This window comes from Chiloscyllium punctatum, chromosome 2 (assembly GCF_047496795.1).
Source record: "Chiloscyllium punctatum isolate Juve2018m chromosome 2, sChiPun1.3, whole genome shotgun sequence".
Taxonomy (NCBI): Eukaryota; Metazoa; Chordata; class Chondrichthyes; order Orectolobiformes; family Hemiscylliidae; genus Chiloscyllium; species Chiloscyllium punctatum.
In genome coordinates this window covers 147,650,999-148,227,714 of record NC_092740.1, presented here as the reverse complement: position 1 = coordinate 148,227,714, position 576,716 = coordinate 147,650,999, and the positions used below count along the sequence as shown (strand labels likewise).

Below are 576,716 nucleotides of genomic sequence, written 5' to 3'. Positions count from 1 at the left end.
TGCTCAAATTTATTGAAGGAATTGGTCTGCCTTGTTCTATGGTCGTTGGTGCAGTGGCATGAAGTATGTTTAACAAAGCCGTGCCCCTACATTAATTTGAGGCCGACTGAAACCACTTTCACCCATTGTAAAGGTGAATCAATGCGACAAATGGGTCTTGATGAAACATTAACTCTTCCTCCCTCTCTCTCCACATATTCAATGTTACCAGAATTTTCTGTTTATTTCCATTTTCTAGAACCTATGACAAGTGGAATACCACAAGGACCTGTGCTGGGTCCTCTACTTTTTGTCATTTACATAAATGATTTGGATGCGAGCATAAGAGGTACAGTTAGTAAGTTTGCAGATGACACCAAAATTGGAGATGTGGTGGACAGCGAAGAGGGTTACCTCAGATTACAACAGGATCTTGACCAGATGGGCCAATGGGCTGAGAAGTGGCAGATGGAGTTTAATTCAGATAAATGCAAGGTGCTGCATTTTGGGAAAACAAATCTTAGCAGGACTTATACACTTAATGGTCAGGTCCTCGGGAGTGTTGCTGAACAAAGAGACCTTGGAGTGCAGGTTCATAGCTCCTTGAAAGTGAAGTCGCAGGTAGATAGGATAGTGAAAAAGACGTTTGGTATGCTTACCCTTATTGGTCAGAGTATTGAGTATAGGAGTTGAGAGGTCATGTTGCAGCTGTACAGGACATTGGTTAGGCCACTGTTGGAATTTTGCATGCAATTCTGGTCTCCTTCCTATCGGAAAGATGTTGTGAAACTTGAAAGGGTTCAGAAAAGATTTACAAGGATGTTGCCAGGGTTGGAGGATTTGAGCTATAGGGTGAGGTTGAATAGGCTGGGGCTGATTTCCCTGGAACGTTGGAGGCTGAGGGGTGACCTTATAGAGGTTTACAAAATGATGAGGGGCATGGATAGGATAAATAGACAAAGTCTTTTCCCTGGGGTCACGGAGTCCAGAACTAGAGGGCATAGGTTTAGGGTGATAGGGGAAAGATATAAAAGAGAACTAAGGGGCAACATTTTCACGCAGAGGGTGGTATTTGTATGGAATGAGCTGCCAGAGGATGTGGTGGAAGCTGGTACAATTGCAACATTTAAGAGGCATTTGGATGAGTATATGAATAAGAAGGATTTGGAGGGATATGGGCAGGGTGCTGGCATGTGGGACTAGATTGGGTTGGGATATCTGGTTGGCATGGATGGGTTGGACCAAAGGGTTTGTTTCCATGCTGTACATCTCTATGACTCTAATCTGTGGTCTTTTGTTTTTTGTGATGTGAGGATGATGAGCCAAGCTTGGTACAAATTTGCAAGATTTTGTAACAACTAGTTCTTGCAGCATCTTTTTCTTTGGAGCTAAATGTAGGGGCATGGTTCAATTTACAGGGAAGTTGACCATGTAAATAGTGAGGGGAAAAAAATCTCTAGACTGCATCAGTGAACTGGAATATGTGGGCAGAAATGGCAAGTAGAATTCAAGCTGAAGAAATGAGGTTATGGATTTGGGCACAACAAACTGGGTAGGAATAATAAATGATACAGGGACATTGGAGTGCATATTCACAGTTCCTTGTTGATAAACAGTTTAGTAAGTGATCTGGAAGGCATTTCCATTCATTGGCTGAGGCACAATGAACAAGAACAGCAAGTTATACTGGAACTGTGCAAACAAGACCTTTTTGCGTGTTCTTTGTGCCACCGAGAGGTGGTGTTTACAGCATTCACGGCTACTACGAAACTCTGATGCATTACATCTTCCACATAAACGTCTATTGGGGTGTCACCTGTGACTGAATTTGCAATATTTATATGCCTCTGAGTCACAAGGTGCTGGGTTCAAATCCTACTCCAGGAGCTGAGCTAAACGGTGGTGGTGACCCAGTGCAGTATGGAGCATGCACCGTGCTATTGGAGAGGCTGAATTTCTGACTGTTAAATGGGTATGGCACATTTTTTGGTATTTTAAGAAGAGCAGTAAAATAGTTCCTGGTATTCTGCACAGTATTTATCCCTCATTCAAATTATTATCAGTTTGTATGTAAATTGGCAGAAAAACATTTATGAAAAGCAATATATGAATGCAAGTCTTCAAAATGATGAGAACAATCGATAGTGAATGCACTAATGTTCAATCTTCAGAAAGTGGTGTTCTTTTGAAAACAAGTCTCAGGAGGACCAAGGGTCATGAACTGAAGGGAGATTTTAGGAACAGCAGATTTCTGATCTTACTCTGCCTCCACCAAATGTATGTTCTCTGGGTTTCACTCAGTACAGGTCCCTCAACCTCATTGATTAAATAAAGTCTCCTTATTGGGCAGAGGGGATGGAGCCAGTGAGCTCATTGGTGGTTAGTGCGAGCGAGCCAAGCACCATTGATTCTACAAAAGATAAAGGTGAAGTGCTGGAGAAATTCGGGTCTGGCAACATTTGTGGAAGGGAGGAGTTAACGTTTTGGGTCCGGGCTCCTCCTCAGGATCCGAAGAGTCATATCGGACTCGACATTAATGCATTTTCTCTCTCTCCACAGATGGTGAATTTCTCCAGCATTTTGTTCCTACTTTAGATTTCTAGCGTCTTCAGAACTTTGCTTTGGTCATTGATGCTGGTCTTATTACCTTGGTGCACCTGAATGTTACAATAGTATTCATGTGAAGAGAGTTTACACTCAACTTCCAATAGGGATGATGTGGTGAAGGGCTCCAATACTCAATGTGTGTTGAATATCATTGGGAAAAGGATTACCTCAACAAGGGATCTTTGGTGTTAAGTGTCTCTTTGAATCATTGTGATGGTGTGCTAAACATTAAAAGTACTCTGTGTGAGTGGGAGGTGATGGTGCCATAATGTGTTAAAATAGGGAAAAGTGGTGAATTCTCCTATTTTGTGGACTTGGTGATGTAATTTAACATAGAATTCCTAAAGTGTGGAAGCAGGCCAGTTAGTTCACACCAACTCTCCAAAGAGCATCCCACCCAACCTTATTCTCTGTAACCTTGCATTTCCCATGTGCAGTCCATATAACCTTCATCATCTTTGAACTGTGGGAGGAAACAGAGACATGGAGAGAATGTCCAAACTCCATACAGACAGTCACCTGAGGGTGGAATCAAACCTGAGTCCCTGGTGTTGTGGGCCAGCAGTGCTAACCACTGAGCCACCATGCCCCCCCCCCACCCCCACCCCAATCTTCCTACACTGTCTTCTTGAAGCAGTATGTTGCTCATGACTTTCTTTTTCGTGGTGATTCAACTTGAAGGGGCCACCCCATATTTGTTCTGTGGCCCCTCTGGAGAAAATCTTTCATCTCTTCGAGCAGCTCCCAAATATTTTCATAAAGAAAGAGGAATGATGCAGTACAAACAAGATGTTTGCCGTTTGTTTTTTTTGTTGTTGCAGACAGTTGGCTTATGCCTTCGATGCTAATTGCAGCAATATGAGCTATATGTTTCCAGGGATACCCCCTTTGCATTGGCCCACCTCCAGTCAAACTGGTGTGCAATCAAAACAACAGGGAGGAAGTGAGGACTACAGATGCTAGAGATCAGAGTTGAGAATATGGGGCATGACCTCATTCCTGATGAAGGGCTCTTGGCCGAAACGTTGATTCTCCAGCTCCTCAGATGCTGCCTGAGCTGCTGCGCTTTTCCAGCATCACACTCTCGAATCAAAACAACAGGTCGACGTGTATGCTGGAAGACTGAAGATGTTGCATTAATGACAAGACAATAGTCTCTTTCATAAATGTGGAAAAATCAAAATTCATACATCTCATAACATCAAGTTCTCACAAAATAATTGCAAAACGGTTCAATTTCCATTTTTAGTTTAAAAAAAACAAAGGAGTCATACAGTCCAGAAAAGATCCTTCAGCCCATCAAGTCTGTGGCTGTCAAATTAATTGTTCCAATCCTATTTCCTAGCACTTGGCATTGCTAAATGTCTAAATGTGATGAGGCTTTCTGCCTCTACTGCACTTACAGACAGAGTTCCAGGTTGTCTCTCACCTCTGGGTGAAAAACTAGTTCCCCACATTCCCACTGAACCTCTTGCCCCTCACCTTAAATCTATGTTCCCTAATTCTTTTTCCCTCCACCAAGGAGGAACATTTCTTCCTGTCAACCTATCTATGTCTCTCATTTTATCCATCTTATACATGTTGTGAAACTTGAAAGGGTTCAGAAAAGATTTACAAGGATGTTGCCAGCGTTGGGGGGCTTGAGCTATAGGGAGAGGCTGAATAGACTGGGGATGTTTTCCATGGAGCATCAAAGGCTGAGGGGTGACCTCATAGAGGTTTATAAAATCATGAGAGGCATGGATAGGGTAAATAGACAAAGTCTTTTCCCTGGGGTGGGGTGAGTACAGATCTAAAGTGCATAGGTTTAAGGTGAGAGCGGAAAGATTTAATAGGGACCTAAGGGGCATCTTTTTCTTGCATGGTAGTGCATGGACAGAATGAGAGGAAGTGGTGGAGGCTGATACAATTACATTTAACAGGCATCTGGATGGGTAGATGAACAGGAAGGGTTTAGAGGGACGTGGGCCAAGTGCTGGCAAATGGGACTAGATTAGGTTGGGATATCTGGTTGGCATGGACGAATTGGACCCAAGCATCTGTTTCTGTGCTGTACAACTCAATGACACTCTCTCAGTTATGTCCCTCTCAGTCTACTCTGCTGCAAGGAAAAAAAAAACCAGTAGTATCCATTCTCTCTTCATAAGTAAAATGCTCCAGCCCAGGCAACATTCTGGTAAATTTTCTCTGCCCCTCTCCAGTGCAGTCATATCCTTCCTATACTGTGGATTCCAGAATTGCACACAATACTTTCGCTGTGGCCTAACCAACATTTAATACAGTTCCAGCATCACCCACTGCTCCTAAACTCTCTGTTTCAGCTAATAAAGACAAACATCACATATGCCGCCTTAATCACTTTATCTACTGCTACCTTAGGGGACTGGTCCCTCTGATCCTTGGTGCTTCCCAGGATCATGTATTCCCTTGCTTTGTCATGTCCAAGTGCATCACCTCATGGTTAGCTGAATCAATTTCCATTTGTCACTGATATCCTAATGTAGTCTAAGGCTATACTCTTCCCTATTTACCATTCCATCCATTTTTCTATAATTTATGAGCCTATTGGTCAACCCTCCTACACTCAAGTCTAAATCATTTATATATACCACAAACAGCAAGAGTGGGACACCACTGGACACCGATTTCCAGTGACCATAGCAACCCTCAATCAGCACCCTCTGCTTGCTGCCACTCAGCCACTTCTGGATCCAATTTGCCAAATTTCCTTTGATCCCATGGGCTTTTACCTTTGCTATTAGTCTGCTGTGTGGGACCTAACCTGATGACTGAAAATATTTATGTCAGCTCTTATGTGTGGTTATAATTGTGATTCCCATTATGATGCATGTTTCAGATTTCCCCCACGTGCGCCTTTGTTAATTTGTTGAATGTTCATTGAATCACCGAATTGTTAACTGGGCAGAAGAAAGCAATTAGGTCCATTGTGTGTGCACTGGCTGACTGCATGTTTTAACTTGGTGCCAATCTTCCACCTTTGCCCCATAATCTAGCACAGATGTGTAACGTGCTCAGTAAGTACATCAGGAATCAAGGCCCATCCTGACATCAGGAATTGTGCTACCTTTGATTTTCTATGGTGACAGTCTTACCAGGCAGCACAGAGTTCCCAGTTGATGGTGATTCCTGCTTGCTAAACACCTTCAGAAAAGGGTTCAGAAAAGATTTACAAGGAGTTTGCCAGGGTTGGAGGATGAGCTATCGGGAGAGGCTGAATAGGCTGGGGCTGTTTTCCATGGAGTGTCAGAAGCTGAGGGGTGACCTTATAGAGGTTTACAAAATCATTACAAACATGGATAGGATGAACAGACAAGGTCATTTCCCTGGGGTAAGGGAGTCCTGAACCACAGGGCGGCATAGGTTTAGGGTGAGAGGGGAAAGATTTTAAAAGGGCCTGAAGGGTGACCTTTTTTACACAGAGGGTGGTGCATGTGTGGAATGAGCTGCCAGAGGAAGTGGTGGAGGTTGGTACAATTACAACATTGAAAAGGCATTTGGATGGGTATATGAATAGGAAGGGTTTAGAGGGATATGACCTAAATGCTAGCCCACGGGACCAGATTAATTTAGAATATCAGGTCGGCAAGGACGCGTTGGACCGAAAGGTCTGTTTCCGCGCTGTACATCTCTATGACCTTACTATCCGCCCACCTTACCTTACTGGTGATGTTCACAACCCATGTTACCAAACTCGGCAAACTATGACAGCATCGGGACAGTTTGATCTGGAATCCAGAGCAGGTACCTGGTACCCAGCATGCCTCTTGTCCTGAACAACCTCCATGTTGGACATCAGGCACCAACAACCTGGGGCGCACTCCGCATACAGTGACCACATGCACCTCTCATTAGCATCTGATATGTGCCCACTTCTAAGGCCCCTCATGACACATTTCCCATCTATTTACAAGATGCCTCTGTATTTCAATGCTGCACCTCACGTTGCACTGTCAGCTATCATTGTAATACACATTGGGGACACAGTGGACACCCTGCAGTCAAGGACGTACAACCAGCTCCTGGACTGGAACAGGCTGCATCTCCAGACTCTTTGACTGCCGTTGTAACGCTGCATCACTCTGAACCTACCATAGTATCCCTGCCTTGCATTTCCTATTTGCACTTTGAACTCTTAGGCAGCAATGCAGGCACTGTTATGTTGCCAAGCTGTTTAGTGGAGATCCAAACCAAGAAGCTGCTCATCATTGTCAGCAGATCAAATCCAGCTTGGGTTCACTTGGATTTCTAGTGCAGTGAGTCAAGGGCAGCCTCCGAAACCAGTCAGGGGAACCTGCTCAGAACCATCGGAGTCAGGAACCTCTTACAAAGGGTGAGAAGCTAATGGTGACCATCTGTCTTGACATTTTTTTTCAGCTGGTTTATGGGCTGTTTTATTTCTGGAATGAGAGAGGCAGGTTGTATAGGAGATGAAAGTGAGTGGCTCAGCTAATATTGTTGGTGCCGTGGGGAGGTGTCCTGAGTGAATAGGCAGCGCAGAGGACATGCCGAGTTCATGGTGTTGAGGGCTGAGTCCATAAACTGCTGCTTGAAGACGATTAAAGAATTGGCAGTCTTTGTGGATACTTAATGAAAGTTTAACCCTTTAGAAGAGATGAACCATTCTTAAAATTCAGAGGCCTTGAATAGATTTCATGACTGGCATTTCTTTCACTATCAAGTGTAAAGGAATGAGAACTTTATTAATTTTGGTAAATTCTATATTTTCACATCTCCACATGGCTTCAGAGGTCTGCCTATGATGGATGTAAAGCTGAGTGACTGTGGAGGTGAATGGAATGAGGGTGGTGTGAGTTGTTAGTGAGGTTTTAGGAGGGAACTGCTAGTAGAACTAATGAGATGAATTCCCAGCAAGCTGAGGCAATCCATCAAACCAGTCTGATGAAGGGCTTTTGCCCGAAACGTTGATTTCGCTGCTCGTTGGATGCTGCCTGAACTGCTGTGCTCTTCCAGCACCACTAATCCAGTATTTGGTTTTCAGCATCTGCAGTCATTGTTTTTACCTCTGTACTCTGCACTCTGCTTCTGGGGTTGGCGGGTCTGACTTTACCCTGCGTCTACTTCCCTGAATGAAAAGCGTACTTTTCAGGGCACGATTTACTGAGGTGCATCTAGAAATTTCCTAACTTGGGGTCCCTGCTTTGGTATCCAAAATCCAGCCTTCATTTCCAAGAAACAGATGCCTTCCTTATTTTCCTTGTGAAAATGTAATTCCTCACATTTAAATAGAACATAGATCATAGAACATTACAGCGCAGTACAGGCCCTTTGGCCCTCAATGTTGCGCTGACCTGTGGAACCAACCTGAAGCCCATCTAACCTGCACTATTCCATTATTATCCATATGTTTATCCAATGGCCATTTAAATGCCCTTAAAGTTGGCGAATCTACCACTGTTGCAGGCAGTGCGTTCCATGCCCCTACTACTCTCTGAGTAAAGAAGCTACCTCTGCCATCTTTCCTATATCTATCACCTCTCAATTTAAAGCTATGTTCCTTCATGCTAGCTATCACCATCCAAGGAAAAAGGCTCTCACTATCCACCCTGTCTAACCGTCTGACTATCTAATATATCTCAATTAAGTTACCTCTCAACCACCTTCTCCCTAATGAAAATGGCCTCAAGTTCCTCAGTCTTTCCTCATAAGATGTTCCTTGCATACCAAGCAACATCATTGTAAATCTCCTCTGAACCCTTTCCAAAGCTTCCACATCCTTCCCACAATGTGGTGACCAGAACTGTATGCAATACTCCAAATGCAGCCGCAATGGAGTTTTGTACAGCTGCAACACAAACTCATGGTTCAGAAACACAATCCCTCTACTAATAAAAGTTAACACACCGTATGCCTTCGTAACAACCCTATTAACCTGGGTGGCAACTTTCAGGGATCTATGTACATGGACACCTAGATCTCTGTTTATCTATACTACTAAGAATCTTACCATTAGTCCAGTACTCTGTATTCCTGTTCTCCTTCCAAAGTGAATCACCTCATGCTTTTCCGCATTAAACTCCATTTGCCACCTCTCAGCCCAGCTCTGCAGCTTATCCATGTCTCTCTGTAACCTACAACATCCTTCGGCATTATCCACAATTCTACCAACCTTAGTGCCATCTGCAAATTTACTAACTCATCCTTCTATGCCCTCATCCAGGTAATTTATCAAAATGGCAAACAGCAGTGGCCTCAAAACAGATCTTTGCAGTACACCACGAGTAACTGAATTCCAGGATGAACATTTCCCATCACCCTCTATCTTCTTTCAGTTAGCCAATTTCTGATCCAAACCATTAAATCACCCTCAATCCTTTGCCTCCATATTTTCTGCAATAGCCTACCGTGGGGAACCATATCAAATGCCTTACTGAAATCCATAAAGACCACATCAACCACTTTACCCTCATCCACCTGTTTGGTCACCTTCTCTAAAGTTTGTGAGGCACAACCTACCCTTCACAAAACCGTGTTCACTCTCCTTACTCAACTTATTTCTTTCGAGGTGATTATAACCCCTATCTCTTATAATTCTTTCCAACATTTTACCCACAACCGAAGTAAGGCTTGCTGATCTATAATTACCAGAGTTGTCTCTATTCCCCTTCTTGAACAAAGGAACAGCATTTGCTATCCTCCAGTCATCCGGTACTATTCCTGTAGACAATGATGACATAAAAATCAAAGCCAAAAGCTCGGCAATAATCTCCCTAGCTTCCCAGAAAATATTCAGACAAATTCCATCTGGGCCAGGGGACTTATCTATTTTCACACATCCCAGAATTGCTAACACCTCCTCCTTGTGAACCTCAATCCCATCTAGTCTAGGAGTCTATATCTCAATATTCTCCTCAACAACGTTAACTTGCCCAGAAAGATAAAGCCAGAAATCCAACTGGCTAACCCCATAGCTTATGCACATTAATTTTAATATTTACTTAAACAAAAAACAAATTCCTGGAGAAACTCAACAAGTCTGACAGCATCTGTAGAGAAAATGTAGAACCAGCGCTTCAGGTCCAGTGACCCTTTGATTTGATTTACTATTGTTGCATGTACCTAGTTACCTTAAAGTTTTGTTTTGTGTGCAGTACAGGCAGATTATACCATACAAAGTGCATTAGGGTAATAGAACAGAGCAAATATTACAGCTGCAGACCAAGCACATGAAGATAGAGGTCAACATTAAATTTGAAATTTGAGAGCTCCATTCAGAAGTCTAATAATAGTGGGGAAGAAGCTGTTCTTGAATCTGTTAGTACATGTGTTTAAGCTTTTGTACCTTCTGCCTGACAGAAGAGATTGCAAAAGATTACAACTGGGGTGAGAGGGGTCTTTGATTATGTCAGCTATCCTTCTGAGGCAGTGAGTAATGTAGATGGAGTCAATGAATGGAAAGTTGGCTTGCACGATGGACTGAGCTGTGTTCACAACTCTTTCGAACTTATTAGTATTTATTAATCCTTGTTTAGGAAAATTCAATTGCAGAACAACCTCAGTTATCCAAATTTTGGATTATCCGAACAAGATCTTTGAGGTCCCAATGCTTGGATAAACAACAAGCGTTATCTGAGCGTTTGATTATGCGAGCATTAAATTATCCAAACAAAATACTCCTCGCCCATGTTGTTTGGATAATCGAGATTGCTGTGTACTCTGTGCAGTGTAAGCTAAGCTGTTGGCTCTCATGGTCACGTTTCTCACTTATTCTTTGACTGGTGAAGCTTTACTCTGGGAAGAGAAGTTTGTTATGAAATTTTAAAGTACAATAACAGATGTGAACTGAGTATAAATTTCCTCATATTGACTTATCTGCCCATATTGGCCATAACTATAAAACAAAGGAATTACTGAAGGAGTGATCATAGTGGATATTTTCGTCTAATTTCAGCCTTCAGCAATTCCCCAACATTAATAGGTAATTTTTAAATCCCAAACGTTCTCAAGAGTTAGAAATTAGAATTGCGCAAGTTCTAAATGATAAAATCCATTAGCATAAATTACCAGATAGTAATTGAATCTTCAATGTTCTGGCATCTTTAAATTTGCAGTGATAGTCATATCATTTGAATACTTGTTTTAACTCAATGCATGCCACTATCTTTCACATATTAGACTTAACATTTCCTTTTTCAGCAAAGAATATTCATTTTAATGTATTTGTGCAATTACTTTAAGAATTTCACCATTTATGCTAGTGGGTAAAAATGATCGCAAAATTGTATCTTTAGATCGATAGGTCAGGACTTGCAGTTCAGTAAAAGTGAGTGCAGTCTGGCCAGAGAATGACAAACATCTGGAAATCAACTAATGTTATGGAAGAGGAGATTTCCCACATCATTTAACTTGTCAACATGGGAGAGAAATTGCTTCTCTTCATCCAGTTTACAGATTCTGTCCTTGACATTCATTTTTTATGACTTGAACTCAGTGTTGAGAATATGGAGAGTGTTGCTGAACAAAGAGACCTTGGCGTGCAGGTTCATAGCTCCTTGAAAGTTGGGTCGCTGATCGATAGGATAGTTAAAGAGGTATTAGGCATTTTTCTTTACTTCAAAAATATACTTTATTCATAAAATTATTTGGATCTCTATACATTTGGTCATGTGCACACATTCTTGTGCACACATGACATTGCTTTACATACAGACATCAAAATTTATTTTTCCTGTATACAAGTCTGTACATTCACTATCCAGCTCTTCTGCTGAGGCGTCAGTGGAGCCCAAATGACTGGGTGGGCCCTTCATTAGGCATGCTTTCCTTTCTTGGACACAGCATTGAGTATAGGTGTTGGGAGGTCATGTTGCGCTGAAACAAGATATTGGTTAGGCCACTTTTGGAATATTGTGTGCAATTCTGGTCTCCCTGCTATCAGAAGGATGTTGTGAAACTTGAAAGGGTTCAGAAAAAACTCACAAGGATGTTGCCAGGATTGGAGAGTTTGAGTTAAAGGGAGTGGCTGTATAGGCTGGGGCTATTTTCCCTGGAGCATCAGAGGCTGAGGGGTGACCTCATAAAAACTTATAAAATCATAAGGGATATGAATAGGGTAAATAGGCAAGGACCTTTTCCCAGGGGTGGGGGTGTCCAGAACTGGAGGCATACGTTTTATGGTGAAAGAGGAAAGATTTAAAAGAGACCTAAGGGGCAACCTTTTCATGTGGAGGGTGGTGAGTGTATGGAAGGAACTGCCACAGGAAATGGTGGAGGCTGCTACAATTACAACATTTAAAAGGCATCTGGATGGGTACATGAATAGGAAGGGCTTAGAGGGGTATGTGCTAAATGCTGGCAAATGGGACTAGATTGGGTTGGGATATCTGGTTGGCATGGACGGGTTGGATTGAAGAGTCTGTTTCCGTGCTGTATATCTATGACTCTATAAATTGCATTATAGATTTTCTGGGTTTTCTGAATAACTAACTTTGAACTAATATTTCATTACAATGCGTTATTATCCCATACTGAGCAATTCTAAACTGATTTCTTGATGAACTCTCATTCTGATTAAAACAGATTTCTGTTTACAAAGTGTCAGCTCTTAACACACTTATATACATCTTGTCTCAGTAGCTGGCTTATATTTACTGATTACAATAAAACCAATGGTTCAATGATTAATTGTGGAGATTTTGTTCTGGTGGCTCTCATTTTATTTGTAAAAACAGTGGATATTATTTAACTGAAAATATTCAATATGAAAATAAATATGGTTGTATGGACAAAAGTGTTATCACTCTGAAACATCTTATTTCAGTTTAACGATGTATAAGTCTTGTCTTATGATTTTCCCTTTTGGTTGCCGGATGGGAATAATTAGCTATGCTGACACTCTGGAGAGAATAATGATGGCCCTTCAGCTATTTCCAATTTGTTCCTTTTTTTTATCCCCTATCTAGTAATCCTTTCCGTGATCTCTGACAGTATCATTATGTTGTAATGTGGTAGGAGATAGTGCCGAAAATGATTTGGAGTATATACAGGCTTAGCATTTCATCAGTTATGCACAAAGGTCCCTGAACAATCCTGGCTCTCTTGACTTCAGAGATGTGGCAATCAGTGTTGAGGGAAGCAGGAATGTAAATTCCAGGTGATGCTGAGATTGCAACATTTTGCTTTACAGTTCTTCTTGTCTGCTGCCTTTTTGATTTTTGTATTAAGTAACGTAACGGTCCAAGGAAAACTAGATCAAGAATTTTGACAGTTCCATGCAGGATGTCATAGAGATGTACAGCACGGAAACAGACCCTTCAGTCCAATTTGTCCATGCAGACCAGATATCCCACCCTAGTCTAGTCCCACCTGCCAGCACCTAGCCCATATTCCTCCAAACCCTTCCTATTCATATACTCATCCAAATGCCTTTTAAATGTTGTAATTGTACCAGCCTCCACCACTTCCTCTGGCAGCTCACTCCATACACGTACCACCCTCTGTGTGAAAAGGTTGCCCCTTAGGTCTCTTTTATGTCTTTTCCCCTCTCAACCTAAACCTATGCCCTCTAGTTCTAGGCTCCCCCACCCCAGGGAAAATACTTTGTTTATTTATCCTATCCATGCCCCTCATGATTTTATAAACCTCTGTAAGGTCACCCCTCAGCCTCTGACACTCCATGGAAAACAAAGAACGTGGAACAGAGAATAGTACAGCACAGAACAGGCCCTTTGGCTCTCAGTGTTGCGCCGATCTGTGAACTAATCTAAACCCATCCTCCTTTACTATCCCATCGTCATCCATGTGCTTATCCAAGGATTGTTTAAATCTCCCTAATGTGACTGAGTTAACTACATTGGCAGGGCATTCACGCTCTTACCACTCTGAGTAAAGAACTTTTATGGGCGGCATGGTGGCACAGTGGTTAGCATTGCTGCCTCAGTGCCAGAGTCCCGGGTTCAATTCCCATCTCAGGCAACTGTCTGTGTCGAGTTTGCACATTCTCCCCGTGTCTGCGTGGGTTTCCTCCCACAGTCCAAAAATGTGCAGGTTAGGTGAATTGGCCATGTTAAATTGCCCATAGTGTTAGGTGAAGGGGTAAATGTAGAGGAATGGGTCTGGGTGGGTTGCTCTTCGGAGGGTCGGTGTGGACTTGTTGGGCCAAAGGGCCTGTTTCCACACTGTAAATAGTCTAATCTAATCAAACCTGCCTCTGACATCTGTCTTAAATCTATCATCCCTCAATTTGTAGTTATGTCCCCTCGTACACGCTGACATCATCATCCTAGGGAAAAGATTTTCACTGTCCACCCTATCTAATCCGCTGATCGTCTTGTGTCTCTTAGCCTTCTTCTTTCCAATGAGAACAGACCAAAAGACACTCAGCCTTTCCTCATAAGACTTTCCCTCCAGACCAGGCAACATCCTGCTAAATCTCCTCTGCAGCTTTTTCCAATGCTTCCACATTCTTCCTGTAATGGGGCGACCAGAACTGTACACAATATTCCAAGTGCGGCTGAGTTTTGTACAGTTGCAGCATGACATTACGGCTCCAGAACGCAATCCCTCTACCAATAAAACCTAACATACATTATGCCTTCTTAACAGCACTATCAACCTGGGTGACAACTTTCAGGGATCTATGTACATGGACCCCAAGATCCCTCTGCACATTCACACGACCAAGAATCTTACAATTGACCAAGTATTCTGCCTTCCTGTATTCTGTATTCATCCCCAGCCTATTCAACCTCTCCCTGTAGCTCAAATCCTCCAACCCTGGCAACATCCTTGTAAATCTTTTCTGAACCCTTTCAAGTATCACAACATCTTTCCGACAGAAAGGAGACCAGAATTGGACGCAATATTCCAACAGTGGCCTCACCAATGTCCTATTCAGCTGCAACATGACCTCCCAACTCCTGTACTCAATACTCTGATCAATAAAGGAAAGCATACCAAACGCCTTCTTCACTATCCTATCTACCTGCGACTCCACTTTCAAGGAGCTATGATCCTGCACTCCAAGGTCTCTTTGTTCAGCAACGCTCCCTAGGACCTTACCATTAATTGTATAAGTCCTGCTAAGATTTGCTTTCCCAAAATGCAGCACCTTGCATTTAGCTATATTAAACTCCATCTGCCACTTCTCAGCCCATTGACCCATCTGATCAAGATCCCGTTGTATTCTAAGGTAACCTTCTTTGCTGTCCACCGCATCTCCAATTTTGATGTCAGGTGCAAACTTACGAACTGTACCTCTTATGCTCGCATCCAAATCATTTATATAAATGATGAAAAGTAGTGGACCCAGCACCGATCCTTGTGCTGAAGAAGAGTCTTTGGACTCAAAATGCAAACACTTTCTGTTTGCAAGTGCTGCCAGACTTGCTGAGTTTCTCAATTTGGCTCAAAAGGCTGCAGGAAAATTGGAGAAATTGTATTAGGATATCAACAGACACAGATGTTCGATTACAGATAAATACTTCAGTGACATATATTTAGTATTTGATGGTTTAATTCTGCTTCCAAATTTTAAAAAATACAAATGACATAATTCCAGGCTACAATGCTGCCTAGACATGTGTTCAACAAGGGAGAGAGAAACATGCAATGACTGACTGACTGTGCTGACTTTATGACCCAACTTGGATGCCAAGGTACTTTTGCAAGAATTCTTGTATTCCTGACCTAAACCTGGGGATCAGCCTAACTGCTGACAGTTCGTGTGATAGACAATAGATTGTAACACTAGACTGAGTGCAAGCGCTGAAAAGAATCTTGAATTTTCTGTTCATTTGCATTGCTGCTAGTAATCCAAGATGGCAGTCCCTGCATCCATTCCTGCGTGGGAACATCTCGTTTTGATGCTTAGTTCACATTGCAGTGCATGCATGCTCGTGTACATACACCTACATGCATGTACTGTGTTCCTCTTCTACCCCTGATCCTTGTGAGAACATTTTTTAAAAAGTGGGATAATTTTTTTTAAAATGCTTTGAAAGTCAGAGGAACTCCTTGAACTCTGTTTACTTCATTCAGGTTTAGTGCTGCCAGAATGTATTTCATACAGTACTTTGCTCTGAAAAGACTATTTTTGCAACAACCTCCAACTTGGCACCACCCTCTTGACCTATCGATCTACCATCCCACCTATCCACTCCACCCTCCTCTCTGACCTGTCACCTTCATCCCCACCTTCATCAACCGATTACATTCCCAGACACCTTCCCCCTAGCCCCACCCCACCTTCCATTTATCTCTCAGACCCTGGCCCACAATCCTCATTCCTGATGAAGGGCTTATGCCCGAAACATTAGATTCTCCCGCTCCTCCGATGCCACCTGACCTGCTGTGCTTTTCCAGCATCACACTCTCGACTCTGATCTCCAGCGTCTGCAGTCCTCACTTTCTCCTAGGAGTTCAAGACTGTGTTGGTGATCTAACAAACTTCATCAATGACCTCCCTTCCATGATGTTAGAAATGGGGGTGGTCACTGGTAACTGACTCAGATGTTTTGTAATCAAGATTTATTCAGAGATGTTATTACACAACTTAGGAGCTACTACAACTTGAACCCGATACTGATGCAGTATGTGTCCTTACGCGTGGCCACCATTCCCAGGCTTCAGCTGAGAAGTGCCAAGTAACATTTGCAGCAGGCAATGACTGTTTCCAACAAGAGACAATCTAACAGTTGCTCCTTGACAATGAACAGCAGTACGACTGCTGAATCCTGCAGCATCAACATCCTGGGATTAACATTGACCAGTAACTGAAGTGGACCAATCATATGAACAAAGTGGCGACAAGAGCAGATCAGACAATATGAATTCTGCAGTGAGTTATTCTCCTATCTCCTCAATGCCTGTCCATCATTGAAAAGGTATAAGTCAGGAGTGTGATGGAATACTTTGCTCTTGTCTGTCTGAGTGCAATTTTAACAATACTCGAACAGCAACGCTATCCAAGACAAAGCAGCCCACTTGACTTTCACCCCATCCACCATCTTTGACAGTTGGCCCCTCTATCTTTGACGAACAATGGTGGCAGTGTGCACAATATGTATAAGATGTACTGGACCAAGGCTATTTATCAGCACTTCCAAACCTGCAAACCTTACCACTTAAAAGTACCAGGGCACAAGATGCACAGGGACACTACCTACAAGGTTCCCTCCAAAGCTCACACCATCTTGACTTGGAACATATCGTTCCTTCAGTGTCACTGGGTAAAGTCCTAGAGTACTCTTCCTTACAGCAGTCTAGTAGAGATATAATAGTTGGACTCCAGCATTTCAGGCTCATCATCATTTTCCTGGGCGATGAAGGCTGGGCAATAAACACTGGCCTCTATCCCCTACATCCCTCACCAGAACTTTAAAAAAGGAACTTCACGTATCCATCAAAGCTTGTGGAACAAGAGATCCCAATCTGACTGGATTTAACTGGTTTTGTCTCCAGCTTAACAGGATTTAACTTGTGCAGGTAAAAGGTTTTAAGTCACAGGAAAATGTAGCTAAAGAATAATCTTATTTAGTGAGGTATTTCTTGAAGAGCATCAGCTGTATTAATCCAGCTGTTCCCCTGAATATCCAGCTGATGTACTACAATGTCAGTGTATTTAAGTTTACATGAACATAGAAAAGTACAGCACAGAACAGGCCCTTTGGCCGAGGTTTAATCCTAATGTAAAATATAGTAACTTAACCTACGAACCCCTCATCTTACTGCTACCCATGTGCATGTCCAGCAGTCGCTTAAATGTTCCTAATGATTCTGCTTCCACCATCACCGCTGGCAACACATTCCACGCATTCACAACACTCTGCGTAAAGAACCTACCTCCGACGTCTCCTTTATACCTCCCTCCTAATATCTTCAAACTATGACTTCTCGTACCAGTCAATCCTGCCCTGGGGAAGAGTCTCTGGCTATTGACTCTTATCTATGCCACTCATTATTTTGTACACCTCGATCAGGTCTCCTCTCTTCCTCCTTCTCTCCAAAGAGAAAATTCCAAGCTTATTCAACCTTTCTTCATAAGGCAAGCCCTCCAGTCCAGGCAGCATCCTGGTAAACCTTCTTTGCACCCTCTCCAAAGCCTCTGTATCTTTCCTATAGTAGGGCGACCAGAACTGGACACAATATTCCAAGTGTGGTCTCACCAGGGACTTGTAGAGCTGCAGCAAAACCTCGCAGCTCTTAAACTCGATCCCCCTGTTAATGAAAGCCAAAACACCATATGCTTTTTTAACAGCTCTATCCACTTGGGTGGCAACTTTGAGGGATCTATGTACTTGCACACCCAGATCCCTCTGTTCCTCCACACTGCCAAGAATTCTGTCTTTAATCCTACATTCGGCATTCAAGTTCGACCTTCCAAACTGCATCACTTCACATTTATCCAGGTTGAACTCCATCTGCCATTTCTCAACCCAGCTCTGCATCCTGTCTATCGCACTGTAGCCTGCAGTCGCCCTCTATACTATCGACAACACCTCCAACTTTTGTGTCATCTGCAAATTTACTAACCCATCCCTCAACCTCCTCATCCAAGTCATTTATAAAAACTACAAAGGAGGCCCAAGAACAGAGCCCGGCGAGACTCCACTCACCACTGACCTCCAGGCAGAATACTTTCCATCTACAACCACTCTCTGCCTTCTGTCAGCCAGCCAATTCTGAATCCAGATAGCTAAATCTCCTTGTATCCCATACTTCCTGACTTTATGAATGAGCCTACCATGGGGAATGTTATCAAATGCCTTGCTGAAGTCCATGTACACTACATCTACTGCTCAACCTTCATCGACCTGTCTTGACACCTCCTCAAATAACCCAATAAGATTTGTGAGGCATGACCTGCCCCTCACAAAGCCATACTAACTACCTTTAATCACACTATGCTTTGCCAAATAGTCATAAATCCTATCCCTCAGAATTCTTTCCAAAACTTTGCTGACCACAGACATAAACTGACTGGTCTGTAATTGCCAGGGATTTCCCTATTACCACTCTTAAAAAGAGTAACTACATTCGCCACCTTCCAATCCTCCGGTACGACTCCCTTGGAGATTGAGGAGGCAAATATCCTCGCCAGCGGCTTAGCAACCTCCTTTCTCGCTTCTCGGAGCAGCCTAGGATAAATCTGGTCTGGCCCCCCTGGGGACTTCTCAATCTTAATGTTTTCCAAAATTTCCAGCACATCAACTTCATCAATCTTGATCTGGTCAAGATTGTATCCCAGCTCCTCAAAGTTTTCATTTACAACAAGTTCCCTTACCTTCATGAAAACCGAAGCAAAAAAAACTCATTTATGGCTTCCCCCCTCTGCTCAGACTCCACGCATATGCTCTCTCTGCTATCCCTGATCGGCCCTACCTTCTCCCTAATCATTCCTCATGTATGAGTAAAATGTCTTTGGGTTCTCTCTAATCCTTCCTGCCAAGTCTTTTTCATGCCCCCTTCCTGGCTCTCCTCAGTCCATTTTTGAGCTCCTTACTAGCAATCCTGTAATCCTCTAAAGCTGTGCTAGAACCTTGCTTCCTCCACCTTATGTAAGCTGCCTTCTTCCTTTTGAAGAGAAGTTCCTCTGTTCTCATCACCCAAGATTCCTTAATCTTAACCCTTCTTACCTGTCTCAGAGGAACAAATTTGTGCATTACTCGTAACAACTGCGCCTAAAATAGTCTCCACATGTCTGCTGTGCCCTTTCTGTGGAACAATTGCTCCTAGTCTGTACTTCCCAACTCCTGCCTGATAGCATTATTATTTGCTTTACCCCAATTAAATATCTTCCCTCTGTAACTGCTCCTTTCACTCTCCAAGGCTATGCTAAATGTGAGGCAGTTGTGATCACTTTCACCAAAGTGCTCTCCCACTGCGCGATCTGACATGTGTCCTGGCTAGTTGCCGAGCACCAAATCCAAAATGGCCTCTCCCCTTGTCAGTCTATCTATATACTGAGTAAGGAAACCCTCCTGAACACACCTGACAAAAACGGCTCCATCCAAACCATCTGCACTAAGGAGGATACAGTTGATATTGGAAAAGTTGAAATCACCCATAACAACAACCCTGCTACTTCTGCATTTTTCCAGAATCTGCTTGCCGATGAGTTCTTCAATCACCCTACTGCTATTAGGGGGTCTGTGGTGGCTGCTCCCTTGCTGTTCCTAACTTCCACCCATACTGACTCAGTCGACAAACCTTTGTCAACAACCTTTGTTTCTGTAGCTGTGTTTCTGCACTCTCTGATTAGCAATGCTACACCTCCTCCCCGTTTTCCACCCTCCCTGTTCTTTTTAAACATTCTAAACCCGGGAACATCAAGCAACCATTCCTGCCCCTGTGCAACCCACATCTCCATAATGGTCACAACATCGTAGCCCTACTGATTCATGCTCAAAGTTTGTCACTCTTATTTCGGACACACCTTGCATTAAAGCAGACACACTTTAACCGATCCCTTTGTTTCATCGCGTGAGAAACCTTCCTGATTGATTCAATACATCCTGTCACTGCCCCATCTGCAACTGATCCCCTCTCAGGCATGTGACTCTGATTCCCACCCCCCTGCCAAACTAGTTTAAACCCTCCTGAATCACATGAGCTAATCTCCCACCCAGGACATTTGTGCCCCTCCAGTTCAGGTGCAACCCGTCCTTCATGTACAGGTCCCACCTTCCCCAGAAGGTATCCCAATGGTCTAGGTATCTGAAGCCCTCCCTCCTGCACCAGCCTCGCAGACACGTATTAAGCTGCATTCACTGACTGTTCCTCACTTCACTATCTCATGGCAACGGTAGCAAACCTGAGATCACTACTCTACTCTTCAGCTTCCAACCGAACTCTCTGTAGTCACATTTCAGATCCACAATCCCTTTCCTGGCTCTGTCATTGGTGCCAATATGTACCACAATTTCTGGCTGCTCACCCTCCCCCTTCAGAATCTTGTAAACCCAATCAGCAACATCCCGGACCCTGGCACTGGGGAGGCAACATACCTTCTGGGAGTCCCGTTCCTGACTACAAAAACTCCTGTCAATCCATCTAACTATTGAGTCCCCTACCACTAGCACTTTTCTATTTTCCCCCTTCCCTTCTGAACCACTGTGCCAGGCTCAGTGCCAGAGACCTGAAAACTATGGCTTTCCCCTGGTAGGCCGTCCCCACCAGCAGCATCCAAAACGGTATACTTATTGCTGAGGGAAATGGCCACAGGGGATCCCTCCTCTGACCGTCAGTTCTCTTTCCTCCCCCTGACTGTAACCCAGCTGTCCTTATCCTGTGTCTGGGGAGTAATCACCTCCCTGTACATCCTCTCAATTTCCCCCTCAGCCTCCCGGATGATCCGTAGTTCATCCAGCTCTAGCTCCAGTTCCATAACTCGGTTTTCGAGGAGCTGGAGTTGGGTGCACTTCCCACAGATGTAGTCGACAGAGACCTGAAGCTACTTGGCGATCGTGTTACTGCCTGCTGACCAGGGGCCAAGCTCAAAGGAGTATCTCAGGGCCTAATAACTGAGTCCTGAATCTCCAGGGAACCATCTGCCCTCTGGTTGGATCTGGCCATAGTGCTCAGACTGGGGGCTGGGGTTCCAAGGTAGTAGAGGCAATGGGATCCATGATTTTTTTTGCCACTGATTGCATGTTGAAATATATTACTATTGGCAACAATGCAATTCTTTAGGTCATAGAGTCATAGAGATGTACAGCATGGAAACAGGCCCTTTGGTCTAACTCGTCCATGCTGACCAGATATCCCAACCCAATCTAGTCCCACCAGCCAGCACCCAGCCCATATCCCTCCAAACCCTTCCTATTCATACACCCATCCAAATGCCTTTTGTGATCAAACTCTCCATATAAGTTGGAGACAAAAAGTGTGGTGCTGGAAAAGCACAGCCAGTCAGGCATCCTGATGAAGAGCCTATGCTCTAAACGTCGTCTCTCCTGTTCCTTGGATGCTACCTGACCAGCTGTGCTTTTCCAGCACCACACTTTTAGACTCTGATTTCCAGCATCTGCAGTCCTCGCTTTCTCTGAAAAGTTGGAGATGTTATTATGGTCTGCATGCTGTCTGACTGAGGTAAGGTTTAATGGCTGTCGTCAGTTTTTGCCAAAGGTGAATAGGAATGAGGGGAAAACGTTCTACTGGTAGGATTCGGGTGGAGTTAAAAGAACATGATTACTGTCATAGTTCAATTTTCTCAACTTCAGAGCATCAATACAGAAGCTCTTCAGGATAACATGTTTGGCCCTTCCATCTTCAGCTGCTTCATCAATAATCTTCCTTCCATTGTAAAGTCAAAGTGGGGATGTTTGCTGATTGCACAATGTTCAGCACCATTTCCAACTCCTCAGACACTGAAACTGTCCATGTCCATATGGAGCAAGATCTGAACAAATTCTAAGGTTGAGCTAATCAGTGACATGTAACATTCATACGAGTATGAGGCAATGATCAAATCCAGTTGTCTACCTTGACATTCAATGATACTGCTATAACTGAGCCTCCCACTATCAATATCCAGGTGGTTACCATTGACCACAAACTGAAGTGGATAAGGCATATAATTCCTGAGGCTGCAAGAGCAGATCAGTGGCTTGGAATCCTTCAGTGAGTAACTCATCTCCTGACACTCCAAAGCATGTCCACCATCAACAAGGTACAAGTCAGTAGCACAATGGAATATTCCTCATTTGCTGCTCCAACAACAATCATGAAGCTTAATTCCATCCAAGGCAAAGTAGTCCTCCTGAATGGTATCCCATCCACCACATTCAACATTTGCTGCTTCTACTACTGATGCATACTCTCAGCGGTATATACCATCGACAAGATGCACTATAATAATGGTCCTTCATTAGCACTTTTCAAACCCATGATGCCTTGCAACCAGAAAGACAAGGGTGACAGATACATGGAAATGGAAACACATTACCATCTGCAGACCCCCCCCCCCCCCTCCAAACCACACTCCATTCTCACTTAGAACTATCTCACTGTTCTTTCATCATTGCTGTGTCAGATTCCAGGAATTCCCTTCCTAAATGAGCTGAGGGTATATGCATCGCTTTCTCTCCATCCCCATGCTCTGCATCAGTTCAGCAAGGCAACTCGCCAACCCCTTATCCAAAGGTCATTCAGAATGGGAAATAATGTTGGTCTAGCCAGTGCATCCTGTCAATAAGGTAAAGCAAGTATCTCAACTTCCTGTTCAATCTGTCATTCAGGTACAAGAGTTGACTTTACACAGATGTATTGTCTGCACTTTCAGGGAATCTACACAAAATTAGATATTTGGAGGTTTCATAGTGCACTGTAAATATTAGGCAGTGCAAATTTTAATATAAAATGGACTGGGTTTTGTAGACCACAGCATAGGGATATGCTCGCATTGACCTCCAAGGGAGTGGAGCTCAAGGATTGAAGTTCTATTGACTTTTCCCCTGTTACAATGCCATTTTTGTTTGGCCATTATCAATAGAGGAATTTTTGCATCAGAACAGATGAGGTATCAAGCAGGTTGAGCAGCAAGCCAGGAACTTGCAAACATTCACCTTTTAAATATTAATAAAACCTGAGACCCACCATGAAGGATTAAAGGTGAAAATGAGCTTCCTCCACGTCTTAAAATGCCATTTTTAAACACTATGGATTTTTTTGTCACGATGATATTAAGGCAATGACACTTCAGATTTCTAAAATTAGTTTCTCAAGGCCAGAGAAGTTGATCAGCTCAAATTAGCCATTGCATACTGTTTAAAAATTAATGTTCCATTCACCAAGGCATACCATTGTCAGCTGTTTTCATATGGCAAGAAAAGTAGATAAATGAGTTCAAGTTCAGGTAAAGTCCCATTTTACTGTGTATCCTCCCTGTGAGCAGAGCAGAAACGGTGGTGTTTATGTCATTATTTTCAGCTGCAAATTCTGGAACACTGATTTTCTACAAAATTGCTCACTTCCAAAGCTTAATGAGTTAGCTCATGAAATAAGTTGAATAAAGAATATATAATTTTTTACATTGTATAAAAGAACAGAAATGGGTGCATTTTACCAATATAAATTTGGTAAATAAAGGATGCCTGCATTTTTTTTAAAAAAACTAAAATTTAATATTCATGTGTTAATTTTTGCATTACTTAGTTTCAAGGTCATAGAGTGTTAGATGTACAGCATGAAAACAGACCCTTTGGTCCAACTCTTCCATGACCCTACAGTTACCATTGGGTCATTCACTGGTGAATTAACATCTCAACAACACTTAAAATAGCACTGCACATGTTTTCATCTAACAAACTTGCATAAGGAAAGCGACTTTCTGTATTTCCCTTTTAAAGAGAAAGGAGTGAGAAGATGTGAAATTATCATGCGTGACATGCAGAGGTTAGAGAGATGGGTAGGATCTTTTAGCAAAAGCTCCGTATCCCAAATGAGAGAACTGAAACAAAACGAGAGAGTACTTTGTTTGAGGTGGAGCTAGTTGGGAATAATGGGGGCCGCTGGGGAGAACTGGTCTCATTCAGGACATTATATTGCAACTTGCTGCCTCCCCCTCTATTCGCACTACCAGTCACTTTGGTTTGGGATAAAAAGCAAAATATTCAATTTGATAATGCTGCAATTTTACTGTGACATTAAAATTGAACAGGAGATAAGCCTATTTTTGTATTGTTTTCTTGTAGCATAAGTGAAAAGAATCAATATTTCAGCACTTAAAGATGTTAACTTTATCGTTAGTTTGTAAGTATTGCGTTGCCTGGTAGAAATATAGCTCGTACATCATATTCATTCTGAGAAACCTCTAGAAGGTCAAGCCTTGAGTGAAACAATACTGGAAGTTGGTGTCTGGTTGCAAAGCAATGCAGTCAGCAGATTAACTACAGAGCCATCCAGAACAGCTAACTATTCCCACACTCCAACCTTAGAGTATGAATGTAATGTTGTGGGACTGCTGTGAGGCATAGTACATGGCATCGCTGACGTATACTGTGAGATGATTCCTCAAACAAATATCTCTCTTGTGAGCTCAGTATTTCAGGGGATGGGGGTGGTTGGGGGTGTTGGTGGTGATGTGTGATAAATGCAAAAGCTTGAAGTCAGCCTTTTGTAATTAGGCCCTTTGGAGGAAGCTATTATGTCGAACACTACATGTATATTTCCCTTGAGATTAATTTTGTAGATGTGTTCTTCGTAAATTCAGTGTAACAAGGGCAATTGAAAGGAAAGACCCTGTTTGTGGTCTTGTTTGTCAAAACTATTTCAGGCGATATTTGAACTTGCAGCAGTTGATTAAGAGGATTACACAATAAGATTTAAATTTTGGGAATTTTCTTGTAAAAGGAGCATTGAATAAATGGTTTTGTTTTTGGTTAGCAACTTCAACTCTACACACTCACTTTAACAGGACTTTCTCCCAGTGTTGGTGTCCCTCAGCTCCCAATGGCCCCTTTTCACTTTGAGTTGCGTAATGCTAATTTTAGAATTGACCTTCATTGTGAAGGTTACACTGGAACTACCTTTCCTGTAACCCAAACTAAATGCATTTTCCAGCCTACTTTAAATCCTCATGAACCTGATCTCTGAAATTTGAATAGGAACTCCCACTTATGTGCTGTGCAGTGAACTGAAGATTTTTCTTTGGTTTCCCTGCTTCGGATCCAGGACTGTCTGTATGTCCTGCTTTTTCTTAGTTGGCCGCAACTGACTTTTGTCCATTTTGAGACTAACAGAGAAACTGTAACCCAATATGACTATGGCTTTCTAGTGATGTTTTCCTTCTCAAATCCCTCTTCCACAGCAGCTTGAATCAACTGGGCCCTGTATTGAGACATGTTTATCTTCTAGAATCCCTCAAACGTCATTCTATCTGGGAATTGAAAGGTTAACTTAAAGCATAGCCATTTATAACATTTGTCAGTCATATGGGTGGCTGAGTGGTTAGCCTCGGGCGACTGTCTGTGTGGAGTTTGCACATTCTCCCTGTGTCTGCGTGGGCTTCCTCCGGGTGCTCTGGTTTCCTCCCACAGCCAAAGGCTGTGAAGGTTAGGTGGATTGGCCGTCCTAAATTGCCCTGCAGTGCCCAGGGATGTGCAGGGTGGGTGGGTTAGTCATGAGAAATGTGGATTATGCGGATCAGGCAGAGGGTATGGATGTAATGTGCCTCTGTGCAGACTCGATGGGCCGAATGGTCTCTATCTGCACTGTAGGGATTCTATAACAGACCTTCCCCGAGAGACCTTGCTGATTGATAATCTATGCAGAGAACACAGCTGCTGTCCAATTGCAGGTATGACCACCTTGCAACTCCTTCACAAGAATTCAACCCAAGATCTCTTCGAACTTTTTAACCGCCACACCACTGAGACTTCTCAGGCAGAATTCAGAGCAGCAGAGAAGTGACTCCCTTCATTCTTCTCCTTCAATCAGACGTTGGAAACTGTCCTGAAACATAGCAGTTTGTTTTTAATCCTCTATTTGTGTCACGCACTTACTTCTTTAAGGTTGTGAATGAGAACACTAAAAATGAGTTCAGCTTAAACTTGTCTTCACTAGACAATTATTCCATCACCAAAGAGTTCTGACGATTCTACAATTGAAAAAGGATGTTGATGTCCTTTTGCTTTGCTTTATAGTGCAAAAGGATCTTCCCTTTTTCTTTTACCTTGCACATGTTGTGCAAGGAATAATTAAGTGATGAAGAGAATGTCATTTAAAACACCAGAGTAATTAAGGTTTAGGGTGAGGGGGAGAGATTTAAAAGCGATTTAAGGGACAACTTTTCCACAGAGGGTGGTGCATGTGTGGAATGAACAGCCAGAGGGAATGGTGGAGGCTGGCACAATTACCACATTTAAAAGGCATCTGGATAGATATATGAATAAGAAGGATTTAGAGGGATATGAGCCAAATGCTGGCAAATGGGACAAGATTAATTTAGGATATCTGGTCAGCATGGACAAGTTGGAGTGAAGGGTCTACTTCCGTGCTGTACGTCTCTTTGACTCTAGTTACATAACAATTCTGAGGATTATTATTTTATTGAATATCATTTTATTTGTCCATGTTTGTCTCAAGTTTGTCTTGGCTTTCTCTGACAACTGTCAATTCAATGCTCGAAGATCCTTTTCTTGATAATGTGATCCCTACCAAGTTATTTATCTTGATTTTGTGCAAAGTGTATTACCTCAATGTAACAAAGTGTGGCACCAAGGGACACTGGCCAGGTGCGAATTTAGGCTTTTGCAAAAACTGCCGGTAAACATAAAACAATTGTGTAAGAGTTGCACAAACAAATGGGAAGCCTGCATGCACTTGTATGTGTTTCTCACAGGATGACAGCTGTTTTTTAAAGATTGTCCCCAGCGTGCCATGTACTCTGATTTGTTCCATGCAAACAAAAAGCATTTATTTTGTGGTAAACACCACCATACACCACCTGCCAGCACTGATGATCTGAAACCACACTTGCAACAAGAGGGTGTAATCCTTCCTAATTATTCCGTTGTCCTGTAGATTAAAGCTAAGGAAAGCATTTCAGCTTTCAGTCAGCTAATTTTGCCATTAATGAACAAGATTCACATTAGATTGATTGAAGTTTCAAGACAATCAGTTTTTGTGGGCTGTTCCACACAGAAGGATTCTTGTAGCAAATAAGACCTGTGAAATTGATGAATTTCTGAAGGCAATTATTTTGGGTTTGTTCACATCATAATGGAGATTCACAATAAGGATTTCAGAATGTACTGTGGTAATCGAATGATGTTTTCCTCAAGATTCTGAGAAGAGATAGGGAATTTTTATTTAATAGTCAATCAAGATTCAATCAAGAAGCTTTTTCATTATTCACGCCTGGGAAGAATGATATCTTTCAGAGAAAGGGATTTACATTAGTTCCAACATGGAAATAGCAGCTGGGTAAGACTGACTTTTATAAAATCATAGAACCCCTACAGTGTGGAAACAGGCCGTCAGCCCATTGGTCTGCAGCAAACATCTAAAGAGCATCCCACTCAGACCCAGGATGCCCCCACCCTATCCCTGTAACCCTGCATTCCCCCTGGCTAATCCACCCGGCATGCACGTCCCAAGTCACTCTGGACAATTTAGCATCTTTGGACTGGGGGAGGAAACTGGAGCACCCGGAGGAAACCCGCGCAGACACGGGGAGAATGTGCAAATTCCACACAGACAGTTCCATCCTCCAGGGACTTTCTCTTGGGTCAGCCAAAATAACAACACATTTTTTGAACTTAGTTTGCTACTCTGAGTAAAGCCTCTTACGCCGCGTTCTAATTTATTTTTCAATCAGACTGCATGGGAAATCAACTTTGTTAATGCCAGACAGCTTCCAACTCAACTTTTTGTTGTGAGACTTGCAAATCTTTATAGTCTTCAAAATGATCAAGCAATTTGAAAATCCTGAGATGTTATAAATAAGGAAAAATTTGTAAGTAAACTGAAACGACAGAAAATTCTATATGGAATGTAACATATTGCATATGGGAAGAAAACAGGCAGCATGTAAACTCCGTGAATAGGACAGCAGAAGGTGAAGTTGAAATAAAACTGGGCACAATAGTAGACTCTGTCTTTTACCCATACAGTCTAAATAAGGCAACAATCAACAAATGAAATAAAAGACTGATTTATACAGACAAAACTGCAACTTGGAAAGGCAGGTATTTAGAATATGGAAACTCACATTATTATCTAAATCTACGAAGCCATTTGCAATCTGATGGTACCTTGCCTAAGTTGTTATTCCTCAAATTATACAACCATTCATGTTCTAGCAACAGTTTAACAGGCAATGCACTATAACGGAGTCTGATCCTGAGCTCAGTTGCAGTGCATGTACACTTTTCAACCAGGATTGTGGTAGTCATTAGAGAGTAAACAGAAGTAGATATTCTTTCTAGTAGAGTTGCCAACTGTAATTAAATCTATTCCTAGTGGCTTCATCTCATGACTTGTTCCATACTCCAGCCAATGCATCCATCCTTTTAACGCACTGCCTTCTTACACCAATTTGAAAGCAGAAAAAAAGCCGTTCCCAATTGGATGACACTTGACTGTGAGTCAAACTGCCTTCTTTAGATTTCCAATATTTCTATATTTGGGAAAGGAAAGCGTTCAAAGAAAGTAAAAATAAACCAACCATCCTTTTGAGTCTAGTTACAGCCTCTGCAATTATTCATAAAATATAAGTCACCTATTTGTCCTGCTCCATGTCATGGTGTATGGTGTAGCTGCCCCGAATCAAAAACACAAAACATTTCCAGTGTTTCTTGATTTTCCTTTTTTAAAACAAAAATGTTTGGAAACTTTAATTCTGTACCTGCAATACTAGGCTTGGCCCTCAATAGCAAAACAGTTTGTTTATATTTTTGAGTAATAGAATCACTGAACTTAGAGCATTTGGAGAAATTCCGTTCCTGTAAAAACCACAGGTTCCAGAAGTGAATTCTGTGTTTAACATTTGTTGTAGACTTTAGGGTGGCATTGACAGAATTACTATTAGCAGTTGCATATGGAAACTGGTATTACCATTTCAATCCTATTACATTCTGTAATCAGTATTTCAGTACACAGAATAATATCTGAAGCCTGTGAGGGTTTTGCAAAATCGAGATTAGATGACCATAAGATCAATATCTATTATCCTTAGCTGGTTATTTATAGACTGATTCAGCTAGAAGGGACTTGTACACTCTTTTTTTTTGATGAGCTGCTTTTTAAGTTTAAGTTCGATAAAGGTAGAGTATAGAATTATAATCTTTTTGCACTTGTGCATTTGTATAACATTAGAGGTGAGATGAGGGGGAACTAAAATATATTAGCTTGGAAGTATTACAACATTATGGAGATTACGTGTTTCATTTCAAGATGCACCTGATGTGATATATGTGTACTTATAGGTCAGAGGCAGTAGTCCTAATGCAGTCAGATAGTTAGCAAGAAGATAACTCCCAGTACTTGCTGTGATATGACCTGTGCTGTCAGTCAGGATCTGCAGCACAGAATGGTGCACCAGCCATCTGCTGCTGAGTAATTTGAAGGATAAAAACAGTCCAGCCCACTGCTGCTTTTCCCAGCTTTTAATAAAGAAATATCAGTAAATAAATAAGTGAGAGCTCATCAGCAGCTTTTTTTTGAGTGTGAAAGATTTATAACTCATTAGCACCTCAGGTGCAATTGAAATGAAGCTGGAGAGGAGCTGTTTCAGAGACATTCTTGCTGATGTTGTTTCTATTCAGTACGTGGGTCACACTTTGTTTAAAAAAGAAGCTACCAAGCCTTGCTCTCTTTATTTGTCTGAAATATACTTTTCTTCAATGGTCAACCCAGTCATAAACTAATATACTGAACTGCGCACATTCCCAGGTCAACCACGTGGTTGATGGTGCCCTCCAGCGCATCTCCTCCACTTCGCGCACCACCGCCCTTGAACCCCACCCCTCCCAGTGCAACAAGGACAGAACCCCCCTGGTTCTCACCTTCAACCCCACCCAACCTCCACATCCAACGCATCATCCTCTGCCCCTTCCACCACCTCCAAATGGACGCCACCACCAGAGATATATTTGCCTCCCTACTCCTATCAGCATTCTGAAAAAAAATTCCCTCTTTGACTCCCTCATCAAGTCCACACCCCCCACCTGCCCACACCCCACTCGCAGCACCTTTCCCTGCCACCGCAGGAATTGCAAAACCTGCGCCCACACCACTCCCCCCACCTCCGTCCAAGGCCCTAAAGGATCCTTCCACATCCGACAGAAATTTACCTGTACCTCAAATAATGTCATCTACTGCATCCGTTGCACCCGGTGTGATCTCCTCTACATCAGGGACAGGACGTCATCTTCAAATCCCCCTCCCACTCCGTCAAGGACATGCAGGTCCTGGGCCGCCTCCATCACCAAACCCTTACCACCCTACGCCTGGAGGAGGAACGCCTCATCTTCTGCCTTGGGACTCTGCAACCACATGGGATAAATGTGGATTTCAACAGCTTTCTCATTCTCGCCCCCCCCCCCCCACATTATCCTAGTCCCAAGCCTCCAACTCGGCACTACCCTCCAGACCCATCCATCACTCCCCCCTTTGACCTACCACCTTCTCCCTCATCTTCATCCACCTATCGCTTTCCCAGCTACCACCCTCCCCCCCCTTTTCTAGCACTACACTCAACTCTGAGCTTCAGCCTCTGTAGTCCTCACTTTCTCCCTGGCTGTTACTACTCTGCGCCAATCTTTTGGAATATAAACAAAGGTGATCCAACATGATTTTAATTTCAGCTTTTCTTCCCTCAACTTCTCTTTGGGGAAAATGCTCTCCTGTTCAAGAACTCCTTCAAATTGTCTTCAGGAGCTGAAAAACTATGAAAATGCATTGAAGGTTCCTTTGTTCATGCCCTATTTTCAAAACAAAGCAATTCATTAGGGTCTCTTATGAAGAATTTTGAGATGAGCCATAACTCCCTGGTGCAATGCAGTGGGCAAACCTCTGTGGGTTTACTGTATTAAAAACCATTTCAAACAATCTTCAAATACAATAACCTCCCATCAACCTTTCACCAGTTTATCTACCATCCTTAATTCCTTTGATTTTGAAAGGTCACAGTTTTCTCATTGGACTATAAACTGGAATGTTAGAAAAGAAATTCTCGTGAATTAACATGTCTTGTGTTTAGCACTGTAATACAGAATATTGGATTAAAATTGAAATAATAAGTTTTGATTAATCACAGAAATACCACTCATAACCCAGCTGGTAAAAGGCAATGTACTGGTATGCTTAGGTTGCTAAGTGCAATAAATATTATAGCCATAAAGAATGAGCTATGAGACTGAAATCTGATCAGAAGTTTTCCAAAATGTTCATTATAGTTTGCAATGTCACTAGAACAGTGGCATTTAATTAACACTCAATTTACTCATGGGTATTTCTCTTTGGCAATGTTTTACTTGTTTTTATTCATCCAGGGAATGAGGGCATCGCTGGCTATGCAGCATTTATTGCCCATCCCTAGTTGCCCAGAGGGCTGTTAAGAGTAAACCACATTGCTGTGGGTCTGGAGTCACATGTAGAACAAACCAGGTAAGGATGGCATTTTCCTTCCCTAAAGGACATTCCTGAATCAAATGGGTTTTTCCAACGATTGGCAATGGATTCATGGTCACCATTAGACTCCTAATTCGCGATTTTTATTGAATTCAAATTCTACCATCTGCCATGGCAGGATTCCAACCTGGGTCCTCAGAATATTACTTTGATCTCTGGATTAACAGTCTAGCAATAATACCACTAGGTCATTGCATTATATATTGGTTCCTGGTGCAGTGTTTCATGTGTTTGGTTATTATCTCAGTTCAGGATTTTCTCTGTCATTAGTGGATCTAAAGTTCTGTTATTGCCAGCTGAGCTGATTACATCATCACCATTTGAGTGCCATACCAAAAGTTCTGTGCCTGAGTAGGAGGTACAATTGTAAGTCAAATCACTTTATTTTTAGTGCTATCTTTAGCACATCTTGGGAGTCCTTACATTCCACAAGGTTACTAAGAGCAGTGGGGAACTCTGCTGCATGCATATAGCTGATGTTGCTCATGATCTAGCTACTGGGAGTGTGTGTGTGAGACAGCAGTTGGGGGTAAATTAGCTCTCACATCTCTTGGCAGGAAGGTTTCTGGCCCAGCACGCTCACAGTGATGTTGTTACATTCTGACTTCTCCTTTAGTAATTTTTATAGTAACGTGAAAGGAATTATTCTTCCAAACAGCAAAGCTTGTGAATGTCAGGTGAAGCTAAAAGTTTTGCTATTGGCTTCAAACCAAGACCACAAAAATTTGACAAGGTGCATAAAAGGAATTAGGATGGAGAGATTGGAGCGGGCATTTGCTTGGACTTCCTGTTTTGAGAAGTACAATGGTACATTATGTGCTGGCTAGCCTGCCATTATCGTGTGGCCTCTACCAAAGCTTGAACTAATTTTGAGTTTTTGACAGCCGTTAAATATATTGCCTGAAGTGTGATGCCAGAAGTGGGAAGATGAGATTGAGTGAATTTCCAGAGCTGTGGGCAGCCAGCCATACCAATCAGGAATGGCTGTATTTACCGCTCTTTGTTGTTATGAACATTTAAAGGAGATAGCAGACAGATTGGATTTTTTTAAACACTCCATGGTAAGGCTATGAAATATCTACAGTGTTAAATAATAAGATTGAGCAAATAAGCATAGCCACTCTGCCCACTCTATTTTATCATAATCCAACAGGTTATAATCCAACAGATTTATTTGGAAGCGCTAGCTTTTGGAGTGCTGCTCCTTCATCAGATAGCTGTGGGACAGGATCATAACTTATAGAATTTAATGCAAAAGATTACAGTGTCATGCAACTAAAATGATATATTGAACAAACTGAGATGTTGTTAAGTCTTTCATCTTTTAGAATGGGTTGCAGGTTTCAGTTCATCTGAGCTAAGATGTCACCTTTCTTTATAAAACCTTCAGTTATCTCAAGAATGTGACTTAAAAGAAGTTCGGGGATTTACATATTAATGAACCAAAACCTGCAACCCATTCTAAAAGATGAAAGATTTAACAGCAATCTAGGTTTATTCAATATGTTATTGCAGCTGCATGACACTAATCTTTTGCTATAAATTCTGTGACCTATGATCCTGTCCCACTAGCTACCTATTGAAGGGGCAGCGCTCTGAAAGCTAGTGCTTCCAAATAAACCTGTTGGGCTATAACCTGCGGTTGTGATTTTAAACTTTGTCCACCCCAGTCCAATACTAGCTCTTCCACATCACTGTATTTTATGACCTACTTTGAACCTTACATTAATGTAATTTTATGGTATTTCTTCAACATCAGAATTTGGGGAGAGGGAGATTATTAATTGATATGTGACCATGTTGATCTAAGTCTGAATTTGGAAAAGTGATGGTCTCATTAAGGATGGGATTGTGCTGAGCATAGCAGGTGTACTGTCATGACAAGATCTTTTGAGAGAGGAGAAATATGTCTTGAATAAGCTCCTGAGATTGTGAATCATCATTTGGAATGTATTAATGAGAGATCAGACATTTGCTTTCTTCTTCAGGCTAAAGGAGGAAAACATATTGGAAAATAAAAGAAATATTTGCAGAAGTGTCACAATGCAGGATGTAAATATTGCAGAGGATAGCACCAAAAGAGAAAGAAACATTGGGAAAGCAATACTTTAACTGCAAGAAGCTGAATTACATTTGGAATGGCATTGTTTAGCCAGAAAGTCATAAAGCAAGCCATAAAGATGGCTGATGGAGAGCTGTTCGTCAATGATTCTGACAAATGGTCATTCTTCCTATTACATTGTGCACTCAGCTTTTTTTGTCCTCTTAGGATAAAGAGATAGTTTAACATTTTGGTCATCACCTTGAGTGGTTTCTCACAAGTCTGCACAGCTCAACACGTTGCACAACGTTTGTGTCTGTTTGGCTTTTTGCATTCTCTTGGAGAGAGAGAGTTCTGACAAATTATTTAACGTCTCTGCTATAGATCAGCATCACCGAGTCTAAAGGTTAGTGTCAGAATGGTGACTTCAGGAGGAGAGGGTCCAGTGACACTCAAGGGTCAAACAGACACTGCTGCTTCAAGCTTTGTAGACAAGTGGGAATTAGCTCAGGATAATGATCCAAAAACTAAGCCATTGAGGTTAAGGTTGAGGCTATATGATGGAATGATACACATCTCAAGATGACAAATGCAGCTGAGATCCCAATCTAATGGGAATAATTAAGATCCGAAGTTTCAAATAGGAGACATTCAGCAAAATTCACTTCGCTTAGTTGAAGCAAGCCTAACATTTGTATTGGCAAGCCTAAACGTGTTAGAATGGATCTGCAGCTTTCCATAGAAAACTATGCCACAGAGTGCTGAATTGATTCTAGAAGATTCCAAAGATGTGTGTTCAGACCTTGGATGCCTTTGGGTGACCATCATTTTTAAAGCATCCAAATTCCGGCTGCTCTCAAGTATGTCCCGAAATCTAGGACCCAGGAGACCCTAACAAAAAAAAAGAAAAACAATGAAATCGAGAAATAATTCTTTGAGGAACTAGTAATCAGTGATTGGCAAGTGAAAGCAGATAAAATCATCAGGGGAGCTGTCAAGCAAGCATGATTTTTAAAAAGAGCAAGATGTTTGAAGTCAAGTGCGTAGGTTGTGTACTGACAGCACAACAATTTTGCCTGGATCCTTGACAAGGTGAGAGTTATAGCAGAAATGCAGTCATCAACAGATCTGAAAGCTGTACAATGATTTCATGAATGTGTGAACTGCTTAGCAAAGTTCTTGCTGAATTTGTCATCAGTGTCAGAGCATCTACGCAAGCTCCCTGCTGGGGAATCTGCCATGGTTTTGTGGCAGTAAACTTTCACTCAAACCAAAAATAAGTAGTGACGGCAGCGTGATGTGCTTTCTAAGTCACCAACCATGCAGAGACGTTGAGTTTGAAAGTCAAGCATCTTTCTCTGAGCAAACGCTCAGAACCTGAAGAACACTTACAGAATGAGCAGCTACCTGATCAATCAGGAATAACAAGTTGTACACGTGTCAGTAAAAGACCTGAGCTGTTTAGAAATAAAGGATAAAATGCACACACAGTGAATGAAAGTTGGGCAAAGACTAGAATTATTGTAGCCCTGTTCGTGATTGATTCTATTTGTAACTTGTGTGACTCCTAAGTGAAAATGCCTTTTTTTTGTATACTTTTATGAAAAGATGTTTGGAGAAATGCAACTGTACAAATGTACTGACTGGCTTGCTGTTGTCATGTGACATTTACTCTTCCAACTGCTTTTACTTATGTTTGTGGTAACTATTAAACACATTACCTGAAACATTTACAGTATAAAATACTCCCTGTTTATGGTCTGTTGTTACCAGCAAACATCCAAGGTAATTGTAGTGTAACACCATAGCTGTGTCTGAGGCTTATTGAGAAGGACCAGCCCAGTAAAACCCTGGTGCCCAGTGACTGCCTGTTTGAGTTTGACTTCAGAACTAACACTTCTGATTACAGAAGCATTTTGCTTGGCTTGAAGAGATGAGCAACTTTAAGGCATTTTCATGACTTTCAATTCCATTAACACACAAAGGACAAAATATTCCTCTCCTCTGTTCTTCATATGAGTCCATATCACATTAGACCCTCCAGAATTGGCCACACTGATCAAACTGCCTTCCTAAGGGATCTCATTCAGAAGCTAATTCTGCCCATTTAGTATTATGCACTACTCAGTACATAGGTACCCCGAGAGGATTTCTCTTCACGGTCAAGGAGAAAGCAGTTGACTGAAGAAGATATTAATTTAACCATTAGTGCTCTATAGAAGTAAATTAATATTTGAATAGATGTGAGCTTTAATTATTAAAATAAAGTAACAACAAGTTTAAAATGGTACTGAAGCTGAAACAAGTTACCTGCTTTCCTTAGAAGTGGACATGCAGGACAGACTCCCAGCAAGACCAAGTCAAAAGTTCAACAAACCTAGAGATGATTTGGGTTGGGGTACGGCTCTGGTGTCCAAGTGAGTAGCCTGTGTGATCCTGGGCAATAAGTAGACACAGGCTCCTCACTGAAGACACATCACAAATGAGCCCAAGTGCCTGCTCACCAAAAACCCGCATGTATACACATCTCAGCTAAGGAGTATAGGATGGCAATTATAAATGATCACCATGGCTGTTTTTCTCCTCTCTGCGACAATTAGCCTTAATGCTAATGAACCAGAGTCCTCTGGGCTCAGCCCAAGGCAGCAATCCCCTTCTAACCTTTGTACTATGTCATTATTTATTCATTCTTGGGATTAAAGCATTGCTGCCAAGGCCAACATTTATTTCCCATACCTAATTATTCCTTGAAAGTGGCACTGAACTGACTTTCTCAACCATTGTAGTCCATCTTGATGCTGTAGGTACATTCTCACTGTTGTTAGGGATGGAAGACTTTAAACCAGTGAAGGAACAGCAACGTAATTTGATGTCAGACTGACCAGTGATTTGCAGGCAAAATTGCACGTGGTGGTGTTTCTAATCATCTGTTGCCCTTGGTTCTGTTGGTGATGGGTGCAATCTATTTGAAGGTGCTTTGAAGGACCGTTGATAAGATACTGCAGTGCATCTTGTAGATGCTACATACTGCTGCTAATCAAGCAGTCTAATTCCTGAGTGATGTTGAACTTCTGAAGTGTTTGTTAGAGCTGCAGTCCTCCAGGCAAATGGAGAATATACCATTGCGCTTGTGACTAGTGCCCTTGTGGACAGGCTTTGGGCAACTGGGAGGAGAGTCATCCACTTCAGAATTCCTAGCCTCTGCATTATTTATGTGGCCTGTCTAGTTATCTCTCCAAAACCACGGTAGCTACCAGGATATTGGTGGAGGATTCAGAAGTGGTCATACCAGTGAATGTTCAAGGGAGCTGGTCATATTCTTTCTTGTTGGAAATGGCAAATCTCCAGTTTGCTGGGGCTCCTTGATCCCACAATTGGCCAATCACTGGCTACATGAGAAGGGCAGTCATAGTTACCTCGTGTCCAGGGTTCATTTATTCTGACAGCCTCTGTCCAAGTATGGACAAGACGTCTAGAGCTGAATGGACTTGGTGGAACCCAAACTGAGAATCCTTGAGTCAAAATGTGTGGTGCTGGAAAAGCACAGCAGGCCAGACAGCATCTGAGGAGCAGGAGAGTCGATGTTTTAGGCATAACCCTTCATCAGGAATGATAAGGGGCTTATGCCCGAAATGTCGACTGTCCTGCTCCTCGGATGCTGCCTGACCTGCGCTTTTCCAACGCTACACTTTTCGACTCTGATCTCCAGCATCGACAGTCCTCACTTTCTCCTGCGAATCCTTAAGCATGTTGTTGAATATTCAGTTGAATATACCATTGTGAGCAGCACGTTCATTGCTTGGTCACTCTGAGGGAGCGTTAACTGGTCACATTGGACTTCTCTACCTTATGTTGATATAAAGTCAAAAAGGTTTGCAGCATGGAAACAGGCCCTTTGGCCCAAACTGTCCATCCTGCCCAGTTTTCACGAGTAAACTAGTCCCATACTTATCCCATCCATGTACCTCCATATCGATCTCTGTCCAAATGTTTCGCAAATGGCAAATGGGTAATTGGACCTGGGTATACCTGGGTAATTTTCCACTTTGTCAAGTGGATACCTGTGCCACAGCTTTACTGGGACAATGTGGATTGAGGCACAACTAGTTCTCAAATACAAGTCTTCTGTATGACTTCATATCACAGGAGAGGACTGTGCCCAAAGGGCCATTAAGCTTAGTAAGATGATATGAGAGATCTGTTAGCTTTGGAGAGTTACAGAAGTGTTTGTATTGTCTTCGCAGAAGTCTTTAAGTATGGATCCCAACATTATTGTAAGTGTCTTATAAGTGCAAATTTTCCATCTTCTCTTTGAGGCAAGAGGGTTAAATGGGCTGATGGAAATTCCCATTCCTAAAGTGATATATTCCAAACTCCTAGGCACAATCCTGTATGATTTCTGTATGATGATTTGTATCAGTATGGAGATGCCAATTTAGAAGGGAGTTTCTTCCCCCTCTCAACTTTTCCACATGGATCCTCCTACAGGTTCATTCTGCATAAAAGTAGAAAGTGCTGGAGAAACTCAGCAGACCTGGCAGCATCTGCGGAGAGAGAAACAGAGCTAACTTTTCAAGTCAGATAAGAATCATGTCAGACTTGAAATGTTAACTCTGTTTCCCCCTCCATAGATGCTGCCAGATCTGCTGAGTTTCTCCAGCACTTAGATTTAATTTCCGATTTCCAGTCTCTGCAGTATTTTGCTTTGATTTGTGCTTTCAGCAACTAATCTTCCCAAGGTCTTAATAATTTCTGAATTCACTGACAGTTTACTTATAGCTGCTTTGTTTGAAAGCAATTTTTAAATACTGTGTGGAAATTAAGTTGCTGATCTATTTTCTTTCAGAATCTGAGGATTAAATTTCATCACTATCTCAGTGGAGGTTCTTATTGATTTTTCTGGTCATAGATATACACTTGACCTTGATTCAATGTATTTTGTTGGGGACAAGTGTTATACTTAACCTGCCTCAGTCCGTATTTAATTGTAGATCGACTTGTTTAAAATGCCTGTAGATGGCTCAATAGATAGCATCAATCTTGGTGAAAGCTAGTGTTCACAATTTGCCAAGCAAATAAAATGCATGCAGTTTCTGTGGGCAAAATGTTGAGAAATGCAAGTTATTTACTGTTCAAAGGTAGGTGAGGATGAAGTGCTTTCAGGTTCCTATTGCACTGATCTAGTTTTCTGTCTGTACTATAAGTGATAAGAGACAATACTGAATCCAATGTTGGTCCTCATTCTTAGCCTTGTCTGCTTGAAGTCTCAGAGGTTTTGTTTTAAAGTAACTATTCTTCTTGGCACAGTGCTGCCTGGGTACAATTCCAGCCACTGGCACCTGTCTGCATGGAGTTTGCGCGTTCTCCCCATGTCTGCGTGGGTTTCATCCAGGTGCTCCAGTTCCCTCCACACTCCAAAGACGCCCGGGCTAGGTGGATTGGACATTGTGTCCAGGGATGTGCAGTCAAGGTGAATTAGCCATGGGAAATGTAGGGTTACAGGGATAAGATGGGTCTGGTTGAGATCCTCTTCAGAGGATCGGTGTGGACTCGATGGGTCATATGGCCTGTTTCCAAACTGTAGGGATTCTGTGATGTGCAGGTGCATCTCCTACATTTGGTATTAACTCTTAAATTATAAGGGAAGAAAGTGAAAAGAAGACCAGGAAGCCTGCAGATGGGTAATGGACTTGAACTGTTAACTTTCTTTCTCCCGATATATCCTACTTACCTATTGGGTATTACAAGCACTTTCAAGCTTCAGAAGGACCTGGCTCATGTCCAGCTTTTTCACACATTTTAGTTGACTACGCCTGCTGGGCAAATGTTTACTGACTCTCTCCCAACGAGCAGGGAGCCAAGTCACCTCAGCTCCCTGACCATATGCTGTCATTGAGATCCGTTACCAATGACAGGGTCACAATTGGCCAAGCCGCCCAGCCACAGGGTATAAATATGTGAACATTTTATCTTGCCCTTGGCATCTTTACACTGGCAGATGTTCACACTTCTCAATATTTTTTCAAGGTTCTGGTCTCCATGCTATAGAAAGGATGTTGTGAAGGTTGGAAAGGTTCGCAGAAGATTTAGTCATAGAGATGTACAGCACAGAAACAGACCCTTTGTTCCAACCCGTCCATGCCAAGCAGATATCCTAACCCAATCTAGTCCCATCTGCCAGCACCCGGCCCATATCCCTCCAAACTCTTCCTATTCATATACCCATCCAAATGCCTTTTAAATGTTGCAATTGCACCAGTCTCCACCACTTCCTCTGGCAGCTCATTCCAAACACGTACCACCCTCTGTGTGAAAATGTTGCCCCTTAGATCTCTTTTATATCTTTCCCCTCTCACCCTAAACCTATGCCCTCTAGTTCTGGACTCCCCCGACCCCAGGGAAAAGATTTTGACTATTTATCCTATCCATACCCCTCATAATTTTGTAAACCTCTATAAGGTCACCCCTCAGCCTCCAACGCTCCAGGGAAAACAGCCCCAGCCTGTTCAGCCTCTCCCTGTAGCTCAGATCCTCCAACCCTGGCAACATCCTTGTAAATCTTTTCTGAACCCTTTCAAGTTTCACAGCATCTTTCCGATAGGATTTACAAGGATGTTGCTAGGGTTGGAGGATTTGAGCTATAGAGAGAGGCTGAACAGGCTGGGGCCGTTTTCCCTGGAGCATCGGAGGCTGAGGAGTGATCTTTATTGAGATTTATAAAATCATGAGGGGCATGGATGGGATACATAGGTAAGGTCTTTTCCCTGGAGTAGGGGAGTCCTGAACTAGAGGGCATAGGTTTTATGTGAGAGGAGAAAGATTGAAAATGGACCTGAGGAACAAATTTTTCTCATAGAGGGTGGTTGGTGTATGGAATGAGCTGCCAGAGGAAGTGATGGAGGCTGGTACAATTACCACATTTAAAAAGCATCTGGATGGGTATATGAATAAGAAGGATTTAGAGGGATATGGGTCAAATGCCAGCAAATGGAACTAGGTGAATTTAGGATATCTGGTCAGCATGAATGAGTTGGACTGAAGGGTCTGTTTCTGTGCTGTACATCACTGACTGATTATTTTTACTCATGTGGCTAAAGGCTGCAGGGCTGCTGGCTGCCTTAGGGGGCACTGCTGAGGCGCTCTGATCAGGCTTGGGCAGACTGTCATCCTGAATAGGATAGCTTGGCAGTGGGACGCCTGTAAAATCCAGAGGGAAGACCCACTGCACGTGTATGTCATTGACGTGCATTTCTATTGGATGTTGGGTTGTCCACCCAAAACTCGTGAAATTCAACCAGATATTATTTCCTGCACTGGGAAGATGTCAGGCTTCAATGTCCAATGAAGTCGTCTTAATTCTGTAATAACTTTATTATGACAAAAAAAGCTGAGATAGTTAGGTATACAATTGCCAGCAGTTTGTTCTTGTTTGCTAAAGAACTCTGGTACTGGCTTTGCTGAAGTTTTAAAGGATAATTTTAACAACTTCGCTGAGCTCAATCAGCCAGTGAAAGTGACTGATCCAGAGGCAGGAATACTCACTTTAAGCATTCCATCACTTACCTGGCACCTTACCCACTATGTGCTCCGTTTCCTTGACGTAATTGTCCTTTGACAGGAGCTGTCGAACGTGCTTGTCAGTGATGCTGGACTTTGAAGTGACTGAACATGGAACCTGACTGCTGTGAGAAAGAAGCTTTTTACTGACTAGCCTGCTCTGAGAGATGTCAGATTTAAATTGTGCTCAACATTTGTGAAGGAGCCCTGATTGAAATCTTCTGTCAGAAATGCAGAGTTCTCTTTAATGCAAAAAAAAAACAGGCTCACAGTGGCTGAGGGTGGCCACTTGGTGGAAAGTTTGGTTTTTCCACCTGCATAGCCTGGTTGAAATCTCATTTCTGTACCTAGAATCAAATCAATAATATTCTAGACTGAAACTTCTCTTGCATTATTGAGAATCGTTTCCAGTCTATATATTGAGGAACATTGAGATCTTGCCTGTTTTTTACATTTAACTAATATTTGGAAGTATTGCCAGCCATGAGAAATGCTCTAAAGTCTGGTGGCCCCTACTGCAATGACGATGAAAGGCCTTTTGTCATATTTTGCAACATAATTATGACAAGTACACTGAAGGTCAATTGTGGCTTTCGCTTCTGATGAGGAACTTCTGCAGATTAATTTTTTGTTTCCTTCATGTTAGAAGGATGTTACCCAATAATAAAAAAAATCAATTAGTGGGATGGTTTCCAGAGAGAGAGCTGTAGAAGTACATTCAAGCTGCTTTGACCTTCCTGAAAAGCAGAGTATTTTGAATTAACCTGAAGTTGCATTTTTGTATAATGATTCTGCAGTTGATTAGTGTAACTAATCAGGCCTTTTACTAGTGATATCAGATCTAACATGTGAACTAGAAAATTTTTCATCCATGGCAGCTGTCACTGGTTCTGTTTGGGCAGTTATTCAATTAAAAACCAGCAATGCTAACAGCAGTAGATACACAGTCATTAACCCAGAGTGCATCAGAGACTATATTATTTCAACTGAGGATGTCAGTTCAGCTCACGTCCAATGTTTCTGAATAATGCTGTCACAGAACTTGCTGTTTAAGCAGTTATTCAAATTATTAACCCTCGGAAAACCGAAGCAATGATTTGAAGTTGATCCTAAAATTTTGAGTTGAACATGAGGTGCCACTTTATGGATTTTTCATTGTTAGAGAGAGATGAAATACAAAGTCCCCTTTTACCATTACACAATACACAGATAAGGCACACACAATCATTCAATCATTGAATCCACAGTATGGAAGCAGGCCATTTGGTCATCAAAACCTCACCGAGCCTCCAAAGAGCTCTCCACAGTTAACCGAAGAATGCAACTTTTTTTTAAAAAGTTTTGTGATTTACACAATAAAGAAGTGAAACTATGATAGTATTCTAACAGACGAAAGCCTCAACAAACAGTTAAGGTATTATTCAATATATAATTTCAGTTGCATCACACTGTAAACTTTTGCTATAAATTCTGTGTCTGACAATTGTGCCCTCCACAACCACCTGATCCAGCCAGACCCACTCCCCTAAATTTACCCCTTCACCTAACACTATGGGCAATTTAGCATGGCCAATTCACCTAACCTGCACATTTTTGGACTGTGGGAGGAAACCGGAGCACCCGGAGGAAACCTGCGCAGACACTGGGAGAATGTGCAAACTCCACACAGACAGTTGCCTGAGGCGGGAATTGAACCCGGGTCTCTGGCGCTGTGAGGCAACAGTGCTAACCACTGTGCCACTGTGCTGCCCCAAAGTTCTTGGAACTGAGTTGTAAAGTTGTGATCCTCTCTCAAATTGCACTCAGTGTGATATTTGCAGTCACAAAACACTTAAAAATGAAATATTCTTCACTCTCCTAATATTTTACACTTCTAAAAATTGATATTTAATATTTTGTCAATAAAATTGTCATTCCTTTGAATGCATGTTATGCTTCCTAAATTAAGATTAAATTCATAGAGATGTACAGCATGGAAACAGAACTTTTAGTCCAACTCATCCACACCGACCAGATATCCTAGATTAATCTAGTCCCATTTGCAGACACTTGGTCCATATCCCTCTAAACCCTTTCTATTCATGTACCCACCCAGATGCCTTTTAAATGTTGCAATTGTACCAGCCTCCTCCACTTCATCTAGCAGCTCATTCCACACACACACCACCCTCTGTGTGAAAAAATTGCCCCTTAGGTCCCTTTTAAATTTATCCCCTCTTGCCCGAAACCTGTGCCATCTAGTTCTGGACTCCCCCACCCCAGGGAAAAGACCTTGTCTATTGACCCTATCCATGTCCCTCATGATTTTATCAACCTCTATAAAATGTAGATGGATCCAACAGGAGGAATTTGCAAGTTGAGAAATATTTAACCAATTATGTAGTGACCTCCAGGGCAGACAAATGTGCTCTGAGCCAAGCTTTATTATGTTAGATGGATGACCAAAGTTTTGTCCAGGCAGAGATACATTTTAAGGTGAGTTTTAAAATTAGGGAGGGAGAGATTAAACGTTTCGGGGAGGGAATGCCAAAATTGGATAACTGAAATCATGGTGTCAGGATGAACAGACAAAAAGATTGGACGTTACATAAGGTCAAACTTTCCATTTGCGAAGGGACAGGAATTGTGTTTGGGCCTTTGAGCATGTTTCACCATCTGGTGAGATGATAATGTAATCGGTGCTGTATCCTTTTAGATTTATGTTAACCAAAGACACTGTCGATCTCACGTTGAAGGCGATCAATCATTTCAGTGCCTGTTGCCCTGTTTAGATGACCATTCTGAGCATCTCTCGCCTCTTCGAGTGGAATTTTATCGTCTCTGTCATGGCAAGGTGTGAAGGGCATTTAATTGGACAGGATGATAGCATACGAATCCTACCGCTTTCCAACCTCGGCCAGAATCAGATTGGGGAAAGGAAACCTGAATTGGCTGGCTTGCCACCAATTCAAACTCATAAAGGAGCAATTAATGACCGACCTGCTATAGCTGGTATTAATCGAATGGCAGTCTGTGCCATTGAACTGAGCAAACCTTTGGTTGTGGTCTCCTAGCAGGAGGATTGTCCCTTTTTCTTTTAAAGGCATGGAGGGGATGATCATGGACAGCCATCTTGTTCTGTCCATGCTGCTGACCAGTCTTCCCGCCACCCCATGCAACCCCTCCAACCATTTACTTACCCATAGCCTGGGTCACTCCTCAATCTTTGGCCTCCAGTTGGTTTGCACAGATGGCGATGGCCTATCTACTAGTGCTGTCCGACAGAAGGGATGTGTCAGCCTTTTATTGGCCAACATTTCTCAGTAGGTAGGATTTCTGCCCCCAGGTCCTTAGCCTCAGGAAAAGCTCTTCCTGGGCTGCCCACGTGCCTGACTGGATGAGGCAATTTGGTCTCTCTCCAGCTCTGTAGCCAGCAGGAAAAACCCAGTGACCTCTATAAAATCCAGCCTTGTCAGTAAATGTACTTCCTAATTCCAGTTCTGAAAATTTCGGCTCTAAAATAACAGGCCATGTTGTTCGGCCGTAGATTCTTCAAATAGCGGAAATGGTACATTTCTCCTTTTAATGTCTTTTAAACTTGCCTCAAATCACTCCTTCGGATTCTTAAGTCCAGGGAACGCAATTCTAGTTTGTAAAACTTCTCCTTAACCCTCGGGCTTCAAGCTTCATTGTAGAAAATCTATCCAAGGTCAACATATCCTTCCTAATATGTTGTGCTCATTTGACCTCAGTTTGAGCGGTGAATTGTAGAGCTGAAGGCTGTTACAGAATGAGCGAAAGCCCAGAAAGGGAATTGCATGCAAAGATGTGAAGCTAAAATTGGAGGCTAATGCTGACAAAGGTGATGAGTGAGTGACTCTTGCCTGGAGGCAAGACATGGGTTTGGATGTAGTGCTTCGAATATTAAAAGATGGGTGCAGGCGTTGATGAAACTTTGAATTGATGACAGAAGAGGCAACCCAACACGCTGAGTCTATGATATCAGTCCCTTTCAAAAGTTCAGGAGTTTCTTGCACTTGGGGTTGACGATGGTATGGGAAATGACGTAAGGAAACGTTTGAGAGCTCACAATAACATCACTTCACTATCCTTCTTATTCACGACGATCCCTGAGTATGTGCTGAGTTGGCAGAAGAGACCCATTGGTATGCTCGAGCCAATCCTGATGATGTGATAAGCCAGTGTGGCAGATGCATTAAAGTCCCTACCTGTTGGATTTGACTGTAGGTCTTATCAGGAGGAATTTACCAATGTGAGAGAGAACAAAGATTTCCTGGAGATTAATGAATTGTATTTGTGATGACCACTTATTCTAAGATTTCATGGATTATCTTTTATTTATTAATATGTGATTATAAGGAAATGCACTCTGACATTATTTAAGATGACTTTGTTGCATTATAACAGGAAAGAACAGGAACTATAATTGACAGCAACTAATTGGGAACAGAATATAGGTTGGTTTCAGGAAGGGAAAGAAGAGCTTTAGTTTAGTTATAGTACATTGAAACCTATAATACAGCTGCTAAATTCTGTTCTTGATAATCATCCCAGCCGTTGGAAGTTTGTGATGTGTCTTGGTTGAATGGTGACTGAGCACTTTGACAAGTTGGCACACCTGTCCTTAAAAGATGCCTGTTTGATGGAAGCCATGAAAATTGACAAATTATGTTTTGTGTCAACAATGTCAATTAATATATCTTGGAAGAGATTTATTGTTGAAATGGCACATTTCCCTGTCTCCTTCTAAAGTGAGCATGACATTGTTCAAAATTGCCAATCAGCAAAATGGAAATTGAATTTCTGCTGTTATTGATTTTGAAAGTAATCTATGACTTGGCAAATATTTTTAAAATGGACAAAAGATTTGTTCAAATGCTGGCCACTGTGATTTGTCCTGCAAATAGTCCTGGCACAAAAAAATCAACTTCCGTTCTTATTGCCGCAGATTCCTATCAGATTGGGCCATGTTCCAATTTCATTGCCAGGAAAGTAGATTTGGTATCTTTCTAATAAATAATCATTTTTCCTTTTCTATGACCAAAGGACTTGGGAAAGTTCCAGTGGAGAAGAATAGTGGCAATAACAATCAATTAACAGTGATATATGCCAGCAATAAATAATATCATTGACATTGGGACAGTCATAAACCAATACAGCATTGCAAGTTTGACGCCATATCATAGTTAGTTTGTTAGAGTTCTGTCATTTTGCCTGATGAGTTTGAGCTCAAATCTATCCGAGGCTGAGTGAAGATCTTTCGGCTAACTATAAAAGTTTTACATGAAAAGAGGTGAAAGACCTAAGCCACGTTGTGAGGGAGATCAAGCTGCGATTGTGAACAACCCTAAAAAAAAGGTAAATATGAGGTGGAGGTGCTGGTATTGGATTGGAGTGGACAAGGTCAGACATCACGCAACACCAGGTTATAGTCCAACAGATTTATTTGAAATCACAAGCTTTTGGAGCATTGCTCCTTCTTTAGGTGAGAAGAAGAGAAGCGTAGCACAGAATTTATTGGCAGAGAGATCAAAAGACCGTACAAATGGTGTGAGTGGCGTTTTGAGAGTTTGAATAATAAGTCACTGCAGGTAATCAGAAGTGTCAGACGATGTAAGTAAAGTGGCAGCAGCTGAATAACAAGTGGAAGGTTGACCTATCATTGAATTAATCGAGGTAGAGACATAATTGCAAAAATTTAAATTAAGGACGAATGAAATAGCTAGAAAACAAGATCTGTAAGTGTTGCATGCTGAAGGTCCAACCAAAGTAACAAGTCATCCAAAGTTGTAAAACTAATTAAGGTAGAGAGATCATAACAAGTTATCAAGGTGATGGTGTCAAAACAGGACAGTGAGAAAGAGTTTACAGAACAATACGGTAGGGTTACATGTGGGTACATCATGAACCCAAGATCATAATTGAGGCTGTCTTCTTGCCCATGGAACTTGGCTATCAGTGTCTGCTCAGTGATTTGGCATTGTTGACTATCTCAAAGGCCACCTTGGAGGATGCTTACCCGAAGATCAGAGGCTGAATGTCCTTGACCACTGAAGTGTTCACCAACTGGGAGGGAACATTCGTGAGAGATGTGATTTGTCGCAAGGTGTCCGTTCATCCATTGTCACAGCAACTGCTCGGTCTCGCCAATATACCATGCCTCAGCATATCCTTGCATGCAGCGTATGAGGTAGACTACATTGGCCATGTACATAGTAGATGGTGTCCCCACATGAGATGGTAATATCCATGTTAATCTGGCATGTCTGGCAGAGGTTGCCACAGCAGGGTTGTGTGGTAGATGTGTTCGATGTTGTCCTGAAGGCTGGGCAGTTTGCTACGAAAGATGGGGTCTATTTAAGGAAAAATATCATACTGGTACTGATACAGTCAAGGTTGTTCCAAGGTTGAGGTTAAGCCACAGTGGGGATAGGTTTGCAAGAGAACAGGGAGATCTTCATATATTGAGATAGAATTAGTCTGCATCTGTTCTGTAGTAACTGATTTGGAGCCAACTGTCTGAGTACTGAATGTTGAAAAGTGTCCACTGCAAAGTAGCTATGTCACTTTGATTGATAACAAAAAGCTGAGGTGTTTATCTGCAGGAAACAGAAGGGGCATTGCAGCAATGTTTTGAATAATATAGTAAGGTGGTACTCGAGAGGTGTTACCAATGTTGATCAATAAAGCACATCACAAAACCCGTGTCAGCAGGTGATCCTTTTGACAAATGAGACTCAAGCTAGGTATGGCCATGGTAACTCGTGACAGAAGTAAAATTCCAGAGACCTATTGTCCCACTTTTTGATTTGGAAAAGTAACAGTGTTGGTCTAGAACAAGAGGAGATAGTTTCAAGGTGAGATATAAAACAGACGCGGGGAAACGAATTCTGTCAAAGGGTGGTGAATGGGTAGAATTTATCACTCTACAATGCAGTGGGTGCTGGGCCAATGAGAAAATTTGAGGGGAAAGGCAGACTTTTAATTAGTAATGGGATGAAGGGTGATGGAGAGTAGGTAAGAAAGTGGAGTTGAGTGTGAGATCAGCCATGAAGAGGTACAAGGGGCCTGAATTGCCTTATCCTGCCTTCGTTCTTATGGCTAAATCCTTAAAATTCTCAATTCCAACAGCAATTGCATACTTTCATTTGGAAATTCTCCAGCTTTCACTGAGCTATAGAAGGATAAGAAAGGCCATTTGACTTGAAGACTTTTCAATGCTCAGCCCATCCCAAACAGCATCCTTGTTGCTTCTTAGTTGTTTTTTTTAAAACCAACTTAGTTTTGCCAGGCATAACTCTTATAACAATTGATTAATTGACTGGGAACTGTCTTGAACTTGACCTGGATACTGCAGCTATGCCAGAAGTGTGCCAGAAATCCCATTTGTGATTGTAAGTGGCATTACCAGACTTTACCTCTCCACACATGGTAAAGCAATGATGATGGAGGAGAAGCATTTCACATGGAACTCTTGGCTGTTGTTTCCTAACACAAAAATAGGTGCAGGAGTAGAACATTTGGTTATTGAATGTGCTTTGGACCTTCAGCCAGGTCCATATCTACTCCCAGGAGTTTTCCTGAATCCCAAAGTTAAGCTGCACTAAAAGCCATTCATGTGCAGCTTTGTCAAATTTAATAGCTCCAATACAGCAAGTTATTTAGACAAAGAGATGTCACATTCTCACAAGACAAAGTTATTCTGTCCAAATTCAGGTTGCCCATTGTTAAGTGGACTGTTAGTGTACAGATGTCTGAATTTACCACGACAGTCAGTTCTGTTATAATGGAGTTCTGTTCTCGGGTAATCCCACATTATAAGAAAATCACATGATAGCAACACCATTTAAACTAATGGGGCCGGAATTGTGTTATTACCAAATACAAGGTTTAAAATTTCACACTTTAGAAACAGTGTCCCCAATTCATCAATCGTATCATAACAAATTTGTGTTAATGAAATGCGCATTCTAGCAGAATGACCTGTAATTACATTTCCAAATCATCTTGCAGCTGAGTACTGGTGAACCTGATCAATGTGTGGAGTGAAAATGGTGGCCCACTCTAGCCTCATTTTACACCAGTGGCGTTGCAACATCCTATTGATAGATCATAGGCCCAGACTGACAACAGGAAGATAGCAGAGTAGACGGCAGTTGTACATTGGGACCATGCAGCAGTCTGGGTGTGGTTGGCTCTCTGTCGACATCTGGGTGCGGTTGACTCTGCACGAGCTACCTGGGAAATTGAAACCTCTTCTTTTCATCAATTTCCACTATTTAAGAAAGGTGGTAAGGACAAGCCAGGGAACTATAGACCAGTGAGCCTGACATCAGTGGTGGGCAAGTTGTTGGAGGGAAACTTGAGGGACAGGATGTACATGTATTTGGAAAGGCAAGGACTGATTAGAGGTAGTCAAGATGGCTTTGTGCATAGGAAATCATGTCTCACAAACTTGATTGAGTTTTCTGAAGCAGTAACAAAGAAGATTGATGAGGGCAGAGCGGTAGATGTGATCTATATGGACTTCAGTAAGGCGTTCGACATGGCTCCCCATGGGAGACTGGTTAGCAAGGTTAGATCACATGGAATACAGGGAGAACTAGCCATTTGGATACAGAACTGGCTGAAAGGTAGAAGTCAGAGGGTGGTGGTGGAGGGTTGTTTTTCAGACTGGAGGCCTGTGACCAGTGGAGTGCCACAAGGATCGGTGCTGAGTCCTCTACTTTTTGTCATTTATATAAATGATTTGGATATGAGCTTAGTAGGTATAGCTAGTAAGTTCGCAGTTGACACCTAAAATGGAGGTGTAGTGGACAGCGAAGAAGGTTTCCTCGGGTTACGATGAAATCTCTTTTGATCAGATAGACCAATGGGCTGAGAAGTGGCAGATGGAGTTTAATTTAGATAAATGTGAGGTGGTGCATTTTGGGAAAGCAAATCAGAGCAGGATTTATACACTTAATGGTAAGGTGCTAGGGAGTGTTGCTGAACAAAGAGACCTTGGAGTGCAGGTTCATAGCTCCTTGAAAGTAGAGTCGCAGGTAGATAGGATAGTGAAGGCAGCATTAGGTATGCTTTCCTTTATTGGTCAGAGTATTGAGTATAGGAGTTGGGAGGTCATGTTGCGGCTGTGCAGGATATTGGTTAGGCCACTGTTGGAATTTTGAGTGTAATTCTGGTCTCCTTCCTAGTGGAAGGTTGTTGTGAAACATGAAAGGGTTCAGAAAAGATTTACAAGGATGTTGCCAGGGTTGGAGGATTTGGGCTACAGGGAGAGGTTGAATAGGCTGGGGCTGTTTTCCCTGGAGCGTTGGAAGCTGGGGGGTGACCTTGATCAAGGTTTATAAAATCATGAGGAACATGGATAAGGTAAGTAGACAAGGTCTTTTCCCTGCAGTGGGGGAATCCAGAACTAGAGGGCATAGATTTAGGGTGAGAGAGGAAAGATATAAAAGAGACCAAAGGGGCAACTTTTTCATGCAGAGGGTAGTGCATGTGTGGAAGGGCTGCCAGAGGAAGTGGTGGAGGCTAGTACAATTGCAACATTTAAAAGAATCTGGATGAGTATATGAATAGGAAGGGTTTGGAGGGATATGGGCCGGGTGCTGGCAGGTGGGGGCTAGCTTGGGTTGTGATATCTGGTCAGCATGAATGAGTTGCACCAAAGAGTCTATTTTTATGCTGTACATCTGCATGACTCTGAAAATGCTCCAACCCTGAGTTTGAGTCAGACTTGGAATGTGTGTCTGGCTGAACTGTCAGCCATGAAGGGTGAAAGGAATTAAAATCTGTTGTGATCTCCTGCTAACTGTGGAACTGATTTCTTCCTACTCCAGCCCAACTCTCTCTCCCAATTCTTCCCCACCCCCTCAACCCCAGAAATGGCACAGTTGTAATGAATGCATGTGTAATAGCATTCCTTATTATCTGGCTGTTACACCTTGGAAAACAGAAATGTTTTGCTCTTGGTTAGAATGTTGCCAGTTGCCTAATGTTAGAGCAGCAGCTTATAAGGTAATATCAGGTCTGAAAGCTACTGCACAGATCAGCTTCTGGATATGTTTCCAAGGGCACCTTTCTCTGATGGGAGCTAAAATGAAAAATACACTCTTTCCAGCAACAAACAAAGGGCTTGTCAGATCAACATCTGTTGTCCTGAACTTCTCAGTGTGAGCTGAATGATTGATGGTGTGGCCGTACCCATTAACGTGATGTTTGTGGATGCACAAAAGTAAAACTTGATTTGGTCACTAAAGGATCCTATGTGTCAGCTGGCTTTGGTGTCGAGGTAATCAAGAGGCGTTTCCAGTTCCATAATTGTTCCTGACATTAAGAGGATTATTCACTGTTGATAGAATCTTGAATTTGGGCTACAATAACTTCAATTCCATTCTTACAATATCCAGAGAAAGCACATTACATTTGGATGGAATAAAAATCGATTTTACCAGCAGGCTGTGCCCAAATGCCTAATTTCAATTTTGCTATCTTTCTCCATAAGTCTACATTATAAAAGGCAAGGTGTGTTATTTAAGAGTCTGGAATTTAAAGTATGATAGGTCTAATTTTTTTGACCTCTCTTAAGAAACTAATGTGAAAAGTAATGAGCTCCTGGGTGACCCCTGTAAAATGTTTTTGTCCAAGGTGAACCTATTGTGAATTTAAGAAGACCGAGTTAATGCAATGTATCTAGTTTCCATATCCCTAAAGAACCAAACATGGAGCCCTGACAAATCTGATATTGGAACTGCCAGAAGCTAACTGGTTCTGCATATTGCTTCACCGAACAACTGTCTTCAGAAATGGAGATGGAGAACGGAGAGGAGTAACAATGATATTGGACACCATGTTTAAGAATGTGTGTTTGCAAGACTTCAAATACCACAGAAACCTACACACTACTTTGACCATTCAGTATTTTTCAATGCTATAAAATTGCAGCCATGTGTGGTTGATGTCTGCCAATTCTTTTTAAAATTATGGCTAAGTGAGAGGCTTCATGTCTAGTCAAAGAGTACGCTGCCTAGAGAATACTGAGGGTCATTTTAACTTGTGTAATATTAGTAGTAGGTAGTTGTTCTAACAACCAAAATCTAGCACACTTGGCAAATAATTGTTCTTCATTGGCAGATTTATTTGTGTAATAATGTTGTTAATTGACTGCTTAGTGGGTAGCAGCACTGACTCTGATTTGTATGTTCAAGTTTCATTCCAGCACTTGACCTTTTACTAAGCTGGTGACTTTGTGCAGTACTGAAGGAATGCTGCATCACTGTAGATGCCATCTTCTGGGTGAGATGTTAAACTGGCATTCGTCTGCCTGTTTGGAGGTCAGATTTTTTAAAATGTATAGCAGGGAGGTCTCCTGTTGTTCTGGGCACAAATAGCCAATTAACTGCCTTCAGACACTATAGTACTGAAATGTTTTTGAATATCACAAGGACGTAAATGGAATTGAATCACTGGTACCCTTTCTTGTCATAAAGTCATAGAGATGTATAGCACAGAAACAGACCCTGCAGTTCATGCCGACCAAATGTCCTAAATTAATCTAGTCCCATTTGCCAACATTTGGCCCGTATCCCTCTAAACCCTTCCTGTTCATGTACCCATTCAGATGCCTTTTAAATTTAGTAATTGTACCAGCCTCCACCACTTCCTCTGGCAGTTCATTCCAAACATGCACCACCCTCTGTGTGAAAACTTTGCCCCATAGGCCCCTTGAATATTTTTCCACTCTCACCCTAAACCTATGCTGTCTAGTTTTGAACTCCCCCTTCCCCCCAATGACTTTATGATCCTCTATCGGGTCACCCATCAGCCTCCAACACTCCAGGGAAAATAGCTCCAGCCTCTGAAATCTTTTCTGCACCCTTTCAAGTTTAACATCTTTCTTCAAGCAGGGGGAGCAGAACTGAATGCAGTACTCCAAAACTGGCTCAGCCGTTTTCTTTATCGTTCGGCATTTAAGATTTTAAATTAGAAAAGTGAAAGGATTGAGATGTACCTACCCTGGGGAAACTTACAAAATTTGGGATTTGGGAGGGTGCCGGGGTGCACATCACCCTTTTTCAGCACTGTTCTTTCGTAAAATCCGCAGATGTCTGCTTAACATTTTTTTTAAAATTGCCCATTATCTTTCAGAGGTCCAGGGCATGATGGAGGTTTGCTCCATATCAGTCTCCCCCATGGTCAGTACACGACATGTTGGAATTTCAAGTGGGACCAGTGCTGCACACTGATCCTGGACTTTAGGAATCTCTCCCTGAGGAGTGACAGCAACTACCTATTCTCCTCCAGCAGCAGCCATGTTTAGTGCGGGTGGAGAGTGTACTAAGGGTCTATAATAATTTTGACAGAAAGATCAGGACCGAAAATATCTGGGTACCTCATTTGTTAGATGTTTCAAAAGGAAGAAAGAATAAACAAAGTTTTATTTAGATAATGCCATCCATTACTTCTGTGTCCCAAAGTGCTTTGCAGTGAATAGTGTCCCCTTTGAAATGGAGCCAATGTTGTAACTTAAGTATCAAAGCAAGTTCCCACAAATAGAAATGGCATAATTTTCTTTTAAAGTGTTGATTGAGGGATATTATTAGCCATGACTCGAGTGAAAACTTCCTTGCTTTTCCATGGGATCCTTTCCAACTATCAGAGAGCAGAAAGGGTCTTGAATTAAGATTTATGACAAAAGCTGCATGTCTGATAATGTTGCTCTCCTCCAGAACTGCAGTAGGGTATCAGTCTGGATTCTTGTGCAAGAGTCTCTGATGTGGGAGGTGGGAATTTGCCCCACAGAGTCACTTCTGTTACAATTGGGAATATACCAAAAAAGAAAAGGGCTTTCAAAGAGACCTTTGTGGTGCAGGCACATAGTTCCTTGAAGATTGAGTCACAGATAGGCAGGGTTTCGAAGAAGGCGTTTGGTACACTTGCCTTTACTGTTCAGAGTATTGAGTATAGGAGTTGGGAGATCATGTTGCAGCTGTATAGGGCATTGGTTCGGCCACTTTGGGAATATTGCATTCAATTCTGGTCTTTCTGCTTTAGGAAAGATGGTAAACTTGAAAGGGTTCAGAAAAGATTGGCAAGGATGTTGCTGGGGTTGGAAGGTTTAAGCTATAGGGAGAGGCTGAAGGGGTTGGGGCTGTTTTCCCTGGAACATCAGTGGCTGAGGGGTGACTATATCGAAGTTCATAAAATCATGAGGGACATGGATAGGGTAAATAGACAAGTTCTTTTCCCTGGGGTGGGGGAGTCTTAAGGTGAGAGGGGAAAGAAAAAAAGGGACCCATGGGATTTTTTTTTAACGCAGAGAGTACGTGTATGAAATGAGCTGCCAGAGGAGGTAGTGGAGGCTGGTACAATTACAGCATTTGAAAGGTACCTGGATGGGAACATGAATAGGAAGGGTTTGGAGGGATATGGGCCAAATGCTAGCAGTGGGACTAGTTTAGTTTGTGAAACTTGATCAGCATGAATGAGTTGGACCGAAGGGTCAGTTTCCATGCTGTGCAACTCTGACTTTGACTTTGGCTCTATCCTGGTAGGATTAATGTGCTTAAAACATACAAATGAGCAGAAAACGCATGGGTTACGTTAATTTTAATGTGAGGTAATATACTTGTTCTTTTGGTGCTTGATACTTAATTTTATTAGCGATGTGTGAAATTAAAGAAAAAATTATGTCAATAATGATTGTCAGCTATAGCAATTAACTCACTGTTTGGGCCAGAATTCTGAGCCAGATTTGGGCTTATTTTTAATGTATTGAAGTCCACATTTATTTAAGTTGTGTTTGTACAACAGTAACTTAATTTTTTTCAGGTGGAAAAATGTGAAAATTATTTAGAAGCAGGCCTGCAAATGTTCTGTCTTTTCTGGATGTTGGGTAGAATTGCTGACAAAAGCATTTGCTAATATAATTTAATTTGCGTCACTGTTCTATTCCGGGACTGTCTATCTTCCATTTGAGATTGCACAAAGTGCTTCCACACTTGGTATAACACATCAAACAGAGACATCACTTTAGTTCAACTTCATATCATGTCCCCTGCACTTACTGGAGTCCTTTGTCTGGCTACACTGACCACCCTTAGGACAATCTCCATTAGCTATCGTTTTCATGAATTACAACATTTTCAAAACAAAAATATGTTGGAGAAATTCATTTGGTGGAAACAACTGTCTGAAACAACTCTACAAAAGAGAGTTGAATATCTACTGTAAAAGGAATATAATTGCAAAGTTTTCTGAGGAAAGAGTAGACATTGGGATTAACTGGATACTTTTTTTGAATTGTAGACAGGGACCAAGAGTCTCCCTTCATGTTGTAAGGTTTTGGTGTTGGAGCTAAGGAACATTTTAGAGTTGTGAAGTTTGGCACACCAATCAGCTTTCAGTTCCAATAGGGGTGCAAAAATGCAGTGGAAAATTTTCTGATTAAAATATGATAAACCTTTTATTAGCCAGGACCATGAGTGTGCTGGTTGGTCAAATGTTCTGGATAATCAAGAGGTCCACCTAATCAATGTGAAACACACATGAAGTAATAGAAATGTAATGCAGGGGGTATTACCGCTGTTAGACATTATTTACAGCAGAAATCATTTAAATAATAATGCAACTTTGTCTTAAATGAAACTTTTTGCTAGAGAGCCTTCTCACTCACACCCTCAAACTAGCCTCATCTATACTCCGAGAGTGGTAAGGGCCTGCCAATGTAGTTAATTCAGCCACATTAGGGAGATTTAAACAATCCTTGGATGATGATGGGATAGTGTAGAGGGATGGGCTTAGATTAATTCACAGGTCGGCACAACATCGAGGGCCGAAGGGCCTGTTCTGCGCTGTATTGTTCTATGTTCTATGACTACTCAGACATGGCGGTAGATTGTGGTATGTGAGGAGAAATTGTATCAACTGTTGATATTTCGTGTGGCTGTTTGAGTGAACAAGTAAATTTAGATTGAGGTAAATCAATTTTAAAACTGTAGTAATTGGACAGAATAATAAGATAAACTTCGCAATATTTGAGATGCGTGGTTTTCTTTCCGGTTTATTGAGGGTGCCAGTCAAAACACTGTTTGCTGTACATCGCTGTTGTTTTTCATTGAGACCAGTTGACTGGGCAAGACGTAACTGCTTTCTTTTCTTCCCCATTTAAAGTTTAACTTAGCACTCCCATTCCCCACCACTCCCATTCCCCACCACTCCCCCCACCCCCCGTTCCCCTCCCCTTTCCCCCCACCCCGTCCCACCCAGAACTTTCTGTTCCATTCCAACAACTGAGGGCCTTGTCTTTGATATGCACAGAATTCACAAAGAATGAAAACAACAGCTACATCTGCCTTTTCCATCCCTTTCCCCTACAGTCTACATGATTGTTAAGGACCAGCTTATGACGGAAATCAATCTATTTTTAATAAAATTAATGAATTGGTCTATAGATTCTTATTTTGAAATTGGAATATGAAACACAGTTATGAAGCCTTTGGAAAAAATGAAGTCAATTTATTCAGCTTGGAATTGGAATTATTGTGACCAGTTTTGGGCTCCGTATCTAAGGAAAGGTGGGCTGGCATTGGAGGGGGTCCAGGGGAGGTCTATAAGAATGATCCTGGGGGAAAAAAGCTTGTCTCCATGATCAGCAGTTAAGGAGAAATTGGAAGAGAAAACTGGGTCTATACTCAGTGGAATTGAGAAAAATGAGAGATCTGATTGAAACTTAGAGAATTAGAGGTATGGATAGAGTGGATGTAGGGATGATGTTTCCATCAGTCGGAGAGACTAGGACCAGAGGGCACAACCTCCGAGTGAAGGGACAACTGTTTAGAACTGAGACGAGGAATATCATTGCCTTAGGGTGGTTAATCTGGGGAACTCATTTCCACAGAAAACAGTATTTAAGACCGAGAGAGAGATGTTCTTGATTAGAAAGAGGATCAAAGGTTACAGGGAGAATGCAGGAGAATAGGGTTGAGAAACCAATCAGCCATGATTGAATGGCAGAGCAGACTCTATGGACTGAATAGGAGACCCTGAATCATCTTATTCTGTGGTCTAACCTCCAGGGACAATGCAATGTGCAGCTTATAGAGAATCTAACACAGCGGTAACATTCCCTCTACATCGCACACGTAACTGCTCCAATATTCTGCACACGGTGATAGCATTGACACACCAATTGCAGCATTGACTTCTGATTCCACAAGTCATGGAGATCCTCAAGAAAGGTTACACCTGAAACGTCGACTTCTCCACCTCCTAATATTGACAGGCTTGCTATGTTTCTCCAGCCTCCTGCCTGTCCACCATGGAGATCCTCAACTGTTCAGCAGGACTGGTATATTCAGTGGACGAGGAAATGCAGTTAATCTTTTGAATCCGTTATGATGGTTCTGCAGTTCTGAAGAAGAGTCCTATCATGGGCTCAAAACTATTTCTGCGTCTCTCTCTGCAGACCATGCCAGTCCTACTGAGTTTCTCATCGTTTTCTGTTCTGTATGACAGCTATCCACCATCTTTTGTTTGTTCAAGTGGGTATTTGTGCAGTTGGGTGAGTGCATATTTCTGTGGGTGAAATCCTCTCTCAGTATCTGGGCTGTTGTATGCTGGCTAGACTGCAGGTGAGGGACCCACTCTTTTTAAAAAGGCCTGACGAGTTGCCAACCAATTGAACAGCGATGAGGCACTGTCCAGTTATCCCCGAATCATGCCCCTGGGGTAGAAGGCTGTCCAATTGCTGGCAGTTGGTGGAGTTTACAGTGGAGGCTATGCTTGCTACAGGAAAGATATATACCAACCTCCAAGGACCACAAACAGCAATCCATCGATGACTGGGTGGGACAGTGTGTGGAGAGTTGTTTGGCGGCATGGTGGCTCCATGTTAGCACTGCTGCCTTACAGCACCAGGAACACAGGTTCGATTCCAGCCTCAGGGACTGTCTGTGTGGATTTTGCACATTCTCCCCATGTCTGGGTGCTCCGATTTCCTCTCGCAATCCAAAGATGTGCAGGTTAGGTGGATTGGCCATGCTAAGTTTCCCATTGTGCCCAGGATGTGCAGGTTAGATGGTAAACGCAGAATTACAGTGATAGGGTAGGGAGCGTGGGATGCTCTTTGGAGGGTTGGTGTGGACTCAAAGGGCCAAATGGCCTGCTTCCACACTGTAGGGATTCTATGAAGGGTGCAGGATTTTGGACAGGGGCAGCTCTCAACAGTCACTCCACACCTCTCTTCCCCCACCTCCCACTTCCCCTCCACGCTTCTCACTTACTGACGTCCAATCAGTCCATCAAAGGCCATCAAAGATTGTGCAGTATATTCCTTTGGATGTATGCTTACTCCGAGTTATGCTGAGAAATTGGCAGTAGATTTTCTTATAAACCTAAGAATAATGGTGGGCACATCACGATCTCTGCTCCATCCAGACTACTGCCCACAAATCTATATTACTCTACCTATGATGTCCATCCCACTCAAAAACCATGTGTGATTCCCTGGGAAAGATTACAAATACAAAGTAAAAGTTCAAATCAATATGGATGGTGGTGAGGGAGGGGGGAACAATCTGAGAATATTTCATCCCCCACCTCAGGACTCAAAATACCTCAATGAATTCAAAACCTTAAACCACCCTGATGAGATTTGATTTCCATGCTTTTCCAGATTAATTGTCCAGGCCCCCCCCTTCATACAGTCATACAGCATGGGAACAGACCCTTCGGTCCAACCAGTCTATGCCGAACATAATCCCAAACTAGTCCCACCTGCCTGCTCCTTGCCCATATCCCTCCAAATCTTTCATATTCATGTACTTATCCAAATGTCTTTTAAACATTGTGATTGTACCTGCATCCATCACTTCCTCAGGAAATTCATTTCACATGTGAACCACCCTGTGTGTAAAAGCTTTGCCTCTCATGTCTTTTTTTAAATCTTCCCTCTCTCACCTTAAAAATGTGCCCCCTAGTCTTGAAATCTCCATCCTAGGCAAAAGATACCTACTATTAATCCTATCTATACCCCTCAGGATTTTATAAACGTCTATCAAGCAGTCTCTCAACCTCCTACACTGCAGTGGAAAAAAATTCCCAGCCTTTCCTTATAACTCAAACCTTCCATACCCGGCAACATCCTGGTAAATCTCTTCTGAACCCTCGCCTATGAAAGCAGTAATATGAGTATTATCATACCCAATATAATCACAATGCAATCAGCATTTATACTCTATACAGAAAACACTCTGTCGGTGCTCTACATATATGTTGTGTGTGGAACAATGAGATCACATGGGCTGGAGCATCTATAGGGTACTGGGAGCTGTACCTACCAATGATGTTGATTTTCCATCCTTTTTTTTCCCAAATCAGCTGACAGCTGTAAAAACATCCCTCTGCAGGTGCATCACTTCATGCTTGTCTTTCACTCCTGGAGAAAAAATACTGCAAATGCTGAGGGACCAAATTAAGCCAGTATTTTTTATATATAAAAAAGATGTTGGGCATGTACTGCTGTTGGCTTATGTATGTGATTAACATTGAGAACAATTTTCTCTACAGGTGTTTCAGATGATCTATGCCAATATGCATAACTTGACTTATGCCTCTTTATCTGCACGTTAGTCTGAGCTAACTGGTTGCTACTGTTATAATCCCATGATTTTATATGAAAAAGGGTCCTTGTTTACTGTCAAAATTGTTTTATACAGATTAAGGTTAAAACACTGCAGTGCAACATGGGCTTAACCATATTGTGACAATGCTCTTTTTTTGTTTAGAAGTCTGTTTTCCTTATGGTCTTATTGAATCTAAATCCTTTTAAACATTTAAACTCACTCTGTGGGTTAATAATATCTTTGGGACTTTTTAAAAATATGTTGTACATTAAGAGTAACTGGGTTTGAAATGGAATACAATTCGAGTAAAGAAATGGTGAATTCCAGGAAAATAACATTAGGGCATGGAAGGAAGATGTAACCAATTAAACGTTAGATCCAGCTACACTCCATACATTATACAGCGCTGCAATTTACAAACTAATCAATTCATCTCCATAAATTACCTCCCTCTTGTTCTGCTCAATAAATAACAAATCGATCTTGATTGATTGCTTCACAGGTTTGCTGCATAAATCTGTCTGCTAAATTAACTCCTTAAGACCTGTGTTTAAAGAATTTGTCCCTGATAACTTAAACCTTGTGACTAGCCTCAATAAATTGTATGTTTCCTTTTTGATACACTATACTGCTGTACTATACACTTTAAAGGGGAGGCGATAGCCTCGTAGTATCATCGCTAGACTGATAATCCAGAGACTCTGGTAATGTTCGAGGGAACCGGGATTCAAATCAGTATCTGGAATTAGAGGTGTTTATGATAACCATGAAATCATTGCCAATTGTCAGGAAAAGCCTATCTGGTTCACTAATGTCCTTTTAGGGAAGGAAACCGCTGACCTTACCTGGTCTACATGTGACTCCAGATCTGTCTGTCCTGCTGTGGTGCTTTTCCAGCACCACACTCTCGACTCCAGATCTGCAGCAACGTCGGCGTCACTGAACTGCTGTCTGCGCAGTTAGGGATGGGTAATGGGATGGGATTGCCAGGTCCCGTGAATAAATAAAAGAAAACGGTCCAGGCAGCTGAAGAAACGATGTATCCAATGCTGCTCTTGTCTCTCTGCAGTGACTCCTATTTTGCCAGTTTCCCAGTTCTGGAGGTGCAGTGAGAATGCCAGTTACACAGGGAAACCTGACCTCTGTGCACTCTCCCAAAAATTACTAACATATAATTAAAGATAGACAAAAAAAAATTGATTCCTAAACATATTGGTTTAAAGCAAGATCCTTTTTCTAAACAAAAGGATGTTAATTTTACCTTCACTGCCTTTGTAAGTAAGTCAGCCCACAATAGAATCCCTATAGTTTGGAAGCAGGCCATTTGACCCAATGAGTCTGCGTTGACCTTCCAAACAGCATCCCACCCATTCCCATCCCCTATCCCTGTGACACTATTTCCCTAGCCTGCACATCCTCTGGACACTTTGGGCAACTTAGCATGGCCAGTCCACCCACCTGCACATCTTTTGGACTGTGGAAGGAAGCCACAGCACCCAGGGAAACCCACACAGACATGGGAAGAATGTACAAACTGCACACAGACCGTCACCCAAAGAGGAATCAAACCCAGGCCCTGGCGCTGTGAGGCTGCAGTGCTAGCCACTGAGCCACTGTGCCACCCCAAACTCAAATGCATTGGGAATGCAATTGGCTGACACCACGATCAGAAAACCAGCTTGACAGTGTTATAGCAGCTCTTTTATGCCTTGGCCAGTTTTCACTACAGTTAAGATCATTGACATGCGATTTTGTTATTGAAGTTGGATCTCTCCTACCTGGAGTGGTTGGAAACCAGCATCCTACCCGTGTGTGAATTCAGGCAAGACATATTGGGGGATGGTAGGAACATATTCTGACTCCCTAAAAAGGTCAATCCACTCTTGACCCAGTTCCTTCACACAACCACCACTCTCATCCAATCTAATCTGGCACCATTAGAAGACTGATTTGTAAAATCAACCACAGTGTTTACGGAGGTTTGGTTGGTATTTGCTGCATTTGTGTGTGGTTTTGGACTCTAATCTTTGCTTCCCTGGTGTTAAGTTAAAGTTGCCATAGTCCAACCAGACCACAGGACTGCTCTATCATTAAAGAGAGAGCTGACTGGTGGGGTTTTAACCCAAGGGTCCCCGTGCTTCAGACGAGGGGAGAGTTAGAAAAGGGGAATGATGCATGGAAAACTCAGCTAATGTGGGAATTGAGCCCGTGCTGTTGGCGTTATAGTCCAGCTAATTGACCTAACTGAACCCCTGTTCCCTGAAGACAGCCATGTCAGGCTACAAACCTAAAGGAGTTGACCACCTTCTAACCGCCAACTCAAGTGGTTAGTTTAGGTGTCCTGTTTAGAGATGGGATATTGAGTTGCTGTTAAAACAGACACAATAGCAAGAGTGGTCACACTTGGCACCCATCGACTCTCATCCGCTGATTTTTGTTTGAACTTGCAGCAGGGGTAGGTGGTCCCTCCTGGGTGGCTGCCCTCTCCCAAGGAAAAGATTTGGCAGTTAGTTCCTGAAGAAAGACCTCCTCCCACATGACTACTGGTCTCCTTCCTATCGGAAAGAGGTTGTGAAACTTGAAAGGGTTCAGAAAATATTTACAAGGATGTTGCCAGGGTTGGAGGGTTGAGCTATAAGGAGAGGCTGAACAGGCTGGGGCTGTTTTCCCTGGAGCGTCGGAGACTGAGGGGTGACCTTATAGAGGTTTACAAAATGATGAGGGGCATGGATAGGATAAATAGGCAAAGTCTTTTCCCTGGGGCTGGGGAGTCCAGAACTAGAGGGCATAAGTTTAAGGTGAGAGGGGAAAGATAAAAAAAGAGACCTATGGGGCAACTGTTTCACACAGAGGGTGGTATGTGTATGGAATGAGCTGCCAGTGGAAGTGGTGGAGGCTGGTACAATTACAACATTTGGATGGATATATGAATAGGAATGGTTTGGGGGGATATGGGCTGGGTGCTGGTAGGTGGGACTAGATTGGGATGGGATATCTGGTCGGCATGGACGGGTTGGACCAAAGGGTCTGTTTCCATGCTGTACATCTCTATGACTCTATGACTTTAGAAAGTGGAGTACCTGGCAATTTGTTTTTTAAATCTGGTTGCAGCTTCCAGGCTCAGCGGGAGTGAGTGTATCCTGGACTTTGGAGGATACCAGCAGCTGAGCAGAAAAGGGCAGGCAATGGCCGAGTGTTATTATCGCTGGGCTGTGAAAAATATTCAGGGTTCGAATCCTGCCATAGCACATAGTGGAATTTCAGTTCAATCAAATCTGGAATTAAGTGTCTAATGACCGTGAATCTGTTGATTGTCAGGAAAAACCCACCTGATTCACTAATGTCCTTTAGGGAAGGAACTGTCATCCTTACCTAGTCTGGCCTATGTGACTCCAGACCCACAGCAATTTGGTTGACTCTTGACTGTTCTCTGGGCAATTAGGGATGGACAATGAATGGCCTAGCCAGTGACACCCTCTTCCTGTGAATGAATATTTTTTAAAAAAACCATCAGGTAAACATACACTCAAAAATGCCAATGGCTAATTTTCCGAGATTCCCATCTGTGTGCTACTCTTGCTGTTTCTACTACGATACAATCATGTTCAGCTAAAATAAGCTTTTATATTCTGACCTGCATTGTGCTTTCTCCAGCTAGTCCCCAAACCCATAGATGTTAATTTGGAAAACAAAGTGATTCTTTACTCCGACGATTGTAGAGATTTATTTTAATGGGGTTGACATCAATTCAAATCATGTGATTTAGAAGCATAGAAGGTGGATGTGGATTAGGTTTCTAAAAAAAATACAATATCAAAGTTTTTTTCCCAATGACCTTTGGCAATTTGCAGTTAACAAAACGTTCTTTAATGACATTGTCAATTGATGTTAGTTAACATTATTGATCACCGAGAAATACTATAGTGAAATTACACTTAACTTCGGTATTCTGTGTATGATAAACATAGATAAGTGTTGCATAATTTACATTTTCAGTGATGGTGTTCCTTCAAGTGACACAAATATATAACTCTGAATAGGTTTTGGGTTTCTTTTTTATGACCTTCAGCCAGAACCATCCCTTGCAGAGGGAGATCACCCTGGGGGTCAATTGATGGCTCTTGTGATGGGCCCTGGGACGAACGAGAGGATTCATTTGGATAAGTGAGAGAGGCACCATACGACGTTTTGTATGATTTTCGGTTTCACTTGCAGGCAGTGAGACATCATTAATGTATAGGAGCTTCACAGAGAGGGGGAAGGGTGGGTGGAGGCCCCGAGTGGTGTGATTTCCCCCAGGTGCCTGCACTCACCTTGTGATAGCGCTGCCTCTAACAGTCAGGTCTGCACAAGACCAGGGACAAATAGCTGCTTTCCTTCCTTCTATCACAACTGATTTTCATCTACCTCCTGGAGGGCAGGGTGATTTTTTTCGAGCATTATGCTGTAGTCTTGTATTTGTTATAAGCAAGTAGCATGCTCTTGCATGTGACTGAATTTGGGATCAGGAAGGCTTTGGATCTCCAAAGGAGGAAGCCAAGGCCCTACTGGATTTTGGTGTTGGAGCCTTACCCATTGAACTGTTTCAATTATGTCCAGCACACAGTTCCAATTGCACTGCCATCCCCGTTGTCCTATTCAGTTCTAAATTGGACTATGCACACAATCAAAGCACTAATATTGGGAAAGGAGCTTTAACATGATTATTGAGCATAAATAATTAATAACTGCTACTCCCTAGAGTCCAATCACACAGTTAGAGTCATAGAGGTGTACAGCACAGAAACAGACCCTTTGGTCCAACCCACCCATGCCGACCAGATATCCTATCCCAACCCAATCTAGATCCACCTGCCAGCACCTGGCCCATATCCCTCCAAACCCTTCCTATTCATATACCCATCCAGATGCTTTTTGAATGTTGCAATCATACTAGCCTCCACCACATCCTCTGGCAGCTCGTTCCATACACGTACCACCCTCTGTGTGAAAAAGTTACCCCTTAGGTTTCTTTTATATCTTCCCCTCTCACCCTAAAGCTATGCCCTCTTGTTCTGGACTCCCCCACCCCAGGGAAGAGATTTTGTCTATTTATCCTATCCATGCCCCTCATGATTTTATAAACCTCTATAAGGTCATCCCTCAGCCTCTGATGCTCCAAAGAAAACAGCACCAGCCTATTCAACCTTTCCCTTTCACTCAAATTCTCCAATCCTAGCAACATCCTTCTAAATCTTTTCTGGACCCTTTCAGGTTTCACAACAACCTTCCGATAGGAAGGAGACCAGAATTGCACGCAATATTCCAAATGGAGCCTAACCAACATCCTGTACAGTCGCAACATGACCTCCCAACTCCTGTACTCAATACTCTGACCAATAAAGGAAAGCATACCAAACACCACCTTCACTATCCTATCTACCTGCGACTCCACTTTTAAGGAGCTATGAACCTACACTCCAAGGTCTCTTTGTTCAGCAATACTCCCAAGGACCTTACCATTAAGTGTATAAGTCCTGCTAAGATTTAAATTTCCAAAATGCAGCACCTCATATTTATCTAAATTAAACTCCATCTGCCACTTCTCAGCCCATTGGCCCATCTGACCAAGATTCTGTTGTAATCAGAGGTAACCTCCTTCGCTGTCCACTACACCTCCGATTTTGGTATCATCTGCAAACATACTAACTATACCTCTTATGCTCACATACCATCATTTATATAAATGAATTGTAAGTCGTGAACCCAGCACCGATCCTTGTGGGACTCCATTGGTCACCAGGCTTCCAATCTGAAAAACAAACCTCCACCACCCCTGCTCTGTCTTCTACCTTTCAGTCAGTTCTGTATCCAGATGGATAGTTCTCCCTGTATTCCGTGAGATTTAACCTTGCTAACCAGTCTCCCATGGGGAACCTTGTCGAACACCTTACTGAAATCCATATAGATCACATCTACCGCTCTGCCTCATCGATTATCTTTGTTACTTCTTCAAAAAACTCAATCAAGTTTGTGAGACATGATTTCCCACACACAAAGCCATGTTGACTATCCCCAATCAGTCCTTGCCTTTCCAAATACATGTACATCCTGTCCCTCAGGATTCCCTCCAACAATGTACCCACCACTGACGTCAGACTCACTGGTCTATAGTTCCCTGGCTTGTCCTTACCACCTTTCTTAAACAGTGGCACCACGTTAACCAACCTCCAGTCTTCTGGCACTTTACCTGTGACTATCGATGATACAAATATCTCGGTAAGAGGCCCAGCAATCACTTCCCTAGCTTCCCAGAGTTCTAGGGTACACCTGATCAGGTCCTGGGAATTTATCCACTTTAATGCATTTCAAGACATCCAGCACTTCCTCCTCTGTAACATGGACATTTGCAAGATGTCACCATCTATTTCCCTACATTCTATATCTTCCATGTCCTTTTCCACAATAAATACTGATGCAAAATACCCATTTATTACCTCCCCCATGCCCCTACCTCATCTCCTGTGGTTCCACAGAAAGGCCACCTTGCTGATATTTGAGGGGCCCTATTCTCTCACTAGTTACCCTTTTGTCCTTAATGAATTTGTAAAAACCCTTTGGATTCTCCTTAACTCTATTTGCCAAATCTATCTCATGTTCCCTTTTTGCTCTCCTGATTTCTCTCAAGTATATTCCTACTGTCTTTATACTCTTCTAAGGATTCACTTGATCTATCCTGTCTATACCTGACACATGCTTCATTCTCTTTCTTCATCAAATCCTCAATTTCTTCAGCCATCCAGCATTCCCTTTCACCCTGACAGGAATATACTTTCTCTGGACTCCCATTATCTCATTTCTGAAGGCTTCCCATTTTCCAGCCATTCCTTTACCTGCGAATATCTGCTCCCAATCAGCTTTTGAAAGTTCTTGACCAATACCGTCAAAATTAGCCTTCCTCCAATTTAGAACTTTAACTTTTAGATCTGGTCTATCCTTTTCCATCCCCATTTTAAAACTAATAGAATTAGTTAGGTGAAGAATTTTAATTCTTTTGTTGTGAAAATTATTTGTACTTGACTGAGAATTACAACAGCAAATTCTAGTTTAAATTATCTTGACAACAAGGAGATATGTTTGTTTTTGGATTTCCTTTTAATTCACTCATGGGGTGTCGTTGACTGGGGAAACATTTATTACTCATACTTCTTGCCCTTGAGTAGATGGTGTTGAGCTGCCTCTTTAAGGCACGTGTTTGGGTGTGGGTGCACCCAAGATGCTGTGAGGGAGGGGGCTCCAGGATTTTGGTGGTACTAAAGGAACAGCAATGTATGTTTGATATAATTCACAGAAATTTCTTCCTATGCTGTATATACAGTCAAAAGCCTGTGGGAAGATTGTTAACGGTAAGTTTTTGATATGCAACATAAAGAATTAACTTTCAGAATTGATATAGTTGTTTTCCCAACTTTAAATAAAACTACCAATGTCCAGAAACTCTATTGGATAAGCAATGTAAATACTAAGGCTATAAGAGCAGGTCAGAGGATGAAATTCTGAGATAAGTAATTTACTTTCTGATTTCTCAATTCCTGCCCATCATCTATAAGTCACAAATCAGGAATGTGATGGAACACTACCCACTTGCCTGGATGAGTGCTGCTGCAATGACAATTCAAGATTTATACTATCCAAGAAAAACAGTCCGGTTGATTGGCACACTATCCTTCCACTCACGCACAACGCCAGCAGTATATATCATATAAAAAGTGCACTTCCCCACTCAACAGCACCTTCCAGACTCGCTACCTCAATGAGCAAGAAAGACAAGAGACCGCAAGAAATGCCACTTTGCAATTTTCCCTCCAAACTACACTCTGAACGTGGAACTATATTGCAGTTCTTTCATTGTCATTGGGTCAAAATCCTGGAACTTCCTCCAAGCCCAAGTGATGATCCAAGAAAGGAGCTCACATCTGCCTTTTGAGGGCAATTAGGGATGGCCAAATTTTAGCCTAGCTAGTAATCCCAAAACTCCACAAAAGTGTGAATTACAAGAAGTTTGGAGGGTGAATTGAACAGTTCCCTAACTGTGCTGGAGTTTGTATCAGTGAAAACGTGAGTACCAAACCATCCATGTTGTGGTGAATGTAATTTCCTGGACTGGTTTCAGTTTTCTGGAGACATTTCCCAGAGAGATTTTTCTGAACTGACTCCAGGTTGTTGAACTGGGTTTTTCAGTTTCCAGGTAACGACTTGACATCTGGAGTTTGAGTCATTTGAGGTGATGCAGCAGGCATTGTAATGATGTGAGAGGCTGGGTGGACCACTTGGTGTTTCTTGTCCGCCTTGTTTATATATTCCTGCTTGACATCAGCATTCATTAAAGTGTTAGCCCTCACTTCAAGAAGGGAAAGGAGAAAATGGGAGTGGAAGAATTAATTTAAGACACAACCTGTAAATGTCTTTTCATGCTGGAAGCAGTTGATCCTTAATGTAGAACTGGGGTGCATTTGGCCATTTTAATAGCTGGAAATGTTTCTGGGACAATACTGTCAGTAATTTAGTTGTTTTATAGTTAATGGCCTTCCTCAAGTTGTATTTTATCATGAAGACTGAGGAAGCCGCATGGTTTTACTGAGCCGAACATTACATTTGAATGTAATGTGGAGGGAAGAATGTAAGCAACCACAATTCCCAGTTCTTTACTTTATCACATAATCTCTGTCTCTGTGACATAGGCTTTTCTGTGTAGCCTTCAGGTGACTCTCTGTGTACTGTGGTTCCCTCCAGCAGATCGATAAATGGGTAGTTGAAGAAGATTTCCTAGGCTTGAAATCAAATGGATTCCTAGCAACACATATTTCATCTCTGTTAAGGGCTCTCTTTGCAAACAAGGTTGGATGAAATTGGGTTGTTACAAATAGGGTCATCATATTCTGCTGATGCTGAATGCAATTTATCCTAGAGTTATGATTGCTTTCACCTTATCTCACATATCAGGGATTAAAAATATGCAAAAAACAGAATGGGATGTGAAACGTTGACCTTGGAAGTAAGTGATATTTTTGAAATATGATAATATCACTTGCAAGGGTCAGAGAAATTTCAGCCAACTGTCATTTTTCTGTATTTTTCAAAGGTGGCCTCCATCTATTAGTCGTGCTCATTAAATCCTTTCATATTTGTAGTATGATGCATTGTCACCGATGACATAAGGAATGAAAATACAATTAAAATCAAATTAATTTGTGATTCCTAATACTGAGCAGTCGGTACACCTGGTGGCACACTGTGTCGTTCAGCCTTGTGCCTTTAATATAATCCTTTTTCTAGTACTTGCTTCTATATCATTAATATCTGCTTTGATAGAATAAGCTTAGAAGATTAGGCTGAAGGCTATCAGGATTCAGCGCATATTGAATGAAAAGATAATTACAGTGCAGGGATTTTTCACCTGCTATGGTCCTCTCAGGTTGTCATCTGTCCTTCACCACTGAGTGAGTACTGAGCATCTTCCACTTTTGAAATGATTGTTCTGTTCATCTTTTTCACCTTTAAGCACTGCTTATTTGGTCTCTAAAGAACCATCTATTTGATTGATAGAATATTTAGAGCTTTGATTGCTGATATGCACTTGTGATGATGCAGGGCAATACTTCACAAGAAACTGTTTGTTCCTGAAATAACAGTGATGTGCACTCATCTACAGCAGAGATAAATAGACTGGCATAAAATTTATGCATTACATTAGCTAAGATGGTTAGCCTTTGGGTCTTCACTGAGAAATATTTAAATTATCATATACATAGTCTTACCAAATGTAATCTATGCATTATAGATGGAATTGCTTTCAACAAATATTGGAAAGTAATTTAATTGTCATAGACTATGTCGTCATTGTCTACAGGAATAATGCCAGAAGACTGGAGAATAGCAAATATTGTTCCCTTGTTCAAGAAGGGGAGTAAAGACAACTCTGGTAATTATAGACCAGTGAGCCTTATTTCAGTTGTGGGTAAAGTGTTGGAAAAGATTTGAAGAGGTAGGATTTATAATTATCTAGAAGAGAATAATTTGATTAGGGGTAGTCAACACAGTTTTGTGAAGGGTAGGTCATGCCTCACAAACCTTATTGAGTTCTTAGAGAAGGTGACCAAAGAGGTAGATAAGGGTAAAGTGGTTGATGTGGAGTATATGGATTTCAGTAAAGCTTACGGTTCCCAACGGTAGATTATTGCAGAAAATACGGAGGCATGGGATTGAGGGTGATTTAGTGGTTTCATTCAGAAATTGGCTAGTTATAAGAAGACAGAGGGTGGTGGTTGTTGGGAAATGTTAATCCTGGAGTTCAGTTACTAATAGTGTCGCAAGGATCTGTTTTGGGGCCACTGATGTTTGCCATTTTTATAAATGACCTGGATGACGGCGTAGAAGGATGAGTTAGTAAATTTGCAGATGACACTAAGGTTTGTGGAGTGTGGACAGTGCAGAAGGATGTTGCAGGGTACAGAGGGACATAGATAAGCTGGGCTCAGAGGTTGAAAATGGAGTTTAATGTGGAAGAGTGTGGGATGATTCACTTTGGAAGGAGTAACAGGAATACAGAGTATGGCTAATGGTAAGATTCTTGGCAGTGTGGATGAGCAGAGAGATCTTGGTGTCCATAGATCCCTAAAACTTGTCACCCAGGTTGATAGGGTTGTTGAGAAGGCATACGGTGTGTTAACTTTTATTTGTCGAGGGATGGAGTTTTAGAGCCATGAGGTCATGTTGCAGCTGTACAAAACTCTGGTGCGGCCGCACTTGGAGTATTGCGTACAGTTCTGGTCGCAGCATTATAGGAAGGATGTGAAAGCATTGGAAAGGTTGCAGAGGAGATTTACCAGGATGTTGCCTGGTATGGAAGGAAGGTCTTGTGAGGAAAGGCTGAGGGACTTAAGGCTGTTTTCATTAGAGAAAAGAAGGTTGAGAGGTGACTTAATGGAGTCATACAAGATGATCAGAGGAGTAGGTAGGATGGACAGTGAGAGCCTTTTTCATTGGATGGTGATGGCTAGCATGAGGGAACATAGCTTTACATTGAGGGGTGATAGATATAGGACAGATGTCAGAGGTAGGTTCCTTACTCAGAGTAGTAAGCGCATGGAACGTCCTACCTGCAACAGTAGTAGACTTGACAACTTTAAGGGACTTTAAATGGTCATTGGATAAACATATGGATGATAATGGAATAATGTGGATTAGATGGGCTTCAGGTTGGTTTCACAGGTTGACACAACATTGAGGGCTGAAGGGCCTGCACTGTGCTGTAATGTTCTATGTACCTATAGGTACAGTGGAGTACAATGCCAAAGAATGATTGAAATGGGTAAGATTGCAGCATCAAAACATGACTTTCAGTGCAATTGTGTCTGTAGTTATCCTCAGTGCAAGCAAATACTTCTAAATCAATTTACCTGTAGTCTTCCAGCATCTCCTCAGTCTTTTTTTTTATCCTTTTGCTTATTCATTCTAACCCTGAATGTAGTTACAAGGGGCTGGAATTGAGGCGAGGATTGTTGGGGGGCATGGGATTCAAGGAGAGGATTTGTCTCCAGGTTATAAATCCACCTTTCAGATTTTGAAAGAGACAAAAGGTTAATGGAGGCCAATTTGCAGAAACAGGGTACCAAGAATCAAGCTACATTCTGCTATCATCGATAAAGAAGTGTCCTGGTCAGATTGTCGTGAACTGAATCCAGTTGGAATGGAGGTGGGTGACTAAAAGAAATGGCATTGAGGTTGCGCATTGTGACCCCTGGCTTCCAATCCATTGTGTATGTCACATGGGCAGCAGGAGGCTAGGAAAGAGAAGACATCTGCATTGTTAATTGGACTTGTTAAAATAAATAACCAGCCCCTTGTGAGGTTGCCTTCTCAAAAAAAGGAGTTTTTGTTTCTTTTGGAAGCTGCATAAACTTTGTTTGTTGACCAGCCTGTTAGGGAGCAAGGTCAGTGGTATGGTGGTTGATTGAAAACTTTCCAAGACACTATTTCTCAGCAAAGTAAGTTTAACAATATTGATATTTCACAAAGTTATTCCAGCTCACTATCTCCCTAGCCAGCTTGAAAGTTCACATTTTGCTATTTATTCATTTGGGGGATTTGGTTGAGCCTACATTTATTGCCTCTTCCTAGATGCTCTTGAAGCAGATGGTACGCTGAATTCTTGAACCGCTGCAGACCATTTGGTGTCGGAGAACTCCCAATGCTGTAACAGAGGGATTTGCATTGTGAACCAGTGATAGTGATAGTGAAGGAAAGGTGATACTTTTCCAAGTAAGTCTGGATGGTGAGTGTCTTGGAGGGATACTTGCAGTTGATGGTGTTTCCATGTACCAGTTATCCTTATCTGTCTAGATGATAGTGGTCTCCATTGATCAGAAATTAAACTGGATTAGTTACATACATACTGTAGCTGCAGGAGCAGGTCAGAGGCTGAGAATGCTGTGCTATGTAACTCATTTCCCGACTCCCCAAAACCTCTACAAGGCACAAGCCAGGAGTGTGATGGAATCCTCCCCATTTTCCCGGATGAGTGCAGCTCCAACAACATTCAAGAAGCCTGACACCATCCAGGACAAAGCAGCTGCACCACGTCCAGCACCTTCAATACTCACTCCCACTACCACGGACCCACAGTGACAGCAGTGTGTACCAGCTGTAAGATGCATCGTAGTTACTTAAAAACTGAAGCACACCCTTTAACACCTGAAAGGACAAGGCCAGCATCACATAGGAAACACCACCATCAATATCGTCAAAACTGCACAGTATATCACCATTCTATCACTTTGTAGGTGAAAATCTCAGAACCCCTTTTGTAACAGCAATAAGGATGTCCCTACACCCTAAGAATTGCAGCAGTTCAAGAAGGAAGCTCAGCACCACTTTAAGGGCTGTTAGGGATGGTTCTGATTAGATTAGATTCCCTACAGTATGGATACAAGCCATTTGGCACAAGTCCATCCTGACCCAACTCCCTCTGACTAATGCACCTAACACATTGTCAATACACATCTGCACATCTTTGTGATTGTGGGAGGAAACCAGAGCACCCGGAGGAAACCCATGCAGACACAGGGAGAATGTGCAAACTCCACACAGACGGTCACCCGAGACTGGAATCGAACCTGGGACCCTGGTGCTATGTGGCAGCAGTGCTAACCACCGAGCCACCGTGGCCCAGCCAGTGGACCTACTTTCTATAAATTAATATTACAGTTGTGGAATTCTCAAACTTGTAGTATTATCCACCTCAAATTTTAATTGGAACACACTTAAATATAAGAATTCTGGTGCTAAATCTGAAATGGCGAATGTATTTTAAAATGGGCTCCATTCATAATCTATTGAAGTAATTATATAGTGCATAGAGCAAAGGGTTTTAAGGTTTTTTAAAACTTTAATGGGAAACTAAAGACTGAGGGTATATTTGTCTCAAAGTCAACTACTCAATCTGTGGAGTGCCGCCAGCAATATTTGTATTCCCTGATGGAAATTTTGTAAATGTTATCACCTCAAGCAGAATTGTTATTTTGTGTGTCTTTCTCTCTCACTAAATGGCCACTTTAGTGATGGTAGTTGGAGAAAGAGGAACTACCTTTGGCCATGATTCCATTTGAGTTGATGTGGGTATTAATACTTTGGAATAGGACCTGGGCCAGCTCAGAGTTTGGTCGCTTGTCGAATTCTCCACCACAGGCTGGATGCCACTGCTTAGCAGAGAAATGGAGACTCTCTCAGAGACTGATGCAAGTTAATCTTCACTGTACTGCCCATCTGAATACATCATGTGTAGATTGACCTGTTTTGACTGCTGTTTAATAAACTATGGCACTGAAAGCATTAAGGACAGCAGGTTTTTAAATGTATTATGGAAATACTTTAAGAAAAACACAGATGGGCTAAAGTCCAGATTGAGGCATCAAATTAAAAGTATACCATGATATTTTTCTGTTGGACCTGATGTGGAGCTGCCAGTGTTGGACTGGGTGGACAAGGTCAGAAATCCTGCATGGACAATGAGGCAAATGTGGACAAAAGAGTCGAATTCCAGAGATGAGGTTCAAGTGACAGGCTTTGACAGGGAACAGCACCAAGGCATGTTAGTAAAACTTCAGTCTTTAGGAATCGATTGCGGGGGGATCTCTCCATTGACTAGAATCATACCTAATGCAAAGGATGATGGTTGTGGTTGTTGGAGATCAGTTATCTCAGCACCAGGGCATCTCTGCAGAAGCTCCTCAGAATCACATCCCAAGCCCAAACATCTTCAGTTATTTCATCAATAATGATCCCTCCACCAGAAAGTCAGAAGTGAGAATGCTTGCTGATACTGAAGCAGCCCATGTCCATATGTGCAAGATCGCAATAATATGCAGACTTGTAGCAAGTAGCATTCATAGCACCTACAAGTGCTAATCTATGATGATATCCAACAAGAAAGAATCTAACCGTCTCTGCATGACCATCATGCATCAAGAATTCTGCATCAAGTGACCCATCACCTGTCTCCCTGACATCTGTCCACAAAGCTCAAGTCAGTCATGTGATGGAGTACTCTCCACTTGTGTGTTGGAGGTATACCCATCCAAGTGAAAAAGTTGAACAACATTAGTGACATGGCAGCCCGCATGGTTGGATGCTCCATATTAACACCTTCACAATTCGCACCGTCTTCCATGTGTGAGACGCATTTCAAAAATTCACCAAGATGCCTTAGACGGCACCTTCCAAACTCTCGACCTCCATCATCTAGAAGGACAAGGGCAGAGGCCTGTCTCACACAGCCACCTCCAAGACACACACTATCCTGATTTGGATATATTACTGCCATTTCTTTTCTGTCACTGGCTAAAAGTTATGGAACTCCCTTCTTAAAAGCACAGTGGGTGTACCTGTAGCTGGATTACAGCACTTCAAGTGGGCAGTTGGGAAGGGACATGATGCCTTGGTCAATTTCATCCACATCCATGATCAAATATAAAAATAAAGCCACCCAGTAAATTGTTCACAAGCGCAAAAACGCCGTTGTATCTTTCCATATGAAAATCACATTAAAAATAACAAGCTGAGGAAAATGCAACATATTTATAACAAGTTGCAACATTTCAACGCACCTGACATAAGGGACTTACACATTAGGCATCCGTCGTTATTACAGTCCTCAAAGAGGGTTTAAAATTTCAGCAGAGTCTGAATAGTCACTGAAATCGAAGCATTGACTCTGCTTTCTCGCCACAGATGCTGCCAGAGCTGCTGAGTTTTGGTAGCAATTTCTGTTTTGGTTTTGAGTTTTCACATTGTTTTCATTTACTACAGAGGCTGGCATAAATAAATAAATGGTAATTTTAGCAAATGGTTTTGAATATTTTCTGGGCCCCTCTAGGTCAGCCGATACGGTGGTATCTAGCAGCAACCATTTCCCCTTCTCATCGATATGAAGCAAGTCGACTAGTAGCACTGTAGTTTGGCAGTGCTCACCTGATGCTGCCTACATGTTGCTAACTTCAAGGGACGGCTGTGGTAAAGATTGCTCTACAATAGGAGACTCTGACCTGTTCATTTTCTGAAATATTTTCAAAGTTTTTTCTTTGTCAATGTCTGTTTAAAAGAAAAATATTTCATTTTCATTTGATAGGATAGAACTTGAGTATTGTTGAACAAAGACACATCTTGATGGTTTTCCCCTTGAGCTGGTATTCTTGCAAATTATCCTGATGAATGCAAGACAGATTTTTGTTTTCAGCAATACTTTCATTTTATTTAACCCAGTTGATTGGTATTAGAAATTAGGGCATTCTTTTTGATATAACACATTATTCTTTTGCCTTCCAGAAGGGGCCTGATTTATCTTTCAAATCACTCCATAATAGGATCTTGTTGAAAAAGCTGTAGACTTTCATTTACAGACCTTCTATTTAGATCATAGAACACTACAGCATAGTTCAGGCCCTTCGGCCCTCAAAATTGCACCGACCTGTGGAACCAACCTAATGCCTACCTATCCTACACTATTCCATCATCATCCATATGTTTATCCATTGACCATTTAAATGTCCTTAAAGTTGTCGAGTCTGCTACTGTTGCAGGTGGTGTGTTCCATGCTTATGAGTAAAGAAACTACCTCTGACATTTACACGCTGCTTAAAATCTCTCCTGCATTGAGATCTCATGACAGACCTATGCATACTCCTAGATATGTGATCTTAAAAACATCATGATTCCTTGGACTTGTTCTGTTCCAGTCTAATTGTGAAGTAAAGGGCAAGTCAATTGGACAGCATATTCCAGTTTTGGATATGGAGCAACCTGTAACAGAAGATGATGATTCCTTGGAGATTTCGGGATCCAAATGGGCATTATTCATGTCTGAACCTTGATTGTCAACAGATGTTCAACAATAGTGAGCCTCCCAGCCTGGTCCTGACCTGACCAAATGTTCTCTCATGTGGACCGGGTCCGAATTAGAAGGGAGGAAGTTTTAGCAACATCCTCTCTGCACATCAAAGGAAATCTATTATTTCATTCAATGTCACACTGTAGTAACTGTAACAAGCTCAACCAGGTGGACTTCCTAATTAGGGCTGTTAATTTGGTCCAATCAGGGAGCCCTGGCTGACTGGCAAGAGCAGGAGTTACATTAGAGCCCGGGTGTCCTTGGAGAAGGAACACGCGGTGTCCACCAACACCCTGGAGTTGTTCAGGCAGAGGTGGGCGCCACAGGGAGTGGAGTGCATCATTTCTCCCTCCAACTCTATTTTGATTTAGTCCTTACCTTCCCCTTCACTGTTTGATCACACAGCATTACCCTTTGAGGTGAAGGGCAGCGCTTATCACTGGTCACTCGGGTGTTTCCTATCTTCCTGGTGGTGGAAATTGAATAAAGATTCGTGCACTTTGTGTCTCTCACTGTGTCTCACACCTGCACACACACACCATGGGTGCTGGGAAAAAATAAGCACTACCGCAGTTAGGTGGTAGTGTGGGGGTTTAAGAAAAACGGAATGTCAGACATTCCAAGAAAAAAAAGAGCAGGAGTGTCTGAGATACTGTTCACTCTGAGAGCTGGATCAGTGTCATGGACTCGCCACGTGAAGATAAAGGGTCACTTGGTGATGGGATACCAGCCTCTGTGGAGTTATTTCACACATGCTGGTTATTGTCTGCGAAATTAGCAGGCAGGGATTTGAAACCTGGACTCCATCAGTATGACTGATGTTGTGGATATACTCGCTGAATTATCAGGGGAGCCGAGGACTCTTTTCTGAGAGGTGCGGGGCTTATGATTAATGAGAACCACAGTGTTCAGATTAATTAAGGGATTATGAATGAAAATTAATTAAAATTTAAAAAGCACTATAGTAAAAGAGTGGAAAAAATGCACCTTGTCATACTTCAACATTAAAAGTTTGAAATACAGCAGATAAGAAACAAGATTTCCTATATGGGCAAATACCACCCCATATACGGTTATGAAGAAATAGTTGAAATAGTAAAGCCTTCAGTGAAACCATGAGCCTGGGTGTGTTTTTTAAAGAGTTATCAAGGGGTTTTGACAGAATAAATGATTAAAGATTATTTCCAGGAGTTGATGAATTGGTGGTGCAATATCATTTAGAGAAATAAAACGTAATGAAGAAAAGTTGATCGTAGCTAGTTACTGGAACGTGGAATGTTGTGTTTTACTGAGGCACTGGCCATAATAGTATTGAAAATGCATTTGGATATGTATTTGAAAAACAATTCCCATATTTAAAATATGAAGAAAGGAGAGGAAATAGGATTAGTGTAGGTAATTTTTTAACAGAACCCAAAATGCGCACAGAGGTGATGGGTCGAACAGCCTGCATCCTGAATGCCGCAATCTCCCAGAGGTGTGGCCAGCCAAAGGCTCTGAATTTCCTCAAGGCTTAGGGCAGATTGTTGGTGTCATCAGGGTCAATGGAACAGGGAACTAGACAGTTGCTGTCTTTTAGAAGTTGGTGCCAGCAAGCAGGAGGGACAAGAACTGGATTCATTCCCTTGCTTCCTGATACAGTGACTCGGGGGGAGGGCCATTATGCCTATCTCAGTTCCCACCTGTCCATCTGCAAGACACAGGTATTAAGCACCTCGCATTGGTCTAACGTCTGTCTTTCTGGAACATTGAAAAAGCACACTTTCGCTCCCTTAGAAACCAATCTTCCCAAATAAGCTAATTTTAAGCTGCTTTAGAAGATTTCTAGCTGGACCAGCCAGCTTTATAGGTGAGCCTTTGGCCAGGCAATGTTTATCCCTGATCCCTCCATGCTGTGGTGACCCTAGCTATACTGATCCTGAAGTAGCTGACTATGTGAATTATAGTAAATGCAGTAAGTGATCTACAAGGTCACCTGTGAGTCACAGTGTCTCGTCCTCTTAGTTGAAGAAGCGGAGCATAGACACAGGTTTCTGGGTAAATACATTTATGAATCTAATAAATTGGGTTAAGAATGGAAGGGGAGATAATAAAATATTTTATTTCAAATGGGTATGTGGATTGTAAACTACCCCAAATGTGGAGGCTGAGATATCTGATCATGGAAGAATCCTAAATAAAGACTTGCGTGTAATTAAAAATACATATCTGTAATGTAGTCTACTCCAAATTAATGATGGTTTTCCTTTCAAGGTTTTATTTGACTATACTTTATGTGCAAAACGTTAGAGCAGATAGAGGGAAATTTCTGCTGAAAGAAATCCCAGAACTAGAGTGTGCAGATTCCAAGTAATGAGGAAAAGATCTTGGGATGGTGGATAGGAAATTGTTTTTAATGCAGCAAATCATCCCAGTCGGAAGTGCATTGCCTGAAATACTGGTGGGAAACTGAAACAATACTAACTTTTAAAAGGATGTTGTATGTATACTTGAAAAGGGAAAAAAAAAACTGTCACGCACTCTTGTGCAAAGAGTCTTTCATTTTAATTCAATCTATATTAAGCAGCTGTTCCTTGCAGACTATTAATCTCTTTATTCTAAAGTCTCATGTGGTATTGCTAGATAAATTCCATGTTTCATTAGATCTTAGTACAATATTTATTCTCAGGCCTTCTCATGAGACCCCCAGCATCGCATGCTAGCCCTCAGCCAGGAGTTGGTAAGTCATGTTGCAGCTGTACAGGATATTGGTTAGGCCACTTTTGGAATATGGTGTGCAATTCTGGTCTTCCACCTATAGGAAGGATGTTGTGAAACTTGAAAGGGCTCAGAAAAGATTTTCAAGGATGTTGCCAGGATGGGAGGATCTGGCCTATAGGGAGAGGCTGAATAGGCTCGGGCTGTTTTCCCTGCTTTGTCAGAGGCTGAAGGGTGACCTTATAGAGGTTTATAAAATCATGAGGTCTTTTCCCTGGGTTGTGACAGGCCAGAACCAGAGAGCATAGGTTTAGGGTGAGATCAGAAAGATTTAAAAGGGAACTAAGGGGAATGTTTTCACACAGGGTGGTGCATGTATGGAGTGTGCTGTCAGACAAAGTGGTGGAGGCTAGTACAATTGCAACATTTAAAAGGCATCTGGGTGGGTACATAAATAGCAAGGGGTTAGAGGGATATGCGCTAAGTGTTGGCAAAGGGGACTAGATTAATTTAGGATATCTGGTTGGCATGGATGAGTTGGACCGAAGAGTCTGTTTAAATGCTGTACATCTCTGACTCTAATTCATTGCCCATGGTCTTAAGAAATGGCTGAACACACTAAATATTACAGATGCTATGGGCCCTGACAGCATTCCTGAAATAGTACTGAAGATTTATGTTCCATGCCCCTGTTACAGCATAGTTATAATACTGGCAATGTCGGTTACCTCATAGTACAACAGGACCTTGATCAGATGGGCTAATGGGTTGAGGAATGGCAGATGGAGTTTAATTTAGATAAATGTGAGTTGTTGCATTTTGGAAAGGGAAATCAGGGCTGAACATAGGCACTTAATGTTGAGGTCCTGGGGGTTGTTGCTGAACAAAGAGACCTTGAAGTGCAGGTTCATAGTTCCTTGAAAGTGGAGTCACAGGTAGCTGGGGTGGTGAAGAAGGTGTTTGGTATGCTTGCCTTCATTGGTCAATGCATTGATTATCAGGGTTAGGAGGTCATGCTGCGACTGCGCAGGACACTGATGAGGCTATTGCTTTCAATTCTGTTCTCCCTGCTCTAGGAAGGATGTTGTTAAACTTGAAAGGGTGCAGAAAAGATTTAGAAAGATATTGCTGGGTTGGATGGTTTGAGCTATAAGGAGAGCCAGAACAGGCTGGGCTTTATCCCCAGGAGTCTGAGGAGTGACCTTCATAGAGGTTTATAATGTCATAAAGAGCATAGATATGATGAATAGCAAATGTTTTTTCCCCAGGGTAGAGAAATCCAAACGTAAAGGGCAATGATTTAAAGTGAGAGGGGAAAGATTTAAAAGGGGCCTGAGGAGCAGCATTTTCATGCAGAAGGTGGTGTATGTATGGAACAAGCTGCCAGAGGAAGTGACGGGTAATACAATTAGAACATTTAAAAGGCATCTGAGGAGCAGGCAAATCGATGTTTCGGGCAAAAGCCCTTCATCAGGAATAGAGGCAGGAAGCCTCCTGGGTGCAGAGATAAATGGGGGGGTGGGGAGGGTGGGGGGGAGGGGGGGGGTTTGGGTCACTGGAGTGAAGGTAGCAAAGAGTACAATAGGTAAATGGGGGTGGGGCTGGAGGTGAGAGATCAGAGGGAAGGGTGGAATGGATAGGTGGGAAAGGAGATTGGCAGGTGGGACAGGCCATCGGGCTGGTGATAATATGTAAATAGGAAGGGTTTAGAGGGATATGGGACAAATGCTGGTGAATGGGAAGAATATCAATTTAGTCTATCTGGTCATTGCTGATGAGTTGGACCCAAGGGTTGATTTCCGTGTTGTATATCCTCAGACTCTGTCACTCTAATCTAGCAACCTTCAGGTGAGGTTGTTGGCCATGAATTTACTTTTAGATTATTCTCTCACTAGAAATGTATTGAGTCAGGTGCTTACACCTCTGGCCCTATCTTACCTTCCGAGCTAAGGGTATTTATATCTTTTAAAAGGGGAGGAATCCAATACCTGTATTGCATAGTGAAAGCAAGGCATCATGGGGTGTTACGGTGTGAATGAATATGCGTCTGATCCTCACCCGGTCCCCATTGCTTTATATTGATGGAGTTCTGATTACCAATGGTATAAGGGCTAATAGCAATGTGGTGAGTAAAAGGCAATGAGTATTCAATCGGCCAAGATTGTTATGAATAGTGGGGCATGATAGGCTGAATGGTCTACTCCTGTTTCTCCTGTTCCTCAACAATTTGGAACATAAAGTACAATGGATACAGACTGAGCAGTGGTAGATTTGGTCCATAACTTTGATTCTCACACAGTGTCAACTAATTAAGGGCTAGGACCAAACCCCACCCCACTTTTGACCTGGCTGCTTTATTTGATCTCATGTTTCCAAGTGTGGAGAGCATTAAAAGTTCAAATAAAAATCAAAAGAATTGTGAATGCTGGAAATCAGAAACAAAAACTGAAATTGCTGGAAAAGCTCAGCAAATCCGGCAGCATCAGTGGTGAGAAATCAGAGTTAACATTTTGCGACCAGTGACCCTCCTTCAAAACTCCAGAATTCTGAGCTAATCTTCTTACTGCCTGAAGACTTCGAATGCATACCAATTCACACACGATCAACTAATCAAATTTCCGAATCATGCTTGTCTGAAGTTAGTTCTTAAATGAGACACTAGATGGCGCAGTACACACTGATACGGTAAGATATTCTGTTTGGAATGGGGCTACTGGAGAATATCCTCCACCTTTTAATTGAATCGTATTTCTTTCATGCCCTTAGTATGAAGTTAGTGATAGTTGTTACAAGATAAGTTGTACTAAGGGTAAAAAGACCCTCTTGGGAGTTATCTACAGGCCCCCAAATAGTAGTCTGGATGTCGGATGTAAGTTAAATCAGGAGCTGAAATTGGCCTGTCGCAAAGATGTTACTACAGTTGTTATGGGGGATTTCAACATGCAGGTAGACTGGGAGAATCAGGATGGTATTGGACCTCAAGAAAGAGACTTTGTGGAGTGCCTCTGAGATGGATTCTTAGAACGGCTGGTGCTGGAGCCGACCAGGGAGAAGGCAATTCTGGATCTGGTATGGTGCAACGAACCAGAATTGGTCAGGGACCTCAAAGTGAAGGAGCCATTGGGAGGTAGTGACCATAATACAATAAGCTTCAATCTGTAATTTGAGAGGGAGAGGGTACAATCGGAAGTGACAATTTTTCAGTTGAATAAAGGGAACTATGGAGCTATGAGGGAGGAGTTGGCCAAAGTTCAATGGTGCAATATCTTAGCAGGGATGACAGTGGAGGAACAATGGCAGATATTTCTGTGTATAATGCAGAAGTTGCAGGATCAGTTCATTCCAAAAAGGAAGAAAGATCCTAGGAGAAGGCATGGGTGGCCGTGGCTGACAAGGGAAGTTAAGAAACATATAAAGTTAAAAGAGAAAAAGTATAACATAGCAAAGATAAGTGGGAAAACGGAGGACTGGGAAGCTTTTAAAGAACAACAGAGGATTACTAAGAAGGAAATACGCAGAGAAAAAATGAGGTACGAAGGTAAACTCCGAAAGATCTATCCTCTAGTATTGATGGTTTACCTGGGAATGCAAAGATGAGAAGGAATAGAACATAGGAACATTACAGTGCAGTACAGGCCCTTCGGCCCTCGATGTTGCGCCCACCTGTCATACCAATCTGAAGCCCATCTAACCTACACTATCCCACATGCGTCCATATGCTTGTCCATTGACGACTTAAATGTACTTAAAGTTGGCGAATCTACTACCATTGCAGGCAAAGCATTCCATACCCTTACTACTCTCTGAGTAAAGAAACTACCTCTGACATCTGTCCTATATCTATCACCCCTCAATTTAAAGCTATGCCCCCTCGTGCTCACCATCACCATATTTGGAAAAAGGCTCTCCCTGTCCACCCTATCTAATCCTCTGATTTTCTTATGTGTCTCTAATGTTGGGGTTTTACTTTTTAAGAAAAAGAAATGTAATTTATATGAAAGAAGTGTTCATTGTTTGTTCTGATGATGCAACTCATAAATAATTGCAACGATGAGTTGTAAAACCACCAGAAAGAAACATTTACATTTTAATTTGGAGGAAATGCATGCATTTTTTTCTCTGAATTTCATGGAAAAACCCAAGGAAAACCATGGTGTTTTGTGATGTGTTCGTTAAATAAATAATGCTTTTGTGGAAATACTGTACAATGATTGGTCAGAAGTGTGAATAGAAATTTTAACTTGCATTGAACCTCGAAGTTACAAAGTAAACCCTGAGCACTAAAGGGAATGGTTATATTTTATAATCTGCTTGAATTGCATTAATGTTGTGCAGAGTTAGTTTCTCAGTAAGTATTCCAGGTGATTAGTGAGATGTTTGTCCATATCACTAATGTTAAAATGTCGAGCTCATTCTCCGTGTTATTGACGAGCTGCTCCTCCTTAAAAAAAAAAGAAAATAGTTTAAGCATGCCCCAAGGTGCCATAAGCCATGTCTCTCGGCAATAAGGACAAAAATTACACGACACCGGGTTATAGTCCAATGGGTTTATTTGAAAATACAAGCTTTCAGAGCCTCACTCCTAGCACCTGTGGAAGGAGTAACGTTCCAAAAGCTTGTGTTTTCAAATAAACATGAGCCCTTCTTCAGGAATGAAGAAGGGCTTATGCCCAAGATGTCGATTCTCCTGCTCCTTGGATGCTGCCTGACCTGCTGCGCTTTTCCAGCAACACATTTTCAGCTCTGATCTCCAGCATATGCAGTCCTCACTTTCTCCTCTGAGGAAGCTAGATCAGTGTCAAGCACTGTACATGTGTAAATAAAGGGTGACTTGGTGATGGGATACCAGCCTCTCTTGAGTTATTACACGAACATTTTGAGGGGGTTTGATCAGACCGGTGTCTGCTAAACAGTAGCTCTTATTGAAACATTCATCATTTCTGTTGTTTAAAGCAGAATGTCAGAAGCTGGGGTACTAATAGGAAATCCTTGCAATAAATCTTCCTTTTAAATTGCAAATTGCTGTCCATCCTTTTTGAAAAGGAAGTAATTTGATGCTTAAAAATTCTCCTTGATTTGAAATGACGAAACATAATTTTGTAACTGGAACAGAATTAGTGGAACTCCTTACCTTAAAGGATGTGGAAGCTCAATCATTGAGCATGTTCAACAGAGGTATCAATGGATCTCTGGAGATGAGTGACATCTAGGGACATGGAGATAGTGTGGGAAAGTGACATTGAGGTAAGTGATCGGCTGTTACCTAATAAAATGGAGAAGCAGACCTTGCAGCTTGGCCATGATCTGTTCCTACACTGGCTAGTACACGTTCTGTAATAGAAAATTCTGTTATTTCACAATTTTGCATTTGCTTGGCAGTTGCCCACCATTTGTTTTAATCAGGACCATACCTCAGGTTCAATTTATTAGGCTTCAAACCAAATAGAAAATTATACATGAACAACATAAATTCTACAGCTTCATCCGACTATGATTGTAAGTTTAGTGATCAGCTGCTCGCTTTTTAGGAGCGAGTGAAGTACACCAGAAAAATCTGAAGAGGACATCAAATTAACCAAGAAAGGTATCAGATTTATGTCCCCAGGTTTGGTCCTAGCAGGTTACACACAAACAATCTGCCTATTTAGCGAACCCTGTTCTCAGTTAGTTCAGTTGGCTGGATGGCTGGTTCACGATCTAGAGTGGCACCAACAGAGTGGGGTTCATATCCACACTGGCTGAGGTCACTATGAAGGAGTCTCCTTCTCAAGTTCTCCCCTCACCTCAGGTTAACCCGCCACCAGTCACGTCTCTCTCCTGAGAGAGCAGGCCTGTGAACCGGGAGGATTATGGCAACCTTACCGTAACCTTTCTTGCAATTGGGCTTGCTCATTGAGGTCAGTGTGACCGGAATAAAAATGGCGGGCGCTAGCTGCTGTACTAGTGAAGCTGTTCAGAGGTTGGTTTAGGGGGGCATTGCGCAAAAAGCCAAACATGAGGTACTTTTATCCCTGTTGGTATCTAATTGGACAACATACTGGATCCAGCAAAGGAATTATCATCCCACACTTGACAATTCTTGTGTTCAAAATCTATTTGCAACAATCCTCATTCAAATATAATGAGAAGGTGTTAGTCCAAATGGCCTGATTTCAGGTGCAGGTACTACTTTAGAAGCACCCAGCTTGCATCCATTATCGATTAGACTTCTCCATGCAACACAGTTTCATAAATAAAAACTTACAAAGACGTGACAGCCTGAAGCTTTGGTAGTAAACAGTGCTCAATGGAATGGCCCAAAGGAGGATAACAATTGACTAAAATCTTGATCTAGCAATTTTCTTTGAATTATTTTTAAATGTCTAAGCCACATAGAAGAAATGAATTGCATTCATTGTGAAGACACTTAGTGTTGCATGCTTCTTTTAGACAATTGTATCAATCACACAAGGATTGGTGAAACAATAATGTGACTTCCTTGCCTCTATATACCCCTACCTTCAAATCTGCACAGAAACTGAAGGGTAAAAATTCAACATCGATTACTATTACTTCAGACTGCCTGATGAGTCATGGGACTAATACATCATAACTTGTTCAGCTAAGTACTGATTGACAGGTACTTTTAGCAAGTCTCCTCTTAACGGTGTGTCTCATCACAATCCCACTTTATGGGAAGGCAGTAATGAATTGGCAGTGTCACTGGGCCAGTTGTCTAGAATCTAATGTTAATGTTGGAAGGACATGGATTTGAATCCTGTCACTGCGCATAGTGAAATTTTGAATAAAGTAGGATTCTGGCCTCATGGTGACATGAACCATTGTGCGTTTGTTTTCTTTTCTGAAAAAATAAATTGCATCTGGTTCACCTCACGTCCTTTCAGGGAAGGAAATCTGCCATCCTTGGCTGGTGTGACTAATTATTCCACAGAGATGTGTTTGACTCTAAGCTGCTGTCCGAAAGGCATTGCATAAGGCACTACAAAACCTCATCAAAGAAATGAAACTGGGTGGACCATGTGGTATCGCCCTAGACACCAGAAATGACTGAGGGAAAAACAGCACTGTTGGTCTTACAAAGTCTTCCTCAATAATACCTGGTACCTTGTGCGAAAACTAGGAGAGGAACACACTGACATAGTCATTCTCTCAGAGTCATACCCTCAGACATCACCATCAGGATTGCTGGCTGTGTTCAGTCACAATGGCAGGGCAGACCTACCAGAGGACAGACACAGTCAGGAAAGAGTTACCCTGTTTGCCCACAACTGTTGCCTTTGAGCCACATGAAATCTCATGCATCAGGTCATTGCAAGGAAATGTTTTTCTGATCACCTTCCATTCCTTTGGCTAAGGGTGGTTCTCCGTGCTTACCAACACTTGGAGGAAGCACGGAGGGTGGCAGAAGAACAATGACCTGTGTTGTGGGGGATTTCAATGTCTACCACCAAGAGTGGCTTGGTAATACCACTGCTCACTGAGCTGATCGAATCATGAAGGACATTGCTGCTCGACTGGGTCTGCGGCAGGTAGTGAAGAAAAAAATCCATTTGACCTTATTCTTATCACAAGATCATAGAAACTCTACAGTATGGAAACAGGCCATTCAGCCCATCAGGTCCAACTGACCCTCCCACCAAGCTGGCATATCCCTGTATGCTGGGTAATTTGCCATGGCCCAGCACATCTGTGGACTGTGGGAGGAAACCGGAGCAAACTCACGCAGACTGAGGGAGAATGTGCAAGCTCCACAAAGACAGTTGCCTGAGGGTGGAATTGAACCTCAGCCCATTGGTCCATCTAGTCCAGATCCTGTTGTAATCTGAGATAACCTTCTTCGCTGTCCACCACATCTCCAATTTTGGTGTCATCTGCAAACTTACTAACTGTACTTCTTATGCTCACATCCAAATCATTTATGTAAATGACAAAAAATAGTTGTAAATGATGGTGGATGATTAACTCACTGGAGGATGGGATTCCATCAATATTCCCCATATTCAATGATGGGGGATCCCAGCAAACAATGAGGCAGAAGCATTCTCATCCATCTTCAGCCCAAAGTGCTGGGAGGATAGCTCATCTCTACCTGCAGAGTTTGCCAAACCCTTGGGTTAAGCCAATCCGATTCACTCCTTGTGGTATCAAGAAAAGGTTGGAAAAAGTCTGGATGCTGCAAAAGCTTTGGATCCGAACAACATTCCAGCAATAGTATTCAGGACTTGTGTTTCAGGATATGCCGTGCCCCTAGATTAGTTGTTCCTGTACACCTACGAACCTGGCATCAAGTCAACAATGTGGAAAGCTGGCCAGGTAACCTCTGTGCACAAAATGTAGGACAGATCCAATCCAGCCAATTACAGCCCATCAATCTCCCCTTGATCATCCATATCATGGTGGACGGTGTCATTGACAGTGCGATCATTCAGCCCATACAAAGAAATAACACTCTAACTCGTGTTCAGTTTGGGTGCTGCCAAGGCCATGCAGCTCCTAATCTCTGGTTCAAACATTGTCACAATCGCTGAATTACAGATGAGGGTGAGATACATCAAGGTTATATTTGATGGAGTGTGGCATCTGGGAGCCCGAGCAAGTCCGGCATCAATAAGAATTGCAGGAGGGGTGTGGTTTGGACTCTGATGGTTGGAGTCGTACCTGGCACACAGGAAGGTGGTTGTGGTTGTTGGAAGTCACTCATCTCAGCCCCAGGACATCTCTGCAGGAGTTCCTCAGGGTGGTGTCCTCGGCTCAACCATCTTCAGCTGCTTCATCAATGACCATCCCCTCCATCACAAAGTCAGAAGTGGGGATGATGACTTTGCAAAATGTTCAGCATCATTCACACTCAAATAATGAAGCAGCCTGTATTCATGCAAACACAGCAAGACCTGGGTAACATCCAGGATTGATGAGTAACAAAAAAAAACATTTGTACCATACAAGTTCCAGGCAGTGACTATTTCTAGCAAGTGAGAATGAACTTAATTGACATAAAGGCAAGGTGTTGTATTTTGGTAAGACGAACAAGGGCAGGATGTGTACAGTTAATGATAGGGCCCTGTTGTCAAACAGAGTCCTAGGGGTTAAGGTCCATAGTTCTTTGAAAATTGAGTCACAGGTAGAAAGGGTAGTTAAGGAGATGTTGAGTACACTTTGCCTTATTGTTCAGATCATTGAGTAGAGGAGTTGGGATGTCATGTTGCGGTTGTACAGGATGTTGGTGAGGCCATTTTTGGACTACTGTGTGCAGTTCTGGTCATCCTGTTATATGAAGGAAATTATTAAATTGGACAGGGTTCAGAAAAGATTCACCAGGATGTTGCCAGGACTGAAGGGTTTGAGTTAAAGGGAGGCTGGGACTTCCTTCACTGGAGCATAGGAAGTTGAGGGGTGACCTGAAAGGTTTATAAAATCATGAAGGGCATAAATAAGGTGAATGGTGAAGCATGCTTTTTCCTAGCATGGGTGAGTTCAAAACTAGAGGGCATATTATTAAGGTGAGAGGAGAAAGGTTTAAAGGAGACCTGAGGAATAACTTTTTCACGCAGAGGGTGGTTTGTATGTGGAATGAACTGCCAGAGGAAGTGATAGATGGAGGTACAGTTACAACATTTAAAAGACATTTGGACAGGGTTTATGATTAGGAAAGATTTAGCGGGATATGGGTGAAATGCAGGTAAGTAAGACTAATTCAGTTTGAGAAACTTGGTCGGCATGGATGAGTTGGACCGAACGGTCTGTTCCCTTGCTGTGTGACTATTATTATAGAAAACACAGCTGTCCCTGCATTTCTTGGATCACACTTGGCAGAAACTATACCAATTTTGTAATGGGTCATTCTGATAGGCATATGCACTGAAATTACTTGCAGAACTCATTTGTCTGTGTCAGAGCATCAAATTGGCATAAGCACAAATACAATCCCGCCAATGAAGATAGCAGTCTGTGTGCATAACAGTGACATCAAGGAGCTGAAGTAAAATGGAAGACAATGTAAATTAGGGTTAAAGTGCAGCATGAGTTGGATTCATACCAAACACAAAAGAAAGTTTGGAAGGTTGTAGTTGGGAGCAGCCAACAACCAATACTCCAGGGCAGCACTGCAGGAAGTCCTCGGAGTACAATCCTAAGCCAAGCCATCTTCATTTGCTTCATCAGTGATCTTCTCTCTAAGATAAAGTCAGAAATGGGGAATCGTAGAATCCCAACAGTGTGGAACCAGGCTGTTTGGCCCAACAAGTCTACAATGACCCTCCAAAGAGTAATCTACCCACACTCATTCCCTTACTCTATTACTTTACATTTACCCCTGACTGATGCACCTAACCTAACATCCCTGAACACTATGGGCAATTTACCATGGCCAACTCAGCTAATCTGCACGTCTTTGGACTGTGGGAGGAAACCGGAGCACCCAAAGGAAACCCACGCAGACACAGGGAGAATATACAAACTCCACACAGTTTTTCAAACGCTGGAATCAAACCCGGTCCCTGGCACCGTGAGCCAGTGGTGCTAACCACTGAGCCACCTGCTGATCATCACTCGTTATATAATTATCAATATAATTTTCAAGTCCTCAAATATTGAAGCAGTTCTTCCTAACATACAACACAATTCAGGTTGAACTTATGAGTGATAAGAACCTTTTCACAGTAATGTCACATAATGACTATCTTCAACCAGTTGAATCACTGCTGCATAACTTCCAACAGCATTATGTTGCTGAATGCACAGCCATTAACTACCAGGGGCTCACCACTGACCACCAATTTAATTGGATGAGTCGCATTACTATTATGGTGACAAGGGCGAGTCAGAGGCTGGATATTCATTCATCTCATGGTTTTCTTGAACCTTTCCACAAACTGAAAAGGCTCAAATCATAGGTTTGGTTGGATACTTACTTGTTCCAACAACATTGAAGAGAATCTGTATGCTTAAATTGCACCCTGAACATTGCCTCAAGCAGTGGCCCCTGCCAAATAAGTGGCAGCAATTTATTCCATTTATAAGATTTATTGCTAGCAACCCGCTAGTGCTTTTCAACAGCACCTTCCAAACCTGTGACCTCTTCTTTCTAGAATGATGAGCATAGCAGAACACTGGTCCCTCCAAATCATGTACCATCCTGACCTCGAACAATATCACTTCTTTTATTGTCACTAGGTCAAAATTCTGGAACTTCTTTGCTAATGGAGTTGATAGTGTACTTTTAACAGTTAGATTGCAATGTCACCATGACCTTACGAACAGTTAGAGATAAGCTAGCGATGGTCACATCACACAAAACAATTTGAAGAAATGTAAACATCAGGTCAAGGTTCATTGGGCTAGAAGGGCTCATAGAGAGGACGTGAGGTCAAAATTGGATATAAATGGATGATTTTAAATTTAAAGTTCTGTGAAATAGCTAGCGAGGGTAGGAAGATGGAAATGTCAGACTTGAGTAAGATTGGACATCAAAAGTAGAGCATTGGATGAGCTGAAATTTCCAAAGGGTACAGCATGGGAAGGTGACCAGAGGAATTGTGTCAGGCGGTGATAAATGTGTGGCTGGGGTAAATTGGCTCAGATAGAGGTAGGGACAGAGGCAGAGGCAGAGCAGGCACTGTTGCACAGATGAAAGTCAATGATCTTTATGAAGGGGAGACTGAAGTCAGGCGCTCAGTTTGGATGAAATGGGATGGCCAGCTCACTAATTGTGACTAGGAAGGTGAAAAAAGGAATTGGCCAGGCTACCAAATTTGTAATTGGAGCCAAAGACAATGATTTCAGTCTTCCCAAAATATGGCTGGAAGAAATAGCATTTGCACAATTGAGTTGGGAAGTAAAACCACTGTTAAGATAATTTGCATAAACTCAAATAGGTACAGTTGGAACTAAATAAGACAGCTCCATCAGAACTGCACATCACAGGAGAGATGTGGAAGGTGTAGGCAGCAATGCCAACAACCACATTAAACTGGGACAGTGAGATCAAATGTTTAACATAGGACTGATTTAATTTTTATTCTATTGATTTTAATGGGATAAATGTAGACCAGACTCTACGTTTTTGCTATCCATGTAGCACCCTCGATCCTGGAGGAACACTGTCTCGTTTTTTTCACTGTATCAATTGTATATGGTAGAAATGACGAATAAAAAGCTACTCTCTCTAAAGTAGATCAGTAAACTTTCTCTTCCAGTTAGCCACTCAAGGGTGAAGGCCAATATGACTCAGACTCCTCACCTTGTATTTTCAACTCTTTCGGGAGAAACTATTTTTGGCTTAAATGCAGAGTTTGTGTTGCGGAATGCCAGAAAATGCACAAAATAATGTTCAAGAATCAACCAAGTTACTGGGGCTGATGGTTTCTGGTCTTATTTTGCAGTTTTCTACACCATATCCAACCTCTCCAAACAAGAATTAATCTTGACCGCTAGTATCCTTATTAAATAATGTCTAAATTCACTGCTACTGTTGCTGAAGCAGCCTATGTATTGGTTTGAATTGGATTTCTGGAAATAAATATGATTGAAATGGTAAAACTGAGTTGTTTGTACATTGAGTCTCCACTTAAAATGGCTTTGAAGTTGTGCGGACTTTGTCTATTTTGTTTTTGGCTGCTGGTTGAGGATGTGTGTGAAATGGAATAAGAGATCTGGTGGAACAAAATTGCACTGAAGAATTTAATGGTGTATTGATGAACTTTTTTCAAAAAAATTAGTAGTAATGGAAATGTAGGTGACCAAATACACTGGAACTTAATCCTGCTTTGCTCCTTGCGCTGTGAGAATGACATTATGGAACAGAACAAATTTGCGAGAAATGTTAGATTGCCATCTTGAAGTTGAGAGAATAATTTGAAGTGGTGTCAAGTTGAAATGCAGTGAAGTTTGAGACTCTTCCCCATCAGCATGTTCAGGGATGTTAGTGCATGCCTCTGGAGAAGGTGGGATGTGGATCGCAGGCTCAGAGGTAGGGAACAGGAGAATCGACGTTTTGGGCATGAGCCCTTCTTCAGGAATGAGGAGAGTGTGCCAAGCAGGCTAAGATAAAAGGTAGGGAGGAGGGACTTGGGGGCGGGGGCGTTGGAAATGCGGTAGGTGGAAGGAGGTTAAGGTGAGAGTGATAGGCCGGAGTGGGGGTGGGGGCGGAGAAGTCAGGAAGATTACAGGTTAGGAAGGTGGTGCTGAGTTCGAGGGTTGGGACTGAGACAAGGTGGGGGGAGGGGAAATGAGGAAACTGGAGAAATCTGAGTTCGTCCCTTGTGGTTGGAGGGTTCCTAGGCGGAAGATGAGGCGCTCTTCCACCAGCCATCGTGTTGCTATGGTCTGGCGATGGAGGAGTCCAAGGACCCGCATGTCCTTGGTGGAGTGGGCGGGGGAGTTGAAGTGTTGAGCCACAGGGTGGTTGGGTTGGTTGGTGCGAGTGTCCCAGAGATGTTCGCTGAAACATTCCGCAAGTAGGCGGCCTGTCTCCCCAATATAGAGGAGGCCACATCGGGTGCAGCGGATGCACTAAATGATGTGTGTGGAGGTGCAGGTGAATTTGTGGTGGATATGGAAGGATCCCTAGGGGCTTTGGAGGGAAGTAAAGGGGGAGGTGTGGGCGCAAGTTTTGCATTTCTTGCGGTTGCAGGGAAGGTGCCGGGAGTGGAGGTTGGGTTGGTGGGGGGTATGGACCTGACAAGGGAATCACGGAGGGAGTGGTCTTTTCGGAACGCTGATAGGGGAGGGGAGGGAAATATATCCCTGGTGGCGGAAATGACAACAGATGATATGATGTATATGGAGGTTGGTGGGGTGGTAGGTGAGGACCAGTGGGGTTCTGTCCTGGTGGCAACTGGAGGGGCGGGGCTCAAGGGCAGAGGAGTGGGAAGTGGAGGAGATGCGGTGGAAAGCATTGTCGATCACTTCTGAGGGGGATATTGCGGTCTTTGAAGAAGGAGGCCATCTGGGTTGTTCGGTATTGGAACTGGTCCTCCTGGGAGCAGATGCGGCGGAGACGAAGGAATTGGGAACATGGGATGGCATTTTACAAGGGGCAGGGTGGGAGGAGGTGTAGTCTAGGTATGTGTGGGAGTCGGTCAGTTTATAGTAAATATCCGTGTTGATTCAGTCGTCCGAGATAGAAATGGAAAGGTCTAGGAAGGGGAGGGAGGAGTCTGAGATGGTCCAGGTGAATTTGAGGTCGGGGTGGAAGGTGTTGGTAAAGTGGATGAACTGTTCAACCTCCTTGTGGGAGCACGAGGCAGCGTCGATACAGTCATTGATGTAGCGGAGGAAAAGGTGGGGGGTGGTGCCAGTGTAGCTGCAGAAGTTGGACTGTTCCACATATCCTACGAAGAGGCAGGCATAGCTGGGGCCCATGCGGGTGCCCATGGCTACTCCTTTGGTTTGGAGGAAGTGGGAGGATTGGAAAGAGAAGTTGTTCAGGGTGAGGACCAGTTCAGCCAGTCGAAGGAGGGTGTCAGTGGAAGGGTACTGGTTGGTATGGCGGGAAAGGAAGAAGCGGAGGGCTTTGAGTCCGTCGTGATGGGGGAATGGAGGTGTATAGGGACTGGACTGGAAGATAAGGCGTTGGGGACCGGGGAACTTCCACTGACACCCTCCTTCGACTGACTGAACTGGTCCTCACCCTGAACAACTTCTCTTTCCAATCCTCCCACTTCCTCCAAACCAAAGAGTAGCCTTGGGCAGCCGCATGGGCCCCAGCTATGCCTCCCTCTTCGTAGGATATGTGGAACAGTCCACCTTCCACAGCTACATGGCACCACCCCCTACCTTTTCCTCCGCTACATCGATGACTGTATCGGCACTGCCTCGTGCTCCCACGAGGAGGTTGAACAGTTCATCCACTTTACCAACACCTTCCACCCTGACCTCAAATTTACCTGGACCGTCTCAGACTCCTCCCTTCCTTCCTAAACCTCTCCATTTCTACCTCGGACGACCGAATCAACATGGACATTTAATATAAACTGACCGACTCCCACACATACCTAGACTACACCTCCTCCCACCCTGCCCCCTGTAAAAACGCCATCCCATATTCCCAATTCCTTCGTCTCCGCCACATCTGCTCCCAGGAGGACCAGTTCCAATACTGAACAACCCAGATGGGCTCCTTCTTCAAAGACCGCAATTACCCCCCAGACGTGATCGACGATGATCTCCACCGCATCTCTTCCACTTCCCGCTCCTCCGCCCTTGAGCCCCGCCCCTCCAATCGCCACCAGGACAGAACCCCACTGGTCCTCACCTACCACCCCCCCCCCAACCACCATATACAGCGTATCATCCGTCATCGTTTCCGCCCAATCCAAACGGACCCCACCACCAGGGATATATTTCCCTCCCCTCCCTATCAGCGTTCCGAAAAGACCACTCCCTCCGTGACTCCCTTGTCAGGTCCACACCCCCACCAACCCAACCTCCACTCCCGGCACCTTCCCCTGCAACCGCAAGAAATGCAAAACTTGCGCCCACACCTCCCCCCTTACTTCCCTCCAAGGCCCCAAGGGATCCTTCCATATCCGCCACAAATTCATTTGCACCTCCACACACATCATTTACTGCATCCACTGCACCCGATGTGGCCTCCTCTATATTGGGGAGACACATCTCTGGGACACTCAGACCAACCAATCCAACCACCCCGTGGCTCAACATTTCAACTCCCCCTCCCACTCCACCAAGGACATGCAGGTCCTTGGACTCCTCCATCGCCAGACCATAGCAACACGACGGTTGAAGGAAGAGTGCCTCATCTTCTGCCTAGGAACCCTCCAACCACAAGGGATGAACTCAGATTTCTCCAGTTTCCTCATTTCCCCTCTCCTCACCTTCTCTCAGTCCCAACCCTTGAACTTAGCACCACCTTCCTGACCTGTAATCTTCTTCCCGACCTCTCCGCCCCCACCCCCACTCCGGCCTATCACCCTCACCTTAACCTCCTTCCACCTATCGCATTTCCAACGCCCCCCTCCCCCAAGCCCCTCCTCCCTACCTTTTATCTTAGCCTGTTTGGCACACTCTCCTCATTCCTGAAGAAGGGCTCATGCCCGAAACGTCGATTCTCCTGCTCCTTGGATGCTGCCTGAACTGCTGCGCTTTTCCAGCAACACATTTTCAGCTCTGATCTCCAGCATCTGCAGTCCTCACTTTCTCTCAGAGGTAGAGATACTACCACTCCACCACAAGGGAGGCGGAGTATATACTAGAATAAAATTGTGCTTTATTAGGAGGAATAGTTTTTAAAAGATTCAGTGGTTTAACAGCTAGTTGGTGATGCTTTGTTAGTAGATAGGAGCTCTGCCCTGGTGGTCACTGTTGAAGAATTAATGATTTTATGACAACATTTTTGTAGATATTTGCTAAACAGTGTGTTCACGGATGTTATTACATACCTGTGGAGCAGGTGGGTCTTGAGCCCAAGCCTCTTGGTTCAGAGGTTAGGACACTACTGACGTGCTCCAAGAGCCCTGTATTTCTCTTGTCTTTCATATCCAGAAGTGCTCTTATACTCAACTGAACACAGTCCATCGCTAAATCACCCAGGGTATTGCTTCATCTATTAATGACCACGAGAGCCTTGCATTTTTTAGTTTGTTGAGTGATATTCCACAGCTGATTGCCAGATAAAATAAGCTAGTCTGAAAGTTGTTGATTTAAATTCAAGTTCTTACCATGGAAGAAGGAGCTAAGGAACCATTGAATTATGTCTACAATTTCTTACCAGGGTCACTTCTCGCATCTTTCTATTTGCAATTAATTTTCACAAGGTCCCATTTGCAATCTGCGAAGGTTTCACTTTGGTGATTGAGCATCTTGAGATAGATGGATATATCTGACATTGTCTGACATTGCTACGAAGCTAAATCGTAAATTTGAATTTCCCAGAAGGTTGTATTGGTTGAAAAACGTACAATCACACCAGATCATGAGTGTGTTTAGTTGATTCCGGAATGTTGTTCAGAATTGTCTAGATAACTCAGATTGTCTACTAACTTTATATCAACCTAAGGCAGATGTGTTTAGGACAGAGCTCAATTAGTGTTGTTTTTGTTTGTAGAAACCTACTGACTAAAGGTGACGTGAGGAATCTTGCTGTATTATCACAGGCATTCCTAAAAAGATTATTCTAGCAGTTAACCCTTAGTAGGTCAATCAAGTTTCATATATTTCAATGGTATCATCTAACTATTAGCATTTTTTGAGTGCTTCTGCTTACAATTTTAATGGAAGGTAATTATTACGAGCCGCTGTTGTTTATGTGGTGAATTGATGTATGGATCATAAACTTCCACCATGAGCTGCAGGTTCTATTGTTTTAATTTAATGAGACACCCATTTGCTTTAGCATTATTAGGAAAATAGTGGTAAATTATGTATGGTGCTGGATTAACAACCCAGCGTTTAAGAATTGAAATACAAACATGTCTAGTCTGAGAAAAAAATAGCCTTGAAAGCTCTGCAGTAGCCAGCACACCACCCAAGATAGTCAATTCCGCTGTCCCTGGGGGTTACCTTGTAAAACATCACGAGGTGAATGTGTTATAATGTTTACAATGGGAATGAGTTGGATAGGATTCGAACATTTGACACAGCATATAGTGGAAGACAATAAAAACAACACTTTTAATACAATAAAGAGGTCCTATTGGAAAAAGGTTTAATAAATAAAAAATACATTTACCCTTATAAAACTGATCAGTAAAACACAGTGAACACCCAGACTATTAACCCAAAGACCCAGGTAATGTTGTGAGTCTCACCAGCGCAGATAGTAGAATTTGAATTCAATTTAAAAAACTGGAATTAAGGTCTAATAATGGCCTTCAAACCATTGTAAATTGTTGGGGGAAAATCCCATCTGGTTCACTATAGTGTCCTTTAGGAAAGGAAATCTGCCATTGTTTCGTGGTCTGGCCTACATGTGACTCCAGACCCACAGCAATGTGGTTGACTTAACTGTCCTCTGGGTAATTACGGTTAGTCTTTCAATCACTCACAGAATGTGAGCATCAATGTAAACAATAATGCCAGTAATCAGCATGGCAAATGACAACACTTGCAGTCTATAATATCTGGTCTAAGAAATTACAGGTTCAGTGCCTCATGGGCATAACCCTTATTTTAGTTATTTAAGTTCAATTAGGTGCCTTTTTGTTTCTTTAACATTTTCTCCAAGTGGTCTTTAGTGTTTTTATTTCTAGTGACTGGAGTCAGCAAACATTGGATCCAGAATGTCAAAACAGTAAACGTGATGTTTTTTGTGGGTACAAGTAAATTCCGGAATGGTGGAGATGTATTGCTTTCTAAAAAAGAAGGAGCTAGCCGCTTCCATCCAGTCTAGCCTCCAGTGGCACAAATCCTAGTTTGTTGTTGATTTTCAAAGACTGTCTGAAGGAGCCGGCCTATTAGACACTTCTGTTGTAAGTAATTGCAATGAAGGCCAAAAAGATAAGGAAGTGGCTGGGAAAATCTGTGTAGCTGCCTCACTTTGGGCACATCACCACTGAAAGACTCTGGCTGACAGTATTACTTTCTCAGGGTGATGGAGGATTAGTAATAATTAGCGAAGATTGCTCATGCCTTGAGATGTTTGATGTGTTCATGTGACAAATTGGGTTCAGTAAATGAAATCATAACTTCAGTGGAATTTGTCTCTAAACTAGGTGAAATGGTCTTTACTCCAGGATACGTTCATGGGGTGCTGCTTGAACAAATAGGCTCTTCAATTCTAACAGATTGAAACAAGTTCTCAAACTGACAACTACTTCTATGTTTCAGTTTTCTTTCCTGTAGTCTTTGTGTAAGACTTTATATAAGGGCTGTCTGTTATGTTATCTCTGTGGCATTTTCCATCTCTTTGTTAAAATTTATTTGAAAGGCTTTCACTTTACTTTCATGGTGTGCAACGTTTTCTTGTTCTGACATTAGTAATTTTTTGATTGCTTTGCTGATTTGTCTTTTATGTCCTTTCATTTATTTCCTGTTTTGTTCACTCCACCACCACACCCCCCCCCCCCCCCCCCCCACCCCTCTCCCCTGCCTTGCTGTTTAAAAGGTGGGTAATCATCAGGAAGCCACTCCTGGCCAGAAGGATCACAAGTTGCTCACGGTAGGAGCAATTGTAACTAGTTCCCCTGGTAATGTTGTGTGATATCTAGTCCAGTAATGTGGTCTTAGCTGTCCATCCTAAGTCACTTGGTGTAATTGTTCAAATTATGTGAATATTCCTCTCTGTTGCAAAAGTCTGAATGTAGAATACACTTGTGTGAAGTTTGTTGATTTATGGTAATTGCTAAGAATGATAGTCTGTTAGCTAACGGTGCAATTTCCAGTTGCATGGAATAAGCAGGGGTTGGGGACTGACACAGCATGAGTTAATGCCTTAATCAGCTCAAGAGCCCAGTTCCCAAGTTGAATTGAACAGGGACTACTCTGCAAGTTAATAAATGCCACTGACCACCTTTTTCTATCATTAAATAGTATTTTTTTATTGACAGTTAAGGGAAGGCTTATTAAAATTCATCGCTGTGACTATACAACTGAAACTAATTAATCCAAAAATTGGGTGTTTACTGTATGATGGCATCATCAAATTATAAAGCAAAGAAAGTGACCATTTGGCCCATCATACCTCTTTGTTGGAGCTATCCAATTACTCCCACACTCCTGTTTCCTATAAGACAGGCTGTTGTGGTACAATGGTAGTGTCCCTACTGCTGTAACAGAAGGCCTGGGTTCAAGTCCCACTGTGCCAAAGCTGTTTAATGAGGTCTCTGAACAGGCTGATTAGGTATCTATTCATGTATTTGTCCAGTTCTCTTAAGTATTACTATTATGGCCAATCCCACTGGTCTTAAAGGTACAGGATTCTAGTTCGTAACAAATCGCTAATCTTCAAGAGACCATTTCTTCTGTCACTGAAATGAATTATCTATTCGATCAAAGTCATTTGTTACTTTGAACATCATAATTGCCTCTTCTCCTCCTTTGCTGTAAGAAAAACGATGTCAGCTACTCCAGCCTTTACCCAGGACTGAAGTCCTTCATTCTTGGTATAGTTCTAGTAAATCCCTTCTGCATACTCTGAAAGGCCTTTGCAAAGTTTAACACTGAATTGAGCACAAGCTAAGGCCTATTGGGTGCATTTCTAAAAGTGTAACATAATTTCCTTTATATTGTACTCAATGCTTTTATTTAGAAGGATTTGTGATTTCTTTTATAACCTGTCTTCTGCATTTGTCCTGCCACTTTCAAACATTTGCATGTTTACCTTTTCTAAAGTTCTATCATTTAATTTACATTTTGCCTTGTCCAATTCTTCACACCAAAATGTATTACTTCACACTTCTCTGCTTCATATTTAAATAGCCAAATGTTTACCCATTTCAGCAGTCCACTTTAAGAAAAACTATGTCCTACAGGCTAAAATCCAGGACAGAGTAAAATATATTAGCGAATATGGTATTCCTAACAGTGACCCTGAGTCACCTTTTTTTTATATTAAAATTTTAGCTCTTTTAATATTCAATTTGTTCAGCCACCTTCCTTCCAAATATGTTGGTTTTGTAACATGGTGGTCAAACTATAGTTAGGAAAAGAATTGGGTGGCAGGTGAATTAGAAGTGAATGTCTATCACACACCCACCCACATACACAATCATTGAAGCGTGCAAGCATGATAAATTAATTGAGTTTTGTCACCACATTGAGTTCATGATTCTCTTCAAAAATAGTTCCCTTGATGGCACCTTAGCAAGCATTTTGTCCTTTATCAAAAATCAAAATAGAGTGAGGGAAACAACGTCAAGTAAAGGTCTTGTGATAACAACTTTCTGCAAAAAATAAAACCCTGCTTGCAAACTTTGGCCCTTCTTCTAACTTTACTATTTTCCCAATAGCTGATTGGTTTTAGGATCCTGTTAAGAATTAAAAACTGTTGCCGAGTCGCAGGTATTAAGTGGAGTTGTGCTTTGCTTTGTTTTTCAAAATGTTTTTACTAGGGTAGTAAACAATTTTATGTCTGTGTTATAGAAGGATTAGAGCTGAAAATGTGTTGCTGGAAAAGCGCAGCAGGTCAGGCAGTATCCAAGGAACAGGAGAATCGACGTTTCGGGCATAAGGGCTTATGCCCGAAACGTCGATTCTCCTGTTCCTTGGATGCTGCCTGACCTGCTGTGCTTTTCCAGCAACACATTTTCAGCTCTGATCTCCAGCATCTGCAGTCCTCACTTTCTCCTTATAGAAGGATTAGTCATGAAGAAAATGAAAGCTGTTACAAACATAGCAGCAGGAGTAGGCCATTCAGCTCTTGAGCGTGCTCTACCATTCAATATAATTATGGATCATATGTTCATAGAGTGCTGCTGCTTGATCTATCAGTCAGTGAATGAATATTAAGCCGAAGTAAGCAGATTCTCTTATATACTAGTTCATTGAAGTGCTCAGCTATCTCCTTTGATCAGCTGAATTCCAACACAGATTACATTTGTTTAGAGTCTGCTTGCTGCACAAACAATACATACAAACTGTGTGATTGCTTAACTGCAGTAAGAGCCATCTCTGCGCCTGGAAATTATTTTTGAAGGTGCACGGTGGTGTTTTTGTTAGACTTTTGAAATTTGATATAAACCTGTATACAGGGAGTTAAAATTAACTTTTATTAAGTATATTTCTTTTATGGATTTTGTAATTTGATCGATGCGCTACAGTGATACTTCTCAAGATACAGGAGAATATCAGGAGAAGTGGTGCTGATTTATCTTTGCTATTTTACAGCCCAAGCCACGTCTTCAGCGAGGTGGGAGCTCAGCTTCCCTGCACAACACTCTCATGAGGAACAGCATCTTTCAGCTAATGATCAACACTCTGGATCCACTTGCTGAAGGTAACCCCCTACACTTGGATGTGAAACTTTACACTTGCAATTGTATGTATCCGATAAGGAACCTTTACAAATGGGTTTGCTTTGATTTACCATACTGCATGGTTTAAGCATTCAATCTTCAGTCTATCACAACATAACATGAAGCTATCTTTCCTTTTACTGAAACAAAGCAAACTCTTGCATGCACTGCATACTAAATACTGCTAAGCCTTTCCTTCCCCCAAAATTGCCATTGGGAGGAAATTGCTGGGGATTTCCTGAGCATTGCAGTGGATTCTTGTGAGTCCGCTGAGAGTGAAGTTTGATTTGCGCAGTAGAACACAATGGACGTAGCAAAGCGGCAGTACATTTTTGGAATCTTCCTGCTATTGACATAAATGGGATGAAGTGGAAAATGGGTTATTTATAATGCAAATAGCAGAAATAAACATTAATTTCTTCTGCATAGGAATTGGTTTTCTTGTGACTGAAATTGTCCAAGAAAAAAATCAAGTTTGAAAATTTCTCCCAGACACATTGACCCTAATGAAAAAGACGTGGCTCAGTGGTTGGTACTACTGCCTTTCGTGCCATGGACCCAGGTGGTTGATTCTACCCTCTGTCAACTGTCTGTGTGGAGTTCACGCATTCTCCCCATGTCTCTGTGGGTTTCCTCTCACAGTCCAAAGATGTACAGGTTAGGTGGATTGGCCATGCTAAATAGCTTATGGTGTCCAGGGATGTGCAGGCTGGGTGGGTTAGCCATGAGAAATGCAGTGTTACAGGGATAGAGTGGAGGTGTGGGGGTAGTGGGGGGGATGATAAGGGGGGAAGTGGGTGGGGTCTGGGTGGGATGTTCTTTGGAGTGTTGGTGTGGACTGGTTGGGCTAAATGGCCTGCTTCCACACTGCAGGGATTCTATGATTTTGTGAATACTCCAGGGAGACACTTGTGGTATTTATTTTGCACTGGTCAGTTCAAATGTACTGGAAGACTGATGTTACATTGATTCAGATCCTCATTATAAAACGTTATTTACAAAGCCTACACTTCTAATACCAGCTCATTAGTTATAGGTTTGATTTATCTATGTAATTGTGCTATTTTCTTCATATTTTCATTTTGAATTATTAAATACCAGAACTGAGCAATAGATTCAGAGTTGATCAGCAACATAATGGCTTCTTTTCCAGGTGCTGTCTCTTTCTTTATGCCTTGTACAGATATCTGTAATTGAGATTTGCAAAAAGCACTGGGATGTGTCTTTCCACAAGTGTTACATGAAACATTTCTTTGGAAGAGCTCTGGTGGTAATTGTGCTTTTTATAGTCCAGCGAAAAAAAATGGTGGTGAAGGGCAAAATAATTTGTTTTGTTCATTTGCTCTCCCTGGTCACTTATACCCTGTCTAACATTTAGTAACCTCAGCTGTACCAGTCCTCATCGATCCAAGAGCCAAAAAAAAATACAGAGCTGCATGGAAGTCAGAAATTGCAGGAAAATCTCAGCAGATCTGTCAGTGTCTGTGGAGAGAAAGCAGAGTTCATGTTTCAGATCTAGTCTATATGTGACTGATCCAAATCTATCCATGTCCTGTCATGACTATTAATGCTAACGCTAATATTAATCACACGCAGTATTGAAGCTGTGTCTAAAATGCCATGGGTTTTACAGAACCAAGGAAAATACATATTCTGAGTCATTGCAACATTTATACTGTTCATACCAGGTATCTTCTTCCATTTCAGAAATAAGACTGCCCAACTATTGACAAATTGTGAATAATGTTGTGCCATTAGCTGAAGCCCATCTGGAAATGAATTTGAATGGATAAATTAATTTCACTTAGGTTCACAAGCATTAATGAACAGCGATGATCAGAGAGGCAGGATGAAACATAACTTTCAGTACTTAAATAATCGTATCTACCCAAACTAACTCTGTTTCCTAAAGTTCTTAATTGAGTTTGGGAAAGACTGTATATTATAAGAACAATGTGAGAGGTGACCAGGCCATGTATCAAATAGTTTAATCTGGATTAAAAACTCACATGACGTTTCTTTTCTCTGTGCAGCCAAACCTGAAAAGTTATGGTGATAACAGTTTCTTTTTGAGTTTTTTTTTTATTAAGGAAAAGACTAAATTCTTCACACATTTTGATACAGACTTTCTTAGCTGGTGGACAATATGCAGAAATAATTTGGGAAAACTTGTTCATCTTATGAGTTCATATATTTTTGAGCGACAATTGTGTCGCGTTAACTAAATGCACAGTTTTGATTAGGTGGCTCAATTCACACCCCTCTCTCATAAAAAGTAAAATTGGCTGAGGTGCCTATATGTGACTGATCCAAATCTATCCATGTCCTGCCATGACTATTAATGCTAACACTAATATTAATCACACGCAGTATTGAAGCTGTGTCTAAAATGCCATGAGTTTTCAAGAAAATGCAATAAAGAACAAAGAAAATTTACAGCCCAGGAACAGACCCTTCGGCCCTCCAAGCCTGAGCCGATCAAAATGTACTGTCTAAACCTGTCGGTCAATTCCTAAGCATCTGTATCCCTCTACTCCCCACATACTCATGCATTTATCCAGACGCATCTTAAATGAATCTCCCATGCCTGCCTCTACCACCTCTGCTGGCAACGCGTTCCAAACGCCCACCACCCTCTGTGTGAAGTACTTGTCATGTGTATCCCCCTTAAACTTTCCACCTTTCATCTTGAAAGCGTGATCTCTCGTTATTGAATCCTTCACCCTGGGAAAAAACTTGTCTCTATCCACCCTAAATAGGAGCTTATATTCAATACTGGGAAATGACAAGGGTGATTTTTTTAAAGAATGTATTCCCAGTATACGTTTTGCAAGATTAAAAATGAAAAATTGCCAAAAATGCTCAACATTTGTGGATGAAAAGATCTGAAATGTTAACTGTTTCTGCCTCCACCGAGTTCACCTGATCACTTGAGCATTTACAGCATTTTATTTCCGAGTGCTGTATTCAGTTTTATTTTACTTTCGCATTTCGGGAAAAAAACTTTTCTTGAATAAGTGAAGTGTGAGAGGATGTGAATGAAAAAATGGATTGAAGTGGATACTCCTGACTTGTGCACAGTAAAGTAGAAGGTTCCTGGTTTTCTGCTTTAGTGGTTGCAGGATTGAAGTATTCAATGGGATACTGAGTACATCAAAATCTCATCTTCTTGTGTGCTGCTTTAATGAAAAATCAGGACAACAATTCACCTTAAATGAAAACAAATCAGCTAATCATGTAAAATGTCTGTTAATGATGCAAAATAACAACATATTTTCAGGTTGCTGAAGGGATATGAAAGTAGAGTAATGCAATGTAATCCAATGCAATAAATGCAAAACGCGGTGTGATCCTCGTGCACAAATGCTAGTCCCTTTGGGCTACCGGGTGAAGCCCTATGGAAAAGATTTCTGGAGCTGTTTAGTGGTGTCAAAGACATGCTCGTTGCATACATGATGCTGCAGAAGAAAGATCACTTCACAGAACCTTCACTGCTTAAGCTGTGCCAACAGACTGGTTTCATCTGAATCTCTCAATGAAGTGGAGGCAGTTAAGTTGGAAATTGGTAAGTACAAAGTTCTTGGAAATTTAACCATCTGAAACATTCCAATTTGCTACATCCAGACCATTTTATTGTAAATGTTTAATCACTGGACACTTGGAGCTATGCAACATAGTTAAGCAAATAATTCTGATAACCGCATGCCAAGTGAAAGTATGTGCAGTAACAATCTACACCAGACTTGCTAATGACAGTCTTATGTATGCTTTACCCTATACTAATTGTTAAATTATTTGTCAGTCTAATCTGAAGATTGAAGTTTTAACTCTGTGTATCCTGTCCGTGCAGATTAGGTTTCCATCGCACACGAGGAGTGTGTTTCTCCAAGCCTCAGCCATCACTTGGGAGGAAGATCGATCACAACCTGATTCAGATATCTAGGGTCTCTCTCAATGTGGATTAATGAAATGTTGCCATCAGAAATGATGGCCTAACACTGGCCTAACTTTGTTCCTACATCTTAAAGTCTTGTGAATATTGTGCTCTGTCAAACCACTTGCCCTATCAACATCTGGCCAGTCTTATTCCGTCAGTTAGTTAGAACAAGGAAGCATCACAGGAAACCCAAATCTAACTATCTTACAAAAAGTCCATTATCCCTGAAGAAAAGCAGCCTGAAAGAAAAGATCCCTTATTCGTTATTTTAACATGGAAATCAAGAGTTTTCCCTCCGTTTTCAAGTGGCACATGTTTGCTCACGTGTTAATTTCAGTTCCATAGTGAAGTTATTTCTTAAAGCTCACTTAAAGTGGATATAAACTAATCTGAGGAACCTCTTCACCATCTCCAACTCATCTAATTTAGTGACTGAATCTAATTTTTCATCCAAGATTCTATGCTTTTTCAAATCCTAGCAGTCGCCTACATTTCTCATTTCTCTGGTTGCATTGAAAGGCTCCAGGGAGGTAAACCATTCAGTCTGCACTGTGGGCCATTAAGCACACAGATGCTGAGCAAATCCTCTGAGCTCCTCCCACTTCATTGCCATAATTGGGCCAAAAACATGACGGAATCTTACTTCATAAACTGGATTTTAGGGCTGAAACCTCGACATAATGCAAGGGACTTTGCAGATTAAGGCACTTTGTTTTCAAAGCCTGTCCTCTCATTGTTTGGGGTAATCTGATGGAGGAATAACTGGGCCTCTGAATTCCAAAACAGTGGACTAAATACAGGGCAACCTCAATTATCCAAACATTGATTATCTGAATTTCAGATTATCTGAACAAGATTGCACAGTTCCAATGCTTGGGTAAATTGTATTATCCGAACGTTTGATTATCCGAACGTTTGATTATCCGAGCATTCGGTTATCCGAACACTCGATTATCTGAGTAAAATACTCCCCGCCCGTGTCATTCGGATCATCGAGGTTGTTCTGTACTTTGCAAAAAGAATACTTATGTTGTTCTATGTTTGTTTTCCTCCAGGCAATCAATATTGCTGAAATAAATGAAAGCTGTCCCTTGATACAGAAATAGGCCTGTGTCCCTTATTTGTAAATAAAATAAAATCTGCTTCAGATTTGAGTAAAAGGTGGTTCTTTGTCCTTTGAGAAAAGCCAGGCAGTGCAATTGGACGTCAGTTTGTTCTGAGATGGCATCCTTTGTACCCAAACAGCTGGCAGGGTCTACTGATCCCAATTTCATGCCACTTGTGCATCTGCTTTTTTTTTGTTTTCAATCTGATATCTGAGGATTAGAATCAAGCTAAAAGCTGCCAAATCCCAGTTTTTAGGCAAAATATGAAACATTTTCACTGTATTCAGGCAGTAAGAACTTTGTAAAACGAACATATTGGTTGGTTAACTGATAACAGTAGTGGTATGTGACATGAAAGTCACTATAAATTCACTATAAGCGGTGGCTTATTCATTTTAAATGTATAACAAAAGTAGATACATATTTAGTTGAAGTATAATGTCTAATCCCTTGATATTGAAGTCAATATTTTATCTCACGGAGGAGGAAATGATCAAAAACAAAATACGTCTTGCATTTAAAATCTGAATATGCAGGCAATCCTTATTTTCTGATTCCTGCTGGACTGAAAATCCAGCAACCTCTTTCTCCAGCTGGCTCTGAATAAATATTTGGGCCTGACTGCCAGATGTTCATGTGAAGAATGGATAATTAAATGAGAGAGTAATATATCACAGAATAACAGTATTGTTACAGTGCAGGAGGAAGCCATTCAGTCCATCTTGTCTGCAATAGCTCTATTGTCTAATGCCAATCTCCTGCTTTTTTCACCAAATATCTACACACTATTTCTATACAAATAATTATCTAATGCACTCTTGAATGTCCCAATTGAACCTGGCTCCGCTTCACTTGTAAGCAGTGCATTCCATTCTCTAACTAGGTGCTACATGAAAAAGATTTTTCTCTCATCACCCTTGCTTCCTTTGCACATGACTTCAAATCTATGCCCTCTTGTTCTTTTCTTCTTTTACGAATGGGAAGAGATTCCCCCTGTCCAATTGGCTCATGAGTTTGCAAAGCCCTACCAAATCTCGTCTCAGCCACCTCCCCTCAAGGGAGAATAGTCCCAATCTCTGAGCAGTTTCTCTTTGCCAGTGCCTGGACTGTATTCCTTGGCAAATAATCCTCAGAATGAATAAAGTCTGAGGGGGTGGCATGGTGGCAGTGGTTAGTATTGCTGCCTCACAGTAGGGTCCCAGGTTCAATTCCAGCCTTGTCTGTGTGGAGTTTGCACGTTCTCCCCGTGTCTGCGTGGGTTTCCTCCAGGTGCTCCGGTTTCCTCCCACAATCCAAAGATGTGCGGGTCAGGTGAATTGGCCATGCTAAATTGCCCATGTGCATTAGTCAGGCATAAATGTGGGGGAATGGGTCTGGGTGGGTTACTCTTTGGAGGATTGGTTTGGACTTGTTGGGCCAAAGGGCCTGTTTCCATACTGTAGGGAATCTAATCTTAAAATGTCAAATACATAAGTTGCTCCAATTCTATGGAAAATTTTTGTTCAATGATTAACATTTAGTAAAACCCGTTTGATACAGATTTATTATCATTCAGCAGCATTAAATATGCTGCAGTAGAAACCATGTTCCTATTCACTACTCCATTATCTCACTAAGTGTTTATCTCACTAAGATTGTAGTCATGAACCTTTTGTAGGGAACTGTCTTGTCACTTCTTCATTTAAATAATAACTTTTCATTTGCAAGCTAATATTAATTGTTAAATATGTGGATATTGCATGTTGCTCCAATTGATAATGACTAACTTGAACAGTGTTCCCAATAAACAGCATGTCAATAAGTTGGTGAGTCTTGTCTGATAAATGTGCAGCATTAAAGGCATCACATTGGTTTGATCTGTTCAGGAAAGGAGGCATTATTTTGTTTTCAACTCTTACATTTGGATTTTTGGAACTTTGCTTTATAAATAAAAGTTTAACTACTTCTTAAACAAGACTAAAGTCCACATATGTTACCAAATAGATTGGATTTTCATTATTCGAAATGGAGAGTTTTCAACCACAGTTAGCTGTGGCGAAGATGTTCCTTTTTTAAAAAATAAAGTTAGAATAATTTTGTCCAATGTCAGGGTATAAAGAAAGGCAGAGTAATGTTTTTCAAAGGGACATGTCGCCAACACCATCTTTCAAATGACTGCATACCTTTGGAGCGAGCATCAAATCACTGCAGAGTCTAGGAGGGATATCTGCTGAGGCTGTAGATTAATAAGGATGGATCATCATGTGTGAATGTATAATGAAATTCATCAATCCTCACTTTGAGTGCAATTGGTGGATGGCAGCACATCTCCCTTGAGCAATAGATTTTTTAATTGAGATAAATGTTGCATCACAATGTATTAATTTGCCCATTAAAAGCAAAAAGGCAACCTGTGCATATACTGTTACATAGTTATCATGGCACTTCATCGAATATTGATCAGTTTCCAAATAATGGGCATCTATCATCAGCACTCAACTCTTGAATGTTTTATTAAACTTGTGATTTTCACTACTTGATGGTCATAGTTGGAATTCCTATTTCTTGTTTGAATGCTAGTTCAATGATTAGATTGGTAGTGTAATGCATATTGTTACGTAAAATTTCTTGTAGAAATGTTTTCATTTCCTCCTTTTTTTCCATGCAATTTAAAACTAAAATGTAGATTGTAAGTAAACAGTCATACAGATATGTCACAGTTTTATAGCAAGATCTAATCTGGTTTTATTGATTCAATTCTTTATAAACAATTACAAAAAAATTGCCAAGCTTCTTGGTAAAATTGACTTAGTAATTAGTTAAAATCACAGAAATTTCTGAATAAAATAAAATATCATTTAATAAAAGCTGCAGCTGCATTGCAGACTTATTTTAAGGATGTGTTCCTCTCATGTAATATGTTACGCATTTAAAGATAAGAATATATTTTAGAAAAGTTGTTTGTGCCTTAAAGCAGTAGTGGGGCTTAAACCCATTACCATCTAATTCAGTCAAAAATGTTGCTAATCAAACCAAGCTGATGTGAACATGGATTAAGGAAGGAAGGCTTCAGACTACCTGGGATTGTTTGAATGCATTTTTGCAGATAATGTCATCATCTAACAGTCATGAAAGAAATAAAATGGAAATAGTTCTAGTAATGAACCTTTTTTATAAAAAAGATCATTCGACTTTAATTGAGACCTTTTTAATAATTTTGAAAGAATCAGCATTTCTTTCTTGCCTGGTTTAAAAATAACCATTTTCCTCTTTAATTCATAAGATTTAAATGTTCTAATCATGAATAAAATAACTCTATCACACAGACTGTATTAAAGGATGTGATAAAAGACAAAGGGGAAGATGCTGTTCAAGGGCTACAGACTGCCTAACAAAGTTGGCTTTTTCATTAATGCCATCAATTGTTCTGGGATTTTAATGTAACAAACAAAGCCGATTACAGAATACATTCAACCTCAGAAGTATTCCCTTTTCTTAATTCTTTTCTCTGGCTGTTCTTTTTATTGTAAAGACAAAAATCTCATAAATCCAAAAGAAAACTTACCTTTTGCAAAAGTTTTAAAATGCACGAATTACTTGCATTTGTTCAGTGCATTTTTAAAAAATATGAAATGAATTATAAACTTGATTATTTCTTTGGAAAAATATACTCTAGGAAACTGTCAATTGAGCAGAAGACCAATTTGCATATTTTCGGAAATGATTGTATAAACATAATGTTCTACATTCTAAAAATGTTTATGAATGATCCATATAGTAAAATTGTGACATTTTACATGTTATTGATTATTTTTGTTTAAGAGGATGGTCATCTATTTTCCTAATTTGAATATTGATGAATCTGTTGCAGCAATATTCTAAATTCCATATTTAGCATTCATCGCTGATCTTAAATCCTCTGATTTTTGGAGCACGTCACTTGTGTGTGCTTCTTAAATTGCATTCTGCTGCTTCCTGATTTTTAATCTCTTTTTTTGCTTTTTGCTCATTTGTCCTTTCTTTTACTGTGATGTTGTAGAACTTGGAGCATATGGAAAACTAAAATATTATGACTCAATGACAGAAGAAGGTAAGAACTTCAGCATCTTTCTCTGTTACATTATCTGTAAAGTCATGAACACACACATTCTTTATTACAATAAAAATTTATTTTAACAATGTACGTGTCTCATTGATTCATTTTAACATTTTTCCTTGGCTGTCATCACATCTTTGCATACGTCATTTTGTTTGTTTCTGTGTATTGGTATAACAAGTGTAAAATGTGGTGATGTTTAAAATATTTTGATGTAACATAGAACTGTTGTTGCTTACCTTGTTTAAAAGTGTTTCAATCACTTCCTGTGCCTCACTACTTCCTTGTTTTCAATTGAGCTCCATTCCTTAATAAAAGCAGCCTTCACCTTAACTCTCAGCTCTGTGATTCTGCAATTCGGTGTTTGTGTGTGTGTGTGTGTTTGTGTGTATCCTGACCACTAACGTGATCTTCCTTACCGCAAACAATTAAATAAGTGACTTCTAAACTAGAGGCAACTCATTTGGTGCTGTTAAAATGCTACTTTGGCCTACCAATTGAGTAATTAATTCAGGTTCCAATGGGGTGGGATTTCGTTTGATCTCTTCAACGTTGTAGATCTTCTAAATAAAAATCGAAAGAACTATAGGTGCTGTAAATCAGAAACAAAAATAGAAAGTTGCTGGCAGCTTCTGTAAAGAGAAATTAGAGTTAACATTTCTGAGCAGTTTTGAGGTAGAGTCACTGGTTCGGAAATGTTAACTCTGATTTCTCTTCACGGATGCTGCCAGACCTGCTAGCCTTTTCCAGCAACTTTGGTTTTTGCTGTTGTAGCTCTGCTTTGGACATGTTTTATTTTGTACTCGCTTCTGAAATATGGGTCTGATTGAGTCAAGAGTAATGAGATGAAGTCACTTGCATCTGATGACTGTCAGAGGCTATTGGTAATGTTAGGTTTGGAAATCAAAATGAATGATGAGATAAATAAAAGAGATGACAGACAAAAGGAAAGTAAGAAAATTCAAAACTCCAACATCCATTAAATTCTTTGGGAATGGACAACCCAATTGAAATTAAAATTTCCAGTAATGGGTAGGGGGAAGGGGCAAATGGTTTGGCAATAATCAAGACTTATGCGGTTAAAAGTTCACTTACTCCTGAATGTGTCAGCCCTAAGTTTTTATGGATGTTTCGTAGCCAACTAATGGGCAAATTGTTACATGGAGTGAAATGCCAAGAGTTTCAGCAAAGCAGCGAGAGAGGGGGCCAGTGCAAATTGATCAGCAACTTCCTGACACCCACTTATAACTCTGTCTGGAGTTTTGGGCATTTGTTGTAAAATTTATTGTATAAAGCTGTGTGTTGATAACCGTCAGCTTGATGAATATAAAATGTGCGCCATTATATACAAAACTACACGCAGATGGCTATTAGTTGGTTACTTAGTTTCATAATATAGTAGGATAGGCAATGTCCCTGTGGCAATGTAGAATATTCTTTTGTTATAATCTCCGTAGAAACCTTTTAATTTTTTTTGAAAATGAAATGAATTTCCTTTCGTTGAAAGGAGGGCCTAACGCCGCATCTTCCACCTAGGGACCCTGCAACCCCATGGGATTAATGTGGATTTCACCAGTTTCCTCATTTTCCCCTCACCCCATCTTATCGCAGTCTCAAGCCTCCAAGTCAGCACCACCCTCTTGATATCACCTTTCCCATCTATCCACTCCACCCTCCTCTCCGACCTGACACCTCCCCAACTTCATCTACCTATTGCATTCTCAGCTACTTTCTCCCCAGCCCACCCCCCTCCCATTTATCTCTCAGACCACCAGCCCACAAGCTTCATTCCTGATGGAGAGCTTATGCCCGAAACGTCGATTCTGCTGCTCCTCGGATGTTGCCTGACCTGCTGTGCTTTTCCAGCACCACACTCTCAACTCTGATCTCCAGCATCTGCAGTCCTCACATTCTTCCACAAAATTTCATGTTTTAAGAAATTTTACTGTAACAGACTGCTGTAGGCAACTTTGACAGAATGGAATTTTTCTCTTTTACTTTTGACACTGTCAAAGCGTTCACCCAGGTTTATACGATCCATTCGGCACTTTTCAGGACCCAGCCCAAGGGTATCTTTGATCCTAAGGGTTTGCTATTGTTTCTTGTTGTTCCCAACCGAGAAACTTTCAACCCCAGGGCTGTCTGTCTTGGCGATTTTTCTTTCCCTGGGGATTCTCCTGCTTGTGCGAAATAGAAAAATCTTCAAACCCTCATGACTTTGATTTTTTTCATTTCAAACACATTCTTAAATGGTGAACGCTAGAGCTTAGAGCTTTTTGCTACTTCCTCCTGTCTTGGAACCAGTTAGACTCATGGTGAGAGGTTTCGGGATATCAGAAACAATTGCCTCCTCAATGTCCACTTCTGTGGCAACATGAATGACATGTCTTGTAACTGAGTAGAAGGCCAATAAGCTTTACTTGAAACAGTAGTTTAGATTAGTTACAGTGTGGAAACAGGCCCTTCGGCCCAACAAGTCCACACTGACCCGCTGAAGTACAACCCACCCAGACCCATTCCCCAACATTTACCCCTTCACCTAACACTACGGGCAATTTATTTCGGCCAATTCACCTAACCTGCACATTTTTGGACTGTGGGAGGAAACCGGAGCACCTGGAGGAAACCCACGCAGACACTGGGAGAATGTGCAAACTCCACATAGTAAGTCTCTTTTAGCTTGGAAGCTAATAGGCAGTTTAACTAGTTTCAAATTGACATTCCCAACACCTTCCTGGAACTTTGGACACTGCACATGGACACACATACCGCTGCCATTGTCTTCCAGCCTGATTATCATGCACTCCTGAAAACAATCCTTGAGTCTTGTCACCCAGCTCACATTAGAGGGAGTATCTCCAGTGAAAACCTGCACTGTGGAAGATAAGTCTGGGGTTAAATGTGCCAATTGTTTGGCAAATGCCAGATCAAATGACATGACCCTTTAAATTTAGACTAATTTATAGACATTGTCAAAAAATAACTTTCTAAAACTTCATATATAGCAATTAGAAAATATGTTCACACTTATAACATATTTCTCTAAATGCCGAACTATTAATGCAGAATTAATTGAAGGAAAGGATCATTTTAGCTGAATGGATGCCATTTGCAATTATTGAGGGAGAGAGAGAACTTTGTGCATCATTTTTATTTTAATTCTAGCATTTCAATGTTTCAGAATATTGCTTGAATTTGAGAGTTTAATTTTCCATTTACTTCCAAATATCCTTCTAATGCCTCTTGAGATTCTGCACTGAGGTGTTTTGGATGTTCTATGGATAACCTGTTAACTTCTCCTGCGTAATCTGTCATAATTGTCTTGCTATGTTTCTCCTCCCCTCTCTCTTCTACGGCATATCTGCAGTTAGTATTTTAACAGTTAACTTTCCCGGTCATTTGAAATAATCAAATAATTGAGAATTTGGTGAACTGCTAAGAATTTTCATGACATTAGTCGTTCTGACGAAAACTAGCAATGAAGATGAAATGTTTCAGGGAGAGTTGTTTAATGATTTTTGATGGCATTTCTGAATATTTTGCTCCAAAATCATCAATGCACAGAAATCCTACTGGCTGCTGGAAATCTGGGCAATAGTACAAATTGATAAGGCTCAACTCTCCCAAGCAATGTTATATTATGAAGCTAATGTGTACTTTTATCTACATTGCCATAGCCAAATATCTAATTGCGGTTTACATCAGTGGAGAATCTTCAACAGGATGGTAACTTTTAAAAATATTCCATGATGCTCAGTGGATATGAAATCTAACTAGAAACAGCTGGAAGACTTCTTTATGCAATGCAATTTAAAAAAAAATAGAATTTTAATCCTTCACACAGAGTTGATATCCAATAAATGACAGCAACAACTTATATTTATGTAATGCCTCTAGGACAATAAAATGTCCGAAGCTGCTCCCAGTTAACATTAAAACGTAGAATCTGCCGTTGAGTCACATCAGGCAGATACCAAAGTTTGGCCAAGGAGATGGGTTTTATGGAGTGACTTGAAGGAGGAAAGAGAGGTGAAAAGATATAGAGCAGGAATGGTTTTACAATGAAGACTTGATCACTAGGAATGGAGTGACTAACTTCAGGGATATTCATGAGGAACGATTTAGTGGGTTGCAAATATTGTATTTGAATGTGGAGTGAAGGAATGTGATGTTTTGCAGGTGAGCATTTGAAAATGAGCAGCATTTGCTACCCATGCAATTGTATCTAGATAGCCCTACCATTGATGGAAATGTTTTTGATTCAAAATGTTTGTGATCCAAATTCAATTAGATCCATGCAGACGGCATATAAAACAACCAAGCAATGATACAAGCAACTGAATGCATAGGTTTTCCGCAGAAGGACAAGGAGATGGGGAATAAAGAATGGGGTGGCAATGGAAACACAGCAACACCTGGCTGCAGTCCCAGTGCAGTATAGGCGCAAATCGATCGTGCCCCGAAAATGCAATGGGCAAGAGATACGCCACTCTTAATGTCACTGTTGTTTAACAGGGTGCTGGTGTAAGTCGGCAAGCACGAGGATGATGGGTAATTTGGACAATAGAGTGGAATTTTCCCAGCCCCTGAACAATGTAGGTGATGGTGGAATGGTTAGGAAAATATGTTGGTATTGACTAGAAATGTGTTGATGTTGGAAAGGTAAGCAGCCCTTATTTATTCCCAAATACTGATTATCAGTGTTATCTTTTGATGTACAACAGGAGAGGCAAACGTGACAATCTATTAAGACCATAAGACATAGGAGCGGAAGTAAGGCCATTCGGCCCATCGAGTCCACTCCGCCATTCAATCATGGCTGATGGGCATTTCAGCTCCACTTACCCGCATTCTCCCCGTAGCCCTTAATTCCTTGTGACATCAAGAATTTATCAATCTCTGCCTTGAAGACATTTAGCGTCCCGGCCTCCACTGCACTCTGCGGCAATGAATTCCACAGGCCCACCACGCTCTGGCTGAAGAAATGTCTCCGCATTTCTGTTCTGAATTTGCCTCCTCTAATTCTAAGGCTGTGTTCACGGGTCCTAGTCTCCTCACCTAACGGAAACAATTTCCTAGCGTCCACCCTCTCCAAGCCATGTATTGTCTTGTAAGTTTCTATTAGATCTCCCCTTAATCTTCTAAACTCCCATGAATACAATCCCAGGATCCTCAGCCGTTCCTGATATGTTAGACCTACCATTCCAGGGATCATCTGTGTGAATCTCCGCTGGACACGTTCCAGTGCCAGTATGTCCTTCCTGAGGTGTGGGGACCAAAATTGGACACAGTACTCCAAATGGGGCCTAACCAGAGCTTTATAAAGTCTCAGTAGCACAACGGTGCTTTTATATTCCAACCCTCTTGAGATAAGTGACAACATTGCATTCACTTTCTTAATCACGGACTCGACCTGCATGTTTACTTTTAGAGAATCCTCAACTAGCACTCCTAGATCCCTCTGTACTTTGGCTTTACGAATTTTCTCACCGTTTAGAAAGTAGTCCATGCTTGTATTCTTTTTTCCAAAGTGCAAGACCTCGCATTTGCTCACATTGAATTCCATCAGCCATTTCCTGGACCACTCTTCCATACTGTCTAGATCCTTCTGCAGCCTCCCCACTTCCTCAGTACTACCTGCCTGTCCACCTAACTTTGTATCATCAGCAAACCTCGCTAGAATGCCCCCAGTCCCTTCATCCAGATCATTAATATATAATGTGAACAGCTGCGGCCCCAACACTGAACCCTGTGGGACACCGCTCGTCACCGGCTGCCATTCCGAAAAAGAACCGTTTATCCCAACTCTCTGCCTTCTGTCAGACAGCCAACCCTCAATCCATACCAGTAGCTCACCTCGAACACCATGGGCCCTCACCTTGCTCAGCAGCCTCCCGTGTGGCACCTTATCAAAGGCCTTTTGAAAGTCTAGGTAGACCACATCCACTGGGTTGGAAGGCTTCATGTCATTTGATGCTTCAAATGTGACCATGTTTTGTGCCAGTATGTGCACTAGGGAAAGGATAGTGATATTTCAGACAGGGTTCTAACATGCGCTAGTGCTGAGGAACGGAACACTCTAATGTCATTCTCATAGTCACAGCTAAAATGGCGGTTGACCAGGTAGGTGGTGATGCAGAATGAAAATGTGATCGATAATGTAAATTTCTACATACAATGAAGCGTGTCCTCACTGGGTTTTCTTTTGCCTTCCCCTTCCACTACATTTAGGTGTAGTCCTGGGATTCCCACCTGGGTTGGAGGAAGCCTGCCCTCCCAAACCTCCAAGGCCAATGACCCTGAACGCAGTTGGTGCTGTCTGGCCAAGCACAGGCTCATCCTCATTGGGATGGGGTGGGTGTCACGCACTGAGCGGGGATGGTGCATGCAGCAGTGGAAATGATCAATCCTGTTGTGCGGTCGCGGTACAGTGACAGAGCTAGTGAATGCATTGTGGCAGAGCACAAAGGTTGGTACCCTTGTGGGCACCAGAAGATCATTAATCATTTTTGTGCATCACTGGGTGCACATCTGTACTGAGGGCACTGCACTGACTCCTCGGACCAAGCTGGCAAGGTCTGGTGCTGTGACCTCCCAGTTTCTGAGGCCTTAACTTTCTTCAATCTGCCTCTTCTTCTGTAATTTTTCATGGACTGGGGCTGAGAGGTCCAATTCCTGGCCATCTGCATTTGATTGGCTTTAAATATGTGCCAGTGGCAGGAATCCCAGAAGATCCCAGGAATGATGAGCATATCCAAGTCTGGTAAGCGCGTGATGGTGTCAGAGCAGCTCTGTGGAGGACTAATGTGTACCAAATGAGCAGTGTAAAATAGCACTATCACTAGAACTCACTGAGAGAAACCCTCCACAATACTGTTCAAAATTGACACGATCACATTTGAGGGTGTGGGGATGTATATTAACCTCAGTTTAGGAAAAGAGAGGACATGTTGGAACGGTTGTTGAAGGGTGTAACATCAAAGTAACAAGGTGTGACAGAGATGGAGAAACTGGAAGAACAGGATGGATTCCTCCTAGGAAGCCAGATGTAAGGAAGTGCAGTTGAGGTAGCTGTGTAAATCAATGAGTTTGTAACGAACATTAATAGACAGCCTTTCCCAAAACATGACAACTGAGAAGTCAAGGAAGGAAAGAATCACAAATGCACCAGATAAAGGTGAGAGAAGGATCGGAATTGGAAATTGTAATTTTACTTCTATATTCCCTGGGATTTATTGACATGATTGAAGTTTTCAATATATTAAGGGAGCATAAAGGACAGCTGGAGACAGCATGCTTCCATTAGTTGTGGTGAAAGACTAGAGGAGAAAGTGAGGACTGCAGATGCTGGAGATCAGAGCTGAAAATGTGTTGCTGGAAAAGCGCAGAAGGTCAGGCAGGATTCTCTTGCTCCTTGGATGCTGCCTGACCTGCTGCGCTTTTCTAGCAACACATTTTCAGCTCTGAAAGACTAGAGGGCATAGATTAAAAACTAGAGATAGACCTTTCGGGAGTGAAATGACATACCACTTCTATGCAGTCTAGTAAAAGTTGGAGCATGTGTTCTGCAAATGCAATAAGTGGCAACTGTGATTGACCAGCACAAAATCGATCAAAGGTATTAGGGATGTGGGACATTTGTGATTGACACGATAATCTAAGAATGGTTGAAGGTCCCTATGTTCCTAAACTTCTGCATGTTTTTCAGCTGCAACCTGAAACTTAAGTGTTTTGCTAACATTTCTGACAATTAAACTCTGATCTCGACCTGTATTTATGTAACAGTAATTAGCCTTTGTGATCATGAAGAGATTCAGGTTAACTTCAGTTGAGTATTTGCTGCGGATTTGATGGTAAGATGTTTCTGCTGGTGTAAGACAACATATTGACTGACATTACAAAATTGTAGAATTTCAAAGATCATATGGTGAAAGGAATTAAGCTAAATATCTCGTCATCATTTTGCTTCTGTTTTCTCATCTATTTCTAATGTGTGGTTAATGATGTTAATGTTTCTAGATAGTCTATGACTTGTGTTAGAGGCAAGGTGCTAACTTAGAAGATTGGCTGTCTGGCAGAAGGCGGAGAGTGGGGATAAAAGGGTTCTTCCCAGAATGACAGTCTTGTGGTGTTCCACAAGGTTCAGTGTTGGGACCACAACTTTCCACATTATATATTTAATGATCTGGATGAAGGAACTGAGGGCATTCTGGGTAAGTTTGCAGATGATATAGGTAGAGGGGCACATAGTATTGAGGAGGCAGGGAGGCTGCAGAAAGATTTAGACAGGTTAGGAGTGTGGGCTAAGAAGTGGCAGACAAAATATAATGTGGGTAATTGTGAGGTCATGCACTTTGGTAGGAAGAATAGAGGCATGGACTATTTTCTAAATGGGGAGAAAATTCAGAAATCTGAAGTGTAAAGGGACTTGGGAGTCCTAGTCCAGGATTCTCTTAAGGTAAACTTACAGGTTGAGTCAGTTATTAAGAAGGCAAATATAATGTTGTCATTTACTAGATTACTTACAGTGTGGAAACAGGCCCTTCGGCCCAACAAGTCCACACTGACCCGCCGAAGCGCAGCCCACCCAGACCCATTCCCCTACATTTACCCCTTCACCTACATTTACCCCTTCACTTAACACTACGGGCAATTTAGCATGGCCAATTCACCTAACCTGCACATTTTTGGATTGTGGGAGGAAACCGGAGCACCCGGAGGAAACCCACGCAGTCACATGGAGAATGTGCAAACTCCACACAGAGAGTCGCCCGAGGCTCAAGAGTCTCAAGAGGACTAGAATATAAAAGCAGGGATGTACTTTTGAGGCTTTATAAGGCTCTGGTCAGACCACATTTAGAATATTGTGAGCAATTTTGGGCCTCATACCTCAGGAAGGATGTACTGGCCCTGGAGCAGGCACAGAGGATTAGATTAGATTAGTTTAGATTAGATTAAGGCGGCACGGTGGCACAGTGGTTAGCACTGCTGCCTCACAGCGCCAGAGACCTGGGTTCAATTCCCACCTCAGGCGACTGTCTGTGTGGAGTTTGCACATTCTCCCCGTGTCTGCGTGGGTTTCCTCCGGGTGCTCCGGTTTCCTCCCACAGTCCAAAGAGGTGCAGGTCAGGTGAATTGGCCATGCTAAATTGCCCGTAGTGTTAGGTAAGGGGTAAATGTAGGGGTATGGGTGGGTTGCGCTTCGGCGGGGCGGTGTGGACTTGTTGGGCTGAAGGGCCTGTTTCCACACTGTAAGTAATCTAATCTAATCTAATCTAATTACTTACAGTGTGGAAACAGGCCCTTCGGCCCAACAAGTCCACACCGCCCCGCCGAAGCGCAGGTCCCGCGGAGGTTCGCGAGAATCATCTCAGGAGTGAAAGGCTTAACATAATGAGGAACGATGATGTTTAGAAGGAAGGGGGGAGGGAGTCTGATTAAAACTTAGAATACTGAATGGCATGGACAGAGTAGATGTGGGGAAGATGCCTCCATTGGCAGGAGAGACAAGGACCCATGGGCGCACAGCCTTAGAGCAAAGGGAAGAATGGAGACAATGGAGAGAGTGGTGAATCTATGTAATTCACTGCCACAGAAGGCTTTGGAGGTCAGGCCATTAAGTATATTTAAGACTGAGATAGATAAGGCCTTGATTGCTAAGAGGATCCAAGGTTATGGGGAGAAAACAAGAAAATAGGTTTTTCAACCCCATCAGCCATGATTGAATGGCGGAGCAGACTCGATGGGCCAAATGGCTAAATTTCTGCTCTTATGGTCTTGTGGATCTTCTTTCATTTTGAATCAAGTATTTGGACACACTTAAGTGAATTAAAAGAAAGCAGCCAAAGGTTATGTTGTGCACGTATGCACTTGTTATAGAAACTACAGCCAAGCTCGTAACTCCTGATGCATGCTCATGAACTTCGTCGTTGGTTTACCTTTTTAACCTTTCAGATTAAAGCTTATTGAGGGGTGGCACAGTGGTTAGCATTGCTGTCGCACAGCACCAGAGACCTGGGTTCAATTCCCGCCTCAGGCGACTCTCTGTGTGGAGTTTGCACGTTCTCCCCGTGTCTGCGTGGGTTTCCTCCGGGTGCTCCGGTTTCCTCCCACAGTCCAAAAATATGCAGGTTAGGTGAATTGGCCATGCTAAATTGTCCATAGTGTTAGGTGAAGGGGTAAATGTAGGGGAATGGGTCTGGGTGGGTTGCGCGTCGGTGTGGACTTGTTGGGCCGAAGGGCCTGTTTCCACACTGTAAGTAATCTAATTACTTATTGTTATTTCCTTTCTGTCCTTGTTAATTGGATCACAAATATGTCTTCAAGAAAGTTTTTAATTTTTTAAGGTAACAGATTTTGTGGTTAGTCAGACTTTTTTTAATCATGCTTCAACTTTGATGTAATCTATTACCTATAATCACTGGTAAATCTCGGAATCTAATCTGTGAATCTTCTTTCATTTTGATCATTCCTATTTTTCTGTAACTTTTTACACCTTCCTAACCATTTTCATGGTCACATCACATCTCATTCAGACTTCCCAGTCATCCTGCTCTCCATTTTTCCACTTCATTTATTGTTCGTGTTACCCAGCCACCTCCGAAATACTATAGAAACATTTTATGTACCCATTTTCTATCATTATGCAACAAACATCCCCTTAAATATCTGGGATGCACTGCTTCACAGTCACTTTTCTCAATTGCCTCTCCTCTCCAGGAATGTCCACTTGTGTTGCTGCTTTTTCTATAAAATGTGTAAATAAGGACCAAATATGTCTTCTAATGCCCTTTGTGTTTGGTTTTGAAGAGGTTGGATGCAGTTGTTGGGAATGTCTAACCCTTGATTCTGAATTTGGCTCATTTCCAATTCAGAACAGCCTGAGATGCAACTCTTCATTTATTTTTCTTACAAGTTGCTCTGAGAAGCATGTCAGCAGATTTAGCTAATCCGCTGGCACAGAATAAAACAAGAGAAACACTACTTCCAAGCTCTCTCTTGAGGCTTGACAGGCTCACAGTTGGCAGTTCCTGTAGCAGGACTTTGCTTTATAGTTAAATAGCCTGCTGCTGGTTTGTAGATCACTAAGGCAGTTTCTGACTTTGAAGGGTATCAGTGTTGCTTGATGTAGGAAGTGGCCCGTGGAGAGTACCATCTGTCTCAATCCACAACAGTAATACTCTGCCAACGTAGTTCAGAAGTCACCTCCAATTCCCAGTGCCTTTCCTCTGACTGTCCATTGGTATGACGAGGTAGGACTTCATTAAAGCCTCAGACAGAACAATTGACAAGCCAATGGTTCACGCAGTTTAATACTGTTAAATTGCATATTCCAACATTCTGCCTGTACCTGGACTCTTGAAAGCCAGGAATCTGTCAGATTATCGCAACCTTATTACCACACTAGTGAAGTGGTCAGCTGTGATTTTATGAGGTGAGTAGTGAGCTAATGTTGAGAAGGAAAAGTTGAAGTTTAACAATGTTCAAACTGCAAGGGACCACTGTAGAGAATAACAGAAGCCAATGGACTTCTGAGGCTTGTATGTTAATTTAGTGATTATTTAGGTTTGAGCAGATTTTTCCAGTGGAGTTTCATCCCTGGGCACAGCCAGAATATTTGAAGGAGGTTGACTTCCCCTAAAAAATCTCCTCCCACTTGCTACTGAGGTTACCAGGTCAGTTTTTCTAAGAAGGCGGTTAATAAGGTATTTCATGCATTTTTCAGTCCAATATGTGTTTGCTGAGATGATGTACCAGTCAGGATGACCTTTTGATGTTAATCTCCTTGGCCAGCTGTGGTGCAGTAGAAATGAAGATTTTGGCAGGGAGCTTTTCAGAGAAAAGATAAGTATGGATGATGAGTTGTTTTAAAGTTGTAACCTATTTGTGCTTCCAAAACCCAATCACTCTGCAAAGATTTTTTTAAAGCAACCACGTGATATTCAGAGTTGTTGAAGCTTTATGACTAACAGAAGAGACCTGTCAGTTCATTTCAAAATGTAGGCCACAACAAAATCTAAGAATGGCAGCAATTTTTTTTTATCAACAGTCTGGCTTTCACAATGAATAACATGAATTTTGGTTGTTTCTCAATGTAAAATTAATATTTTCATTAATGCATTCACTTGCAAGTGATTATGATAGACATTAGTGGTTTTATAAAATGTTTTAGAAATGAAATTTTGTACAATGCAAAAAATGTAGGGAGATTGTATCTTAACCTCATATCAGTAAATAGTATGAGCAGCAGCAGCAGGATACAGGATACAAAGCCCTGCAACCACCCCCACACCGCTCTCTTTTGCTCTCTCTTTATTTATTTCTGTCTCTCACACACATACACACTTTCTTTCCATCAAACATGAAAGCTTGAAGATTTCAGATTTGTAAAATTTAAATCTTTCAGCCAGCGATTACTTATTTTTGTTGTTGGCAGCTAGCCAACAAATTTCCAATTACAAAGTGTAAATAAACTGCTGCCTTCAAGCTATGTTAAGCTTGAATTGCTTTGGCTTTCCAAAGCTCGTAATTTTTGCGTCAGATTTAAGTTATTCTAGTACAGTTGCAATTCTCTCTGAATTTACTGTCAGTGATATATTTTCACACAGTTTAGTTGTACAAATACTGTCCAGCAACTGGTGATCTTTGTAAGCTATGCATTATTTAGCTAAAAGTGACCATGGGAGCAAGAGGAATATTTTCCGGTCTATTCTTCAATCTTAATATTGGAAGATTTGTTTCAAAATGATCAATAATGGAAGTTTTGGTATTGATGGTGCTAAAGTTGTGTGACTTTAAAGCAGCAATACTGCTCATTGTTCTTCTCTCCGCGGATAAAGTAGTGGAAGAAGCCAATAGTTCAGAGGCTGAGAAAAGTATCATGAGCAGGTAAATCATAAGTTCATAAGATAAAGGAGCAGAATTAGGCCATTTGGCCCATCAAGTCTGCTCAGCCATTCGATCATTGCTGATACGCTCCTCTCCCCCATTTTCCTGCCTTCTCCCCATAACCCTTCAACCCATTACCAATTAAAAATCTGTCTAACTCCTCCTTAAATTTACTCACTGCCCCAGCACCCACTGCATTTTGGGGTTGCATATTCCACAGATTCACAACCCTTTGGGAGAAGTGATTACTCCTCAACTCTGTTTTAAATTTGCTACCCCTTATCCTAGAAGTCCCCACAAGAGGAAACATCTGTTCCACTTCTATTATATCCATACCTTTTATCACCTTGATACCCCAATTTGATCTCTCCTCATTTTTCTAAATTCTAGCGAGTATAGGCCTAATCTCTCTTCGTATGACAAACTTCTCATCTCTGGCTCAATCCAGTGAACCTCCTCTCAAATATGGGGACTAAAACTGTATGCAAGACTCAAGCTGCTGTCTTCCCCAATACCTTGTATAGCTGCAACAATACTTCTTTACCATTATATTCTGTTCCTTTAGCTATAAAAACCTACATTCTATTCAGATCCTTTATTATCTGCTGTACCTACATACTAGTTTTCTATGACTCATGAGTGAGTACATCTCGCTCCCTCTACATCAGAGCGCCCTGATTAGATTAGATTAGATTAGATTAGATTACTTACAGTGTGGAAACAGGCCCTTCGGCCCAACAAGTCCACACCGCCCCGCCGAAGCGTAACCCACCCATACCTACATCTATATTTACCCCTTACCTAACACTATGGGCAATTTAGCATGGCCAATTCACCTGGCCTGCACATCTTTGGACTGTGGGAGGAAACCGGAGCACCCGGAGGAAACCCACGCAGACACGGGGAGAACGTGCAAACTCCACACAGTCAGTCGCCTCTCTCCCCATTTAAATAGTAGGTGGCCTTCCCATTTTTTCAACCCAAACACATGGCCTCACACTTATCCACGTTCAACTCCATCTGCCATATTTTGGCCCATTCTCCTAACCTGTCTGTATCCATTTGTAAGGTTCTTATTTCGTCATTGCAGTTTATCATCCTGCCTGTTTTTTGTGTCGTCTGCAAATTTGGCTCTAGAGCCTTCTATCCCTGTATCCAAATCTTCAATGTAGATTGTGAATAGTTGGGGTCCAAAGACCAACCCTGTGGCACCTGGCTAGTTAAATCTTGCCATCCAGATAAAAAAACAATTTATCCCATATAAACCATTTTGTCCATCAGCCAGTCATCCAGCCAAACTAATAAATTACCCTTAATCCCATATGATCCAATTTAGTGAATAAACCTTTTGTGCTGCACTTTATCAAATGCTATCCAGGAATCCGGATATATTACATTACAGGATCCCTGTTATCTGCTTTGCTCGTTACATCTTCAAAGAGCTGTAGCAAATTAGTCAAACATGATTTGCCCTTCATAAAACCATGCTGACTCTGATGGGACAGTGTTTTGACTTTCCAAATGTCCTGAACCAGGCAAACTCTGTTGTTGCATATGACTTGCAAGGAATTAAATGTAATAAATACATAATAAATATAACTCACCGGAGAATTAAGTTAATGGGTCGTAAATTAATTGCAACTTGTCAAAACTAAAATAATTAATCTCCCACAGCAATCTACTGCCATGCTGGTAATACTTTACCATTTGACATCTGCCTGTATTGCTCGCAAGACAAAGTTTTTCACTGTGCTTCGGTACACGTGACAATAAATTAAATTCAAAGCTATCCACATCCTTTTTCAGGTGCAGTTTGAATTGAAGCAGATAGGTGTTGCTTTACATTTTTGAACTTCAATTATATTCTTTCTCTTCTGACTTTAAATGGTGACTCCTCCTTGATTTGTTAGTAGTACTGTTAACGATCTCTTGGTATTTAGAAAGTTAAATTGAAGAAATGGTACAAATGGAATTTCAAGCATCGGAAGCAAATATTGTCAAGAGGCAAATTGGTCACTGAGAGAAATGGGGCCAGTGGTTTGGTAGGAACTCAAATCCACATTGGGTTCAAAATTTTGTTTGATAAGTTAAATAGAATTAAATAGATATGTGCTAAAACTATTGCCTGCTGTTGTTTAGCATGTGGAAACACAGTCAATGATTGTAATGTTTGATGATTGATATTTTTGTCTTACACTGATATTAACAACCTCAAAATATGAAAGCACATACTTTTTACACATCACGTTGCGAGGAATATAGAATGCAGGTGTTGCTTTTGACAAATGAACAAAATTGTCAAATTTAGTGACTTCAATATTAATCAATTCATCATTTTGCAGATATTGTATTTAGTATTCAGCAATTTGGCATGATTCACTTTTTATCATTTATTCGCCTCTTGCTAAGCTTTTCCAAAACAAATTGTCAGTATGAGTAAAATCTGCAATTAAATCAATACACAGCCACTAAGACAGCAAAATGTGTTAGTCTCTGAAGTATATAATTGTTTCAGGTGCTGCTAGTTTTAATTAGTAAGTGGCAGAGAAATAGATGGTTGAGGCAAAATTGGGGTTGGCTATAATGACAAAAAATGGTACTGCAATGTCTACATAGACTGGACTTGCGCAAGGCCCTGGGGTGGCACGATGGCTCAGTGCTTAGCACTACTACCTCACAGCGCCAGGGACCCAGGTTCGAATCCAGTCTCGGGCAAATATCTGTGTGGAGTTTGCACATTTTCCCTGTATCTGCATGGGTTTCCTCTGGGTGCTCCGGTTTCCTCCCGCAGTCCAAAGATGTGAAGATCAGGTGAATTGGCCATGCTACATTGCCCATAGTTTTAGGAGTATCAGTCAGAGGGAAATGGGTCTGGGTGGGTTACTCTTCAGAAGGTTGGTGTGGACTGGTTGGGCTGAAGGGCCTGTTTCTACACCGTAGGAAATCTAATCTAATCTTTGACAAGGTCCCATGTGGTACACTGGTTAATAAAATTAAATCATGAGAGATCCAGGAATTGATAAACAATTGGATACAAAAATGACTTGGTGGTAAAAGGCAGAGGATACTAGTAAAGGTTTGTTAATCAGACTGGAAGCCTGTGACCAGTGACGTGCTGCAAGGATCCGATTATATCAATGATTTGGATGCCAATATAGGAGATATGGTTAGCAAGTTTGTGGATGACACCAAATTTGATGCAATAGTGGACCGCAAATAAGCTTATATATATATATGAGTATGAGATCTTGATTAGATGGTCCAATGGGCTGAGGAGTGGCAGATGGAGTTTAATTTATATAAATGTGAGTTGCTACATTTTGGAAAGTCAAATCCGGGCAGGACTTATACACTTAATGGTAAGGCCCTGGGGAGTGTTGCTGAACAAAGGACCTTGGAGTGCAGGTTCGTAGCTCCTTGAAGATGGAGTCGCAGGTAGATAGGATAGTGAAGGTAGTGTTTGGTATGCTTTCCTTTATTGGTCAGTGCATTGAGTATAGGAGTTGGGACATCATATTGTGGCTGTACAAGACTTGGATGAGACCACTTTTGGAATATTGTGTACACATTTGGTTGTCCTGCTATAGGAAAAATGTTAAACTAGAAAGGGTACAGGAAAAAAAGTTTGGAATGATGTTGCTGGGATTAGAAGGTTTGAGTTATAAAAGAGATTGGATAAGCTTGGGACCATTAGAGGCTGAGTATTACAGGCTGAAGGGTGACCTTTATAAAATCATGAGGGGCATGGATAGGGTGAATAACCAAAGTCTTTTTCCAAGAGTAGGAGAACCCAAAATTAAAGGACACAGGTTTAAAGTGAGAGGAGAAAGATTTAAAAGTGACCTGAGGGACCATTTCTTTTCCCCCACAGAGAGTGACACGTGTATGGAATGTGCTGCCAGAGGGGGTGGTAGAGGCAGGTACAGTTACAACATTTAACAGACATAATTGGGTAGGTACATTGTAGGAAGGGTTTAGAGGGGTTTGGGTTAAATGCAGTCAAATGGGATGAATTCAGCTGGGGAAACCAGGTCGGCTGAGTTGGACTGAAGGCTCTGTTTCCGTGCTGTACGACTCTGTGACTGAGTATACAAGTAAACTGTGAGCCATCACACATCTCCAATTATCATTGCTGTCAGTATTTTGTGATCATTAAATAGGTGAAATGGCATTGACTTTCTCCCATAAACACCGCAATGAGTTCATGTTTATGGTAAAATTGTGGCTGAGTAGATCAGAATTGGAACACTGCAAGAGGAAATCAGCAGTTAATTCACAGGGATTATTTTAACTGCACATAAAATGGTGTCAGTCAGGTTAAGGTCACTGTCTAAATGTGAATTATTTATGTCCCACAGGATTGTTGGGAGAAAATCCATTTCCACTTCTTAATAAATAAAGAACCTGTGATTTGATAGTAATTTTCATAACCACAGGTTTGCACCGACAATGCTTAAAATGGACAAATGACTTGTAGTCACTGATGTCATGAAGGCAAATAGAAAGCTGAGTCACACTTACAGATCGTGATATATGGCCAGACAATCCCACTGTTTAGTCGGTTGGGAAAATTCTCTCTTCTGATAGTGTGATGGAATCCTTTACACACAGTTATTCAGGGAAATAATCACATCAAGTCCAAAGGTTGGTATTTCTTGGTGTGGGTATAAGTCACATGTCTCTAAGTCTAAAGGCCACGGATTCGAGTCTCATCCCAAGACTCGAATCCCAATAATCCCAAGCATTATTTAGATTCTTCAACACAACACTTCTCCTTCCCAGTCTTCACACTCCTGAGGTAAGTGTGCCAACATATGACAAACTTTGTAGTATTATGCCTCAGTTATCTGTGTGTTTACCTATAGCTGGAGTTTAATTACTTGTAACAAATAGTAAACTTGATAAGTACAGAAACCTGGTCTGTGCTTTAACTCAACATGAGTATAAAATTTACGTAAATTTGGGAATTTTGGGTGCTTATTTTAACATTTCTGACTACTGAAGTGGGGTTTGATTTCTGGTGTGCTAGCCTAGTGAGCCCTAACAACAGATTTCAGACCAGATAGGCAATGTCACCATAAGATGTGACATAACATGGCATTGTGTGATGTCCTGGTAAAAAGAGAAACACATCAGCCATCTCTTGTTTTTCACAGGAAAAACAGAGCAAACTCAATCTGTCAAATGGCCTAATTCTGTTAACATATCTCATAATAGTGTGGTCTCACCTTCACACTGTGTGTCTCCCCCACCCCCATATCTCTCTCTTTGTCTCTTTCTGTCTCTCTGTCTGTCTCTCTCTCATTTCTGTCTCTTCCTCTCCCTCTCCCCATCTGTTTCTCTATTTTTTTTCTCTCTCTCCGATGGAGGCATTGCAGTATCTTCAGTCACTCAGTTTTCTTTATGCGATGTGTATTGGCACAGAACCAGATGATGTATAAATCTGTGATATTATTACAATATAAGCAGTTTTGTTAATAATCCTCCAGAAAATTGTCTGAGCCTGAGCCTGAACTTTTGTGTTTTTTGAGCTGACAAATATGCTAGCATTTGGCCCATATCATACTGGCAGCGGTATTTGAGCCAAAAGATATGTCATGGTGGCATTTTGTGATGGCAGTAAAAGCTAGTTGGTACTGAAGGCTGAAAAGATGATATCAATAGAGACAGTTATGAAGAGTGTTTTCCTCATAGTTATTCCTCCTCTTAGTTCAGAGTTGAAGTTAGCAACCAAGACTAAGTTGCAGCAAACCTATAACTGGAGCAAGAAACATTTCAGAATGCATTCTCTTGTTTTTCACAGGAAAGACAGGAGACCACAATTGATCAGACTTTTTTTTTAAAACTCTGTTTTAAAATGTGTTAAAGTATAGCTCCAACCTACTAATGGGTTTCCAGAACAAAACATTTCCTTTCTCAAAAAGGCCTTACTTGCGTCCAGATATCAGCGCTTCATTGACATTCTGTCAGACTTTCCATTACTACAACAATGAATCATTGCTTGCTTCCTGGCAAGGCAAAACTGGCAGTTAAACTCCTTATTGCTTTCAGGAACAAACGATTAAGGAAAATCAAATGCCCCTATATTTCTCATGATGTCAGAAAATTCCTGCCAATATTTTGCAGATTTTAAAGGATGAATTTAAAGTTCGGGTCAAATTCAGGCAGAGTTGAGTTCATGTCCCAGTGATATCGGGCAGATTGAAACAGTTGACCGGTTCATAGGTAGGCAGTGGTCAAGGATATGATTTCGCTGAATTTAACTTCGGTGAAAGGCTTAAGGAACTGGTCATTGCCCCCACAACCACTTCTAGAGAAACCTAAAGAAAATACTATTGATGAACAGCTAGGAGTAGGACGCAGGTCCAATGCAATCGTAGTTTATCAACAACGATTTCGGGTACTTGACTCTACAGCAACTGGGACGACACAGTGGCTCAGTGGTTAACACTGCTGCCTCACAATGCCAGGGACCTGGGTTCGATTCCACCTTTGGCGACTGTCTGTGTGGAGTTTGCACATTCTCCCCGTGTCTGCGTGGGTTTCCTCTGCCTTTGCTGATTTCTTCCCACAGTCCAAAGATGTGCAGAATAGGTGAATTGGCCATGTTACATTGCCCACTGTGTCTAGGGATAGGTGGGTTAGTCATGGGAAATGCAAGCTTACAGGCATAGAGTAGCAGTGGGTGGATCTGGGTGGGATGCTCTTCAGAGGGTCGGTATACACTCAGTGGGCTGAATGGTCTGTTTCTACGCTGTAGGGATTTGAAGATATGTGAAATGTTGCAGCCATCAACAAGTTCAACAAAACATCCAGATTTTGTACGAGATGTGGGCTTGTCTGATCCACCGAGATGGTGTCCAGAATTTTGGAAAGTGTGTAAGCTATATTTTAAGAGGGCAATGGATTTCTTTCACATTTTACCCCAGTTGAGGAAAATTAACACTCAACAGCAGCAGCTGAAGAAGAGGCAACCAGGCAACAATGACAAGGACATTTCCAAAGTTCTATCCATGGAACACAAGCATGTCAACCAAGTCCAAGTATTCTGTTCAATGTCAGACCTCCATCAGACAGCAGAAGTGGTTAGTTTAGAACCAAAATGTTGTGAATGCTAGATATCTGAAATAAAAATGAAGTGCTGAAGAGAAGTAACAGATTGATGGCATCTGTGGATCCCCAGTTTGCCCCACTATATGGATATTGTCAAAAAAGCTGAAGTTTTTCTTTTTCTTTTCAAGTGATAAACGCCGAAAGGAGTGGATGACATGCAGTAAGCACCAAGATTGACTCTGGTGCAAGTACAAATATCATACATATACGCACCTTTGAAGAAATAAACTCAGGAAGCTGCCACAATGTGGGGCAGTCCACACATGATAAACTTACCGCTTACAAAGAGTCTGATGTTCTATGTACTGGCATTATCCATCTTCAGTGCTAGTACAGCTCATTGGAATGGACATCTGAAAGCTTTTACATCTTGGCTACAGCAAGACCAACTATTTGTGGTCTACCATCATGTATGGTCTACATCGTATGATCTACAAGGTACCAAACTCCATGAATAGCAACACCAAAGATTTGAGACTGTATCAATGAGTCTATCCATCTCCCACAACAATGGAGAGAGTGTATCCTACCGCAGGGTTCTTTGAGCTGTGGTGCAAGGTGACAACTGACATTTTTATGATTTCCACGGACACAATTACATTGCAGTAATTGACTACCTCATTCCGTTCCCTGTTGTGTGACAAATTAAACATGCTACTAGCGTACTAGTAGTAGATACTTTGACCGCCATATTAAGTATGTTCAGTGTTCCTTAACAAACTGTGTCAGCCAAAAGTCTGCAGTGCACTCAGGAAACAGAGTGTTAACCTCTCCCTCTCACAAACTTGATCTAATGTTTTCACAGAACACACTGGACCATAAAGTCCACAATATCCAAATGTAATTTGAGTTGCTAAGATGGTCAGATAGCGATTGCAACTCTTCACCAGAGACACTCTGGTTTGGAAGATGGATCCACACAGTTCTCCCCTCCCATAATATCACTGACCAACCCACATGTGTGACGCAGCATTAGAAAGCGGGGCGACAGTGACTTAACAGCATGATCAATTAACATGCAGCCAGATATTCCAATTTGAACCAGAACGAAGCAGAAAAGTTTGAGATGTTCATATAAACAAATGGTTTTCTTGGAAACATCATTGTGGACAGGTTGTGCAGCAATGTATGGAGCAATAGGTAAGTGATGTGAAAAAGTAGGTGACATATGCAAATTACCTATCATCAACCACCCAGTATAGACCATGATGACTTGGATATTGAAGGTACCAAACGACAAACACATATCTATGACAAATGATACAATTCCCTCCATATGACACATCATGGAGTGAAGCTCAGTCATCGTAACTATATACTGATGAGACTGATTGTGACATACATCCACCAAAGCATTGCCTCAGTATGTAGAGATGATGTTTCTATATAGACCTCAGACATGGATATCTGTTCTTTTAAAGAGTAAACAAGGGATGTTGTGTTATTGCATTAATTCCAGACCAGGCAACCTTTAAGGCAGTTTATCTTTAAGGCAGTTACATGTAATCAGGGTGCATGGTTTGGGATAGAGATACTTGCCTTACCTTCAATCATACAGTGTGATGGAGGAGATTATCTGTGTGAAATTTTCAGGAACATCAGTAGGCACAGAACTCAGACTATGTAGACATCTATGTATATGTCTACAATACTATAGTAATACAAGTAGTCAATGTTAGCAACTTAAAGACATCAATCTCAAAAAGTACCTGATCCTCATGATATGTTACCTGAGGTAACGTATAGGCAGCACTCAAACTATTATCATACAGGAAGTGATATTTAACTCAAGAAGCTACTTGATGGTGGCATACTATGATACCATGTTATCTTTGGTGACATTTTTATAGTCAATGTTGCAAGACATTTGTTGGTTTAATATATTAAATGTTCAACAAAGATTTCATTTTTCGAATTTGAACATCCTACCTCTTTGCTTTTCATGGCCTTTCCTCAGTAAACTATGTTCATGTGATTCATTTTCAAATGAATGTTCGAGTGATTGGTCTTTTCACCTCGCATGTCATCAGCTCTATCGTTTGTAGGAGTACATTTCACATTAAAAGGCACGTTCTGAAAATTCTGCAACATCTTTGAAAATCCCAGTTGCACTTTTGGAAAGCAGCTTTGTTCTGTCATTTTAATTTAATGCCAATATCATCAGCCCCTGTGGATCATATAATCCATTTCACCATTACTCTGCTAGATGTTACACATTCATAAAATTTGCGTTGATTTTAACTTGGACCAGGAAACTGGAAAGAGTGAGCAATTGCCTAACCAGCTGTTTGTCCCATTCAGGAGTGGGTAAGGTGAAATTGGGGTCACATTTCATACATAACCTTGATTTGTAATTATTTGAGACTCCTGTTTGAATCAGCACTAAGTATTTTCAAATGAAAGTGGAACGTGGACTGAAATTGAGCCGTGCTGACTGAATTGCTGCCCATTCATTTTTCCACAGACTGGGGGGAAGAGGGGAGTTAAAAGTTCTCTTGCTGTGTTCCATTAGGAAATTATTCATCAGATAGTGTACAAATGTTGAGTAGTTATTAGCAATGGATCAATTTAGATTTCTCATTTTATGATGATGTTATAGAGGGCACAGATAAACTCATTATATCCTTCATTTTCTCTCCAGGTAAATTCCATCACAGAGCGTCAATTCTTCACAAACTAGCCAAAAACAAATGTCAAGTAGATGATGGTGAAAAACCCAATGTGACTACTAATCATGGAGGTAACTATCTTTGTATTTAAAATTTAAATAATGCACTACAATGGGATGCAAAGTGGTTAAAATTCTGTTTTTCAGAGCTTTCTCCTCATGTTTCTGTTTTCAGTATGAGCAGTTCTAAAATACTGTTCAAGCCTGTGAAAGAAAGAAAGGTTTCTGTAACCAGTCATCTTTTCCCCCTTATTCTACTTGGGCTATCCTACTGAAGCAAAATATGAAGATGCTGTTCCTTTACAAACTGTTTATTGATCCAAGTTTGAAATTATAGTTGGGTCATGTACTTGAAGAAGCCAAATGTCCTTTGAGCACCTTGATCAGAGCCAAAAATGAGATTTTTGCTGACTTTTGAATATTGGATTTAAAGTCCAAGTGGTAAATTATTAAGCGTTGTATCCTGACCTATGAGCATAAGAACAGAAAAGAGTCACTTGACCCATCAAACTTGCTCGACCACCTTGTCAGCCACTGCCATATCTATTTTTATTTAATTTCTCTGTAATTTCTTCAGACTTACTAAACTAAGTCCTGATGAAGGGTTAAGTCTGAAACATTGACTCTCGTGCTCCTCTGACGCTGCCTAACCTGCTGTGCTTTTTGCAGTGTTCTACTTTATCAACACTGACTTCTCCAGCATCTGCAGTCCTCACTATCTCCTGTCTCTTTATTCCCCATTTTAACTGTTTAGGTGATTTTGCATCTTTACTTTTTCAGGCATTGAGTTCTTGATTTGAGTTTTGAGGTTTTTTTCTTGTTTGGGGCTAGTTTTTAAAGAGCTTAGCTGAAACTCTGATTATTTTTACACTGAATTTCCTTTCTAGAGGAAGTCTGCATTATCTCAAAATGTCAATCAGATCATCTCTCCCAACATTATATTGTGTAAAAGAGTGCAATGTGCAGCTCAGAGTTTTCTCTCGCTGAGCTCTACATTCATATGCCTATCTTGATTTCAGTTTTGTTCAAGCAGTGCTTTTCCACTAGTTGATGCAGAATATATTTGGAGCCCTTTACTAAAAATGAGATGTACTGCTTCTACCACCGCCAGCAAGCCACCCTTCTATGGCTGCTTTTATTGGCAGTGGTCAGAGAAAATTGAGTGCAGGGGAAAAGTGAAGTAATGGTCCTGAGCTTCATGAATCTCAGTGGTATGTTGATGTGAGGAAGATGTGGCACACAAATCTGCTTTGGATGCTCTAAACACCGTGTTGCCCCAAAAAGAGGGAGCATTTTTAATCCATTATATACATCAGCGTTTGCTGGGTGATGTGTGGTCTGAAATTATCCAAGATATCCCCTCATGACTGATGCCTGTAATTGAAGGATCACACTTTAAATAGATTGGAAGGATAAAATAGCCACAAGCACAATTATTGTGTTACAATTTGCAAAATCTATTGTTAATCAGTATGGTTTTTATTCAGTTTGAGAAAAATGTGACAAAAGTCATGAAACGCTATCCCAAGACAACAGTGTGTAGCCATGAAATGGTCAACAGAATTGTCCTTGACTAGCTAATAATAGTGCAGTAATGGAGATAAATGAGTTGGCATTTCATTCTGTAGCAAACTAAGAACATTTTAATTGAATTAAATAATGTAAAATGGGAAGATAATTAGCGAGACATTAAAACATTCTGCCTATTTTCTAATATAACACCATGTTTGAAATCCAGTTTGTCTGTCAATATTCAGTTAATATGAATTAAATTTATTCCATCTTAGCAGAGTTCATCATTGGGTAATAAAACCATAATTGCTTACCTGCCAAAACAGGTAAGCTGGCAATAATCATGTGGAGATATTATTATTGGCTTCTTATGAATAAATGACTCCAAAAAATCCTTTCATAAAAATAAAGATGGGTGATATATTTTGGAAAAATGTAATACTAATCTTTGAAATAATTTGAAACATGTTAAGGGGAGAGGCTGTTAACTGTCTTTTCATTAAGACACATTAAGATAAACCGAAATGTTCAGCATACTACCAAACTGTTCCATCATGTCAGTGAATTTGTTCAGAAAAACACTCACTTTCCATTTTACTTTGTTTCTCTTTCAGAAGTAACTTTAAACTGGGAATTGCAGGTTTCTGGGGAAAGAGCTTCTATTGGGCTGGAGAATCCATGGCAAACGTGAGGACCGCAAATGCTGGAGATCAGAGTCAAGATTAGAGTGGTGCTGGAAAAGCAGGTCGGACAGCATCCAAGGACCAGGAAAATCGACGATTTGGGCAAAAGCTGATGAAGGGCTTTTGCCCAAAACGTCGATTTTCCTGCTCCTCAGATGCTGCCTGACCTGCTGTGCTTTTCTAGCACCACACTAATCTGGGTGAATCCATGGGGCTAACTGAGTAGATTTTCCAGAGAGTTCAATTCCTGACATGGAGCAATTGGCCGACTCTGTGCTGTAATAATTGATGATTCTGTTCTCTGATTATCACAGCTATTTTTAAAACTGTTACAGGTAGGGGAGCAAAGAAATTGGAAATTCAATTCCCCTCCCTACTGTCTGTAATCAATGCAGACTTGGTGGGTTTAAACAAAGAGGATTAATTATTCTCTCACGCTCCTCAGGAAAAATCTAAAGCTAAATCAGTCACACACTACACACTCAAAACAATACAATCAAGTAAGGTTAAGTATTTCCTCAATTATTAAAACCAAAGGAATAACTAAGTCCTTTTGGCTTTGAGATTCATACGAAGGATTTCCCACACTTTACCTGTAATTCAGGTATGATCAGATAGCTAGGGATGGAGGTTAGGGTTTTCACGGCAAGGTTCCTTTGAAGAGAAGGTCATCGAGCAGGTCACATAGATGAGAATTTTGAATCAGGAAGTCCACTTCCTGTAGAGACGAGCTAAGAACTTTAGAGTCCTGCTTCTTTAGTATAATTTTAAACTACTCAGCTCTTGAAAGGCAAATGTGGCACTAGTTTATTCTGAAGCTTTTGCCTGGCTGGTGTTCAGCAACAGCCCCAAGTGTCTCTGAATTTTGAGATAAAATGAACTCAGTGTCAGAGAACTAGTTTCGAGTCATATGATTAACGACCATTTGTATGAAGTAGAAGGTAAATTGTAGTCTTTGGCACTTGTGGATTGCTAGCCTTTAGTTTGCAGTAAAACAGTTTATTTGTGTCCATTGTCTGAGTTTTTCAGTAAACTTTGACAATACCAAATGTGAAATTCTGTAAAGGACTGTTTTTGACACATTGTCCCTTAAAGGGACCTATTATTATTCAGTTTGAAACTTTCCAATTGCTTGATACTCTGTGTTAAAGCTGCTAAGATCACCTGACTTCCTTACTAGTCACTCAGTGAATCTTAGAAGTTTGCCCATGTCCATTTTTAAATAAAGGCCACTCCAGATGTTCTATCAGCCGCAAACCACTTTGAAATTATGAGTCAGTCGTCATTTACTGGGCATGACATAAACATGACACTGAAACCCAAGCTGGTCAGCACTGGGTGCTTCTATGGAAATAAGACTCTTGTTTCATCTTTGAAACATAAAAATGTTTTTTGATGATCTATTAAGCAATATTCTTGTAAATTGTTGCCAGGTGGAGGAACCTGTTGTTTTGCCATACACACTCCAGGGTGATCTGGCACACATTTGCCAACCTGACTGAGCCCTCAGCTTACATTGACAATTGAAGGTCAAAGGATTTTGAATCGAGGATGAAGAGAAGTTTGTGTGGAGATGCACTATATGTTGTAATCCATCCAACTAAAATTATTTTCACAAGATTACACTTGTGGAGAATGAAATGTATCATCTCTTTCACAACCTAACTCCTCTTCCTGCTTTATTACTTACTGTTCATGTTAAATCCTCTGACTTGTTTGATGAGAGAGGAAAGGATATGCCAAAACTGCTGATAATGTCCCAGGATCTAACCATCTGTCTGGCTCATTGACCAGGAAATGCTGTGCAGTGTGAAGATATGAAGGTCATTTTGCTTAGTGTGGAAGGGGAAGGGGAAGATTTTTGAAAACTGGCATGCATTCAATTTCATTTCTGATTTACTTGAATTTTCAAAGTACATCAATATTAATTTCAAATTAAATTTCAAGTATAATAGAGAGTCATACAACATGGAAACAAACCCTTCAGACCAACTCGTCCATGTCAACTGGGTATCCTAAATTTAACTAGTCCCATTTGCCTGCGTTTGGCTAATACCCTTCTAAATCTTTCTTTTTCTTGTACCTGTCCAAATATCTTTTAAATGTTGTAAATGTACCAGCCTTGATCATGAGGTGCCTAATGACTGGAGGGTGGCAAATGTTGTACCTTTATATAAGAAAGGTTGTAAGAAGAAATAGGATAGGTACGTGAATAAGAAAGGTTAGGAGGGATATGGACCAGGACTTGGCAGGTGGGACTAGTTTAATTTGGGATTATGTTCAGCATGAACTCGGTTGGACCAAAAGGACTATTTCCGTGCTGAACAACTCTATGAGTCTCTGACCTCCTCTGACAGTTCATTTTATACATGCACAATCCTCTGCCTGATAAAGTTGCCACTAATGTCTCTTTTAAATCTTTCTCCTCTCACCTTAAATCTATGCCCTCTAATTTTGTACTCTCTACCCTTGGAAAAAAGACCTTGGCTATTCACTTTATTTCATTGTTAGAGGGCAGGATTGCTTAGGTGTTTAGGCTTGGGGGTGATTTAACTTGTAAAGCAATTGTGCAACACTGACAGTAGCATAAAATACTTCCTTTGTGAGTACGTAGGTTCACTGCGTAAACCTGAAGTAAGAATGGATTTACTGATAGGTACATTTCTGTGCACTAATTGCTCTCTACATCCATGAAAGCTGGCTGATTCGTATATTGAATATTAGGCTGGCACACCTTGGTGAGCCATTATTATAAATGGTCATGCAGCATGTTGATGTCCATGTCTTTTGGGCAGGAGGGTGCCAACTTGGTTCCTGGGGACCTCTCCATCTACCATAAATACAGTATGAAAATTAGATTATGTGAAAGCTGCATTAATTGGAAATTAAATGTATATTGCTTGTAAAACAGCTTGTGGTTTTCCAGGTTCCCTTCCCGTGGTTGGGATCTATCATTTTCTGATAAGTTCTGCATTGTGTCTCCTTCCCCCGTCCTTGCAGATAAAGTAGAGCTGCCAAATACAGCCAATGTAGAGGTTGAAGTGACACCTCCAAAGGATTCTCCCCCAGCAGTGCAGAATGGAAGCCTTCCCAATGGAGCAGAAGTTGGAGCAGGACAGGTATGAGTCATACATGGAAGCATTTTGGGGTCTTCTGGATGGGCAGAGGTTGAATGTCTATCGACCAGCACAAGGCAAGATTTAACTTTATTCTCCATTTACATTTGAGTTGATGCATTTGCTGAAGGCCAGGCCTTGGTGGGTTGCTGTAAGAGGCAAATGATAGTTACCAACATTATCAGTGATCATTTAAGCCATTGGAAAAATAAATTGCTGGCATCATCAAACAAAAGCTTTTCTTGGAAACAACTTCAGAATGACATTGCTGAGATTCCATGGCCTGAACTTTAGCTCTGGGATAGGAAGCACAGAGTCAGGACAATTCCTGGCTCCACAAACCTAACCCAGCCAAACGTGCCCTCGAAGAAAGGATTGGCCTTCTGGGGGAAGAATCATCATGGATAATCCCAGAGAGAGAACAGAGGCTGCAGTGGCCTTCGATGCACTGATACTGTGTCAAAGCTATGACAAAAAGCAATAAAACAAATGCAAACCCTCAACTCTCACCGTTCACCTATCTCTGCATTAGTTCTCCACATTGTAATCATGACAATCCATGCTATACCTTCTTTTCCACCTGCCCTTATGGTCCTTAATGCCATTCATGCCAAAAAATGCCATCTAACCACCCACTGTCAACAGATATCAGCTCCATGCTCCCACACCAATAATTCACCAATATCACCATGGGCAGACCTCAGGGTGAATGCTGGGATAGGATGAAATTACCATGTGTCTATTGAAGAATTTTATGTTTTATAAAAAATGGTCATTGATTTAGAAAACTTACAGTCCATTTAACGTGCTTTAAACTTAAGTCAAAACTAAATATCACAATTCATCATCCCATTTCAAAACTACTGCCATAACCACTTGGAGATGTCAAATTATAAAATGACATGCACCCCACTGTTATAATGAAAGATTGTGAAATCAGTCATTCAGCAATACTCCTGTAATGGTAGCTCTCAAGCCTATGTCAATTGACATTAAATAGCAAGCACTGATTTTCTTTTAACACAAGACATTTTTTTCCACATGTTTAAAGGGCGGAGTGTTAAACGCTCCGATGCTTTTATGCACGTTTCAGGCACATCCTTAACCACTAGCAACTTTAAAGGGGTCCCAGAAGAATATCCAAAAGGGATTTTTTCAAAGTTCTCCAGAAACTGTTGATATTCTCTTTCTTGATCTAAAATGCATATAACAAGAAGAAGCTACATAGTTGCTTTCATGAATGATTTCTAATAAACTTTCATTGCTACCCTTCCCTGCTACATTGCTTCACCCAGGACTATTTTTGTAATAACAAAGGGATTCTCCATCTTTATGAAAGCTCATGCCAATGTGTGAATAGGACTGACAAATGGAAGAGCTAATGAATTTATCGTAAATGCAATGCACTGATATAACAATTGGATTTTGTATGTCTGTCTGTTATTTTAATACAAGTATGGTTATTAAAACACATTTCCCCAAATGATCTTTCTTGGTGGTACCCAACAGAGTATACTTTATAATTCAAAATAGTGACACCACCGATCTATTTTCCTGGTAGCAATAGCAATCACTTCGGACAGAGCGCATTTTCAGTTTCCTAATATCAGGATCAAAATTCTTTGGAAATAGGAAAAATAACCAATTTACTCCATACTTTGCAGGTGCGGCAATGCCTATATTGGTAGAACTCCTAATTTAACCCCATAGGTGTAACGTTCTGAAATTAGAGGTAATTTGTTAAGGATCAATTAAGTTCTTACAATTTATGTATTAAAGATCATCAAAAACCACATGTAATCACAATGGATTGAATCCTACTAGCGTCTGTCCAAACCTGGTACAAAAACAAATTGATTAATGATACCAAAAACGGCATCATTTCATGTGACGTCTTGCTGCTTGTCATTTGGTTACCTAGGCAACTGAATGAGTTTTGTTGAATTGCAAACTGTTACAACCTTAATGGTACAGATATTTATTTAGACTACCTTCATTATTGTCCCTTCAGAAAAGACCATTTAAAGAAATCAATGATGCATTAAAATAAATCCTAAACAGCTCATATTGGAGATCTGAAAACAAAACTAAGTGCTATAAAATCTCAGGTCTGGCAGCAACTGTGGAGAGCTAAAGAGTGTCAAATCCTCTGAGACTATTCTTCAGCACTTGAGCATTAAATCTTGCCATTTTAAATATTTTCCTATACTGCCCTGTCTCAAATGATTCAATTTCCAACAACTGTTCTGACCTTCATTATAGAGTAAACCACTTAAAATGCAGTTACTTTGATGTTCAAGCAGATGTGTTAGGTAGTTTTTACGTCGGAAGTTCTCGAGATCAGCAACTTAAATTACTGACCATTTAATCTGTTTTTAATGGTCATGTTTGAGTTGGATATGCTGCTAGGCCGTGGGGAGAATTCACTTCATTAAATATAGTTGTGCGACGTTTCAAATTCAGCAACCAGGTAAGTGAATACAACAAGAAACAGTAGGCCATTCAGCCCATTGCTCATGGCTGGTCTGTCCGTGTCTCAGCTCCTCGTAGCCTTCAATACCTGTATATTTAAAAAATCTGTATACCTTCACTTTTAATACTTCCAGTGATCTCACCTCCGCAACTCTTTGAGGTAAGGAATTCCATCTCCCTGGAAGAAGAAATTCATTCACACCTCAGTTTTAAATGAGTTCCTCCTTGTTCTGTTACTATTTCCCTTACAATTCAACATCTCCCCCCCACCCCCACCCCACAGTTCAACATTACCAAACTAATGCAAATGTCTTCTCAACATTTACCCTTTAAGCCCCCTTAGTATCTTGTATGTTTCAGTGAGATAATTCCTTATCCTTCCAAACTTGAATTAATAAAAGCCTAAACTGTTTACCCATGTACAATATATGAACCCCTTCACCCCAGGAATCAGCTTAGTGAATCTCTGTTAAACTGATCCAATACCAACATTGCTTTCTTAAATATCGACACCAGAACTGTACACAATACTGCAGGTGTTGTCTCAACAATGCCGTCGAAAGTTGTAACAAAATCTCCCTGTGTTTAAATTCCACTCCTTAGCAATAAAGCAATGAATAAAAATTCATTTGCCGCCTTAATTACTTGCTGCTCCTGCATAGCAAGCATTTTGTGTTTCATGCACAAGAACACCCAGATCCCTTTGCATTGCATTTTTTTGGAGTATTTCTCCATTTAATCAACAGTTTAACCTTTGAATCTTCCGACTGAAATGCATGAACTGTTATTTTCCTACATTAAACTTGACCTGCCAAGGTTTTTTGTCCACTTACTCAACTTATCAATATCTTCCAGGTTCCTTATACCCTCATCAACAACATGTCCTCTTACTTGTTATAATAACATTAGTAAATTTGGATATATTACTCTGAGCTCCCTCCTCCAAGTCATTAATAGAGTTAATAATAATTGAGGCCCTAGAATAGATTCTTGTGACACTTCTCCAATTTCATCTTTCAAAACCCATTAACCCCAACTCTGTTTTCTGTGTGCTAATCAATCCTCAGTCCATGTTGACACATTGCCACTAATAGCGTTGTGCAATAACCTTCCATTTGGTTCTTTAATTGAATAGCCTTCTGAAAATCTAAGTACTGTGTACACCTTCTGTTTCATCTTTATTAACTCTACTTGTTATATACTCAAAGAACTCGAGTGAATTTGACAAACATGATTTTACTTTCACAAAATAATGCTGTTTGATTGTGTTAAGTATTTTTTTCCTGTATGTCCTGTTAGTTTTATTTTAATAATGGACTCCAGCATTCTCCCAGTGACAGATGTTAGGCTGACAGGCCTATAGTTTCCTGCTTTCTGTCTCTCTCATTGAACATGGCTCTTCTCCAATTTGATGGCTCTCCCAAAATCTAGTGAGCTCTGGAGTATTTAGACCAATGGCTCCACTGTCTCTGTAGCCACTTCCTTCAAAGGCCTTGGATATAGGCCATGGATATAGGCCATCTGGACCTGCCTTTAGTTCCATTAGCTTACTTTCCTCAATGGGGTCTCATTTTTGTACCTCATTTGAATGTTTGCACTGAAGAGGCAGCCTAGATGCAAGTAGGGGCTATTGTATTTGAACATGTTTTAAGTAGTTGGATGTTGCATTTACTAAAATGGTGCAAATTGGTCTGGGTTCTTCTGTTGCAATTTTTTTTTGTTAGAAAGAAATATAATTCAGGATGGTTTAGAATTTGATTTACTCATTCTTGGGACATGAACAAATTCAGCATTTATCATTCCTGTTGAGTTGCCAATTAGAAGGTAATGATGAGCTACTGTCTCATTGCAACAGTCCAGGAGTAAGGAGTTCCAGAATGTTCATTCAAAGATCGTAGTTCTTGCTGAGCTGTTGCTTTTATTCATAATGAAAACTGGTCATTTTGTCCTGTCCACTAAAGGACAATTGCAGCTTTCTTGGCTGACTCGATTATCAACAGACTGGTAGAAAGTGAATACTATGAACTATTCTTACCAATCATCTGCTCACTGATGCTTCATTTAAATTCTGTCAAGATCACTCGGCTGTAGACCTCACCCAGCCTTGGCCTAAGTGTATGCTGAAATGCTGATTTCTGGGTGAGGTGAAAGTAACCGGCCTTGATATCAAAGCTGGATTTTACTAAATGCACTAAGAAGCCCTGGCAAAGCTAGATAACAGACAATCAGGATATCCTCAGACCATACCTGAAGAGTTCCATATACCTGTCAACTCATAGGGCAACCTAGTGTGTGACTGACTAAAATGGAGAAGGGTCTTTCGCGAAGGCACCAAAAATGTGGAGCGATTTTTGACAGGTAAGCGTGGAGGTGAAGTTGAGGCATTGTAAGAGGGTCCACAGATTTCCAAACAGCTCATTTACCTGACTTACCAAGCACCGGCTTCCCTGCAGATCATTTCGACGTTTCAGGCATCTCAGAGTTCAGCAAACCACTAGGAATCAAGTCATTCTCAATCCTGAGACCTTGCTTAAGAAAACCAAAGCAATATTTGAACAATTATTGATGAGCTACAGAAACCTAACTTAGGTTATCAGAACGTACAGAAATTTATCATCATCTTAATATCCTCGTTGATAATATAGCATTTGTGGTTTTGCTGTAATACTGGCGCCAGTCTCTGTTATTTAGACTGTTGCCTACCTATCAGCTGTCTGTCAGCCCTGATCTGGCATAATTCATGCCCCTTGATAGTTCTTTGGACATACTTTCACTGAAGGACAGTGCGACAGTAGACAGTGTTCGTGGCAAGCCTGCAGCTACTGTTTCTAGAAGGATAAAGTCATTTATCAAAATGGTGATGAAGTCTTTCCATCACATCACTTTTTGATTGTACAGTTCTCGACTCTCATCTCCTCTTCAATGCTCGTTAGATTTAAACGTCAGTCAGAACAAAAATACCTACCCAGTTGGACTTGCCTCATTATTAAGGGGCTTTACAGAAGTCAGTGTTGTGTCAGGTTTGAAAGATATTTAATCCCCTGAATCCTCTAGCAGAAGGAATCTACCAGATCAATTTAATTTCATTCACTATCGATTACATTTATGACTAAGATCTGGGCATTTTTTTCCGCAACTGAATCACACTTGGAATGACGGCTGGCATTTTACAGGGAAGGAGGTGATGGGATTTTAAAACCATGTCGGGTGGTGTTGGGTCAGGCCCCCAAGTTGACATGCCTGAATGTAATTTCATGATAGATGGGAAGCTGCAAGGGGATGAAGCTCCTGTTTTAAAAATGAGCAATTAAACCGTAATTTGGATGATTAAGGAGGCAATTAAACCTGATTTTACGGGGCCCTTAGGATTTTCTGATTAGCTCATGGTCTCCACAGCAGCTTTTCAGGGGAAGCAATTGCTGTTGTAGCTGCAGTCACGCGGAGAGGCTACTCCACTTGCATTGTCAAGAAGGAACAGGCCAGCTATTCAATCAGGGTCCAAGCCTGGGGTTTTCGCTGGACAGGAGTGGAGGACTGGAAGGAAGGGGAGGGGATGGTTGTGCTTCTGCTGCCACTGAAAGGATGCCGTCATTATGCAGGCCACGCTCAGGTAGCAAGGGGAACCTTATATTCCAGCGGGGTTCATTCAGGCAGGAAGAGAAGCCACGAGGGAGGAGCAGGTCAAGGGAACCAGAATGCGGCAACAGCAGGGGCAGCTTCATAATGGGGCAAAACAACAGGCAGAAAGTCCCAGCATAGGCCACGGGCAGAGACCACTCAGGATATGCAGGCACCTGATGAGATCCTTCCTGAGGTCGGAGCAGTTATGTCTCTCCCAAGAGGCCATGGGAGATGTATGTTGGGGAAGGTGAGACGTGGATTTGTTGCTGGATGCCAGAGGCTGTCAAGGTCACTGTAAACCTGAAAGTCGACAGCACAGGTTTGTTCGAGAGCTGCAGTGGACATGTATGGCATCTGTTACCAAACTGATGTGGCCAGTTAGACAAAGCACAAGAGGCGTTGACTCCAGAGGTGGATTCTCCCTGGTGCAGGATCTCGCGGTGTACACGTATTCAGCCATGGGAGTATTCATAGGCTGGCCATTGGCTGACAGTAACTTGATGGGATTCCACTTCCACAGCGTCCAACTCATTTGTGACCACTCCCCAATATTTCTGCGGGCTTGAGTTCGTTTTTGTGGGAGCCGTCATGAGACACTCATTTTTCAGTGTTCTCGAGGTGCCATAGCTCCCCTTCTTTGAACATGAGGATCAACACTTTCCCACATTAAGGATTAGCTGCTGATGCAGGTGTCGAAATCAGGGCTGGAGTCAGAGTCATGTACCATGCTGCATTCTGAGCTTCTGACCAATTCAGACCATAGGTCTCCTTAAAGTGGGATGTGGAGGTCTGGATTAACCAGGTGATTCCCCCTTCTATATTCCCAACAAGTCTCTCAGAGATGATGCAAGTTGGGTGTACTCTGCACAACCCGGCACTACAGAGGGGTAGACCCAGAGTGTTCAAGGCAGAGAGCAGAAACTGCAGCATTCTTTCAGCTATAGAAGGACCTACAGCAAGGTGGCTTGAAGGCAAATGAGGCATTTATATACACAGCAAGTGTTGAATGATCCTTAACAGTTCAGGCAACTAGCTACATAAAACTCCGCACAAAACTCACTTCCCTCTGCTCTCAACCCAGACCCCTTGTCCACTTCATGAAGTAACCTCATACTTGTGTCTGAGTCAAAAAGTGTGGCGTTGGAAAAGCACAACCGGTCAGGCAGCATCCGAGGAGCAGGAGAGCCAATGTTTCAAGCATAAGCTCTTCATCAGGAATGCTTCATCTGCCATGTGTTGCTTCTGGTATCTCCTGCTGTACTCTTCATTGAACTAGTGTTGATGATGGTAGTAGAACATGGGATACACTGTGCCAGAAGGTTACAGATCCTGGTTGAATATAGTTCTGCCACTGCTGCTGGGCCCACAGCAGGGCAGCATAAATGATCAAGACAAGCCAGAGCAAGCAAACAATGCAGAGGAGAAAGGCAAGAGTTCACTGAGAGCAGCAGCTCAAACTACGCAGTCACTTGTAACAGGCTGGAGCGGTGGGAATGTCAACTTCCAAGGAGGAAAAATAGATCTGCGCCAAATAAATTAGTGCCAGAGGGCTATTTGGAAAAATGGGCTATCCTTCCAAGAAAGGAACTCTGTCAAAGTGAGGACTGCAGATGCTGGAGATCAGAGTCAAGTGTGTTGCTGGAAAAGGACAGCAGGTCAGGCAGCATCCAAGGAGCAGGAGAATTGACATTTCGATCATAATCCTTTCAAATGAGGATGGATTGGGCATATTGCTCCCAAAGGAAAAGCAGTGCCAACAAATCCAGAGCACCCTGGATGACACGAGGTGTGGAAACTATGATTGGGAAAAGAAAGAAAAAGTGTGCTTGTGGTACACTTGAGAACCAGATGAAAAAAATACAAGTTTCAGAGGAGTGGTGAAGAAGCAATCGAGAGAAGCAAAGAAGAACATGACAAGAAACTGTCAACTAACCTGTACAGGGGAATTCCAGGGCATTTAAATAACAAAATGGTGGTCAAAGGAGGAGGAACAGAATGGGATTTACATACTCAGGGCATGGCTGATGTATTTAATGACAGTTTTGCACCTATCTTCTCCAAAGAGGAAGATACTGTCCAGACCAAGGGCTAGAAATTCAATCTCCAAGAGGCCTTAAAATTGATGATAAGGAGATACTTGATGAGCTGTTAGTACTTAAAATTAGTGAGGCACTGCGATCAGATGAAATGAATCCAACATTGCTGATGGAAGTGAGAATGGTAATTGCAGAGGCACCAGCAATAACGTTTGGTTTTCCTTAACCTCTGGGACAGAGCCAGAGGACAAGAGAAATGCAAATGTTATGAGATTATTCAATAAATGGTGTGAGGAATAAGTCCAGTAATTACAGACTCATCACTTGAACTTCTGCAGGGAAAGTTCTAGAAATAGAAGTTTTGGACAAAATTCATCATCATCTTAGGCTGTCCCTCGGGACTGAGGATGATGTTGTTCCACAGCAGAATTGTTGATTTTGAGATTAATTCACAGGCCAGAGCTGGATCCACATGCACTGGACAGTTGGTGTTTAATGAGGTGGGTGGGGGTGCTCATAAATTCTCGCATGCTTTTCACTGCTTGTGTTTGGCCTCTACCTCAGCCTGTTCGAGTTGGTCGACATCTTCACTAGTGCTTTTTCTCCAAGTCTTGGGAAGAGCTTCTCATGCGTTGGTGGGGATATTGTAGAGAGGCTGCCTTCTTGCTAACCAAGAGCCCACAGTGGGTACTTAGATGATGCAACCTGCCGAATGCAGTTAATTGATTGTAGCTCGGTCCTAGATACTGGTGATGTTGGCCTGCGAGAGGACACTTGATATTGGAGTGTCTGTTCCAACAGTGGATTTGCAGGATGGTTGTGGGGTAATCATTGATGATGATTCTCTCAGAAGTAGGAGTGTCTGCTGTACATCCCCATGGATGAAAGGGAAGGGAGGAATGCTGCCCTTAGAGGTTGGTGCCGGGCTTAAGATCTTTTTCATCAAGCTGTCTGTTCCTCAGATAGCCAGAGACTGGCGCACTGGAGATCATGTTCAATCTCACCACTAGCAAGGTACCAAAATGTGTCCCAGCAGCTCTCCATGGACTTTGATAATTGAATGTTACATTTCAGGAGAAGTCTGATTAAGGACCTTCATCTTTTAGATGTTTAGCCTAAGGTCTATTTCTCTTAGCTACCAATGTGAATATGTCACTATTGACTTGCAGCTCAGGCTTTGCGTGTGTGCACACAAGTATCATTTACCTAGTGCGGCTTGATGACAGAATTTAGAATGGTCTTGGATCTGGACTGAAGGTGATGTGGGTTGATCAGTTTCCCTTCATCCTGTGGAGAAGCATCGCCAAACCCCATGGATAAGAGGTGGAGTGTTACAGCAGGGAAGGAGTAAAAGAAGCATTGTTACGATGACTCAGCATGATTTGTTTCCAGTCTGCACTCTTATAGGCTCTGTGGTCAATCCATTGGTGAGGGTCATGGTTTACATGTTGTTGTGTAGTCCACAGAGAAGAGTGACAAATTTCTGCAGGTGGCTGAATTTAAGGGACACTCTAAATCCTCCTAGTTGGCAGTGGAGGGCCTATGTCAGGCCAAAGCAGGTGGGTTAGAAGGTTTTAGCTGCTGTCTGCATTTTTCTTGAACTTTTCCTGGTTCCTCATAATTATTTCCCAACCTCATCTCCAAGACCACCCATGTTCACTTTGGCCCGAGTTTTTGTGTTTATATTTTTAAGCACTTGCTGGACTTTGATATTACTGAGAAGTTTACCATCAATTGTTTATTTTCTCCCTCTTTATCTTGGTCATCATTTGTTGGTTTTTAAGATGTTTCTTATCCTCTGTTTCACTGTTAATCTTCACTACATTGTATGTTTCTTTTTAATCTTTTAATTTAACACTATGCTTAACTTCCCTCATTAACTATGGTTGGCTTATTCCCTTCTTGGAATCCCTCTTTTTCTCTGCAGTCTACCTTAATTGTGAGTAATTAACTATTACCTTAAATGTCTGCCATTGTGTCTCACTAATCTTTGCTGCTAAATGCATTACCCAGTCAACCCCAGACAAATACATCCCCATTCCTTTCTAAATATTATTATTTAAGTTGTATCTGGCCCAATTTTCTTCTAAATATTACATTCTACCATGTTCTGGTCACTGTTTTCTGGGGGTGCCTTCACTCTGACATTGTTTCTTAAACCTGCCTTGATATTCATTAAGCAGATCCCAGATAGCCTAATTCCTGGTTGAATCTGCAAAATGTTCTCTGAGACTACCTGGAACGCACTCTGTGAATTTGATTAAAGCCACCCATAATTAATGTACTGCCTTTTTTACTAGCCCTCGTTATCTCTTGATTTGTCCTACATCCTATAGTGTAGCTACTGCTACCCCCTCCAGAAGGCGAGCATGATAATGTGTTGACACTAGTGTAATCACTCCTAATGCTCACTCGCTTTTCATAGTTATTGGCCAATAGAATTATTGACCACACTGGAATATCCTTGCATAGGTCACCTGCCCTGGAACTGGAGTAATCCGTTTCCCAGGAGAAACAATTGCCTCCCTCCATCAATCACCATGAGTAGGTTCAGTCACCGCTGCATCCTCATGGTCACAGTTAAACGGTTTGAAAGTGGACTGAGATGTCTCACTCTGCTGGTGAACAGAGAAGGTCATTGACTCTCTTGCAGCGCTGCGACCAGGTTCTCCTCCATGATCTCTGTCCAGGCTTGCTCAGTCAGGCAGAGACTTCTCCTCTTTCTGTCCCTGGTGAAGAAGAGCTCCTGCCTTGACCAAATGGTCTGGAGGGAACTACACAGGGAGTCATCACTGAACCGCAGGGCCATCTGAGATCTTGCTTCTGCCTCTCCTGTGGACAGGCCTCACCTGCGTCTTGCCTGCATTGTGTTTAGTTGATGGTTTTGAGTTGATGGAATTCCTCAGCTGGAAGCTGATGGTGCCTGATGGCAAGAAGCTGCATGAAGCCTACAGCTGAAGAGATGGTCACTGGCTTCATTCAGGATTCGGGTACTGGCAGCCCTTTGAACGTACTGCCGCCACTTCCTTCCACGTCAGGTGATGCCACAGAGACCACCTCAGTGCTGCCCCCAGGAACTGAGTGGTCAACGATCGCCACTATCGGCCATAAGTTGCCCACATAGTGCAATGATGCACCACAATTAGAGGCAAGAGCAGGAAGGTGAGCACTGCCACTTCCCAGTTCTATCTCCTCTTTCCAATTGGATCCTAAAAGACCCGGCCATTGTGTAAATATACCATACCATTTTTGATGCAGCTATATTAAGTGTAATGCAGGCAACTGCAAGCAATGCTTCTTCCTGTTGTGCATATCAACATCATAGAATTTATAAGATCTTCAGTCATCACAGAGCTCTGCTGTGAATTCTATTCCAGACAGCCCCACTGGGTTGTATTAAGCAGCTTTGTGTAAGGAGGTATTTGGACCATATTTGGGAGGGAAGGCCTCATCCAGTGAATAGTGATTTCTAGTGACTGGATTCTGTGTAATCCTAGGAGTCAATACAGAAGTCATTCTGTTCAAAGACACTGTGTTGTCAATATCCATCAGGTGGTTTTATACATGATTTAGATATGACTCAGCCTGTATTGTTTGTGGCTGGAAAATTCCTCTCATTGTTGCTGAATAACAGAATCACTTGCTCACAAATACACATGGCCACAGCATGATGGCCTAGACATCAGTGTAAAGTCTGAGCAAAGTGAATGGAGTCTGTTTGATATTAACCTCAGTCCTTGTTTATTACCAGGCCAGTGACTGTTTCCAGTGCTGTTCTGCAAAGTGGGTGTGTATTTGGAATGGTTGCATTGCTGGTGAGATCTGATAGATCTTGTTGGGGTGGAGTGTACAGGTGTGAAGGGGAATGTTAGACAACCGGTGAAGTGGGAAGGTCAGAAGAGGGAAGTTGTTTTGAAGAAGTGGGGAGGTGATCAACAGGAAGGATGAGCAATAGTCAGCAAATACCCATTGTCTCTGTCTGTCTGTCTCTCCCACCTCCCCCACCCCCCCCCCCCCACCCCCAACCGAGTGCACCTCGAGATGTAGGTGCTCCTTCTCATCCCTCCCAAGATCTGCAGGACCTCTGTCTGTTGGTAAAGTGGCTATCCTTCTAAAGCACTCTGGTTGTAACTACAGAGTCTCAGCCACCCCTTCAACCCCTCAAGAGGTGCATTCTCCATTGGGTCATCTCTGAGAACATCTCCCTGTCTGCTCTGAGAGATGGAGCACTATGGGGGCTCTTACATTGTCCTAATTAATGCTGTTCATTATAGAGCAGAAGATGCCTCTGAATATACATGTAACTGCCTCCCATAAAGGATACTTTTGGCATCTATTTCGAGCTTCTTAAACAACTGCAGTATCATTGCGTTTCTAGGCTGATTTACTAAGGCTTTGGGAGTGCTTTGGTTTGACCTTCAGATATTCATTTTAATCACACAGGGTGATTATAAATTGAGCAATTGCTTTAAAGACGCTGTCATCCCTGTGCGCTGAAGTACCTTCCTGCTCCTGGGCTGTAATGATTGTAAGTGGAATGTCCACATAGTTGTCAGGTGTGCTTGACAGCTTTAGATAAAAACCCGCAGTGACCTTGTAGCATCTGCAGTTACTGCATGCTGGGAAACCCAGAAGCTCTCTTTTGTCGTATATTGGGCATTATGTGAAAGGAATTAAAATGAGACTGATTCTATAAATGACGTACAATCCACTGTCAGTGAAAATCGACCCCTTGTTTTGGTACTCTTTCAACCTAGGCATATAATTATTTTTCTTCCCACATCTTATATGTAACCAGGTAATGTACTCTTGTATTTTTGGCTTCATGAAATTCCATTTTGTTACTAAATAAAACATCGAGCTGCACAATGATATTTATATTATGATTTTAATGGAGAAATATGTCCAATGTTGTCCTTGCTTCAAAGGCTATTCTCATGCAAAACAAATATAATATTTGAGAAACAATTGCATTTAGGTTCCAAACAAAATGCAGCTAGATATTTCTGCACATGTCCATCTCTGTAATTTTAAACAATTTGGTACATATTTAACAACAAAAAATGTTGTTGAAAGTTTGCACTAATCTTGATTTGTAATGGGCAGGCAGATGGGGCAATGTCTCCTGTGCAGTAGATATAAAAGAACCATAAATGCATTCTGTATAAATGTGTTTGTAGTTTCTATTCTGAGGACACAGTAAATCAGTTCCCTATGGTTAATGGACAAAAATGGTCCTAAATTGTCAAATGGTATATGGTCCTCATTCACTTAACAAAGTTAACTCTGATTTGCTGCAATCTATCTGTCTTCCAGGCTTTTGAACACAACTGAAAAATGATGTTGACTTTTCTCGGTCAGTGGTTCTATTTTTTCTTTCTTCCAGTGAACAATCACTATATTTTTCCAGGTCTTACTGCAGTTAGGGTGGAGATTTGTGGAGACCACTGGGAAAACTAAGCCCACAGGCAAGCATGTTCTTTTAAACTTGCCTCAGTGCAGAGGCAGGTTGTACAGTAGGTGTTGTGGACCATTGTCAGTCCATGCCTGCTCCTCCCATGAGAGCTTCCTCCCATTCTGCCTCTGGAATAAGTCTGTGGGTTAGCTTGGCAACTGAGCCATCTTGAACTTTAAGGCCTTGATTGGCGAGCTGTACCAGGGAGTCAGTCTGATTGGCAGCTCACTGAATTTATTTCTGCACCCATCTTTGGGTGTCTGGTGGACAAGGTAAGACTGGGGGCCCATTTTGTTCCTGTTATCAGACAGAATTTAATTTAGACACCCATAAGCATTTCTCAACCTGTGTGTAAGTAGCAGTTAGGATTAATGTGATGAAATGGCAGTGTAATTTGTGATTAAGTGGTCTATTTGCCCTTGAGAATAATCACTGCATTTGTTTTAAGATCTGGCTGATGTTATTACAGGATAAATCAGATCCCAGCCAGGAACCTGGCTTGGTGGATCATATGTTTATTTATTCTGGTTTAGCAAATTCATAAAGTGCTGAAAAAAAAGCACATAATGCCGCAAACATTGCTTCAACAGCAAAGCAGAGGTTTATCGCAAAAGGAACAAAGACAAAATAGAACAATCTATTGGTCAGTGCATTGATTATAGGAGTTGGGAGGTCATGTTCCATCTGTACAGGACATTGGTTAGGCCACTTTTAGAAAACTGCATGCAATCTGGTCTCCTTGCTATAGGAATGATGTTGTGAAACTTGAAAGGTTTCAGAAAAGATTTACAAGGATGTTGCCAGGGTTGGAAGGTTTCAGCTATCGGGAGAGGCTGAATAGGCTGGGGCTATTTTCCCTGGAGCATTGGAGGCTGAGGGGTGACTTTATAGATATTTATAAAATCACAAGGGGCATAGATGGGGTGAATACCAAAGTCTTTTCCCCCAGAATAGGGGAGTCCATAACTAGAGGACTTAGATTTAAGGTGAGAGGGGAAAGATACAAAAGGGACCTAAGGGGCAACATTTTCACACAGAGGGTGGTGCGTGTATGGAATGAGCTGCCAGAGGAAGTGTTGGAGGCTAGTACAATTACAACGTATAACAGGTATCTGGATGGGTATATGAATAGGAAGGGTTTAGAGTGTTGGCAAATGGGACTAGATTAATTTAGGGTATCTGGTCGGTATGAATGCGTTGGACCAAAGGGTCTGGTCCACGATTAGATTAGATTAGATTACTTACAGTGTGGAAACAGGCCCTTCGGCCCAACAAGTCCACACCGCCCTGCCGAAGCGCAACCCACCCATACCCCTACATCTACCCCTTACCTAACACTACGGGCAATTTAGCATGGCCAATTCACCTGACCTGCACATCTTTGGACTGTGGGAGGAAACCGGAGCACCCGGAGGAAACCCACACAGACACGGGGAGAATGTGCAAACTCCACACAGTCACTTGCCTGAGGTGGGAATTGAACCCGGGTCTCAGGCGCTGTGAGGCAGCAGTGCTAACCACTGTGCCACCGTGCCGCCCACGATGTATAATACTGTCTCTACTTGAAACCCAATTTCAATGATTTTAAATGCACAGTAATAGTAAAATCCAAGAACATTCATGTATAAACTGTAAAGAAACAAAACAAAATGCCACTCCCAATACAGCTCCCAAATCACCACTCATATAATGCTCACAGCAGAGTCCCTGTACCTAACACTGAGTTGGGTTTAACTCACTTCCAACTTCAGTTTTTAAACCGGAACTACAGAGAGCCTCTTCCTGGGGCTGTCACTCATTGGGGATTCAATGTACTCAGCAATGTACTTCCTTCAATGTAACATACACCCTACCCAATCTCTCCACCCCCACACCCATCACCACAGGTCATGTTCACAATCAGCGTGCCGAAATTATTCACGTGCATGGGACCCTGGAGTGGCTGGACATTTGTACCTTGGGGCAACATCAGGTTAAGTACCTTTTGAACACTCTGCCTCAGCAAGTAGTGGAGGCAGAGTTGTTGAATGTTTTGAAAGCAGATGTTAATACAGCAGCTCCTTGACTAACAAGGTAGTCATACTTTATCAGAGTTGTAGGAATGTTTAGTAAAGGGTAAAATCAGATCAGTGTGATCTTACTGAATGGTGGGACAGGTTGGAGGGGCCACATGGTCTGCTTCTGATCCAAACTTGTGTGTTTGAATTTCTTTACCTGAGAAAGTGATAGTCATCTTCCATAACAATTCAGCCCACATACTCAGTCAAAATAATCAGTGTTAACATTGGTTAATAGCCTTTGGCCTTGGATTCATTTGTTCTAACTAATTCCGGTCAGGAATATTTATCTGAAAGATATCGGCTAAAGATAGAGTAAATTTAATTTAAAATGAGAAACAAACCCACATGAGAAGATTTGAGAAAAGCGTCCCTGCTTGTGGTTTTTATAAGCAATTTAGAAGCAAGGAGGTAATTTGGTAATTTTCACATTATGTCGAGCCTGTTGCTCAGTTCCCAGACAATTATAGGTTAATCTAGTTGTGGTACCACTGTAACCTCTGATTGCTATGCCATTGCAGATCTGCTGATTATAATTATGGCATTTACTCTAATGTACTTTCACATTTTCACTGTCATGGTGATTCTCTGTTGGTCTTTCAGTTGCTAGTGGCGTTGTGTATTCACCACTAATTGTGGTATGTTACCCTCGATGATAATCTAAAGTCTACCATAATGATTAATACATTCCATTTGCCATTTCATATTAGTGAATACAATTTTAGAAGAGCATTTCAATCTCACTGACCACAATTGAGAAAACAATTGTAAGAATCCATTTCAGTGAGTCAGATTAATAATGATCCTGTTTATTGGGTAGCTGCAGGTTTTTGCTGGTGAACATATTATCATTTTTAGTTACGTCTTGATTTGAAGGGTATCCAATCAGGGTTGCAGTTTTTCTGCTAGGGGACTTTGTGTCCCTGAACAGCCTGATACTAAACACACAGATCTTTGGGCACATAGGGAAGGGCATCTCACACAGTGGTGCATTGGTTACCACTGCTGCCTCACAGCACCCAGGGACCCAGGTTCAATTGTGTTCTTCGGGTAACTGTCTGTGTGGAGTTTGCACATTCTTCCTGTGTCTGCGTGGGTTTCTTCCTGGTGCTGTGGTTTCCTCCCACTGTCCAAAAGTGTGTAAGTTATGAGGATTGGCCATGGGAAATGCAGGGTTATAGGGTAGGTAGGTAGGTGGGTGGGATGCTATTCAGAGGGTCGGTGTGGACTCAAGGGGTCAAATGGTCTGCTTCCACACTATAGGGATTTTATGATCTCATGAGTTGGAGAGTTGAATTTGCTTTTTCATGTTCTCTGCTGCATCATTAAGATATTGAGAGTCGAAGCATGATGGACAAGTTGGCGCCATTTGAAACAATTGATTACAAGCTCCTCCTCTTTGGGGTTAATGCTGCTGAGCTCCAAGGACAGCTCGGTGTCTTTAAGGCATTTCCTTGTTTGCCCGGAGATTTTGGGATTTGTGAGTTGAATAAAGGTGACCCGACCATTTGATTTTGCAGCACAATCCACAGAGCCTTACGATTCTTTCAGTCAAATATCAGGGTTAGCTTGAATGAAATGAAATGTTCCTGGTGATGTTCTCAACATTTTTCTAGGTCTTTGTTACTCACCAATTCCAGGTCAGAGGTTACCTCTGGTAGCTCTAAAGCCACATTGGGTCTCTGGGAGGATTTCCTCAGCTGCAGGAAGTAGGTGATTCAGGAGAACATGTGCTAGTATTTTCACTGCCATGCGCAAGAGAAAAGTATCTTAATATTTTCCCCAGAGTGATCTATCTCATGTCGTGAAGGTAGCTACAACTGTTGCATTTCTCATTTTGGAATGGGGAAGAAGAGTCCTCGATCCTTCAGGATTTCAAGGATGAGTACACACAGTGTTGAAGTGAACAGACATCTGCTCATCTTAAAGACATCAGTTGAAATGCCTTCCCGCATAAACCATTTTAACTACGATCCCATCACCCTTGTACTCACTGACCTACATGGGCTGCCTATGGTCTATTCTCATCTTTGTGTTGCAATCACTGTATGGTGTTGCCATCCCTATCACTGTAAACTCTTGAGATTTTTTTTAGATTAGATTTTTAGATTACTTTACAGTGTGGAAACAGGCCCTTCGGCCCAACAAGTCCACACCGACCCGCCGAAGCGCAACCCACCCATACCCCTACATTTACCCCTTACCTAACACTACGGGCAATTTAGCATGGCCAATTCACCCTAACATGCACATCTTTGTGACTGTGGGAGGAAACCGGAGCACCCGGAGGAAACCCACGCAGTCACGGGGAGAACGTGCAAACTCCACACAGTCAGTCGCCTGAGTCGGGAATTGAACCCAGGTCTCTGGTGCTGTGAGGCAGCAGTGCTAACCACTGAGCCACCGTGCCGCCCATTATCCCCAAAAGATAATCAAAACTTTTGATCCTCATCCAGAAGTATTCCATTGTACATATATGAACCCACCATGGGGGAAATCCTCACTTGCCAAGATTATTTTATTCACCACTGCAAGTGGCAGTAATGTTTGTTGGAAGACTTTTTTTAATATCACTGTCTGAGATCACTCTATTTGCAGTCTGATGCAGGTGGGTGGCTCTTATTATTTCTCTCTGCTTGTTGTCTGTTGTATTAGATGAACAGTGTGCAGTGAAAAGTCACCTTACACTCCAGGGGCTCCATTCTAATCTGTCCTTAACTGTCTGAAGTCAACAGCTCCCAATGAAACAAAAAATGAGGTGGACTGACTTCAAGCAGCTGACTGAAGTGTTAATTAGTACTGAGCCTTGGAGCAGTGTTAGCAGCAACTTGCTGTGTTGTGCTCTTCGTAGCTGATATAATTAAAGGTTTGGCAGAGCAGCTCTGATTTTGTTTGGTCAACCTGATCAATGGCGAACCCCAACTTCATTCACAGTGAGCTACCATACGTGGTACAGCACCAAGGGAACAGCTGAAAGTTGACATGGTTTTGAATATTGTCAGATTAATATGCCAGTCACAATATTCCCTGCTGTAGCTGCTAACTTTCTGTCAGTGCTCAGCAGCAGCAGTGAAGGGGGAGAGGATAAATGATCCTGTCAAGAATTTATGCAAACTCTATTTATTCTCTAAGACTTTGGTCTGACACAAGGGACTGAGTTTTCCATCTGTGTTGTGATCCTTGCATTGGCTTTCAGTTCCAGGTAGACCAAGTAAGTGGGAGGCCCAGTAAGAGCTGTAATGCACACTGGCTGTAGCTGTGGCCATCACATCCCAGTTGATCTGTGTTGAGATAGAGGAGAACCAGCATTATTGCCCCCAGCCTGCCTCTTGGTCTCCTCATCCTCCCTCCTGTGGGCCTTCAGTCCTCAACCAGAGGAACTGGTGAAGCAAGTATCCATGGATGTAAGTTTGCTCACTGAGCTGGAAGGTTTGTTTTCAGATGTTTCGTCACCATACTCATTATCAGTGAGCCTCCGGTGAAGAACTGATGGTATGGCCCAATTTTTATTTGTGTTCAGGTTTCCTTGGGTTGATGCCATTTCCTGTTCTTTTTCTCAGGGGGTGGTAAATGGGATCCAAGTCAACGTGTTTGTTGATAGTGTTCTGGTTAGAATGCCATGCTTCTAGGAACTCTCGTGCATGTCTCTGTTTGGCTTGTCCTAGGATGGATGTGTTGTCCCAGTCGAAGTGGTGTCCTTCCTCATCCATATGTAAGGATACTAGTGAGAGTGGGTCGTGTCTTTTTGTAGCTAGTTGATATTCATGTTTCCTGGTGGCTAGTTTTCAGCCTGTTTGTCCAATGTAGTGTTTCTTACAGTTCTTGCAAGATATTTTGTAAATGACATTAACTTTGCTTGTTGTCTGTATAGGGTCTTTCAAGTTCATTAGCTGCTGTTTTAGTGTGTTGGTAGGTGTGTGGGCTACCATGATGCTAAGAGGTCTGAGTAGTCTGGTAGTCATTTCCGAGATGCCTTTGATGTAGGGGGGAGTGGCTAGGGTTTCTGGACGCGTTTTGTCTGCTTGTTTGGGGTTGTTGCCGTGGGTAGACTGTATTCATTGGGTATCTGTTCTTTTTGAATGCACCGTGCAGGTGATTTTCCTCTGTTTTTCATAGTTCCTCTATGCTGCGGTGTTGGTGGCTCACTGAAATGATGTTCCAATGCAGCTTCATTTGTGTGTGTTGGGATGATTGCTTCTGTAGTTCAGTATTTGGTCAGTATGTGTTGTTTCCATGTCGACGCTGGTTTGAAGCTCCCCATTGGCTGTTCGCTCTACTAAGGCATCTAGGAATGGTAGTTTGTTGTTGTTTTCCTCTTCTTTAGTGAATGTTATGCCAGTAAGGGTATTGTTGATGGTCTTGAAGGTTTCCTCTAACTTGTTTGTTTAGTCATAACAAAGACGTTATCCATGTAGTGGATCCAAGTTTGGGTTGGATAGTTGGCAGAACTGTTTGTTTGAGTCTCTGTATTACTGCCTCTGCTAAGAACCCTGATGTCTGAGATCCCGTGGGTGTTCCATTGGTTTGTCTGTAGGTTTGTTGTTGAAGGTGAAGTGGGTGGTAAGGCATAGGTCCACTAGCTTGACGATACTGTCCTTACTGATGAAGTTGGTAGTGTTTGATGTATGTGTCTTTGGTTCTTCTAATAGTGCAGTCAGTGTTTCCTTAGCCAGGTTGATGTTGATGAATGTGAATAGGGCTGTTACGTCAAAGGACACCATTACTTCATCCTGTTCTATCTTGGTGTCTTTGGTGGTCTTCATGAATTCTTGGGTGGAGTGGATGGAGTGGTGTTAGTCTTCTACTAAGTGTTTTAGTCTTTGGTGTAGCTCCTAAGCTAATCTGTACATGGTGTTCCAGGTAGCGAGTCAACGGGTCTGAGTGGGGCTCCTGGTTTATGAATTTTGGATAATCCGTAGAAGCGTGGTACGTTGGATCCATCTGGTTTCAGTTTTTGGAAGACAGTCTTATTTATTTCTCCAGATTTCTGAAGTTTGTTTGAATAGGGCTGTGATTCAGTTATCTAGTTGTGGGGTCGGGTCTATCACCACTTGTTGGTAAGTGTTGGTATCTGCAAGTAGTGCGTTTGCTTTCTCAATGTAGTCTCTTTTATTTAAAATGACTGTCAAGCGTCCTTGGTCTGCAGGTAGGAGGATAACATGTTTTCATCTTTCTTTTAGTCTTTCCAGTCTTTTCTTTTCTTGTGTATTGAGTGTGTGTTTCCTTCCTTTTTCCTGCTTAATATTGGTGTGACTGTCTGTCTGATGGTTTGCTGGGTTTCTTCTGGGAGTTGGTTGTCTTTCAGTGTTGCTGCTAAGATCTAAATCAATATCCATTTTAAATTTAATTAAGATTCCTTTGTCAATAATCTACGTCACCAATGCGACGCATATCCATATAAAGTCCTCTTCCCTTGAGCAAGTTAAAATTTACGAAAAATTTTAAACTCCTCTGGATAGCTTCCCAAATGTTTAGTATGGCATTGCAAAGAAATGTCAGTTTCAATTATTCCGAATGTGAAATTATCTGGGACTCTAGGTTTTTCCACTGTTGAAACAGCTCTAAAGGTCAGGAGTTCATCTAGCTGGTCTGCCCGAATTGCTACTTAGGCCTGTTCCAGAGAATGAGATCAATATGCTTCTAACCCACTCCTACCTTGCTGTGGCTCACGTGCTGATGGGGTTTATGTTCCTGGCCATAGCGGCTTCATGAAGACATCTGAAGTTTGAAGAAAGAAATCTGTACCTGTCTGTGCACCTCCCACACTAACTCAATCATCTTTTCTCTAAATAGAAATTTAATTTTACACGTTGGTTTATAGAGCAATATTTCTGCATGTAGTCACAGCACAGAAATGAAGACAATATTTCCACATGGATTTGGAGAGACATCAAATATCATCCTGTCTCACCAACAAGCCTCACAGGTTGCTTATTGTATTAAAGACGCTGCAGCCGAAGATTCAGAAATGATTCTGTTCGCCGAGCTGGGAATTTGTCTTGCAAACGTTTCGTCCCGTGTCTAGGTGACATCCTCCGTGCTTGGGAGCCTCCTGTGAAGCGCTTCTGTGCTGTTTCCTCCGGCATTTATAGTGGCCTGTCTCTGCCGCTTCCGGTTGTCAGTTCCAGCTGTCCGCTGTAGTGGCCGGTAAATTGGGTCCAGGTCGATGTGTTTGTTGGATGTGTTTGTTGGGTTCAGGTCGATGTGGATGCATGGCACTCATCCACAGACTCTATCAACAAACACATCGGCCTGGACCCAATATACCGGCCACTGCAGCGGACAGCTGGAACTGACAACCGGAAGCGGCAGAGACAGGCCACTATAAATGCCGGAGGAAACAGCACAGAAGCGCTTCACAGGAGGCTCCCAAGCACTGAGGATGTCACCTAGACAGGGGACGAAACGTCTGCAACACAAATTCCCAGCTCGGCGAACAGAACCACAACAATGAGCACCCGAGCTACAAATCTTCTCCAAACTTTGAATTCAGAAATGAAGACACCATCTGATTTCAGTAGTTACAGTACAATAAAAGGACAACTTGGGTGTTTTGCAATTTACAATTTAGCTTTTTTGCAGAGGATCAATTTCTGCAAATCATCACATTCCCTTTATTGCTGCATGGTGCCTAGTAATTAATGAATACTGTTGCATGGGTTGAAACACAGGAATAATGTTTGAGATTTTACTTAATTATTCGAACGGTTGAAGTGAATGCTTAAGGTTGCAAAGTATCAAATGCAAAAGTCTGTGAAATTCTCCCATTTCCCTGGTTGATGATTACAGCCAACATACAGCATAAGGAAAGAAATGTGAATGCTGGAAATATGAAATGAAAATACTGGAGAAACACAACAGGTTAGAGAAATCAAGTTAATGTTTCAGGCTAGGATAATTTTCATTAAAACTGTTCATCAGAAAGTTTGACTAGTCAACTTCAACTGATGGCTGTTTGTATGATGTTTCTGCTGTAGAATGGCTGCTGCCTTTGTCCAACAAAAAGTTCCAGGTGAAAGAAGCCCCCAACAAGGCAGTTTCATTTATTTTGCAATGTTCTTGAGCCTCTTTTCCAGTAAAGCCTTCTGGATTAGCACTTCCCATTTCAAAAATACATTTTGGCAGATTATAGACAGGGTGGTGAAAAAGGTGTTTGGTATGCTTGCCTTTATTGGTCAGTGCACTGAGTATAGAAGTTGTGAGGTTGTGTCATGGCTGTACAGGACATTGGTTCGGCCACTTTTGGAATACTGCACTTCATTCTGGTCTCCCTGCTTTAGGAAGGACATTGTGAAACTTGAAAGGGTTCAGAAAAGATTTACAAGGATGTTGCCAGGGTTGGAGGGTTTGAGCTATGGAGAGAGGCTGATTAGACTGGGGCCGTTTTCCCTGGGGTGTCGGAAGCTAAGGGGTGACCTTATAGAGGTTTATGAAATCACGAGGGGCGTGGATAGGATAAATAGACAAAGTCTTTTTTTCGTGGGTAGGGAAGTCCAAGACTAGAGGACATAAGTTTAAGGTGAGAGGGGAAAGTTTTAAAAGAGACCTGAGGGGCAACTTTTCACACACAAAGTGGAACATATATGTAACGAGCTGCCAGAGGAAGTGGTGGACAGCATTTAAAAAGTATCTGGATGGATACATGAATAGGAAGGGTTTGGAGGAATTTGAGCCCAATACTAGCAAATGGGATTAGACTAATTTAGGATATCTGATTGGCATAAGCTGGTTGGACAAAAGGCCTGTTTCTGTGCTGTACACCTCTATGACTGAACTCAAAAGAAGAGCTTGAGAGAATCTCAAAGAAATGATTGAAGATGCTTTTGAAAGTGGGGTAAGATGTGGCTTTGAATTAGGAGACAGCGACTCAGTGGTTGTATGTGGTATGTAGAAGGCACATCTTTGGTAATGGGTTAGATGAATGTTACAAAGGTGGAGCGGACCAAGGCCACGGGGATTTATAGACCACGAAAGGATTTTGAAATTGATATGATGAAGAATGGTAGCTCAACAAGGTACGGGATGAAACTAGAAAAGATTGGACATTTAAGTATTAACCTTTTTGAAGTAATAGCTATTTAATTCATTGTAAGGGCAGGAAGCTGAGGCTGGGTAGATCCTTCCTCCCAAATGGAACTTGCAGCAGCTCGAAGTTTAGGGACCATCTCTTTGTGTTGGTTGTACATGCCTTGCTATTTGTTCTTTACATTCTGTCATGCTGAAGTTCAGCTGCGTGAAAGCCAGCAAGGTGAGTTACATCTTGCTACTTATTTGGAAGTGGATGTTAGCTATGACTGAGAGAACTGAGGCTGGATTTCAGACGACTTGAAGTTTATACAGGATAGAGCCAGATCAGAGCATTTGAAAGCAGTAGGTCTGCCCTTCTGGGAATATGTTAAGAGCACTATTATTATCGTATCTGACATGTCATAAATCCATCTACTAATATTGATCAGTGTTTACGTGGGCATGGTGGACATTAAATAGTCTCTATAGCAACCACAAAGCTGTACTGTTCTCAACCAGTAACTGTCTGGGACATGAGATTGTATTAATGTGTACACAATTTCCCATTCCAAAGCAACCATAATAGCTCAGAAAGTCAGTCAAATTGCCAGCTTAAGGGTTAAGTGTTATTTGCAGACAATTTGAGCTTTGTTCCTGTAGTTTAAAAGGTTATTAGAATTTTATTGATTGTGCATATCACCCCTTACTTCCTGAGGTCTGTGTTGCTCTATTTGTAATGACTGAAGTCTGCTGAAGGAAATACAAGCTTCATGTTGTGAATTGCAGCATACATTGTTTAGAGACTGGAGGAGGGAAAGGATGTTAATTCTTTCACATATTCCTAGAATGGGGAAAATACCATCCTACATCAGAATGTTTTATTATTGACACAAGCATTTGGACCAGAATTGTCACCAGTTCTTGAAATTATGTGTTAAAGCAGAACATCAACAGGTAAATTCTAAGCGTAGAATCCCAGTTTATAAAACATGCAGTTTGAGTTTTATTTTGTGATAACAGATATCTTCTGTGTAATTCTGTTAATTTTATAATCACTGCTTTGGCTAAGTGCACAATATCTGTACAGAATAGTGGGAAGTCAAATGAGAAAATAATAGATATCTTCAGTGTAATTCTGTTCATTTAATAATCACTGCTTTGGCTCAATACACGATGTCTGTACAGAATAGTCCCACAGTAGTGGGAAGTCAAATGAGAAAAGACAGGGGCAAATAATTACATAATAACTACTCAAACCAGCCTGAAACCAGGCTCTGAGGCCAGAGGCCTGGGGAACACTCCAGTGTGTTCTGGTACATGGCTTTTCATTTGCTCTTTGTCTTCTCTCTCATGAGTAACACACGATACTATAACAGACAGCTGTCAAGGTGGTTTACACTTTTGAACTTGCTTGGAAGCAGATGTTAGTCATGGGTGAGTGGACTGCATGAAGGACTGAGACTAGGAAAAAAAGTGAAGAGTTAACAACGTATCACTGGCTTAAAAATTATTATTGGCCATGACAACTACACGTGTAGTACATGATGCTTTTCCGTACTTAAGCTGATTTATAATTTTGAAATTATTTAGAACTAGTTAATATTTTCTGTTAAATTCCACAAATGCATTGTGTCCATCTGCTACAATTAACCTCCTTCTTGGTTAATTTTTCTGGTTTAGTTATTTGAAAGTAACCCTTCTGCTTGGAGCTGATTCAACCCCAGGTGATCAGCTGTCCTGAAATGTAATGCTTGTCTATCCTGTGTTATTCTCACACATTTGCAGCTCATCTGCAACTGCTCCATGACATCCATCATCCAGCTACACCCAGGTCAGCTTCTCTTTTGTACACACCCCCCCTGAAAAGATCCTTGTACTCTTTTAGCTCTGATCAAATGGCTGAATTTATACTGACTTGTTTTATCAAAGGATAGTATTTATTTTCAAGTTTTTTTTGGCACTTGTAACTTCACGTAACCTTTACATATGTCGTATGGTCTATACATGGAATTTTGCACGTGTGTCTCAGTCTCCGCATTTCAACGGTCTGTATGGGGTAAATGTGAGGACTGCAGATGCTGGAGATCAGAGTCAAAATGTCTGGTGCTGGAAAAGCACAATCGGTCAGGCAGCATCTGAGGAGCAGGAGAGTTGACGTTTCGAGCATAAGCTCTTCTTCATTGAGAGATTGTAATTGTGATTGAGAGATTGTAACAAAGCTCCCAACTGTTTGGAGTGGGGGCAGTAAGTTTTAGAAACTGCCTACTGCCCCACATTTCGTTCACACATTCCTGATGCTTGAAACGTCGACCCTTCTACTCCTCTGATGCTGCCTAACCGACTGTGCTTTTCCAGCAGCGCACCTTTTGACAGAGGCCTGTATCGGCTAATTTTCTGGCCTGGTGCCCCATCAGGAAGTGCAGTCAGTACTTCTATAACGCGATGGTCGTGTTCCTGTGCAACCCAGTGTTATAGAAAAATCGCACTTTTGAAACAGCCCTTAAAGTGTTGGCAATGTAATCGTGTTATAGCCGACGCACGTTTTAAAAGTTCACGCTTTAGAAACAGCGAGCCCAATTTATTAATCACGTTACAGCGAATTTGCATTGACCAAACACGTGATATAACAGAACAACCATTAAGTAGAGCAATTGCGTCACCTATTTAGCTGCTGGAACAATTCCATAGTCCGCATCGGCCAAATGTGATTTGTAAGCTGCCAGCTCTGAGAGAAAACTCACTTTTGGGATGGCCAGGTAGGTGGCTGCTCCATGAAGACAAGCCAAATATTATGGATTAAATAAAGAAAGAAGCACAATCTAGCAGGAGGGGAGGTTACTGGCATTGGGCCAGAAGAAATGTGTGGCAGGAGGAGCAGTTGTATTTTTCTTTGCCTGACATCAGTGCCAGCCTATGTCTTGATTGGATGGCGCTGGAGTGGTTGCTGGCTGGGTCACTCAATGCTCAGTTCCACTTGGATGGAGTGTGCACAGCTCCTGCTTTACCCCAGGGGAATGTGATACTTGGGTATGACTGTGATTGAGAGATTATAAACAAAGCTCCCACTATTTGGAGGGGGTGCAGTAAGCTTTAGAAACTGCCTACTGCCTCACATTTTGTTTACACAAGGAAACCAGACAGTAGACAGTCTGAGGTTGTCCGCAATGTGATCATGTGCTTTTGTCTGACTTCAACACTTTGTCTATCTCAATTTTTTTTTTGGAAATGGATTCAATTTGAAATGTGGTTGGGCAAAAAGAAAGCCACAAAGTACAAACCTATCAAATTGTATTCAATCAAATTCATAACAGTATTAATGAAACTTAACCATTGTGTCAATTAACTTGGAAAAAAAAGGTAAAACTATTGATGGAAGATTCCTTGATCTGATATAAAATAGAGAATTATTTCAATGTTATCAAAATAATCATCTTGAAAACTAACTGCAAAGCCCGCAGGCTGGCTAATGTGTTTGGAAGTTTGATCCTGCGCATTAATTGTGAATCTAGGAAGGAACAATCTAACAGCTAATGTCCTGTCCATTGACTATGATTCTCTTCCAAGCTCAGCAGAGTTAGGGAAGCATTCAGTTTAGACTGCACGTCAAACTCAACCTGAATAAAGGCAGGTGGGATGAGAATAGTTTGGGACTATGCTCGGCATGGACCGGTTGGGCTAAAGGGTCCGTGTCCATGCTGTATGACTCTACTCTGTATTGTGTTCATGTTTCTGCACAACACAGACACAACACTGACTTACCAGAGCAATGCCACTGTCAATGTGCACATGAGTTTGAAGCACTGCTAAATTAGTTACAGCATCCCTAGCAACCAGCTCAAAGAGGGATTACTCCTGGATCAGTGAAAACCTCGCTCAGCTTGGGCTTCCAATCCAAAAGGCCTTGCTGTGGAGCTAGGAGTTGGTAGAAAAACTCTTTCCCCGCACTTTCTTTCACCCATTGACTCGCGTTTTAGCCTAAACAAAACCACAGGACGAATGGCCTGAGTTGATTATTTGTGAAATGCAAACATTGCCCGCAGCCGTTTGACAGGACCTGGCAGCTCTCAAAAAAAAATTAGTAAGACCCAAAAACACTTTTGGGATAATCACTAAAGCCTCTACTAATTGAGATGTGTCACTGATTACAAATCTGAAAGGAAAAAAAACTGATCAACAACTTCAAGAATGCCAGTGGTTTGCAGAAGGACACTGGATTGTTAAAATACTGTTGGAAACAATAAAATGAAATTTGGTCACCCAAAAGACTAAAACAATCCTGAATACTTCTCAGTGAATTGTAATGCAAAATCATTTTTGATTGTGATTTTTAAAAATGCTACGGAGACAATTTCTCAGAAAAGCACCAGCCCATTTTCCTGTTGAGTGGAGGTCATGGAAACCCATCCTGTGGTCTCCCGATTTTATGTGTATGTCCCAAACTCCCTTGGAAATCACGAGCTGAAACCTTAAGGCACAGTAACAGAGCATTATTTCATTGTAACTATAAAGCGGTCAGTCCGTCATGTGAATGAAACTGGGAAAGTTAGATTTGACCCAACTGTGGGGTGATTGTCAGTAGCTTCAATGATGAACAAATACAATAGACTATTACATTTCTATAAATTCAACACACAAGAAGGAGCTTTGAGCAAATGACTTTCAAGTCAATTACTTCTGGAAGTATTCGAGAATTGTATAAAGAAAATAACCAAGCCATCTCTTGACTTGCTCTTTGCTCCTCAAAATTAGTGAGAAATATAACTAACATCAGTACTTAGGTTGCTCAGATATCCTGAGTGAAGAGAAAGCATTAGAACACTTTTACATTCATTTTTTTAAAATAAGATCGAAGCTGTTTTCTCGCAAAGCCTAGGACAGTGTGAGTATCTTAACACAAGCTTCAAAATTATCTGAGACATTTTCAGAAGAATATTGACCCCAATTTAATCATGAACCGATAGAAGTTTCCAGTCCTCAAACAGCATAGCGTATTATTATTAATTTATCCACATTGTTAGTTGAACAATAGAAGCCATTATTGCATTGTTAATAAAGCATTTACTTGGTCTTGGTGATTATTGAAAATAAATATCTTTGTCCATATTTGTGTTTTTCTTTGTTACACTTGCAATGAAAATTGCACTAAATTCCTAATTATAATTCATGTTTTGTTTAGGCTGAAGCGTCCAGAGAGAATGAAGACGAAGACCAGCCACTTAGCTTGGCTTGGCCAGATACACCTCTGAAACGATTAATCTACTTAATTGTAATCCCTATCGTCCTTTTACTGTGGATCACCTTGCCTGATGTCAGAAAAAAAGTAAGCATCTGTACCATTTTATTTCTCTCATTTTTCTTGCACACATGCAAGTTTTGCGCAGTGTTTTTGATCTTTGGTCTCTGAGTCTCATAGTCTCAATAAGCAGATGCTGAAGAAATCCAAAGTAATGTGTTCATTGAATAGTCATAGAAAGAGGTTACTTCATGTTAGTGTTAGGTAAGAATGCCTGGATAAGTACCAAGATAATAGTGTGCATCAGAAACTCATCTGTTTCTCAAGCAAATATAGAGGCTGTTTGTAGATTATTAAAGATGCAAATACACGTGTGTGTGCTCTCATGCTTGCTCACACACTCATTCACGCACACGTTCACTCTCACACACTCCCCAGTCACTCTGATCTCTCCAGAGCTGCAACTAAAGTTGTGCTGGAACCGCTGAGAAAAACCACATCAACAACATGCATTGTATGCAATGGGTCATTCTGATTTATAGAGCTGACTTTGAATTGAGCCCCTTTGCAATGGTTTTACTCAGCAGTAGTTAAAGTAGAAGATGAAATTTTTGATTCTGTATGTAGTGCCAATGTCACTATTCTGAGGAGATGCTGCATGAGTTACATTGCTTCACTTTCCTGGTCAGTCCATGGGAAATCAAGTTCCATCCTGGAAAATGGAATTGTTAGTCGCAATTAGTATCCGTCTGGAAGATTAAAGTGGGCTCTGAACGTGGAAGTTGGACACCTAAATCCTTTGACAGGTGTCCTTCCTCTAGTGTTAGGAGAAGCAGGAATGCTCCCTTAAATTCCACAGCTGAAGTATTAACTTCCCCAGTCCATTCCAAGATGCCTCATGGGGATTACCTGAGACTTGTGACCAGTGAGCTGTCTGTGAAGTGACACAGATGTTGACAGCTTAGTCTGGCCTAAGGCCTACTTTTTCCAACCAAAGGACTGTTCTCTACATCCAGTTAAACCAAAGCAAGTTAGTGTCCTGTAATTTGTATCCATAAAGTTCAATTACATGGCTAGAACTTTCCATACAGCTCACTGAAAGCCAAAACTAATAGTATTTTATTCTTTATTTGTTCATGGGAACAGGGTGTCGCTGACTAGGCCAACATTTATTGCCCATCCCTAACTGCCCAGAGAGTCACATGGAGACTAGACCGGGTAAAGATGGCAGTTTCCTTCCTTAAAGAATGTTTGTGAACCAGCTAGGTGTTTTCCAACAATTGTCAATGGATTTTGGGTCATCATTAGATTCTTAATTCCAGATTTTTCTCTTTTTTTTATTGAATTCAATTCAATTGATCCTAATCAGAGTCCCCAGGATGTTGTCTGAGTCTCTCGGTTAACTCTCCAGCAATAATACCACTAGGCCATTTCCTCCCCGTTTAACTGAATAAGTTTTACATGTCCACTAGTCACAATATTCTGACGGTTGAATTAGTAATAAAGTATATAAATTGCATTAATTTCATTTCATGTTTATTTAAACTCATGAATAATAAGGAAGTTCTGACACATGAATTAGATGTTTCAATTGATACAGAGGTAGCTAATGGGACTCCACACAGTACAGATTAGAAACTTCCCTCATCTCATCACTGGTCTTGATGCTGGGTTAGTTGATCTCAACCAAGATAGATGTAGAAATAATAGAGTTTTGGGGATGGGGGTGGGGGGGTTTGTGGGGATGCTGATGGAGTGGGAATAACCCATGGTTTTGGAAAATAGGAACAAGAGTAGCCTACTAAGTCATTCACTTAGATCGTGGTGATCTGTAAAATATTTGGAATACATCTATACACCTTAACTCAATAATATTTCCTCCCTTTTTTTGGTAGCAATCCCAGTCTTAACATTTCAAATACCTCTTCTCAACAGTTTGCTTTTTAAGTGAGTCCATGGTTCCAAAATGTGAACAGTCCAGATTTTGTGCTGTAAACAATCGTCCAGTGATTGGTCCTGGGAAGCACATAGATGTGGACACTTGATGAAGTTGACGTTAATATTAACACAAATCTGAAGAGCAATATTTGTTCAACCTACTGTAGGGCTGTAGCTGGCTGTGGAGCTCCACACGGCAACAGTCATGTTGCAAACATGAGCAGAGCAGAGAAAATGAGGAAATTAAACCAAAAGCAAAACGGATTTCTAAGTTTAGTTTTGTTGGTACTTATTTTACAGTGAAAAGAAAGAGCTTGCAATTATGGACCTAACTCAGAATGTCTGTAGCTCTGCTGTGTAAGTGAGCCTCCCCTGGTACCATTACCCATTAGACTAATTTCTTTCTGACAGTGTTCATATTATTGAAATTATTAATATTGCAGCATTATTGACATCATCTTATCAAGTTGACTCTGAATGTTTAACAAGTCAGGAGGAGAGCTGGGGAAGCCCTCCAGCTGCTCGTTCAACCCCAGAACAAATTTGTCTCTGTGGTTGTTGGAAGAATGAAGATTAGTTTCCTGCTATCACAAGTAGAAACATTTTTTTGCTATACACTACATTATCCTAAATGTAGAAATGCATCTTTACCATTGTTGCTTTAGGCACTTTGGAGGTTACAATGCAACTGGAGGATTTAATAATTTAACGGATTGTCAACAGACATTATCAAGAGAACTTATTGTTTATGGAGCAGCTGAGGACATGAACCGGGGTTTGAAAGCAAATGGAACAAGAATTTTACATTCCAGCATCTTTCATCCCCCTTGGCTTATCCAAAAAGCTGTTTAATAAATATTTGATCACTTTTGAATTATAGCCACTTTTAATTCTTTAGTCAAATTCAGCCATTTGAGTACAGTAAGAGTACAAAATGCAATGATAAGAAAAATTAGTTCAGTTGTTATATTTTGAATTGTAGGATGGCCATTGGCCAGAATGCAGGGAGGGGAGCTCCCCAATGCTCCTAAGAGTTCAATAGGATCTTTGAAAGTGAAAAAGTGACCAGGATCTTGGTTTAACGGCCCATCAGACCAACAGTATTTCAATAAAGCATCACTGCTTCCATGCTGTATTGCAGCATCACTTAAATTTATTGAATGCATTTGCTAAAATGGATCTTAGCCTTGATCTGGTGACCACTGCAATAACGAGCTGACTGAGATAAGCTGTCATTTCAAAAATCGCAAGAATTAAAAGTCTAAAATATAAGAAAGTCTTTAAAAAGCATGTAAAGAAAACATTTAGTACAGTTGCAACCTGTATTCCATCTTAGCTGCATGGCAACATGAATGTTCCTGTATAGATTCCCTCAAGTTACCACACGTACCCAGCCACACACACAAAATTAAAGGGCCCATCTATTTGGTCATGCACTACAAAAATAACGAAGTTGGTTACAATAATGTGTAAGTTTTGGAATAAATAGATGTTGCAGCATAGCGATAGAGGACTTTTCAATTTCGAGACCTCCCAGAGTGAAATTGTATCAAATGTATTTAATGGTCAAGACTATTAAAATGGCAGCTGATTTAGGAAGAATATTTATTAATAAGACCTAGAGTCATTTAAAGCATTTTACAAATTCTGACAAACACATAATATTAGGTATCTGAGAAACTTACAGCATACTGAATAGCCTGGAGAGAGTGGATGTTGGGAAGATGTTTCCATTGGCAGGAGAGATTAGAGTAACAGGAAGACCTCTTAGAATGGAGATAAGGAGAAACTTCTTCAGCCAGAGAGTGGTGAGTCTACAGATTTCACTGCCACAGAAAGCTGTGGAGGCCAAGTCATTGAGTATATTTAAGATGGAGAGAGATAGGTTCTTGGTTGTCAAGGGGATTAAGGGTTACGGGGAGAAAGCGGGAGAGGTGGGGTTACGAAACAAATCAGCCATGGTTAAATGGCAAAGCAGACTCAATGGGCTGAATGGCCTAATTTCTGCTCTTATGTCTTATGGTCTGAAAACAAGAATGAAATAAATGCACCTGTGGAGTCTTGGAATGATTGGGAAAATAGATATGCCTGGGCCCCATTGGATCTTTAGGATGTGAGACTTACTGACTGGGCCTGTTGTCCTTGAGAAAGTAATGTAGAAATATAGATCTCACCATGTTTGTTTCACATGCTTTTTAAAAATGTTCTATATTTTAAACTTTTTAAGTCTTGCTGATTTTTGAAGTGGCAGTTTATCAGTACTAATACCACAATGGTCACAATGCCATTAGGGAGGGAGTTCCAGGATTTTGACCCAATGACAATTGAAAAGCTAAATTAACTAACACCAGAAGGTTGATTATACATGGATGGTTATCCCAAAAATACCAGGTAAGAGTTGAAGATGTTATAGTTTCAGAACAACTACACTAAGTTAACCCAAACCGTATTTGTCTTGCAGAGACTACGGAAGTATTTTATACTCACCTTCTTTGGATCAATCATGTGGATTGGGGGCTTTTCCTATCTAATGGTCTGGTGGGCACATCAGGTAAGCACAATGATGTCTAATAATTGTTAGCTAAAGATTCAAGTTTTGATTGCAAGTATTAAACTTTCCTACATAAATAACCATTGAAAAGTTAATTGTAACATAATTTCAAAAAGAAAACTTCTTCATCAAAGTTGATGGTTAAAACTTTTGTCATTTGCAAGTTCAACAACTTGTATAATAAAGCCCAAGGCACTTCATAGGAGGGTTGAAAATCAACTTGACGCTGAGTCACACAAGAAGCGAACAGGTAAATTAGCCAAAGACTTGGTCAGTGAATTAGATTGTAAAGAACTTCTTAAAGGGATAAATAAGGTTGATGAGGCTTTTGGAGGAGTTCCAGCTGTAAAGACCTTAGCTATTGAAGGTGCAGCTGTTCATGTTGGGTTAAATAAAATTGAGGATACTCTCAATGTCAGAGTTGAAGAATGGTTGTTGAAATGGCAGAGATGGAGGTCATCACTGTAACCTTTGATTCCTCTACTGATCAGGAACCTATCTCAGCCTTAAATATACAAAAGACTCTGCCGCCAAAACTCTCTATGGCAAGGGGTTCCAACGACTCTCAACTCTGAGAGAAGGAATTCCTCCTCATCTTAGTCTTAAATTGATGCTCTTTTATTCTTAGACCATACCCTCTGATCCGAAACTCTCCCATGAGGGGAAATGTCTTATCCTGTCGTGCCTCTTAAAAATCCTATTTCATTCAATGAGATCGCATCTCATTCTTCGAAACTCCAGACCGTCTGCAGAGTCTCTACCTGTTTAACCTTTGGACATAAGGCAATCCCACAATATCAGGGATCATCCTCGTGAACCTTCTCTGAACTGCCTCTAATGAAATTATATCTTTCCTTAAAAAAAAGGACCAAAACTGCTCACCCTTGGGATGTGATCTCACCAGCCCCTTGTACAGTTGCAGTAAGACTTCCCTACTCTTATATTCCAAACCCCTTGAAATAAGGGCCGACATTCCATTAGCCTTCCTGATTACCTGCTGCACCTGGGTGCTAGCTTTCTGTGTTTCGCGCATACGTTCCCTGGAGTCCTTGTGTGTTGCGGCTTTCCAGCACTTAAATAATTCTGTTCTTTTGCTCCTCCTCCCAAAATTAACACCTTCACATTTTCCCCAAAGTATATTCCATTATCAGCTTTTTATCCATTTTGTTAATTAGTTGAGGTTGACTTATGAAAAAAAGATGTTTCTTTCGTCAAAAGTTGGAGTTGGCTTTAATATAAGATCAATCATTACTTGAATAGATATGAGATATTGAAAGTGCGTTATTAACCCATAGAATAATATTTTCAGTTTGTATTGTGAGGAATGAAATAGTATCCCACATGTAGAGAATCAGTATCCAGTTAAGATGCTTCTGGTTCTCATTGCCTGATCTCCTCCCTCACCCACGTGGCATCTGCTCTGCAACTCGTGAACTAAATATACCACGAGCTGCTGCAGTGACTACTGCTGACGGTTATAAACGTACAAAGTATATTGAATATTATTGGAGGAGAAAGTGAGGACTGCAGATGCTGGAGATGAGAGCTGAAAATGTGTTGCTGGAAAAGCGCAGCAGGTCAGGCAGCATCAAAGGAGCAGGAGAATCGATGTTTCGGGCATAAGCCCTTCTTCAGGAATGAGGAAGGTGTGCCAAGCGGGCTAAGGTAAAAGGTAGGGAGGAGGGACTTGGGGGAAGGGCGTTGGAAATGCGATAGATGGAAGGAGGTTAAGGTGAGGGTGATAGGCCGGAGTGGGGGTGGGGGTGGAGAGGTCAGGAAGAAGATTGCAGGTTAGGAAGGCGGTGCTGAGTTCGAGGGTTGGGACTGAGACAAGGTGGGGTGAGTGGAAATGAGGAAACTGGATATTATTGGAGGCAATCTTGTTTGCATTGTCACTGAAGAAGAGGAGAGGAGTTGTGGAAGGTCGCTTAATGTTAAATTCAAATTTAAATGCTTCCTTTTAAACCATATTCTCTCATGAGAGCAAATTCAAAGGCAGTTTTCCTGTCCAATCTTCAAAGAGTTTGCACATCAAAATTGCAAAATGATTTTCGGTGAGGTATAATGGAAACATTCAAATTTCTCATGGATCAGCTGCTGAATACTAAATTACACAATACATTTTTAAAATCACAATGAAAGTTAAAGAAATATCAATTTTTTGGACAAGCAATGTATATTGGGGTGATTTCTTCTGGAAATGCTAGATCACTATTTTTTTTTTGCTTTCACATTCTCAACCAATGGTCATTAATGCTTTTGATGTGAAATTTAGTGAAATGAAAAGTCACTCAGTGACCACTAGATTTCTTAACAGTGTAGTAAACATCAAAAGAAAACACAACCTTTTCAGTATGCAACAACCTCTGCAAAACACTCCACAGAGATGGTTTGCATTCAAAGTTATTTATCTCAAATTTGATCTTTCCTCCCATGTTGAATTGATTTCTTATTCTATCCTTATACCTCAGACCAATACTGCGCCTAATAAATGATTCAAGCCTCTTAATATCTATCCTCTGATGAGTTAATCTCTCTTTACAGGAATTGTTTCAGCAGAATAGATTGAAGGATGCTTCAGTGCTGTGTGTGTGTGCGTGTGTTGGTATTACTCAGTGACATATTCACTCTTTCAATTTTGCAGGTTGGGGAGACAATTGGGATCTCTGAGGAGATTATGGGATTGACAATTTTAGCTGCAGGTACTTCTATTCCCGACCTCATCACAAGTGTGATTGTAGCACGGAAGGGACTTGGCGATATGGCAGTGTCCAGCTCAGTTGGAAGCAATATATTTGATATTACAGTTGGGTGAGTTAATAAAGACTTACTTCAAACAATTTTTATTTATGCCACATCTATTTATTTCATTAACAAAACTTTGCACCTGAGTGACTATACGTTTTTCAGAAATAACATTGTGCAAAATATCTTGAATATGCGAGAAAAATATCCATATGACTTCCTCCCTCCATTAGTCTTTGTGTGCTTTGGTTTCCTGTAGTAAGCCTTAAAGCTGTAGGAATTGAATCAAACTTTCTCCAACTTGTTCCTTTCCTTCCCTTTACTGAATGGTAGCAGCCCAATTCATGGGCCTTTAGCAATACCACTGCTAACCTAAATGTGCTTAAACACTTGGAGGTTGTAAGGGATTGCAAGATCTGTGCATTTTGTTAAGTTGCCCTCTTTACTGCCCTTTTGGGGAGGTGAAAATAGTTCAATAATGCTTGCTTGCTATGACTCCATTTATCACTAACACAATTCATGACAGAAAAGTGATTACAAGAATTAAGGACTAACCAGCACTCTAGTGTATTTTCAGAACTCCTAAGGTTTGAGCAATTTGCAAGATTGTTCCATAATCCAGTTGTGTTCACAGTGAGTCAGCACAGCACACAAGTGACATTGGGGGCACTGGGGCTATTTGGGAAATTCAACCTTCAAGAGGGCTAATGTGATTATGAACAAAGATTTTATATTTGGTTGAAATCAGATAGGTTTTCCTCACCAGATTGGGTCCAGATGCTTTTGAGGTGGTGCCTACTCAATGTTGCTCATGCAAACCCCATAGCATTCCGAATTAAGGAAGTTCTATGGAACAGGTAAGAATCAGATTCCAAGAGTGTTACATTCCATGAAAGGGAGCAGTTGTCCATGTGAGATTGTAGCAGGTTAGATTGTCAAAATAAGGAAATCTCTCGTCACTGTGCAGTAGTGACCTGCTAGGACTTATAGAGGAAACCTGAAGAACATTAAAATTGAGGGCTACAGTGAGGGCACAGTCATGGAAGTGGAAGAACGAGGCAGTTGCAAATTGTAAGGAAGCTTCCAGAACCTGCAGTGAATATCTACCAGATTCATCAAGATTGAGCCACAGCCACCAACTTCATAATCTCAGAGTCAAAATGTTAGGTACTGCCATTGTCATGGTAGTCACCAAACAGTCCCAGCCTTTGACTGCTCTCTCAGCAGCTCTGACTGGATTAAATATGAATGTAGATGTTTGACTCCAATTCCATCTATCTAATGGAAATGGAAAATGTCCAGCCGAATGGAGAACGACACAGATAGCTTGGTTGGAAATGCATTTGTTCCTTCATATCTGCGAGGGTTCAGTTACTGAAATTCACAAGTGCGGAGCTCATTAAACAGTAGGATAAGAATAAATTAAATATCACAGATACATGAGTTTTGTCCGTGGATAGTGAATTTTGTTACTTTTTTTGGGCGTGGATAGGGGTATTCTTGATGATGCGGATACAGAAGATTTACTGTCTCTAAGAAGGTAAAAGAAAACGTTCTTTTCATTATTTCTTGGCCAAATTTGAGTTTTATTCAAACATGCTGGCTTTCCCTCAACACCACTGTTTTTACAGATATGACCAATGCTGCTAGAATAATTTGTATTTTGATCACCATTTATTACAACACACTGGGGTTTTAAACTCCAAATCAAATTCTTCTTTTAGGAATCCTTGCAAAACTTAAAGATTTTTAAAAAATGCACAGACTTGCCTGTTGTTTAGACCCAGATTGACAGAAACGTGGACCAAGTTTCTACACTTGGCAAGAATTACTATTCATTACAAATACATAGATTCTACCTACAGAGAAACAATTATGAGTAATTAACATCTAACTCCACGAGTTAAAATTCTAACTCATTTTTAACATTCTCCTCCTCCCCCCACCACATCCCTTCAAAGATACAGTTAGAAAAAAAAAACTGGGTGTTATGGACAGAGGGGAAGACTGGAAAGGCATTTCTATGGTTTACATCCATAGGGTTTTCTGAGATGAAAAATGTTGAATGACTAAACAAGTAGTCAAGGTCAGTGAATGCAGCTTCAATTGCTTTAATCTGCCAACTGCATTATGCTCAGCCTCTACACAGATCACCTTGCCCATAATTCTCAGCCATCAACAATTTCCATAAAAATTTAGACTGCTTACTTAATATTCATAGTTTTACCTCACCCTCACTGACCTAGCACTTTTGTCAGTGTCAAAATGCCATCTCTCAGTTTTCATAATAAAAATAAAATGCTGCAGATGCCAGAAACCTGAAATAAAAGCAGAAAATGCAAAAATAACTCTCTGGGTCTGACAGTATCAGTGGTGAGAAAAGCAGAGTTAATGTCTTGCATCTACTTCTTTTTTATTCCAAAAAGGAGTCCTATATCTGAGAGCAGCTGGTTTTATCAAAAGCCATGAAATTGGCAAATTGTCCTTTATACACTGTTTAATATGTGTGTTCTGCTGGTTATTTATGTAAAATCAGCACAATTATTCACCCATTTAATTTATTTTCTTCCCCTTTGCTAGTACCCTTCTCAAGCAACCATTTGACATATATATTGGTGCCAATCTTCAACAGGTGAAGGAATCAAAGCTACATCTAATATAATCATGTTTTTGCCTGACAATTTTCAATAATAATTCTTGGCTTCTGGTCATCACTGACATGGTGGTCTTTATTATTCATCCATGACTCTCTTGAGCAATGATGTTGAGGAGCAGGTGTTGGACTGGGGGGTGGACAGTTAAAAAACTCACAACACCAGGTTATAGTCCAACAGGTTTAATTGGAAGCACTAGCTTTCAGAGCGCTGCTCCTTCATCAGGTGGTTGATGAAGGAGCAGCACTCCGAAAGCTAGTGCTTCCAAATAAACCTGTTGGACAATAACCTGGTGTTGTGTGATTTTTATCTCCCTTAAGAAAGGTGATGCCCACTTTTCATCTCTAATCATTCCAATTAGTGTGTTGAGAGTGCTCTTGCAGTGACGGTGGCCAGTGCTTTGTAGGATTTTTGAGTATATATATATATACTCAATATATATGTCAAATGGTTGCCAGTGAGTATCAGACCTGGAGAGGTCCCATGCACAGCTCCCATGCACCTGCTGATCTTGTCCTTTTGGATGTTGATGTGGTTGGCAGGCATGATATGTTGGTGCAGCTCACTCGGTAAATTTTGAAGCCATGATACATTATTTGCATCAAACAAAGAATAAACAAGGAAAGAAAAGTTGCATTTACCTTTAACTTCAGCAGGGGCTATTTGTTTTTCAAGCAGCAACAAATTTACTGTCAACTTGTGACCACTGCGCCCAGCTCGCGTCCACTAGAACTAGGTATCTATTAAGTTGTATCCAGCGTGTTGTATCTTACACTGTACAGTTCTAGCGTGGCAAAAGTGATGTTGCCCTGTTCAATATCCTCATCTTATTCCTCAAACTGTTGTTGCTCTCCCATCGCTTCACTGTGTGTCACATCCCCTCGTTTCCTGCTCCAGAGCACAGCAAGCTAGGGTGTTGGGCACACTCTTTGCGTTTGATTTGATTTATTATCTAGCCTCTACTGAGGCACAGTGAAAAGTATTGTCTTGTGTGCTCTCCAGGCAAATCAGACCTCATATAAGGGCATCAAGGTAAGAGAACAGAATGTAGTCTTACAGCTGCAGAGAAAGATCAGCTCTAATATGAGAGGTCTGTTCATAAAAGGAGAATCGACGTTTCGGGCATCAGCCCTTCCTGAAGAATGGCTAATGCCTGAAACGTCGATTCTCCTGCTCCTTGGATGCTGCCTGACCTGTTGCACTTTTCCAGCAACACATTTTCAGTTCTGATCTCCAGCATCTGCAGTCCTCACTTTCTCCAGGTCTGTTCATAAGTCTGATAATTGCGGGGAAATAAATGTTGAATCTGTTGGTGTGTGTTTTCATTCTTTTGTACCTCCTGCCTGAAGGTAAAAAGATGGAAGAGAGTACAACTAGGATGAGAGGGGTCTTTGATTATATTGGATTTCCTGAGGCAGTAGGTGATATACAAGTTTGGAGTATATTGCAAGGCCTCCCCAGACTGATCTAAACATTTGAGTGTCTGAACATTCAACAGACCCATTAGCTTCTCCACAAAGGCCCGGATGAAAGAACAGGTCACAATGCTATTTCTTCCAGACCGAGGTGCAGTGTCACCGCAGACAGAGGACACCCAGGTATCCAGTCATTAAACTTGACCAACTGTTGGGAGAATGACCTGTGACCTGCAGGGCTGGGTGGACATCCCATGTTAGTGGTTACCAAGGTGACAGCTGTTTTCAGGTTTTCTGCAACTTGGTGACTTCACTGTGGGACCTCTGAATCCACGACCTACAAAGTCTGTTACCGACGCAGTTTATCTACACTCAGCCTCAGTCAATGGTTGTGTAAAGGAGTCATCAGGCATGGTGGAGAAAGTGGCTCTTGTCTCCAATCTTGGCATACAGCCTTTCAAACGAAGCAGCAGTTAGAGTCCTACAGCACGGAAACAGACCTTTTGGTCCAACTTGTCCATGCTAACCAGGTTTCCCAAACTAAACTCGGCCCGTTTCATGAGGGAATAGACATATTGGCATTTTCCACGGTACCTGGCACTGTCTGGTCCCAATGATCACAGATGTCTGATACATTGGTGGAATTGATTCTTTTTCTGATTATGAATACCTGCTGCTGTATGATATGGTGTTCTCTGAGTGGGATGTGTCCAGTCTCTGGTGCCCTGTGCCTTGAGCACACCACCTGATGCCAAAGTTTACTGTCCAAGCTGCAGCACTGACGTGGCCGTGGTGAAAGGGATTGAGATGGTGCGATCTGGCCTAAACTGCGTCGGTAACAGACTTTGTAAGTCGTGGATTCAGAGGTCCCACAGTGGAAGTAGTTAAGTTGTATAAAACCTGAACACAGCTGTCACCTTGGCAACCAACAAGATGGGATGTCCACCCAGCCCTTCAGGTCATGCTCCAACAGTTGGTCAAGTTCAGTGATATCATACCTGGGTGTCCTCTGAGGTGCAGCGTCACCACAGACAGTCTGGAAGAAATAGCATTGTGATTAGTAGACTCCAGGCTCTCTGTGCAACCTGAGGGGACCTTCAACTCTGACCTCTTCATGTGGGGGCTGCTCAGCAGGTGTTGAAGGTTGTTGCTGGTCCGGGGCTTGCTGGGTAATCTGTTCCTCCTCCATGTCTTCATTGCATCACAGCTGAAGTAGGCTGGTGGGCCCATTGAATCCCCTCCACTAGTATGGCTGATCTTTTCCTCAGGTCTGCTTTCCTGCTTTATCCCATAACAATCACCCCTGCTGTGGTGAACGTGTGCAGGGAATATCCGGAATTGAACATGTCCTTAGTCATGTAACTAATCAGCGATCAAGTCACTTAACTGATAGTTTAGTGTATTCCTCAATGTAATGCCACACAGAGGGCTTTGACAAGGAAAGCCTGTACATGGACTTTCAATCTTGGGGTTTTATTCCAACCAATGCAACATCAGCCAAATAAAGAAAATACCCTCGGAAAATGATAAAAACAAAGTACTGCAGATGCTGGAAATTTGACATGACACAGAATGCTGAAGAAACTCAGCAGGTCTTGCAGCATCTGTGAAGAGAGAAACAGAGTTCACAATTCAAGTGACTCCTGTTCAGAACTCCATTCTGAAGACACTAATTCAATAGAGAGACAGTGTATATGTACCAATCAATGAAGTTAATAGGGCAAGTAGAAAAAGTGATCAAAAATGCAGAAAAAGCCCTCAGAGTACTAAGAGCGGGAAGTTATGACATTCTATAGTGTCAATCTCAGTGTAACAAGTGATGGACGAACAACTCTGGATTGTCAAAGGAAGATAAGAGGTTGACCTGATCCTTCAGAAAAAGATTGAAATGTATTTTTCTTCTCTATGTCTTTGCAGCCTACCCTTGCCATGGCTCCTGCACGCCTTTATTAATAACTTCACCCCAATCAAAGTCAGCAGCAATGGCCTGTTCTGTTCAATTGTTCTTCTCTTCATCATGCTTCTTTTCGTCATCCTGGCGATTGGGGCCTGCAAGTGGAAAATGAACAAAATTCTTGGACTGATCATGTTTGTACTCTACGTTGCTTTTCTGGTTATGGCCGTTCTGCTGGAAGAGAAGGTCTTGATCTGTCCAAAGACAAGTGGATCTTCGTGACTGTACTCCTTTCCTTCTGAGGTACTGATGGGAAAATTGACTCATCCTGCCTGCTGCAGCTTTGTTTTTGTTTTAAGATTGGCTCAGCTGGCCTTGCAGTTAAATGGGGAATGAGAACGTAATGCTAAACAATAACAACTGTATTTTTTGCTTGATTAATTTTCTGTTCTCATTTCAAGCAAATGAATAAAGTTGATGTTTGCATCTGTGGCATTCCTGATTGGAGAGATTGACTCTGGGATTTTTCTCTGGGTTAATCTAATGTCTATGGGAAGACCACTGCCCAAGTTGGTTATACCCCCCTCAAGACGATTATTTCATTTTTCTTTCATTGCTAGGTGATATTTCACTGGCAAAGGAATTTTCCTTGCCAGTTTTTTTTTCTCAGATATTGAAATAATACTGCATTATATTTCAGAATAACTGGTGTGAAGTAATTTATTTTTTAAAACAATAATGGTGCATAAAACTAGTTTGGAGAGCATTTTGTTTTTAGGGGGTTGGGGGGTGGTGTTTGGGGGCATAATATTTTGGGTTCTCAGACACTTAGCCAAACCTACCTTTTCTTTGGGATCTGAGAATCAGATTAGTACTGAAGGTGTAATGTTTGATACAGATTTACTTCTATAAGTCTTAGCATTATTTTTTACACATTTATTAAACTATATGCGATTTTATGTTTTATAACTTTTTTTGGCTTAGTACAACAATTTTAATCACCAGTACATCTCATGAATAAACCAATGAAGCTGCTATAGATCATGGTACTTGAAAGCAAATTCAATCAGGTGTGAATGGCAATATTAAGGTCATAGAGCTATTAATCAATTATTAAGGTCGTAGCTATTTATCTATTATACACATCATTGCTTGCTGCCTAATGCAGAATAAAATGTAGTCACTGACATTCTGCCATATAATGTAATTAACACCTTAGGGCCTATAGATCATCTCTGCACTTTACTTGGACAATTATAGGCTGACATTGTTGTATGTTTTCTTTTTAGAATATGTTCTTTTTTAAAGACCATCATATATTTTCAAATTGAAACCTGGTTCCAATAACTTTTCATTGAGTTGAGGTTTAAGGTCCTGTTAAATTTAATCTTAAATGTAACTTTTTTTTTTAGAAAAACTGATTCTGCATTCCTTTATTTGATTAGATTGTATTTGCGCCCTTAAATTAATGAACCAAGTTGTTAATCCAATAGAAACTCACTCACTTTATAAATACTTTTGCACAGTTTTTACATCAGTTTCCTCTTACTTGGTATAAGCTTTGTGCAGTATTTACTGAGAAACAAATAGAGCATTGTGAGATAACTCGCGTTGCACACTCATAACATCACACTTAATATAGATCTTTAGTCTTCATTGTGCTACTGTTAGTGATTCTATATAATATGGTCAACATTTCAGATTCGGAAAATCTGGAATACTATGAAGGTGTGTTTTTTTTAAAAATAATATATATATAAAAGCTAGTACTTAACTAGGGCTGCTTAATGTTAATGCTCAGCAGGTATTCTATTTGGTTAAGATTCAAATGTTCATTTACAGCTGTCAATAAAAATCAAACACACAGCAATAACCTCATTTTAATGGGCATTAAAGTCTGCACTTGGACTAATAATAATCATAATGCTCTTAATGAACTGACATTATAGTGTTACTACTATTGTCAATCTAGGGATGGTATTTGTAATGTTGGGGATATGTTCTTGAAGTTGCATGGTAACAGCATTCTGGGCAGTGATGGAAAGGGAGGTTTGTATGCGGATAAGAAACTTCATCAAGTCAGTGATTGTTTTGACAAAATGAATGTAAGTGCTGAAAAAGACTCAGAAAATCAGAAGCTCAAGTTATGCACTCACCATTATATTGATTATTGGCATTAGATGCTTGGGATGTATGCTCCATACACTGAAAATCATGGGTCTAAGAATCTGAATAATGTCTGAAGCCCACTATTAAACTGGGATGCTGGTACTGATTCCAGCAATAGAAAGGAAGGCAGGCTGCCAACAAGGTCGAAAGGGGACAGTGATCACATACTTTGCAATTAATACACAAATCGTTTTATTATACCCTTAACCAGTCACAACATTTGTTTTAACCTCTCTATAACCTCAGATGTAAAATTGAATTAAAATCTAAGTAGAGCTCAAGAGTCAAAACATTAAATGCAATTTACTTACTTATTGGGTAAATCACAGTGACCCTTCAATCAATTCACCCCAATGTGTGAAATGGGATTAAATTATCAATTTTCTTATTTGATTGACAACTGCACTCTAGCAAAAAGCAAACTTTTGTGTTCTTTCTGGAGGGTTTCTTTGATTTGAATTTGATGTTTTTCATTGTGTTTCTCAGCATGAATACAGTTTCTATTCTTTTTTAATTGTCTGTTATTTATGCCCTTCACTTATTTTCATTCCATCTTGTTTTCTTATGGTTTTCCAACTCTGTTTCTGATTTTAATGTTTTTGATTATAGTGTTCAAAGTTTTGTTTTCATTCAAAAGTATTCTGCTGTGTCCCTTTCCCTTCATATTGTTGGGTTGGTCTCATTTTGATCTGTCTACTGATTGTTCAACTTAGTCCTGCCACTCCATTTCAAAATTAATATCTCAATTGTATGCATGTAATAGCTTCAGACATTGAGGGTTGTTTTTGATGCATAATCAAGACATGACAAAAACAGTACCAAATGCCAAAATCGAAGTGTGCAGTTAATTTGTATGATCTCACTCCAGCCATGGTCTCTGAAACGAGCCCTCATTATGCCAATTTTACATCTATAACATGGGTGCAATCCAGATCGAATTTTCGCCTTACTAAATCATGCATTTTGGGGCCATGGATAAATTAGCATCTTCAGATAACATACAAAAATAGCATAAACTTTCTTTCAATTCGTGACTTCCTTTGAACCCTTCCTTGTGGCTTTAAAACACTCATAAATACCTTTTCTTTATAAATTATGTAGAATTTTGAATTAGTCATTAAACTAAAGGTCCAATACTTAAAAATACTAAAAGTCAAATGCATAAAGATGCTCAAAAAGAAACTGATGAGTACTCATTTTTTTTCTATGAGCAAGGATCCTTTTTTCTTCGTAAACTTCATATTTAACTGTGGTCATGAGAGTAGACAAATGTGTTGGATTCCACTGTCCTTTCAGTACAGCAGACAGCAAGTCAATGGATGTCTGAAGAGAGTGGTTTTATCTCCTTTATTTCCTCCATACACTTGGTTAATGCCTAACGCTTTATGCAAGTAATAAACCCAAGATTTGGGAGCTCATTGATACAGGAGCCATCCTGCCACCCTATGCAACAATGCTGCAGTCCCAACTGTTCAGTTGCATTGTCTTTCTATGAAAATTAACACATTTCAGTACGATTGTAGGAACTGAGATCAACTACAGAAAATCATGTATCAGAAATAATTAGGTGTTTTTGTAAATAAGGCTAATATCTTAATCATTCCATAGTAAGGAACAATCTTCAATTTGATACTAGTCAGTACTGCTGGAGTGTTTAGTGATTGCAGATAATTTTCATTTGTTCTAAGACCTCAGGTCATGGCCAACTTTGAGCCCCAAAGTCTGAAGTACTTACAGTTATGATTATTTACAGCAGTGGAATTTATCACTGTTTCATTCAGACTTATGAGAATTTGTTCCATTATGTCAAACCAAACGTCTGTCCTGCTGCAGCCTTTTATGCTCAGGATTAGCAATGAGCTGTAGTCTGTCATTAGTACACATACAATTCAGCCACTCTTCAGTTAACCATTCTTAGAGCTGCAATATTAACCAGATGAAGTTAATGCAAAAAAAAGATTTATTAAATAAAATCATTATAAGGAGATATTGTTGTAAGTAATTGAGCCCACTGTGTCTAATAGGCATTTGGCTTTGGTTAAGCAAATTGTGATTCTTTCTAAAGATTGCATTGTTTTGGTTGACAATAATATTGAATTAAAATTCTTATTGACAGCAGTAAATTAATACAAACACAAATAATGTAGTAATAGCATAACAATGTTGGATCTGTAAAGATTATAACAGTCTTAAGTTATCCCTAAATTATGGATGAAGTGCAGTAAATATTTAAATAATGAGCTTTTTTTTTAATGTTCCCAGATAGATTCCACTCTCTCACTCCCCTGACCACCCACTTGCAATCCTGGATATATTGCATGAACATGAACTGTGGCAACTTATGATAAAAACATTTTTAACAGTCTGATCCTTCTAAATATTTTAAAAGTGGCATGTATTCCAGCCATTAAGCTATGTTTTGGGTTTACTGTACCTGGAATTATTATCTTTGTGCCAGACTACCAGTGTATACAGTCTCCATTATAAAGCACCAGGTTTAAACTCAGTGGGTGGAATAACCTCTGCTTTAGAAAACATCCATTGGACTTTCCATCATGCTTGACTGTAAACAATATTGCAGATAAGCAATAGACTCTCAGATCGATCACTATTAATAGAATTTTTAATCTGTTTTGAAATATAATACTGGATAGAGATTTGAAAATACTGTGAGCTCGTGTCAGGTGGGAGACCTTACAAATATGTTTCAAAGCTAACTATTACATATAGAGGCACATAATAACCTTTAAGCACTATAGAGCACTTAAAAGATAAAAGACAAATGGTGAAATGTGCATGTACTTTCATGAGGCATACATCAGTTTGGGGAATTAACAATTATTACATTTCATTAGGAAACCTCATCAGTGCTGTGAATCAGTGAAAAATGTTTAAAATCTGCTTCTCCTATAACTGAAGCAAAGCAATATTTGGTTGCAATATCTTGATGGTAACCATCCATTCTCAAATAGTTAAAGCATCAGTGAGTATCTGTCAATATGCCTGGAAATTATAGCTAACCTTTTTTGTTTCAGATTCTGTTGTCCTAATTTAAAATGCTGGTCATATAGAAGGGAGATTTCTCCTTCACCAGTTAAAAAGAATCTGAAAATGGTATAAAGCTGAAATAATAATGGGAAATGTTGAAAATACAGATAGTCAGTCAACTGAAAGGACAGGTTAATGTCACAGGCTTTCTCTTCAAATTGATAAGGGTCTCTGCTTAGCACGTTAACCTGTCTTTCCTCTTTTTTTAAAAAGAAAAGGCTGACTGACATATTGTGTTATTTGCTTCTTTTGTCATTTAAGAGTTTTTTCTACTTTAGTTGGAAGTTTTACACATAACATGGAGATTCTAGCCAAGCCAAGAACAACACTATTCTAATGCATGTTGGCTACTTGGACAAATTTGTACTGCAGAAGAAATTGCATCTGCTCCAGCGCAATCCACATTGTTGGCAAAACCTTTTTTTTTAATATCTATATATATTTGATATATTTTAACAATACGTGTAACTTTCTCTGTTGATTCACCTGACAAGTTGTCTTGTGAGTCATTTTACCAAGCAGCAGTTATCCCTTTCAGTCCTGTCTCTACAGACTGTATCTTCCCAGACATTAATTATGAAAGTTGTGCACATTGGTGTTTGCAGAAACCAATGCAACTTTAATAAATCGACATTGATTTAGAAAAAAAGAGAAATCTCTAACATGCATAATTTCAAGTTATTGACAAACCATCGTCTTGAAAACAAATGTACTGTACTGTGTATTGGTGTAGTCCTTGTCATTTCCCAATGTTAACAGTAGTGCACGACTGTATATAGAAAGAGAAATATTTATTTGTACATAATCTATTTAAAATATATACCAATGGCTTTCTGGGAGAACACTGTTCTTGCACTATTGTTATTGTTTTCGCTGTATCTGTGTAAGGTTTCTCCACTGTGATAATGTTGTACACCTGAAGGCAATCTATTTCAATTGTGTCTCTGTAAGAAATATAATGTATCTAAGTGTGACAATAAAAATTATAAATGAAACCAATACTATTGGCCATTTTTGTTGCTTGGATGTCATTGATACCATAAATATTCTGGAATACCTTCACTGACCTAGGAAGTTCATGATCCAGGGAAGGGGAGTTCAAAACTAGGGGTCATACTTTTAAGGTGAGAAAAAAATTCAAAAGGAACTTGAGGGACAACCTTTTTCCACAGAGAGTGGTTCGTATATGGACTGAATTGCCAGAGGGAGTGATAGATGCAGGTACAGTTACCACATTTAAAAGACATTTGGATAGGTAAGTTATTAGGAAAGGTTTAGAGGGATATGAGCCCAATGGAGGCAAATGGGACTAGTTTAGTTTAGGAAAGTTGATCAGCATGGACAAGTTGAGTCTGCTTTCATTCTGTATGACTCTTGACTGTATGTTGTTCACTTGTGACAAGGTAACAAAGAAAAAAGAACAATGATTTTCTTCATGTTTCTCATTTAAACTGGAGCAGTAACTTCAATTCTGGGTGGCAAAGAGCTAGATGTTAGCCTGTGTAATTTCCATTGTTAACTTGCTTGATGAATTGTCTTGCAATGCAGTTTATCAAGCTGCAGTTATCCTTGTCAGTCCTGTCTCCGCAGGTTGTAACTTTCCCTGACTTTAATTACGAAAGTTGGGCACATTGGTGTTTGCAGTTGTGTACAGCCTTAGTATGAATCTCCCCAATGGTTTAAAGGGTGATTAGATTGGAGATCCAATGCTATTTATGTTTTTAAAAGTGCATTTAGGAAATACCAAGTCATCAGTTTAGCTGTCAGCATGTGGAACAATTAAAACAGTTAAACAAAAATATTTTAATAGATCATTTAAGCTTGAGTCATAAAAGGTTAGAATGTCGGTACTGGAAGTCATTGGGACAGTTATTAGAATGTTAACATTTTTTGAGAGGGGAACTGAATACAAAAGCAGATAGGTTATGCCTCATTTATTTGGGCAAATGTGAGACTACATCCGGAATACTGCATACAGTACTAGCAACCTTATTTAGTCCCGACTTGTATGAAGGTTCTGTGGGGAGGCTGGAACCCATTTCATAGACATAGATAGCGTCATGAACTTGACAGTGGAGCCCATAATAAACCTCTGTTGACCGTTTCAGTGCCACCTCAGACTACTCACTGTATTGCTACAGACACAGCTGTCAACAGTGGTTTCCAGAATGTTGGCTCACTCCTATGTTTTATCCTCCATACATGGATGTTTTTAAGCAAGAACACAGAGTCTACAGGACAGGCTGCTCAAGTTCTCTCTCACGATGACACATCCCTGTAACTTACCGTACCAGTGATATTTGTCAGTGTCACCCAGTCTATAAGGATGAGAGGGCCTTGTTCATGGCGAAGTGTTGCAGTTTTTAAACTAGATCTACAAAGTCTAAAGGCCTGCAAAGTAGCAATGAGCCTAGGTGCAGAATACTGGAGCTTGGGTCAGTTCGGCTCCAGGTGTAAAGTTTCTTACCAAGTTCTGTATATAGCTATATTCAATCGAGTCAGTCAAGCTGTTAAACACACAAAAGAACTGATCTAACATTACTACACAACAGCAACAGTGAGCAGACCCATAGAACTGAACATTACGAGCCTGAAGTGAAGCCCAGTGACAGTAAACCCTGAGGCCAGCCCCAGTGATCCAAACGAGTCCTGGGGAAAACACCCCACATGAAACTCAATGGTGGTAGAGGCCAGCTCGAGATGGAGAGTGAGAAATGCCCAGGTAATAAATCATGGAAAGAAAGAAACTGGAGAAAGTGCAGGAGAAGACCCAAAGCAGACTACAATCAGCCACATGGCTAACAGATTTCTGTAAATCAGAAGCCCATAGAAAAGAAGCAGTGTACAAGAGAGACCAACCTGTGCAACATTTGGAAAAAAGTAAAAACAGGCTTTTTTTTTCATTTGTGAGATGTGGGCATCACCATCCAGGCCAGCATTTATTACCCATCCCTCATTGTCCAGAGGACAGGTAAGTGTCTATCACATTGCTGTGGGTCTGGAGTCACATATAGGTCAGACCAGAAAAGAATGGCTGTTCCTTTTGCTCAAGGACATCACTGAACTAGATGGATTTTACCAATAATTGGCAATGGATCCATGGTCATCGTTAGACTCCTAATTCCAGATTTAGTTTTGTTGTTGAATTCAGATTCTGTTTTCTGCCAAGGCAGGATTTAAACCCAGGTTGCTAGAATGTTAGATGAGTTGCTGGATCAATAGTTGAGCAATGATACCATAAGGCCATCACCTCCCCTTAGTTCACTTTCCATAGTCTATATTGCAGATACCTCATTGGAAAAAGCCTTTATCTTTATCAGGCTCACTAGAAAATAACAAGGACCTTGACCAGCATAGGCATTGGGTAAATTGGCACTGATGGTTCCCCAGGTACCCTATTGTGGCAGCTCTCAACAATTAACCAGACAGGGAGCAGGCTAGGACATTGCTGTAGACAATCCACAGCAGTGCCAATGCCACTCTTGCCAGACAAGGTATCACAGAAGGAATGGCAACCATATGACAGTGTAATTAAAACATTTGACTCTCATTTCAGTTTAAGAAGAAACCCCATTGTAGGTATGGCAAAGTTTACTCAATGTAAGCAATGGTTAGAAGTTATGAACTCCTTCAACAACACTTATAAAGGTTTAATTCTGGTCTCCTTGCTATGGGGAGGATGTTGTGAAACTTGAGGGGGTTCAGAAAAGATTTACAAAGATGCTGCCAGGGTTGGAAGGTTTGAACTATAGGGAGAGGCTGATTAGGCTGGGACACTTATCCCTGGAGTGTCGGAGGCTGAGGGGTGACCTTATAGAGGTTTATAAAATCATGACGAGCATGGATAGAGTAGATAAGGTCTTTTCCCTGTGGTGGGAGGGTCCAGAACTAGAGGCATCAATTTAGGGTGAGACGGGAAAAGTTTAAAAGGGATCTAAGGGGCAACTTTTTCATGCAGAAGATGGTACGTGTATGGCATGAGCTGCCAGAGGAAATGGTGGAGGCTAGTACAATTTAAAAGGCATCTAGATGTGTATATGAATAGGACAGGTTTAAAGCAATATGAGCCAATTGCTGGCAAATGGGACTGGATTAGATTGGGATATCTACTCGGCATGGACGAGTTGGACCAAGGGGTCTGTTTCCATGCTGTACGTCTCTATAACTTTGTGAGCAAATGCAAGGTCTTGCACTTTGGAAAAACGAAAATGGGCATGGGCTATTTTCTGAACAGTGAGAAAATTCATAAAGCCAAAGTACAAAAGGATCTGGGAGAGCTAGTCCAGGATTCTCTAAAGGTTGACTTGTAGGTTGAGTCCGTGGTTAAGAAAGCAAATGTAATGTCATTTATCTCAAGAGGGTTGGAATGTAAAAGCGGCGATGTACTACTGAGACCTTATGAAGCTCTGGTTATGCCCCATTTAGAATACTGTGTCCAGTTTGGGCCCCACACCTCAGGAAGGACACATTGGCACTGGAGCATGTCCTGTGGCGATTCACACGGATGATCCCTGGAATGGTAGGCCTAACGTACGATGAACGGCTGAGGATCCTGGGATTGTATTCATTAGAGTTTAGAAGGTTGAGGGGAGATCTAATAGAAACTTACAAGATAATGCATGGCTTAGAAAGGGTGGACGCTTGTTTCCGTCAGGTGGGGAGACTAGGACCTGTGCCCACAGCCTTAGAATTAGAGGGGGTCAATTTAGAATGGAAATGAGGAGACATTTCTTCAGCCAGAGAGTGGTGGGCCTATGGAATTCATTGTCATGGAGCACAGTGGAGGCCGGGATGTTAAATATCTTCAAGCTGAGATTGGTAGATTCTTGATCTCACAAGGAATTAAGGGTTACGGGGAGAGTGTGGGTAAGTGGTGTTGAAATGCCCATCAGCCATGATTGAATGGCAGAGTGAACTCAGTGGGCTGATTGGCCTTACTTCCACTCCTATGTCTTATGGTCTTATGGACTCTGTGACCTCATCCCCTGTTTTAAGCAATGACACCTATCAACATCCTGCAGGTCACCATTGACCAGAAACTGAACTGGACTCGCCACGTAAATAATGGTCTGTACTCAGTGGAGTTTACAAGGATGAGGGGGATCTGATTGAAACGTGCAGAATATCATGAGGCCTGGATACAGCAGATATGGAGAAGATGTTTCCACGAGTAGGAGAGACTAAGACTCCAGGGCACAGACTCAGGACGATGAGACTACCCTTTAGAACTGAGATGAAGAGGAATTTCTTCAGCCAGAGGCTGGTTAATCTGTGGAACTCCCTGCCACAAAGGGCTGTGGAGGCCAAGTCATTGAGTGTATTTAAGACAGAGATCGATAGGTTCTTGATTAGTGGGGGGACCAACGGTTAAGCAGAGAAGGCAGGAGATTGGGTTTGAGAAACATATCAGTCATGATTAAATGGCAGCGCAGACTCCAATGGGTCGACTAGTCTAATTCTGTTCCTATGTCTTATGGCATCTGTGTAAACAGCACTTATTTGGAGTGTCAGGATACTTACTTATTGATCCTTCAAGAAACTTGGTTTTTAAAACTGTTATTTTCCTATTTCAGTCCAAAATCAGAAATACGGAAAAATATAGAGTCATGTCAGGGGACTCACTGGTTACAACTTGCAGAGAACAGAGTAGTCAGAATACAGATAGACAATCCCACTACTTAACCTCAAAGGTGAAGCTACATGAGGTAAGCTGGAAGACTCCCTGCCAGTGTTATATAAAAGAATTTTCAACTACTTTGAAATTAGTTGCTGATTCATGTTTACAAGCTGTTGCTCTGACTGTAGAAGTGTTTGGTGTTTGTTTTAGAATCCCTTCAAGTCGCTGAAATCAACAAAGTGTGGAGTGGCAGGCAATGAGGGAAATGGCCTGGTTAAACACACAAGCTTGTCACTTCCAGATTTCTGTGCGCTAATAGACATCCCTCTTACAGAACAACAAAGGGAAGAAAAAAAGCAAAACCAGCAGCACAAGCTACTGGAAGAGGAAGGAGAGATGGAGAAGAGGATGGAAAGTAAAGTGTAGTCAGAGATAACCAGAAGAAATGGTGGAAGTGCATGAGTCTGATGTAGAGCAGGAAATAAAACACAAATTTGAATGAATGCAGAGGGGCAAATGATAGTATATGACCCATTGGGAAAAAATGAGACATGGCACAGAAGGGATGTAGGTGTTGGATATGTGTGTGTTGCTTCTTTAAGAGAGCAGGTCAGGTGACCCAGAGGCAGAAAGACTGACTGCAGAGTTAAGTGGACACACAACAAAGTATTCCCAGTTCAAGTTTACCCTCCATCTACCCTGTGTTCTGTTCCTGATTCTCAGTGAACCATAAACAGCAGTGGACGCCATTGTAACACTTAGACATCTCTCTTAATGTCATAAGCCTTCAGTTAAAGTGATGTCTGCTTTGGAGAAAAGGGACATGAAATTTGGAACTAGAGATGACAAATATCGGTCTGGAAACTACTGCAAGCATTAAGATTATAGCTTTTATTTCAGGTACCAGTGAAGGAGAGACCAGAGAAGCACCTTGATCAAGAGCTAGCAAAGTATAAAAGAGAAAATTGGAAGCTGAGAAGATGGGAACCAGGTCCAACTTAGAAGACAGTAGAGTGAAGAGAAAACCAATAGGATCTTGAGGTTATATATGTTAGCTGATGTTGCAGCAATCCCACCAGAGCATTGAGTTTGCCACAAGGATCCAGGAGATACCTTCAGCTAATAAAAGAGTTGATCCAGAAAGAGGGATAAAGCCTTTCTTTCTATTTAAATCTGTCATCAGCCCTCACCCTCGAATATCACCTTTGACTCCACTATCCATGCAAACTATCATCCAATCTCCAAGGTCTCACCTCCCAAATTTAAGTCCAACTTTTCCAGAAGTCCATGTTTGAATCACCACATTTGGGTTCCGTGCCATTACATTTCCCGATTCCTGCACTGTCACTGAATTATCAGTGTGTATGAAAACCATCACTGGCTGAGCTGAAATTTTCTCCAAACAAAGACCACAGCCATTGTCTTGTATTCCTTCTACTAATGGTATCCCTCTTGCTGCCGACTTTCTAAAACTAAACTAATCACGAGGTTTGGTGCCTTATTTGATCCAGGGATGTGTATCCCATCACCAGTATGTCAGGGGCTACCTTGAACAACTGTCCTTCTCAATCTCTCCCCTCACCTAATGTGTGGTGATCCTGACCCTAAACCACCACCTTTTCCTAATGAGAGAGTAGCTGTGTGGTCTAGAAAGACTACAGTGACTTGATGGTGACTATATCATTGAAGAGATATTTTCATGATATCATCAATGCATCATAACATGTAACCTGAGGGCATAAAGATCTCATACTCCCTCTTACCCTATGGTCACATGACACATGACACTCTACAGGAAGGGTGCACTTCTTTTGTAATGCTATAGTTTAATATCAGCTGAGCCACTTACTTGCCTCAGGAATGTAATGTTTGTGTACAGAATAGTTATTATAAATGTCTGTTGCATTGTTCAGAGACATGATATCCACACGCTGTTTATTATCTTACAGAAGGTAAGCAATGCCACATCAGATATAATGCCTTGTTAGAGGATCATCCCATCACAAAGCCCATCTATCATAAATAACACCAATTTCTGCCTTTGTAGGATCACCTAACTTCACCCCTGCCTCAACTATTCTGTTAGTGCACCCCTCATTCACACCTTTCGGGCCTCTACTCTTTCAAACTGAAAGTAAAGCTTTATCTGCACTTTTAAACTGAAAATAAACTTTCTTCTACCATTTCAAACAACAACTAAAGCTCCTACTACACTGTCCTCATCAAACGCTCCCAGGACAGGGATAGCATGAGGTTAAATAGAGAGCACATCTCACTCTACTGTTTGAAAGGAAACATTCTTCTACACTTTCCCCATGAAACACAACCAGGACAGGGACAGCACAGGATTAGAGTAAAGCTACCTCCACACAGTCTCCATCAAACACTCACAGGACAGGGATAGCACAGGGTTAATGCAGAGTAAAGCTCCTCTACACTGTCCCTGTCAAACACTCCCAGGACAAGGACAGCACAGGATTAGAGTAAAGCTTCCTCAATATGGTCCTTATCAAACACTCCCAAGACATGGACAGCACAGGGTTAATGCAGAGCTGAAAAATGTGTTGCTGGAAAAGCGCAGCAGGTCAGACAGCATCCAAGGAGCAGGAGAATCGACGTTTCGGGCATAAGCCCTTCTTCAGGAATGAGGAAGGTGTGCCAAGCAGGCTAAGATAAAAGGTTGGGAGGAGGGACTTGGGGGAGGAGCGTTGGGAATGCGATAGGTGGAAGGAGGTTAAGGTGAGGATGATAGGCTGGGGGTGGGGGTGGGGGTGGGGGTGGAGAAGTCGGGAAGAAGATTGCAGGTCAAGAAGGCGGTGCTGAGTCCGAGGGTTGGGACTGAGATAAGGTGGGGGGAGGAGAAATGTCTACATTGTCCCTATTAAACACTCGCTGGACAGAGACAGCATAGGGTTAAACACAGAGTAAAGCTCCCTCTACTCTTAACTGAAAATAAAGCAGCCTCTGGACTCAACTGGTTCAATGTAGACCTCGTCCCCTCAAAAATTTTGTTGCTTTGCACTTTCCTCCTTTAAGACATTCCTTAAAACCCATCTCTTTGACCAAGCTATGGGCCTCTGTACTAATATTGACTTTTGTGACATGGCGTTAAATTTTACTTTATAACGCTTCTAGGAAAGTGCCTGGGGTGAGGGCACTATACAAACTGTTTTTGTTAAAAAGCAGCTGCTGTCATTTAATAGGGATCCACTTCAGAAATTGCAAGCTGCCAATTCAGAGCCATTATAACTTGATGATCAAAGAAAGGGCATTTTATATTTAAATTACTTTTGACATGAGAACTGTCACCTACTCCATAATTCTGAATAAAACAGACATACCCCTGAGTAACTGGAGAAGTCGTTTAACCGGTTTCCAGAGAAATGTTAGAGTTAACCCTATTATCTGACATTTGCTTACTCAAAATCATACAGCATGATGTGTGTGCCTGATAGAGTTTCTCCTCAATTGGTTGCAGCCTGATTTAAATTAAATCCATTTATGGATAAGCCTGTCCACATTAGAAACAGGGGATGTTTTTGGAGAATACTGAAAAATGCAGGAAATCAGAAATTAAAAACAGAAAATGCCGGTTATACTCAGCAGCTCGAGTATCATCTGTGGAGAGAGTGTGAAACAAGAGTTAATGTTTCAGGTCATAATCTTTTCTCAGAACTGAAACGCGTGGCATTAACCTGAAATCATACGCCAATGAAGGAAACCTCCAATTTGTACGTGTGCAAGATGCATCCTCGTTGATTCATGAGTTGATATAGGTTGGCCGGTCCAATATCCTCAGCTCTTTGTCGCCATAGCAGGAGACATGTGAGAACCAAAAGAACTGTGGATGCTGTAAATCAGAAACAAAGCTGAGGTTGTTGGAAGAGCTCAGCAGGTCTGGCGGAATCTGTGAAGAGAAATCTGAGGAAGGGTCACCGGACCTGAAATGTTAACTCTGATTTCTCGTCACAAGTGCTGGCAGACCTGCTGAGCTTTTCCAGCAGCTTCTGTTTTTGTTTGTGAGGAGGCAAGTGAGGGTGAGTTATGGAGATCATTAAGTGGTGTTCTTAGTTTGAAAATTATATTTTTCATTAATCTTTCATGGGACGTGGGCATCACTGGCAAAGCCAGCATTTGTTGCCCATCCCTAATTGCCCCTGAACTGAGTAACTTGCTGGGGCATTCCAGAGGACAATTAAAAGTTATAGACCCATTGGAGCTGACCTCATCTGGCCTGCTCAGGTCTGGACGTTGCCATTTCTCAGAAAGGGCGTGCCCCTTCTTTGCCAAATGGGCTGGAGCAGAGACTCCAGTAAAGGCGCAGGAAACCTCAGAAAAACATTTGCCTTCTCTAAAACATCTTGTGTGGACGTTGGGTGTGGTGATAGGGTTAAAAAAAGCAAAAAGGCTCCTGAGGTGGTCTTGGCTTGCAGTGAATGAAGGATTGCTTGGGTGACCTTTAGACATGGCACAGTAACCTTTGACCCTGGAAGGGAACTTCCTGCCAGCCATCGCATGTCCTTCAGCATTTAATCCGTGCTCCTGCTTTGTAGATGAAATAAGATGAAAACAGTTGAGTTTTCAGAAAACCTAGTGGAAGTGATGCTTTCCAAGAAACCCAACACTATAACATCAAGCTAATCCAAGATGGAGGACGGAAAAAATTTCTGCCTGTAACAACTGCTCCTTTTTTGAGGTATTTTAGGTGCTGGAGGTGGTATTCTTGAATTCCAGGAGCAGCAATTACTGTTCTATATGCTGTTACATTGTTTTGGAACTTTGGAGAAAAAAAAGTCAAAGCAACAGCACTTTTAAAATGGAGAACAGACAAAGGTCGCACATGGTGAGGTCAGTGCAGGAGAGAGAGAGAGAGAAAGAAACCCACACTGCTAACTGACACAGCAGTGAACCTGCACAGTTACTGGAGTTACTGTACAGTTACTGTACAGCAAAATGACACAGACAGCTTACAGTCTGCGAAGTCAGAAGGGCAGAAGAAGAGAGAGAAGATCCCATAGCCTTTTGCACACACAGCTCCTACTAAACTCATTAAAGATATGAACTCACACTGCTGTTGAACTGAATTTTTAAAAAAAACTCTAATCTAAATGAAGGCTAGCTATGCAGCTAGCTGGCCACTCCCCTTTGATTATACCAGTTTCTTTAAGACAGGAATGTCTTAAGCTGGAGATATTATCTGTTAGGGTAAACAAAAGGGCTCCAATAAAACTGTCAAACCCAGCCTAGTTAGAACTTTGGGTTGTTAGAATTTCTCTGAAAAAAAAGCTCAAGGACATAGTAACTTTGTAAAGAGAACCAGTATTGTGACAATATTAATATAATTTTTAATGCATTTTTAAAATTATCTGAGATTTTTACCATAATGGGCAAATTTGATATTCCATAAATATAAAATTAGCTCTTCAAGACCTATGAAGGAGCTTAGCATTAATGATGAAATTTGCATGTCATTATACTCCAGCTACATCTCATTAAAGAAGGTTAATTCTTTCAAGTGTTTTTCCAGCAAGACGAACTGTGTAAAATTGGACACTTTCTGAACTCACTGATCATTTAGGTATTGCATTCTGGGGATGCACAGGATCGCTGACAACAACTTAAGAATTTCTTCACATAACTGCATTTGGATTTTATGGTGGCACTGGATCTACCCACTGGCTGTAAATGTTGGGTAACGCCCGCGTGATAGAAAGCACAACCAGATTATACAGTTGTTAAGAATTAATTGGATGGGTACATGGCTTCTCCCACCATGAGGGAATGTATTCCATCCCTGAGAGCTGCTAGCCCCATCAGAAGAATCGACAATTCGGACCCAATAGCTCCACTGGGAACAGTAACAGCTACTGGGCCTGCAATCAGACCCCATTCAGGGACAGTAAAGAAGGCTAGAGTGTAAAGTAAGTGGCTTGGCCTCACCAGAGGCAGTTATAGAGCTGTACAGCACGGAAACCGATTTTTTGGTCCAACCTGTCCATTCCGACTAGATATTGTACAGAACCTAGTCCTATTTGCCAGCATTTGTCCCATATCCCTCTATTCCCTTCCTATTCATGTACCCAGCCAGATGTCTTTTCAATGTTATAATTGTACCAGCCTCCACAACTTCCTCTTTCAGCTCATTCCACATTGCCCCTTAGGTCCCTTCTAAAGGAAGATGGACAATTACGTCAGGTCAAGGAGGCAGGGAGGAGAGGGAAAGCTGGACATGAGATGAGACTGAGTAAACTCTCTGTTGACCTGTCCATCTTCCTTCTCACCTGTCCACTCCACCCTTCCCACTGACCAATCCCAATAACCCCATACCTGCTTCCACCTAACACCATCCCACTTACCTTTCCCCCAGCCCCGTCTGCCTCCCTGTATTTATTTCTGAGCTTCTTTCCCCCTCCCCAATCCTGATAAAGGGTCCTTGCCCAGAACGTCGACCTTCTGGCTCTCTGATGCTGTCTGACCTGCTGTACCTTTCCAGCTCCACATTTTATTGACTCTGACTTCCAGCATCTGCGGTCCTTACTATCTCCTAGTAGTAGATTGTAATTGGTGTATGATTATTCATAGCTTGTCCCATCACCACACCACCCCCCCCCCCCACCCAAGAAAGACAACATTGCATGTGAGAGCATGTTGCCAAATACTAATGGATCAAGATGAGAGGAAATCATCACTGTGCCCCGTGCAGTCTGTGGGATCTTGCATTGCCTTTGGAAATTGTGACTTTTCAGGTCACCGAGGAGTTGGACAGTGCTTGTGTTTCCCATGCAGGATTCTGTGAACACAGATGACGTCACCCTATTCTGCGTAAATGCCTGATTAATGCAATTGCTCCTTGAGGGGCTTCACCTCCCTCACAAACAGAACCCTGCATGCTCAGACAGAAAACAAAATACTTCCTCCTGTCCACTCCATGTGCGGTCACAGCCATTTCCAGTTCCATTGCGTGTTAATGATTCACACCCGGTTGGACAGCAATGTAATGGCACTTGGCCCTATGACTGTGAGACTGAGCTGGGTAGGAGCCCTCTGGAACCTCCATGTATCTTTCTTCCCTAAATTACCTGCCAACCCCATCTGTCCCGAGCCTCCACACATTTCCTCACTACCTGTTACCTGCTGAGCCCCAGCCCAGCAGTTCAGAATGCCAACTATCACAGTCCACTTTCCATTGTCAAACCCAGGATAGTTGGGCCTAATACTGACTCCCCCTCCCATAGTAACCCTTGTTCTCTAATATTTTACCATCTCCCACCCTCATATGTTGAATTGTAGAGTCATACAACACGAAAACAGATCCTTTAGTCCAACCAGTCCATCCCAATCATGTTCTTAAACTGAACTAATCCCATCTACCTGCACTTGGCCCGTATCCCTCCAAACATTTATTATTCATGGACTTCTCTAAATGTCTTTTAAACATTGTAACTGTATCCACATCCACCACTTCCCCTGGAAGTGCATTCCACACACAAACTACTCTCTGTGTAAAAAACTTCCCCCTCATGACTTTATTAAAACTTTTTCCTCTCACCTTAAAAATACGCCCCCCAGTTTTGAAATTCCTTCACTCTAGGGAAAAGTCATCTGCCATTTACTTTATCTATACCCCTCATGATTTTATAAAGTTCCTATGCTTCTACACTCCAATGAAAACAGTCTCAGCCTATCCAACCTCTCCTTATAACTTAAACCATCCATTCCTGGCAATATTCTGGTAAATCTCTTCTGAACCCTCTCCAGCTTAATAGCATGCTTTCTATAACAGGGAGACCAGAACTGGACACAGTATTCCAGAACAGACCTCACCAATGTCCTGTACAACCTCAACATAATGTCCACCTTCACAATTATTGTTCCCACTGAATCCATGATTCCATCTCCACAATTGATTTTTCCCAATTCCCTCCAACAGCATGGGCACCTTATACCCTCCCTGGAATTTCATTGACTTAACTGTCTCCCTTGAACTTACTGAGGACTATCCACCTTAGACTTGAAGACATGGCCATTTGTTTGAAGCACATGCAGTGTGTTTGCCGCTAGCCCAAGGGACAGATCTAACATTGACATAACACAGCGCCGCCCTACAATATGTCTGCTCTCTTAACTGATAACTGCTGGCAATCATGATCAGCTTCCTGGCTTTTTGTCTGTGCTAAACAACAAGATAAGACAGCAGGACTGTGAGCCTATAGTTTCTAAATTTCGCAGCAAAGTACAGAAAGATAAGGCAAGGCAAAGATGCTGTAAGCATTCAACTAGCTGGGCGTCTATCTCTGTACATCAAGTCCCCTGGCAGCAGCAATGCCAATGAAAGATGCCAGTGTGCTCCACCAAAGTACAGCATGGAAGTGTAGGAGCACCTTGTAAGTGGATCTGAGATGTGTCATGACTGTGTGGTGAGGCAGCTCTCTGCCCAATGCCAGCGTTTGTGGGTGGTCACTGCCCATGGATTGCGCTGTGGGATAATGAGCCCTGGTGCCTAGAGAAGCAAGCAATGAGCTGGTATCACCAGCTACCTGCTCTGACTTCATTGTCAGGAACCGTCAGCATCTAGTTTCTCTCTGTCACATGGAAAGAATAGAAAGCTACCTACTGCTGAGGCAAGATTAGTTACTGATAGTATACAAATGCATCTAAATAGGCCTCTCACCACTCACTAGCAAGATTCTCACCTTGCCTTTCAAAACCTAGGTCCAGAAGTAGACATTTTCCTCAACGTTGAGAATCTAACCTCTCTGCTTTCGACAAGTTTTCCCAACCACCTCACTGTTCAGGAGCAGGGAGGATTCCACCCCTTATTTCTATTTTGGATGAGTTAATTTATTTTGAATAAGTTAACTTATTTTGTGGTTGCTTTCATGCCCTTAGCCCTCGCTAGGCCACTGCTAGTTTCTGCTGCAAAGGGCTGAAATAGGCACAGATGCAACTGGTTGCTAAATGACAGTAGGGACGCCGGATGTTCACCCACACACCTCTTCAGTGTTTAATTAACTCTGTTTTTTGACGGAAATCAGTACAATGTCTTGAGAACACGTTCTTTCATCAGGACAGTGCTTTGCAACTAGACAGCTGGCTAAATGCTGGAAGAGGTGGTTGTCTCTAAGCAACGGTGTTTTGACTTCCTGTCAGAAGTCTAATGCTGTTTCATACATGAATGTTTGTTAGCAGCTGACTAATTAGGAATCAGCACAAAGAATGTATTTATTATTTTAAAGCAAAATATCAAAGATTTTTATTTTGTTTGGAGAAAGTGTATCTAATGCTCTCAAATGTAGAATGTATAGGAGAAATTTTAGGTACAGCTTAGTATTAAGTTATTGTTGATCTACTTTGTTTCTCTTTGTAGTTGCTAATGTTTCAACTGTAATTATTTCAAACCTATTTTGCAGCGTTAATGCATGGTTAGAAGGCAACATCACTGACCATGATCCTAATCAGTTTTGATTCCCAATCCTAGGGAAAAGACCCTTGCTATTCATCTTACCTATGTCCCTTCAGATTTTTTAAACCTCTATAAGGTCACCGCTCAACCTCCTACACTTAGTGAAAAATGTCCCAGCCTATCCAGCCTCTCCTTATAACTCAAACCCTCCATTGCTGGCAACATCCTTGTAAATGTTTTCTGCACCTCCTCCAATGGAATCCTTCATATAGCAGGGCAACCAGAACTCCAAAGGTAGCCTCACCAACGTCCTATACAACTGCAACATGATGGTCCAATTCCTATGATTAATGATCTGAACAATCAAGGGAAGCGTGCCAAATACCTTCTTTACCATCCCATCTACCTGTGACCCAACTTTCAATGAACTATGTACCTCAACTCCTAGGTCTTTCTGTTTGATGACATGCCCCAGTGCCCTACCAATAACTGTTGAAGTCCTACCCTTGGTCACTTACCAAAATGCAATGGCTTGCATTTATCCAAATTAAACTCCATCTGCTACTCATCGACCCAATGACCCAATTGATTAAGATCACTTTGTTATCTTAGATAACCTTCCTCGCTGTCGACTGTACCACCTATTTTGGTGTCATCTGCAAACACACTAACCATGCTTCCTATAATCTCAGCCAAATCATTTATATAAATGTCTAACAACAGTGGACCGAGCACCAATCCCTGAGGAGCATCGCTGGTCACGCACCTCCAGTCCAAAAAAAGAATCCTCCACCATCACCCTCTGCCTCCTACCGTCAACGTGATGTTCAGGACACACCCTACAAGTTGCTGGCACGCTGCATGTGCTCCATGTAGCTGCCTCCTACAGCACCAGCAGTGGTGGAACTCCTGCTTACTCCTTCATACACAGCTCAATAAAGGTGTCTCATGCAGCCAGTCAGCAGCTAACTAGAGGTGAACATTCAAGAATCCTACCTGAGAGAACCTCACTACAAAGCTTAACAAGGCAGAATCCACAGTCAATGGGGGGGAAAAGAAATCTCACGTGTTAAGAGGTGAGCAGTCTCCAGGATTGAACTGGACCATTAGTATTGGGTGTCAGTGATCTGGAGGGATGGTCCTCAGATGAAGTTCAGCAGAAGAGGGAACGGATATTGGAAGGTCTGTGAATAGAGAGACAAAAACAGAAGTCACTGGAAAAGCTCAGCAGGTCTGGCAGCATCTGTGGAGAGAAATCAGTTCACATTTCGGGTTGAATGACCCTTCCTCAGAGTCGAGAGTGTGTTGCTGGAAAAGCACAGCAGGTCGGGGAGCATCCGAGGACCAGGAGAATCGCTGTTTCGGGCAAAAGTCCTTTCTCAGAACTGCTGGTGGCTAGGAAACTGGTTTATAAGCAGAAGGTAGGGTGGAGGGGGGAAGGAGTAAACAGTAAACAATATGTGGGGATAGAGCCGAGTTAGGAGAAAGTGAGGACTGCAGATGCTGGGGATAGAGCCCAGTTAGGCAGACCAACAAGTGGATAATGATCCAGCTAAGAGGGTGAATAGCTGTAAATGGGGACAGTTCATGACTAACAGTGGGTAGTGTGTAATGGCAGACTGAGCTTCGGAGTCTGGGGGCTGACCTTATAGAGGTTTACAAAATTATGAGGGGCATGGATAGGGTAAATAGGCAAAGTCTTTTCCCTGGGGTCGGGGAGTCCAGAACTAGAGGGCATAGGTTTAGGGTGATAGGGGAAAGATATAAAAGAGACCTAAGGGGCAACTTTGGGTGGCCTGGTGGCACACTGGTTAGCACTGCTGTCTCACAGCGCCAGAGACTCGGGTTCAAATCCCGCTTCAGGTGACTCTCTGTGTGGAGTTTGCACGTTCTCCCCGTGTCTGCGTGGGTTTCCTCCGGGTGCTCCGGTTTCCTCCCACAATCCAAAAATGTGCAGCTTAGGTGAAGTGGCCATGCTAAATTGCCTGTAGTGTTAGGTGATGGGTAAATGTAGGGGAATGGGTCTGGGTGGGTTGCGCTTCGAATGGTCGGTGTGGACTTGTTGGGCCGAAGGGTCTGTTTCCACACTGTAAGTAAGTAATCTTTTTCACGCAGAGGATGGTACGTGTATGGAATGAGCTGTCAGAGGAAGTGGTGGAGGCTGGTACAATTGCAACATTTAAGAGGCATTTGGATGGGTATATGAATAGGAAGGGTTTGGAGGGATATGGGCCGGGTGCTGGCAGGTGGGACTAGATTGGGTTGGGATATCTGGTCGGCATGGACAGGTTGGACAGAAGGGTTTTGTTTCCATGCTGTACATCTCTATGACTCTCTGACTCTGTGATAACAAGGCTTGATTGTGGGGGCAGAGGTTAGGACATGGGGGAGTTCAGCCCCTAAAATCATTGAACTCGATATTCAGGCTGGAAGGCTGCATGGAAAAGGAGATGCTGTTCTTCCAGCTTGCTCTGAGCTTCACTGGAGCACTGCAGCAAACCTGAGACAAAGATGTTGGCCAGGGAACAGGGTGTTGTGTTAAAGTGACAGGCAACTGGAAACTCAGGGTCTTTTTTGCGAACAGAATGCAAGTGTACTGCTAAGCAGTCACCCAGTCTACACTCCAGTTCCCCACTGTAGAGGAGACCACATTGTGAGCAGCGAATGCAGTCGATTAGAAGTGTGCAATTCTGTTCTCTTTCCTATTGGAAGGATGCTGTGAAATTTGAAAGGGTTCAGAAAAGATTTACAAAGATGTTGCCAGGGTTGGAGAATTTGAGCTATAGGGAGAGGCTGAATAAACTGGGACTGTTTTCCCTGGGGCATCAGAGGCTGAGGGGTGACCTTATAGAGGTTTATAAAATCATGAGGGGAATGGGTAGGGTAAATGGACAAGATCTTTTCCATGGGTTGAGGGAGTCCGGAACTAGAGGTTCAGGATGAGAGGGGGTAGATATAAAAGGGACTTAAAGGGCAACTTTTTCATGCAAAGAGTGGTGTGTGTAAAGAATGAGCTGCCAGAGGAAGTTCTGGAGGCTGGTACAATTAGAGCATTTAAAAGGCACCTGGATGGGTACATGAATAGAAAGGGTTTGGAGGGATATGGGTCAGGTGCTGGCAAATGGAATTAGATTAAGTTAGGATATCTAGTCAGCATGGATGAGTTGGACCGAAGGGTCTGTTTCCACGCTGTACATCTCTATGACTCTAAGTGTAGGTAAAGTCCTGCCTCACCTGGAAGCTATATTTGGGCTCTTGGATAGTGAGGAGGGGAGAGGTAAATGGGAAGGTGTTACACCTTCGGCAGTTGCAGCGGAAGGTGCTATGGGCTGTGGAGGGGGTGTGGGGAGAGGACCAGGATGTGCTGGAGGGAATGGTCCCTGCCATAGACAGAGGAGGGGAGGGGAATGGTGGTGGCATCCCACTGGAGGTGGCAGAAATAGCGGCTAATGATCCTCTGGATGTGGGTGCTGGTGGGATGGTAGTTGAGGACAAGGGGGACCCTATCACTGTTGTGGAAGGGAAGAGAGGGGGTGAGAGTTGAAGTACAGGAGATGTGTCAGACCCAGCTAGGGCTCTGTCAACAGCAGTGCTGGGGAATCCTTGGTTGAGAAAGGTGGAGGATATTTCGGAGGCTAGTTGAAGTTGGCTTCATTGAACATATGGGATGGAGACAGAGGAGCTGGGAAAATGGAATAGAGTCTTCATAGAAACAGGGTGTGAGGTTGTATAGTCCACATAACTATGGGAATCAGTGGGTTTATAGTGGATATTGGTGGCCAGTCTATCCCCAGAAATGGGAACAGAGATGTCGAGGAAGGGAAGGGAGGAGTCAGAGATAGACCAGATGAAGGTGAGAACGGGGTGGAAATTGGAAGCTCTGCGAATAAAGCTGTGATCCTTGGTGGGTCAGATAATAGTGGCACTGTTTACAGACATGAACAGCTGGAGGTAAGCAATGTACTCACAGCTCTGGTCGAATGTTCCCACCGCAGTGAGTGGGCACCACATGACACAGCTCCAGTAAAGGAAATTCAGGGCCACAGAAGCAATTTATAATGAGGTTTCAGATACCGGAAAGTCACAAGACAGAATTGAAGTAATAAAAGGACATACTAGAAATGTAAACTGATAGAGTCATAGAGATATACAGCATGGAAACAGACCCTTCAGTCCAACCCATCCATGCCGACTAGATATCCCAACCAAATCCCACCTGCCAGCACCCAGCCGATAATCCTTCCTATTCATATACCCATCCAAATGCCTCTTAAATTTTACAATTGTACCAGCCTCCACCACTTCCTCTGGTAGCTCATTCCATACATGTACCACCCTCTGTGTGAAAAAGTTGCCCCTTAGGTCCCTTTTATATCTTTCCCCTCTCACCCTAAACCTATGCCCTCTAGTTCTGGACTCCCCGACCCTAGGGAAAAGACTTTGCCTATTTACCCTATCCATGCCCCTCATAATTTTGTAAACCTCTGTAAGGTCACCCCCCAGCCTCCGATGTTCCAAGGAAAACAGCCTTAGCCTGTTCAGCCTCTCCCTGTAGCTCAAACCTGGCAACATCCAAACCTCTCCAAACCTGGCACCATCCTTGTAAATCTTTTCTGAACCCTTTCAAGTTTCACAACATCTTTCCAATAGGAAGGAGACCAGAATTGCACGCAATATTCCAACAGTGGCCTAATCAATGTTCTGTACAGCCGCAACATGATCTCCTAACTCTTGTACTCAATACTCTGACCAATAAAAGAGCATACCTTCTTCACTGTCCTATCTACCTGCAACTCCACTTTCAAGGAGCTATGACCCTGTACTCCAAGGTCTCTTTGTTCAGCAACACTCCCTAGGATCTTACCATTAAGTGTATAAGTCCTGCTAAGATTTGCTTTCCCAAAATGCAGCACCTCGCGTTTACCTGAATTAAACTTTATCTGCCACTTCTCAGCCCATTGGCCCATCTGATACAGATCCTGTTGTAATCTCAGATAGCCTTCTTCGCTGTCCACTACACCTCCAATTTTGGTGTCATCTGCAAACTTACTAAGTATACCTCTTATACAAATGACAAAAAGTAGAGAACCCAGCACCGATCCTTGTGGCACTCCACTGGTCACAGGCCTCCAGTCTGAAAAACAACCCTCCACCACCTTCCTCTGTCTTCTACCTTTGAGCCAGTTCTGTATCCAAACTGACAAGTTCACCCTGTATTCCATGAAATCTAACCTTGCTAATTAGTCTCCCATGAGGATCCTTGTCGAGCTCCTTACTGAAGTCCATATAGATCACATTTACCGCACTGCTCTCATCAATCCTCTTTGTTACTTCTTCAAAAAACTCAATTAAGTTTGTGAGACGTGATTTCCCGCGCACAAAGCCATGTTGACTATCCCTAATCAGTCCTTGCCTTTCCAAATACATGTACATCCTGTCCCTCAAGATTCCCTCCAACAACTTGTCCACCACCGAGGTCAGGCTCACCGGTCTATAGTTCCCTGGCTTGTCCTTACCACCCTTCTTAAACAGTGGCACCACATTAGCCAACCTTCAGTCTTCTGGCACCTCACCTGTGATTATCAATGATACAAATATCCCAGTAAGAGACCCAGCAATCACTTCCCTAGCTTCCCACAGAGTTCTAGGCTACACCTGATCAGGTCCTGGGGATTTTATCCACCTTTATGCGTTTCAAGACATCCAGCACTTCCTTCTATGTAATATGGACATTTTGCAAGATGTCACCATCTATTTCTCTACAGTCTATATCTTCTATATCCTTTTCCACAGTAAATACTGATGCAAAATACTCATTTAGTATCTCCCCCATTTTCTGCGGCTCCACACAAAGGCCACCTTGCTGATCTTTGAGGGGCCCTATTCTCTCCCTAGTTACCCTTTTGTCCTTAATATATTTGTAAAAACCCTTTGGATTCTCCTTAATTCTATTTGCCAAAGCTATTTCATGTCCCCTTTTTGCCCTCCTGATTTCCCTCTTAAGTATGCTCCTACTGCCTTTATACTCTTCTAGGGATTCACTTGATCTATCCTGTCTATATCTTACATTTGCTTCCTTCTTTTTCTTAACTAAACCCTCAATTTCTTTAGTCATCCAGCATTCCCTATACCTACCAGCCTTCCCTTTCACCCTAACAGAAATATACTTTCTCTGGATTCTTGTTATCTCATTTCTGAAGGCTTCCCATTTCCAGCCGTCCCTTTACCTGCGAACATTTGCCCCCAATCTGCTTTCAAAAGTTCTTGCCTAATACCATCAAAATTGACCTTTCTCCAATTTAGAACTTCAACTTTTAGATCTGGTCTATCCTTTTGCATCACTATTTTGGTCGCTGGCCCCAAAGTGCTCCCCCACTGACACTTCAGTCACCTGCCCTGCCTTATTTCCCAAAAGTAGGTCAAGTTTTGCACCTTCTCGAGTAGGTACATCCACATACTGAATCAGAAAATTTTCTTGTACAGACTTAATAAATTCCTTTCCATCTAAACCCTTAACATTATGGCAGTCCCAGTCTATGTTTAGAAAGTTAAAATCCCCGACCATAACCACCCTATTATTCTTACAGATAGTTGAGATCTCCTTACAAGTTTGTTTCTCAATTTCCCTTTGACATTTAGGGGGTCTATAATACAATCCCAACAAGGTGATCATCCCTTTCTTATTTCTCAGTTCCACCCAAATAACTTCCCTGGATGTATTTCCAGGTATATCCTCTCTCAGCACAGCTGTAATGCTATTCCTTATCAAAAATGCCACTCCCCCTCCTCTCTTGCCTCCCTTTCTATCCTTCCTGTAGCATTTGTATCCTGGAACATTAAGCTGCCAGTCCTGCCCATCCCTGAGCCAGAGTTAAATGAAAGAAAAAGTTAAAAGACCATTGAACCCATAAAGAAGACAGGAGGTCCATTACTTAGATCATGATAAAAGCGTTCATTTAATATACACACAGCAGGGGGTTCACTTAGCTAGGCAGCTGGTTTGCAGTGCAATGCGTGGCCAACAGCGTGAGTTCAATTCCTACACCAGCTGAGGTTGACATGAAGGATTCTCTTCTTCTCGATCACTCCACTTACCTGGAGGTGTATTGACACTCATGTTTAACCACCACCAGTTGTCTGTCTAATGAGAAAGCAGCACTACGGTGACTTCATCTCCTCAGGACAACTGTAAAAGGAAAGGGATCCATTTCCGCAAGAATTGGGATTCATTCTGTAAAGTTGTTAGTGAACAGAAATAATTATTCAAGTTGCAGGAGGCAGCAGGATTCATTCACTGAATGGGACTAGTTCATTACTGAAAACAAAAAATGCTGGCGATCACAGCAGGCCAGGCAGCATCCATGGAGACAGAGCAAGCTAACATTTTGAGTCTAGGTAACTCTTCATCAGAGCTGAGGTAAAAGCCATCTAGACTCGAAACATTAGCTTGCTCTCTCTCCACAGATGCTGCCAGACCCACTGATATCTCCAGCATATTTTGTTTTCAGTATAGAATCCAGCATCTGCAGTAATTTGTTTCTTACATTTGCAGTTAGTGGGATTCATCTAGAGAAGTTAGGAAAAAGCTGGGAATCATCTGTTTTACTCTAAGGAGATGGGAATCCTCCACTTTAATCATGAAATCAATCATGGTTAATCACTACATCACCCGATGAAGGCGCAGTGTTCCAAAAGTTTGAGATTTTAAATGAACACGTTGGACTATAGCCTGGCGTTGTGTGACTTCTGACTTTGCCCACCCTAGTCCAACACCGGCATCTGCACATCATTAACCACAGAAGATAGCAACACTCTGTGAATGGTGGCAGCACTATGTACAATATCAGAGAGTGTGTTCACATGATGAGCAGTGGTGAGGGGAAGGCCTCTACGTAGGAAATCAAGGGTTTATAAGAAAACCTTTAAAATGGAATGATATTAGCTTATCTGGGCCTACTCAAACAAAAACCCTGCCAGACATTAGCTTTCCTCATGCAACAAACCATTATTATAACCTGTCGAAATCACTTTGGGGTTCAACCAACATTATCAAATTCCAATGTGACAATATGAAAGAGGGCCCAACCTGCTCGAGGTTGGTGTGGCTTTGACATTCCTATAAATCTTAGATTTAAAACAGCACCAACTGACTGACAATTTATTGCCATCTTGGGCAAATTGCACGTGACAATAAAGCTAATTTACTTGGAGCTTTCAATTAATTTTAGACCACCCCCAACTACGCTGTCACTGACAGGCGTCATGATTTGGAGATGCTGGTGTTGGACTGGGGTGTACAAAGTTAAAAATCACACAACACCAGGTTATAGTCCAATAGGTTTAATTGGAAGCACTAGCTTTCGGACCCGCGCTCCAAATAAACGTGTTGGACTACAGCCTGGTGTTGTGTGATTTTTAACCACTGACAGGCGTGTGGAGTTAAAACTGACACTGGAGTAGGAAAACAAGAGCTATAGCAAGACCAAAGACGTAACTGCTCAATTCCGGTGAGAAACTCAGCATCAATTCAGCAGCTATGAGCTTATCATTTATCAGTCATTCCTTGTGCAGCCAAGGTTCACTCACACATGTCGTAACTCAGGCAGAGCAATCTACATCCTTTATAGACAATGCAACAGATAAGATATAACTATCCAACTGAATAGAATATATCAATTAATTCTTTGTGAAATTATTAGTGAATCCTACAGGCTTGTACTGCTGAGTTCCAAGTGGCACATCTTGTAACTAATTTGTTTCTGTTTCAAAGATAAGAATTATTACTGTTGATGAACTGCTGCTGATTTTTCCATGCGAGTGGTCCAATACATTTATTTCAGGCTCCCTGTGTAGCATCAAAATCCTATTATTATAATTACTTTCTGCCTAATGTCAGAAGCCTATGAAACATTGTCTATGTGTTTCTGTGATAAATTCAAGAACGCCTAATCAATGCAGAACCATTCTGGTTATGGCTCAGAACCAGTTTCTCAAAAGCAAAATTCCAGGCTTCCAGTACACCAGCTCATTTTATCATGTCATTTACAAATCAAATAAGTTTTAGAGAGAGAGAGAGAAGTCTTTCATTAAATAGTTTCAAGTGATTCCAGTGTTATTATTATCACTATTGACATCCTTCTGTCACCATTTTCTTATGCGAGGGACAAACGTGTTATTAGCTGAAGTGAATGAGTAAATACGGCGCAGAAACAGTCTAGAAAAATCAAAATCAATGGTACCCTGGCGAGGTTGATGAAGAATGTTTGTGCTGGTGGAGCTGATGCAGTCCCATCATTAAAGAAAGGGCTTTGAGTCATGTTTCTGAGAGCAACATGAGTCTAATCAGTACTAGCCATTGTACAAGGCAGTGGCTCTGAACAGATTCATGTCCATATTACATTGTGTGCATTACCTGGAAAATGTTCCTTGGGTTGAGACAGGTGCAGCATTCCCTTGAGTGACCTTGGCAGTGGTGGGGATAGAAAAGCCACATCCTTGACTCTAAGAAAGAAATTTCCAATTTTTGCCTTAGTGTTTAAATGGTGAATCTCGCTAATGAGTGACAACTTGCTTATTTTCAAGAATTTGCCTCATTTCTATGTAACCCTAAATTCTAAGTCTTAGTGAAAGTATAGGTAGTTGAGACACTGGATAGGCTGAACATTGATAAACAAACGTTGAGTATTTTTAAAGATAATAGTATACCAGGAGAGGATGGAATGCATTGGAGCATACTGAGGGACAGATGGAGGAAATGTAGTTGGAAGAAGGAACATAATGGGATTCTGTACTGTAAGTATTAAGATAATTGATTTTCCTGATCTATATTAATGACTTGACATAACTGTGAAAGGCATAATTTCAAACTTTGCAGATTTCACCTGGAAGTATTGTGAATTCTGAGGAGGGTAGACCAAGACAAGCTGGCGGAATGGGCTGACAAATGACAGATGGATAGTGATGCTGAGAAATGTGAAGTAATACAATTTGGGATGAAGAATATGGAAAGATAGTGTAAACAAAAGGACACAATTTGAATGGAAGTGTAGAAACAGAGAAACCTGCACATGTCTGGTCATTTATATGAAAGGTTTGGATGAGAATTTAGGAGGCATGGTTAGTACGTGTGTGGATGACACTAAAATCCGTGGTACAGTCGACAGTGAAGTAGGTTGCAAAGGGATCTTGATCAATTGGGCTGAGGAGCGGAAGTCAGAGTTTCTGAATTTCAGTAAATGAGAAGCATTTCATTTTGGTAAAACGAACAAAGGCAGGACATATACAGTCAATCGTACAGCCCTGGGTAGTGTTATCAAACAGAGAGACCTAACGGTTCAGGTGCATAGTTCTTTGAAAGTTGAATCACAGGTAGACAGGGTGGTTAAGAAGGCATTTAGCATGCTTGCCTTCATTGCTCAGACCATTGAGTATCGGAGTTGAGATGCCATGTTGAGGTTGTGCAGGACATTGGTGAGGCCACCTTTGGAGTACTCTGTGCAGTACTGGTCACCCCTGCTAGAGCATGGATTTTATGGGAGAGTGCAGCAACGATTTACAAGGATGTTGCTGGGATTGGGGTGTTTGAGTTATAAGGAGCGACTAGAAAGGCTTGGATTTGCCTCACTGGAGCGTAGGAGATGGAGGGATGACCTTACAAAAGTTTATAAAATTATGAGGGATATAGGTAAGGTGAATAGCAAAGGTCTTCCCTAGGGTGGTGGAGTTCAAAATTAGGGGGCGTATTTTTAAGGTGAGAGGCGAAAGATTTAAAAGGGACCTGAGGGGCAACTTTTTAACACAGAGGGTAGTTTGTGGAATGAACTGCCAGAGGAAATGGTAGATGCAATTACAGTTACAACATGTAAAGTTGTTTGGATAGGCTCTCAAAATCTGCAGCGGTTCAAGAAGGTAGCTACCACCACCCTTTCGAGGGCAATTTGGGATGGGAAGGGCACACTGATTTTGCCAGCAATTGCCTGCATTACCAACAAAATATTGAAGCACGCTGAGGTGTCTGAGGGACTGATTGTAGCTTCTTGAAGCACTGTCACCCTTTTTTTGGAAGATGGCATTTGTCGCCCTACCCTTGCACTCCTCTAGTGCCCACACTGTGGCCTGCCAGCCAACCAACCTGCCTTCTGACAGTCATGCCAAGATGGTGCAGTCTGAGGCTGGTCTGAAGTATCCTGCCCACCAGTACATGAGCTGTGCAATGGGAGTCACCAGTCAGTTATCCATTTGCCTTCCTTTAGATTGACATAGTCAAGATGGCAAAGAAAATTGTTGCAAAGAGAAGCTGTCATGAGTGCCACCATGGTCCTGGCACAATGTCCTGGCACAATTCATTGGCCATGGCAGCACATCAGCTCAACATTGAGGGAGTGCTGTTACAAAAACACCTTTATCTTTCAATAGTATTTCATAAGTTTGGTCATGCATTTGGTTAGCAAGTGAGGTATGAGTATTATATTCTGTTTAATTATGGTGAATGAAAGATGCTGGTGCCATGTGGTTCTTTGCTAATGCCTGTCTGTGTATTAAGTGGAGTGCCACATTGCCTCAGGTCAATAGAAACAAAAATAGGAGGCTTGCTTTTACAGCTCAGACTAATAAACTCAGTGAAAACTGAAAGAACTGAGGATGCTGTAAATCAGAAACAAAAACAGAAGTTGCTGGATGTTCTGAGGAAGGGACAACAGACCCAAAACATTAACACAGATTTCTCTTCACGGAAGCTGCCAGACTTGCTGAGCTTTTCCAGCAATTGCTGCTTTTGTTTCTAATAAACTCAGAGTCGCTGGAAACTCGCTTGTCATGATTTTGCTTAAAACTATAAAGCCCTTTGAAGTGAAACTTTAGTTTGGAAACATAGTTCTATGTCTGAGACTGTAGTTTAGCTCCATGTCTTAATTGTTTGTAAAGAGAAAGTCATAAGTAAACAAACAATCAAACTAGGAGCAGATGTAGACCATGCAGTTCCTTAAGTCTGATCCACCATTTAATAAGATCATGGCTGATCCAAATGTAACCTCAAAACCCACATTCTCACCTATCCCTAACAACCCCTTGCTTGCCAATAATTAAGCCATCTCAGCTTTAAGAACATTCAAAAACTGCTTCCACCATCCTTTCAGGAAGATTGTTCCAAACTCATATGACTTCTAGGAGAGTAAGCAGTCTCCTCATCTCAGTCCTAGTTCTGGACTCATTTACAAGACTTTTCCATGTCTACCTTGTCAACACAGGTTAGAATCTTACACATATAACGAGTCTGAGTAGGCCACTTCACCCATTTAATAAGGTGATGGCTGATCTGATTTTAACTTCAAAACCCAGACTCCCTCCTACTCCTGAGAGCCTTTTCACTCCCTCAATTACCAAGAATTTATCCATCCTTCTTAAAAATATTCAAAGACTTTGTTTCCACTGGCAGTTTGGGAAGAAAGGTTCAAAGATTCATGACCCTCTGTGAGAGAAAAAAAATTTCTTAATCACTGTTCCAAAAGAGCAACAAACTGATACTGCTACCACAGGATGTGATGGTGATAGGAAGGGATGGGTAGGGCATTGGTGTGGTAGCATGCTATAACAGAGGCAGTGACTAGCAAGGGTTAATAAGACATAACCTTTAGTGGTTAGGTTTGCAGAAAGAAGACAAAAGATGACAACTATAGCCAACAGAGCAAGAGACATCCACTTGGTCAACCAGAAGTCATGTCTCAAAGTCGACTGATTGCCGTATTAATTTAGCATTCTTTTATACTTAAAGAGATAACCATTAAAAAAAATTCAGTGAAACTTGTGGAAGTATGTTTCTACCCAAAGTGGTCCTGTAGCTATTCAGGACTGTATTGGAATGATCATTTTCACAGCCATGTGCTTGTGCTTCTCTGAGATTGCAGTTGTACTGCAGAGATGACAGAATCGATAAGGATGTACTTCCTGGTGCATTGCTCCCCACTGAAGTTCATTTAGATAAAGTTTATTGAACATCCTGGGTAAATATGGCTTCAGGCCTGTAAATTGAGAAAGGGGAGTGTTCAATGAGCTGAGATTCCTTGTACACCAGCCACTGAAAGTTAGCATATTGGTGCAGCAAACTGTATGTTGGTCTTCATATTGAGTGGATTCAAGTACAGGAGCAAGGATGTCTCTCTGTAATTATACAGGGCATTGGTGAGGCCACACTCGGGATACTGTGTGCAGTTTTGGTCTCCTTATCTTGCTGCAGAGGGAAGGTTTACCAGATTGATTCCTGGTGTGGCTGGTCTGGCGAATGAGGAGAGATTGAGTCAGTTGGATTGAATTCACTGGAGGTTCAATGAGCTGAGGGTGGGGAATCTCATCGAAACCGATTAAAGTCTAACAGAACTAGACAGGTTGGATGCAGGCAGGGTGTTCCTGATGGTGGGGGAGCCCAGAATAAGGGGTCATAGTTTAAGGGTATGGGGTAAATCTTTTAGCGCTGAAACAAGGAGAAATTTCTTCACCCAGAGGATGGTATGCCTATGGAATTCTTTGTCATAGAAAGTGGTTGAGGCCAAAGCATTGGGTTTTCAAGGTTATGGCTCTTCTGGCTAAAGCGATCAAGGGATATGGGGGAAAGGTGGAATTGGGGAATTGAGCTGGAAGGTCAGCCATGGTCATATTGAATGGTGGAGCAGGGTCAATGGGTTAAATGGCTTAATCCTGCTCCTATATTTCTCCCTGCTCCTCCACTCCCTGTCAGCAAATTGTTTTTGCCTCCGCTCATTTGTCCTGTTAGTCTGTGATACAAGGAAGTCCCTGCCACCGAGTCTGTGACTTGGAGCAAGTAATTTGTACAAAACCCCTGGGGTAAGGACACAGAACTTCAATGCATGCCATACTCCTCCAGGAGACTGAGTAACTCTCAAGGATTTCAGAAACCACCCAATGTTTCCAATCACAGCAAGAGCCAGTGAAAATCACCATGCAGTATTATCATGGTAGTTGGTAAAAAAAAACACGCGAAAGATTTCTCCTGTTGCTGAGTGTGTGGTTAAATGCACAGCTTGGAGATGGTGTTAACTCAAACTTTGGGTTCCAAAAGGACAGCACAGGCATTCAACCACCCTGATTCACGTCATGATCTGCCTACTCTGCAAATTTACAAGTTGTTGTTGTTACTGTCAATTATCTTGACTTTTTTCCTGTCAGAGTTAATGAGTGCTCTGGCTCTTTGTTGTATGGTGGTTAAACCTGGCGCTCTGCCATTATCTTCACCGGGAAAGTCGGATGCATGCCAGGAAAACATCATTATCACTTCCCAAGATCGGGCCTGCACTCCAAATTGCCGAGTGAAATAGAAAACATGAAATCAGTCACCAAGTACCACTCTGAGTGCAAGGACAGGAAGGAATAACTCTCCCAGAGAATAAGTCAGGAAGACACGGCAAAATTTTAATTAATATTCTGCTTTAGTTTCGATCAATTATGCTGTGTCTAAATGCCCCTCTGAAACAATTAATTCTGTTTCGACATTTCTCCTCGACAGGAAGAATTGTGCGCGAGTCTGCTCACGGCATGAAGGGAGCTAGCACCATGCTTTTACCAAGTGACAGTTTACCTGACCCACCCAATATTCAACCCAGTGAGGGAGGCTCTTAAGAGCTACCCTTGGTTGTGAGCCCCTGCACAGCCCCACTGCATTCAAGCAACACAGAAACAATGGAAGCCAGGGCCAAGCCAGTCATTGCAAAACATACTAGACAGGGCTTTCAGTGTCTCGATGACACAAGTAGGTACTGCAACATGCCATAGTATTTCATTCTCATGTATCATTGACATCAGTTACATTTTGCTCAACACTCTTATTGTAGGGAAGATGCAGTGCAAAAGCAGTGTCTACTGAAGTTGGAAAAGCTTAGGAATGAGATAATTGATCCAAGGAGAGAGCCCAGCTCAATGGAAGAGAGCTGGCCAATCAGCTCATTGTCCAATGATTCCACTGAGCAGCTCATACCTCTGTCCCGAGGACTCAGAGAACACTGTAAACAGTTCATAACCATCCTCTGAAGTGGCTTTGGAAGTCACTCAGTTGTCAGGAAGCACACCTTATCTAAGGACAAAAATTGCTGGACTTGACTACAAAGTCAACATCCCAAGAAAGAATTAAGAAGGAAACTGACAAAAGATGTTTGGGGTTAGAGACTTTTGTGGGGTAGCCAAGTTTTGAAATGAGATGTTTAGGGAACTTAGCTATTTCATCCAACATTAGAAGCATGCAGAGTGAGTAAAGATCATGTGACATGTATTTAATTAAATCGTCTACTTCAAATTGTCACTGTGAAACTTGGATAGGGATGATGATTCTTTTTTTCATATCAGAAACATAAATGATTGCATTGGCCTAACTGTACAAGTGTTAACCGAGGTCAAAATTAAGTTCCTAACCATTGATAACCTTCTAGGACACTAACCAACATTGTTGTGGTGCATTGCAGCAGTGCTATAGATGAGTTCCAATTACTGGAGAAGGAAGTTTGTCTTTTGAGAATTATTAGTTGCTGCCAATAATTTGGTGCAACTGTAAGTGCCCTGCTGAGTCTAGAGTGCAAATGATTGCTTTGCAGCACAAAATTGTAATCGTGTGCTGGAAAGGGTGTGAAAGCAGATGGTAATGGTCATAACGAAAAGTAATTTAACTCAGTAAACTCTAAGGCAGAGAGATCATTTTATAACATTGAGAAACACAAGACTGAAAAATGCAAAAGCAGCTTTTTAATACTGATTGTGTTTAATCACAAACCAGAAGTGTCTTTGTGAATCTCCAAGAGAAACAGAAGCTCATTAATCACATATTCAAAGTTTCTTGGGAAGTGTCCATAAGTACTTTCGTCAGGTGGGCAATGGGCCAAGGAGTGGTAGATGGAGTTTAATTTAGATAAATGTGAGGTGCTGCATTTTGGAAAGACAAATCAGGGCAGGACTTATACATTTGATGGCAAGGTCCTGGGAAGTGTTGCTGCACAAAGAGACCATGGAGTGCAGGTTCATAGTGTGTTGAAAGCGGAGTCACGGATACACAGGGTAATGAAGAATGTGTTTGGTGTGCTCGTCCTTATTGTTCAGTGCATTGAGTATAGGAATTGGGTGATAATCTGTACAGGACATTGGTTAGGCCAATATTGGCATAATGTGTTCAATTCTGGCCTCCCTGCTATAGGAAAGGAGTTGTGATACTGAAAGGGTTCAGCAAAAACGTTGCCAAAGTTGGAGGGTTTGAGCCATAGGGAGAGGGTGAATAAGCTGGGGCTGTTTTCCCTGGAGCATTGGAGGCTGAGGGGTGATCTTATAGAGGTTATAAAATCATGAGGGGCATGGATAGGGTAAATAGATGAGGTCTTTCCCCCAGGATAGAGGAGTCCAAAACTAGAGGGCATAGGTTTAAAGTGAGAGGGGAAAGATTTAGAATTGACCTAAGGGGCAACTTTTTCACGCAGAGGGTGGTACATGTGTGAAATGAACTGCCAGAGGAAATGGTGGAGGCTCATGCAATTACAACATTTAAAAGGCATCTGGATGGGTGTATGAATAGGAAGGCTTTAGAGGGATATGGGCCAAATCCTGGCAAATGGGATGATATTAATTTACGAGTTGGACCGAAGGATCTGATTCCATGCTGTACAACTCTATGACTCTAAGTAAAAGCATTCTGTCAAATTGTACTTGACAATAATATTTTCTACAAGCAGCAGGAAAATAATGCAAATCCTCACTATGAAAACTTGTTCATAGTTACAGTGAAAAGTGCAAGCATCATGAAAGTCACAATGAATCATGTGGAGAACAAGAGTATTGCCAACATGGCAGTGTATTCATGCAGCATCTAACAGCAGCAGTCAGTGGGCACACTGAAGGATTCCTCACAAAAACAGCCTTACCAATATGATAAAGCAGTTGGAAATGAAAAACTAATGATTAATGAGTTTTGAGAAGATCTGTAGCTCAGGTTGAGGTTCTGGATGTAAGTTTGTTCGCTGAGCTGGAAGATTTGTTTTCAGACGTTTTGTCACTGTACTAGGTAACATTATCAGTGAGCATCCTGTGAAGCACTGGTGGTATGGCCCACTTTTTTCTTATATGTCTAGGTTTCCTTGGGTTGGTGATGTCATTTCCTGTGGTGATGTCATTTCCTGTTCTTTTTTTTCAGTAGGGTGGTAAATGGAATCCAAGTCAATGTGTTTGTTGATAGAGTTCCAATTGGAATGCCATGCTTCTAAGAATTCTTGTGCGAGTCTTTGTTTGGCTTGTCCTAGGATGGATGTGTTCTCCCAGTCGAACTTGTGTCTTTCCTCATCTGTACGTTAAGATACTAGTGAGAGTGGGTCTTTTTGTGGCTAGTTGATGTTCATGTATCCTAGTGGCTAGTTTTGTGCCTGTTTGTTGCAGTTCTTGCAAGATATTTAGTAAATGCTTGTTTTGCTTGTTGTCTATGTCGGGTCTTTCAAGTTTATTAGTTTCTGTTTCAGTGTGTTGGTGTGTTTGCACAGTGAGCAAACTTATATCCAGAACTAGTGATTAATCTCTTTTGCATATTAAAAACAAGGGCATGTGGGAGGAGGAATCATGTTTTCAGGGATTTGAATGAAAGGAGAGGAAAATTTCACATTTGCCACTTGCCAGCTCAATTGAATGTACTGGAACAGAGCAAGAAATCTTTTTTATTGGAAGATATTTAGACCCTGAAGCATTATTTAAAAATGGTTCACCCTTAGCCCTTTTGGATCACCCCAGTGAGTTTCCTCTGGCCGTATTTGCCTGTGTCAAAGTGAGCAGCAGCAAACTGATAGTTGCCTGGGTCTGGCTCCACTGTTACATTCTGATTAAGTTAGATCAAGGTTTATGAGGACAGAAGGTGCTGAGATCAGCAGACTGAGATTGAAGTAGGGAGTTTGTGAAGTTACAGAATCTGGTTTTTGCGCAGTGATTTTTTTTTTGCTCATTAGAAACGCTTTTTGAATCTGTTTGAGCTGCCAAGGCCAGTGCTGAAATCTGTATATTTCCCACAGGGTCAGTTTGCCAGAGGATTTTGAGCACACCTCCCCCCATGTCCTTTTCCTTTGGGTGTCTCATGCTCATTGTCCCATCCAGGACCTTATACCATCGTCACCATCGCTATGTAATTCCCCATTGTGGAGAGAAATGTCAAGGCTGGTGCCTGAGAGTGAAAAGTATAGATTAGAGTGGTGCTGGAAAAGCACAGCAGGTCAGGCAGCATCCGAGAAGCAGGAAGATCAACATTTTGGGCAAAAGCCCTTCATCTGGAGGTTTATTACTGCTGGAATCTGTCATCCTTTCCTGGGAGTGAAGAGGCATTCTCTGTGATCGGCACAGGTTTAGACAGAGGAAGCGGAGTAGGATGAAGCAGAATTATTGACATAGAAGGAGATAAAGAAAACACATCTCCTCAGCTCCTCCAAACCCTTGTCCTTCGGTGCCCCTTGTTTCTGTGGATCACGTGCACACAAAAGATAGAACGATTAGATTTGCACGAAGATAGAGTGAATAAGGAGTGAGTGGGATTTCTGGCTGCAGAAATGAAGGAACGATGCTGAGATATTAAACTGGACGACAAGGTCAGAAGTCACACGACACCAGGTTATAGTCCAACAGGTTATGCATTAGGGCCAGGAATTTGTGAAGGCCTCTCCTTAGAGAGTGGAGATGGTGAAAGGTTGTGGCTATGAGGTGTTTTACTGCAGTGTAAACAAGTGAGCGCCCAAAAGTTGCATGAGCTTTTCTTCGAAGGGAATAAGAGTGTAAAAGGTGGGCACACATCTCAGTGTCCTTCCTTTGTTGGGCATTATTTACTCATTAGATCCGCATGAAGATAGAATGAATAAGGAGTGAGTGGGACTTCTGGCTGCAGAAGTGAAGTACAGATGCTGAGATATGGGCTTATTAAACTGGAGGACAAGGTCAGAAGACACCAGGTTATAGTCCAACAGGTATATCTGAAATCACAAGCTTTCAGACCATTGCCCCTTTGTCGGGTGGTGAGGTAAACTGGAGGAAGAGGTTTTCAGGTTATGAATGCCAATTTTTGGTTTAAGTGGAGCTGTATAGCTATGGTGCAAGATACAGAGATAGCGCTAGCCATGATCGCAGTGCAGTGTGAAGTAGTTTTGCTAGTGCAGCTTCTGGAGGCTGAGGGGTAAACTGGTGTCCAGGAACAACATTAGAATCTAATGCAGCACTTTGCTAAACCTGGCAATGTCGTTGATTCTTGACTGGGTGAGCGATTTGTATGCCTGGCTGGTTTTTGGGTGAGCTGGTGCCTTGGATACTCTCTCTCCTGCTCTCAGATCACCTCAAGGAAGTCATAAAGGCCTGGGTGAGGGCCTTCTGCTTCTCTGGCTCAATGCCAGGCCCTGATACCTTCGGGATCCAGATGGTGTCTGTGAAGTCATCATTTTGTACTAATGTAATTAAAATATTGCTAACACATGCAGTGAAGTTATTTAAAAGTGTAGGGAAAGAGACAAGTGCTGCTGTTTTTACCGATCTATCTCTCTTGTCTGCTGCTGAATAATGTTAGGCTGCACTGAAATATTCAGATAAATCAGATGCTTGGAACCATTCTGCGCCAAAGTTTACATCAACAGGAAATAATTAGATGGATCCCAGAAGTGTATAACTCCCTCTGAAGACCAGCAGCAAGAAGATTTTCTTAAAGCAGCAACAGCCATTTTACTAATTCCTCGGGTCATATTCAAGACCCATTCTGGGATTGAGGAAATCTATCAGGCCACATCAACAAGGTACCAATGATGTTCTGCTTTCTCAGAGGTGGTGACAGTGGCATAGTATTAACATTACTGGATTCGCAATACAGAACCCCAGCCTAATGTTCATGGGGACGCGGATTTCAATCCCACCATGACAGATGACAAATTTTGAATTCAACAACATCTGTAATTAACAAGGAATCTTGAGGAAACAATGCTGACTGTTGTAAAAACCCAGCAGGTTTATTACTGCCTTTTAGAGAATGGAATCAGCCATCCTTGTCTGGTCTGGCCCACAAGGAACTCTAGGCTCACAGCAGTATGGTTGATTCTTAATCACCCTCAAAACTGAACCAGCAAGCCACTCAGTTATAGATAATAGCCACAAAGCCAGAAAGGAATGAAGTCAGACAATTCACCCAGAATTGGCCTAGGTTCCAGAAGATTGGGTGAGCTGTGTCACAGACTGGTCAAGCAACCATCTGACATAGTCATTCCCAAAGGATCATACCCTACAGGCAATGTTCCAGACACCACCACCACCATCCATGAGTAAGTCCTGTCTCACCCAGCAGGACATTCCACATGAGGTGGTAACACAGCGGCATACAGTCAGAAGGGAGGGCCCCAGCAATCCCTAACATTGACTCCAGTAACCATGAAATCTCATGGCATCAGATCAAACCCTGGACAAGGTAAGCTCCTGTTAATTACTGCCTACCACTCCGTTTAGTGTTCCTCCATGTGAACATCACTTCAAGGAAGCACAGGACTAAGGAAGGGTCATCAGACCCGAAAACATTAACTCTGATTTCTCTCCACAGATGCTGCCAGACATGCTGAGCTTTTCCAGCAATTTGTGTTTTTGTTCCCTGTAGAATGCCATTGCTAGCTTCACACTGGGTTTGCTTCTGCAGCCCCAGCTCCAGAAAATGAGCTGTATCACGAAAGACAAAACTTTTACAGTAAGTTGGCACAAAAATTGAGAATGTTGTAGCAGTAGTCTGGGAAGTAAATCTGTAGATCCACAACACTGTGCAAAAGGAAGTCATTTAAAACATACAAAATCCCCAGAGACAAGATAGTGACGTGGTGTATTGTAAACGGTAAATGTTCCTCTGAAAGCTAATGAAAAAGAGAAAATACTCCAATAACTGATTGTCAAAAAATTCCACAGAAGCCACAAATGAATTATTGAATGCAGCTGAATATACTTGAACGTGATAAATTGTTGTAGGAAATGATAATTTTAGAACCATCTGAAGTCCCAGTGATCAACATTCTGTTATGGCTTTGTTATTTTTATAATTTAATATAATCAAAGTGAAGTCTTGTCCATTTTCTTTGAATCCAAGCTGGAGTTTTGGAGTTGAAATTGAGTTATTAGTTTGAAAAACAAAACAATTTGCAGCTGCTAAATTTGTGGAATGACATGATTTTATTTGTTTCAACACAGCCCAAAATGTTGTATCTGGTTGACTGTCATCCAACAAACTTTTAACAAGGGAAAATGATGGGATCCTATGTGCTTCTCTTTTGGTAGCATTTGTCTCAATGCAATTGGATAAAAATCACGTGCATTTTAAAGTTTGCGAATGTCATTGTTTTCATGTGTCAAAGGATGTTTTAGATATTTCTCTCTGCATCACAATAGCTCTATCCTGAACAGCCCCCTACCTCCATCACCACCATCCAACCTTCCTCTTTAAGAGTCTTAATGACTTGATGGAACACAGTCATCCTACAGCCGGGGACAGTCAATTCTTTTGGCTGGAGGTTTGCCTGTCAGAAATTTTATTGAGACTAAGCCAGTAATCCAGAGGGACCTTAAATGATTATAATCATTTTGTTTTAACTATTAAATGATGAAGTAATATGTTAGTAATTGAACACTGTATTAATGGTCATTCTGTCATATACATAGACCTGAAAAACTCTATGTTATAGGTTTATACACAAAACTGATTCATATGTTGACAAGCCTACATGAGAAATATTTAATTAAAAAAGTACTTCTGTGCACTGCTGTTGATCCACAACTTTTTTAAAATAGACATTCATTTGTTCGACTCTGCTTTGACTCATTTTGCTTAAACAAGCTTTCTTCATCTCTATGATTTACTTCCTTCCTTACTTCTGTCTCTCAATCTCTCTCACCTTCTGTCTTCCTCATTATTCTCTAGTACCTTCCCTTTTGTTACCTTTTCCCTCTGTCACACATATTACTCTGTTTTGCCTTTTCTAATTTTACCTGCCACAGAGTCAGAGATGTAGATAAACTGGTGAATTGGGTGGACACATTGCTGATTAAATTTAAAAAGGAAATCGAAATTATTACCTTCAGCAGGAGAAATGAGAAAGGGGCAACATGATCTCAATGATACAATTTTAAAAAGGGGTGCAGGAACAGAGAGAGATCAATATATACAAATCTTGGAAGGTGGCAGAACAAGTGGCAAAAGCTATTTCGAGGTTGTAAGGGATCTTGGACATTTTAAATAAAGTTAATCGACAAAGTTATCTTAAGCTCTTTCAACACAAGTTATTCTTCAGCTAAAGTGCTGTGGCCAATTCTGGGCATTGTGCTTTAGGAAGGATCATAGATTCCGAACAATGTGGAAACAGGCCATTTAGCCAATCAAGTCCACACTGACCCTCTGAAGAGCATCCCTCTAATCCTGCATTTCCCATGGTTATTCTATCTAGTTTACGTATCTTTGGATTGCAGTAAGAAACTCACACAGATGTGGGAAGAACATACAAACTCCACAAAGGCCCGAGGGCAGAATCGAACGCAAGTCCCTAGCATTGTGAGATAGCAGTGCTAACCACTGTGCTGCCGCAGACAGCAAGTCTTTAAACAGGGTGTTGAGGAAATTTATTCAAAATAGTACCAAGAAGAAAATGGATGTAGAAAAGGCTAGGGGGGAATTAGGAAAAACAACTGTTTCCAGTGATGGATACATATTTCAGAGAATATAGAGTTAAGGTGATTAAATTGTGAAATCATTGTGGAAGCAGGTCATTCAGCCCATTGAATGCATTCCAACCCTCCAAAGATTATCGCACCCAGACCTACCACCTAACCCTATCCCCATAAGCCCATATTTCCATGGCTAAGCCACCTAACCTAAACATCCCTGAACACTATGGGCAATTTAGCATGGCCAATCCGTCTCATCTGCACATCTTTGGACTGTGGGAGGAAACCAGAGCACCCGGAGGAAACCTACACAAACATGGGCAGAATGTGCATACTCCACACAGACAGTCGCCCGAAGGTGGAATCAGATCGGTGTCCCTGGCGCAAATGAATTCAAGGAGACATGAGCATGTTTCACTCAGATGTTTGAACATATATCATAAGCTGATGTTTCATTCCAGTAACGAGGGAAGACTGCACTGTCAGAAATGCTGTCTTTTGGAGAAGATGTTAAACCAACAGCCTCAGCTGTCCTCTCCAGTGAAAGGTACCATTACACTTTTCAAAGAAGGGCAAATACGTTCTTCCCTGTGTTGTGGTCAACCCTCAGCCACTGTTTGAAACAGATTATCTGGTTATTATTTCATTGCTGTTTGTGGGGCTTGTGACAAACAAGCTGGGGTGTCACGGTGGCTCAGTGGTTAGCACTGCTGCCTCACAATGCCCAAGGACCAAGGTTCAATTCAGGCTTGAGGCAACTGCCAATGTGGAGTATACACATCCTCCCTGTGTCTGTGTGGGTTTGCTCCAGTTTCCTCCCACAATCCAAAGATATGCAGGTTCTGTGAATTGGCCATGCTAAATTGCCCATAGCATTCAGGGGTGTGTAGGTTAGGTGCATTAATCAGAGGTAAATGTAGAGTATTAGGGAAGGGGAATGGGTCTGGATGGACTTTGTTGGGCCAAATGACCTGTTTCCACGCTGTAGGGATTCTATGATTGGTTGCCTCATTTCCTACATTACAGCAGAAGGTGGGATGAAGAGATTTCTTTTAAAGCACAGCAAGTTGTTATGATGGAATATACTATTTGAAAGGATCAAGGAAAGTTATTCAGTGTTAACTTTCAAAAGGATATTGGGTAGTACTTGAAGATGAAGATTGAAAGCACAATAGGAAAGGTGTTGGTGACTGAGACAAAATGTCTGTTTAAGAGAGATGCTGCAGGCTTAATTAACCAAACAGCTTCCTGTGTGTTACACTTTTATAAGGTATGGGGTGGCACAGTGGCTCAATGGTTAACACTGCTGCCTCACAGCACCAGGGACCCACTTTCGATTCCACCCTCAGGTGACTGTCTATGTGGAGTTTGCATGTTCTTCCCGTGTCTGCATGGGTTTCCTCCAGGTGCTCTGGTTTCTTCCCATAGTCCAAAGATGTGCAGGTTAGGATTGGCCATGCTAAATTGTCCAGGGATGTGCAGGCTAGGTGGATTAGTTATGGGAAAAGCAGGGTTAAAGGAATGGGGGCAGGTCTGGATGGGATGCTCTTTGGAGGGTTACTGTGGACTTGATGGGCCAAATGACCTGCTTCCACACTGTAGGGATTCTATGATTCAATTATTCTACAAATAAGGAGCAGGACTTCAGTGCCACATTTCTGTACCCTTGGTAGAGTGGATCTTTGCATTCAGTTTGATGTTTGGAGCTCTAGTGTTCATGAGACAAGAATCCTTGAAGACTTAACAGTTGGAGAAATAGTGTGCCCTCTTCAGCTTCTGTCCCTTCCATTTGAAACTTGGTGAAGATGTTGCGTTGGTGAGCAAGACATCAAGAGTGAACTAGCAAATATTGCTCTGCACTAACAAGCCGGTTCTGAAAAAATTCTGTTGTACAGGAACATAAGGATCAGGAATGGACCATTTAGACCAGTTAGCCTTATACCATTTAATTCGGCCATAATTTAGCATTAGGGTAAAATTAGATCCATTTATCTAAATTTCCTTCATAACCCTTGATAACCTTATCTAACTAAAAATGCTCCATCATCCTATCATCCACAATTTGTAAGGAGATGAAGTTTCAGAATTCCACACCTTTTGTGTGAAAACATTTTTCCTGATTTTACACCTAAATATTCCGTGTCTAGTTTGAATATTGTGTACACTTGTTCCTGATTCTTCCATCAGGAGAAATAGTTCCCCATGCCTACTTCAACAAATCCTTTCAATGTTTTAAAACCTCAATCAGATCACCCCTCATAAGAGTCAGGTCAGAAGCAATGGTATGGGTTTATGATATTATAGCTGTTTTTATGATTCTAACCCATGAATGGTAGAGAGACTTTGAAGTGAAACACCTTTGGATTTCAGAATACAGTTTCAGCTGGCTAAGCTTGTAACGTTCAATGTCTTTAAAGGGAAATAGTGCTTTGTTTCGAATATGTAATAGACCTGTATAGATATGTTACTTTGGAAATGAGTGGTAGTTCAGTGCAGCGATAATTTTTAATTAACTTGTTCTAGGCACGAAAGGTATGTTTCTCATATGCCTTCATAACCACTTGTCCTGTTGCTGTTAAACATTTTTGGATGTGCACCCCAAGGGGTCCTACCATTCAGTATGTACTGTGTTGTTAGTCCTCCCAAACATGTATCATCTCACTTTACTGGAATAAATTCCATTTGTCATTGTTTAGCCCATTTATATTGTCCTGTAGGCTAAAGATTTCCTTCTGACTGTTGACTGCACCACCAATTTTTGTGCCATCTGTGAACTTAATGATCATACCTTCTACATTCACGGCTAGATCATTGCTGTGTACAACAAACAGCAAAGAGTCCAGCACCAAACCCTACAGTACACTATGGGACACAGGCTTTCAATCATAAAAACAATCTCCAAACATCACTCTCTACTTCTTGCCACTAGCCAATTTTGGATCCAATTTGCCCTGGATCCCAGGATTCATAGCTTCTTGACCAGTCTCCTGTGCAGGACCTTATCAAAAGCCTTCCCAAAGTCCACTACATCTACTATCCTACTGTCTTCAATGAAGGATAGGTGGAGGCAGCAGTTAGATTAGATTGCTTACAGTGTGGAAACAGGCCCTTCGGCCCAACAAGTCCACACCGCCCTGCTGAAGCGCAACCCACCCATACCCTACATTTACCCCTTACCTAACACTACAGGCAATTTAAGTTAATAAAGCATCTAGTGTACTAGATGTGTCAGCTTTGACAAAGGGTCAGTTCGACTCAAAACGTCAGCTGTCTTCTCTCATTACAGATGCTGCCAGATTTGCTGAGATTTTCCAGCATTTTCTCTTTTGGATCTAGTGTACGACGTTTTATTAATAGAGGCATGAAGCGTACAAGCAAAAAGATTATGCAACTGATACATGATACTGATTCAACCTCAGTTCGAGTATTGTCTATAGTTGTAACTGTCCCACCAGAAAAGGTATAGGCATGTCTCAGAAAGATTGCAGGACATTTATGAGGAATGAGAAACTTCAGCGATGAGGAAAGGTTAACACTGTTCTCTCTAGAGAGAAGAGAGATTTGATAAAACTTATCAAAAGTTATGAGAGGTTTGGAGTGGTTTTAATGGTTTCCAAATGTAGCAAATGTGATGGGAGGAAAAAGCACTGGCTTGATGCGCAGAGGAGACAAAGTCAATAGCGGCATTCAAGAGGATATTGGACGATTATTTAATCAGAACAATGGGCAAGGGTCTGGGAAAAGGCAGGCAAATGACACCAAGTCATAATGTTCATTGGAGAACTAGTACTGGCATCACAGGCCAAATGGCCTCCTTCTGCTTCATGACACTTCTATGATTCATTGCTCCCTGCTGTGATGTCAAAGAAGATGAACTCATTAGCTTTCCTATAAAGTGCTTCAGTCAACTGACAAGTGCGTGTCAATATCCCAGTCTGGTTAATATCACACAGATCACCCACCGCTGCCCAAAATGTCTTGAAATTTGAGTATTGAGGTCACCTTAACAGCTACAAAAGAACTGTGAGAACAGGTAATCATGGTACAGGCTGTCATACAGTATGTGGCAGTAATGTCCTTTTGCCTCTTTGATGAAGCATGCTAGTAGTCATAGGTTATTTACATTTAAAATAACTATACACATGTGTACTGCACTCACTTGCTTTGTGCAAGTGTTTTCCATGTGTGAGGGTTAGCTGTTTACTAAACTTAGTGCCAAAACCCAGCCACCATAGCCACACTTATGTCAAGTCAGCTATTGGACAGTATCAGTATGAAGAGACAATCCAAAGTAGGCCAAACTAGTTTGCTTCCCCACTTTCGTATTAATGAGATGCCTCAATTGGTCATATTTCACTCAAAGTTTAGATTTTAAATCAAACACTCGCAGTCACTTTATCCACTCAGTGTTGGACCTCACAATATGCTTTAACTATCAAAGATGTGCGAGTCAGGTAGATTGGCCATTGGAAATGCAGGGTTACAGGGAGAGGGTTACAAGGAGAGGGTTACAGGGAGAGGGTTACAGGGAGAGGGTTACAGGGAGAGGGTAGGGGGTGGGTCTGGGCGGGATGCTCTTCAGAGGGTCAGTATGAACTCAATGGCTTGAATGGCCTGCTTCCACACTATTGGGATCCTATGATTCTATCAGGTGTGCACAGTCTCAATTTTCATCTCAATTCAGCACAACAAAGTTCAATTTTCCAATCATGCATCTGGTAACATTTCAAACTGGGTGTATAAAGATATTAAACGGATCTTCCTTCTCTTGCCCTCTAAGGGGGGAGGACAATTTTCTCAAATTGATGCTGCATGCCAGAGTGATTTTAACAATGGGATGAAACTGGGAAGCTAAAATAAAGGCAGCTAGTTCACAAACAAAAGCACACACACACAGCGCTGGGTAATGGTTTGCTTTCCAGGGTGGGTGGCACACCATTAGCTCCAGGTTACTTTAACACAGCAGCGCCCATTAAAATCAATGAAAATGCTCTGGGGTGCAAACAAACAAGAGCTATGTCTGTAAAAAGCATCAAGTTAATTCTTGTGAGCATCATGACTGCTCCTGAAGGCATTTAATTCACGCTTTTTAAAAAAATCGATGATGAGGGATTTTAAAACTCTTACATTTCACTTTGTGCTTCAGCGTGTGACCTCTGAGGTGAGGAATTTGCTGACTATTTTATTTTCGTTGTGATTCATCGTCTGGAGATACCCAAGGTCCATAATAGTTTCTCCTTTTGAAAAGCATCAGCAACAAACACGATTGGATAACAAACAGAAGGCAGAGACTTACAGAGTCATAGAGTCATACAGCATGGAAACAGACTCTTCGGTCCAACTCGTCTGTGCTGATCAGATATTCTAAACTGATCTAGTCCCATTTGCCAGCACTTGGCCCATGTCCCTCTAAATCACGTACCCATCCAGATGCCTTTTAAATGTTGTAATTGTATCTACCTCTGCCATCTCCCCTGGCAGCTTGTTCCGTACAACCTCTGCATGAAGTTGAGACAATTATAATGTTTAAAAGACATTTGAATAAGGACATGAATAGGAAAGGTTTGGAGGGATATGGGCCAGAAGCAGGCAGGTGGGACTAGTTTAGTTTGGGATTATGTTCAGGGCCTGTTTCTGTGCTGTATGACTCTAGGACTCTATAAGAGGGCATTTACAGGTTACACTGCAACCTGTAACGAGTGGAGTGCCACAAGGATCAGTGCTGAGGCCACATTTATTTGCAATGTGTATTCATGACTGAATGAGGAAAATGCATGTACTATAGCCAAGCATGTGAATAACACAAAAATAAATGAGAAGGCAATTGATGAGGATGACGGAGTCTGCAGGAAGATATGGAGAAGTTAAGTGAGTGGGCAAGAACTTAGCAGATGTAAAATAATGTGGGGGAATAGGAGGTTATGCACTTTGGCAAGAAGAACAGAAGAGCTGATTATGACTTAAATGGCTGCAGGAAAAGGTATTTCAGAGTCCTCATCTTTGAATCGTGAAAATCGAGCAACCAAGTTCAGTGGGTAATAGGGAACACAATTGGAATGCTGGTCTTTATTTCAAAGGCAATGGAATATAAAAGGGAGAGGTTTTGCTAAAACTGTACATGGTGTTAGTCAACCCACAGCTGGAATGCATGAACAGTGTTGACCCCGTTATCTAAGCAAAGGCATTGGAGGCAGTGCAAAGAAGGTTCACTAGACTAATGCCAGCGATGGAGGGATTGTCTTATGAGGAGGCGTTAAGTAAATTGGACCTGTACTAGTTGGATAATACAAAAGTAAAAGGTAACCTTACTGAAGGATACAAGATTCTTAGAGGACCTGATAGAGTAAATGTGGAAAAACCTGTTTCCCCTTGTGGTAGAGTCCAGGGCCAGAGACATAAAGTCAGAATAAGGGGCCGTACATTTACCAGAGATTAGGAGGAAGGTTTTCTCTCCAAGGGTACTGAATCTAACATTCCTGATGAAGGGCTTATGCCCAAAATGTCAATTCTCCTGCTTCTTGGATGCTGCCTGACCGGCTGTGCTTTTCCAGCGCCTCACTTTTCGATGGTGGAATACTTTGCCACAGAAGGCTGTCAAGGCTAGGTCATTCGGTGTATTCAAGGCTGAGATAGACAGATTCCTAAACATTAAGTGAATGCAGGGGTATGGGTAAAAGGCAGGAAAGCAGAGTTGAGGATTATAAGATCAGCCGTGATCTCATTGATGGGTTGAATGACCTAGTTCTGCTTCTATGTCATATAGACTTACATTTACTGGACATTGCGAGTAAAAAGGTTTGGAAGCTTTTGTCATAGTGTCATGTTGTAAATTGTTTGCTATATCTGATGCACCAGGGATAAAAGAACCAAAACTGATACCACAGCAGTGAAGCAATCAAATGAATATAGTTTCTGTCTGAGAACCTTCAGAGAGTGTGGTAAATATCTAATTCATAATTTATGTTTTTTAGAGCATTACTTTCTGTTTTAGGAATGTAAGACTCAACTGTAGAAAAATGGGACAACTAGTTAAACCATTGTGAAGTAAAGGCAACTCAAACAGTCTTGAAGTTGATTATATATCAAAGTCAGGAACCATGTTAACTGAAGGGGTTAATGGATAGGAAAAAAAGATCATCAAGAGCAAGGAACATGCTTTTAGCTCAGTGATGGTGCCAATAGGTCCAGAAGGGATTGTGCTACCTTTGATAGAAGTAGAAATTATTCATGAAATTTCCTGGAATTAAAGGGTAGTTAATTTGCTTTTCTAACTGCAAATTGACTGCAGAGGTCACATTGCATGGAGATGACTGGAAACTTGGCTGACAGTTTGTTTTTGTTTCATTTACCTCTTTGAGTTTACTGCCAAAAATAGACAGTTGAGCTTACGAACAGAGTGGCAGTTCGAGATTTGCTTTGTGGAGACGTTGAGGACTGCAGATGCTGGAGATCAGAGTTGAGAGTGTGTTGCTGTAAAAGCACAGCAGGTCAGGCAGCATCCGAGGAGTGGGCCGGAGCCATTCCTGAAGAAGGGTTCTGGCCCGAAATGTCAATTTTCCTGCCCCTCGGATGCTGTCTGACCTGCTGTGCTTTTCCAGCAACACACCCTCAACACTGAAGAATACATTGCACCAAGTGAAAGGGTCAACAAGAAGCTTTATCGGTTAGGCCTGCATTTCAAACAGGGAAAGTACCACCTTCTTGATTCACCAGATGGAATGTGGCTGGTGCTTTATCTCATCTTTTATTTTCTGAGCAAACAAAAACAGCCAGACATATTTTTCCTGGTCTGCAGATAGTGTAAGAAATTTACAGTGAGCCTTGTTGTAGAAAACAGCAAAGTGAACTCGAGAAGTTATGGAAAGCCAGATATCTGGATATCTGCTGGCAACATGAACCGGAGATAAGGCATTAATAGTCATGACAACTGTAAAGGAAAATGTGGAGAGTCACATACCACAAAGCTGATGGAAGGACCCCCCACAGAAATTGTACCTCAAAGAATAGCTACAATTCTAGGAAGAAAAAAACATTGAGTTGAAATTTTAAAATGGGTCAATCTTGGGTGTGAACGAGACCATACCTGGAGGACTGTTTCCAGTTTTCATTAAAACATGCAAGATTTTTTAAGAGGGATTCGTTGGGTAGATGCTGAGAACTTATTCCCACTAAAGAGTAATATCCCAAACTAGGCAGAGAGTTACGGAATAAGGGAACACATTTAAAAGTACAATGTGAAGGAATTTCTTCTCCCAGAGGATAATGAAATGAGTTACAGTGTTGTAGAATGGAGCAGGTTTGAGAGGTGAGCTGACCCACTCTGACTCCTATTTCTTTCGAACCTATGAGAGTAAAGTTAATCAACCTCATTTGGTTGAGAAACATGGAAAGCAGATGAAAAATTAGCGGAGACTCCTCTAAGTTTTCATTTTTATACACAGCGTGTTTATTTTAATGTGCAGTACTTTTAAAAGATCTTGCATGGCTGTTATGCACGTTGTTATCTTAAAGGTAAGTGTTTGCTGATACAGTCACTTGAGAGCAGACTGCATGGTCTGTTACATGGTCATACATGGAAGTAGCTGAAGGGAATTTTCATTATGAGCTTAGAGCATGTCATGATACAACTGCTTATAAAATACTGCTATAGTTTAGCATCTTTATTAACTTTTCTTCTTTTTACTTTAGAGGCATGTATCAGAGGAAAAGGCTGAGTATTTTGCATATGATCCCAAATGTAGGACTAACATTCAGCACATTTAAACAGTGGACAGCAGCATATAGAACTCATTTTGCTGTCTTTCTTAGGCCTTCCTATTCCAAATGCATATACATGTTGTGATGGTACAACAGTATGACAATGTTTAACTTTAAATTTACAGTTGGGATCTTAGACATATGCAATTTTGCAATCTGTCACGTGTCCAAATGATGATTTTGGTTTGGTTTATTATGATCACATGTACTGAGATGCAGTGAAAAGTATTGTTTGTATGTTATCCAGACAAATCATATCTTACGTAAATATATCAGGGTAATAGAACAGAATGCAAAATATACTGTTACAGCTATGGAGAAGGTGCAGAGAAAGATTGATTCTAATATATGGGAGGTCCGTTCATAAGTCAGTTAACAGAAGGGAGGAAGCTGTTCCTGAATATGTTGGTACATGTTTTCAAACTTTTATATCCTCTGCCCAATGGATGAGGGTGGAAGAGAGTATAACTGGTGTGGGAGGGGTCTTTGATTACATTGGCTGTTTTCTTAAGGCAGTGGGAGTATAGATTGAGTCAATGGATGGAGTCAATGGATGGAAGACTGGTTTTCGTGATGGACTGGGCTGTGTTCATAACTCTTTGTAATTTCTTGAAATTTTGGACAGAGCAGTTGCCATACCAAGCTGTGATGTATCTGAATGGGATGCCTGCTATGGTGTAGCCAAAAAACATTGCGAAGAGTCATTGTGGACATGTCAAATTTCCTTAGCCTCCTGAGGAAGTAAAGGCATTTGTGTGCTTTCTTGACTCTAGCAGCGATATGGATGGACCAGGACAGACTGTTGGTGAACTTTACTCATAGGAACGTGAAGCTGTTGACCACCTCCACCTCAGCCCCATTGATATAGACAGTGACATTGTCCTCCACACCACTTCCTGAAGTCGATGACCAAATCCTTCATTTTGCTGACACTGAGGGAGAGATTGTTGTCTTTGTACCATGCCACTAAACTGTCTATCTTCTTCCTGCCCTCTGTCTTGCCAGTGTTTGAGATCCAACCCACTATAGTAGTGCCATCATCAAATTTCTCAATGGAGTCAGAGATGGTTTTGGCCGCACAGTTGTGAGTGTCGAAGGAGGACAGGAAGGGGCTGAATAATGCTCTCTTTAGGCCAGTTTGCAAGCTGGAACTCTTCATAATTGTACATGTATGCAACCATTTGCTACATAAGAAAAAACTGCCCCACCCAGAAGGCTGCCCAGCCCACACCAACGGCTGATGGTGGCGCCACCGCACCCACTCCCCCTCCCCGAAGTCAACACCACAAGCCCCGGCAGGGAGTGGGGAGAGCATCCGGCCAGCCAGAAGGCGCTCAAGAAGACGCGACGCGTCAGGCCCGCCCACAGGGAGACCACCCTATCCCCTTCCCCGACACCTAGCCAACGACCTGCCCCGCCCCAGCAGGACAATGCCCCTACGGCCATACCAGCGTCGCCCCGGCGCAGGAACCCTGACCCCCAAACCCATATCTAGCCCCACTGACTCCACATCCAGCCCCCCCACCCCGATAGAGAAACCCCTGGGGCTTCAACGCCTGGCCTGGGAGCGTCCGAGCCCTGCCAAACCCTGGCAATAACCTGGGGGGGAGCCACCACTGCCCTACCTCCTGTAACGACCGTATCTCTGGGCCCCGCCCATTGTCACCTGATAAACCAGGGGCGGGGCAGGAAGTGACATGGCTGACCCTCCCCACCCTGGCCACGCCCCCATCTTCCCCCAGCCAATCGTATTCTGGGAAAGGCTGGGGGGTGGGGGGGGTAGGGGGGGTGGTTTCCTCGGGCCCCATGACCACTAAGGCGGGCGGGGAGGGGAAGGCCCATAAATTCCCCCCTGCCTCGCTGGGTAAGAGGTGCCAGCCCTCGGAGGGGAGAGACCATGCTGGCGGTGCTGCTCTTCTCCAGGGGACGAGCCAATGGTGCCTGTCACTGTCCTGCACCACGGCCTGACCTACCCAAACCCCCAGTGGCTACAGCAGGGCCTCCTGCTGCCTCGACTCCGACAACCCCTGAGGAGGACTTTAATAACCACATGGGCCGTGGTGCGGGCGACGACGGAGGATCCTCTGCTGGGTCGTCGAGCAGTGGAGGGGAGGAAGGTGTTATCCTTGCTCCTCCCTCCCAGACTGATTTTCCGGGGGCCTTAGCCCTGGGGGAGGACCTTTTCCCCGAGGAGCTGGGTGTCCCGGTGTCGGGAGAGGAGCGGGGCCCTGATCCTCTGCCCCCTGACGACCCGAACTCGGGGTGTTCTGGGAAGGGGTGCGCCGAGGAAGGTACTGCCGGTGACTCTAGGGGTGGGGTTGCTGGGGGTTTGAGGCCAGTTGGTGGTGCCAGACCAGCCCCCATCCTCTCGGTGGGGGAGGGGTTAGTGAGGAAGGGTGACCTCCCGGAGGAGGGTTCGGGATCGTTGGCGGACACCGGGGATGACGCGGACTCTGTCTGCAGTGACATTTTTGAGTCCTGGGTGCCCCCCACCGATCTCTCCCTCATCTCCCCTCGAGGAACTCTGGGAATTTGTCGAGGAAACTCTGAGTCGCCGGGATAGAGCCCAACTGGCGCTCGACCGCTGGAGCTCCTTTGACAGCGTTTACTGGTTGGCCCACGCTGCTTGCCAGGCGCCTGGGCTCGACGCGAATGAGCGAAAGCGAGTCAGGAACTTCCTGGGGGCACTCCTGGGTGAGGGCGAGGGACTTCTGTGCCCCTCCCCCATCCTCCCAGTAAATGTATATATCGGTTTTTAACGCTTCCGACATGGAGACAACTAATAGCCAGCCTCAACATCAACGGCAGCAGGGAGTCACAGCGCAGATTCCAGACCCTCTCGGTCCTCCGGAACGGGAGGTATGCGGTGTGCTTCCTGCAAGAAACCCACGCTACCCCGGGAGACGAAGCCACCTGGCTCCTGGAGTGGCGGGGGGGGGGGGTCTACATGAGTCCCCTCACCCGCAGATCTGGCGGGGTGGCTATCTTGTTGGCCCCGCATTTTTAGCCGGGGATCTTGGGGGGGGGGTGGGGGGTCAGGGAGCCGGTGCCAGGCCGTTTGCTTCACCTGACCATTCGGCTGGGGGGCGCGGTGCTTCACTTGGTGAACGTATACGCTCCCCTGGCCGGGCCGAGGCAAGCGAGCTTCTTCGAAGAAGTGTCCGCTCATCTCGCTTCCATCGACGAGAACCAGTGCATCGTCCTCGGGGGAGATTTTAACTGCGTCCTCGAGGGCAGGGACCAAGGCGGTGCCTGCACTGGCTGGGCGTCGGGGAAGAGGTTGGGGGACTTGGTCAAGTCCTTCGACCTGATGGACATCTGGCGGAATCTCCATCCCGACTCCATCGCCTTCACCTTCGTGAGGCCTGGGGTCGGAGCGTCCAGAATCGACCGCCTGTACGTTTCGCGGGCGTACGCCTCCTGTTTTCCGAAGGCCTCCACGCGGCAGGTGTCGTGCACGGACCATCACCTGGTGTGGGCGGAACTCCTTCCGTTCGGCGCCAGGCTCGGCTCCGCGTACTGGCACTTTAACAACCTGCTGCTGGAGGACGAGCGGTTCCGGGATTCGTTTCGTCGTTTCTGGGCCGGCTGGAGAAGGAAGCGGGGAAGCTTCCCCTCCCTGAGGCTATGGTGGGACGTGGGCAAGGCTCACGTCAGCGTCTTCTGTCAGGAGTACGCGAGGGGTCGACCAAGAGGCGGAAATCCAGGATTGGGGAGTTGGAGAGGGAGATGCTCGACCTGGAGTCACGCCTCGGTCAGCCCGACGCGGACCCGGCCCTGCGCGGGGTGTACGAAGAGAAGAAGGCCGCGCTCCGGGACCTGCAGCTCGTCGGGGCTCGGGGCGCGTACGTGAGGTCGCAGATCCAGCTCCTCCAGGACCTGGACCGCGGCTCCCCCTTCTTCTACTCGCTGGAAAAAACGTGTGGCACCCGTCCTTGTGCTGCTGGCCGACGACGGGTCCCTCGTCTCTGATCCGGAGGGCGTCAGGGCCCACGTCCGGAACTATTACACGGCTCTGTTCTCTCCGGATCCGTCCAGTGAGGATGCTCGCAGAGTTCTGTGGGAGGACCTGCCGCAGCTCAGCCCGGAGGACGCCGGAAGGCTCGACGCTCCCGTCACTTTAGAGGAGCTGACCGGCGCTCTCGAGGGGCAAAACCCCGGGGCTGGACGGGCTGACTGTGGAGTTCTTCAGGGCGTTCTGGGACGTCCTGGGGAACGACTACGCACAGGTCCTGGGGGAGTGTCTAAATGCTGGACTGCTGCCCCTTTCTTGGCGCAGGGCGGTCATCGTCCTGCTGCCGAAGAAGGGGGACCTTCGTTCTTTGAAGAACTGGCGTCTAGTCTTCCTCCTCAACACGGACTACAAAATCTGCGCCAGGGTGTTGTCGTCTTGTCTGGCCTCCGTTCTGGCCCATATGATTCACCTGGACCAGTCCTACATGGTCCCGAGCCGGAGGATAAACGACAACGTCCACCTGGTCCAGGACCTGATCCATTTCTGTCGACGGGCTGGTCTGCCGAGCGCCTTCCTGTCCTGTCCTGTCCCTCGACGACGTGCTCCTCACTTTCACCGACCCGGCTGACCTGGGGAGGATGCGCGAGTGCCAGGCCGTGTACTCGGCGGCGTCTTCCGCCAGGATCAACTGGGCCAAGTGTTCCGGACTACTGGTCGGTCCGTGGCGGGTGGACTCTCTGCCGGAGGAGTTACGGGGGTTCAGCTGGAGTACCACCCATCTCCTTTACCTGGGGGTCTACCTCAGCCCGGCTGAGGAATCCTGGCCGGCCAACTGGCAGGAGCTGGAGGCCAAAGTCTCGGCTCGCCTAGGCCGCTGGACAGGACTGCTCCGAGTGCTATCTTACAGGAGTCGAGTGCTGGTCATAAACCAGCTGGTGGCCGCCATGCTGTGGTACCGGCTGGTCACTTTGGTCCCTCCTCCTGGCTTTGTCGCTGACATCCAGAGAACGTTGGTCGACTTCTTCTGGGACAAAAAGATGCACTGGGTCGCCGCGCAGGTTCTGAGTCTCCCTATTGAGGAGGGCGGTCAGTCGCTGGTGTGCGTCCGCACCCAGGTCATGACGTTCCGCCTTCAGACCTTGCGGCGATACCTTTACGTCGAGCCTCCTCCTCGGTGGTGCGCTTTGGAGACGTATTTTTTCCGCCAGGTGCGTAACCTCAACTACGACACGCAGCTCTTGTTCGTCGACCGCGACGGTTTGGAGGTCACCCTCAAGGTGCTGCCTGTCTTTTACCAGGACCTGATCACTGTTTGGAACATGGTCGAATCGCGTCGCGCCTACCCTCCGGCTGGAGTAGCGGCTGTCGTCAGGGAGCCGTTGCTCAGGAATCCGCACCTCCGTACTCGCGGGTTCGAGTGGCTGTCGGAGGGGAGGGCCGTGGCGGCGAGGGCGACCAGGGTCGGGGACGTGCTGGGTGCCGGGGGCCTGGGCTGGACGCTGCCGCAGGACATAGCGAGCAGGGCAGCGGTAGACGTCCGGTACGTGGCCACCGCCATCCGACGCCTTAAAACGGCGGTGCTCGGACCCGACGTAGTGCACCGATTGGAGGACGCTCAGGTGTGCGGTGGGATCCCGTCTGCGCTCACCCCGGCCCGGACGGAATTTCACATTGGCCCCAAGGTCCCGTACTTCCCGCGGGAGCCTGTGCCCCACAACCTGAGCCGCCTCCGGAATTTTAATTTTGTTTCTTTCAGGGATATAAAAAGGAAGGCCATGTATCGACTGCTGCTGCACACCGTCCACCTCTTCTCCCTCATCCACCGTCCGGACACGCCTTGGTGTGCCCATTTGCCACCGGGCGGTGGGGATCCCCAGTGGAGGGCTCTCTACATGGGAGTCCTCCCTCTTTCTCTCGGGGATCTGGGGTGGAGGGTGCTGCACGCAGCACCCCTGCAACCGCAGATTGCGGTGGTTCACGGACTCCCAGCCCAACTGCTTGTTCTGTGGCGCTGTGGAGTCCGTGGACCATGTATATATTGGGTGTGGGCGTTTGCACTCCCTTTTTGATTTTCTCAGAAACCTTCTCCTCTGCTTTTGGCTTCACTTCAGTCCCACGCTCCTGATCTTCGGGCACCCGGTACGGAGGAGGGAGGGCAGGTCCGAAGACCTCCTCGTGGGTCTGCTCCTGGGCCTGGCCAAACTGGCCATCAACAGGTCCAGGCAGCGGGCCGTGGAGGGGGTCGTTAGGGCCGACTGCCTGCCCCTCTTCCGGGGTTACGTTAGAGCCCGGGTGTCCTTGGAGAAGGAGCACGCGGTGTCCACCAACACCCTGGAGTCGTTCAGGGAGAGGTGGGCGCCGCAGGGAGTGGAGTGCATTATTTCCCCCTCCAACTCTATTTTGATTTAGTTCCTGTCCTCTCCTTCACTGTTTTTGATCACACAGCATTGCCCTGTGGTTTGAAGGGCAGTGCTTGTCACTGGCCACTCGGCTGTTTTTCCTATCTTCCTGGTGGTGGAAATCGAATAAAGATTCGTGCACTTTGTGTCTTTCACTGTGTCTCACATTGCACACACACACACCATGGGTGCTGGGGAAAAAATAAGCACTACCGCAGTTAGGCGGTAGTGTGGGGGGTTTGAGAAAAAAAAAGAAATACTTTCAACCCCTTCACTGCCTCTGATCTTGTAGACTGTCTGACTTCCCATTTTAAATGAATCATAGAATCATTACAGCAAGGAAGGAGGCCACTTGGCCCATCATGTCTGTAATGGCTCCTGAAAGAACGACCCAGCCAGACCCACTCTCCAGCCCTATCTCTGTGGCCATCTAAGTTCATCACTTTCAAATATATATCCACCTCTCTTTTGAAACCTCCTGTAGAATCTGCCTCCACCGTTCTCCCAAGCTGCACATTCCAAATCCTAACAACTCTCCAAATAAAGAAGTTTCTCTGCAACTCAATCCTAGCTCTCTTGCTGACCATCTTGAAATTGTGACCCCTGGTTTCTGACATACCAACTCGTAGAAACAGAATATACTTCTTTCCCCTGTCAAAATGGTTCATAATGTTGAACACCTCAATAAGGTCGTCTCTTAATTTTCTCTGCTCCAAGGAGAATAAGCCCAATTTATCTAATCTTTCCACTTATCTAAAATCCTTCATTCCTGGTATCATTATAGTAAATCTGCTTGGCACTGTCTCCACGGCTTTGACATCTTGAGAACTGAACACAATGCCACAATTGTGCTCTGACCAGTGATTTGTAGGAACTACAAACCATGAACTGAAACTTTCTCCGGGCGTCGTCTCTGCCTCAGCCACAGCTCCATAATTTTCAAATTGACTCCATTTCAAAAGTTGTCAGAACCTTGTCCTATTGATCCCAAGCCGCGTCTCTAACCTGATACTCTCAAAGTACACCTATGTCCTCTGCTGAAACACCAACTGCCTATAACTAGAGTCATAGAATCGTGCAGAGAAACAGACCCTTCAGCCCAACTCGTCCATGCTGACCAGGGTACCTAAACTGAACTAGTTTCATTTGCCTGCATTTGGCCCATAGCCCTTTCCTATCCATACTCCTGTCCAAATGTCTTTTACATATTGTAATTTTACTCACTCTCACTACTTCCTCTGACATATACACACCACTCTCAGTGTGAAAAAGTTGTCCCTCAGGTCCCTTTTGAATTATTCCCTTCTCACCTTAAACCTCTGCCCGCCAGTTCTGGATTTGTCTACTCTGGGATAAAGACCTTGGCTATCCACCTTATCCATGTCCCTCATGATTTTATTAACCTCTATAAGGTCATGGCTCAACCTCTTATGGTCCAGGGAAAGAAATCTCAGCCAATGCAGCCTCTCCTTATAACTCAAATCTCCAATCCCAGCAACATCGTGTAAATCCTTTTTGCACCCTTTCCAGTTTAATAACATCCTTCCAATAGCAGGACGCCCCGAATTGTATTCAGCACTCCAAATATGGCCTTACTAATGTCTTGTACAGCCGTAACATGATGTCTCAACTCTTGTACTCAATGCTCTGACTGATTAAGGTAAGCGTGCCAAACTACATTGGAAAGTCTAGTTCTGAATCTGCCTTTCGTGATTTTATCGCTTCCGAACTCAACTATTTCAATGCTCTCTTTTCACTCTTCAGGTTCGGTAAATTTCAACCCATCTGAAACCTCAGTGGATATCCTTCATAAAGGTGGAAGTGGGGACTGGAAATTAGAGTCAAGATTAGAGTGGTGCTGGAAAAGCACAGCAGGTCAGGCAGCATCCGAGGAGCAGGAAAATCGACGTTTCGGGCTAAAGCCTTTCCTGATGAAGGGCTTTTGCCCGAAACGTTGATTTTCCTGCTCCTCGGATGCTGCCTGACCTACTGTGCTTTTCCAGCACCACTCTAATCTTGTCCTTCATAAAGCTACACATAAACATCACACATGCACATAACTTCATACGTTGACCTTATGCCCCCCCAATGGAATAATTTGTGTGTTTAAATCCCTTCATAGCCTTCTTCCTTACCCTAATTTCCTGCAGCCCTAAAACCCCATCAAAGTACTTTATTCCCCTGCCTCAGGTCTCAGTGGGGAGGTGATGTCCTACTAGTATTATTGCTCAACGGTTAATCCAGAGACCCAGGTACTGTCCTTGGGACCTGGGTTTCAATCCCACCACGATGGAATTTGAATTGAATCAAATCTTGAATTAAGAGTCTCATAATATCGGTGAAATCTTTGTCAAGGGGAAAAACCCACCTGGTTCACTAGAGAAAGAAATTGCTGTCCTTACCTGATCTGGTCTATATGTGAATGCTGACCCATAGCAACGTGGTTGATTATTAACTGGGAAGTAATTGCTGGTCTAGTCAGTGACTCCCACATCACATGAATTTTTTTTTCAAAATTCTGTACCCCAAGTCAGGGCATTAGACTGGCTTATCAAGTGATATTGCCTATCATCTCCCAATTATTACAATGGATAGACTGGAAACCATCGGTTGAGAATCAATGCAGCAGAACTGGCTGCTCACTGTCTGTAAGACTCGATATCGGCCCACATGTATGCAGATGTTCTCACTCGGCGTTCAAGTGGGAATCAGTGAGGACTTCACTTCTGGAGATCAGAGTCAACAGTGTGGTGCTGGAAAAGCACAGCAGGTCAGGCAGCTTCCAAGGAGCAGGAGAATCGACATTTCGGGCATAAGCCTTTCAACAGAGACATAGCAGTTGGAACTGATGAAGGGCTTATGTCCAAAACGTCAATTCTCCTGCTGCTCGGATGTTGCCTGACCTGCTGTGCTTTTCCAGCACCACACTCTCAATTCAATTGGTAATCATCTTCCATTGTATTCATTTGATGAAAATATCCTTCATTGCCTGAAGATAATGGCTTACACATTTGTACAATTCTGCATCTCCACACTCATTCTTACTCACACACACACAAACACACACACACTTGTTTATCTAGGATTCAGTCGCAGGAACCCAGAGTGCTTCCTGCAGTACAACAGAACATGCAAATGATAGTGATGGAACTGATGATGTTATTCTGTCAGCAGCAGGGCAGTGCGGTACAGAATACAGCAGATGCAGCAGTTTCAGAGTTACAGACTGCATCAGTGCTGCACGCAAAGGAGCAAACACATCAGGTCAGTTCATTTTAGTACAGTATTGAGCCAAGAGCAAATAATGTCCTCATGAGATATTATGAACAAAATACTTTCAAAAAAGACTTGGAAGCATTAATCAAGGTGTTTGACGCATACTGTAAAGCAAGGCAAGTTCTGGTCATAGAAAAAGCAAGGTTTAATTCACAGTGCTACAGCAAGAATTTTACTTAGCAGGAGGCTGTTTTAGGCATGTGGCCTTAAAGGAAGAATTAATCAGAGATTACATCATTGTAGGAGTCAGCAGTGAGAACTGGTCTGATTTACTTCAATCAAAAGAGGAGATCACATGGGATCAAAGTTAAAAATCACACAACACCAGGTTATAGTCCAACAGGTTTAATTGGAAGCACACTAGCTTTCGGAGCGACGCTCCTTCATCAGGTGTTAGTGCCTGATAGCAAATGTGGTTCCTCTGTTCAAAAAGGGTAGTAGAGACAATGCTGGTAATTACAGACCAGTGAGTCTCACTTCAGTTGTTGGTAAAGTGTTAGAAAAGGTTATAAGAGATAGGATTTATAACCATCTAGAAAAGAATAATCTGATCAGGGACAGTCAGCATAGTTTTGTGAAGGGTAGGTCGTGCCTAACGAATCTTATTGAGTTTTTTGACAAAGTGACCAAACAGGTAGATGAGAGTAAACCTGTTGATGTGTATATGGACTTCAACAAGGCGTTCGATAAGGTTCCCCACAGTAGGCTATTATACAAAATGCGGAGGAATGGGATTGTGGGAGACATAGCAGTTTGGATCAGTAGCTGGCTTGCTGAAAGAAAACAGAGGGTTGTAGTTGATGGAACATGTTCATCTTGGTGTCCAGTTACTAGTGGCGTACCACAAGGGTCAATGTTAGGTCCACTGCTGTTCGTCATTTTTATAAATGACCTGGATGAGGGCATAGAAGGGTGGGTTAGCAAATTTGCGGACGACGCTAAGGTAGGTGGAGTTGTGGATAGTGATGAAGGATGTAGTAGGTTGCAGAGAGACATAGATAGGATGCAGAGCTGGGCTGAGAGGTGGCAAATGGAATTTAACGCGGAGAAGTGTGAGGTGATATACTTTGGATGGAGTAATCGGAATGCAGAGTACTGGGCTAATGGTAAGATTCTAGGGAGTGCAGATGAGCAGAGGGATCTCGGTGTCCATGTACACAGATCCCTGAAAGTTGCCACCCAGATTGACAGGGTTGTTAAGAAGGCATACAGTTTTTTGGCCTTTATAAATAGAGGGATTGAGTTCCGGAACCAGGACCTTATCCTGCAGCTGTACAAAGCTCTGGTGCAGCCACAGTTGGAGTATTGTGTACAGTTCTGGTCACCACATTATAAGAAGGATGTTGAAGCTTTGGAGACGGTGCAGAGGACATTTACTAGGATGTTGCCTGGTATGGAGGGAATGTCTTACGAGGAAAGGCTGAGGGCCTTGAGGCTGTTCTCGCTAGAGAGAAGAAGGTTGAGAGGTGACTTAATAGACAAGTACAAGATAATCAGAGGGTTAGATAGAGTGGACAGGGAGAGCCTTTTTCCAAGCATGGGGAAGGCAAACATGAGGGAACACAACTTTAAAGTGAGGGGAGATAGGTATAAGACAGATGTCAGAGGGAGTTTCTTTACTCACAGAGTAGTAGGGATATGGAATGCATTGCCTGCAATGGTAGTAGATTCGCCAAGTTTAAGTTCATTTAAGTCGTCATTGAACAGGCATATGGATGTAAATAGATTAGTGTAGATGGATGGGCTTCAGATTAGTAAGACAGGGCTGTGCAACATCAAGGGCTGAAGGGCCTGTAATGTTCTATGTTCTATGTTCTATGGAATGCCCGGGATCCTTAACAGCGAAATGAGTAGGCCTAATATGGCGTCCTTACTCTCCCTAAAGCCTGTCAAAATACGGAATGAGTAGGAAACAATGTCACTACCCAAGTTAGATTCTCAAGACCTTTTCACCTCAATGCTGCAAGTACAAAGAGTGTCCAGAAGGGGGAGTTGAGTGCCATTAATGTTAGAGAAGAGGACAGTTCCAATAAATACTGCAGCAGCAGCAGCACCGACATCACCAGAGAAACAGAGGAGACTTCTGCACAAGAGAAAATCTTCTGACAAAGAGAAATTATTTGGTAAAGAAAATGTCCCAGAAATTAAGGATGAAGACCAACAAAGTAAGCCAACAGTAAGGGCAGCATGGTGGCACAGTGGTTAGCACCGCTGCCTCACAGAGACCCGGATTCAATTCCTGCGTCAGGCAACTGTCTGTGTGGAGTTTGCACATTCTCCCTGTGTCTGTGTGGGATGCTCTGGTTTCCTCCCACAGTCCAAAAATGTGCAGGTTAGGTGAATTGGCCATGCGAAATTGCCCCTAGTGTTAGGTGAAGGGGTAAATGTAGGGGAATGGGTCTGGGAGGGTTGCTCTTCGGAGGGTTGGTGTGGACTTGTTGGATGGAAGGGCCAGTTTCCACACTGTAAGTAATCTAATCTAAAAAAAATTCCTAGGTGAGGTTAGAGGAGCAGCAGAAATTCTGCAGCATCATATTAAAAGTCTATTTCAAAACAAGAATTTAAACTCAATATAGAGGTGGCTTTTCCAGTATGGGTCAATTGCTTGCCACAGTTAAAATTAAGGAATGTTTAATCTGTGAGTGTCAAATCGTAAATTAAGGGGGCACAGGTCTTAGATATGTGGTTAATTTACTAACAAAAAGTTGTAAGTGGATGAGAAGTCAGTGAAATTCTCTACAGAGATATGCAACATCCAGAGAGACATATCAATGTAGAGCAACAGCACATGAGACCATGATGAAAGCTCATGGAAGCACAACAGCAGCGAGGAAGACTTTAAAACTCTCAAATTCCAGTCAATTAACAGAATTGGGGGGGAAGAGTAGAGTATCTTTTATTCGTCATTTCTACCATATACAACTGATACAGTAAAAATGAGACAGTGTTCCTCCAGGACTGAGGTGCTACATGGACAGCACAAACTACACAATCATAGACAGGGCAGCATAAAGTGCATAAGAAGTCCAAAACACGTACATTATTGTGTAATAAAAGAATGATAAATAATAGACATTTTTCGAGCAGCAATTCAAAGCCATGCAAAGAATTTCAGTTGGGAAAGAGTCCGATTGTACCGTGTTAAGGAGCCTGATGGCGTGGGGGAAGAAACTGTTGCACAGTCTGGCCGCGAGAAACCGAATGCTCCTGTATCTTCTGCCAGATGGCGGGTTGAAGGGTGAAGGGTTTGAGTGAGGGGTGTGTGGGGTCTTCCACAATGCTCTTAGCTATTCAGATGTAAATGTCTGTAATGGAGGGAGGAGAGACCCCGATGATCCTCTCAGCTGTCCTCACTGACCGCTGTAGGGTCTTACAATCGGAGACAGTGCAATTCCCGAACCAGGCAGTGATGCAGCAGCAATACTGTACTCAATGAATCCTCTGTACAATGTGGTGAGGATGGGGTGGTGGGTTTTCCTCAGCCTGTACAGAAAGTAGAGATGGTGCTGTGCCATGGAGCTGGTGTTCGTGGGTCCAGGTGAGATTCTCCACCAGGCGAACGCCAAGAAATTTGGTGATTTTCACGATCTCCACAGGGGAGCCGTCGATGTCCAGTGGAGACCATGATAAACAGAACAAAACTTGGAAGCCTTCAAAAGTGGGAAGATTTCACAGAACAGGTCAACTGGAGGACTTTGAGCAAAGAAAAACAATTTGAGCTCCTACCCCAGGTCAGTGTGCTGCTGTAAGCTCCAGTTCAGACACTGCTGTTGCCTTAGCAACTCGTAAAGGCTGAGGGCCTACAACTGAAGCCAAAGCTAGGAGTGTCTGGAAACAGCAAGTCCAGAGCAATGGGACTGCATCTGCATCGCATGCAAAGGAACGTAAGATGATGGTAAAGTTACCACACCAAAAAGTTACTTTCTGCGCAGGCTGAGGAAAGCCCACCTCTCTCTCCCCCCCCCCCCCCCCCCATCCTCACCACATTGTACAGAGGGTTCATTGAGAGTACCCTGAGCTGTTGCATCACTGCCTGGCTCGGTAAAGTTACCATACCCCCCTGGGGAGCACAGGGCTGCTCTCTCATCAGAGAAAGGTAAGTGGTGGTGGGTTTAACCTGAGGGTCAGAACGCCTCTGATTCAGGGAAAGGCGGAGAACACAGAAACTTCATGGTGACCTCGGCCGGTTCAGGAATTGAACCCGCATCATTTTCGTCACTCTGCATGGCAACCAGCAGTCTCCAGGTTAATTCATCTTTGTACACTATTGAGCCTATTGGAGATGAGGTCTTCATGAGACAGGGTGTAGAAGGAAGTACTAATGCTTGTGAAGCATTATTCAGGCCGCATCTTCATTTTGGAAACCCCTGGATGACCCTGGTGGAGCTCAACCAGTATCTGGTCGTGAACTTTGCTCCCCATAACAATACACCATCCTTTCTGGTCTCTCTGGGTCCAACAAGGTTTCAATTCTGGATGTGACGGCCTTTTGGTTTCTCCCATCACCACTAGCCGTTTTGGTTGTGTCGGGTCAGAACTTTCTACGTTCAAAGGCTGATATTGTCAATGACTGTAAGTGTGTCCAGAAAATTTATAGCCATTAATGCCTTTTCCAGTGTCATATCTGCCAATGTGAGGTGCCTCAGTGCATCCCTATTTGCTACTCTGAATGTTGTTCCAACTTGTAATTATACGCAATCTGTATTCGAGCCCACTGCTGAACTCCACCTGAAGCGATGGGCAGCACTGCCTTGTCCTTTATTATCAGATCTAATAGGGGTTTGTGGTCCATTATTATTACAATTTCACGTCCGTAAAGGTGGAACTTCCTGACTCCAAATATGACTGCCAACTCTTCCTTCTCTATCTGGGCATGTTTATGTTCTGTATTAGCGGAAGTTCTGGATGAGTACATTATTTGGCTTTCCTCTCCAATTAAAGGCCACCTGTGAATTAATACTACCCCATAGAACATAGAACATAGAACATTACAACAGATCATTCAGTTCAACTCATCCATGCCAACCAGATATCCAAAATAAATCTAGTCCCATTTTTCAGCATTTGGCCCATATCCCTCTAAACCCTTCCTATTCATATACACATCCTGATGTCTTTTAAATGTGGTAATTGTACCAGACTCCACTTCCTTTGGCAGCTCATTCCATACACGCACCACCCTTCGCGTGAAAATGTTGCCCCAAAACCTGTGCCATCTCATTCTGGACTCCCTCAACCCAGGGAAAAGACCTGTCTATTTACCCTATCTGTGCCCCTCACAAAGAATTGTGCGCAACATTCCAAGTGTGGCCGCACCAGAGTTTTGTACAGCTGCAATATGACCTCATGGCTCTGAAACTCAATCACTCTAACAATAAAACTTAACACACCATACACTATTTTAACAACCTTACCAATCTGGGTGGAAACTTTCAGAGATCTATGGACATGGACACCAAGATCACTCTGTTCATCTGCACTACCAAGAATCTTACTATTAGCCCAGTAGTCTATATTCCTGTTATTCTTTCCAAAGTGAATCACACTTTTCCACATTAAACTTCACTTGCCACCTCTCAGCCCAGTTCTGCAGCTTATTCATGTCCCTTTGTAACCTGCAACATCCTTCAGCACTATCCACAACTCCACCAACCTTAGTGTCATCCACAAATTTACTAACCCATCCTTCTACACGCTCATCCAAGTCATTTATAAAAATAGCAAACAGTAGTGGTCCCAAAATAGATCCTTGCGGTACACTTTAGTAACTGAACTCCAGGATGAACATTTCCCATCAACCTCCACCATCTGTCTTCTTACAACTAACCAATTTCTGATCCAAACTGCTAAATCATCCTCAATCCCAAGCCACTGTATTTTCTGCAATAGCCTACCATAGGGAACCTTATCAAATGCTTTACTGAAATCCATATACACCACATCAACCGCTTTACCCTCATCCACTTGTTTGGTCACCTTCTCGTAGAACTCAATAAGGTTTTTGAGACACAGCCTACACTTCACAAAACTGTGTTGACTATCCCAAATCAAATTATTCCTTTTTAGATGACTATAAATCCTACCTCTTATTATCCTTTCCAACACTTTACCCACAACCAAGTAAAGCTCACTGATCTGTAATTACCAGGGCTGTCTTGACTCCCCTTTTTGAACAAACAGACAACATTTGTTATTCTCCGGTCTTCTGGCACTATTCCTGTAGACAATAGACATAAAGATCAAAGCCTAAGGCTCTGCAATCTCTTCCCTAGCTTCCCAGAGAATCTGATGATAAATCCTTTCTTGCCCAGGGGCCTTATCTATTTTCACTGTTCCCAGAATTGCTAACACCTCTTCCTTATGAACCTCAATCCCGTCTAGTCTATTAGCCTACATATCAGTATTCTCCTCGACAACATTTTCTTTCTCATGTGTAAATACTGATGAAAAATATTCATTTTGTGCCTCTCCTATCTCCTCAGACTCCACGCACAACATTCCACTACTGTCCTTGACTGGCCCTAATCTTACTCTAGTCATTCTTTTATTCCTAACATACCTATAGAAACCTTTAGATTTTTCCTTGATCCTAATTGCCAAAAATTCTCATGTCCCCTCTTGGTTCTTCTTAGCTCTCTCTTTAGAACCTTCCTGGCTAATTTGTAACTCTCAAGTGCCCTAACTGAACCTTCACATCTCATCCTTACATAAGCCTCCTTCTCCCTCTTGACAAGAGATTAAACTTCTTTCATAAACCACAGTTCCTTCGTTCGACCACTTCCTCTCTGCCTGACAGCTACATACTTATCAAGAGCATGCAGTAGCTATTCCTTGAACAAGCTCCACATTTCAATTGTCCCCATCCCCTGCAGTTTCCTTCCCCATCCTATGCATCTTAATTCTTGCCTAATCGCATCATAATTGTCTTTCGCACAGCTATAACTCTTGCTCTGCGGTATATACCTATCCCTTTCCATCGCTAAAGTAAACATAACCGAATTGTGATCACTATCACCAAAGTGTTCACCTACCTCCAAATCTAACACCTGGCCTGTTTCATTAGCCAGCAACAAATCCAATGTGGCCTCACCTTTTGTTAGCCTGTCTACAAACTGTGTCAGGAAAACCCCCTGCACACACTGGACAGAAACCCATCTAAAGTACTTGAACTATTGTGTTTCCAGTCAATATTTGGAAAGTTAAAGACCCCCATAACAACTGTGGGGGCTATAGGAGCTTTCACTCCTGTTCAAAATCATCTTTGCAATCCTTTCCTCTACATCTCTGGAACTTTTCGGAGACCTGTAGAAAATTCCCAACAGGGTGACCTCTCCTTTCCTGTTTCTAACCTCAGGCCATACTACCTCGGTAAGCAAGTCCTCAGCAAACGTCCTTTCTGCCACTGTAATACTGTCCTTGACTAACAATGCCACATCTCCCCCTCATTTACCACCTTCCCTGTTCTTACTGAAACATCTGAACCCCGGAACCTGCAACAGCCATTCCTGTCCCTGCTCTATCCATGTCTCCGAAATGGCCACAACATCGAAGTCCCAGGTACCAACCCATGCTCAAGTTCACCCACCTCATTCCTGATGCTCCTGGCGTTGAAGCCCTTCAAACCACCTTCCTTCCTGCTGGTACACTCTTGCGACCTTGAAACCTTATTTATGACCTCACTACTCTCAACCTCCTGTACACTGGAGTTCCAGTAGCCTAGATGGCTATTAAGTCTTTATTCAGTTAAAGTGGAGGTGCAGGTTTCAAGTGATTAGTATGTAAATCCCTGCCACAAGATAACTTCACGTTTTATCAGAATAAAGCTGACCCCTCAGGTCACACAATGTATTTTAGGTATGAGGCCTTGTTTCAAGGCTGTTTGTATCTAATCCTGGAGCCAGACTGGTATTATATAATTGTTAACTGATTAATGGCTTAATATCCATCTAGGGTTGTTCAATACATTCACATAAGTTCTATGACCATTTGCTCTTTTACTATAAATTCCGTGTCTGATGTATTTTCTCTCACTCACTGCCTGAGGAATGAGCAGGGGCTCAGAAAGATTGTGGTTTCAAATAAAACTGTAGGACTATAAGCCAGTGTCATGTAATTGGCAATACTATCACTTCCATGTTAGAGGATGATAGCTGGTTCTTCACTTAATTGAAAGTTTTGGCTTGGCTACGTGACCATTTCCAAGACTAACTCTTTTTTTAGAAGTTGATTCAGAGGTGCCAGGATGGAGGCCGGGTTATGTATGAACTTTTCATAATAACTCACCAGCCCAAGGTAAGGCCTAAGCTCTGGTACAGACATGGGAGCCGGGGCACCTTTGATTGCTCTTATTTTATCTTCCAAAGGGTGCAACCCAGTCTCGTCGACACTGTAGCACAAGTGGGGAGCTTGGAACACTGATTTTCTTTCCTCCTTAGATGTAAACCCACCTTGGAAAAGGGTCTAAGGACTATGTCCTCCTTATTGGTCTTCCCTGTTATTAGCATGTCATCTAAATCAATGAGGACCTGAAATAGACCTTGCAAAATGTTTTCAATTGCCCCTGAAAAATAGCACAGGCTGACGATGGCAATCTTGTATATTGGTGCAAACCCTTCTGGATATTAATTGTAACATACTTCTGGGATTCCTCATCTAACTGCAATTGCAAGAATACATGGGTCACACCCATATTCATGAAGGCCAGCCTCCCGGTCAGCTTTGTGTATAAATCCTCAATGTGAGAGATTGGGTATTTTATTCAGCTGCGAGAAGTGATTTCCCATTTGTTTAAAAGCCCCACAAAGCTGAACCGACCCTTCGGGTTTCACGTTCAATGTGACTGGGTCTGCCCATTCTACAAACTGGACTGGTTCGATGATTCCTTCACTATCAGGCCTTCTGAGTTCTGCCTCTACTTTTGCCAATAAGGCAAATGGCACTGGCCAGGCCCTACAGAAACATGGAGTTGCTTCCTGGTCAACACACAAGGTGGCCTTAGTTCCTCTGATAATTCCTGACGAAGGGCTCTGGTCCAAAACATCTACTTTCCTGCTCCTTGGATGCTGCCTGACCTGCTGTGCTTTTCCAGCGCCACACTCTCTCCTCTGATAATCCCTAGACAAAGAACAAAGAACAAAGAAACTTGCATCACACAAACAGGCCCTTCGGTCCTCCAAGCCTGCATTGATCTGGATCCTCAATCTAAACCTGCCACCCATTTTCTCAGGATCTGTATCCCTTTGCTCCCTGCCCATTCATGTATCTGTCTAGATGTATCTTAAATAACGCCATCGTTCCCAGTCCTACCATCTCTACTGGCAACACATTCCAGGCACCCATCACCCTCTGCGTAAAGAACTTTCCCTGCATATCTCCCCTAAACCTTTCTCCTCTCACTTTGAACCCATGGCCCTAGTAATTGAGTCCTCCACACTGGTAAAACGTTTCTTGCTATCCACCTTGTCTACACCTCTTATGGTTTTGTAGACCTTAATCAGGTCCCCCCTCAACCTCCTTCTTTCCAATGAAAATAATCCTAATCTACTTAACCATTCCTCATAGCTAGCACCCTCCATACCAGGCAACATCCTGGTGAACCTCCTCTGCACCCTCTCCAAAGCATCCAGATCCTTTTTGTAATGCGGCGACCAGAACTGTACACAGTATTCCAAATGTGGCCTAACCAAAGTCCTATACAACTGTAACATGACCTGCCAACTCTTGTACTCAATATCCCATCTGACGGAGAAAAGCCTGCCGTATGCTTCCTTGACCACTTTACTGACCTGCATTGCCACTTCAGGATACAATGGGCCTCAACACCCAGATCTCTTTGTCCATCAATTTTCCCCAGGACTTTTCCATTTACTGTATAATTTGCTCTTGAATTGCATCTTCCAAAATGCATCACCTCGCATTTGTCCGGATTGAATTCCATCTGCCATATCTATGCCAAACTCTCCAATCTGTCTATATTCTGCTGTATTCTCTGACAGTCCCCTTCATTATCTGCTACTCTACCAATCTTAGTGTCATCTGCAAACTTGCTAATGAGGCAACCTATAACTTCCTCCAAATCATTTATCTATATGTATTATATAAAGATCTTCCTGGAAGAATTCCGGATATTTAGTTAGGACTTCACTCACGCAGAAAAGTATTGAGCCAATCAAGTTGAATTTTTCTCAACCAATGTCACCCCCATCAGGATTGGGCCTGAGCCTTTTACTATAATCACTGGGAACTGAACTAACTGCTTCTCATAAGAGACTGGAACTGATGTTGTACCCTTAATCTGTAAAGGTTCCGTGGTATAGGTTCTCAGTCTAACCGAGGTCTTGAACAAACCTAAGGGTTGGAGTCCAGTGCGAATTTTGTTAAAGACTGGTTCTGCAATCACTGTTGCAGCTGTGCTGGTATCGACCTCCATTAGAACCAGACTTCAGATTAGATTAGATAACTTACAGTGTGGAAACAGGCCCTTCCGCCCAACAAATCCACACCGACCCGCCGAAGCGCAACCCACCCAGATCCGTTCCCCTACATTTACCCTTTCACCTAACACTACGGGCATTTTTTTTAGCATGGCCAATTCACCTGACCTGCACATTTTTGGACTGTGGGAGGAAACCGGAGCACCCGGAGGAAACCCACGCAGATACGGGGAGAACGTGAAACTCCACACAGACAGTTGCCTGAGGCGGGAATTGAACCCGGGTCTCTGGCGCTGTGAGTCATCAGTGCTAACCACTGTGCCACTGTGCCCATATTTTGATTGGCTCTGATTTGGATGTTGCTAAGCAATTTAACCGCTCCAAACCATATGTAGGTGGACTTTCCAAGGTGTACACTCTCCTGGTTATTGGCCTTATGAGTTCTCTAACTCAGTTTTGGTCTAGTGGGACTCTTTTGCTGTCTCAAATCCATATACCGACAACAACTACAATGGCTTGCCAGCCCAGATCCTGAAGAAACATTTAATCATTTGGCCGAGACTTGGCTTCGTTTTGGGGTTTTGCTGTGGGCTGACCTAGAGTCCCTCTGTCCAAATGATGTCCTGAGTGAGGCTCTGCAATTGCCTACACTCAAGTGGTGTTTCCCAAGCTCAGTCACACTGACAAAGGAATACCCTGCAAACTCAAATGCTCCACTTGCTGCATTTTCCAGTGATAAAGCCAGTTGTTGCGCCTGTTTGAAGTTCAGTTGGGCTTTAGTTAGTCGGCGCTTTTGGATGGTTACATCATTAATCCAACTCTCATCACCACTGAAATAACTCCACAGAGGTTGGTATCTTGTCACCAAGGCACCCTTTCGTTACACATGGAAAGTCCTTGACTCTGGCATAGCCTCATCAGAGTCAGCACCCAGTAAGTCAGAATCTCTGACACTCCTGTTTATGTCTGTCAGCCAGGGCTCCATGATTGGACCAGATTAACAGCCCCACTCAGGGAACACATATTCCATGAGGTCCCACTGGCTGACCTTGTTGCAATCCCTACACATATCACCAGACACAGAACAAACACCATGGTCCTCAGGGCTGATAGCAGTTTCTAATATCAATTGAGAACTAAGACTGTGTATGAACCTTAGCCAGTTAAACAAAGGGAGCCAAAGAAAAGTTTTCCCAATTTCATCAATTGGTGACAGTTTGGCCAAACTAGCCAGAAGTAAGTTCTTCACTGAATTGGATGCAAATAGTGGATTGTGGCAGATCCATAGATGGTGAGTTAAGCTGACTACATTCATGGTACAACTTTCTGCTTTAATCTTCCACTTATTGGAATTTCATCCAGACAGGAAATCTTTCAGAGAGTAGCGTCAAGGATTCTAGGAAAACGAGGGACTGTTTGTCACACGAATGATATTCTGGTCTGTGGTCAGACAAGAAAGGATCATGGCCAAGAAACATTAAGAGCATTACAAAGTGCAAGCCTTACACTCAATTATAAACGTTCATTATCAAAGACAACAATACGGTTTTTGGAACGAACACTATAGATCCCAGAAAGTTAAATGCTACAAGTGAATTTGCCAAACAAAGCACATAAATGACATACAGTGCTTCTTAGGCATGTCGTATCAAATGGGAATGTTCATTCCGTATTTAAATGGGGTCCTACTCAACCCATAAAAGAGTTTTTGAGGGAAGGGCAAGGAAAATACTGGAGACAAGAACAGACTGCAGGTTTCAGAATAATAAGGAGAACCTATTCTCTGCAGAAGTATTAGATTAGATTACAGTGTGGAAATAGGCCCTTCAGCCCAACAAATCCACACCCACCCACCGAAGCGCAACCCACCCAGACCCATTCCCCTACACCTAACACTTTGGGCAATTTAGCATGGCCAATTCACCTTACCTGCACATCTTTGGACTGTGGGAGGAAACCGGAGCAAACTCACGCGGACACGAGGAGAACGTGCAAACTCCACACAGTCAGTCGCCTGAGGCAGGAATTGAACCCGGGTCTCTGGCGCTGTGAGGCAGCAGTGCTAACCACTGTGCCGCCATGCCGCCCACCAACTGTGCCGCCCATGGTTATTAACTGGCTATAACCCAGCCTTGTTTATCATAGTCACCACAAATGCATTTTCCAGGTGCATATCTCATTCAGGTGCGGAATGACAGAACAGGGAACCCTATATACTTCATATCAGCAGTATTGACAGAGACTGAACAGAGAATGTGACAACTGAAAAAGAAGTTATGAGTTTTTACGCGTGGATAGGGAACAATTTTCCGATTATTTTGTTGGCTTGAGATTCAAAGTCAAAACAGATCATTGCTAGGAAATTGCAACAATGCCATTGTGAATACGGAGATTCAGGCTCAAACTATTGACATATTGGAAATCAGGGTCACTTAAATAACTGAATGTTCCTAATATTTACTGTGTAGCTTGAGATATCATTTAATCGTTATGGCCTTAACTTGCTTTCAAATCTCTAGTAAATAAAAACAAATGGAAGGTATAAAAGAATGGTAGCAAGAATTACCAAGCTTGCTGTGGTGATGAGGGTCCACTAAGCTGATGTCAAAGATGTATCTAGTTCATACGTACTCTATGCATATGTTAGGGATCCAGCCTCATTCTCCATTCAACAAAGCAGCTTCAGGATCCTTAATGTGTTCTCATCTGTCATTTCCTTTTCTTTGTATAATTAAAAAACAAATCATATCTAAACTGCTGCTTCTTAACAACTTAATACACTATCTCAAAATACAAATGGTCACCTGCTTATATTCAGTTAACTGTAGTCTCAAATCCTCGAAATCTAACATGTTATGATAGTTTATGTCCCAGGCAGGACACAGATAATGGCTGACACACTGAGTGGTGAAACGGGGGAGTCAGACTGATAGTTAAGATTTTGTGAAGAGAGAACCCATGATGTTCACTTCAGAGGCAGGTACCCACCAGGTGATGAATTCTCCACTTCATCATCAGTAACTGAGAGCACTGTAAGTTTGCTACTGCCAAATAATGCACAGTGGGAATTAACACTATGCAGCCTCAGAATCGTGCCACTAAAATATGAGTATTCACTGGCAGAATTATTCATAGAAAGAAGTTGAAAAACAGAAATACCACCGTTGAAGTGCAATCTCAAGCTGAATGTAATATCTCAGAATCAAAAGCAGGTCAAGGAGATAGAATGACACCACATAAGGAAGCAGCAGAAGTGATATAATTCAAGACACAGTCCAAAAATATAATTGACTTTGACAGAAAATTCGGATAAGGGAGCAGATTGATTAAGATCATATTTCATCAGTGTGCATGAAGGATGATAATTCAGGAGAAATAGGAAGGCATCCATCTTCCTCAAGCTAAGGTATGAGACTGAGGACTAAGAATGTTCATCACAGTATGTGAGGCAGAGATACCAATACTGCATTAAGTACCATACAAAATAGTATAGCACTTCTAGTACTGGTGGAGAACCATTGTCCTTATGTAGACATCAAGCAAATCAGATCAGAGAGTGCAATCAGAGTTCCAGATAACCAAGACATATGAAATCCAGACTTTGGGTGGGGGGGAGGCGGGGAGAAGAAGTGTTGATACTGATGTTAAATGAATTAGAATTCCGGGACAAGTGATGAGCTTGTTAGTGGGTGAGCATTTTGGTGATGGTGACCACAATTCTGTGACTTTCACCTTGGTTATGGAGAAAGATAGGTGCATGCAACAGGGTAAGTTTTACAATTGGGGGAAGGGTAAATACGATGCTGCAAGACAGGATGTGAGGAGCATCAATTGGGAGCATAGGCTGTCAGGGAAGGATGTCGTTGAAATGTAGAACTTTTTCAAGGAACAGATACGACGTGTCCTTGATATGTATGTACCTGTCAGGCAGGAAAGAGATGGTCGTGTGAGGGAACCTTGGTTGATGAGAGAGGTTGAATGTCTAGTAAAGAGGAAGAAGGAGGCTTACATAAGGCTGAGTAAACAAGGTTCAGACAGAGCATTGGAGGGATACAGGATAGTCAGAAGGGAGCTGAAAAAGGGATTAGGAGAGCTAAGAGAGGGCATGAAAAATCTTTGGCGGGTAGGATCAAGGATAACCCCAAGGCCTTTTATGCGTATGTGAGAAACATGAGAATGACGAGAACGAGGATAGGTCCGATCAAGGACGGTAGTGGGAGACTGTGTATTGAGTTGGAAGAGATAGGAGAGGTCTTTAATGAGTACTTTTCTTCAGTATTTACAAATGAGAGGGACCGTATTGTTGAAGAGGAGAGTATGAAACGGACTGGTAAGCTCGAGGAGATACTTGTTAGGAAGGAAGATGTGTTGGGCATTTTGAAAAACTTGAGGATAGACAAGTCCCCCGGGCCTGACGGGATATATCCTAGGATTATGTGGGAAGCAAGAGAGGAAATTGCAGAACAGTTGGTAATGACCTTTTCGTCTTCACTGTCAACGGGGGTGGTGCCAGGGGACTGGAGAGTGGCGAATGTTGTGCCCCTGTTCAAAAAAGGGAATAGGGATAACCCTGGGAATTACAGGCCAGTTAGTCTTACTTCGGTGGTAGGCAAAGTAATGGAAAGGGTACTAAGGGATAGGATTTATGAGTATCTGGAAAGACACTGCTTGATTAGGAACAGCCAGCACGGATTTGTGAGGGGTAGGTCTTGCCTTACAAGTCTTATTGAATTCTTTGAGGAGGTGACCAAGCATGTGGATGAGGGTAGAGCAGTGGATGTGGTGTACATGGATTTTAGTAAGGCATTTGATAAGGTTCCCCATGATAGGCTTATGCAGAAAGTCAGGAGGCTTGGGATAGTGGGAAGTTTGGCCAGTTGGATAGAGAACTGGCTAACCGGTCAAAGTCAGAGTGGTGGTAGATGGTAAATATTCAGCCTGGAGCCCAGTTATAAGTGGAGTTCCGGAGGGATCAGTTCTGGGTCCTCTGCTGTTTGTAAGTTTTATTAATGACTTGGAAGAGGGAGTTGAAGGGTGGGTCAGTAAATTTGCAGACTATACGAAGATTGGTGGAGTTGTGGATAGTGAAGAGGGCTGTTGTCGGCTGCAAAGGGACTTAGATATGATGCAGAGCTGGGCTGAGGAGTGGCAGATGGAGTTCAACCCTGTCAAGTGTGAGGTTTTCCATTTTGGAAGGACAAATAAGAATGCGGAATACAGGGTTAACGGTAGGGTTCTTAGTAAGGTGGAGGAGCAGAGGGATCTTGGGGTCTATGTTCATAGATCTTTGAAAGTTGCCACTCAGGTGGATAAAGCTTGTAAGAAGGCCTATGGTGTATTCGCGTTCATTAGCAGAGGGATTGAATTCAAGAGTCGTGAGGTGATGTTGCAGCTGTACAGGACCTTGGTAAGGCCACATTTGGAGTACTGTGTGCAGTTCTGGTCATTTTAGGAAAGATGTGGAAGTTTTGGAGAGGGTGCAAAGGAGATTTACCAGGATGTTGCCTGGAATGGAGAATAGGTCATACGAGGATAGGTTGAGAATGCTAGGCCTTTTCTCATTGGAACAGTGAAGGATGAGGGGTGACTTGATAGAGGTTTATAAGATGATCAGGGGAATAGATAGAGTAGACAGTCAGACTTTTTCCCCGGGTACAACAGAGTGTTACAAGGAGACATAAATTTAAGGTGAAGGGTGGAAGGTATCGGGGGGATGTCAGGGATAGGTTCTTTACCCAGAGAGTGGTGGGGACATGGAATGCGCTGCCTGTGGGAGTGGCAGAGTCAGAATCATTGGTGACCTTTAAGCGGCAATTGGATAGGTACATGGATAGGTGCTTAAGCTAGGACAAATGTTCGGCACAACATCGTGGGCCGAAGGGCCTGTTCTGTGCTGTATTGTTCTATGTTCTATGTTCTATGTTCTAATTAGGCTTATTGTCTCATGTACCCAAGTTACATAAGGACAGAAGTACAGTGAAGAGTGTATGATGTTTCTACCACACAGCACCATCTTCGGTACACAAAATAGAGAAAACAAAGAAAATAGTTACACTACATTGCACATTTACATGGTATAAGTTAGGAAAATAAGATAGTTACCACTCACTGGCACTGAAATTAATCTCACGTTAAAACAAACCCACTTGATTGAATCATAGAACTTGTCCAAACCCCAGGCAGGGTTTCCTGATTTATCACAAATGGGATTCTCCATAACAAATGTAAAAGTTGAAAGGTATATGGATCAGTCTCTATATGTTGCTTGTGAAGATTAGATAGTGGAACATTGATAATTGAGCAGCTGATTTTGAGATTCTTGGCTTTTTAGGTTAGTTAAAATCCTTTTATCCTGATAATAATGATGACTAAAAAACAATTAAAAAGAAATTGCTGCACTTATATAAACCAAGCCATCAACTTGGGGCAGGGAGGGTGGTGAGAGATAACAGACTATGTGAAAGAGGAGGCTATAACTGAGGATGTTATCCTGACACTGGCAGGGCAGGATAGAATAAAGGGAGGCCAAAGAGAAGCCTGCAAAGAGAAGGGTTTAATCACTGCACTGGAGAGCTGTACTCAGTATCCTGCAAACATATAACAGTAAATAACAAGTGTCACAGCAAGAGAGCCTTACTCTAGGCTAAAGACAAACCAGAGATTCTAGAGATAAAGAACAGCAGTAACCTTGTAAAAAGAAGCACCATCTAAGAGTACGTGTGTAGACAGCTAGCGTCCAGACAGATATATGAATACATATTTATCAATGGCATCAGCATATCAGACCATGGTGAAATCATATTATTGCAATTCCCTCCCTCAGTCATAACAACCAGTTAAACTATAGCACTCATCAACCACAAATAACAAACCAGTGACTGAACCTGAAACCATTCTGATCATTCAACTGAGAGCAACATTTGGCAGAACATTTACAACTCATCAATTTGGAGTGAAATTTTATTTCGTTTCCTGCCAGAACATTGCGTTATGGACTGCTCTCTTTTGGCAATTAATTCAGCCAGTGATGTAGGTAAGTGACCAGAGGGTGAGTTCAGGTGGCGGTGACCTCTAATAGCTTCATAAAATGTTTAGAAAAATGTACGCATGGCTATAGTTGCCAGGCCATCATTGTGAAGACAGTTGTCTGACTGCCACAGGATGGCATGCAATTGCAGCTGTGACCATCTGGGACTGTGCTCCACAGTTGAGTAGAGATTTAAAGCAGACCTCAGTGAGGTCCAGTCTGCTGCTGGGAAGATTCCAGTGTCTTCACTGCTCACATACAGGCACCTGATTGATCTTTACTAACTACCCACTGCCGGCTGGCAGGTATCTAGTATCAGTCAGATATCACATCCAGGAAAGTCATTCAAAGGCAGGAATATGTCCAATAGAGGATGCGACTTTCCCAAAATTTCCTATCTCTGTGTAGTTTTCCCCTAGGGTAGGGGAGTCTAAAACTAGAGGGCATAGGTTTAAGGTGAATGGGGAGAGAGACAAAAGAGTCCAGAGGGGCAACCTTTTCATACAGAGGGAGGTGATTGACTGGAACGGGCTGCCAGGGGGAGTGGTGGTAGCAAGTACAATTTTGTCATTTAAGAAACATTTAGACAGGTACATGGATGGGATAGGTTTGGAGGGATATGGACCAAATGCAGACAAATGGGACTCGATTAAATTGTGAAAATTGGCTGGTATGGGAAAGTTGGGCTGTAGGTCCTTTATGACTCTAGGGTAAAATTACACACATTCTGCAAAAGGAATTAAACATTTTGATACTTATTTCACAAATATATATTCATCAGCGTGGAACAAATAATATATATACTTGAAGCATTTAGGTTCGAACTAACTTTTTAATTGAATTGTCATGTAATAATCCAAATTGATATGTTAATGTCAAGAATGTTTTCTGCTTTACATCTACGTGGGCTGTGTCTTTATAGTGAGCTTTCATTTAACAGTACTTCTTCAGTGGCACACACCTGTCTGTGAAAAGAAAAGGATTCACCCAGTTCCTCCTATTGTTTTGATGAATGCAGCAATATAAAATGCAGTTTCAAACCATGGTATAGAAATGGGAAAATGGCAATTTTAAACAGATTTTTGCACACTAGTATCTGGAATGTGCACTTAATACATCGAACATATTTCCTCTTTTCCCTGGCATTTTGTACTTTCACTTAACTCCTAATGTAAGGGTTTAAGTAGCAATGTCAAGGAGCAAATTGCAAGAGTCAAAATTACAGATGAGGTGCCCTGTCTGACAGCGTAGCAGGACAGCAGAGGAATCATACAGGGACACGAGCAACAAAGAAGACTAAAAGCCTGTGAGTGAATTAATTAACATTCTAATATTTAGAACAGAACCAAAACTTAACCTAATGATGTCCCATAAAGTAACAATATTCCAAATAAATATAAAGGACATCAACAATAAATGGTGAGAATAACTTTAACCTCAGTCTGTTGGCAAATGATTGTATTTGACTGCATTACTATTTTTGACTTTCATGAGCACTGTCACTAAAAAGGGGTTTCTGTGGTCATATTCAAATCTGTTATGTTCATACTTAAACACAGATGCATCATTAGCAAAATCTCACCACTCCCAATATTCATTTTTCCATTGCCTTATCCACAAATATTTCCTTATTTTTGTGATGTAGTATTGTTCCCTGAAAAATTCTAGTTGCCAAATCTGCAAAATGTGAAATAAAAAGATGTTTTTTTTTCCTTTATCTTATCTTGTTAGGACTTCATTGAAATCTCTTGCTGAGGGAAGATTTATTATAGGCCATGACAGTGTCCTTCGATACTTTGTTCAAATTTTTCATCAATTATTTATCTCATCTAGGAACTTGTCGCACACCCATTACCTATTCCTAAAATTTTTAACCTTTGAGAAAGGATGAGCAATATAATATAAATAATATAAATGCAATTGATTTTTTTTGACTTCTGAATTTCAACTCCTGATGTCTACAAATTAATTAATTTCTTTACTGCAGCGATTACACTCCATTAAATTATATAATTGTACTCTGATTGTGTACATAGCAAATTCCCAAATATTTAAAATACAGTTATACTGTTGTTTTCCTCTTTAATTTCATCCATGCTTTCTTCATCAATGGCCTGCTTAATAACAATGTTATTTCACAGTACACTACATCCCTGCTGATGAGTTATTGATTCTAGTTATTTCACAAGGAATGGCCACTCATTTTTAAAAGTTTTAATGTGTTTTGCTTCAAGGCCTGCTTCAGTATCTAAGGAGTCGCGAATGGTGCTGAACATTGTGCAATTATCAGCAAACAATCCCACTCCTGACCTTATGAGTGAGGGAAGGTCATTGGTGAAACAGGTAAAGATGTTTGGGCCTAGGACATTACCCTGGATGGCATGGTGGCACAGTGGTTAGCACTGCTGCCTCACAGGGCCAGAGACATGGGTTCAATTCCCGTGCCAGGCGACTGGCTGTGTGGAGTTTGCACATTCTCCCTGTGTCTGCGTGGGTTTCCTCTGGGTGCTCTGGTTTCCTCCCACAGTCACAAAGATGTGCATGTTAGGTGAATTGGCCATGCTAAATTGCCTGTAGTGTTAGATGTAGGGAGGTGGGTTGTATGTTGGTGTAGACTTGTTGGGCCAAAGGGCCTGATTCCACACTTTAAGTAATTAATCAAAAAAAATCTAATGAACTCCTGCAGAGATGTCCTGGAGCTGAGATGACTGACCTCCCACAACCAGCTTCCTGAGCCATGTATGACTCCAACCAATACAACATGTTCCCACTTATTTCTATGCACTTCAATTTTACCAAGATTTCCTTCATGCCACACTCGGTCAAATGCTGCTTTGATATCAAGGGCAGTAACCTTCAACTGATGTGATCGATTCAGTTTTATTTTTATTCGATTATCCTGCAGCAGAGATTTTTCTACATAATATTAGTGAGCTAAATGGGACTTCAGAACAACTCAGTAATTTCATTTATTCACGATCCCCTGAGCAAAGTGGATCATTTCCCATACCTCAGGAACCTCCTTTCGATTCAGACAGACATTAATGATGAAGTCCAATGTTGATTCCAATACGCTCATGCAGCAGTCACCTGTCTAAGGAAGAGAGTGTATGGAATCTGAGATCACAAATCCAGCACCAAGCTCATGGCCTACAGAGCAGCTACGGTTGCCACCTTTCTGTATGCATCAGAAATGTGGACCATCTACAGTAGGCACCTCAAACCCCTGGAGAGTTAGCATCAGCGATACGTTTGCAAAATCCTGCAAATCCACTGGCAGGAGAGGCATGTCAACATGAATGTCCACTCTCAAGCCAGTTTCCCCAGTATTGAGGCACTGGTCACACATAACTAGCTATAATGGGACAGCCATATTGACCGCATGCCTGACACAAGACACCCAAAAGAACACAATGGTAAGCAAGCACTTGTAAGGCAGAGGTATCACTACAAGGAGACTCCAGAAGCCTCCTTAAACAGATGTGACATCCCCACAACACGTGGGAATCACTTCTCCTCGAAAGTACAAACCAGAGAAGAAGCATCTGCGAAAAAACAAAAAAAACGCTTTGAGTAGAGCACACAGAGGTCAAGCAGAAACAGCGGAAAGTGCTGGCAGAACCCAGCGTGCCCCATGTACCCCAGCAGTGGCAGAGTCTGCAGCTCTGGGATTGAACCACGCAGCCAATCCTGTTCCCCACCCCCTCCATCACCATGCACCCCAACACCCTACCCCCACCCCAAAGAGTGTAAGGAAGTTTGTTTCAACCCTCAGGGACTGCCAAAGAGAAAGAAGACATTTCATGATCATCAATATTGGGACTAGCTTTTCATTCTGACTTTCATTTGTTAACTTTAAATTCCCTCTAGCTGCCATAATAGCCATTGAATCATTGTCTCCGGGATGTTTAGCTAGTTCAAGAAATTAGCACTACTGCTGTTGTTCGTTTCATTCTGATCCTGTATCTGTGCCAGCACTCAGCCTGTATATTTCCATCTGTAAAGTAACATCAATAGTAAACACTCCCAGACAGACATTATCCAATAATGGCCAACAAGAAAAGTTAATGGTAATATCAGATTAAAGGAAAAGGTTTGTAGTGTTCCCAGAGACGGAGGTTTAGAGGAATATTAAAATACATCAAAGTATCACCAAGAAATTGATAAAGAAAAATAGGATATTGGTATAAACAAGCTCATGGCAAAACAAAATGTTGATATGTTCTGTAAAGTATGTAAAAAGGCAGAGATTCATCAGGGTTAATGTACGTTCCAAAGAAGCAAAAATAAGAGAATTTTCACCATGGAATAAGGAAATCTCAAGACTGTTGTCACATTGGATGCAACATGGATATTTTAAAGTACGTGCTTTTTAAATGACCATGATAAACGTCTGAGAGGCCTGCCAAGGACTCTGGTGACTTTTGAAACTTCAACTTTGACGATTGAGCTTCCAGAAAGTTCTGAATTGAATCATGATGGTGGCCAAAACAATACTTACAGCTGCCAGAGCTCAGTGCAAAGTAGGAAGGCACCCCCAGGCTTGGAGGCCCCATCAGTCTTGAGCCCGTTTTCCTTTCTGCAGGTTTAGTGGTGAATCTCGAGTCCTGGAAAAGGCACAGCCACCAGCGACATGGGTCAGAGCTGATAGCATGTCCCATTTGTCAGCAGGAAATGCTGTGTCCGTGGTTCAAAGGTCCCTAAGCTATGTTTACTGCTATTGACAGAAAGTAAGTGTGTGTGTGTCTATGTGTTGGGCGGGTGGGTGGAGTGAATAGCTGGCGCTGTGGGGTGCAAAGTGGATAATGGGTTAAGGTTAGAATAGATAAAGCTGGCAGGTACTTGAAGGGTTAGCATGGCAATTGGGTGAGGGATGGGTGCCAGGTTGCTAGATAGGTTAGGGTGACAGTTGTATGATTGGTACAGGTGGCGGTTAAATTAGTGGTTCGTGTTGAAGATGGATAAGGTGTAGGCTCCACAGCCCAGGGGTAGGGACACTACCAAGACCACACTGTCACTGTACCACATGAGCCCTAACCCCAAATTTTAGGAGTTAGTGTACTGAATGAAGGGGATTCGGTGCTAGTTGGGTGAGTGGGAGCTGGGTGAGTGGTCTCAGGTTGGTAGGGGGTACAAATGGATGACCTTACAGCCCTAGTATGAAGTACTGAAGAACTCTGAAGGGTCACCAGATCAGAAACATTAACTTTGATTTCTCTGCACAAATGCTGCCAGACCTGCTGAGCTTTTCCAGCAATTTCTGTTTTTGTTTCTGATTTACAGCATTCACAGTTCTTTTGGCTTTTATTAAGAATTAAACAATATTGTTTTTAGCAGAAGAGGCATGCACTTGTGTGATAATTGCTTAAATAAGTATATCAAATTTACTACCATCCCTTTTCCCCTTGCTCCCTCATCAGTCTCTGACTTCGCAAATTCTTAACTCGAGGAGTGTGTTGTTATTTGTTTGAGTTTGATCTCCTCATCTATTGCTCTTTGTCACTCTGTGCAGGTAGGTCTCTTAATATTTGAATGCCTTTCACTGAAGATATTTCTTGGTATTAGCATTGCCAGGGAACTGCGTTCCTGTTGAAAGGATCTTTTTTCCTCAAAGCAACTAATAGAAGGCAAATGAATTGGTGAAAGAAATAAACATCTTTTAGCTTTGTTGTGAGGTTCAAGGTTTGTGTAAAGATTTGTAGCTCAGGGGGTCGTCATAGTTGTGGGTATGAAAAATGTGGTGCTGGAAAAACACAGCAGGCCAGGCAGCATCTGAGGAGCAGGAGAATCGACGTTTCGGGCATAACCCCTTCTTCAGGAATGAGGCTGGTGTGCCAAGCGGGCTGAGATAAAAGGCAGGGGGGAGGGAATTTTGGGGAGGGGCGCTGGGAATACGATAGGTGGAAGGAGGTGAGGGTGAGGGTGATAGGCCGGAGAGGGGGTGGTGGTGGTGGGGGGGGGGGGGGGGGGGGGGGGGGGGCTGGAGAAATCTGCATTCATCCCATGTGGTTGGAGGGCTCCTAGGCGGAAGATGAGGCGCTATTCCTCCAGCTGGCGTGTGGTCAGGGTCTGGCAATGGAGGAGGCCAAGGACTTGCACGTACTTGAGTGGGAGGGGGAGTTAAAGTGTTCAGCCACGGGGCGGTTGGGTTGGTTGGTGTGGGTGTTCCAGAGATGTTCCCTGAAATATTCCGCAAGTGGGCAGCCTGTCTCCCCAATGTAGAGGAGACAACATTGGGTGCAGCGGATACAGTAAATGATGTGTGTGGAGGTGCAGGTGAATTTGCGTCGGATATGGAAGGATCCATTGGGGCCTTGGAGGGAGGTGATGGGGGAGGTGTGGGCACAGGTTTTGCACTTCTTGCGGTTGCAGGGGAAGGTGCCGGGAGTGGAGGTTGGGTTGGTGGGGGTTGTGGCCCTGACGAGGGAGTTGCGGAGGGAGTGGTCTCTCCGGAACGCTGATAGGGGTAGGGAGGGAAATATATCCTTGGTTGTGGGGGTCTTTTTGGAGGTGTCGGAAATGACGGAGGATGATACGATGTATCCGGAGGTTGGTGGGGTGGAAGGTGAGGACCAGTCGGGTTCTGTCCTGGTGGTGATTGGAGGGGCGGGGTTCAAGGTCGGAGGTGCGGGAAGTGGAGGAGACGCAGTAGAGAGCCTCATCGACCACATCGGAGGGGAAATTGCGGTCGTTGAAGAAGGAGGCCATTTGGATTGTTCGGTTGTGGAATTGGTCCTCCTGGGAGCAGATGCGGCAGGTGCTCCCATGAGGAGGTTGAACAGTTCAGCCACTTTACTAACACCTTCCATCCCGACCTCAAATTTACCTGGACTGTCTCTACTCCTCCCTCCCCTTCCTAGACCTCTCCCTTTCTATCTTGAGCGACTGACTCAACACAGACATTTAAAACAAACTGACCGACTCCCACAGCTACCTAGATTACACCTCCTCCCACCCTGCCCCCTGTAAAAACGCCATCCCATTTACCCAATTCCTTCGCCTCCGCCACATCTGCTCCCAGGAGGACCAATTCCACTACCGAACAACCCAAATGGCCGCCTTCTTCAACGACCGCAATTTCCCCTCTGACGTGGTCGATGATGCCCTCCACCGCGTCTCCTCCACTTCCCACACCTCTGCCCTTGAACCCCGCCCCTCCAATCGCCACCAGGACAGAACTCCACTGGTCATCACCTTCCACCCCACCAACCTCCAGACACATTGTATCATCCTCCATCATTTCCCCCACCTCCAAACAGACCCCACCACCAGGGATATATTTCCCTCCCCACCCCTATCAGCATTCCAGAGAGACCACTCCCTCTGCGAATCCCTCGACAGGTGCACAACCCCCACCAACCCAACCTCCACTCCCGGCACCTTCCCCTGCAACCGCAAGAAGTGCAAAACTTATGACCACACCTCCCCCCTCACCTCCCTCCAAGCCCCCAATGGATCCTTCCATATCCATTGCAAATTCACCTGCACCTCCACACACATTTACTGTATCCACTGCACCCGATGTGGCCTCATCTACATTGGGGAGGCAGGCCGCCTACTTGCGGAACGTTTCAGGGTACACCTCTGGGACACCCGCACCAACCAACCCAACCGTCCCGTGGCTGAACACTTTAACTCCCCCTCCCACTCCGCCAAGGACATGCAGATCCTTGGCCTCCTCCATCGCCAGACCTTGGCCACACAACGCCTGGAGGAAGAACGCCTCATCTTCCGCCTAGGAACCCTTCAACCACACGGGATGAATGCAGATTTCTCCAACTTCCTCATTTCCCCTCCCTCCACATTATCTCAGCCCCAACCCCCGGATTCAGCACCGCCCTCTTGACCTGCAATCTTCTTCCCGACATCTCCAACCACCCCCCCCAAAAAACTCTCCGGCCTATCACCCTCATCCTCACCTCCTTCCACTTATCGTATTCCCAGCTCCCCGCCCCCAAATTCCCTCCCCCTTACCTTTTATCTTAGCCTGCTTGGCACACCAGCCTCATTCCTGAAGAAGGGCTTATGCCCGAAACATCGATTCTCCTGTTCCTCGGATGCTGCCTGGCCTGCTGTGTTTCTCCAGCACCACATTTTTCATCTCTGGTCTCCAGCATCTGCAGTCCACACTTTCTCATAGTTGTGGGTATGTTCGCCGAGCTGGGAGGTTGGTTAGAAGCTGTTTCCTTCCCTTTGTAGGGGACATCCTCATTGCTGAGGTGCCTCTTGTGAAGTGCTGCTGTATTGTATTGGTTGGAATTTATCTGCTTTCATTCCAGTTGCTCGCTGCAGTGGTCGGTATATCAGTCCTAGGTCAATGTTGTTTAATGATGGAATCCGTGGATGAGTGCCGTGCTTCTAGGAATTCACTGGCTGTCCTCTGTTTGGCTTGTCCTATTATCGTTGTGTTGTCCCAGTCGAATTTGTGGTCCATGTCGTCTGTGTATGGCCACTAGGGGCAGTTGCTCGTGGGGTTGAGTGGCGAGTTGGTGTCCATGGATACGGATCGCTAGTTGTCTGCTTGCATGGAATCTTGTACACCACGTTTGTCCTGCACATGATGGGTATTGGGTCTTTTGTTCTGGTGAGTTGCTGTTTGAGCGTGGCTGTCTGTTTATGTGCTGTCATAAATCTGAGTGGTTGGAGGAGTTGGCTGTCAGTTCTGAGACTTTTTGTATAAGGTAGCATAATTAGAGAGTTAGCTCATGGCATGTCCTCATCATGTTATTTGTCCATCAGGCATCTGCGCATGAAGTTGGGAGGATGTCCATTCTTGGTGAAGACTCTGTAGAGGTGTTCTTCTTCTCTTTGCAGCTCAGGAGTGCTGCACCGTGTTGTAGCCCTTTTGAACAGGGTCCTAATGCAGCTCCTCTTGTGTGCATTTGGATGGTTGCTGTTGTAGTTCGGGCTCTGGTCTGTGTATGTGGTTTTTCTGTAGACTTTTGGTGTTCATTCACCATTCTGTGTTCTTTCTAACATCACATCCAGGAATGGGAGTTGGTTTTTAATTTCCTTCTTTCTTGTAAATTTGGTCCCTGTGAACATGGTGTTGATAACCCACCTCTTCCACATCCTCTGGCAGCTTTTTCACCCTCTGTGTGAAAAAATTGCCCCTCCGGTCCCTTTTAAATCTTTCCCAACTCACTTTGAACCTATGCCCTCCAGTTTTGAACTCCCCTACCCTGGGAGAAAGATCTTGGCTATTCACTCTACCCATGCCTCTCATGATTTTATAAACCTCCATAAGGTCACCCCTCAGCCTCTGATGCTCCAGGGAAAATAGCCCCAGCTTATTCACCCTCTCCCTATAGCTCTTAAAGGAAAAGACATGGATAAGACCAAGGTCTTCACGTGGTCTGTTAGGTCAAGTTTATTCCCTCAAAAGAAAAGGTGCCCCAAGGAAAAGTAGCAATCAACTTCTGAGCAATCTCTACCAAACTATCTCCAGGACTATACAAAAAAACTACCTCCAGGATCCAAGGGAAAAATGCTTCCTCTCCTTCCTGTCCACTCCAAAGCTGATCTAAGTGAGTAGAAACGTCAATGTTTCATAGCATAAACAAAAACATACGTCACTTAGCAGAATTGATACAAGCCAAACAGTCCATCTCCAACAAACCAGTATTTAGAATAAATCACATATACTGTATTACATGACTGCTGATAAATAGCTATCATAATCTGCACTGTTCACTGCACTGTGCTGTGACAGAAAATACACACCTGGAATAAGTTATCATCTTTGTCACTCTTAGCAAAGTTTGCACCCCCAGAACTTTCTCCACTCTTTTGCTGTTTTACTGGTTTCTCTACTACAGCTGACTTCTTTCTTTCATTTTTGATCAACTTCAATATCCGATTTGCTGCCAAATTTTCAAATGGTGATTAGTTTTTAAAGCCCCTTTTTTTGGTGCAGTCCTGGAACACCGAAACACAAACATTCTGCAAAAGGTGGTTTTCTACTGAGATGGAGATGACAGGCAGCTCTTCCCTACCTCTTCCTGTTATGTTTCTCTCTCTGTTTTACTCAATGGGTACGACATTCCATGGGCCCCACAAAAGTCTTTGCCAGATAGCAACTGAATTCACATCTGCTGTCTTATTTTATGCTGTTGCTGGCTTCTTAGAAAACACAATTTGGAACTAAAGTTAAAAAAAAAAGTCAGTGGTGCTTTAAGGTTCAGAGTCATCACCATGACACATTCCCACATCAAAAGATTTGAATACTGTTTGCATTGGATTACTGCCTGATTGTTTTATGTGTTTGGACCTTATGAAGCTGATAGGTTCTGGTGGTCCTCTGGAGTAAACTTGTTGGAGTCATACAGCATGGAAACAGACCCTTCAAGTGCAACTAGTCCATGCTGAACACAATCCAAAACTGAACTAGTCCCATCTGCCTGCTCCTGGCCCATTTCCCTCCAAGCCTTTCCTATTCATGGACTTATCTAAATGTTTCTTCAACATCGTAGCTGCACCCATATCCACCACTTCCTCGGGAAGTTCATTCTACACATGACCCACACTCTGTGTGGAAGATTTGCCCCTCATACAATTTTAAAATCTCTCTCCTCTCGCCTTAAAAATGTGCCCCCTAGTCTTGAAACCCCCACCCCAGGGAAAAGACAGCTACCATTAACTCTATCTATACCCCTCATAATTTTATAAACCTCTATAAGGTTGCCTCTCAACCTCCTACGCTCCAGTGAAAAAAACGTCCCAGCCTATCCAGCCTTTCTTCATAACTCAAACCTTCCATATCTGACAATATCCTGGTAAATCTCTTCTGACCCCTTCCCAGCTTAATGGTATCCTTCCTATAACTGGGCAACCACAACTGGACAGAGTATTCCAGAAGACGCCTCACCAATGTCCTGTACAAGTTCAACATGATGTCCCCACTCCTATACTCAAAGGGCTGACCAATGAAGGCAAGTGTGCAAAACGCCTTTCTTACCACCTTGTCTATATGTCTTTCTGTAGATTTTTCAAATCTCAGTTTCTAATACAATCTGGATAGTCTTATCCGCTGTGAGGATTTCCTTTCGTTGTAAAAGATCTTAACAAAATGAGTCAGAAATTCTGGTGACAATACTTTTCCTAACTACATCTGGTTGTAATGGTCCACATTCACAAGATTCAGAAAATGTACAAGAATAAATGAAGTTGACAACAGGTTCTGCTGGAGTCTATATTATTCTATTGACTAAAAGCAAACTACTCCAGATGCCGGAAATCCGAAATAAGAACAGAAAATGCTTGGGAAATTCAGTAGGTGTGGCAGCATCTGTGGAGAGAAAACAGAGTTAACGTTTCAAGTCCAATAAGACACGAAATGTTAACACTGTTCCTCACTATATAAATGCTGCCAGACCTCCTGAGTTTCTCCAGCACTTTCTGTTTTTATTTATTTTATTGAATATTGCTCGTTTCATAATACAATTCATTCTCACAGTAAAACAGTTGTCAAATACTTTTAAACTGTTATTTTTTTTTACAAAATTACTAAATTATTACTTTTTTTCTAATTTATTCCTGTGATCTGAAATGTTTGACTTTTTATTTCTTTGTTTTTCTATTGTTTATCCCCTAAGAATCTGTACTTAAGAATCTGTACCGAATGACCATTGTTCCTATGATAGAACCACAGTGGCTGACTTGTAAACTTTTCATTTGAGTACATGCGACAATAAAGCTAATGCTAATTCTAATATGGTCTGCTGTTGGTCATGTAGGGTGAAAGAAAATGTCACATGGTTCTACTTGTGATTTGATACGTAGACCTGAAGCAACACAATAATCTCATGAATCGTTACTTCCATGTTAACCAATTTGACTCTGTCTGAAGTTTGTGTAACCACAAACATGACTGGATTCTGAAAACATTTTAAAATTATTCACATTCTACTGTACCTTCACTTTTCGTCTTTTAAGTTTGAATTGTGATTTCAATTTCATTGCTAAAAAGATGGTTGGAGAATTTCCAGCTTCACAATTTTTTTAAAAATTGTAAATACACTTTCAATTCTGACAAAGCCAGTTAAGATCATCTAATGAGGTTTTAAATTATAATTGATTACTGCTTTATCTTGTTTAAAAGCTTATTTTTTCAATTCATCATCTTTGGAAAATGCTCTGTATCTTAAATTGTTAAAGCTTTTTTCAACTCTTTAAATTGTGAAGTTAATCTTTTAATGAAGCTTTTTCAACATTTTAAAGATTTTCAAGAAATTCTTTCCAATATATCAGAAAATGGAAATTTAACTTCCTGACATGAAAATTAAGGTGGTAGCTTTATGACATTGTGATCTTCCTCATTAGTGGGATTTGCGTCATTTTTTGCCAGTTTGATCAGTCTCATGCAAGACATTTCCAGGAGTCAGTGATATTTCTCTAGAGAATGGAGACGCCTGGCGTACATTGTTTCTGAAACACACAGAACTGTGAGGATCACTGCTGATCACTGTGGACCACGAGCTTGGTACAAGGTTTGAGGCTGCTGTCATCAAATATTCAATTGTAGGCTCAAACAGGCGGTGTTGGTACACTGGAGGCAAGGTTGAATCATATTGTTGGCATCTGCCCTCACTGAAAGGAGGCTCCCAGGTTTTGCGGATTGCCCCACATTGTTCAGTGGCCTGCCATGCATCTTGATGGTTAGGAAACAGTGTTGTGTGGTGGGGGAGGGCTGGTAGAGACCTTTCTCTTCGATGTTTAGCCTAAAGCCCAATCTCCAATTGGCTTCTATGAATGTATCAGCAATGATTTGGAGCTCAGCCTCTGAGAGTACACCGAGCAGCTCGATTGCAGAGGCTGAGGCAGTCTTGCTTCTGGACTGGAGGCATCGCAGTTTGACTAGCTTTCCTGCTCAATATGGAGAGAAGCTGTATTCTAGTAGGAAGCTTCATGGATGTGGGACAAAAGGTTGCAACAAGGAAGATGGACAGTGGCATTAATCTGTGACTTTCTTGGTTGACCTCAGCTTTCACACCTATTAGGGTCTGTGCTGGATCCATTGTTGAGGGTCATGGCTTACAACAGACAGAGAATAGTGACAACATTCTGCAGTCTGATCTGAGAAGAATGCTCAACAAAAATTCCAGTTGACAAAGTTGAAAGTCTCTGTGCAAGGTCAAAGCAGGCCTTGTATAAAGTTGCTGCAGCTCTCTGAACTTTTCTTGGACTGGTCTTGCTGTGACAATCATGTCCAAAGATGTGCAGGCTGTGGGGATTGCAGGGAAGTGCAGGGTTACAGGGATCGATGGGAGGGTGAGTCTGGTTGGGATCCTCTTCAGAGGGTCAGTTAGACTCGATGGGCTAAATGGCCTGCTTCCACACTGTAGTGATTCAATGTGCATTGTGCCTTTTGATGCAAAGCATCCACATTGTGACAAATAACAATGATGCACACATAAATACAATGAAACACACATAATGTGAATTATTTAGAAGTGAAATGCAAACTAAAATAAACCCTTGTCACCTTTGTGATCTCAACTGATGAAGTGAGGCAGGAACATTGTGGCCATATTTCGACTCAATATTATCAGCTAATGAAGATATTTCACCACTGAAAAGCATTCTCCATGTGGAATCACACACATTTCCCATGCATGCTGCCAGCACTTTAATTTTGCATTGCAATTCTGCGGGAGAGAGTGAGATCCTGGAAATGGTACAGCCTTCTGACTGAAATCTTTAGATTTATTCTGCAATGGCCCAGATTAGAATTTGTTTTGGTGAGTGGGAGGAGATGTGAAAAGTAGCTCCACTTTTTCATACTTCTTTTTTTCAATCTTATTGTTTTCAAATCAATGATTTGCTTTCAACCTGCAGGCTCTATTACCTGCTAATCCACATTAGCAATTCTTGAAGTTTATTTACCTCATCGGTAATGAGCACTATGAGGCAAGGCCAAGACCAAATCTTGTAGGATGAGAAGGAAAGAATCTATGAAATAAGTCGAGAAAACTTTCTCAGAGGGAGGTAGGAAAATATATTTGCAAAATCAACATAAAATACTCTTAGCCTTCTTGTGGTAGGAGTGGAAAATAATGAGCCAGACATTTTCTCTGCTGCTACCAACATTAAGAAAACTAAGAAACTGCAGGAGAGGATGTTTTCAAATGGAGGCACAGATATAGGGGAAACCATCCAAACCTGATTAAAGACGGCAACAAATTAAAAATATATTTATTTGAAACCTCATAAATTTAGCATTAACCGAACAAACCATTAGTGAACAACCAAAATTGTTTTATAGTATAAACATCTTTTATTAATTACTTTAGATAAAAATGTATAACTTTTAGTCAGGAACAAAAAAGTTAAAAAGTTAATTATATTTACAAGTACAAGCTCTTATTTTCTTTATAAAGTACATGAATGCAGATTTCCATCTTAATTCATCATTCTTTTCTTGAAAAGGTTAAGGAGATCTGAAATAACCCATTTTGAACTTTAGCAGCATCTATGTGGTCACAATGAAGCACAGCATACAGCAACCTATCATTTTTTTGGTCTATCAATGTAAGAAAATACATTAATCTTGTTCTGTACCTCGATGTGATTGTGTTGTAATGTTAAATGGTATAATTAGTGGTGCTGGAAGAACACAGCAGTTCAGGCAGCATCCAAGTAGCTTCGAAATCGACGTTTCGGGCAAAAGTTCTTCATCAGGAATAATTATGGCACTGGTGTAGAGGAGCTGTTATACTAATTTAATACAGTATGTCACCAGATGCATTATCGCTTCTGTATTTTAATGCAAAATAGTAGGGACAGTGCAGTGCATTTGTAGCTTTAATGCAATCCTAAAGCTTTACAGTATAAATTGTAATTGCTATTCCCTAATCTCTGATACATCACTGTGAGAAGCTAGATGAGAACAGGAAATCTGAATATAAACCTGTTGAAATTCTGCTCAGAGGAAGCCACCCACACAACTCTCAGCAGCAAGTAACAAAGTGATACTGGGGGAATGTCACTTGAGTATTTTGTGAAACATGGTGAAGTCTAGCAGAGGGATAACCAATAAAATATTTTGGGAAGCAGAAACAAATGAAGCCTGAAAATGACATGGGAAACTCCACAGATTCAGAGCTTGCAATGCTATTCTTTTATCTTATTATAGCAATTTTAAGGAGCCAAACATGAAACAAAGATGTTTTGAAAAATACTCTGAATTTTTAAGTTAATCAAGATATCATTCATCACCAAACAGTCTATTCTAATCACTTTTAAGTGGAAATATAAAAATATGCAGACAGAATTAATTCTAAATGGGATTTTAACACATGGGTTAAAATTTTGATGACTATAAATTCAATTAATGTTTATTTCCATCAAAATTAAATTACTAGTTACATATCCCAAAGCAACTCCTGATTCAAACAAAATAATTATTTGCATCATATCCTTTATAAATACTGATTTCTGAAAAGCAAGATATACTTTATCACAAAATATGACTAACATTTTCAAAAATGTGTGAAATTAATATTTTAAATGCAAGAATGCTATTCCTGAAATAATGTTTATATCATAGCATCTTATCAGCTTAATAACAGAGACCATTATTCTAACTGACATTACTGTGGATAATTTATATAGTAACGTGAAAAGAACTATTTCAAATTGCAACACCTTGAAATATCATCAAACATTTATGGAATAGACCCACAAAAGATACAAAGTAGCTTTAGGTAATAAGTAGTTATATTTCTACAAAAGAAATCCAGTTGTGTATCCATCAAGTGGAAACATTTCTAATTTCTCATGTTTTTGTTCATGACTCTGACCCTTTTCTCTGAGAGCAGCCTAAGGAATCCATGTTACACCTTTTCCAATACTAAACCCATAATGGGCAATCTGAGCTCATCTCCGACTGAACCTCACTAAATCTTAGATATGTTTAATTTGCCACTGTATGTCTCTGACTACAGACCTGAAGATTCTATCCATGAAGCAAATAGCAAGTGAGTGTGGGTTTAAGTATGAAATTTAAATCCCATCATCATTCATTTGCATCAACCTCAGTTTTCTGATATTGATACTTAAAGCTCCAATTCACAATATATTTCCCAGTGATGATACAGTATTAGGTCATCCATTTCTCAACCTGCACAAAGTACAAAGAGACCAGACCATTGAATAAGAAATAGAACTGAGATGCTTGAATTTTATTGGTAGACTGACTGTCCTGAACTCTACATTACAAGGTGATGAAACTTCACTGGATGCGAAGCACTTTGGGATATCCATTGATTGCGAGAGATGCTCGATAAATGCACAACTTTTCTTTCTTTTAAAATAAATAGCTTGTTCACATCATCAAAGACTGGAATGCCAACAAGTTTGCACCTGACAGAAGATCAATGTAAATGAACATCAAACTAGAGATAAAAATGACAGTGTGACGATATATTTAAAAGTATTCCCTTCTATTCTAAATGCAAGATTAAAATATGCTATGCTGTCAACATGTATCTAACTCTCTAACTCACCATTTGTAATTTATCAGAACTGGAAATCAGTCATTACCAATACTTTGCAGCTTTTAGTGGTCAGGCAATAGCAATAACTGATTGAAAAATGGGCTTCCCCGAATGGATTTTAAATGTTAAAGTAAAGATTAAAGTAAAATTTGATGTTGGCTTGGTTCAGAGATTGAGTCAACAGACACAACAAGTGTTTCTTTTGTAAATAGTATGTAATCCTGCATGCTGTGTGTGTACAGGTGTAAAGTTATGCTGGGTTGAGACTTTAACAGGGCCAAACCCAGTCAATTGATCTCCCTGGTTACAAAATGAAATTAATCCACTATCTTATTCAGACTTTGCTTTACAAGGATAAGACAGAGGGGGCAATGCTGGGAGCATTTTAATTGTTAACAGTTAACATTTCCACCATGTTTTAAACTATTAAATCCACTTTGAACGGGTATATCAAGGCCCTGATCTTTGAGGGATTTATCTTTATTCAAATAAAAGATACCGCAGCTCTGCATTCTGAACCTGTAAGAAAGAGAAATACATTGCAAATACTAAGCTTCCATAGCTTCTATGACATTTGTACAATTAATTATTTTACACACCACAATATAATTGTACATTTTAAATACAAACATTAACTAGTCAGAACATTAATTCTTTAGCAATAATAAAGTCCTTGAGTCATGTTGTAAATTTTGGCATTCTTTCATGGATGACGATTTTAAGAAGGTTGTACTCATTAGTTGAGGGCTAGAAAGGGGCCTATGTGAGATCAGCAAAGTCTCCCAAGTAAGAGCAAATGAAGGTGTAGTCACTGCTGGAACAATTGGATCTCTCCCTCTCCTCCTTTTCTTCATTCATACTGGCTCATCAGTCAATCTCAAATGTATCTGTACCACTCCTGATGTAGCATCTCCAGGCATTATGATCAATGGTGTGTACTTCCCATAGGCAATGGTCAATGTGAGGAACTTCTCCAGGGAGTGCTTCAAAAGATCACATGGGACCCCCCCCCCCCTCTGTTCAATACAACACGATGTCAGCCATGCAGAAGGCATGAACCACCCAAACCAATTGGGCTTGGCAGGAGGATGTCCTTGATACTGGTGATGTTGGTTGGTCCCAGGACTTCAATGTTTGTGATGTGATCCTGCCTGTGATTTTTCAGGAAGCTTATTGTGGCAGGAACATATGGTAGGATCTTCCTAGAATGTGTAGATATCAGTGACACAGGCTAACGGCTCAGTGCCAGACAGAGGGAGGTAAGGACCATGGCTTCGAACACTGAGCTTGGTGTAAGTAGGTTTCAAGTAACATTTTAAAAATCATTTTCCTCATTATAAATTGTTAAGGAACCATCAAAAGATTACTTCCTGATGTTGATTGTGACAACTAATTGCTTTGTATTTAAAACACATATTAAATTTCATTCCAAGTCTAACCAAGCCTAAAAATAATCCTTTTGAGAGGTGGGTTTTCCATCAAGTTTTCACAGTATGCACATTTTCATTCAAAGTATTTTTGTCTTAGAAATGAAGCTTTGAGGGGTGCACTAAAAATGTACATACAGAAATCTATTGAACTTTCGGATACTTCATTCACAGTGTTTTCTGAAATGGTTTCTTTAAAAATAAAGCTGTAATTCTGCAAGGTTTCCACTCAGTTCTAGAAGCAACTTGCACCCTCTCACAAACAGTTTGTTTTGATCTGCTTAAAGTATGGTCCCTGAGAAAGTGTGAGCAGAATAATAAATTTGATCTAAGGTGCAAAGTACATAACCTGAGAGGCATGCAGTCTGACGCAATGGACTTTTCCATAGCCTTGCATTCAAAATAATGTGCTGCTCTATCTGTCACTTTTTCCGTTAGGTCACTTTTAGCTGAGACTTGTTTTCTGCGAAAAGGAATGAAACGTACGGAACACCAATGAAGGCCCACTTCTCGCTAGGCCAGAACTTGATGACTGGACCTTGTTCTGGGATTTCTGAGACAGCATCAAAGTAAGCAAAACACACACAACCCAGATAAGCAGCCAGACAGATCAAAATATGCCTTGAACAAAAAAAAAGGAAAAAAAAAAATGAGAATGCAATAATATTTTCAAAAGACTGTTCTTAAAATAACTGAACAACATTTTTTTCAGGAATCAGTCTCTGTTTTACACAATCAATTACAATAGCCCATTCCCTACCGATTTGTGAAGTTTTTTTTTTCCCTACATGGTTGTCGCTCAGGTTTGACTAAACGTAAGGAGAACAATCCTGATTTATGAGACAGATTTTCTGAACAATAATCTCAATTCCAATTTTTTTTTGTTTACTTCGATTACAGATGCCTAATTCTTCACAAGATTGTTAACAATAACAGAGTTTGCAGGGCATAATGCAGTTCAGGGTTGAGATAACATCAACAGAACATTGAGTTTCTTTCCTGAAGTTTACAATGTTATTCCAGTCTTAAAATGAGTCATTACCTTTGACACAAAGGCACGGTATTCGATATAGCACATAAAACAAATCCTTACTCATAGTCGTTAGTTGTGCTACGGTTAACTATAATGCACAGGTTTCTTGGTTTGAGTTACTTGATTAGAACAGTAACAACACTGCAAATGACTGAAGTAACTATTACTGATACTGGATATTGCTAACATTGGATATTGAATTTGTAGGTCTGTCAATTCAAATTTTCATTCCAACAATTTTCATATATTAATCTTGATGATAACATTTTCAATTGTTACAGAATCCACATTCTTTTGGAGAATTAAATTCTATAATTCGAATGTACATTGTGTAGGAAAAAAGATTCCTGATTTCAATCCAGTTTGTGGATTTGTCCTAATGGTCTGGATTTCTCAGGAAATAGTTTCTGTTTAATTACTCTGGCATTGGAAAATAATAGATTCTAATATTGAGGAAGAAATAGCAGGGCATTGAGAAAAGCTAAACACAGTCAAACACAATCAACATGTTTTTGTGCAAGGGAAATCATGTTTAACAAATTTGCTCGAGTATTTTGAGGAGATAACAAATAGAATTAATATAATAGGGCCGGTAGAAGTAATGCATTTGGATTTTCAGAGGGCATTTGATAAGGTGCCACATAAAAGGTCAATGCACAAAATAGCAGCTCATGGTCTCAGGGGTAATGGATTGAGGATTGGTTAACATATGGAAGTCAGAGAATTGTGATTAGTAGGTCTTTTTCAGGTTGAAAAAGCTTATCTAGTGGAGCCACAAGGATAGGTCTTGGGGCCTTAATCATTTACTATTTATATTCATTATTGAAGGAGGTGGCAAAGTGTAAGATATCCAAATTTGCTAATGATACAAAAAGGTGGGGAAACCATACTGTCAGTGGAAGAAATGCTTTCATTTTACACTTTAAGTCTTCAAAGTATAAGTATTTCTGAACCATAATGGTATTGTCACCCTAGCTTGATGGAAATTCAGCAACATTTATTTATTTTCTTCTCAAGATCCTGGAGCATTTTGTGAACATTGTGCTTTTTTGGGACAAATGATAATTGTATTTATTTGAGATCCCTTATATCACAAAGTGTGAAAGATTTTTAGGCTTGGGCCAGATCAATAATACAAAATTCCACACAATGACTATATTCAAGGGAACGTTGACTTGCCATTCCTTGGCATTTAGTACCATTACCATCAATTGGAAAGAGCTCGGGAATTCTATACTGACTGATTCCCTAAAGCATTTCCACCATCTTCACAGCACAAGTCAGGAGTGTGTGGTAGAATACTCTCTGTTCTAGGGGGGGGGGTTGATTAGCTCAGTTGGCTGGATGGCTGGTTTGCCATGCAGTCATGCCAACACCATGGGTTCAGTTCCTGCACCAGCTGAGTTTACCATGAACGACTCTCCATTTCAAATTCACCTTTGCCTGAAGTGTGGTGATTTTCAGATTAAACCACCACCAGTCATCTCTCTCTGATGGGAGAGCAGCCCTCTGGGACTACGGCAGCTTAACCATACTCCCCACATAGCTGGCTGAGTGCCATTAGAACAAATCCCAAGGCACCAGTCAAGATGAAACAACCTGTTTGATTGGCAATCCATCCCAACCTTAAACATTCCCTCCCTCCCCTACATGTGCAAAGGAGTAGTGTTGTGTACTATTAGTGGGATGAACTGCAACAACATATTTTTAAAGATTTTTTCTTTAAAAAAAAATCGATCTGATCAAAAGCAATATTGGTTTAGCAATAAATGCTGACTTTGCTTTATGTGTCCATATGACATGAGTGAATAAATATAAACCTATAAACTGGAGAGGTTTCAAAAATAATTTACCAGGATGCTGCTGGGATTGGAAGGTTTGTGATTTAAAAATAGACTGGAAAGACTGAGACATCTTTCACTGGGGTGTAGGAGGTTGGGAGTGACCTTATTGAGGTCTGTAAAATCATGATTTGGAGATGCCGGTGTTGGGCTGGGGTGTACAAAGTTAAAAATCACACAACACCAGGTTATAGTCCAACAGGTTTAATTGGAAGCACACTAGCTTTCGGAGCGATGCTCCTTCATCTGGTGATCACCTGATGAAGGAGCGTCGCTCCGAAAGCTAGTGTGCTTCCAATTCAACCTGTTAGACTATAACCTGGTGTTGTGTGATTTTTAACTTTGTAAAATCAAAAGGGGCATAAATAAGGTGAATGAGAAGGGTCTTTACCCTAGGTTGGGTGGGGGGGGGGGTGGTTTCAAAACTAGGGAGCATATTTTTAAGGTGATTTGAAAAGGACTTAAGAGGCAACATTTTTACACAGAATGGTTTCTGTGTGGAATGAAATGCCAGAGAAAGTGACAGATGCAGATACAGTTACAACATTTAAAAGACATTTGGATAAGTACATGAAAAGGAAAGGTTTAGAGGGCTATGGGCCAAGCACAGGCAGGTAGGCCTGGTTTAGGAAGAGGTTGGGAGCATGGTCAACGTAGACTAATTGGACCGAAGGATCTGTTTCCATGCTGTATGACCCTTTGACTCTATAATGGTGTGTCTCTCTCCATAGATTTTGCCAGATCTGCTGAGAGGTTCCAGAATTTTGTGTTTGTATATCAGTTGTAATGTGCCAATGAATGAGATCTAATTCCCTTAGGCAGATGTTTCCATTTCAGGGGACTGGTTGATGGTTGGTAAATGAAAGCTTTGTCAGGATGTTTCAGAGGGAAACTGCAATTTTCTTCACCTGAAGGATTCCAAGTGCCCTGCTCAAAAATACTCAGCCCTATTCCCACCAACCTGAGCAACGGAGACCAAAGTATAAGCTTAGTAGCTCAGGAATGTTCATCTAGAGGCAACACCTAGGGTGGATAGAATTTCATGCCTCTTGATCATTGAAGAAGATAGTGGTATCATTTCCAATAACAAGATTCTGCTGCCCATTTTGAGTAATAAAGAACTGAAGGTTACTCTGTATTTGCCCCACTTTGCAATGAGGAGGTTCAGAGAGTCATTGACATTGTTACTACAAAGGCAAATATTATCATTACTTGTTCTTGTGTCACTCACCAGGCACAATGTAGGTATGGAAAGTTGAATGCAGACCAGAGTTCACAGAAAAGGTTGTCACTAATCCAGCACAATATAGCGAGAGCCCACCAAAAACCTGCTAACAGACCCAGCTTGTAAACACGGACATTTTCACACCTGCAAGAGCAGAAAACACCCAGTTCAGTAAGTGAAGGAAAGTTTAAGGTGATGCGTACAAGGGGCAGAACCATTGGCAGAATTTTCAGTTGGCTGTCCTTGTCAAAACAATGGGGAGTGGAACGAGTCAGGAATCTCTTCACAGCTTCAGTGGACTTTATCAAGGCTCTTTCTTAGAACTGCTAGGTTCCTTGGTCAATCCAGCTTGCCACACTCAATCTGGCAAAGGAAGGGTTTCTAACTGAAGAGAGCCAGCCATGGCTTAGGTAAACTGGCATGGATTTCTGAGGCTTTGGAAAACACGGAAATGGGGAGAAGATCTGGGATTATTCACTCTGACCTGGAGATCCAGCTATAGGATCTGAAGGATTGCAATGAGTTAAATCCCCCAACAGTGCCTCAAACAAATGGACATATGTGAGAGTGGCTGAAGAAGTTGGCTGGGGATGCCCCTCTAACCTTGACGCAGCTCATCAAGAGGATTCTAGAGGGCAGGAGGTGAGTGGCATGTCACCTCCAGGTAGTGTGAGGTGGATAAGCTGCTCCCCTGCTTTTCTGGAGGCTGACGACAGGGAAGTGCAGAAAAGTAAATCACTTCAAGGAGGTTGGCAATCACCTGTCTAACAGTCAGGGTACTGTCTGAGAAGGAGTGCAGCTTCTCACTTGCTCATAGTTACAACTCTTCAATTTCATTCCAAAAGGCTACCCACCCTGTCAGTTTCACTGAATAAACACTCCTCACTGTGTACTTGCTTCAGTGAGGCTAGTGAGTTGCTCATAGCTTGAAAAATAAGTCTACGGATTGTTAAAGTCGGAATCTTTGATTAAGGCAGAACAGTATAATCTATTTAAGTCTTGAAATGACTTACTCAAAAATTCAGCTTCGAACCAGGCAAGATGTAAAGCACAAAGAGCCAAACCAGATATGAATCCGAACCCAACATTTTCCTCTCAGGGATTTAAATCCCCACGCCCATCAAAACCTGCCTCCCTTCTTACCTGAAAACTAACCCCCACCCTCTCACCTTTTCCCCAGAGAATGTGGATTTGCAAGGATGATAATACAATAAAACATAATAGTCACATTTGTACTTTGACACTGATCTGCTTCTCTCTCCCTTCTATTAGTGTAGCTTCCTCTGCACAGTGGCTCAGTGGTTAGCACTGTTGCCTCACAGCACCAGAGACCCAGGTTCAATTCCACCCTTGGATGACTGTGTGAAATTTGCACATTCTCCCTCCATCTGCATGGGTTTCTACTCGGGCTGCAGTTACAGTCCAAAGATGTGCAGGTTGGGTGGATTGGCCATTTTAAATTGCCCTGCAGTGTCCAGGGATGTGCAGCCCAGAAGGATGAGCCATGGGAAATGCAGGGTTCTGGACACAGAATGGAGGGGGTGGTTCTAGATAGGATGCTGTTAAGAGGGTCAGTGCTGACTTGATGGGCTGAATTGCCTCTTTCTTCACTGTAGGGGTTCTATGACAAATTAACCCAGAGCACCGCTGTGCTGAAAGGAAGGTGGGTGTTGCTAATTTCCTGAGAGAGCCACCTGCATGGCAACTAGGTGGTTTACTGGGCCATTTCTGGGGGCAGCTAAGAGTCAAACTCTGAGCTATGGGTTTGGAGTCAAATACAGGTCAGATTGGATAAGATGGTAGATGTCCTTCCCGACAAGATATTAGTGAACCGGATGGGTACTTTTTTTTGCAGGTAGCAATCAGCTGGTTTGTGGTTCCCATTGCTGATACATTATTCCAGATCATTCAATGAACTGAGTTTTAATTCTCCAGCCTGTGGTTTGATGTCAATTCATGTTCTGATTGTTTCAGGCCACTGGATTGCTATTCCAGTAACATAGGCACTATGTCACTGTGCCCCAACATTTTACTGTATATTGCTCGTTAATATTAGCAATTTGTATACCTACTCGCTCCAAAGAAAATGGCCTACAGAAATCTGTCATCTTAAGCTGAGAAGCATTGGGTGAACCAGTGTGATAAAGGAAGTATGACTGACTCCATGCTAGTCCATCATAGCTTCAAATGACCATGCATCTCACACAGTGAGAACATGCTTGTTCTCTACCAATTAACTTTAACCAATAAATGATGACAGGCTGAATTTAGTGAGATTTTTCAAAAAGTTCAAAAAAGTTGTAGTAACATACATACTTAAAACCAAAAGGATTAAATGACAACTACATTTGTGTCATGCTTTTCCATTTTGTTGAAAAAAACAGCTGTTTGCTATTGGATGCTACACAGTTCCAAATATGGTTAAAACCCCCTATTCCCTGTAGACAGGTTTTCCAGCTACGTTAGTTCCACAAGCTGCCTACAACAATTCTGAGACAAGCTGTTATCATAGAACATAGAACATAGAACATAGAACATAGAACAATACAGCACAGAACAGGCCCTTCGGCCCACGATGTTGTGCCGAACTTCTATCCTAGATTAAGCACCCATCCATGTACCTATCCAAATGCCGCTTAAAGGTCGCCAATGAATCTGACTCTACCACTCCCACGGGCAGCGCATTCCATGCCCCCACCACTCTCTGGGTGAAGAACCCACCCCTGACATCTCCCCTATACCTTCCACCCTTCACCTTAAATTTATGTCCCCTTGTAACACTCTGTTGTACCCGGGGAAAAAGTTTCTGACTGTCTACTCTATCTATTCCTCTGATCATCTTATAAACCTCTATCAAGTCACCCCTCATCCTTCGCCGTTCCAACGAGAAAAGGCCGAGAACTCTCAACCTATCCTCGTATGACCTACTCTCCATTCCAGGCAACATCCTGGTAAATCTTCTCTGCACCCTCTCCAAAGCTTCCACATCTTTCCTAAAGTGAGGCGACCAGAACTGCACACAGTACTCCAAATGTGGCCTAACCAAAGTCCTGTACAGCTGCAACATCACCTCACGACTCTTGAATTCAATCCCTCTGCTAATGAACGATAATACTCCATAGGCCTTCTTACAAACTCTATCCACCTGAGTGGCAACCTTCAAAGATCTATGTACATAGACCCCAAGATCCCTCTGTTCCTCCACCTGACCAAGAACCCTACCATTAACCCTGTATTCCGCATTCTTATTTGTTCTTCCAAAATGGACAACTTCACACTTGGCAGGGTTGAACTCCATCTGCCACTCCTCAGCCCAGCTCTGCATCATATCTAAGTCCCTCTGCAGCCGACAACAGCCCTCCTCACTGTCCACAACTCCACCTATCTTTGTATCATCTGCAAATTTACTGACCCACCCTTCGACTCCCTCATCTAAGTCATTAATAAAAATTACAAACAGCAGAGGGCCCAGAACTGATCCCTGCGGAACTCCACTTGTAACTGGACTCCATGCTGAATATTTACCATCTACCACCACTCTCTGACTTCGACCGGTTAGCCAGTTTTCTATCCAATTGGCCAAATTTCCCTCTATCCCATGCCTCCTGACTTTCCGCATAAGCCTACCATGGGGAACCTTATCAAATGCCTTACTAAAATCCATGTACACTACATCCACTGCTCTACCCTCATCCACATGCTTGGTCACCTCCTCGAAGAATTCAATAAGACTTGTAAGGCAAGACCTACCCTTCACAAATCCGTGCTGGCTGTCCCTAATCAAGCAGTGCCGTTCCAGATACTCGTAAATCCTATCCCTCAGTACCCTTTCCATTACTTTGCCTACCACAGAAGTAAGACTAACTGGCCTGTAATTCCCGGGGTTATCCCTATTCCCTTTTTTGAACAGGGGCACAACATTCGCTACTCTCCAGTCCCCTGGTACCACCCCCGTTGCCAGTGAAGACGAGAAGATCATTGCCAACGGTACTGCAATTTCCTCTCTTGCTTCCCACATAATCCTAGGATATATCCCGTCAGGCCCGGGGGACTTGTCTATCCTCAAGTTGTTCAAAATGTCCAACACATCTTCCTTCCTAACAGATATCTCTTCTAGCTTATCAGTCCGTTTCACACTCTCCTCTTCAACAATACAGTCCCTCTCGTTCGTAAATACTGAAGAGAAGTACTTGTTCAAGACCTCTCCTATCTCTTCCGACTCAATACACAGTCTCCCACCACTGTCCTTGATCGGACCTACCCTCGTTCTCGTCATTCTCAGGTTTCTCACATACGCATAGAATGCCTTGGGGTTATCCTTGATCCTATCCGCCAGGGATTTTTCATGCCCTCTCTTAGCTCTCCTAATCCCTTTCTTCAGGTCCCTTCTGGCTATCCTGTATCCCTCCACTGCTCTGTCTGAACCTTGTTTCCTCAACCTTATGTAAGCCTCCTTCTTCCTCTTTACTAGACATTCAACCTCCCTCGTCAACCAAGGCTCCCTCACACGACCATTTCTTTCCTGCCTGATCGGTACATACATATCAAGGACACGTCGTATCTGCTCCTTGAAAAAGTCCCACATTTCCACCACATCCTTCCCTGACAGCCTATGCTCCCAACGTATGCTCCTCAAATCCTGTCTTACAGCATCGTAATTTCCCTTCCCCCAATTGTAAAAACTTCCTTGTTGTGTGCACCTATCCCTCTCCATAACCAAGGTGAAAGTGACAGAATTGTGGTCGCCATCACCAAAATGTTCACCCACTAACAAGCCCACCACTTGTCCCGGTTCGTTACCGAGTACCAAATCCAATATGGCCTCCCCTCTGGTTGGACAATCTACATACTGCGTTAGAAAAGCTTCCTGGACACACTGCACAAACACCGCCCCATCCAATCTACTTGATCTAAAGAGCTTCCAATCAATATTTGGGAAGTTGAAGTCGCCCATGACTACGACCCTGTGGCTTCTGCACCTTTCCAAAATCTGTTTCCCAATCTGTTTCTCCACATCTTTGCTGCTATTGGGGGGCCTATAATAAACACCCAACAAGGTGACTGCACCTTTCCTATTTCTGACTTCAGCCCATACTACCTCCAGAGGCAGATCTCCCTCAAACTTCCTTTCTGCAGCCGTTATACCATTTCTAATTAGCAATGCCACCCCCCCTCCTTTTTTACCACCCTCCCTAATCTTACTGAAACATCTGTAACCAGGAACCTCCAACAGCCATTCCTGTCCCTCATCTATCCATGTTTCCGTGATGGCTACAACATCGTAGTCCCAGGTACCGATCCATGCCTTAAGTTCACCCACCTTATTTCTGATACTCCTTGCATTGAAGTTATCATTGATCTCTTTTCCTAACCAGAGCTGTGAGTTAGAAAAGCAACTATTTTTATGAGCAAGTACCAGTTGCATTGATTACAGTCCTTTAATCAACGACTTATCCATTGTCTTTTACACGTTAAAGATTAATTTCTGTGTCTAACATCCGAAAAGATACTAAGCTGCTTCTGTGCAGGACATCCTGAGCCTTATTATTGCGGCTGAGGGAAATGACCTTTCCATTCCTGCAACTTCCTCTCGAAGAGGTCATTCAACTCTAGCTAAAATTCTGACAAAACTTTGCAAAAATTACAAAAGTAACTGGTTGAGGATAAAGTTAGAGCAAATGGGTTGAAACATCACAACTATGATCCCAATTCCCTCTTCTATTCTCACGAATACCTGCATGAAATCCTGTGATGAATGCAGCATTGGGAAGCAGCAATGTGAGATTACAGATATTAGCAGGGACTACACACTTGCTTCTTATTTTGACTGAAAGCTGCTTTAATTAAAGGCAGAGTTAACTAATTGTGATGAATTAGCTCTCTATATACCAAAGCAAGGTACAAAGCTTTTGCAGAGCTACTCATAAACAAGACTTCTCCCTCGCTTTACATAAAAGCAGTTAATCCTAAATTCATTCATAAAAACACAACAATTCATTCAAGGCTACATTTCTAGAGACATTTTGGAGTTGAGTTTCAAGTGTAACATTTTAAGCAAGGTTAATTAAATTGTAGTAAAACACCACTTTCTAGGCATGGAGTACTGGGAAAATTATGTGAAAAATAGAAAGTAAATTTGTACAGAATACGCATGTCTCCCAAATCTGTAAGAGATACAAGTGCAAAATCTTTCTTTTCAATAGTGTGTGCAAAATTGGTCAAAACCAAAATACATATATATGTTCATACAATGTGTAACATACTCAAATAGAGTTGTTTTTTAAAAATGCATTTATTATTAATTGAAAAGTGTTATTAGATTAGATTACTTACAGTGTGGAAACAGGCCCTTCGGCCCAACAAGTCCACACCGACCCACCGAGACCCATTCCCCTACACCTAACACTACGGGCAATTTTGCATAGCCAATTCACCTAACCTGCACATTTTTGGACTGTGGGAGGAAACCCACGCAGACACAGGGACTATGTGCAAACTCCACACATTCAGTTGTCTGAGGCAGGAATTGAACCCGGGTCTCTGGCACTGCGAGGCAGCAGTGCTAACCACTGTGCCACCTTGCCGCCCACAAAAGCGCATATGTTTGCTAAAATTGAATCATAGTGGACTTTCTTTGCACACTACTTTGTAAAGGTATGTATTTTCATTCAACTCTTAAGATACATCTGCATGCTTAGACATCACACAATGAAGAGCTGCCTTGCCATCAGGCTTCAATCATGGAGGTAATACTATGCAAGTGATGGCTATTTTCACACTGTCATATGAGGGTGTTATTATGTGGGTCATATGGGTTTTTGAGATTTAGTACAAGATTACATTTTCTGATCTGATAACGTGGCATCAGCCAGCACCAAGGAACGCCCCTAGTGGCACAAAGCATTTCCTGACTTGAGAAGATGAAGGAAAGGAAAGAGAAGGGGCCTGTTGGTGGAAATAAAGGAAAACTTGCTACTGCAGTTATAGACAAAGTTTATTTTTAGGTCAGTCTTAAGACTTAATGGGAATTCAAATGATAACTAGAGAAACAGAGAATGGAGCAAAATTTCAACTCAAAGTTCTCCCACTTGCGGAGTGTTAAAATCAGGTCCCAAGTTATAGAGGTTTAGGTTCTCATAATAATCCAATGGTAGGCTCTTAGAGTAGGGGTGTGTGAAAGAGGTTATTTACAGAAGTAATATTCACAGGCCAATTCACCGACTATATTCTCATTAAATTCACAGGCTAATTCATCAACTTTATCCTCATTAAATTCACAGGCCAATTCACCGACTTTATCTTCATTAAATTCACAGGCCTATCCACTGACTTTATCCTCATTAAATTCACAGGCCAATCCACTGACTTTATCCTCATTAAATTCACAGGCCAATCCACTGACTTTATCCTCATTAAATTCACAGGCCAATTCACCGACTTTATCCTCATTAAATCCACAGGCCAAGTTACCGACTTTATCCTCATTAAATTCACAGGCCATTTCAGCGAGTTTATCTTAATTAAATTCACAGGCCAATTCATCGACTTTATCCTCATTAAATTCACAGGCCAATTCACCGACTTTATCTTCATTAAATTCACAGGCCTATCCACTGACTTTATCCTCATTAAATTCACAGGCCTATCCACTGACTTTATCCTCATTAAATTCACAGGCCAATCCACTGACTTTATCCTCATTAAATTCACAGGCCAATTCACCGACTTTATCCTCATTAAATTCACAGGCCATTTCAGCGAGTTTATCTTAATTAAATTCACAGCCCAATTCACTGACTTTATCCTCATTAAATTCACAGGCCAATTCACTGACTTTACCCTCATTAAATTCACAGGCCAATTCATGACTTTATCCTCATTAAATTCACAGGCCAATTAACTGACTTTATTTTCATTAAATTCACAGGCCAATTTACCGACTTTACCCTCATTAAACTCACATGTCAATTAACCGACTTTATCCTCATTAAATTCACAGGCCAATTCACTGACTTTATCCTCATTAAATTCACAGGCCAATTGACTGACTTTATCTTCATTAAATCAGTATTTTGTTTTCTGGACACTTTTCATGTTGCCAAGCAATGGAAAGGAACCGGGACCATAAAGTTGACTAGTTGCTCCTGCTGACTATTGTGAGGGGTTATTGATATAAATTGGTATCCTGACATGCACTTCATCGGTGACCTACTTTATATGGAACTGACAGCGAGACCTTTGGGATGTCACAGGCAGCACACTGGAAGGGCCATATGGATAATGCTGTTGCACGAGATAAAGCTCCATGGCGTTACGGGTAAAGTATTAGCATGGATAGAGTAATTGGTTAACTAACAGGAAGCAGAGAGTGGGGTTAAATGAGTGCTATTCTGGTTGGCAATCAGTGACTAGGAGAAGGTGAGGATTGCAGATGCTGCAGATCAGAGTCGGAGGTGTGGTGCTGAAAAAGCGCAGTGGGTCAGGCAGTATCCGAGGAGCAGGAGACTGGACCACAATCATTCAAAATTTACACAGATGATTTGGAGTTGGGGACTACATGTAATGTGTCAAAGTTTACAGATGACACTAAGATGAGTGGCAGAGTAAAGTGTGCAGAGGATCATAGATATTTTAGAGAGTAGGCAAAGGTCTGGCAGGTGGAATGCAATGTTATTAAATATGAAGTCATACATTTGGGTAGGAGTAACAGTAAAAAGGGTCTTTACTTGAACGGTAAAAAGTTGCAGCATGCTGCTATGCAGAGGGACCTGGGTGTCCTTGTGCATGAATCACAGAAGGTTGGTCTGCAGGTACAACAGGTAATTAGGAAGGCAAATGGAATTTTGTCCCTCATTGCTAAAGGGATTGAGTTTAAAAGAAGGGAGGTTATATTGCACCTGTACAGGATGCTGGTGAGGCCACACCTGGAGTACTGTGTGCAGTTTTGGTCTCCAGAAAGGATGTACTGGCTCTGGAAGGGGTGCAGAGGAGGTTCTCTGAGTTGATTCTGGTGGTGAGGGGGTTGGCATATGAGGAGAGACTGAGTAAACTGGGATTATAGTCATTGGAATTCAGAAGAATGAGAGGGGACCCAATAGAAACATGTAAAATTATGAAGGGAATGGATAAGATACTTAGAGAGGATGCTTCCACTGGCAGGTGAAACTAGGACAAGAGAACATAGCCTCAAATTAGGGGGAATAGATTTAGGATTGAATTGAGAAGAAACGTCTTCACCCTGAGGGTTGTAAATCTATGGAATTCTCTACCTGATGCTACTTCAGTCAATGTTTTTAAAGCTAAGATAGATTTTTTTTTGAACAGCAAAGGAATTACGTTTTTGGTGAGAGGGCGGCTAAGTGGAGCTGAGGCCATGAAAAGATCAGCCATGATCTTATTGAATGGCGGGGCAGGCTCAAAGGGCCAGACGGCCTATTCCTGCTCCTAGTTCTAATGCTATATTCTTACAACATAATGATTTGAAATCAGTGGACAATGCACAACCACCCCCAGATCAACAGGGAGCTGTTCCTGAAGGAGGCTGCAGATGTGTTTGCAAGCACCTGCCCGGTCAGTTTAATCACTGTCTTTGAATAGGCCTGATGTGCCGGTGTTGGACTGGGGTGGACAAAGTTAAAAATCACACAACACCAGGTTATAGGCCAAAAGGTGTATTTGAAAGTACAAGTTTTCAGAGCATTGCTCCTTCATCAGGTAGGTAAGGACAGTAAGCTTCTCTTGGTAGGCCCTCTTAGGTGGATAGTTCCTCCCAGGACCTCAGTTCCTCTGTGGCCTTCCTCCCTCCTGTTTTCACCCTCCCTCCTGTTTTCACCCTCCCTCCTGTTTTCACCCTCCCTGCTGTGCACCTGCTGAACCGAGTAAAGTATGTTGCTGTTGCAATAGCTGGAAAACATCCACAATCTCCCATTCCACTGGTACAAGCTTGAAAGACTCCAAACATTTCCAAAACCTACACACCGACAACAACTCTGTGCAACATTTGTCAGAGCCGTGGTAAGAAGTGAACTGTTGTTGAGGTCAGACAACCCAGAAGTGGCCGGTGTTGCCTGAGCCTTGAAACCATGGAGACACTAAACTCAATTAAATGTTTGATTAAATTGAAGATCTCCTCATTACCATGTGTTGATGATTATAACATCTGTGGTAATTACAACCAGTCTGTCCCTGATGATCATAATGTTCATTGAGCAGGTATCTCATATCAGCCAAGCGGAGCTCTGTTCCTGACCAGGTTAGAGCCTGTCTGTTCTGCTTTTATGTTTCTTAGAATTTTACTGATCCCAATGTCCGTTCTTGGGAGTTAAAATGCCACTCCTAGTTTTTCATTTTAAAACAAGATGCAGACATTCCGTACTCTGATGATGCTGCATAATATGACTGTTTACTCTGGCAGGGTGTTCTGAAATCATAATGTGCTCCACCCATAAACTCCTGATAGGAGAAGCAGATAAGCAGGATAAGATCCTGGAAAAGAAGGCAAACAGTAAAGTTCAACCTTTTTCCTTGAATTGCACTTGTGTTGCACATTAGGTGCCAAGAGAAATTAAGTGGTGAAACGTCATTACATGCAATGCTTGGAATCACAGGATTATTAAAATCATTTCGAGCGCCTGTTAGCAAACAAGTCTCATGAAACTTTGTCCGAGGACCTCCTTGTTTTGCAAATGAAATTGGCACCAACTGCCCAAACAGTATTCTTCTGCAGAAAGGTTCGTTTTATCGTTCAGACTGTACAGGTGGAAATACTTTCACGCCATTTCACCAACTTTCAATAAGATAGGAAGAAACGAACGTAAAGTTTTTATTGCACATCACGCCAACGGCCAAAAACTGTCCTAACAAATTGTGTGCAACCCTGTAATATAATGGTGAACAACAAAGCAAACAGATTTTGCATTGCAAGGCAACATTTAAGAGGCATCTGGATGGGTAAATGAATAGGAAGGGTTTGGAGGGAAATGGGCCGGGTGCTGGCAGGTGGGACTAGATTGGATTGGGATATCTGGTCGGCATGGATGGGTTGGACCGAAGGGTCTGTTTCCATGCTGTACATCTCTATGACTCTATGACAGGCTGAATATTGTAGATAATTTTGACATTGTGTAATATTCAATGGAAATAAATGAGAGTGGAGATATAAGAAGGGATGCAATTCTGTGCAAATCACAAAAGTTAAAAATATTCTGATTGTGTCATTAAAAATACAGCAACACAAAAGGATAACAATTTTTATCAATCGTCATTCCACGTATACATTTACATAAGATCCTTATGTCACATAAAATGCACAAAGAGGTTAGAAACAGAAGCTATCTTCCAGATATCCATTTCTTGAATTGCAGCTGTCTAGCAGAGATTCCACTTCCCTTTCTTTGCACTTTTTGTAGCAGTCTCTCTCTCTCTCTCTCTCCGTCTCTTCATGTAGTGATTTCATTGTTTGAGGGTTGTTAATCATGGCTCAGAGTTGCCAATGATATCACAATGGGGCAGGTACAGGAGTGCAACACCTCCCCTTAACTATTACAGGGATTTAATCTCCACCGTCAGTATTCTTAAGCTCCATATTCTAACCAATTCCACAGCAGTGGGTTATCAAAGGCATGGACCTCTATCCTATCATTATAGCAAGTAAGAGAGCAATATTTTTTGACTCTCTCACTCTAAGTCACTGTATATCCTGCCAGTATTTTTGTCGTTCAGGCACACAATCCTTTATCCGAAACGCTCGGGACCAGCTGGTTTTCAGAATTTTTCAAATGTTGGAATAAGTGACAGTTCAACAGTGAAATTTTTAAAAACCTTGCCAAACAGCAGACTCACTAGCAGTACTATGGGCCCTGAGACAGAATTGAGGCCTGCCAGTGCTAGGCCACACCCACCCACATCTCATCTGGGTGACACGCATCGAGAGGGTGTGGAGTTGGGTTAACTGTTCACACACCAAACAATCTTGTTACTGAGATAAAACTTCACAAAAACACCTTCAGATTTTGGAGCTTTTCAGATTTCGGAAAAAGGGCTGTCTATATTATTATGATCACGCATGCACAAACTGTGTTCCAGGGAAAACTAAGAAGTACACTTGGTTTCATTCAGTCATACCTCCATAAGACCAGATGATATAGGAGCAGCATTAGGCCATTTGGCCCACTCAATCAGTTCCACCATTTAATCATGGCTGATACTTTTCTCAACCCCATTCTTCTGCCTGCTCACCGTAACTCTTGATCCCCTTATTAATTAAGAACCTATCTACCTCCATCTGAAAAACACTCAATGACTCCCATTGGAAAGAGGGGAAAAGAAAAGTCTCCTGAGTGCACTTAAGTCATTCAATAATTACCTGGAAGTCCTACTGGCAGTGACTGCCAACGTTTTCATCCCCAGAAAAGTAGCAAAGTGCTACAAACAATGGCCTTGGCCGCAGGGCAGGTCAACTAATTGTATGTTTTTACCTTTTCTCATTGGTCACTCTTTGTGCCAACACACCGGACACCATCTTTCTAATATAACAATTGTCCAACTGACCATTCACATGGCTTCCTGCTTAAGGGGCAGGCTCCAACTCAATACCTTCCAGAAGACTATCCTTGAAATAATTGCTTTCATCCACAACCTGAAAATGAACTGAATTTGTTGTCTATATACCCCTACATTGTTTACTGCCCATCTCCAGCGTCACCTCTCACACACTCAACTGTTAGCATTATCCTCATTCAGGTGAAATGGAGGACTGCAGATGCTCGAGATTAGAGTCAAGAGTGTGGTGCTGATGAAGGGCTTTTGCCCGAAACATCGATTTTTCTGCTCCTGGGATACTGCCTGACCTGCTGTGCTTTTCTACACATTCATTATCCTCATTCAATCTAACTTCCCACAAGACAAATTGCTGCACACTGTCTAACACAATAGTGTATCGGGGGTAGGTGCCAAACCTTAAACCCCTTCCCTCCTTCGAGGAGAAAGCTACAGAGTATCGAAGGAAGCTGTCTGCTCTTGCTATAGGAGATGTTGAATTTAGTGGTATCTCTCAGATGCTCAGTTACTTCTTCAATTCACACATGAACCACTCTCTGTGCAAAAAAAGTTGTCCCTCATATATCCTTTTTAAAACTTTCTTCTTTCACCTTAAAAATATGGCCCCTAGTTTCGAACTCCCCCAGCCTACGGAAAAGTCCTTGCTGTTCACCTTATCTATGCCCCTCATGACTTTATAAACCTTGATAAGGTCACCCATCAGCCTCCTAAGCTCCAGCGAAATAAGTCCCAGCCTATCCAGCCCTTCCTTATAACTCAAACTCTCCATTCCTAGCAACATCCTGGTAAATCTTTGCTGAACCCTCTCCAATTTAATAAAATCCTTCCTATAGCAGGGTGACCAGAACTACACAGAGTACTCCAGAAGAGGCCTCACCAACATCCTGTACAACCTCAACTTGGTGTCCCAAATCGTATACTCAAAGGTGTGAGCATTGAAGGCTTGAAGTCTAAGCCTTTTTAACCACCTTGTCAACCTATGATTCATTTCCTGTCTTCTGAATTCCAAGAACATAATGCTCATCCACTTTTAGATTCTGACCTTACTTCTTGTAGATCTACCACAGCAATAGATGGAGCAAGAGAGCACTGGTGAAGTGGATGGACAGGGCAACAGACTTGGGGAGAATGGATAGAGGATTGATTAACAGGCAGGAAGAGGAGAGTGGGCAGAAACAGTATTGAGTACAGGTGCTGGGAGGTCATATTGCGGCTGTATAGGACATTGGTTAGGTCACTGTTGGAATATTGCGTGCAATTCTGGTCTCCTTCCTATCGGAAAGATGTTGTGAAACTTGAAAGGGTTCAGAAAAGATTTACAAGGATGTTGCCAGGGTTGGAGGATTTGAGATATAGGCAGAGGCTGAACAGGCTGGAGCTGTTTTCCCTGGAGCGTCGGAGGCTGAGGGGTGACTTTATAAAAGTTTACAAAATTATGACGGGTGTGGATCAGGTAAATAGGCAAAGTCTTTTCCCTGGGGTCAGGGAGTTCAGAACTAGAGGGCATAGGTTTAGGGTGAGAGGGGAAAGATATAAAAGAGACCTATGGGGCAATGTTTTCACGCAGAGGGTGGTACGTGTATGGAATGAGCTGCCAGAGGAAGTGGTGGAGGCTGGTACAATTGCAACACTTTAAGAGACATTTGGATGGGCATATGAATAGGAAGGGTTTGGAGGGATATGGGCCAGGTGCTGGCAGGTGGGACTAGATTAGGTCAGCATGGACGAGTTGGACCGAAGGGTCTGTTTCCATGCTGTACATCTCTATGACTCTATGACTCTAAACAAACTATTTTCAAGCTGGCTAGCAGAGAAATGTGGAGTGTCATAAGGGTCAATGTTAGGGACTCAGTTAATTACAATCTGCATTAACTTGAAATTGATTTTAGATAATAAGAAAATTAGCAATGGTGATTTGGGAGCGCAGAGAACTTCAATGCATAAGAAAATAGTGCAGCATGTCAAAGTAGCTGCTAATTTGCTGGAGCCAAGACTAAATCCACAGTCATGCAGCTCAAAAACTTCTTTTCTTCTGGATAATGTATGAATGGGAGTTATGTAATTCAGATTTGTCAGTTACACATTACACCCTATAGGTAGGGACTAACTATTACAGCATTTTGCTCACTTTTCTATAGCCCATAAGCCCAGTATCATATTTACCCTTTATTGGATTAGTTTTCCAGTTGCCAGTTATTTCTCAATGCCACTGGTATCTGTCACAAGAAATCACTTGTTGTGCGTTAACTGAGCAGGAACAGTTTCTCATTTTTTACTGGGTGACACAACTGACACTAAGAATTTAATTATGTGACCGGGTGCTGATTTAAGAAAAGGGCACTCTGCATTTCATGGCTGGTTGTTCTCATCATTGAGTCAGACATTTCTGGATTCAAGTTCAACTGCAGGATTTAAGTACAAGAATTAAGATCATCACTAGTACAATAGTGAAGCTTTGCTACACTGCTGCAAATGCTGTGGTTTAGATTATTCAGCCAAGGCCTTATCTGACTTCAAATTCTCATTCTTGTTACCAAATCTCTCCCTGGCCTGTCCCCCAATATTTCTGTAATCTCCACAGACCCACAACCCACTAAGATGTGTGCTCATCTAATTCAGCCTCTTGTTCATCCCCCAATTATAATTACAATTGCTCCCCCCATTGGTGTTGTCCCTTCAGTTGCCGAGACCCTAAGATTCCTACACCCCTCTACCTCTCTACGTCACTTTGTTCTTTTGAGATTCTCCTTAAAACCTTTGTCTATGATCAAGCCTTTAGTCATCTCACCTCCCTATCTGCTTCAGAGTCATAATTCATTTTGTCATGCTTCAGTGAGCATCTTGGGATGTTTCACTGTGTTAAAGGCACATGGTAATACAGTTTGTTGTTATATATAAAGGTGTGGGAGTATATAAAGGACATGGAAAGGCACACCTTCCAAGTGAAGCAGTATTTTACCTGCACTTCACTCAATCTTGACAACTGTATTCGTTGTTCACACTGTGGTCTCCTCTCCACTGGGGAGGTAAAAAGCAGACTGGGTGACACCTTGTCTACATTCTGTCGAGAAAAATTACCCAAAGCTTTTGCGCCAAGGAAGGATTACTGGACCCGAAACATTAACTCTGGCCTCTCTCCACAGGTGCTGCCAGACCTGCTGAGCTTTCCCAGCAACTTCTGTTTTTGTTTCTGCTTTCCAGTGTTTGGCTGCCGCTTCAACGCACCACTGTGTTCCCTGGCCAACATCTCTGTCTTGGTTCTGCTGCAGTATCCCAGTGCAACCTCAAAGAAAAGCACCTCATCTTCCACTTGGGGACCCTGCAGCCTTCAGGACTCAATATTGTGTTCAATAATTTTAGGGCATATTCACCTCCTTCTAAGTCCCTTATCCACTCCACATTCCAGGTCCTGTTATCACATGGACTGCTTTCAGCACAGCCAACCCATTTTCAATTATTCATTGTCTCATTATTAGCTTACTATCGATCATCCCTATGTCTGCCTTCTTTCTTTCTCTCTGGGGGCTCTTTCTCCACCTACTGATTAACTCTGTTTCTCTCTCCACTGATGCTGCCAGGCTTGTTCGAGCTTTGCCAGCGTTCTCAGTATTGGCTTCAGATTTCCTGCATCCACGGTGTTTTGCCGTTATATGTGTATACCCTCATTTGATTCCTGTGTGATTGAGGCTGGAGGCTGAATCTTTATCCCCTGTGAGGTTGGGTATGGAGGTGGAAAGGAACATTAAAAAAATCTGGGGACGAGTCAGTGTGACAAGGACTGGTAGGATTACTCACCCCCGTGATACATGTAGCTAATTCAGCTCATTAAAACACAGGAACATGAGTTAGGGCCTTGACCATGTTCTATCATCACATTAGATCATGGCTGATCAGTGATTCATTAACTTCACTTAAAGAAGGCAATGTGGATTTTCCAGTTTCCCAGTGTTAATGGTGACAGTATAATTCCCCAGTGTAAATAACTGAGAGTGGCACAATGGCTCAGTGGCACGCACTGCCGCCCTACAGCGCCAGGGACCTGGGTTCAATTACAGCGTTGGGTGACTAACTGCATAGAGTTTGCACATTCTCCCAGTGTTTGGGTGGATTTCCTTCAGATGCTCCGGTTTCCCCTCTCAGCCCAAAGACGTACAGGTTCGGTGGATTGGCCAAGCTAAATTGTCTGGAGTGTCCAGTGGTTGTGCAGGCTAGATGGGTTATTCATGGCAAATGTGGGGCTATGGGGATAGGATGGGGGCTGGCTCTGGGTGAGATGTTCGCCAGAGGGTTGGCGTGGAGTCGATGGTCCGAATGGTCTCTTTCCACAATGTAGGGATTCTATGATTCCAAGATGCAGGCTACCAGTGGCAGGCAGAGGGGCCAGCCCTCAGTCAGAGTGACAATCCCTCTCTAACGATGTGGATGTTGTTGCAGCAGAAGATGGATTTCCCTGGAAATCATCACCACGCCCCTTATAGTGGCTGTTCAATGTGATTTGTATTTAAAGTTTTATGAAGCGTGTTTAGAGGATATCTTCATTTTGAAGCACCGTCTCAGTTTCTTATCTTCTACCGTCACCTCCTCCTGGCAATCTCTATTCCAATTAAAATTAAAATCCTAAAATGTTTTGCTCCCAACATAAAACATTCTGACCCCTGCTTCCTGCTCCAAAACTAAAATTCAGTTCCACACATATGACTACAGAATTGATATTCCAGGATTAAAAATAAGTTTCTTCCTTACATTAGTTACAAGTTCTATATAAGAACATATGATGACAGAACAAACGTTTCAAAAACAGTTCAATGAAAGGTATCTCGTAGCATGAGGTGGAGTAGTTATATATGCATGCGGCAGCTTGCAATGACTCACCTTTTTAATTCAGCCACAAGTAGAGCTGTACAGGGGACTCCTAATGTCATCAATGAGATGTTATTGATTGCTGGTTTCACAAACGCAAGACATGTGGCAACACCAGATAGAATACCAACAGCAGCTTTAAATCGGCTCCTAGGACAAGAACCAGATATTATATTTGGATTCATCTCCAGTTCAGGGCAAAATAATCTATGCACAGAGTTTCCCCTTCCCCCGGCACCCTGTTTAATCTTTGTCATTAGGTTTTTTGATAGTCACAGTTCCGCTTTTTATAATTTTGCACTGTAGCCCTCACCATTACTCTGATATTATTAGACCATTGATATAGAGAGGCCTCAAAGGTAGACTTGTTAGCAGCATAATGGGAGTGATAATAGGTCTGTCCAAATACCATACACATATAGTCAAACAAAGTGCTTATGTAAAATTAAAGGACCATTCTCAAACATATGAAATGAGGCATCAAGTGAACTGAAAGCAAAACTACTCTGGCCACATATAAACTAAATCAGGTGTTGAGACAATCGGAGTATACACATTGAATGTTCCTTATATTCACTTTCTGCAACATGTCAATACCGGAAGAAACCAAATAATAGTCTTTAGGCGCCAAATTCCTTTAGACAGTAAAATCATGGATTTATATTACACCTAATTCAGTTCCTACAGGCATTCTTGAAATGACCAGCTTGACTTGTACTCAAAACTGTTATTACACTGGTTCAGGTTATTGTTAAAACTACACTAAGATTTTGTTTTCTGCAACACATTGTCTTTGTTCTTAAAAACAAAACTGTGTTGACTGCCTGTCATGAGATCACAGAGAGTTTGTCCGATTAATAGATAAACCAGAAAATTGATGGATTGGAGAGTATATTGTCCTTGATTCCTACCTCTCAATCTCTCGCAATATTGAGATAGCGGAGAATAATCATTGTCTGTGGAACCCTACCGAGAAAGCAGCTGAGTAGCTCTACCTCCAGATAAAGAGAGGAAAACTGGCAGGATAAAATGGAATTTTTAAAGATATATTCTCATCATTTTTCACCAAAAACAAAATGTTGAAATAAAAATATTCACAGCATAATTATAGGTTATTATATTTTCAAATATTCCATTCTTGCAATCATCTTATTGTGAAACAAGCTACAAAAGTTGAAAAGTGAATTGTAAGTGAAAACACAAAACATATGTAATTTGCTCTATTGAGGACCCTCTTCCAGTGCTGGAATCTCTTAGCAAATGTTCCAAATTAGCTCAAAATACCTTGTAGGCTGGTGAAACAAATTTCCGGAACATTTATCCATTTTTGCACATCCTCCATTTTTGCCTGATGCCAATATCTATTCAGATTAAGAATCTAAAATGAAAGAATGTTGCTCACTCAGCAATAGTAAAGCAAAGAATTGCGAATGCTGAAGATCTGAAACTAAGACAGAAATTTCTGACAATACTCAGCAGATTTGGCATCATCTGTCGCAAGAGAAAGCAGAGTTAGCATTTCCAGTGATTCTTCTTCAGAACTGATAGCAGCCAGGTGAAGGTAGTACTTGATTTTTTTCCTCTCTGTATACACCGGTAGATGCAGCTAACAATCCCAGCTGGTGATTGTTGGACTCAAACAGGCATCAACAGTCTGGTGACCTATAAACAATATCCACCAATGTTTGCTGCCCTGACTGTTTCTTGGCTCTACCCTGACTGGTTCTATATCTGAAAAAGGGTCACTGGACTCAAAACATTAACTCTGCTTTCTTCCCACAGGTGCTGACAGGCCTGTTGAGTTTCACCAGCAAATTCTGTTTTTGCTTTAGATCTCCAACATCCCCGCACTTCTTTGCTTTATTTCATGTTTAAGTCTGTACCTTGATCCTTTGTAAGCCAGCATCTCTTACTTAGAATACTACCTCACTTCTTTTCCCTTTTAGCTAATCCCACCTAATTGTCAAATAATCTTGGATATTCAATTCCCAATCTCAGTCACACTGCAGCCACTTGTAGGTAATGGCAAATAAATCACCCCAATTACCTCAATTTTTGCATTCAAACCAATTACTTTGTGAATGTTAGGATGCATTCAGATTGAGTGTCTTTAATTCTCTGTTTTTTTAACATTATTCGCTATTCTGATCCTGTTGATATTTGTCTGTATTTTGTTAATCTTTTATTTGCTTTCCACTTTTCCATTTCCTTTTAGTAGTCTAGTTTTTCTCAAATCTGCGCTCCCTCTCAAGTTGCTACCCCTTTACCAATCTGGTTTAAACCCTTCACAACAGCACCAGCAAATCTCTCAGTCCCAGTCCTGCTAAGACTAAACTCATCCATCTTGTACACACCCCTTCTGCTGCAGAAATCTAATGGCATCTATTCTACCCCAGTTCTCCAGGCACATACTGAAATGTTCAATTCTCCTATTTCTATGGAAGTGATCCTGAGAAGACTGTAGTTAGACCACTTTTGGAATACTGTGTTCAATTCTGGTCTCCCTGCTATAGGCAAGATGTCATTAAATTTGAAAGGGTGCAGAAAACATTTACAAGGATGTTGCTGGGGTTGGAGGGTTTGAGGTACAGGTAGAGGCTGAATAGGCTGGGGCTACTTTCCCTGGAGTGTCAGAGGCTGAGGGGTGACCTTATCAAGGTTTATAAAATCATAATGGGCTTGGATAGGGTAAATAGTCAAGGTCTTTTCCCCAGAGAATGAGTCCAAAATTAGAGGGCATAGCGTTAAGGTGAGAGGGGAAAGATTTAAAAGGGACCTAAGGGGCAACATTTTCATGCAGAGAGAGGGTGGTGTGTGTATAGAATGAACTGCTGGAGAAAGTGGTGGAGGCTGGTACAATTACAACATTTAAAAGGCATGCAGGTAGGTATATAAATAGAAAATATTTAGAGGGATTTGGCCAAATGTTAGCAAACGGGTCTAGATTAATTTAGGATATCTGGTCGGCATGTACATGTTGGACCAAATGTTTCCATGTTGTGCATCTCTATGACTGCTTCAAAGCTCCTCTTTTTCAGTTTCCTTCCCAGCTCTCTGAAATCTGCTTTCAGGGCAGAACCCCCTTCCGACCTAGATTACTGTTATCAATATGGGCCACTCACTCCGTTGCCTGTTCACCATACCTCCAGAAGAATATCTTGCGGATGCTTCATGTTACCCAGTTTTCCTAATACAAGGGAGATGACAAACCATCCTGAGGTTAGATAAAAGCCATCCGATCTCCCCTATAAGAAATCTTGATTCAAACAACACAGCTTTTCACTGTTTTTTCCTCCCACTTGTACAGCCATTGTGCCACGGACATGGCTTGGCATTCTGAGGAATCATCCCCGTCACCAGTATCCAACATGGAAAACCGATCCATGAGCAAAACCCAAGGAGATTCCTGCAGTACCTGCTTGGACCTCTTAGACTTCCTGGTGGTCATCCATTCCCTACTGACTCTGTTCTGCTAACCTGAAGTCCAGCCACCTCTCTGAATATACTCTCCACATAAACCACAACCTTACAAATGCACTCCAGCTCCACCCCAGCTCTGAAATTCAAAGCTCAAGTTTCTGCAGCTGGTGACATCTAGCAGTAGTCTTATTATATTTGCATCAGCAGTTTAATGTAACCGAATGTCTTGCTTGGACTTCACAGAGAGCAGTAAAAGTCAACCACATTGCTGTGAACCTGGAGTCACATGTGAACAAAATTGTCGTAAAGATGGTTCACTCGACCTGAAACGTTACCTCTAATTTCTCACCAAAGCTGCTGCCAGACCTACTGAGTTTTTCTAGCAATTTCTGTTTTCGCTCAAGGTAAAGATGGCATATTTCCTTCCCTAAAGGCTATCTGTGAATTTGATTTCTTTTCAAAGCAACAATCTGTTAGTTTCATTGTCATTATTGCTAAAAACTAGTTTTTTTTTAAATTTAAGATTATTTAGATAAATTAATTTAAATTTCCAGTTACTGTAGTGGGATCTGAACTCAAGTTTCCCCATTATTAGTCAAAGCATCTCGATTACTAGCTCAATAACATAACCACCATGCTAACTTACCTATTATCTTGCATGGAAACATATATGTTTCTAAATTATGAACAACGATATTTATGAGGGGGAATACCATTGAATAAACATTTAATTGAAAGAAAGCTGAAATTTATCCAGCAAGTATGCTTTATTAAGTCTGTGGAAATTTTAGAAAGTATATCTGAAATGGAAAAAGGAAGAGCAAATATCTCTGGCTTAGCTTATCTGAAACAGAAATAATATAATAACCTTAAATTGTTTTCCGGAGTCATTACTATTTTGGAACATTCTATGCTGTTTAATACATTAACGTGACTTCCCTTCCTCAGTCAAGGCTTGTGTACACTAGCTTCTGCTGCTGATAATTTTGGTTCTGTAACTTCCCGTACTGCCCAATTCATTATTTTGTTGACAGCACTGTTTTGTACGGTTGTATTTATCCTTTTTTGGCAAATGTTGGAAATGGAATAAACATACTTTCGTTCAAGATTCTGCTAGGCTATGAAAATGCAGCTTATGTCACATTAGTTTAAGTTTTGCCCATTACAACGAAAATAGTTGTCTAAATATCTTTCAAGTGTTACTTGTATTGAATGACTATCATATAAAATGATTCAAGTAATAGGCGCCATTTTGGAGCCTGACCAAGTAACTTGAGAATCTGACAGTATTCACCTGATTTACAGTGTTCAAATTGTTCCTTGTGTTTACATATCAAAAACTCTTCCTAAACCAACATCACTTCTGCAATATTATTTTACTAGAACGCTGGAAAATTAGAGAGTTTAATTAGGTCTGTAGTAATTGTAATGAGGTCAGCCAGGTAAACCTCGTTCAATGAGTTCCCTGGTTGGGGCTATTAATCTGGTTCAGTCAGGGAGCCCTGGATATAAACAGGAAGTGTCAGAGGTTCTGTTAACTCGGAGAGCAGGCTGTGAGGGAGCTGGGTCAGTCTCTAAGCCTCTCCACGTGTAACTTAAGGATGACCTAATCATGGGATACCAGCTTTTGTGGAGTATTTCAGGTCACATAATGTAACCACTTTCTAGATATTTACAGAGCCTCCAAAGATTTTAAGATGGTGTTCAAGATCCACCCTGTCACTAGAGACAGAGAGAATTCAGTGCACCATCTTATTACACGAAGTAGTGGAGATAACCCGGTCAGTCATTAAACAGCACTGACTGTAGGGCACCATTGCTATTTTGAAAGGGCGGCCCAGTAGAACTGTCTCTAACAAGGAATTGGGAGAGCAAGGAAAGAAATTACAGAGCAAGACAAGCTGTCAGGTGGAGGGAGAGAAGCAGGGCACTTGGCAGAAGACTGTATCTGCAAAGGTTCAGAGAAAACCTGTCCTGCACCAACTTCAGTGAGCAACAATACATGAAGAGATAGTCAGTGACAGGTCATTAGCTGCAGACATTACTCAAGCTTTAAGCTAGGGCATGGTCACCTACTCCTGTGACTGTGAAGGTCACCAGCATTTGTCACAGGGTCATTTCAAGCTTTGAAAAGCTTGAGATCCCTCAATGAGTATATTTGTCCACTGAGTATATTGTCCATGTCACTGCTTGCGGGCTGTGTGGGTTTTTGTGTGGCCGAATCTTAGAACCACATCTCCAACCCCATATTCTGTAAGTATTTCCAGGAGGTGAAATTGATCCCTGGCCTTAAGATTGCTGGCATTCCTTTCTTTGGTTCCTCTTCATTACTTCCTCATGCCAATGGGTGTTCTCAAAGAATTGTGTCCTTTAATCCAGGAAGTTCCTCCAAGACAGTTTCTTCTTACTGAGGGTCTGCCACATGTTGACATCTATGTTGTATTTCTTGAGGGAAACTTTCAGGGCGTCTTGAAATGCTTATCTTACCCAGCTCTCATTCAAACTGCCTTCCTTCAACTGGGGAAGGAGATTTGCTTTGACAGTCAGAACTCAGGCATTCGGAGTATATGGCCAGCCCAATGGAGTGAGTTTCAGAACACAGTATACACACCCAACAGCTCTGACCTCAAAACAGCACAAAGTAAGGACAGAAACTTTTTGAGAGACAAAGAAAACATCAGCCTCCGATGGACAGAACACTTCAAAGCATTCGTGAACTGCAATCCAATCACACGTTTGAGGAAATCCCACAATTCCCCATCAAAGGTGACCTTGGACTCTGATTTAGTGTGCCAGAAATTGAAGCCGCCATTAAACATATGAAGAGTGGAAAAGTCACAAGACTGGACAGGATCCTAGTAGAGATTTTCAAACTTGCAGGAGCAGGTTTGCCCATCACCTCCACTAAGTGTTCCTGAAACTCCAGGACAAAGAAGAAATCTCTGCCAATCTCAGGGATGCTGGCATCACCAAAGTCGTCAAGAAATAAGACAAAGTGAACTGTGGGAACTACCAAGAAATCTCTCTACTCTTCATCATCAGGAAGATCATCGCTCGAATCTTCACTTAGCGTCTTCTCCCAATCTCTGAGGAAACACTTCCTGAAAGCTAATGTGGCTTCCACCCAAACTATGGGCCTGTGGACATGATTTTCACTGCTCGGCATCTTGGTTTTGGCAACTGCCCTCACCGACAGTATTGCGACAGAATCCTTTGAGGTCAAGACAGGAGCTTTCTTTATCTTTACCGTTTTCTTCATCCAAATTGGCACCATTCTTCATCTTGACAAGAACAAGCTTCTCAGTGATGTGGACAATGTCTACACAATAGACGGAAATCTTTTCAATCTCAACCAGTTGAAATCCAAGAAGAAAATAACACAACCTCCCTTGTGGAACTTCAGTGTGCAGGTGACAATGTCATCTCTGCTCTCTCAGAAGAGAATCTTCAAGCCTCACTTAACACCTTCGTGGAAGTATATCAAAGAGCTCCTCTCAGCGTCAACTTCAAGCAGACTGAAGTCCTTTACTGACCCATCCCAGGGCAAGGCCTGGTCCATCCCTCCATTAAGAACAACAAAAACCATTATCAACAATGTCCAAGTTTGATGGACATTAATCTATCAGGGAGATCACTGAGGCTCTAATTAGAAACAGAAATACTTACACCCCCTTTGCACGATCGAAGGAAGTGAATATGTAAAGGCTTAGAAAATCATTAGGGGTGTATACAGAGTTAATAGTAGGTGTCTTTTCCCTAGGATGGGGGTCTTCAAGACGAGGGGGCACATTTTTAAGGTGAAAGGAGAGAGATTTAAAAAGACATGAGGGGCAAATGTTTTACATAGAGGGTGGTTTGCCTATGAAATGAACTTCCTGAGGAAGTGATGGTTGTGGGTACAGTTACAATGTTCAAAACACACTTAGATAAGTGCATGAATAAGAAGATTTGGAGGGAGGTGGGACTAGTTTAGTTTGGGATTATGAATGTGGTTCTATGACACTATAAGGTTGTGCCTTACTGCAGGCTTCCCCATGATGTAAATGCATTGACTGCATGCAAATCTATTATACTTATCTAAAGGGACTCCACTAACTATATCCATTTACTTCTTCAATATGGAACTGACTTGTGACAACAGGCAGTGGATTCCGCAGGTAAGTGCTGAATTTCCTGGAAGTACTGACAATTCCTTCATTCAGTGGCAGCCCTTTGACCCTCATATTCATAGAACATAGAACAATACAGCGCAGAACAGGCCTTTCGGCCCTCAATGTTACGCCCGCCTGTGAACTATTGTCAGCTCATCCCCCTACACTATCCCAAAATCATCCATGTGCTTATCCAAGGATTGTTTAAATCTCCCTAATGTGGCTGAGTCGAGTACATTGGCAGGTAGGGCATTCCACACCCTTACCACTCTCTGAGTAAAGAACCTACCTCTGACATCTGTCTTAAATCTATCACTCCTCAATTTGTAGTTATGCCCCTTCGTACAAGCTGACGTCATCATCCTAGGAAAAAGATTTTCACTGTCTACCCTATCTAATCCTCTGATCATCTCGTATGTCTGTATCAAATCCCCCCTTAGCCTTCTTCTTTCCAATAAGAACAGACCCAAGTCTCTCAGCCTTTCATCATAAGACCTTCCCTCCAGACCAGGCAACATCCTGGTAAATTGCCTCTGCACCTTTTCCGATCCTTCCACATCCTTCCCGAAATATGGCGACCAAAACTGCACACAATATTCCAAGTGCAGCCATACCAACGTTTTGTATAGTTGCAGCATGATATTGCGGCTCTGGAACTCAATCCCTCTACCAATGAAACCTAACACACCGTATGCCTTTTTAACAGCACTATCCACCGGGGTGGCAACTTTCAGGGATCTATGTACATGGACTCCAAGATCCCTCTGCACATCCACACTACCAAGAATCTTTCCATTGACCCAGTACTCTGCCTTCCTGTTATTCTTCCCAAAGTGCATCACCTCACATTTAGCTGCATTGAACTCCATTTGCCACCTCTCAGCCCAATTCTGCAGTTTATCCAAATCCCCCTGCAACCTGTAACATTCTTCCAAACAGTCCACTACTCCACCGACTTTAGTGTCGTCAGCAAATTTACTAATCCATCCACCTATGCTGTGCCTAAGTCATTTCTAAAAATGACAAACAACAATGGTCCCAAAGCAGATCCTTGTGGACACTAGTAACTGGACTCCAGGCTGAATATTTTCCATCAACCACCACTCGCTGCCTTCTTTCAGAAAGCCAGCTTCTAATCCAAACTGCTAAATCACCCTCAATTCAATACCTCTGCATTTTCTCCAACAGCCTACCATGTGGAAACTTATCAAAGGCTTTACTGAAGTCCATGTATACCATGTCAACTGCCCTACCCTCATCTACATACTTGGTCACCTTCTCAAAAAACTCAGATTTGTGAGACACGACCTGCCCTTGAAAAAACCATGTTGACTATATGAAATCAAATTGTTGCTTGCTAGATGATTATAAATCTTATCTCTTATAATCCTTTCCAAAACCTTTCCTACAACAGAAGTAAGGCTCACTGGTCTATAATTACCTGGGTCATCTCTACTGCCCTTCTTGAACAAGGGCACAATATTTGCAATCCTCCTGTCCTCTGGAACTAAACCTGTAGACAATGATGACTCAAATATCAAAGCCAAAGGCTCTGCTATCTCCTCCCTAGCTTCCCAGAGAATCCTCGAATAAATCCCATCCGGCCCAGGAGACTTGTCTACTTTCACTCCTTCTAGAATTGATAACACCCATTCGTAACTAACCTCAATCCTTTCTAGTCTAATATCTCGTACCTCATTCTTCTCCTCTACAATGTTCTCCTTTTCCTGATTGAAAACCGATGAGAAATGTTCATTTAGCACCTCTCCGATCTCCACAGGGTTGACACTCAACTTCCCACTTCTGTCTTTGACTGGCCCTATTCCTAGCCTAATCATCCTTTTATTCCTCATATACCTATAGAAAGCTTTAGGGTTCTCCTTTATTCTATTTGCTAAAGACTGCTCGTGTCTTCTCTTTGCTCTTCTTAAATTTCTCTTTAAATCCTTCTGAGCTGATCTGTAACTCTCCATCACCTCATCTGAACCATCTTGCCTCATCAACACATAAGCCTTCTTCTTCTTCTTAACAAGAGATGCAATTTCTGTCGTAAACCATGGTTCCCTTACCTTCCTCCCTGCCTGACAGGGATGTATCTATCAAGGGCACGCAATATCTGTTCCTTAAACCAGCCGCACATTTCCATTGTCTGCATCCCCTGCATTTTGCCACCCCGTTCTATGCATCCTAATTCTTGCCTAATCGCATTATAATTGCCCTTGCCCCATCGATAACTCTTGACCTGTAGCATGTACCTATCCCTTTCCATCGCTAAACTAAACGTAACTGAATTATGGTCACTCTCTCCAAAGTGCTCACCTACAACTAAATCAAACACCTGGCCTGGTTCATTACCAAGCACCAGATCCAATGTGGCCTCCCCTCTTGTTGGCCCTTCGACATACTGTATCAGGAAACTGTCCTGTACACATTGGACAAAAACGGATCCATCCAACGTACCAGAGTTATTGCATTTCCGGTCAATGTTGGGGAAGTTAAAGCCCTCCATAATGACCACCCTGTTCCTTTCACTCCTACCCAGAATAATTTTGCTAATCCTCTCTTCCACCTCCCTGGAACTCTGCAGAGGCCTATAAAAAACTCCAAGCAGTATGACCTCTCCTCGCCTGTTTCTCACCTCAGCTCACACTACCTCAGTAGACGAGTTCTCGTCAAAAGTTGTCTCAGCCACCGTTATACTATCCTTGACTAACAAGGCCACACCTCCCCCTCTTTTACCACCTTGCCTGTTCTTAATGAAAGATCTAAACCCTGAAACCTGCAACTTCCATTCCTCACCCTGCTCTATCCATGTCTCCAAAATGGCCACAACATTGAAGTCCCAGGTACCTATCCATGCTGCAAGCTCACCTACCTTATTTCGGATACTTCTTGCATTGAAGTAGACACACTTCAAACCAGTTTGCTGTCTGCCAGCACATTCCTGTGACCCTAGAATCCTGTCCCTGTCCTCCCACTCTCATCCTCCTGTGCACTGCAACTACACCTCCTGTTCCCATCCCCCTGCTGAGCTAGTTTAAACCCACCCAAATAGCACCAGCAAATTTCCCACCCAGGATATTAGAACCCTTCTAGTTCAAATGAAGACTGTCCTGTTTGTACAGGTCCCACCTTCCCCAGAATGAGCCCCAATTATCCGAGAGCCTGAAACCCTCCCTCCTGCACCACCCTTGCAGCCATGTGTTCAGCTGATATCTCTCCCTATTCCTTGCCTCGCTATCACATGGCATGGGTAACAAACCAGAGAAAACAACCAGAAATATTCCAATCTCCGACTTAAAGGTCGGGTACAGCACATATCCCCTGCTGACACAACACATGGCTTTGACAAGGAATCTGTGTAGAATACCAGCCATTTTGTCACCAGGATCACCATCAAGTAGATAATTGGATTCCTCCAATAACCCTGCAGCTGTCTGGACCATTCAGGAGATAGCCTGAGATTCAAAGGAAGGGATCTCCAGACAGAATTTTCTCTCTCGGGCGGTCACTATTATCTGGTATTCGCTCCTAAGTGAGCAATGAAGGTTGGTTCATTCGACATATTCAAGGTTAACTTTGATTTTATTTTAATCTACAAGGAAATAAAGGGTTATGAGGAGATGCAGGAAAGTAGGGTTAAGATCACAATCAGACCAACCATGATCTTTTATACAGTAGGCTAGAGTAGGCCCTGAATGGCCTGTTCTTACTATAATACATCATTCTCTTAATGTTCAATACTTCTTCCTATTTCCCAAACTTGACTGCACACATAAAAAGTAACATTAAATGTTAATCCAAATCAACATATATGCAATGAATAATGGCATTCTGCACATAAACTAAACAAATAATTTTTGTGCATTCCCTGAGAACCTATTTTTCATGTGCTTTTGTATTGCTTGCCCAGTGACTGGAGCTTGTAACGTGTAAAGCTGCTAAGCTTCCATTTGACGCAACAGCAGGAGTCCTTGAAGGATAATCTCAAGCAGCTTTGGCACAGACAGCCTGACTGCAGTAGTCAGGATCTGCTGCCTGACCAATAGCAGCAAGAGTACTGGTGAAATGTCAATATTGGGAAACATTAGGGGAGGGGATGTGGAGATTCCAGTTGCTGTAGGCACATTGCTCCAATTAGCAGTATCTTCATGACGACAACAAGGCCTTAAACCTCTACCTATTCATTCAGACGAGGAACTGATGATGAAATACTAACTTTTTTTTAAAAATATATAGTGTGTTTTAAAATGAACAAGTTAAACATAACATGTCAACTGAACATCCAGTACAAGGCCATAGTACATGTCTTCAACAAAATATCTGAACCTTTTAACAAAAATTATTTTGCCTTGATCTTGTTTAATTATGCAATCCGCTATCATTAAATAACATTGTTTTGCCTGTCTTTGATAAACCAATATTAACAATACAAATTTATGTAAACATTTGCAGGGAAAATTTGAGCGTAATGTTGAAATTGACAGATGCCAGCTTTGCACCTTAAATTCTACTTAAACTCTGTGCCTGATAACACACCTTTTCCCAACTAGTTAATCAAGCCCACAACCATAATCCAACCAAGGAGAAACTTTGACCATAAACTCTATTCACTGTATAGGACTATGAGTTTTAATGGAACTGAAGTCTGAAGGCAACTAACCTACAAACTTTCATAAATGTTAAAATTTCATACAACTGCAGATCCTAGGTTATAAACCTTTTAAAGCTGACAAAAATGTTTCCAAAGATAGTGGCTGGCATATACAGTAAACTGAGTCGAAAATGCAAACCACCAGTGTTGGTATAGTTGGTCACTATTTTGAAACGTGTGGGTGCATTTTAAACTCCTCTTAACAACACAGCCTTTGCCACCTGCTGGATCCCATGTGCTGTTTTAACTTAGAACTATTACCAGACTCACATAAGAATCCTGACATGATTAATGGAATCTGTAAGATTTCCTTTCACACTTTAATTCACATTCTACTGCAAGAGGTGACGCCATGATCTTGTTGAATGACTGGGACAGACTTGATGGACAGAATGGCCTGCCATTCTCCAATTCCTTATCTTTTCATGATTAAATGAACTTGCTAGATTGTTGGCTTCAGATCAAGGCAAAATAATTTTTGTTAAAAGGTTCAGATATTTTGTTGAAGACATGTACTATGGCCTTGTACTGGATGTTCAGTTGACATGTTATGTTTAACTTGTTCATTTTAAAACACACTATATTTTTTTTAAAACGTTAGTATTTCATCATCAGTTGGTGTGCCAACTAGTTATTGGCTTTTGGCCTGTCTTAGCCAGACCCTTGACCTCAATCAAATGGACATAAGATTCAAAGTCCAGCGTCAGAATTAGAACTAAAATTGAATTTTATTGTCCCGTGTACTCAAGTACAGGGATACAAGAGGACGGTGAAAAGTGTACAAAGTTGCTATTCCCCAGCGCCATCTTGGGTACCAAAAGAAACAGAATTAACAGAAGCAACCATCTTAGATACACAAAACAGCCATTTTAGATACAATAAACAGAATTAAAGAAAGCAAAACCAGGTTGTCAGTTTTGAGACTGTACTATAGTACCAAGATAATCTGTGCATTTTTTTGCTATGAAGTATGAATAGTTAGTGATCTTTTCTTCACCTTTCACATTTTCATCCTGCATGTCAACAAGCTTTCCTGACATTTCAATGCAACATTTCACATCCAAAGGTCTTTGTGCTGGGTCCCAATTAACCACAGTTACATGCAGCAGGATAAAACTTCTGGCTGCCTCACAAAAATGCAGGTTGACCTTGTCACAGATTTTGGGAATGGGCTTAATCCAATATTTTGGTGGAACACACTTACACTAGCACCTTCCCCCCAGCGCAAAGACCATTCCCTCCGTGACTACCTGGTCAGGTCCACGCCTCCCAACAACCCAGCCTCCCGTCCTGGCACCCTCCCCTGCCACTGCAGGAATTGCAAAACCTGTGCCCACACCTCCCCCCTCACCTCCATCCAAGGCCCCAAAGAAGACTTCCACATCCATCAAAGTTTTACCTGCACATCCACCAATGCCATTTATTGTATCCATTGCTCCCAGTGCGGTCTCCTCTACATTGGGGAGACTGGACGTCTCCTAGCAGAGCACTTTAGGGAACATCTCCAGGACACCTACACTAATCAACACCACCGTCCCGTGGCCCAACATTTCAACACCCCCTCCCACTCAGCCGAGGACATGGAGGTCCTGGGCCTCCTCCACCGCCGCTCCCTCACCACCCAAAGCCTGGACGAAGGATGCCTCATCTTCTGCCTCGGAACACTTCAACCCCATGGCATCAATGTAGACTTCACCAGTTTCCTCATTTCCCCTCCCCCCACCTTACCCCAGTTCCAACCTTCCAGTTCAGCACCGACCTCATGACTTGTCCAATCTGCCAATCTTCTTTCCCACCTATCCACTCCACCCTCCTCTCTGACCTATCACCTTCATCCACACCCCCATCCACCCATTGTACTCTTTGCTACCTTCCCCTACCCTCCTCTCTGACCTACCACCTCACCTCAATCCCCACCCCCATTCACCTATTATACTCTTTGCTACCATCTGCCCAGTAGCCCCCTCCACCAACCCCCCCTCCCCCCTGCAATTTATTTCTCCACCCTGGAGGCTCCCTGCCTCCATTCCTGATGAAGGGCTTTTGCCTGAAACATCAATTTTCCTGCTCCTCAGATGCTGCCTGACTTGCTGTGCTTTTCCAGCACCACTCTAATCCAAACATAAGAAAACCAAGCCTATTTAATACAAAGGCAAACAGTGCAGGTTACCATGGCTCACAGTCATCAGTGTCTTGGATAGAAAGTAATGATGTTACATTGTCAAGGCCTATTTCTTTCAGTGATGATACACTGCTTAATATTTGACCAAGTTCAGTCACACGATACACTGCCTCACACCTGTATAATGGTGTTCATAAATGCATTGCAGCATTTTGGTTATGACAATACCACAGAGTATTTACAGCACTCTGAAGATTGGTGTTACAGCCAGCTTCCAACTCAGCGTCACACATGGGACATGACAGAATCTACTTTACTCAACCTGCCACATTTGAAGGGTTTTTTTCGCCTTCTTTGGTCCCTTTTCTGACATGACAAATTGATTCTAAGGCCACAACTCTACATTTTAGACATCAACTGTATGTAACCTAAATGGCAATAGGACGTGTTTGAACCTTAGGCACACAGTGTCAATAGGTCGTCCTACTGTATAGAATATCGCAGTCAAAACATCTTGTGAGACATCTACTTCCCAATTGAGGATACTGGACACTGGTTAGAAATTAACAATGGATGACATTTTTTCACAACTTACTATTGTTCAGTTTCACTGGAAATGTGAAATTAAGTAAGAAACTGCCTCCAGAGCAAAAAATAAATTTGTCGATATCTGTGCATATCTTCAACAAGTCTCTCAACAGCTGCTGATATACATGGAATATACTTGCAGCATTTCCTGTTTTTAATCATTACTGGATAGTGTCTCTGTTGACTGAACTACTAAAAGAAGATCATTTTTACACTATCAACTCCAACACTTCTACATCAATTTTCCCAATGCCGCAGATTGAAAAATTTAAATAGTCCAAATGTTTTGTCACATCCATTGATAGGTGATGTTTAAGAGGGCATCTTTTTTAATATCTATACCACAATAAGAATCTATAATCTAATTTTACCGCACTTACGAAAATAAAGTCACGCTAATGAAATTCCAAGGGCGGTGAGTATTGGAACATTTTAAAATGAACAATCAATTGTAAATCCAACAAGGCAGGCTGACTGCACAAAGGCTGTCAAAAGGATTGAGATAGTGGTAGCAAGGCAGAGCTAATAGCCTCAAAGTACTGGTGGAACCTGGCATTGTATGTTCATACCACTAAGGGGTAACATGGAGATCAGAAGTAAATTTCTGTTTTGCTAATTCCATCTCAAATCAGATTTTTCAGCTAAGATTATGTGCTTTCACTCTTACAGTGAAAGTATTCCCTACAATTCCCTACAATATAGAAGCAGGCCTTTTGGCCCATCCAGTTCACACCAATTCCCCGAAGAGCATCTCCACCGCTAAATCCAAGCCACCCGACGCCTGGAGGAAGAACACCTCATCTTCCACCTTGGACCCTCCAACCACATGACATCAATGTCAATTTCACCAGTCTCCTCATCCCCCCTCCCCCACCTTATCCCAGATCCAACCCTCCAACCCAGCACTGCCCTCTTGAACTGTCCTACCTGCCTACCTTCCTTCCCACCTATCCGCTCCACCCTCCCTCCGACCTATCACCATCACCCACCACATGCATCTACCTATCGCCTTCCCAGTTACCTTTCCCCCAGCCCCAGCCCCACCCTCCTATTTATCTCTCAGCCCCCTTCCCACCCTCCACATTCCTGATGAAGGGCTTATGTCCGAAATGTCGATTCTCCTGCTCCTCATATGCTGCCTGACGTACTGTGCTTCTCCAGCTCCACACATTTTGATTTCCACCTAGACCCACCCCTGTATTTCCCATGACTAATCCACCTAGCCTGTACATCACTAGACACTACAGGGCAATTTAGCATGGCCATTCCACCATGCAAATTTGAGGAAACCTCTGACCCATGGAAACAGGGAGAGAATGTGCCAACTCCATACAACTGTCTAGAATCGAACATGGGTCCCTGGCTCTGTGAGGCAGCAGTGCTGACCACTGAGCCACCGTGCTGTCCCAACCAATAAGAAAAGTTATGGAAAATTCTTACTAAATTTGTCAGTCCACCAAATCATAAACCACCTTTTACAAAGTTTCAAAGCACGTTGCCCAGAGAATTTTGGTCACAGACATTCTTTTTGTGACAAAACACCTTAACACGTTTAACAGTTTCATTCTGCAACAAAGGAAAACAAACGTTTATCCAGAATAGTTGCAGGAATGGTAGCTGACGATGTAAATATGATCTTCTCTTGGTAACTCTGTTGACAAATTCACTGTCCAGTATTGACTGAAAACAGGAAATGCTGGAAATACATTATGTCTGGCAGCGTCTGCTGAGGGACTTGCTGCATATTTACTCAGATATGACACTCTTGTTTTGTACTTGCAGCTGTTCCAGCCTCTATTTCAGATTTCCAGTGTTTATCTTCCAGGGTATGGGAGCTCAGCAGTAATTATCCTGGGATGGTTATCTAGAGGCTCAGACCAAATAATCAAAAAGACAATAGAAATCTCATCGTGGCAACTGGGAAATCTAATCAAAGATATTAAAACAAAATCTGGAAGAAAATGTTGATATTAAAAATGAAGGCCATGAAACTGCAGATTGTTGTAAAATTCCATTTGGTTCAATAGTATTCATCAGGGAAGGAAATTTGCCATCCTTACAGGGTCTAACTGAAATATATGACTTCAGAAAACAGCAATGTGTTCATTCTTAACTACCCTCTAAAATGGCCTGGCAAGATTCTAAAGTGGTGGACTGAGATTAGTGTGGATCTTGCAACTGCTCCTGAAATTCAGGCTTATTTCCAGATTTACTTCTAGACATTTTTACAGTTCTTGCATTTCAGTACTATAAGATTTTTATTTTGATTCATTTTTAGTTCTTTTAAGAAATGTTTGGAATGATATGGACCAAGCACAGGCAGGTGGGACTAATTTAGTTTGGGATTATGGTTGACATGGACTGGTTGAACCAAAGGGTCTTTTTCTGTGCTGGACAACTCTAAGTTACTCAGTTATATCAAAATCATAAGAAAAAAATGATAACAAAACAGTACAGACTGCCCAGCATCAACCTTGGTTCCAGAAACCACAAAGGCACACCTGGTCCAGATGACACTACAAAGGCTTCCTCTGAGGACTTGTATCAAAATTAACAATGCTGTCCCACAGTCCACACAAGCAGAACCTGATATTGTCATGTTCACAAATCATACCTTACATTAATGTCTCAGTCTCCTGGTCATCCATCCCTGAGCATATCCTGTGCAGTGGGCAGGGCAGACCCACCAGATTTGATATGATTTGATTTGATTTATTATTGTCACGTGTACCTAGCTACAGTGAAAAGTTTAGTTTTACTTGCAGTAGAAGCAGACCATACCATACACGTGTGTCAGGGTAATACAGCACAATGAAGAATACAATGTTACAGCTGCAGAGAAGGTATGCAAAGAGTGAGGTGAACATTAAATTTAAATTTTAAGTGGTCCATTTGGAAGACTAATAACAACGGGGAACAAACTATTCTTGAATCTCTTGGCACATATGTTTCAGCTTTTGTATCTTCTGCCTGACGGAAGAGATTGGAAGAGATTATAACTGAGCTGGAAGGGATCGTTGATTATTCCCAAGGCAGCAAGACGTATAGTTGGAGTCAATGGATGGAAGGTTGGTTTGTGTGATGGACTGGGCTCTGTTCACGTGAGAAAGCGAGGACTGCAAGATACTAGAGATCAGAGTCAAAAGGTGTAATGCTGGAAAAGCACAGCCGGTCAGGCGGCCTCCGAGGAGCAGGAGAGTTAACATTTTGAGCATAACCTCTTCATCAGGAATGTTGCGGTGGGGGAGGGGTCCCAAGAGAGCTGAAGATAAATGGGTGGGGAGTGGGGTTGGGTGGTTGGGGAAGGTAGCTGTTAATGCGATAGGTAGATGAAGGTGGGGATGAAGGTGACAGATCTGGGATAAGGTGGGGGAGGGGAAGGGAAATGAGGAAATTGGTGAAATTGACGTTGATCCCGAGTGGTTGGAGGGTCCCAAGGCAGAATATGAGGCGTTCTTTTCCGTTTCCTATCTCGGAGTTCTTCATCCGACAATCTTTTTGGAATTCTGCATTCCTTTAAAGGTGAACACTTATGAAATCATAATTCCCTTTAGCTCTCTATTAACTGTGATGACTTCAGTCATTTTGGCCTAGATTCTGAAACCACTCTCTCAATATGCAAGATCTTCCAACCTGACCTCTTTAACCAAGGTTTTAACCAACGCTCTTCAAATCACCTTTGGCTTAGTGTTCATTTTCATCTATTGTGTTCCCGTGAAAGGCCCTGGGACAATTTCCAAAGTTAAAGAAGCGATATAAATGCGAATTGTTATTGTACTGGTACAACTACAAGGACAGATTTGAAACACTCGTACTATTTTAACTGAGGTAGAGACAGCCAAGAGGAGATTAAATTGAGATTTCCAAAATTATGTGAAGTTTGATAGGGTGAATAAAGAAAAACCATATTTTGTTGGGAGTCAGCAACGGTCAAGCAAAATTTCTTTCCAGAAAATTCTTGCAACATGAAATGCTTTGCCACAGGAGTAGTAGATGCTGAGACCACTCCATGTTTTAAGTGAAGCTGGATAAATATTTGAAGCAGAATAAGATTGGAGACTATAGAGAAAGCAGCAGGTGAGTTTGGTTTAGGCTGTTACAAGAAAGAATGGATACAAATCGAACAGCTAGAATCTATGACATAAAATTCTACTATGAACTCTTTGCTCTTGTACTCCATCTTCCTTTTGGTCAAGCAAAGACTGGCTTTGGCCTTTTTTAAAAAATGTTGTTGATCCAATGCTGGCCTCAGTCAGTCTGCTCAACTGTTCGAGTTGCCTGAGATTCCTGCAAAGTCAACAGAAACACTGTGCAAAAGGACTCATACCAATCTGGCACAAATGGAGCCTCTTGGCCCTGGGCCAACAGCGAAGAGATGGACACACCCATCATGGTCAGCTTCTGATTACGGATTATCTACGAGCTCCTTTGAAATTTATTTACTCACCAATCATCATTCTGGGGAAACAGAGCTAACTGACGTTTCCAATGTCTTATTATATACTCACAGAGATTTTACAAAATGGATGAGCAAAACAGTCAATGTTTCAAAGATTGCCATGATAAAATATTGAAGACTTAAGGGGTATAAAAGCAAATACCAGTGCAGGCTTTATTTATGAACACAATTTTTCATATATGTTTCATTTACCATTTGACAACTTCTACGTGACAAATTGACTCTCAGTGTATTTCATTGAACTACAAAAAGATCATAGCCCTGAAACACTAACCCTGCAATGAATCTTATAGGGTCGGAGTGACTTAGGTTATGGTGAGATTTGTAGCAGAATCAAATGAGAAGTCCAACAAGGTTCATCTCAATATTGGGAACATGCTTTGTGCTTTTTACAGGGGGTACGGTAGATAGCTTACTAGACGGTAGCAAGTCAAATCAGAGGGATTATTGCTTGCCAACCACCTTGTTGAGAGCCCAACTCATCCCCTGACTCCCCGGAGCCTGTCCCCCATCTGCAAGGCACAAGTCAGCAGTGCAGGGGAATACTCCCTACCTTCCTGGATGGGTGCACCCCCAACAATATTCAAGACACTTGACACCATCCAGGACAAAGCAGCCTACTTGATTGGCACTATATCCACAAACATTCACACCCTCCATCACCGACACTCAGTGGCACCAGTCTGTACTATCTACAAGATGCACTACAGAAATTCAGCAAATTAGACAGCACCTTCCAAACCCATAACCACTTTTATCTCGAAGGACAAGGGCAGCAGATATATGGGAACACCACCACCTGTAAGTTCCCCTTCAAGCCACACACCATCCTGACTTGGAAATAGATCACCGTTCCTTCACTGTCACTGGGTCAATATCCTGGAATTCCCTCCCTAAGGCCATTGTGGATCAACTCACAGCAGGTGGACTGCAGCGGTTCAAGAAGACAACTCATCATTACTTTCTCAAGGGCAACAAGGTTGGGCGATAAATGCTGGGCCCAGGCAGCGATGCCCAAATCTGACAAATTAATAAAAAATAGCCACCTCACTATTATAGTTTTCTCTCTCACCAAACTTGCCAAACAAGCTGGACATACCTCTACCATAGAGGAGAAGGTACAGAAGCTTGAACACATGCACCAGCCGGTTTCAAAACAGTTTCTACCCTAATGTTGTTAGAATACTGAATGGACTCACAAACTCTTAACATTTGCCTGTACCTGTGGTTTTTTTTGCCGCTGTTTACCTATTATTTACTATCTATGTTATTTAACCACGTGATCTGCCTGTGTTGCTCTCAAGACAAAGCTTTTCACTGTGCCTTGGTACAACGTGACAATAAATTCAATTCAATTCATATTGACAAAACTCAACAAGGAAACCAGGTACCGATACCTCCGGACACATTCGCTGGACATCAGTCACACACATCCCACGTCCATGGACATTGGCACTGATACGTGCCAACCTCTAGCTACCGCCAAGGCACATGTCTAATCCATGTACAAGATGCTTCTGCACCAGCAACTACCATTGTCATACCGCAGCACGGATAATGTGTGCTCAGGGACACACACCCAGCTCTTGGACTGGACCAGGCTGCATCACTGGCTTACTTCACTCACTGTCAAATTACTCACTTACTCTAATCATACCTGGATGCTCAGTGTTTCCCTACTTTGCCTTGCCATTTTGTGTTTTGCTCCCTCCTCAGCCAGAGGTAAGAGGTTCATATTTCTTCTGCTTTGCCTTGTCATTTAGTACACATACAAAACCAGGAATCGTTTCATGGTTGTCAGCAAGCCCCAGTCATGTCATGAGGGACAGCCTTCGCTCATTTGGTCCTGGCACTGTTACTCAAGGGCAATCTCTGTTACCAGTCCAGGGGCTTGGACATAGTGGGTCAGCCACTTATAGAGGTCAGTGTTAGGATGTTCTCATCATAAGGGATGATGGGCTGAATATCAGGAAGCCCACTACATCTTGACTCTTTCTGCTCTATAGTGCTGCTTTCCTCATGGAATGGGAGACTGAGGCAGGTTTGACGGAGATGTAAGTGGGTGGCAGAGATATTATTTTTACTCCAGGTGAGATTGTGTATACTAAGTGAGTGAGTAGGCAGTGTCAAGGACATGCAGGGTTCACACCATTGGGAATAGTGGTGGGTGAGATTGAGTGAGGGAAGGTGCTGCAGGCAATACTGAGAGTGGTACAGCATGAACCTTGGGGGGAAGTGGGCACAGTTATCAGAGATAGAACGAGTGTGAAGTCTCCAAGAGAAGATGTTGGCGGTCATCCAAGCGGAGTGGAGAAGCGCATTGACTTCTTGTCAGGAGGTGTCCCGAGCAAGTGATTGGGCAGTGCCAAGGGCGTGTGTGATTCATGGTGGTGGGGTGGGTGACAGTATTGCAGGCAATTGTGGGAGTGATAGAGCATCAGCCTTGGTGAGAGGTGATTACAGGAGCTGGGATGGAGTGAGTGTGAGGTACCGGAGTGGTGATGGAATGCTGGCGGAATGGAGAAGGTCATTGACCTTCTTCTTCGCATGTTGGGTATACCTCTGGAATGCTGAGACCACACTGACTTGGATGGCAACCTCAGGCCAAGTTGGCATGGTCTTGTGTATTGGCCTCCACTCCTGATCCTAAGGAAACAGGAAGTCCTGCTTGTTCACCAGCCCATCAAACAGGACTTCCAGCTCCCTTATCCACACAGCCAGGTGCCAATTGCTCCCTTTCTGCCAAGACCAGGGCAAATGTCAGGAACCATGCAGGACAGATCTGGACTGACAGTGTTTGCCTGACTTGCACAACCTGCTTTTAGAGATGGCATGGGCGCAGGGGGTGCCAGTGAATTCTGGGATATCCATTGTTTAGACAGTTGTCTGGAAACAGTGCCTAATAAGATTGGGTCAGAATTAGAATGAGAGAAGCCTTTGGATGTGATAGGTAATTAAAGCAGCATGTTCGATAAGATACAATGGGAAGACTCACTAAACCTCATCACAAAAACTTGTCCAAAAATCACAGCACCATTCAAACTTAGCCAAAAAGAAACAGTTTAGATCTTTTCAGACTGACCTGCTGCCCCTTTTCAACATTTTTGGTTCAAATTCTCAGCATCTAGTATTTAGCTCTTGAATGAAGAAATACATCCTAGAGACAGCGAAACTTTTCTGATGATCATCAATCTAAGAAATTATTTTTGAGACTTTTAGCTGACAATATACGTTTGTATCCAGCCTTACCTGTCTCGTTGGAAAATCCTTGGTAAATACCGTCTGGGGAACCACATAGCCAGCGCACACATTAGAACCCAAAGGATTGCTAGTTCATCTAACATCTGACCGATGAAACTCAAAGTTGCGTGAAAATAAACTGAACCTATACCTGTCGGGCACAGAATCAACAGGATTTTGGTTAGTTACAAGCAGCAATAAATTGTCTGCACGGTGTACATTATTAATTTGTGTACTATGACAGTTTGGAAAGACTGCAATTCTGACATGCTAATAACAACCCCATCTCTCATTCAATTAGCTTTCTTGAAGACACAGCATGTTCTTTTTCCAAATCCTCTTAATTAATCTTCGGGATTCACGTGCCCATGTAAATGGTTTGAAAAAGTGCACACATCTGAGCACGAGAGATTCAAAACATGCATTTTGTCCTTTGAAACAAATAGAAAGTGACGTTTATTTGATTTTGATATGCTGCTGGGCACATACAGCATGCAGAGAATTAAAAGCTAGGAGTGAATTACAAGGCTACAATTTAATCAAAATGCACCAGATGACGTCATGCCTTAAACAGCAAATCTAGTGAGACTTGCAATCATCTAAGTCCAAGTTCACTGACTGTTGATATCTCACATCCAGAAAAATTGTGTAAAATAGTATATTTAATACTTTAGTATAATTTAATAATTTAGCATAACAAAGGTGTGTAAATGTGCCTTATTAATAATCAAATTACAGTATGCAATAAACAAATTTGATTGCCTCGTATTTGGTTTGCCCATTTTAAGTATTACAGAAATGTGACAAAAATCCCGTGGACTGATCAGATGTTTGCAGCATATTTAATTTCATAATAAGGCTGGAAGTATAAAATATCCTGAAAGTGACATCTTCCAAGTCATTTGACAATTCTTACAACGATTGAGTCAATTTTAAACACAAATCCTCAAGGTTCAATTGAAGCCTCACCATTTGTGACGTGAACTGATGAAAATACTTTAATTAAATAAATATTGCCCCTCGCTAAAAGGAGCTGAGAACACAAAACTTTTCATCTTGACCTCATCAGAACTAGGAACCAAGGAACTGACTTGGTTGAGACACCAATTGATACAACATAAGAAGAAATTTTCTTTGTTCTCTTTGTTAAGAGGGTGCTGATTGGTTGGGCCATCGTTAGCACCAAGATATAGCTGGACCTGTCGATCTTACTTCTCTGACCAGGCAGATGGACTCTGAATGGTCAGGGTGGTGCCATGAAAATGCAGAGGTCGACAGTCTCCATGAGCCCTTTGTTTACAGTGACAGTGACAGAGGATCAATGTGCCAGGGACATCATGAGAGCCCATAACCTCTGCCACTGGCCCGCCTACTTAAAACAGGGCCCTGTGTATTAACATGTGTGGCTTTCCACATGCACAAATCCTTCACACTGAAAATCTGACCCATAATCTTAAATTGGTTCCCAGTGTAATTCTTAGCATTCAGATTAATTCATAAATGTTGCCATAAAGCAGAATCACATCTAATGATCGATGTAATGTTCTGAGGCTTGCTAAACAAGAACTGAGTAAGTACGACTGGCATGCTACCCATTACAAATGGTCAAAGAATATCTCTTGCATCACAAGATACTGAAACTCAAAACACATTACATATTTGTGTGACAGATAAAACATCTTTTCAGCTTGACAGCAGCATCCTCATGTGTTTACTGCAAAGTAGCAGCTTGAGATCACTAGCTTGTGGTTCAAATGTTTGACACACCCTCCCCTTCCAGAGTAAGCTGAGGGAGTACAGGCAATGTCTAGTCTTGATGATTGGCAGACAAAAAACTTCAACATTTTAAAAACCAAAAGATCTGTGGATGCGGTCAATCAGAAACAAAAACAGGGTGGTGGTGATAGGATTTTAATTTTCCCAACATTGACTGGGATTCACTCAGTGTTAGAGGTCTTGATGGATCAGAATTTGTAAAGAACATCCAAGAGGGTTTTCTAGAGCAGTATGGAAATGGTCCAACTTGGGAAGGGGCCACACTGGACCTGCTGTTGGGAAATGAGGTGGTTGAAGTTTCAGTGGGGCATTACTTTGGGAATAATGCTCACAATTCCACAAGTTTTAGGGTACTCATGGACAAAGGTGAGAGGGGTTCTAAAGGAAGAGCTAAATTGGGGAAAGGCCAACTATACCAAAATTCAGTGGGGGCTGGGGAATGTAGATTGGTAGCAGCTGTTTGAAGGGAAACCCCCATTCGATATGTGGGAGGGTTTTAAAGAGAGCTTGCTTAGAGTGCAGGAGAGATGTGTTCCTGTGAATATGAGGGATAGAAATGGCAAGATTAGGGAACCATGGATGACAGGTGAAATTGTGAGGCTAGCTAAGAGGAAAAAGGATGCGTACATAAGGTCTAAGGGACTGAAGACAGTCGAAGCTTTGGAAGAATATTGGGAATGTAGGACCAATCTGAAATGAGGAATTAAGAGGGCTGAAAGAGGTCATGAGATATCCTTAGCGAGCAGAGTTAAGGAATACCCCAAAGCCTTTTATTTGTATAAAAGGAGAAAGAGGGTAACGAGGGAAAGGGTTGGCCCACTCAAGAATAAAGAAGGAAAGATATGCATGGAGTCAGAGAAAATGGGTGAGATTCTTAATGAGTACTTGGCATTGGTATTCACTGAGGAGAGGAACATGATTACTCTAGGTCAAGTCGGCATAAAGAGGGAGGAAGTGTTGGGTATTCTAAAAGGCATTAAGGTGGACAAGACCCCAGTTCCAGAATAGATCTATCCCAGGTTACTGAGAGAAGCGAGAGAGGAAATAGCTGGGGCTTTAACAGATGTCTTTGCAACATCCTTGAATACAGGGGAGGTCCCAGGGGACTGGAAAATTGCTAATGTTGTCCCCTTGTTTAAGCAAGGATAATCCAGGTAATTACAGACCTGTGGGTCTGATATCAGTGGTAGGGAAGCTACTGGACAAGATACTGAGGGATAGGATTACATACCCATTTTGAAGAAAATGAGCTTATCAGTGATAGATTAGATTAGATCACTTACAGTGTGGAAACAGGCCCTTCGACCCAACAAGTCCACACCGATCCTCCGAAGAGCAACCCACCCAGACCCATTCCCCTACATTCACTCCTTCACCTAACATTATAGGCAATTTAGCATGGCCAATTCATCTGGCCTGCACATCTTTGGACTGTGGAAGGAAACTGGAGCACCCGGAGGAAACCCACACAGACATGGGGAGAATGTGCAAACTCCACACAGAGAGTTGCCTGAGGCAGGAATTGAACTCGGGTCTTTGGCGCTGTGAGGCAGCATTGCTAACCACTGTGCTACCGTGCCGCCCACAGCATGTTAGGCAGCATGTTGTGGGCAGAGAAGGTCATGTCTTACAAACCTAATAGAATTCTATGAAGAGGTGACAAAATTGATTGATGAGGGAAGGGATGCAGTTGTGATATACATGGACTTTAGTAAGGCGTTTGATAAGGATCCCCATGATGGGCTGATGGAGAAGATGGGGTCCAGGGTGTACGAGCTAGATGGATAGAGACCTGGTTGGGCAACAGGAGACAGAAAGTAGAGTGGAAGGGAGCTTCTCAAAATGGAGACCTGTGACTGGTGGTGTTCCACAGGGCTCCGTGCTGGGACCACTGTTGTTTGTGATATACATAATTATTTGGAGGATCCTCATTCCCTACAGTGTGGAAACAGGCCCTTCGGCCCAACTAGTCCACACGGGGAGAATGTCTTTCACAGTCACTCGAGGCTGGAATCGAACCCAGGTTCCTAACACTGTGATGCAGCAGTGCTAACCACTGAGCCACCGTGCCACCCTGTAAACAGTAAAATACTGTTGTCTGTCAGTATGTGCATTCAAATCCCTCTCCAGGGGACTGAGCACAAAACCTGACACTCTAATGCGACACTGTATGACTGTGCACTCTCAATGCTTCTGCCTGTTCTTTCAGGTATGTATGTAGATACCCTGAAAAATGTACTGAATTCTCCCAATGTCTTGTCAAACAATAATCCTTCAACGAACACCATTAAAAGAGCTATTGTCACTTCATCTTTGCTTGTCAGACCTTGCTGTACATAAAAAATTCCTCAATTACAGTGACTACATTGAAGATGTCTTTCATTGTTGTGAAATATTTTCAGTCATTTTGATGTATCCAACTGAGCTATATAAGTGCATGTTGTTTTTCCAATTCTGGGCATCAAACCACTTTCCCATTCTATAAAATGGAGCAATGACTTCCAATTAGTGAAGCAAAGCCAAGCAGAAATCCGACAGAAATTTACTGAAGTCATTTTTGTATTATAGCTGCGATATTGGAACAGAGGCATTTACACATAAAGGTAGCAGGTATTGTGGGATGGCATACCACAATAAGAAAATCAGGAATCTGCAAATGGATATAGAGAGGTTGAGGGAGTGGGAAAAAACTTGGCTAATGGATTGTGCATTGATAGGAAGAATCAAAAGTAGACAGCTATTTAAATGGAGAAAGACTCCAAACAAGTGTACTGCGAAGGTATTAGATTAGATTACTTACAGTGTGGAAACAGGCCCTTCGGCCCAACAAGTCCACACCAACCCTCCGAAGAGCAACCCACCCAGATCCATTCCACTACAGTTACCCCTTCAACTAACACTACGGGCAATTTAGCACATCTTTGGACTGTGGGAGGAAACCAGAGCACACCTACGCAGACATGGGGAGAATGTGTAAACTCCACACAGACAGTTGCCTGAGGCAGGAATTGAACCCAGGTCTCTGGCTCTGTGAGGCAGCAGTGCTAACCACTGTGCCACCGTGCTGCCCAGGTTTTTTGGATGTTTATTATGCAGGAGCAGCAGGTAAATAAGACAGCAAACAGAATTTTACCCTAATCAATTAGGCTTTTGTATTTTAGAAAAACAACAAAGTCTTGTTACAATTGCATATGCTGTTGGCAAGGTGACATTTGAAGTACTGTGAACAGTTTCTGCCCCCACATTTAAAAAAAAGAGTAGACTGGAACTAGATGCAGTTCAAAAACAAAATCATTACAATGATTCCTGGGAATGGAGGGATAGAAGAATGGCTTACCCAGAATGGTTAAACAAGTTGAGTCTTTATTCATTAGAGTTTAGAAGAATGAGAGGTGATCTTATTGAAACACATAAGATTCTGAGGGGGTACTTGACAGGGTAGATGTTGAGAACGTTTCTGCTAGTGGGGGAATCTTGAATTCGGGGACATAATTTCAAAAGAAGATGACACTTATTTAAACTGAGATGGAAAAATAATTTCTTCTACCAGAGGCTAGTAAATGTCTAAAATTCTTTACCCCCAGAGAGACGTGGATGCTAGGTCACTGAAAGTATATAAAGAAGAGGACATTAGTTAGACCACTTTTGGAATATTGTGCACAATTCTGGTCTCCTTGCTATCGGAAGGATGTTGTGAAACTTGAAAGGATTCAGAAAAGATTTACAAAGATGTTGCCAGATCTGAGCCACAGGGAGAGGCTGAATAGGCTGGGGCTGTTTTCCCTGGAGCGGAGGCTGAGGGGTGACCTTATAGAGGTTTATAAAATCATGAGGGGCATCGATAGGATAAATAGACAAAGTCTTTTCCCTGGGGTGAGGGAGTCCAGAACTAGAGGGCATAGGTTTAGGGTGAGACGGGAAGGAGGGTGGTACATGTATAGAATAAGCTGACAGAGGAAGTAGTAGAGGCTAGTACAATTGCAACATTTAAAAGGCATCTGGGTGGGTATATGAATAGGAAGGGTTTAGCGGGATATGGGCCAAGTGCTGGCAAGTGGGACTAGATTATGTTGGGATATCTGGTTGGCATGGACGAGTTGGACCAAAGGGTTTGTTTCCATGCTGTACATCTCTAAGACATTATAAGTAGATAGATTTTTGACAGCTATGCTGAGGTGGCAGTGGGAGAGGAGTTGAGCCCTGGGGCAGATCAGCAAAGATCTTGTTGAGTGTGGGGGCAGCCTTAAAGGGTCCCGATCTCCTTTTTCTCATGTTCTTATAAAACTAGGTCATAACCAACATAATCTAGCTCAAACAACAGCCAGCTTTCCTGTCTCTTCATTACAAAATTATTTTATGTTAATAAGTCCTATGTTAGTTCTTCCTCAGATTAAACAGAGCCTCTAGGACGGGATTCCTTTCCACATTGAATGATGCTCCTACAACTAAACATGTGCGCTGGAACAAACCTCGAAACCATGTTCACTTTAGTACACAATCTTTGCACAACTTCAGTTTCTATTTTTATTCGGTGTCATGACAGTGACACCCTGATTATGAACTGTATTCAAGGATATTACAGATCTTCTAACAATTAAAATATCCAGAAACATATAAGCAACATATTCTTGTGAAATGTGCATCTCAGAACCAAACATGTTGTGAGCCTGAACAATTTACTGTGGTAACACTTCTAACAGACATAAGTTACCACAAATGCGATATAATTGCACCCAAGGACAATTTTGGCAAAACCACATGCTCACTATTATTTCAATAAAAGTTTCAACTGGCCTGATTGCATCATAAGGTCTCAGAAACCTCCTCATGTGAAACCATTCAGATGAATAAATCACAGCAATTTAAAACCCATTTACTTTTAAGCTTCTTCATACTGTGAGAGCAGATGGCTGCTACCACAGCAATAGAATTTATCGGTCTCTATTCTTCTGATTGAATACTTATCAGTCCACAATAAAAGCGGTAGCTGTATCAAATGACTCTCCTGCCATTGTTAGTCATTCACAGCATTCATAATGACTTTGATAAAGTATAAAACTAGGGTCCCAAATGATGCCATTTTAAAAATAAGGAAATAGAGCTCTACAAGCAGACAACATGTATTCAAGAAATTCAGTAATACAGCACAGTGAATATGACATGACTTTGTGCCTATAACCTTCAACTAGTTATTATCAACTGAACTTGAACCTTTTTTAAGATGTGACGCATTATTGAATCCATTTACCTCTGCCTTATAGCAACATAGCTATCATAGCATATTGTTTGCAGCATGCATTCATTGTGCCTTATCATATGTCTGGTAAAGGCAGTGGTTTTGTACAAACCTGCCATTGGTCACAAACTTCAAGAAGCCACAGTCACAAATAACCTGTCAACTCAGTTCAGAAGTTCTGCTATTTTGAAACACAATCTCTCCAACGACATCACATATGAAAATCATGTGATTCAAGCATGAAGCTTGGCCCAAGGCAAAAATCAGCATCTTCAAGGTAGTGATCCTCACATCACTTCTTTATGGCTATGAGGCATGGACCACCTATAGACATGTCATAAAGCAGCTAGATTTATCCCACTGTCTCCATTTTAAATATCTATCTGTAACATCCCAAATAGCAAACTTCTTGTAAGACACCATATTAATGGCATCAAGAGCAGATTCATTGGAACTCAGCTTTGCTTCACCCACTCTTCCAACTGTGACTTAGAGACTTCATACAGAGTATTTCAATCAAATTGGTAAATCAAGATTTGGTTTCACATTACATATGTAACATCATTTTTTTATATAAATGATTTGGATGTGAATATAGGAGGCATTAAATTGAATCGGTTTTACTGTCACATGTACTGAAATGAGTGCAGTGAAAAGTTTACAAGCTGCCACTTACGGCTCCATCTTAGGTGCATGGTACCTTGGTACAGAATCTTAAGTACAAGTTCTTAGGAAAAAGACGTTCTTAGACATATCAGTAAGTTGTAGATGGCACCAAAGTATGGGAGGGAGGGAGGGGGGAGGTGTTGTGGACAGTGAAGAGGACTAGCTCAGACTATAAAGGGTTCTGGATCATAGGGCCAATGATCCAAGGAATAGCAAATAGAGCTAACTTTGATAAATGTAAAGTGTTGCATTTTGGTAAGGCAAACTAGCCAAAGATTTATACAGTTAATGGCCGGGCCCTGGGGGGAGGGGGGGAGCGGGGTGTTGCTGAAAAAAGAAACCTCAAGGTATAGGTGCACAGTTCCTTGAAAGTGGAGTCGCAGGTAGACAGGGCAATGAGCAATGGGTTTGGAACGCTGGCATTCATTGGTCAGAACACTGAGTACAGGACATTGGTGAAGCCACTTTTGAATACGGCATACAATTTTGGTTGCCCTTCTCTAGGAAGGATGTTGTTAAATTTGAGAAGGTGCAAAGAAGATTTGCAGGGATGTTGCCAGGGTTTGAGTTACAGGGAAAAGCTGAATAAACTGCGGCTTTTGTCCCTGGAGGGTTGGAGGCTGAGGTGTGACCTTATAGAGGTTTATAAAATCATGAGGAGGTGTGGATAGGAGAAATAGACAAAGTACTTTTCCTAAGTGAGGGAGCCAGGTATCACTACCTGGTATAGCAACTGTACCATTCAAGATGGGAGGTGGTTACACAGTGTGGTGAACTTGGCCTGGACAGTCACAAAGGCCAACCTCCCATCCACAGAATCCATCTACCAGGCCCGCTGTCAAGGAAAGGCCGCCAGCATTCTCAAAGATCCATCCCACCCTGGCAACGTTTTTCTACAACCTCTACCATCGGGGAGAAGGTACTGAAGCCTGAACACACGCACCAGCTGGTTTCGAAACAGTTTCTACCCTACTGTTGTTAGAACACTGAATGGACTCACAAACTCTTAACATTTGCCTGTACCCGTGTTTCTGTGTTTGCCACTGTTTACCTATTATTTACTATCTATACTACTTAACTCTGTGATCTGCCTGGATTGCTAAGAAGACAAAGCTTTTCACTATGCCTCAGTACACCTGACAATAAACTCAATTCAATTCAAGAATAGAGGGCATAGGTTAAAGGTGAGAGGGGAAAGATTTAAAAAGAACATAAGAAATATCTTTTTCATGCAGAGGATGGTGCACGTATGGAAAAAGCTGCCAGAGGAAGTGGTGGGGGCTGATACAATTGTTACATTTAAAAGGCATTTGGATGGGTATATGAATACTAAGGGTTTGGAGGGATATAAGCCAAATGCTGGCAAATGGGACTAGGTCAGATTGGGATGTTTGTTCAGACTGGATGTGTTGCACCAAAGAGTAAGTTTCTGTATTGTACAGCTCTATGAGTCCATAACACAACCAGTTTCCTGATTGAACACTCATCCAGTGAGTGATGGGAAAAATCCATTAGTTTTCAGTGTGTGCTCTTTTGCTGAACTCTACAAATTTGTTCCAACATGCTTTCTTTGCCTTAATCCTTTAAGTTATGGAACCATAACTGCAGTCTCTGAACCCTGTGCTTTCTATTAAAACCAAAGAAAGCTCAGTGAGTAAATACACCAGGAGTTATATTGCTGAATATATAGCACAGTAAATCTATGGTGCCTCTGTAATGGTAGCATTAGGAATGTTATAACTGGACTTATCTAAAAGTAAATTAGAGGTAAAGTCATTTGCTGACATAGCACTTATGGATAACTTGCAATTGTCTGTAATTGTAAGAGTTCAAATTAAACAAAAGCAAAGGAACTGGTCTCTCTTATTTGTTGGATTTCATGAACAAACTTTAAAATGTGTTTAGTTAGTCTCAAGAAACTCCTCATCTGATGAAAATAACGGAGGGGCGATCCATACCATGTAATAATATGAAGATACCATTGTCTACCTTCGGCGGGTCGGTGTGGACTTGTTGGGCCGAAGGGCCTGTTTCCACACTGTAAGTAATCTAATCTAAAGATAAGGTGAAAAGTGAGCCTGTTTGCTCCTATGATAAGCAGCAACCTATATCAGATTACTTCGTTAAAATTGTTTTTTTTGTGTGTGTTTGAGCCTAAAATCTTTGCATCAAGAAATGAGATTTATTGGTTGAATCTCTGGCCCATTGCATGCACCTTCGGGGCACTGTTTATACTGCAGCACTGTCACTAGAATCCGTATGACTGCTTTGACAATGCAACATTATCGTATCAGTCAACTGCTGCACTTATGCAAAGAGAAGCCAATGTTACTTGGGCTTTTTTGTGTTGCTGACTCTGCTGCAAATCAACATTTACACTGTATTAGTTTAGCACAAATCAAATTCAAACAGTTAGAAATACAGATATATTTGATTTCTATGAGAAAATATTATTGAGAAGTAAACAGGATTTGAAATGTCGGTTCAAACCTATTTAGATTCAAATAAATGATACAGATGGAGTAAATATGAATTAGCAAGAAAGCTCTCACTATTTGATTTAAGTGTTTGTTGTAAACTGCTTCTATACAAAAAAGGACACCAACTTTATAAAACCCTCCAACCAGCAAAATTCCTACGATTACCTTATTGCAAATAAAATGCTGCAATGTAGGCTCATCCCATCCACGTGTCACTCAAGGATGTCTGTCTATATCTGTTACACATTAGATGCACAATTTCCTCTGGCATTTAAATAAAATCTGACTTTGCAATTTATTCTTTGCTGCAATCATACTTCTGATCTTGTAAGTTGCACTTTCTATATCTCTGCAGTCAATCAAAAAAAGAATGACTCTTGACAGAAATTCAAATCTATATAAAAAAATACATCTTCTCAGAACCTATCACTTTAAGCACCTTTGGACTCTACATAATTTCCTTCTAATACCTCTTTAGTACTCCCCTTGTTCCTATAAAATGCTTTTGGATATTTATTGCACAGAAAAGTAAGCATGCATTATTGTTGGTAATCACGGGTGCATTTCCACGAGGAATAGCTGAATAGAGACTAAGAGCAAGAAGACTTGGCAATTTTCATTTCACCAGTCCATAGGCATTCTGGATAATTGGTAAACACCTATTGAAGTCTTAACTGAAAACAACATACACACAAGGGCAAACCTGGCTCTTTCCAGGTCTTCATTGTCCAGATGCTCACTGGATGGACTCTTTGCATCAATGGCAATTATTACTTTGTCGGAATGTGTGAGTATCCTTTCTATGCATTTCCCATGGATTAGTTTAGAAGATGGGGGGTGGCGGAGGGAAGGATAGATGGAGGGAGGGATGGATGGAGGGAAGGAAGGATGGATGGATGGGATAGATGGGTGGATGGACAGAATCATTTATTAGAAAACTGGTGTTACGAAGCATTCACAGGTAAATCTACTGGGAATCAAGAGTATAATGCATGGAAAGAATACAATGCAACTATTTTTAACAAGTCTTAATGCATACCTATATCCGCATAATTTTAATAACTAAGTGCAAACTCCATAGCCATGGTGGTTTTAACTATTTAGTAGAATGCTTAATGAAGTGTTACTTTATCACATTAATTTTCTTCCAGGTAAAATATTTAACTGTTAACAATACAGAAACTAGTTACCAAGTTCACACATTCATTACCTCATTAAACAACCAGCTACAAGCCTTTCTAAAAAAATTCTAAGAAAAATACAACTGAAACAATACTACTTACCTACAACAACAAGCAAAGTCCAAATTAGATATATCCCACTGTTGAAACATGTTGCATATTGTCGAAATAAGTACATGCATATAGGTGGCAACACAAAAAACAAAACATTGCTGATCTGCAAAATAAAAGTTAAAATATGTAGGGTATGTAAATAATACAAACACAATTAACTCAAAATGGTTGACATTACAACAAAACAATTGTCTTCAAACAAAAAGCAGCAATCAGACAGTCTGACCAAAGGAAAGACTGTCATGAAGAATATAATATCAATCAGAAATTGTACTAATGACTAAATCTCAGAGTTCCCCATAAAAAATACATTTTTCAGCAACATAATTGTAAATATAATGACAAACAAATTCACACAACATTTGGTACTCCTTCACTTAGTTTAACTTATCCAGATACTAAAACCAAGAAGTCCTTTATTACGTCATCCACTTGTGTTATATGTAGTTCAAGGTTTCTGTCTGCATTTCAAAACCTGAAAGATCACTGCCTGTGCAGTGTATGAAGAACCTCCATGTACTGGTTCTAAATTCTTCGTTCACAACCACCCCCCACCCCATACCCACACACACACCCCCTCATTCCCCACCGACAAAATAAATGGACTGTGCCTCAACAGTGCGTAATCCTAATGTAACACCCACAATATACATCCTCTGCAGCTGATAGCAGGGCCTTAGAAAAATACATTCTCACCCTCAGCTTCTTTTGTCAAAATGCACACTTTATTCATAAAATATGAAAAAATACATTGTATAAAGTTCGAATCTGATATCACACAGTGAGCAATTAGGTTCACTTTCTTTCAGTATATTACACAGCACTCCAAGCTATATCATTAAACCTACAATTACATGAAATATTGACAATTTACACATTTCCTTCATGACAAACATTCTCTGGTGGTTATAGTCCAAAGGGTTTTGTACATTTTATGATGCCTAACTATGCTGTGACTAGAAACTTTTCGGCTGTGGCCTTTTCCAGTTGAGACTTTGAAGTGGCTGTCCCAAGCTTTATTGTATTGTTTGCATGTCCTCCTGAACCTTAAAGTGTGGTGTTCCGCAATAGTCAATCACAGACAGCTTTTTATACTGGAGACATTATAGACAAACCAAAGAGCATCTTTCACTGAGTCGGCAGTACTGAAACAATAAGTAGTGTTTAACTTAGTGTGCACCCCTGGGATCAGCATACTGAGCACAGAGTCCTGTGTTACTGAGCTACCCAGGATAAACCTTAACAAAACAAAACACTTTCCAGATCTTCTTCACAAAGGCACTTTGCAGAATGTGGTGAGCAACAATCTCTTTCCCACTGCAGATGCTCCAAAGACAGTTAGCAGTGGCACTTACACTCCAGTGTACTCATGAAGGATCTGATAACAGGACCCATCTCACCACCAGCCTGGCTTTACCTTTGTGCTTGCTTGAAAATTTTGGAGATAAGGCACTCTACCAAATGGATGGTCTGCTCAGGGAACTATACAACTTGAACCCCCACCTCCTTTTCCCCTTGAGGGAGCTATGTGCCAAAATTACAGACTTAGAGTTTTCTTGCATAAACTTTTCCACAAGAGGGAAATGGCATGGTGCAGTTTAACATAATGAAGAGTTCTGAAGCAATTTAGCAAGGCAGATCTTTCTCAACATTGGTGAACTGATGGACAGCAGCATATAGAGTCATAAAGGCATGGAGTCATACAGCATGGAAAAAGACCCTTCAGTCCACTCGTCCGTGTCAACCAGACATCCCAAACTGACCTAGTTCCATTTGCCAACATTTGACCATATCCCTCTAAACTCTTCCTATTCATATATCCATCCAGATGCCTTTTAAATGCTGTAATTGTACCAGCCTCCACCACTTCCTCTGGCAGCTTGTTCCATAGACACGCTGTGTAAATAAGCTGCCCTTTAGGTCCCTCTTATATCTTTCCTTTCTTATCTTAAACCTCTAGCCTTGGACTCCCCTTGACTATTCATCCTTTCCATGGCCCTCACAACTTTATAAACCTCCACCTCTCACACAACAGGAAAAAAGCCCCAGTCCATTCAGCCTCCCCATATAACTGATACCCTCTAGTCCCAGCAACACCCATATAATCTTTTCTGCACCCTCTCAAATTTAACAACATCCTTCCTATAGAAATGCAACCAGAATTATATACACATAATGACACTTGATTCAGCTGTACCCAAACAGCAGGCTTGCTGTTATAGTAGTGGAAACTTGTCATAGGTTATTTGGCCCTGCTTCTCCTAATGCTATTTTTTTTTAAGATTGCAAACTCTGTCACTTAACCAATGATTTGCATAAATCCAGTGTTACCTCTTTATTCCTATCCACTATGCCCCTGTTCTTATAACTTCAAATTTTAATAACCTTTTTATAGCAACTGCACATTCAGGAAATTAAAATTTGATCTCAGGTCTCTCTTTCTATTAAGAGTTTACTCCCACTTCATGGTTCTGGCCTCCCAAAAGAATTTCCCCCGGTTAACATTTCATCAGTCTGCCCACCTCAGTCTTTTAGAAATCTTTAAAAACTATACAGTCATACAGCATGGAAACAGATTCTTCAGTCAAACCAGTCCATGCAGAACATAATCCCAAACTAAACCAGCTCCCTCCAAATCTTTCCACTCAAGGACATACCCAAATATCTTTTAAATATGCCCGCATCCACCACTTCCTCAGGAAGCTCACTTCCGCATGAACCTCATTCTCTGTGTCAAAAAGAAACTGTACCTTGTGTCTTTTTCAAATCTCTCACTTTAAAAATGTGCCCCCCCCCCCACCGCGAGTCTTGAAATCCTAGGGAAAAGACACCTCCCATTAATCTTATCCAAACCCCTCTTGATTTTACAAACCTCTGTAAGGTCACCTCTCAACCTCCCACGCTCCAGAGAAAAAGTCCCACCCTAACCAGCTTTTCTTTATAACTTAAACCATCCAATATCCTGGTCAATCCCATCTGAACCCTCTCTAGCAAACCTTCAGGTTGCATTCCCTACAACCAGGCAAGTCCAAATCTCACACTGAAATTCAGGATGTGGATCGGAGATGCCTTGAGGTACCCATGAGGATGGCCTCAACCGGGACCTTGGCTACATGCTACACTACAGTATAATCTCTCTCTCTCTCACACACACACACACACACACACACACACAGACTCTTTCTCAAACACACACTCATTCTCATACACATACAAACACTCCCAACACACCCTCTCACAGGCTTACACTCCATCACGCTCACACACACTCACGCACATGCACACACTCACTCTCTCTCATGCACACACACACTCGCGCACACACACACTCACATACACATCTATAGGGTGAATTTGTAGTTGCAGAGTTATATTTGCAAATACATTCTATTTTGTTCAAAAAATGCACAATCTGCAGGCCGTCAATACATGTAATATTTCGTGAATTCCACTTTGGGAATAGAACCAGTCTGACTCACGATTGGGATACGGACAGACTCTGACCTAACACCTTTAATGCATTGTCTGAGCTGTCAGGTTTTGTTATAAAACCTTGTTATCTCGAGAAGGTGACTTAAAATAAGTTCTGGGATTTACATATTAATGAATCAAAACCTGCAACCCATTCTAAAAGATAAAAGACATAACAACAATCTAGGTTTGTTCAATATGTAATTTCAATTGCATGACACTGTAATCTTTCTGCGTCTTATGGTCTTATTCTCCACAACCACCTGATGAAGGAGAGGTGCTCTGAAAGCTAGTGCTTTCAAATAAACCTGTTCGACTATAACCTAGTGTTGTGTGATTTTTAACTTTTTAGGGAAAACACAGCCTGGAAATACTGCCCAGAATCACAACTAAAGGGCATCAATACTGTACAGAAACATCTATAATATTGCTGACTTTAACTCTGAATTTCACTCAAATTGTAGCAGTTTATTACTTTGGAAAATAAATTTTTTTTAAAAAAAGGATCGGAGGGCAGTATTAGCATAGGAAAATTAAAATAACAACTTGGAATGTTTTAGACGCAGAGGCAGATGCTAAGAGTTGTGCTGCTGCTGGGAACTTCACTAAACACATCCGCACGTACTTTACCGAAGCAAAACAATTCATACTCTGGGCTATGGGGGGGCGGCTACATACTGTGACTAATTCTGTAAAAATGCAACGGATTTTAAAAGCATCAAAACGGCAGCAACTGTGGACATGCTTCAGAATGCCCAGGGCAAAGGATTGTACTGGTTCGCCCTGTTACACAAATGCCTGGAGCAGCACAATGTGTGGCACTAACTGCCTCACGGTCCGGAACAACAAGAGGTTCCACTCCAGTTAATTTCCTGCTCCAACCGCTTATCTCTCCCAGAAAAGTTTACAGCGACTGCTGCTCGGTCGGCAACCACTTCGATGCCCTAGAATTTTTTTTAAAAAAACAACACTTCGCCTCAATACAATACAACAAACCCTGCTTACAAAAGAAACTAAAAATTGTTACAAACCGTGTTGTAAAATTCAGCAATGTTTGAGACAATCATGTAATTCTCCTCACACCAGTCCACTTCAGAACTACCAGCCTGCAATTGGTTCCAAAATTGGCTCATGGTTTTGAGTTTATTAATCTAGCTTTGTTTCCAGTTAAAGCTCCAAAGACCTGTCTCCTTCCCTCTTATTTTTTTTTCAGTCAGCTTCAGCAGTTTGACACTGTTTACACCAGCTCCTCTGTGCACAAGGGCAGGCTCAGAAATGAGCTTGCTCTCTCCTTTTCCTGCAGTGTCACTCAGGATAGTCCCAACGTGTGAGAGTAGTTATTTTTTTTAAGTTTCCTGAGCCCGGGTTTCCTTTCCATACGAATCACACTACCGCCGGTTGGCGTCTGTCCTTGAATTGCCTCAGGCGGACCTTTTACTCACCAGCCCCCAGGGTCACCAGCTCGCCTCCCGTGGCTAATGGGTCGCCTCTCTCTCTGCTCCTGGGTCGGGACGGGAATTGCTTATCTCCTTCCTCTCCCCACGCCCCTAAAAGGGACAAAACACTATTGCAGATGTTGAACGATACAACATTCTGATATTAGCATTAAACACGAGCCTTCACACCGGTTTCCCCCTTCTCCCTGCGTTAATCTCCTCTGGCTATCTTCCGCGACTGACCTCAAGACCATTTTGCTTCACTTAATCAGCTTGAGACAGTCTTTGAAAATCGAGGTGATTTTCAACGCCACGGTGTGAACGCACAGGTCAAATCCTGACATTAAATTCGGGCAACTGGCCTTTTTAAAAAAGATACGAAAAGTTGAAAGGAAAATTAAAACATAGGTCAGGAGTTGTACAGTTTTGTGGTTCTGGGAATGATGAAGAGATTGCATTGGTTTAGGTACTGTGTAGATGTGGTTAGTGTGTGCACAACAGCATCTTCGAGTTTCAAAGGACAGACCTTAAGGTCTTAAACATATTTTTACAGTGCTGTCGGATGTGTTAAGCAGAAAGGCCTTAGTAAATCTACATAAAGCCTCAGTAATCCTACAGGTGGAATCCGGCGTCCAGCCTTGGTCCCACACAGAGCAATGGACAAGCTACTGCACAGAGACAGGAGGACTAGGATGACACCTGGTGTGGTGAGCTGCAAACTACAAATGGCACTTGAACATAGTCTTGTTTTTTGTTTGCATATGATTTGATGCAAATTTGTTACAAATGAACAGAATTAACGTTACCAAAAGGCGATATCCCCTTAAAGGGGCACAGTCACAAAAACTAAATGTTCAAATTAAATTCACATAAGTTAAATTAAAATGTGATTGTGGATAGGAATACTGAGCAGCAGTGCCTCTTCTACCCAATGGTTGTGAAAGGCCTCCAGTGGCCCACTTCACACTGCATGCTCCTTCTCCAGAGAAACTCAGGTGCAGATATAACCCACAGAAGACAGGCAGGCTGTACAGTTTATCAATCACCTCCACTGCCCATGTTGCAAGTCACATTCATACCACATAAATGCCAGGGAATGACTATCTCCAATAAGAGACAATCTAACCACCAACCTCTTGCGTTCAATTATGTTAACATCACTGAATCCTCCACTATTAATATTCTGGGCTTACCATTAAACTCAACTGGACTCACCACATCAACACAGAGGCTGCAACAGCAGATCAGAGGCTTGGAAAACTGTGGCAAGTAACTCACCACCTAATTCTACACAGCCTGTTCATCATCTACAAGGCAAAAGTGAGGACTGCAGATGCTGGAGATTAGAATCGAGAGTGTGATGCTGGAAAAGCACAGCAAGTCAGGCAGCATCTGAGGAGCAGGAGAATCGATGTTTTGGGCAAAAGCCTTTCATCAGGAATTCTTGGTGAAGGGCTTTTACCTGGAAGGTCGATTCTCCTCTTCCTTGGATGCTGCCTGACCTGCTGTGCTTTTCCAGCACCACACTCTTAGCATCACCTACAAGGCAGAAGTCAGGAATGTGATGGAATACTCCCCACTTGCCTGGATGGATGCAACTCCAACAAAACTCAAGAAGCTCGAATTCATCCTGGAGAAAGCAGCTAGCTTGATTGGCATCACATCCACAAGCACCCACTCCCTCCACCACTGACACTCAGTAGCAGCAATGTGTACAATCTACAAGATTCACTGCAGAAATTCACCAACAATCCTTAGACAGCATCTTCCAAAACCACAACCATTTCCATCTAGAAGGACAAGGGCAGCAGATTCATGGGAACACCACCACCTTCAAATTCCCTTCCAAGCAATATCCTGATTTGGAAATATATCACCATTCCTTTACTGTTGCTGGGTCAAAATCCTGGAATTTCCACACTAAGAGCATTGTGGGTCCATCTCCAGCACGTGGACAGCAGCAGTTCACGAAGGCAGCTCATCTCAAGGTCAACTAGGGAGAAGCAATAAATGCTGGCCAACCAGCGAAACCCACATCACATGAATGAATAAAAAAAATCCAAGGAACAGGCATTAAAACATATGCAAACACAGTGGACATGTTGGATTACAACTAATGTCACCATCATCCCAGAATTCCATTCTACTGCTCAATCAGAAATCAAACATTCTGGCTGGGTTGAATGATCATTTTCATGTTGTAATTCTACAGAAATATTATTAGTCCAAAGTTCTGGATTGAGTTATAGTTATGTTCTTAGTCTCATAATCCAGAGGAGAGTTCAAATACCACCATAATAGTTTAATAATGTAAACACAGCTTTAAAAAACTGACCTGAAAAACCAGTGTCAGTAGTTAACCATGAAGTTCTCAGCCTGTTATAAAAACTTAACTAGTTCACTCATATCATCTTTAGGGAAGAAAACCTGTCGTCCTTATGTAGGTATAGGCTGGGACTTTTTTTCACTGGAGCTTAGGTGGTTGAGAGGTGACCTTATAGAAGTTTATAAAATAATGAGGGGTATAGCTTGAGTTGGTGGTAGTTGTCTTTTCCCTAGGATAGAGGATTTCAAGACTAACAATGACATTTTAAGGTGAGAGAAAGATGTAAAAAAGACTTGGGTAAATTTTTTACACATGGGGTGGATCACGTATCCTGAGGAAATGGTGGGTGTGGGTTCAATTACAATGTTTAATAGACAGTTGGATAATTACGTGAATAGGAAAGGTGTGGAAGGTAGGAAAGTTGGAGGGATATGGGCCAACAGCAGGCAATTGGGACTAGTCAGTTTGGCATGGACTGGTTAGATCGAAGGGTCTGTTTCCATGCTGTATGACTCTATGACTATGAGTATGTGGCTCCAGTCTCACAAAAATAAATTGGGCTTTTATATGACTTCTGAGCTATGTCACTCCATTGTATCAAACCCCTATAATGAATAATACCTTTATGTGGGAGGATGGAAAATAATAGTTCAAGAGAAAGGCCCACCACAAGTGTTTCAAAGAAAGGAAGGTTAAACAATAAATGACATGCTCTGAAGATGTGTATTTAAAGAATAAAGAATTGTACCACTGATAAGGTAAGGAGGGATGTTGAAGATAAAAGATTCAGGCATACATGTCAGGGAACCAAACCTTTTATTATATAACTTCCAGGCTGTGCAAGAGGTATTATAAATACACACACATGGAGATTCAAGATGGCGGTAACCCAGCAAGTCTGAGTCTGTAGTCCTCTGCCTAAGACTCAGGCAAAGTGGGGCACCCGCCTTTACTACACCCTTTAAATAATTTAAAATAGCTTCTGCCCAGCGTAGTCAGTCATTTTACATCAAACTTGGATAGTTTGTTGTTGTTTCTAAAATGACTAAGGGCAAAACCACCCACAGCTCGCAACAGGCAAAGTCCCCTCCCCCACCCCCTCCCGCAGCAGCAGAGACATCAGCGGTCGGCTCGGCCAACTTACCTGCAGAGGCGCCCCTGCTCTCCGAGATCACCAAACTTCAAGAGAAGATCAACGCCATTATTGAGGAGTCCCGGTCCAGGTGGAATTCAATCTCGGTCACGAGCAACAGAGAAAGTCTCCTTTAAAATATGTTTTGTGTTTTTTTTACTTAGGAATAGCTTTTAACTGTGTTGGTTTAAATGTTTTAAAGAATTTTTGTATTTGTGAATTTACTACAGTCTTTATTCAAGATTTCCTGAGTGGGGCTCTTCCTCCTGGGAGGTCTCAGGCTTGCCTGGACGGTCATGGCAAGCTATTCACTTAGGTGGTGCACCTGGAACGTCAAGGGGAGTAATTCACCAATCAAAAGGAAAAAGATATTATCAAGTCTCAAAAAAGAAAGGGTTGATGTAACTCTCTTACAGGAGACACATCTACTTGACAAAGAACATTTAAAGCTACAACAGGGCAGATTTAATCAGGCTTTTTTCTCATCTTTCAGTTCAAAAAGTAGGGGAGTAGCCATTCTTATTCAGAAGAATCTTCCTTTCCAAATGTTAAGCCAGGTAAAAGATGAATGTAGCCGGTAGATATTGATCAAAGCCCTAATACTTGGAGAGGAATATGGAATGTTGAATTCTATTGCCCACCCCCCGCTGCATCCCTTTAAATTTGTAACAGAAACCTTCTCTAAGTTGATGGCTTTTGGAGTCCGCCATACAATTATAGGAGGAAATTTTAACTGTATTATAGACCCAGAGACAGATAGGATATCTAAGAGCACAATGGGTATATCTCTGAGAGCTAGACAACTGGCGGATCTGAATGAGGAGCTAGGGCTAGTAGATGTATGGAAGTGCCTTCACCCCCAGGGTAGAGACTTTACTTTCTACTCTAACTCACACAAGTGCCATACCAGAATTGATATGTTTTTTTGCCCCCATACCCTTTTGAATTCCAGGAAAGAGGGAAATATTATTCACAAAGCAGAGATTATTTGAATATGGCAACAAGCCAGGCAGATTCCCAGCGTACCTTGCTAGAAAGAAAAAGGCTCCTCAAGCCAATATGATCATTAGAGAAAGTGCTGGTACCTTGACTTGTGATCATAAAAAGGTCAATACAGCCTTTAGAAAGTTTAATTTTGAACTGTATAAATCGCAGGACTGTGAGGATAGAATTGAGAAGATGGAATCCTTCTTTAAAAATTTGGCCTTTCCAGGCTTAACCTCAGAGCAGGTGTCGATCTTGAATGCCCACCTGACAACCCAGGAAGTACTCGACGCAGTTAGGCAGCTTCAGAGTGACAAAGCGCCTGGACCAGACGGATTCCAGGCTGAGTTCTATAAAAGATTTATTGGAGAACTGGCCGGGCCACTCATAAATATGTATAATTATTCATACAGTCAGGGCTGCCTCCCACCTTTGTTGAGAGAAGAAAACATCTTTCTTATTCTTAAAAAAGGAAAGGCCCCAGAAGATAGTTCATCATATAGACCCATTTCCTTACTAAACATGGATTTCAAAATTCTCTCTAAAATGTTAGCATTAAGATTGGAGAAGGTCTTACCATATATCATAAAAGAGGACTAGACGGGATTTATAAAGGGCCGCAGGTCAACTAATAATATTAGAAGGATCTTAAATATGATACAAGCTTGTCAACAGGGAACAATATCAGGTTTAGCTATCTCCTTGGATGGAGAGAAGGCATTTGTTCGGGTAGAATAGTCATATCTTTTTTATACACTGGAAAGGTTTGATGTCAGAGAGGCATTTACTAAATGGGTTTCAGTACTATATAATGATCCCAAAGCAGCAGTGATCACCAATGGTTTAAGTTCGGATAGCTTTAGTGTTGGCAGGGGATGTCGTCAGAGATGTCCTCTTTCACCATTATTATTTACGCTAGTGATTGAACAACTGGTGGAAGCTATATGAATTGACCCTAACATAATGGCTCCAAGGGTTGGATTGGGCAAACATAAAATCACTCTATATGCGGATGATGTCCTCCTCTTCTTAAGTGATCCTTTGATAACTGTATCCCACCTAATCCAAGTGATCAATTTATTTGGTATGTTCTCAGGCTATAAAATCAATTTTACAAAATCTGAGGCCATGCCGTTGGGAGGTCTTGCCGGTGTATCCAATTTACCGGATGGATCTTGCTTCCCTTTTGGTGGTGACTAAAAGGTTTTCTGTACCTAGGTATTTTTATCACCCCAGTATTTGGACAGCTGTATAAAGTTAATTTTGTGCACTTTTTTTTAGATTAGATTAGATTAGATTACTTACAGTGTGGAAACAGGCCCTTCAGCCCAACAAGTCCACACCGCCCCGCCGAAGCGTAACCCACCCATACCTCTACATCTACATTTACCCCTTGCCTAACACTATGGGCAATTTAGCATGGCCAATTCACCTGGCCTGCACATCTTTTGGACTGTGGGAGGAAACCGGAGCACCCGGAGGAAACCCACGCAGACACGGGGAGAATGTGCAAACTCCACACAGTCAGTCGCCTGAGGCGGGAATTGAACCCGGGTCTCAGGCGCTGTGAGGCAGCAGTGCTAACCACTGTGCCACCGTGCCGCCCACAATTAGAGAAAATAAGCCAGGACCTTCAATGTTGGGGAGATCTCCCAATATCCTGGTTAGGCAGAGTAGCCCTAATTAAAATGAATATTCTACCTCACCTTTTATACCCAATGAGAATGCTCCCCATGATGCTGCCAAGACAGGCGTTACATAAGCTCTACGGCTGGCTCGGCTCCTTTATTTGGAATCATAGACAGCCCCTTATCAAATTAGAAAAGCTGCAACTCCCACAAGCAAGGGTAGACTGGACTTTCCAGATTTCAGGAGGTACCAATTGAGTTCCTAATTATCCTATGTAGCTGATTGGGTCTCTTGTGACCCACAATCATTCTGGTTAGATATTGAGACCTCCCAAGCAAAATGTTCCCTCATCAATCTTTTATTTATGGACAAGATGAGAGCTATTATGGACTATTGTAAAAACCCTATTGTATTAAATACAATTAAAGCCTGGAGGATAATGTGTCAAGATGAGGGTAACCTGCAAAAAACCTCCCATTATACTCCTATAGTGGGAGCACTGGGATTTCAGCCAAGGGTGACAAATGCAACATTTAAAACTTGGAATTCCAGAGGTATCTCCTGTTTGGGAGACCTGTTCGATGGGGAGGTTATGATATCCTTTGAGCAGTTGCACCAGAAGTTTGGATTGCCTAACAGGGACCTTTCTCGGTATTTCCAAATACGAGATTATATACAAAAGAAGGAATCTCGTATAAATACGGGTTTTATTATAACTTGATGTAAATCTATTTTGAGCATGTATATAGTTATTTAATTATTTTGTTGTTTATTACTAGTAATGTATGATATTCTATTTTATGTTTTGGTTGCTGGTAGGATAGACTGGTAGTTAGTTGGGTTTTTCTCTTATTTATTTAATTTTATATTGATGTTTATACTGTTTGAATTAGAGATTAGATTACTTACAGTGTGGAAACAGGCCCTTCGGCCCAACAAGTCCACACCGATCCGCTGAAGCGCAACCCACCCAGACCCATTCCCCCACATTTATCCCTTCACCTGACACTATGGGCAATTACTTTTGTAATTTTGTAAAAAATCTTAAAAATTTTCTTTCTTCAATAAAAATATACACACACATATTTAAGTACGCAAAGTACTATGAAGCGATGAGACACAGATTTGATTTTCCACTCTTAAGATTCTGATTCAGTTAAATTTGGGAGTCCAAAGATGTGCAGTTTAGGTGGATTGGCTATGCTAAATTACACTATAGTGTCCAGGTATGTGCAGGTTAGGTGGGTTAGCCATAATATGTGTGGTATTATGGGAATAGGGTGGGGGCTAGGTTTGGGTGGGATGCTCTTCAGGAGGTCAGTGCAGACTTGATGAACCAAATGGCCTCTTTATTCACTGTTGGGATTCTATGACTGATCTGTCTCCTTCAGACAAATGCACTGAAAATGAGCAAAACAAGCACCTTCTTTTTATTTTTGGTACAAGATATATAATCAAGAACTACACATACTCGAGTTTTCAAAGGATTAATCCATAACTTTCTTTTACTTCTCACTGATATGCTGTCCGAGATACAGGATCTGAAATGAGTATCAGTGCCACCTCTCTCAGCACCTTCACTATCTTTAATTTAACACAGTTTATCTTGACATCCAGTACTAGATGAAGTTCCACCTGATCAAAAACTGAGAAAAACAAAGCCAGTGTCTTTAGTCCCAGTCCAAACCCCATTCCTTAACCAATGGTTCAATCCTTGAAACCAGACCAGTGACAAGGTTGCTGTCATATTAAACCATTAAGAAATCCAACGGGGAACTCTGGAAAATGTTTTCCTAGAGAGTGATTAGAATGTGAAGGTGGTTGCCACAAGGAGCAATTAAGGTGACTTGTATGATGGTTTTCAGAAAAAGCTCGATAAACACTTAAGAGAAAGAAGAATAAGGCAGAAAGGAAATAAAGAGAAAAGCCTGCAATTTTATAGTGTCTTTCATAATCATTTTGTTTTATAATCAATTCATTCTTTTTGAAGTGTCTTCCCTACAGTATTGTAATTTAGGGATCATGGCAGCTAATTTGTGCAAATGTTCAAACAAATGATAATGCCAATTAACCTGATTTACTGAAGTTGGTTAATGGATAAATATTAAGAGGTATGTTTATACACTTAGACAAACAAGAATCGGAGGAAGCCCATTCAGAGCAGTATCTCTGTTGATACCTGTTGATCTGAATTACACGTTACAGGACTCCAACACATTAGGAAGTCTCACTGATGCAGTGGTAGTGTCCATACCTGTACACCAAAAGTTTTAAGTCCCACACCAAAACTTGGTAGCCACTGAAGGTGTGTTTGTAATGTGGCCAAACAGGTTGATTATCAGCTTGTAAGTCCTTCCAATATAACTGATGGCAGGCATTAAGATCAAGAGATTCTCCTGGTCAGTCATCTCCTGGAAATGCAGACCACTGTTGTACTTTACCCCATAAGCTTGCACCAATATAACAGAAATCAATGGTCCAACCCCAGGAAATGAGGACAAGAGAAAGGACTTTGTTCTGTGATGAGCTTCTAAACAAATATTGCACCATCTTTGACAGGTAAGGCCTTGGATCGTGAGAAATAGGAGCACAAGTTGGCCAGATGTAAGCCCATAAAATCTGCTGTGTGATTCAATAAGGTTATGGATCATCTGATTGTGGCTTAACTCCACTTTCCTTCCTGTTCTTAGAAACCATTGTCTCAATTATCAAACAAAAATCCAATGTCAAAAAGTGTGGTGCTGGAAAAGCACAGCAGGCCAGGCAGCACCTGAAGAACAGGAGATTCCACTTTTCGGGTATAAGCTCTTCATTAGACATTTCTGATGAAGGGCTTATGCCCAAAATGTCAACTGGCCTGCTCCTCAGATGCTGCCTGACCTGCTGTGCTTTTCCAGTGCTACACTTTTCCACTATGATCTCCAGCATCTGCAGTCCTTTCTCCAAAAATCCATCAAACTCAGCTTTTATCCTAACTGCTTCCAATGCAAGTATATCTGTCCTTAAAGCTGAAAATGTGTTGCTGGAAAAGCGCAGCAGGTCAGGCAGCATCCAAGGAGCAGGAGAATCGACGTTTCAGGCATGAGCCATTCTTCAGGAATGAGGAAAGTGTGTTCAGCAGGCTAAGATAAAAGGTAGGGAGGAGGGACTTGGGGGAGGGGCATTGGAAATGCGAAAGGTGGAAGGAGGTCAAGGTGAGGGTGATAGGCCGGAGTGGGGGTGGGGGTGGAGAGGTCAGGAAGAAGGTTGCAGGTTAGGAAGGTGGTACTGAGTTTGAGGGATTTGACTGAGACAAGGTGGGGGGAGGGGAAATGAGGAAACTGGAGAAATCTGAGTTCATCCCTTGTGGTTGGAGGGTTCCCAGGCGGAAGATGAGGCGCTCTTCCTCCAAACATCGTGTTGCTATGGTCTGGTGATGGAGGAGTCCAAGGACCTGCATGTCCTTGGTGGAGTGGGAGGGGGAGTTGAAGTGTTGGGCTACGGGGTGGTTGGGTTGGTTGGTCTGGGTGTCCCAGAGGTGTTCTCTGAAACATTCCGCAAGTAGGCGGCCTGTCTCCCCAATATAGAGGAGGCCACATCGGGTGCAGCGGATGCAGTAAACGATGTGTGTGGAGGTGCAGGTGAATTTGTGGCGGATATGGAAGGATCCCTTGGGGCCTTGGAGGGAAGTAAGGGGGGAGGTGTGGGCGCAAGTTTTGCATTTCTTGCTGTTGCAGGGGAAGGTGCCGGGAGTGGAGGTTGGGTTGGTGGGGATTGTGGACCTGATGAGGGAGTCACGGAGGGAGTGGTCTTTTCAGAACACTGATAGGGGAGGGGAGGGAAATATATCCCTGGTGGTGGGGTCTGTTTGGAGGTGGCGGAAATGACGACGGATGATACGATGTATATGGAGGTTGGTGGGGTGGTAGGTGAGGACCAGTGGGGTTCTGTCCTGGTGGCGGTTGGAGGGACGGGGCTCAAGGACGGAGGTGCGGGAAGTGGAGGAGCAGCGTTGATCACGTCTGGGGGGAAATTGCGGTCTTTGAAGAAGGAGGCCATCTGTGTTGTATGGTATTGGAACTGGTCCTATCTGTCCTTAAAGGAGACCGAAATTGTACCTTGTACCTTCAGTGTGGTCTCACCAATGCCCTACCCAATTATAGCTGAGTTCTAAATCTGAGGTAAGTTAAAACTTTGCTGCCTGCATCCTAACTCATTCCAAGTACTCATACATCAACACTCTGCACAAATCAACACTGGTTCCCAGAGCAGCACGATACAACAAAAACTCAGTATGAATCCAGGAGGATCAAAGTGGATTAAAAACCAAATGAATAGCACAGATGAACTTGGGTTTACAGAGGGTGGGAAGACTGGGGATTGACCTGGAAAGCACTGAAATAGCCAGGCTGTGGAATTGTAGCTGTTAAGTGAAGTGGGATGAGTATGAAAAGGGACTGGCAGTTAACATGAAAGTTAAAAGTCATCAACAGGCATATAATTTGTGAAAGATATGGTAAAAGAAGAGCAATTCAGAATACTTACAAGGTTTACAAGTATTGAGGAAGTATTGGTTTAGATTAGAATAGATTCCCTATAGTGTGGAAACAGGCCCTTCGGCCCAACAGATCCACACTGACCCTCCGAAGAGTAACCCACCCAGACCCATTTCCCTCTAACTAATGCACCTAACACTATAAACCATTTAGCGTGGCCAATTCACCTGACCTGCACATCTTTGGCTTGTGGGAAGAAATCGGTGTTCCCCCTCTCGCCCCCCTCTCTCCTCGCCACCCTCTCTCCTCGACCTCCTCCTCGACCCCCCCCCTTCGCCCCCTCTCTCTCCGCACCCTCCCTCTCTCCTCACCCCCTCCCCTCACTCCCCTCCTCGCACCAACTCCTCGCCCCCTGCCCCTCCCTCTCCACCCCCTCCCTCTCTCCTCGCCCCCCTCTCCTCGTCCCCTCCCTCTCTTCACCCCCCTCTCGTCGCCCCCTCTCTCCTCACCCCCCCTCTTCTCGCACCCCCCCTTGTCCCCCTCTCTCCTCGCCCCCCTCTCTCCTCTCGCCCACACCCCCCTCCTCTCACCCCCCCTCACCCCCACGCTCCTCGCCCCCCCCTCCTCGCACCGCCTCTCCCCAAAACCCCCTCTCCCCGCCCCCCCCCGCACCACCCTCTCCTCGCCCGCCCCGCATCTCTCACCCCCCCTTTCTCCTCGCTCCCCCCCCCTCTCCTCGCACCCCATCTCTCCCTGCCCCCCCTCTCCTTGCCCCCACCTCTCCTCGCCCCCACCTCTCCTCTTGCCCCATCCCCTGCTCTCGCCCCCCCTCTCCTCGACCCCTCTATCCTCGCCGCCCTCTCTCCTTGCCCACCCCTCTCCTCGGCCACCCTCTCTCCTCGCACCCCCTTTCCCTGCACCTCCCCTCTCCCCCGTTCCTCTCACGCCCCCTCTCCTCACCCCCCTCTCCTCGCCTTCCCTCTCCCAGCCCCCCACCCCCCCTTTCTCCTCGTCCCCCCTCTCTGCCTCCCCCCTCCTTGCGCCCCCCTCTCTACTCACCCCCCTCTGTCCACGCCCACCTCCTCTCGCCCCCCCCCGCACCCCCTCACCCCCCTCTCCTCGCCCCCTCTCTCCCCGCCCCCCCTCACCCCTCCTCTCCTCGCACCCCCCTCTCCTTGCCCCCCCTCTGTCCTCGACCTCCTCCCCTCACCCCCCGCCTCCCCCTCTTTGCACCCCCCTCTACTCGCCCCTCTGTCGTCGACCCCCTCCCCTCAACCCCCGCACCACGCCCCCCCGCTGCCCCCTCCTTGTCCCCCTCTCGACACCCCTCTCCTCGCCACACCCCTCTCTACTCACACCCCCTCTCCCCTCGCCTCACCTCCCCCTCACCCCGCCCCACTTCCCACACCCTCTCTCCTCGAGCCCCTTTCTCCTCGCCGCCCCCTCTCTCGTCACCCCCCTCTCCTTGCCTCCCCCTCCTCGCACCCCCCTCTCTACTTGCCCCCTCTCCTCGCCTACCCCTTCCCTCAGCCCCCACTCGCCCCCCCGCTCCTTTCCCCCCACCCGCCGCCCTCTCCTTGCCCCCCACTCTTCGACCCCCTCTCCTCGCCTCCCCCTCCTCACCCCCATTCTCCCATCGCCCCCCTCGCCCCTTCTCCTCGCCACCCCTCTCTTTGCCCCCCTCTCCCCCTCTCTCCACGCCCTTGCGCGCGCGCGCGCGCGCGCGCTCCCCCCCCACCCCGCGCGCGCTCCCCTCCCCTCCCCACCCCGCGCGCGCTCCCCTCCCCTCCCCACCCCGCGCGCGCTCCCCTCCCCTCCCCACCCCGCGCGCGCTCCCCTCCCCACCCCGCGCGCGCTCCCCTCCCCACCCCGCGCGCGCTCCCCTCCCCACCCCACCCTGCGCGCGCTCCCCTCCCCACCCCACCCTGCGCGCGCTCCCCTCCCCACCCCACCCTGCGCGCGCTCCCCTCCCCACCCCACCCTGCGCGCGCTCCCCTCCCCACCCCACCCTGCGCGCGCTCCCCTCCCCACCCCACCCTGCGCGCGCTCCCCTCCCCACCCCACCCCACCCCGCGCGCGCTCCCCCCTCTCCCTGCTCGCGCCCCCTGCGCGCTCCCCCCTCCTCGCGCGCTGCCCGTTCTCGCGACATCAGCCGGGGATGAGGCTCCGCGGAGCCGGATATCCGGTCTCTTTCCCCGGGCGGTGGTGGAGTGATCGCTGCTGATCCGCTATGAAGGTGAGTCGGGGGAGGGCCCCGAGCTCGCTGCCGGCCATCGGCCGCTCTCCTGCCTCGCAATACCGGCTCCCCTTACAGCCCCAGCCTCCGTGCAGCCGGCCCGGGCCCTGAGCCAGTCCTTGCCGGCTGTCCTTGTACCCGATGGCGCCGGATTGAGATGGGGCCTGCGCCTTTGGCTCGGGAGCGGGATGCGCCAGGCGGCCGCAGGCCTCGCTCAGGAGGAGGTGCTGGCTCTGGGGGAAGGTCGGGGTGGGCTTGGGCTGAGGGACTCGCCGCGAGTGGAGGGAGGAGAGCCCGGAGACTGAAGCTCAGGGGACGGCGGGTGTCTTGTCCACGGCCACGTTTCCCCCCCAGATTAAAGCGAGTGTTCTCACTTTTCCAGCTCAACATCTCCTTCCCAGCCACTGGCTGCCAGAAACTTATCGAAGTGGACGATGAGCGCAAGCTGCGGACTTTCTATGAGAAACGCATGGCCACCGAGGTCGCTGCGGACTGTCTTGGAGACGAATGGAAGGTGAGCTATTGTAAACTATTGGGTCTGTTTCCTGTGAACTCAATGTGTTTATTGTTTTCATTAACACATCACCCAGGTGGGCAAACCGTCCTGTGTGGGCACCTTGTGTATCGAAGCCTTTCGAAGCAGGTGTCCCTTTCAAGCCTTTCTGCCTCCAAACCTACCACAGAGTCCCTGCGGTGTTGAAGAAGGCCATTCAGCCCACCGAGTCCACACCGACCCACTGAAGGGCATCCCACTCAGACCCACGCCCCCTAGCCTGTCCTTGTAACCAGGCGTTTGCCATGGCCAGTCCACCTAACCTGCACGTCTTTGGATTGTGGGAGGAAACTCATGCAGATGTGGGGAGAATGTGCGCACCCCACATATACAGTCATCTGAGGCTGGAATTGAACCCAGATCTCTGGTGCTGTGAGGCAGCAATGCGAACCACTGAGTAACCATGCTACCCAGATAACATTGGAGGTGAGATGACAACTTTTCCACTTCATGGTCTTTTGGAGTGACATGCTTGGATAGCGTACTGTCATAGAAAAGCAAGGAAACAGATCCTTTGGTCCAATTCATCCTTGCTGACCAGATATCCTAACCTAATCTAGTCCCATTTGCCAGCACTTGCCTTTTAAATGTTGTAATTGTACCAGCCTTTGCCACTTTGGCAGCTCATTCCATACACTCACCACCTTCCCTCTGCATGTAGAAGTTGCCCCTTAGGTCCCTTTTAAATTTTTCCCCTCTCACCCTAAACCTATGCCCTCTGGTTCTGGACTCCACCCTGCGCCAGGGGAAAGACCTTGTCTATTCACTCTATCAATGTCCCTCATAATTTTATAAACTTCTATAAGGTCACCCCTCAGCCTAAAGCATGTTTTGTGTAATTTTGACATTCTGTTCTGCGGTGACTAATGTATAGTTTTAAATTTGTCAGGATTTACAACAATGAAAAGGTGATATTCTTTCCCATGATTTCTGGTCCTGAATGGTCATGCTTTCACAACATAGTCTTTGTCCAGCTGTCTTTATGCTTGCTGTAAGGCTGGAAGTCTGCTTTGTAGGGAATCTCAGTCCCTATGCTCAGCATAAATCTGTTTGGTGAGGTATAAGTATGTTATTGCTTTTGCATCTTATGGGGTACGTTTGAATTTTCTGCAATGTACTACTTTAATGAAGAAGAAGGCAAAACAACGGTAATTCTGTCATGTATCTTGAGACCAGGAGAGGCACTGGAATATTTTAGCATTGTGTCTATGTAACTATACATAAGCAGAGTTCAGTTAATTTATCTGAGGAGTAGGCGAATCAATGTTTCGGGCATAAGCCCTTCAAGAGGCCTGTGGGCCAGGGGCTGAGAGGGGTTACCTTTTGCATTCTCAGCTACCTTCCTGCCGCCGCCACCACCACCCCAGCCCACAGGCCTCATTCCTGATGAAAGGCTTATGCCCGAAACATTGATGCTGCCTGCCTGACCTGCTGTGCTTCTCCAGCACTACATTCTCTCTCCAGCATCTCAGTCCTCACTTTCTTCAGTTAATTTATCTCTGATTAAGAAAGTTGTTGGCTCAAGTTCATCTACAGAGGTTTCAGGTAATCTCTACTGGCACTTAATGCTGTGACAATGTAGCAGTGTCAACAAATTTCAAATTGGTTATTGATATGACTTTAGCATATTGGAACATTTGAAGATCCTTGGTGGGGCCATATGAAACAAGCTTTGATAGAGCCACTTAAGGTAGTGGGTCAGGTGAACAAACGCTTGGTCAAAGTGGTATACAGTCTTAAAGGAGGAAGGTGAGGTGAGAAGGGATCTTCACCGCTTGTCTCGGCATTGAAGGGATGGCTGCTGCTGGTGGAGTATTTATGACTGGAATGATTAAGATTTAGAAAAACAACATGTCACGGGGTTGTGGGGGGAGGGGTTTGAGATACAGAGAGGTTAGACCATGGCACAGATTTGAAAACAACTGTGAGAATTTTAAAATATTGCTCAGCCCGCTTTAATTCGTCAACATAGGGTGACAAAGGAAGGGACTTGGTACAAGCTAACACTCCGGCAGCAGAGTTTCGGAAGATTCAGGTTGTATAGGGTAGAATCTGTGAGACCAGAGCAAAGGTAACAGAAGCATGTTTCATGTTTGGATGAGCTGAGACAGCCATACAGCATGGATACAGACCCTTTGGTCCCATTTGTCCACACCAATAAGTTTCCCAAACTAAACTGGTCCCACTTGCTTGCACTTGGCCTATATCCCTCTAAACCTTTCCTATTCATGTACCTGTCCGAATGCATTATGGAGCAAAAGTAGAGTTCAGAATAAAGAGTCTTTGAGATGGCTCATAAATGATGCCAGAAATTCATCTCAGGATCACACCAAGATTGCTTACAGACTTGCTAATAAAAGGAATAGAAAAAAACAATAGCTCTGACTTCCTGGTGTTGGATAGAAAGTTTCTATTCATCCAATCTTGGATAAGTCATCTGGTAATGTAACAGCAGTGGAGAATAGGAGACAGGTTGCCTGTAAGCAAACTTTAGCTGCTTCATTGATAACTTTCATTCCATCATAATGTCAAAAATGGGTGTGCTTACTGATTTCACAATATTCAGAACCATTCACAACTCTTCAGATGCTGAAGCAGTCTGTGCATATGTTCAGCAAAATTGAGACATCATCCAGATTTGACCTGACAAGTGGCAGGTAACAATTGCACCATGCCACTGCTGTGTAAAGAGCAGCATCTCCCCATCATTCAATGGCATTATCATCACTAAAGTCCACCTAGCATCAGCCTTTTAAGGGTTATCATTGTAACAAGCGAAAATTGTTGTGGGGGTGGGGGGGGGATGGAATACTTGATTCAAAGATGAAGTTCTTCTGTACGAGATGGGAAAAGATCTACAAAGTGACAGCATGTCTGAGGACTTGAAAAGAAAGGGAGCTTAAAGATGGTATGGTAGTTTGAGAGCTTAGAGAGGGTCACTGGCTGTGTTTTTAAAAGGAGATGATAGTGTATTTAAAAGTGAGTGACAATACTTGGAGAGAACCCTTCACAATGATGGGAAGAGATTGGATTGAGGATGAAAGCATTTCTGCTGCCCTCAGGTGGACCTAATGCTCCCTTGAATTTTTAAGCAGTTTAGGTGTCCCCTGGGTTCTGACTAATATTTATACCTCAACAAACATTACTGAATAAGTCATTCATATGTTTGTGGGTCCTTGCTGTTTCCAAAACTGACTGCATTTCAAAGGGATTTTATTGATTGTGAAGTGCTTTTGAATGCTCTGTGGGTGTGAAGGGTGCTGCCAAAGTTGATTCTTGATTTAAGTTGGAAATTTTTTTATTCCAGGGATATGTTGTGCGCATCAGTGGTGGCAACGATAAGCAGGGATTCCCCATGAAACAGGGCGTCTTGACTAACGGCCGTGTCCGTCTGCTACTCAGCAAGGGGCACTCCTGCTATCGTCCGAGGAGATCTGGCGAACGCAAACGGAAATCTGTCCGTGGGTGCATTGTTGATGCCAACCTGAGTGTCCTGAACTTAGTTATTATTAAGAAAGGTGAGTGAAAGTCAGTTAGTACTAAGGATTGAGAAGGTTTTGCTGTGATTGTGAATAATGAATTTTCTCCCTAAACTTATATATACCACATACAATAAAAAATTTTGGAACTTGCTAAAATAGTTATCTCACAGCTTGATCCTTTTCACATTCTGTATGATGTGTTAGTTCAGCTAAGATCTCACTTCCCCACCAATGTCATGCAATTCAAGTTGTATAATAAGCCATAACTGACTAGGTGATTGTCACTTTGATGCAGTGGAATCGGTGATCTCAGTCAGGGGCAATGATGCTGAGATTAGTTCAGGGAGAGGAAAAGACGGGCACAAAATCTTTCTTGTAACCCTGCTATATGTGGTTGCATTTTGAGAAATTTGTCATTGACACTTATGTGATGTCTCTTTTTTTTATTTTAATGTGGAAACTCCTTTAAGCTTTGATCTATCTTGTTCCATTAGTTGGTTCAATATTTATTCATATTTTCTGACATATCCTTCAATATGTTTTAGACGGGTGTTGCCAGGGATAGAGGGTTTGAGCTATAGGGAGAGGTTGGATAGGCTGGGGCTGTTTTCCCTGGAGCACCAGAGGCTGAGCGATGACCTTAATAGAGGTTTACAAAATTATGAGTGACATGGATAGGATAAATCGACAGTCTTTTCCCTGGGGTCGAGGAGTCCAGAACTAGAGAGCATAGGTTTAGGGTGAGAGGGGAAAGATTTAAAAGCGACCTGAGGGGCACCTTTTTCACACAGAGGGTGGTACATGTATGGACTGAGCTGCCAGAGGAAGTGGTGGAGGCTGGTACAATTACAAGATTTAAAAAGCATCTGGATGGATATTTGAATAGGAAGGGTTTAGAGGAATATGGGCCGAGTGCTGGCAAATGGGACTGGCTTTATTTAGGATATCTGGTGGGCATGGACGTGTTGCATCAAAGTTCTTTTTCCATGCTGGGTACATTTTGTTGGCTAATATGTCTTTGGGCTTTGGGCTGCTAAGATAAGTGCCTTTTAATTAAAAATTGAAAAACTTACACTGTCTTTCAAATTTTGGACAATTGTTTTTGAAATTGTTGATATGGTTTCTCTTGTTCCAACTAGCCTTCCCAATGAACTGATTCAAAAGTGTGTAAACAGAAAATTGCTGTGGTAATATTGTGGTCTTTCTGATTCTTGTAGATCAGGCCTTTCTGCAAGTCCTTGGGTTCTGTGCAATATAAACAAAACACTATAGAAACTCAGCAGGTCTGGCAGCTTATGAGGAGAGAGAGAGAGACATTGATGTTTCAAGTCTGGCATGGCTACTTCTGAATTGTGTTCTTTGTAACTTGCGTAACTATCTTGTTAACAGGTTGGTTGTTAGTGATATAACCCAAGTCCTTTTAAAGGTTTTATGTGATGTGTGCTGATATCCAGGACTGAGAAATTAATTACAGGTGTCCCCCCCTCCATATCCACAAGTGATATGTTGCAAGATCTACCGTGGATGCCTGAAACTGCGGATAGTAGCGAACCTTATCATTTCAATGGGAAACTTACCTTCCCGGCAGCCCCTGGAATTATTTGTGGAGTGTTCCATGTGATATTTCCAGGCCGTGGTAAACTGCGGATAACCGAAACTGGAAACAGAATCCGCGGGTACAAGGGTTCTACTGTACATTTGTATGACCACTTCTGTCTCTCCTAATTGTGCTACATTGGGTATGATGGTTCTGTCACAAGTACAGTAGTCATATTAGCGGTCTGTAACTAAAAATTCACAAATCATGGTTTACCTGCCATTCACGACAGCTGATATAAAACAACGGCATTAAAATTGTTTGCTTCCCGTATAAGTGCAGGCAAGTTGTCTTGGTCTACAAATAAGTGCGTATTAATTAAAGTTCTCCCAGAGAATCGGCAATTAAATTTATCCTAAAGGTACCCTATGGGGGAAAATCCAATTAAAAATGGGAGAAGTCTAACAAACTGGAGTGAGTTGAGAGTGTGGCGCTGAAAAAGCACAGTAGGTCAGGCAGCATCTGATCAGGAGAATCAACGTTTTGGCCAAAAGCCCTTCAGTAGTGGAGGCCTGGTGAAGGGCATATGCCCGAAACGTTGATTCTCCTGCTCGTCAGATGCTGCCTGACCTGCTGTGCTTTTCCAGCGCCACACTCTCAACTCCTGATGTCCAACATCTGCAGTCCTCCCTTTCTCCTAACAAACTGGACTTGGTTTGATAAAATGGTGGACTTGAAAAATGTTTTGTGAACTTCAGCCATTTTTTGCATTATTGTTATTGCATCACCTCGCCATTTAGATATTTTAAAGTGATGGGCACTATTTTAACACTACAGTTGTAATATATTTTCCATCAGACCACCTTCCTTTTTCGTCATTTCCTCTTACTTTTCTCCCCTTTGTCCAAAGCTGAAAGTTTGAATACTGCTGTCTTATCCAAGCTCTTGTGCTTTGGGATATAATATTGAAGAGGTCTCCCTGACATTGGTGTTATGGCCTATGTTCTTGAATTTATGGTTACAAGAATATTTCTATCTTTATTGTATCATCCTGACTCTCTGTACATTTTCCCCCTATAGTAATCCCACGAGTGCACATCATACTTTTGAAAGGCAGGTTGACCACCCCTTATTGGTTACAGCTGTCAGCCTTAGGTTTTACTCTGCAGCATGAACTTGGGCTTTTGGTTTTGGCTTCGAAATGCAAAAGCTAGTTCATCACAGCTTACCTGAGTTCAGCTCATACTTACGAGTACAGTAATGGAAGTCTGCCTTGAAATCTTGGTGATGAAAAGATTTGACAGCTGGTGCAGTTAAATTAGATGTGTTCAGCCTGTGTTTGAATCAGATAATATGATGGCAGTCTCTGGTTTAGAAGCATGTAATTTCTTCATCGTTGGCCAGACAGCTAGCAGAATGATGTAGTTTGTATGATATTTTATATCGCGTTCATAATTCTTATCACTGCAGCTGATGTTATAACCAACAGCATGAAGTAAGAGTCTCATTGCAGAAGGTGTTACTGCAAAGTTTATTATATACTGTACTCCCCGTGGGAATGAATGGCTGACATGAGTAAATAGTCTGTCGTCCCTGGTTTTGTCTCAAGGCGTTGGTGAGGTGATTTGTCATTGTGGTTAAGAGAATGTCACCAGAATCCCACTACCGTCTACTATCCAGTAACAAATGCCGTTGCTGTGTTAACATGGACATTTGCAGTAGTAGATAGGCTTTGATTGTGATATCTGCTTGTCTCTGAGTTTGAATTATTCATTATTCCAGAAAATTTGCTGATTTAAACAACGTGAGGAATCAATTACATGGGAAAACTTTCAGCAAAAAAAAATTGAGGGACTTAACAAGAAAAGGAGGGAAATAGGTATCTGCACAAACTAAGTGTTTGGCCTAGTAATGCAGGGGGACCATTGCACATCTGTATAGAAATAGATTTAACCATACTGAGGAACCTCGATTATCCAAACGACACAGGCAGGGAGTATTTTGTTTGGATAATGGAACGTTCAGATAATCGATGCTGGATAACACGGTTTACCCAAGCATTGGGACCTTGTGATCATGTTCGGATAATCGATGTTCCACTGTATGACAATCTGACTATCCTCTTTCTGAGTAGGTGAAAAGGACATCCCGGGACTGACAGACAATACTGTGCCCCGCCGTCTTGGACCGAAAAGGGCGAGCAAAATCCGTAAACTGTTCAACCTGTCCAAGGAAGATGATGTACGCCAGTATGTTGTAAGGAGACCTCTCAGCAAAGAAGGTGTGTACATTTTCCTAAAATTCTGGAACAGTAAATTCCTACCCCATTTCTCCAAACTAACTCCCAACAAGATTGCCATAAAACCTGTTAAAATCTTCGAGGTGAAGTAGTTTGCCTCCTTACCTAGTCTGGCCTGTACAGTCTGTTCTGCTATAACACAGAAGTTCTGTTCTCACGCAATTCTGTATTGGAAGAAAATCGCGTAAAGTAGCACCATTTGAAGTAATGGGACCCGAATCGCATTAGAACCAATATACTGTTTTTAAAAATAGGGCTTTAGAAACAGTGTCCCCAAATCATCAGTCGCATAATAGTGAATTTGCATTAACAAAACGTGTATTATAGCAGAATGACCTGAATGATGCTGGGTCTAGAACGATGTGATTAAATTTGAACCAACCTCTGAAAGCACCCACTTCTTTCAAATGCTGGTTCATCACTTTCTCAAGGTTAATTGGAAATGGGTGCTAAATGCAATTCTCTTTCCTGCAGCTTTGTATTTACACTCTTCCAGTTTGGATTCTGCCACAGTAGTTAAAGTTAACCATTACATATGGCAATATAAAATAAGAGCAGAAATAAATCATTTGGCTTCTTGGGTCTGCTTAATCGCCAGTAGAATCATGGCTAATTTGTTGATGTTTCAAGTTTCACATTCTCATCCACCCCGATAACCTTTGGTTCCCTTGTCTAACAAGAGACTACCTACCTCTGCCTTTACATCGTTTGAACACCCCTGCTTCCATTAGGAGCAAAGAGTTCCAAAATTGCATGACTCTCTCAGAGGAGTTCCGTTCTGTTTGACGTGACTGGTAAACTCTTCATTGTTGTGTTTCTCTGCAGATTTTGGCATATTGAATGGCCACATAATCCCTCTCCATTGCCTAGAATTATGGGCCTGTAGCCATCTGATTCTTGTTTCTTCAGGCATTGTCAGAAATGGCATTCCTCCTGCTGCCAGGTCATTACTTCTGGCCTTGCCCCTAGACTTGTTTGTCCCCCCCCTTTCTATTTGTAATTGACATGGAGCCCCTTGATAGCATAATTCGTGAACACAACAAAAACAAGTTGCTGGAGAAGCTCAGCAAGTCTTCTAGCATCTGTGCAGAGAAATCGAGAGTTAATGTTTCAGGTCTGGTGACCCTTCCTCAGATGCTGCCAGACCTGCTGAGCTTTTGCAGTAACTCCGATTTACAGCATCCGCAGTTCTTTTAGTTTTTGTTCATTAACAGCTGTTCTGCATGCAAGCTAATACTGATAACACTCAACTCTGTATCACTGCTGTCTCCAGTATGCTCCCCCTTCTGTTAAGTTCCCCAACTTCAGCTCTGCTTCAGTTTTTACTGCTGCTGAAACCCCTCCCCAGTTCTGTTTCCCCCCATTTCAGTGATCTCTCCAACCTCCAAACCTGAGCTCATCTGATAGTATGCAGTCTGAATCCTAACTTGCTGCAAGCCCAGTTAAAGCATTACACCTTTGTTTGCTGACCCACCTTTGTTTCCAGTCAGGCAGTACTCCATTTTAAAAGGTTATGTTTACCTGGATGGCAGCACTTGTGCAGAAGTTAGTGTTGCATATTCTAGCCGACAAGAGTGAATTGATGACGTGTCCTCTAATCCCACCGTTGCAGATGATGGAATTTAAAGTCAGTTAATCAAGCCAGCTGAGGCTGCTTAAGTTTTAATTTTGTACGTTTGTCTGGCATTTTATCTGCAACTCCCAGGTAAGAAGCCGAGAACCAAAGCTCCCAAAATTCAGCGTCTCGTAACACCCCGAGTTCTGCAACACAGGCGGAGACGCATTGCCCTGAAGAAACATCGTACTCAGAAGAACAAGGAAGCTGCAGCTGAATATGCCAAGCTTCTGGCCAAGAGGATGAAGGTTAGTTATTTATATTATCAGGGAATACTTGGTTTGCTGTGTTTAGTTATGTCAGTGCGGATCACTTGCACTTTTTTTGGTTAAAGCTGTATATGGCTTCTTTGAGAATAGAAACGTTCAGACCTAAAGAGTTGCAATTCACTACCATCCTCCTCTGTGGGGTTTAGATTGATTGACTGGGGCGCTGACCTCTCTGTCTCTGTGTGTCTCTCTCTCTCGCTCTCCTTCCTCCTTCCCTCCCAGGATGCAGACATCTGTGGGGTTTAGATTGATTGGGACGTTGATGTTGCCCCGTCTGTGGGGTTTAGATTGATTGACTGGGGCGCTGACCTCTCTGTCTCTGTGTCTCTCTCTCTCTCGCCCTCCTTCCCTCCCAGGATGCAGACATCTGTGGGGTTTAGATTGACTGGGACGCTGATATTCCCCCATCCATACAGCTTTGTCATCTTCACAAACCTAATGTTTTCCTCCACATTCTGTAAGCTTCATTTCATCCAAACTTCTGCTGCTTGTACTCCATGTTCACCACAACCTGTTCATTCACACCAAGGCCCTGTTGACCTTGATTGCAAGTTTCTGCAATTGTGTACCTTTAAAGCTTGTGACTGTTTAAAACCATGAACAGTGCCTCCTGTCTAAAAGCTTTCTCAAACACTGGCCATGCTTTCCCATTCCCCAAGCTCCTCACCTTTAACCCTAATCCCCGAAATTCCCTCAATTGTGTACACTGTTGTACAAAGTTTTCTCCCTCTCAGGCTTCCGACCTTTCCACCCGATATCCCATTTTTGATACCATCTTATTCTTGCATTCAGTGTCTGTGTCACCCTAAGATGTTCTTTTACATTACGGACCCTAATTAAAAGTATGCTGAAAGAGAACTTGCTACAGAAAGTATCCAATTAAAAAAGCAAATGGGATCCTGGTATTCACAGCAAAAGGACTGAATTATGGAAGTAAATAACTGTTGTTACAGTGATATAAGGCATTGGTGAGACCACAGCTGGAGTATTGTGTTTAGTTTTGGTCTCCTTACTTGAGGAAGGATATGGTGGGAGGGGTTCCCCAGGTGGATTCTAGGGATAGAAGGGCAGTCTTACAAGGAGGGATTGAACAGCTTGGATTTGTACTTAGTGGAGTTCAAAAGAAGGAAGGGGAATCTGATTGAGGAATATAAACTGCAAAAGGGGGTTGGTGAGGTGGACATTAGACAGATGTCCCCTATGTAGGACAGTCTCGAGCAGGAGGTTATAGATACAGATTGAGAGGGGGGTAGCTTCAAAACTGGGGTGAAGAGAAACCACTTCTCGGAGGGTTGTGAATCTGGATGGAACTCGTTGCCCCAGAGTGCAGTGGAGGCAGACTCAATCAACAGATTCAAGAAAGAAATTGATATGTTTCTGATGAAAAGGGGGATAAAGGGCGATGAGGAACAGGCAGGAGAGTGGAGCTGAGACCAGGATAAGATCAGCAGTGATCATGTTAAATGGTAGAGTGGGCTCCAAGGGCTGAATTGCCTACTGCCTTTCCTAATTCCTGTGTTCCACAGTAAACAGTGATAATATTGGGTAAGCTGCATTAGAAGCATTGTATTAATCAGACCTTTTTGAATTTATTTGCAGGAAGCTAAGGAGAAACGTCAGGAACAGATTGCAAAGAGACGTCGTCTTTCTTCATTGAGGGCCTCCACATCAAAATCGGAATCTAGCCAAAAATAAAAATATTGGTGGGATAGGCAAAATAAAGAGATTTTGTTGAAATGCCCTGCATTCATTATTTACATCTCAAAGGTATAAATACCGGAGGAAACCTGCACAGACACAGGGCAAATGCCAATTCCACAAAGTTGCCCAAGAATGGAATCGAACCTGGATCCCTGCTGCTATGAGGCAGCAGTGCTAACCACTGAGCCACTGTGCATCTTATTCGTGTGAAGGTGTTGTTGTTCTAGAGTGAGTGCAGCAAAGGTTTAGCGGGCTGGTTTGGTGGGAATGTGGGATGAGGAGAAGTTGAAATGGTTAGGCTGTTTATTTTAGATTCGATACGATTCAATTCCTTACAATGCTAAAGTTCAGAAAAATTAGACTGGGAGATTTCATAGAAATGGCTAAAATTCTAACCAAATTAGACGGGCTGGATGCAGGAAAGATGTTGCTGATGACTGAGTTCGGAACCAGGTGTTACACTGCAAGGATTTGGAGTAAACTGTTTAGGATTGAGATGAGGAAAATTTCTTCACTGGTAAGCCTGTGAAATTCATTACCATAGAAAGCAGTCAAGATGAAAACATTGTAGCATTTCAAGAACAAATTGGACATCGAGCTTAGGCTAAAGATATCAGAGGCTGTGGGGGAAGCAGGAAGATGCTGTTGAGTTTGATAATCAGCCATGATAGTGATGAATGGCAGAGCAGGTTTGAGAGGTTGAATGGCCAACCTCTGTTTTCTCTTCCCACATTGTAAAGCCGTTAAAGCAGACACATATGAGTTTTGCTCTTCTCCATGGATTTAACTTATTGCCTGCTATACCAGCTGCAATACATTCAGGTTATATTGACATGCTTTATCTGCAAGTTCTGTCATAAGTATTGATTATAGGTAAGTGAGAGCTGCATTTTGGCAGTAATGGCAATCAACACACTCTTGTCTACAATCTTAAGAGTACATGAAGAGGCTAATCTTTCATGCAGAATCTGATTCTGTCATGCACGGCCTTTGTAATTTGCTTTGTATTCATTCCCTTTACTGATAAAACCTTTTGTTTGCACATCATGTTAAATTAGTGCCATCTCATTCTTGATCCTCTTTATCAGATCACCTCTTGGCCTTTGCTCCAAGGAGAACAGTCCCAACTTTTTCAATCTACCCTCAGAACTGAAGATCCTTGTCATTGTAAACTCCATGTCACCCAGAACTGTATATGGTACTTCAGCTGAGGCTTAATGTGTTTTGAACAAGTTCAGCATCACTCCCTTAACTCTTATATTTGGTACCTCAATTACAAGAGGTAAAGGTACTGTGTGCTTTACTTATTACTCTCTGCCTTTTGCCACTTTCAAAAAACTGCATCTGCACAACTAGGTCCCTTTGCTCCTGCACCCCTTTCAACTTGTACCAGCTATTGTCTTTGTGTTCCTTTCAATGGTAAATGCTCTTCTTGTCAGATGCAAAAGTTCAGGTAGAGTTTCCATTATGTCTGCAGGAAGTGTCTGGTGATGAATGGCAATCATAGGAAGGGAGAAAAGCTGCAGATACAGTCAGATAGATGGGTTAACTCCAGGAGGGGTAGGTAGGAATCTTCTGTGGCTATCCCCATTACAAACAAATATGCTGTTTGGAAAATGTAGGGGGTGATGAACTCTCAGGTGAATGTAGCATGTACAGCCAGGTTTCTGGGATTGAGACAGACTCTAATGAGGGGTATGTCTGGTTCCAAGCAATTGGAGACTCTGTGATACTGGTGACACAGATTTTTCTGCGGTCAGCAGTGAAAAATCAGACTGGTGTGTTGCCTCCCTGGTGCCAGAATCAAGGATGTCTCAGAGTGCAAAATGTTTTCAAAGGGGATGGACCAACAGGAGGTCATCGTTCACATTGGAACCAATGACATAGGAAGGAAAAGAATGAGATTCTGAAAGGACAATATAGAATGTTGGGCAGGGATTTACAAAGGAGGTCCTCTAGGGTAGTAATACCTGGGTTACTCCCAGTGCTACCAGCCAGTGAGATTAGGAATAGAAGAAGAGACCAGATGAATGCGTGGCTGAGGAGCTGTTGCGAGGGAGAAGGGTTCACATTTTTGGGTCATTGGGATCTCTTCAGTAGAAATGACCTGTACAAGAAGGATGGATTGCACCTGAAGGGGTCTAATATACTGGCAAGGAAATTTGCTAGAGCTGCGCGGGAGAATTTAAACTAGTAAGGACGTGGGTCCAGGGAAATAATGAGGAAAGTGATCAACCTGAGACTGGTACAGTTGGGAAAGGGAGCGAGTCAAACAGGTCAGGCAGGAACAAAGCAGAGAACAAGGTAGGACTGATATTAGTGGGCTAGTGTAGATTAGGTGGGCTTGGATCGACGCAACATCGAGGGCCAAAGGGCCTGTACTGTGCTGTATTCTTCTATGATAAATGAAACTGCATTTATTTCAATGCAAGAGGCCTAACAGGGAAGCCAGATGAACTCAAGGGATGTTTAGGAGGAACATGGGACTGGGATATCATAGCAATTACAGAAACGTGGCTCAGGACTGGCAGTTTAATGTTCCAGGATACAAATCCTACAGGAAGGATAGAAAGGGGGACAAGAGGAGGGGGAAAGTGACATTTTTGATGAGGGATAGCATTACAGCTGTGCTGAGGGAGGATATTCCTGGGAATACATCCAGGAAAGTTATTCAGGTGGAATTGAGAAGTAAGAAAGGGATGATCACCTTATTGGGATTGTATTATAGACCCCCTAGTAGTCAGAGGGAAATTGAGAAACAAACTTGTGAGGAAATTTCAGTTATCTGTAAAAATAATAGGGTGGTTATGGTAGGGGCTTTTAACTTTCCAAACATAGACTGGAACTGCTATAGTGTTAAGTGTTTAGTAAGTGTATATTTTTCTGATTCAGTATGTGGATGTACCTACTACAGAAAGTGCAAAACTTGACCTATTCTTGGGAAATAAGGGCAGGGGACTGAGGTGTCAGTGGGGGAGCACTTTGAGGCCAGCGACCATAATTCTATTATTTTTATATTAGATTCTCTACAGTATGGGAACAGGCCCTTCAGCCCAACAAGTCCACACCGACTAGTGCTTCCAATTAAACCTGTTGGACTATAACCTGTGTTATGTGATTTTTAACTTGATACACCCCAGTCCAACAACAGCATCCCAAAATCATGTTTGTGTGGGGGAACTCTGTGGGAGGCTATGGAAGTGATTGCTGGGCCCTTTGCTGAGATATTTTTATCATCAACAGTCACAGGTGAGGTGCCAGAAGACGAGATTGACTTGTGTGGTGCCACTATTTAAGAAAGTTGGTAAGGAAAGCCACATAACTATAGAGCTGTGAGCCTTACATTGGTGGTAAGCAAGTTGTTGGAGAGAATCATGAGGGACTGGATTTACATTTAATTGGAAAGGCAAGGACTGATTAGGGAGAATCAACATGATTTTGTGCGTGGGAAATCATATCTCACAAACTTGATAAAAATTTTTTGTAGTAGTACCCGAGAGGATTGATGAGGGCAGAGCGGTAGACATGATCTATATGGACTTCAGTAAGGCATTCAACAAGGTTCCCCATGGGACACTGGTTGCCAAGGTTAGATCTCATGGAATACAGGGAGAACTAGCCACTTGGATACAGAACTGGCTCAAAGGTAGAAAGTAGAGGGTGGTGGTGGAGGGTTGTCTTTCAGACTGGAGGCCTGTGACCAGTGGAGTGCCACAAAGATCGTTGCTGGGTCTACTACTTTCCATCAGTTATATAAATGATTTGCATGTGAACATAGGAGGTATAGTTAGTATGTTTGCAGATGACAGCAAAGTTGGAGGTGTCGTGGACAGCGAAGAAGGTTACCTCAGATTACAATGGGATCTTGATCGAATGGCCAATGGGCTGAGGAGTGGCAGATGGAGTTTAGTATAGATAAATGTGAGGTGCTGCATTTTGGGAAACCAAACCAGAGCAGGACTTGTAGGAGTGTTGCTGAACAAAGAGACCTTGGAGTGCAGGTTCATAGCTCCTTGAAAGTGGAGTTGCAGGTAGATAGGATAGTGAAGGTGGTGTTTGGTATGCTTTCCTTGACTGGTCAGAGTATTGAGTACAGGTGTTGGGAGGTCATGTTGCAGCTGTAAGGACATTGGTTAGGCCACTTTTGGAATACTATGCAATTCTGTTCTCCTTCCTATTGGAAGGATGTTGTGAAACTTGAAAGGGCTCAGAAAATATTTACAAGGATGTTGCCAGGTTTGAGGACTACTGTTATAGGACAAGCCAAACAGAGAACAGCCAGGGAATTCCTAGAGGCATGGCACTCATCCAGAGATTCAATCAATAAGCACATCGACCTGGACCCAATATACCAGCCACTGCAATGGACAGCTGGAACTGACAACCGGAAGCGGCAGATACAAATCACTATAAATGCCGGAGGAAACATCACAGGAGCGCTTCACAGGAGGCTCCCAAGCACTGAGGATGTCACCTAGACAGGGGATGAAACGTCTGCAACACAAATTCCCAGCTCGGCGAACAGAACCACAACAACGAGCATCCGAGCTACAAATCTTCTCACAAAGGTTGGAGGATTTGAGCGATAGGGAAAGGTTGAATAGGCTGAGGCTGTTTTCCCTGGAGTGTTAAAGGCTGAGAGGTGACCTTATAGAAGTTTATAAAATCATGAAGGCATGGATAGGATGAATAAACAAGGTCTTTTCCCTGGGGTTGGGGAGTCCAGAACTAGACATGGGGCAGCATGATGGCTCAGTGGTTAGAACTGCTGCCTCACAGCACTAGGATCCCAGTTCGATTCCAGCCTCGGGCGACTGCCTATGTAGAGTTTGCACATTCTCCCCACGTCTGCTAGGGTTTTCTCCGAGTGCTCTGGTTTCCTCCCACAGATGTGCAGGTCAGGCGAATTGCCCATAGTGCTAGGTGCATTAGAGGGAAATGGGTCTGGGTGGGTTACTCTTCGGAGGGTCAGCGTGGACTTGTTGGGCCAAAGGGCCTGCAAGGAATCTAACCTAGACAGCATAGGTTTAGGGCAAGCGGGCAAAGATATAAAAGAGTCGTAAGGGACAATGTTTTCACACAGTGGTGCATGTACGGAATGAGCTGCCAGAGAAAGTGGTGGAAGCTAGTAGAATTATTGCATTTGAAAGGTATCTGGATGGGTATATGAATTGGAAGGGTTTAAGAGGGATATTGGCCAAGAGCTGGCAAATGGGACTAGATTAATTTAGGAGATCTGGTTGGCATGGATGAGTTGGACCAAAGGGTCTGTTTCAGTGTTGTACATCTCTCTGACTCAAAACAATAACTTTTGTCTCTACAGCTTTCAGACCTGCTGAATTAATCTCGCAGTTTGAGTATCGTGTATAGTACTTAGGTTCTAGCCTGACTCAGCACTATGGTAGTGTATTGTCTACCATTAATCAGTAGTCAGACCCTTACAAAGCAAGATTGGTGATAGTCTATTTGCAACTTTCTGCTGGTATTAAATGTTAACAAATAACCATCACTGAATCACATTGTCAGAGGTGCAGGAAGTGGCACCTGCAGTTGAGGAGTATAAAAACAGGGAATATTGCCAAAATTATACAAGATATACAAGACAGTACTAGACCTCTGCTGGAATACTGTGAATGGTTTTGGACCCCTTATCGAAGCAAGACATACTAGAATTGGAGACAGTCCAGACAAGGTCACTCAGCTGATCTCAGTTACGGAGGGTCAGTCCAAGGAGCAGGAGGTAGGTTTCATTACAGAAAAAGAAAGTGCCAAATGAATATGGGATGAACTGACTGATGTTTTTGTAAGGACAGATGATGGAAGGTATAGCCACGTAAAGAGGGCTCATCGATGCGTGGCAGTAAATGCAGGCTTTGTATGTTACTCTTGTACCCAGCGAATGAAGTTAAAAACTGTATTGTTCAAAAATCGCAAGTCTGTATAACTATCCTTTATTGAAACAAGTAATTTTAATATGTTCACATACATTATATTTAGAGAATTATAGGAAATCATATAACTGTGTAGCTGTACAAGATTTGAACCATAGATGCAATCTGCCTTTTTAGAAGTGTTAAAATATAAAATCAATTATTTTACAACTCAATATGGTAAAGTCTTTAATACAGGATTACATATAGATATCAGTCCAAAAGCTGTGTCCTTCAATAGTATTTGTACTGCCACAATTTACCAGTGCTTTGCCTGGTGTTTCAGTTTGTTTTCATTCTATTACATACTGGAAAACAACCTGTCAGTAATATTCATCCATTTTTCTTTAAATAAAATTATTCTTGTTTACACCAGAGAGAAATAGGGAGGGGAGATCACTAATAGTGCTTCTACTCTCAAATATCTCAGCATACTATTACAGCATCCCTTTATATGTGCAGCAATAAAGAACTGCACGGTCAGATATCAGGCAGGGTTTTGTCACCAATTAGACATAAAGCATCAGTTGAGTACAGTACAGAGAAACATCAATCTGGCTTCCCAAATACCTCCCAACTCCCCTTCCAACCACCCTAATATGACCTGATTGATTTGTGAGTATTTTATGCCTCAGGGACACAGACAACTCAATTAAACAAGAATGATCCCCTAGTTTCATTATAGCATAGCTAATGATTTCATTCTGAATTGTAGAATTTCAGCACTTCATTTACACAAACAAATAATTCAAAATTTAAAATCCAGTCATTGATACTAAAAAATACAATGGTCGGAACCATTCTTTGTGATATTTGTACAAAACACTGCACTACTAGACAACTGAGAGTAAATGGCAGATCTGCCGTAAGACATAGTGTTTAGCAGTTACATTTTATTAAGATTCCCTTCTATAGAGGTTTGAAACCGTGAACAGTTTTGTTTTCATTATTCACAATGCAACAACAACTCAAATTGTGCAGTTACATCTCCACATACATTAACATCTTAATTTTAATCATCTCGGCATATGTGCTTAGCTTGAAGATTGTACATTCATACTTTGGACGTAAATCATAGTGGTTCAACTCCAGAGTAATATTGCAGTTTCTTGTTTAGATGAAGGGAGGCTCAAAACATTTCCGGCACCATTCTATTTTGGTGCAGGGTGGTGAATCGATTGGCAGGGCCACCTTCACTTGTTCTTCTGTCAAGCGCTCGTAAGCTGCTCTGTATTCTCTATCAAAAGCATCTGAAATCACAAGTATCGAACAGCTATGTCGTTAATTTACAACTTCCATTTTAAAATTTTTACTCCTCTGCAGACCAGCAGCCAACAGAGCAGACAGAACAGTGTAGGAGGCCACTCAGCCCATTACATTCCCACTTGTTCTCTGTCCTTAATGCTAATACCATTTCCACAACCAGCCCCCAGACCACCCCACACTTGGATGAATGGCATTGATTTGTGCCCTGTGTTCCTACAGACCACAATTAGGAGAAACATCTTACCTACTTCCACCCGGTCTATCCCTTTTAAGAATTTTGTAAGTTTTAATTAATGCAGCTCTCATTCTTCAAAACTCTAGAGAACACAGATTTCTTTTCATTGTCCTATCTGTTGAGGTGAAGGCAATAGGTCTGTAGTTTACTGTTGTCTTTAATACATCCATACCAACTCTTATTTTACCAGTACATACTTCACGAAATGCCTGTTCTTAGGAATGCATTTATCAAAAGCAATACTTTCTCTATAGATTAGGTCATTTGGCCCATCATGTTCATGTTGGCTCTCTACAAGAGCAAAGTCAGCTTGTCCACTCCCCAGCCCTTCTCCTGTAGTCCTGCAAATTCTCTCTTTTAGGTTGCTAACCCAATTCTATCTCTAATGCCATCATCAAAAATGTTTTTACCACCCTGGTCAGGTAGTGCATTCTGGACCCTAAACACTCACATGTAATTAATTTCTCACATTGTCATAATTCTTCTGCCAAATGTATTTACATCAGTGCCTTTTGGTACTCCACGTCCTTAGGCCAAGTTCCCATATTCCCTTTTAACTTCATTCTCAACTAGCCTGCCATGTTCGAGGATTGTGAACTTTAAACCCCAGGTTCTTACACGTTTTTAGAATCATACTTTTGTTTTAGCTTGCTGCTCCACACTCTTCCGACCAAAATACATCACTTCACAGTTCTCGGCATTAAATTTTTCATCTGTCACACGCCCACTATTTCACCAGCCAATGTCCTCTTGAAGTTCACAACTATCCTCCTCATCGTTCTATTGTCAGAACTATCATTCTATAATTTGATAAATCTGTCCATCCTACTCTAACGAGTTCCGGATGATGTTTCGAATTCTAAGAACTGCATTGACATCAGTGTATGGAATGGGAAAAGATGAATCATTGAACCCCTACAGTACAGGAAGAGGCCATTCGGCCCAGAGTCTGCACTGACCCTCCGAAGAGCATCCCATTCAAACCCAACCACCAGACCCTATCCACGTAACCTTGCATTACCTATGGCTAATCCACCTAGCCTGCACACCCCTGGACTCTACAGGGCAATTTAGCATGGCCAATCCACCTAACTTGCAAATCTTTCAACTTTGGGAGGAAACTAAAACACCCAGGAGAAACCCTTGCAGACATGGGAAGAACGTGCAAACGCCACACAGAGATACCCTCAAATCCGGATCCCTGGCGCTGTAAGTCAGCAGTGCTAACCACTGAGCCACCTGCAACCCACTCTGCCCCATTTGATTTAATTTATTGTCAAATGTACTGAGATACAGTACAAAGTATTGTTTTACATGCTAACCAGGCTATTCATACCTTACACACAAATAAGGGGCCTCCCAGTCAAGATGGTGTTGGAAAAGCATTTCTTCTCACAGAGGATTGTTGGTGTTTGGAATTCTCCTCCACAGGAGAGCAGTCGAAGCTGGACGTATTGAACATAGTCAAGGCTGATGGATTTTTGACATAGATTCAAGGGTTACAGGACCAGAGGCAGAAAAGTGAGGTTAAGGCCACTCTCAGATCAGCCACACTCTTAATGAACAGAAAAGCAGGCTCAACAGACTAAAGGGTCTATCCCTGCTCCAATTTCTTACCATTTGTGAAAGGTCAAACAAGTCCTCTATAGGAAAGGTGGTCAGCAGCAGAGCTGCAAAATATAGGTATATGTGCTGTAGTGGGGAGGTAGGTTGTTGTATCAGAGTTGGCATTCAACACCTGCGAGGCTGAGATCAAAAGGCTGTCATTCTTTCTCTCAGTATTTAATAGCAAGGTTAAGGTTAGATCTGAATGAACTTACTTGTTTTCGGTTTACTTTTCTTGTAATAGATTATCAATTAATATTTACCATAAGAAAATTTATTCCCACAAGTACCCTGACTACATTCCTTCATGTGATATTATCTTTTCCATTGTTCCAGTTTCTCAGTCTCCATTACATGTTCAAACAATTCAACCAATACAACACTAGTACTTTTGACGTGGTTTCATAGAAGCCCTGCAGTTCGGAAAGATGTCATTCAGGCCATCGAGTCTGCACTGACCCTCTGAAGAGCATCCAGTCTCCCAGCCGATCCCTGTAACTCCGTATTTCCCATGGTTAATCCACTTAAACTTCACATCACTAGACACTATGGGGCAATTTAGCAAGGCCAATCCACCTAATCTCTTATGTGGGACTTTATCAAAAGGCATTTGAAAGTCCAAATAAATCACATCCACTGGCTCCCTGTTAACAACTCTACTAGTTACATCCTTAAAAAATTCCAGTAGATTTGTCAAGCATAACTTTATAATCTTGTGAAAATGGAGTTGAGCACTTTCCCCACCACTGATGTCAGGCTAACTGTTCTATAATTCCCTGTTTTTCCTCCCTCTCCTTTTATTGGTTTGAAAGTATGAAAGTTTACATGCACTAGCCTCAGGTCTATTCCCCAGGATAAGGGAGTCCAAAACTAAGGGAGGGCCTGTCGGTGAAAACAATGACTGCAGATGCTGGAAACCAGATTCTGGATTAGAGTGGTGCTGGAAAAGCACAGCAGTTCAGGCAGCATCCGAGGAGCAGGAAAATGAACGTTTCGGGCAAAAGCCCTTCATTAGGAATACAGGCAGAGTGCCTGAAGGGCGGAGAGATAAGTGAGAGGAGGGTGGGGGTGGGGAGAAAGTAGCACAGAGTACAATAGGTGAACAGGGGTGGGATGAAAGTGATAGGTCAGAGGGGAGGGTGGACTGGATAGGTGGAAAGGAAGATAGGCAGGTAGGACAAGTCATGGGGATGGTGCTGAGCTGGAAGGTTGGAGCTGGGGTGAGGTGGGGGAAGGGGAAATGAGGAAACTGGTGAAGTCCACATTGATGCCCTGGGATTGAAGTTTTCCGAGGCGGAAGATGAAGCGTTCTTCCTCCAGGCGTCGGGTGGTGAGGGAGCGGCGGTGAAGGAGGCCCAGGACCACCATGTCCTCAGCTGAGTGGCAGGGGGAGTTGAAATGTTGGGCCACAGGGCAGAGGAGTTGATTGGTGCGGGTGTTGCAGAGATGTTCCCTAAAGCTCTCTGCTAGGAGTCGTCCAGTCTCCACAACGTAGAGGAGACCGCATCGGGAGCAACGGATACAATAAATGATATTGGTGGATGTGCAGGTAAAACTTTGATGGATGTGGAAGGCTCCTTTAGGGCCTTGGATGGAGGTGAGGGAGGAGGTGTTGTCGCAGGTTTTGCAATTCCTGCGGTGGCAGGATGGGAGGGTGGGTTGTTAGGGGGCGTGGACCTGACCAGGTAGTCACAGAGGGAACGGTCTTTGCTGAAGGTGGAAAGGGGTGGGGAGGGAAATATATCCCTGGTGGTGGGGTCCGTTTGGAGGTGGGGTCCGTTTGGAGGTGGCGGAAATGTCGGACCCGGGTTCAATTCCAGCCTTGGGCGACTGTCTGCATGGAGTTTGCACATTCTCCCCGTGTCTGCGTGGGTTTCCTCCGGGTGCTCCGGTTTCCTCCCACAATCCAAAAATGTGCCGATCAGGTGAATTGGCCATGCTAAATTGCCTGTAGTGTTAGGTACATTAGTCAGGGAGTAGGTGAATGAGTCTGGGCGGGTTACTCTTCAGAGGGTCAGTGTGGGCTTGTTGGACCAAAGGGCCTGTTTCCGCACTGTAGGGAATCTAATCTAATCATCAAATGTTTATCAGCTACACATTATATCATGCTTTTGGAATGAAATTTTAAAATGAAAAATTGTGCAGAAAGACATTTCCAGAAGGGTGAAAGATACAAATCTGAAAATTTTTCCTACATTCAGGCCTTACTCACCAATATCAATATTCTCTCTTCCAAGGGCCACCAGAGAAAGGAAAAGAATTTCCCTGTACATACTCCTGTACAAAAAGAAAATCATTCTAATGACTGTCGAACTACTAAATGAATCAAAATCTGTCAAGATATATAGACTTAACTATAGAGAACAGAAACGATTATGATCTGAACCAATGTCTCTAACCAGCACTGATTTACAGACATTGAAATCTATAAATAGATCAGCAGCAACACAATACAGAGAGTAGTAGAACATCTGTACCTCAACTCAGTCATAGGTGAAGATTCCCTATCAGCATCAAAAACATGCTTATGGCAGAGACTAATAATGCCTTCAGCATTTACATATTGCAGAGGGTCCTGACAATTTCTGACCTTTGTCTCTTGATTTCAGGGTGTTTGCTGGACTCTTTGAGGATTAGGCACATCGGTCCAAACACATCATTGGTCTGGATACTTCTCACAATTATATGCAGGGAACTCTTCTCCACTTGACTATCTGGAGTTAATCCACCAAGCAAATCTTTGTCTGGGAATAAAGATGATTAATTTGATATTTTGGATATAAAAGCATTCACTCGTGACAATTTATTCAGTTGTTTTATAATCAAGCAGTTCACATTCACAAACAAAACTAAAATAGCTTCCTTTTTTTAGAATCAGAACTGGAATCCCTACAGTGTGAAAACAGGCCCTCCAGCCCAACAAGTCCACACTGACCCATTCCCCTACCCAATTATCCTAGATTTACCCCTGATTAATGCATCTAACCTACACATCCCTGAACACTATGGGCAATTTAGCATGGCTAATTCACTGAACCTGCACATCTTTGGATTGTGGGAGGAAACCCACACGGGGAGAATGTTCAAGCTCCACACAGACAGTTGCCAGAGGCCGGAATCGAACCTGGGTCCCTGGTGCTGCGAGGCAGCAGTGCTAACCACTGCTGCGTCTTGTAAACGTATTGGAATGCACAGAGCAACTGAGAGCAGAAATAATAGGAGTGAGTTAATCACAGCAATCCAACAGACACTGAACTCCATTTGTCAGAGACAGAGATCCATACTGGATTGTGAAAGTTACCTGATAATTTGAGAAAACAGACTATATTCTAGACTGAGACTGTGACAAGTAAATTTTTAAAAAATCAGCTCTCTTACTTTAGAATGAAACCATATTGTCGTGTTCAGTGAACAAGATATAATTTTATGTCGCATATACCATGATACACTTTCTTCAAGTATAGGGCTTCCATTAACTTAAACTTTGCACAATTGTTAATTTATTTGGTACAGAGGTGATTACAATGTATTTGCCAGTGTTCACAGCTCCTTGCTGAACATGTTCCCGTTTGTAATCCGGCTCTCAATGACATATTTGAACATTCAAGTCTTTTGAAAAAAATTCATTCACAGGATGTGGGTATCTCTGGCCAAGCCAGTATTTATTGCTCATCCCCAATTGCCCCAGAGGGCAGTTAAGAGGGAACCACATTGCAGTGGCTTGGACTCACATATAGGCCAGACTGGGTAAGAACAGCAGTTTCCTTCCCGAAAGGACATTAGTGAATCAGATGAGTTCTGACAATTAATGACAGTTTCATGGTCATCTTTAGATTCAATTGCGAATTTTTATCAAATTCAAATTCCACCAACTGCCATGGTGGGATTCTAACCTACGTCCCTAGATTCTTGGCTGGATTTCTGAAATAATAGTGAAATAAGTCTGGGTATGGATCCAACCAGTAAGAGCTAAAATTAATTTGGTCAAGTTGAACTTTGATTACAATGTACTTACCGGACCTGGGCTTGTACTGGTTAACACAGGCAGGTGACAGTGATAAAGAAAGTCCCTTGTACATCAATTCAAAATTAGCTACCTATTTTGAAGCTGATTTGACAGAATTATATCTATGGTGCTGCATTGATATTTCACGGTTAGGCTAACTAAGTCCAAAAATAATAATAAGATACCAAGTGAATAGAAAAGTATTAAAAAATCTGTCCCATGCAGTCCATCTCAGCCACTTACTCCGGTTTCTCCAACGTATATACATTGGATCACCAGGCTCTTGATGAAGATTAATGTTATCCCAGAGTAGCTGGATGTAAACCAGTTTGCTGTCCTGTGAAAGATTTGACTGAGACATCTAGGAGGGAAAAAAGGTATATTATTTGAGAACCACGTTTCTTTAAATTCATAAACTGTAAACGAGAAAACATCAGTTTCTACTGACTTCAATTAACGAGAATATTGATGTTTCTATTTTATTCATTGACTGGATTTTGGGTCTCACTTGCCAGACCAGCATTTATTGCCCATCCCAAAGGGCATTTCAGCCACATTACTTGTGGTGTCTGGAGTCACATGGAGACCAGACCAGGTCAGGATGGCAGATTTCTTTTCTTAAAGGACATGACCGATGAGTATTTCTGATTGTCAACAACCATTGTGGTACAAAGTTTTCTTACAATCAGATTATGCAAGCATAATTAATAGGGGACAGAACCAAATGTTCAGGCCATCTTAAAGCACAATTGTACCAAACTCTCAGATTTGTTGTGCAACACGACAACTTGCCATGGTGGCACATACAGTTTGTACATACAGAGAGTGTTACTTTGCATTTAACCACAATATTTTCAATATGGACAGTGCCCATAAATGACATGTTGCATTCTCTTACTTGAAAAACTTTGAAAATAAATGGTCACTAACAACACTTAAACCGGTTTTGAACTACACAAATTTAAGGATACTGTGGAACATAAATGAACTGGCATAGACTTAGTGCCATTAGGAGTAAGCTTTGCACTCAGGACTACCTGGTATGCACAATATAGCCTGATAGAAAGTTTAAGCAATTGAGTTAACATTCAAATTTTAACTAATGGTTCTATTTTGAATCCCTCCATCAAATAAATTGTGTGAAGAGCATTTATTTTCAAATCTATAGATTCACAAAATACAAATTAGATTAAACAGTATCTAAGAAACACAAGCACAAATACAGGCAAATTACCTGGGCCTTGTGGGCTTCCATGCTAGAAATGAAACATTGAAAAGGATGGAAACTCCAAGTGCACATACCAGAGTGTGGGGAATTAATTAGTTATTCAAAAAAGTTAAAACATCCTTGATTGCCCCTCATGATTACTGTAATGCTCTGTCTGAGATGAAAACAGTCAAGCTGAAGAAACCAGCACTACCGCTCTTCAACAGCGACTTCGAGATTACTTCAGTGTTTTTCTGAATTTCCCAAATTTAGATGAGATTAGATTAGATTCCCTACAGTGTATAAACAAGTCCTTCGGTCCAACAAGTTCACACCAACCCTGCGAAGAGTAATCCAGCCAGACCCATTTCCCTCTGACTAATGCACCTAACACTACGGGCAATTTAGCCTGGCCAATTCACCTGACCTGCATATCTTTAGACTGAGGGAGGAAACCGGAGCACCCGGAGAAAACTCAGACACGGGCAGAATGTGCAAACTCCACACAAACAGCCGCCCGAGGCCGGAATCGAACCTGGGACCCTGATGCTGTGAGGCAGCTGTACTAACCACTGAGCCACCGTGCCACCCCGAAGGAATTTCGATTATTATAGGTGCCCCATAGGAGCAGTAAGCACTGCATCCAACTTATTGAAACATTCCATAAGACTTTTCCTTTAACTACCATGATGCCCTAAGGAATAATCTTAGTAGCTCTTTTAATTAATGAAATTTACAATACATACACAAGTGATGCTTATGTTAAACAAGGTGCCAAAGTGCACAAAGACTAACATTCATGAGGCTTGATTTGGTATGCTGACACATTGTGGTCAACATATATTTTATATAAGTTACCTCAAAAATTTGATTTAACATTATTACTGTCATATGTACCGAGATACAGTGAAAAGTATAGTTTTGTGTGCGAACCAGACAAATTATAGCTTTCGTAAGTACATCAGGGTAATAGAACAGAACACAGAATTTAATGTTACAGCTTCAGAGATGTTACAGAGCAAGCTCAATGCTAACATACAAGAGGTCCTTTCATAAGTTTGATAACAGCAAAGAAGCTGTCCTCAAATCTGTTGATATGGGTTTTCAAGCTTTTGTATATCTTCTAACATTATAGACCATTTCATTTTACAATTTCCAACATACCTGCATGCCTTTATTGCAATGTTCGGAAGTAAGGATGAGACCTGGCAGGTTGCTTGGCAAATCCAGCCTTCTGAAATACCAAACAAGATTCCAAAAAATGATTGGGTGCTGGTTGATGAACTTTGAGCTGTGAACCACCTGATCTCCCTCATTCTCCAACAGAGACTCCAGCTCCTTACGCAGGACTAACGGACTCAGATATGGGACGGACACAGGCTTTGGATTCGGCCTGCTTTTAAGGCCCTCGGAGTCCTGATGAACAAATGCAAAACGGTGTTCAGTGAATTCATATATTAATTTAAAACATTAATCAGAAACTTGTATGGAAACTGGTTTCAGGAATCCTCAGAATGAGTTCCCTAAAAGTCGGAGAGGAAGAGGATCAAGGTGGCAGACTGCACAATTGAATTAACACCAAACCAATACTTGTCAGAAGACCTCATAAACCAGTGTATGAGCCAGTCAAGTCTCAATCTTCCAGGAAACAGTTAATCAAAACAGGCTTATCCAAAACTCTGCTGCTTATACACTAACCTCCATCAAATTCTTTTCAACCAATCTTGGGCTTATAGTGGCTGCTGGCCCAGAAAAACGTACTTTTCAAAATTCTCAACATGATTTTCAAATCCTTTCAAGGGTTTGCTTCTCCCCAACTCACCTTTCAGTTAGAAGGGATGTCCCTTCTAAGCTGCCCTGGATAAAGAAGAGGGGAGGGAGGGAAAGTAACAGAAAGAGAGAGAGAAAAGAGAAAGGGGTGGTGTGTCTGTGGTGGAGGGGTGGGGAGGGGGGAAATAGTTAGTGAGAAAGAGACACACACACCGCAGGAGGAGGACATGAGCGTGGCGGGGGAAGAAGCGAAAGAGGGAGGTGTGGAAAACTCCATTTGTCACTTCCTCAACAAACTCAGACAAAGATGATTAATGAGGGCAAGATGGTAGATGTTATTTATATGGACTTCAAGGCTTTTGACAAGATCACTCATGGCAGGTTGATACACAAAATGAGGTCACATGGGATCCACAGTGAGCTGCTAAGATGGATACTGACCTGACTCATAAGAGTCAGAGAGTAGCGGTGGAAGGATGTTTTTCCTGACTAGAATCTGTGTCCAGTGGTATTCCATAGGGATCAGTGCTGCAACACCTGCTGTTTCTATTACAGTCATTACTTCAGATCCGGGAAGGTTCTGTTCCTGAGAACCCCTGGAAAATAGGTTACAAATGTTGGATACATGATTTTAACCCATGGATATGTTGATTTTTGTTGTTACATATTTTCTGGCACAGGTGGGCGAATTCACAATTCATGATTTGCAGACACAGAGGATTTACTGTATAAATAAACAATGTGGAGGAGAATGTAGGTGATCTGATTCTAAGTGTGCGGATGATCAAAGCCTAGTGGCACAGCCGATAGTGAGGTGGATTTCCAGACGGTACAGCAGGATATAGATAGGAAAAGGCAGATGGAATTTCATCTGGACAAATGAATTTTGGAAGATGTATTTTTAAGCTCCCTCTATTGCAGGAGGGAAATAAACAGTAAATGGCAAAACACTAAGATGACATATAAAGGGATCTTGGCGTACAGGTCCACAATCTCCCGAAGGTATAAATGGATACAGTCATCAAGGCAGCATGCAACATGCTTGCCTTCATCGGTCAGGGCGTAGAGTATAAAAGCTGGCAAGTCATGTTGCGGCTGGGCCACACCTAGAATATTACATACAGTTCTGCCACCGCAGAAGAACATGGAGGCTTTGGAGAGGAGATAGATATGGTTTACCACGACGTTGCCTAGTTTGGAGGGTAATAGCTCAGAGGAGAAACTGGACAAATTTGGTTTGTTTTCACTTGAAATCGGAGGCCAAGGAACAACCTGATAGATATTTGCAAAATTATGAGGGGCATGAATAGAACAGATACAGTCAGAGTCTTCTTCCCAGGAGAAAATCATCAATTACTCGGGGAAATATAGGTTTAAGGAAAAGGAAAAAAGTTGAAAGGAGATGCGAGAAGTAAGGTTTTCTTTTAAAAAAAAAAGTTCCTGGTCTGCGTCACCAGAGGTGATGGTGGATGCAGACAAGATAGCAACATTTAAGAGACATCTTCACAAACACGAATATGCAGGGAATAGAGGGATATAGACCACACATCTCTATGACATGGAGTCAAAAAGCTTTTAGTTCAGAAACACATGTTTCAGCACTGGTTTGGTTGGCCAAGGGGCCTGTTCCTGTGCTGTACTGTTCTTTGAAATTGTGCTTTGGGGCATTTTACAGCCAGAGCAAGTAGATGACTCCAGCTTAGTAGCTCATCCAGAGGGCAGCGACCTCCCTCCCCCCAACGCTGAGGGCAGCAAAGTCCCTCCCCCTCCCCGACACTGAGGGCTGCGAACTCCCTCCCCGACACTGAGGGCCGCGAACTCCCTCCCCCCGACACTAAGGGCAGCGACCTCCCTCCCCCCGACACTGAGGGCAGCGGCCTCCCTCCCTGACATTGCACCAGAGAATCAGCCTTTATTTTCATATCTCTATATTCAACCAGACTTTGATTTAAGCCAGTTTCATTGAAGTATGGCCCACTGAGTCTTCACCAACCGTTCAAACGGCATCACAACTAGCCCCAACCCTCATATCCCCATAATCCCACATTTCCTATGGTTAATCTATCTAACCTGCACAACTTTGGACTGTGGAAGGAAACTGGAGCATATGGAGAAAACCACAAACTCCATACAGAACTGAACAGTGGTCTCTGGCACTGTGAGGCGGCAGTGCTAACCATTGTGCCACTGGGCAGCTCTCAATTTAGTTTTAATTTTTTTTTAAAAGAAGTTATAATACAAAGAAAAGTAAGAGCCAATGTCTCAATGCCTACAACTGTGGCGTGACCCATATTCTTTTAGGAGAAAGCTGGACAGATCTTGAAGTAAGCGAGTTTTGAGAAGAATTTTAGCTCAGGTTAAGGTTCTGGATGCAGGTTTGCTTGGAGAGCTAGAAGGTTCATTTTCAGACGTTTCATCACCATATTAGATAACATCTTCAGTGAGCCTCCAAATGAAGCACTGGTGGTGTAGCCTGCTTTCTATTTATATCTTTAGGTTTCCTTGAGTTGGTGATGTTGTTATTTCCCTTGGTGACATCATTTCCTATGGTGATGTCATTTCCTGTTCTTTTTCTCAAGGGGTGGTAAATGGGAGCCAAGTCGATGTGCTTGTTGATAAGAGTTCTGGTTGGAATGCCATCTATCCTAGTACAAGCCAAACAGAGGCAAGCACGAGAATTCCTAGAAAGATGGCACTCCAACTGGAACCCTATCACCAAACACATTAACTTGGACCCCATTTACCACTCCCTGAGAAAATAAACAGGAAATGACATCACCAACTCTAGGAAAATCAAACATAAATACAAAGCAGGCTACACCACCAGTGCTTCATTTGGAGACTCACTGAAGATGTTATGGTGATGAAACGCCCAAAAACGAACCTTCCAGCTCAGCGAGCAAACCTACATCCAGGTCCTGAAGTGCATTTAGCTGGGAACAATAGAGAAACAGCATTAAAACAACGCGTTGCAACACTCAGCAGGTCTGACACCATGTTTAAATAGCAAATCACCAAGTCAAATATACTTGTCATCAGAACTAAAACAACAGGTTAGAAATCCACCACATGACGCTTAAGCCAGTAAATGGATTTTATAAACAAGCAGTTTTACAAAAGGGACATGCTGCATTCAATTAATACATTACATTTGAGTTGATCTTCCTTATTTCCCCTTGAATTCAGTTTCTTCAGCAATATTTGAACTTCCTTCATAAACTAACTCCATTTATATATACCACTTAGTAAAAGTGTGTTCTGGTTTAACTTCCTAAATATTGAATCATGGCTCCTAGATGAAGCATCTTCCAAAAGTGTGAAGAAATTAATTAACACATTCAAATCTATTTTCCAGCCGTGAAAATAGATGTTTTTAATTCACTTGTGGGATGAGGATGTTGCTGGCGAGGCCCATTCCCAGTTGCCCTTGAGAAGGTGGTAGTGAGTTGCCTTTTTGAAGCGTTGTAGTCCACGTGCCATACTTGACCCACAATGTCATTAGGGAGGCAATTCAAGGACCCAGTGACAATGAAGAAATGATGATACATTTCCACATCAGGATGTTGAGTTGCTTGGACACAACTTGCAGGTGGTGGTGTTCCCATATATCTACTGCTCTTGCCCTTCTAGATGGAAGTGGTCATGGGTTTGGAAGATACTGTCAAAGGATCTTTGGTGAATTTCTGGAGTGCATCTTGTAGATAGTGCACTGCTGCTACTGAGCATTAGTGGTAGAGGGAGAGGGAGAGGGAGAGGGAGAGGGAGAGGGAGAGGGAGAGGGAGAGGGAGAGGGAGAGGGAGAGGGAGAGGGAGAGGGAGAGGGAGAGGGAGAGGGAGAGGGAGAGGGAGAGGGAGAGGGAGAGGGAGAGGGAGAGGGAGAGGGAGAGGGAGAGGGAGAGGGAGAGGGAGAGGGAGAATCATTGTGGATCTGGTGCCAGTCAAGCAGTCTGGTTTGTCCTGGATGTTGTCAAGTTCTTGAGTGTTATTAGAGCTGCATCCATCCAGGCAAGTGGGGAGTATTCCATCACACTCCTGACTTGGGCCTTGCAGATGGCTGAAAAGCTTTGGGGAGTCAGGCGGCGAGTTACTTGCTGCAGTAATCCTGGCCTCTGAGCTGCTCTTGTAGCCATTGTATTCATGTGATGAGTCCAGTTGAATTTCCTGTCAATGCTAACTGCCAGGATGCTTTTGGGGGTGGAGGAGGGGGGGGAGAAAGGAGTGTAGAGGAGGAGGAGTAATGTTATTGAATGGCAAAGGATGGTGGTCATTGCCTAGTATGTGTGTGGTGCAAATGTTACTTGCAACTCGTCAGCCCAAGCCTGGATATTCTCCAGATTTTGGTGTAATTGAATTTGGATTACTTCAATATCTGAGGAGTCATGACTGGTGCTGAGCATTGCATAATCATTGGCAAACATTCCTACTTCTGACCTAATGATAGAGGGAAGGCATTGATGAAGCAGCTGGAAGGTTTGGGCCTCAAACACTGCTCGGAGGAACTCCAGCAGTGACTTTCTAGAGCTGAATTGACTGACTTCCAACAAATCCAACAATGTGCCTAGTATGACTTTAACAAGTGGAGAGTTTTGCTAGGGCTCCTTGATGCCACTCGGTCAAATGCAGCCTTGATGTCAGGGGCTCTCAGCTCACCTCTGGAATTCATGTCTGAACCAATGTTAGAGGGGTCAGAAGCTGAGTGGCCCTGGTGGAACCCAAACTGGGCATCACTGAGCAGGTTATGGCTAAGCAGGTGCTGATGATAGCACTGTTAATGACAGCTGTCATCACTTTACCGACGATTGAGACTAGACTGATGGCAATTAGCCAGATTGGAATTGCTCTGCTTTTTAGGTACAGGCCATGTCTGGCCAATTTTCCACATTGTCGGCCAGACGTCAGTCTTCTAGCTGTACTGGAACAGCTTGGCTAGTGGTGAAGAAAGTCCTAGAGCACAAGTTTTCAGGACTATTGCTGGAAGGTTGACAGGGCCCATAGCCTTTGCAGTCTCCAGCGCTTCCAAAATGTTTCTTGATATCATATGGAGTGAATTCAATTGGCTGAACACTAGCATTTGTATATATTAAGTTATATACAGGCAATATTAATTTAGTGGGCTTATCACCAAAAGCTTCTCAAGTGTCAAATGGGCATCTTACCCAATGGTTAAGTAACCTCCTATCAATTAAACTGTCCTTCAATTTGAATATTTTCAATATGTAAATTATTTCAGGAAATACTTCAAATCTGTAGCTGTACCCAATCTAAAACTACTGACCAAACAATCTTTCCATTACATTAATGCACAACTGGCTTCAGTACCAACTTACCACACTTTCTTGTAGACTATTTGGAAGGCTGGTTGTTGAAATTCCATGTGCAGGCCGCTGAGATACATCCAAATTTTGCAATGGACCACCTACACTGTAACTTCGGATTAAAGATGCTGTCCGTTTCGGAGGTTCATTGTTTACATTGCCCAGCAAATCCTCAGAGTCCTTTGGTAAAACACTTGTCATAAAAAAAAGAGAAATAAATTAATTGCTTCTACAAAATCATAGCATCACAAATGGCCTATTCCACACTGCAGGGAATCTATGACTTTCTATGACTAAGTAGTACAATACAGGTCGTGGCCAGGAGGTCGATCAATGCTTCTCTCTGGAAAATAATCCAAATCAATCAGTTGTCCTTTGCTACTTTTTCCACATATCCCTGCAGTTTATTTCTTCTTACAAATACTGACTCAATTCTATTTTGGAAGTTACGATTGTATCTGGTTGTAACAACCTGAGCTAACAAATGCTCTTTTCACTTCCCTGTGCCTGCCAAGTGGCAGAATTGCATAGTGACATACAAATTTTGCTTTGTTAGACATAAATACACTTCAAGTTTGCTGAAGCTCTCAAAGTACATTTTGCTCCTCTTTGAAACTTGCTTTGCAAGTCGTCGGATTGTGAAAGGTTCAGCTCCAGTCCGGTCACAAATGGGATTGTACACAAGTCAGAACACAATGAAAGACAATATCAAAAAGCTATTTGTAAGTACAAGGAAAAGTCTGTATGTTGGATCTTTCGACTTAATATTAGGAACCCCTGTATGGGATCACGTTTATGAATTCAAGCGTTAAGTTAGATGCTGGTAAATCATGACCCCGTCTGTAGCACAGAATTGCATTAAGCAGAATTAGAACTCCAGGTTTGTTTAAACATCTATTGGAAGCCAATCAACATGAACATGTTGTTAGCACGAGTGTATGCGTTTAAAACCTCAAACTCTTTACAACAGACAAGTAATAGGACACAGCATGTTACCAAAATGATCATGCCATACACATGAATAAAACAAAGCTTGTCTTCCTCTGGTTTGCTAAGGTTCACCCAAGAGTTTTGCAGCTCAAGGAAGAAATAAAGTTGGGAAACAAAACAGTGTGGTTAGACAACGAAACTAACAAGAAGGGAACAAAGACTATTTGACTGCTGATTACAGAAACATTACCATTTATCTTCAGAAGAGGACTCTTCCTGCGTTGATATGGGAATAGATGAATCTGCTGAATTTACTGTATTGGATGCTGCTGGAACAGTGGCAGCTTTCTGTAAGGCAGGTTCAGCTCCTGTGGTTACACTGTTACTGTGCAAACTATCGCCAGATACACTCGACTTTAAGAAAAAACTGAGGAAAATAATAATTGTAGACTTCAATTCAGATAGTAATCACAAATGCAGACAAAACATTAATAAGTCCCTGTGAAAAAGTAAATCTGCACACCTATCAAATTGTTTCAACAATAATTAAGCAGTTTTATCTCCAGTCAATATTATCTTTGCTGCAGCATGATTCAGGTACCAAAACATGAATGGCATTTCATTTGTTAGAAAAAGTACACAAGACACTTAACTGTAATATTTCTCTTAATACACAAAGAAAATAGCAGTTACCATTTTCCTTCATATATTTTCAGAACCCATACCACAGCAAATTGCTGACACCAGCTGAGCAAGGAGGAACCAACTGAGTCAGGTGGGAGAATAAACTAAGTCAATGCCAGTCTCCTCTCCAACCCCTCTACCCTGCTGCATGTCTCAAAGAGATTGAAAGAATATTTTATTCATGAATACAAGAATATGCAGTACCAAATATGAGAATTTATAAACTACAGCAAAAAACACAAGTAATTCAATACCTGCCAGTATCTCGCAGATCCTTAAACTCAATGTTTAGAACTGGCAAAAAAGTATTTTTACAAAACGGACAAGTGGTGTTAAGATTTGAATCATCCGCACTCCAGCCAGACATAATCTCCTCATCATAAACTAAAGCTTCACAGACACGACACTGAGAACAGCTGGACATCAATACCTTTTCAGGGAAAGAAATAATGAAGGCGAAGTTAATCAAATGCATCCATCTTTTAGAACAAGTTACCCTGTTAGAAAAATAACAAGATATAATATAATTCTTGATTCAAATGACAAATAAATTAGCAAGGTGTTCCTTGCATTAACTTGGCTGCAATTAAAAAATGCAATAACAAAATATTCTGAAATATGACATGCTGGTGGGATGCGCATTTAAATTACTCTATGGAAGCAAAACTACGATTAACTTCAGTTGCTTTAAGTTGGTTCAATGTTTTCATGTACTAAATTCTGTACACATTACCAAACTTGGCAGTCAGAAACATTACTGAAGACATTAGGTAATTGTGAATGGCAAGAGTTTCCTTTTCTATGCTTGAATTACTGCACTTCTCTTTAAATGAATGAAATGGAAATTACTCTTGGGTATAAGTTCAACTGCAACATTCTTAGAAGTAGGTTTCATAGCAAAAAGCTTGACAGCGTAATAACATCCCACATAAAAAGAAATAAATGAGTCTGACAATCCAAAGTTGATGACTGGTGTTCATAGTGCTTAGGCTATGAGCCAGTAGGTTATCACAAAGGGCTCGCCTTCTCAACGTTGCCTTTTGTCTGTGGCATGGTGAACCTCAGGTTAAACGCACCAACAATTGGTCTCTCCCTAATGAGAAAGCAGCCTTGTGCCCAGCAAGGTTACCTTTAACCTTTCATTGTGATGTTGGTAGACATACTGGAGATTACAAATGAAGGACCACAGTATGAGCTGCAAAGTTAAAAAACACCAACTACTAAAATTCTTAAGAAATTCTCATTATTTGCATCTTTTTGTTTTCCTTTTTCATCACTGGGCCTAACATTTACAATCAAATATATACTCCAAAACAGTCATTTACAAAGCTGAAATATTATTTGGTTAGGATGCCAGAGCGCTATTTCAGTTTTTACTTCGAGAAAAATACCAACTTTAGTATAATGTTGAGCCAAGTGGAAATTGAAACCTGGTGCTCTACAGGGAGCTTTCAAAAATTAGTTTAGAAACATGTAGCTGATGTGATAGAGAAAACATTGCCTCTGATCAAATTAAGTAGTTTGAGAGCAGATACCAGCTTCACAACACTTGCAAATCATAATATTCATTAATATGTTTGTTGATTGCACAATATTTGCTCTCTATACCCGATTTACGAACAAATATTATGTATAGGTCAAACTCACCGCATCTCAATCAAGTCTCAATGCAAATGTAATCATTTTTAGTACAAAATTAGCTTAGTTCAATTGCGATTGCTCTTAATTCGGAGTCATTCAAGCACAAACCTTGAACATGGAATCTCGGATGATTCTCCAGTACAGCACTGAGTGACAACAGACACCATTTTTTCAGATGGTATGTTAAAACCATGCATTACCTTTTTTTCTCCAAAAAAAAAGATGAGATGTGGGAGTGGCTGGCTGGGCCAGTATTTATTGCCCATCCCTAGTTGCCCTTAAGATAGTTGTGAACTGCCTTTTTGAATTGCAGCAGTCCATTTGATGTAGGCAGGCCCACAATATCACTAAGAAGAGAGAAATCCAGGATTTTGACCCACTGACAGTGAAGGAACAGTGGTATACTTCCAAGTCAGATGGTGATTGGATTGGACGGGAACCTGCAGATGGAGGTGTTACCATGTATCTGATACTCTTGTTCCAAGAGATGGTAGTTGTCACAAGTTTAGAAGCTGCTGTTTGAATAGTCTTGATGAATTTCCAAGGCATATTTTGGGAGTCTGGAGATGTGTAGTTAGTTCAGTTCAGTTTCTGGTCAATGGTAACCCCCTTGGACATTAATATGAGGGAAGCAGGAGTGAAATCACTGGATGTCACAGGTTACCTCCATTGCACAATTCTGGAAAATACTTGACGTACTGGCACACTGGGAAGACCCATGATCTGACTTCTCAGGATCATTTTCCTTTCCTACTTTAGATGAATGTGCAGCAGGTTAATTCTGTCTTGATGGAGATGGTCATTGCCTGGCAGTTACATGATATGAATGTTACTTGTGACTTGTCAACCCAACCTGGTCACTGTCCAGGTCTCGCTGCAGCTGGATATGGACTGCTTCCATATCGGAGGCATCGTGAATACTGTTGGACACTGCTGACCGTGCAATCAAATCAGCCTGCAGATAGTGCGCAAGTACGACTTAACACCTAATATTTCAAGAAGTTTTGTTTTTAACATTTTGGTTTGTTGTTTTAAGAATGATGTCCATAATTTCTCCAAAATAAAAAAACTTTTTTCTTACCTCCATTGCACAATTCTGGAAAATACTTGACGTACTGGCACACTGGGAAGACCCACGATCTGACTTCTCAGGATCATTTTCCTTTCCTACTTTAGATGAATGTGCAGCACCTAGTTGAGTGCAACATTAAGATAAAACATAAAAATCAAAATACCCATTGATATGTAGGGGAAGGTAGCTTACATAGCATATTATAGAGGCCTTGATTTCAGTGCTAACACAGAAATGACAATGTTGGCAAAGAAAGCTACCTACTGAAATTAAGGAATCTGTGCACAGATTTTGTTGGAATCAGCATCAGTTTGATTCTTTACACCAACAAGGAATTATTAGGTGCCCAAAAAACAGATAGGGCATCACACATGGGAAGACAGAAGTAATTCTCTCAAACAGTAAGTCAGGAAATAAAATTCCATTCATCTCCTTTACTCTTAATGAGATTAGGAAAATATGGTTGAGGATTATCAGATCTGCCATGAGCTCACTGAATGGGCTGTAAATTCAATGGGCTGCAAGGCCATTTGTGGGCGGCACGGTGGCACAGTGGTTCAATTCCCGCCTCAGGCGACTGACTGTGTGGAGTTTGCACGTTCTCCCAGTGTCTGCGTGGGTTTCCTCCGGGTGCTCCGGTTTCCTCCCACAGTCCAAAGATGTGCAGGTCAGGTGGATTGGCCATGCTAAATTGCCCGTAGTGTTAGGTAAGGGGTAGATGTAGGGGTATGGATGGGTTGCGCTTCGGTGGGGCGGTGTGGACTTGTTGGGCCGAAGGGCCTGTTTCCACACTGTAAGTAATCTAAATCTAATCTAAATCTAATCTAAATCTAATCTAAATCTAAATCTAATCTAAACCTACTATTGCTCCTGTGTCTTATGGTCTTATAGTGAGCAAAATGAATGGCTGGATTGTACACTTGGGATTAAGCTGGAAACCAAGACAGCAACATCAAATGTAGAAAAACAAATGGTGGTTTGATGGTCTGTGAGGCAGGGCGTGGAATGAAGATGGAAAGGGGATGAAAGAAATGGGTTGCTGTTTATAGAAATGCTGGGCTAATACTCAGAAGATTGAGAGGGTGTTTATTGACATAAGGTGCTTAACTGGGTAGATAGTGACAATCTCGCGGGAGAAACCTGAACCAGGGGCACAGCTCAGGATAACAGGCCATCCATTTAAGACAGAGTTGAGGAGGAAGGTATTTTCTTAGAGCTGAGAAGTTTCGGAACATTTTTGTATTGATGTGTCCATTTATTTTACAGAACACTACAGTCAAATTAAATTTGACTATAATTGTGTTAGTGATACATAGGAGGTATCAAATATAGTCATGGGTTTGTGATGAGTAAGCTGGAAAGAAAAAGCTCAAAAATGACTCGATCAATAGTCTTAGCGATGCAGCAATTTAAAAATCTAATTAAAAAATCCAAAATAACCAGCTTTAAAGCACAAAGTATTTAGATGGTTTACAGACAAAGCATGAATTTCTGGTTTAAAATTCAAATACAACATTCTACTAGTTTTAACTAACCAGTCAGGGGCTGTTTACCAGTATCACTGCTGTTGCTGCTGCCACCAAGGCTTGTATTGCTTTGGTTAAGCCCATTTGTTGGCACCGTCATAGGCAGACCTACTCTTTCAGTTGGGCTTCCACTACAGCTATAATCCTGAATACCAGGCGGAAAGTTGAATCCTGAATCATCAAAATGTTCATCCTGAACATGGAAAGAAGCAATTAATTCAACCAGTTGAACAGTTGTTCATTTCAAAATGGTTAGCAAAGAAATACGATACAGACATCGAGCAAGTGCTGCATTATAGCTAACAATGGACACGTAAACTAAATATTTATTACTCAAGGAAATTGGGAAATCCCCGGCAATTACAGACCAGTAAGTCTCACGTCTGTCGTCTGCAAGGTGTTAGAAAGGATTCTGAGGGATAGGATTTATGACCATCTGGAAGAGCATGGCTTGATTAAATGCTGTCAACACGGCTTTGTGAGAAGCAGGTCATACCTCACAAACCTTATCGACTTCTTTGAAGATGTGACTAGAAAAGTTGATGAGGGTTGAACTGTGGATGTGGTGTATATGGACTTCAGCAAGGCATTTGATAAGATTCATGGTAGGCTCATTCAGAAGGTCAGGAGGAATGGGATACAGGGGAACTTAGCTGTCTGGATACATAATTGGCTGGCCAACAGAAGACAGCAAGTGGTAGTAGAAGGAAAATATTCTGCCTGGAAGTCAGTGGTGAGTAGTGTTCGATGAGAAAGTGAGGACTGCAGATGCTTGGAGATCAGAGCTGAAAATGTGTTGCTGGAAAAGTGCAGCATGTTAGACAGCATCCAAGGAGCAGGAGAATTGACGTTTCGGGCATGAGCCCTTCTTCAGGAGTGGTGTTCCCCAGGGCTCTGTCCTTGGGCCTCTATTGTTTGTAATTTTTACTAATGACTTGGATGAGGGGATTGAAGGATGGGTCAGCAAGTTTGCAGACGACACAAAGGTTGGAGGTGTCGCTGACAGTATCGAGGGCTGTTGTAGGGTGCGGCAGGTAACTGACAGGATGCAGAGATGGGCTGAGAGGTGGCAGATGGAGTTCAACCTGGATAAATGCGAGGTGACGCATTTTGGAAGGTCGAATTTGAAAGCTGAGTACAGGATTAAGGATAGGATTCTTGGCAGTGTGGAGGAACAGAGGGATTGAGTTTAAGAGTCGTGAGATCTTGTTGCAGCTCTATAAAACTTTGGTTAGACCGCACTTGGAATACCGTGTCCAGTTCTGGTCGCCCTATTATGGGAAAGATGTGGATGCTTTGGAGAGGGTTCAGAGGAGGTTTACCAGGATGCTGCCTGGACTGGAGGGCTTATCTTATGAAGAGAGGTTGACTAAGCTCGGACTTTTTTCATTGGAGAAAAGGAGGAGGGGGGACCTAATTGAGGTATACAAGATAATGAGAGGCATAGATAGTCTCTGGCTATCGACTCTATCTCCCAGGACAGAAATGGCTAACACGAGGGGTCAGTTTTAAGCTGGTTGGAGGAAAGTATAGAGGGGATGTCAGAGGCAGGTTCTTTACACAGAGAGTTGAGAGAGCATGGAATGCATTGCCAGCAGCAATTGTGGAAGGAAGGTCATTGGGGACATTTGAGAGACTGCTGGACATGCATATGGTCACAGAAATTTGAGGGTGCATACATGAGGATCAATGGTCAGCACAACATAGTGGGCTGAAGGGCCTGTTCTGTGCTGTACTATTCTATGCTCTATGTTCTAAGTCAGTTAGATAGCAGTTCACATCTCCGACTTAGCAATATTTAATATCACAACAATTGTAAAACTGAGATATTATGCTTCTCTGCACCTTAGAACAGTGATAATTGCTAGGATTAATGCCCAGGGCTGTAGGTGTTGGTGGAGGCCACCAATCTATTCACATTCAGTTAAGTCAAATAGTATATTATTCCAAGTAAATTTTAGCCATTGCTATCTACTCTGTACTTGAGTAAATAGAAAGATCAAATGCACATTTGAATAATTGAAAGTACTTTTTAAAAAAAATGATAAAAAATGAAAAAAAGTTGGCTCGACCTGATTCAAAACTTCATCAATGGAACTTCAGCAATTACCAGCACAGAAAGGGGCCATTTTCCATTCATTTGGAATAATGTGAGCGGTTTTAGGCCCCATGTCTAAGGATAGGCTGGCCTCGGACAGGGTCCAGAGGTGGTTTACAAGAACAGTTATGGGAATGAAGGGCTTGTCATATGAGGAATGTTTAAGGACTCTGGGTCTGCCTTCAATGGATTTTAGAAAGATGAGGCAGGGATGGGATTGGACCGAAATTTACAGAAGATTGAGAGGCTGCATGGAGTGGGACATGGATAAAATAATTTCCATTTGTTGTAGAGACTAGGACTCAAGGGCACAGTCTCAGAATGAAGGGGACAACCCTAGAGAACTGAAATGAGGATGGATTTCTTCAGCCAAAGAATGGTGAATCTGTGGAACTCATTGCCACAGAAGATTGCAGAGGCCAAGTCATTGAGTGCATTAAGACAGAGATAGATTCATGATTAATAAATGGATCAATCTAAGGTAAAGAGGTGATGGCAGGGGAATGGGTTGAGAAACATACCACACGATTGAATGGCAGAGCAGATTCGATGGGACAAATGGTCTAAGTCTGCTCCTGTATCTTAGGGTCTTGCAATCACAACCTGCCATAATCTATGCTGACTTCTATGATAAAGCTCAAACTAATCTTATGGCCCTGTTTTTGACCCATAAATCTGTAGCAGTAAATCTAAAAGCAGTAACTTCAGCTACCAAGAAATAAAAACCAAGTTGTCTTATTTGCCAATCATCTCATCTTCTGGCATCAACCGGAAATATTAGATTTTCCCTTTTCCCACATGTTGTCCACAGAGAGTTTTCAGCCTTTTTGTTCTTACTTCAGGATTTGTGGTATTCAAGGTATTTTTCTTTTGTCTCTCTTCTGTCAGCTACATCCATGCAATTGCCCAGCTAATAACTGAAATACTTCAGCATTAATTCAATTCCTGCTCAAATCATTGTCTCTTCAGTGACTCCATCTACCAAATATAATATTTAATCTTTCCGCCTTATTCAATCCAAAACAAAATTTCAAACTTCACATCCTGGCCATGACCAAGGCTGTTGCTTTTACTCGAGCAACATTGTAGGCCTTCTCCAATTACAGCTCAAACATTAATCTCTGCATTTGTCATGTTCAGGCTCAATTGCTTTAATCGTCCCTGAGTTTCTCTACTGTCACCAACACAAACATACCCAAAATTCCACAATTTACATCCTGTCCTACATGATAATTCCAATTCTTGCTGACACTCAATTTCTTCCTACTCAGTTGCCTTCATTCACCCATGATCTTTCCCCATGTGATTTCTGTGACACAATTTAGTATTTTATCTTAGTCTCACAATACTGTGTAATTCCTCTTCACTTCAGATGCTACAAGTGTGTTCAGCCATTAAGACCCTAATTGCCTTTCTGAATTATGCCTTCTTCCTATTCTGTTAAATGCTCTCTCAAAAACCAAGAAATGAATTATAACTTTTGACACTCTGAACTCTAAAAATGCTGCTATCTTACACCTCAAACATGTTGGTGGACATTCCTCCATATTATAATTTAAAATAAGCAGCAGAAACAAAGCAATAACATTCTGACTCAAGAAACACTTTCCAACAAAAGGAACACCTTTAAAGGAAAGGTATAATATCTCACCAACAAAACCAATAAAAACACCTATCACAGCATGTGATTTCAAATTATATTCAGGACTATTATGGGTGATATGTTTCTCAACCCTGTTCCCCTGCCTTCTCCCCATAACCTTCGATCTATTTACTAATCATGAACCTATCTAACTGTCTTAAATACGCTCAATGACTTGGCCTCCATGACGTTCTGTGGCACTGAGTTCCACAGATGCCCCCGCCTCTGGCTGAAGAAATTCCTCATTTCAATTATGAAAGGTCGTCCCTTCATTTTCAGGTTGTGCCCTTGAAGTGTGATCTCTCCTACAAATGGAAATATTTTATCCATGCCCCACTCTATCCAGGTCACTCAATATTCTGTCAGTTCAATCAGAATCCCCTAGGTGATTATACTATTAGCAAGTTTTGAGAAGATTTGTAGCTCAGATTGAGGTTCTGGATGTTGGTTTGCTCACTGAGCTGGAAGGTTCATTTTCAGATATTTCGTCACCCTACTAGGTAACATCTTCAGTGGGCCTCCGGATGAAGCTTCACCCAGAGTCTCACTGATGTTACCTAGTACGGTGACAAAATGACTGAAAACGAACCTTCTAGCTCAGCGAGCAAACCTACATCCTGATGATACTATGGCTTGAGGTGGTGCATTTTGTCCTGGTATTTTTTTAAATGAAGTAAGGTTGAGACAGAGGCCTTGAGCAGTGAAGTAAACAGCTTGTGAGACCTTTTTTTTAAAAAAAAAATGTTGGTACAATTGAAGCAGCCTGAATGGATGTGGCCAAGCTCCTACAAAACCAGGATTTTAAATTTTAGCTTTCAGCAGTTTGAGATCTTGAAGCTTGATGTGGAAGCTCTCATTGCTCTCTCTCTAATAGAGAAGAGGTGGGGTTGTCTTCCTGCTGCTAGAGTTGCAATATGAGACAATCAATTTTACTGAATTTGCATTTGCCAAGGGTATATTTATGGGATGCTACTATATTGGAACAGTAATTAGCATGATAGAATTGTGGTTCATCTAATGATTTTATTTTTGTTTTGTCTGCATTTTAACCTTAGTGTAATAATAAAGTTGGTTTTGTCTAACATTGGGTACTTTGACCAACTGAATTGCATCTCAAACATAATGCCTTACACTTACCTTTAAAATAAGAAAAAGTTAGGATATAGGCTACCTTCCTAACAGATTTTGAGGGGTTAGGTCTGGTCCGTAACAAATTGCGAGCTCTTGTCAGGATCAAAATCTCTATAATTCTATATTGGGTTTAGGATTATTGGACTCAAGGCAAAGAGTGGTGAGTGTTGTTTTTTTTCAGGTGCTGTATTTGGTCAGTTTAAACAGGGTGTGCCTTATGAAAAAATGGCTCTTTCAGTCACTAAGAGTTTCCTGAGGGTGGAAGTCGTCACTTTGGATGTTTTACACTAAAAGTGAGCAAGGCAAAGCTTTTGGAATTGACAAAAACAGTTGAAAGTGGAGCTGCGTGTGTCTATGAGGAAAGGGGTAATAATTGTAATACAGAACAACCGCAGTTATCCGATCAATTATCTGAATTTCGAATTATCCAAACAAGATCTCAAGGTCCCGTAAAAACATTATCCATTATCTGAGCAATCAGTTTTCTGAACAAAATACTCCCTGCCCATCTCAGGATAATCGAGATTGTTCCGTACATACATTTGGAATAGTCAATTTTGCTTGATTGCTGACATGTGCTTTGAAAGTACTCAACAGTCATTAAAAGAGATAAGATATGGCATGTAGATTATTCTTCTTGGCTGATGACATTACACTCCCCTAACTGCACACCTAGACTAAGAGTTGAAGCCAGACCTGTTGGGATTGAAATCTTTCTCCTTACAAAGTACAGCACAATTTTAGAATGGTAAACCACAACTGGCAATTATGTTAGTTTTAAAACTGAGATAGATAAAATTAAAGGCAATCAAAACATATTGAGGGAGATTAAGGAATCAACTCGTGATCCTACTGTTCTTGCAAACTACTGTCTGATTTTCAACCTTCCTTTCCTTTCAAAGTCCATGAATATATTGTTACTTCCTAGGTCTTGAATCCACTTGTGCTAAACAACCAAACTACTTATCCGACATTAGCTGCTATTTCTTCCGATTAAACATTGGAGGGACTAAAGCCATCTATTTCCCATTCCAAACTCGATCCCCGAGTGATGGAAGTTTAAGATTAAATCAATCTGTTTGCAATGATATGAAATTAAACCAAAAGATAAGATTTCGGCCACACTAAAACTTCCCATTTTCACTTCTGATCGAATTTCATGAGTCTTCATTCTTCAGTTGCCAAAGACTAATCCCTGCTTTCCTTTCCTTCCAATCTGTTTCTAGTTGGTCTCCCACATTCACCACTCTGCAATCTGAACGCCATATAAAGTTCTGCCACATGCATCTTAATCCATACCATGTCCCACTCCATAATCACCCCTGTGCTCAATGACTCAGATCAGCCACCCAAGACAAGCAAAGTCATGATTTAAGATTCTCATCCTTGCTTTCAAATCTCTTCACGGCCATACACATCCCTCCCCTACATCTTCTCCAGTAGCACAATCTACCAAGGTAACTCTAATTCTGGCTTTTTGGACACCCCAGATTTTGATCATTCCACAACTGATTGTTGCAGCTTCAGTTGCCTGGGAGTTGAGCTTTAGAATATACTGAAACCATTCCACCTCTCTACCTCACCATTCTCCCTTGAGGCCCTACTCAGAGCCAAATTCCTAGGCTAGGATTGATGTAATACTTTGTCTTGTAACATTCCTCAGAAGCACTTTAGTATCTTATTATGTTAAAGGTGTAATATAACTATGCTGTTATTTATAAATAGGTTTTTATTAATGATGAGGTAAAGGCAGTAATATGAATTTTGGTTACAGATCAGCCAAAATCAAAATGATTTAAGGAATTGACTCAAGGGGCTAAAAAGTCAACAGGGCCCATGTCATCTACTTGGTTCGATAGTCTAGTATTGGAGGAAGCCAGTTGTAAAGACAGCTGTCGATATACTGGATCAAAGAGTTGCCAACGTCTGTAGTGGGAAAACTCAACATCATCCTCATTGTTTTGGCCTTTCCTTACTTCATCTGCCAATGTCATATCCACCCATTCAACACATGGATGATTTAATATGACATGATAAACAACATTGCTTTTAACACGAGAAAGCGAGTGCACTGCCTAAATGGACAGCACCGTTGAACCGTCTAAAATATAATGGACAAGTCTTCATTTCCATCTATCAGTATCCACAGCCAGAACGAGAACACTTACAAATAAAATGCCAACAAATTAAGTTTGGACCTTTACCACCAATTCAGCTCTGGCCAGATGCCCACCATCACAATGTTCATAAGATATCTAAAACGTGCAACGTTACAGATGTAATTGAGAAGCTAAAAAAACTGACACCAAGTTACAAATTGCACTGTTGTGCTCTGATATACAGGAAAAAGGTTAGATGCATTTACCAACGACACAACATACAAGTAATAAAAATACACTTCGGTATCCGCAAAACAGTTGCCTTGAAAGAATGCATAAATACTACTTTACTTTAAATGACATTGATCTTCATTCTTTCTGAAGACAATGAGCCTTCCAACAATACCAAGTTCTCCTTACTGAAAGAAATCATAAAACTACATACCACTGACTTTAAAATATCACTTTCACAAACAATGCTTGTGCAACTAGGTAGATTTTTCTATTCATAAACCTGGTCATAATTCTCAAATGATAGTGACAATTAATTGTTAAATCATTTCCTATTCCTACAGTTTTCTCAAAGAAAACCCCACATGCAGGGAGCGTAAATATTGCCTAACCTCATCATCAGAGTAGGAGTACGCTGATGCCACAGCTCCCCACATCTTGCTAGCAACATTTGCTGCTTGCTTCATGCCTGACTTAAGTACATCCATCTTGGGTCCAGACAGCAGGTTGTCAATTTTAAATCCTGAAAATGATGTAACGATGGACCCCAAGGAGCCATGCTGGCTGTTCCGGACCAAGGCAGTTAGTGAAGTTGAACGCATTTTCTGCGAAACTGGTATTTTCGGCTGCCCAGCAAATGTTTTTGACCTTGAGACAGATTTGGATGGTGTTTGTACATCCTCTGGTGGAGCAGGGCTCGATGGGAGACTTGACCTTCTTTCTTGTGCATGACAGTGAACTCCATCATGGTCATTTGATGGCTTCTCTTCAATCTCAGTTTTGTGCAGTTCCATACTGGCTGATTTACCCCCAAGAGGGCTCTTAAGATTCATATACATTTCAATTTCATCTGCAAGTTTTCGAGACACAACTGGTGGTAAAGTCTTCTCTTCGATTTTGGAAGGGATTTTCTTCTCTGTTTCTGAGGCCAGTAATGATAATGGATCAAAACCTACCTTAACATCCTCTCTTTCTACAGACTTAATCGCAGAGTGCACACTAGTCCTATTCTGCATTGGATCTTGATTTTCTTCACGAATTGGAAGAATAGCTTCTGGTTCAATCTGTAAATCACCCTTTACAAAAACTGAATTGTTTGATTTCATTGTACTTTCAGCATCAACATGATATGGATCTGATGGTTCCATCATATGTGAGATTCTGTTCTCTGAAGCATCAAAGATGGCTCTGCTGTCACCACCTTGACCTTGCGCAGTTTGATGAGTTGAGTGATCCAATAATGGAGCGGTCTTCATCTTAGACATATCTTTGGCATTGCACAGAGCAGCAGCCAGGATCTTGGCATCTGCACCCATAGTCTCAGCTATCTCATTTGGATCAGTTTCGAGGGTCCCTTTCTTAAGTAACATGTTCGAACGTGTATCGGCACTGAAACTGCAGCTCCTTTCTGCCCAGAACTTTTGCCGCTGCTGGGTCTTCCCGCTGTTTGGCCTATGTGCCTGGGGACTAGATTCACCCACTCCATCACCATCTTGATAATGGTCATTGCTGTCCAGTAGCAGGCTAGCCAAATGGTCTAGAATTGAGAAGATCATGAAAGTAAAAGATTAATTTTTCAAGTCATGCAATTCATTACTTTCTATTTTCAATAAATCAACAGTGATGCTTTAAAACAAAGCAAAAGGTAGAATTGTAAGGAATCTCTATTGTTAAGAGGTTCGGCTGAAATGCAATATTTTGGGTGGCTAGGATAATTTTTTAAAGGCCTTAATCAGAACAAATACTACAATTTATCCAAGGGAGTCTTACGTCAAAAATACTTAATAGATAGTTGGCATCACAAAAAGGTTAACAGAATTGTAAATAATCCTGACCACAACTACATATTTAAGGGAAGCAGATGCAAGGTGGCTTGAGGGAAGAAAGGAGGTAGGAAATTACCTTAACCTAGACTTATGTCCTACATTCAAGAGCTTTGCCAGCAAGAGAGATGGGGAAAATTGAGAAATGAATGAGAAAAAGGACCAAACCAAACAAAAAACAAAAATCACAATTCAATTATCTACTACTACTTTTGAAGCAAATTTGAAAGAAGCCTTTTGAAAAGCAATAACCAACACTTCAACAGCTAAAAAAAAATTGGCACAGTAGCAGCATTCCTCTGTCACAGCTGGAAGGTCAAGAGTTCAAATCGCATTCCAGAGACGAGGACACAAACTTCAGGCAGCATTTCTGAGTAGCACTGAGAGACTGCTAGATATTTCTAATCATGGGGTCCAGAAAGTGTTTCAACAACTCTGGAACACATGAGACTTGAACCAGAGTACAATTGTAACACTGGAAATGTGGCCACCTTACTCGCTGTAGGTTTTTGTGGGAAACCTCCTTCTGTGCGCCACTGGTAGTGAAATCATCGCCTATTGATACAGACCCATTGTATTATTTTGTACACCCATTGTATTTTGTCCATGTCTCTGTCATCACTTGAAGTCTATTGAACTTTAAAAATTGTACTATTAATAATTAGAGTGCCCCTATGTGTGTCTGTCTGAAATATGATGATGGAGAGGATACTTTTCACATTGGGACTTCATGGTGAAAAAAGAAGCTAAAGTCATTCCCACTGAGCATTTAAATGTGTCAGTTTGTTTTTTAAAAGGGTCTTTAATATGTGGAAAACTTCTCTAAGGAAGTTTCCGGTGGCACAAACAATTCCAAGACAATTGCTAAAGAATAAACTGATCAAATGCAAAGCACTGTAATGCAATACAATACTGGTAATAACAAGTAAGGAAAAAAATTGCTTACCATTATTTCCTTGTTTGCCAACAGGAGCACATTGCAGCTTTACAATGCTGCTACACGAATGAAGTTTTTCTGGTAAGCTGGAATTCTTACTGTTGTTGCTAACTGATTGATCCACATCAGAGCTGTTTGAGCCTTTACCTGTTGATAAAATACAAATGTGAATTTAGTTAAAAATGGTTCCTTCAAATTCAAAATCACATTTACATATGAAATAATAAGATTAGATTACAAGAGCAGAACATAAAGATGTGTAAAATTAGCAGGAAAGTGGAAGTGAGGAAAATTAGTCATGATTATACCAAATGGCAGGGCAGGCTTGAGGAGCATAGTCTCCATTTTTATGAGTGTTCATAACCCTTTCAACAGATACTTAATACAGAATAAACTGCAGAAAAACAATTTACATTCACATTGCGTTTCTAAAATAATGGGAGTTGTAAGGTAGCTCGCAGGAACATTATAAAACAACATGACACTGAATCATACATTAGGTCAGATACCAAAAACGTGATCAGAGAGGCATGAGGTGTACGGGCAGAATGAGGCCATTCTGCCAATCAAGTTGGATTCTGCCATTCAATGAAATCATTTCTGATCTGATAATCCTTGACTCTGCTTGCCTGCCAAAACCTGTCCATCTCAGCCTTGAATATAATCTACAATAAAGAATTCCAGACTTACTAACCTTGGAGAGAAAAATATTTCTCATCTCTGTTTTACTTGGCAGATCCTCACTCAGAAATGATGCCCTCTGGTCCTCGACTCTCCCAAAAAGGGAAACAACCTCTCCACATCCACCCTCTCAAGTGCCCTAATAGTCATGTAATGTTTCAAAAGTCATCTTTCATTCTTATAAACTTTAATGACCATACAGCCAAACAACTCAGATTCTCTCCATAAGAAAAGCCCTCTAATCGAGATCAATGTAGTGAGCTGCCTTTGGATAGCCATCAACACCAGTAAATCTTTTCTTGAAGAAGGAGCCCCAAGTTGTTCACAGTCTTGCAGCTGTGGTTTGACTTGTGTCTTGTACAGTTTTAGTAAGATTTCGCCATTTTTACACTCAATTCCCTTTGAAATAAAGGCCAAAATTTTATTTGCCTTCCCTATTACCTGGTGAACTTGGATGCTAGGTGGAGAATCATACAGCACAGAAAAAAAAAACACTTTAGCCCAACTCATCCAAAACACTCCGTGGGTTTCCTCTGTGTGCTTTGGTTTCCTCCTACATTCCAAAGATGTGCAAATCAGTTGAATTGGCCATGCTAAATAGCCCATAGCATTCAGAGCATCAGTCAGAGGGAAATGGGTCTGGGTGGATTACTCTTTGGAGGATCAGTGTGGACTTGCTGGGCCGAAGGGCCTGTTTCCACACTGAGTAATCTAATCTATCGCTACATTGACACCAAATAGCAGTAATCACATATGCCGCCTTTTAAATTGTGATCTCAGACAATTTCTTGTATACATGAACCATGATGGCGAATACCCTTGCCAACGTTTATAGGTGTGCCAGCGAGAGAATTCTGTCTGGATGTATCACTACCTGGGATGGCAACTGTACCGGTTAAAATCAGAGACTGTTACAGAAAATAGTGAGTTCGGCCCGGACAATCACAAAGGCCAACCTCCCATCTATATAGAGGTAAAAACAATAACTGCAGATGCTGGAAACCAGACGCTGGATTAGTGGTGCTGGAAGAGCACAGCAGTTCAGGCAGCATCCAACGAGCAACGAAATTGACGTTTCGGGCAAAAGCCCTTCATCAGGAATAAAGGCAGTGAGCCTGAAGCGTGGAAAGATAAGCTAGAGGAGGGTGGGGGTGGGGAGAGAGTAGCATAGAGTACAATGGGTGAGTGGGGGAGGAGATGAAGGTGATAGGTCAAGGAGGAGAGGGTGGAGTGGATAGGTGGAAAAGAAGATAGGCAGGTCGGACAAGTCAAGGGGACAGTGCTGAACTGGAAGTTTGAAACTAGGATGAGGTGGCGGAAGGGGAAATGAGGAAGCTGTTGAAGTTCACATTGATACCCTGGGGTTGAAGTGTTCCGAGGCGGAAGATGAGGCGTTCTTCCTCGAGGCGTCTGGTGGTGAGGGAGCCTGACCACCCTGGCCGACCCATTGTCTCAGCATGCTCCGGCCCCACTGAAGTCATCTCTACCTACCTCGACACTGTCCTATCCCCCCCCCAGTCCAGAAGCTCCACACATACGTCTGAGACACCACCTACTCCAAGGCTTCCGTTTCCCCGGCCCCCAACACCTCATCTTCACCATGGATATCCAATCCCTCTACACCGCCATCCGCCATGACCAGGGCCTCCAAGCCCTCCGTTTTTTCCTCTCCAGACGTCCCCAACAGTACCCTTCCACTGACACTCTCACTCGTTTGGCTGAACTGGTCCTCACCCTTAACAATTTCTCCTTTGAATCCTCCCACTTCCTCCAGACCAAAGGGGTAGCCATGGGCACACGTATAGGCCCCAGCTATGCCTGTCTCTTTGTTGGCTACGTAGAACAGTTGATCTTCCGTAATTACACCGGCACCACTCCCCACCTCTTCCTCCACTGCATTGATGATTGCATTGGCGCCACCTCGTGCTCCCGCGAGTATATTGAGCAATTCATCAACTTCACCAACACATTCCACCCTGACCTTAAATTTACCTGGACCATCTCTGACACCTCGCTCCCCTTCCAGGACCTCTCCATCTCCATTAGTGACGACAGACTTGACACTGACATTTTTTTTTACAAACCCACCGACTCCCATAGCTACCTGGATTACACCTCTTCCCACCCTATCTCTTGCAAAAACGCCATCCCGTATTCCCAATTTTTCCGCCTCCGCCGTATCTGCTCCCAGGAGGACCAGTTCCACAACAGGACACACCAGATGGCATCCTTCATTCAAGACCGCAATTTCCCTTCCCACGCAGTTAAAGATGCCCTCCAACGCATCTCGTCCACATCCCGCACCTCCGCCCTCAGACCCCACCCCTCCAACCGTAACAAGGACAGAACGCCCCGGTGCTCACCTTCTACCCTACAAACCTTTGCATATACCAAATCATCCGCCGACATTTCCGCCACCTCCAAAAAGACCCCACCACCAGGGGTATATTTCCCTCCCCACCCCTTTCCGTCTTCCGCAAAGACCATTCCCTCCGTGACTACCTGGTCAGGTCCACACCCCCCATCGAGCCATCCTCCCATTCTGGCACTTTCCCCTGCCACCGCAGGAATGTAAAACCTGTGCCCACACCTCCTCCCTCACCTCTATCCAAGGCCCTAAAGGAGCCTTCCACATCCATCAAAGTTTTACCTGCACATCCACTAATATAATTTATTGTATCTGTTGCTCCCAATGTGGTCTCCTCTACATTGGGGAGACTGGGCGCCACCTAGCAGAGCGCTTGAGGGAACATCTCAGAGACACCCGCACCAATCAACCAAACCGCCCTGTGGCCCAACATTTCAACTCCCCCTCCCACTCTGCCGAGGACATGGAGGTCCTGGGCTTCCTTCACCGCTGCTCCTTCACCACCAGACGCCTGGAGGAAGAACGTCTCATCTTCCGCCTTGGAACACTTTAACCCCAGGGGATCAATGTGGACTTCAACAGCTTCCTCATTTCCTCTTCCCCCACCTCATCCTAGTTCTAAACTTCCAGCTCAGTAACTGTCCCCTTGATTTGTCCGGACTTGTCCGACCTGCCTATCTTCTTTTCCACCTATCCACTCCACCCTCACTTCCTTGACCTATCACCTTCATCTCCTCCCCCACTCACCCATTGTACTCTATGCTACTCTCTCCCCACCCCCACCCTCCTCTCGGTTCTCTCTCCACGCTTCAGGCTCACTGCCTTTATTCCTGATGAAGGGCTTTTGCCCGAAACGTCGATTTCGCTGCTCGTTGGATGCTGCCTGAACTGCTGTGCTCTTCCAGCACCACTAATCCAGAATCCCATCTATAGAATCCATCGACCAGGCCCACTGTCAAGGAAAGGCCGCCAGCATTCTCAAAGATCCATCCCATCCTGGCAATGTTTTTCTACAACCTCTACCATCAGGGAGGTACAGATGCCTGAACACACATACCAGCTGGTTTCGCAACAGTTTCAAACCTATTGTTAGAATATTGAACGGACTCAAACTCTTAACATTCGCCTGTACCTGTGTTTTTGTTTTTGCCACTGTTTACCTATTATTTACTATCTCTGCTACTTAACTCAGTGATCTGCCTGTATTGCTCGCAAGACAAAGCTTTTCACTGTGCCTTGAAACAACGTGACAAACTCTATTCAATGCAATTCAATTCAATTCACTGGAAACTTATCTTGAAACAGTCATTTCACGTCATTGTCATAAATACACATTTGCAGTATATAATTTCCAAGTCGTTACATTCCATTAATTAGAAGCATTTCCAAGGTTTTATCTCCCTTTGCCATGTACCTGGCTTTAAGAGATGAACTTTGCTCAAATTGATCAGAAATTGCAACAGAAAACCATTCTCTGAAAACTTGGCTTCCCTAATGTTTGTCACCTCAGAATGAAGCAGCATTTACTTCTTGGACTCTTGTTTACAGTAATGCATCCATAGTAGAAGTAAATGATGCACAAAAGAAATGGTTTGACATGAACTCTAATGTGCTTCCACCCAGGGGTCTTTACAAAATGAAAGAAAATACCGAAGTTATGTTCTATTTGCAGTCACATTGATTGTCAATCTTCACCTCTTTCCTCTTTAATTGTACAGAATGAGTCAATTTCTATCAGCGTTTCTTCAGTGTCATCACGTCGAAGTTCATCTTTAGATCCATACCCTTGGTCTGACTGGGCACCTGTAAGAAAGCCAAATAAAGTATGAATTATTTATGTAAAGATATTTCACAAGAAATTAAGTTATTTATGCATTTTTGTCCCCAGTTAGTCCCTGTTCAAAGTCAAGTTAAAGTTATTTCGCTTTAAAACCATTAACAAAATAAAGACAACACACTTTTGAAATGTTGAGAGTTTCAATTTAATGTCATTTGCTAGAGTTCATGCTCTGTGCCCTCTTGCTTTGAAGACCTTTACTCAATGTTTCTGTTCCTGCGCTTAGTCCTCTAAATATTTCTTCTGTTCTTGCCCCTGCCCTCAGTCACTCTTTCTGGATTAGTGGTGCTGGAAGAGCACAGCAGTTCAGGCAGCATCCAACGAGCAGTAAAATCGACGTTTCGGGCAATAGCCCTTCATCAGGAATAAAGGCAGAGAGCCTGAAGGGTGGAGAGATAATCTAGAGGAGGGTGGGGGTGGGGAGAAAGTAGCAGAGTACAATGGGTGAGTGGGAGGGGATGAAGGCGATAGGTCAAGGAGGAGGGAGGAGTGGATAGGTGGAAAAGAAGATAGGCAGGTAGGACAAGTCATGGGGACAGTGCTGAGCTGGAAGTTTGGAACTAGGGTGAGGTGGGAGAAGGGGAAATGAGGAAACTGTTGAAGTCCACATTGATGCCCTGGGGTTGAAGTGTTCCGAGGCGGAAGATGAGGCGTTCTTCCTCCAGGCGTCTGATGGTGAAGGAGCTGTGGTGAAGGAGGCCCAGGACCTCCATGTCTTCGGTAGAGTGGGAGGGGGAGTTGAAATGTTGGGCCACGGGGGCGGTGTGGTTGATTGGTGTGGGTGTCCCAGAGATATTCCCTAAAGCGCTCTTCTAGGAGGTGTCCAGTCTCCCCAATGTAGAGGAGACCGCATCGGGAGCAACGGATACAATAAATGATATTGGTGGATGTGCAGGTAAAACTTTGATGGATGTGGAAGGCTCCTTTAGGGCCTTGGATGGAGATGGGGGAGGTGGTGTGGGCGCAGGTTTTGCAATTCCTGCGGTGGCAGGGGAATGTGCCAGGATAGGAGGGTGGGTTGTAGGGGGGCTTGGACCTGACCAGGTAGTCACGGAGGGAACGGTCTTTGCGGAAGGCGGAAAGGGGTGGGGAGGGAAATATATCCCAGGTGGTGGAGTCTTTTTGGAGGTGGCGGAAATATTGGCGGATGATTTGGTTTATGCGAAGGTTGGTAGAGTGGAAGGTGAGCACCGGGGTGTTCTGTCCTTGTTACGGTTGGAGGGCCGGAGGTGTGGGATGTGGATGAGATGCGTTGGAGGGCATCTTTATCCACGTGGGAAGGGAAATTGCGGTCTCTAAAGAAGGAGGCCATCTGGTGAGTTCCGTGGTGGAACTGGTCCTCCAGGGAGCAGATTCAGTGGAGGTGGAGGAATTGGGATTACGGGATGGCTTTTTAGCAAGAGGTTGGGTGGCAAGAGGAGTAATCCAGGTAGCTGTGGGAGTCGGTGGGCTTGTAAAAAATGTCAGTGTCAAGTTGGTCGTCATTAATGGAGATGGAGGGGTCCAGGAAGGGGGGTGGGGGGGGCGGCGGTTTGAAGGTATCAGAGATGGTCCAGGTAAATTCAAGGTCAGGGTGGAATGTGTTGGTGAAGTTGATGAATTGCTCAATATACTCGCGGGAGCACGAGGTGGCGCCAATGCAATCATCAATGCAGTGGAGGAAGAGGTGGGGAGTGGTGCTGGTGAAATTACAGAAGATCGACTGTTCTACGTAACCAACAAAGAGACAGGCATAGCTGGGGCCCATATCTGTGCCCATGGCTACCCCTTTGGTCTGGAGGAAGTGGGAGGATTCGAAGGAGAAATTGTTAAGGGTGAGGACTACCACTGTGCCCCCTTTTTCTGCTGGCTTGATGGTGAGGTCAGGATTGGAGCAGAGGGATTGGAAGGCTGCGTGTTGTGAGGGTGAGAGGTTGGAGTGGGGGAGGGAGGTAGACAGGTTGAGGCGGTTAATGTCCCGGCGGCAGTTGGAAATGAAGAGGTCGAGGGCAGGTAGTAGGCCAGCACGGAGTGTCCAGGTGGATGCAGTGTGTTGGAGGTGGGCGAAGGGGTCCTCAGAAGTTGGGCAGGAGTCCTAATTGTGAAAGTAAGCTCAGAGGCAGAGGAAGTAGTGTTGGACGTCACGGTGTGTATTAAATTCATTGATGCGTGGACGGAGGGGGATGAAGGTGAGTCCTTTGCTGAGGACTGATCGTTCGTCCTCGTGAGGGGGAGGTCTGGAGGGATGGTGAAAACTCGGCAGGGCTGGGATCTGGTGTGGATGTGGAGCTGAGAGTGGGGGCGGTGCCGGTACCTGGTGTGGGTGTGGTGATGATGGGGGGGAATGGGGGTGGAGTCCTAGCAGGGGCCAGGAATGGTGACAGTGGGATCTGTGGGGGGTGTGTCAGCAGAATGCAGGTGAGTGGCGTTGGTGGGGGCGGAAGTGGCTGTGGGCAGACACGGCATTCGGGGTGGCGGAAGTCACTGAGCGTGTGACATCATCGATAATAAGGGGCACGGAAGTGATGTCATGTGTGATGCATGAGGAATTGAGGGGCAGAAGTGGCTGTGGGAGTGACCAGGATGGGGGCGGAAGTGACATTGATCAGTGTGGGGGTGGCAGCTGCACCAGCCGCGTGGCTAATGGCGTCCGAGCAGTTCCAGAGGCCGGGGAAATCTTCTGGAATGTTTGAGGAGCACTGGTTATGGAGTTGAGTAGATAAATGTTTGTTGTACAGTTTTTGATGTTTGAGATGGAGTTGAAATACTGTTTGTTGAGAGTGAATTCTCCTGAGGATGTAGTACAGATTGGGTCCTTTGCAATTCTGAGAGAGTGTGGCCCTCAGCTGAGGAAGGGCTGACTGTAGAGTGGTTAGGTGCTGGCGCATTGCTGCATGGTGGAGCAGAGGATCTTGAAGGAGAACCGTTGGTGGTGTTTTTGAATCTGTAGTCTGTACTGATTTACCTAACCCGCAGTTCTTACCCTTGAAATCACTGGTGTCCCGGCTGCTGTTCTGAAATCCATCTTGTGGCAGACGTTGGTCTGTCAGTGCTGGTAGCTCTGCCTACACTGACCAGCTAGTGCCACGAGATGGAGCCTGGTCAATTGAAATTTCCTCAGTGAATGCAATTTTATCATGCAAGGCATCAGCTGAGATTGCCATGAAAGACTCTCCTTCTCAGTCTCTTCCCTTCCTGAGGTGCGACCCTCAGGTTAAACCATCACTTTTTAATTTCAAAAATATACTTTATTCATAAAGTATCTTTGTACACATATGGTACTAAAGTTAGCACTGCTACCTCACAGTATCAATTCCGGCCTCAGGCAACTGTGTGGAGTTTGCACATTCTCCCTGTGTCTGTGTGGGTTTCCTCCGGGTGCTCCGGTTTCCTCCCACAGTCCAAAAATGTTAGGTGAATTGGCTATGCTAAATCGCCTGTAGTGTTAGGTGAAGGGGTAAATGTAGGGGAACGGGTCTGGGTGGGTTGCGCTTCGGTGGATCGGTGTGGACTTGTTGGGCCGAAGGGCCTGTTGCCACACTAAGTAATCCAATTTAATCTAAAGCACTTCGGTTTTGTACGGCTGCATATGTGGAGAAACAAAAACGTTTCTTACTTGTACAACTGTATATTTACATATTTGAGATAACTGTGCGTTGGGGGTGGAGGTGGGGGGGAGAAAGGGGTCTGATAACTGAACGGATCTCAGTATACTAAAGACCTTAGATAGCGGTCTTGCCCAGAGTACCTTGGCAGCAGCTGACCCAAAGCTTCACTGTATCCCTCAGAACATAATCTTGGACCTTGGAATGTGCCAGTCTACAACACTCCAAGGTCAACCCCTTGTTCTGGAAGACCAATAAGTTTTAGCCAGGGAAACACGTGTGTCTCACCGAGCTGATGGTCTTCCAGGCGCTGATGATGTTTGTCTGGGATGGGTTTTGGGGAACAGACCATACAGCAGAGTCTTGCATCAGGGAGCTGTTCGGGATGAAACCCCCAAGAACCACTACCTTTCTTCAGACTTGCTTTGCAAAGGCGCATCCCAGAAAGAGGTGTGTGACAATCTCGATCCTCCCTGCAGACACTTTGGAGTCAGTGTGTGGCAGCCCAGAGAGTCTGGGTACAGATGAAAGATCTCACCAGCAGCCAAACAATGTCCTGGCACTTGTTGGACCATTCTGGTGATGAGGCATTCTGTCAAGTGACTTTGACAGTCTGCTCAGGGAACAACCTCTTCACTTCCCGCAGGGTCTCGAGGGCACTACAGGCTGACCACTTCCTGATGGACTTGTGGTCAAAAGGTGTTTCTCTTCGCAAATTTCTCCACGAAGGACAGGTGACATAGAACAGTCCAAATACTTACACTGTAATACTTGTACATATTCATTCAAATCAGGAAGAATTAACTAACTTTGAAATCTTTCACCGTCAACACTGCAAACTTGCAATCACAGGATGTTTCACATAACATTCAGTCAAAAGTAGCACAAAACGAAAAATGTGAAGTCGAATGCAAGGACTTTCCACCTTTGACACAAACAAGCAATGCTCAACAGAAGAAATCATAAAGGAGCTTTAAGAGAGTGTGAGTGCCAGATAATAATAGGGATAAAGTAAACATGAGTCATTTGCAAACTCAAAGATCACTAATGGCGCTCGCACAATACAAAAGCGAATACCTGTGCTACCGTGATTATCGGTGGAATCTAGTCTGATTAGATCTCGGACGAACAGCACATGCTCTCCATTGTTAGCATCATTAGAACTATCCACGCTGCCATGGCTCACAGCATCTGTATCACTTCCACCTGTGCACATCGTCAGTTGATAGTACAGAAAATAAAAACAAATGTAAAATATTATATAAAATACCTTCAAAAGGGGACAATCCACTAAAACTATTCCAGTTTAGTTGAAAACTGTTAAACCAGAGGAACAAAGAAACAGGTGCAGCCACTTGAGGCTGCTCCACCATTCTAGATTATAGCTGATAAGCAAGAACTTGGATCAGGAGGCGGCAATTTAGCCCCTTGAGCCTGCTGCGTAATTAGATAGGATCATGGCTGATCTTTCCTTTGCCTCGACTCCACCTTCCTGCCTGCTCTCCGTAACACTTCGTCCCATTACTAATTAAACATCTGTTTGTCTCCTCCTTAAATGACTCAATGCCCCAGCATCCACCACACTCTAGGTAGTGAATTCCACTAATGCACAACTGTTTGAGAGAAATAATTTCTCCTCATCTCTATTTTAATTTTACTACTCCATAAAACCCCTAGTTCTAGACTGTTCCACATGAGACATCCTTTGTATGTCTACCTTGTCAATCCCCTTCAGCATCTTTTATGCCTCAATTAGATCTCCTTTCATTCTTCTGAACACTAGAGTGTCTAGGCCTAAGCTACTTAATCTCTCCAAAAGATAAACCCCATACCTTTGGAATCAATCCAGTGAATCTCTTCAACTGACTCCAACGCAACCACATTTCTCCTCAAATAAAGGGACCAAAATTGCGTGCAATACTCCAGATTGGTCATTCTAACATTTTGTACAGTTGCAACAATACTTCTCTACTTTTGTACTCTACTCCTTTAGCATGAAATACCAAAATTCCATTTGCTTCCTTTATTACATGCTTTCTGTAATTCATGCACAAGGACATCCAGATCCCTCTGCACTGAAAAACTCTGAAGTTTCTCTCCATTTCGCTAAGTTGCCTTTCTACTCTTTCAACCAAAATGGATAACCTCCCACAGCCCAGTGTCACACAACATCCTCCAAATTTTGACCCAATCACCTAACCTATTTGTGATTTTATTCCTTCACTGCAACTTATTGGTCCATCTGATCATCCACCTAAAGTCATATTCTCACACTATCCCTGTACCCAATGATGTTACTTATAATTAGAAATGTATCAAGATTTAACTTGAGCTTCATGTTCACAGCCCCATGGGATAGAATATTACAAAGGATTCATCTTAAGTGAAAACGTACCTCCTTATCTCAGTTTTAACTGTCTCGCCTTTTATCTAGACCCCACAGCAAAAGGAAACATCTTTTCGGCATCTCTTTCCCTTTAAATATTTAATTAATATACCCATACATGTCCAAAAGAGCTTCTTTTGCGCTCTCTCTCTCTGACTAAACAAAGTCAGTATTTTTCCTTTTGTTCATAAACCTATCCAAGAAGCTGGATTTCATGCATTGCCCTTCCAACAAAAACCTGTTTATTCTAAACAGAAGCAAAATGCTGCAAATGTGGGAAATATTAAAGAAAAACAGAAAATGCTAGAAAGACTCAGCACCTGCTAGATAGCATATATGGAAAGAAAGAAAGAGTCAATGTTTCAGGTGTTGTATCCTGGTCAACCTGAAACATTTAACACTTACTCTCTCCACAGGTGCTGCTTAAGCTGAGCATTTTTAATTTATTTTGAATGATCTTTCTACAGAGTTTTGTACTGCAAGTCACAAATCACACAAATTTCTAATAAGTGCAATACTCTTTTGTGGGGCTTTCAAGTCAACAGGCCAAGAAACTACATTTTCTTTTAAAACCAGAGTGAACCAGGAAGTGTAAGCAAGAATAGTGAAATCAATGTAAAATCAAGTAAAGAAAGTAAAGAGGAAGAGGGAGAAAGAAGTAAGTATCAAATGGAGACAAAAGCGACAATGAGAATCCTTTTTTAAAATATCAAAGAATCAAAGCTGTCGGAATGGAATTCTTTGACCTACAAAAGTTAATTTTCACTGCCAGGTAAGGTTTACTATTTGCCAAACAATCCAAACCACCAAAAGGGTATGTAGATTGGAATGGACTAGAACCAAGATTTTCTGGTGCATTATCTATCTATAGAGAAAGCTATAACATGAAATTTACACTACTTAATACACTGGAATAGCAAATTATACTGTAAAATGGCTACTTTGTGAAGTTTCAGGTGGAACATCAGATCTTGTGAACCAACTCCCAGATTTGTGTTTTAGTTGCACATATGTTATCAGAATTTGCTGTCTGAATTGCACATAACCAACATGAAACACTGCTAATTTTACCATTATTTTCAAAAAAACATAGACCAATAAAATGGAATAAAAAGCAGAACAGATTTTTCTTATCCAGGAATTGCTTCATGAAATACGTGATACTGTGCCACCACCACACTACATCATGCGTCATTGTGGCAGAACCTGGTATTAAAAGTAGTCATAACAGCAGTGAAGTCCACAGTCCAAATTCTCCTCTTTCGCTAGCTGGTGGACTTCAAATGGCAAAACAAGGCCTCTATCCGAGACAGAACATAGAATACTGCATTGTACACTTTTCATTAATATCTCCAGTAACTAAAAATTAAGTAGCTGCTTATTGAAATTTCTAATTAAGAATGGAACTAGCTTTAAAAATAAACAGTTATAAACAATAGTCTCCATTTAAGCCAATTTTGACTAAAGAGCTTTCAATTATTAACATGTATCAAATTATTTGAAACATTTTCAATGAAAAATACGTATCTGAGTAGCCGAGAAAAATCATTAAAGCCTTAAGCATGCCACTCTAAGTCTGGTCCAATGACAATGAGATTGTACAAAAAAATGAATGAGGAACAGAAGAAGGCCATTAACCCCCACCTTAAACATGCTCTACAATTCAATGAGATCATGGTGTAAAAGCTATATCCTTTATGTTAATTTTGATTGTGAACTGAACTGGCTAAAGGAGTGTTTTATAACAAAAGACCGAAGAAGCGATGGTTTTATTTTTTAAAAGCCAAGTCACTGAAACTCATTCTAAGTTGTGAAGGTAAAAACAATGACTGCAGATGCTGAAAATCAAATACTGGATTAGTGGTGCTGGAAGAGCACAGCAGTTCAGGCAGCATCCAACGAGCAGCAAAATCAACGTTTCGGGCAAAAGCCTGATGAAGGGCTTTTGCCCAAAACGTTGATTTTGCTGCTCGTTGGATGCTGCCTGAACTGCTGTGCTCTTCCAGCACCACTAATCCAGTATATCATTCTAAGTTGTGTTTACACAATTGCTTTGGACATTGTGGGAGAAGGTCTAAGGGGAGACGGCCTGGCTCCAGGGATCTGTGTACAAAATGAGATTCAGCCAGCCACAGATTGCTGATTGGTTGTGGAGTTGTGACCTTTCTGGATGCCAAATGCCAGCTCAACAACTACTGATTGGCTGAAAAGCTGGTGGACGTGAATAATACTGGCTGCAGCCTTAATACCACTAAAACGGCAGACAGCATCTCTCTCAACGAGGTAAAAACAATGACTGCAGATGCTGGAAACCAGATTCTGGATTAGTGGTGCTGGAAGAGCACAGCAGATCAGGCAGCATCCAAGGAGCTTCGAAATCGACATTTCGGGCAAAAGCCCTTCATATCTGAAGTCAGTTTATTTTCAGCCACCAGTTGTTGTAAGCTGCTATTTTTAACTAGCAAGTTAGGGACTTCTCCCACAGCCAGGTACCAATCTACTACACTACCTGTGAGGACTTCCAATGCATTTATATCCTTTTTTAGATAACGCAACCAAAAATGCAGTGTCTGAAGTATGATCTCAACAGCAAACTGAGGCATAATATTCTTGGGACCAAATTACTACAGATGCTGGAATCAGTACTGAAAACAAAAAAGTGAGAAATCAGAGTGGGTCAGGTATCTGTAGAAAGAGAGCAAGTTAACATTTCCAGTCTAGATGACTCTTCAGAGCTTATTTCCATGCTCATGTAACATTTCTATGGTTAATTCTGCTTGCAATAAAGGACAACATTCCATTAGCTTTATTTATTGTACCTATTTACTAACCTTGTAACACATGCACTAAATAATTTGATGCTTTGCACCTCAGAACTCTGCAGTCTTCTCTATTTAAGTAATAATCTACATTTTTATTCTTTTTGCCAAAGTGAACTCCACATTTTCCGACATAATGCTGTAGTTGATAGATTTTTGCCAACTCAACTGTCAGCCAGCAACCTCATATCCTCTTCACAACATGCATTCCTACCTATCTTTGTGTCATCTGCAAATTTAGCTTCCATGACTTTTAGAGTCAGAGTCAAACAGCACGAAATCAGACCCTTTGGCCCAACTCATTGATGCTAACCAGGTTTCCTAATCTGAACTAGTCCCATTTGCCTGTTTCGCTCATATCGTTCTAAACCTTTCCTATCCATGTACTGTCCAAATGGCTTATAAATGTTGTAAATTGTACTTGCTACTATTGGTTCCTCTGGCAGCTCATTCAATATACGCATCACCCTCTGCATGAAAAGGTTGCCCCTCAGGTTCCTTTTAAATCTTTTCCCCCTCACCTTAAACCTATGATCTTTAGTTTTGGACTCCCCTATCATGGGGAAAAGACCTTGACTATTCATCTTATTTATGCCCTCCATGATTTTATAAACCTATGCAACGTCACCCCTCAGCCTCCTACACTCCAGGGAAAATCAGCCCAGCTTATCCAGTCTCTCCTCATAATCCCCAGTCCAGATGACATCGGATTTCCCCTCACCCAATTCTTTGATGAAACTGTGGAAAGCTGAGGCCCCATTTGTCACATGTTGCCAATCTGATGAAAACCAATTTAAATACAGTTTTCTGCCAGCCAGCCAATTGTCTATCCAAGCTAGTTTGTTAACCCCTACACTATCTGCTCCAACTTTGTGCAATAATCTTTGATGTGGCACCTTGTCAAATTTCTTCTGGAAATCCAAGCACAATGAGCTTTTCAAAGTGCCTTTATTTTATATAAAGCACATAAATCTTGCAAAGAACTCCAATAAACAGGTTTATTGCAAGTGCCCTTTCACAAAGCCAGCTTGACTCTTTCTGACTACCACTAAGCTTTCCTAGTGCCTAAGTAATAACTTCCATAATGATGGATTCCAATAACTTCCTCATGACAAAACAAGCTAAGTGGCTGATCGTTTCCTGTTTCTGCCTCTCTCCCTTCTCGAGTCGAAGTGTGTGGAGCTGGAAAAGTACAGCAGGTCAGGCAGCATCCGTGGAGCAGGAGAATTAACGTTTCAGGTACAAGCCCTTCATCAGGAAATGCCTCCCTTCTCTTGGATTTCCAGAAGAAATTTGACAAGGTGCTACATTTAATACTTGCTGGTCTGATAGAACCTTTCCAGAATCTAGCAAAAGCTAGAAAAATAAACACTAGAGCCTAATAAGCCACCTCTTTTAAAGATCCTAGGACGAAACCCATCAGAATCCAAGGACTTGTCAGCCCACAGTTCATCATTTTGCTTGGTACCATTTCTCTGGTGATTGTACTTTCATCAATTCCTCTCTCCATTCCACCTCCTGAATTAGAAATATTACTAAAATGCTTTTGTGTCCTCTATAGATGGAAAACATTTGTCAACTTAATCCATCAGTTCTTCAAATTCTTCTATTAGCTCCGCATTCTGACTCTCAAGAGGTCTAGTAATCACTAATTACTCTTCTTTTAAATAGTTAAAAATAACACCACCAGGTTATAGTCCAACAGATTTATTCGGAAGCACTAGATTTCAAAGCGCTGGTCCTTCACCAGGTGGTTGCACGTTTTTTAAATATACCTGTAGATATTCCTGATATTCGTTCTTATTTTCTAGCTGGCTTCCCCCATACTCTAATTTCTTTCCCCAATTAACCTTTTAGTCATCTCTCCCATTCTTTATATTCCATCCATTCATTTGACCTACCACACATCTTTGCACAATTGTGTGTTTTATTTTCCCCTCAAAAGTTGATGCTTTCCCAAACTTCATCAATTAACTATGGGTGGCGATTTTTTTAGTTTGTCTTCATTGTAGGAATATACTTGCTTTGACTATTTGAAGTATCTCTAAATATCTTCAACTGCTTCGTCATTGAACTAATTCCACAGCAAACAATTTCTTGGATAACTCACCAAGTTAAATGCTGTAGATCTGCCCCAAGTCTTCAACTGTCTGACTCTAATTCAGTCAAAAATTTGCATGCAGGATCCAAAGCACACAAGAATTGTCCATCAAAAGTTAAAACTTCATAAACAATTCCCACACAGATCTGGTCAAGACCTCCACGGGGTAAGGACTGCTTTCAATGATACAGGGTTGGGCAGATTTGGAGCTGTGCTACTGAATGTAAGGAGAGACAGTGGCCCAGTGGTAATGTCACTAAACGAGTAATCCAGAAGTCCAATCTCTATTCTGGGGACAGATTCATATCCCACATGGCAACTCGTAGAATTCAAATCTTAAATAAATAAATTCAAATAACAAATACCTGGTTTTGAAAACCAATATTAGATATGGTACTATTACATGAAACTTTTGTCAATTGTCATAAAAACACATCTGGTTCACCAACATCCTGTGTGATAGGATAGGAAGTCTGTTTTCCTTACCTGGTCTGTACATGACTAAAAACCGACAATAATAGGGTTGACTCTGACATGACTGAGCAATTCATTCAGCACAAGGGAAATTAGGGGACAGACAAGCAAGGCTGGCAACAAAGGCTGTTCTTACCAACATCTGAATCTCATGAAAGCATAAAAAAGTATGACATGTAAAGTTATTACAAGACAAATTTCTCTTTGTGCCATCTGCCATATGCTTCATTTAACATTGCAACAATATACAGCTTTCAAACAAACTGTTGCACTAATGAGGGACCAACAGAACCTCTGAACTGATTAGTTAAATCACACCCTCAAAAGCTGCAAGAGTCACTTACTTTTCAAATGTAAATCAACATTCTCCAATCTTAAAATTTTGCTCTTTTGAAATGGATACCTGAGAACTGAGGCACTTGAAGGCTTGAGGAACTTGATTTCTTAAATACTTGACGAAACTGAGATACACCACGAACCACATTCCGCACTTTTGTCCATAAAAAGCAACCACTGCGATTACTGCTGGGCCAGGGACTCTCCAAAACAGCCTGCAAAAAAAAAAGTCAGTCACACAGAATCACAGAAGTCGTAAGGTGGAGGCGGCCATTTGGCTCTTCTATCTGTACCTTCTTTTCAAATGAGAATCATTACCTCATGCCAATCTCCTGCTTTTCCCCCCTAAATCTGTGCACTTTTTCTGATCCAAATAATCATCCAATGCCCAAATGAATGTTTCAATTGAACCTGCCACAACGCACCCTCCCAGTACTCGCTAAGTGAATTTTCTTGCTTCTTTTGCCAATCACTTTAAATCTATGTCCTGTTTCTTCTTCCTTTTACAAATGGGAAGTTTCTCCTTTTCTCCTCTATTCAGCCGTTCCTGACTTTGAGAACCTCTATCAGCTGTCCTTTTGCCCTTCTTCTCTCAATAGGGGAAGAATTCCAACTTCTTCCATCTACCCACCTAACTGAAGGAAGCACAGGCTCAGAACTAATAAGAAACGTGTATACATGTTTAGTATTACGTAAAATTTATTTTAACACCTTCTACACAATCATCTTACCCTTTCCCCATTCAATGTTTGTTTCACCAACCCTTGCAATTACAGTCAAGCCACAAATTTGAAAGGATCAGAATAACCAGTGATCCACAGTTTATATTGTTATTTCTGAAATAAGCATTTTGATTTGGAGATTAAAAAGGTAGCATTGTGATAACAGACTTCTTTCTGGCAAAACCTTACGCACCTACATTCAGGAGTAGCTCTCATGAGTTAAGCAAACTTTAAAATGATTCTTGGCAATAAACATGGAACTAACTTTTTGCCATTTTTTCACGTACCAGCTTTTCAGAAGGTTGCACCCATTAGTTCAAGATTGCTGGTAGCTCGTCAGTCCTAGGTATCACCAGAACATTTGCCCCCAACATGTAAAAGTGAATGATGAGTCAATGCTACCACAGTTGGATTTATCCTTTGCCCTTTCTTCTTTCGTATTAGATTGTCGCTTAGTCTCAAAGGTGACTGCAGTGCACCTAATGCAGCATCTCCAGGCATCACTGTCTATTCCTTGTGGTTTAATTGACAATGGTCAATGTGCCATACTATGAAGAACTTCTTGAGGGAGTCCCTGAAAAGTCTGAATGAGGCCCCTCTGCTCCGTTTATTAGTGGTCAGTTCTCCAGACAAGACTAACTTGGACAAAGCAATGTGATCTACTCAACACAACTGGTTTTGCAAAAAGATTGTTCTGACATTGGCTGTTTCCAGGACTTCAAATGTTTCTGATCTCATTCTGCCAGTGAATCCGGAGAACGCTTTTGGAGGCAACAATGGTGGAAGCACCCAAGAAGGTGTGCATGATGGTAGCACAGAACTCAAGACTCAGTGCCATAATAAAGGATGGTGAGGGCTATGGCTTTGCTGTGACCCTTTCCTTCCCTTTGGTCATTGGAAAATTTAGAACTGCAAACACTTCAATCATCTTCTAATGTTCTAACGTGGCTTGCTGGTATTTTAGATAAAATCACCTGACATCTATGCTGTTAAAATCATTGTACACAATTACTTAGTAAAAAATAATGGGGGGGGGGCGGGGAAAGGAGGGAGGGAGGAAATCAAATTTTCATAGAGATTAAAGGTTAAAAACTATTTTACTTCCACTTTTGAATCCAAGTTTTCAAAGTAAGATATTATGAACCTCCTAACAAGGTCTATGAAACTTAACATCTGTCAAACCGATTTGTTAACATGTGTACAAGAGTACAATTTAATTGGTTCATATTAACCAGGTATCAGCTAGATGATATGTCTCATTCAAATGTCTAATTGTTCAGGACTTTTGTCTGTATGAGAGGTACTAACTCTGATTTGCAGTTCTGGATATTTGAACAAGTGAAATATGCAAATATTCTTGGATTTAAATTCAGCCATTGTTATTTAAGAATCTTGGCTTGGTTTGCACCAACACCTATTGTGCGAGAAATTCTTAGAACTCCGGTGACAACCTGCAAATTGATAAAGCGAAGAAAGACCAAAGCAAACGGGAACGAGTCATAAGGGAAAATCAAAAGGTAAAAATATTTTGCAAACAAACAAGGTTGTTAATATTCTTTCCTACTCATAACTAACTAGGAAAGAGTAATTGTTAATCTTCTGCATTGAATTAAGAGTTATCAGTGCTGTGCCCCAATATTTGACCTGCATCTGGCAATAAATATGTTCACATAACACGCAAGCCTCTTCTCACGTTGTTACCATTTTTTCTATTCTTTTCACCCTCATGTATAGATCTCACTTCCCTTTCTAATCTTGTTCTGTAAACTGAGTGACTTGCAAACAATACTCTCAAACAATATTAACAACTCTGGGACACACCAAACCACCAGCCTCCTGCGGCCAACCACTTCAACTCCCCCAAGACTTGCAAGTCCTGGGCCTCCTCCACTGCCAAATCTAAGCCACCCAACACTTGGAGGAAGAACACCTCATCTTCTGCCTTTGAACCCTCCAACTATACGGCATCAACAACTACTTCACCAGTTTTTTCATCTCCCCTCCCCCCACTTCATCCCAGATCCAACCTTCCAACTCAGCAGCACCCTTTTGAACTGTCGTATCTGCCCATCTTCCTTCCCATCTATCCACTCCACCCTCCCCCATCTGTACCTACCTATTGCCTTCCCAGCTATCTTTGCGCTTGCTCCACCCTCCTACTCATCTCTGTCCCCTTCCCACCTCCCCCCCAACATTCCCAATGAAAGGTTTATGCCCAAAATGTTTATTCTCCTGCTTCTCAGATGCTGCCTGTCCTGCTGTGCCTTTCCAGCTTTTCAACTCTGATATCCAACATCTGCAGCCCTCACTTTCTCCGACTTGACCTAGAGCCAACCAGCACATGGACTTCCTACAGACCAGCATAGACCAATCCAAACCAAATCTTGAAAGTCACAAAAAAGGTACTGGGCTCTGCGAGGGCTGTTTCTCCCAGGAGTGTTATCCTAAAATCTGCTTTGCCCAACACTGCTGTACAACTCCCAATGAGGAGACTCAATCGAGGACATTTTTCATAAAACGTAACTAATTCGAACAAAGGAGGCCAATCAGGCCCCAGCTCGCATCCCCCAAAATCATGTGTTTTGTCCTGTTACAAACATATCCTGTTGTCTTCTCACAGTTCAATTCTCTGTCTCAACTGCATTTGGGTGTCACTGAATTATTTTGCCCAAATCGTGCAAGAGACAGCTAGTTCAAACTGTGAAAATCCATCCATTTCTTCTTGCTACATTGATCCACGAAAGAAAGGCATCAGGCATAACTGTGAACCTGATAGCCTCAAAACAAATTGTTGCTGCAAGGTCTTTTATTGAAGAAAGCCAGTTATCATAATTTGTACTAACAGCTTTAAGCTGAAAATGTGTTGCTGGAAAAGCGCAGCAGGTCAAGCAGCATCCAAGGAACAGGAGAATCGACGTTTCGGGCATAAGCCCTTACGCCCGAAACGTCAATTCTCTTGTTCCTTGGATGCTGCCTGACCTGCTGCGCTTTTCCAGAAACACATTTTCAGCTCTGATCTCCAGCATCTGCAGTCCTCACTTTCTCCTCCTAACAGCTTTAAGGCCAAGAAAAAAAAACTCAGAATCGCTGCACAATGCAAATTGATTGACTTTTTAACGTACCTTGTTGTAATAACCGTATGTAATGGCATTTGGTTGCACACCTGCATTTTTCATTTCAAACAGAACTCGAACAGCAAGTACGGGGTGGCCCAAGAGTCCACACAATTGCATCAGAACCCTGTAGCACACCTAAAAATAGTGAAACGGTGAAAAAAGTTAATTGCACTTGTGCATGGTACAGAATTGTAACAATAAGTCAAAATAGTACTGACAGAAGTGCAGCTCAGTTTCACAGAACACCGATCCTGAAATATCTGTTCATCTAGGAACAGGAATAAGAAGAGACGTTCAGCCTGTTAAGCTCAACTAGATTTTGTGAAAACTCAAACATTTAAGTCAATGATACTGCTAATCAAAAATTGCAGCACATTAGTTTTAGTTTTTCATCTAATATTCACATTCCAGGGACACCGACTCAAGAAGAATTAACAAATTTTACCATACATAAAATTGCACACTGCATCAATCAAATGAATTAAAAACCATTTTGCTGTGAAAAGTGCACTTGCCTCATCCAATGGATCCACCTTCATATTTCTCATTTTGATGAGAACATTGTATGCTTGCTGTAATGCTTTGACCTTGGAATAGGAGACCCCAACATATGCTGGTAAGCAAATGAACCAAAGGCTATAACAATGGCTGAACAAGCACTTGGACCAAAGTGCAGGGATTGAGAAGTACTTCTTGGCAATTTTATGGGCAGTTTTTATCTCCTGTGAAACAAAGTAATGATCATTCCTTCATTTATATAGCAATAAAACAGTGCCACAGTACGTTGCTTCCAACAAAAATACTCACCGTGGTTCACTAGAAACTTCAGATTTAGCCAGAATGACTTAAAATATTAAATTTTTTCAGTAATGTTACATTTTCCATTAGGAAGCTGTTTCTACAAAATATGAAGCTACATTTTCATACCTATCATAAGGACACCTAAATAAAATTTCTTGTTGAACACAGATGAACTGCTATGCTGTTTAGAGGAGATCCGTACAACTATGCACCCCAGTTAAGAACCTGTTCATACAACATCCCTTACCTGTTTCGTTCTTTTTGCCATGAGGGCAGGACTGCTAGGGATTGTAGCTCCAACTAAAAGGCTGACTGGCATTTTTAATTCCTGTGGTCTGTCAAACAGCTCTGGTTTAAGCACTGGAAAAGTTTTGTAGCTAAGACAAAAGCAACAAATACAAGTTGATTAAGTTTCTTTGTACATTTTCTCGATAAAATATAATTTTAACAATCCAAATATACATTCAAGTATACAGGTATTACAATACAGTTAACTTAAGAGCTAAGACAAGATTAATTGTTTTAAGGGGTATCATCTGGTTTAAATTGAGCAGATGAATGAGCAAAACTGCTTTCAGCTTGGACAAGTATGGATGCTTTGTGAACGAAGTCTAAAATAAGGCTGAGAAACAAAGTATGAAGGTCATGCAAACATTTTCAGGTTGGGGAGCAATGCCTTTCTGATTATTATGTTTTAATGATAAAAATGATTGATCATCTAACGATAGGAGCAGAATAATTAACAGAGATTGAGAAGGACTAAGCCTTTGCTTCCTATTTTTGTGTAACTATTACATTGTTTTATTTTAAACGGATATGTTCACCTCTCAGGATTGAGACCAAACTGCCTGCAACACAATTCATGAGTGTAGCTGGGGGCAGGGAAAGGAAAAGAGTTGCTGAAAAACCAGAGATGTCTGGGAGTTAGAAATGACTTGTGCATATGTTATACATTATATTACTATAAAGTCATTATTTGCTCAAAACTATGGAATCTTACCACTTTATTTCTTTACTAAATTCCCTGATCTCACACTTGGATGATTTCAAAAATAAAAAAGTTACTGGTCCTGAGTCAACTCATACCCAAATAGGCAGTCAGGTCTGGTATCATCCAGGATCATAACAATATGGAGTACTTAGAAAAGCACGTGGGAGCTTGTGCTTCGTAAATTTGAGTTACTGAGCACAAAGCAGGCAAGTTAAGATGAACTTTCTAAAGCACTAATCAGGTCACAACTGGAGTACAGCATCCAGGTTTGGTCACTGCACTTTAGGATGGATGCAAATGACCTCATTTTACCAAAGGTTTTCCAGGTGGAGAGATATTAGCTGCAATGTTAAGTTGGAAGTTGTTCTCCTTTGAGCAAAGGAAACTGCTGGCCAATCTGTTAGAGGCGTACAAATTATGACATGTTTGGTGAAGGCAGACAGACACTTCAGGGAAATAAACTGATAGGGCCATGAGAACAGAGCAGACAAACAGGACTGATTGAATTCCTCAACAGTGTTAACATGGACTTGATTAGTTAAATGGACTCATTTCTTTTGTACTGTTATGACTCCAGAGTAAGAGCAAGAAGCTCATGGATTTCTTTGTCAAGAAGACTAACACCATCCATTCAGCTGCATGTCCCTTCACTCGCTTTCCATTAACCTATCAGGACAGCTTTTCTCAGAGCGCACTCACCCTCGCTCGAAAACAACATGATTCTGTAGTTACTCCCCTCTGTATGCTCTCGCCATGCTCATTTGTCCAGGAGGTCTACTTCCCACTCTGTTGAAATGTCGATCACTAAACCTCTCCACCTGATTCCATGCTAGCCAATACTGTTAACTGTTCACTCTTCAGGTAAAGTTCCTTTAATGTTTAAATATGTTCTTATCACTCCCCTCCCAAACAAAAAAAACTCCATTCTGCACAGTAATTTCTCCATCTCCTACCTACATGCCTCTTCAAAGTCCTTGAATGTGTGATAGCGCCCAAATGCATGTTCAAATTTACTGAAACTTCAACTTTGAATCTGCTCCATCCCCATCACAGTAGCAGAATGAATCACAGGTTGCCATTTATGGCTTTGCTGTTGCCCCTCCTCATCCTCTGACCAAGCTGCAGGCTTTGACATAGTTGACCAAAACAATTTCTCTTGGCAGTCTTGCCATTAGGGGAGGGGGTGTTAGATTGATTCCATTTTCATCCATCTAGTAGCAGCCAGCATCCAGTACTATCATTTTCAAAGGCTACTCTTCTTGTTGTCATTTATAAAAAAATGGTTTTGATGAGACTATGATACAATACCTAAATTTTCCTGGTGAATCTTTTCCATCTGACGGTGGAGGCTCCAACGGCATTATAAACACAGTGTGTTCACTTTTCTGTGACTCATCCAGCTCAATTAACTTTGTATCTTCAGTGTAGTCAGAATCGACCTTGGTGTTTGTAAATGCATGAAATTAGTAACTTTCCCTGTGACTTAATTGTTTTACTGTATTCCCTCACTCACTCCTTTGTCAAGACACATTCAATGTGGAATGAAAAGCTAGGCTAACTGACTATGCAGCTACTGTCGATTTTCACACAGTTAAAAATCATACAACACCAGCTTATAGTCCAACAGGTTTATTTGGCCGCACTAGCTTTAGGAGTGCTGCTCCTTCATCAAGTGGTTGTGGAGCAGAATCATAAGGCACAGACTTTATAGCAACAGGATTGCAACGTCACAGAATGTAATATTAAACAAATTTAGCTTAAGTCTTTGATCTTTTAGAATGATCATGTTAGTTTCAGCTATGTTAGTTTCCCAGAAACGTTTAGAAGTTACATTCTCAAGAGAGCTTTTAACAATAGGTGTCATCTCAACTGAGATAATGAAATGAAGATGTGAAGTTAAAGTCTATCTGTGCCCCAATGTTAGGTCAGACTGATTGTATTTCTAAAGTGGGATATACAGAATCTTACATGGATTTTTCAGTTTTTGAGCAAAATAAAATATAATTCTGCAAGTACAAATTCACCCCACAAACTTGTGTGCAGGTGCACGCTCAGGGAAACCAAGTGAGTACATGGGGGCACGAGTGTCTGTGTCAGTGTGCGCGCACGTGACTGCGCGTGTGCGCGCGCGAGCATGGTGCAGTGGGGTCACCCGCAGTGAGCTATGAACCCAAGGTCCCGGTTCAGGCCATCCCCATGGGTACCAGACTTGGTTATCAGCCTCTGCTTGGCCACTTTGCATTGTTGCCTGTCCTGACATCTGTCTTGGAGGATGGTCACCCAAAAAGTCCAAGGCTGAATGTCCCAGACTAAACTGTCCCTGAGGGAGGAAATCAGCTATCCATATATAGTCTGGCCTTCAGGTCACTTCAATGTCACTGAGTCTTAACTGCTCTCTGGACAATTAAACATATGCAGTAAATGCTGCCCATCCCATGAATATACTATCTGCATATGCCACTTAGAGGCACTATCTCTGTGCTCATTTCCTGTTGTGATTCCCAGTCCTCTAACACTTGATAAAAGGAATTTCTCAATTGTACTGAAATCTCTCAAGCCTCGCCCCAATCGATAATCAGCTTCAGCTTTGTATCGCTTCCTGTGATCTCCATACCTTAAAACTCTGATCCATGCCAAATCATATACTAACACTGGCAACCCTCCCTTTACCTACATTTCAAATTACCTTTCTAAGCACCTCTGCTTCTCAACTTCCCGGTTCTCTTTTAAGATCTCCTTTAAAATTCATCTAAAATCAAACATTGGAGTACTTTTTTTTACATTAAAACCATTTGTTCACAAACTAAGCCTAACTGATTACCCCATCAAATATTTTGTACATTCTCAGGACAACTACTCTCCCAGTGCTGACTTCAAGCTGGCTTATCTCCCAGTTCATTTTGATCTGAATACTTGATCTTCAATGCATGATCTTTCTTGTCACAAGCCTTGCTCATCTGCGTAACAAAGCTACCTGTTCACTTTGTTCTGAAGAAGTCATATCAGACTCGAAACGTTCACTGAAAACAAAAAGAACTGCCGATGCTGTAAAATCAGAAACAAAGACAGAAGCTGCTGGAAAAGCTCAGCAGGTCTGGTAGCATCTGTGAAGTGAAATCATTAAAAGTTGAAATGTTAACTGCCAGACCTACTGAGTTTCTCCAGCATGGTGTTTTGTTTCAGAATTCTAGAATATGCAGTATTTTGCTTTTATAGCTCTTCACTTTGTCCTGGTGCTCAAGTTAGCTAATAATTCCTGCACTACTCTCATACCAAGGTGCACATGAAGAGCAACTGAACTGTGAAAGTGAATTACTACTGATTATAGGAAACGATTAAGTGAAGAAACTATGAACAAATCATACTAACCTTGGTTCCTTTCTCTGTGCCTTTATCAGAATGAAAAAGCTGGCAAGGGAGTAAAAGTAGTGGAAATTTTTTTAAAAAGCTGGATTATTCCCAAATTCAAATTATTGTTTTCACCAAATATTAATACCTGATCAATATTAACAGTAAAACAAATTTACTAACAAACTGTACTGCACTACTAATATTCAAGAACTATGAAACTTCTATTTTCTAACATGGCACTTTATGACCTTGCACAGCTACTTAAAAAGAATAAAGGTGCCAATCAAATATTTCCTCATCAAATTGGATTCTTCAATTGCTAGTCATTAAGTATAAATATGCCATGAAGCAACATTATGAAACATTCATGAAAAGCAGGTAAGATATATCAAGAACTGTGTCTTACCTTATCTATACAGTCATCAAAAAATGCAAGGCCAGCATCCTTGTCACTCACAAAAGAACACTCTTCAATGAAGCGAATAAACATCTGTGTTTTAGTCAACTGAACGTAGAATTTATTATGTGCTCTATCTCGAGATTTCAAGAATCCTACCAAAAGGTAAAACACGACAGTTAGATGTTAAATTAGGGCTGTATAATCTTATGGCAGATGCTTCGGTACAATATCCCAGTTGCACAACTTAGTCTTTCATCACAACTACCACTTCAACTGCCAAAAAGGACACTATTCTACATTCCTTCATTTTGTTTCATTTATTTTTCTCAAAAGCAGGAGATTCCCATATTAAGCTGGGTGTCAGAACCAAAGCAAGAATGGAAGTTTCAGAATGAGAGAACATAGAATATTTCTAACATTCTGTACAACAAACAATACCAAGTTCCTTGGTAATCTTTACTCCTTTCATCTCTAATAATTTCAGGTTACCTGATGGCTAGAAAGAAGCGGTAATAACTACTTTTCCAGAAGTAGTCTTTACGAGAATAGTTCTGAAGTCAAAATTTGCAGTCTTCAACAGGGTTTACAATGCAGAGGCACTTTTCTGCCCACTCAACCAAAATGCACATTGACCAGGACAAAAGATTGGCATTGAGCTAGGTGGTTCTCAGTGCACCATTTTTCCAAGTCTTCCATCTCCTGTCTGTAGTCTGCTTCATTGCCATCTGAGATTCAACTGACTACGGTGGTGTCATCAGTGAACTTGTAAATGGCATTAGTCTGGTATTTGGCAATGCAGTCATGAGTATACAGTGAGAACAGTAGGGGGCACCCCTGGGGGGCTCCAGTGTTGAGTATTAGTGAGGATGAAATATAGTCCCCAATCTTCACTGATTGTGGCCTGTGGGTCAAGAAACTGAGGATCCAGTTGCAGTGTGTGGGGCTTAGTCCGAGATCACTAAGTTTACTAATCAGTCTCGAGGAAATAATAGCATTGAAGGCTGAACTGTAGTCAATGAGTAGGATTCCTACTTAGCTGTTCTTGGTGTCCAGATGATCTAAGGAGGAGTGAAGGTTAAATGATATGGTATCTGACGTGGATATGCTGGTCCAAAAGGCAAATTGGAGTGAATCAAGAGCAGTGGGGGGGGGGGCTGGAGTTGATTAATGCCATGACCAGCCTTTCAAAGCACTTCAGGACCAGTGAAGTTAGGGCCACTGGGTAGTCGTCATTGAGGCATGCTGCATAAGCCTTCTTAGACACAGGGATGATGTTGGCCCTCTTGAAACTGGCAGGTTGAAGATACCCGAGAAGACTTCTGCCAGTCGATCTGCGCATGATCCGAGTGCACGGCTGGATACTCCGTTCGGTCCCACAGCTTTCCTTGGATTCACACGAAGTAAAACTGATCTGACTTCTGATGCAGTGACTGTTGGGATAGGTTGATCAGGACTTGTCAAATAGGTGTTCCCTCTCCTCTGAAATTCTGCACAAAGCGAGCATAGAAGGCGTTGAGACAATCTGGGAGGGATGTGTCATCATCTGCTATCTTGCACTGTCTCTTTTTTGAACCTGTGATGTGACTCAGTCCTTACCATAGTCGCTGGATAGCTGTCTGGGTCTCTAGTTTGGATCGGTATTGGTGCTTGTCTGTCTTAATGACTCCGCGAAGGTCATACTTGGATTCCTTATATTTGAGTGGGTCTCCTGATCTGGCCTCACGCCTGGTTTTTAGCAGGTTCTGTATGTCCTGATTCATCCAGGGTTTCCTGTTGGGGAACACCCAAATTGACTTCCTCGGTATGCAGTCCTCCACACACTTGCTGATAAAGTCGGTGACAGTGCTGGCGTACTCGTCCAAGGTACCGGCAGATTGTTTGAACACAGCCCAGTCAGGCGATTCTAGACAGCACTGGAGTTGATCCTCTGTCCCCTCCGACCAGTATTGGACCTGTATCTGAGAGGGGGTCTCCTGCTTCAGTGTTTGCCTGTAAGCCAGGAGAAGAAACATAGCATTGTGGTTGGACTTCCTGAAATGAGGGCAGGGGATGGAATAGCAGGCAGCCTTCACAGTCGTGGAGTAGTGGTCTAAAATGTTCAGGTCCCTGGTGAGGCAGGTAATGTCCTGGTGGTACTTGGGCAACAACTTCCTTAGATTGGCTTGATTGAAGTCGCCAGTTACAATATACAGGGCCTCAGGGTGTTCCGTCTCCAGGATGTTAGTGGTGGAGTACAGCACATTCAGAGCTTCTTCAAACTTTGCTTGTGGTGGTATGTACACTGCAGTTAGTATAACAGCAGTAAATAGCAGCAGACTGTAAAGCGTCCTCAGGTAAGACAAAGGGTGAAAGGGTTTGCTTTTTAATCAACAACTTTTGGTGCACAGACATTGCAACCCTGGGCAGCCATTGCTCCCCAAACCTTGAGTTCCTCACCATCAAATGCTGCCCACAGGCATTTACCGTTGCTATACTAACTGCTATGTACATACCGCCACAAATAAAAGTTTGAGGAAGCTCTGGATGTGCTGTTACTCCATCACCAACACCCTGGAGATACAACACCCCAAGGCTCTGTTTTTGAAATTGAATTCAATCTGGATAAGTGTGGAGATGATGCACTTGGGTGTGACAGACAGGGCAAGAGAATGATCAAGCCCTGGAAAGCACTGAAGATCGGAGGGGTCCAGGTGTGCATGCCCACTTATCCCGAATGCAACAGGAAAGGGAGATAAAATTGTTAAGGATGCATATGCCTTTATTAGCCAAGGTGAAGAGTTAGACAGCAGGGAGTTAAAGCTGAAACCATATAAATGTTAGTGAGGCACAACTGGAGTACTGTGCAGAGTTCTGGAATCACATTATAGGACGGATGTGATATTACTGGAGGAGGTGCAGAGGAAATTTACCAGAGTATCACCTAAAGTTTTAGTTATGAAGAGTGACTGGAAATACTGAGGTGGTTTTTCTTGGATCGGGGGAGACTCATGGGGGAGCATGATGGAGACGTATAACATGATGAGGAACACAGATAGGGTGGACTAGAATAGACTTTTCCCTTTCGTGGAGGGATCAATTGGCCAGGAGACACAGATTTATCCAAAGGATCAGGAGGTTGAGGATCAAAAGGGAATCTGGAACACGTTTATGAAACATTTAGATGTGCACTTGGGGTGCCAATGCATCCAAAGTTCTGCACCAAGTTTTGGAAAACAGGATTATAATAGTTAGGTGGTTGTTTTTGAATGGCACAGACGATGAGCTGGACAGTCGTTTTCCAGTGCTGTAGATCTCCATGATTCTACTGAAGGAGGAAAGTAAAACACATGGACATGTTCCAAGGCATCTTTACATAATAGAATTATATGAATACTTTTCTGTAAACTCCCACTCAGATCACAGTGACATCATCACAATTTAACTATTAAATGGGAGCAAATGTACTTCAGCAGGGAAGCTGACAATAAAAACAGATCTCAAAGCAGTACACCCTATTTCCTGAAGTATTTCCTAGTGATCAGTTAAACTGGCCCTTGCAGAGAAATATAGACAGTTCATCCATCTTTATTTTGCTTGGAAATGCACCAATCCTATAAACGTTTTCATTCAATTTTTTAAAAAATCTTATTCATTTGTGGGTTGTGGGCATCGCTGGCTGACCAGCATTTATTCCCGTCCCTGGTTGCCCTTGACAAAGTGGTGAGCTGCCTTCTTGACCACAGCCCACCTGCAATGGGTTGACCCACAAATGTTGTGAGGTAGGGAATTCCAGGCTTCTGACCCAGTTACAGTGAAGAAACTATGATATTTCCAAGTCGGGATGGTGAGAGGCTTGGAGGGCAACCAAGGTAGGGTTCCCATACGTCTGCTGCTGCCCTTGTCCTTCCAGATGGAAGTTACGTGCTGTCTGAGGATCTTGGGTGAACTTCTGCAGTGCATCTTGCTGATAGTACAACACTGCTGCTACTGAGCATCGGTGGTGGAGTGAGTGGATGTTTGTGAATGCAGTACCAATCCAGCAGGCTGCTCTGTCCTGGATGGTGTAAACTTAAGAGTGTTGTTGGAGCTGAACTCATCCAGCCAAGTGAGGTGTATTCCATCACACTCCTGACTAGTGCCTTGTACGTGGTGAACAATCTTTGAGGAGTCAGGAGGTGAGTTAATCGCCGCAGTATTCGTGGTTTCTGAGCTGCTCTTGTAGTCACTGCATTTATGTGGTGAGCCCAGCTGACTCTCTGATCAATGATAACTCCTAGTGGGGGATTTAGTGATGGTAACACCATTGAATGGCAAGGGATGATGGTCAGATTATTTCTGTTTGATGGTCATAGTCTGGCTTTTATGCGGCACAAACGTAACTTGCTACATGTCTACCCAAGCCTAGATACAATCCAGATCTTGCTGCATTTGTACAGTAACTGAGTCGTGAATGATGCTGAACATTGCGCAATCATCACCGAACATCCCCAATTCTGACCTTATGATGGAGGGAAGGTCATTAATGAAGCAGCTGAAGATGGTTGGGTCGAGGACATTACCCTGAGCAGCTCCTGCAGAGATGTCCTGGAGCTGAGATGACTGACCTCCAACATCCACGACATCTTCCTATTTGTTAGATATAACTCTAATCACCAGACAGTTTTCCCTCCGATATCCACTGATTCTAGTTTTGCAATGTCTCCGTGATACCACACTTGGTCGAATGTAGCATTGATATCAAGGGCTCTCACTCTCAACTCAACTCTGAAGTTCAGCTCTTTTGTCCACGCTTGAACCAAGGCTGTAATAAGGTCAGGAGCTGAGGGCCCATGGCAGAACTCAAATTGGTGCCAGAGCAGGTGCTGCTTGATAGCACTGTTGGTGACACCTTCCTTCACTTGACTGATGATCGACAGTAGACTGATGGGTTGGTAATTGGTCAGGTTGAATTTGCCCTTTTTTTTTTAAAATGTACAGGATATACTTGGGCAATTCTCCACATTGCCAGCTAGACGCTAGTGTATTAACTGTACTGGAAGAGCTTGGCTAGGGGAATGGCAAGTTCCAGAGCACAAATTTTCAATACTATTTCCAGAATGTTGTCAGGGCCTTTAGCCTTTGCAGTCTCCAGTGCCTCCAAATGTTTCTTGATATCACATGGAGTGAATCGAATTGGCTCAAGACTGCTATCTGTCATGCTGGGAACCACTGGAGGAGGCAGAGATGAATCATCAACTTGGAACTTCTGGCTTAAGACTGGTGACAAGGCTTCAACTTTATCTTTTGCATGGATGTGCTGGGCTCTTCCTTCATTGAAGATGGGGATATTTGTAAATTCTCCTCCTCCAATGAGTTGTTTAATTGTCCACCACCGTTCACAACTGGGTGTGGCAGGACTGCAGAGCTTAAATCTGAGCCATTGGTTGTGGGCGCGCTTCGCTTTGTCTATCACCTGCTGCTGATGCTGTTTGGCATACAAATAGCCCTGTTTGGTAGTTGCACCAGGTTGATAATTCATTTTCAGGTACACCTGGTGCTGCTCCTGACATTGCTCTCCATGGAACCAGGGTTGATCCCTTGGCTTGATGGCAATGGTTGAGTGGGGAATGTACAAGGTCACAAGGTTAGAGATTGTGTGGAATACAATTTTGCTGCTGTTGATGGCTCACAGCACCTCATGGATGCCCAGCCTGGAGTTGCTGGATCTGTTCGAAGTCTGACCCATTTAGCACAGTGATAGTGCACACTACACAATACAGATTATTCTTAATGTGAAGTCAGGACTTCGTCTCCACAAGGACTGTGCGGTGGTCACCCTTACTGATACTGTCATGGACAGATGCATCTACAGCTGGCAGATTGGTACGGATGAGGTCAAGTATGTTTTTCCCTCGTTGGTTTCCTCACCACCTGCTGCAGACCCGGTCTACCAACTATGTCTTTTTGGACCCGATCAGCTCGATCTTTACTGTGCTGCTGAGCCACTCTCGGTGGTCAACAGTGAAATCTGCCACCAAGAATAGGTTTTGTGCCCATGCCAATGTGGTAGAGATATGATCATGTCCAATGCTGTACTCCCTTCTCTCCTGAAGCTTCTTCAAGAATCAAGATGAAGGTTTTATGAACAAATCAAGACTTGATTCAGGGGATGATACTTGTGAGGCAGAACAGTAGCTTTAATAAAGTACTGAATAATGTGAGCAGTACAAGGAAATTATATTCAATTATTATTAAACAAAGACATACCATTACTACCAAAGATGACTGATCAGAAGGATCCACAATGATTAGATTACCTACTGTGCGGAAACAGGCCCTTTGGGCCAACAAGTCCACACCGACCCTCCAAAGAGCAATCCACCCAGACCCACTCCCATGACTAATGCACCGAACAGTGTGGGTAATTTAGCATGACCAATTCATGTAACCTGCACATCTTTGGACTGTGGGAGGAAACCGAAGCACCTGGAGGAAACCCACACAGACACTGGGAGAATGTGCACAGACAGCTGCCTGAGGTGGGAATTGAACCCGGGTCCCTGGAGCTGTGAGGCAGCAGTGCTAACCACTGAGCCACCGTGCCGCCCCAAATGAGTGCTTAATATTTTGTATATCTCATTTCTATCCAAATGGAAGCAAAGTACAAGTGAGAGCCCTTTCAGAGCGGAGATGGAGTTGTTGCGTTCAAGCTAAGTTACACAAGAATCTCTCAGCAGCATTCAAACCAGTCAAACAAACTGGTGCAAGTCTCAAATCAATTTACTAGAAAAACATCACATTCTTAGTTAACGAATAAAACTTATTTCGCTAAACAAATAATGACAAAGGAAAAGCCCAACATTGTCAATTAACTGGACCCATCTTTCAACTTGCAGCACAAAAGTTAAATCAACAAATTGACTGTTGAGATACTGAAATTAAATATATTAGCTATGTTTGATTAAAAACATACCTTGAAGATCATAAAGTGAATTTGCAGAAGTGGTTTTCTCAGAAGGTGCCTGGGTTATTGGTTTAAGGTATGTTCTATATCCTTTCAATATTGAGGCCATGAAACGCAAAAAAGCTTCCTGGATTTCCATTTCCAATGAAATCATCTTTTTATGCCATGAAAAGTCAGCCTCTATCGGCGTCATCTCAACAGCAGACCCTTCCTGTGCTCTCCTGTGAACTGCAGAAATCAACAGAATCAAATCGTCCACAAACTATAGCAATTAAATTTGTTGATAAGTAGACACGTCCGCATTTAACTTCACTTTGAAACTTAGTCAGCCAACCAGAGTATGAACCTAATGGAAAGGAACTAAAGTGTGCTCAGAAACAGATACCTGGGGTTACAAATAAGAATTGAGCTGACTGGAATAGGTTATAGTTTCAACAATATTTTCTATTTTCTAAATGAGGACAGAACAGAAAATGGCTGAAATTATGATTATTTTGTAAAGAGCAATATTGGCAGCAAAATTGGAATAGCATGTACTTTTTCAGATACCATGACAAAAATATCTTGGAGAGGGCATACCCCTCAGTAATTCTTCAGCTTGATGATGATCCATCAATTTAAAATGCTCAGAGAATGAGCAAATAAATGAGAAGAAATTAGAAGAAAATTTACACGTTGTATGTATTCAACTTTAAACCATAGGTACATTAACCAATAAAACAGTTTAAATTTATGTCATTTAACTCAAAAAATGAACAGAATTTGTGTTGAATCTCTATTTTGCATATTTTTGTTGCTTAATTAAAACCAATGGCTAACTTAAGCTCAAAACCTGGAATCAGCATAGCTCCATCTACCCTAGAAGTGTAACAGGATTACTTAAGAGTGAGTGAAGTTAATTACAATAGAAGCCTCGATTGATCTTGGGACTAGCAGGTACCTAAAAAGCAAAACGCCCATCCAGCGTTACTCAGTGCTCCTGGATTGTCACTGTAATCTAACGATTAGATGCAGCAATGAACACAGTAGTTAAGTCTAAGGTTACCATCATCTTCAGGAAGTTGACAACAGGTATGCTTTTGTCTTTCAAATGATATCTCCACAGAAGAACTTATACTCTTAAATATAGAAGCAATGCTCTGATACTAAATGCTTTAACAGATAGTTTTTTAGGTTTTATAAAAATGAGTAGAAAAGGGGGGTCGATTTCTGAAACTAAAATTATCAAAACAAACTGGTATCCAATTTCGGAAGAGCAAATTCTCACATTTAATTATAGATCGAGAATAACAACATTGCAGTTTCTAAATAATTATTCCAATTCGCGATTACGTTATAATATCTTAAAAAATGGGAAACTATTCTTTTGTTTTCTTACTCAGTGAAAGTTGGTTTTGTAGATTCACCAATGAACTGAACAGTGTCTTCCCAGGCTTTTTTGGAAGCTGCTTCCAGTTTAAATTTTTCCGATCATCAGATCTACAAAACAAAAGCCAGAATAAACTTAATCAATAATGAGCATTCTGAGGTCAGGTAGGACACAGTATGTAAAGCAAACCGTCCTTTACCGTGTTCCAACAATGTAGCTCAACTCCAATCTCAACTACACCTGGCTTGAGTACAACTGCATCACCCAGTCAGCCTCATGTCCCCATACCTCCAACTTATTTTAGTTAGCCTCGACTAAAATTTGTAGCTTTCCAGAGTCTCCCCAGTTTTGTCTCTTATAACTTTACCTACCTACCCTCAGACTTACACTGGCTTCCAGTCTAACAATATCTGAAATTAATATTCTCCTTCTCATGTACAAGCCTCATGGCAGCCTTCCACTCTCTCTCTCTACAACCTCCTGCATTTTTAAGACTCACCATTCAGCCAGTGTTCCTCAATGTGTGTGCGAGTGAACGCCCAACTTCTTGCACCCACTATTGGCAACCATGCTTTCAGTTACCAAGGTCTTGAAGTCTGAAATTCCCTCTGCTCTCTTCAAAATCATTCCTTAAAACCTACCTCTTGGATTACACTTTTGGCTACTTAAGTATATGACTCTAAGTCAATTAAGTAGACAAGAGTCATGGAGATGTACAGCATGGAAACAGACCCTTCGGTCCAACTTGCCCATGCTGACCAGATATCCTATATCTCGTCCCATTTGCCAGCATTTGGCCCAAATCCCTCTCAACCTTTCCTTGACCTAGTGACAAGTTTTGCCTGAACCATGTTGATTAATTGCCTGAGGATGATTTACAATATTAAGAATCATCGAATGAAAACAAGCTGTTATCTTGTAGTTTTGTTGCTCATTTTTGAGTTCAGTTCCTGGACTAATATCATCAGGCTTTTCTTTTTCATACACAACATTAACTTTCAGAGAGGAATTAGATGCATTTAAGTAACATTATAAGGCTATGGGGAAAGAGAAATGAACTAACTAGATAGCTCTCTTGAAATGCAGAGATAGAAACTAAACAAGTGGCCTTCTGTGTGGTAAACTTCTATAATAGAATAACTTAGTAAAAATACACAACTAGTAATTAAAGTGTTTAACTCTGACTGATGAACAAAGAATTTCAAGGATTACATTTCAGTGCTGACAGTACGAATATACTTCTATTACTTCCTTGGTTAAGGGAAAAACAAGAGCCCAAAAACTAGCTCGGAAATTCTTAACTCAAAGATAACAAAGAAGTCACAGAAGCAATACAGATACTTACAGATATATTGTATTTGTATCCAGGTCCACACACACAACATCCAGGGGTGGATCATAAAGATCAAAATAGCGTGAATCAACACCTACAATAAATGGAATAGGGGCATTGAGGACTCCAGCGAGGGACAATGGACAAAGTGGAATATAAGGACATTGCCAGTGGAAAGGAAATATCATCTGAAAACACAATAGAAAACAAGTAAACAGTTTTAATACAGATTACTAGCTTTATACAAATCCAAACAGAATTTAGGTGAACACAAATACTTACAGTTACAACAGCTTCAGCCACACCGGTCAACACTGCAGGCCTGAGAGAGTGCAGCAGAACTTTGTTTTCCATCAAGACAAAATATAGTAAAATCGCACAATTCTCGGCACCCAAGTTCATGAGCAAAGTGCTAAAGTTTGCTCCTCTAAATAGGAAAACAATGATGTTTATAGATATTTTCAGGTCAAATATTTGGCAATTATGCTTCAATACTTTCACAATATTGTTGCATATTGATGATTTAAGTCACAAATTCAAATAAAACTTTAAAATCTGTTGAATAACGCAAGATTTTATACAGAAGAGAGCTTCCCAAATAAAGCTTTTATGCATACTATTCCTGGTCCAGTAGAGGAGCAAAAAGTTTTTAAAATTCCAATTAGTTTTTGTAAATTACTGCAATAAATATAGTACAAGGAACAATTTTTGTGGTCTGCAGTAACATGACAATCAAACTATGAAGAGTTGTAAACCATGAGATATCACATTGCAAGACCACAATGCCCCTCAAATATTCATACCTTTCATATTTTGTCTTAATATTTTCTTTGTCCCTTTCCAGAACTGATGAATATTTTTGCAACTACGAATACATACATCACATGCTTAAGTTACAACAGCAGAATTACTTGCATGCATCTCTACATTACAGATTGTATTATTTGTGAAGCAGAAGTATTGCTAAAGGGATACAGTCTTCTCCCTGCATTTTTATAGGGAGATATCTTCTTGTATGTAACTAACATATGGGCCAAGATTCTTTAAATCAGGTCAGAAACAATTTTAAAAGCAATCATTCCCAACATCAACTTTTAAGATCAACTCTTCCATCACAGCATATTTAATTTTTAAAAAGTGATACTCGCTGCAAAAAAATGTTCAAATGTGATAGCAGCATTCAATCAATATTCCAGCCAGAGGAACAATAGGAATGTCAAAGCATACTCTCAATTCTGCAGTCACTACGATGACCCATGTTAAACAATGGCCAATTCAAGTGCTCCGATGCATTTAACAGTGAAACATAAATGTCTAGTTAAAACAAAAACATGATTTGTCCCCCTAACTGCTTAATAAGTAATATACAATTTTATATATTGCCACAGAACCGAAAGTCAGGCTCATCCTTCTGCTCCTTGAAGTAAATAACTGAAACTTGACCAATCATTGTAATTAATTTGTTAAAAATTCAGTAGGTAGCATAATGAACTGAACCTTTTTGCAAATGCACACCATCTGGTTCCTTGGATTTTAAATAATTGTAATATTTGTTTTGAACAATGAGATTAGACATTCTGATTCCATGTTTACAGCAGTGCAAAATCAGAGGACAAAACCAATAACCTGTAGAGGTGAACTGACAGAATTTCAGAATCCAGAATTGCTGTTTTAGGAAGTACTGTAACAGAAGTTCTAAGCAGAGATTAGGATTGCCTCAAAGACTTTCACTCTAATAGACCTTACCTTTAAATTATCAATGTTGGTACTGGGGATCCAAAGTGGAGAAAGTACTCCATTAGTATGACATCTTGCACATGGATGAACACACCAAAATTAAACCCTTTACACAGCCATTTAATAAAAAGTCACTTATCGTTGAGTGCATTAATGCAACAAAAAAAAAGAACTTTTCAGGTTTTAAGCAGAAGTAGTCAGTGTCAGCAGGCTCACAATAGCAAGAAAAAAAAATGCTTCGCAATCGTCAAAGCTCCAAATTATGATTAGGGGGACGAGAGGTTGAACCACAATAAGGTGCATCTGCAATTACGTACTGCCAGTAATCAAGCATGAACTTGGCATTAGGCATGAGTTGGAGGACAGTTGGCATTCAAAATCGTTCCTTAAGTAATACTTCCAGACATTGATCATGGCAAGGTGTGGGCACTGAAAAGTGTAGTCGTTATCATCATAGCCATTAAAACAGCAATAAACTTGTTTACTGGGGATCGATACAGGTTGTAACGTTTTACTTGATATTTATTCAGCAAGCTTAGGTCTAATCAATGCTACATAAAGTTAATTAAAATTATGGTTTTGCAAATATGTTTCCTTTGTAAAAACTAAAACAGTAATTCAACTAAGTTGTGCAAATCAAAACAAAGCCGAAGAAAATTGGACAAAGACGTAATGAGTGAGGCAAACAGAGAAGTGATCAAAGCCAAAAAGCATAACAGGATAAAAGAAGGAGGCTTTCATTTGGTTCGGGGAAAGAAAGATCACATGATTACTTTTTGGATTCCAGCTTACCTCAAAGGCAAGGGGGTTGAAACTGGCTGAGACAGGATCAAGGCATCAAGTGCCGACAGCTACAAAACAGAAGACAAGTATTCAGTATCAAGTTCTATTTAAGTAAAAATGATAACATTCTTACATTGTTGTATTAAAAAAAAATCAAGTTCAACTCTCCACAGCTAATTTTGTATTACTAGCAATGTGCATACACATTACCTGAACCAAGATTCTTGGCCTCTGGGCTGATGGGAAGGGAACATTATGCATGAAGTGGGATATATGCCTATAAACAATATAAGAACAGTCTCAAAAAATGATAAATGGCAAAACAAAAGCGATTATAATTAGTATGCATTAAACAGAAGAAATGCAACAAACAGAAAACAGTATTATCGCAGCAAATGTCTCCAGGCAGTATCAATCAGTATTCTACTTGTGACCCAGTTTTGATACTGACTGACTGTTGTGCTGTACGTGAACTTCAACTAAATTCAAAGAACTAATCAACAAAAAGAAATAAAATGGGTAGGTATTAGCATAACTAACAGCACAACATATGGTAAATAAATACAGAAGTCAATGGTCATCAGAAACTTGCCTGCAGCTTTTAGGCTCAAGAACGTGAGAGCTTCCAATGAATTAACACAATGTAACTGATATATGAACCGCAATTTTTGCTTTAGAACAAATAGGATCACTACTTTATACACCTATGACATGTTGGGGAGGGGAAGATATTCTATTCACAAAACAAGATGAGATTCAAAATGTTGGATTTACTCTCTTTGGAGAGGGGAGATCTGATAAATCTAAGATAGATCGTGACAAGGAGAAACATTTCCCATTAGCTGATAGTAGAATCACTGGGGGGGGGAGGAGGTTAAGATTTAGAGCAAAAATAACAGGAATACATAAGGAAGAACTTTTAAAAAAATAACCCAGCAAGTGACAGTGACCTGGAACTTTACCCAGAAGGGCAGTAGATGGGGAAAGAAATAAATTTGGAAATTTTGAATGAAATAATCTTGCAGGATGACAGGGACAGATCAAGAGAATGGACTGCTTTAAAGACAGCCAATATGAACTTAACAGACTGGAAGACACCCTTCTCCAAGTAATCAGACTCTAAATGATCACTTCTGGCAATTAAAAAATGTAATAATTAGAGCCACTGTAGTTCACTGTTTTTGGTGCTGGCTATCATCCAAGTCCCTGGTTTATATCCTGGGCTAACTGGTGAGAGGAACACAGGGCGGTGTTGATGCCTTAAACAAACCACAATATCATTCTTTGTCGAGTACAAATTTATTGGTAATTCAGCATAAATGGAGAGCTTCACTCAAGCACGATAGGATAGCTAACATGGGAAAAGAAAAGCATGACACTGGTGCAACAGTGGATGCTCTTTTGACAACAAACAAAGGCAGCACATTCTAATTCTAATTTATACCATGCCTAATGTGATGCACCCAAATGGATTGATGACATGGGAAGTCTTCCACTTCCAAATACCTCACCTTGACCAAAACATTCAAGATTTTTCTCATGCTAAAACCTGCTAATCATTATCCCATCCAGCGAACTGCCTACTGAGGAACTTACATTAAAACTTATTAATGCTCCCCTGGTCAGTTTGCATGATCTAACCTTGAACTCATTCAAACCTCTGATTCCATTACCCCATTCCGTTTTAATTCCTCATCCTTTACTTTTGTGCTTTGTGATCTTCATTAGTTCCCAGTCTAACATATCAAGTTGACAATATTAATCTCTTCATGGTCGCACTTTTCTCCATCTCCAAAATCCACTCATATACTTCTTTGGTCACCCTCACTGCCCCTTCTGAAAACAGTGTACAACCACCTTCATGCACACTAGCAATGAGATGCCCAGATGAAAACAAAATATTGCTGGTGCTGGAAATCTGAATTAAGCAGATCAAGTGCTGAAAAAACTCAGCAGGTCTGGCATTATCTGGGTTATTTATCTGAGAGAGAAATCGGGTTAATGTTTATGGCTCTTGAGAGCTGAGTTTCTCCAGCACTTGCTCTGCTTAATTCAGATTTCCAGCATCAGCAATATTTTGTTTTCATCTGGGCATCTCATTGCTAGCGTGCTGCTTTCCTGTGCTGGTGGACCTAATTAGAAACTGGCTTAGAAACCTTACAATGTTGTACCTTCAGACATGTGCAAATGTTCACCAGACAGTCCAGGTAAAAAAACATTATCTTACTTTTGAAAAAGAAACATTCAGCTAAGGAAATCTCATGGATAGCCACAGGATATGGTGATTGACACTTCTGGAAGGTCTTTTTGTCCTTCCAAGACAGTATGGCTGCCTGAATCCACAGGTCAAGCCATCTTTAGTACCATTTTAAATGCCAGTTTTAAAAACCAAAAGTCAGTTTCTCAAGATTTCATGCTGTTTACAGGTCAAGATTAAGAATTATGTGCCTTCTCAACTTAGTAGACGACAACAGCTTGGAATCAACTAGGCAAAGTGAGGATTGCAAATGCTGGAGATCAGAATTGAGAGTGAGTGTGGTACTGGAAAAGCACAGCATCTGAGGAGCAGGAGAATCGACGTTTTGGGCAAAGCTCTTCACCAGGAATGAGGCTGTGAGCCGAGGGGATGGTGAGATATAAATGGAGTGCTTTTGTGTGTGTGCGTGTGCGCGTGTGTGTGTGTGTGTGTGTGCGCGCGCGCGTGCGTGCGTGCGTGCACACTGGCGGGGCTGGGAGGATAGCTGAAAGTGTGATAGGTAGATGGAGGTGGGGGTAACGATGATAGGTTGGAGAGAAGGTTGGAGTGGACAGATGGGAAGGAAGGTGGACAGGTTGGACAGTTCATGAGAACGGTGCCAAGTTGGAAAGGTGGAACTTGGTTAAAGGTAGGAGAAGGGAAAATGAGGAAACTGGTGAAATCCACATTGATGCCATGAGGTTGGAGGGTCCCAAGGCAGAGGACAAGGCGCTCTTCCTCCAGGCATCGGTTAGTTAGGGAGTGGCGATGGTCTGCCACGATGGACTTTGATGGAGGGGAGAGTGGGTGTGTTTCTGGTCACATTTTTGTCTGCTTACTATGTGCAAAAATACCTTGCAAAAACTTGTAGGACATAACATTACCACTCCCTAACTACTCGTGCCCGAAATCGGAGGGCAGAGGCCTCTGGGAAAGGACAGACTTCTTTTTATTTCCGTCCAGCTATATAAGTCAGTGTTTTCTAAACCCGAGACTGTACCTTTGTAGGGCCTCCCATCCAACCACCTCCTATAACCTTAAAGACCATGGAGACATCAGGTAAGCGCCTCTTCTTTTTTACTTTGTGATAAGGGGACTAATAGAGATGGCAGTGCAGGGAGAGGAATGTTCCTCCTGCATGATGTTTCAGGTGATGAACACCATTAGTGTTCCATCCAAGAACATCTGCAGGAAGTGCACCCAACTCTCGCTCCTCCAAGACAGTGTTAGGGAAATGGAGTGGGAGCTGCATGAACTTCGGATCATTTGGGTGCAGAGGCTGTGATAGATAAGAGTTACAGGGAAGTAGTTACTCCTAGGCACGGTGGCTCAGTGGTTAGCACTGCTGTCTCACAGCACCAGGGTCCCAGGTTTGATTCCAGCCTTGGGCAACAGTCTGTGTGGAATTTGCACATTCTACCAGTGTCTGCGTGGGTTTCCTCCGGGTGCTCCGGTTTCCTCCCACAGTCCAAAAACGTGCAGGTCAGGTGAATTGGCCATGCTAAATTGTCCGTAGTGTTAGGTGCACTAGTCTGGGCGTGTTACGCTTCGGAGGGTCAGTGTGCACTGGCTGAGCCAAAAGCCCTGTTTCCACACTGTAGTGAATCTAATCTAATCTAGGCACCAAGAAAGTTGGGTGACTGTTCGAAGGGGGAAAAACAAAAAAAACAAAGTCAGTGTAGGTATCCCTTGTGGTCGTTGCCCTGAAAAGGAGCAACATTTTGGATACTGTTGGGGTGGGGTGGGGAACGGAACAACTTACCAGAGGTATGCAGTGTGGCCCAGGTCTCTGGCACAGAGCCTGTCCCTGTTGCCCAGAGGGGAAGGAGGGAAAGGAGGAGTGTGTTGGTCACTGAGGACTCAATAGTTAGAGGCTCAGATAGAAGGTTTCTTGGGACTAAACAAGACTCACAGTTGGTGTGTTGCCTCCCAGCTGCCAGGGTCAGTGATGTCTCAGATCCTACCTTTGGCGTCCTGAAAGGAGAGGGTGACCAGCCTCAAGTCATGGCCTATGTATGTAGGTACCAACGACATAGGTAGAAAGAGGGATAGGGATGTAAGGCAGGATTTCAGGGAGCTAGGGTGGAAGCGGAGAGCTACAACAGATTTGTTATCTCTGGTTTGTTACCCGTGCCACGTGATTGTAAGGCAAAGAATAGGTAGAGATATCAGCTAAACATGTGGCTACAAGGATGGTGCAGGAGGGAATGTTTCAGGTACATCGATAATAGGGGCTCGTTCTGGGGAAGGTGGGACCTGTACAAACAGGACAGTCTTCACTTGAACCAGAGGGGTACTAATATCCTGGGTGGGAAATTTGCTGGTGCTATTTGGGTGGGTTTAAACTAGCTCAGCAGGGGGATGGGAACCTGAGGTGTAGTTGCAGTGCACAGGAGGATGAGAGTAGGGAGGACAGATACAGGATTTCAGGGTCACGGGAATGTGCTGGCAAACAACGAACTGGTTTGAAGTGTGTCTACTTCAATGCAAGAAGTATCCGAAATAAGGTAGGTGAGCTTGCAGCATGGATAGGTACCTGGGACCTGGATGCTGTGGCCATTTTGGAGACATGGATAGAACACGGTGAACAGGCGGTAAAAGGGGAGGTGTGGCCTTGTTAGTCAAGGACAGTACAACGGAGGCTAAAAGAACTTTTGACAAGGACTCAGCTACTGAGGTAGTATGGCTGAGGTTAGAAACAGGAGGAAAAGAGGTCACACTGCTTGGAGTTTTTTTTTAAATAGGCCTCCGCAGAGTTCCAGGGAGGTGGAAGAGACGATTGGCAAAATTATTCTGGGTAAGAGTGAAAGGAACAGGGTGGTCATTATGGAGGACTTTAACTGGAATATTGACTGGAAATGCTATAACTCTAGTACGTCGGATGGATCAGTTTTTGTCCAATGTGTACAGGAGCGTTTCTAACACATTATGTCGAAGGCCCGACAAGAGGGGAGGCCACATTGGATCTGGTGCTTGGTCACGAACCAGGCCAGGTGTTTGATTTAGTTGTAGGTGAGCACTTTGGAGAGAGTGACCATAATTCAGTTACGTTTAGTGTAGCAATGGAAAGGGATAGGTACATGCTACAGGTCAAGAGTTATCGATGGGGCAAGGGCAATTATAATACTATTAGGCAAGAATTAGGATGCATAAAATGGGGTAGCAAAATGCAGGGAATGTAGACAATGGAAATGTGGAGCTGGTTTAAAGAACAGATATTACGTATCCTTGATAGATACATCCCTGTCAGGCAGGGAGGAAGTGATAAGGTAAGGGAACCGTGGTTTACAACAGAAATTGCATCTCTTGTTAAGAAGAAGGAGGCTTATATGTTGATGAGGCAAGATGGTTCAGATGAAGCAAGATGGTTCAGATGAGGCAAGATGGAGAGTTACAGATCAGCTCAGAAGGATTTAAAGAGAGTGTTAAAAAGAACAAAGAGAGGACACGAGCAGTCTTTAGCAAATAGAATAAAGGAGAACCCTAAAGCTTTCTATAGATATGTGAGGAATAAAAGAATGACTAGGTAGGAATAGGGTCAGTCAAAGACAGAAGTGAGAAGTTGAGTGCGGACCCTGTGGAGATCAGCAATGCGCTAAATAAACATTGCTCATCGGTTTTCACTCAGGAAAAGGAGAACATTGTAGAGGAAAAGAATGAGGTATGAGATGTTATACTAGAAAGAATCGAGGTTAGTTACAAACAGGTGTTATCAATTCTAGAAGGAGTGAAAGTAGACAAGTCCCCTGGGCCGGGTGGGATTTACCCGAGGATTCTCTGGGAAGCTAGGGAGAAGATAGCAGAGCCTTTGACTTGGATATTTGAATCATCATTATCTACAGGTTTAGTATTGGAGGACTGGAAGATTGCTAATGTTGTGCCCTTGTTCAAGGGCAGTAGAGAGGACTCAGGTAATTATAGACCAGTGAGCCTTACTTCTGTTGTAGGAAAGGTTTTGGAAAGGATTATAAGAGATAAGATTTATAATCACCTAGCAAGCAATAATTTGATTTCAGATAGTCAACATAGTTTCGTCAAGGGCACGTTGTGTCTCACAAACCTCACTGAGAAGGCAACCAAGATATAGACAAGGGTAGGGCAGTTGACATGGTATACATGGACTTCAATAAAGCCTTTGATAAGGTTCCACATAGTAGGCTGTTGGAGAAAATGCAGAGGCACGGAATTGAGGATGATTTAGCAGTTTGGATTAGAAACTGGCTTTCTGAAAGAAGGCAGCGAGTGATGCTTGATGGAAATTATTCAGCCTGGAGTCCAGTTACTAGTGGTGTGCCACGAAGGTCTGTTTTGGGATCACTGCTGTTTGTCATTTTTATAAATGACTTAGGCGCAGCATAGGTGGATAATTAGTAAATTTGCAGATGACACTAAAGTCAGTGGAGTAGTGGACAGTTTGGAAGAATGTTACAGGTTGCAGCGGGACTTAGATAAACTGCAGAATTGGGCTGGGTGGTAAATAGAGTTCAATGCAACTAAATGTGAGGTGATGCACTTTGGGACGAATAATAGAAAAGCAAAGTACTGGGTCAATGGAAAGATTCTTGGTAGTGTGCATGTGCAGAGGGATCTTGGAGTCCATGTACATAGATCCCTGAAAGTTGCCACCCAGATTGATAGTGCTGTTAAGAAGGCATATGGTTGTTAGGTTTCATTGGTAGATGGATTGAGTTCCGGAGCCGCAATATCATGCTGCAGCTATACAAAACACGAGTGTGGCTGCACTTGGAATATTGTGTACAGATCTGGTCCCCATACTTCAGGAAGGATGTGGAAGCATTGGAAAAGGTGCAGAGGAGGTTTACCAGGATGTTGCCTGGTCTGGAGGAAAGACTGAGAGACTTGGGTCTGTTCTCATTGGAAAGGAGGCGGCTACGAGGGGATTTGATAGAGATATACATGATGATCAGAGGATTGGATAGGGTGGACAGTGAAAGTCTTTTCCTAGGATGATGTCGTCAGCTTGTATGAGGGGGCATAACTACAAATTTTAGGGGTGATAGATTTAAGACAGATGTCAGAAGCTGGTTCTTTACTCAGAGTGGCAAGAGCATGGAATGCCCTACCTGCCAATGTAGTTAACTCAGCCACATTGGGGAGATTTAAACAATCCTAGGATGACGACGTCAGCAATAGTGAGGGCCAAAGGGCCTGTTCTGCGCTGTATTGTTCTATGTTCTGCTTTGGGACCCTCCAACCTCACGGCATCAATGTGGATTTCACCATTTTCCTCATTTCCCCTCCCGCCCATCTTATCCCAGCTCGGCACCGGCCTAGTGGCCTGTCCTACCTGCATCTACCTTCCCACCTACCCGCTCCACCCTCCTCTCTGACCTATTACCCCCACCTCCATAGACCTGCAGCACTCTTAGCTACCTTCCCACAAGCTCAACCCCCTCGGCTCACAGCCTCATTCCTGATGAAGGACGTTTGCCCGAAATGTCAATTCTTCTGTTCCTTGGATACTGCCTGACCTGCTGCGCTTTTCCAGCACCACACTCAACTACATCATCTTAAAACTAATGGAAATTAAAACCTTACAATCACTACTTTTTACAATTTTATATTTTGGTATTTTTCTTTATTTTTGATTTTAAAAGAATTTGCACTGAGCTCCTAGAAAGTTACTTGGTAACACTTAAATGTAAGTTATATTTATCATGAAAACATTAACTGGTTCTCATCACCTTTGTTTCACTTTACCATTTATAATAGTTTAATAATTACTTAACAAAATTGTTCTTTTAACATGTTATTTAGTCACTCATTCCAGTTACAGCCAGAGTGTGGCTCCAAAACTTAAACGAGAGTTCACAAAAGGCACTTTTGCTGTCGAACTCTTCAAAAGACATCTCCATAAGAGCTACAATTGACAATGGTTGACAACATGTCTGGGATATTTACCATACTGGATGTAAGTTTGCTCGCTGAGCTGGAAGGTTCGTTTTCGGACGTTTCATCACCATACTAGAGAATATCAGTGAGCCTCTGGTGAAGTGCTGGCATTATGTCCCACTTTCTATTTATGTGTTTAGGGTTCCTTGGGTTGGTGATGTCACTTCTAGTTTTTTTTCCCTCGCAGGGGGTGATAGATGGGGTCCAATGAGCAAAAAGTTGGTTGAAAGAGTTCCGGTTGGAATGCCATGCTTCTAGGAATTCTTGTGCATGTCTCTGTTTAGCTTGTCCTCGGATGGATACGTTCTCCCAGTCAAAGGGGTGTCCGTCCTCATCAGTATGTAAAGATGCTAGAGATAGTGGGTCATGTCTTCTTGCAGCTAGTTCATGTTCATGCAGCCTGGTGGCTAGCTTTCTGCTCGTTTGTCCAATGTAGTGTTTGTTACAGTTCTTGCAATGTATTTTGTAAATTACATGAGTTTTGCTTGTTGTCTGCTCTATAGGGTCTTTCAAGTTCATTAGCTGCTATTTTAGTATGTTGGTGGGTTTGTGGGCTACGATGATGCCCTGAGGTCTCAGTAGTCTGGCAGTCATTTCAGAGATATCTTTGATGTAGGGGAGAATGGCTAGGGTTTCTGGGTACATTTTGTCTGCTTACTGTGTGCAAAAATACCTTGCAAAAACTTGTGGGACATAACAGCAGCACTCCACCAGAGACTCCCTGAATATATGTAGTACGATGATGAAACATCTGAAAACGAACCTTCCAGCTCAGCTAGCAAACTTACATTCAGGAAACTCAACCTCAGTTACGAATAGCCTCAAAATTCACTAATATTTACCAGAAATCAGTGCTCTATGTGAACCTACTGCTCATTAATCAAGATTTGTAATTTCAACTCCTGGAAAATAACAGATGTATAAACAGACCATTTGGCTGAATGCTTTGCTACTTAATCTATAAATCAGCTGAATCTGCACTTCCAGACTCAGCATAGATAATTATCTATGTCTTCTTGGATTCCATGATGCTCAAAATTTACAAGTATTTACAAAAGCATTCAGATCATAACTTTGGGATATAAATGCAAGACAAAAACAAATCTGGAATGTAGATCAGTAAAGTTAAAACCATAAGAAATACGCACAGCAGAAGATCATTTGGCCCCTCAAGCCTGTTCTATTGTTCAGTAGAATCATAACTGTCCAAGGACTCCGCACGCCCACTTTCCTGCCCTTTCCCTATAAACCCTTTATTCATCTACTGATAAAAATCTATCAATCTCAGCCTTAAATATATACAAAACTCTCGCCCCATAGCTCTGTGTGGCAAAAGTTGCTAAGATTCTCAAACCCTCTGAAAGGAGAAGTTCCTCCTCATCCCAATCTTAAATTAGCATCCTTTTATTCTGAGACCATGCTGTCTGGTGCTCGACTCCAATCAGCATTTACCCGGTCAAGCCCCTTAAGAATCCAATGTGTCTCAATGCAATCACCCCTAATTCTTCTAAACTCGATCTAAGGGAAGTCCCAAGCTGTTTCACCATTGCTCATAAAGCAAACCCTCCATTCCGGGAATCATCCTTGTGAACCTTCACTGAGCTGCCTCCAATGAAATAAAATCTTTCAAAATATTGGGGGACTATGCTCACAGTATTCCAGATGTGGTCTTACCAGCACCTTGTACAGTTGCAGTAAGACTTATGATCTAACTGCCTTGAAATAAAGGCCAACATTCCATTATCCTCCCTGATACCCTGCTGCACATGCGTTTTAACTTGTGTGTGGTTGGTGCACATGTACCCCCCCACCCACCCACAATCTACTCTGGTTCAGACTTCCTCCAAAATCTCTAATAAATTAGTCAGACAAAAACGTCCCTATCTCGAAGCTAAGCGGACTCTGACTCGATTAGAATTTTCCGAATGTTCTGCTATTACTTACTTCGTAATTGATTCCGATATTTTTCCAACAATAGACGCTAGTCTAATGGCCTATAGTTAGCTGCTTTTTGCCTCCCTTCTTTTTTGAACAAGAGTGGTAGTTTTTCGAACTATTGGTGCTTCTTCAGAAGCAAAGAATATTTATAAAATTACAACCCATGCAACCACTATACCTATAGCTACCTCTTTTAGGACCCTAGGGAGCAAGCCATTAGTTCCAGGGACCATCTGCCTTTAGCCCCATGAGTTTGCTCAATACTACATCTCATGATGGTGATGGCACTTCAGTCCATTTCCATATTCTTTAGGATTGATGCGATGTTCATAGTATTTTCGACTGTAAAAATAAAGCAAAATATCTAACTCCTTTGCTATTTCCTTGTTCCCCATAACTATTTCCCTCAATTCATGTTCTAAGGGGCTTATGTTCACTGTGAACTCTCTTCCTTGTTATCTATTTAAAGCAGCTCTGGTCAGTTTTCATTTTCCTCACCAGGTTGCCCTTGTAGTTTATTTTCTTATCTTTTTAAGTCCTCCTTTGTGAAAATCTGAATTTATCTTCAGCTTTGGAGCTGATCACTAACTTTTGCCTCTTTATTTGATTTTGCTTTCAATTTAATACTCTCCTTAACTTCCTTGGTTAGCTCTGGTTGGGTGATCCTTCTCGAAGAAACGTTACTCCTTTCTAGGATATGCTTTTGCTCAGAGCCAAGAATTAACTCCCTAAGTGTGTGTCACTGCTTGGTTACTGTCACTCATACTCGTCTCTCTGCTCACTCCACCTCAGCTAACTTCATCCAATTTCATTGTCATTCCCCTTTTTTTATGTTAAATTCAATTGTTTCTGATCCAATTTTCTAACTCTTGAAATGATGATAATATCTTCAATCCAGATCCACAAAATCCAAAAGCACCAGTTTATTGGCACATAAACACAAGATGAGGAGCACCAGTGGCATTGAAATGTTAAGTAACTATGGCATTTTCAAGTACCATGCAACTGATGGAGGCCAGGAGTGGTTATCCAAACACCAAAAGTAAGCTTGCTGTAAGAAATGCAACACTGAGTCATTAAAAGCTCAGCAAAAATACAATTGCTAGCCTTCTTACCTCAAACTATCATATTGGCAAATTAAACCAACATGTTCACAAGTTTGCAATCAAGCTGTCATTACACAGGACACATTTGTAATACAAGGTTAGTGCATTAAGGATATAAATGTGGAAATAATTTCTGACTAGAAGAAATCAAATAATATAAAAGTGACTGAATGAACACAGTGGAGAGAATTGTGCTGAAATGTAAAATCCATCGTATTTCATTACTGTTTTGGATAAATTAAAAATGCATTACTGTTTAGTAATTTATGTCACCATTTTATGTCTCTGATACATACTTATACTAGTTAAAACATTGGTGATTAGACAATCTCACATGAACTTCTCAAATCTCAAACATTTGGAATCCAAGAGAGAAAATAATTTAAACTCCAACTTAATTGTGAGGGAGCAAAGCAACACCTGGAATCTAACATGCAGCAGCTTGACTGTATAATGAAATCATTCAGTAACCTGAAATCCAAAAATATAGCCAAAGAGCAGGGGCAAATCATCCCAAACCACCATTCAGAACATTTGCTAGAAGACATGTAGACCTGTGGATATCACTTAAGATAGAATTGGGTACAAATCATCTTGATGTTATCATTAACATTAGTCATCTGGGATCAGTTTGAATGGATTGTCCATGACTCAGTCATTCATACTTATCGTGGAAACCTAACCCTATGAACAAAGTTAACATACGGCTTTGACAGTACTTTTGGGAACACTCAGACTTCTAAAAGTAAATCATATTAGGAAGTATACATACTTTTCAATGGGCAAAGGATGAGGTCCAGAGACTGAAAGCTTGTACAAAAACATCAAGAACTTGCGAAATGCCTCAAAAAATGGCCAGCGTGAGAGAAGACAGATGCATTTATTGGTATGCACAGACTTGGTGGTGATGAGCTTCTTGCCCACAGCAGTGATGAGGCCAAGTTGCATGAGCTGTTTCTCATTAAGAACTTCCATTGGGTAAGGTTCATAAAACTGGATAGCTGCACCATATACCTGTTTTATTCGATCAAAAGACAAAAAGATGTAAGTTTTGTTTCACAACTAAGACAAGACAAGACTAGATCAAATGGATCCTTCCAATCAGGATACATTTTAACATAGCTGATCAACAATCAAATAACTTCACCCTATGTCCTTCAAAATCTGTGGTGAACGTGGACTCCACAACTAATCCTTGAGACAACTAACTTTAGAGATTGTGCATTTGTAAATGACAAAACAAAAAGGGCCCAAATCTAATTGAATAAATATTCACCTAGTACTGATCTATCAACTTTTGCTCTTCCCAAGAGAATAGGTTCTGTTTCCCCTGACAATGCTGGCCACTCTCCTGCATTGTCTGAAATATGTATGTCTTTTAAGACACTGTCTTTCTGGAGTGGTCATTCATCGACACACCTTATTCCAGAAAATTATAATTAATGCTGAAATTAAGTAAAGTATAATGACCTTTAAGTACACATATTGGTATTAATTTGTGTGAAGTGCAAATCTACATCTTTTTATATGTGTACACGGGTATCCCTTGTTCAGTTATGCACTGTACAACTGGAGTTTACATTTGCAAACTCACTTCAGCTTCAGAACAGTAAATAAATGGAGCGAAGTACTTGCATCTCAATTGAGTATAGAAGCATTTATAACATACTTTCTCAAACCTTTAGATACTTAAAACCCATGAGTCATTTGATGCACTCCATAAAATGATGGCATTGCCTTTATGTAGGAAAACAGCAGTCAATTCAGAAGTTGATTTCACAAACAATAACCAAAGAAGAATCAATTAAGTGTCTTTGTGATGTTGGTTGAAGGAGAAATTATTAGATCACAATTCCAGTGCTCTTCATCAAATAATGATACGTGATCTGTCATATTCCCCAGGAGGGCAGATGATTTAATAGTTTAATCCACCATCTCATGCAAGTCTATTACTACATATTTTAAAAAACTGATCTTGGATTTTGTTAAATAATTATTTATCGGAGTTTATTAGATTAGATTAGATTAGATTACAGTGTGGAAACAGGCCCTTCGGCCCAACAAGTCCACACCGACCCGCCGAAGCATATATCACCCAGACCCATACTCCTACATTTACCCCTTCAGCTAACACTACAGGCAATTTAGCAGGGCCAATTCACCTAACCTGCACATTTTTTTTGGATTGTGGGAGAAAACTGGAGCACCCGGAGGAAACCCACGCAGACACGGGGAGAATGTGCAAACTCCACACAGAGAGTCGTCTGAGGCATTGCCTTTATGTAGGAAAACAGCAGTTATTTGTATTATTTGTATGCAAGAAATATGTGACCAGGCTTTTCCTTCTAAGCTTACCTTCTCTGCTGATGAGGCAGTCAACACAAAGGTAGAGAAAACTGGCAGTGGGTACTTAGTCTGGGGAGCCCAGCATTCAATTGTAGCTCCCATGGGAAGACAGAAGAGAGGAACTGATTCAGACAGTGGAAATAATTCATAATCATCTTCAGGATATCTGCATATTAATCCTGAGGAGAAAGAAAAGACAGGGTGTGGGATGTACTTTAAATTTTAGCTTCATATAAAATGCAGCTCAGCTGTAAAAGCTGTCATCTCATTTACCTTGCTAACTTGTTGGGCTGAATACTGTACATTGTGTAGATTTACTAAATTCCAAAATAGCTGCATAAGGTTTCAGTAACCACTTGAGAAACACCACAACATTCATTAGTCACAAAGCATTGCTTTTTGGAAGAAACGTGATGTAAGAAATGTTCAGCATCATTTGCTCTTCATTGCTGTTTGATCAGCCTTACATGGTCTGGTTAGTGAAATATGCATTTGAAGACCATTCTGAAATGCGATGTACGTGATCATTTGAGCACAAAGCTACCGGCTTCATGTGACACAAATAGAGCTCTTGGAATGCAAGTCCACAAATCGCTGAAGGTGGCAGGATCAGTAGGCAAGGTGGTAAAGGAGGCATGTGGGATGCTTTCTTTCATGACACAAGTTATTGAATACAAAAACAGATGTATTGCTCGAGCAGTGCAAGGCAATGGTAAAAGCACAGCTGGAATTTAGTTGTACAGTAATGGTCACTATATTTCAGGAAAGACGGAACTGCTTTATCGCAAATACAGAGGAAACTTACTATGATTTGAAAAGAAATGAGTGAAGACTGCCAAGGTTAGGATTGTTGTTCTGAACACAAAGACGACCAAAGGGTGACTCAATTCAGGTGTACAAAGTAATGAGGGATTTGGAAGCAGCAAAAAGGCAACAGCTGTTTCCCCAAGAGAAGATTACAGGGCGCCATGAAATTAAAGGTGACTGATAGGAGGATTAGATGGGCCAGGAAGAACAGATTTACACACCCACAGGATGGTAGGAATCTGGAATTCACTGTTCAGATTGCCTGTGGGGGTAGAAACCCTCAAATCATTTGAGAGTGTGTTTAGATTTACACCTGAAGTGCTGTTACCTGCAGGACAATGTGACATATGCTGCAAAGTGTGAGTTGAAAGGGCTGCTCATTTATTCAGTCAGAACAAACACAAAGGGCTGAATGGCCCTTAGTTGCCACCTATCAATATATGAAGAAACATCCAAAGCTATTCTGAAAAACCTATAATACCACGGCATTGCTCTGGTCCACGAGAGATTGAATATTCAACGATCTGCAATAACTAAAAGGAGAAACTGGAGAAAAGAAACAGCTCAACAAAACAGCATCTCAGAGCGTACTGCATCTGATACAGAATCTCACCATCAATAAATACAAACAGTATTTCTGAAACTTTTTATTCATAAGACACAGGAAAAGAACCAGATTTTACTATCAAAGAAATGACTAGTAACATGCATGACATTGTCATTGAAGATGATCTTTTGGCAGAATTACAGGGTTGTTGGAGCAGAGACGTAAACATAGATGAGAAAAAAAGGCAAAAAAAAATTATATCAAGCTTATCAGGATGCAGAAATCAGCTTTGGTCAGGGACACTACACTCTAAACTGTAAATAAACTGAAACCATCAGCTTAGATAAGCCTAGCTATATATGGTCTCTCAGGAGAATATCTTGAACACTTAACTGATCTTAACTTAACTTTGTTCTTAAACATTACACACCAGACTCTGCATCACTGACTAGCCCTGCATTTATTGCCCACCCCTTATTTCCATTGACTACGGACATCCATGGAGGGATCGTGTAGTGATTGGAACAAGGGACAGGTGAATCTCACTAACGAGAAGATCCTTGTTTAGGGTTGTAAACCTGGGTCAATCAGGGAGCCCTGGCTGACAAATATAAACTGGAGATTCAGAGTGTCCTCATTCCTAGGGACTGGCTCTGAACTGGCTGGTCAGCCCATATACTGCACATACGAAAGTAAAGGGTGACGTGGTAATGGGATACTAGCCTCAGTGCAGTTATTTCTAGTCGCTACACCCACAGTACTGTTAGGAAGGAAGTTGCAGGAATTTAATTTTGGGAAAAACCGTTCATGCTGTCACATTGTTAGCCTAAATAATAATTAGAATTATTCCTGAAAAACACTGAACATAATTTGAATTAACATGAAATATTAAATTATTCAAAATTAACCCAAGAGATGAGAGAGAAATTAGAGTACCAAAGAAAGCTAGTTTGAAAGCAGCCATGAAAGAAGGTTGAGGCCAAAGTCTTAATTAGTGGCAGAGTTGGCTTAAGGGATTGAACATTCCACTCCTGCTCTCAATTCCTGTGTACGCATCTACCTCTGCTGAACTTATCACCAGAGAACTGTTCTACCCAAACTTTAACAGACATTTGATATAGCCTTTTGTTTTAGGTTGAAACTGTATTCCACAAGAACACATTCTGTTATCAGGCAAATTTTACCTGGAAAGATCTGTGCTGTACAGATAAAAGAAGATAATGTTGTTAAGTACATGGCTCACTCGAGGTAATTTAGAAGCAAATTATTGTTTGACATGACTCTCAAACACTTATGAATTCTTGAAACAGAGAAGCATCTTGAACTTCACTGAAAAATGCACAAACTGTGAAAATTTAATTTGTGGCAATCTATGGAGATACAAGAGGAGCATAAACCAAGTTGGCAAATCAGACAAAGAGAAATTCTTGCACACATCTGAACAAAAAGGGGCATTATGAGTTAATAAAAGTTATCCATTGGGACTTTGGCCTTACAACTTGTACTAGTAGTTCTAATACAGGGCTCTCACAGACACAAAAAAGTAAATTAGTTGATCAAATAATGTTGAAAACTTCTCTTCCTTTTCATGTTCACTCATGAGCAATTTAGAAGAGTGTAACATTAGCATAATTAGTTTATCTAAAAGCTTTTAAAATGTATTACTCAAGTTACATACCAGCTTTATATGCAATTGAATTCGATGCAGGAACAGACTTCTTGTAACAAAGATAAACACTGGAACCCCACTGAAATAGGAACAAGTAGTTATTAATTCAGAGCTTCACATTCTTTTCTTAAGTTAAATACTCAAAACACTTCATCCATAAGCCAAAACAGAAGTGTTTCACAATTGTTGAAGATACTAAATATATGTCCAAAACATTGTCTTCTGGAGCTCAGTTTCTAGTCACAGGAGCTGTTGGTTAATCAAATAAAACTTTTCAGTGACAAAAAAAAATCGGCATTTACAATGTGAAATGAGGCAGCAACATCTTAAGAAGCCGAGTGGCAAATGCTAGCCATCGTGTACAGTAGGTTTGCCATTACCTCGATAGGAACATTCCAGGTTGACCAGCTAGCTAATTTCAAACCAAGGGTTGAGCTAAATTCCACAACATTAGCAGATCATAAAACCATAATCTATGATGTGAAATATCACTGTATACAAGGTCACTGGGTTCTCTGATCTGTCTGGCAAAAAAAAAGTATTGAGAATTGTAAGAAAGAATTTACTGGAGACCTGTTAGTGTGCATAAGGAAAAAATGGCACTCAGTCTAACTCCTTTATTGGAATGGAGAAATCACAAAACAAAGCCTGCACAAGGTATGGAAACCAAGATATGACTGTGTTTATGTGCGTATACGTGCACGTGCGTGTATATGTGCACAGGAAGGAGATGGAATATCCCAGGCTAACCTAAGCGCACTGAACAATTACTCCCACACTTCCAAAGCCTATCCATTTTCCTCCTTCTCCTTTTATAATTTTCAAAATTTGCATGCCTTGACTTCGCCTCCAAAAGCCAAGTGGCAACTCATTATAGGGATACGATGATCTTCACAGAATTATCAGTAGACTATTGATCCAGAAACTCAGCTAATGTTCTGAGGACCTAGTTTCAGGTCCCAACATGGCAGATGGTGGAATTTGAATCTGGAATTAAGGGTCTATTGATAACAATCAAACCATTGCCAACTGTTAGAAAAAACAATCTAGCTCACTAATGTCCTTTCGAGAACTTTGTGCTACTGCACTATTAATTAGGAGAATCCTTACATTGTGGAAGCAAGCCATGAGTCCATACCAACGCTCCTGACAGCATCCCACCAGACCTACCACTCGACGCCATTCATGTAACCCTGCATTTACCATGGCAAATCCATCTAGTTTGCACATCCCTGGACCTATAGACGATTCAGCATATCTATTCCACCGAATCTACTTATCTGTGGCCTGTGGGGTGAAGCCAGACCACCCAGAGGAAAATGTGTAAACGCCACACTCACCAAAGGGTGGAATCCACCCTTGATAATTGGCGCTATGAGACCACAGTGCTAACCAATGTGCCACTATGCTGCCCACAGCAAATTATTGAATTCTATTTCCAAAGCATTTAACTAAGTTATCTAGGAAATATGGCAGTCAATTTATATACAAATACCTCCACAAACAAGACAGTCAGTCACAAAATAAACAACTTTACTCAAATAAGAACAGAAATTGCTGGAGAAATTCAACAGGTTTGGCAGCTCCTGTGGAGAGATAGCAGAGTTAACATTTCTGGTCCAGTGTCACTTCTTCAATTCACTCACATTGTTAAGTAAAAATTATTGGCCAGAATCTAAACAACACACCCGCTGCTCTTCAAATGATAAAAGTGGAACACTTGACATTTATAAGAGCTTCAATTTCATGGTTGAGACTTTCAGAAAAATTAGTAAGGCTCTGGAGGAAATTGGACAAGAACTTGTAGAATCCGCAAGTGTGACTAAAGGGAAAATTTACTGCCTTGTTGCTTTAGGTTTCCCTACACTGACATCTGCCAAGAACAATGGCACTAAACCAAGAAAACTAAGGAGACAGGATGCAGTGCCCAATAGGCAAGTGTTATATGAGAAAAACCAATCATAGTATTCCAATAACAAGATGGTGGACATCATCCAGGACAAAGCAAGCAATCGGATTGGCATCCTGTCACCATTTTCTACATTCACTTCATCCACTGTTGGGCACAATGGTCACACAGAGTACAAGGTACATTCATCAAGGCTTCTCTGACATCACCAAACAGTTCTAAAAATTGCCACCCTAGGAAAAGGAGGGAAAGCAGAGCTTCTTTGAATGCAGACCAAGGTCAACTATTCAAAATCCCCTGCACTCTCAAGATGGTCTCTCTCTTAAGGATGAGTGTGAGATTCCAAGTTACAAAGAACATTCCTAACACCTTAATCCACAGAGTAGCTGATACAGTCTAGGCTATCCCCATAGCCTCTCTCAGAATCTATAGTCGAACCACCATCAATAGGGTAACTACTACAATCAAAAGCTATAGAGTATCAAAGCCTGTGGCCCTCGTGGTATTCCAGCCTAGATCTTCAAAACCAGTGAGCTGTTACTTTTGTCAAGACTCTATACACTCATCGTATGAACGACACTGTCAAGTTGGTTATACTTTTTGTGCTTTGAGATGGATATGTGAAGGTACTTGCAAAGTAGTTCATGGAAAATATTGGTGGTACGATAAAATCATAAGCAGGGCCCAAAACAACAGTAATATGTTTAAACAGATACACTTGCTTATTTGGATTTGACAACACCATTCCTAACCTCTGTCACTTTGAAACATATTCAGAATCAATGAAAATACAACCAAGTTTGAAAACTCAATTCACCCTTACTTATTTTACATTATTTAGCAAATCAAAAACGAATTGGAAACTTTTATTAGGTCTATGCCCATGTCAAATTCTGTCAGCAACACATGGGCAATTCTCTTACTTGTAGTGTACCAAATTACTTTTGGTCCTCAAAGAGAGTTTTATCAGGTGCCAAATGTCAAATGTCAATAAATGGTTCATCACAAAACTTACAATGGCAAGCAGCTGCTTCATGAACAGTTCCTCAGGACCATTCCCTACATATTAACGTTTATAACCTAAGACGTGTGTGTGTATGGGGTGTGTGTGTGTGTGTGTGTGTGGGGGGGCATGGAAAGGAGGAGAAGAAGGAGGAGTAAAGGTGGTTCGAGAAACACAATCTTCATCTTTGCTCATTATTCAACAAAAACCCAAAGCTGAAACCAGACTAGATCTTTCAATAAGGTAATTCCTCAAAAGAGTGAACCTGCAGCAAACCTGATATGATGAACAAAGATTATTCAATAGTTTCCTCTGGTTATCACTTGGGTTATAACCTTATGCTTTCAACTTTAGAGTGTAGCTTTCCGTGAGATGTGTTAAGATATCCAAAATGGATGCGTTTGGAAGGAGGTTAAAAGATAACAAGTAGCATTTTATCTTTTTAGACAGTTTACATTTTCTTACATTTATAATTTCACCTTTGAAGGGATAACTTTACCTTGCATTATTGGCAATAGTTCACCCAAGATTCAAGATTCTCCATGTAACAGCTGCATAAGAATCGTTCTGCTGTTATTTCCCATGAACACAGCAAAACATTCTTCCTTGAAACTTTCCTAAACTGCGATAGTATATCACTTAATACAGAATGAACTGGTGAAAAATTTTGTGCATGATTAAAATCTCAAAAAATAAAAAATGTTGGAAATACTTAGCAGGTTTGGCAGAATCTGTGGTGAAAGAAACTTAACATTTCAAGTCGATGGCTATTACTCTCCACAACTGATGTCAGACCCATTCAGTATTTCCAGAATTCTATTTTTTATAAAAGAATAACGAGGAATTTTTTTTAACGAATTGGACAGTATTAAGGTGTGAAAATTACTGTCTCAACTTTAGTTAAGAACAAATTCAGTGAAGTATTATCTCAACAAGTTTGTTTTTATGCTCATGCCTTTTGATCAATTGTATTGGCATATTGTAGGGTGAAGCTTGCAACATTTGCAGACAAATAGATGTTCAAAAATATTTAATCATGCTTCCAAAAGAAATTTAGCATATGTTGTCAATAAACCTTTCAGCCAAATTAAACAAAAACTTCTCAATTTCCAAAACAATCTGCAAGTGATGTTTCAGCAACCAAACTAATCAGCTCCAATATCTAACGTTTCCATTGTTCAAAAATAACTCTAAAATCACACAAATAAGGCAATAATGTATGTACAGTTGAAAACCTGCTTCCTCCCTCTTCTCCACTTCAATCAGGTTTGCAGGCTACTTTTATTTAGACAACTGAAGCAAGCAGTAACATGAGACGTTCAATGTCAGTATCTACAGAGACCCATACAGAAGGAGAAATGAGTTTTCAAACAAACACCCTCCCCATACAAAGAAATGGTATGAAAAAGTACAACCCAGGCAACAAGTTCCAGAATTCACTGTAGCCTAGGTAAAAACTGCTGGAAGTCTGTTAACAGCAGGCTTATGAATTCCAATGCGTGATTTGTAACAGTACGCTGATTTTGTTTAGTGTTCAGCAGCTAGCCATAAGTCATCTTAACTTTTTCATTTCAGACAAAATGAGAAGTTACCCTACGCACTCACCTACTGAACATTCACCAAATGCCCCTCACGTTCCATTTCTCAGTGGCTGTGAAAGTAGTTTCAGGACATTTAAAACTTGAAATGCATCAGTCATTGTCATGAAAAGCAATACAGCTTCAATACTGATCCCCTTCATTGCTGGCTGCATGTCTCTCTCTACCTCTTGGCTTGAGAATGCTCCTGACTGCAATTTCACATGGAGAACTAATCTAAAGGCAAATATGTACTTCTATTGTCCAAACAGGATCAGAAATAGAGTTCCAGATACTGACTGGGTCCCCAGATCATGTTATCCTAACTTATAGCATGATTCATGGTCTGATTCAAAGAATATTTCCCGTCCTAGATATGCTGATTACACTAAACATAGCAACAAGACTTTAAAACTTGCAATGTGCTGATAGACTGGAGGTTGGCTAACGTGGTGCCACTGTTTAAGGAAGGTGGCAAGGACAAGCCAAGGAACCATAGAACAGTGAGCCTGATATCGGTGGTCCCCGGCCCCCAACGCCTCATCTTCACCATGGATATCCAATCCCTCTACACCTCCATCCGCCATGACCAGGGCCTCCAAGCCCTCCGTTTTTTCCTCTCCAGACATCCCCAACAGTACCCTTCCACTGACACTCATACGTTTGGCCGAACTGGTCCTCACCCTTAATAATTTCACCTTTGAATCCTCCCACTTCCTCCAGACCAAAGGCGTAGCCATGGGCACACGTATGGGCCCCAGCTATGCCTGTCTCTTTGTTGGCTATGTAGAACAGTTGATCTTCCGTAATTACACCGGCACCACTCCCCACCTCTTCCTCCGCTACATTGATGACTGCACTGGCTCCTGCGAGGAGGTTGAGCAATTCATCAACTTCACCAACATATTCTACCCTGACCTTAAATTTACCTGGACCATCTCTGACACCTCGCTCCCCTTCCTGGACCTCTCCATCTCCATTAGTGACGACCGACTTGACATTGACATTTTTTACAAACCCACCGACTCCCATAGCTACCTGGATTACACCTCTTCCCACCCTATCTCTTGCAAAAATGCTATCCCGTATTCCCAATTTCTCCGCCTCCGCCGTATCTGCTCCCAGGAGGACCAGTTCCACAATAGAACACACCAGATGGCCTTCTTCTTTAGAGACCGCAATTTCCCTTCCCACGTGGTTAAAGATGCCTTCCAACGCATCTCGTCCACACCCCGCACCTCTGCCCTCAAACCCCACCCCTCCAACCGTAACAAGGACAGAACGCCCCGGTGCTCACCTTCCACCCTACAAACCTTCGCATCAACCAAATCATCTGCCGACATTTCCGCCACCTCCAAAAAGACCCCACCACCAGGGGTATATTTCCCTCCCCACCCCTTTCCGCCTTCCGCAAAGACCGTTCCCTCCGTGACTACCTGGTCAGGTCCACACCCCCGTACGACCCACCCTCCCATTCTGGCACTTTCCCCTGCCACCACAGGAACTGTAAAACCTGTGCCCGCACCTCCTCCCTCACCTCTATCCAAGGCCCTAAAGGAGCCTTCCACATCCAAAGTTTTACCTGCACATCCACTAATATCATTTATTGTATCCGTTGCTCCCGATGTGATCTCCTCGACATTGGGGAGACTGGGCGCCTCCTAGCAAAGCGCTTTAGGGAACATCTCCGAGACACCCGCACCAATCAACCAAACCGCCCCGTGGCCCAACATTTCAACTCCCCCTCCCACTCTACCGAGGACATGGAGGTCCTGGGCCTCCTTCACCGCCACTCCCTCACCACCAGACGCCTGGAGGAAGAACGCCTCATCTTCCGCCTCGGAACACTTCAACCCCAGGGCATCAATGTGGACTTCAACAGCTTCCTCATTTCCCCTTCCCCCACCTCATCCTAGTTTCAAACTTCCAGCTCAGCACTGTCTCCTTGACTTGTCCGGACTTGTCGAACCTTCCTATCTTCTTTTCCACCTATCCACTCCACCCTCTCCTCCTTGACCTATCACCTTCATCTCCTCCCCCACTCAACCATTGTACTCTATGCTACTCTCTCCCCACCCCCACCCTCCTCTAGCTTATCTCTCCATGCTTCAGGCTCACTGCCTTTATTCCTGATGAAGGGCTTTTGCCCGAAACGCCGATTTCGCTGCTCGTTGGATGCTGCCTGAACTGCTGTGCTCTTCTAGCACCACTAATCCTGATATCGGTGATGGCAAGTTGTTGGGGGGGAATCCTGAGGGACAGGATGTACATCTGTTTGGAAAGGCAAGGACTGATTACTGATAGTCAACATGGCTTTGTGCGTGGGAAATCATGTCTCACAAACTTGATTGAGTATTTTGAAGTAGTAACAAAGAAGATTGAGGAGGGCAGAGCGGTGGACGTGATTTATATGAACATCAGTAAAGCGTTCGACAAAATTCCCGTGGGAGACTGGTTAGCAAGGTTAGATCTCATGGAATACAGGAAGAATTAGCCATGTGGATACAGAACTGGTTCCAAGGTAGAAGACAGAGGGTGGTGGTGGAGGGTTATTTTTCAGACTGGAGGCCTGTGACCAGTGGAGTGCCACAAGGATCAGTGCTGGGTCCTCGACTTTTTGTCATTTACATAAAGGATTTGGATGTGAGCATAAGAGGTACAGTTAGTAAGTCTGTAGATTACACCAAAATTGGAGGTGTAGTGTAGTGAAGGTTACCTCAGATTACAACAGGATCTTGATCAAATGAGCCAATGGGCTAAGAAGTGGCAGATGGAGTTTAATTTAGATAAGTGCGAGGTGCTGCATGTTGGGAAAGCAAATCTTAGCAGGTCCTAGGGAGTATTGCTGAACAAAGAGACCTTGGAGTGCAGATTCATAGCTCCTTGAAAGTGGAGTGGCAGGGAGATAGGATAGTGAAGGCAGCGTTTGGTATGCTTTTCTTTGTTGATCAGAGTACTGAGTACAGGAGTTGGGCGGTCATGTTGCAGCTGTCATGGGTTAGGCCACTGTTGGAATATTGCGTGCAATTCTGGTCTCCTTCTTATCGGAATGATGCTGTGAAACTTGAAAGGGTTCAGAAAAGATTTACAAGGATGTTGCTAGGGTTGGAGGATTTGAGCTAAAGGGAGAGGTTCAATAGACTGGGGCTGTTTTCCCTCGAGTTTTGGAGGTTGAGGGGTGACCTTATACAAGTTCATAAAATTTTGAAGGGCATGAATAAGATAAATAGACAGTCTCTTTTGTGGGGTGGGGGTGTCCAGAACTCGAGGGCATCGGTTTAGTGTGAGGAGGGAAAGATATAAAAGGGACCTAAGGGGCAACTTTTTCACGCAGACGGTGGTACATGTATGGAATGAGCTGCCAGACGAAGTGGTGGAGGCTCGTATAATTGCAACATTTAAGAGGCATCTGGATGAGGAGGTAAATAGGAAGCGTTTGTAGGGATATTGACCGGGTGCTGGCAGGTGGGACTAGTTTGAGTTGGAATATCTGGTCAGCATAGACGAGTTGGATCTAAGAGCCTGTTTCCGTGCTTAACATCTTTATGACTCAACAACTCTATGATTTGGAGGTGCCGGTGTTGGACCGGGGTGTACTAAGTTTAAAAATCACAACACCAGGTTATAGTGCAACAGGTTTATTTGGAAGCACTAGCTTTCGGAGCGCTGCTCCTTTATCAAGTGGTTGTTGAAGGAGCAGCACTCCAAAAGCCAGCACTTCCAAATAAACCTGTTGCACTATAACCTGATGTTGTGATTTTTTTAACTTAAAACCTGGTGCATTTATTACATTTGCACTTGGAGAGAACAAAGACTTATTCGTGAAAGTGGTCTTCGTCTCATCTCAATAGCCAGTGAAAACCAATCAGCTCAATTAATTGAACAGGATGCAGATTTTTAAGAGTTGAACCTATTATGAAGTCTCGTTTGTGAATGAAGTGAACCATTATAATGTAAAATGGGTTTAGAATGAACAGAAAGTTGAAAAATAAAATAGCTCCATTAATTATAAAGTGATGTCATCCTTACGAAATGTCAAAGCTAGCAATGGCATCCTCATATTACATAAAAGGTCATTATCAGAGCATTTCTGCAACAGAATTTAACCAAATGCAGTCTTTAATCATGTATTTATGTAGAATAATTCAGCAAAGTTACACTTCTATCAAGTTAATTGCTTGAGCCTTTGAAAATTCCAATGTTTACTTTATTTTAAAACACATTATGTGACAAACTCGTGGAATTTTAGCTTGTGCCCTCAATCTCATCCACAGCTTTGAAACTAATAGGCTAAGTATTTTTCCTTTCAGGTTGAAAATAAATTGCATTTATAAATAAGGTACTTTTGAAGAAGATTTAACTTATGGATTGCTGCAGTTAATCTGCAAGGCACATTGCTATGACACTTTCCTTCCTTACATAAATATTAAATATTAAAACACTTTCCTTCCTTACATACAGCATAATGCAGAAAATTGTAACAATTATCCTTACCATGCCACAGTTCAAGTTCTTATCTACTTTGCAGAAAGTGTGAGGTGGAGTTTCTCCTTTACTGGTAATAATAACACAGATATCAGTCACAGCCAAAGAATTCTGCGGTCTGTTCAATGGAGCCCTCCGATGAGTAATGAAGATTCGCTGAGAGGTTGTTGAACTGTTGTTAACGTTAGCACAACGGCCATAGGGAGTTGCTTGTAAAATTTCACAGCCTGGTATAAGACGTTCCTTCCCTTCATATAAAACCCTTTAATGAGAAAACAAATCTTGGTTCATAGTTATTCTGGCATTGTCTTTTTGATAAATCTAAGCAGAATATCAAGAAAAGCACAATGATTTGTCACTTTCTTTCTTGTAAGCACATAATTTCAATCGCACCCGAATTAAACAACTGGAAACAATTAATATTACATATTATTCCTCATTTTTGTAAAAGAGCACAGTTAACACAATATATTCTGAAAATACGAAACATTCTGATGTGAGTTTTGATTTGTGTGCATACTGATTATTTTCTAGTGCACTTGAAAAGTAATTGGTTGAGTTGAACGAATCAGAGTCAAATACTGTCGATGTCCACCCATCATTTGGTTGAGATGACAACGAGCACATGATGCTTGCTCTATACTTTAAAATTATGAAAAAGATTAAAATGAACCATTAAGCAAAACCAAAAAAAAGGTCCTGAACACTTCCAAATTACAACAAAAGGCAGATTGAAGTTAGGAATTGCCAGACAAGAACTTGTCTGCAGAACAAGTTTTGATTTCTCCTTTATCCGTAATGCAAGTCACTGACTCAAAACATATTGACAGAAAACCATAATCAGCTTTACTGAAACACACATGAATGAAGGGTCAAACAAAACCTGAACTAAATTGTTCAATAGAGTTACAGTTACATGGAAAAAGTTACTTTGAATTGCAAGCCAATACTTATTAACAAGCGACGAGTTGAAGAATGAGGAGAACTGGGTGTAAGCTAGGATGCATGAAGCATTATTTTGAATGAGCTCAAATTTATAAAGATAGAAATACAGTAAACAAGAGGTGGTGGCCATTCAGCCCTTGGGGCGTGCTCTGCCACTTAATTATGGCTGATCACCCAATTTCGGAGCTTGTTCCCACTTTCACCCATATCTTCTGATCCCTTTAGTCCAATAATTATATCTAACTACTCTTTTAAAACTTTGTGTTTTAGCCTCAACTAACTTCTGTGGCAGGGAATTTCACAGGAGCACCACTTTGTAGGGTCAAGAAATTTGTCATCTCAATCCTGAATGGCCTATCCTATATCTTCAAAATGTGACCCCTGGTTCTGGACTAGTGTCATCGTGCAAAATCCCTCCTGTGTTTCCCCTGTATAGTTCTGTTCAGAGTTTTATAGGTTTCTATGAGACTTTTCTAAACTTCAGCATATGTAGTCGGAAACCAACCGGGTCTCTCTGCCGACGTTAGTCTACCACTTGAGCAGTCAGTCAGTCTGGAAAATCTTTGTGGACTTGTTCCATAGCCAGAACATAGCCTTCCTCAAATAAGGAGACCACAACTGCACACAAAATTCCAGGAGTGGTCTAACCAAGGCCCTGGGCTTCTGCACTCTAATTCTTTCACAATGAAGGCCAACATACCATTTGCCTTCAATGCCTGCTGCACCTGCATGCTTACTTTCAACAGCTGGTGTACAAGGACATCCAAGTCTCCTCAAGGAAGACTTCAAGCTTCCTTGAAGAAGCTCTCTTCCAGAAGGGCTTATGCCCGAAACGTCGATTTTCCTGTTCCTTGGATGCTGCCTGACCTGCTGTGCTTTTCTAGCGACACATTTTCAGCATCCAAGTCTCCTGACAGCCATCTCCCTTCCCAGTCTACAGTCATTCAAATAATAATCCACCTTCCTGTTTTTGCTAGCAAGATGGATAACCTCACACTTATCCACATTATGCTACATTTGCTATGTTTTTGCCCACTCACTCACCTTGTCTATATCACATATCTCTTCCCCACCATTTACCCTCCAACCCAACTTTACAGTTTACAAACTTGGAGATATTATGGTTTATTCCCTCATTTAAATCATTAATATATGTTGCAAACAGCTGGGGGTCCATGATCCCTACAGTACCCCAGCAGTCATGGGCTGCCACTCTGAAAATTACCAGTTTATTTCTACTCTTAGCTCTCAGTCTACCAGGCAGTTCTCTCTCTGTGTCAATGTGTATGCCCAAATCCCATATGCTTTAATGATACTTGCTAACCTCTCAAGTGCGGCCTTAGTAAACACCTTCTAAAGTTCAAGTAAATGGGCTGGGGAGCGGCAGATGGAGTTTAATTTAGATAAATGTGAGGTGCTGCATTTTGGGAAAGCAAATCATAGCAGGACTTATACACTTAATGGTAAGGTCTTCGGGAGTGTTGCTGAACAAACAGACCTTGGAGTGCAGGTTCATAGCTCCTTGAAAGTGGAGTCACAGGTAGATAGGATAGTGAATGCGGCGTTTGGTATGCTTTCCTTTATTGGTCAGAGTATTGAGTACAGGGGTTGGGAGGTCATGTTGCGACTGTAGAGGACATTGGTTAGGCCACTGTTGGAATACTGCGTGCAATTCTGGTCTCCTTCCTATTGGAAGGATGTTGTGGAACTTGAAAGGGTAGAGAAAAGGATTATAAGGATGTTACCAGGGTTGGAGGATTTGAGCGATAGGGAGAGGCTGAACAGACTAGGGCTGTTTTCCCTGGAACATCGGAAGCTGAGGGGTGACCTTATAGAGGTTTATAAAATCGTGAGGCACACAGATAGGGTCATGGATGAAGCCTTTTCACTGGGGTCGGGAAGTCCAGAACTAGACGGCATAGGTTTAGGGTGAGAGGGGAAGACATAAAAGAGACATAAGGGGCAACTTTTTCACACAGAGCGTGGTGCGTGTGGGGAATGAGCTGCCAGAGTAAATGGTGGAGGCTAGTACAATTGCAACATTTAAGAGGCATTTGGATGGGTATATCAATAGGAAGGGTTTGGAGGGATATGGGCCAGGTGCTGGCAGGTGGGACTAGATTGGGTTGGGATACCTGGTCGGCATGGACAGGTTGGGCTGAAGGGTCTGTTTCCACGCTGTACATCTCTAGGACTCTGAATGCACTGGTTCCATCTTATCAACTCTACTCGTTATTTCGTTGAAAAATTCCAGTAGATACATCAATATAATTGCCTTCTCATAAATCAATGCTGTTCCAGTCCACTCATGTCACTGTTTTCCATGTGTTCTACTATTAATCCCTTTATAATGGACTCTAGCACTGTCAAGCTAATCAGTCTACAATTCCTTCTATGTCCCTGCCCCTTTTCTTTAACCAAAAAAAAGGTTACATTAGCTATGCTCCAATCCAGGGGAACTCTTCCAAAGTCTTGAGAATCTTGAAATATGAAATATTTTGAAATACGCATCCACTTTGTTAAATACCCTGGGATGCAGATTGTTGGGATCCAAGATGTCAGCCTGTAATCCCATCAATTTCACCAACACTATTTCTCTGGTAATACTGATTTCCTTCAGTTCTTATCTCACTTCAGATCATATGTTCCCCAACAGTTTTGGTGACATTATTTGTGTCCTCCTTTCTGAAGGCAGAATGAAAACACGTATTTAATTGGTCTGCCATAGTTTTTTGCCCATCATAAATTGCCCTGTATCCAATTGGAAGCAATGTACATTCAGCTTCGTTAATCTTTTCTGCTTCACATGCTTATAGAAACATGATACTCTGTTTTTCCACTCTTAATCAATTCTTATGTCGTTCTTTGTGGAAATGTCAACTGTCCCTAATCGTCCGATCTGCTTTTATTGACCTTTCTTGGACCTAATACTATCTTTAATTTCTGTTGTAAGCCATGACCAGGCACCTTTCAAGTTTTGTTTTTGCGCCAGACAAAAATTACCAATTGGTGCAGTTCCTCCATGCAGTCTTTACATATTTACTATTGCCTATCCACTGGCTGCTTTGGACAGAGAAGACTCGAATTTCAACTGTGGAGTAAAGATGAGGCTATCAGCAGGAGCCGCCTTTCAGTGGGTGGAGACTGTCAATGTTACAGATGCAAACAGATCGTTTTTGCGATGGTGGGGTCAGAGGGCAGTGGGCAAAAAGGATTGACGGATACAGAATTGTTAGTACAGCTCAACTGAGCAGCAGTTTGAGCATTAGACCTCACACTTGGCAGTGCATGTGAAGAAGTGAGAAATCTAATTCAATTTGTGTCTTGATTGCCAGCTCGCAGCTATGACTGGGATCATCTATGCAGCATCTTCAGGGACTAAACAGATCAGGTTCAGCTCCAAAACTACCTCAAATGTTTATGTTGTCCCTCTCAATCATTCTCAGAAGGAGGTAGCTAACTATGGCTATGAGTTAGCTGTGCTCAACCTAGGTCCTGTTGAGGGTGTAACAGCCCTGTACGAAGAAGCAGGAACCGAACACTGATATTGCGAAATCAACATTTGTTTTCTTAACATTCCATACACACCACACATTTGAATGTTATACAGTACCATCTATCATCAAGAAAATGCTACTGTTTATTTAAGCGTTGTAGCAAGTCATTGAGAAAACTAAAATACTATTAGGCAGCGTCAACATGATTTTGTGAAAGGGAAATAATACTTGACAAGTTTTTTTAGATTAGTTTGCAAGTAGATAAAGAGGAGCCAGATTTAGTATGTCTTTTGGAAACCTAACCAATCAGTAAAGATGCCATCTAAAAATGCGATGGCACAAGACTAGAATTTGTAGCGTTGGGAGTCACATTAGCATGGATAGAGGATTAGCTAACTAACAAAACAGTTGATGTATGTATATGATTTTCAGGTTGGCAAACTGTAATGAGTGGAGTGCTATGGGGATTGGTGCTGGGTTCTTAACTATTTTTGATGAGCATGAATGATTTCAACAAAGGATCAACTGAAATGCAAACATTTTCTTATGAACACAGGTAGGAAAGCAAATTGTGATAGAATCTGCAAAAGAAGATCCGACAGTCTGCGAAAGAATATGACAGGTTAAGTGTTTGGAGAAAAATCTACAAGATGGGTCTATAATGTTCCCTTCTTTTAGAGAGTAAGGGTGTTGCTGGATGGAGCAGCATTGTTTGGTCATCAAAATGTGCTGGGAAGGGTTGTGATCTGCATTATTTGCTGCTGCAGTCAATGGAGGGTTAAGTACGCCAACACTGCTGATCGGGATTTCCAGCAGTCCGACCCAATGACAGTGAAGGAACAGTGATACAGTTCCAAATCAAGAGCATACAGCAAATAATTAGGAAGGGAAAAAGAATATTGACTCAATTGCAAAGGGGACAGGGTATAAAACTAAGGAAGCCCTGCTTTGCTTGTACAGGACTATGACAAGGCCACAGGTACAATGTGAGTTCAGTTTTGGTCTCCTGAAGGAGTGATTTTTTTTTGCATTGTAACTTGTTCAGCAAACATTCACCTGGTTGATTATTGTGATGAATTGAGTACCTTGCGAGTAAAACTTGACTAAGTTCACTGTCTATCTACTGCATTTTCAAACAATGAAAGGCGATTTTTAAAAAAAAACATAAGGTTCTAAGGGAATTAGATAAGGCAGAGGAGTGAGTTAATACCAAAATCAAATCAGTCATCATCCGAATGAATAGTCTACATTTGCTTGGATCATTAATGTTTTTACAATTCAGTTGATAAATTTGAGCAATTTGAAAATTGATACTTCAACCAAGAAGTTTTGAAACCACAGATTTATGGTACGCAGCCACACACACAGGAATTTACTGAAGTATAAAGGATCAATATTTCACAAATAATCCATTATCTGTGAAGCAAATTACAAACTTCTGATCATATGGAAAGAGCTGAGGACAAGGATCTTGCTTTGCATGCAACTATAATGGTCTCCATTAGAGGTGGGGGGGGGCGGGTGCATATTTGATGCAAATCAGAAAAATGACAATTCAAATGCAATCAAAACAACTGAGGGAATGCATTCAGTTACTTTACTAGCTGAGACAGACTACAATTGCAGAATGCTATGGTCAGAATGATACAAAATACTGCATCTAGAATACCGCTTGCAGTTCTGGTAATCACATGCTGGATAGGAGATCATCACACTTGAGGAGAGATTGAGGATATTTACAAAAGGTGTTACAGCAACGGATAAATTTAGCTGTTGGAATTGAGAAAGTTGGAAAGCTATTATTTTCTTTCAAACAGTACAGATTAATGGGAGATTTGATTGAGGTATTTGAAGTTTGAGTCACCTTGTGAATAGGAAGAATCTGTCTCCCTTAGCAGGGATGTCAATAACTAGAAGGTCTAGATTTAATGTAATTAGTTGAATGATTGGAGGAGAGTTAAAGCAGATTTATTTTCACTCAAAGGGTGATGGGGATCTGGAATTGTTGAAAAGTGGTCAGAGCAAAAATCCTCACTGCATTGTTAGGAATGGGAGGCTACATACTTTAAGTTGTCTTTTAATTTCAAAATCAAGTTGGATAATGGAGAAGGGCATGTGAGTGACAAGGAAAGTAAAAGTTACGGGGGACAAGTAAGCAAGTACTGTTGAAGCCACAAACAGATCAATCAAGTCCTCTGTAGTGAAGAAGGCACAAGAGATCAAAAGGCCCTTTCCTGCTCCTATTTCTAATAAACTTCAGATGACAGATCCTGACTAGTTCTGGCCAGAGATAAACCAATGATCTGGTTGACCAAGGGACAAGGACCCAGGCCAAAACCTATCCATTAAGGTGCAGATTATAACTTCAGGACACCAAAGAAAAGGCAGCTTCTTTTACTGTTTGTCAACTTAGGGGCAGAATTTCTATTGATCATAGTTATTGTGCCACTGCAGATGAGAGTGTTTTACAGGAGGACACTGCAGACTCCCCATTATAGTAGAGCCTGAAGGAATTGCCTGGAAATTTAATACTCCATTGGGCAATCCTTTAACAGTAGGATCCCTGAAAAGTCTCCATTTAATTTGGATACAGAGGACGGTTCTGATAAAATTAAGTAAAATATCTACCCAGAAAAAGTTAAACTATTACAGACTAATTCCTGAGTAACAATAAACACTCCCCATATTTAACAATCACAGACACTACTCAACCATCCTTGTTATTACATAGACGATACATCATTATACTTAGAAGCTTCTCACTACTGTGAATTACGCGAGGTGTGTTGACCACATTAGAAACAAACATGTAATCATTAAACTGTGTGCTCACTCGGCTCTTGAATGTGCGTTTGGGGTGGTGGCTTTGGGCAAAACTGCACATCACCTATATTTTTGATAAAACAAATTTAGAGTTATAGAGATGTACAGCACGGAAACAGACACTTCGGTGTAACTCATCCATGCCGACCAAATAACCCAACTGCATCCAGTCCAGTCCCACCTGCCAGCACTTGGCCCATATCCCTCCAAACCTGTCCTTATTCATATACCCATCCAGATGCCTTTTCAATGTTGCAATTGTACTAGCGTCCACCACTTTCTCCGGGAGCTCATTCCACACACGTACCACTCTCTGTGCAAAGGTTGCCCCTTACGTTTCTTTTATATCTTTCCCCTCTTACCGTAAACCTATGCCCTCCAGATCTGGACGCCCTGACCCCAGCAAAAAGACTTTGTCTAGTTATCCTACCCATGCCCTTCATGATTTTATAAACTTCGGTAATGTAACCCCTCAGCCTCCAACGCTCCAGGGAAAACAGCTCCAGCCTATTCAATATCTCCCGATAGCTCAAATCCTCCAACCCTGGCAACATCCTTGTAAATCTTCTCTGAACCCTTTCAGGTTTCACAACATCTTTCTGATAGGAAGGAGACCAGAATTTCATGCAATATTCCAACAGTGACCAAACAAATATCCTGTGCAGTCATAACATGACCTTCCAACTCCTGTACTCAATACTCTGACCAGTCAAAGGAAAGCATACCAGACACCTTCTCCACTATTCCACCTACCTGCAACTTCATTTTCAAGGAGCTATGAACCCGTACTCCAAGACCTCTTTGTTTATCAACACCCCCAGGACCTTACCATTAAGTGTCTAAGTCCTGCTAAGATATGGATTCCCAAAATGCAGAACCACACATTTATCTAAATTAAACTCCATCTGCCACTCCTCAGCCCATTGGCCTATCTGGTCCAGATCCTGTTGTAATCTGAGGTAACCCTCTTCGCTGTCCACTACACCTCCAATTTTGGTGTCATCTGCAAACTTACGAACTGTACCTCTTATGCTCACATCCAAATCATTTATGTAAATGATGAAAAGTAGTGGACGCAGCACAGATCATTGTAACACTCCACTGGTCACAGGCCACCATCACCCTCTGTCTTCTACCTTTGAGCCAGTTATGTATCCAAACGGCTAGTTCTCCCTGCATTCCGTGAGATCTAACTTGCTAATCAGTCTACCATGGGGAACCTTGTCGAACGCTTAACTGAAGTCCATATAGATAATGTCTATCGCTCTCCCCTCATTAATCCTCTTTGCTACTTGATTGAGTTTTTGAAGTTTGTGAGACATGATTTCCCACGCAAAAAGCCATGTTGACTATCCCTAATCAGTCCTTGCCTTTCCAAATACATGTAAATCCTGTCCCTCAGGATTCCCTCCAACAACATGCCCACCAACGACATCAGGCTCACTGGTCTATAGTTCCCTGGCTTGTCCTTAACACCTTTCTTGAACAGTGGCACCACATTAGCCAACTTCCCAGTCTTCCAGCACCTCATCTGTGACGATCAATGAAACAAATATCTCAGCAAAGGGTGCATAAATCACTTCCCTTGCTTCCTACAGAGTTCTAGGGTACACCTGATCAGGTCCTGAGGATTTATCTACTTTTATGCGTTTCAAGACATCCAGCACTTCCTCCTCTGTAATATGGACATTTTTCAAGATGTCACCATCTATTTCCCTACATTGTATATCTTCCATGTCCTTTTCCAGAGTAAACACTGATGCAAAATACTTGTTTAGCATCTCCCCGCCTCCTGCGGCTCCACACGGAGGCTGCCTAGCTGAGGGGCCCCATTCTCTCCCTAGTTCCCCTTTTGTCCTTAATATAATCGTAAAAACCCTTTGGATTGTCCTTAATTTTATTTGCCAAAGCTATCTCATGTCCCCCTTTTGCCCTCCTGATTTCCCATTTAAGTATACTCCTACTTTCTTTATACTCTAAGGAGTCACTTGATCTATCCTGTCTATACCTGACATATGCTTCCTTCATTTTCTTAACCAAACCCTCAACTTCTTTGGTCATCCAGCATTCCCTATGCCTACCAGCCTTTCCTTTCACCCGAACAGGAATACATTGTCTCTGGGTCTTCTCTTTCCTGAAGGCTTCCCATTTTCCAGCTGTCCTTTTCTTTACCTGCAAATACCTACCCCCAGTTAGCTGTTGAAAGTTCTTGGCTAATACCGTCAAAATTGGCCTTTCTCCAATTTAGAACTTGTCATTTCAACTTTTAGATCCACTATTGTTTTCCATCACTATTCTAAAACAAATAAAATTATGGTCGCTGGCCCAAAGTGCTCCCCCTCTGACACCTCAGTCACCTGCACTGCCTCATTTCCCAAGAGTAGGTCAAATTTTGCACCTTCTCTTGCAGGTACATCCACATACTGAATCAGAAAATTTTCTTGTACACACTTAAATTCCTCTCCATCTAAACTCTTACCACTATGGCAGTCCCAGTCTATGTTTAGAAAATTAAAATCCCCCACCATAACCACCCTATTATTCTTACAGATAACTGACATCTCCTTACAAATTTGTTTTTCAATTTCCTGCTGACTGTGAGGGGGTGCATAATACAATCCCAATAAGATGATCATTCCTTTCTTATTTCTCAGTTCCACCCAAATAACTTCCCTGGATGTATTTCCGGGAATATCCTCCCTCAGCACAGCTATAATGCTATCCCTTATCAAAAATGCCACTCCCCCCTCCTCTCGTGCTTCCCTTTCTGTCCTTCCTGCAGCATTTGTATCCTGGAACTTGAAGTTGCCAGTCCTGTCCATCCTTGAGCCATGTTTCTGTAATTGCTATGATGTCCCAGTCCCATGTTCCGAACCATGCCCTGGAGTCAATCTGCCTTCCCTGTGAGGCCTCTTGCATTGAAATAAATGCAGGTTAATTTATCAGTCCTACCTTGTTCTCTGCTTTGTCCCCTGCCTGCCCTGACTGTTTGGCTCATTTCTTTTCTCAACTGTACCAGTCTCAGATTGATCTCTTTCCTCACCATCTCCCTGGTTCCATTCGATCTGATAGGATTCGCAAACAACAGCATTTATTGCCCAGATTACCCAGAACATGCCTACTGTCTTGTGCCAATTTAAATGCTCTGGTGTTTAGGAAATTAATGATTTCCCTGTGTATTGTGGTTTTAAGCTTAAATGGACAGGTAATTTTATTAAACAAGATAACTTTACTAAACAAGTGCATCACCTAATGAAGGGTTTAGTGAAGTGTTTTTCCTGAAGTGCCACTGGTCAATTTCATTGCAAGAGCTGAATTATGGTAAGTTAAAGGTGAAATAATGTAAAATTCACTTCAGTTTGCATCAAGCAATGGACAAAACCTGTGCACAATTTGGCACCTTACCAGAAGCAGACTATGCAGGAATACACAACATTCTAGGTTTGAGTGAAAAATACAAGTGCAGTTCATCAAATTTGATTTCAACAACATAAAACAATTTACATTTTGAAGACACAAAGACGCATACCTGACTCAAATGGGTTTGGAGAAGACTAGAACAAACAGACGGAAGGGACAATAAGCCAGGAAATACTATCAGTCCCCACGTGAGCATGGTGGGCTCAATACAATTTATACAAATATTCAATCACTTTTTCTAGCTTTCAAAAAGTAGCAACATGAGAGATACATCATACTTAAAGTTAAGACTGGGGTATGGTGATTCCCCGATAACATGAACATTGGCAAGCAATTGCCTGCAGATGGTGTGAAAGCACTGACTCATTTTCAGATCTCCCTACTGAGACAGGTGCCAGTGTTGACTGAGGTGTACAAAGTTAAAAAACACACAACACCAGGTTATAGCCCAAACCAGCATGTTAACTAGTGTTGTGTGATTTATAACTACTGAAACAGAGTTTGCGCCTCCACTCTGCATTTCAAATGGTACAATTAACTCAGATCAAGACATCCACGAGAAAAGAAATCAAGTATGTCAATGTGCCCAACTTTGCACCACATCACTGCAATTATTTCATAAAAAAACACTAACCTGCCCTCTGACAACATGTTGCTGTTTCCAGAGCTTATACAGTGAAGGCAAAATTTTAGTTGGCTACCAAGAACTGCAATAAGCCACTTAGTGACCAATAAATTACACACAATTGCAGACTAAACTAAACACATTGTAATGATGTATTATTTTCTTGACCCTTCTTCTCCCAACCACCTTTGAATATTAACTAACTTACCCAATATCAATTAGAGGCGGTTTGTCACGCCCCCTTTTGTAGCAAAGATGCATTTCTGGGCTTTTCAAGCTCCCAAAATTCAAGTTTGCCTGAAGTCCCGTAGGAGTAGTCTCAATGCATGTGTAACCTTCTGGTACATTTTCTCCTGCTGATTTGATTATGACAGCAAGGTCGGTTATTGGTGCTTTTGGTCCTGTTGATTTAGTCTCCAATATAGTGATTTCTTCTTCCAATGGTGTAGATGTGTCAGTTAGGCCTGCGACTACAAAGTAGTCACTAACCCTGGGGCCTTTATCTTCAATCATGGCTGGTGTCCCTAAGAGAGGATCAGAGTAGAAACTTAGCAATTCTTCACAATACATGAGTAGACAGCACAACATGTACATATAATTTCTATCATTTCAGATGAACCTGGCAACTCTTAGCTTTTAAAATCTAAATTCGTTATGGTGCAATCAACGTTGTCTGTTTTCAATGTGATGTCATTAATCCCTGCCAAAAGTTACTTGACAAATCATCTCTCATGTCCCGAGCATCTAATCTATTTTCACTTTATTCCAGTAAAACATTCCCCTCCAAGTGACCGTAATTAACAATATGGGTGACAATTAAATGTCAACAAGCCAAAGTTTGAGGACATCTAATTTAACAATGGTGGCACAGGCTTGATGGGCTGAATGGCCTACTCTTGCACCTGTTTTGTTTCTATCCACATTAAAACCATAAATTGAGCTTCCAACAAAATTTTATTCATTCATCAGATATGGGTGTCACTGGTTAGGCCAGCATTTATTGCCTGTCCTAAATGCCCAGAGGGCAGTCAGGAGTCACCCATATTGGGTCTATAGGCCAGACCAGGTAACAATGGCAGATTTACTTCCCTAAAAGGGGTCAGTGAGCCAACTGGGCATTTCCAACAATTGATTCATGGCTATCATTAAACTCTCAACTCCAGCTTTTCATTGAATTTAAATTCCACCATCTGCCATGGCAGGATTCAAACCTGGGTGTCTAGAACATTTACTTTGGTCTCGAGACAAACTGTCCAGTGAAAATACCACTAAGACATCACAGAGTCTACAGTCTAGACCAGTCTACATTCCTTTTCTGAGCTAGCAACTGTAGCACCGAGGCCATTCTACCCTAGATTAGGTAACTCACCAGAAACTGACAACAGACCAAAGGCTGCCCTGACCAATAAAGTTAATACACAGGACCTCCCCATCACCTAATATTTGTAAGAGTTGTCCACAAATATATAGCTGTAAAATGTGTTGCTGGAAAAGTGCAGCAGGTCAGGCAGCATCCAAGGAGCAGGAGAATCGGCGTTTCGGGCATAAGCCCTTCTTCAGGAAAGGCTTATGGCCGAAACGTCGATTCACCCGCTCCTTGGATGCTGCCGGACCTGCTGAGCTTTTCCAGCAACACATTTTTCAGCTCTGATCTCCAGCATCTGCAGTCCTCACTTTCGCCAAATATATAGCTGTGTCTATTTCAGTTTACTCTGTAGGCAAGATGAAATAGATTCTTGAGAACTCAGAAGACATCTTAGCAAGGCATGCAAAATTGAGGGGGGGGTGGGGGTACAGTGGTGTAAAATTTAGTTCAGAGGAATTGGTCAAGTCAAGAAAGATCAAAAATAAACATTTCAGAACAGAATCATCTTTAAAATGTTAGCCAAGGTCAAATTTTGTTAATTGATTGAAATACATAAATCCTCAAACACCTTTTGATGGAGTGAGCTGGAAAAAAGTGCAAACCTAAGAATTTCATGGAGGAAGAAAGTACTCATTTCATTTTTTTCTAAGAAGTCTAACAGTCTCAAGATCAGCATCAGTTGAAAAGGGCAAAAGAGGTGACAGAGAACAAGTTGGAGTTCAGATGCAAACAACTAATACCCAAATGGATAAAAAAAATAAGTGACACCACAGGAAAACAGTTAAGTGACAGGAAACAGATACTTTAATAATACTTTAAGGTGAAGGCAGACAGATTCTTGATAAGTTAAAGGTGGAAAGATTATTGCGGGGGGGGGGTGGGAGGGGTGGAGGAGAGGAGAAGGGAAGGTAGCAAGGTGAATCTCACTGAAGCACAGGCTCGAAGCACCTAATAGCTGATGATATTGATATGGGTTCTCTTACCCTGTAACAAAGTTATGTAAAAACTGTATTGAATTGTGATAATTTTCAGCTCAGTCCTTCTAAAAACTTCTGCACAACTGATCCAGTAAAGTCACTGCAAAACACTTGGCTCGAACATAGTCTGCAAAGATAGACTACACGTGCACAAATTGCTCCTGCTAAAGCCTTCCCAAGCTGAAGAAATCTTTATGTTTTATTTAAAATATGCCTTTCATAATCAACCTGTTCAGAAGCTCCTCTAAAAACAGATTTACTTCTATCTATCTCATTGGCTTGTTGCATCAAGGGATATTCCTGACTATTGACTAATTTTGGGAAATGAGCCAAATGTACCTGATGGTACCAATTTCAGATCTTCATAAATCCTCAGTGAAAGCATTGTCTAACTGGTAAGGTCAAAAGTGTGGTGCTGGAAAAGTGTAGCAGGTCAGGCAGCATCAGAAGAGTCGACGATTCGAACATAAGCCCGAATGAAGGCATTCCTGATGAACAGCTTTTCTCAGAAACATCGATTGTCCTGCTCCTTGGATGCTGCCCGATCTTGTGCGCTTTTCCAGCACCACACTTTCTGACTCTGATCTCCTGCATCTGCAGTCCTAACTTTCTTCTTCTAACTGGTCAAGGTCTGACCCCTTCACCATCTAATCTTCTTAATTCATGCCCAACATTAAATATTCAATGACCAAAAATCTAGCTGTCCAATATAGCCTCGTTACCCCAGGTCCTAACACTCCAGTTACCTACTTGTACCTGTGTAGTATTGCCTCAAGGTCCATCGGCAATGGAAACCTTTATCCACGCCTCAGTTATTGCTAGAGTTAAACGACTCTAATGCTCTTCCAGCTGGCGTTAGACCTTGCACGCTCATAAATTTCAGCTGACTAAAACACTAACATCTATACTTTAACTCTCACAGCATCCTGTTCACCTTACTCGCATTAACTTCACTGCATTCGCTCCTGGTCTCGCAGTGAATCAATTTTGAAAAGCTCATGCTAGTTTTCAAATATGTTAACCTCCCCCTGTCCTGCATTCTTTAGACTGTGCCTCTTTTGTGCATTCTTCTTTCAATACCAGAGATTGAATGTTTAGCTGTCTCGGCCCCAAAGACAAAATTGGCACTTCCTCATTTCTTCTTAAAATCTGCCTCTGGTCAAGCTGTTTTCCAAATGCCTAAATCTGATGGATGTAAATTGAGTTTCATGCACATTTCTTTCAAGGACATCGTGCACTAGGTTAAAATGCCACATAAACACAATGATTTTGAGGTTCCGTTGTTGGACTGGGGTGTACAAAGTTAAAAAAAAAAATCACAAAACATCAGGTGACAATATAACAAGTTTATTTGGAAGCACTAGCATTCAGAACACTGCTTCGAAAGCTAGTGCTTCACTTGTGGTATATACTCCTCAACCACCTGATGAAGGAGCAGTCCTCCGAAAGCTAGTGCTTCCAAATAAACCTGTTGGACTATAACCTGGTCTTGTGTGAATTTTTAATGTCAATACAAATCTGTAACATTTAGATGGGGCAAACAGTATTTGATTTACAAGCATTTGGCTTTCCATGTCATCATTTAATAACTACTTTTGGGGTAATGTGCAAAGCAATCCAATAGAGGCACAACAAGTTTATTAGATGTCCTATACTTCAGAAGAGGAATGGTAACATATTCATATCACTGCAGACATCACGATGATATAACTGAAACAAAATTCTTCACATGTTCAATCTGACAGATGCAGCGAGGTTTTACCTGGACAGAAGTCTAAACCTTGGGCTCAGTCTCAGAATAAGGGATCTGCCACTTTATAAGTGAGGGTACAGCAAGAACCCAAACAGTTGTGAACATTTAGAACACTACGTCACAGACTGCCAATGGCTGATTTGAAAATATTCCATGACCAAGCAGAGTCCAAATCAGTTTTGGTTACTCGGAATCAATAAATAAGGAGAGCTTTGCAAGCATGCATGAGATAGAAGAAGATCAATTGAATTAACCAGCATGCTAGAAGGGCTGAAGAGTTCACGCCTGCGCATTTTTCATGTTCTTAACCATTTCCCTAGCCACAGTGTGATCCAACTTACTGAGTATTATCAGCACTTTTTTGCTTTAATTTAAGTTGGGATTGGCTGGCCATCTCATTCATCCTGATTGAATGCACGTCAAATGAGTGCACTTTGGTCACTTTAGTCTTATGTGCCTTTTAGTCGGTGCCAAATATTTTCAAGGCAAGGAGGAGGAAACCTTATATAAAAAATCATGATAGAAACAAGTTCAACAGTTAAAAATCACAGGAAGTATTGATGCATGCTGAGCATTTGCTACTTCCTGTTGTTTCACTGGAAGCCATCGTACCACATTTAATACTGGGAGACTGAATCTGGAGAATCTCTGCCATTCTTAGAAGAATGACTTAGAACGCTCAATCCAAAATTACATTGGCTTCTCTCAGAAAGAAACAACAGAAAAGCATTGTTTTATTTTATATTTGCTTGTGTTTTACTTTGTTTACAAGTACATGGTCAAAATTCTGAAATGATTATGAGCACTTGAGTAGTTCTCTCACAGATGACATCAAACAGTTGTCACAAAAAACATGAAACTTCATCAACTATAACTGTTTCATTCCATTTGAGAGTGATAATATATTTTATTTTCAATTTACACACACACAGTCACTTTAGTCACAATGGGTAAGAGAACAATGTGTGTGTAATTTAACAGAGCCTGCTTTTACTCCTATGCTTACTTTAAAACAGAAATATTTTGTTTGGAGAATTTGGATATTTTCAGTTAGCAAGAAGAGTTGAGGTGATGTCACAGGTTCAAGTGCGCTTGTGCAAATGGACCTCAGAGGAAGTAAACTTTTAAAAAAACAACAGCGTTGCAGCCAGTTAGCTGCAACTAACAAGGCACACAGCTAGTTTAAAGGAGTTTTCCTTACTTGAAAAAAGTACACTGTAAATTCTGTCCCTTGCAATTTATTTTCCCAATGAGTCGTCAACTACTGACTAAGTGGTTTTCTTCATTTCAGTTGCTTGAATGCAGACATTTTTGCATGCTTTTTAAATAAAAGACTTTTACCTTAGTTATGCCAATGTTTAGGAAAACTGTAACAATTTGAATGGAACGGATCGTGAGTAAACTGAAAGTGCCATATCAGATAGGTTCCAAACAAATGATGTCCAAAACATTTTCTCCAGAATTTTTGTCTTTGTAAAGAATGCAAGCCACATACATTGATTTAATATTATATGACAAGATACAAGAACTGACATGAGCATACACTTGCCTAGGCGAGATCAGGCCTGAAAAGTCTGTCAGCATTCTTTGAGGAATTGATGAGCAAGTATGACAAAGGAGAGCCCATGTGACCTGCTCAGAGTTCAAGAAGGCCTTTGACATAGGACACTAGTAAATAAGAGCCCATGGTGTTTGGGTAAGGTGTTGGCATGGATAGAGGATGGACTGACTCAAAGCTGAAAGTCGTGACAAAGGGGTCTTTTTCAGGATGGCAGCTGAGGACTATTGGAATTCCATAGGGATCTGTCTTGGGACCACAACTAGTGACATTATACATTAATCATCTTGATGATGGAACTGAGGGCATTGTTGCAGATGACACAGGTGGTCAATGGAGGGACAGATAGCTTTGAGGAAATGGGGAGGCTCCTGAAAGAGTTGGACATGCTAGGGGAGTGGGCAACTAAGTGGGAGATGGAATACAACATGACAAAGTGATGTTGATTTTGGAAGGAATAGGTGTAAATTATTTTCTACACTGGGAAAGGCTTCAGAAATGTGAAACACAAAGGGACTTGGGAGTCCTAGTTCAGAATTCTCTTCAGGTTAATATGCAGGTTCAGTTGGCCGTGAGGAAGGCAATTGCCATGTTTGCATTTATTTCAAAAGGGCTAGAGTACAAAAGTAGAGGTGCACTGCTGAGGATATATAGGCTCTTGTCAGCAGTTTTGGATCCCGTATCTAAAGAGGCATGTGCTAGCACTGGAGAGGGTCTCGAGGTATTCACAACTATGATCCCAGGGCTGAAGGGCTTGTCATATGAGGAACGGTTGGAGGCTCTGGATCTGCACTCAGAGTTTAGAAGGAGGAGGGGGATTTGATTGTAGCTGACAGGATACCAGGAGGCCTGGATACAGTGGACATGGAGAAGATGTTTCCACCAGTTGAAGAGACAAGGACCTGGGGGCACAGCCTCAAAGTGAACAGATGATCTTTTAGAACTGAGATGAGGAATTCCTTCAGCCATGGGGTGGTGATGCAGTGCAACTCATTGCTGCAGAGGGCTGTGGAGGCCAAGTCACTGAGTGCATTTAAGATAGAGACAGATCGGGTCTTGCTTAGGGGAACAAGGGTTACAGGGTTAAGGCAGGAGAATGGAGTTGAGAAATGATCAAACAGCAGAGCAGAACTCAATGGACTGAGTGGCCTAATTCTGGATTTAGATTCTTGAATACCAGTAAGATATATTTACCTCTGCCTTTAAAATAATGAAAAAATTCTGCACTCTCTGCCTTTTGAAGCATTGTCTCAGAGAGAAAGAAAATTTTTTTCTCCCTCAGTCTTAGCTTAAGTAGGTGACTCCTTGTTTTGAAATTACAACCCCTAGTTCTAGATCCTCCCACCAGGAGAATCAGAGATAGAGATCTACAGCACAGAAAAAAGGACCTTTGGCCCATCAAGTTTGTGTCAGTCAGAAACACCTAACTATTCTAATCCCATCTTCCAGCACTTGACCCACAGGCTCTTATGCCTTGGCACTGCAAATGGATTTCAAAATATTTAAAAATTACAAGGATTTCTCTCTCTTGATGGGCAGAATTCCAGATTCCCAACACACACTGGGCTTTTCCTCACCTCCCTCTCAACTTCATATCCAATCGCTTGAAATCTACGCTCACTGGCCATTATCGCTCCACCAAGGGAGAAATTTCTTCCTGTCAACCCTCTCTATGCCCTTCATAGTTTTATACATCTCAATCATGTCCCATCCTCAGGTTCCTCTATATCAAAGAAAAACACTCACTGTGTCCAATGTCTCTTCATAACTAAAACTCTTCAGCCCAGGCAACATCTTGGGTAAATCTACTCTGCAGCCCCAACAGTACAATCACATCCCTCAAAAATGTGGATTCCAGAACTACACAGACAATACTGTGGCTGTGAAATAACATCACTGCTTTTAAACTCCATGCCTCACTTAATTATGACAAATATCCCATATGTCTTCTAAATCACTTGATAGACCTGTCCCACTACCTTGAGAGAGTGATGGACATGCACATCAAAGTACCTTGGACCCTCGATATTTCCCAGGGTTCATGTATTCCCTTACCTTCTTTGTCCTACCCAAGTGGATCACCTCACACTTATCTGGAATGAATTCCATTTGCCACTCGTAAGCCTACCTGACCAGCCTATCTCTATCCTCCTGTAATCGAAAGCTATCATGGTCACTACTTACCATCCACAAACTTCCTGATCAACCATCCTACATTCAAGGTAAAAACAATGACTGCAGATGCTGAAAACCAAATACTGGATTAGTGGTGCTGGAAGAGCACAGCAGTTCAGGCAGCATCCAACGAGCAGCGAAAGCCCTTCATCAGGAATAAAGGCAGTGAGTCTGAAGCGTGGAGAGATAAGCTAGAGGAGGGTGGGGGTGGGGAGAGAGTAGCATAGAGTACAATGGGTGAGTGGGGGAGGAGATGAAGGTGATAGGTCAAGGAGGAGAGGGTTGAGTGGATAGGTGGAAAAGAAAATAGGCAGGTCGGACAAGTCAAGGAGACAGTGCTGAGCTGGAAGTTTGAAACTAGGATGAGGTGGGGGAAAGGGGAAATGAGGAAGCTGTTGAAGTCCACATTGATGCCCTGGGGGAAGTGTTCCGAGGCGGAAGATGAGGCGTTCTTCCTCCAGGCGTCTGGTGGTGAGGGAGCGGCGGTGAAGGAGGCCCAGGACCTCCATGTCCTCGGCGGAGTGGGAGGGGGGAGTTGAAATGTTGGGCCACAGGGCGGTTTGGTTGATTGGTGATTGATTGATGTCTCGAACGTACGTGGGGAGTTCCTGGACTAGGGGGGGATAGGACAGTGTCAAGGTAGGTAGAGATGAGTTCAGTGGGGCAGGAGGGCGTACGTTCGAGACACCACCCACGCCCTCCATCTCCTCCAAGACTTCCGTTTCCCCGGCCCCCAACGCCTCATCTTCACCATGGATATCCAATCCCTCTACACCTCCATCCGCCATGACCAGGGCCTCCAAGCCCTCCGTTTTTTCCTCTCCAGACGTCCCCAACAGTACCCTTCCACTGACACACTCATTCGTTTGGCCGAACTGGTCCTCACCCTTAACAATTTCTCCTTTGAATCCTCCCACTTCCTCCAGACCAAAGGCGTAGCCATGGGCACACGTATGGGCTCCAGCTATGCCTGTCTCTTTGTTGGCTATGTAGAACAGTTGATCTTCCGTAATTACACCGGCACCACTCCCCACCTCTTCCTCCGCTACATTGATGACTGCATTGGCGCCATCTCGTACTCCCGCGAGGAGGTTGAGCAATTCATCAACTTCACCAACACATTCCACCCTGACCTTAAGTTTACCTGGACCATCTCTGACACCTCGCTCCCCTTCCTGGACCTCTCCATCTCCATTAGTGACGACCGACTTGACATTGACATTTTTTACAAACCCACCGACTCCCATAGCTACCTGGATTACACCTCTTTCCACCCTATCTCTTGCAAAAATGCCATCCCGTATTCCCAATTTCTCCGCCTCCGCCGTATCTGCTCCCAGGAGGACCAGTTCCACCACAGAACACACCAGATGGCCTCCTTCTTTAGAGATCGCAATTTCCCTTCCCACGTGGTTAAAGATGCCCTCCAACGCATCTCGTCCACATCCTGCACCTCCGCCCTCAGACCCCACCCCTCTAACTGTAACAAGGACAGAACGCCCCTGGTGCTCACCTTCCATCCTACAAACCTTCGCATAAACCAAATCATCCGCCGACATTTCCGTCACCTCCAAACAGACCCCACCACCAGGGATATATTTCCCTCCCCACCCCTTTCCGCCTTCCGCAAAGACCGTTCCCTCTGTGACTACCTGGTCAGGTCCACACCCCCCTATGACCCACCCTCCCATTCTGGCACTTTCCCCTGCCACCGCAGGAACTGTAAAACCTGTGCCCACACCTCCTCCCTCACCTCTATCCAAGGCCCTAAAGGAGCCTTCCACATCCATCAAAGTTTCACCTGCACATCCACTCATATCATTTATTGTATTCGTTGCTCCCGATGTGGTCTCCTCTACATTGGGGAGACTGGGTGCCTCCTAGCAGAGCGCTTTAGGGAACATCTCCGAGACACCCGCACCAATCAACCAAACCACCCCGTGGCCCAACATTTCAACTCCCCCTCCCACTCTACCGAGGACATGGAGGTCCTGGGCCTCCTTCACCGCCGCTCCCTCACCACCAGACGCCTGGAGGAAGAACGCCTCATCTTCCGCCTCGGAACACTTCAGCCCCAGGGCATCAATGTGGACTTCAACAGCTTCCTCATTTCCCCTTCCCCCACCTCATCCTAGTTTCAAACTTCCAGCTCAGTAACTGTCCCCATGACTTGTCCGGACTTGTCCGACCTGCCTATCTTCTTTTCCACCTATCCACTCCACCCTCCCCTCCCTGACCTATCACCTTCATCTCCGCCCCCACTCAACCATTGTACTCTATGCTACTCTCTCCCCACCCCCACCCTCCTCTAGCTTATCTCTCCACACTTCAGGCTCACTGCCTTTATTCCTGATGAAGGGCTTTTGCCCGAAACGTTGATTTCGCTGCTCGTTGGATGCTGCCTGAACTGCTGTGCTCTTCCAGCACCACTAATCCATTCTACATTCAAGTCTAAACCACCTGTATACCACAAACAGCAAGGACTCCAACAGTGATCCTTGGGGGACACCAATGGACACACGTTTCCTGTCACAAAACCAACCCTCAACCATCACCCTGTGCTTCCTGCCACTTCACCATTTCTGTATTCAATTACCCCAATTTCCTTCGAATTCAGAGGCTGTTACCTTCACCATCAGTCTCCCTAAGGGACCTTAAAAGTCTTGCTCAAGTTCAAGTCAGCTGCAAATACATTGCCTTCTAAACACTTAGTCACCTCTGAAAAATTTAATCAAGCTAATCTGACATGATCTCCCACATCCTGTGCTCATCCACCCAGTCCAGTCCTCTCAGGCTGGTATGTTTCAACTAATGCATCTCTGCAACTAAATTTCAGAGGGTGCAGGCCTTGCCTTTCCTCAGAAGTCAATTTGCTCATTTTAAGCATTCGTATAGTAAATTTTCTCTGAACTATTTCAAATGCATTAACACCCTCCTATGAGTGTCAAGACTAAACAGTTCTCCAGATGCAGCCTCACCAATGCCCAGCATAACTGAAGTATAACCTTCTTACTATGTAATCAAATTCTCTTTGCAACAAAAAACATAACATTGTTAGCTTTTCTGAGTATTTGCTGTACCTTCTGTGATTCATGCACCAGAACACCCAGATCTCTTTACATCCTTGCACCATTTAGATAACATGCAACGTTTTATTCTTTCCGCCAGAATGGATATTACACACTTTCCCACATTGTACTGTAGTTGCCAGATCTTCGCCCACTCCTTAGTCCTCCTCGCAACTCATTTTCCCTGCTAGTTTTTATCAACAACAGATTTTACAGTTACAATCCCTTCATCCAAATCATTTCCATAAATTGTGAAGAGTTGAGAACACAGCATCAACCCATGGCACACCACTTGTGATATCCTACCAACCTGAAAAAAAGACCCATCTATTCCTCATTGCTGCTTCCTGGGAGCCAGCTAATCTTCTATACATACCTAAGCTACCCCCAACACCATGAGCTTTAAATTTCTGCTATAACATTTGATATGGCAACTTATCAATTCTTGAAATCTAAGCACAATACATCCACTGGCTCCCCTTTATCCAAAGCACAAGTTATTTCTTCAAATAACTCCAAACAATTGGTTAAACATCATTTCCCTTTGACTCAAACCCATTCATTTTCCATGTCATGGACAGAATTTAACTGGGCAATTTTCAACTGGCCTACCCAAGACCTACAATGACCCTGAACCTATGCCTCCAGAGCACAGATCAAGGCATCTACTTGCAAGAATCACTGGGAAACCATTGTTCGAGGTCACATTGAGAGCAGGGGAAATGCCAGGAGCAATATCAGAAATATTTAACATGAGGTGCCAATCAGGTGAAACAAAACATGCCCAACAGTGGAATCAACGTGTGATAAAGTTAAGTAATCCCACAACCAATGGATCAGATCCAGGCAAAGAGGGGCATGAAACAACTCAGTAGATCTGCAAGTACAACCAAACTTGCTTGAAATGTGAGAAATTTTTAAAGTTTTTGTACAATAATTAGAAAGTTCATATTTCTTAACTAAGACAATGTTTAATGGTTTGGCTGTGTAGCTTCTCAACTTTATTACTCATTCAATGAGAAATGAGTAAGCATTCATAGAAATTAATCCATGATGCAGGGTTTATTTAAAAACCTCCTCAAACCACAATTTTTAATCGCGACATGCTCAAAACCAATTTTAAGCAGATTTCTAGATTTCTCCCACGAAGAAAAATAGATGATTTTGAAGAAAAAAAAAATGTGTAGTAGCTTTGTTATCTGTACAAGCAAAGTTGAAAACGGCCTTTTGACAATTTACAAGCACCCACTCTATTCACAACAGAATTTTGCCAAAGCCTTCGAGATTTTGACCCCTAGTTTTACGGAAAGTCAGCTGAAGTAAACACTGAGACAAACTGAAGATAAACAGGCCGAAGGGCCTTTTTCTTTGTTGGTAAACCACAATACTCAAGCAAATGGACAAAGTAAATGCGAACACGTTGGTAAACTGCAATCACTGCATATACTCAATTAAAGATCTATCTTCAACTGGTTGTGTCAAGGTTAGAGGTCAAATTATCATACAAAAATGTAATTTCAGAACACAGTGTGTATGAGCCTGCACTACCACTAAACAAGGTCACGGCTGATTGATAACTCCACATTCCTGCCTACCCACTATGACTTTTGACCTGCTTCGTTACCAAGAATCCATCCATCTCTGCCTTAATATTCCAAGGATTTGTTTACACTGCCTTTTCAGGAACAGGGTTCCAGAGGCTCAAGACCCTCAGAAAAATATAATGCTGTTTATCCCTACCTTGAGTGGTCAGAGCTTAGAAATATTGTGCCAAGTAACACCTGTCTTGACTCCCCATAGTCTGTCCACCAATTACAAGGCCCAAGTCAGGTGAATGCTCCCTATTTGCCTGGATGGGTGCAGCTCCAACACCACTCAGGCAGCTTGACAACATCCAGAACAAAGCATCCTATGCTACTGGGATATCTACAAACATCAACTTCCTCCTCCACCAACGTTCTGTCGCATCACTGTGTACTGCAGAAATATACCCAAGTTCCTCAGGCAACACCTTCCAAACCCATGACGCCTTCCAGCGAGGAGAAAGACAGCAGAAACATGGAAACATCACTACCTCCAAGTTCCCCTCTAAGTCACTTACCACCCTTACTTAAAAATACATTGCCATTTTTTTCACTGTCACTAGGTCAAAATTCTGGAATTCCCCGTCAGGGCATTGTGGATCAACGTACAGCATGTCTGGACTGCAGCAGTTCAAGAGGGCAGCTTACCACCACTTTCTAAAGGGTAACTAGGAACATTCAATACATGCTGGCCAGCTCGCAACACACAAGTCCCACCAGTGAATAAAAATCAGCAGCATCCTATTTTTTTCAACATACACCCCTAGTTCTCAATTCTCCCACAAGAGGAGTCATCCATTCTCAAATCCAGTTTTCAGGACCTTTCAGGATCTGGTGCATTTTAAAAAAAACTTTCTTACTTTTGTATACTCCAATGGATACAAGTCTAGCCTGTCCAGCCTTTCCTCAAAACATGCATTCCACTTATCAGTCCAGAAATCTTTCACTGAATCTTTTTCCATGTACTTCCAACCTTCCCCAAACAGCATGACCAAAATTGTGCACAGTACTTGAGATGTATCAGCCCTGCATAATTGAATATAATCTTCCGAACTCTGTGCTCAATTTTCTTCACAATAAAACATCACATTCTATTAGCTTTCCTGATAACAGTTAGCATGCAGGTATAACACACAAAGATTCCAGCTGATGTTATTACGAAATAAGTCAGATCCCTGACAGGTACTGAGCATGAAAGATCTTATTTTGATTGGCTTCCATTTTCACAGTCTCTTACTGAAACTTCAGCATAAAATGCTGCAAATTTTGCTTTACCAAACAGAAATTTAACAAAATAAGTCAAGCTAAAATATAATAAACCAAACCATCTACTGCAAATTCCAACATTGAAACCACAAAGTAAAAGTATACTCCCATTATTCACACAACACTCATTTCTAAGTTGAAAGGAAGCAACAAGCTTTTCTTTAGTACCAGAAAAACACCCTTGATAGAATACTCAAAATACCACTCAATTTCTCACTCAATCTAAGTTCTCTGTATGTTTGAAATCACTTGTGACTTCAATGTTTAGATTGGAACTGTAAATAGCTCCAGGACGAAGTTATCATACACCTGACTAAATACACACAGCTTGAAGTTACCTCTTCAGAGTTTTATCCCAACACTTCTGGTCTGGGACTAACCCTAACATTTCACTCAAGGGAAACCAAGTTCACAATATGTCCTTCCCTTCTCAGAAGCACTGTTCTTTCCTGTCATCTTACTTCAAGGACTTCATAGGACTGCTCCAAACTTCAAGTAATAACTGAAATAAAAACCTCTCTAAGCTTACAAAAAACCAACTCTCCTCTATGTTCAACTGGAGCTTGTTCATCTTGTTTAGTTGCAAGACACCAGTGGTGTTCACAAAAAGTCAAGAACTCCAAAGCGAAGCCTCAAATTGTATTTTTAAATAAATTAATATGATCACAGAATTACTTGCATGTAAGTTATTAACTTCAGACACACAGAAAACCCACAAAGTTACTTACTCAAAAACTATGAACGCAACAATTCAACTCAAGGTTAGCGACTGCTATCAAGTGATGAATAGTGGTACTTAAATGGCCAGGTGTTTCTTTTGAAAAGATTTTGACCCCATCACCATTTTGAAACAGCCTTGACCAAAGTCATAAATGACTTGCTACATAACTAAGGGCCCCCCACATCCCCCACCATTTAGCTGCAGCTTTTAAACGGTTTGATCACACTAGATTACAATGCTTCCCCATCATCAAACTGTATGGGACAGCAGGAGTCTGGTTCATTCTCATAATTCATTTGTCACCAGAGAATCATCACTCCTGCCCCTACTCCTGCAGAGTTCTCTCTGGCATATACCAAGCATTCTCCTTGCTCCCCCACTCAGTCTACATCATGCCTCTTGCCATCATTCTAAATAATAGCTTTAGTTTTCAAGTGTACACTGACTGCACAGATTTGTGCCTCACCAGGACCACACACCAACCTTGTCTCTAAACTGAGGCAATTGATCAAAAGTCACATATTGGCTCAAAGTAGTCTTTCCAATTCAAGTGGAACCACACTGATGTTCGTGGCAGTTATGCAAGACACAAAGAAGTGAAGGTTCTGAACAGGTCACTAGCATGCTGGCCTGGTAAACAACTTCAAAGTTGTGCCACATATTTTAAAAGAGATCAAGATTGACACATATTGTTGGAAAGAGCAGGAAGTAGCTAGGAGCTGGCCAAAATTAGAAGTAGCACTGGGCAGACAATACCGAGAGCCAAATTTGAACCGTCATTTATTTGACTGGTTATGAAATTTCTATATTAGAAACCTTCCCACATTCATCATTAAAACAAGAAATTGCATACCCACGAGAGCAGCAAACAACTGACTGCAATGAAGAATAAGATTTTGCAGATGAAAATTAAGTAATGCAATTTCAAATTGGACCATTATGGAAATCCAAGAATAGACTATTGATATTTATTTAGACAAGCAAACTCAACACACTGACCAGTTTTAACTGGCATTGATTTTCATAGCATGTGCTGTCAGAAGACACTAAAAATCAATCTACTAGGTTAGTAATCAGGTACACTGATTTGGTTTCAGGCTAGGTTCAGATATTTAAACTTGTTCCAGCATTAATCATGACCACCGGGTATGCCAAAATAATCTACCATGTGTTTAAAGATTAACGCAGAAACTAATTCAGAAATGTCAGTGGAGTTCACCATCTGGCACACCTGCCATACAGATACACACAGTGCCCCATTCTTTACTAACAGAAAGAAATGTACACATACTGCCTGTTTCAGTGTAACAAAACATCTTGACCAATAGGAGCCAATAAGTCTTATTTAAGATCTAAAAAGTGTCACATTAAATGTCAGTCATGAATGGGCACATTCTCCACACCAAAGCAGTCAACAGAGTCTTGTTGTTAAACAATTAGGACTCCCTCTTACAATATATTGTTTTCTCTTTATGATGGTATTCCTTGCAATTTGTCTTGATGGGTGCTAAACAGAGAGCTTTGATAAAATATACTGAAAACAACAAACGCTGAAATCCCAACAGCATCCATGGAACGACAGCAAGTGAACGTTTCGGGCGGGGGGGGTGGTGGGGGAAGAGGCAGTGATGTCGGAGTAATGGGTGTAGAGTGCTGGTGGAGAAAAGATGTTGATAGCTCTGATTAAGTGATAGGAATGCAAGAATGGCAGAACAGTAGTCCAAACTATAGCATAAATGTTGACCCTTCCACACTTCACTTCTAGACTCGAAACATTAGCTTGCTCTCTCCGTAGATGCTGGCTGACCTGTTATCTCCAGCACTTGTTGCTTTCAGTACAGATTACAGCGTCTGCAGTAATTTGCTCTGATAAAAATTCATCAACAATACTCACAAAAAAATTGTGAACAATCATTCCAAAACAATCACTTCCATATTTAGCTTGCAAAAAGTGTTCTGTGTTGGTTCGAAGACCTCTCATCCAGATAAACTAATGTTAGAACACAAAATGGCTCCGTGCCTTTTAAAAAAAAAATCCATTTCAATAATACCAATGTACTTTGACACAACATCGTGCAACCAACGTAGGCTTTCCAACCAGCAGCTTAACTTGCATAGTATTTATACTTGCCTCATCTGCTCTTCAATTTTAAACATGTTCTCAAGTGCCTGTGGTGCTGACTCTGTTTGCCTAATCCTGCAAATGGAAGTATTCAGTTGCTCATTCTGTTGATCACTAATTCTTAAATTCAAGTGCCAGTAAGAAACAATGATAAGGAAATTAGGTCAAGGTGGCCACAAGACTTGCATTATCACCACTAGTATGGTTTTAAATACCAGTGCAGCAAACGATTTGCAAAATCTATGTGATAGCTTTACCCTGTTTAAAATCATGAAATATCTACTCTTTATTAACTACGAGTGGCACTTAAATGCGATTTTTTACTTCAGATTTTCAGCGTAAATGAGAAAAAATACTTTTCCATAGCAACTCAAACAGAAACTTTGCCAAGTTGAATGACAAAGAGCTTTACAATTCAGGTCATGTTACATCAATACCCTCAAGCATTAGGTATCTAGTGAGAAATTTCAAGTTATTCTGTGGGATAGTAGCTCTCCTGAAGAGATCATTGCTCACTGCATATTGTGCAACTTGCAAACTGGCTAATGACTGCTACACAACTGAAAATTTCTCAATCAAAATTAAATTACATTGGCAAGACAAAGTCATTTTGTCGACTTGCCAACCAATCAGCATTCTTTGTCTGCATTGTATTTTGAGATTTAAAATGGAGCATTCTTGTGTTTATCCTGATGAGCATAAGATAGGCGAAGATTCAGCTACACTTCCCTCTTCAATAGACAGGCAGAGGTTAGAAGAACACAGCAAGCCAGGCAGCATCATGAGGTGGAGAAGTCAATGCTTTAGGTGTAACACTTCTTTAGGACTGGGGCCTCCCCACCTGCCGAATCCCTTCCCAGCCCCTCGCCATCCCTTCCACTGCTCCCTGCCACCAACCGGATTTATTCCTCCCATTGACCAACCAGGTCATACCCTCTGCCTGTCTTCACCTATTCCCCACTTTGCCATCCTGTCCCTGCCACCCCCTTTATCTACAGCTCCATCCAGACCCAGAGTCCTGAAGGGTTACACCCATAACATCGACTTGACTACCTCCTGATACTGCCTGGCTTGCTGTGTTCTTCCAGCCTCCTGCTTGTCTAATTTGAATTCCAGCATCTGCAGTTTTTTTTTGGCTCTTCAGCAATATGCTAATCTTAAGCAGCTACATTTACCAGGATATACATGCTTACATGGACCCCATCAATGGAGCCTAGTGCAAACACCAACACTGATGCACCAAATGGATTACTTCGATTAAAATAAAATTTGACAGGTGATAGGTCCACATTTCACTACCCAAACTTTCAATAAAGTTAACAAACTTCCGATAAGCTAGTTTGACAAGTCTCCTTCAAATGACTGGCTTTCCAGTATATTCAGAATCATGTCCTAAAATTATTGATTGTATTATTTCCAAGTTATTTCTGCCGATTCCACAATGCAGCATATAAAGTTGCCTCACTGAAATTACAACTAACCTTCATCAAAACTATATTCCGGTTCTGGATGGAAGGTGTCAATGTACCCAGCTCAATCACTAACTCTTTTATTGAAAGTTCCTGGAACTGGAAATATTCAGAATCCTCTATGTTATCCTTTAAGTGGAAAAGGTGGCTGCATCTCCTGAAAACAGAGAGGGGGCCAGGTAAAGGCTAGTCATCAAGTGCTGCAATGGACTCATGTCCTGTGTACACCACCTCTTCACTGATTCCAGCCTCTGAAATTAGACCAAGCAGGCTTCTTTATAATACTGCTGACTCAGTTTTTAGAAGCAGCTTCCAACTCAAGAGAAAGATAAGCAGTTTTTGGATATCAAAATTTTAGATAAGGTACCAAAATTAGCAAAGAAATTGCCAACTATATTGTGACATCTCCCTCAACAGCTATGTGGTCAGCCATCCATATTCCAATAACTCATTGCAGAAATGAAATCTGACATCCCCTTCATTCTAGCACCAAAACTTCACAAGATTCCCTTCATCTTTTGCTGTTTTCCAGAAAGAAAATTAGCTGAAATTTTAAACACATTCCTGATGCAATTTTGATCAGTCTTTCTTAGCCTTAGTTTAGTGGGATGCCCAAAACTTGATACAATACTGTAATCTGTTGCTTAGACAGTAATTGCTTTGATTTAATGCCTCACTGAAGCATTTACTGCAAGTCTTAAGAGCACTAGTATATAAATTTGCGAGCTACCAGTAAAATGCAAGTAACAACTTGAAACGACAGAGACAAGTCATCTTCTCTCAAATCATTTTATTAGACTAAGGAAGAAGCCATGCAAACATTTGGAATTAAAATACTTTTTTTTCTGCAGCCTCAAGCAACCCAAATTTCCCAAACATACGAAAACATTATTTTTCCTTTTATCAATCTGATCATTTCCTCTTACACCTGCCTTTCGAACATAAAAACACCAAGCATAAAACCTTGCACATCTTTCACTCAAAATTACAAATGCAACATTATGTATAGTATTAAGCAAAAACTGAAGGCAGTGGACATTATAAAGACTTTGACCCCAGAATCAATCCAAGCATTAAGATGTGTCCACTGCAGTTACAACACTAGCATCTACCTGAGGCATTTGACAAGGTTCCCCATGGGAGACTGATTAGCAAGGTTAGATTTCTCGGAATACAGGGAGAACTAGCCATTTGGATACAGAACTGACTCAAAAAGTAGAAGAGAGAGGGTGGTGGTGGTGGGTTGTTTATCAGACTGGAGACCTGTGACCAGTGGAGTGCCACAAGGATCTGTGCTGAGCCCTCTACTTTTTGTCATTTACATAAATGATTTGGATGCGAGCATAAGTACAGTTAGTAAGTTTGCAGATGACACCAAAATCAAAATTGGAGGTGTAGTGGACAGCGAAGAGGGTTACCTCAGATTACAACAGGCTCTGGACCAGATGGGACAATGGGCTGTGAAGTGGCAGATAGAGTTTAATTCAGATAAATGCGTGGTGCTGCAGTTTGGGAAAGCAAATCTTAGCAGGACTTATACACTTAATGGTAAGGTCCTAGGGAGTGTTGCTGAACAGAGAGATCTTGGAGTACAGGTTCACAGCTCCTTGAAAGTGGAGTCGCAGGCAGACAGAATAGTGAAGGCAGCGTTTGGTATGCTTTCCTTTATTGGTCAGAATATTGCGTACAGGGTTTGGGAGGTCATGTTGAGGCTGTACAGGACATGGGTTAAGCCACAGGTGGAATATTTCGTGCAATTCTGGTCTCCTTCCTATCGGAAAGATGTTATGAAACTTGAAAGGGTTCAGAAAAAATTTACAAGGATGTTGCCAGGGTTGGAGGATCTGAGCTACAGGGAGAGGCTGAACAGGCTGGGGCTGTTTTCTCTGGAGCGTCGGAGGCTGAGGGGTAACCTATAGAGGTTTACAAAATTATGAAGGGCATGGATAGGATAAATTGACAAAGTCTTTTCCCTGGGGTCAGGGAGTCCAGAACTAGAGGGCATAGGTTTAGGGTGAGAGGGAAAAGATATAAAAGAGACCTACAGGGCAACTTTTTCATGCAGAGGGTGGTACGTGTATGGAATGAGCTGCCAGAGGAAGTGGTGGAGTCTGGTACAACTGCAACATTTAAGAGGCATTTGGATGGGTATATAAATAGGAAGGGTTTGGAGGGATATGGGCCGAGTGCTGGCAGGTGAGACTAGTTTGGGTTGGGATACCTGGTCAGCATGGACAGGTTGGACCGAAGCGTCTGTTTCCATGCTGTACATCTCGATGACTCTACCTGACAATGTGGAACATTACATAGTGATGTCCAGTCTACAAAGAACTTCAGTCAAATCACATCCAGCCAATTAGTACCCCTTCTTGTTCCAAGCAATTAAAGGTGCCATCCAGTGACAATTTCTCAGCAAGAATCTGCACCCTGATTCTCTGTTGGGGACCTGCCAGAGCTTCTCAGTTCCTGACTTCATTACAACCTTGTCCAAATATGGACAGAAAAGCTCAAATCATGAAGGTCCCCTGGGTTTGAATCACAGGTTGCACAAAGGAATAGATTTACTGGTAGCCCATTACCTCAGCTCCAAGACTCATTATAGAAGCTCTATAGCATAGTGTTCTAAGTCTACTGTTGCTTCAATGACTTTCCCTCTAACATAAGGTCAGAAATAGAATAGGTTCACTCATGATTGCATAATATTCACACCATTCCCAACCTCTCAGATACTGAAGCAGCCCAGGCCCATATGCAGCAAGGTCTGGATAACATTCCAGCTCGAGATGCCAAATGGTGAGGAATATTTGTATAACACAATTGCTCTTACATGTGATAGCTTAATCTAAAGGAGTGGCAATGAGCCTCAAATAATCACTTGGCAGCAAGTGTGGTGCAAGCTAACAGAAAGCATGAAGTGGACTGTGCATATCACCTGCTGCAAATGTGGAAGGAGGTTACAGTGGCAAAATGGACCTGATTGTTCTGGGACAACACATCACCAAAATCTGACTACCAACATCATGTGGACAATGACAATGCTCCCAAGATCATCACATGAAAGAAAGTGAAGTGTATACTGTTACCAGAGTCCATTTGTCAATTCTGTAGCAACAGGGAAGTGATGGTTCTGCTTTGGGAAGTATGCACACAGATTTTAGATGCATGAAGGTGTCCGAATGTCTTAAGTATAGTTCCTACCCACTCTAAATAGGAAAGGGGATGGGAAAGATGCCTTAAGAGGTATGCGCTTACACTCGTTTGTGGCTGATGAAACCAGACTTTGCAAGATCACTAGCTCCATGGTCAAATAAAGAAATCTAAATTATGTAAATTGCAACGTTAGAACACACATGGATAATCTCAAGATTGACTGTCCCAAGCAAAACTGCAATTACATCAATTGAACTACCAAGACTCAAAGCGAAAAACCAGACCGATTCCAGAAGAAGGCCAGCTGAATTAACACAAGCAGAAAGTAGACCTTTTATTGAAAAGAAAAGCCAACAGTAACCTCGATATCTACAAAGTTGATTTTGCCATCAAGAATAAGATCTTGGATGGTTTGCCAGAATTCTTTAACTGAATACATGAAAAGGCTCATGATGTTTCACCTGTAGCTTAGATATAATCAATATGCTAAGATCTCAGCTGAGTGTAATACTGCACAAGTTCAAATCCAGAACAAATCCTGGCTTGTTAGATAATGTGTAATCTTTACAGTCAATTGACCAGATAGTTAGCTAAGACACGTCATCTACTGTATCCATTGCATCCAATGTGGTCTCCTCTATTGGGGAGACAGGATGATGACTTGCAGATCATTTCAGGGAACATGTCTGGGACACCCCACCACCTTGTAGCTGAACACAGCAACTTCCCCCTCCCATTCCGCCAAAGACATACAGGTCCTGGGCCTCCTCTAGGAAGCAGAATACCTTATCTTCTATCTCCTGCCACAGAGGATCAATGTGGATTTTACTGGTTTCCCCACTTCCCCTCCATCCACCTTATCCCAGTCCCAAACTCCCAACTCCGTATCACCCTCTTGAATTGTCCTACCTGTCCCTCTTCCTTCACATCTATCTGCTCCACCCTCCTCAGATCTATCACTTTCACCTCCAACTTCTTTGACCTAAAGCATTCCCAGCTACTTTCCCACCAGCCCCATGCTGCACCCACCCTCTTCCCCCACCTTCCCATTTACCTCTCAGGCCCCCGGCCAACAAGCCTCATTTCTCATGAAGAGCTTATGCCCGAAACGTCAACTCTCCTGCTCCTCGGATGCTGCCCGACTGGCTGGGCTTTTCCAGCACCACACTCTCAACTCGGATCTCCAGTCCCTGCAGTCCTCAGTTTCTCCAGGTAGTTAGTTATAAATATATTCAGACAAGGCTACAAAAGCTCTTGGATGCAGATGCACAAGGACATCAGTGTCTCACACAAAAGGGAAAAACAAACTCAGCAGGTCAGTTGAAAATATCTTACACAAACAACAAGAAGTATCAATCCATTTCCCAACACTACTCCTTTACATAAAGTCAGGTAGAGAGAAATTTCACTCCCGCCTCAACTTTTTTACTGAACAGATTCCATCCAGTTTCTTCCCTTTGGACTGCCAAAACAAGAAGTCAGAGTGAATGCAGCATGGAATCAGGCCCTTAAATTCAACTCACCCATGCCGATCATAATCCCAATCTGACTTAATCCCATTTGCCAGCATTTGGCGCTTCCTATTCATATACCCATCCAGATGCCCTTTAAATGTTGTAATTGTACCAGCCTCCGCCATATGCACTGCCCTCTGCAAGTAAAAGCTGCTTCTTGAGGACCCTTTTAAATTTTCCCTCTCTCACCTTAAACCTGTGCCCTCTACTTTTGAACTCCTCTACATTGGGGAGATGATCTTGACTACTCACTCTATCTATGCCCCTCATGATTTTATAAACTTCAACAAAACTTTAATGTACCTTTCTAGAGTCCACTTACATGAATCTTTCAGATTTCTGATGGCCTAAACTTGCTCATATCTAAAATAGAGTCATAGAGATGTACAGCATGGAAACAGACCCTTTGGACCATGCCAACCAGATATCCCAACCCAATCTAGTCCCACCTGCCCGCAATCGGCCCATATCCATCCAAACCCTTCCTATTCATATTCCCATCCAAATGCCTCTTAAATGTTGCAATTGTACCAGCCTCCACCACATCCTCAGGCAGCTCATTCCATACACGTACCAACCTCTGTGTGAAAAAGTTGCCCTGTAGGTCTCTTTTATATCTTTCCCCTCTCACCCGAAACCTATGCCATCTAGTTCTTGACTCCCCAACCGCAGGGAAAAGACTTTGCCTATTTATCCTATCCATGCCCTTCATAATTTTGTAAACTTCTATAAGGTCACCCCTCAGCCTCCGACGCTCCAGGGAAAACAGCCCCAGCCTGTTCAGCCTCTCCCTGTAGCTCAGATCCTCCAACCCTGGCAACATCCTTGTAAATCTTTTCTGAACCCTTTCAAGTTTTACAACATCTTTCCGATAGGAAGGAGACCAGAATTGCACGCAATATTCCAACAGTGGCCTAACCAATGTCCTGTACTGCCGCAACATGACCTCCCAAACCCTGTACGCAATACTCTAACCAAGGAAAGCATACCAAACGCCTTCTTCACTATCCTATCTACCTCCGACTCCACTTTCAAGGAGCTGTGAACCTGCACTCCAAGGTCTTTGTTCAGCAACACTCCCTAGGCCCTTACCATTAAGTGTATAAGTCCGGCTAAGATTTGCTTTCCCAAAATTCAGCACCTCGCATTCATCTGCATTAAACTCCATCTGCCACTTCTCAGCCCATTGGCCCATCTGGTCAAGATCCTGTTGTAATCTGAGGTAACCCTCTTCGCTGTCCACTACACCTCCAATTTTGATTTTGGTGTCATCTGCAAACTTACTAACTGTACCTCTTATGCTCGCATCCAAATCATTTATGTCAATGACAAAAAGTAGAGGACCCAGCACCGAACCTTGTGGCACTCCACTGGTCACAGGCCTCCAGTCTGAAAAACAACCCTCCACCACCACCCTCTGTCTTCTACCTTTGAGCCAGTTCTGTATCCAAATGGCTAGTTCTCCCTGTATTCCAAGAGATCTAACCTTGCCAATCAGTCTCCCATGGGGAACCGTGTCGAACGCCTTACTGAAGTCCATATAGATCACATCTACCGCTCTGCCCTCATCAATCGTCTTTGTTACTTCTTCAAAAAACTCAATCAAGTTTGTGAGACATGATTTCCCACGCACAAAGCCATGTTGACTATCCCTAAATCAGTCCTTGCCTTTCCAAATACACGTACATCCTGCCCCTCAGGATTCCCTCCAACCACTTGCCCACCACCGAGGTCAGGCTCACTGATTGGAGGGTTGTTTTTCAAACTGAAGGCCTGTTACCTGCGGTGCTCCACAAAAATCAGTGCTGGGTCCACTTTCGTCTGTCATGGATATAATGGACTTAGTTGAGAATAAAAGAGGCATGGTTACTAAATTTGCAGGTGACACCAAAATTGGTGGTACAGTGAACAGCGAAACAAGTTATCTACAATTACAAAGACATTTGATTAATTGGGTCAATGGGCTGAGGAGTGGCAGATGGACTTTAATTTGGATAAATGTGAAGTATTGCATTTTGGTTGAACAATCAAGGACTTACACAATTAATGGTTGGGCCTTGGTTAGTGTTGACAAACGGAGACCTCATGGCTCAGGTACATAAAACTTAGAAATTTGCATCACAGGGTGGTTAAGTTGGTATTTAGCACACTTGCCTTCACTGTTCAGACCATGAAGTATAGGAGTTGAGTTTGTACAGGACATTAGTGAGGCCCATTCTGGAGTACTGTATCCAGTTCTGGTCAGCCTATGACAGGAAAGATATTATTAAGCTGGAGAGGGTTCAGAAAAGAATTACCACAAAGTTGTCAGGAATACAGAGTTTGAGTTATAAGTGTGGGTGACACAATGCAACTAAAAAACTATAGCTACGTTACCTTACTTCAAAGGCACATCACAAATGACTTCCAGACTACTCAGACCCCTTGGCATCATGGTAGCCCACAAACCTACCAACACACTTAAACAACGACTAATGAACTAAAAAGGATCCATTAGATATTACCAGCAAAACTAATGTCATCTCCAAGATATTATGCAAGATCTGTTAAAAACATGACATTGGACAAACTAGCAGGAAACGTGCCACCAGGATAAGTGAACACCAACTGGCCACCAAAAGACACGACCCACTATCACTAGTTTCTATACATACAGACAAAGGAGGACATCACTGACTGGGACAACAGACACATCCTAGGACAAGTGAAACAAAGACACGCACGAGAATTCTTCGAGGCCTGGCATTCTAACCAGAACTCCATAAATAAGCACATCGATTTAGATCCTATCTACCTTCTCTTGACTAAAAGGAACTGGAAACGACATTACCCACTTAAGAAACCAAGACCTAGAAATAGAGAGGCGGGACATACCACCAGCACTTCACCACAGACTCTCACTAATGATGTTCCCAGTATGGTGACGAAATGTCTGAAAGCAAACCTTCATGTTCAGCTTGCTAACTTACACACTTACCATCAACCCTGAGCTACAAATCATCTCAAAAATCCCTAGCGGCTGAACAGGATGGGACCTTGTTTCAGGGTATTTACCTTATGGAAGTTTGTGAAGTTTGACGGGTACAGATAAGGTGAATGAATGGCAGGTGTCTTTTCCATGGGGTTGAGCATTTCAAGATTAGAGGGCATATTTTTAAGGTGACAGGAGCAAAATTTTAAAACTACATGAGTGGCAACATTTTTATACAGAGTAGTTCTTGTGTGGAATAAACTTCCAAAAGAAGTGATGAATGCAGCTACAGTTACCATATTTAAAAGACACCTGGATAAGTACATGATTAAAGAAATGCTTAGAGGAATACGGTTAAGTGCAGGGAGGTAGGACTCGTTTAGTTTGGGATTATGGTCAGTATGGACTGGTTGGCCCGAAGGATCTAGGGCAATAGTGATCGGCTCTTCTCATCAAAAAACCCGGCTTTCCTGTTAAAAGAAGCTATTTTCCCAACAGAACTCAACAAATTAGACTAATTGCTTTCTGGTCTGTTGTAAACCTAGCAGTAGAAATATTCCTGACTGCAGTTGTATACTTTGTTGGAAATGATGAAGTTGGATCACAGAGTTAATTTTCTGACCCAAACATTATATTCATGAAACAAGCCTCATCCATCTCCCTATATTTTAAATTAAACTCACTCAACTTTTACCACAATGCCACATCTATCAGTGTATAAGGGTCAATCCTCAAATCTGATCAAGATGTGAAGGAAAGGTTCCATTCTGACCTCAAAGTCCTCGATGCAATCCCAAAGGAATAAAAGATTATTGTTATGAGGGGTTTTAAATGTTGGCTGTGATTCCAGTGTCTGCAGAGGAACTACTGGGGGGAGAAAAGGCAAAATGAAGCCAACATAATCGCTGTCATCCTTCTCACCACAGTGTGCTCAGCACAGCCTTAAGGTAATATTTTCTTCCATCCAAAAAACAAATACAAATCACATTTAAGCATCCCAGATCAAAGCACTGGGACCTCTGAATGATGTAATTGTTCATGTCAAAGATCCAAGTGATGTCTGCATCACTGGAACCCTGTTGGGACAGCAATTGCCTGGAGGACAGAATCAATTTAGTCAATTGGTAGACGTATCCACCCAATACCAAGTCAATGCAAGAAACATCTCAGCCCGATAACACCTGGTAGAAGAGAAATACACCTCAGTCTATGCAAAACATTTGCACACATCCAACTCAATTTCAGAGCAGTGGATAAAATAAAGTTTGTTGCACCAGGCAATTATGACCAGACCATTGGGTTCAACTATCACTGTCTCCAGAACTGGATCCATGAAATGATGCAGAAATGTGAGAACCTGAGGAACAGAAACAAGCAGCCTCACTGCCTAACAGAGCAAGACACGGTCACAAGCCAAGAAAGCAGTATTCCAACAACTGAAGTGTGGCATCCTTTATCATAAAGGCTTTCCTTTCAGCATCTTATTCGTTTGAATGCTTATTGTAGATCTTCCATTGATGGCTGGATTTTAACTACGAAGTACTATGGGATATCCTACAGAACATCAATTCAAGTTCATGACTGGAAATGTTATTTCCAGTGTTAAGAAGCGGAATTTCAGCCTTAAGACAAATATGTGACGAAGGAATTTTCACAAGTTTGCCATGACTTAGGCAAATAGAAGCAACAGAAAGCCCAGGAGACTCAGCTATGCAGACTGACATGACTTAAGAAAATTCCTTGACAAGTTTATATTGTTGAGTTTGTTGCAGGTAGCATAAACATGAAGCCAATTAGTTTTGATTCTTCTGTTCTGAAGAAAAAACAAGTCTTTCCAATCAGTTCACAAGAGAGCAGCTGGTGTTTTTTTCCAGTTTAGTTTGAGGGCATTAGTCACTTTGGGAGAAGGGTTTTCTGGCTTTTAAAGTTCCTAAGCTGGGGCAGCCTGTGTAGAAGCCTTCAAGTTGTTACAACTGACAACTTCTGGCTCCTCAGAATTGACAGACATTGTGAAAAGCCAACAAACTCAAAGAAATCAAAAGTTTCTCTGTAGCTCATCAAAAAGAAAGTGAAAAACATCAATTCAGAAGAGTTAAAAAGCTGAGATAGGAAAGATATTTCTCTGGAGATTGCGTTTATGCAATGGATGAGGAGGAGAAACTTTGTTTTCACGTTTGCGTTAAGGTGCGCTGTAGTCTGTAGCATTGAGCTTTCTTTTTTTTCCTTCTGCATAATAAACTTATACACTGTCATTAAAGAACATCTGAAGCCTCATTCAAATGTTTCTACAACCAACCATTTTATCGAATTACAAAAAATAATTAAATACATGATCAAGTCAGGTTTTATTATATGACCAGATTTGTCCAGTCTAAGCATGACAGGTTTTTAACCCCACAACAAAATGCTTAACTTACTGAATCATTCCCCTCAAGAAAACAATCTGCCCTTTTCCAGAAACGTGGAAGAAAGCAAGATTTTCATGAAGCGAACACCTCAAAAACATTAGGACTCTTGTTTGTGATAAAGTATTTATAAAGCACAGGTGTAGTTATCCAATTGCACAAAAGGTAATAAAATTGTGCATGCTTTTGCAACTAAGATGTAATTCTAGACTGTCAAACTGCATTCACAGTTCAAAAAAAAGCAAAAACTTATTGTAATGCAACATCTAGATATCATCTTTACCATCGGGGGAGGAAAAAAAATACATTTAGAGGCAAAGGCACTTTCTCAATAATATAAAAAAGAGAGGGCAGAGAGAAAAAGTCCACTTTCATTGCTTTGACTCAAATAACCTAAGTCCTGACACAGGCTAATCATCTGCATTATTAGCAAGCTTTGAAGGCGAAAGATGACAAAAAGGTGACAGGAAAGAAAGTGCCTTGGTTTACTGCAGAACAAGACAGTGTCATACTATATCCTATGTATATAACCCAAACACATGGACCCTGAGTAAATGAAGCTACATACATCATCTATTTTAAATGCAATGTCTGAAACCTCTGAGTATAGCACAAGTCTACAAAGTGCGCATAAGTTACACAGAGTCAAACTGAAAGTTAAGTCATATATATTGATGTATTGTCTCTTAATTTGCAGTAGATGCAATAATTATAATTAACTCATTTTGATCTGAAACTCTTTAATCATCAGCACACACTTCACTTTTGCATAATTTTACAATATCTTTAAATTTACAAGTACATCAATGGAATCATATAAGGCAACCAAAAACCAGTACATGCACTACAAAAGGCACAAACTTCATGCAGCTAACACCTTGGACAGTCATTAAATTCAAACATATGAGTTTAAAAACAGTCTATGGATACGACAGTAATTTTTTTTGTCTTTTTGTATCTTGAACAATTTGCATTTATCCTGTGTGTTTAATGACATGTCAAAATGCGTTTTGCAGGAATACCAGCAAGCAAAATCTGACAAACAGCACATTAGTCCAGATAACTAAAAGCTTAACCAAAAAGCTAAGTTTTAAACAGCTGAAATATACAAATTAGGATGGATAAGAGTCAGAATTAGAAGAACACAGCAAACTTTGTTGATTGCCAGGTCGAGGGAGATTACAAAGATAGCAAAAAGCAGGCAATGGAGCAAGTTGAAAGCAAAAAATTATTCAAACTTGAACAGCACAAATAGCTATGTCAGCAGGAATTTAATGGAACTGTACCAATACCAGTGGCTATAAACTGACTGAAGATGCTGGTTTAGGAGTATTGTCACTGGCCTTGTAATCCATAGGTTCAGGCTCATCCTCTGGGGACACGACTTCAAATCTCTTAATTCCAGATTTTGTTAATTGAATTAAAATATCATGAACTGTGGTTAAGATCATTAATTAACAGCGACTTTGAAAGTATTGTCAATATTCAAAAAAATCTACTTTAGGGAAGGAAAATATGTCATCCTTACCTGGTCTGGCCTACATATGATTCCAGAACCACAATGTAGTTGACTCTTAACTGTCCTCTGAAATGGCCTCTCAAGGCACTAAGTTCAAGGGATATTATGGATGAGCACAAGTGCTGGTATGACCACTGACACCCACATTCTATGAAAGAAGAAAGAAAAAAGAAAGAGCAAAATTTATGTTGTAAAGTACTTACAATTTTTGATGTTGACACTATACTGACTTGTATACGTAACGGAGTATGGTTTCAAGTCGGAGTTGGAAACACCAATTCTGAGCATTGGTGCATAGTCCTCTCAGAAAGACTATATCGTATCTTAACAGTACCATAATGATTCTAAAAAAGAAACTCAAAGAACTGTGGATGCTGGAAATCAGAAATCAAAACGGACGTTTCTGGAAAAAATCAGGTCTGGCAGCATCTGTGGAGAGAAAGCAGAGTTAATGTTTCAGGTCCAGTGACCCTTTTCAGAACTGAAGACTTCAGTGTTTTGAAGGAGGGTGACTGGACCCAAAACGTTAAGTCTGCTTTCTCTCCACAAAAGGCTGCCAGACTTGAGTTTTCCCAGCAATTTCTGTTTGTGTCCATAATGTTTATATGTAGTTAAAAACTGAAAAACAAACTTATTTGTCAAGTAGAAATAGTTATTTTCGGTTAAACTGAAACATCAGTCCATAATAATGATGGAAGCACAGATAATCCATGACTTAATGGGACTTTGCAGAGCTGTGGATAAAAAGTAAGGTAAGGTCACAGTAGTCTTACCAAACCATAGGTCTATTCTCTCAGAGAAACAAATGATGGTGATTTAACCAGTAGGTCATTATGCCTCAGCCAAGGGGAGAGGTTGAGAAGCAGAGTCCTGAACCTCATGCTATTATCACTATCTGCATCGCAAACACTGTCCAGCCAACTGACCTAACTAAAATCATAGTTGTTGGACAGACGAAGGAAATGGGGCTGACAAGATTGTTCATCAGTATCTAGTATTGATATCATGGGCAAAATAGCCTCCTCCCATGCTGTAAATGATGGCATAATTTATATATCACCTCTCAAAAACAAATTCTCTCTTAAAAGCTAAATTTCCTGAATCAATTGGACGCTTCTAAATATGCAGATCAAGTCAGGGAAATATAATGTAAATACTTAAATACGCTCAAATATAAGCCATCACTAGCTCATCAGTCCTAAACTAACTCAAAAACAAATGTTGGTAACTTCAAATTTAATCACAATTATTTTGCTTTTTACAGCGCAGAAAGGGACTGAATGGCCCAATGTGCCTGCACCAGCTCTATTAGCTGGGTTGGCTCGAATGTTTACTGCTAATTTCCTTGCCTTTTCCACATATGCCTACATTTTACGAAGTAAGATTCCTCAAAAAGACAACCACTTTCAACTTTATGTTTTTTTAAAAAATAACTGCAACTACCACGATTAAAACTATAGTAATGCAAACTATGCAAGCAATCTCAGACTTGTGAGATTAGCAATTTAACAGGAAGAAAACAAAGTGTCAAGAACAGTAGCCGATGAATTAACAAAACTTTCCATTTTGAAGACTGTACATATGGGACATATTAACAAGGCCGATGATATCCTCAACACTTTGGGAGTAGATCAGCCTAATTTTGATATACTCTTTGTTTGAGCCAAATGTTGACCTTTGGCATTTCCTTAAGTACCATAAAGCAGATAAATTTCTCCAAAGATTTTACTCTTTTCACAAAGACAGTTAACAAACCGACTTCACCACCTGCATCATTGTTTGACTGAAAAGCACTAATATTTTCCACTAAGCTCTACTTCATTTCCTTCAGCTCAGTTCAACTGAAGTCCTGCACACTTTGCTGGAACCAAACGAATGTCGCAGATCAAATTACATTTACTGGAGGTTTAACCACAATTTTTGTAGCTTGCAATCAGTCTTGCTTTACTAAATCATTTGCAAAGTGCCAACTTTTTATTTTCTACTTTTTTTGAGCACACCTCATTTTAGGTTGATATGGAGCGATTGAAATAAAAGTACAGATCACAAACTGTTAATTTCAGCTAAGCAAACATTGAACTACAATCTAGACAGATATCATTTCAACCAAATATTTTGTTAACAGCCCATTGTTACATGAGTAGCAAGTCATGCCTTTATGGCTGACTACTTAACCAGAAAAAAAAGAATATAAATAGATTTCAACTTTTAATTCAAATAAATAATTGATATTAATTGGCCAGTTGAACCAGGAAGTTTTAAATGCCTGAGTTATTTATACTTTTTTTTTAAAAAACTGAAAAATTCAATTTAATCACAATAAAAGCTTCTTGTTAAGAAGAAATTGACTGTGCACTCAGCTTACACTGGAGTAATAAGAGGACTGCCTCTTTCTGGTGACAATCAACCTTAAATTTAATATAATCTAGAGCAAAGGCAAAACATCTTTAAAAAAAACTTCATTTAAAAAATCTCCTGAAGTAGTTAGTTTCCTGTCTGTGGTAACTCTTGACATCCGCAACACCCTTAACCAGACTTGTTGCTTATTCTAAATCAGCTTACTTGAATGATTGAACTCGCTAATAAACTGACTTAAGGTTCAGGTACACCATAGACAAGCAAACGCCATGCTCACTGTAAAAGCCTGGTTACTCCAAGAACAGCACATGCTCAAAATATCAACTAAATATCTCATTTTGTAGTAAGTACTCAGGCTGCACAGGTAGGAAACCAGTTGTATTATCAATAGGTAACTGACTCTTACCATTAACAAAGCTTTCCTTCATGCATACTGGGACTTAAATCGTACTTGAATTCTTGTATTACGATTATTTTAGTTTTGTCTAACATTTAAGAAAGCAAGATCTCTGTCATTTGAAAACATTTGTCCGGAGAAAGCTCAAGTATTAAACCTCAACTTATAAAATGGTAGATAATCGCAAATTACAGCCTGTGGATTCTAGTGGACTTTTTATTAAATCATCAAGAGAGAATGGCAAAAGAAAAAGTTGCAATTTTACAACTCATTAATAAAGCACTCAAGTTGTCCTTTTTTATTTATTCTTCAGGGATCAGCATGTGATTTACTTCAACAAATGTTCCTGCATTAACTTGAATTTATCTGGTGCCTCTAACACAGCTCATAGTTCCAGAGCAATGCACCAGATGTACAAAATAGGCACTGGTAGACATTTTGACAAATGGTCAAATGCTTAACATCCACCTCATATGACTGGGCAGAGGTTTCAAAACAAGTCAAAGAAATAGAAAGACAAACATAAGTTTCAGAAAATTATTCCAGGGCATAAGGGCCGAAATGGTCATCAATACAGAGGTTTGGATGGACAAGACCCAGGTTTGTGTCAGCTCAAGGGTGGAAAATCAGGAGGCCAATCAGAACTGCACTACCTAGAATTTGCAATCTTCATCTACATCTCAATTCAAATGCTTACAATATTTGAATGTACGCACTCTAACTTTCACCCCCACTGTTTAAAAGTTAATTTTATAAAATATCACATCAGTTTGCTCATGCTTGCTTATTTGACGGTCAATATTTGACACAAAGTTTTACATGGCTAAGAAGGAAACTTAAAAGCAATTCTATGATTTTTCAGTGTCAGAATGCATTGTGTACTGTAGTGTTGACTTAGTTGATTTTAATCACAACAGAGCCAGAGATTGATGCTGTCCAAACAGTTTTTTTCCAGCCATAGGTGTGGTCACAGAATTTGCCACATGCACAAGTTAAAGACAGTTTACACACATGCAAATTTATATGTTATTCACATGGTAACCTGTGTTAACATTTTACAATTATTCACTAATTAAGTGCTCACACTCATTACCACCTTAACATATAAATATATCCATTAAACTATTTTTAAAAACCTACAAATGACAAGTCAGAGCACTCATCCAAGATCTGCACCTTATCACAGTTCAATTCATAATATATGGATTTAAGAGAAGGGGTGGAACAACCATAAGACTTTGTGCTGTTTTAAAGTTATTCTTTAACAGTTCAATTCAAAACATCACTGTTGAACAATGTTTTTATATTTTACACTGAGCTTCCAACTTAAGGAAAAGTGAAAAGGCAATTCGAACAGTTTATTTTAGAAAAGAAAAGTTGATATGGCAGCTTTCCATTAACAGAGGCACTTAAGGTGCAACATGTTCAGCAAATGGTTCATAACACAAATCAGTACTTAATACCATGAGCTGAAAAATGTGTTGCTGGAAAAGCGCAGCAGGTCAGGCAGCATCCAAGGAGCAAGAGAATCAACGTTTCGGGCATATGCTGCCTGACCTGCTGCGCTTTTCCAGCAACACATTTTTCAGCTCTGATCTCCAGCATCTGCAGTCCTCACTTTCTCCCACTTAAGACCATGAGTCAAGTGACAAAGAAATTTTACCCGAGGCAAATTATGTAATTGCTCCTTGAATGTTCATAAAGAAAGTCAAAGACAGAGGTTCACTGTTGGAATGATATTTGGGTCAGAAAGCTGAAAGCTCAGCTATTATAGGAGGCGAGATGTGCATCAGTTGTGGGAGTGCTGCACTTTTGACAGTTTTATTTCAGTTGGAAATTACATCCATCCTTTAATACAAAATTAAATATTCCACAACACAATTCCAAGAGCATACAAATTCACCCAGTAACCTGACCAATATTTGTTCCCTCAAGCAACCTGACTGTAACTTGCAGTCTAGTCATTGGGTATTGACTTTTCTTTTCAATTCACACATAGGATGTGGGCATCACTGGCTGGGCCAGCATTTTATTGCCTGTCCCTAGATACCCTAAGATGATGATGAACTACCTTCTTCACTCACTGCAGTCCATTTGGTGCAAGTGAACCCACAATATCACAAGGGAAGGACTTCCAGCATTCTGACCCAATGATACTGAAGGAAATTTGATAGTGCTCCTGGCTCTGAGTGAGGTTAAAGTCCCACCTGCAGGTTGATCAAAGAACAATTTGAAGTCAAATAATCTGGTCATTCAGAATAGGATTATATATTGGTTATTTTGCTGAGAACAACATGACTGACCTGCTTGCTTACTTTGAAGTATAATGGTTACTGCAAGGTATCTATTCAGTTACAAAGCACTTCAGTGTACTTAAGTGTACAGGCCTCACCTGTACAGCTGCAACATAACCTTCTTGCTTTTAAACTTAATCCCTTTAGCAATGAAGGACAAAATTCCATCTGCCTTCCTAATTACCTGTTGTACCTATAGACCAGCCTTGTGATTCATGCACACAAGGATACCCAGGTCCCTTTGCACAGCAGGATGCTGCAACTTTTTACCAGGACAAAGTGAGGATGCAGATGCTGGAGATCAGAGTCGAGAGTGTGGTGCTTAAAAACCACAGCAGGTCAGGGAGCGCCCAAGGAGCAGGAGAATCAACGTTTCCTGATTAAAGGTTTATGCCCGAAACGTCAATTCTCCTACTCCTCGGAAGTTGCCTGACCTGCTATGCTTTGTCAGCACCACACTCTTGACTGCAACTTTTCACCAGTCAAGTAACAAACTTTTTTTTAACTGTTATTCCAACTGAGATGGATGACTTCACATGTATTAACATTGTATCCCACTTGCCAGACCTTTGCTTACTTGCTTAAAGTATCTATGTTCCTCTGCAAAGTTTCACAGTCCTCTTCACACTTTGCTCTACCACTCATCTTCGTGTCACCTGCAAACTTTGACACACTACATGTGGTCCCCACCTCCAAATCATCGATATAAATTGTAAATAATTGCAGTCCCAACACTGATCCCTGAGGCACACCACTAGTCACTACTTGCCAAGCAAAATAGCACTCATTTATTCCCACTCTGTGCTTCCTGTTAATCAACCAGTCAAGTTAGATATAAAGTCTGATATAAACAGTACTACAAGGTTTCCTACTACATAATTTTTGAATAATCTAAAAAAACCAATACATGCTCTGTAATATTTACAGTTCAAATAAATTGAAAATCTCAGTCTTAATAGCTTGCACTCGTTTGCAGTTTTAACTATGCAGAGGGTGTTAAATAAGTTCCAATAAGTGCTGTATCACTTGTCAGTACATTTCACACTGCAAGTTATTTATACCGTTCAGACAAAAATATGCAATTATCAATAATAAACTGAAGTATATTTAATCATTCAGCAATTTGAAGGTCAAACAAAAGATCCTTTTACACTACAGATCAAACATCCAAATGCTTTTGTTTGTATCCTGAATATTAAATTGCCAATATCCATGATACAATGGTATCCAAGACATGGAATAAAAACAGAAGAGAATAAAAGTCTCCAGATCAGATTTCATTACGTCATTCATTTCCATTAACAACCTGAGCCACTGGGTAACATTTTGGACAAAAATTCATGTTGTAAAAGTCTGCCTGATTATTGAGAAGATGTATAACTGAAGCATTGAAATGTTTTTCTGATCAATCAGTAGGCATGATTACAAATAACAGTGGCAGATCTCCTTTCTGCCACAGAATACACAGTTCCTGTCTAAATCAGTACAGAGAAATTGTATAAGTTTTCTTCACATTTGATTCAATTGGTATTTATTATTAGGATGTGAAAGTTATTAGAAAAGAGAAACAGATTTGTTACATGTCAAAGACCTTTTCACAAAACGTCTGACCTATTGTCTATTTCCACAATTCCTGCTTTCATTTCAGACTTCTAACATCTGCAGTATTTTCCTTCCATGTAATTGGCCTCCTCCAATCAAAAGCAGTACTCATTGCAGAATAAGCCAGCATTGCTTTTTAGATCTAGTACCTGAACGCTTTTTAAAGTTTATCACGTAATGCCAACCATTTAACACTCCGTTTCAAAACAGTCCCAAATCATTTCTAGTTATTGATAGCAATGTGCATGCAATGCAGCATTCGTTATGGACAAGGCTACCTTGTCCATCGTGGCCAAATCTAAGGGCATGTAGGAAGTCTTGCAGCAGTGTCTGGAAATCAGAGAACAAGAATTTGTTCACTTTTTTGACAAAGTCATAAAGGAGGATCAATATATCATTATGATTCATGACTTTTCGGTGATACATCCTATCTATTTGCTCAAGCAGAACATTTTCATAAATTGTACATTCTATACATAGTCAAGAGAAAATTCATTTATCATCAAGTAATTGGAAAGCTTCTAAATCAATTTGCATAATGTAAGCTATATAAACAGGTCATCATACTTTACATACAAAATGCTAGTCTTGAAAGCAAATCAAAATAAGGTACATGCCCTCTCTCAAAAAGCAGGTTGGGACATGTTTGTCACAAACAGGAATATGCCAGGAATAGGCAAAAGAAATTACCATAACTACATTATAACCTGATTAACAGAATAGTTTCAACTGAAATTCTAACAACTGAAAAATCTAAAGACAAATTCACAATTAACATGGAAGCAAATCCCAGATATTTGCTAGGCCCTAGAAACTTATAAATACAACAGCATTCATTCTGGCAAAGATACATCCTACATGACAACACTTGGGCCAGTACGATAGCACAGTGGTTAGTACTGCTGCTTTATAGTGCCAGGGACCCAGGTTTGATTGCAGCGCTGGCGTTTGCACATGCTCTGTTATCATGTGTTTCCTTCCACAATCTACAGACGCTCAGGTTAAGTGGATTGACCATGCTTAAAACAAAAATGTCCAGCAATGTCCATGGGTTTGCAGGTTAGAGGAGTTAGCCATGATAAAACCTCCACACGGGGTTACGGGGATGGGCATCAGTGGGGTGCTCTTTTGTGAGTCAAAGGACTGAATAGCCTCGTCCTGCACTATAGTGATTCTACAGCAATATTACAGGCTTATTGCTTCACAAAATTAATTTCTGGGTCAAAAATTAACCAGTAATTCAAGTTACAATTCTGAATAAAGCAGGACTGGAGATTACTGTCCACCCCCACACCATGTCGACCTGAAGTGCAGTTTAAATGTGATTAATATTTTTAAAGCATCAGCAGAAGACATAAATGACAGAAAATTAGTTCATCATATAACAGAGCTGTACTCACTTTAGACAGACAGGTTAAGACAAGAGTCAATGATTGTGCACTTGGACCAAAGACCAAGTTCAAAATATTACCGTCAATAACAAAATGTGACTCGCTTGCTAGAAGTAAGCACATCATTCAATCTGCAAGTTATCCCACACTTCCCAGTTGTGACTTCAACAGCTGTGGTAAAAAAAAAATGTACATTATACCACACCAGGTCATCAGAATAGAAATACTAGAAACCCATTTTCAACTTGGAATATAAAGATCAAATGCAGCAGCCCAGTTCCACTGGTGAGCAGCGAGCTCCACGGAATAGGCACAGGAACTGGAGACTTCTGAAATATATGGGCAATTTGGAGTAGAATGTATGCACATTCATTTACAGACGTGTTAAGCAATAAACTGCAAGGAGAACAGAACGAGTGTGCACAATTTCTTACAAAGGGCAAGCAAGGGGCAAAAATGCAACAGGTGAAATATGAAGGGTGGAAGTGTAAAGTTATCCACTTTGGCTTCAAAGAATAGAGGAGCAAAATATTGTTTTTAAATGTTGGGAACCTGCAAACAACAGTATTCAGAGGGATGTGTATACTTTAACACTAAACATAAACCAAACTTAATAAACAGGTACAGCTTACAATTAGGAAAGCATATAATCTGTTAAAGAAGTAAAGATGTATTATTGCCATTATCTGGAGTCTCAATGAGACCAGAGAGTGCTCTACAAAATTTTAGTCTCCTAACCCACAGAAATGTAGTGCAATAGAAGGCCGCCAGTCTGTCAAATTTTCAAGAATAAAAGATAACCTAATTGCAACCCAAGATTCTTCAGGGATTTGACAGGATTACTGCCAGGAAGATGTTTACTGCTCATGAATGAGTCTAGAACTTGGAAAACAGTCTCAAGATAAAAGGTTAGGCCTTTTAGGTCTGAGATGAAGAGAAACTGTTTCCATCTGTGTTGCAAAGTTTTGGAATTCTGCATTTCAGAGAATTGTTCATGCAATTCTTGGTCATTAAGTTGGTGGCTACTTTGACCCTATACTCTACAATGCATAAAGCACAATATACATATGTATGGAGACAGAAAGCAAAAGACCGAGGTTACTTGTGCAGAAAGTTGTTGAATGTGAAAAGCAGATGGAAAACAACTCAAAAGACAGACAAGTTCCTCACCTTGCTAAAGAAAGGCATCAAGTATAATACAATGAAGTTATAAACCTTCATAAAACACTGATTCAGCAAAACAAGTATACTGTGTCCAATTCTGGACAAGACATTGGAGGAAGATGTGAAGGTACTGGAGGGTGCAAAAAATATTTTTAAAAATATGAAGTTGGTCATTTCTGCAACCAGCCAGAAGAGTTGGGACTGTAGAGAAGGAAAGGCTGATGAGAGTTTTGTTAGAACTGTTCAAAATCACGATGGAACTCGACAGAGTAGATACAAAGAACAGTTTTCATTGGATTTCCAGCATTCACAGTTTTATTGGTTCTTACAAATGAGCAAATCACGACTACTTCAGAAATTGTCGCGATACAACAACTGAAATGAGAAATAGTAATAAAAAATGCAGATGCTGAAATCAAAAACAAAAACTGAAAATGTTGGAGAAACTCAGCCGATCTGGATCATCTGAGAGTGACAGCAGAGTTAACTTTTCAAGTCGAGTGACCCATTCTGAAGGATCACAGGATGCTGCCAGATCTGAAAGTTTCTCCAGCAATTTCTGTTGTTTGTGTTTGAGAAACATTAATTTGATTTTAATTTTTTTTCCACTTTTCTCTCAGAAGATATACAAATTTTACTTCCTAGTGTTCAATCAAGGCCTACTAACCACATTTTTTTCCCCTAAGTCAGAATTACAGACACCTATTTAATCTTGGTTACTATGGATCTTCTAAGCAAGTGCTGCCCAAAACAATATTAACTTATCCATTTGGAGACAAACTGAAAAATGACTCAAACCTGAGCACATGATCCCTACACATATTCACAAAGCTTGTGTATATACCTTAACTTTTGAGTCGGTTGGTAAAATGGCAAAACAAAAAAGCAGAACATATAAATGCTTCTTGGGGGTTATGTTTACTTTACCCCTTCGGTTATCAGTTAAAAAGTGTGTAACAAGAGGAAAAGCCAAACTTCACCACAGCAAAGGGCATTGTCGCTCTGTGCAGATCAAACACAATAATTGACATCCATCATGCCAGGAAGAAATGCAAACCAATAACCAACAGTTCGAACATGGAGGTAGGCAATTAACAGCCAACAGAGAGTTGGACCGTGTATTGGAGTATCATGTGAAGAGAATCAACAAGTCAGCAAAGACACCAAAAACTAAAGTCATGAATTAGACAGAAATCCAAACACTGGCAAGTGATACAAAAAGTGATTTCAGCATAAGTGATGTTAGAAGTTTGTCAAGTAAACATACATATTGCATATACCTACGTGCTTTGCTGATGACTGTTTTATACTAAAGTCACGTGGGGGGGAAAAAAACTGCATTGCCATCCAAAGGCTAATTAGCAATTTCTTTTGGCAGACATTGACCTAAAAAATTGCAAATTGCATTTGTTCAGCTCTCAAAAGATTGGATTTTAAAAAAAAAGTATATGAAAGCTCAAGATGGTAATTCAATAACAAGTAGTAAATGCCCGGTACTCAAACTCAAGGAGCAATGTCATTAGTTATCTTTTGATCAAGTTATAGTCTTAAAACACCAGCCCACATGGCAACTATTATGGTCTTAAAACAATAAACTCAAGCTTCCCTCACCTCTGGTAATGGTATAGTAAACAGGCTTGCACTCAATCTCTAGAGATCCAAAATTTCTTTTGAACGCTTCATGGAATCAGGTAGTGTGGAAACAGGCCATTTGGCCCAATCAATTCCACTCCAAAGAGTATCTCACCCAGACCCATTCCCCGACCCGATTACTTTACATTTCCCCTGACTAATGCACCTGACCTACACAAACCTGAATACTATGGGCCATTTAGTATGACCAATTCATCTAACCTGCACATCTTTGGACTGTGGGAGGAAACCGGATCACCTGGAGCCAACTCACACAGACAAGGGGAGATTGTGTGTGTGGAGTTTACACAGTTACCCGAGTTTGGAATCTAACCTGAGTCCCAAGTGCTGTGAGGCAGCAGTGCTAACCACTGAGCCACAGTACCGCCCAAAAAAAAGAGAAGTCATGAATTGAAACAAATCCAAACACTGGCAAGTGATAAAAAAAGTGATTTCAGCAGAATTGATGTTAGATGCAAGAGTTCATCAAAGATTCATTAGGTTGGTTCCTCAGATAGGAGTCCTCCGACAAGAGGATGTGTAAATGGAGTCTGTACTCTCTGGCCTTCAGAAGAATAAAAGGTATTCTCATTGAAATATGCAGGTTTACTATGGAGTTTGACAGGGAAACAACTTCTTAGTACTTCTCTCTGGCTGGGAATTTAAAACATGGGGAACACTCTCAACTTAAGAGATTGGTTACTTTGAACTGTGACAAATAGATTTCTCTTTGCCTATCTTTGCAATTATCTCCCACAGAGTCTGCACGTGCTACTGTTTAATATGTTCAAGATTAGAACAGACATATTTTGTTTGGAGGGAATGGAGGGAGACTGATAACAGGTTTTAAATTTCCAGCCAGAGACCGATACAAAGAAGTTGTTTCCCTGTCAAACTCCTTAGTAAACCTGCATATTTCAATGAGAACTCAACTTATTTTCTTAAGGCCAGAAAGTATGGATCCCATTTATTCATGCTCTTGTCTGAGGACTCTCACCCAAGGAACCAACTTCACATATTTTGCCATACTGCCTCTAAGACATGTTATCCTTCCTTAAATATCAAAACACAAACAGTACTTGGTACTCCAGTTATGCTCTGATCAAATCACAATACAACTACAGCAAGACATCTTATTTTTGTGCTTCAATCCTCTTGTAAATAAGGATCAATGTGTCATATTAAGCCTTCCTTTCTCCAATGTTTATAACTTAGTGCAAAACATAATATATTTGTCCTTTACAGTTAAAGCAAACTTTTTCATTACAAAGCATCGACAAAGCCGTCAATGCATTAGCCTAACTGCAATTAACATTAAAGCAATGCAAAACAATGTACACAGCAATTGCTGACTATAAACAAATCCAGAAATTAAACTCAAAACTCAATGAAGGTTTCTATACAATTTTGAAAAGTTATTATGGCAGCCATGACCTTCAGTTGTTTTTACAATTCTTACGTTTTTTCTGACTTCTGTTCAAAACCATTGTTCTCAGGCAAAGCACAAAGATGTGACCCTTTATTATCATCCAGTGTCCCTTCACTTTAAATCAACTGGAAGGTTAAAATAACAAGCTTAAAGCAAATGTTAAATAGTGCAAGTACAAGAGCCTACATCAAACAAAAATGAAAATGAAATTAGATTCTGATTTCTATTTCATGGTTAGAGCATAGCCCTTGTAAATCCCTATGGTGTGCATTCCTTAAAGTTTTGAGGTCAAGAAGGGTTCATATACTCAGCACAATTGGAATGGCTCAAAGTGAGACAGAGAATCAGCCCAACAGAAATAGTCTTGATTCTTTGTGTGACGTGGGTAAAGCAAAGTTCAGATGGCACTGGGCTAAAAGGGGGAAAACAGTACTAACATACAACATTTGAACCCAAGAAGGAGATAGAAGTCAGCGAATTTCTTTCCTCGTCTCTCAAATGTGCAATGATGTTTCAAAAGATATTGTTGAACAGTCTTTATTTATTGAACATAAAACAGTCCCACAGTTGTGGATCTCAATACTCAGCTCAAAATCCAAGTTCATGAAATTGGGCAGAGCTAAGTGCTGAAAAGGTTTAAATCTCTGACAGAGTGAAGTTATTTTAGGGTTAAATATCTAGTATGTCACACATGTATTTTGCAATTCTGCTACCTAAACCTACAAACCCCCTCCCCAGACATTAAATTGCCCTGAGAACAGAGAGCTGTGAACATAGGTTCATCCCCATCAAGAATATTTTGAGTGCAGGTGATTGAATGTTTCTTGATCAGTTTCTGTTTTTAGATGTAGATCATGACCAAAAGCTTCACCAACTTCAAGTCTGGGTCCATGCTCACATTCCATCGATACCAAAATAAATGCTGAGACAAAAGATTTGTAGGGATATTTGAGTTGAATTTAAGCCGAATTCTGTTTTCTACAGTTTTATCAAGGAGAAAGAGTTTGCACAGCAAGGAGGACATAGGACCATCTTTACCTGAAGACTGAACAAACCATTGTCACATGTTCTGCAGTACAGATGGTTATCCAGATCTTGATCTGTGCCTGGCAAAAGATCTGATGAACTCTCCAATAGAGTAAAGTCAAACATGTGACACAACCAAAACAAAACATTGCATCACAAACCAATGTTGAGTGAACAGCTATTCTCAAAACCAGGTTACTGAGCAATCCATACAGTTAATTTCTATCTGTCCTCTATAAAGCCACACATGCTACAAGTACATGCCAGACTACTGTTGCCTAACGATGGCAGAGTGGCAGAGGGGAGAAAGGGAACTCCAGAGTTTATGACTTCAAAGGTTGATTGTCCAACAACCAATGGTGCAGCAATTAACATCAAGAATATGCACAGATCAGGATTGAAAGAGTACAGAACCATTAGACTGCAGGAGGCTGACATTTGACACATGTCTGTGCCAGCTCTCTAAAAACTCAATTCACAGAATGCCATTACCTGGAACCCTACCCTCTATTCTTTTGAAAAAAAATCACCTTTTGAAAACTCTGATCAAACCAACTTCCATCACTACTAGGAATTCTAGACTTTAACCTATCACCCTGTGAAGAAGATTATATTCATGTCAGATAGCTCAGAAAATTGAAGGTTCCAGATACGGGATGAACACATGGAAAAATTTGATAATGGATGAGAATTAAGAAATCAAACATCGAATTAGTATTACTCAGAGCAAATGAAAAAAGTGGGTGATAACAAAACTTGAGAATTTGGTCACAAGCAGCAGTGTTCCAAATGAGCTTAAGTTTATGATAGATGGAAGGGTCATGTTGCACACTGACACTGCCACCACCTTTAGATCAGGGACATGTGTTCAAATCCCATCTGCCCCAGATATGTTTCATAACATGTATGAACACATTGATTTAGATAGGGGTTTCTGACACAGTGATGGTGTCCTGACCTGTGAGCCACAAAGTCTGGACTCAAGACGCAACTGCTCCAAAGGTGCCTTAAAATGTTGAATAGGATGATTAAAATAACTGAAAAAGTGATTGTGCTCATCTGTCATTTTCTCAGTTACAGTATCATTTGTGTCCATCTTCCACTTTTGATGTCAGAGCTTGATGAAATTCATTTTGGGCCTGTCTGTGGCATGGTAGCCTTGTCCCTACATCTGGTCTCGAAGACCCAGTTCAAAGTCTCATCTGTTCCAGAAGTCTGTCAGAACATGCCTGGAAGCATGTGAGTATTTCTTTTTCAGTTGTCAAGTCAAGTCCAACTGGATTTGAAATGTTTCTCTCTCCACAGTTGCTGCCAAGCCTGCTCAGTTCTCTCAACTTATTTCAGATTTCCAGTAACTGCAGTATTTTACTTTTATTTATGTCATTGTATGTCAAAACAGTTTGATTAAAACATCTACGACAGATGGATGTTGGCAGCCCAGCCAGGAGTGCCACGAACAGCCAAATGTGAGATGATAAGTGTTTTAATGAAGATTTGGCAATGATGAATTGAAGCAGGAGCAGAAGTTGGTAGCATCAGTGTGACACAAATTAGTGTCCTTAAACTTATATCTGCGTCAAACACACTGTCAAGTTCATGAACTGATTCTTAAGTCCTACAATAATAGGACATCTTAAATAAAGTCACAGTATGCATTAACTAAAATTCTGTACCATAATTCCACCTCACAACTGCACAATACTCTTACAAGCTACCAATTCACATTTGTTCAATTCAGCTTCAATCTCTGTTACAAGCACAGTCATACACAGTTCAGAACAGAATCCTACCGACTTGTATCGCAAATAATGTGTCATTTCCATGAACTTAAAATAGACAGGCAGGAGGCTGGAAGAACACAGCAAGCCAGACAGCATCAGGAGGTGAATAAGTCGACACTTTGGATGTAACCCTTCTTCAGGACTGAAGAAGTCAACTTACCCACCACCCAATGCTGCCCGGCTTGCTGTGCTCTTCCAGCCTCTGCAGTTTCTTTGTCCCTAACCACTTTCATGAATTGTCAGAGAACTGAATTGTTCCATGCCCTGTCAAGATTCAGGATCTTAATGGTCAGAAAAGTTAAGATTGGAATAAGACCATCTGTGTCAGGTCGTTCATGTTTAGGACAGTAGAATTTCATCTGCAAGCAACAAAACACCGCAGTATATTTGAAACATCGGTTGAAAAGCTGAAAAGATTTGCAGGAATTTCTCATATTTAAATCCTGTTCAAGTTTGCATTGCAGTAACTCTAATTGACATATTAGAGTTTCGATTCCTAGGATGAAATTAACAGATTTAGCTTCCTAAGACTTTCGACTTTCATTTTGAGCAGTGTCAATCCATACTCTTTATCCTGACACTGGTAGGATGTACAGTTCTGACGATCAAACGAAACTAAAGCCCTGAACTCTGGATGGAAATAACCTGGTTTGTTTTAAGTACTGTAAACATCTCCCTTGACACAGTAACGAGGATGACTGATCACTGGCACTGAGCCGAGGCAACCAACAGGTCTGTTCACCTGCAGCGTCTCTGATCTCACCCACCGGAAACCTTAAGAGGAGGAGAAACTGTAAAGGAAAGTGCTTGGGGGGGGGGGGGTTGGGTTTGGGTTGGGCAGAGCAGAGCAGAGAGAGAGAGAGGCGGGGATGGAGAGTGGGGGCGGCTGGAGCTGGACAGAGTGTACAGCAGTTGGACTGCAGGCCGGGACACACTCGCTCTGAGGGAGGATGACCTCCTTAGACCGAGCCCCCGCCCCGGGGCTTGAAAACTCATCCACCACCCGACAGGCTTCGCAGGCAAAACCCAACGGAAGCGGCCCGCTCGCCCAGCCAAAGTTTGCTTGGGCCAGGCGGCTGACTCCTGGGTATAAAGTGTTGGGGCTCATCCTCACCTGTCCCGGCCCCCGCCTCCTCCTCTCAGCGAAACGACATGAAGGGAAAGCGCCACAAGTGGAGGAGCCGCAATCTAAACGAACAACCACACTGCAACTGGCGACACGCGTCTGCCGCGTTGTATTTCCTCTTCCAAGCTTGACCTTTGTGCTCCGCAGCACACTCACACACACATAGGGCACTGCCCAGGTCTCACCTCCTCCGGCTCTCTCTCCGTCCCGCTTAGTGCAACGCTCGACCCACCGCTGCCGCCATCTTTGTTTGTGACTTCTAACTTCACCCGGACAGGCCCCGCCCCTTCAGGATGATTGACAGGTGAGGACTCATCCATAATCGCCACGCCCACAGGCTGATTGACGGTAGTAGGTCACACTGCCCCGCCCCCATAGGGTGGCTGACGGGTAAGGATCACACGGCACCGCCTCTCCGGGATGATTGACAGACTAGATTCACAATGTCCCGTCCTTGACTAATGATTGACAGGCGAATGTCACGCTGTACCGCCCCAACAGAATGATTGACAGATGAGGCTCGCACTGTCCCGTCCCAACAGGAAAATTGACAGTTGAGTGCCCCGCCCCCACTGGATGATGGATAAGAGGTGGACATTCTGCTCCGCCCCAATTGGTTGATTGACAGTGGGGGACACAATGCCCCGCGCTTCCTTTTGATTCAATTCATTAATATTAGCTGCATGACCCTGTGATCTTTAACCTAGAAGCTCTACGTCTAAGATCACCCTCTCTCACTAGGACTTGAAAAAGGAGCCATTCTACGAAAGCTTCTGTTTTCAAATAAACCTGTTGGACCAAATAACCTGTTGTCAATTGAGAGTGTGGTTTAACACCAGTGCTGCTTTCTGACAGAAAGGTGTTAAGTACCCCTCTGGATCAATAAATGAACATGATACCAGGTCACATTTAGAATTATGACTTAAATGCAAAAGATTGTGGATGCTGAAACCTAAAGTAAAAGCAGAAAGCTCTGACAAAACTCAATAGTGATGGTGGCGCCCGTCCAATATGACTCCATCCACGCTGAACAGAGGTAGAAACAGATTTTATACTGCTGAAAAAGGAGCTACGTTCAGGTAGAACAAAAGGGAAGGTATGGGATAGGGTTACATGGCTGGAGGGATTAAATTACAAAGGTGTCATGGAACAAAAACAATGGGAATGGTATGGTAAAGAAACAAAACACCAGCCCACATTAGGGAGGTGAGTGCCAAGTGGCGTTAGCATGTAATAGGCTGGGACATTGTTTGGAATTCTACCCAGGCAGATGATGGAATTTGAATCCAATTAAAAAAAGAATTAAGAGTCTATTAATGACCATGAATCTGTTGTTGACTGTCAGGAAAAACCCATCTGGTTCCCTAATGCTTTTAAGGGATAGAACATTACAGTGCAGTACAGGCCATTTTGCCCTCGATGTTGCGCTGACATGTGAAACCATTCAGAAGCCCATCGAACCTACACTATTCCACTATCATCCATTGGTTTATCCAATTACCATTTGAATGCCCATAAAATTGGCAAGACTACTACTGTTGCAGGCAGGGCTTTCCACGTCTCTGCAACTCTCTGAGTAAAGAATCGACCTTTGACATCTGTCCTATATCTATCACCACTCAATTTAAAGCTATGTCCCTCATGCTAGTCATCACCATCCAAGGAAAAAGGCTCTCACTGTCCACCCTATCTGATCCTCTGATAATCTTGCATACCAAAGAGTCACAGAGTCATAGAAATGTACAGCATGGAAACAGACCTTTCCATCCAAATAATCCATGCCGACCAGATATCCCAACCTAATTTAGTTCCATTTGCCAGCATTTGACCCATAGCCTCCCTCGGGCAGCTCTCCCCATGTCTGCATGAATTTCCTCTGGGTGTTCCGGTTTACTCCCACAATCCAAAAATGTGTTGGATCGCTGCCTGAACTGCTGTGCTCTTCCAGCACCACTAATCCAGAATCCATGCTAAATTGCCCATAATGTTCAGGGATGCATAGGCTACATGCATAAGTCAGGGGTAAATATTGGGTAGGGGAATAGCTCTGGGTGGGTCACTCTTCAGAGGGTTGGTGAGGACTTGTTGGGCAGAAAAGCCTGTTTCCACATTGTAGGGAATTGAATTCTAATTCTAATGCTAATTTTATACCTCTAAACCCTTCCTATTCATATATCCATCCAGATGCCTTTCAAATACTGTAATCCTACCAGCTTCCAGCACTTCTTCTGGCAGCTCATTCTGTACACACACAACCTTCTGCATGAAAAAGTTGCCCCTTTAGTCTCTTTTATATTTTTTCCCTCTCACCCTAAATCTATGCCCCCTAGTTCTTGTCTCCCCAATTCCAGGGAAAAGACCTTGTGGATTTATCCTATCCACGCCCATCATGATTTTATAAGGTCACCCTCAGCCTCGCACGCTCCAGGGAAAACAGCCCCAGCCTACTTAGCTTCTTCCTATAGTTCAAACCCTCCAACCCTGGCAACATCCTTGCAAATCTTTTCTGAACCCTTTCAAGTTTAACAACATCCTTCCGATAAGAAGGAGACCAGAATTGCACACAATATTTCAAAAGTGGCCGAACCAATGTCCTGTACAACTGCAACATGACCTCCCAACTCTTATACTCAATGCTCTGATTAATAAAGGAAAGCATACCAAATGCCTTCTTCATTATCCTATCTACCTGCAACTCTACTTTCAAGGAACTATGAAGTTGCACTCAAAGGTCTCTTTGTTCAGCAACACTCCCCAGGACCTTACCATTAAATGGATAAGTCCTGCTCTGATTTGCTTTTCCAAAATGCAGCACCTCACATTTATCTAAACTCCATCTGTCACTCTTCAGCCCATTGGCCCATCTGATCTAGATCCCGTTGTACTCTGAGATAAACTTCTTCACTGTCCACGACACCTCTAATCTATTAAATTACCTCTTAACCTTCCCCTCCCCACTGCCAATCTTACCTGGTTTGGCCTATACGTAACTCCACACCCACAGCAATGTGGTTGACTCCTAACGGTTCTCTGAGCAATTAGGGATGGGTAATAAATTGTAGCCTCGTCAATGATGGCCTCATCCCGTGAATGAATTTAAAAAAGGACAGCGCTGTCTAAATTAGGCAAAGACATGGGCCCAAAGTTTCCCATTGGATTCCTTATATCCAACCCAGATTAGACAAAACATTGCCCAGGTTTCAAACTACAAGGTAGATAATGGGGTGTTTACACAGTGAGAAGCAACTCCTTTATTTACTGGCTGCTGTCTTGTTTTCACTAACTGAGTGACAGGCACTCACTTGCCTCTATACATTGAAACATATGAAGCCAGATCTTCTGATGTCAACAGGAGGGAATACTGAGGAATCCACAGTGTTACATTTTAAGACTATCAGAAGTCCCGACACATAGACAAAAACAATAATTGCTCAGAAGTTTCGCCTTTCTAATGAGCTGATTTGCAATGCCCAGGATCTCTGTGAATGACTCTTGCATGTACCTTAGTGTCAAAGATTTGGGCTAGATACACACAGCTTATCTGAACACTTACCATAAAATTGTTACATCATTTAATCTCTTGCATATCTCAATGATTAATAGCACAACCCAACCTACCTACGAAATGGAGAAAGTGAGGACAGCAAATTCTGGAGATCAGAGTTGAGGGTGTGGTGTTGGAAAAATACAGCAGGTCAGGCAGCATCCAAGGAGCAGGAGAATTGACGTTTTGGGCATAGGCCCTTCATCAGGAATGAGAGATTACCTAAAAATTGACCCACCATCACACCCCAAAATTGTCCACGTACAAAAACCACTCCCATTTTCACCAATTTGAGAAGCTCAACACCGAACCCAACGACCAGTCCATTGACATAACTAACTAATTTACCCATTCATCTGCAATCATTCAATAACTCACTCATTCACTCAGCACAGTCAGGTGCATGGCTGCACACTCATTCACCCACTCACTTATCAATCCAGTGATATTTCACCTCAGAATCATTTTAAAGCACTTGCTTCAGTACTGCAGCTGATGTAAAACGGGGTTTCCCCTTGTACTGTTCCTCTTTAGCAATACTCTCTATGAATGTCTGCAGCTGGGACAGCCCTGAAATATATTTAATCATCTAGCTTCTTCATCCCTCTGTGATAAGAAATACAAATATTCTCTCCTATCGAGAGAAGAATTTCCTCCTCATCTCTCTTAAATGGGTGATCCCATAGTGTGAGATTATGCCCTGTGGTCCTTGACTCTCCCACAAGGGAAAATAAATACTCAGCATCAACATCGCTAAGCCTATAAGAATCTTATATGTTTCAGTAAGATCATCTCTAATTCTTCTGAACTTTAATGAATACAAGCACAATTTACTCAACATCTCATAAGAAAATCTTTCCCTGCCCAGGATCAACTTAGTAAACCTTCTCTCGGCTGCCTCCAATGCCAACAAATTATTTCCTTAGTTAAGTATGATAAAACTGTTCAAATATTTTATGTGTGGTCTAACTAAAGGATTATATAATTTTAACAAGACTTCCATTTACCTTCCTGATTACCTGCTGAACTTGGCTGCTTGAAGTTTGTAATTCACTCTTGAATACTTTGTGTGCTATAGCTTTCCTCAATTTAAACAGGAACATGGGAATGACAGTAGGCCATTCAGCCCCTCAAGCCTGTTCTGCCACTTTATGATATCATGGATTATCTGTGGCATAACCTTATATGTCTGCTTTTGCCCTATATTTCTTAATACCTTTGCTTATGCATTTATCTATCTCAGATCTAACATTAGCAACTGGTCTAATGATTTGCAATGCCCAGGACGCTTGTGTTCCTCTTTATCCTGCCAAAGTACACAATCTCAAATTTCCCCATATTATATTCTGCCATATTTTTTCACAAGGACTTAACCTGTTTATATTCCTCTGCAGACTCTTTGTGTCATCCTCACCGCTTGCCTCCCCCTTATGTCAGTTACAAAATTGTACATTCACTTTACTCAACCAGTAATGGATGGCTCTATCTTGAATATATACTATAAATAACTGTGGCCTCAGCACTGATCCTTGTGGTGCTCCACTAGTTACAGGTTGCCATTCTGAAAATGCCCCCCTTATCCAAAGTCTTTGTCATTTAATTGTCAGCCAATTCTCTATCTATGTCAAAATAATACCCCAACCAACCTTCCCACCAAGGGGAAGCTCCATACACATTGATCAGTGTGCAGATGAATGGCTCCCACTTCTGCACTCAGGGGTGCAAGCAATGTTGAAAAAAATGATAGATAATGTTTCCCCAACATCATGGACTATTATTAGCTAGTATTGTGTGCAGTACCTTTCTTTATTACCCAAATATATCTACTGGTTCCCTTTTATCTTGCTTGTTACCTCCTCAATTGTCTTGCTTGTTATCTCCTCAAAGAATCCCAATGAATTTGCCAGGCATGAGTTCCTCTTCATGCAGCCATGCGGACTCTGCTTTTTGGTATTATGCATTTTCAAATACTCTGCTATTATATGTTTTGTTAGAGACTCTAAAATCTTTCCAATGACAGATGTTTAGCTAACTAGTCAATAATTACGTATTCTTGTCTCCCTCACTTTTTGAATAAGGGTATTAAATTGACAGTTTTCCAATCATCTGGGATTTTTCTAGAAACTAAGTATTCTTGGAAGATTATGATTACAGTATCCATTATCTCTGTAGCTACTTCTTTTGCTCTCCTCAGAGGCAAGCCCCCCCCAGGTCTAGGGGATTTATTGGCCTTCGCCCCATTAGCTTCCCTGGTACATGTTCTTTAGAGATAGTTATTGTTTTTATGTCCTCCCTACCTAGCCCCTTTATTATTTAGTATTTTTGGAATGTTATTTGTGTTCTCTACAGTGAAGACTATTACAAAATATTTATTCAACTCCTCTGCCATTTCCTGGTTCCACATTATTATTACTCCAGCCTCATTCTCAAAGGAGAAAGTATTCATTTTGGCTTCTCTCTTCCATTGTATATCTTTAAAGAAACTCCGTCTATCCTTTTCTATATAGCTTGCTCAATTACTTCTAAGTTTTACTTTCATACTCATTTCTTTTGGTCGTCTTTTGTTGGTTTTTAAAATTTTCCCAATCCTCTGGATTATCAACAATCTTTGCTGCACCATATGTTTCTTTTCTTTCAATTTGTAACAATCCTTAATTTCCTTGGTTTGTTTCCCCCTTCCTAGAATCCTTCTTCCTTGCTTCAATTTATTTTCATTATGAATTATTATTATTTTTTTAAATGTCTGCAATTGTTCCTCAACCATCTTTACCTTTAAACTCCTTTCTCAGTCCATCACAGTGAACTTTGCTCTCATTTCCAGTTAATTTCCCTGACTTAAATTTAGCACAGTTGCTTCCACATTCAAGTGTCTCAGACTCAAACTGAATACTGGACTCTACATGACTGGACTCTACAATACCCAAGTTATGGTCATTGTTTCCTGAGGGATCTTTTACTCTGACATCATTTCTTAAATCCTCCTCATTACACATTACCAGATCCAAAACTGCCTGATCCCTGGTTGGACCCTCAACATATTGTTCTCGGAAACTGTCTTGAATATACCCTGTGAATTATTTTTCATGGCCATCTCTGACAATTGTATTTTCCCAATCTACATGAAGATTGGAGTCAGTCATAGCTAATGTACTGCACTCATTATTTCCTGATTTATTCTCTGTCCCATATTATAGTTAACAGCAGTGAATCTATAGCCCAAAGGAGTTCAACCATTGTTGCCATAGCACATGGTGTGCCATAACAAGGTGAGAATTCTACCACAAAACTTTCATGCCTGCATTTCCGATTTCCTCTGTCTTTTATTGAAGTTGCACCTACTGACATTCAGCCCTGTGCATATGCACAAGAAGGGAAATCCACTCAATTGTGCAGCCTGTTTGCCTTGATGCTGAAAAGATTGGTACCCAATGCTACAGACTTTGCCACGAATTATTCTGATATCTGATCTCCACCCATGCAAATTCAGTATCTTCCAATCGAAGATCATTTCTTGCTTACTCCATTCATACTAATAAAGCTATTCTAACAGTTTCCTTCCTGCTTGTCTTTTCAAAAAAATCAGACACTCCTGAATATTTAGTTCCCAGCTTTGGCTCTGCAATGGTTAAGATTATACCCAATAAATTCTATTTGTGCTATTAATTCATTTATTTTGTTCCAAACACTTTATGCATTAGGTAAAGAGCCATTAGTTTTGCCTTTTTATGACTTGCTTCCCTTTGACCTTATTTGTTGTTTTTGTTTAATTCCTTAAGTCCTTTAAAACGTTGCCTACCCCACTTTGTGTGGCATTACCAAATAGCTGCACTGCCATCCTATTTTGTTGCTTTGCATACCTACATAACACCTTCACATTCCTCCACGCCTTCTATTTACTTAGATTGTATGCAACCTCATCACCTCAGGGGATTTCCCACCCATAGTTTGGTTCTGACCTCATAGTTTGGGAACCCTACAGCGCCCGGTTTGACCTCCTACCCAAGATCCACAAGCCTGACTACCCTGGCTGACCAATCATCTCGATTTGCTCCTTCCCCACCAAATTCATCTCCACATACCTTGATACTGTTCTATCCCCCGGTCCGGGAACTCCCCACATACGTTTGGAATACCACCCACACCCTTCACCTCCTCCAAGACTTTCATTTCACTGGCCCCCCAATGCCTAAAAAAGGCCTCATTCCTGATGACAGGCTTTTGCCCGAAACGTCAACTCTCCTGCTCCTCGGATACTGCCTGACCTGCTGTGCTTTTCCAGCATCACACTTCCAACTCTAATCAACAACATGTGCAGTCCTCACTTTCGCCTAGCCCTTGCTATAACCCTAGTTATTTGATTTGCAAGGACACTGGTCCCAGCAAGGTTCAAATGAAGCCTGTCACAGTGGAACAGCTTCCTTCTACCTCCCGTATAATTGCGAATGCCCCATGAACTGAAAATCATTCCTCCCACATGAGTATTTAAGCCATGAATTTGACTCTTTGACTTTATTTTAATGTGTCAGTGTCCTCATAGTTCATGCAAGAGTCCTGAAATTATTACTTTGGAGATTCTGCTTTTCAATTTAACTCATATTAACTCAAATTTTTTCAGCAGAACCTCCTTCCTCGTTATATGCATGTCATTCATCCTAACTTGGATGATATTGGCTCCACTCCAAGTTCATCCAAGCCTTGAGGAAATGTCCCTCACCAGACAGAAAACACAGACATGTGAAATTATGTTTATGGCTTTAGTTATCTTCTTACTTATATTGTGCCCAGCCACAGTGCATTCCTATTTCCTCCCTGCATTTGAGTGACCCCCTGTACTACAACACCATAGCTAGTTTGCTCATCTTTCCAGCAATCTCCACTATCAAAATATTCACAACTGTTAGACAATTTTAGGGACCGAGACTCCTTGAGTCTCCATACCTGCTTTACCTTCAGTCACAGCAACCTATTCCTGATCAAATTTGAATACTCTTAAGGGATATGACTACTTCCTGAGTAAAGCAGACAGGTAACTTTCCCTTCCTAATGTCTGCAGCTCAGACTTCAGTTCCTCAGCTCAGATCTGAAGTTCTTTGCAAATACTTACCATGAAGGGAAGAATGTGAGTAAGTGGAGTTGAAATGCCCATCAGCCATGATTAAATGGCGGAGTGAACTCGATGGGCTGAATGGCCTTACTTCCACTCCTATGTCTTGTGGTCTTATGACTGTTTTTGTTTGAATCATCTTGGTGTCCAGAAGCTGCCACATGCTGCAGCAGCAACACATTATCCAGCCTACCTCTCTATTGTACTTTATTTATTGCTTAAAATGTTTAAGTATCCCTGCATTTTGCATTTATTGTCATTTTTTTACACCAGTATCAATCTTGTACTTAAGCTAATTTTAAGAAAAAGAGACAAAGAGGAATACTAGAAACCTTAACATCAACTAAAGAACTCACTTTTCCTTTAAAGACGAGAAATACTCACCATCCTACTCACCAATGCCTTCTGTGCACTTGCATCACATTGTGGTTCGTGATGTCATTCTGCTGCTGGTCTCACTGGAGATAGGCCTTTTGTTCCGTACTTTTTATCCTCTCCTACTGAAGTCATGCTTTGCAGAGTTCTTGCAGTAAACCTAACTTAAAGCTCTTTGCACTGAATTCCCATTTTAAGCCAAAATCCCAAATACTTAGACTCTGCCTTATTTAGGCAAAGGCTCCTTCACATTGACTGTGCTCCTTACTCATCAAAATTGAAATTAATTTGACATTACACATAAATCTACCCAGTTGGACAGAAGGTGTTGTGAACCTCTTGCTGTGACCAGTGGTTACAACAGACTTACAACAAACTGTAAGAAAGCTTCTGCTGTTTTTGACAGGTACACAGAGAGCTACCAAAGCTCTGAACATGGGCAAAAAGATGGAGAGACCATTCCAGCAAGAACTGTAGGTTTTCAGTTGACAATTCTTGACAGTCTCATGAATAGACCCACAGAAAACCAGTTGGCCAAAGGTTAGATTTTTGGTGAAAAATACAGCTAAAAATTGCCATTGCTGGGACCAAAACATTTTTCCGACATTTGGAATCCATGCCACCACTCCCTTCCCTCAACCCTATATAACACTTGCCAGATTCAGAGCAACATTCTCTCAATCAATTCAAATGATGTCCATTTCATTCATAAAAGTTCAAATCGTAAAATGTGACTCCCCACTGCACCAGTGATAATTTTACCATGTTTCATGCCAATGATAATTGTGACCTTACAGATTCAGTGTTTTTTTAGAGTAGACCTAAACCCGTGGCTTAAAAGGGGTTAAGGAAACTCAAACTGACATCAAATAAAGCTTTACAAAAAGGCCTCTGACTTCTCAATAGCCAAGTTCATAAATAAAGTATAACATGGCAAGAAAGGACAACGAATACTTATGGAGCTGTATCCCGAGGTAAGGAAGAAAACACTATCAGGAGAGGAGGGTACATAGTGGGGAGAAGCATGGTAGAGAAGGGAAAATAATTCTGTTTATTGCTAAATTAAATCACTGGTAAAATTCTTGTAACCCTATTAAGTTACAATCTGACAAGTATTTTATTGTAATCATACATAATCCCATAAAACATTCAGACATTTTACCAACTCACACAGTAGACTTTATGTTGTTGTCCATAACTTTTTATCATCATTCCGGATAAAAATAATGGAAGAGGCTGCTCCCTCACTTCGACAACTAGCTCCAGTTCAAGATTTGGAATAATACACTGGTATCTATTTCTTTGTTGCTAAAGTGACACACCATGAGTCAAAAAGGAACAGTAGTGAGAATCCCAAATTTAGAAGCCCACAAGCTGGACAAATGCGACATCTCCCTGATCCCAGAAAATATATAACGAATAACTTGAATATAGAGTTCAGTCATCTTCAAATGAAGTGAGTGACAACATTATAAACACAAGCTGCCTTGTGGTTTTTGTTTTATTCTATTAGGTATATTTGTGCCACGATGCAGGAATACAAACAATATGTGGCATTCAGGGAGTAAATAAATGGAGAAATCATGCAAGGGTTCAATTGATAACATGTGATTCTCAGGCTGGTAAAATAAATTGAAAATTCAAGATCAACAGAATTAGTTTTGTTCCCAAAATTAATATTTCCTTAATTCTGATCATAATGTAAAACAGATTCACGTTTCAATATATTGAAACTAATATAAATGTATATTTTACAGGTTCAGTCCATTGTCTGAGTCTTTACTTCAGATTTCCAATTTTAAAAAAAATTCCATTCATTATTTCTGTTCAATGATCTGTGAACATGAATTGAAAATAGGATCAATTGTATTTGTACATCTATGCTCATGTGGGATGCACCACCTGACAAACTACAGAGGATAAAATTTTGAGGGGTAGAAAGTGATCATATTAGTGTAGCAATTATGGTAGAAAGATTGGAAGTCATTGTTTATTTATTAATAAAGTGGAAAATAACACATTTGAGTTTTGGGTTGCTTCTTGTGTGTTAATGGGACACTGGAATCAATCCATTACTAATAATATTTCTATGATGGTGTCACCTAACATGATATCGCTTGAGTTAACAAAATATCACAACTCATTTATCACACAAACCTTCTCATTATATTTATTTTCTAATTCACATCAAAGGAACAAAGAAAGGTTTTCTGGTAATATGTTAAATGTTTAAATTTATTCTAAGGTAGTATATGGACATCTACATTTTGGAAGAGCTCAAGGTTGTATTTTATTGCATCCTCATTTATTCATCCATCAATTGTCCTCATCCCAATCCTGACATAATGTGGTATCCTCAATAAATACACTGTATAATGAGGTGAATATCACAGCCAATCACTTGAAGACTTGTGTAATTACCCAGATAAGGCTAAACAGTACAAAATGCAAGAACTTGAATAGGCTGGAGGTGAACAACCACAAACTGGCTTCGTCATTGATGGAGTGGCAGAGACCCTGGAATTAAGTGATTTATTTCCAGCCCTTGACACAGAGATGAAGAGATAAAGAATTTGCAGCTCGTTGGTGTCAACATTTCAAATATCTCTGACGCATGTATGTCTTGAAGGCATTTGAAGGGAAAGTATAGTAGGTTGCACTGTTGGAGGTACTTCTGTGGAAATAAAGAGTCAAAATGTGGAGAATTGATAATGGGCAGCATGTGGTCATTTATTTGGAGATCTTTCTAAGGTTCAAAAGGCTATGTTACTGCCTCACCCCTTTATCACCACCTGAGCAATCACTTCTTTGTGTCAAGCATATCTCCTGTGTTAGCTCATACAAGCCTTAAAAGGCATAAGTTGAATGGTGTCCCCACTTTGGCAGACTGAATAACATGCCTATAATAGTGGATCCAAGTTTGACAGGAGACTCCATGGCTGTTGCCCTTTGTCTCTGCCAAGGCTTGCTTGACAATTCCCTTGGTAAAGGATCTTGCCCTTGCAGCTTGAAGAAGAATTGCTGAACATTGGCATCACTCAGGATCTTCTATCTGCCATTGTTATTGTAGCCTTCCAGTGAACACCTTAATTGATTTGAATATTCAATCAAAAGAATGGCAGCTTATCAGAATGGCTCCAAATAGCACTAGCAAGATGCTGCGAGGTAGCAGTGGCAGGATGACTGAAGGCAGCAGTGACCAAATGGTGTTCTTTGGTCAGCAATGAACATAGAGCTTTTTTTAAATGCAGAGTAAAAGGCAGCATCTTACTTTCCAGAGGTCCAATGGTTTCCAACCAAATCTATATACCAACAATCTATTCAGCCAACTGGGAGCCAATCACATAGCTATTGGCAGGCAGGAGGCTTTTGTCATTGACAACTAGTCACCATTCCACAGACCAATCAGTTACTTGTTGTGAGCCGGGTTTCCCTTTGTATGTACCCTTTGGCTTTAGCCAGTCTACAGCCCTTCCCCACTGCCTGAACAAGTGGCAATGTAATCAGCATGTACAATGAATGTCAGATAACCTGCTCAAATATGTGCAGTAATCGTTTCCATAATACTTGGATTTTCAGTCCACAATAAAAAGATAGGGTCTTTACACAACCGGTAGCTGATCAATGGTTTGTCTTTTGGGGGAGGGTTGTGCAGCAGCCACAATGTTCTTGTGGAGCCCTGAGGAACGTATCTTCTTGGATCTCTTCTGTTTTAGTGGGGGATTTACTGACCAGCATCCCTTGCACCCATTGCTGTCTTTGAAAGGCCACTGTGTCCCCAGACAAGTGTTGGCAATTCACGTTGTTATACATTAGCAACATTATAGCACAGCAACCACAAAGCCACATTGCTGACAATACATAGCTGACACTGCCTTACACGTACAACCCCGTTTTCTCACCCTAGTTACTGTTTAATCACCATGTGACACACTTTACTTTTCCCCATCTGCATTCTGTCTGAACACCCTCTAAGTCAACACTACCAGTGTGGCATGGTGGCTCAGTAGTTAGCACTGCTGCCTCCCAGTACTAGGGACCTGGGTTCGATTCCAGTCATGGATGACTATCTGTGTGGAGTTTGCACGTTCTCCCCATGTCTGTGTGGGTTTCCTCCTACAATCCAAAAATGTACAGATTGGGTGAATTGGCTTTGCTAACTTGCCCATACTGTTTAGAGGTGTGCAGGTCAGGGGTAAATGTAGGGTAGTGGGAATGGGTCTGGGTGGGTTCCTGTTTGGTGGATTTTCTGGGCTGAAGGACCTGTTTCCACATTTATAGGGGTTGTTTGATTCTATGATACCATGTTCCCAATGTCCACTGCATCTTGTCATTATCCAATCAGGGAAAATCACATCAGACAAGCAATTGAACAAATACAATCACAAATGTGAGCTTCTACATCCAGCAAGAGAAATGGAAGAGAAATGAAACTAACAGAGAATGAACTTTGCCCCTACAATGCAAACCAGTTTTGGACATCATGACCAAAAAATATTATAGTCAATGATTGTCTACTGCACCCAGCTATTATCTACTGGAAGAGGGTATCAATAAAGTTCTGTTTGGTTTGTAGCGTCCATTGCAGCTGTGCTCTGTCCTGGACAATATCAGCTCCCTCCTCCCAAAGTCCTTCTCTCCTTCAGAAGACTGTTTCCTTTTACCCAGTTCCTCAGCTTCCATCACATCACCTTGTTGCCTGCTCCAATTGTGCAGAGAAAGCACACTTGGATGATGCATCATAATTTCTCTGCACAAAAATGGAAAGGTCCTCCAGATCAGCTCAATCAGCAGAATTGTGTCCATAGTAGCCTTACTGTCTGCTCCACCACCGCCCTGATGAAAGCATGGGTGGCATGAAACCTTCTCTCCACATCCGTTAGGTCGACAATGTTTGTCATGAGCTAAAGTCACAATGGGCAGCCCTCGTCCCCTAGTAACCAATCTTGTCAGGCTCCTGGAGCTTCAAATGGACACAATATTGTAGGGTCTGTTTCCATGCTGTACAACTCTATGACTCAACAATATAGATGTAAGATACATGACGGTTGTCAGGGTAATGGGCATACACACCAGGAAGTGGCAGGGTGAACATTAATGAAATAGAGTCCCTTTCTGTTGATGAATTCTGCATGTGTGCTGTTGATGGCATCCTGCACCTGGGGAGGTTAGCTATGTTCCCAAAACCTATTGGCCTGACTGCAGCACTGACCTTGTCATGGACAAACTAAATGAACTGGTGTGACCATGCACAGATGGCATCAGTCACTGTTCTGGTCCATTTGTGAGTGTATAATTAAGGGTTCCCACAGAGGTCATCTGTTGCTTCCTGGAAGGATCCAGTCACAAAAACATTCATCATGGGAGTGATGCTAACAGCCACCAGAGTGGATAGCCTCCCACTTTTGTAGCTCCCAGGACCCGCTTCAACATATTCTGGAATATGCGAAGCCTGTACAACATTGCACATTGCTTGTCTCAGGAAATGCAGTTGGGTCCAGAAAACTCTAGGCCTCCTGTACGTCCTGAGGTGCCCTGTAGCAGCGATCTCTGCCTGAGCTAGGTGCTCCTTGTCATCAACGGTGACCTTAAGAAGGTAGCCACAGCAAGCAACATCCCATCAGTGGCAGAGCCCATCCACTGCTCTTGGTTGAAAGGAACGAAACCGAGCACAGACAAAGCGAAGGAGTTTCTTAGATCTCAGAACGGTATTTGGTGACATACCCTGCACATGAGGGCTAAGCGTATTTCACCAAATAACAAGATAAGCTGGACATGGATAACAAGGGACATGTCTTCATCAGATATCCACATTGAGGTTCACCAAATGCAGTGACTTGTTGAAGGTGCCACATCATTTGCGTGATTACCACATGTCAGCTAAAAGGGAGTGCCTGCTGCAACTCCAACCTACACCCACCTCAAAAGCTGAGCTTCACATTGCATTCAGCACAGACAATCCTTACACTTGATAGATGAAGATTCAAAATGGTGTGCCTGAAACAGGACCCTTGGAGACACAACTATCAGTGTTTCCCTTCAGCGAGCACTGGCCTTTTGCACCCTCATTGATGCTGATGCCACCGTAACTGTCCATGTTCAATTTTCAAGCACCAATAGCATGCAGTATCACACTTTGATAAGAATCTGACCCCTAATCGACATCAATCAGAATGTATATGAAACAGGCCATGCAATAATTGCAAATCCAATGTAGCTGTGCTTTGCAAACAGCTACTTCATGTATTTGTTGGTGTAATATTGTGGTGTCCAGGAAACTGGGATCTTCCACTTTCAGCCATCAAACTGGTACTTATTCTGCACCTTGGGCATTGTTCCAACCATTTTCTAGGAGCACCAAGCATCCAGAGAGGGAAAAATGATGACTGGTGATGCAGATCGCACCTCCCTGGAGCCTGCCTGTTACTTATTACTTTGAACTATCCTGACAGTCCATTTCAACCTATTCCCCAACTTCACTCCCCCACCCTCCCACGATGGAAACCCACACATTCAACTTTGCTGACAGCTGTCCTTGCTGCCCCTGAACCTAGGATTACACTTTAATGCTGCCTAACCTGTAGCTTCACAATATCCCTGTGTCAGCCATGATATTGGTCACAGTCAATAAATATTTCTCACAGCCTAACAGGCCCTCTGGTGCTGTTCTAAATTTCCCTCATTCGAAATCTCCCCATCACATCCTTATCCCCACTACTATTAATCTCTCTACTTCTGCCCCCAGTTTTGACTGTCAAGGATCATCCCACTGTCCAAAATAACCCCCAGACCATCCTGGAAGATTGATGGATGATCACTGAGGATTGTATTCACCCAGACCTCTAACCGACATTGACCAACAGCCCCTAGACATGACTGGCTAGATCCCTGATGCTGTGTTTGCAGCTCCCAACGGATGATATGTGATTCCCCTTACTGTTTGTGCTGGCTGTACAGGACTGACTGCTGAACAGTTCCCGACTGTACTGAGGCAGACTGTTCGACCATGAACATCCTGTAGTGATTGTAACAAGGTCAGATAGCTGGACCTCACAGAACATGAGTTCCCTGATTGAAGCTGTTAATCTGGTCCAATCAGGGAGTCCTGGCTGACAGGTAAGAACAGGAATGTTGGATATCCTGTTCACTCTGAGAGAGCTAGATGAGTGTCAAGGACTCTCCATGCATAAATAAAGGGTGACTTGGTGAAGGGATACCAGCCACTGTGGAGTTATTTCAGTGGCAATGAAAGAAAAGTATGGTCTTCAAGAAATTCAATTGCAACAGTTTTGAGTTGGGGGTAAGCATTTCTTGCGTCATGCGGTTATTTGGTAAGACTGACTTGTTCGTTCCTGATGTTGAAGACTGGGCCCTATATTTGGAAAGAATGAATTTTTGTTTTGCTGGCAAATGAAATTGGGGCACATGAAAAGCAAGGAGTAACTCTCCTGACAGCTTGTTATGTTATTAGGAGCCTAACTTTCCCTGGACAGCACCAACTATAACAAGTGCGCTAGGAATTATACTTACAACCAATCGAGGACTATTGTTTGGGACTAGAATTCGCAATGTGGTTTAATTATACTCACCAGAAGCTACATATCTTTGTACACAGAGAAGCCTATCCCTTACAGGGAAAAGGACCATGTCCAAGTACTGCACAATTTCTGAATTAAACAAAAGCATTGGCGGTCACAATATGCTGGCGTGTTCTTCATGAAAATACCTTGATCAATAAGTTGAAATGCAACCAATCAGCACCCTTCTCATATGCAGTAAAAAAATGTCCCTTAATTTGGCATTCTTGCACCTGTCCTGATGAGTGTAAGATGAATAACTTCAACACACTGTCTCCCTACTTCATCAAGCTTCAGTTTTTGTATGAGCAAATTTCTTAATTCAAAACTGCAGATAGCTAAACCTCTTTCACAAATTCTTCTTCTGTACTGTAAATCTGAAGATGCTTATTGGCTGACACAAGATCCAATTCCTGGAACTCCCTCCTTTGGATGGCATGGTGGCTCAGTGTTAGCACTGCAGCCTCACAGCACCAGGAACCTGTGTTCAATTCCTGCCTCGGGCCACTAACGTTCTCCAGCACATTCTGTCAAGATTTATTCATAAACACCTGATGTAATTAATATAATTTTGGTCATAGCTCCATATGTGGATGGCTAGGTGGTTGCTCTTGACTGGTGCAGATGTGATAGTCAAAGTGTTTTTTTTGTGCTGTAGATCTATATGACTCTGTGACAAGCATAATCTTCAGCAAAACTTCAACATAATCACTAGTTTGCTAAATCTGTCCCTTCACTGCCTCAAATAAGAGAGGCTGAACAAGCTGGGGCTGTTTTCCCTGGAGCGTCAGAGGCTGAGGGGTTAACAAAAGCTTTTCGTATGGTCCAGTCATGAAATAAGCTTCATTATTTTCTTTTCTTTATTAAAGCATAGTTTGAAGATACCAATTAAATTCAAAGCAGATTACATTTACATTATTCCGAGTGATCAGAGGTAAAAACTAGAATTCGGTGAGCGGGTTACGATAATTGGTTACAAATATAAGCAAACGTGAGCTCCCCCTACTGCACAAAAGTCAGAAAACACAGAGTAGCTCGAAGGAACGGAAAACTAAAATGTTTAAAACTGCAGATGCACAGCAGGTATAGAGTCATAGAGTCATAGAGATGTACAGGATGGATACAGACCCTTCGGTCCAACCTGTCCATGCCGACCAGATATCCCAATCCAATCTAGTCCCACTTGCCAGCACCTGGCCCATATCCTTCCAAATCTTTCCTATTCATATACCCATCCAAATGCCTCTTAAATGTTGCAATTGTACCAGCCTCCACCACATCCTCTGGCAGCTCATTCCATACATGTACCACGCTCTGCGTGAAAACGTTGCCCGTTAGGTCTCTTTTATATCTTTTCCCTCTCACCCTAAACCTATGCCCTCTAGTTCTGGACTCCCCGACCCCAGGGAAAAGACTTTGCCTATTTATCCTATCATGTCCCTCATAATTTCTAAACCTCGATAAGGTCACCCCTCAGCCTCTGACACTCCAGGGAAAACAGCTCCAGTTTGTTCAACCTCTCTCTGTAGCTCAAATCCTCCAACCCTGGCAACATCCTTGTAAATCTTTTCTGAACCCTTTCAAGTTTCACAACATCTTTCCAATAGGAAGGAGACCAAAACTGCACACAATATTCCAACAGTGGTCTAACCAATGTCCTGTACAGCCGCAACATGACCTCCCAACTCCTGTACTCAATACTCTGACCAATAAAGGAAAGCATACCAAACGCCTTCTTCACTATATTATCTACCTGCGACTCCACTTTCAAGGAGCTCTGAACCTGCACTCCAAAGTCTCTTTGTTCAGCAACACTCCCTAGGACCTTACCATTAAGTGTATAAGTCCTGCTAAGATTTGCTTTCCCAAAATGCAGCACCTCGCATTTATTTGAATTAAACTCCATCTGCCACTTCTCAGCCCATTGGCCCATCTGGTCAAGATTCTGTTGTAATCTGAGGTAACCCTCTTCGCTGTCCACTACACCTCCAATTTTGTTGTCATCTGCAAACTTACTAACTGTGCCTCTTATGCTCGCATCCAAATCATTTATGTAAATGACAAAAAGTAAAGGATCCAGCACCGATCCTTATGGCACTCCACTGGTCACAGGCCTCCAGTCTGAAAAACAACCCTCCACCACCAAACTCTGTTTTCTACCTTTGAGTCAGTTCTGTATCCTAATGGCTACTTCTCCCTGTATTCCATGAGATCTAACCTTGCTAATCAGTCTCCCATGTGGAACCTTGTCGAACACCTTACTGAAGTCCATATAGATCACATCTACCACTCTGCCCTCATCAATCTTCTTTGTTACTTCTTCAAAAATCTCAATCAAGTTTGTGAGGCATGATTTCCCACACACAAAGCCATGTTGACTATCTCTAATCAGTCCTTGCCTTTCCAAATACATGTACATCCTGTCCCTCAGGATTCCCTCCAATAACTTGCCCACCAGTGAGGTCAGGCTCACTGGTCTATAGTTCCCTGGCTTGTCTTTAGCGCCCTTTTAAACAGTGGCACCACGTTTGCCAACCTCCAGTCTTCTGGCACCTCACCTGTGACAATCGATTATACTAATATCTCAGCAAGAGACCCAGCAATCATTTTTCTAGCTTCCTACAGAGTTCTCGGGTACACCTGATCAGGTCCTGGGGATTTATCCACCTTTAACCGTTTCAAGACATCCAGCACTTCCTCCTCTGTAATTTGGACATTTTGCAAGATGTCACCATCTATTTCCCTACAGTCTATATCTTCCTTATCCTTTTCCACAGTAAATATTGATGCAAAATATTCATTTAGTATCTCCCCCATTTTCTGTGGCTCCACACAAAGGCCGCCTTGCTGATTTTTGAGGGGCCCTATTCTCTCCCTAGTTACCCTTTTGTCCTTAATATATTTGTAAAAATCCTTTGGATTCTCCTTAACTCTATTTGCCAAAGCTATCTCATGTCCCCTTTTTGCCCTCCTGATTTCCCTCTTAAGTATACTCCTACTTCATTTATACTCTTCTAAGGATTCTCTCAATCTATCCTGTCTATACTTGACATGACTCTATATGCTTCCTTCTTTTTCTTAATCAAACGCTCAATTTCTTTAGTCATTCAGCATTCCCTATACCTACCAGCCTTCCCTTTCACCCTGACAGGAATATACTTTCTCTGGATTCTTGTTATCTCATTTCGGAAGGCTTCCCATTTTTCAGCCGTCCCTTTACCTGCAAACATCTGCCTCCAATCAGCTTTCGTAAATTCTTGCCTAATACTGTCAAAATTGGCATTTCTCCAATTTAGAATTTCAACTTTTAGATCTGGTCTATCCTTTTCCATCACTATTTTAAAACGAGTAGAATCATGGTCGCTGGCCCCAAAGTGGTCTCCCACGGACACCTCAGTCACCTACCCTGCCTTATTTCCCAAGAATAGGTCAAGTTTTGCACCTTCTCTTGTAGGTACATCCATATACTGAATCACAAAATTGTCTTGTACGCACTTAAGAAATTCCTCTCCATCTAAACCTTTAACACTATGGCAGTCCCAGTCGATGTTTGGAAAGTTAAAATCCCCTACCATAGCCACCCTATTATTCTTACAGATAGCTGAGATCTCCTTACAAGTTTGTTTCTCAATTTCCCTCTGACTATTGGGGGAGTCTATAATACAATCCCAATAAGATGATCATCCCTTTCTTATTTCTCAGTTCCACCCAAATAACTTCCCTGGATGTATTTCTGGGAATATCCTCCCTCACCACAGCTGTAATGCTATCCGTTATCAAAAATGCCACACACACACCCCTCCTCTCTTGCCTCCCTTTCTATCCTTCCTGTAGTATTTGTATCCTGGAACATTAAGCTGCCAGTCCTGCCCATCCCTGAGTCATGTTCCTAACTATGCCCTGAGTTCATCTGCCTTCCCTGTTAGGCCCCTTGCATTGAAATAAATGCAGTTTAATTTATTAGTCCTACCTTGTCCCTGCCTGCCCTGACTGTTTGACTCACTTTTGTTCTCAGCTGTACCCATCTCAGATCGATCTCTTTCCTCACTATCTCCCTGGGTCCCACCACCCCACCTTACTAGTTTAAATCCTCCCAAGCAGCTCTAGCAAATTTCCCTGCCAGTATATTAGTGCCTTTCCAATTTAGATGCAATCCGTCCTTCTTGTACAGGTCACTTCTACCCCCAAAGAGATTCCAATGATCCAAAAATGTGAATCCTTCTCCCAAACACCAGCTCCTCAGGCATGCATTAATTTGCCCTGTACTCCTATTCCTGCCGTAGCATTGGGAGTAATCCAGATATTACTATCCTTGAGGACCTCCTTTTTAAATTTCTGGCTAGCTCTCTGTAATCTCCCTTCAGAATCCCAACCTTTTCCCTTCGAATGTCGTTGGTTCCAAGGTGGACAATGACCTCCTGCTGGCCCCTCTCCCCCGTGAGAACACTCTGCACCCTCTGAGACATCCTTAATCCTGGCACCAGGGAAACAACACACCATTCTGCTTTTTCTCTGCTGGCCACAGAAACATCTGTCTGTACCTCTGACTACAGAATCCCCTAACACAATTGATCTCTTGGAAGCCGACGTACCCCTTGTTGCATTAGAGCCAGTCTCAATACCAGAAACATGGATGTTCATGCTACATTCCCCTGAGAATCCATCACCCCCTACATTTTCCAAAACAGCATACCTGTTTGAAATGGGTATATCCGCAAAAGACTCCTGCCCTAAGTGCCGACCACTCTCACCCTTCCTGGAGTTAACCCATCTATGTGACTGTATCTGAGACGTCCCCCCCTTCCGATAACTGCCATCCATCACATACTGTTGCTGTTGCAAATTCCTCATCGCTTCTATCTGTCTCTCTAACCGATCCACTCGATCTGATAAGATTCGCATCCAACAGCATTTATGGCAGATATAATCCACAGTAACCCTTAAACTCTCTTTAAACTCCCACATCTGACAAGAAGTACATATCACTGCAAAGGCCATTTTTGCTCCTTCACAATCTACAGACACAGAAAATAACACCGTCTTATTCCTCTACAAAATACTGCACCAGGTTAAATTAATAGTTATGGCTTATATTTTAAGTTTAATCAAGAGATTTCTCTCCAAAAGCATATAATCAAGAAAGAACCCACTGTACTTACTAATACAGCCTTTCTCTTGGACAGACTTAAAACAACAAGTAACTTATCTGATTCTGTGTTGTGAACTTCGCCCAAACTGGTTCCTCCAAGATTAGTTGTGAAATTCACTCTTTGTTTATTTTCCTAGATGCACTCCAATGTCCAGTGACACATGAATTCAAAAACAGCAAAGGCAGTAACTGTGCAGGTTCTCTCTCTCTCTCTCTCTCCCCTGCACTGTTCCGACCATGTGCTTCCTTTGTCTGTTCTTCTCTCTTTTGAAACTGCTGTTGTTTTGACTTTTTATTTCCAAAGTTCCAAAACAATGCAACAGCATATAAAACAGTAATTGCTGCTCCTGGAATTCGAGGAAATCACCTCCAGCACCTAAAACACCTCAAAAAAAAAGAGCAGCTCTTACAGCCAGAAATTTTTCCCATTCTCCATTTTGGATTACCCAGAGGTATTTTGGCATTTGAAAGAGAGAATTAGTATTTTTTACATATTTAACAAAGTTTTCAGTAAAAGTATTGCAACTGGACATCTCAACAGCAATAAACCTTGAATAGATACATTACATTTAAAATTTTAAAACTTTGTAAGATACTTCAAAGAACCTGTGCGCGGCACGGTGGCACAGTGGTTAGCACTGCTGCCTCACAGCGCCAGAGACCCGAGTTCAATTCCCGCCTCAGGCGACTGACTGTGTGGAGTTTGCACGTTCTCCCCGTGTCTGCGTGGGTTTCCTCCGGGTGCTCCGGTTTCCTCCCACAGTCCAAAGATGTGCAGGCCAGGTGAATTGGCCATGCTAAATTGCCCGTAGTGTTAGGTAAGGGGTCGATGTAGATGTAGATGTAGATGTAGGGGTATGGGTGGGTACGCTTCGGCGGGGCGGTGTGGACTTGTTGGGCCGAAGGGCCTGTTTCCACACTGTAAGTAATCTAATCTAATCTAATCTAAAAAAAACCTGAGGAGTGGATTTTCGATCACCTGTCGGAGCATGGTCTGGTCTGTCAGTTCTTTGATCCTGTGTGATGGATGCACTGAACATGTAAAAAGTTGGAGTGGTGAGAGAGGAGGGGGGTTGGGGAAGAAGGATATTGGAGCCATCAAACATGCACCTCCAATTAACTTGCTATCCTCCAAGCAACTTATTGTCCAACTCATTGAAGAGTTTGTAAATTGGTTTGAGGGAGACAGAAACAAATTCTCAAAGGTGAGAAACTGGAAGAGCAGATGATCCAGGACAGACATTAAATATTGGAGCAGGAGTATGTTATAATTCCCTATATCTAACCAAATAGAGGTAGTCTTCAGAGAGCTAAGTGAGACATTTGAGTGATATCATACCATGTAATAGTCTTGTATAAAAGTATTAGCCCCATCTTGAATAACTGCTACAGTACTTTGTAATACATCAGGTTTAGTTAGTCAGCCTTAGGTTAGGTGACAGAACTATACTATAGAGATGTCTGTGAGGTCTATCTGATCTCTAAGTTATCATAACTACTGTTGTTTTGTGAATAAATTTTCTGACATTTGTTCTCAGTTACAACTTTTCTCATTTTACAAATTCTAACATAGTACCAGAAAACATATCAGATTAGGCTATTCAGACTTTTGAGTTTTCTGTGCCATTCAACCCATGATCCAGTTTAAAGCTTTTTAGACAGATTATTTCTATATTCCAGCAGGGAGCCACGTTGTAGCTGATGAAAAGTACAGGAATGTGATGTGAGGTGTGTGACAAAGAAGCTAATTCAATTCAATTCATTTGTTTATATATATCTCTTATTTTAAAATTTGGATTCTGAACTTGTGGCATTTGGCTTTGAATCTGTGTGTCAGAGGAGGTTCAATGATTCACTTGTCAGTATATCTGATGGCATGATTATTTTTCAAACCAGTATGAAAGAGGTTCTCTCTGAGGTGATAATAGTGATGTGTTTGCATTGGGAGAATTTTATGAACAGGCAGAAGAAATATTGAAGAGCATTAACTTGTTTTCTGGTTAAAAAGATCAAAATGTTTTTTTCTTGCAACGGGGAAGAATCCCAGACTTCGAAAAGCTGCTTTTGTTCACAGACATCTTGGTTGAAATTAGATGTCAAAATTATCCTGTTAAACAATAATAAACAAAATATGATCTATCAAGCCAAATTTCAGACTTGTCCAGTAATAACATCAACTGGGATCACATCACTGGTCAAACAAAGGTGGCAAAAAATTGCCATTGCTTGAATAAAGTAGTGCTCAATGTGTGTTTAGAAGTTTGTGGGGTGCATGAGAGTGCTGGCAGTCTGATATCCTGTCTGTCCTATTTCTTAGGTAATAGCATCCCCTTTAATGGCTGTCTTTTACCTTTTAAAATGACCTCCCATAATTAGTTCCTGCTTCATAAAACTAAAGTCATAGAGATGTACAGCACGGAAACAGACCCTTTGGTCCAATTCGTCCATACTATCTTGTGCATTTTGCTCTTATTTGAATATCATACATGTTACATGACAATTTAAGGTCTTTACCTTTGAGAATCCCAGCAAATTATCAATATAGCATGGAAATTATCTGATCATTGAGTAAAATACGGTTCCAACTGATTTAGAAATATCTTGGAATTGAGGTGGTTGCCCCTTGCCTTAGGTTGTTTATTTCTGGGATGTTCTTTGAGCTGTATTGTCGAAACAATGACTTAGAGACTCTTGCAAGTGTCCTCCTCTTGGCCTCAAAGATATGTAACTTTTGCACATGCATGACATGAGCTTCAGCTTTGAATTCTCATCTTATTTCTCCAATTTGTATGGATAGCAAACCTCCAGCCGAGCACTGGAATGACTGAATCTAGATGTGAGAACGGCATTGTTGACACTTTCAGTTGTGGATGGACTGAGACTAAGGCAGAAGCAGGCAGTATTACAGGATTAAATATAGGCAGTCCTTGTGATGGAGAATAACTGTGAATAACTCAGTTTGAGTTCAAAAAGACAAAATTCTGGAAGTTATCACAGGATAGCTGATCACCAGATTAGAATATCAGATCTATTTAAAACTTTGGCTGCAGTGCCGTTAAACTAGCAGCTTTCTAAGGAGTTTAATCCGAAATTATTTCAGAAGGAAGAGATACGTTGCCGCTCATCAGGATAAAGACAAGAATGCTAAATTTCAAACAATCTCAACAATTTAAAGAGAAAAGGCTACTGAAGGTGGTAAATTAACTTTAATTTGGAGGCTGAAGGTCACCTGATAGAAGGTTAGAAAATTATGGCAGATGTGGATAGAATGGACAGTCAGAGTCTTTTTCCCACAATAGAAATGTAAATTAGTAGGGGACATGGTTTAAAGTAAAAGGGAGAAAGTTTAGAGAGTGGAGAGGTCAGTTTTTTACACAGAGGGTGTTAAGTGCGTGGAATGCGCTGCCAGAGCAGATACATTTGCATCTTGACAGATATATGAATAGGCAGGGAATGGAGGAATACAGACCACATTGAGACAAAAGGTTTTCGTTTTAAAAGGCATCATAGGTCAGCATAGGCTTGGTGGGCCAAAGGGCCTGTTTCTTCTTTGTTCTTTTGTTCTTTGTTTATTAAGGGCATTTCCTGTTGCTTTCTAAACATATACAATGTACACAAAATACATCCATACTGATGGCTTCTGTAGCAAGTGTAGCCTTTGATCATCATTCCAGGAATGAAGGTTAGTAAGTCTACTTACCAGAACTGAAAGTCTGAAAAAGAAATCTTCCTGCCAATTCCGCTGAAGACTTGTAAGACTTGAGCTGTGCATCTGCATCATACCAGGATGGTCACCCATTTTCACCAGAGCTGGCTTCAGAGGTTTTTGAATCAGATGGCAGGACAAAATACCAGACATTGGGCTGGCTTCCAACCATGCACACCACACTGATACAATCACAACAGAGTTACAATGGTGCCTGATGCTTACCTACCAAAGCAAATCTTCAATGGTATGCACTAATTCAGATAGTCAAAGGAAACACAAGGAAAACACTCTGAAGGTTTCACCTAAAAGGTTTGACATTGACTTCAAGTCCTGCACGAAGCTTGCACAGGATCACTGCACTTTGTGCAACCAAATATAAAACAGTACAGCCTCCTTCTCAAGCAAGTGCACATCACAGGCAAAGAGAAAACACAAGTTTGATTCCTGGACAAACACAAAATGCCATAGAAGTTGAATTCTGACTAAAACAGTAAGTGCTTAAGAAACTCTGCAAGTCTGGCAGCACCTATTAAAATAGAAAGAGAGTTGGTGTTTCAAATCCAATACAACTCTTCTTCAGAACTCTAAAGTGAAGTTGAAAAGTGATGAATTTACACTGCAGAAAAAAGGTGAGGAGGAAAAGGAGAAATGGAAAGGAAGGTCAGGGACAAGTTCAAAAATGACATTGGTTACTGTTCACAAAAGAACAAAAGCCAAAGAGAGTGGCAATTGTTGTAGTGATTTGTGATAGGTCCAGATAGGTGTGAATAGCAGAATATAGATCAGAAAAAACAAGAAAACTTCACATTTGGCTTGAAGTAGGAGTTGGGGAAACAAAACGAAGAACAGAATTCATGGTCTGAAATAAACAAAATCACTGCTGAGACCAGAGGCTGTGAAGTGCCTGAAAATGAGGTGTTCCTCCAAATTGTGTTGGGCTTCAGTGGAACACTGTAACAGACTCAACACAGAAATATGAACATGAGAACAAGATGGTGTTTTGAAATGGCAAGTGGCAGGATGTTTTTGGATCATTCTTGTGAACAGAGTGGAGGTGTTCCATGAAGCAGTCACCTGGTCTGTGTTTAGTATTCCCAATACAGAGGGGAACACACTGGGAGCAACTAATACAATAAAATAGATAGAAATACAAGTAAATCATTGATTCATGTGGAAAGATTTTGGATTCTTGGACGGTGAGGATGGAGAAAATAAAAAGGCAAAATGTTACACCTGTGATGTCATGGGAAAGTGCTATCAAAATGGGATTATGCATTGGGGGTACTAGAGGAATGGACAAGAACATCATGGAAGGAACAGTCTCTTTGGATTGTTGGCAGGAGAGGAGAAAGGAAGATGTATGTTGGGATGGCAGAAATGTCAAAGGATGATCCTCTCAAATAAGGTGACTGCTGGGGAGGCAAGTGAGGACAAGGTGAACCCTATTGCTGAAAGGGAGAAAGGATGAGGGCAGGTGGGCAGGAATTAGGTCAGACATGGTTGACCACTGATCTTTCTACTTGCTTGCCATTTTGATACACCATCTTAAAGTAGAATAGAATAGTAATTTTATGTCACTTGTATTTTTACAAAATTTACAGTGACAAGTGTTTCAGTCACCATACTCCAGTGCCTATATTAATAACAGAAATTATAGATTTAAAAAAATTAAGACAATGACCATCTTTGCTTATTTCATGGCTCATGGATTCCCAAAGTCAAGGAAAAGACAGGAATCACACTCTCCATTGCTCCAAAAAGCTGACATCAAAGCCACCAAATCTCAGGATGCTGGGATCCCAGGCTGATCATCATGCAGCTGAAAATGCTGTTTCAAGTACTCACCTCATTGCTGAAGCCGACACTGAAGCAGATCACCATGGCTGGGAGGCCTGGTCGGAAGACGTCGCAGAAGCCGTATCAAGGAAGACGTTTCCCAGTCTCTTTCTCACTGCAAGCTGAAGCTCATGACTGCCAAGCAATGGCCCAGAAATTCCTGTGTCCTTCAATCAAATAACGTTAACATTGACAGAGAAATGATTAAGCTTACTGTCACTCCTGAATTTGTAGCATTGAACAGTGTTGGCCTGACAGCTACTCAATAACTATTTCTATCTTGGTCTCATACTCACATTTCTCTCCTAATTCAGCAGCAGTGTTCCAAAGAAGTCCAACACAAGCTGGAGGAATTGCACCTCATTTTCTGTTTTTCTGTTGAGGTACTTTACAGCCTTCTAGACTCAACATTGAGTTCAACAACTTCACAGCATGAACTCTTCCCTCCACTTTGTTTCTCTCACCACAGATGGTCCCAGACTTTCTCTATTTTGATTCCTCATACCACATGATGAGTGATATTGTAAATGGTGCTTCTTTTAATACAATTGCCTATTCCAAATGGATATTGTTACCCTTCCTAATGGACCTTTCGACACTCTGTACTCTTAAACATTGCCCCACCTCAATCATTCCTTCCCTCTCCATTGTCCTAAAGTGTGAAATTTCCTTCCAAATTTGTCCTCATCAGTGCATCTAACCTATTCAGTCCCCTCAGAATCTCGTGTTTTAATTAGATCACCTCTCATTTTTCTAAACTGCAGTAAATATAGGCTCAACATACTCAACTTTTCATCATAAGAGAACCCCCTTCATCCCAGGAATCAACCCCATAAACCCCTGAACTGACTCCAATGCAAGTATATCCTTCCTTAAATCAGAATACCAAAACTTTTTAAAATTCATTAACAGATGAAGGTGTCGTTGACTAGGCCAGCATTTAGTGCCCATCCCTAATTGCCCAGAGGGTAGTTATGAATCATTGCTGTGGGTCCAGAGTCACATGTAAGCCAGAGCAGATAAGGATGGCAACTTCTTTCCCGAAATGATATGTGTGAACTAGATGTGTTTTTCCTGACAATTGACAACATATTCATTAGACTCTCAATTCCGGATTTTTGCTGAATTCAAGTTCCATTATCTGCCATGGCAGGATTGGAACCTGGGTCTCCAGAACACTACCTGGATCTCTAATTAACAGTCCAGTGATAATACCATTAGGCTGCTCCCTCCCCAAAACTGTGTGCAATACTCCACGAATGGCTTCACCAATGCCCTCTATAGTTGTAGCATGACTTCTTTGATTTGACACTCTACTCCTCGTGCAATTATTTTCAACACTGCCATTCCCTTCTGAGTTACTTGCTGCGTATGTATACAAACTTCATGTAAATCATTTTCAAGGACACTCAGACCCCTTTGTATCATAGCATTCAGCAGTCTCTTTCCATTTAAATAATATTTTGCTTTTCTGTTCTTCCCAACAAAGTGGACAACCTCATAATTTCCCATATTACACTGCATCAGCTTTTGTTGTGCACAGATTTAACCTATGTGTATCCCTTTGCAACTTCTTTGTATCATCCTCATGACTTAATTTCCTATCAATTTCCACATGTTCAACAAATTAATCGACATTAGAGTTTGTCTCTTCATTCAATTCATTGACATGAGATAGAGTGTATTTGAGAGGCCATATGGGCTCCATATGGCACACCTGGACCGTATTGTCAGTTTCACCAACTCTAAGCTGAACTTCCTCGAGCTGCAAGCACTTATTGGATACTTTAATGTCTAACAGCTTCAGCATGCTACAAGTACAATATAGACCAATCCTGCCATCTTCATTGCATTTTGTTCAGCTATTGATTGAATTGAATTGAATTGAATTTATTGTCACATGTGCCGAGGCACAGTGAAAAGCTTTGTCTTTTACAAATACAGGCAGATCCCATAGTTAAGTAGTATAGATAAGTAAATAATAGGTAAACAGCGGCAAAAACAAAAACACAGGGACAGGCAAATGTTAAGAGTTTGTGAGTCCATTCAGTATTCTAACAACAGTAGGGTAGAAACTGTTTCGAAACCGGCTGGTGCGTGTGTTCAGGCTTCTGTACCTCCTCCCTGATGGCAGAAAAACATTGCCATGGTGGGGTGAATCTTTGAGAATGCTGGCGGCCTTTCCTTGACAGCGGGCCTGCGAGATGGATTCTACAGATGGGAGGTTGGCCTTTGTGATTGTCCTGGCCAAATTCACCACACTCTGTAACCGTCTCCAATCTTTATTGGTACAGTTGCCGTACCAGATAGTTGTACATCCAGACAGAATGGTCTCGAACTAATTAGGCTTTCAAATATAGTAATGAGACTCAGGGATTATAAACTGTCATTATAATCTATAAATTGAGAACAGTACTTATTTCTCCCTGGCACTAGTTTTAAACTACTACTCCAGTTTAGAGAAATCTTAGACAAGCTATCATTTCTATGAGATAAATTAGGAAAGTCACCGATCATCTTTGGCCTCTGCTACTAAAGCTACTCCATTTGCAGTAACACTACCACTGCTGTGACAACAGGGCCAAGCTGAGCCAGACATTTTGTACTTAGCCATTCAATTTTATTCAATCTTAATATGTGCTCTTGATGTCATATTCCCCGTCACAGCCTAATTTCACTTCCATAACATTGTTACATGCATCTAATGTGTTCTTCATGGCAACATTCTGACCAACCAGAGTTCCTTGTGAACCTGTTTCCACGCAGTGTAAATCACTCCCTTTGAAAATCATGATATTTATGTCCACACTGAAGAGTGCAAGACCACAATAGTGTAACTCTTTTTTTTGCAATACTGAGATAAGAGTTATTTAACAGTGATGACCAGTGCAGAAAATAATTTGAAATTTTCATTCCTGCTGTCCTCCTTGTCATAATGTTAACGTTGAGACAACTTCCTGGCAAACCATCGAATAGATCCCATCTATTCACACACTAAATCAATGGAAGTATTTTTAAACAAAGTAAGTCAATTTGTTCCAAGATTGTAAATCAAATTGAAAATATTCATTTTAATAGGCTAACTGACAGGGTGTGATGGCGAAGTATGTAACTTTTAATGCTGAAGTGAATAAATTGAACCTTCACTGATTGATTTGCTTACAAAGAACAGAAATCACTCTTGCTTTGGATTAAGTGTCATCAACAAAACAGTACTGACAACAATTATCCTGCAATTGATGCTGTTTCACACAGATGCAGGAGTTTTGCATTTCTCCAATTTTCAAAATAAAAACTTGAGAAAGATGGAAAATAGGCTGATATTCACTGTCATTCATTTCCATTTTTGCATATCATGTAGAGCCTCTATTGTTTCCCACTCAGATCACTCTGTTTCAGCTACAGCCACCTTTTAAAATGGCTTGTCAAGTAACTGATCATTTCACAAACAAAAACAGAAATTGTTGGGAAAGCTCAGCAGGTCTGGCAGCATCTGAGTAAAGAACTCAGGGTTAATGTTTCAGGGCCAGTGTTGCTTCCTCAGAAATTAGCATTCGCAGTTCTTCCAGTTTTTTACCAATCATTTCACGTTGCTCACTCCTGTGTAGTCATGTTACTCCTCTTCTGGCCAATAGATGTCAACATTAATTACAAATAAATCTAAATTACTTCACATTGGCCCCAAGGTCCCGTACTTCCCGCGGGAGCCTGTGCCCCACAACCTGAGCTGCCTCCGGAATTTTAATTTTGTGTCTTTTAAGGATATAAAAAGGAAGGCCCTGTATCGACTGCTGCTGCACACCGTCCACCTCTTCTCCCTCATCCACCGTCCGGACACGCCTTGGCGTGCCCATTTGCCACCGGGCGGTGGAGATCCCCAGTGGAGGGCTCTCTACGCGGGAGTCCTCCCCCTTTCTCTCGGGGATCTGGGGTGGAGGGTGCTGCACGCAGCAGTCCCCTGCAACCGCAGATTGCGGTGGTTCACGGACTCCCAGCCCAACTGCTTGTTCTGTGGCGCTGTGGAGTCCATGGACCATGTATATATTGGGTGTGGGCATTTGCACTCCCTTTTTGATTTTCTCAGAAACCTTCTCCTCTGCTTTTGGCTGCACTTCAGTCCCACGCTCCTGATCTTCGGGCACCCGGTACGGAGGAGGGAGGGCAGGTCCGAGGACCTCCTCGTGGGTCTGCTCCTGGGCCTGGCCAAACTGGCCATCAACAGGTCCAGGCAGCGGGCCGTGGAGGGGGTCGTTAGGGCCGACTGCCTGCCCCTCTTCCGGGGTTACGTTAGAGCCCGGGTGTCCTTGGAGAAGGAGCACGCAGTGTCCACCGACACCCTGGAGTTGTTCAGGGAGAGGTGGGCGCCGCAGGGAGTGGAGTGCATCATTTCCCCCTCCAACTCTATTTTGATTTAGTCCCTACCCTCCCCTTCACTGTTTTGCTCACACAGCATTGCCCTTTGGTTTGAAGGGCAGTGCTTGTCACTGGCCACTTGAGTGTTATTCATATCTTCCTGGTGGTGGAAATTGAATAAAGATTGGTGCACTTTGTGTCTTTCACTGTGTCTCACACCTGCACACACACACCATGGGTGCTGGGGAATAAAAATAAGCACTACCGCACTTAGGCGGTAGTGTGGGGGTTAAATATAAGAAAAAAAAAAAAAAAAATTAACAGGAGATTTACGTTAGGGCCCTGGTGTCCTTGGAGAAGGAGCACGCGGGAAAAAAAAAAAATAAAAAAATCTAAATTACTTCACATTGGCCCCAAGGTCCCGTACTTCCTGCGGGAGCCTGTGCCCCACAACCTGAGCTGCCTCCGGAATTTTAATTTTGTGTCTTTTAAGGATATAAAAAGGAAGGCCCTGTATCGACTGCTGCTGCACACCGTCCACCTCTTCTCCCTCATCCACCGTCCGGACACGCCTTGGCGTGCCCATTTGCCACCGGGCGGTGGAGATCCCCAGTGGAGGGCTCTCTACGCGGGAGTCCTCCCCCTTTCTCTCGGGGATCTGGGGTGGAGGGTGCTGCACGCAGCAGTCCCCTGCAACCGCAGATTGCGGTGGTTCACGGACTCCCAGCCCAACTGCTTGTTCTGTGGCGCTGTGGAGTCCATGGACCATGTATATATTGGGTGTGGGCATTTGCACTCCCTTTTTGATTTTCTCAGAAACCTTCTCCTCTGCTTTTGGCTGCACTTCAGTCCCACGCTCCTGATCTTCGGGCACCCGGTACGGAGGAGGGAGGGCAGGTCCGAGGACCTCCTCGTGGGTCTGCTCCTGGGCCTGGCCAAACTGGCCATCAACAGGTCCAGGCAGCGGGCCGTGGAGGGGGTCGTTAGGGCCGACTGCCTGCCCCTCTTCCGGGGTTACGTTAGAGCCCGGGTGTCCTTGGAGAAGGAGCACGCAGTGTCCACCAACACCCTGGAGTCGTTCAGAGAGAGGTGGGCGCCGCAGGGAGTGGAGTGTATTATTTCCCGGTCCAACTCTATTTTGATTTAGTCCCTACCCTCCCCTTCACTGTTTTGATCACACTGCATTGCCCTGTGGTTTGAAGGGCAGTGCTTGTCACTGGCCACTCGGGTGTTTTTTTCATATCTTCCTGGTGGTGGAAATTGAATAAAGATTTGTGCACTTTGTGTCTTTCACTGTGTCTCACATCTACACACACACACACCATGGGTGCTGGGGAAAAAAATAAGCACTACCGCAGTTAGGCGGTAGTGTGGGGGTTAAATAAAAATATTAAAAGAAAAAAAAAGAAAAAAAATCTAAATTAGCAGCAGTAGATGACTACTTTTGGGTTTTTAGATTACTTACGTGTGGAAACAGGCCTTTTGGCCCAACAAGTCCACACCGACCTGCCGAAGCGCAACCCACCCCCCTACATTTACCCCTTCGCCTAACACTACGGGCAATTTGGCGTGGCCAATTCACCTAACCTGCACATTTTTGGACAGTGGGAGGAAATCAGAGCACCCGGAGGAAACCCATGCAGACACGGTGGGAATGTGCAAACTCCACACAGTCAGTCGCCTGAGGCGGGAATTGAACCCAGAGCTCTGGCGCTGTGAGGCAGCAATGCTAACCACTGTGCCACCGTGTTGCCCACTGCCACAGTGCCCACATTCGCAACTCAGAGGTTCACAGATTTTATAATGGTTTCGATGTTCATAGTGTCACAGAAATGTGTAGCATGGAAACAACCCATCAATGCCAACCAGATATTCTAACCTAATCTAGTCCCATTTGCCAGCACTCGGCCCATATCCCTCTAAAGCCTTCCTATTCATATATCCATCCGGATGCCTTTTAAATGCTGTAATTGTATGAGCCTCCACCACTCCCTCTGGCAGTTTATTCCATACAAGTACCACCCTCTGCATGAAAAGGTTGCCCCTTTGGTCCCTTTTATATCTTACCCCTCCATCCTAAACATATGCCCTCTCATTCTGGATTCCTGCACCCCAGCAAAAAAAAATTGTCTATTTGTCCTTTCCATATCCCTCATAATTTTATAAACCTCGAGAAGGTCACCCCTCAGCTCCAGGGAAAACAGCCCCAGCCTATTCAGCCTCTCCCTATAACTCAACTTCTCCAACCCTGGCAACATCCTTGTAAATCTTTTCTGAACCCTTTCAAGTTTCACAAGATCTTTCCAATAGGAAGGAGACCAGAATTGCACGCAATATTCCAAAAGTAGCCGAACCAATGTACAGCCGCAACATGACCCCCCAACGCCTATACTCAATACTCTGAACAATAAAGGAAAGCATGACAAACGCCTTCTTCACTATGCTATCTATCTGCGACTCCACTTTCAAGGAGCTATGAACCTGCACTCCAAGGTGTCTTCGTCCAGCAACACTCCTTCGGACCTTACCATTAAGTGTATGAGTCCTGCTAAGATTTGCTTTCCCAAAATACCGCATCTTACATTTATCTAAATTAAACTCCATCTGCCACTTCTCAGCCCATTGGCCCAACTGATCAAGAGCCCTGACATGTCTCTTAAAGGTATACTCACACTGACTGAAATATAACACATACTGCATCTAGTCCACTGGTACAAAAATCAAATTGCTCAGGTTACTGTCTCGTGCAGAATGTCTGCCAAGCTAGGAAATTTCTCAGCTCAAGCTATTTCCCTCTAAGATAGGCCTGTGACCAGTGGTGTGTTACAAGGACCGGTGCTGGGTCCATTACTTTTCATCAATAAAATAAATGATTTGGTTGTGAACGTAGGCTCAGAGTACATCGAGACCTTGATCAGATAGGCCAACAAGGATTGGCAGATGAAGTTTAATTTAGATAAATGTGAGGTGCTGCATTTTGGAAAAGCAAATCAGAGTAGGACTTATACATTTAATGGTAAGGTCCAGGGGAGTGTTGCTGAACAAAGAGACCTTGGAGTGTAGGTTCCTTAATTCCTTGAAAGTAGAATCGCAGATAGATAGCATAGTGAAGAAGGTGTATGGTATCCTTGGTCAGAGCATTGAGAATAATAGTTGGGAGGCCATGTTGCAGCTGTACAGGACATTGGTTAGGCCACTTTTGGAATATTGCGTGCAATTCGGGTCTCCTTCCTATTGGAAGGATGTTGTGAAACTTGAAAGGGTTCAGAAATGATTTACAAGGATGTTGTCAGGGTTGGAGGATTTGAGTTATGGGGAGAGACTGAATAGGCTGGGGCTGTTTTCCCTGGAGCGTCAGAAGCTGAGGGGTGACCTTATAGTGATATCGGAGGGTTAAGGGGGGTTCGTGGGGAGAGTGGCGTGAATTAAGGATTGGCGAAAGGAACAGTCCTTGTGAAAGGCAGAGAGGGGAGGGGAGGGGAAGATGTTCTTGGTGGTTGGGTGTAATTGGAGTTGGCAGAGGCGTTTAAGGATGATACATTGGATGCAAAGACTGGTGTGGTTGTAGGTGAGGATAAGGGGGACCCTGGCAGGAAGCAGTCATAGGGTCATACAGCATGGAACCTGATGCTTTGGCCCAACGTTTTGCCTAAACTGAACTTGACCCATTTGCCTGCATTTGGCCCAAATCCCTGTACATCCTTCTTATCCATGTACCTGTTCAAATGTCTTTTAAATGTTGTAATTGCACTTGCCCCTACCACTCAAAGCGTATCAATTTTTGAGAAGATTTGTGGCCCAGGTTAATGATAAGTATGTCAGTTAGTTTGCTGAGCTTGAAGGTTTGTTTTCCAATGTTTCGTCACCAGACTAGGTCATATCATCAGTGAGAGTCCCTGCTGAAGCACTGGTGCTATGTCTCGCTTCTCTATTTATGGGTCTTGGTTTCTTAAGGTGGGTGATGTCATTTCTGGTTCTTTTTTTCAAGGGAAGGTAGATAGGATCTAAATCGATGTGTTCATTGATGGAGTTCTAGTTAGAATGCCATACCTCTAAGAATTCTCGTGCATGTCTTTGTCCTAGGATGTGTGTGTTGTCCCAGTCAAAGTGGTGTCCTTCTTTGTGCATATGTATAGAAACGAGTGATATTGGGTTTTTGGTGACTTTGACATCCTTGGACAGGTGAAACAAAGGCACGCACAAGAATTCTCAGAGGCATGGCAATCTAACCAGAACTCCATCATGACATCACCCACCTTAAGAAACCAAGACTTATAAACAGAGAGGCGGGAAATACCACCAGTGCTTCACCGTAGACTCTCACTGAAGATGTTACCTAATCTGGTGACAAAATGTCTGAAAACAAACCTTCAAGCTCAGTGAGCTACCTTACATACTCAAAGGGTACTTTTGTGACTGGAAGTCTGTGTCTCATGGTGTACGACAAGATTTGGTGTTGGGTCCGTTACTGTTTGTATGTCCATTAATTACCTCGACATGAATGAAAGAGGTATAACTAGTCAGTTTGAAGATTACACAAAAGATCATAGTCTGCTAAATAGTGAGGAGGAAAACCTTAGACCACAAATTATATAGATGGGCTAGTCAGCTGGACTGAACAAGGGCAAACATAATTTAATTCTGAAAAATGTGAGGATGAAACATTTTGAGAGGACTCAGCAAACATTGAGAGCCTCAGAAGTACAGATGATGAGCGGGACCTGGGTGTACATATCCATAGACCTTTGAAGGCAACAAAGCAGGCAGGTAAACTGATTAAGAAGACAGTGAGGCTACTTGTCTTAACTAGTCAATGCATTGAATACAAGACCAAGGAGGTTATGATGAAACTGTATAATGTTAGGCCACAGCTGCAGTACTGTGTGGTGTTTTAGTCACCACAGTATAGGAAGACAGCAATTGCATGAGAGAATATGGAGACGTGATTCTCCAGGGTGCTATCCGGGCTGAAGCAATTCAGTGATGAAGAAAGATTAGATTATCTTGGATGTTTTCCTTAGAGCAGAGAAGGCTCAGGGGGTATCTGATTGAGATATATAAAGTTCTGAGGGGCATAGGTAGGGTAGATAGGGAGAACCTTTACCCCTTAGTAGATGGATTAATAACCAGAGAGAACAGTTTTGATGCAAGGATTAAAATACTTAGAGGAGATTTGAGGAAACATTTCTTTATCCAGAGGGTTGTGGGTATCTGGAACTCACTGCCTAAAAGACAGGAACCCATATGGCATGTAATATTGAAACATATGGGCAGCTCAATTGCTCTCGATGTGGTCTCCTCTATATTGGAGAGTCAGGACGCCAACTCATGGAACATTTCAGAGAACATCTCTGGGACACATTGTCCTGTGGCCAACCACTTCAACTCCCCCCTCTCACTTCGCCAAGATCATGCAAGTCCTGGGCTTCCTCCACCACAAATTTTTAGCCACTCCATGCCTGGAGGAGGAACGCTTCATCTTCTGCCTTGTGGCCCTCCAACCACATGGCAATGTCCATTTCATCAGTTTCTTCATCTCTCCTACCCCACCTCATCCCAGATCCAATCATCCAACTTGGCACCGCTCTCTTGAACTGTCCTACTTGAGCATCTTCATTCCCACCTATCTGCTCCAACGTATCACCATCACCCCTCCCCACCGAATCTACCTATCACCTTCCCAGCTACCTCCCACTTATTCACAGCCCCACCTCCTCCCACTTATATATGTCTCAGCCCCCTTCCACTGCCCCCACCACATTCCTGATGAAGGGCATATGCCCAAAACGTCGATTCTCCTGCAGAGCTTTTCCAATGCCACACATTTTGACTCTGATCTCCAGCATCTGTAGTCCTCACTTTCTCCCAGCTCAGTGGTTAGCACTGCTGCCTCACAGTGCCAGGGACCCTGGTTTGATTCCACCCTTGGGTGACAGGCTGTGTGGAGTTTGCACATTCTCCCCATGTCTGCAAGGTTTTCTCTGGGTGCTCTGGTTTCCTCCCACACTCTAAAGATGTGTGGGTTAGGTGGACTGGCTATACTAAATTGCCCATAGTATCCAGGGAGGTACAGGCTAGGTGGACTAGCCATGGGAAATATAGGTTTACAGGAATAAGGTAGGGGTGGGATGCCCTTCTGAGGGTGGGATGCTCTTCTAAAGGTCAGTGTGGACTTGATGGGCTGAATAGATTAGCATGGTGCTGGAAAAGCACAGCAGGTCAGGCAGCATCCGAGGAGCAGGAATATCCCAGCACCACTCTAATCTAGACTCTGGTTTCCAGCATCTGCAGTCCTTGTTTTTACCTTGATGGGCTGAATAGCCTGCTTCCACATTGTAGGGATTCGATAACTCATTGAAACTAATAGCAGGAATGGGCCATTTGGCCCTTAAATGATGGTCCTCCATTCATTATGAGCATGAGAGACAACAGTATATACACAGATGAAGATACAGGGAAGACACATAGAGCTCTATAAAAACACCATTAATTCATTAAGTATTTAAATGAATAACACACTTTTACCTCCTAGAAATATCTCAATCACTGCCTTTTGCTACCCTGGTTTCTGTAACTAACTCAAAACGTTATTACTAAGAGAGTTGGCAGCTGGCCAGGCATCATGGTGGCACAGTGGTTAGCACTGTTGACTCACGGCGCCAGAGACCTGGGTTCAATTCTTGCCTCAGGCAACTGTCTATGTGGAGTTTGCATATTCTCCCCGTGTCTGCGTGGGTTTCCTCCGGGTGCTCTGGTTTCCTCCTACAATCCAAAAATGTGCAGGTTAAGTGAATTGGCCATGCTAAATTGCCTGTAGTGTTAGGTGAAGGGGTAAATGTAAGGATCTGGGTGGATTGCGGGTCGGTGTGGACTTGTTGGGCTGAAGGGCCTGTTTCCGCACTGTAAGTAATCTAATCGAATCATCTCCTGAGATGGATACCTCCTGCAACGTTACTCTTTGAAGTTCTGCTGAACAAAGGATTCTTCTCAGGCTCTTTATACATAGACCTCTATGCCAAGTGTCTGCCTTATTTGGAACTATCCCATGCATATGACCAATCCTGAATGTTTTATCTAAACGTATGTCTTATTTTGTACTGACAGCAATTATTGATGTCCTGCAATCTTAGCTCTTAGGAGACTGAATGATTCAGCATGACTCCCCTCACATAACGGTCATTGTACAGCCTTTTCTCAGTTCCTGTTATCTTTAGTCTTATCCAACATGATCATCCAACTCAGCAAACAGTTTCTGTTTTCTCCTATATCCTTTGATCCATTTAGCTCTCAGAACTATAACTACCTCCTTCTTGAAAAGGAGAGCTATTTAGTTGAGCACTTGGAATGTCATAGCAGGTAGGCTATGAGCTAAGTCCTCGAAAATGAGATTAGAATAAATGGATATTTCATAACCAGCATGGACACAATGGACTACAAGGTCACTTTCCATGCTGTAAAAGCTCGATGACCATCAACTGATGGCGACTAAAATTCAGAGAATCTCAAATCACAGAATTGGTGTGGTGCAGAAGAAGGCCATCGTGCCTGCACCAAGCCCTTCAAACAAGCATCTTTACTGAGTGCCACCTCTTGCTTTTCCCTGTACCCTGGCACATGTTTTCAATCCAAATAATCATCCAATGCCTTCTTGAATGCCTCAATTAAGCCTGCCTTCACCACACTTCCATGCATTTCAATCTGTACACCAACTACTTGTTGCAGAAAAAGTATATTTTTCTCATATCACCCTTGCTTCATATTACCCTTACTTCAATGGCACATCAGTTTAAATTAATGCCCTCTTATCCCCATGCAAGCGGGAACTGCTTCTCCCTATCTTCTTTGTCCAACCTGCTCATGATTTTTACAATCTCCATCAAATCTCCTCCTAAATTTCATCACTCCAAGGAAAACAATCTTCACATCTTCAGTCTATCCTCATAACTGAAGTTTCTCATTCTTGGAACCATTCACACCTTGTCTATAATGTGAGGCCCACAACTGTTTACAATAGTCCAGGCTGAGGTCTAACAAGTATCTCATATAAATTCAACATGACATCCTTGCTCTTGTTACTGTATGTCCTAAAATTAAAGTGTGAACACTGTATGCTTTATTAACTGCCTTCTCCAGCTGTCCTGTCATCGTCAATGATCTGTGCACTTATACAGCAAAGTCCCTCTGGTCCTGCACTCCCTTGAGAATTGTACCCCTTATTTTACATTGTCTTTCAATAATCTTCTAACCAAAATATATCACTTCACATTTCTTTGCATTGAACCTCATCTGCCACCTATCTGCTTGCTTCACCAACTTCTCTATGTCCTTTTGAAGTTCCATACTGTGATCCTCGCAGTTTACAATTCTTCCAAGTTTAACATCACCTACAAACTTTAAAATTGTGCCCCCAGCTTCCAAGATCTAGATAATTAATATACAGCAGAAAAAGCAAGGGTCCTGATACAGAACACTGGGGATCTCCATTACAAATCTTTCACCAGCCTGCAAGGTATCTATTGTTCATTACTCTCGATTTCCTGTCACTGAGCCAATTTTGTATTCATGTTGCTGCGTCCCTTTTATGCCATAATCTACAAATTTCCTCATAAATCTGTTGTGTGGCATGGTATCAAACACCTTCTGGAAATCATGATATCGCATCAACTGCATTACCCACACTGACCCTTTCTATCACGACTCTTCCTAATCAATCCACCTTTTTACATGTGGCAAATAATTGTTTCTGAAAGTTTCCTCACCACTTAAATTAACTGGTCTGTAATTGCTAGGATTAGCCTTACAATTGTTCTTGACTAAGGCTATAAAGCTTGTAATAGCTTAAGTTTTCAAAGAAAATTCTAATGGCTTATTGGGGGGAGGTCAAGGTCAGTGAATGCATCCTTCTGTGACAATTCCCAACATAACACTGCAAACATCTAATTTAAACACAAAAGAAATAGGAGAAGGAGTAAGCTATTCAACCTTCACACTTGCACATCATTTAATATGATCATGGCCTGCTCTCTGCAACCTTTTAAACCAATACAAATTAAAAATCTATCTCCTCTTTAAATTTATTCAGTTTTCTGGTGTTCACTGCACTCTGGGGTCATGAATTCCACAGATTTATGACCCTTTGAGAGAAGTAATTCCTCCTCACCTCTGTCTTAAATCATCATAGAATTAGAATCCCTTACAGTCTGGAAAACAGGCCATTTGGCCCAACAAGTCCACACCGACCCTTCAAAGAGTAACCCAGACACATCCATTCCCCTACCGTATTACTGTACATCTACCCATGACTAATGCACCTAACCCACACATCCCTGAACACTATGGTCAATTTAGCATGGCCAATTCACCTAACCTGCATATCTTTGGGCTGTGGGAGGAAACCAGAGCACCTGGGAGGAAATCCATGCAGACACAGGGAGAATGTGCAAACCCCTCACAGACAGTCGAATGAGGCTGGAATCGAACTTAGGTTCCTGGTGCTATGAGAAATCTGCCACCCCTTGGCCTAAAACTATTACCTTTCATTCTAGATGGCTCCATGAAGGGAAATACCCACTCAACATGTACTTTGTCAACCCCCTTTAGCACCACAACTTAAAAATACGGGGTAGACCATTTAGGACAGAGATGAGGAGAAACTACTTCACCCAGAGAGTGGTGGCTGTGTGGAATGCTCTGCCCCAGAGGGCAGTGGAGGCCCAGTCTCTGGATTCATTTAAGAAAGAATTGGATAGAGCTCTTAAAGATAGTGGAGTCAAGGGGTATGGAGATAAGGCTGGAACAGGATACTGATTAGGAATGATCAGCCATGATCATATTGAATGGCGGTGCAGGCTCGAAGGGCAGAATGGCCTACTCCTGCATCTATTGTCTATTGTCTTATATACAGAAAGTCCCCGGGTTGGATTCCATTTTTTAATCTGTTTGTAAATCAATTTGGACGCAAGTGAGAACACCATGAGACAATATACTGTAGCTGTTCATAAGTACAGGAAATGTCTGTATGTCAGACCTTACATCGCTGTATGGGACCACATTTGTAAGTATGAGCACTGGTAAATCAAAAACAGTAAATCGGGGATCCTCTGTACCTCAATTAGATCTCCTCTCATTCTTCTAAACTCCTGAAAATAAAGGCCTGAACTACTCAATTTCTCCTCACAAGACAAGCTTTTCACCTCTGGGATTATCCTAGTTAACCTTCTGTGAACTGCCTCTAATATAAAGGTGGTGGAAACTGAATAAAGATTCGCGCACCTTGTGTCTTTCACTGTGTCTAAAAAAAACGACAAAACAAAAGAAAAAATATAAAGGATATCCTTCCTTAAGCAAGAGGACTAAAACTGTACATAATATTCCAGATGTAATCTCATCAACACCTTGTATAATTGCAATAACCCTTCCCTACTTTTATATTCAATTATTGTAGCAATGTTTGCCAAAATTCCATTTTCCTTCTTATAACTTGCTTCTACCTGCATACGCATTTTCTATAATTCATGCACAAGGGCAAGAAGATCTTACAGTGAAAACTGTGAAGTTTCTTTCCATTTAGTTCATAAGTTGCCTTTTTAATTCTTCCAGCCCAAATGGATAACCTCACATTTATTCACATTAAACTCCATCTATCAAGTGCTAGCCTGCTCACCTAACCTATCCATATCCATTTGTAAATTTCTTACTTCTTCAGTGTAACTTACTTTTCCATCTATTTTACATCATCCGCAACTTTGGCTATAGTCCATTCTATCATTGTGGTTAAGTCATTCATACAGATTGTGAATAATTGGTATAATGGTCAGTGAAGGAGAGAGAAAAAGAAACCTACACTGCCAACTGACACAGCAGTGAATCTGCACAGTTACTGCTTTTGTTGTGTTCATGTATCGCTGGACATTGGAGTGCGTCTAGGAAAGATTAACAAACAGTGAAATTCACAGCTGACCTTGGAGAGAGCTATGTGGGAACAGATAAGTGCATCATTTTTAATGTATAACTTTAATCTGAGTCTACAGTAGTGAGTAGAGTGGGTTTTTTCTTGATTATATGTTTTATTGAAATCTGTCACTTGATTACATTTTAAAAATATAAACAACAAGTTCTAAGTTAGCCTGGAGTACTTTTTTTAGATCAAAAAGACAGTGTTATTTTCTGGGTCTGTAGATTGTGAAGGAACAAGATGGCCTATAGTGGTGTGATATGCTCTTTGTGTCGGATGTGGGAGTTTAGGGAGAGTTTGCATGTTACTGATGATTACATCTGCAGGAAGTGTCTTTGGGAATCCTACCAGATCGGATGAACTGCTTGGAGCGGCAATTAGAGGAGCTTACACAAGCTAGGGGTTGTGATGGATGACAGTTATCGGAAGGGAGAAAAGCCGCAGATACAGTCACATAGATGTGTTATCTTCAGGAAAGGTAGGAGGAAGAGGCAGGTAATGCAGGAGTCTTCTGTGGCTATCCCCATTTCAGGGAGAAAGTGAGGACTGCAGATGCTGGAGATCAGAGCTGAAAATGTGTTGCTGGAAAAGCGCAGGTCAGGCAGCATCCAAGGAACAGGAGAATCGACGTTTCGGGCATGAGCCCTTCTTCAGGAATGAGGAAGGTGTACCCAGCAGGCTAAGATAAAAGGTAGGGAGGAGGGACTTGGAGGAGGGGCGTTGGAAAGCGATAGGTGGAAGGAGGTTAAGGTGAGGGTGATAGGCCGGAGTGGGGGGGTGGGGCGGAGAGGTCAGGAAGAAGATTGCAGGTTAGAAAGGTGGTGCTGAGTTCGAGGGATGGGACTGAGACAAGGTGGGGAGAGGGGAAATGTGGAAACTGGAGAAATCTGAGTTCATCTCTTGTGGTTGGAGGGTTCCTAGGCGGAAGACGAGGCGCTCTTCCTCCAGCCGTTGTGTTGCTATGGTCTGGCAATGGAGGAGTCCAAGGACCTGCATGTACTTGGTGGAGTGGGAGGGGGAGTTGAAGTGTTGAGCCAGGGGGTGGTTGGGTTGGTTGGTCCGGGTGTCCCAGAGGTGTTCTCTAAAACATTCCGCAAGTAGGCGGCCTGTCTCCCCTACATTGGCTGGAGGAAGAGCGCCTCACCTTCCACCTAGGAACCCTTCAACCACAAGGGATGAACTCAGATTTCTCCAGTTTCCACATTTCCCCTCCCCCCACCTTGTCTCAGTCCCAACCCTCGAACTCAGCACCACCTTCCTAACCTGCAATCTTCTTCCTGACCTCTCCGCCCCCACCCCACTCCGGCCTAACACCCTCACCTTAACCTCCTTCCACCTATCGCATTTCCAACGCCCCTCCCCCAAGTCCCTCCTCCCTACCTTTTATCTTAGCCTGATGGGCACACTTTCCTCATTCCTGAAGAAGGGCTCATGCCCGAAACGTCGATTCTCCTGCTCCTTGGATGCTGGCTGACCTGCTGCGCTTTTCTAGCAACATATCCTCATTTCAAACAAGTATGTTGCTTTGGAAAATGTAGGTGATGGGCTCTCAGGAGAATGTAGCACGAACAGCCAAGTTTCTGGTATCAAGACTGGCTCTAATGTAATGAGGAAAACATCGGGTTCCAAGTGATTGATTGTGGTAGGGGACTCTCTAGTCAGAGGGTCAGACAGATGTTTCTGCACCCAGCAGCGAAAAATCAGAACGGTCTGTTGCCTCCCTAGTGCCAGGATCAAGGATATCTCAGAGACGGTGCAGAATGTTCTAAAAGGGGAGCGGGACCAACGGGAGGTCATTGTACATATTGGAACTAACAATACAGGAAGAGAAAAGGATGAGATTCTGAAGGGAGAATATGGAAAGTTAGGCAAGAATTTAAAATGGAGGTCCTCAAAAGTAGTAATATCTAGATTACTCCCAGTGATATGAGCTAGTGAGGGTAAGAACAAGAGGATAGAGCAGATGAATGCGTGGCTCAGGAGCTGGTGAGGGGAGAGGGTTCACATTTTTGGATCATTGGAATCTCTTCTGGGGTAGAAATGACCTGCACAAGAAGGACAGATTACACCTGAATTAGAAGGGGACTAATATGCTGGCAGGGAGATTCACTCGAGCTGCTCGGGAGGTTTTAAACTAGTAAAGGGGTGGGGAGGGTGTTGGGGGGGAGGACCAAGGGAAATAGTGAGGAAAGAGATCAATCTGAGACTGGTACAGATGGGAAATGGAGCAAGTCAGACAGTCAGGGCAGGCAGGAACAAAGCAGAGAACAAGGTAGGACTGATAAATTAAACTTCAATGCAAGAGGCCTAACAGGAAGGCAGATGAACTCAGGGCATGGTTCGGAACATTAGACGGGGATATCATAGCAACTACAGAAACGCGGCTCAGGGATGGACAGGACTGGCAGCTTAATGTTCCAGGATATGAATACGAGAGGAAGGATAGAAAAGGGGGCAAATGAGAGGGGGGAAGTGGTGTTTTTGATAAGGGATAGCATTACTGCTGTACTTAGGAAGGATATTCCTGAGAAGATATCCAGGAATGTTATTTGAGTGGAACTGGGAAATAAGTAATGGATGATCACCTTATTGGGATTGTATTATCGGCCCCCTAATAGTCAGCGGGAAATTGAAAAACAAATTTGTAAGGAGATTTCAATTATCTGTAAGAATATTAGGGTGGTGATAGTGGGGATCTTAACTTTCCAACCATAGACTGGGACTGCCATAGTGTTAAGGGTTTAGATGGAGAGGAATTTGTTAAGTGTGTACTAGAAAATTTTCTGATTCAGCATGTGGATGTATCTACTAGAGAAGGTGCAAAACCTGACCTCCTCTTGGGAAATAAGGCAGGGCCGGTGACTGATGTGTCAGTGGGGGAGCTCTTTGGGGCCAGAGACCATAATTCTATGAGTTTTCAAATAGTGATGGAGAAAGATAGTTGAAGTTCTAAATTAGAGGAGGGCCAATTTTGATACTATTAGGCAAGAACTTTCAAAAGCTGATTGGAGGCAGATGTTCACAGGTAAACGGACTGCTGGAAAATGGGAAGCCTTCAAAAACGAGATAACGAGACTCCAGAGGCAATATATTCCTATTAGGGTCAAAAGGAAAGGCTGGTAGGTGTAGGGATGTTTAGAGAAATTGAGATTTGGTTAACAAAAAGAAGGAAGAACATGTCAGATACAGACAGGAGAGACCGAGTGAATCCTTAGAAGAACATAAAGGCAACTGGAGTGTACTCAAGAGGGAAATCAGGAGGGCAAAAAGGGGATATGACATAGCTTTAACAAATAGGGTTAAGGAGAATCCAAAGGGTTGTTATAAAAACCTTAAGGACAAAATGGTAACTAGGGAGAGAATAGGGCCCGGGGTGTGGTGCTGGAAAAGCACAGCAGGTCAGGCTGCATCCGAGGACCACGAGAATCGATGCTTCAAGCATAAGCCTTCATCAGGATTGAAGGGCTTATGCTCAAAATGTCACTTCTCCTGCTCCTCGGATGCTGTCTGACCTGCTGTGCTTTTCCAACACCACACTTGAGACTCTGATCTCCAGCATCTGCAGTCCTCACTTTCTCCTAGAGAATAGGACCACTTAAAGATCAACAAGGCAGCCTATTTGTGGAGTCGCAGGAGATGGGTAAATATTAAACAAGCATTTTGCATCAATATTTTCTGTGGAGAAGGACATGGAAGATATAGAATGTGGGGAAATAGAAGGTGACATCTTGAAAATTGTCCATATTACAGAGGAGGAAGTGCTGGATGTCTTGAAATGCATAAAAGTGGATAAATCCCCAGGGCGGCATGGTGGCACAGTGATTAGCACTGCTGCCTCACTGCGCCAGGGTCCCAGATTTGATTCTGGTCTCGGGCGACTGTCTGTGTGGAGTTTGCACATTCTCCTCGTGTCTGCGTGGGTTTCCTCCGGGTGCTCCAGTTTCCTCCCACAGTCCAAAGATGCGCAGGCCAGGTGAATTGACCATGTTAAATTGCCCATCGTATTAGGTACATTAGTCAGAGGGAAATGGGTCTGGGTGGGTTACTCTTCGGAGGGTCAGTGTGGATTGGTTGGGCCGAAGGGCCTGTTTCCACACTGTAGGTATTCCAATCTAGGTGTAGCCTAGAACTCTGTGGGAAACTAGGGAAGTGATTGCTGGGTCCCTTGCTGAGATAGTTGTATCACCGATAGTCACAGGTGAGGTGCCGGAAGACTGGAGGTTGGCTAACGTGGTGCCACTATTGAAGAAAGATAGTAAAGAAAAGCCAGGGAGCTATAGATTGGTGTGCCTGACATCAGTGGTGGGCAAGTAGCGGGAATCCTGAGGAACAGGATTTACATGTATTTGGAAAGGCAAGGACTGATTAGGGATAGTCAACATTGTTTTGTGCGTGGGAAATCATGTCTCACGAATTTGATTGAGTTTTTTGAAGAAGTAACCAAGAGGATTGATGAGGGCAGAGAGGTGTATGTGATCTATATGGACTTCAGTAAGGTGTTCAACAAGTTTCCTCATGGGATACCGGTTAGCAAGGTTATATCTCATGGAATACAGGGAAAACTAGCCATTTGGATACAGAACTGGTTCGAACGTAGAAGACAAAGGGTGGTGGTGGGGGGTTGCTTTTCAGACTGGAGGCCTATGACCAGTGGAGTGCTACAAGGTTCAGTGCTGAATCCATTACTTTCTGTCATTTACATTAATGATTTGCATGTGAACATAGGAGGTATAGTTAGTAAGTTTGTTGATGACACCAAAATTGGAGGTATAGTAGACAGCGAAGAAAAAAGTGAGAACTGCATATGCTGGAGATCAGAGGTGAAATATATGTTGCTGGAAAAGCGCAGCAAGTCAGGCAGCATCCAAGGAGCAGGAGAATCAACGTTTCGGGCATAAGCCCTTCTTCAAGAATGAGGAAGGTGTGCCAAGCAGGCTAAGATAAAAGGTAGGGGAGGGGCTTGGGGGAGGGGCATTGGGAATGCGATAGATGGAAGGAGGTTAAGGTGAGGGTGATAGGCCAGAGAGGGGGTCGGGGTGGAGAGGTCAGGAAGAAGATTGCAGGTCACGAAGGCGGTGCTGAGTCTGAGGTTGGGACTGAGATAAGGTGGGGGGAGGAGAAATGAGGAAGCTGGAGAAATCTGTATTCATCTCTTGTGGGTGGAGGGTTCCTAGGCAGAAGATGAGGCGCTCTTCCTCCTGGCGTCGTGTTGCCATGGTCTGGCGATGGAGGGGGCCAAGGATCTGCATGTCCTTAGCGGAGTGGGAGGGAGAGTTAAAGTGTTCAGCCACAGGGCAGTTGGGTTGGTTGGTGCGGGTGTCCCAGAGATGTTCTCTGAAATGTTCCGCAAGTAGGCGGCCTGTCTCCCCAATGTAGAGGAGGCCACATCGGGTGCAGCGGATGCAGTAAATGATGTGTATGGAGGTGCAGGTGAATTTATGACGGATATGGAAGGATCCCTTGGGGCCTTGGAGGGAAGTGAGGGGGGAGGTGTGGGCGCAAATTTTGCATTTCTTGCGGTTGCAGGGGAAGGTGCCGGGAGTGGAGGTTGGGTTGGTGGGGATTGTGGACCTGATGAGGGAGTCGCAGAGGGAGTAGTCTTTCTGGAACACTGATAGGGAAGGGGAGGGAAATTTATCCTTGGTGGTGGGGTCTGTATGGAGGTGGTGGAAATGACAAAGGATGATACGATGTATCTGGAGGTTGGTGGGGTGGTAGGTGAGGACCAGTGGGATTCTGTCCTGGTGGTGATTGGAGGGGTGGGGTTCAAGGGCAGAGGAGCGGGAAGTGGAGGAGATGCGGTGGAGAGCATTGTCAACCACGTCTGAGGGGAAATTGCGGTCTTTGAAGGAGGAGGCCATTTGGGTTATTCGGTATTGGAATTGGTCCTCCTGGGAGCAGATGCGGCGGAGGCGAAGGAATTGGGAACATGGGATGGCGTTTTTACAGGAGCAGGGTGGGAGGAGGTGTAAACTAGGTAGCTGTGGGAGTTGGTCGATTTATAGTAAATGTCCGTGTTGAGTCGGTCACCCGAGATAGAAATGGAGAGGTCTAGGAAGGGGAGGGAGGAGTCTGAGACGGTCCAGGTGAATTTGAGGTCGGGGTGGAAGATGTTAGTAAAGTGGATGAACTGTTCAACCTCCTCGTGAGAGCATGAGGTAGCGCCGATACAGTCATCAATGTAGCGGAGGAAAGGGTGGGAGAGTGGTGCCAGTGTAGCTGTGGAAGATGGACTGATCCACATATCCGGCGAAGAGGCAGGCATAGCTGGGGCCCATGCGGGTGCCCATGGCTATTCCTTTGGTTTGGAGCAAGTGGGAGGATTGGAAAGAAAAGTTGTTCAGAGTGAGGACCAGTTCAGTCAGTCGAAGGAGGGTGTCAGTGGAAGGGTACTGGTTGGGTCGGCGGGCAAGGAAGAAGCGGAGGGCTTTGAGGCCTCCGTGATGGGGAATGGAGGTGAATAGGGACTGGATGTCCATGGTGAAGATCAGGCGTTGGGGGCCGGCGAAGCAAAAATTATGGAGGAGGTGGAGGGCGTGGGTGGTGTCCCGAACATAGGTGGGGAGTTCTTGGACTAGACAGCGAAGAAGGTTAGTTCAGAGTACAACAGGATCTAAATCAGATCGGCCCAACAGGCTGAGCAGTGGTATATGGAGTTTAATTTAGATAAATGTGAAGTGCTACATTTTGGGCAGGCAAATCAAAGCAGGACTTATACACTTGATAGTAAGGTCCTGTGGAGTGTTGCTGCACAAAGAAAACTTGGAGTGCAGGTTCACCTGGTCACAGGCAGATGGGTCTATCCGCTCAAGGATAGATTACCTGTTTGTGTCCCGAATGCTCTCGGTCAGATCCACCGACGTCAAGCCGGTGTTCTTCTCTGACCACTGCGTCCTGCTGGCCGACTGTCACCTACAGGACAAACAGCGGGCTGGTAAGGGAACGTGGAAGCTGAACACAAAGCTGTTGACCCCAGGAAACATTGAGGAGCTCAAGAGGGACTACGCAGGTTGGAAAACCATGAAGCCCCTCTTTGAGTCCCCAGCAGACTGGTGGGATACAGTAAAAGGAACATCAAGAGGTTCTTCATCCTCAAAGGTGTTCAGGAGGCGAGAGAGAGGCAGGGAAAACTGTCCCAGCTCCAGGAAAGTATGCAGAAACTGCTCCTGCTGCAGATGATGGGGATCGATGTCACGGAGGACCTCAAGGAGATGAAGGGCCAGCAAGCCTCGCTCTTTGCCTCGGAGGCCTCCAAGATAATCTTCCGCTCTGTGGAGCAGGACAAGACGTGCTCACGTTTCTTCTTCCAGAAGGTACACAAAGAGAGCTCCGTGCTCAGTAGCCTGAAGGAAGAAGATGGCTCGATAACGTCATCTCAGGCTGACGTCATGAGGATCAGCAAATCCTTCTATGCCAGTCTGTATGACGCGAAGCCGACTGACAGCGCGGCCACCCAGTCATTCCTGTCCTCTATCACAGAGGTCTTAGATGACAGAACACGGGAGAAGCTGGACCAGCTGACCAAGGCCCTCGAGTCCTTTGAAAAGAATAAAACTCCTGGAAGCGATGGCTTACCAGTCGAGCTCTATTCTGCTCTGTGGGACTTGATTGGCCAGGATCTGCTGGAGGTGTATGTCAGTATGCTTCGGGCAGGTACCATGAGTGAATCCATGAGGAAAGGCATCATCACCCTCACCGACCAGCGGAAGGGGGAGAGGGAGGAAATCAGAAATTGGAGACCAATCTCACTATTGAATGCGGATTACAAAATTTTGTCAAAGGTTATCACCAACCTGGTCAGGTCTGCTCTGGGGTCAGTGATTCACCCTGACCAAACCTGTGCTGTACCGGGCAGGAAGATCGCTGAGAGTCTCGCACTCCTCAGAGATACGATCGCCTACGTGCAGGACAGAGGGTTGGACACTTGACTCATCAGCCTGGACCAGGAGAAAGCCTTTGACAGGATATCACACACATATATAAGAGATGTCCTCTCCAAAATGGGCTTTGGAGAGGGAATCTGCAATTGGATCAGACTGCTCTACACCAACATTGTCAGTGCAGTCTCAATCAATGGGTGGGAATCAGATAGCTTCCCAGTCAGATCTGGAGTCAGGCAGGGCTGCCCTCTCTCTCTTGCGTTGTTTGTGTGCTGCATAGAGCCATTTGCCAAGTCCATCAGGAAGGATGTGAGCCTGAGCGGGGTGATTATTCCTGGCAACGGGGGCCTACAAGTTAAGGCTTCCCTGTACGCGGATGACGTCACCGTTTTCTGCTCAGATCCGCTGTCCGTGCACAGACTCATGTGCGTATGTGACCAGTTCGAACAAACCTTGGGGGCCAAGGTAAACCAAGGCAAGAGCGAGGCCTTGCTCTTCGGGAACTGGACCGACCAATCCTTGATCCCCTTCACCATCAGGACCGACCACCTGATGGTGCTGGGTATTTGGTACGGGGGCCTGGGGCGTGTGCCAAGCCTCGGAAGGAGCGTATCAGCAAAGTGAGGCAGAAACTGGACAGATGGAAGCTACAGTCGCTCTCCATCGCGGGAAAAAAACAGGTCATCAGGTGTGAGGCACTGTCATTGCTGTTATACGCGGCACAGGTCTGGCCTATTCCCAGAACCTGTGCCGCTGCAGTCACCCGGGCCATCTTCCACTTTATATGGAGATCGAAGATGGACCGGGTCCGAAGGGACTTGATGTATAAAGACCTGGGCAACAGGGGAAAAAACACACCCAATTCCACCCTCACCCTGATGGCCACCTTTGTGTGTGGCTGCATCAAGCTGTGCGTGGATCCCCAGTACACAAACACCAAGTGTCACTACGTACTGAGGTTCTACCTGTCCCTGGCGTTGCGAAGGATGGGCCTGGCCTCGCTACCGTGGAAAGCTCCAAGTAGTTGAACTGTTCCGTATCACCTGTCCTTCATGGAGAAGTTTATGAAGAAAAACACCTTTGACCACAAGTCCATTAGGAAGTGGTCAGCACGTAGTGTCCTTGAGACCCTTCGGGAAAAGGAGAGGGTGGATCCTATCGAGCGGTTCCCTGAGCAGACTGTCAAAGTCATTTGGCAGAATGCCTCATTGCCAGAACTGTCCAACAAACACCAAGACATGGCTTGGCTGGTGGTGAGAAGGGGTCTGCCTGTGAGATCCTTTATGCATGCCCGGACTCTCTGCCGCACCGCACAATACCCTCGAAGCAGCTGCGGGGGGGATGAGACTGTCTCACACCTCCTTCTGGAATGTGCCTATGCAGAAGAAGTCTAGAGAGGTTCGTCCCGAGCAGCACCATGACGCAGGACTCCATGCTCTATGGTCTGTTCCCTGGGACGCACACCGAGATGAACATCAACTGTGCCTGGAGGATCATCACCTCGGTGAAAGACGCTCTTTGAGCTGTCCGAAACCTGTTGATCTTCCAGCTGAAGGAGTTGACCCCGATTGAGTGTTGTAGATTGACACATTCCAAGGTCCAGGACTACATGTTGAGGGACGTGCTGAAGCTTGGGGCAGCTGTCGCCAAGGCGCGGTGGGGAAAGACCACCGTGTAACGTCTGCCTGCCTAAGAAGAACAGGGGGCCCACCCAGTCATTTGGGCTCCGCTGACGCCTCAGCAGAAGAGCTGGATAGTGAATGTACAGACTTGTATACAGGAAAAATAAATTTTGATGTCTGTATGTCAAGCAATGTAATGTGTGCACAAGAATGTGTGCACATGACCAAATGTATAGAGATCCAAATAATTTTATGAAGAAAGTATATTTTTGAAAAAAAAACTTGGAGTGCACATTCATAGTTCCTTGAAAGCAGAGTCAGAGGTAGATAGGATCGTGATAAAGGGTTTGGTATGCTTTCCTTTACTGATCAGAGCATTGACTGCAGGGATTGGGAGGTCATGTTGCAGCTGTACAGGACATTGGTTAGGTCACTTTTGGAATAGTGTGCAAATCTGGTCTCCTTCGTATCGGAGGGATGCTGTGAAACTTGAAAAAGTTCAGAAAAGATTTGCAAAGATGTTGCCAGGGTTGGAGAATCTGAGCTAAAGGGAGAGGGTGCATAGGTTGGGGCTGTTTTCCCTGGAGTGTCAGAGCCTAAAGTTTATAAAATCATGAGGGGCATGACAAAGTTTTCCCTGGGGTGAGGGAGACCAGAACTAGAGGGCATAGGTTTAGCGTGAGAGGGGAAAGATATTAAACAGACAAGGGGCAACATTTTCACACAGAGGGTGGTACATGTATGGAGCTACCAGAGCGGGTGGTGGGAGGTGGTACAATTAAAACATTTAAAAGGCATTTGGATGGGTATATGAATATGATGATTTTAGAGGGATATGGGCCAAATGCCGGCAAATAGGACTAGGTTAGGTTAGGATGTCTGGTCGGCATGGATGAGTTAGATCAAAGGGTCTGTTTTCATACTGTACATCTCTGTGACTCTTAAGTTATAAGCAAAGGCTGGATAAGCTGAGACTTTTTTCACTGGAGCATAGGAGATTGAGAGGCAACCTGATAGATATTTGTGAAATACTGAAACGTATAGATAGAGTTAATGATAGCTTTGGGTTTCTGGTTTGAGCTTAGTAATTTGCTTTTTAGGTGGTTCAAATCACCCCCAGATCCTGAATTCTGACAGTGGACTTATGGAGGGAATGTGAAATGAAGAAGGTGGTAGGCAGGTGTTTCAGGGCAAAAGCATCTCTGCTTTTATTTAACTACAAAAAGTTAAATATAATACGAGAAATAAAAAATAAACATGACAATCACCTGACGAAGGAGCGTCGCTCCGAAAGCTAGTGTGCTTCCAATTAAACCTGTTGGACTATAACCTGGTGTTGTGTGATTTTTAAGCAGCTAAACAGACTGTGTGCCCCGTTATCTCCTCTCAAATCTGTGTTGCCATTGTGTTTCTAATGTTCCCCTTTTGAGGTTAACTGGTTTCCTAATAGTTAAGATTAGGTGCAAATGTCTTTTCCATCAGGGATGAACAGGCTTCTTGATTGTATGGAATGCCCTGTGTTTATGTGATTGAAAATCCATTGAAGTTGGAGGTCTTGGAATTTGTGCAGACTCCATGTTGTCTGAATTCAGTTTGTCATAAAGGTTATTCATTGTTCTTGTTGGGCTGAGGTGTGAATAGGTTTCCCCAGCTTCCAGACAAACTGTCCTTGTGATGGTATATTCCAGCGTAGTTTAGCTGCTGGGGTTTTCTTTGCTCGGTTTAGGTTTGAGAAAAAAAACTCCAAGACTCTGGGAGAAGTCCAGTTGTTTTAGATGGTAGGGAATCTTCCCAAAACGATTGAGATTTTTGCTCAACCCTACAGTAACTGTCTTTTCCCTAGGATAGGGGATTTCAAGACTAGGGGGCATATTTTTAAGGTGAGAGGAGAGAGATTTAAAAGAGACATAAGAGGCAAATTTTTTACATAGAGGGTGGTTTGCCTGTGGAATGAACTTCCTGACAGAGTGGTGGATGCGGGTACAATTTCAACATTTAAAAGACATTTGGATGGATACATGAATAAGAAGGGTTTGAGGGGATATGGGCTATAAGCAGGCAGGTGGGACGAGATTTGTTTGGGACTATGTTCAGCATGGACGGTCGGACTGAAGGGTCTGTTTCTATGCTGTATGACTATCTAACCTACTAGTTACAGTTTACTAACCTAACAAAGACCGACTTATCCCAATTCTCTACTTTCTGGTTGGTTCATCAATCCTCTATCCAAGCTAATATATAACCCCTAACTCCATGTGATCTTACCTTATGTATTGAACATTTTGTGCCGCTGATTGAATGTCTTCCAGCAGTCCAAATATACTACATCTACAGGACCCAATTATCCAATTTGCTTGTTACATCTTCAAAGAACTGTCGCAAATTAGTCAAACACCATGCTGGCTCTGATGGATTGTGGTTTAACTTTCAAAATGTTCCATTACTGCTTCTTTAATAATAGATTCCAATAATAGATTATTTACATTTCCATAGTAGGAATTTATAAAATCTTACATGGTTTGACTGCCTTCATTGACTGCCTGCAGATTGTGTGCTTTTTGAGCAAAATAGAATATATCTGCAAATACAATTCTGCAAATGCAAATTCCTGTTTTGGAAATGGAACCATTCTGATTCAAGATTGGGATACAGATACATCTAACCTCACACCATTAATAAATTGTATGAGCTGAGATGTCACCTTTTTCTATAAAACCTTGTTATCTCACGAATGTGATTTTAAAGAAGTTCTGGGATTTATAAATTAATGAAGTGAACACAACCCTTTCTAAAAGATGAAAGACTTAACAGCAATCTAGGTGTTCAATATATCATTTCAATTGCATGACACTTATCTTTTGATTTAAATTCTGTGTCTTATGGTCCTGCACCACAGCTATCTATTGAAGGAGCAGCGATCCAAAAGCTAGTGCTTCCACTTAAACCTGTTGGACTATAACCTGGTGTGTGATTTTTAACTTTGTCCACCGGCATCTCCACATCATTACTCCCTTGTTGTCTATCTTGTATGATAATCTTCTATTTTGACCTGCTGCTTTAAATTTACCGGATTCAAGGCATTCCTGATGAAGAGCTTATGCTCGAAACATCAACTCTCCTGCTCCTCGGATGCTGCCTGACTAGCAGTGCTCTTCCAGCACCACACACTTTTTGACTCTGATCTCTAGCATCTGCAGTCCTCACTTTGTTCCCGCTTTAAATTTACGTACAAGTGTAAAAATGTTCATGATGTTTATATTATGCAGTCCTATCAAAATTCTGAACTGCTTTTTTCGGTTATCCTGAACTTTTATTCTTCAAGAAAAAGAGATGTTCTTTAAAATCTAGCTCTTTTAATAATATCATTTTACATAGCTTGATATTAAATTTTATTTAAAATCATTGCTGTTGTATGCTTTGAGATACCTTACTCCATAGAAGGTGTTATATAAATGCATATTTTCTCACAGTAAATGATTTTGGAAATTTGTCTAATGGCTTCATGCACTTTCTTGTAATATAAAGACCACAACAGAGCATAGAACTCCATCAGTGCTTTAACCAACATTCTGTACATTAATTCCCTGCTGTTTCTTTATATAAGGAAAAACTGCTTCCATTTGGAGGATTGTCAGTAACCAATGGATAAACATTCAAGATGATTGGCAAAAGATCTAGAAGTGAAATGCAGAAACAATTGTCTTGCGCTGAGTTGATTGTGCCTAAAAGGATGGTGGCATATCAAATTGTAATTTTCAAATGAGGATTGAATAATGCTTGACTAGGAAAAGTTTACAGGATTATTGAGAAAATGGACAGTCTTGGGACTAATTCTCCCAAATAGACCAAATGGCATCCCCGACCTGTATATTTTCATAATTCAATTTCATTTGAAATGAATTCCAACATTTCACTTGAATTCTTTCATTATCAATGTGCAATCATTTGTGAATCTGTAACCCCAAAGTAACTTCTCTCTCCCTATTTAGATTTTTATTTTCCAAGTTCTGTTCAGCCTCATCATACCTCCTACCAAAATTCATTCCTTTTCATTTAACTATTTTAAAGTTTATGTAGCAGTTGCACTCCCAATCTGGGAAATTTTAATATCTGGTATTGTGCTATAATTCTCCTCAGTATTAACTGCAACCAAGATCAAATTACTTATATAAATGTTCAGCAGCAGGGCAAACATCAATCTCTTGATCATCACATTCCTTCAGCATCCGAGCTGAAATGAGCAAACTCAACAAACAGTGGGATCAAACTTCCTTTCTTCCTAATCTGTATAGGTCAGCAGTTCACTGCTAGACCAGCTGAGCTCATAAAATTTATTTTGTATTTACAACAGTGACACTGGCTGACTACCAAGAACAGGTTTTTTTTGTAATTTGAGAAACACAGATAAAGGTCCATTTCCTAAATTGAAAAATGTTTGGAGAAAGATAAATCAATATGAAGTGAACTTTTATGATGCTGAACTCGGGGCTTTACAATAAAAGTGTAGCTCAGAATCATAGAATGGTAAAACACAGAAAAACATGTGTGGTCTACACTTTAGAAGAGCTAATTAGTTGCACACCTGATCTTTCACCACAACCCTGTTCATTTTCTCCCTTCAAGTATTTATCAGATTTCCTTTTGAAAGTTAATGTTGAACCATTCCACCATACTTTCTCGATGTGCATTACGGATCATATCAACATGTTGTGAAAAGAAAGTCTCCTCCGGCTCTTGTGCTTTTTGCCTTAAGTCTATTTCTGGATACTGACATCTCTACCCTTGAAAACAGTTTCCCTCTTTAACTGTTGAGCCCTTCATGGCTTTGAGCACCACAATAAAATATCCTCTTCTCTAAGGAGGACAATGCCAATTTATCTAAACTGTCCACATAATGTCTCACCTCATTCTTCCAGTCAAAATGAATCACCTTTCTGCATTGGAATTCGTCTGCGAAGTCTGTCTACCCAGTTTACTCATCTGTATCCTCCATTGTTACTTTTTATTGTCTGATTCAATGATTCTTGACTGTCAAACAAGCAATATTCCCTTTGCCTCTCTTTTTAAAGAAACTTGATGATCAACAAAGGTCTTGTCCGGGGACTTGGGTCCAAGAGTAATTGGCATGAACACCT

General features: G+C 42.1%; 4 protein-coding genes across 19 annotated transcripts in view; 2 read left to right on the top strand and 2 right to left on the bottom strand.

The window, feature by feature from the left end:
* Window positions 1–186,342, top strand: part of slc24a2 (solute carrier family 24 member 2) — a 295,161-nt gene extending 108,819 nt beyond the window's left edge. For 2 of the 4 annotated variants that reach the window (XM_072590169.1, XM_072590175.1), the window contains exons 3-11: window positions 98,103–98,156; window positions 100,823–100,931; window positions 110,012–110,062; window positions 132,711–132,809; window positions 137,933–138,051; window positions 166,873–167,016; window positions 171,329–171,418; window positions 174,063–174,229; window positions 180,150–186,342. In XM_072590169.1, coding sequence (XP_072446270.1) covers window positions 98,103–98,156; window positions 100,823–100,931; window positions 110,012–110,062; window positions 132,711–132,809; window positions 137,933–138,051; window positions 166,873–167,016; window positions 171,329–171,418; window positions 174,063–174,229; window positions 180,150–180,408 — 1,092 coding nt within the window. In that variant the 3' untranslated portion in view covers window positions 180,409–186,342. The remainder of the gene's footprint in view (window positions 1–98,102; window positions 98,157–100,822; window positions 100,932–110,011; window positions 110,063–132,710; window positions 132,810–137,932; window positions 138,052–166,872; window positions 167,017–171,328; window positions 171,419–174,062; window positions 174,230–180,149) is intronic. The other 2 variants (XM_072590181.1, XM_072590188.1) reach the window with 2 other exon arrangements.
* Window positions 186,343–275,844: 89,502 nt separating this feature from the next.
* acer2 (alkaline ceramidase 2) lies at window positions 275,845–348,030 on the bottom strand. Of its 4 annotated transcripts, XM_072590167.1 has the most exons (8): window positions 341,002–341,332; window positions 340,789–340,907; window positions 337,325–337,429; window positions 332,400–332,514; window positions 320,968–321,109; window positions 298,337–298,474; window positions 280,913–281,050; window positions 275,845–277,428 (listed from the first exon to the last, which is right to left on the bottom strand). In XM_072590167.1, exons 4-8 carry the CDS (start codon window positions 332,473–332,475, stop codon window positions 277,242–277,244), a joined length of 681 nt encoding a protein of 226 aa, XP_072446268.1. In that variant the 5' UTR covers window positions 332,476–332,514; window positions 337,325–337,429; window positions 340,789–340,907; window positions 341,002–341,332; the 3' UTR covers window positions 275,845–277,241. The 4 variants fall into 4 exon arrangements, with proteins under 4 accessions (XP_072446268.1, XP_072446269.1, XP_072446267.1 ...); XM_072590168.1 differs by lacking the exons at window positions 340,789–340,907; window positions 341,002–341,332 and adding an exon at window positions 347,914–348,030; XM_072590166.1 differs by lacking the exons at window positions 340,789–340,907; window positions 341,002–341,332 and having other exon boundaries at window positions 337,325–337,663.
* A 1,902-nt stretch (window positions 348,031–349,932) lies between these two features.
* rps6 (ribosomal protein S6) lies at window positions 349,933–361,592 on the top strand. Its single transcript, XM_072590164.1, has 6 exons — window positions 349,933–350,100; window positions 350,483–350,614; window positions 353,961–354,171; window positions 357,807–357,953; window positions 359,677–359,834; window positions 361,455–361,592. Exons 1-6 carry the CDS (start codon window positions 350,095–350,097, stop codon window positions 361,548–361,550), a joined length of 750 nt encoding a protein of 249 aa, XP_072446265.1. The 5' UTR covers window positions 349,933–350,094; the 3' UTR covers window positions 361,551–361,592.
* Window positions 361,593–367,490: 5,898 nt separating this feature from the next.
* On the bottom strand, window positions 367,491–519,776 carry dennd4c (DENN/MADD domain containing 4C). Of its 10 annotated transcripts, none has more exons than XM_072590103.1 (36): window positions 519,664–519,743; window positions 511,401–511,491; window positions 503,288–503,426; window positions 498,538–498,629; window positions 473,870–474,185; window positions 462,361–462,613; window positions 453,387–453,456; window positions 450,364–450,533; window positions 448,781–449,022; window positions 437,026–437,092; window positions 436,825–436,883; window positions 434,578–434,722; window positions 434,308–434,483; window positions 432,972–433,072; window positions 431,603–431,821; window positions 424,678–424,823; window positions 424,290–424,328; window positions 422,229–422,359; window positions 420,177–420,306; window positions 419,644–419,850; window positions 419,135–419,263; window positions 415,358–415,505; window positions 408,252–408,380; window positions 403,449–403,556; window positions 398,714–398,851; window positions 396,337–397,481; window positions 388,753–388,936; window positions 387,227–387,336; window positions 384,759–384,934; window positions 384,071–384,247; window positions 382,903–383,083; window positions 376,970–377,221; window positions 374,842–374,959; window positions 373,183–373,336; window positions 372,805–372,869; window positions 367,491–368,736 (listed from the first exon to the last, which is right to left on the bottom strand). In XM_072590103.1, the coding sequence occupies exons 2-36, from the start codon at window positions 511,444–511,446 to the stop codon at window positions 368,600–368,602; spliced, it is 6,099 nt and encodes a 2,032-aa protein (XP_072446204.1). In that variant the 5' UTR covers window positions 511,447–511,491; window positions 519,664–519,743; the 3' UTR covers window positions 367,491–368,599. The 10 variants fall into 10 exon arrangements, with proteins under 10 accessions (XP_072446204.1, XP_072446221.1, XP_072446211.1 ...); XM_072590120.1 differs by having other exon boundaries at window positions 388,771–388,936; XM_072590110.1 differs by lacking the exon at window positions 519,664–519,743 and adding an exon at window positions 519,467–519,654.
* Window positions 519,777–576,716: the final 56,940 nt, after the last annotated feature.

Bases quoted from the DNA above. Each gene is read 5' to 3' on its own strand.
- acer2 (XM_072590165.1), bottom strand. From the start codon at position 337,015: ATGAGCCAATTTTGGAACCAATTGCAGGCTGGTAGTTCTGAAGTGGAC. The intron at 298,475-320,967 runs GTAAGGCTGGAT...TTCTTGTCCTAG, and splicing joins AGGATTTTCCAACGAGACAG to GAGCCGATTTAAAGCTGCTG. The intron at 277,429-280,912 runs GTGAGTGACACA...TTTTTGTTCAAG, and splicing joins CCATACCTACATTGTGCCTG to GCATATTTTGATCTGTCTGG.
- dennd4c (XM_072590103.1), bottom strand. From the start codon at position 511,446: ATGATGTGCTTACTTCTAGCAAGCGAGTCACATTTTGTTATTGACG. The intron at 503,427-511,400 runs GTAATATTTTGA...CTTCTTTCATAG, and splicing joins GTCACATTTTGTTATTGACG to AATGTGGGTGTCAGTGGTCA. The intron at 420,307-422,228 runs GTATTGTATCAT...CTTTTGTCTTAG, and splicing joins GATTCACCAGGAAAATTTAG to CTACAAAACTTTTCCAGTGC.
- rps6 (XM_072590164.1), top strand. The intron at 357,954-359,676 runs GTGTGTACATTT...TGCAACTCCCAG, and splicing joins GAGACCTCTCAGCAAAGAAG to GTAAGAAGCCGAGAACCAAA. The intron at 359,835-361,454 runs GTTAGTTATTTA...ATTTATTTGCAG, and splicing joins TTCTGGCCAAGAGGATGAAG to GAAGCTAAGGAGAAACGTCA.